Source organism: Oncorhynchus keta, chromosome 24 (genome assembly GCF_023373465.1).
Source record: "Oncorhynchus keta strain PuntledgeMale-10-30-2019 chromosome 24, Oket_V2, whole genome shotgun sequence".
Taxonomy (NCBI): domain Eukaryota; kingdom Metazoa; phylum Chordata; class Actinopteri; order Salmoniformes; family Salmonidae; genus Oncorhynchus; species Oncorhynchus keta.
Window position 1 is genome coordinate 48,639,116 of NC_068444.1, and position 414,893 is coordinate 49,054,008.

The 414,893-nt window shown below is 43.1% G+C and overlaps 8 protein-coding genes and 1 long non-coding RNA gene across 21 annotated transcripts; 4 read left to right on the forward strand and 5 right to left on the reverse strand.

Moving 5' to 3' along the window:
* Window positions 1-14,688: 14,688 nt before the first annotated feature.
* On the reverse strand, window positions 14,689-18,400 carry LOC118357669 (uncharacterized). Its single transcript, XR_004820353.2, has 4 exons — window positions 18,266-18,400; window positions 17,735-17,817; window positions 16,904-17,009; window positions 14,689-16,553 (listed from the first exon to the last, which is right to left on the reverse strand). It is a non-coding gene; the product is annotated as an uncharacterized LOC118357669 (long non-coding RNA).
* A 57-nt stretch (window positions 18,401-18,457) lies between these two features.
* Window positions 18,458-77,035, forward strand: LOC118357668 (chondroadherin-like). 3 transcript variants are annotated; one of them, XM_052478416.1, is made up of 4 exons: window positions 18,458-19,486; window positions 26,807-26,970; window positions 27,109-27,255; window positions 74,634-77,035. In XM_052478416.1, the coding sequence occupies exons 1-3, from the start codon at window positions 18,701-18,703 to the stop codon at window positions 27,248-27,250; spliced, it is 1,092 nt and encodes a 363-aa protein (XP_052334376.1). In that variant the 5' UTR covers window positions 18,458-18,700; the 3' UTR covers window positions 27,251-27,255; window positions 74,634-77,035. The 3 variants fall into 3 exon arrangements, with proteins under 3 accessions (XP_052334376.1, XP_035590916.1, XP_035590915.1); XM_035735023.2 differs by lacking the exon at window positions 74,634-77,035 and adding an exon at window positions 32,736-32,882 and having other exon boundaries at window positions 18,459-19,486; XM_035735022.2 differs by lacking the exon at window positions 74,634-77,035 and adding an exon at window positions 32,894-34,171 and having other exon boundaries at window positions 18,460-19,486.
* Window positions 45,985-109,432, reverse strand: LOC118357670 (monocarboxylate transporter 6-like). Of its 4 annotated transcripts, none has more exons than XM_035735024.2 (5): window positions 109,264-109,432; window positions 73,379-73,833; window positions 53,544-53,687; window positions 48,640-49,470; window positions 45,985-47,902 (listed from the first exon to the last, which is right to left on the reverse strand). In XM_035735024.2, exons 2-5 carry the CDS (start codon window positions 73,737-73,739, stop codon window positions 47,625-47,627), a joined length of 1,614 nt encoding a protein of 537 aa, XP_035590917.1. In that variant the 5' UTR covers window positions 73,740-73,833; window positions 109,264-109,432; the 3' UTR covers window positions 45,985-47,624. The 4 variants fall into 4 exon arrangements, with proteins under 4 accessions (XP_035590917.1, XP_052334374.1, XP_035590918.1 ...); XM_052478414.1 differs by lacking the exon at window positions 109,264-109,432 and adding an exon at window positions 92,141-92,274; XM_035735025.2 differs by lacking the exon at window positions 109,264-109,432 and adding an exon at window positions 79,867-79,996.
* A 14,912-nt stretch (window positions 109,433-124,344) lies between these two features.
* LOC118357671 (gamma-tubulin complex component 2-like) lies at window positions 124,345-165,725 on the forward strand. 4 transcript variants are annotated; one of them, XM_035735027.2, is made up of 18 exons: window positions 124,345-124,361; window positions 134,549-134,709; window positions 134,829-134,957; window positions 135,080-135,250; window positions 135,394-135,553; window positions 135,733-135,940; window positions 136,117-136,316; window positions 138,017-138,206; window positions 138,370-138,515; window positions 138,684-138,864; window positions 138,962-139,142; window positions 158,549-158,721; window positions 160,062-160,190; window positions 160,282-160,402; window positions 160,707-160,850; window positions 162,661-162,789; window positions 163,064-163,227; window positions 165,295-165,725. In XM_035735027.2, the coding sequence occupies exons 2-18, from the start codon at window positions 134,560-134,562 to the stop codon at window positions 165,368-165,370; spliced, it is 2,652 nt and encodes an 883-aa protein (XP_035590920.1). In that variant the 5' UTR covers window positions 124,345-124,361; window positions 134,549-134,559; the 3' UTR covers window positions 165,371-165,725. The 4 variants fall into 4 exon arrangements, with proteins under 4 accessions (XP_035590920.1, XP_035590919.1, XP_035590921.1 ...); XM_035735026.1 differs by lacking the exon at window positions 124,345-124,361 and adding an exon at window positions 133,865-133,967; XM_035735028.2 differs by lacking the exon at window positions 124,345-124,361 and adding an exon at window positions 134,391-134,408.
* Window positions 124,846-133,670, reverse strand: LOC118357672 (BTB/POZ domain-containing protein KCTD5-like). Its single transcript, XM_035735031.2, has 6 exons — window positions 133,022-133,670; window positions 132,650-132,758; window positions 130,129-130,220; window positions 129,782-129,877; window positions 129,500-129,625; window positions 124,846-128,930 (listed from the first exon to the last, which is right to left on the reverse strand). Exons 1-6 carry the CDS (start codon window positions 133,373-133,375, stop codon window positions 128,901-128,903), a joined length of 807 nt encoding a protein of 268 aa, XP_035590924.1. The 5' UTR covers window positions 133,376-133,670; the 3' UTR covers window positions 124,846-128,900.
* Window positions 165,726-165,881: 156 nt separating the features above from the next.
* On the forward strand, window positions 165,882-178,612 carry LOC118357673 (disintegrin and metalloproteinase domain-containing protein 8-like). 3 transcript variants are annotated; one of them, XM_035735032.2, is made up of 23 exons: window positions 165,882-166,029; window positions 166,338-166,444; window positions 166,586-166,659; window positions 166,745-166,823; window positions 166,929-167,005; window positions 167,426-167,624; window positions 167,783-167,848; window positions 168,557-168,619; window positions 168,858-169,027; window positions 169,256-169,480; window positions 171,824-172,001; window positions 172,981-173,070; window positions 173,605-173,800; window positions 174,095-174,197; window positions 174,385-174,550; window positions 174,651-174,731; window positions 174,825-174,909; window positions 175,041-175,161; window positions 175,285-175,459; window positions 177,359-177,406; window positions 177,555-177,581; window positions 177,712-177,783; window positions 177,942-178,612. In XM_035735032.2, exons 1-23 carry the CDS (start codon window positions 165,984-165,986, stop codon window positions 178,002-178,004), a joined length of 2,511 nt encoding a protein of 836 aa, XP_035590925.1. In that variant the 5' UTR covers window positions 165,882-165,983; the 3' UTR covers window positions 178,005-178,612. The 3 variants fall into 3 exon arrangements, with proteins under 3 accessions (XP_035590925.1, XP_035590926.1, XP_035590927.1); XM_035735033.2 differs by having other exon boundaries at window positions 177,945-178,612; XM_035735034.2 differs by lacking the exon at window positions 168,557-168,619.
* Window positions 178,613-196,937: 18,325 nt separating this feature from the next.
* On the reverse strand, window positions 196,938-220,646 carry LOC118357674 (inhibitor of nuclear factor kappa-B kinase subunit alpha-like). Of its 2 annotated transcripts, none has more exons than XM_052478419.1 (22): window positions 220,246-220,646; window positions 219,909-220,015; window positions 217,484-217,578; window positions 215,969-216,086; window positions 215,661-215,730; window positions 215,491-215,579; window positions 215,236-215,325; window positions 214,983-215,107; window positions 214,763-214,870; window positions 211,540-211,675; window positions 211,083-211,277; window positions 210,825-210,927; window positions 210,474-210,597; window positions 210,092-210,243; window positions 209,818-209,879; window positions 209,523-209,632; window positions 207,459-207,508; window positions 207,189-207,294; window positions 201,198-201,345; window positions 199,824-199,960; window positions 199,579-199,678; window positions 196,938-198,349 (listed from the first exon to the last, which is right to left on the reverse strand). In XM_052478419.1, exons 2-22 carry the CDS (start codon window positions 220,011-220,013, stop codon window positions 198,287-198,289), a joined length of 2,286 nt encoding a protein of 761 aa, XP_052334379.1. In that variant the 5' UTR covers window positions 220,014-220,015; window positions 220,246-220,646; the 3' UTR covers window positions 196,938-198,286. The 2 variants fall into 2 exon arrangements, with proteins under 2 accessions (XP_052334379.1, XP_052334378.1); XM_052478418.1 differs by having other exon boundaries at window positions 220,206-220,645.
* A 6,272-nt stretch (window positions 220,647-226,918) lies between these two features.
* LOC118357675 (uncharacterized) lies at window positions 226,919-340,300 on the reverse strand. 2 transcript variants are annotated; one of them, XM_035735037.2, is made up of 17 exons: window positions 339,899-340,300; window positions 313,143-315,604; window positions 308,007-308,124; window positions 306,898-307,381; window positions 305,742-306,233; window positions 287,796-287,984; window positions 287,326-287,406; window positions 286,799-286,911; window positions 285,468-285,526; window positions 283,567-283,656; window positions 245,539-245,582; window positions 234,599-234,792; window positions 234,239-234,309; window positions 233,043-233,200; window positions 232,003-232,147; window positions 231,763-231,906; window positions 226,919-231,555 (listed from the first exon to the last, which is right to left on the reverse strand). In XM_035735037.2, exons 2-17 carry the CDS (start codon window positions 315,432-315,434, stop codon window positions 231,298-231,300), a joined length of 4,932 nt encoding a protein of 1,643 aa, XP_035590930.1. In that variant the 5' UTR covers window positions 315,435-315,604; window positions 339,899-340,300; the 3' UTR covers window positions 226,919-231,297. The 2 variants fall into 2 exon arrangements, with proteins under 2 accessions (XP_035590930.1, XP_035590929.1); XM_035735036.2 differs by having other exon boundaries at window positions 305,697-306,233.
* A 17,425-nt stretch (window positions 340,301-357,725) lies between these two features.
* LOC118357676 (elongation of very long chain fatty acids protein 6-like) lies at window positions 357,726-381,147 on the forward strand. Its single transcript, XM_035735038.2, has 4 exons — window positions 357,726-358,097; window positions 361,204-361,335; window positions 371,560-371,711; window positions 377,350-381,147. The coding sequence occupies exons 1-4, from the start codon at window positions 358,006-358,008 to the stop codon at window positions 377,775-377,777; spliced, it is 804 nt and encodes a 267-aa protein (XP_035590931.1). The 5' UTR covers window positions 357,726-358,005; the 3' UTR covers window positions 377,778-381,147.
* Window positions 381,148-414,893: the final 33,746 nt, after the last annotated feature.

Consider the following 414,893-nt stretch of genomic DNA (forward strand, 5'->3'; position numbering starts at 1 on the left):
GTAACATAGTAAACGAAAATCAAATTAGTATGATATCAAGTTGTATTTGTCACAACAGGTGTAGACTAACATTGAAATGCTTACTTACAGCCCCTTCCCAACAATGCAGAGAGAAAGAAAATAGATCAATAATATAAAAAATGTAATAATAGATACACAATGAGAAACAATAACTTGGCTATACAAGGGGAACCAGTACTGAGTCAGTCTGTTGGTTCCAGACTTGGTGCATCGGTACCGCTTGCTGTGCGGTAGCAGAGAGAACCGTCTATGACTTGGGTGTCTCATCATTCTTAAATGGAAGAAGTTTGGAACCACCAAGACTCTTCCTAGAGCTGGCTGCCTGACTAAACTGACCAATCGGAGGAGAAGGGCTTTGGTCAGGGAGGTGAGAAGAATGGGAGAAACTCCCCAAGTATATGTGTGCCAAGCTTGTGTCATACCCAAGAAGACAGGAGGCTGTAATCACTGCCAATGGTGCTTCAACCAAGTACTGAGTAAAAACTTATTTCCGAGTGCACTGTAAAATCGGAAATAATTTACCCCTTGACTTGTTCAACATTTGGTTACGTTACAGCCTTATTCTAAAATTAATTTAAAACTATATAATCATTCTCATCAATCTACACACAATACCCCATAATGACAAAGCAAAAACAGGTTTTTAGATATTTTAGCAAATAAAAAATCTAAACATTTACTGAAATATCACATTTTCAGACATTTTACTCAGTACTTGGTTGAAGCACCTGTAACTGTGATGCATCCGGTTTGCGTTTCCACTCATTAACAAATATGGTAATGAAGGGAAGCCCAGTGGCCGGCAGTGTTAGGAAATGGGGTGAGATGGATTTTGGCCTACATTCTGCCAATTTTCTCATCGATGAAACATTTGATCTCCATACAGTTTTCTGTTGCCAAAACTACAATCAGTAACAAACAGAGTGGACTACGTTTAGTAGACTTTACCCTTTGCCAAAGTTTATTTGCCATTGTTTAGGAGTGCAAGGGCGAATTGCGTAATTGCACACACACATTTCAGAGTGCAAATACATGCTAGAACGCGCTCTGCCCACATTGCTTGTTTTACCCGCTATGATTAATTAGTTCCCGTTAGACCAGAGTTTGACGTTTCCATCTTGCTATGACTACATTAAAATGGGGGAACCCCTCAAAGAAGGACCCCACTTGGACATTCTCCATTGCGGTTTGAAGAAGTGAGGAGAGACTGCAAGGAAACGAGGGAAGATGCATTGAGAAAGAGTAAGATAATGAATATGAAATAATGAAAACGCCGTTAAGTGTAAACTCTGCCCGCTGACTGTTCAGTCACATTTGTTCTGCCCTCAAAACAGTTCTGACGAAAGCATTTCGCAACACCCGCAATAACATCTGCAAAACACGGGTATGTGCCAAATATAATTTGATTTGACTAGGAACAAGACTGAATGAGAAACTCCACGGAACCTTAAATCCACACTGCCACCTGGTGGATAACCTTTGTACATGTAAATGAAATAAAACTACACGAAAACTATTCCAAATAGTTTTCTTTCTAAATTAGGATGTAGATTCATATTATTTTATATGTAGAAGGGATCACACAAAATAATTCCCCCCAACATTATCATGTGTTCATTCAAACAGAAAGGAAACCAGCAATCGCATACATTGGCAGTGACAATGATCTAAACCAATCTATTTTAAAAGTAGTCCATCTGCCCATCTAATCCAGTTTAACCACTGTCAAAAGATCAGGGGACCTCAAATTGTTATTTAAGAGTCTAGACAAAATGTTCAGGATTCTACATGTTTCGAAGCTATGCATGAAACATGTAGAATCATGATCATTTTGTCTAGACTCTTAAATAACCATTTGAGGTCCCCTGTTATTTTGACATAGCTGGCAAGAAAATAACGAACCAATGGTGAGAACAACACAAATTCCCTTTCAATTATTGCCATTTAATCACATTCATATCATACGTTTCCAAATTAGTTGTGCATATACTGAAACAGTCCCTCTCAGTGGGTAGAACTAACAGGAGAAGATCATTCATTCTGGGTGCACATTATGTCTTGCCTGTGTTTACAGTTGGTTTCTTCACAGCTGTAACTTATTATCATACGAAGGAAAAGGGTCCAAAACAATATGATGCTTTGCTCATTTAACAAGTCTAGTAGTGATGTTTCAGCAGCCAGCAGCAAACGTTTTAAATTCTACCCACAACCCAAGTACCTTATTGCCTTTATTTGACAATGATTTAGAGGGCCATGAAATACTTCAGTTAGGTGAACTTTCCACATGGAAAATGTTCACAATAACGATGCTCTTGACATTACTTTTTGCTCACTGTACATTTGTCTTGTCCTGTCTAGTGTAAATATAGTTTTCTTCGTTTTTTTCTGTATATATTTCGTACATATTTTAATCTCACTTTCAAACTAGAGCTGAATATACTCTCCTGCAACCCGCATCACCCAATGTGGTACGGATCCGCCTTTTCTATACTTTACTTTAGAACCGGAGCCACCATCAGAAGCTAGCCAGCTAACTAGCTACTAGCTCGTACTCAGTTAGCCATTGCTAGCGGTCTTCTAAGCTAACTAGAACACCAGCGCGACATCAACCCAGAGCATATCAGACTGCTCTTTCTCTACCACATCTCCGGATTCCTACCGCAAGCTCTGAACCTTTACACCGGATCATCGCAACTAGCTAGCTGCAATTCCAGTGGCTACTCCTGGCCAACGTCTCTGGCCCAAAACAAGCTACAGTTAGCCTTGAGCTAAGCCCACCTCCCGACTAGCCGAAGAGGCCCAACGATACCTCTTTTGCCAATTGGCCTGGACCCTTTACTGCCGACACGGAGCGCCGCCGATCCATCACGACTGGTCCGCCGACATAATCGTCCGAGGTGGTTTCAACAGGCTTTTTCGTTGCGACATCGCCAAAGATCCATCTGCTGGCCAAGGCCCGCGAGCTTTCTGAAACGCTGTGTCTCCAGCTCACCCAGCGCACTAGAGCTCCTGTAGCATAATCCTGGGCTACAATTACCCGGGCCCACGACCGGTCTGTCGATGTCACCGCAAGAAGAGGAATAAACAGACTCACCCCATCGCGACGTCCCCCAAAGGTTAGCTCTCTAGCCCTCGCTATCTCCCTACTTGCTATTCGGCCTGCTAACGGCTAGCTTGTCTAGCCCGGGCCTACGAACTGTTAGCTTGTTAGCACAGGCCTGCTAACCATCTGACTCACCTCATCCCAAACACTTCTGAACCCATTTACTTTCTATCTCTCTTTGATTTTTATTTGTTTATACCTTCCGGAAACCTGCCTCACCCACTGTGATACGGATTCGCTATCACTTTTAATTTTTATTTATTTTTATGACACACTCAAGAACCTCCAGACGCTAACCAGCTAACTAGCTACAAGCTATTTAGTCATTGTTAGTTTTAAAAAAAAAACCTGGATAACACTCGCCAGCCCAGCTTCCCTGCCCATCCACCGCTGCCCCCTGGACACTGATCTCTTGGCTACATAGCTGACGCACGCTGGACTGTCCATTAATCACGGTACCCCATTCTGCTTGTTTGTTTATCTGTCGGCCCAGTTGCCTAGTCAACGCCATTTTACCTGCTGTTTGTTGTGCTAGCTGATTAGCCTCGCCTACTGTTTTTAGCTAGCTTTCCCAATTCAACACCTGTGATTACTGTATGCCTCGCTGTATGTCTCTCCCAAATGTCAATATGCCTTGTATACTGTTGTTCAGGTTAGTTATCATTGTTTTAGTTCACAATGGAGCCCCTAGATCCACTCTGCATACCCCTGTTACCTCCTTTGTCCCACCCCCACACATGCGGTGACCTCACCCATTACAACCAGCATGTCCAGAGATACAACCTCTCATCATCATCACCCAGTGCCTGGGCTTACCTCCGCTGTACCCGCACCCCACCATACCCCTGTCTGCGCATTATGCCCTGAATATATTCTACCATGCCCAGAAACCTGCTCCTCTTATCCTCTGCCCCCAACGCTCTAGGCGACCAGTTTTGATAGCCTTTAGCCGCACCCTCATACTACTCCTTCTCTGTTCCGCGGGTGATGTGGAGGTAAACCCAGGCCCTGCATGCCCCCAGGTACCCTCATTTGTTGACTTCTGTGATCGAAAAAGTCTTGGTTTTATGCATGTCAACATCAGAAGCCTCCTCCCTAAGTTTGTTTTACTCACTGCTTTAGCACACTCTGCTAACCCTGATGTCCTTGCCGTGTCTGAATCCTGGCTCAGGAAGGCCACCAAAAATTCACAGATTTCCATACCCAACTATAACATCTTCCGTCAAGATAGAACTGCCAAAGGGGGCGGAGTCGCAGTCTACTGCAGAGATAGCCTGCAAAGTAATGTCATACTTTCCAGGTCCATACCCAAACAGTTTGAACTACTAATTTTGAAAATTACTCTCTCCAGAAACAAGTCTCTCACTGTTGCCGCCTGCTACCGACCCCCTCAGCACCCAGCTGTGCCCTGGACACCATTTGTGAATTGATCGCCCCCATCTAGCTTCAGAGTTTGTTCTGTTAGGTGACCTAAACTGGGATATGCTTAACACCCCGGCAGTCCTACAATCTAAGCTAGATGCCCTCAATCTCACTCAAATCATCAAGGAACCCACCAGGTACAACCCTAACTCTGTAAACAAGGGCACCCTCATAGACGTCATCCTGACCAACTGGCCCTCCAAATATACCTCCGCTGTCTTCAACCAGGATCTCAGCGATCACTGCCTCATCGCCTGTATCCGCCACGGAGCCGCAGTCAAACGACCACCGCTCATCACTGTCAAACGCTCCCTAAAACACTTCTGTGAGCAGGCCTTTCTAATCGACCTGGCCCGTGTATCCTGGAAGGACATTGACCTCATCCCGTCAGTTGAGGATGCCTGGTCATTCTTTAAAAGTAACTTCCTCACCATTTTAGATAAGCATGCTCCGTTCAAAAAATACAGAACCAAGAACAGATACAGCCCTTGGTTCACGCCAGACCTGACTGCCCTCGACCAGCACAAAAACATCCTGTGGCGGACTGCAATGGCATCGAATAGCCCCCGTGATATGCAACTGTTCAGGGAAGTCAGGAACCAATACACGCAGTCAGTCAGGAAAGCTAAGGCCAGCTTCTTCAGGCAGAAGTTTGCATCCTGTAGCTCCAACTCCAAAAAGTTCTGGGACACTGTGAAGTCCATGGAGAACAAGAGCACCTCCTCCCAGCTGCCCACTGCACTGAGGCTAGGAAACACGGTCTCCACCGATAAATCCATGATTATCGAAAACTTCAATAAGCACTTCTCAACGGCTGGCCATGCCTTCCGCCTGGCTACTCCAACCTCGGCCAACAGCTCCGCCCCCCGTAGTTCCTCACCCAAGTCTCTCCAGGTTCTCCTTTACCCAAATCCAGATAGCAGATGTTCTGAAAGAGCTGCAAAACCTGGACCCGTACAAATCAGCTGGGCTTGACAATCTGGACCCGCTATTTCTGAAACTATCTGCCGCCATTGTCGCAACCCCTATTACCAGCCTGTTCAACCTCTCTTTCATATCGTCTGAGATCCCCAAGGATTGAAAGCTGCCGCAGTCATCCCCCTCTTCAAAGGGGAGACACTCTGGACCCAAACTGCTATAGACCTATATCCATCCTGCCCTGCCTATCTAAGGTCTTCGAAAGCCAAGTCAACAAACAGGTCACTGACCATCTCGAATCCCACCGTACCTTCTCCGCTGTGCAATCTGGTTTCCGAGCCGGTCACGGGTGCACCTCAGCCACACTCAAGGTACTAAATGATATCATAACCGCCATCGATAAAAGACAGTACTGTGCAGCCGTCTTCATCGACCTCGCCAAGGCTTTCGACTCTGTCAATCACCAAATTCTTATCGGCAGACTCAACAGCCTCGGTTTTTCGGATGACTGCCTTGCCTGGTTCACCAATTACTTTGCAGACAGAGTTCAGTGTGTCAAATCAGAGGGCATGCTGTCCGGTCCTCTGGCAGTCTCTATGGGGTGCCACAGGGTTCAATTCTCGGGCCGACTCTTTTCTCTGTATATATCAATGATGTTGCTCTTGCTGCGGGCGATTCCCTGATCCACCTCTACGCAGACGACACCATTCTATATACTTTCGGCCCGTCATTGGACACTGTGCTATCCAACCTCCAAACGAGCTTCAATGCCATACAGCACTCCTTCCGTGGCCTCCAACTGCTCTTAAACGCGAGTAAAACCAAATGCATGCTTTTCAACCGATCGCTGCCTGCACCCGCATGCCCGACTAGCATCACCACCCTGGATGGTTCCAACCTTGAATATGTGGACATCTATAAGTACCTAGGTGTCTGGCTAGACTGCAAACTCTCCTTCCAGACTCACATCAAACATCTCCAATCAAAAATCAAATCCAGAGTCGGCTTTCTATTCCGCAACAAAGCCTCCTTCACTCACGCTGCCAAGCTTACCCTAGTAAAACTGACTATCCTACCGATCCTCGACTTCGGCGATGTCATCTACAAAATGGCTTCCACTCTACTCAGCAAACTGGATGCAGTCTATCACAGTGCCATCCGTTTTGTCACTAAAGCACCTTATACCACCCACCACTGCGACTTGTATGCTCTAGTCGGCTGGCCCTCACTACATATTCGTCGCCAGACCCACTGGCTCCAGGTCATCTACAAGTCCATGCTAGGTAAAGCTCCGCCTTATCTCAGTTCACTGGTCACGATGGCAACACCCATCCGTAGCACGCGCTCCAGCAGGTGTATCTCACTGATCATCCCTAAAGCCAACACCTCATTTGGCCGCCTTTCGTTCCAGTACTCTGCTGCCTGTGACTGGAACGAATTGCAAAAATCGCTGAAGTTGGAGACTTTTATCTCCCTCTCCAACTTCAAACATCAGCTATCCGAGCAGCTAACCGATCGCTGCAGCTGTACATAGTCTATAGGTAAATAGCTCACCCTTTTTCACCTACCTCATTCCCATACTGTTTTTATACTGTTTTTATTTATTTACTTTTCTGCTCTTTTGCACACCAATATCTCTACCTGTACATGCCCATCTGATCATTTATCACTCCAGTGTTAATCTTCAAAATTGTATTATTCGCCTACCTCCTCATGCCTTTTGCACACATTGTATATAGACTGCCCATTTTTTTCTACTGTGTTATTGACTTGCTAATTGTTTACTCCATGTGTAACTCTGTGTTGTCTGTTCACACTGCTATGCTTTATCTTGGCCAGGTCGCAGTTGCAAATGAGAACTTGTTCTCAACTAGCCTACCTGGTTAAATAAAGGTGAAATAAAATAAAATAAAAAAATGTACAATGACGGCCTACACCGGCCAAACCCGGACGACACTGGGCCAATTGTGTGCCGCCCCTATGGGATTCCCAATCATGGCTGGTTGTGATACAGAGGTGGGACCAAGTCACTATTATTTGAGTCACAAGCAAGTCTCAAGTCACAAGATCTGAATCTCAAGTCGAGTCCCAAGTAGAACGGGTCGAGACTCGAGTCAAGTCCTGTGCATTCTAAAAGCAAGTCAAGTCTCAAGTCAAGTAACAAATATATATATATACTTGTTCAACTACAAATCTTTGTCTATTTATTGAGGCTACCAGACAGCCCTTTTTATGATCTTGTCTACAACACATTTTGATTAGCCTATGTAATTGTAAAATAGGGACCTTGTAGTGGTCATAAGGGCATGTCAGCAGCAGGCAAGGCAGGTTGACATGCTCAGTGTAGATTTATTTACAGGCCTTGGTGCTCCAAATGGTGATATTGCCATATCATACAACATATACAATTAGATGTATCAAATATACAAAGACAATATCTCAAAATAAATAATTTTATAACAAAAATATAAACCCAGCACGTAAAGTTTTGGTCCCATGTTCCATGAGCTGAAATAAAACATCTCTGACATTTTCCATATGCACAAAATGCTTATTTCTCTCAAATTTGGTGCAAAAAAATGTGTTTATATTCCTGTTAGTGAGCATTTCTAATATGCCAATATAATCCATTCACCTGACAGGTGTGGCATATCAAGGAGCTGATTAAACAGCATGATCATTACAACACCTTGTGTTGGGAACAATAAAAGGCCACTTTAAAATGTGCAGTTTTGTTACGCAACGCCACATATGTTTCAAGTTTTGAGGGAGCATGCAATTGGCATGCTGACTGCAGGAATGTCCACCAGAGCTGTTGCCAGAGAATTTAATGTTAATACATTTCTCTACCATAAGCTGTCTGCAATGTAGTTTTAGAGAATTTGGCAATACGTCCAACTGGGCTCACAACTGCAGACCACGTGTAACCACGCCAGCCCAGGACCTCCACATCAGGCTTTTCACCTGTGGGATTGTCTGAGGGAGGGAGGACACATTCAAGGGTTTTGCTTTATTTGTACTATTCTCTATATTGTAGAATAATAGTGAAGACATCAAAACTATGAAATAACACATGAAATCATGTAGGAACCATAAAAGTGTTAAACAAATCAAAATATTATTCAAAGTAGCCACCCTTTGCCTTGACAGCTTTGCACACTCTTGGCATTCTCTCAACCAGCTTCATGAGGTTATCACCTGTAATGCATTTCAATTAATAGGTGTGCCTTGTTAAGTTCATTTGTGGAATTTCTTTCCTTCTTAATGCGTTTGAGCCAATCAGTTGTGTTGTGACAAGGTAGGGGTGGTATACAGAAGATAGCCCTAAGTCCATATTATGGCAAGAACAGCTCAAATAAGCAAAGAGAAACGACAGTCCATCATTACTTTAAGACATGAAGGTCAGTCAATCTGGCTCTCATGACGACCGCCACAAGACAAAAAGACCAAGAGTTACCTCTGCTGCAGACGATAAGTTCATAAAAGTTAACTGCACCTTAGATTGCAGCCCAAATAAATGCTTCACAGAGTTTGGTTCCCAACGGGAAGCATGGAGGAGGAGGTGTAATGGTGTGGGGGGTGCTTTGCTGGTGACACTGTGATTTTTTTTCCTCCAACAGGACAATGACCCAAAACACACCTCCAGGCTGTGTAAGGGCTATTTGACCCAGGAGAGTGATGGAGTGCTGCATCAGATGACCTGGCCTCCACAATCATCCGACCTCAACCCAATTGAGATGGTTTGGGATGAGTTGAACCGCAGAGGGAAGGAAAAGCAGCCAACAAGTGCTCAGCATATGTGGGAACTCCTTCAAGACTGCTGGAAAAGCATTCCTGATGAAGCTGGTTGAGAGAATGCCAAGAGTGTGCAAAGCTGTCAACAAGGCAAAGAGTGGCTACTTTAAAGAATCTCAAATATAAAACATATTTTGACTTGTTTCACACTTTTATGGTTACTACATGATTCCATATGTGTTATTTATTCTTTATGTCTTCACTATTATTCTTCAATGTAGAAAATAGTAGGTGTAGTAGGTGTGTCCAAACTTTTGACATGTACTGTGTGTATATATGTTTTTTTAAGAGCAGAAAAAAAATACTCCTCAGCAAATCATCCTGTTGTCCCGCATTTGGGTATCATAAATGTGGTCTCCCTATTCACGACAGACAGTTGATGTTGTTTCATGGTAGACAACAACCACGGGCCACGAAATTTTGCCAAATGTTCTCGTCCCACTAGTATCTTGCAAAAACATGGGAAACATCTATAGTGACCTCCCCTACTGAGGTATAATAACGGTACCTCTCCAAGCATGCCAAAAGCTGCACTTACAGGGACTTTATCCGGATACGCCCCCTTCATCACGAAATACATTGGTTAAAATGATTTAATCTTGTGATACTTTATTTAAACTATTTAAATGATAAAGCATACACATTAATATAGTTGCCACCTATTCACCAATAAAGTAAAACACAGTAATATCCTCCTCCACAAAACCATTAAAGGGGCAATCAGCAGTTGCTACATACATTTATGGACAGAAATTAATTATTTGTACCCATTGATTCTTGAAGAATATAACTTAGAAATTGCCTCATGAGCTTAGTTCAACTGTCGTACCTCATCAGAACCCCAAAACATACACTTGTTTTCCTCCAACATTTGTAAAAAAGAACATGTAAACACTATAGCCTCAAAACATGGTTAAAACTATCATTTGTGTATCATGGTTGGTCAGTCCTTGCATCCATAGCGCTATGAATTTGAGAGTGGTTCCATTTCCCCAGCACCATCCATTATCTTTCACCGAACCAGGGGCGGGGAGTCGGCTTTGTTATTGTTTCAACTGCTGATTGCCACTTTAAGGACGTATCCTGGTAGGGAAACAATTCTAAGACAGATCAATGCATCCCAAGCATCCAGCAACAACACCTAAGTGAAAAATTCAAAGATGAATGTTTCATTTATCTGGAATGAACGTTTGTCATTGTAAATAAATTAGTCAATCGTTTACTCATAGTACCTGTGACATGATGTCGGGAAAAGGACGTTCTGTGACGAGATCTGATCGGTTCACTGAGTTTCGGGACACAGACAGTGACGGTACGTTTCTAGCTTAGTTATGCAGGCGGCCATGTGGTTAATAGAATGTGTAAATATTGGTGTAACTACAAGAAAGAGCAAGTGTTGGCAAACTTCGCCTACAATCCGAGGAACCTGGAGGACCTGAGAACCCTTCAGTTGACTGAACTCTTCTTGGACATGCTCACAGAGGATAATGAGAATGGCTGAGTATGGCACAGGTGACGCATGTTGTGATAAATATAGAGAGAACGTTTAAATGATACATACTGTTGAAGTCGGAAGTTTACATACACCTTAGCCAAATACATTTAAACTCAGTTTTTCACAATTCCTGATATTTAAAAATTCCCTTTAGGATCACCACTTTATTTTAAGAATGTGAAATGTCAGAATAATAGTTGAGAGAATTATTTATTTCAGCTTTTGTTTCTTTCATCACATTCCCAGTGGGTCAGTAGTTTACATACACTCAATTAGTATTTGGTAGCGTTGCTTTTAAATTATTTAACTTGGGTTAAACGTTTCAGGTAGCCGTCCACAAGCTTCCCAGAATAGGTTGGGTGAATTTTGGCCCATTCCTCCTGACAGAGCTGGTGTAACTAAGTCAGGTTTGTAGGCCTCCTTGCTCGCACACACCTTTTCAGTTCTGCCCACAAATGTTCTATAGGATGAGATCAGGGCTTTGTGATGGCCACTCCAATACCTTGACTTTGTTGTCCTTAAGCCATTTTGCCACAACTTTGGAAGTATGCTTGGGGTCATTGTCCAATTGGAAGAACCATTTGCGACCAAGCTTTAACTTCCTGACTGATGTCTTGAGATGTTGCTTCAATATATCCACATAATTTTTCAACCTCATGATGCCGTCTATTTTGTGAAGTGCACCAGTCCCTCCTGCAGTAAAACACCCCCACAACATGATGCTGCCACCCCTGTGCTTCACGGTTGGGATGGTATTCTTCGGCTTGCAAGCCTTCCCCTTTTCCCTCCAAACATCAGATCAGAGGACATTTCTCCAAAAAGTATGATCTTTGTCCCCATGTGCAGTTGCAAACCGTAGTCTGGCTTTTTTATGGCGGTTTTGGAGCAGTGGCTTCTTCCTTGCTTGAGCGACCTTTCAGATTATGTCGATATAGGACTAGTTTTACTGTGGATATAGATACTTTTGTACCTGTTTCCTCCAGCAAGTTTCTTTAATGTTGTTCTGGGATTGATTTGCACTTTTCGCACCAAAGTATGTTCATCTCTAGGAGACAACGTGTCTCCTTCCTGAGCGGTAAGGTGGCTGCGTGGTCCCATGGTGTTTATACTTGCGTACTATAGTTTGTACAGATCTACGTGGTACCTTCAGGCATTTGGAAATTGCTCCCAAGGATGAACTAGACTTGTGGAGGTCTACAGTTTGTTTTCTGAGGTCTTGGCTGATTTCTTTTGATTTTCCCATGATGTCAAGCAAAGAGGCAATGAGTTTGAAGGTAGGCCTTGAAATACAACCTCCAATTGACTCACATTATGTCAATTAGCCTATCGGAAGCTTCTAAAGCCATGAAATCCTTTTCTGGAATTTTCCAAGCTGTTTAAAGGCACAGTCAACTTAGTATATGTTAACTTCTGACCCACTGGAATTGTGATACAGTGAAATAATCTGTCTCTAAACAATTGTTGGAAACATTACTTGTGTCATGCACAAAGTAGATGTCCTAACCGACTTGCCAAAACTATTGTTTGTTCACAGAAGATTTGTGGAGTGGTTGAAAAACGAGTTTTATTGACTGCGACCTAAGTGTGTGTAAACTTCCGACTTCAACTGTATCTACATACCTTAGTCCAGATGTTCAAAAGGGGAGGAGAGCGCATATATGCGAGAAGGAATTATACAACGATCTCGCTGCTTTGAAAGTGAACTGTGTTTGCGTGTGATCAGGGGTGTATTAATTTACTCGTTTGCAACTGTTGGACTAATGATTACACGCTAGATCAGCTCGATGCAGGCGAGAGTGTGCAAGGCGGAATTGAATGTGTCAATGTGTGTCACCTTGATTACAAAAATGTATCTTGACCTGTGTACATATGTTGTAAACTTTCATTCATATGCTACGTTGTAGCAACCTCAGGATGGGTATGGAGAAAATGTGAGTATCATGTAGTAGCCGAAATCTATCGATGTTACATTGAACTGGTTGAATCCAATATGCTGCAATAGAAATAAGGCCATGCTTATACACCTGCATTGCTAGGCAAGTCAGTTTGTGGTTTTAGGCTGGGTTTCTGAACAGCACTTTGAGATATCAGCTGATGTAAGAAGGGCTTTAGAAATACATTTGATTTGATGCTCATAAAAAAAAAATCTTCCTTATCAATGGCACCGACCACCACTGCTCTCCATCACTCCATCACTGAATACTTCTGTGTATTTCTAGGGGTCTATGTAACCCGATCAGGAGTACAGTGGCCAGATCCTACAAAGGGTTGTCTATTAAGCCGGCGTGAGGAGACTGTACTTACGTGAGGAGACTATGCTTTATGTGAGGAGACTGTGCTTACGTGAGGAGACTGTGCTTACGTGAGGAGACTGTGCTTTATGTGAGGAGACTGAACCTTACCATGGCCACCTCACGCTCCCAAACCACCAACGCCGCACTGCTACAATGCATGCTGTTCTTCTCCATCTCCCATAGCCCACGCCTGCGTAACTTGGCCTCTGTGTTCCTCCAGGACTGCTGCACTAAGGACTAGTCTGGAGACATGATAGCTAGATCAGATGTCTGATCTAATAAAACAGGACATTTGAATATGTATTTAATTTGACATTTACCCCTTTTTCATGATATACAATTCATAGTTACAGTCTTGTCCCATCGCTGCATCTCCCCTTCCCACTCGGAAGAGGCGAAGGTCGAGTGCCATGCGTCCCCTGAAACACGACCCTGCCAAGCCGCACTGCTTCTTGACACACTACTCACTTAACCCGGAAGCTTAACCCGCACCAATGTGTCGGAGGGAACACCGTCCAGCTGGCAGGCACCTGGCCTGTCACAAGGGGTTGCTGGAGCCCAATGGGACAAGGGAATCCCAGCCGGCCAAACCCTTCCCACATGACGCTGAGACAATTGTGCATTGCCTCATGGGTCTACCGAGTCACAGCCAACTGTGACAAAGCCTGGGATCGAACCCGGGTCTGTAGTGATGCCTCACGCACTACACTAACCTTAGACCGCAGCGCCACTCGGGGTGCCTGGATATTTGAAATTATATTATGCTCTTTATGAGAGGGACAGAGAATCACATAGAATCACACAATATGCAGGACTTTGTAGGAAACATACTTTCCAAGATTTAAAATGGCTTTACACTTCAATGCCACATGAGGGAGACCAGTACCACTGGTTTGCTTTGCCACATTGAAGGCTGTGAAGTGAACTGGCTCTGTTGCTCTCAGCTACTGACAATATAGACTTTAGACTCTTCAACCCAGTTAGTCATTGCTGATTTAGAGATGACATAAGCTATTATGTCCCTTTGATTGGATTTATTCAGCATGTTCAAGGGGATTGGACTAAGCAAGGCACTGCACAGAATCAGTGATCTACAAATCACAATGTATCCCAAACAGCTTCTGAAGAATAGCCTTGTCCTCTGGAATGTGGGGGTTGTCTGAATATCACAGGTACTGCAGTGTCATACTGACTGGGTGGTTTGGGCTGTTCTGGTGCTCCACATCCAAGTTGTGGTGGAGAATGACAGATATTGTTGGCCTGGTCATAGTCAAAAGTGTTCATAAAATATATTTTGGATCAGTCAATATCACCAAAGCTGGTTAATATTGGGCCAAAATCTCCAACAGTCATGTCTGCGATCCAGTACTTTGCTGGTCAGTGACATACAGTATTGACATACAGTATGGTCCCAAAGAAAAGTCTCTGCATTCAGTAAACAAATCTCAATATTTGTAAAACAATGCATTCCTGAGATACACCCACATGTATTTTCCATTTGATTTTCAAGTATTTGACTAACCCTCAGCAGGCCTCGAAGGCACCTGTGATCTTTTTGGCCCTCTGATCTGTTCCAGGACAGGGTCTGGGTCTCTCATTTAGAAGAATTGCAGACCTGACTCAGACAAGTGTCATGTGCAGAGCATATGTATTGTGGAAAAAATGAACCTGAGAGGAAATCCTAACCAGCTGTATGTCTGCATGCCTCTATAGGAATGTTCGAGAGGTGTCCCACAGGCTTAACAGCCGTCCACCTTCCACTGAGATCAATGGAAAAGCAAAAAACGCCTGTCCTCCCAATAAAAACATACACACCTACGCCTGACATTTATAATGGTGCAGTTTGTTTTATTTTAAGAAAGTATACAGATCCCTTCACTTTTTTCACATTTTGTTACAGCCTTATTCTAAAATGGGTTAGTCTTCACACAATATCCCATAATGCCAAAGTGAGAACAGGTTTTTAGAAAGCATTCAGACCCTTTGCTATGAGACTCGAAATTGAGCTCAGGTGCATCCTGCTTCCATTGATCCATTGAGATGTTTGCACAATTTGATTGGAGTCCACCTGTGGTAAATGCAATTGATTGGACATGATTTGGAAAGGCATACACCTGTCTATACAAGGTCCCACAGTTGTCAGTGCATGTCAGAGAAAAAAACAAGCCTTTGAGGTCTAAGGAATTGTCTGTAGACCTCAGAGACAGGATTGTGTCGAGGCACAGATCTGGGGAAGGGTACCAAACATTTCTGTAGCATTGAAGGTCCCAAGAACACAGTGGCCTCCATCATTCTGAAATGAAAGTGGTTTGGAACCACCAAGATTCTTCCTAGAGCTGGCCACCTGGCCAAACTGAACAATTGGGGGGTAGGGCCTTGGTCAGGGAGGTGACCAAGGACCCGATGGTCACTCTGACAGAGAACCAGAGTTCCTCTGTGGAGATGGGAGAACCTTCCAGAAGGACAATCATCTTTGTAGCACTCCACCACCTTAATGGTAGAAGGAAGCCATGGTGAATGGTAGAAGGAAGCCTTAATGGTGGCCAGAAGGAAGCCGCTCCTCAGTAAAAGGCACATGATAGCCCGCTTGGAGTTTGCCAAAAGTTACCTAAATGACTCTCAGACCATGAGTAACAAGATTCTCTGGTCTGACGAAACCAAGATTGAACCCTTTGGCCTGAATGCCAAGCGTCATGTCTGGAGGAAACCAGGCACAGCTCATCACCTGGCCTGGGGAAGAATGGGAGAAACTCCCCAAATACAGGTGTGTCAAGCTTGTAGCGTCATACCCAATAAGACTCGAGGCTGCAATCGCTGCCAAAGGTTCTTCGACAAAGTAGAGTAGAGATTCTGAATACTTATGTAAATGTAATATTTAATTTTTTTTTATACATTTGCTAACATTTCTAAAAATCTGTTTTTGCTTTGTCATTATGGGCTATTGTGTGTAGAAAAAAAACTATTTAATACATTTTAGAATAAGATTAGCATTAGGAGAAAGTGAAAGGGTCTGAATACTTACCGAATGCACTGTACAAAGGCAGGTAGAGGTCCTTCAACTCTCAACTCTTGGTCCCTAGAGATTTGGTAACATGGCTAAAAAGTGTAAAACCTTTATTTGGTGTAAAAAGCAGCTTGTCACAGATTGTCACAGCTTGTCACAGTCACAGATTGATGAGGTGGTTTTCAAGGCTGTCACAAGATAATCAGGGTTGGTCCTAAAAATAGTGCAAAATCTTTTGGCTGTCGGTGTTTAGCTGACTGTGCTGTGTAAGGCACTTTGCAGTACATGGCCTCCCTTTCCTGTTAACCTGTGCCTGCTAAAACATAACATTGGTCCAACGGGTTCTGCAAAAATGTTGGTACAATTGAGTTCAACACAATGGCTTTGATTCTTTGGTGATGCACTCGTCTGTCTTGGCAACGGCCTTCCCAGTACTCCAGCATCATACAGTAGTCCCTGAAGAGGCTTGAGCTCTCCAGAGCCAGGGTCAACTACCTTAGCCTGAGAAACAGCAGTGGTAAGAACAACAGGGTTAGGGTCTACTCTACTCTACCTGCAATCATTTACCACATGGTAATACAATCATGCTCTCAGCAGTTCTATGTTTGTGGAAAAGACATGTACATGTGTAGGCATGCTTAATAGACATAGCTTTGAAGAAAGGCATTTCACTGTTCTCGTGCACATTTACATTTACATTTACATTTAAGTCATTTAGCAGACGCTCTTATCCAGAGCGACTTACAAATTGGTGCACGTGACAATACAACTTTACAATATACAAGAAGTATATTTAAGTTTAAGACATTCAAACATATGCACATAAATTGACTCAGGTGGATGAGACATACCGCTAAGTTATTGGTAATGCATCCAAGTTTGTGACTTTCTCACCAAGTTGTCTCATGGGAAGCCACAGAATGTCACGGGTCTGTTCTCCATAGTTCCATAGGCAATCTGTCAATCAAAAAATAAACCACACTGTTAGAGCATAATTAAACATACAGTATCACCACACCACTATTCATGACTATCTACAACCCTGTCAAAAGTTATGTTATTTGCAGAGGTAGTCGGATAAGGTGACTGAGGGTGCATGGAAAAGTATGCCTGTATGCCAGTGCCCAGTGTCTGGTGGAGAGTTCCCTGTCAGCGCTGCACTTCACAGTTCACACACCGGGCCCAGCTGAGTCAGCTAAGAGCAGGAGGGGAATCAGCAGGCCAGGGCATGGGAGCTCAGTGAGGTGTCACTGTTTACATCCCTGACTGAGTCTTCCTGATAACCTTTTCTTGATAACTGCTTTTGAATTGACACATTTTAACTAGGTCAACTTGTAAATAGAGGGGAGTGAAGACAAAGACTTGGCATCTGGACCAACAGAGTCACCATCGGTAACAGCCTTTGAAGCGCTTGCTAGATGATTGATCTGCTGCCACATGAGCCCATCCCTCTGGGGGTGAAATGTTTAACTCACAGGTGTAAGTCCAGTAGTGATAGAGTGGCTGAGTAGGGTCATGACTGGTGAACAAAGAAGCATTTGCAGGAGCTGTTTGGGGATGGGGACGGTGAGAAATGCACTTGGACAGCCAGGAGAAAGAAGTTCCCGATAAACCGCTAGATTTGTTGAGTAAACTCAAGATTTCACTTATCATGAGAGTGTCCATCGGATTCATAAACGCACCCATTGTTGTGAATTGAAAAGGAGTCCAGCCTCTTGCCAACCATCTGGGGACGATTACGGGCTCCTTTTCCTCCGACCACAGACTGAAAAACAATAGACATCTGGAACCGTAAACACTGCCACCTTAACCTCTTACCTGCCGTCTGACTGCACACTCACTAACTCACTCAGGCAAATATTTTAGAAATGACTGACAATGACTACGACCAGTGGAGAGCTCCTTATCTACCCAACAAAAACCCTGGTAACCTGTACAGGTATACAGACCATTGCTACTGTATTCCTTGCAGTCAAAAGTGCCGGAACCACCAAGACACTGTATTTGATTTCTTCTTGAGAGTGCAATGTTTACACAATTGTTCTGCTTATATTACTAAAATGACCAAGTATTAACTAGAGATCGTTTGCGTGCTTAACATAACAAGCAACAGAAAAGTATGCACGCACACAAACTATTTGCTTAAATGACTCATGCAGAAGATCTGAAAGGTTTTTACAAAGTTTAACCAGAAGTTAGTAAAATTGACTGACTATGGTCAGTGGAAGATCCCCGACCTGTCCTCCGGCATGTGCAGGGTTAAACTGTCAAAGACACTTGACTTCCTCTTGCAGCCCCGCGGTCTCCACGTAACACCCTGGCAAGCCCTTCTCAATTTTTTCCTTAAATAAATGTTATAAATAGTGCTGTGTTCTGTTGACTGCCGTTCCATCCTCCTCTCAAAGCCCGGAGTGAATATTTTTTGCACTGCCCTCCTCTCTCAGTCACGTGCACTCTCACTCTCCCCCTCTTTCACACCATTCACCTCTTGCCTTCCCTCTCTGAATCCTTTTGCTCTCTCTTTCTATCTCCCTGAGGCTTTCTGGAGGAATTTCTAGCTTAGAGTGCCTGTCAAGCAGTAAGAAGAAGCTCTCAAGAAGACAGAAGACAGACCAGGTGGAGAGACTGAGCAGAGTAGTGGCGTCAGTATGCCATGTGTGAGCTTCCTGTTGGTGGGGACTTGCCTGCTGGTCCTCGGTCCGGCTGTTTGGGGCGCCCCCAGCCAGTGCCCGGCTCAGTGTCACTGCCATGGGGACCTGCAGCATGTCATCTGTGACAACGTGGGGCTGAAGAAGATCCCGCAGGTGTCCGAGGCCACCCGTCTGCTCAACCTGCAAAGGAACAACCTGGGCAGCCTGCCCACTGGCTCCTTCGCCAGCAGCAAGGGTCTCATCTCGTTGCACATGCAGCACTGCCAGCTCCATGAGATTGGCGGCCAGGCCTTCAAGGGACTCAAGAAGCTAATCTACCTCTACCTGTCCAACAACGAGATCACCAGCATCAAGCCAGGTGCCTTCGAGGACCTCACCGAGCTCACTTACCTCTACCTGGATGGCAACCACATCAGCGACCTGCCCAAGGGAATCTTCTCACCCATGATCAACCTGTTCATCCTGCAGCTCAACGACAACAAGCTGCGTGACATCAAGCCAGGCACCTTCGCCGGAGCCAAAGACCTGCGCTGGCTGCACATGAGTGGCAATGAGATGAACTCGCTGCAGCCGGGCTCTCTGGACGACGTGGAGAACCTGGCCATCCTGCACCTGGACAGGAACAGGCTGTCCACCTATCCTGGCCTGGCCATGAGCAAGCTGAGAGTGGTGGAGGAACTGAGCCTGGCCAAGAACCCCCTGAGGAGCATCCCCGACAACGCCTTCCAGAGCTTCGGACGCTACATGGAGAGGCTGAACCTGGATGGCATGGGGCTGGAAAAGGTCAGTCTCATATTGTTTAAGGGGAGGGGGGTACTTTTATGGCTGCACAAAGAGCTTATTGAGTTGGGAAGGGTGAGTTAATTTAGCATATCTGATTCAGATAGTTACGGTCTTGTTGACAGGCAGCTAATTAGCAGAATCAGTTGTGTTAAATTAGGGTTGGACTGAAAACACACTGGATGGTAGATCTCCAGGAAGAGGGTTGGGCAGCCCTGGTTTAAGAGTAGGGCAATGCAATAGTGGATGGCGTAGAAGCAGTATATGATTATATTACTATGATAGAGCATTGCAAGTTTAATTTCATGCAACACAGGTCTCAACGATTAGAGGCACCATGATATAAAAAGCTATATTCTTGTCCTAAACATTCTAGCAGCCCTGCAGATTAGGGAGGCTTGTTGTTTGTTTGTTTTGGTTCTGGCTTGCCATATTTCATTTGCTTATGTACATGTACATTCTGGCTTGACACTGGCCAACTCCCCATTTTCCAGAAGTCAAAAGTTGTTTTTCTTCTCCCAGTTCCGTGGTCACATACCGTAGGCCAAGGGCAGGTGGTAATGGGAGGTGGTTAAGCCGATCTCTACCATTCATCATATTTTGACTGACCTTTCAGGTTTACGAGAGTGTGGGATACGAAGACAATATTTATGCTTTGGTTGTTGTGCTTTCTCCCCATCTGTCTCATTGTATGGTAATAAAATCCTTATGATGACATCCACCCATATGGGAAGCACCCATATGGGAAGAAAGCAGGCCACACGATGGTCAGGATGAGACCAGCGGGATCTCTGTGTCTGGTTGATGAAAAACGTTCTACTTGTGATGTGCCACTGTACTGTAGATGCCTTGCTTAAAATATATATTTTTCTGCTTCCCTGATTGCGGAATCATTAACCAGGTGATCATCCAACCATTTGATTCAGATAAATTAGCTAGTGCATGAAAAAGATACGATCGGGCTGATGGAAATATGAAATGCCGATACAATTCGTTCGATATGGTGGGATCTTTTTGTCTGTAAAATGAATTATGCAATAAATGGTAGTGGAAATATTATATCGAAGTCAATTTGGAGTCACGCAATGATATATTGTACGGTCTTCCCACTACGAAATCAGGAAAGGGGCTCCCAAGTGGCGTAGCTGTAAGGCACTGCATGTCAGTGCTAGTGTCGTCTCTACCTACACCCTGGTTCAAATCCAGGCTGTATCACAACCGGCCGTGATTGGGAGTCTCATAGGGCGGAGCACAATTGGCCCAGTGTCGTCCAGGTTTGGCCGGTGTAGGCCATCATTGTAAATAAGAATTTGTTCTTAACCGACTTGCCAATTTAAAAAAAGGTTAAGTAAAAAAATAAATTATAATTGCAGTTTATTAGGCTACAGATGAAATAAGTTGTGGTGAAGGTGATAAGCTTGATGCTCCTTTCCAATAAATATCAATAACATCATCAGAAAAAAACACATTGAGTCCTGTCAGTCAGGCTTCCTTGATATTACAAAAGGTATCCCACAGGGATCGATTTTAGGTCCTGTACATTTTACTGTCTATATAAACAATGTTGGTATATCTGCAAAATCAATTAACATAAACCTGTATGCAGATGACACTGTTGTGTGTGCTATTTCATCCATGGTTGACCAGCCTCTTTTTTTGGAGCTTCAATCTGCCTTCATTGCTTTGCCGAAAGCCTTTGTTGAACTGAAATTGGTACTTAATGCAGGTAAAACCAAGTATATATGTTATTCTTCAAACCACTTAAAAATGTATCTGATGATTTATGCATATGTACATTGTATGGTGCCCTCATTGATCATGTCCCTGCATCTGGATTGATGAAAAGCTATCTTTCAAAAAGCATCTTGATGAGCTACAGTAGTTAATAATTCAAATGGGCTTATTTTATATGAATAGGTCATGCCTTTCATTAAATAACACAAAACAAATCATTCAGTCAACATTCATACTGTTTATAAACTATGGGGATATTGTCTATATGAATGTAGCTGCTACTGTATTGAAGCCATTGGGCGCAGTTTATCATAGCGCACTATACTTTACGCACTATACTTTACCGAATACAAACAGTGCAGCTATTCCCTCCGCAAGGCTATCAAACAAGCTAAGCGTCAGTATAGAGACAAAGTAGAATCTCAATTAAACGGCTCAGACACAAGAGGTATGTGGCAGGGTCTACAGTCAATCACGGACTACAAGAAGAAAACCAGCCCAGTCACGGACCAGGATGTCTTGCTCCCAGGCAGACTAAATAACTTTTTTTGCCCGCTTTGAGGACCATACAGTACCACTGACACGGCCTGCAACGAAAACATGCGGACTCTCCTTCACTGCAGCTGAGGTGAGTAAAACATTTAAACGTGTTAACCCTCGCAAGGCTGCAGGCCCAGACGGCATCCCCAGCCGCGCCCTCAGAGCATGCGCAGACCAGCTGGCGGGTGTGTTTACGGACATATTCAATCAATCCCTATACCAGTCTGCTGTTCCCACATGCTTCAAGAGGGCCACCATTGTTCCTGTTCCCAAGAAAGCTAAGGTAACTGAGCTAAATGACTACGGTCATCATGAAGTGCTTTGAGAGACTAGTCAAGGACCATATCACCTCCACCCTACCAGACACCCTAGACCCACTCCAATTTGCTTACCGCCCAAATAGGTACACAGACGATGCAATCTCAACCATACTGCACATTGCCCTAACCCATCTGGACAAGAGGAATACCTATGTGAGAATGCTGTTCATCGACTACAGCTCGGCATTTAACACCATAGTACCCTCCAAGCTCGTCATCAAGCTCGAGACCCTGGGTCTCGACCCCGCCCTGTGCAACTGGGTACTCGACTTCCTGATGGGCCGCCCCCAGGTGCTGAGGGTAGGCAACAACATCTCCACCCTGCTGATCCTCAACACTGGGGCCCCACAAGGGTGCGTTCTGAGCCCTCTCCTGTACTCCCTGTTCACCACGACTGCGTGGCCACGCACGCCTCCAACTCAATCATCAAGTTTGTGCGGACGTCATAACAGTGGTAGGCTTGATTACCAACAACGATGAGACGGCCTACAGGGAGGAGGTGAGGGCCCTCGGATGGTGTCAGGAAAATAACTTCACACTCAACGTCAACAAAACTAAGGAGATGATTGTGGACTTCAGGAAACAGCAGAGGGAACACCCCCCTATCCACATCGATGGAACAGTAGTGGAGAGGGTAGTAAGTTTTAAGTTCCTCGGCGTACACATCACAGACAAACTGAATCGGTCCACTCACACAGACAGCATCGTGAAGAAGGCGAAGCAGCGCCTCTTCAACCTCAGGAGGCTGAAGAAATTCGGCGTGTCACCAAAAGCACTCACAAACTTCTACAGATGCACAATCGAGAGCAATCCTGGCGGGCTGTATCACCACCTGGTACGGGAACTGCTCCGCCCACAACCGTAAGGCTCTCCAGAGGGTAGTGAGGTCTGCACAACGCATCACCGGGGGCAAACCACCAGGCCATAAAGATCATCAAGGACAACAACCACACGAGTCACTGCCTGTTCACCCCACTATCATCCAGAAGGTGAGGTCAGTACAGGTGCATCAAAGCTGGGACCAAGAGACTGAAAAACAGCTCCTATCTCAAGGCCATCAGACTGTTAAACAGCAACCACTAACATTGAGTGGCTGCTGCCAACACACTGACTCAACTCCAGCCACATTAATAATGGGAATTGATCGGAAATGATGTAAAATATATCACTAGCCACTATAATTAAACAATGCTACCTAATATCATGTTTACATACCCTACATTATTCATCTCATATGTATACTTATATACTGTACTCTATATCATCTACTGCATCCTTATGTAATACATGTATCACTAGCCACTTTAACTATGCCACTTTGTTTACATACTCATCTCATATGTATATACCGTACTCGATACCATCTACTGTACCATGCTGCTCTGTACCATCACTCATTCATATATCTTTATGTACATATTCTTTATCCCCTTACACTGTGTATAAGACAGTAGTTTTGGAATTGTTAGTTAGATTACTTGTTGGTTATTACTGCATTGTCGGAACTAGAAGCACAAGCATTTCGCTACACTCGCATTAACATCTGCTAACCATGTGTATGTGATAAATAAAATTTGATTTGATTTGACAAAAAAAACAGTTGATTGTGTTCTTTGATCCTGATTGCTCTGCTTGGGGTATGGTGTGGTGAAAAGAGAGCATCTTTCAAAAGTCAAGGTTATTATAGTTTTGTGTTATTCCTAGTTTTTATTTAGTAAAAATATTTCTATATAGTTTTTATATTATTTAGTTGCAGTGTTGGACAGAATGCATTGCCTGGGAAGCTGGGGTTTTCAAGCTCCTGAATCTAGCGGATAAATATGGCTAGTAGACGGTGATGTTACAAATAGGCCTAGCTTGTGCATCACTATCCCTAGCTAACATGGAAACAATCTGCTAGGGAGCTAACTTGATTGTTCTTACATGTATTAAGTGAAAAAGCATTTGGATTGGTGTAAACATGGGCGAGAGAGTCCCCCTTTCACCATATTTTTTGCACCAGTCTCGGCGCTATTCCTTTTAAATCTAGGGCTCTATTCAACGCTTTAGCATTAAAGATTCTGCCATTGAAATTTTAAGGTAATTTCCGATTGAGCTGACATACAGTATGCAGCGGTTACCGCGAATGGTGTCTCCGCTATAAAGTGGAAACATTGCCTTTACATTTTAATCACGCTGTAAAGCTGATCTTATGTGATGTGGATTTAACAGAACCCCTAATCTATGACCTTACGTATTACTGCCCCCTCAGATGCAAGATGTGACCCCCCCATACAAAAATTAACTATACAACAAAATGTAACATAATTCATAATGATTTATTTAACTTTTCTTTGGAGGCAAACATAGTTTCAGTATAGTGTTAGTTTTTCAAATGGGTTAATTATTTTCCAGCAGTTTACAACATATTTGTTTCTTGATTAGTTTTCGTTTTAGTTTACTCTGCATCTGAGATTGTGTGGGTCTGGAGTTTTGCACAGTGGTAAAGAGCATTGGTGTTTTAGTATTGTGTAGCTCCATTCCCATATGTAGTTGGTTGGTGGACAGTTGGTGTTGAAGATTGGATGTCCAATCTAGCTTTGTGAGGACAAGAAGTGGAGTTGGAGTGCTGAGGTCCCTGCTCTTTACATTAAGGAAATACATGGGAATGTACATCAAACATACAAACAATCAAACAATCACCTAGTAGCATCATAACAAACCGCTGGTATGGACCAAACTCTTCAGCATGTACTGTAAACCCAAACACACCATCACACAGGGGTTCCCCAAGGCACATACGAATAGCCCAAGATATCATTGACCATACAGTGAGGGGGCGGTGTTGACGCAGTGATTGATCATTCCTGAGGTTCACGTTGGTGTTTAAGGTGGGTGACTGCCTCATTACACTTAAGTGCAGTCTGAAGAGGCTTTTAAGATCTGGCTAGTTTCCATCCTTTGGGGAGTCACTATTTACAAATAGAGTGATGCATAGATGTCCCCTATAATCGCTCCAGTCTATGGCAGAGAAGTTTAAACTATCATACAGACACCCCAAGGCTAAAGAGTTCATGGAACAACAGCAGGCACAATCCAGGTATCACTGGAAATGGTTTCCTATCTAGAGATAACACAGTCAACCCTTCATCTAGTAACTCATAGCGTAACAATGTCAAATGTAACGAGGTTGCACAAACGCTATCTCCCTCGACTGACCAACCCCAATCCAGGCCTGAGTGGAGAGATGAGAAGACCTTGAGAGAGACTCCGATGAGAGCTTTTCTGCCTAATTCCCAATGAACACACTGCCCGTTATAACTCCATATACTGATGGAGGGACTACCTTGCTGCATACATTCCAAACTCAAAGTTCATTCAATACTAGAAGTGAATCTAATGTTTGAGTGCACAGTATCCATGCTACAGTATGAAGACATCTCTCTGGCAGACTGTATACCTGTGAGTTAGAGTGAGGGGAAAGCAGCGGGAGATGTTGAGGTTTTTGGGGTGGCGGGGGACATTATTTTTAAGGTGTTTTGTTTTTGCTTGGCCATATCCAAGCATGTCCCAGCCTAATTCTTACACAAGTGTTATTTTCCGCGTTGTGATTTTTTTTGCCCTCAGCACGAGGATCCTGCAAACAGGTCAGTAAGGTTTAGGAGAGAGGTAAATAGAGGCAGGGTGTTCCGTGGCCCATGAAGGACAGGTATTTTTAGCTTGTACATCGCCCCTGAGTTGAATGGACAATTGGGCCCTTTGCAAGCCTTCCTGGCAGAGGAGTGGCTCCAGAGAGAGAGAGAGAGAGAGAGAGAGAGAGAGAGAGAGAGAGAGAGAGAGAGAGAGAGAGAGAAACCTGACCATGCTGGAAGTCATCCATCTTCCATTGCCTCAAATTACCAGAAACATCCACCTCGGTGCTCGCGAACCTCCACAGTGGAAATTTCCAAAAAGACGCCTCGATCAATAGCTTCATCTCTTATAGACATACATAACTCATCCCCCCCAAAGCAAAGTCCACCCTCCTCTCACAGCTGCCCCCGGACCTCCTTCCCTCTCCTCCTGCTAGAAGGCTAAGAGCCAAACTTGACATTGTGAGCATCAGTTCATCTTGCACCTCTGTGAAGTTTTTAGCGGACTCACAAACACATATGAAGTTTAGGAGAAGAGAGGGGTGAGACAGTCAAGTTTACATAAGCAACGCTGCAGGAACCAGTTATGAGTGGAGGCTTTCATGACAGAGTGACTCTTCTGTAGGAAGAAGAAAAAAAGGATTCCCTCTACCACACATCTCGGTCTGCCCTCTGACAGATATTAAAGATGAGGTCTAACTGCAAGGGTAGAACAAATTCTACATCCACCTATCAGCAGGCTTGGTGTGATCTCAATGCCCTGTGAGAGTGTCTCAGTTGGTAGAGCATGGCGTTTACAATACAAGGGTTGTGTGTTCGATTCCCATGGGGGACCAGTATGAAAACGTATGCACTCACTACTGTAATTCGCTTTGGAGAAAAGCTTCTGCTAAATGAAAGGGGAGATTTACCTGACATATTGGTAGATTTTAGGGACTTCAATAGTTGAATTCACGGATGTCAAATGAGCCGTGGGAAGCTATTATACATGCAATAAATTACTTTTGGATTTGAAGGACAAGACTGTTCTGGGGTACGTTTTGAATATCTTGTCAAATTCTATCTTTTCAAATTAAACTAAAAAGCCTCTTATACTGTGTCTGTATCTCTGCCTCTAGTTCTCTGACGCTGCATTCAATGGAGTGACGGCCATCAAGTCTCTGCACCTGGACAACAACAAGCTCAAGTCCCTCCCCAACAGCCTGGAGTTCACCACTATCACCAACCTCACGCTCTCCAACAACCCCTGGAGCTGCACCTGCATGCTTGCCCCTCTGCGCAAGTAAGGAGCTCATATTTAACCTGGCTAACAAGACAAACGTGGTAGCCATAATGTACCACACTTTTCCTTCAGTAATTGGAAAATGCCCTCTCCTTTTCCGAGACCCTGTGTCTAATTCTCTCTGTTTCCCCCCACTAGGTGGATGGACTCTAGCCGCCAGCGCCCTGATGCGCTCTGTGCATCTCCATCCTCACAGAGAGGAAAGCAGATTAGAGACAGTTCTGCCTTCAGCAGCTGCAAAGTCAAGACAAAGAGAGCCAAGAAGGGCACGCGCCATTAAAAGAGGTAATCTGACTGTCGATGACTCTACAAATTACAAAACTAGTCCGCAAATAGGAAAGTAAACCTCAGTTAAGTGAATTAATGAGCTGAAGCTAGCAAGCTTCCCACTGGACACAAACTGGTTGAATCAACATTGTTTCAATGTAATTTGTCATCGTATTGTGTAGTGGAATTCATGTGGAAAATACATTGGATTTGAAAAAGGTCTTCAACCTAAACTGTTGTTTTGAGGGTGAATTTTCAAGCACAGGATTGTCATCATGTTAACCAAATTTCAACATAGAAAACCCTATAAAATATGATGAATTTGTACCGTTAAAACCATGCCAGATCTTCAACGTTATATCCACTATCAGAAAAATACTATGGGCTGGGCAGCACCTCCTGGATAATTGATTTATCTACAGCTAACCTATGGTCTCCCATCCAGGGTTTTAACCAAGCACAGCCCAGCTATGATATTTTCACTGGCTATTACCAATGTACTATTGTGAGAATGATAGTTGAGAGATCTCCACTTAAAAATAAAATACATTTGACCAGCCCCGAGTGAAGCAGCAGTCTAAGGCACTGCATCGCAGTGCTGATGTGCCACAACAGCCTCGGGTTTGATCCCAGGCTGTGTCACAGACGGCCATGACCGGAAGCCCCATGGGGTGGTGCACAATTGGCAAGGTGTCGTTAGCAGAGGGTTTGGCCGGGGGGGATTTTCTTGGTTCATCGTACTCTAGTGACTGCTTGTGGCGGCCGGGTGCCTGCAAGCTGAACTTGGTTGTCAGTTGGATGGTGTTTTCGCCGACACATTGGTGCAGCAGGCTTCCGGGTTAAAGCAAGCAGTGTGTTAAGAAGCAGCGCGGCTTGGCAGGTCATGTTTCATAGGACGTATGAGTCTCGACCTTCACCTCTCTCTAGTCCTTGCAGTGATGAGACAAGATCATATCACGAAATTGGTGAGAAAAAATAATTCCAAAGGGAAGGTTTAACAGAGGAAATGAAATGTGACCATACTTTAACACTCAGTGCCTTGAGAAAATATTCATACCCCTTGACTCATACCACATTTTGTTGTGTTACAGCCGGAATTCAAAATGGATTAAATCAACAACAACAAAAATTCAGCCATCTATACTTAATACCCCATAATGACAAAGTGAAGACATGTTTGGAGAAAATGTTTGCCTATTTATTGAATATGAAACGCAGAAATATCTTATTTATACAAGTATTCACACCCCCGAGTCAATACTTTGTAGAAGCATCTTTGGCAGCAATTACAGCTGTGAGTCTTTCTGGGTAAGTCTCTAAAGAGCCTTCCACACTTGGATTGTGCAACATTTGCCCATTATGTTTAAGAAAATCAAATAAATCAAGCTCTGTCAAATTGGTTGTTGATCATTGCTAGACAACCATTTTCAGGTCTTGCCATAGATTATTCAAGTAGATTTAAGTCAAAAATGTATCTCGGCCACTCAGGGACATTCACTGTCTTCTTGGTAAGCAACTCCAGAGTGGGCCTTAGGCTTTAGGTTATTGCCCTGCTAAAAGGTGAATTAATCTCCCAGTGCCTGGTGGAAGGCAGACTGAGTCAGGTTTTCCTTTAGGATTATGCATGTGCTTAGCTCCATTCTGTTTATTTTTGATCCTGTAAAACTCCCCAGTCCTTAACAATTATAAGCATTACCCATAACATGATGCAGCCACCACTATTCTTGATAATATGGAGAGTGGTACTCAGTAATGTGTTGTGTTGGGTTTGCCCCAAACATAACACTTTGTATTCAGGACAGAAATATATTGTTTTGCCACATTTTTTGCAATATTACTGTACTTTACTTATTGCAAACAAGATTTATGTTTTGGAATGTTTTTATTCTGTACAAGCTTCCTTATTTTCAATCCGTCAATTAGGTTAGTATTGTAGAGTAACTACAATGTTGTTGAGCCATCCTCAGTTTTCTCCTATCACAGCCATTAACCTCTGTAACTGTTTTAAAGTCACCATTGTTGAAATCCCTGAGCGGTTTCCTTTCTCTCCGGCAACGGAGTTAGGAGGCACACCTGTGTCTTTGTAGTGACTGTGTGTATTGATACACCATCCAGCTTTTTTTTCATTTTTATCCATCTACCAATAGGTGCCATTGGCAAACCTCCCTATTCTTGGTGGTTGAATCTGTGCACTGCTTGACTGAGGGACTTCACAGATAATTGTATATGTGGGGTACAGAGATGAGGTAGTCATCCACAAATCATGTTAAACATGTTAAACACTATTATTGCACACAGAGTCCAGGCTACTTATCAGCAAATGTTCACTCCTGAACTTATTTAGGCTTGCCATAACAAACGGGTTGAATACTTTGAAAAACATTGACATTATGGGGGTGTTGTGTTTAGGCCAGTGACCAAAAAAAATCTACATTTAATACATTTTAAATTCAGGCACTAAGACAAGACAAGACAATGTGGAAAGGTCAAGAGGTGTGAATACTTCCTGAAGGCACTGTATATCATCAATCATGCTATTTAGGCATATATATCATTTGCAAACCTAACAGCTATTGTTTAAATTCAACAAAAAAATACAACTTACGATTTCAGGCCCTTGCTGATTTAAAATGGTATAATATTATATTTAGTGACGCTGAATTTTATTTGGTTGTCAATGCAACCAAATATCAACATTTGCAGGAGATGCATCTTCTGCTTGGAAAGTTTAATCTGTGCCACTGGACTTAGTCTGGCTTTAATTCCAGTTGGCCTACAAATGAATAATTCATATGTTGGATTCACTCCTCCATCCAACCAAAAAAATCGAAGTTAAAGAATAGGACTAAATCAAATCAAACTTTATTTAATGTTGCACTGAGCAGAAATCACTGCCCCATTCCCTGGTTGCTAAGTCTCTAATAATTTGCCTAATTTCAGTTTGTGTGACAAAATAAGCTAGTATAGTGTAGAGAACTATTGTACCATCTAAACCGCTGTGAAATATATTTTCCATAATCAAAAAATATTGTTGTTTCAGGTGTTTGAAGCTGGTGTACAAACAAAAATTAAGAATGGGAAGCATAGAAATAGCTTATATAGAACTGATCTACCGCTTTAGATTTGCTTTCAAGTTGAATGATAGATTTATAACTCATATTTCTATGTGATTTTGGCCACGTTGCCTAAAAATGTACATATTGCCACTTTAAAGTGCTTTAAAGTTTGATTTAGTCCTATTCTTCAATTTTATTTTGAGATGGAGACTTGAATCCAACATATCAATTATTAACTTGTCAACAAACTGAAATTAAAGCAATACTAAATCAGTGGCACAGATGGAACTATCCAAGCAGAAGATAAATCTCCTTCAAATGTTGTTTGGTTGCGTTGACAACCAATAGAATTCAATATCACTTTTGAAATACAATAAATAACCTATTAACTTTTCAACAAGGTAACAAATGATATGTTGGATTCACGTCTCCAACGCAAGCAAAAATGAAAGTTAAAGAACAGGGTTAAGCCAGTGGCTTAGATGGAACTTTCCAAGCAGTAGATACATCACCTTTAAATGTTGATATTTGGTTGTGTTGTCAACCAAACAATTCAATATTACTTTTGTAATACAGTAAATAGTATCTTACAAACTAATGTAAAATTTAACCTTAAAATGAGTCACACATCCATGGCCACATTTGAGGTTACTGTAACTATACATTTCTTCTATTGTAATCATATAAAGCATGTATGTTCAAGGTCTGCGGAGATCTAAGACATTTGAGTGAGTGAATGTACAGGGCATTAGGAAAGTATTCAGCCCCCTTGTTCTAAAATGGATTAAATCGTTTTCCCCCCTCATCAACCTACACACAATACCCCATAATGACAAAGCAAAAACAGTGTTTAGACATTTTTGCAAATGTATATGTAACTGAAATATTACATTATATATAAGTATTCAGACCCTTTACTCACTACTTTGTTGAAGCACCTTTGGCAGCGATTACAGCCTCGAGTCTTCTTGGGTATGACGCTACAAGCTTGGCACACCTGTATTTGGGGAGTTTCTCCCATTCTTCTCTGCAGATCCTCTCAAGCTCTGTCAGGTTGGATGGGGAGCGTCGCTGCACAGCTATTTTCAGGTCTCTCCAGAGATGTTAGATCGGGTTCATTCAAGGACATTTAGAGACTCATCCCGAATCCACTCCTGCGTTGTCTTGGCTGTGTGCTTAGGGTCATTTTCCTGTTGGAAGGTAATCATTTGCCCCAGTCTGAGCGCTCTGGAGGAGGTTTTCCTCAAGGATCTGTCCGTACTTTGCACCGTTCATCTTTCCCTTGATCCTGAAAAGTCTCCCATTCCCTGCTGTTGAAAAACATCCCCACAGCATGATGCTGCCACCACCATGCTTCACCATAGGGATGGTGCCATGTTTCCTCCAGACATGACCCTTGGCACTTAGGCCAAAGAGTTCAATATTAGTTTCATCAGACCAAAGAATCTTGTTTCTTCTGGCAAACTCCAAGCGGGCTGCCATGTGCCTTTTACTGAGGAGTGGCTTCCACCTGGACACTCTACCATAAAGGCCTGATTGGTTTACTGCTTCAGAGATGGTTGTCTTTTTGGAAGGTTCTCCCATGTCCAAAGAGGAACTCTGGAGCTCTGTCAGAGTGACCTTCTGGTTCTTGGTCGCCTCCCTGACCAAGGCCCTTCTCCCCAATTGATCAGTTTCGCCAGGCGAGCAGCACTAGGAAGAGTCTTGGCGGTACCAAACTTCTTCCACTTAAGAATGATGGAGACCATTGTGTTCTAGGGGACCGTCAATGCTGCGGAAATGTTTTGGTACCCTTCACCAGATCTGTGCCTCTACACAATCCTGTCTCGGAACTCTACGGACAATTTCTTCGACTTCATGGCTTGGTTTTTGCTCTTATAGACAGGTGTGTGCCTTTCCAAATCATTGTCCAATCAATTGAATTTACCGCAGGTGGACTGTTTTTGCTTTGCCATTATGGGGTAATGTGTGTAGATTGATGAGTATTTTTTTATTTAATACATTTTAAAATAAGGCAGTAAGTAACGTCACACAATGTGGAAAAAGGGAAGGGGTCTGAATACTTTCCGAATGCACTGTAGGTTGAAATCTTATTGATCAATGTTTCAACCAAAATTACCCAATTATCCATACTGCAATGACGTGGTGTGCCCACCGGGTTATGAGTTTCTCAGTATCAGACCTGCGAGAGTTTAAAGTCATGAATTTACCGAAGTACATCTTGACAAAGGGTTTTGATTGTGCTACACATTTCATATTTTTGCTGGTCCCTTTCAGGCTTCAATGCTTTCCTCACAGCTTGTGTTCATATGAAGGAAGGAATTTGTGTGTGTAGGACACAAAATGACTTTGGCTTGAGACAGTAGCACTTAATGTCAGGGGATGGTTTGGGACCTGCCTAGCTTGACGTTCATCTTTCCCTTTCCCTCTTCCTTCCCTCAGAACTCTCTGTCTGCTCGTCAGAGTCTGTCCCCTGGCTGTTCTTTTTCCATCTTGGCCTTGGTGTCCTATCCAGAACAGAACAACGTGTCCCGGTCATGGCGTTGACCAGTAGGAGGGCAGACTGTTTGATTTGGCTGCTGATGTTTGTCTTTCTACAGGAGACGCTGCCTGAGGGGAAAGGCCTGTCCAGGTGACGGGCTCTGTACGTGTGCAGAGAAAGAAAGAAATAAAGCAACTCTAACTGCTACTTCAAGACTGTCCAACTCACTATCTGCCAAATCTCAATTTCACATGTACACACAGGAAGTGATACATGACACAAACACATGCACACAAAAAACACAAACAGAAAACCAAAAGGCTTACACGAAGCAGAGACTCAAGAAAACACTTGTACACAAGTGGAAGAATTGTGTGGTTCAGTTAAAAGACAACATACACACAACCTTTATCAATACAAACACACACCTTTGTTTCATCCCACTCTCTTTTCAACGGCTGAGGAATTTGTCAAGCGTCCTACAACCAACACATAGACAAACAGCCATGTTGACTCTCCTCGAAGCCAGCTTTACACCTTCACACCTTCAGCTTTACACCTTCACCTTTCAGGACCCTGCCGCCTACTGCCACAGCAATGGGCTACATAATTCCCCAACTATGGGTCACTCCGTTGGTCATGTCTCGCTGTCTCACTTCTCCTGTGAGAAATTCTCTGTCAGACTGAGAAAACATCCTGAAAGGACTGTGACCATAAAATGGACGTCGACGTAGCGTGACCCCTCTCAAACTCTGACCAAAGGTAAACGATACATCACAGCGCAGGCGGCTGAGGACTTTTTCTGAAAGGGTTTATGAGACAACGGAGCGATGGCAGGTCAAAGTTGAGAAGGAACAGTCAGATACGACATGAACCAAGAGAGGACTCCAAGTTCTCCAGCAGTATCTTTCGTTTAACGAATGAATACATACAAAGGACAATCTCCCTAGAGATACAAAGATACTTTATTCTTACATTAATTAAGTTTAAAAGGGTTTGCAATGCATTTAAATCTGTTATCACAGGGGGAAATGGTGTACAGTTCAAAATGGATATGAGAAAAGGTGGCAGAGGTGTCATGTCTTTGACTAAATAAGTAATATACTAAATATTTAGCCTTTTCCATCCACCCTGCTGTGGCAATGCTTCATTTGTTAGCGGACACACCCAGACACTCTGTGTTACATTTCATTTCAAGTAATTGATTGACATTGAAAAAATATATTTTTTACTGCTAAGTCAATGGATTGTCTATAAGCATCATATAAGCATAAGCATACTCTGCGAGTATCATAACTCTTAAGATTTGGCTCTTCTTTTTATTGAACATCATAAATGTATTTTTTTGACTTTTGGAGGTGAACAACTCACATCCAATAAACATCTAAGAAATAAAGATGTAACCTTGTCTGTCTTGATTCCATTTTCAACTACTGTGCGTTAACAGATTAAGACATTAACAGAGAGACAATATCATAGGGATAGCCAACCTTGCTCCTGGGGAGCTACAGGGTTTGCAAGCTTTTGTCCCAGCGTAACACTAATACACCCGATTCAGCTAATCAAAATCGTAATCTGTAGCTTATTAGTAGAAGCATGTGTGTTAGTGCTGGGCTAAAACAAACACATGCAGTACAGTCGGCCAACAACCCTGCAATGATGAATCTGGAGGGACGTTTGCGCATTAAAATGTCTCCCTCTAACGAAAAAATATATTAACTGCGCCCTGCAGTGACGGTCCTGAAGGGCCAGGTCACAGTTCGTTTTGATCCTTCCCTGCTAACCAGGGACTGACTCAGGACAGGGAAACCATGTGAGTGAACGCTCTGGACAATCACTTATATCCAAATAATCAATTAACTTAAGAAAAACATTACTCACTAAGAGTTCTTTAACGCCCATGGTAGAAATTACTTTCACTATTTCAGGTGGACACAGGGAACCAGCCATGATGCCTAAAATGCAGAAACAAACTAACTAACATCCAAGACTAATTATCAATTATCAAATAATCTAATTACCAAATCATCTACCAATCATCTAATTGCTATCATCAATTCCAAGATTCCAATATCGGTCCTCTAGGACCCCCGAGTATGCAGAATTTCATCCCAATCAATCACCATCCTAACTAATGTTCAATACATTTGATTTCAAGAATATGATTAGAACAGAAACAGTTAAACAGGATCTCTTACCTCCCTCCACTGATGACAAGTTGAACTTGGCCAAGTCAGGCTGGCCCAGCATGTCGATGTACATAGTAGGATTTCCGTAGACAAAGGTACACCTGGGGGGGTGGAAGAGTGGAAAAACTTGATTGAGGCACAAAACACAACGTGTCCCAGACACGCCTCAACCGTGTAGCATAGGGAATCATGCCAGCTCTATTGTAGATATTTCTATCTGCAATGTTCAAAGTGTTGTACCCTCCAGAACCTGATGCAGTTTTTTTTGTGGGGATTGTGCTTTGACCATCACTCAATGTAACTGATAGTTGAGAATTCATCAAAAGAAGAAATCAGTGTGGTCATACTCTTGACAGATCCAGGGATAGATCCAGGGATAGATCCAGGGATTCTCTATCTGAGAATGCCACAGTACTTCTGGGTCTTAAACTGGGTCGGGCACATAATGGCATTGCATCCCACCTGGGTCAAAACCAGCAAAGAAGAGAATATTACATTCACCTGCTTGCATTACAACTGCATAACACTTATTACCACCAATGAACATCAACATCATTATCATGAAAAGTAATGTAAGTAAATGTAAATGTAAAGTAATGTCATACTTTCCAGGTCCATACTGTGCGTTAACAGATTAAGACATTAACAGAGGTCCATACCCAAACAGTTCGAACTACTAATTTTAAAAATGACTCTCTCCAGAAATAAGTCTCTCACTGTTGCCGCCTGCTACCGACCGCCCTCAGCTCCCAGCTGTACCCTGGACACCATTTGTGAATTGATTGCCCCCCATCTAGCTTCAGAGTTTGTTCTGTTAGGTGACCTAAACTGGGATATGCTTAACACCCCGGCAGTCCTACAATCGAAGCTAAATGCCCTCAATCTCACACAAATCATCAAGGAACCCACCAGGTACAACCCTAAATCTGTAAACAAGGGCACCCTCATAGACGTCATCCTGACCAACTGGCCCTCCAAATACACCTCCGCTGTCTTCAACCAGGATCTCAGCGATCACTGCCTCATTGCCTGTATCCGCTACGGACCCGCAGTCAAACGACCACCACTCATCACTATCAAACGCTCCCTAAAACACTTCTGTGAGCAGGCCTTTCTAATCGACCTGGCCCGGGTATCCTGGAAGGACATTGACATCATCCAGTCAGTTGAGAATGCCTGGACATTCTTTAAAAGTAACTTCCTCACCATTTTAGATAAGCATGCTCCGTTCAAAAAAATGCAGAACTAAGAACAGATATAGCCCTTGGTTCACTCCAGACCTGACTGCCCTCGACCAGCACAAAAACATCCTGTGGCGGACTGCAATAGCATCGAATAGTCCCCGCGATATGCAACTGTTCAGGGAAGTCAGGAACAGTCAGTCAGGAAAGCAAAGGCCAGCTTCTTCAGGCAGAAATTTGCATCCTGTAGCTCTAACTCCAAAAAGTTCTGGGACAATGTGAAGTCCATGGAGAACAAGAGCACCTCCTCCCAGCTGCCCACTGCACTGAGGCTAGGTAACACGGTCACCACCGATAAATCCATGATTATCGAAAACTTCAACAAGCATTTCTCAACGGCTGGCCATGCCTTCCTCCTGGCTACTCCAACCTCGGCCCCGCAGCTACTCGCCCAAGCCTCTCCAGGTTCTCCTTTACCCAAATCCAGATAGCAAATGTTCTGAAAGAGCTGCAAAACCTGGACCCGTACAAATCAGCTGGGCTTGACAATCTGGACCCTCTATTTCTGAAACTATCCGCCGCCATTGTCGCAACCCCTATTACCAGCCTGTTCAACCTCTCTTTCATATCGTCTGAGATCCCCAAGGATTGAAAGCTGCCGCAGTCATCCCCCTCTTCCCCCTGGACCCAAACTGTTACAGACCTATATCCATCCTGCCCTGCCTATCTAAGGTCTTCGAAAGCCAAGTCAACAAACAGGTCACTGACCATCTCGAATCCCACCGTACCTTCTCCGCTGTGCAATCTGGTTTCCGAGCCGGTCACGGGTGCACCTCAGCCACGCTCAAGGTACTAAACGATATCATAACTGCCATCGATAAAAGACAGTACTGTGCAGCCGTCTTCATCGACCTTGCCAAGGCTTTCGACTCTGTCAATCACCATATTCTTATGGGCAGACTCAGTAGCCTCGGTTTTTCAGATGACTGCCTTGCCTGGTTCACCAACTACTTTGCAGACAAAGTTCAGTGTGTCAAATCGGAGGGCATGCTGTCCGGTCCTCTGGCAGTCTCTATGGGGGTGCCACAGGGTTCAATTCTCGGGCCGACTCTTTTCTCTGTATATATCAATGATGTTGCTCTTGCTGCGGGCGATTCCCTGATCCACCTCTATGCAGACGACACCATTCTGTATACTTCCGGCCCGTCCTTGGACACTGTGCTATCTAACCTCCAAACGAGCTTCAATGCCATACAGCACTCCTTCCGTGGCCTCCAACTGCTCTTAAACGCTAGTAAAACCAAATGCATGCTTTTCAACCGTTCGCTGCCTGCACCCGCACGCCCGACTAGCATCACCACCCTGGATGGTTCCGACCTAGAATATGTGGACATCTATAAGTACCTAGGTGTCTGGCTAGACTGTAAACTCTCCTTCCAGACTCATATCAAACATCTGGGGCGGCAGGGTAGCCTAGTGGTTAGAGCGTTGGACTAGTAACCGCAAGGTTGCAAGTTCAAACCCCTGAGCTGACAAGGTACAAATCTGTCGTTCTGCCCCTGAACAGCCACTGTTCCTAGGCCGTCATTGAAAATAATAATTTGTTCTTAACTGACTTGCCTGGTTAAATAAAGGTAAAATAAAAAAATAAAAAAAATCTCCAATCTAAAATCAAATCTAGTTGGCTTTCTATTCCGCAACAAAGCCTCCTTCACTCACGTCGCCAAACTTACCCTAGTAAAAAACGGACTATCCTACCGATCCTCGACTTTGGCGATGTCATCTACAAAATAGCTTCCAACACTCTACTCAGCAAACTGGATGCAGTTTATCACAGTGCCATCCGTTTTGTTACTAAAGCACCTTATACCACCCACCACTGCGACCTGTATGCTCTAGTCGGCTGGCCCTCGCTACATATTCGTCGCCAGACCCACTGGCTCCAGGTCATCTACAAGTCCATGCTAGGTAAAGCTCCGCCTTATCTCAGTTCACTGGTCACGATGGCAACACCCACCCGTAGCACGCGCTCCAGCAGGTGTATCTCACTGATCATCCCTAAAGCCAACACCTCATTTGGCCGCCTTTCGTTCCAGTTCTCTGCTGCATGTGACTGGAACGAATTGCAAAAATCACTGAAGTTGGAGACTTTTATCTCCCTCACCAACTTCAAACATCTGCTATCTGAGCAGCTAACCGATTGCTGCAGCTGTACATAGTCTATCGGTAAATAGCCCACCCAATTTTACCTACCTCTTCCCCATACTGTTTTTATTTATTTACTTTTCTGCTTTTTTGCACACCAATATCTCTACCTGTACATGACCATCTGATCATTTATCACTCCAGTGTTAATCTGCAAAATTGTAATTATTCGCCTACCTCCTCATGCTTTTTGCACACAATGTATATATTTTTTTCTACTGTGTTATTGACTTGTTTATTGTTTATTCCATGTGTAACTCTGTGTTGTCTGTTCACACTGCTATGCTTTATCTTGGCCAGGTCGCAGTTGCAAATGAGAACTTGTTCTCAACTAGCCTACCTGGTTATATAAAGGTGAAAAAATAAAAAATAATCATCATCATAAAATGTTTCAAAAGCAATCAGCGGCCCATCCTACTTAAGCGTACCACACCCAGTACTGTTCTCATTGAACAAAATATATGACATGAAATGACTGCCAACTCAAATGACCCACCTTCCTCGAAGCAAACTGAAACTCCTGCACCTGATAGGTTGGGTTAACAGACGTCTGTCAGAGAGAACAAAACATAACCACTGAAAACATCTTCTTTAATGTACAAATGAAGAGGCTGCATTAAGATTCCTCCTTCTACGTGCCATCAGTGTCAGTGTATACCAGTATGATGCCAGCCTTGGCTGTGGCAAACTAGAACAGGACCCACTCATGTGTTGGGTCCTCACATGCCCAGTCTGTCCCCCCTCTTCAAACCCAGGGCCAGGATGCCTGCAGCAGCCTGGTCCACCTGAGCCATAAGGGAACACAGTCAATGCATAACTGGACACTAGAAAGTGATTCATAGATTCACAACAGCATTGATGAAAGAGACAGAGGAATGGAAAGAGACATTTGAGTGAAATAGTACTTATAAAGCAGGGATGGGCCGCAGGCCAGCCCCCCTTTTGTAGGCTCGCAGACCAATAAAAAATAAATATACAGTACCAGTCAAACGCTTGGACACCTACTCATTCAAGGGTTTTAATTGAACCATCTTCTACATTGTAGAATAATAGTGAAGACACAAAACTATAAAATAACACATATGAAATCATGTAGTAAGCATAAAAAGTAGCCACCCTTTGCCTTAATGACATCTTTGCACACTCTTGGCATTCTCTCAACCAGCTTCATGAGGTAGTCACCTGGAATGCATTTCAATCAACAGGAGTGCCTGTTTCTTTCCTTCTTATGTGTTTGAGCCAATCAGTTGTGTTGTGAAAAGGCAGGGGTGGTATACAGAAGATTGCCCTATTTGGTCAAATACCAAGTCCATATTATGGCAAGAACAGGTCAAATAAGCAAAGAGAAATGACAGTCCACCGTTAATTTAAGACATGAAGGTCAGTAAATTTGGAAAATTTCAATAACTTTTAGAGTTTCTTCAAGTGCAGTTGCAAAAAACATCAAGCGCTATGATGAAGCTGGCTCTCATGAGGACTGTCACAGGAAAGGAAAATCCAGAGTTACTGCAGAGGATAAGTTCATTAGAGTTACCAGCCTCAGAAATTGCAGCCCAAATAAATTCTTCACAGAGTTCAAGTACAATGAACACATCTCAACATCAACTGTTCAGAGGAGACTACAGGAATCAGGCCTTCATGGTGGAATTGCTGCAATGAAACCACTACTAAAGGTAGTGTTTTCTTTTTCTTATGTATTATTTCTTACATTGTTAGCCCAGAAAATCTTAAGTGTTATTATATACAGCCGGGAAGAACTATTGGATATCAGAGCGAAGTTAACTTGCTGGTACTACGACCAGGAATACAACTTTCCTGAAGCGGATCCTTTTGTCCGAACCACCCAGGGTATTTGAACTGATTCCAGAGGCTGACCCAAAACAACGCTGCCGGAGAAGAGGTAGACGGTGCGGTCTTCTGGTCAGACTTTGGAGGTGCGCTCACCACCCACCGCTTCCGAGTATATTACTCTCTAATGTCCAGTTTCTAGATAACAAGGTAGACAAAATTAGGGCAAGAGTTGCTTTCCAGGGAGACATCAGGGATTAGTTCTCTCGGGATATGCTGTCGGAGTCGGTACAGCCACCTGGATTTTTTTGTGCATTATGTCGACAGAACATCTCTCCGGGAAGAAGAAGGGCGGGGGTGTATGTTTCATGATTAACGTGGTGTAATTGTAACAACATACAGGAACTCAAGTTATTTTGTTCACCTGACCAAGAATTCCTTACAATCAAATGCCGACCGTATTATCTCCCAAGAGAATTCTGCTCGGTTATTGTCACAACTGTGTATATCCCCCCTCAAGCCGATACCATGACGGCCCCCAAGGAACTTCAATGGACTTTATGTAAACTGGAAACGATATATCCCAATGCTGCATTTGATGTAGCTGGGGATTTTAACAAAGCAAATTTGAGAACATGGCTATCTAAATTCTATCAGCATATTGACTGTAGCACTCTCGCTGGAAAAACGCTGGATCACTGCTACTCTAACTTCCGCAATGCATACAAGGCCCTCCCCCGCCCTCCTTTGGGCAAATCTGACCACGACTCCATGTTGCTCTTCCCTTCCTACAGGCAGAAACTCAAACAGGATGTACCCGTGCTAAGGACTATTCAAAGCAGGTCTGACCAATCGGAATCCAAACTTCAAGATTGTTTTGATCACGAGGACTGGGACATGTTCCGGGTAGCCTCAGAGAACAATATCGACATATACGCTGATTCGGTGAGAGAGTATATTAGCAAGTGTATAGGAGAAGTACCTACTGTGACTATTAAAACCTACCCTAACCAGAAAAGGTGGATAGATGGTGGCATTCGTGTAAAACTGAAAGTGCAAACCACCGCATTTAAGAATGGAAAGGTGACTGGGAATATGGCCAAATACAAACAACGTAGTTATTCCCTCCGCAAGGCAATCAAAGCGAAATGTCAGTATAGAAACAAAGTGGAGTCGCAATTTAAAGGCTCAGACACGAGACGTATGTGGCAGCGTCTACAGACAATCACGGATTACAAGGGAAAACAAGCCACGTCACGGACACCGACGTCTTGCTTCCAGACAAACTAAACACCTTTAACCGGTTTGAGGATAATACAGTGCCATAGACGCGGCCCGCTACCATGGACTGTGGGCTCTCCTTCGCCAAGGCTGACGTGAGTAAGACATTTAAACGTGATAACCCTCGCAAGGCGGCATCCCTTACTGCATCTTCAGAACATGCGCAGACCAGCTGGCTGGTGTTTACAGACATGTACAATCTTTCCCTATCCCAGTCTGCTGTCCCCATATAATTCAAGATGGCCACCATTGTTCCTGTACTAAGCAAGGCAAAGGTAACTGAACTAAACAACTATCGCTCCGTAAGCACTCACTTCTGTCATCATGAAGTGTGTCGAGAGACTAGTCAAGGATCATATCACCTCCACCTTACCTTACACCCTAGATCCACTTTAATTTGCTTAACGCCCCAATAGGTCCACAGACAATGCAATCACCATCACACTGCCCTATCCCATCTGGACAAGACCCCATCCTGTGCAATTGGGTACTGGACTTCCTGATGGGGCGCCTCTAAGTGGTGAAGGTAGGAAACAACACCTCCACTTCGCTGATCCTCAAAATGTGGGGCCGCACAAGGGTGCGTGCTCAGCCCTCTCCTGTACTCCTTGTTCACCCATGACTGCGTGGCCACGCACGCCTCCAACTCAATCATCAATCTTGCCGACGTCACAACAGTAGTAGGCTTGATTACCAACAACAACGAGACGGCCTACAGGGAGGAGGTGAGGGCACTCAGAGTGTGGTGTCAGGAAAACAACCTCTCACTCAACGTCAATAAAACAAAGGAGATGATCGTGGACTTCAGGAAACAGCAGAAGGAGCACCCCCATATCCACAGACGGGTCAGCAGCGGAGAAGGTGGAAAGTTAGGTTCCTCTGCGTACACATCACGGACAAACTGAAATGGTCCAGCCTTCTTTGGCTTGACACCTAAAACCCTCACACTTTTACAGATGCACAATTGAGAGCTTCCTGTCAGGCTGTATCAACACCTGGTACGGCAACTGCACCGCAAGGCTCTCCAGAGGGTGGTACGGTCTGCACAACGCATCACCGGGGGCAAACTACCTGCCCTCCAGGACGCCTACAGCACCCAATATCACAGGAAGGCCAAAAAGATCATCAAGGACAACAGGTCAGTCTGTACGGTACATCAAAGCTGGGACCGAGGGACTGAAGGCCACCAGACTGTTAAACAGCCATCACTTACCAAGAGAGGCTGCTGCCTAAATACATAGGCCACTTTAATAAATGGATCACTAGTCACTTTAATAACGCCCCTTTAAGAATGTTTACATATCTTGCATTACTCATCTCATATGTACACTACCATTCACCATTCATTTGTTCACTCCTTGTTTGTGAAAGAAAAGCACATTTTTTGTCCATTAAAATAACATCAAATTGATCAGAAATACAGTATAGACATTGTTAATGTTGTAAATGACTATTGTAGCTGGAAACGGCAGATTTTTTATGGAATATCTACATAGGCGTACAGAGGCCCATTATCAGAAACCAATGCCACATTGTGTTAGCTATTCCAAGTTTATAATTTTCAAAGGCTAATTGGTCATTAGAAAACCCTTATGCAGTTATGTTAGCACAGCTGAAAACTGTTGTTCTGATTAAAGAAGCAATAAAACTGGCCTTCTTTAGACTAGTTGAGTATCTGGAGCATCAGTGTTTGTGGGTTCGATTACAGGCTCAAAATGGCTCAAAATGGCCAGAAGCAATGAAGTTTCTTTCAGTCTATTCTTGTTCTGAGAAATTGAGACTATTCCATGCGAGAAATTGCCAAGAAACTGAAGCTCTCGTACAACGCTGTGTACTACTCCCTTCACAGAACAGCACAAACTTGCTCTAACCAGAATAGAAAGAGGAGTGGGAGGCCCCGGTGCACAACTGAGCAAGAGGACAAGTACATTAGTGTCTAGTTTGAGAAACAGACGCCTCACAAGTCCTCAACTGTCAGCGTCATTAAATAGTACCAGCAAAACACCAGTCTCAACGTCAACAGTGTAGAGGCGACTCTGGGATGCTGGCCTTCTAGGCAGAGTTGCAAAGAAAAAACCATATCTCAGACTGGCCAATAAAAAGAAAAGATTAAGATGGGAAAAAGATTAGACACTGGACAGAGGAAGACTGGAAAAAAGTGTTATGGACAGACTAATCTAAGTTCGAGGTGTTCGGATCACAAAGAAGAACATTCGTGAGACGCAGGAAAAATGAAAAGATGCTGGAGGAGTGCTGTCAAGCATGGTGGAGGCAATGTGATGGTCTGAGGGTGCTTTGGTGGTGGTAAAGTGGGAGATTTGTACAGGGTAAAAGGGATCTTGCAACGCCATGCCCTGTGGTCAACGCTTATTTGGAGCCAGTTTCCTCCTACAACAGGACAATGACCCAAAGCACAGCTCCAAATGATGCAATAACAATTTAGGGAAGAAGCAGTCAGCTGGTATTATGTCTATAATGAAGTGGCCAGCACAGTCACCGGATCTCAACCCTATTGAGCTGTTATGGGAGCTGCTTGACCGTATGGTACGTAAAAAGTGCCCATCAAGCTAAACCAACTTGTGGGAGGTGCTTCAGGAAGCATGGGGGAAAATTTTTCAGATGACCTCAACAAATTGACAACTAAAATGGTAAAGGTCTGCAAGGCTGTAATTGCTGCAAATGGAGGATTCCTTGACGAAAGGAAAGTTTGAAGGACACAATTATTTTTTCAATTATAAATCATTACTTATAACCTTGTCAACATCTTGACTGTATTTCCTATTCATATTGTGACTTATTTCGTGTTTGTTTTCAAGGAAAATAAGGGCATTTCTAAGTGACCCCAAACTTTTGAACGGTAGTGTATATATTGTATTTTATACCATCTATTGCATCTTGCCTATACCGCTCTGTCATTGCTCATCCGAATTTGATTTAGTGTGGTTCCCACCGTGAAGCATGGTGGAGGTGTGATGGTGTTGGGGTGATTTGCTGGTGACACGGTCTGTGATTTATTTAGAAATCAAGGCACACTTAACCACCATGGCTACCACACCATTCTGCAGCGATATGCCACCCCATCTGGTTTGCGCTTAGTGGGGCTATCATTTGGTTATCAACAGGACAATGACCCAACACACCTCCAGGCTGTGTAAGGGCTATTTGACCACGAAGGAGAGTGATGGAGTGCTGCATCAGATTACCTGGCTTCCACAATCACCCGACCTCAACCCAATCGAGATGGTTTGGGATGAGTTGGACCGCAGAGTGAAGGAAAAGCAGCCAACAAGTGTTCAGCGTATGTAGGAACACCTTCAGGACTGTTGGAAAAGCCTTCCAGGTGAAGCTAGTTGAGAGAATGCCAAGAGTGTGCAAAGCTGTCAAGGCCAAGGGTGGCTACTTTGAAGAATCTAAAATATATTTTGATTTCTTTAACACTTTTTTGGTAACTACATGATTCCATGTGTTATTTCATGTTTTGATGTCTTCACTATTCTGGTAATGCAGGATAGCTACACAGCCCGCCTTGCCGTCATGTGTACTCGAAACAATGGTCAACGTTCAACTCCCATTTTTAGGGCAATGAGGTAGAGACTTTGGTTTAAGCTAGAGATATACCCAGGTTTTGCATGCGCTGAGTCTCAATCCACCTAAGTAGTATAATAAAAAAACATCCGCCAGAGAAGAATATGTGGTCTACAAAGGTCTAATATGACCACTATGGAAAGACTACTCTCACTTATCGAATACTCAAAAATAAATTACAACAATGAGATGGTGTTCTCTGTTTTGGTCTCACGATGGTGTTCTCTGTTTTGGTCTACGACCCCCACGAGACTTGCCCTGGTTATGGCACACCGGACACCACTGAAGCCCCTCCTGGCCGGCTGGGACAGAGCCACAGCTATCTCCGGCGAAGCCGCGGAAAGGTGTGTGGCCACCACCTCCATGGGTTCAGGCTCTGATTCAGAACGGTCAACGAAGGAGGGAGAGAGTCGATGCTCCCGAAGGTTATTCAGATGGATGGCCATTGCAATGAGTGAGTCCAAGGTTAGATTTGGCATGCCAAGATGACACTGTCTGGACCTCTTCGCCCAATCCTTTTATGAAAAGGGTGCAGACCGCCGGCTCGTTCCATACGCTGGATGCGGCAACTATCTGAAAGGTGAGCGTGTACTCCGCCGTGGTCTGGCCATCCTGCTGTAGTTGGAGTAGGCGCTCAACCCCCTCTCTGCCCTCCAGTGGATGGTCGAAGGCCCCCTGAGTCCCTCATAGGAACCCAGCTCCTCCTCTCCCAGACGGCCATAGCCCACTCCAACGCCCATCCGGTCAGCATGGAAATAACCATGGCAACCTTGGACCAGTCAGTGGTGGGGGCTGATATTTAATGAGTGAAATATAGGCAGTAGGAAGCGGAGGACCTCTTCCATGGCCGTCCCCAGTTGTGCCAGCTGGTTGTGGTGTTGGCGAAATAGGTATCTCTATTCGCTGACCATCTGGGAAATTAACTGCTGCTTCCATTTGGTGAGGTAGTATTCTGTAACGTAGACGCAAAGAGTCAGGAAGCAGGTGCAGTTAGTGAGTTTAATAACAACAACCATGGACCAATACAAAACAAGACCAGTGTTTAACATGGAAACACAAACAATACTACCTGATGACTAGCAACGAAAGACTTCTATATGAAGGGTAAGTAATCAGGGAGTACTGAAGTCCAGGTGTGACAGATGACACAGGTATGCGTAATTGTAGTTGCCAGGTATGCGTGAAGATGGGTTGCCAGGACCGGTGGTTAGTAGACCATCGACATCGAACAAGAGGGAAGGAGCGGGAGTCGATGTGACAAATAATAGCCAATTTTGCCATTGCCACTTGCCAATCTACATTTCCTGATGAGAACCGATTAATCACCCTTTTAAACACACAATTAAAAACATGTTTTTTTTTAGGATTACATTTATTATAATTTCCATAATTATTTTATATAAATAATGTATTGAATCACATGAGGGGAAAAAAATCATTATTTGGCCCCAGTGCAAGAAACAATAGCCCTTTATATAAAAATATATATTCATATTCCTATTGCAAGGGAGCCATAGGTTAAAGCAGGGTTTCCCAAACTCGGTCCTGGGGCCCCCTCTGGGTCCACGTTTAGTTTTTTCCCCCCAGCACTACACAGCTGATTCAAATAATCAACTCATCATCAAGCTTTGATTATTTGAATCAGCTGTGTAGTGCTTGGGCAAAAAAACAAACGTGCACCCAGGGGAGGGGCCCAGTAACGAGTTTGGGAAACCCTGGCCTAAAGTATGTTGCCACATATGTGACTGTATGTTCCTTAGAGTAATCTTGTGATGAATTTACAGTCCATACTTGAAATACTCAATAGGTGGAGAAGTAACATAAATCTCTTAACAGCTACAGTACTTGCTTCAGTCTTTGAAAATGGAAAGCACCTAGTGACTCATCCTGTACTTTTACACCAGCCATTCTCAGTAGGCTACTGATAGTTGTCTAACTCTGTTTCACAATGAACATATCAAGACATGAAAATAATAAACAAATGTGTTTAGGGCCAAAAAATGTAAGATTCCTTGAGATTAAGAGTTTGACATTGGTATGCTCAATCAATGATATCAGTCTTTGATCTGGAAATAAACTGGTACAGTTCTTATTCAGTTGAGGTTTCTTCTGGTGTAGTATGTATAGGAAATTGAATATGCTTATTTTGATTGATTGTCTGTACAAAAGGCCCTGTGTCTTTTGCACAGTCATTGCTTTTTGAAGGGTGGTGAGTGATTCTTAAGGTGGCATGTCTTCTTGTACGTATAACAGGGTGAGGGAAAAGGCACAGGTTTAAGGTTTATGGCATGTGTGAAAAAGTGCTGCATTCAATCACCAGTAACAGTATTTTCTAGTCTGCATAAACAGTGTAGACTGTAATAGCAATTAATAATCCATGTCTATACTATATGTAATATTCACCCACTGGATGAAATACTCAACCCCTTTGCAATCAATACTCTAACAGTCAAGAGTGTGTATACTATGATTAAATGGAATGTCAGATCCTAACAGATTGGGATATAAATTATCACACTTCTACTTTAATATTAGCAACACAGGATATACAATCGATATACAGAATCGCGGGAAGTACACATCTGTGAGTTTGGTTTGTGTGTTTGGACAGTGACGATGTTCACAGGCGGGTGACGTCCCCCGTCTCGGAGTCTGGGGCCTTGTCTTTGTCCCCCTCTGTGGGCACACTGCAGTACTCGCACTGGGGGATCAAATTGTTACCACTGGCAGGCTTTGCTGGGGGGACCTGGGGTGGCACCTGCTGCCCCTTTAACGCCCTCCTGTCCCTTCTGTCCAGCCAGTAGAAAGACACCATGAGGAATACAGCCGATGAGGCAACAGTGGCACTGCAGGCAAAGAAGACGTAGAAATACTCCCCTGTTCTGTCCACCAGGATTCCTGCAACGGCAAAAACATAAACAACATCTTCAACAACAACAATAACAGGAGCCAATCTCAGCATTAGTAGGGCCCTAGCAGTGCATGAAAGACAGATCATGATGACATAACGAGATAACTACACCAATAACATACAGTATTGCCATGGCACAGGCAAACTCAGCCAACCACATAAAGCAGTAAAAATAAAACTTAGCTCAAATGTCAGGTATGCAGCCTAAAATAGCTCTGAAATAAGAGAGCCCCCCTGTCTATTTCAGTGCCCCCCAGGAAACACGGAGCCCAGACCTACACTGTGGGCTGAACATTACATTCTAATTCAAGTCAGATGTGTACTTCCCGTGATTACTTATTCAGAACCCCCCCCCCCCGCAACATGCACACACAGGCACGAGCACACAGGCATGTACGGATGTACACACACACACACACACACACACACACACACACACACACACACACACACGCACACAATCTGTTTCCCTTGGAAACACATGATTGGTTGGATGACCATGGGATCCAAGCAACAGGATATGCTGCTTGCCTTCGACCACAGCGTTGTGTGTGTTGTTATTTGTAGATTAGGGTTTTGTTGGCATGTCTAGCACTCCAAGTTACACTACAGCACTTACTTGATTCATTAAATATAAAATGTAATTATTAATTGAATAGTACATCTTTTCGGGGAGGCAGACACACACACACACACACACACCATGCCTCAGTGAGTTCGGTACCTGCGAGCGGGGGACCGATCAGCAGCGTGACACTCTCCATGACGGCGAGCAGGCCCAGGGCAGCGGGGAATCGACTCATGTCCAACGTATCCATGAGGACGGTGAACATCAGCGAGCCCACCACGCTCATGGACAGGCCATAGGTCACCACGTACACCAGCAGCACGGGGAAGCTGGCATCGATGCAGCAGATACTATTACTCAGCCCATTCACCAGCAGAGCAGCAGAGAACACATAGGTGTGGCACCCCTTGAACCAGGGCAGGCTGAAGAGCAGGCCGATGGGAGGCCGCACCACGATGTTAACGATACCCAGGATGGAAAGGAGGAGGGCGGCCTGGCTCTGCTCTATGTTGTGGGCCGTGGCGTAGGGAACCAAGTAGATCAGCGGCACCACGAAGCCTAGCATCATCCAGGTGATGCCCACAGCGTACATACGGTAGCGCAGGTTGTTACGTAAGAGATCAAAGGCCATGTGACGATGCAGGGCAGTCATCAGACCGGCCCACAAGGCCCTCATTCTCCCCTTTAGCTTCTCCTCCTTCAGCTGAAGAGGCCTGTGGTTTATCAGGGGCTGGCCACGGTGTCTGGGGCCCCCCAGGGGCCTCATCACAGCTCCGCATACGCAGCAGTTAAGCAAGACAGCCCCCAGCACCAGGAAACTCCCACGCCAGCCCAGCTCAGTGTGGAGGTAGTTGCCCAGGAGGGGCAGAGTGCACAGGCCCAGAGCCGTGCCCGTGGACGACATGGCGTTGGCGAAAGCCCGCCGCCGTACAAAATAGTGCCCGAGGATAGTCACTGCAGGCTGGAAGCTGAAGCAGAATCCAAGTCCTATCAAACAAGAAGACAATGAGTAAGGCACATGGCTGAATGCATGCGGGGGTTGCCCCCAACCACTGATACAGGGTCAGATTTTTTCATCTGCCCTAATAATCATGGGAAGGATTGGAATGTAAGGGTTATCTGATTCTAGATCTGTGGTTAGGGGTTAACTGCTGTGTGGGGGAGGATGGGGAGGAGTATCCTCCTCAGTGAATATTTTTTTTTTTAAATAGTGCAATATTGAAAAACGTTACCCTTTTTTAGATAATACTACACTAAATATTTGCACGTCACCAAATAATTAATTAAACCACACTGTTTTGCAATGAAGGTCTACAGTAACCTCAACAGCACTCTGTAGGGCAGCACCATGGTGTAGCCGGAGGACAGATAGTTTCCGTCCTCCACTGTGTACATTGACTTCAATACCCCTTCCATAGACTTACACAGTAATTATGACAACTTCCGGAGGACGTCCTCAACCTATCAGAGATATTGCAGCATGAACTGACATGTTGTCCAGCCAATCAAATGATTTGAGAATTAATCTAGTACTGAAAGCATAAGCTACAGCTAATAGGCTAATTTATTGCCACCGGGGCCTGCCGGTGTAACTACTAAACTGCTTGCTCACTGTACTGCATGATTGTAGCGGGTTACTAACACGTTAGTTGTAGTAGCTATGTTGACTATGACATTACTAACATCCTTAGCTAATATGGTGACAACGACGTAAGCTGTGTGTAGCAGTTAGCGGTTATGATATGAAGGTTTGGCTTGTAAAGTTTTTTGCCTGGTCACAGACAGCTGATGTGTTGTGCACTGAAGTCCACAAGCGAAGGGAAAAGGTGAGAGGAGGAGAGCATGTAGATGCGAGAAGGAATTATACAACAAGCAACATTTTTATTCTATTTGGATGTGGCTGAACTGTGTTTGCGTGTGATCAGGGGGTTATTCATTCCGCTATTCTGTTTAAAAAAAGTTTTTTTAACAGAAGCAAATGGAACAAAACGGGGATAAACATACCTGAATTTGACTAATGATTACACCCTCGATCAGCTAGAGGTAGGCAAGAGTGTGTAAAGCGATATTGAATGTGTCACTGTCTGTCACCTTGATCACTCTCCTTTTTCTCTCGACCTGTGCACCTACCTTGTAAATGTTCATTCATAGGCGAGGTTGTAGAAACCTCATGATGGAAAATTCTAGCATCATGTAGTAGCCTAAACCTTTCGATGTTACATTGAGCTGGGTGAATGGAATATACAGTGCATTCGGAAAGTATTCAGACCCCTCAATTTTTTTCCACATTTTGTTACGTTACAGTCTTATTCTAAAATGTATTAAATAGTTCCCCCCCCCTCATCAATCTACACACAATACCAAAACAAATATTTAGACATTTTTGTATAAATGTATAAAGTAAATAAATACATTTAAAAAAAAATATATATATACACCCAGTATATCACAAACGTGAGTATACGCCTCACATTTCTGTAAATATTTGAGTATATCTTTTCATGTGACAACACTGAAGAAATGACACTTTGCTACAATGTAAAGTAGTGAGTGTACAGCTTGTATAACAGTGTAAATTTGTCACCTCAAAATAACTCAACACACAGCCATTAATGTCTAAACCGCTTTCCCCTAAGGGAAAATGTCCAAATTGGGCCCAATTAGCCATTTTCCCTCCCCGGTGTCATGTGACTCGTTAGTGTTACAAGGTCTCAGGTGTGAATGGGGAGCAGGTGTGTTAAATTTGGTGTCATCGCTTTCACACTCCCTCATACTGACTGGTCACTGGAAGTTCAACATGGCACCTCATGGCAAAGAACTCTGAGGATCTGAAAAAAATAATTGTTGCTCTACATAAAGATGGCCTGGGCTATAAGAACATTGCCAAGACCCTGAAACTGAGCTGCAGCACGGTGGCCAAGACTATACAGCGGTTTAACTGGACAGGTTCCACTCAGAACAGGCCTCGCCATGGTCGACCAAAGAAGTTGAGTGCACGTGCTCAGCGTCATATCCAGAGGTTGTCTTTGGGAAATAGACGTATGAGTGCTGCCAGCATTGCTGCAGAGGTTGAAAGGGTGGGGGGGTCAGCCTGTCAGTGCTCAGACCATACGCCGTACACTGCATCAAATTGGTCTGCATGGCTGTCGTTCCAGAAGGAAGCCTCTTCTAAAGATGATGCACAAGAAAGCCCGCAAACAGTTTGCTGAAGACAAGCAGACTAAGGACATGGAATACTGGAACCATGTCTTGTGGTCTGATGAGACCAAGATAAACTTATTTGGTTCAGATGGTGTCAAGTGTGTGTGGCGGCAACCAGGTGAGGAGTACAAAGACAAGTGTGTCTTGCCTACAGTCAATCATGGTGGTGGGAGTGTCATGGTCTGGGGCTGCATGAATGCTGCCGGCACTGGGGAGCTACAGTTCATTGAGGGAACCATGAATGCCAACATGTACTGTGACATACTGAAGCAGAGCATGATCCCCTCCCTTCGGAGACTGGGCCGCAGGGCAGTATTCCAACATGATAACAACCCCAAACACACCTCCAAGACGACCACTGCCTTGCTAAAGAAGCTGAGAGTAAAGGTGATGGACTGGCCAAGCATGTCTCCGGACCTAAACCCTATTGAGCATCTGTGGGGCATCCTCAAATGGAAGGTGGAGGAGTGCAAGGTCTCTAACATCCACCAGCCCCGTGATGTCGTCAGGAGTGGAAGAGGACTCCAGTGGCAACCTATGAAGCTATGGTGAACTCCATGCCCAAGAGGGTTAAGGTAGTGCTGGAAAATGATGGTAGCCACACAATATATTGACACTTTGGGCCCAATTTGGACATTTTCACTTAAGGGTGTACTCACTTTTGTTACCAGCGGTTTAGACATTAATTGCTGTGTGTTGAGTTATTTTGAGGGGACAGCAAATTTACACTGTTATACAAGCTGTACACTCACATCTTTACATTGTAGCAAGGTGTCATTTGTTCAGTGTTGTCACATGAAAAGATATACTCAAATATTTACAAAAATGTGAGGGGTGTACTCACTTTTGATATACTGTATATATATATATATATATCACATTTACATATGTATTCAGACCCTTTACCCACTACTTTGTTGAAGTGCCTTTGGCAGCGATCACAGCCTCGAGACTTCTTGGGTATGATGCTACAATCTTGGCACACTTTTTTCTCTGCAGATCCTCTCAAGCTCTGTCAGGTTGGATGGGGAGCGTCGCTGCGCAGCTATTTTCAGGTCTCTCCAGAGATGTTAGATCGGGTTCAAGTCCGATGCTGCCACCACCATGCTTCACCGTAGGGATGGTGCCAGGTTTCCTCTAGACGTGACTCTTGGCATTCAGGCCAAAGAGTTCAATCTTGGTTTCATCGGACCAGAGAATCTTGTATCTCATGGTCAGAGTCCTTTAGGTGCCTTTTGGCAAACTCCAAGCAGGCTGTCATGTGCCTTTTACTGAGAAGTGGCTACCGTCTGGCTACTCTACCATAAAGACCTGATTGGTGGAGTGGTGCAGAGATGGTTGTCCTTCTGGAAGGTTCTCCCATCTCCACAGAGGAACTCTGGAGCTCTGTCAGAGTGACCATCGGGTTCTTGGTCACCTCTCTGACCAAGGCCCTTCTCCCCTGATTGATCAGTTTGGCCAGGCGGCCAGCTCTAGGAAGAGTCTTGGTGGATCCAAATTTGGTGGAGGCCACTCTGTTCTTGGGGAAATTTTTTGTTACCCTTCCCTAGATCTGTGCCTTGACACAATCCTGTCTCGGAGCTCTACGGACAATTTCTTTGACATCATGGCTTGGTTTTTGCTCTGACATGCACTGTCAACCATGGGACCTTATATAGATTGTAATGAGACTAACGTAACAACATGTGGAAAAATGGAAGGGGTCTGAATACTTTACGAATGCACTGTATATGACAAACATCAAATATGCTGTAATAGGACATGCTCATTAAAAAAAAAATTGTCCTCCCTCATCTTAAACGTCTCCGACCTCCACTGATGTGGAGTGACTCCGTGTGTGTATGTGGGAGCGCAGTGACCTGTGATAATCCCAGCTGTGACGTAGAGCTCAGTGATGGTGTGGGTGAATGAGCTGGCCACCATTCCAAGCCCACTCAGGACCCCGCCCAGCATCACCGTCGCCCGGCAACCAAACCTCTCCACCAATACACTGCAGAATGGACCTAAAGGAGACATGCTATTGGTTAAACACACAAAAACCTAAAAGAAAGTAGGTCGTTCCACCTCAAAAAGCACACGGAAGAGGATTGACACCCACTATATCAGTTTGTTCTGTTTTTTTTCTAACAATGAATTAGACATGAGTTATCCAAAGGAATGGTCAAAAGCCACCCATGGACCCCACACACCTCATGCCAATCCCACCCCAACAACGAGGATATAGTATCAGTTCTCTGTGTTTCATTAGTAGTATGGAGCTGCAGCCTGGAATATTGTTTCTCCATCCTATGTAATATATTCCCAGTGAATTTGGTGATGTTTTTTCCCCCTGTTCAGAGAAACTTAACAAGTTATGTTTATGCCCCATCCTACATCCTGATATTACCAGATTCTGACCATTTGATTGTGGTGTTACTGCTATTAGGTGAAAAAAGTTGGAAAACCCCCCTCAATGTTAATGAGATAGTTCACCCAAATTACAAAATTACACAAGTTTCCTTACCCTGTAAGCAGGCTATGACAGCAACCCATGCTTTGGTTTGGTTGGCCACTGTTTGAAATGCTAACTTTTTAGAATTTGTGGCACAAATCCAATGCAAGTCAATGGTACCTATATTAGCATTTTCACGCATGTTCAAATCATCTTAAATTATTTAAAAAATGTATTGTGTAACTCAATTATGTTACTTCTAGATGATTGGAACATGATTACAGCTGTGAGTATTTTGGGGTAAGTCTCTAAGAGCTTTGCACACCTGGATTTTACAATATTTGCCCATTATTTTTACAATTCTTCAAGCTCTGTCAAGTTGATTGTTGATCATTGCTAAAAAGCCATTTCAAGTCTTGCCATAGATTTTCAAGCCGATTTAAGTCAAAACTGTAACAAGGCCACTGAGAAACATTCAATGTCTTCTCGCTAAGCAACTCCAGTGTAGATTTGGCCTTGTGTTTTAGGTTATTGCTCTGCTGAAAGAGGAATTTGTCTCTGTGTCTGTTGGAAAGCAGACTGAAGCAGGATTTCCTCCAGGAATGATTATAGCTGTATTCGGTTTCTTTTTAATCCTAAAAAAACTCACTAGTCCTTGCATCACTAGTCCTTGCACAAGCATACCTATAACATGATGCAGCTACCACCAAGAAGGATGCATGTTTTGGAATAATTTTATTCTGTACAGGCTTTCTTCCTTTCATTCTGCTGTTTAGGTTAGTATTGTGGAGTAATGTTGTTGATCCATCCTCAGTTCTCCTATGACAACCATTCAACTCGGTTTCAAAAGGATGCCTGTTTCTTTATAGTGACTGGATACACCATCCAAAGCCTAATTAATAACTTCACCATGCTCAAAGAGATATTCAGCATCTGCTTCATTTTTAAAACTTTTTTTTATACACATACCAAAAAAAATAATTTGCCTGCACCACAGATGGCTATATCAGTCTGCTAATAAAATAACTAGTAAAGGCCCAGTACTTTTGTGAAAAAAAAACATTTAAAAAAAGTTTATTTTTTTATTATTCAGATATATTTTCATTTCCAATTTTTCAGGGGAAGCTGCAGCACCATTAGCACCCATACTTCCTGCGGCTATGTGTCCATGTTCAGTTGGGAATTAGTATTTAAACAAGCATTGGCAGCAATATCAGCAATATGGAGTTCTCAGTAAGATGCCCAGTTAGATATTATAGAGATATACTTAGTCGAGCCATGTGGTGCACCAAAGGGAACTTAAGTGTAACAAGTAGTAAAAACTGATTAGATAGATGGCAAGTACACCCTGACACCGCGCCGTCACTTTAACATGTATGCCAAACAAATGCTTTTTCCCCCTTTACAAACCATACAACTCTATGCACAAGGACAGCTTTTAAAAATATCCACTGAAAAATGTACAAAACCTAATTTAGTGGAATAACTGTGCAAACTTTGGTAACGGAATTACAGTCAAATCTCCCTCGGTTTTTAATGCGAAAACATTTTCCTAAAACGGTTAAATATGCTTCGAATTAAGACTAAATACAGTACTAGTCAAAAGTTTGGACACACCCACTCATTCAAGGGTTGTTCTTTATTTTTGCTATTTTCTTCAAAGTAGCCACCCTTTGCATTGATGACAGCTTTGCTCACTCTTGGCATTCTCTCAACCAGCTTCCTGAGGAATGCTTTTCCAACGGTCTTGAAGGAGTTCCCACATATGCTGAGCATTTGTTGTTATCTTTTCCTTCACTCTGCGGTCCAACTCATTCCAAACCATCTCAATTGGGTTGAGGTCAGGTCATCTGACGCAGCACCACCACTCTCCTTCTTGGTCAAATAGCCGTACACAGCCTGGAGGTGTGTTTTGGGTCATTGTCCTATTGAAATTCAAATGATAGTCCCACTAAACGCAAACCAAATGGGATGGCGTATCGCTGCAGAATACTGTGGTAGCCATGCTGGTTAAGTGTGCCTTGAATTCTAAATAACTCACTGACAGTGTAACCAGCAAAGCACCCTAACACCATTACACCTCCTCCTCCATGCTTCACGGTGGGAACCACACATGCAGAGATCAGCCGTTCACCTACTCTGCATCTCATAAAGACACGCCGGTTGGAACCAAAAATCTCAAATTTGGACTCTAGACCAAAGGACAAATTTCCACCTGTATAATGTCCATTGCTTGTGTTTGTTGGCCCAAGCAAGTCTCTTCTTCTTATTGGTGTCCTTTAGTAGTAGTTTCTTTGCAGCAATTCGACCTGATTCCCGCAATCTCCTCTGAAAAGTTGACGTTGAGCTGTATCTGTTACTTGAACACTGAAGCATTTATTTGAGCCGCAATTTCTGAGGATAGTAACTCTAATGAACTTATCCTCTGCAGCAAAGGTAACTCTGGGTCTTCCTTCCCTGTGGCGGTCCTCGTGAGAGCCAGTTTCATCATAGCGCTTGATGGCTTTTTGCAACTGCACTTGAAGAAATGTTCTAAACTTTCAGGACAAATTCTGAACATTTTCCGGATTGACTGACCTTCATGTCTTAAAGTAATGATGGACTGTCATTTCTCTTTGCTTATTTGAGCTGTTCTTGCCATAAAATGGACTTGGTCTTTTACCGAATAGGGTTATATCTTTTGCATACCACCCCTACCTTGTTGGCTCAAACACATTTAGAAGGAAAGAAATTCCACTAATTAACAAGGCACACCTGTTAATTTAAATGCATTCCAGGTGACTATCTCATGAAGCTGGTTGAGAGAATGCGAAGAGTGTGCAAAGCTGTCATCAATGCAAAGGCTGGCTACTGTGAATAATCTTTAACACTTTTTTGGTTACTACATGATTCCACATGTGTTATTTCATAGTTTTGATGTCTTCGCTGTAGAATGTAGACAATAGAAAAATAAAGAAAAACCCAAGAAAGAGTAGGTGTGTCCAAACTGTATATTTTGGTTATTAAACTACAGTAAGTGAAGTGGATTTACACCTGGTAATAGAATTACAGTAATCGAATTACATCATGGGTCCCTGATCTCTACTACACAGAAATGTATAATTATAGTTATACAGTTGAAGTAGGAAGTTTACATACACTTAGGTAGGAGTCATTAAAACTCGTTTTTCAACCACTCCACAAATTTCTTGTTAACAAACTATAGTTTTTCCAAGTCGGTTAGGATATCTACTTTGTGCAAGACACAAGTAATTTATCCAACAATTGTTTACAGACAGATTATTTCACTTATACAGTGGGCTCCAAAATTACTGGCACCCCTGACTGGCAATGCACAAACAAATAGAGACAAACTCAAAATACCAACATGTGAAAAATACTGTACTTTATTAATGTTTCAATGGAACCCAACAAAATCATTCATTGATTAAATAAAAAATCAATGACTTCCAAATCAAGGTTTCACAATTAATGGCACCCTTAAATATTATTGTAAATAACATCTACCAAAATTAAACCAGGAATAAAATTCCACTTAAAGTTTATCTATGTGTTAAGGAACTATTTTGAGTCATTATATCACTTGCTTTTACACTAGGGTATAAAAATGAGGTAACACACATGCAATAACCCTCTGTCATCTAACACCATGAAGAAAACAAAAGAACTGGCAGTTCAAAAGAGACAGATGGTCGTAGACTTTCATAAATCTGGTAATGGCTACAAGAAGAACCACGAACGATTGGATATACCACTGAGCACTGTCGGGGCAATTATTAGAAAATTCAAAAGATACGGAACAGTTGAAAACCTCACGGGTAGAGGACGCAAATGCAGTTTCCCCCCAGGATAGGGAGGAGGATAGTGAGAGAAGCAACAAAAACCCCAGAATCACTGTGAAAGAATTTCAGGCCTTGGTGGCGTCTTGGGGTCACCAGGTTTCAAAAGCACCATCAGATGCCACCTCCACAACCACAGGCTCTTTGGAAGGGTTGCCAGAAGAAAGCCCTTAATGACTCCAAGACACAGACGCAAGCGCTTGGAGTTAGCCAAACGTCATTTAAATTATGATCGGAAGAAGGTGCTCTGGTCAGATGAGACCAAAATGTAACGTTTTGGTCAGATACAGCATCGGCATCGTTTGCCGTCGAAACAGAGATGCATACAAGGAGAGGCACCTCATACTCACGGTGAAATATGGTGTGTGGGTCAGTGATGTTTTGGGGCTGTTTTAATTCCAGAGGTCCAGAGGCACTGGTTAAGATTGATGGCATAATGAATTCCACCAAGTACCAGGCAATTTTGGCTGACAATCTGGTTGCCTCTGCCAGAAGGCTGGGACTTGGCCGTATGTGGACTTTCCAACAAGACAATCACCCAAAACATACCTCAAGATCCACACAGAAATGTTTTTTTGGCAACAAAATCAATGTTCTGCCATGGCCATCACAGTCGCCGGACCTCAATCCAATCGAAAACCTGTGGGCTGAGTTAAAGAGGGCAGTTGATAAGTGCAAACCCAAGATTGTGAAGGATCTTGAAACTATCTGCATAGAGGAATGGTCCAAAATCCCTCCAAATGTGTTCCTTAACCCTGTCAAACATTACAGGAAAAGACTCCATGCTGTTATCCTTGCCAGAGATGGTTGCACGAAGTACTGAATGAGGAGTGCCGATAATTATGAAACCTTGATTTTGGTCAAATGTATTTTGTATTAAATAATTGTATGATTTTGGTGGGTTCCATTGAAACATTCATAAAGTAAAGTATTTCTCACATGTTGGTATTTTGAGTTTGTCTATAATTATATTGTTTATATATTTTTAAGTATTGTAATTTTGGAGCCCACTGTAATTCACTGAATCACAATTGCAGTGGGTCAGAAGTTTATATACACTAAGTTGACTGTGCCTTTAAACAGCTTGGAAAATTCCAGAAAATGATGTAATGGCTTTAGAAGCTTCTGGCTTTAAGCTGATGCTTAAAGTTAGAGAGGAAGATAAGACTCAAGGTTCAGAGATTTTTCCAATTCGTTCCAGTCATTGGCAGCAGAGAACTGGAAGGAAAGGCAGCCAAAGTACAGTGGGGCAAAAAAGTATTTAGTCAGCCACCAATTGTGCAAGAACGGTGAGGAAAAATCCCAGAACCACACGGGGGGACCTAGTGATTGACCTGCAGAGAGCTGGGACCAAAGTAACAAAACCATCAGTAACACACTATGCCGCCAGGGACTCAAATCCTGCAGTGCCAGACGTGTCCCCCTGCTTAAGCCAGTACATGTCCAGGCCCGTCTGAAGTTTGCTAGAGAGCATTTGGATGATCCAGAAGAAGATTGGGAGAATGTCATATGGTCAGATGAAACCAAAATATAACTTTTTGGTAAAAACTCAACTCGTCTTGTTTGGCGGACAAAGAATGCTGAGTTGCATCCAAAGAACATCATACCTACTATGAAGCATGGGGGTGGATACATCATGCTTTGGGGCTGTTTTTCTGCAAAGGGACCAGGACGACTGATCCGTGTAAAGGAAAGAATGAATGCGGCCATGTATCGTGAGATTTTGAGTGAAAACCTCCTTCCATCAATCAGCAAGGGCATTGAAGATGAAACATGGCTGGGTCTTTCAGCATGACACTGATCCCAAACACACCGCCCGGGCAACGTAGGAGTGGCTTCGTAAGAAGCATTTCAATGTACTGGAGTGGCCAAGCCAGTCTCCAGATCTCAACCCCATAGAAAATCTTTGGAGGGAGTTGAAAGTCTGTGTTGCCCAGCAACAGCCCCAAAACATCACTGCTCTAGAGGAGATCTGCATGGAGGAATGGGCCAAAATACCAGCAACAGTGTGTGAAAATCTTGTGAAGACTTACAGAAAACGTTATTATTTTTCACCATAATTTACAATGTGATTTTCTGGATTTTGTCTGTCATAGTTGAAGTGTACCTATGATGAAAATTACAGGCCTCTCTCATATTTTTAAGTGGGAGGACTTGCACAATTGGTGGCTGACTAAATACTTTTTTTTGCCCCACTGTAAGTGTTGGCTTTGGGGATGACCAGTGCAATATACCTGCTGGAGCACGTGCTATTTGTGGGTGTTGCTATGGTGACCAGTGAGCTGAGATAAGGTGGGGCTTTACCTATCAAAGACTTATAGATGACCTGGAGCCAGTGGGTTTGGCGACTAATATGTAGCGAGGGCCAGCCAACAAGAGCATACAGGTTGCAGAGGTGGGTAGTATACTACGCCGGACTACTTCCGGCGCCGACTGAGATGGCCGCCTCGCTTCGCGTTCCTAGGAAACTATGCAGTTTTTTGTTTTTTACGTGTTATTTCTTACATTAGTACCCCAGGTCATCTTAGGTTTCATTACATACAGTCGAGAAGAACTACTGAATATAAGATCAGCGTCAACTCACCATCAGTACGACCAAGAATATGTTTTCCGCGACGCGGATCCTGTGTTCTGCCTTACAAACAGGACAACGGAATGGATCGCTTGCAGCGACCCAAGGAAACGACTACGAAAAAGAGGGAAACGCGGCGGTGTTCTGGTCAGACTCCGAAAAAGGGCACATCGCGCACCACTTCCCAGTATTCTTCTTGCCAATGTCCAGTCTCTCGACAACAAGGTTGATGAAATCCGAGCAAGGGTGGCATTCCAGAGGGACATCAGAGACTGTAACGTTCTTTGCTTTACGGAAACATGGCTTACTGGGAAGACGCTATCCAGGGCGGTGCAGCCAACGGGTTTCTCCACGCATCGCGCGGACAGAAACAAACATCTCTCTGGTAAGAAGAGTGGCGGGGCGTATGCCTCATGACTAACGGGACATGGTGTGATGAAGGAAACATACAGGAACTCAAATCCTTCTGTTCACCTGATTTAGAATTCCTCACAATCAAATGTAGACCGCATTATCTTCCAAGAGAATTCTCTTCGATTATAATCACAGCCGTATATATCCCCCAAGCAGACACATCGATGGCTCTGAACGAACTTTATTTAACTCTTTGCAAACTGGAAATCATTTATCCGGAGGCTGCATTCATTGTAGCTGGGGATTTTAACAAAGCCAATCTGAAAACAAGACTCCCTAAATTTTATCAGCATATCGATTGCGCAACCAGGGGTGGTAAAACCTTGGATCATTGTTACTCTAACTTCCGCGACGCATATAAGGCCCTGCCCCGCCCCCTTTCGGAAAAGCTGACCACGACTCCATTTTGCTGATCCCTGCCTACAGGCAGAAATTAAAACAAGAGGCTCCCACGCTGAGGTCTGTCCAACGCTGGTCAGACCAAGCTGACTCTACACTCCAAGACTGCTTCCATCACGTGGACTGGGACATGTTTCGTATTGCGTCAGATGGGAATATTGACGAATACGCTGATTCGGTGTGCGAGTTCATTAGAACGTGCGTCGAAGATGTCGTTCCCATAGCAACGATAAAAACATTCCCTAACCAGAAACCGTGGATTGATGGCAGCATTCGCGTGAAACTGAAAGCGCGAACCACTGCTTTTAATCAGGGCAAGGTGTCTGGCAATATGACTGAATACAAACAGTGCAGCTATTCCCTCCGCAAGGCTATTAAACAAGCTAAGCGTCAGTACAGAGACAAAGTGGAATCTCAATTCAACGGCTCAGACACAAGAGGCATGTGGCAGGGTCTACAGTCAATCACGGACTACAAGATTAAATCCAGCCCAGTCACGGACCAGGATGTCTTGCTCCCAGGCAGACTAAATAACTTTTTGCCCGCTTTGAGGACAATACAGTGCCACTGACACGGCCTGCAACGGAAACATGCGGTCTCTCCTTCACTGCAGCCGAGGTGAGTAAGACATTTAAACGTGTTAACCCTCGCAAGGCTGCAGGCCCAGACGGCATCCCCAGCCGCGCCCTCAGAGCATGCGCAGACCAGCTGGCCGGTGTGTTTACGGACATATTCAATCAATCCCTATACCAGTCTGCTGTTCCCACATGCTTCAAGAGGGCCACCATTGTTCCTGTTCCCAAGAAAGCTAAGGTAACTGAGCTAAACGACTACCGCCCGTAGCACTCACTTCCGTCATCATGAAGTGCTTTGAGAGACTAGTCAAGGACCATATCACCTCCACCCTACCTGACACCCTAGACCCACTCCAATTTGCTTACCGCCCAAATAGGTCCACAGACGATGCAATCTCAACCACACTGCACACTGCCCTAACCCACCTGGACAAGAGGAATACCTATGTGAGAATGCTGTTCATCGACTACAGCTCGGCATTCAACACCATAGTACCCTCCAAGCTCGTCATCAAGCTCGAGACCCTGGGTCTCGACCCCGCCCTGTGCAACTGGGTACTGGACTTCCTGATGGGCCGCCCCCAGGTGGTGAGGGTAGGCAACAACATCTCCTCCCCGCTGATCCTCAACACGGGGGCCCCACAAGGGTGCGTTCTGAGCCCTCTCCTATACTCCCTGTTCACCCACGACTGCGTGGCCACGCACGCCTCCAACTCAATCATCAAGTTTGCGGACGACACAACAGTGGTAGGCTTGATTACCAACAACGACGAGACGGCCTACAGGGAGGAGGTGAGGGCCCTCGGAGTGTGGTGTCAGGAAAATAACCTCACACTCAACGTCAACAAAACTAAGGAGATGATTGTGGACTTCAGGAAACAGCAGAGGGAACACCCCCTATCCACATCGATGGAACAGTAGTGGAGAGGGTAGCTAGTTTTAAGTTCCTCGGCATACACATCACAGACAAACTGAATTGGTCCACTCACACTGACAGCGTCGTGAAGAAGGCGCAGCAGCGCCTATTCAACCTCAGGAGGCTGAAGAAATTCGGCTTGTCACCAAAAGCACTCACAAACTTCTACAGATGCACAATCGAGAGCATCCTGGCGGGCTGTATCACCGCCTGGTACGGCAACTGCTCCGCCCTCAACCGTAAGGCTCTCCAGAGGGTAGTGAGGACTGCACAACGCATCACCGGGGCAAACTACCTGCCCTCCAGGACACCTACACCACCCGTTGTTACAGGAAGGCCATAAAGATCATCAAGGACATCAACCACCCGAACCACTGCCTGTTCACCCCGCTATCATCCAGAAGGCGAGGTCAGTACAGGTGCATCAAAGCTGGGACCGAGAGACTGAAAAACAGCTTCTATCTCAAGGCCATCAGACTGTTAAACAGCCACCACTAACAGTGTGAGTGGCTGCTGCCAACACACTGTCATTGACACTGACCCAACTCCAGCCATTTTAATAATGGGAATTGATGGGAATTATGTAAATATATCACTAGCCACTTTAAACAATGCTACCTTATATAATGTTACTTACCCTACATTATTCATCTCATATGCATATGTATATACTGTACTCTACATCATCGACTGCATCCTTATGTAACACATGTATCACTAGCCACTTTAACTATGCCACTTTGTTTACTTTGTCTACACACTCATCTCATATGTATATACTGTACTCGATACCATCTACTGTATGCTGCTCTGTACCATCACTCATTCATATATCCTTATGTACATATTCCTTATCCCCTTACACTGTGTATAAGACAGTAGTTTTGGAATTGTTAGTTAGATTACTTGTTGGTTATCACTGCATTGTCGGAACTAGAAGCACAAGCATTTCGCTACACTCGCATTTAACATCTGCTAACCATGTGTAAAATTTGATTTGATTTGATTTATGGGCCTTTGGTGACAAAACGGATGGCACTGTGATAGACTACATTCAATTTGCTGAGTAGAGTGTTGGGGGGTATTTTGTAAATTACATCGCAGAAGTCAAGGATCAGTAGGATAGTCAATTTTATGAGGGTATGTTTGGCGTCATGAGTCGAGGAGGCTTTGTTGCAAAATAGGAAGCAAATTCTAGATTTAATTTTGGATTGGAGATGCTTAATGTGAGTCTGGAAGGAGAGTGTACAGTCTAACCAGACACCAGGGTACTGGTAGTTGTCCACATATTCTAGGTCAGAACCGTCCAGAGTAGTGATGTTAGTCAGGTGGGGGGGTGCGGGCAGCAATCGGTTGAAGAGAATGCACTTAGATTTACTAGCATTTAAAAGCAGTCGGAGGCCACGGAAGGAGTGGTGTAAGCTTGTTTGTAGGTTTGTTAGCAGTGTCCAAAGAAGTGCCAGATGTACACAGAATGGTGTCGTCTGCATAGAGGTGGATCAGAGAAAAAAAATGTTATTTATTTCACCTTTATTTAACCAGGTAGGCTAGTTGAGAACAAGTTCTCATTTGCAACTGCGACCTGTCCAAGATAAAGCATAGCAGTGTGAACAGACAACACAGAGTTACACATGGAGTAAACAATTAACAAGTCAATAACACAGAGAAAAAAAGAGAGTCTATATACATTGTGTGCAAAAGGCATGAGGAGGTAGGCGAATAATTACAATTTTGCAGATTAACACTGGAATGATAAATTATCAGATGGTCATGTACAGGTAGAGATATTGGTGTGCAAAAGAGCAGAAAAGTAAATAAATAAAAACAGTATGTGGATGAGGTAGGTAAAAATGGGTAGGCTATTTACCGATAGACTATGTACAGCTGCAGCGATCGGTTAGCTGCTCAGATAGCAGATGTTTGAAGTTGGTGAGGGAGATAAAAGTATTCAACTTCAGCGATTTTTGCAATTCGTTCCAGTCACAGGCAGCAGAGAACTGGAACGAAAGGCGGCCAAATGAGGTGTTGGCTTTAGGGATGATCCGTGAGACACACCTGCTGGAGCACGTGCTACGGGTGGGTGTTGCCATCGTGACCAGTGAGATAAGGCGGAGCTTTACCTAGCATGGACTTGTAGATGACCTGGAGCCAGTGGGTCTGGCGACGAATATGTAACGAGGGCCAGCCGACTAGAGCATACAGGTCGCAGTGGTGGGTGGCATAAGGTGCTTTAGTGACAAAACGGATGGCACTGTGATAAACTGCATCCAGTTTGCTGAGTAGAGTGTTGGAAGCAATTTTGTAGATTACCAGCAGCAAGAGCGACATCATTGATATATACAGAGAAAAGAGTCGGCCCGAGAATTTAACCCTGTGGCAACCCCATAGAGACTACCAGAGGTCTGGACAACAGGCCCTCCGATTTGACACACTGAACTCTATCTGAGAAATCATTCTCTCTACTCTTATTCTAAGATTTCACATTCTTAAAATAAAGTGGTGATCCTAACTGACCTAAGACAGGGACAATTGTGAAAAACTGAGTTTAAATGTATTTGGCTAAGGTGTAAGTAAACTTCCAACTTCAACTGTATCTATCTATGCCTTCAATTCCCCAAAATATAACTTTCATTGGACACCCAATTTGATATGCTCCATGTTGGTGCTCATGGGTCCTTTTCGATGGAAATGCCCACCAGCTTACTGATTTCTCCACACATTGCTCGGAAGTTAATCTTCTAACTCAGCAACTTCAAATCAAATCCAATCTAATTTTATTTGTCACATACACATAGTTAGCAGATGTTAATGCGAGTGTAGCGAAATGCTTGTGCTTCTAGTTCCGACAATGCAGTAATAACCAACAAGTAATCTAACTAACAATTCCAAAACTACTGTCTTATACACAATGTAAGGGGATAAATAATATGTACATAAAGATATATGAATGAGTGATGGTACAGAGCAGCATAGGCAAGATACAGTAGACGGTATCGAGTACAGTATATACATATGAGATGAGTATGTAAACAAAGTGGCATAGTTAAAGTGGCTAGTGATACATGTATTACATAAGGATGCAGTAGATGATATAGAGTACAGTATATACGTATGCATATGAGATGAATAATGTAGGGTATGTAACATATTAGGTAGCATTGTTTAAAGTGGCTAGTGATATATTTTACATCATTTCCCATCAATTCACATTATTAAAGTGGCTGGAGTTGAGTCAGTGTCAGTGTCAGTGTGTTGGCAGCAGCCACTCAATGTTAGTGGTGGCTGTTTAACAGTCTGATGGCCTTGAGATAGAAGCTGTTTTTCAGTCTCTCGGTCCCAGCTTTGATGCACCTGTACTGACCTCGCCTTCTGGATGATAGCGGGGTGAACAGGTAGTGGCTCGGGTGGTTGTTGTCCTTGATGATCTTTATGGCCTTCCTGTAACATCGGGTGGTGTAGGTGTCCTGGAGGGCAGGTAGTTTGCCCCCGGTGATGCGTTGTGCAGACCTCACTACCCTCTGGAGAGCCTTACGGTTGTGGGCGGAGCAGTTGCCATACCAGGCAGTGATACAGCCCGCCAGGATGCTCTCGATTGTGCATCTGTAGAAGTTTGTGAGTGCTTTTGGTGACAAGCCGAATTTCTTCAGCCTCCTGAGGTTGAAGAGGCGTTGCTGCGCCTTCTTCACGATGCTGTCTGTGTGAGTGGACCAATTCAGTTTGTCTGTGATGTGTATGCCGAGGAACTTAAAACTTGCTATCCTCTCCACTACTGTTCCATCGATGTGGATAGGGGGGTGTTCCCTCTGCTGTTTCCTGAAGTCCACAATCATCTCCTTAGTTTTGTTGACGTTGAGTGTGAGGTTATTTTCCTGACACCACACTCCGGGGGCCCTCACCTCCTCCCTGTAGGCCGTCTCGTCGTTGTTGGTAATCAAGCCTACCACTGTTGTGTCGTCCGCAAACTTGATGATTGAGTTGGAGGCGTGGGTGGCCACGCAGTCGTGGGTGAACAGTGAGTACAGGAGAGGGCTCAGAACGCACCCTTGTGGGGCCCCAGTGTTGAGGATCAGCGGGGTGGAGATGTTGTTGCCTACCCTCACCACCTGGGGGTGGCCCGTCAAGAAGTCCAGTACCCAGTTGCACAGGGCGGGGTCGAGACCCAGGGTCTCGAGCTTGATGACGAGCTTGGAGGGTACTATGGTGTTGAATGCCGAGCTGTAGTCGATGAACAGCATTCTCACATAGGTATTCCTCTTGTCCAGATGGGTTAGGGCAGTGTGCAGTGTGGTTGAGATTGCATCGTCTGTGGACCTATTTGGGTGGTAAGCAAATTGGAGTGGGTCTAGGGTGTCAGGTAGGGTGGAGGTGATATGGTCCTTGACTAGTCTCTCAAACCACTTCATGATGACGGAAGTGAGTGCTACGGGGCGGTAGTCGTTTAGCTCTGTTACCTTAGCTTTCTTGGGAACAGGAACAATGGTGGCCCTCTTGAAGCATGTTGGAACAGCAGACTGGTATAGGGATTGATTGAATATGTCCGTAAACACACCGGCCAGCTGGTCTGCGCATGCTCTGAGGGCGCGGCTGGGGATGCCGTCTGGGCCTGCAGCCTTGCGAGGGTTAACACGTTTAAATGTCTTACTCACCTCGGCTGCAGTGAAGGAGAGCCCGCATGTTTTCGTTGCAGGCCGTGTCAGTGGCACTGTATTGTCCTCAAAGCGGGCAAAAAAGTTATTTAGTCTGCCTGGGAGCAAGACATCCTGGTCTGTGACTGGGCTGGTTTTCTTCTTGTAGTCCGTGATTGACTGTAGACCTTGCCACATGCCTCTTGTGTCTGGGCCGTTGAATTGAGATTCTACTTTGTCTCTGTACTGACGCTTAGCTTGTTTGATAGCCTTGCGGAGGGAATAGCTGCACTGTTTGTATTCGGTCATGTTACCAGTCACCTTGCCCTGATTAAAAGCAGTGGTTCGCGCTTTCAGTTTCACGCGAATGCTGCCATCAATCCACGGTTTCTGGTTAGGGAATGTTTTAATCGTTGCTATGGGAACGACATCTTCAACGCATGTTCTAATGAACTCGCACACCGAATCAGCGTATTCGTCAATGTTGTTATCTGACGCAATACGAAACATATCCCAGTCCACGTGATGGAAGCAGTCTTGGAGTGTGGAGTCAGCTTGGTCGGACCAGCGTTGGACAGACCTCAGCGTGGGAGCTTCTTTTTTTAGTTTCTGTCTGTAGGCAGGGATCAACAAAATGGAGTCGTGGTCAGTTTTTCCGAAAGGAGGGCGGGGCAGGGCCTTATATTAGTCGCGGAAGTTAGAGTAACAATGATCCAAGGTTTTTCCACCCCTGGTTGCGCAATCGATATGCTGATCAAATTTAGGGAGTCTTGTTTTCAGATTATCCTTGTTAAAATGAATGCAGCCTCCGGATAAATGGATTCCAGTTTGCAAAGAGTCAAATAAAGTTAGTTCAGAGCCATCGATGTGTCTGCTTGGGGGATATATACGGCTGTGATTATAATCGAAGAGAATTCTCTTGGTAGATAATGTGATCGACATTTGATAGTGAGGAATTCTAAATCAGGTGAACAGAAGGATTTGAGTTCCTGTATGTTTCTTTCATCACACCATGTCTCGTTAGCCATAAGGCATACACCCCCGCCCCTCTTCTTGCCAGAAAGATGTTTGTTTCTGTCGTCGCGATGCGTGGAGAAACCTGCTGGCTGCACCGCCTCCGATAGCGTCTCTCCAGTGAGCCATGTTTCTGTGAAGCAAAGAACGTTAGTCTCTGATGTCCCTCTGGAATGCTACCCTTGCTCGGATTTCATCAACCTTGTTGTCAAGAGACTGGACATTGGCGAGAAGAATGCCAGGGAGTGGTGCACGATGTGCCCGTCTCCGGAGTCTGACCAGAAGACCGCCTCGTTTCCCTTTTTTTCGGAGTCGTTTTTTTTGGGTCGCCGCATGGGATCCATTCCGTTGTCCTGTTTGAAAGGCAGAACACAGGATCCCCGTCGCGAAAATCATATTCTTGGTCGTACTGATGGTGAGTTGACGCTGATCTTATATTCAGTAGTTCTTCTCGACTATATGTAATGAAACCTAAGATGACCTGGGGTACTAATGTAAGAAATAACACGTAAAAAAAAACTGCATAGTTTCCTAGGAACGCAAAGCGAGGCGGCCATCTCTGTCGGCGCCGGAAAAACTTAATTAAATGCTGGTGATTTTGTTGTTGCTTTGAAGCAGTTGACACACACACACACTTTTCCAGATGTTTAGGGCTTGAAATCCACACGGAAACAGACCGACCCCCGGTGACTGAACAAAGGAAGGCAGCTCATGTGGCGCTACACATCATTGGTGTGTAAGGGTGAAACATAATCCCTTGAAATCTCCCTTATCAAATAAACAAACAGGGGCTGTGTTGACTCTCATACACACTTTCCATGGGTTTTGTGTGTGCGGCCAGAAGTCCCCACAAGAATAGTAAACAAACAAATTTGACCAACTGGTGATACTTTGTTTGTCCCCACAAATGCTCTTTCTAGGGGGTTTAGGGTTAAGGTTCAAATTAGAATTAAGTTTAGGTTTAAAGTTAGGTTTTGGGGTTAGGGTTAAGGTACGGGTTAGGGTTAAGGTACGGGTTAGGTTTATAGGTTAGGGAAAATAGGATTTTGAATGGGACTGAATTGTGTGTCCCCACAAGGTTAGTTATACAAGACTGTGTGTCTCATCTGACTAGTCACTTTGAGATCGCAAACCTCTGCACTCACTGTAAATCAAATGTTTGCACAATGAATGATCATGTGTCATATACACTGAGTGTTTCTGTCTTTAATATAGCCCTTTTGTGGGGAAAAAACCCCATTCTGATTGGTTGGGCCCTGGCTCCCCTATGGGTGGGCCTGGCTCCTAAGTGGGTAGGCCTATGCCCTCCCAGGCCCCCTGCCCAGTCATGTGAAATCCATAGATTAGGGCCCACTCTGTCTCTCTAATGAATACTGCAAATACAAGATATTGGAAAGAAAATCATCCATATGGTCTGATATAATATTTCCTGATGGACAAACACTCCACCTTACATTTACATTTAAGTCATTTAGCAGACGCTCTTATCCAGAGCGACTTACAAATTGGTGCATTCACCTTATGACATCCACCTTGATCTTAAAGGTCATGAACAATCAAAAGCATGTTTTCCATTAAATGTGATGATATTTTGAAACCAGGTCAGAGTATGATGAGCAAAGTATGAAAATTGACTACTGCCTCTACATTGACAAAGTTTGATCATAAAGTTATTGGTCCCCTCCCCGTGGCAAACAACTGGATTCAGCAAGCAGGATTATTAAGAGGATAAGGTGACATCACCCTAAGTCTCATTTTAATACACCAATGGTAAGAGGCATTCTGCGCTCTTTTAAAGGTTCTTACTACTAAATATTGTCTGTTCCAGGTGCGTAGGAGTCCAAATAAGAATACTGGAAGAGATGGGGGACCCATACACTGTCAAAAAATATATATAAATCCAAAACTGAGGCTTAAATGCAAAATAAAGATGTTTATTACCTTATCAAACACTTCCTCACATGCAGCTCTTCTAATGTCATATACAGTATATTGCCTGTTGTGGGTGTTCGATACCGCTATCTAGTGGTATCTCTAGCTCCCTACTCTTACAATCCTGTGTTATTTATTCTGAGGAAATGTTCACATAGTATATGTAAAAGCAATAATTGAGGATATCTCGCTGTCCGCTTTAGTATATAATCTATGTCATGCATTCTATTCTACTAGGCACTAACTCATAGATGTTATGTGTATTCTTGCTTGATCATGTGACATGCAATTATCCTTGAAATAGAAGCCAAATGTGTGTGCCGACATTCACACTGATGATGACCTAAAGCCGAAACGTGTGTTTTGTTTTTACCTTTCATTTATGATTTTTTTGGGCACCATGATGTTTTATAAATAAACACCTTTATTTTCCTTTTAAGCCTATATTTTGTATTTATTTTTGACAGTGTGCATTTGCCATCTCTTCCAATACACCAATGGTTACATGATATTCTCTTACCTAATTTAAATAAGTACCGTCTTGTAACCAACATCGGAGAATGCATGATTGCGGAGGGGTATGGTTTATATAGCTAGATAGCAATTGTAATGGTGCCAGAATTTAACTGTAGGGTGTCAGAAAATATAGATAACAGTTTACACTATTCATCTATGGCAAAGATACTTATGTCTCCTCTGTGTCTGGTGTCAGCTAGTTAATGGCTGGCTAGGTCAACGGCCAGCATGGAACAAATGGGGGAAGGGTCGTTCAAAACTCTGAAGCAATTGGCATGTCAACACATCCGTCAGTGCTGCTGGGAACCGCATCAGAAGAGACAAGACATTAGCTTGAGATGATTTTACTGCAAAACTGCTCACTGCATTGAAGTTTCTTCACATAGGCATTTCAAACAAATGTCAGTCAAGGCGAGCTCATGCATATAAGCTCCCTGCCCACTCAGCCTGTCTTTTCTAACTTCCTGGTAGTTAGCCATGAGATAAATTAATTTTAACCAAGAAAATAGCATTAATATGGGTGATATTTTAGTCACAAATGGAAACTTTACATGGGAATCAGAATGACTGTTTAGGACCTTTAGAGTCTCTTTGAACTGCTAGTCTGCTGAGTGGTTTAGAAGTTCTGCTTTAAGTGTTTTAAATGGAAGGACGTCTGTACCATGTTTAGACTGGCTCGGCCACTGAAACACCTACATTAATAGTCTTCTACTGTACTACACTTACTGTCAGTGATCATTGAACTTACTTGAGCACATTTCCCTGCAAGCATACAGTGGGGCAAAAAAGTATTTAGTCAGCCACCAATTGTCCAAGTTCTCCCACTTAAAAAGATGAGAGAGGCCTGTAATTGTCATCATAGGTACACTTCAACTATGACAGACAAAATGAGGGGAAAAAATCCAGAAAATCACATTGTAGGATTTTTTATGAATTTATTTGCAAATTATGGTGGAAAATAAGTATTTGGTCAATAACAAACGTTTATCTCAATACTTTGTTATATACCCTTTGTTGGCAATGACAGAGTTCAAACGTTTTCTGTAAGTCTTCACACACTGTTACTGGTATTTTGGCCCATTCTTCCAGGCAGATCTCCTCTAGAGCAGTGATGTTTTGGGGCTGTTGCTGGGCAACACGGACTTTCAACTCCCTCCAAATATTTTCTATGGGGTTGAGATCTGGAGACTGGCTAGGCCACTCCAGGACCTTGAAATGCTTCTTACAAAGCCAGTCCTCCGTTGCCCGGGTGGTGTGTTTGGGATCATTGTCATGCTGAAAGACCCAGCCACGTTTCATCTTCAATGCCTTTGCTGATGGAAGGAGGTTTTCACTCAAAATCTCACGATACATGGCCCCATTCATTCTTTCCTTTACACGGATCAGTCGTCCTGGTCCCTTTGCAGAAAAACAGCCCCAAAGCATGATGTATCCACCCCCATGCTTCACAGTAGGTATGGTGTTCTTTGGATGCAACTCAGCATTCTTTGTTCTCCAAACACGACGAGTTGAGTTTTTACCAAAAAGTTATATTTTGGTTTCATCTGACCATATGACATTCTCCCAATCTTCTTCTGGATCATCCAAATGCTCTCTAGCAAACTTCAGACGGGCCTGGACATGTACTGGCTTAAGCAGGGGGACACGTCTGGCACTGCAGGATCTGAGTCCCTGGCGGCGTAGTGTGTTACTGATGGTAGGCTTTGTTACTTTGGTCCCAGCTCTCTGCAAGTCATTCACTAGGTCCCCCCGTGTGGTTCTGGGATTTTTGCTCACCGTTCTTGTGATCATTTTGACCCCACGGGGTGAGATCTTGCGCAGAGCCCCAGATCGAGGGAGATTATCAGTGGTCTTGTATGTCTTCCATTTCCTAATAATTGCTCCCACCGTTGATTTCTTCAAACCAAGCTGCTTACCTATTGCAGATTCAGTCTTCCCAGCCTGGTGCAGGTCTACAATTTTGTTTCTGGTGTCCTTTGACAGCTCTTTGGTCTTGGCCATAGTGGAGTTTGGAGTGTGACTGTTTGAGGTTGTGGACAGGTGTCTTTTATACTGATAAGTTCAAACAGGTGCCATTAATACAGGTAACGAGTGGAGGACAGAGGAGCCTCTTAAAGAAGAAGTTACAGGTCTGTGAGAGCCAGAAATCTTGCTTGTTTGTAGGTGACCAAATACTTATTTTCCACCATAATTTGCAAATAAATTCATAAAAAATCCTACAATGTGATTTTCTGGATTTCTTTTTCTCATTTTGTCTGTCATAGTTGAAGTGTACCTATGATGAAAATTACAGGCCTCTCTCATCTTTTTAAGTGTGAGAACTTGCACAATTGGCGGCTGACTAAATATATTTTTGCCCCACTGTATATGAATGTGCCACTGCAAAAAGAACCCTGAAAAAAATCCTACTTAAATTCTTAAGGAAATCTATGGAAACTAGGATGTGACTCAACTACAATACCTCCAGCATGAAGCACTGATGTCATTATAGAAGGCACCCAGGAGGTCTCTTGGTTGCTGGCCTGGAACTCTGTTTGTAGGTCCGTGTAGAAGATGCCCATGCAGGAGGGGAAGGCCAGAGTCAAGGCGAGCACCAGGATGGTGGCCACCAGCACTACCCAGCCCCAACCCCCATCAGGTGCAGTGACGGTCCCATCCATAGCCAGAGGGTTTATGGGTTCCGATTTGCTATTCTCCACCTCCTCAGAGTCCATGATCTCGCCATTCTTCTGCTCCATGCTGGGTGCCTGCTCCGGGGCCTTGCTCTCCATCTGGAAGCTGTCACAGTCCCCTACCACCTTGTTGCCATTCCTCCGGTTCATACTCTTCTCAGATGCTGAGGCAATGCCCTAGTAGTTTGCCAGGGTGGATGACACTCACTAGTATATTCCATCTCACCATGTCTCTCCTTCTCACCTGTGAATGGGGAGAGGGGTATGGGATTATAATGATGACAGAACTATGAGTTTTTGTTTTCATTTTGTGGTTGCAATTACAATTTGCAAATGTGTAATTTAATTTTGCAAGCTTGTATCATGATTTGTGAATAAATGTAACAACTATCGCAAACTTTTTACTTGAACACATTTCATACATTTTGCAAGGATAATTTATTTCCAGAATTATTACAATTCCATTTACGACAATTAATATTATGCTGTGAATTAAAAAATACACTTAAAGATTGAATCTGCGCACACTCTTGAGTTATGTCACCGTGACGCACAAAGAGAGTCGTACATTTGTAAGGAAGGAAAAGTGTTTTGAAAATTGAAGGCAGAGTCTTTAAATCCTGACCAATCAGTTCCCTCTGTCAAAACCAATATTGGCTGGATTGTTCCATCGATCAAATCCCAAGCAACAACCAGATCTGACCTGGACGACATGATGTGATGGAGGAAGACGGGAGGAGAGTTCTATAAAGTTTGCTTTCACAGTTTGTATGAAGTGATATTATGATCTTATTCATCGCCACTTGTTGTGGCATCTTGGTTTCATCTGTTGTGGCATCTTGGTTTTAGCGAGCTGGCTAACTACCTACTGCACATTACAGCCATGCAACCTGTATACAGCAACACTTAAGCAATAGAGTGAAACAGTCCATCAGAGGCAGTAGGCATTTCTAAGACATTATTCAAGAATACATGGGTTAATATTTGATGGACAAAAACATAAGTGAACTGTATGCTTAGCTAATTGTGTTTTTCTATTGTCAGAACATTCTGAAAGACCAGCTCCTGGAGAGGTTGCAGTCCAGGTTGCAGCAAGCCATCATACAACCCTTGGATCTGGATTACCTGGAATTCCTGTTCAATAATGAGCATATCCTCATTGAATCCTTTGCTGAGCAGGTTGATTTCCCTCCAAATGATCACAGAGACATTGAGAGATTAATCAAATCTTGTCAAAGCTGAAATTGAGGCTCGCCTAACGACATCAATTCAGTTTAAGGCAGTTGTTGGGGTAACAGGCAGCCCAAAACTTGTCATTCAAAGAGAAGTGAAGAATATGCTCAAAATGTACCTTCCGGTACCATGCATTGCAGAGTTATTGGGGGTCTCCAAGTGTACCATATTTAGAAGGCATGAATTATGGTTTACCTGTGGGGGTTATACAGTACTATTTGTGATGAAGAGCTCAACAAGACTGACAACCATCAAATCCCAGATGCCAAATGCTGGCTATCATATGGTCAAGGGACAGTTGGTGTCAATGGGCTTCCATGTTCAGTGGTGGAGATTGAGAGTGTCAATACATCATGTGGATGCAGCTGAGATCCTGTCTCACCTTGCCAGGCTTGGATGTGTGGTGCGACAAAGTTATTCAGTGCAAAGCCCCCTTTCCTTGATTTTTTTTCTTTTTCTGGTACATGCTTTTTTGATAAGATATTGAGCATATTAAACTGTTTTATTGAATAATTATTTTGCGAGTTCTCCTTGTTTTACTTTATTGAAAGGTACAACATCATCATGTTTGGGGGAGTTGATGGATTTTTAAGAAAAGGTAGCCAAACTGTATTACTCTGATTAGGAATTTTGTTGAGTCACATCCATACTAGGGATGTGCGATATATCGGTGACGCATATCGGAATCGGCCAATATTAGTTAAAAATGCCAACGTCGGCCCGATGTCTAGTTTAACTCCGATGTGCAAAACCGATGTCAAAGCTGGCGTGCATACCTATATAACGTAGGTGGATGACGTAATGATGCCATGAAAAATAAAGCGCGACACAGAACAAAAGCAGAAAAATACTAACCGCACACTTCCAACAACAAAACAAGTTCAAGTCAAGCAGTCATTTGAAAGAGTAAGAACATTTCAGCGAGACAACGCAAAGGCGAAATCCATTAACGCCAAGATAATGGAATTCATTGCCCTTGACAATCAACCGTTCTCGGTTGTGGATGATGTTGGCTTTCACCGACTGGTCGAGCACCTTGAGCCCCGGTACACACTACCAAGTAGGTGCTATTTTTCAGATGTTGCCCTACCAGAGTCACACAGTATTGTTGAAAAGCACATCTATGAGCTACTTGCCATGGGCATCACTGACATTGGGACCAGCGAAGTCAGCCCCATGAGCATGCAGAGTCCTCCTCAAATCCTTCTGTTCACCTGATTTAGAATTCCTCACAATCAAATGTAGACCGCATTATCGACCAAGAGAATTCTCTTCGATTATAATCACAGCCGTATATATCCCCCCCCAAGCAGACACATCGATGGCTCTGAACAAACTTTATTTAACTCTTTGCAAACTGGAAACCATTTATTCGGAGGCTGCATTCATTGTAGCTGGGGATTTTAACAAGGCTAATCTGAAAACAAGACTCCCTAAATTTTATCAGCATATCGATTGCGCAACCAGGGGTGGAAAAACCTTGGATCATTGTTACTCTAACTTCCGCGACGCATATAAGGCCCTGCCCCGCCCCCCTTTCGGAAAAGCTGACCACGACTCCATTTTGTTGATCCCTGCCTACAGACAGAAACTAAAACAAGAGGCTCCCACGCCGAGGTCTGTCCAACGCTGGTCCGACCAAGCTGACTCCACACTCCAAGACTGCTTCCATCACGTGGACTGGAATATGTTTCGTATTGCGTCAGATAACAATATTGACAAATACGCTGATTCGGTGTGCGAGTTCATTAGAACGTGCGTTGAAGATGTCGTTCCCATAGCAACGATTAAAACATTCCCTAACCAGAAACCGTGGATTGATGGCAGCATTCGCGTGAAACTGAAAGCGCGAACCACTGCTTTTAATCAGGGCAAGGTGTCTGGTAACATGACCAAATACAAACAGTGCAGCTATTCCCTCCGCAAGGCTAACAAACTAAGCGTCAGTACAGAGACAAAGTAGAATCTCAATTCAACGGCCCAGACACAAGAGGCATGTGGCAAGGTCTACAGTCAATCACGGACTACAAGAAGAAATCCAGCCCAGTCACGGACCAGGATGTCTTGCTCCCAGGCAGACGAAAACTTTTTTGCCCGCTTTGAGGACAATACAGTGCCACTGACACGGCCTGCAACGAAAACATGCGGTCTCTCCTTCACTGCAGCGGAGGTGAGTAAGACATTTAAACGTGTTAAACCTCGCAAGGCTGCAGGCCCAGACGGCATCCCCAGCCACGCCTCAGAGCATGCGCAGACCAGCTGGCCGGTGTGTTTACGGACATATTCAATCAATCCCTATACCAGTCTGCTGTTCCCACACGCTTCAAGAGGGCCACCATTGTTCCTGTTCCCAAGAAAGCTAAGGTAACTGAACTAAACGACTACCGCCCCCGTAGCACTCACTTCCGTAATCATGAAGTGCTTTGAGAGACTAGTCAAGGACCATATCACCTCCACCCTACCTGACCACTCCAATTTGCTTACCGCCCAAATAGGTCCACAGACGATGCAATCTCAACCACACTGCACACTGCCCTAATCCATCTGGACAAGAGGAATACCTATGTGAGAATGCTGTTCATCGACTACAGCTCGGCATTCAACACCATAGTACCCTCCAAGCTCGTCATCAAGCTCGAGACCCTGGGTCTCGACCCCGCCCTGTGCAACTGGGTACTGGACTTCTTGACGGGCCACCCCCAGGTGGTGAGGGTAGGCAACAACATCTCCACCCCGCTGATCCTTAACACTGGGGCCCCACAAGGGTGCGTTCTGAGCCCTCTCCTATACTCCCGGTTCACCCACGACTGCGTGGCCACGCACGCCTCCAACTCAATCATCAAGTTTGCGGACGACACAACAGTGGTAGGCTTGATTACCAACAACGACGAGACGGCCTACAAGGAAGAGGTGAGGGCCCTCGGAGTGTGGTGTCAGGAAAATAACCTCACACTCAACAAAACTAAGGAGTTGATTGTGGACTTGAGGAAACAGCAGAGGGAACACCCCCATATCTACATCGATGGAACAGTAGTGGAGAGGGTAGCAAGTTTTAAGTTCCTCGGCATACACATCACAGACAAACTGAATTGGTCCACTCACACAGACAGCGTCGTGAAGAAGGCGCAGCAGCGCCTCTTCAACCTCAGGAGGCTGAAGAAATTCGGCTTGTCTCCAAAAGCACTCACAAACTTCTACAGATGCACAATTGACAGCATCCTGGCGGGCTGTATCACCGCCTGGTACGGCAATTGCTTCGCCCTCAACCGTAAGGCTCTCCAGAGGGTAGTGAGGTCTGCACAACGCATCACCGGGGGCAAACTACCTGCCCTCCAGGACACCTACACCACCCGATGTTACAGGAAGGCCATGAAGATCAAGGACATCAACCACCCGAGCCACTGCCTGTTCACCCCGCTATCATCCAGAAGGCGAGGTCAGTACAGGTGCATCAAAGCTGGGACCGAGAGACTGAAAAACAGCTTCTATCTCAAGGCCATCAGACTGTTAAACAGCCACCACTAACATTGAGTGGCTGCTGCCAACACACTGACACTGACTCAACTTCAGCCACTTTAATAATGGGAATTGATGGGAAATCATGTAAATATATCACTAGCCACTTTAAACAATGCTACCTTATATAATGTTACTTACGCTACATTATTCATCTCATATGCATACGTATATACTGTACTCTATATCATCGACTGCATCCTTATGTAATACATGTATCACTAGCCACTTTAACTATGCCACTTTGTTTACATACTCATCTCATATGTATATACTGTACTCGATACCGTCTACTGTATCTTGCCTATGCTGCTCTGTACCATCACTCATTCATATATCTTTATGTACATATTATTTATCCCCTTACATTGTGTATAAGACAGTAGTTTTGGAATTGTTAGTTAGATTACTTGTTGGTTATTACTGCATTGTCGGAACTAGAAGCACAAGCATTTCGCTACACTCGCATTAACATCTACTAACCATGTGTATGTGACAAATAAAATTTTATTTGATTTGAGTCTGACAGCACAGTGGGTGGATGAGGATTTCATACTGAGGAAAGCTGCATTCCATGCTCAAGAATGTGCTGGTTCTCATACCCCTGCTGCCATTTCAATGGCATTTGAAAACATGTTTGAAACATGAACACATTCCTAGCGCCATTCGAACAACTGACTCGGGAAATAAACTCATCAACTGTGTCTGCAGCAGACGTGATACCCTCTGTCATGGCATTGAAACGCCTGCTCAACAAAACTGCCAACACAGACCATGGGGTTAAAACTTAGTACTCGAGGCTGTGAACAAGCGATTCCGTGGCATTCTCTCTGAGCCTCTTTACTGTATCGCCACCATGCTTAATGCTAGGTACAAGGACTGCTACTTTGATGCAGATAAGAAACAGGATTAACGTGAAATGTTATACACTGAGGGAAAAAAGTATTTGATCCCCTGCTGATTTTGTACGTTTGCCCACTGACAAAGAAATTATCAATCTCCTTGGAGAGCCCTTTGGTCTTTGCCATGGTGGAGAGTTTGGAATCTGATTGATTGCTTCTGTGGAAAGGTGTCTTTTATACAGTTAACAAACTGAGATTAGGAGCACTCCCTTTAAGAGTATGCTCCTAATCTCAGCTCATTACCTGTATAAAATACACCTGGGAGCCAGAAATCTTTCTGATTGAGAGGGGGTCAAATACTTATTTCCCTCATTAAAATGCAAATCAATTTATAACATTTTTGACATGCGCTATTCTGTCTCTCTCACTGCTCAAATGAACCCATCATTAAAATTATAGACAGATAATTTCTTTGTCAGTGGGCAAACATACAAAATCAGCAGGGGATCAAATACTTTTTTCCCTCAACTGACACAGTGACTGTGCGCACCGTGAAAGAAAGGCCACAGTCAGATATAGCTGAAACTTCACAACTTGACATGTATGATGAAATCTTGGTTGAGACAGAACAAATGAACAACGAAACAGCAAGTAAGTGAAAGAAATAGGTTTTGATTATGTTTTACTGGTAAGTCTGGTAGGTCCAGGTCCAAACGCCAACAAGTAAGTCCAAAACAATCCAGCTCATACACGGTAAATCCAGCCAATCTCTATAGTCTCTTTCTCTATTGTTCATAGCTCCTTCCAGCACTCTCTTCCTCTTCCTGTTTTTTCTTGACCCTTTATCTGTGAGTTGGCTCCACCTTCTGAGGGTTCCCTTGCTTCTGGGACTTGTAGTTTTGGCGGTCGGCCATTTTGTGATATGTAGTTCTGACAGGGGTGGCCATTTTAGTGATCGGGCAGAGCCCGTTTATTAGTTCTGCTCTCACATATCTGCCACTTATCACTCGACCCCCTTCTTTGCCACATATCTCTCCCCCTAGATCCGACCCACTAGGTCGGGCTACCGCAGCAAAATATGCATGCATGCGGGATAACCCATCCACGTTTCCCATTTCCTTCCCTGCTCTGTGTTTCAAGTCAAAATGAAACGGTTGGAGACTCAAAAACCACCGCATCACCCGAGCGTTCTTCTCTTTAGCCAAATGCATCCAGGTGAGTGGGGCATGGTCACTGATGAGGGTGAAGTGGCGCCCCAGCAGGTAGTACTTCAGGCTTTCTAGAGCCCACTTTACTGCCAGCGCCTCTTTCTCAACGACTGAGTAGTTGGTTTCCCGTGGTTCCAGCTTCCTGCTTAAAAACAGGATGTGGTGTTCCACCACTTCTATCTCTTGGGATAGCACTGCTCCCAAGCCGACCTCTGAGGCATCCGTCTGAACCAGAAACTCTTTCTCAAAGTCTGGTACCACCAGCACTGGGTTACAGCAGAGAGCCTCCTGTAATGTCCTAAATGCTTTGGTGGCCCTTTCATCCCATTTGACCATGTTTGGCCCTCTGGCTCTAGTCATGTCGGTAAGTGGGGCGGCCACTGTGGCATAACTTGGGATGAACTTCCGTAGTAACCGGTCAGCCCTAGGAAGGCTCGGACCTGCTTCTTATTTACTGGTTTCGGCCATTCTCTAATTGCCTTCACCTTCTTATGTTGGGGTTTGATTAACCCTCTTCCCACAGTGTATCCCAGATACTCTGTTTCCTCTACACCACATAACACTTGGCAGGGTTTGCCGTGAGCCCTGCCTTTCTAAGGGCATCTAACACTGCCTGTACCCGGGGTAAGTGGGATTCCCAATCTGGGCTGTAGATCCCCACGTCATCTAAATAAGCTGCGGCGTATGCTTTGTGCGGTTTTAGGACTTTGTCCATGAGCCGTTGAAAGGTGGCTGGGGCCCCGTGTAAGCCGAATGGCATGACGGTGTATTGAAACAAACTGTCAGGTGTTGCAAAGGCTGTCTTTTCTTTGGCCCTGGGGGTCAGAGGAATTTGCCAGTACCCTTTTGTCAGATCAAGGGTCGTAATGTACCGAGCATGACCAATTTTCTCCAGTAGTTCATCTACCCGGGGCATGGGGTACGCATCAAACTTCGAGATTTCATTTACCTTCCGAAAGTCGTTACAGAGCCGCAAAGACCCATCGGGCTTTGAGACCATCACAATTGGGCTAGACCACTCACTATGTGACTCTTCGACCACTCCAGCTGTCAACATTTTCTCAGTCTCTGCTCTAATCGCGGCCCGTCGAGCCTCGGGTACCCAATATGGCCTCATACTCACTTTTCTCCCTGGTAGGGAAACAATATCATGAGCCGTAACCTCAGTTCAGCCAGGTACCTCTGAAAACACATCTCTGTTTTTCTGGATCAGGGTCTTTACTTCCTGTACTTGAGCTGGGGACAGAGTGGGTGAAATATTTACTTCGGCTGTCTCCTGAATGTGTGTGGGGTATGTGACCATTAGTGTTTCTCTCCCTCTCCATGCTTTTAACAGGTTTATGTGGTAAATCTGTTCCTGAGGCCGTCGACCTGGCTGTCGGATCCGATAATTGACTTCTCCTATTCTCTCTATTCTCGTTCTGGCCAATCCATCGTCTCACTTCTTGGGGTAGACCTCGCTGAAACTGGTTGAGTACGATGGTCTCGACAATCTCGGCGGATGACCGGGTCTCTGGTCGCAACCATTTCCATGCCAGGTGAATCAAGTCAAACATCTGTGTTCGTGGGGGTTGTCCCGGTCGGTAGGACCACTGGTGGAAGCGGTGTGCCCCCACGGTATCGGTCACTCCCAGTCTAGTCAGGATCTCCCCCTTTAGTTTATCGTAATCCTGTGCATCTTTCAACTCCAGGTCGAAATACGCTTTTTGAGCGTCCCCTGCCAGGTATGGTGCCAGAAGCCCTGCCCATTCTTCTTTCGGCCACTTCTCCCTCTCTGCCGTCCTTTCTAAGGTGGTAAGATATGCTTCCACATCATCATCATCATCATTTTTTGAAGAAAATGATTGGCCCTCCTCTGGGTATTTGCAGCTGGTAAATGAGCCCCATTTGGTCCGCTAGCCCCTTTAGGCCTTCTCTTAACTCCCGGTGTTTCTCTCTTGCTCTTCTATGAGCAGCTGGTTGGTGCGGTGCTGGATCTGTAACGTGTCCTGATACATTCGCATTGCATCCTGATTAACTATTTGTTGAGCTCCAGTTGCCTCTTGTTGGGCGGCCGCTGCTTGTATGGCTCCCTCCATACTAATTTTCCTGAAAACTATCCTAACCAAACAAAGCCAAAACAAAAAGACCTGACTCCCCTTTGGAGTGCTAACTGAAAATATATTTATTTTTTTTCCTTCTACCTAACCAGTGGTATGTTAGTCCATGCCCGCATCCTCCACCACGTGTGGCAAACCTCTTCAAGGTTAGGAGCGTTTGTCACAAACTAAGTGGTAAACTGTCACCAAATCACCCAAGAATGAGAGTTCTTTCGAACAGGACAGTACCTGTGTGTTTGTTTCTCCGTCCTGGTCCACCCAGGCCGTAGGCGAGGTCAAGGATAGCAGGGTCGGTACACGAATCGGGTTCTCTGTAGGTCCAGGTCCAAACGCCAACAGGTAAATCCAAAACAATCCAGCTCATACACGGTAAATCCAGACAATCTCTATAGTCTCTTTCTCTATTGTTCATAGCTCCTTCCAGCACTCTCTCTTCCTGGTTTTTCTTGACCCTTTATCTGTGAGTCGGCTCCACCTTCTGAGGGTTCCCCTTGCTTCTGGGACTTGTAGTTTTGGCGGTCGGCCATTTTGTGATCTGTAGTTCTGACAGGGGTGGCCATTTTAGTGATCGGGCAGAGCCCGATTATTAGTTCTGCTCTCACATATCTTCCACTTATCACTCGACCCCTTCTTTGCCACAGGACATACGTAAATGCAAAAATTAACTTTTTGGTCAGTGTGGTGTGTGTAACCTTTGTTTAACTAGGCAAGTCAGTTAAGAACAAATTCTTATTTACAATGACGGCCAAACCCGGACGACACTGGGCCAATTGTGCACCGCCCTATAGGACTCCCAATCACGGCCAGATGTGATACAGCCTGGATTCGAACCAGGGACTGTAGTGACGCCTGTTGCACTGAGATACATTGCCTTAGACCGCTAGTTCTGTGTGAACTATTTGACTGTACTACATTTACATTACATTTAAGTCATTTAGCAGACGCTCTTATCCAGAGCGACTTACAAATTGGTGCATTCACCTTATGACATCCAGTGGAACAGCCACTTTACAATAGTGCATCTAAATCTTTTAAGGGGGGTGAGAAGGATTACTTTATCCTCTGCGGATGTTGTAGAGCATGAACCTACAGGAACGGGCCACCGCCTTGATGTTAGTTGAGAACGACAGGGTGTTGTCCAGGATCACGCCAAGGTTCTTAGCGCTCTGGGAGGAGGACACAATGGAGTTGTCAACCGTGATGGCGAGATCATGGAACGGGCAGTCCTTCCCCCGGGAGGAAGAGCAGCTCCGTCTTGCCGAGGTTCAGCTTGAGGTGGTGATCCGTCATCCACACTGATATGTCTGCCAGACATGCAGAGATGCGATTCGCCACCTGATCATCAGAAGGGGGAAATACTAGAATGCTTAAAACGGACGCAAAGTTTTTAAATATCGGTATCGTTTTTTTGGCAAGGATAATATCGGATATAGGTCAAATATGTAAATTGGTGCATCCCTAGTCTATACCCACTTATTTTTCAGAGGGCATTGCATATACTCACTTCTTTTTTAATACCAACATGTTACAAGCAGGTCACCATAGTGTTCTTGGGCACAGGGACTAAGGTAACCTGCCTAAAGGACTACAGCCCCGTAGCACTCACGTCTGTAGCCATGAAATGCTTTGAATGGCTGGTCATGACACCATCATCCCAGAAACCCTAGACCCACTCCAATTTGCATACCGCCCCAACAGATGATGCAATCTCTATTGCACTCCACATTGCCCTTTCCCACCTGGACAAAAGGAACACCTACGTAAGAATGCTATTCATTGACTACAGCTCAGCGTTCAACACCATAGTGCCCTCAGAGCTCATTACTAAGCGAAGGACCCTGGGACTAAACACCTCTCTCTGCAACTGGATCCCAGACATCCTGACGGGTAGGTAACAACACATCTGCCACGTTTATCCTCAACACGGGGGCCCCTCAGGGATGTATGCTCAGTCCCCTCCTGTACTCTCTGTTCACCCATAACTGCATGGCCAGGCACGACTCCAACACCATTGAGTTTGCCGATGACACAACAGTGGTAGGCCTGATCACCGACAACGATGACGTGTGGTGCCAGGATAACAACCTCTCCCTCAACATGATCAAGACAAAGGAGAGGATTGTGGACTACAGGAAAAGTGGACCGAGCATGCCCCCATTCTCATCGATGGGGCTGTAGTGGAGCTGGTTGAGAGCCTCAAGTTCCTTGGTGTCCACGTCACCAACAAACAATCATGGTCCAAACACACAAAGCCTATTCCCTTTAATGCCTTTAGCTGCTAGACAATGGAGTAAAGTTTAAAGAAAACCAATAGAACAGGAGAACGCATGAGTAAATCATTGTGAAACAATTGCCTCCATGTTTCTATGATGGGATTTTGGCTTTAGGCTACTTTCAAGAACGCTAAGACATGCATGCCGCATAATGAAATAAACGTACAAGTTACAAACAATTAAAGAACAGGAAAAATATAGTGACGCTAATAAGCTAAGGGAGAGAACAGGAAAGGAGGGGTAGAGGACAATTGTTTAGCTGCTCTGGTCTGGGGTGAGACTTCTAGCACTCTTAGAGTAACCGATAGAAACAGAGACTCCAGACTGGTAAGTAGGCCAATTCACATGTCCATTCATGCATCTGATGTACAGTTACAGTCCAGGGCAACTTCTAGTCTAGTCAGACACGCTGTTTGTGAACAATGAAATATGATTTCAAATACTATAATTTGCAAGCCCTTACAAAACTCTTTGAATAATGTATATTTTATGTGTTTAGAGTAGTAGCCTAAGCATAGTTAGTTATTTTTTCATGATCATCAATGCAATGTCATGATTTTACATTTATCAACACCATGAGTGTTTTCTGTCTACCGGTATATACAGATTCTGTACTTGGATGCAGCTACCAACAACAGGGCATCAACGGCTTTAAACTTTTTCAGTCCACGATGTGCAATCAAGGCATGTCTTTTTATCAGACAAATGAAGCATACATCACCATTAATACAGCTGTGACAGTAATAACAAATCCCCCAAAAATAGGTATCACATCAATTTAAAACTCTACTTACCACTTCTACATAAATATTTTTTATTTTACCTTTATTTAACTAGGCAAGTCAGTTAAGAACAAATTATTTTTTTTCAATGACGGCCTAGGAACAGTGGGTTAACTGCCTGTTCAGGGGCAGAACGACAGATTTGTACCTTGTCAGCTCGGGGGTTTGAACTTGCAACCTTCAGGTTACCAGTCCAACGCTCTAACCACTAGGCTAACATGCATAGAATGTTTTTAATAGCCATCTTGCAACATCATTTGTTGATTTAGCTGTCTTCCACCTGTGTGTGCACAATGAGGAAAAGTCCTTGGGTGCATTTGTTTCCAAGTGAAATGTTTACTTCATGTTCCCTTCCCTCGTTTTGTTACTATCACACCTGCTTCTGAAGTCATCAGAGTTTTGATGTGCCACATAAAAGGTAAACATGTGCTACAGATAGCATATCCAATTTATTAATGTTAACAATCCTGTACTTTGTCAGAGTTGAACATCTATGGCGTGATGTCTGGGTTGCAGTCACCTGTATCTACTATTTGCTTCACACATTTGAATAAAATGGACTGCTTGACATCTGAAGACACACTGCACCTCTTCTGGTCTACACTTTGTTTCTCCCACACCTCCAAGCAGCCCTCAAAACTTGTTGCAGGCTGGAAAAATCATCATCTACGGACAGAGACAAATCGCAGTCCAGAGCAGCTTTGGCTATGGGATAAAGTCAAAACCCAATTTGAGGAAGACAATCTTGATGTGATTGATTTGCTTTTTGTAAATGATTGTCATTTTGAGTTACCTGGTTTGTTTAGCCATTGTACAACATGAATGGGGAAAGATTAGGGTTTGTGAATAAATACCGAAAATAAGGTCACAGGTTAATACAGACTTAGAACAAAATGTGTTAGATCTCCTATGAGATATCCGTCAGTTAACATGACCATTCTGAAACCTTGTGCTTACAAAAAAATCATTACATAAATTGCTTTAAGAATTTGTTCTTAACCGACTTGCCTAGTTTAAAAAAAAAATACTAATAATGTTTAACACCTGCAGCAATCATATTCATGAATGAAATCCTCCAACAGGCTCTTAATATCAGGAATCAGTCACAAGTACCCCTGGTGCACTGTTAAATGATTTATCCATTTAAACAAAAATAGTAATTCAAAGGAGCATAAAGTTCAGTAGGTCAGTGTCACAGAATACCATAAACAAGTGATAAGTAAACATTATGCCATTTTACAGACTTAAAAAGATCAATCTGCAGTTGCTACATACATTGGGCTTACAAATGAATGATTTTTGGTACCCATAGATTCTGAAGACTAACTATAAATGCCTTATTAATTCAACTCTTACACCGTCAGAAATCAAAATATAAACTTGTTTTATTCAAATTATTGTAAACAAACACTACAAAGTAATGTAAACAAACACTATATTTTTAACAAGGCTAATCTGAAAACAAGACTCCCTAAATTTTATCAGCATATCGATTGCGCAACCAGGGGTGGAAAAACCTTGGATCATTGTTACTCTAACTTCCGCGACGCATATAAGGCCCTGCCCCGCCCCCCTTTCGGAAAAGCTGACCACGACTCCATTTTGTTGATCCCTGCCTACAGACAGAAACTAAAACAAGAGGCTCCCACGCCGAGGTCTGTCCAACGCTGGTCCGACCAAGCTGACTCCACACTCCAAGACTGCTTCCATCACGTGGACTGGAATATGTTTCGTATTGCGTCAGATAACAATATTGACAAATACGCTGATTCGGTGTGCGAGTTCATTAGAACGTGCGTTGAAGATGTCGTTCCCATAGCAACGATTAAAACATTCCCTAACCAGAAACCGTGGATTGATGGCAGCATTCGCGTGAAACTGAAAGCGCGAACCACTGCTTTTAATCAGGGCAAGGTGTCTGGTAACATGACCAAATACAAACAGTGCAGCTATTCCTCCGCAAGGCTAACAAACTAAGCGTCAGTACAGAGACAAAGTAGAATCTCAATTCAACGGCCCAGACACAAGAGGCATGTGGCAAGGTCTACAGTCAATCACGGACTACAAGAAGAAATCCAGCCCAGTCACGGACCAGGATGTCTTGCTCCCAGGCAGACGAAAACTTTTTTGCCCGCTTTGAGGACAATACAGTGCCACTGACACGGCCTGCAACGAAAACATGCGGTCTCTCCTTCACTGCAGCGGAGGTGAGTAAGACATTTAAACGTGTTAAACCTCGCAAGGCTGCAGGCCCAGACGGCATCCCCAGCCACGCCCTCAGAGCATGCGCAGACCAGCTGGCCGGTGTGTTTACGGACATATTCAATCAATCCCTATACCAGTCTGCTGTTCCCACACGCTTCAAGAGTCTGAAAAAACCTACACTCGATCCCTCCGATGTCAACAACTACAGACCAGTATCCCTTCGTTCTTTTCTCTCCAAAACTCTTGAACGTGCCGTCCTTGGCCAGCTCTCCCGCTATCTCTCTCAGAATGACCTTCTTGATCCAAATCAGTCAGTTTTCAAGACAAGTCATTCAACTGAGACTGCTCTTCTCTGTATCACGGAGGCGCTCCGCACCGCTAAAGCTAACTCTCTCTCCTCTGCTCTCATCCTTCTAGACCTATCGGCTGCCTTCGATACTGTGAACCATCAGATCCTCCTCTCCACCCTCTCCGAGTTGGGCATCTCCGGCGCGGCCCACGCTTGATTGTGTCCTACCTGACAGGTCGCTCCTACCAGGTGGCGTGGCGAGAATCTGTCTCCTCACCACGCGCTCTCACCACTGGTGTCCCCCAGGGCTCTGTTCTAGGCCCTCTCCTATTCTCGCTATACACCAAGTCACTTGGCTCTGTCATAACCTCACATGGTCTCTCCTATCATTGCTATGCAGACGACACACAATTAATCTTCTCCTTTCCCCTTCTGATGACCAGGTGGCGAATCGCATCTCTGCATGTCTGGCAGACATATCAGTGTGATGACGGATCACCACCTCAAGCTGAACCTCGGCAAGACTGAGCTGCTCTTCCTCCCGGGGAAGGACTGCCCGCTCCATGATCTCGCCATCACGGTTGACAACTCCATTGTGTCCTCCTCCCAGAGCGCTAAGAACCTTGGCGTGATCCTGGACAACACCCTGTCGTTCTCAACTAACATCAAGGCGGTGGCCCGTTCCTGTAGGTTCATGCTCTACAACATCCGCAGAGTACGACCTTGCCTCACACAGGAAACGGCGCAGATCCTAATCCAGGCACTTGTCATCTCCCGTCTGGATTACTGCAACTCGCTGTTGGCTGGGCTCCTGCCTGTGCCATTAAACCCCTACAACTCATCCAGAACGCCGCAGCCCGTCTGGTGTTCAACCTTCCCAAGTTCTCTCACGTCACCCCGCTCCTCCGCTCTCTCCACTGGCTTCCAGTTGAAGCTCGCATCCGCTACAAGACCATGGTGCTTGCCTACGGAGCTGTGAGGGGAACGGCACCTCAGTACCTCCAGGCTCTGATCAGGCCCTACACCCAAACAAGGGCACTGCGTTCATCCACCTCTGGCCTGCTCGCTCCCTACCACTGAGGAAGTACAGTTCCCGCTCAGCCCAGTCAAAACTGTTCGCTGCTCTGGCCCCCAATGGTGGAACACACTCCCTCACGACGCCAGGACAGCGGAGTCAATCACCACCTTCCGGAGACACCTGAAACCCCACCTCTTTAAGGAATACCTAGGATAGGATAAGTAATCCTTCTCACCCCCCCACCCCCGCTTTTAGATTTAGATGCACTATTGTAAAGTGACTGTTCCACTGGATGTCATAAGGTGAATGCACCAATTTGTAAGTCGCTCTGGATAAGAGCGTCTGCTAAATGACTTAAATGTAATGTAAATGTAAGAGGGCCACCATTGTTCCTGTTCCCAAGAAAGCTAAGGTAACTGAACTAAACGACTACCGCCCCGTAGCACTCACTTCCGTAATCATGAAGTGCTTTGAGAGACTAGTCAAGGACCATATCACCTCCACCCTACCTGACCACTCCAATTTGCTTACCGCCCAAATAGGTCCACAGACGATGCAATCTCAACCACACTGCACACTGCCCTAATCCATCTGGACAAGAGGAATACCTATGTGAGAATGCTGTTCATCGACTACAGCTCGGCATTCAACACCATAGTACCCTCCAAGCTCGTCATCAAGCTCGAGACCCTGGGTCTCGACCCCGCCCTGTGCAACTGGGTACTGGACTTCTTGACGGGCCACCCCCAGGTGGTGAGGGTAGGCAACAACATCTCCACCCCGCTGATCCTTAACACTGGGGCCCCACAAGGGTGCGTTCTGAGCCCTCTCCTATACTCCCGGTTCACCCACGACTGCGTGGCCACGCACGCTCCAACTCAATCATCAAGTTTGCGGACGACACAACAGTGGTAGGCTTGATTACCAACAACGACGAGACGGCCTACAAGGAAGAGGTGAGGGCCCTCGGAGTGTGGTGTCAGGAAAATAACCTCACACTCAACAAAACTAAGGAGTTGATTGTGGACTTGAGGAAACAGCAGAGGGAACACCCCATATCTACATCGATGGAACAGTAGTGGAGAGGGTAGCAAGTTTTAAGTTCCTCGGCATACACATCACAGACAAACTGAATTGGTCCACTCACACAGACAGCGTCGTGAAGAAGGCGCAGCAGCGCTCTTCAACCTCAGGAGGCTGAAGAAATTCGGCTTGTCTCCAAAAGCACTCACAAACTTCTACAGATGCACAATTGACAGCATCCTGGCGGGCTGTATCACCGCCTGGTACGGCAATTGCTTCGCCCTCAACCGTAAGGCTCTCCAGAGGGTAGTGAGGTCTGCACAACGCATCACCGGGGGCAAACTACCTGCCCTCCAGGACACCTACACCACCCGATGTTACAGGAAGGCCATGAAGATCAAGGACATCAACCACCCGAGCCACTGCCTGTTCACCCCGCTATCATCCAGAAGGCGAGGTCAGTACAGGTGCATCAAAGCTGGGACCGAGAGACTGAAAAACAGCTTCTATCTCAAGGCCATCAGACTGTTAAACAGCCACCACTAACATTGAGTGGCTGCTGCCAACACACTGACACTGACTCAACTTCAGCCACTTTAATAATGGGAATTGATGGGAAATCATGTAAATATATCACTAGCCACTTTAAACAATGCTACCTTATATAATGTTACTTACGCTACATTATTCATCTCATATGCATACGTATATACTGTACTCTATATCATCGACTGCATCCTTATGTAATACATGTATCACTAGCCACTTTAACTATGCCACTTTGTTTACATACTCATCTCATATGTATATACTGTACTCGATACCGTCTACTGTATCTTGCCTATGCTGCTCTGTACCATCACTCATTCATATATCTTTATGTACATATTATTTATCCCCTTACATTGTGTATAAGACAGTAGTTTTGGAATTGTTAGTTAGATTACTTGTTGGTTATTACTGCATTGTCGGAACTAGAAGCACAAGCATTTCGCTACACTCGCATTAACATCTACTAACCATGTGTATGTGACAAATAAAATTTTATTTGATTTGAGTCTGACAGCACAGTGGGTGGATGAGGATTTCATACTGAGGAAAGCTGCATTCCATGCTCAAGAATGTGCTGGTTCTCATACCCCTGCTGCCATTTCAATGGCATTTGAAAACATGTTTGAAACATGAACACATTCCTAGCGCCATTCGAACAACTGACTCGGGAAATAAACTCATCAACTGTGTCTGCAGCAGACGTGATACCTCTGTCATGGCATTGAAACGCCTGCTCAACAAAACTGCCAACACAGACCATGGGGTTAAAACTTAGTACTCGAGGCTGTGAACAAGCGATTCCGTGGCATTCTCTCTGAGCCTCTTTACTGTATCGCCACCATGCTTAATGCTAGGTACAAGGACTGCTACTTTGATGCAGATAAGAAACAGGATTAACGTGAAATGTTATACACTGAGGGAAAAAAGTATTTGATCCCCTGCTGATTTTGTACGCTTGCCCACTGACAAAGAAATTATCAATCTCCTTGGAGAGCCCTTTGGTCTTTGCCATGGTGGAGAGTTTGGAATCTGATTGATTGCTTCTGTGGAAAGGTGTCTTTATACAGTTAACAAACTGAGATTAGGAGCACTCCCTTTAAGAGTATGCTCCTAATCTCAGCTCATTACCTGTATAAAATACACCTGGGAGCCAGAAATCTTTCTGATTGAGAGGGGGTCAAATACTTATTTCCCTCATTAAAATGCAAATCAATTTATAACATTTTTGACATGCGCTATTCTGTCTCTCTCACTGCTCAAATGAACCCATCATTAAAATTATAGACAGATAATTTCTTTGTCAGTGGGCAAACATACAAAATCAGCAGGGGATCAAATACTTTTTTCCCTCAACTGACACAGTGACTGTGCGCACCGTGAAAGAAAGGCCACAGTCAGATATAGCTGAAACTTCACAACTTGACATGTATGATGAAATCTTGGTTGAGACAGAACAAATGAACAACGAAACAGCAAGTAAGTGAAAGAAATAGGTTTTGATTATGTTTTACTGGTAAGTCTGGTAGGTCCAGGTCCAAACGCCAACAAGTAAGTCCAAAACAATCCAGCTCATACACGGTAAATCCAGCCAATCTCTATAGTCTCTTTCTCTATTGTTCATAGCTCCTTCCAGCACTCTCTCTTCCTCTTCCTGTTTTTTCTTGACCCTTTATCTGTGAGTTGGCTCCACCTTCTGAGGGTTCCCCTTGCTTCTGGGACTTGTAGTTTTGGCGGTCGGCCATTTTGTGATATGTAGTTCTGACAGGGGTGGCCATTTTAGTGATCGGGCAGAGCCCGTTTATTAGTTCTGCTCTCACATATCTGCCACTTATCACTCGACCCCCTTCTTTGCCACATATCTCTCCCCCTAGATCCGACCCACTAGGTCGGGCTACCGCAGCAAAATATGCATGCATGCGGGATAACCCATCCACGTTTCCCATTTCCTTCCCTGCTCTGTGTTTCAAGTCAAAATGAAACGGTTGGAGACTCAAAAACCACCGCATCACCCGAGCGTTCTTCTCTTTAGCCAAATGCATCCAGGTGAGTGGGGCATGGTCACTGATGAGGGTGAAGTGGCGCCCCAGCAGGTAGTACTTCAGGCTTTCTAGAGCCCACTTTACTGCCAGCGCCTCTTTCTCAACGACTGAGTAGTTGGTTTCCCGTGGTTCCAGCTTCCTGCTTAAAAACAGGATGTGGTGTTCCACCACTTCTATCTCTTGGGATAGCACTGCTCCCAAGCCGACCTCTGAGGCATCCGTCTGAACCAGAAACTCTTTCTCAAAGTCTGGTACCACCAGCACTGGGTTACAGCAGAGAGCCTCCTGTAATGTCCTAAATGCTTTGGTGGCCCTTTCATCCCATTTGACCATGTTTGGCCCTCTGGCTCTAGTCATGTCGGTAAGTGGGGCGGCCACTGTGGCATAACTTGGGATGAACTTCCGGTAGTAACCGGTCAGCCCTAGGAAGGCTCGGACCTGCTTCTTATTTACTGGTTTCGGCCATTCTCTAATTGCCTTCACCTTCTTATGTTGGGGTTTGATTAACCCTCTTCCCACAGTGTATCCCAGATACTCTGTTTCCTCTACACCACATAACACTTGGCAGGGTTTGCCGTGAGCCCTGCCTTTCTAAGGGCATCTAACACTGCCTGTACCCGGGGTAAGTGGGATTCCCAATCTGGGCTGTAGATCCCCACGTCATCTAAATAAGCTGCGGCGTATGCTTTGTGCGGTTTTAGGACTTTGTCCATGAGCCGTTGAAAGGTGGCTGGGGCCCCGTGTAAGCCGAATGGCATGACGGTGTATTGAAACAAACTGTCAGGTGTTGCAAAGGCTGTCTTTTCTTTGGCCCTGGGGTCAGAGGAATTTGCCAGTACCCTTTGTCAGATCAAGGGTCGTAATGTACCGAGCATGACCAATTTTCTCCAGTAGTTCATCTACCCGGGCATGGGGTACGCATCAAACTTCGAGATTTCATTTACCTTCCGAAAGTCGTTACAGAGCCGCAAAGACCCATCGGGCTTTGAGACCATCACAATTGGGCTAGACCACTCACTATGTGACTCTTCGACCACTCCAGCTGTCAACATTTTCTCAGTCTCTGCTCTAATCGCGGCCCGTCGAGCCTCGGGTACCCAATATGGCCTCATACTCACTTTTCTCCCTGGTAGGGAAACAATATCATGAGCCGTAACCTCAGTTCAGCCAGGTACCTCTGAAAACACATCTCTGTTTTCTTTTTCTGGATCAGGGTCTTTACTTCCTGTACTTGAGCTGGGGACAGAGTGGGTGAAATATTTACTTCGGCTGTCTCCTGAATGTGTGTGGGGTATGTGACCATTAGTGTTTCTCTCCCTCTCCATGCTTTTAACAGGTTTATGTGGTAAATCTGTTCCTGAGGCCGTCGACCTGGCTGTCGGATCCGATAATTGACTTCTCCTATTCTCTCTATTCTCGTTCTGGCCAATCCATCGTCTCACTTCTTGGGGTAGACCTCGCTGAAACTGGTTGAGTACGATGGTCTCGACAATCTCGGCGGATGACCGGGTCTCTGGTCGCAACCATTTCCATGCCAGGTGAATCAAGTCAAACATCTGTGTTCGTGGGGGTTGTCCCGGTCGGTAGGACCACTGGTGGAAGCGGTGTGCCCCACGGTATCGGTCACTCCCAGTCTAGTCAGGATCTCCCCTTTAGTTTATCGTAATCCTGTGCATCTTTCAACTCCAGGTCGAAATACGCTTTTGAGCGTCCCCTGCCAGGTATGGTGCCAGAAGCCCTGCCCATTCTTCTTTCGGCCACTTCTCCCTCTCTGCCGTCCTTTCTAAGGTGGTAAGATATGCTTCCACATCATCATCATCATCATTTTTTGAAGAAAATGATTGGCCCTCCTCTGGGTATTTGCAGCTGGTAAATGAGCCCCATTTGGTCCGCTAGCCCCTTTAGGCCTTCTCTTAACTCCCGGGTGTTTCTCTCTTGCTCTTCTATGAGCAGCTGGTTGGTGCGGTGCTGGATCTGTAACGTGTCCTGATACATTCGCATTGCATCCTGATTAACTATTTGTTGAGCTCCAGTTGCCTCTTGTTGGGCGGCCGCTGCTTGTATGGCTCCCTCCATACTAATTTTCCTGAAAAACTATCCTAACCAAACAAAGCCAAAACAAAAAAAACCTGACTCCCCTTTGGAGTGCTAACTGAAAATATATTTATTTTTTTCCTTCTACCTAACCAGTGGTATGTTAGTCCATGCCCGCATCCTCCACCACGTGTGGCAAACCTCTTCAAGGTTAGGAGCGTTTGTCACAAACTAAGTGGTAAACTGTCACCAAATCACCCAAGAATGAGAGTTCTTTCGAACAGGACAGTACCTGTGTGTTTGTTTCTCCGTCCTGGTCCACCCAGGCCGTAGGCGAGGTCAAGGATAGCAGGGTCGGTACACGAATCGGGTTCTCTGTAGGTCCAGGTCCAAACGCCAACAGGTAAATCCAAAACAATCCAGCTCATACACGGTAAATCCAGACAATCTCTATAGTCTCTTTCTCTATTGTTCATAGCTCCTTCCAGCACTCTCTCTTCCTGGTTTTTCTTGACCCTTTATCTGTGAGTCGGCTCCACCTTCTGAGGGTTCCCCTTGCTTCTGGGACTTGTAGTTTTGGCGGTCGGCCATTTTGTGATCTGTAGTTCTGACAGGGGTGGCCATTTTAGTGATCGGGCAGAGCCCGATTATTAGTTCTGCTCTCACATATCTTCCACTTATCACTCGACCCCCTTCTTTGCCACAGGACATACGTAAATGCAAAAATTAACTTTTTGGTCAGTGTGGTGTGTGTAACCTTTGTTTAACTAGGCAAGTCAGTTAAGAACAAATTCTTATTTACAATGACGGCCAAACCCGGACGACACTGGGCCAATTGTGCACCGCCCTATAGGACTCCCAATCACGGCCAGATGTGATACAGCCTGGATTCGAACCAGGGACTGTAGTGACGCCTGTTGCACTGAGATACATTGCCTTAGACCGCTAGTTCTGTGTGAACTATTTGACTGTACTACATTTACATTACATTTAAGTCATTTAGCAGACGCTCTTATCCAGAGCGACTTACAAATTGGTGCATTCACCTTATGACATCCAGTGGAACAGCCACTTTACAATAGTGCATCTAAATCTTTTAAGGGGGGTGAGAAGGATTACTTTATCCTCTGCGGATGTTGTAGAGCATGAACCTACAGGAACGGGCCACCGCCTTGATGTTAGTTGAGAACGACAGGGTGTTGTCCAGGATCACGCCAAGGTTCTTAGCGCTCTGGGAGGAGGACACAATGGAGTTGTCAACCGTGATGGCGAGATCATGGAACGGGCAGTCCTTCCCCGGGAGGAAGAGCAGCTCCGTCTTGCCGAGGTTCAGCTTGAGGTGGTGATCCGTCATCCACACTGATATGTCTGCCAGACATGCAGAGATGCGATTCGCCACCTGGTCATCAGAAGGGGGAAATACTAGAATGCTTAAAACGGACGCAAAGTTTTTAAATATCGGTATCGTTTTTTTGGCAAGGATAATATCGGATATAGGTCAAATATGTAAATTGGTGCATCCCTAGTCTATACCCACTTATTTTTCAGAGGGCATTGCATATACTCACTTCTTTTTAATACCAACATGTTACAAGCAGGTCACCATAGTGTTCTTGGGCACAGGGACTAAGGTAACCTGCCTAAAGGACTACAGCCCCGTAGCACTCACGTCTGTAGCCATGAAATGCTTTGAATGGCTGGTCATGACACCATCATCCCAGAAACCCTAGACCCACTCCAATTTGCATACCGCCCCAACAGATGATGCAATCTCTATTGCACTCCACATTGCCCTTTCCCACCTGGACAAAAGGAACACCTACGTAAGAATGCTATTCATTGACTACAGCTCAGCGTTCAACACCATAGTGCCCTCAGAGCTCATTACTAAGCGAAGGACCCTGGGACTAAACACCTCTCTCTGCAACTGGATCCCAGACATCCTGACGGGTAGGTAACAACACATCTGCCACGTTTATCCTCAACACGGGGGCCCCTCAGGGATGTATGCTCAGTCCCCTCCTGTACTCTCTGTTCACCCATAACTGCATGGCCAGGCACGACTCCAACACCATTGAGTTTGCCGATGACACAACAGTGGTAGGCCTGATCACCGACAACGATGACGTGTGGTGCCAGGATAACAACCTCTCCCTCAACATGATCAAGACAAAGGAGAGGATTGTGGACTACAGGAAAAGTGGACCAAGCATGCCCCCATTCTCATCGATGGGGCTGTAGTGGAGCTGGTTGAGAGCCTCAAGTTCCTTGGTGTCCACGTCACCAACAAACAATCATGGTCCAAACACACAAAGCCTATTCCCTTTAATGCCTTTAGCTGCTAGACAATGGAGTAAAGTTTAAAGAAAACCAATAGAACAGGAGAACGCATGAGTAAATCATTGTGAAACAATTGCCTCCATGTTTCTATGATGGGATTTTGGCTTTAGGCTACTTTCAAGAACGCTAAGACATGCATGCCGCATAATGAAATAAACGTACAAGTTACAAACAATTAAAGAACAGGAAAAATATAGTGACGCTAATAAGCTAAGGGAGAGAACAGGAAAGGAGGGGTAGAGGACAATTGTTTAGCTGCTCTGGTCTGGGGTGAGACTTCTAGCACTCTTAGAGTAACCGATAGAAACAGAGACTCCAGACTGGTAAGTAGGCCAATTCACATGTCCATTCATGCATCTGATGTACAGTTACAGTCCAGGGCAACTTCTAGTCTAGTCAGACACGCTGTTTGTGAACAATGAAATATGATTTCAAATACTATAATTTGCAAGCCCTTACAAAACTCTTTGAATAATGTATATTTTATGTGTTTAGAGTAGTAGCCTAAGCATAGTTAGTTATTTTTTTCATGATCATCAATGCAATGTCATGATTTTACATTTATCAACACCATGAGTGTTTTCTGTCTACCGGTATATACAGATTCTGTACTTGGATGCAGCTACCAACAACAGGGCATCAACGGCTTTAAACTTTTTCAGTCCACGATGTGCAATCAAGGCATGTCTTTTTATCAGACAAATGAAGCATACATCACCATTAATACAGCTGTGACAGTAATAACAAATCCCCCCAAAAAATAGGTATCACATCAATTTAAAACTCTACTTACCACTTCTACATAAATATTTTTTATTTTACCTTTATTTAACTAGGCAAGTCAGTTAAGAACAAATTATTTTTTTTCAATGACGGCCTAGGAACAGTGGGTTAACTGCCTGTTCAGGGGCAGAACGACAGATTTGTACCTTGTCAGCTCGGGGGTTTGAACTTGCAACCTTCAGGTTACCAGTCCAACGCTCTAACCACTAGGCTAACATGCATAGAATGTTTTTAATAGCCATCTTGCAACATCATTTGTTGATTTAGCTGTCTTCCACCTGTGTGTGCACAATGAGGAAAAGTCCTTGGGTGCATTTGTTTCCAAGTGAAATGTTTACTTCATGTTCCCTTCCCTCGTTTTGTTACTATCACACCTGCTTCTGAAGTCATCAGAGTTTTGATGTGCCACATAAAAGGTAAACATGTGCTACAGATAGCATATCCAATTTATTAATGTTAACAATCCTGTACTTTGTCAGAGTTGAACATCTATGGCGTGATGTCTGGGTTGCAGTCACCTGTATCTACTATTTGCTTCACACATTTGAATAAAATGGACTGCTTGACATCTGAAGACACACTGCACCTCTTCTGGTCTACACTTTGTTTCTCCCACACCTCCAAGCAGCCCTCAAAACTTGTTGCAGGCTGGAAAAATCATCATCTACGGACAGAGACAAATCGCAGTCCAGAGCAGCTTTGGCTATGGGATAAAGTCAAAACCCAATTTGAGGAAGACAATCTTGATGTGATTGATTTGCTTTTTGTAAATGATTGTCATTTTGAGTTACCTGGTTTGTTTAGCCATTGTACAACATGAATGGGGAAAGATTAGGGTTTGTGAATAAATACCGAAAATAAGGTCACAGGTTAATACAGACTTAGAACAAAATGTGTTAGATCTCCTATGAGATATCCGTCAGTTAACATGACCATTCTGAAACCTTGTGCTTACAAAAAAATCATTACATAAATTGCTTTAAGAATTTGTTCTTAACCGACTTGCCTAGTTTAAAAAAAAATACTAATAATGTTTAACACCTGCAGCAATCATATTCATGAATGAAATCCTCCAACAGGCTCTTAATATCAGGAATCAGTCACAAGTACCCCTGGTGCACTGTTAAATGATTTATCCATTTAAACAAAAATAGTAATTCAAAGGAGCATAAAGTTCAGTAGGTCAGTGTCACAGAATACCATAAACAAGTGATAAGTAAACATTATGCCATTTTACAGACTTAAAAAGATCAATCTGCAGTTGCTACATACATTGGGCTTACAAATGAATGATTTTTGGTACCCATAGATTCTTGAAGACTAACTATAAATGCCTTATTAATTCAACTCTTACACCGTCAGAAATCAAAATATAAACTTGTTTTATTCAAATTATTGTAAACAAACACTACAAAGTAATGTAAACAAACACTATATTTGCCTCAAAACATGGTTAAAACTATAATTTTGATATGGATGGTCAGTCCTTGCATATACATAGCTCGGTCTACGTATTTCAAAAAGGTTATATTACTCGACCCATCCCTCATCTTTTTACCGAAACAGGGCAGGGAGAACAGTTGATTGCCCCTTTTAAAAAGACGTTCCAGGATTATAAGTTTGCCAGGGTAAAAAAAAAGTGTATGTTCTTGATTTTTATCAAAGTTGAACTTGAATAATATAGATTGTTGGGAATGTCTCCCAATGATCTGTCTCTATAAAAACACAAAACCAAGCTACAGTCAGGATAGTGGCAAGTAGAAGTGCTTGAGTGTCAACATTAGACTAGCCCAAAACCTGTGTCACTAGTGGCTATGCATGCCTCAAGTGTGATGCAAAACAGTGGTTCGGTTCAGTGGTTCCCTGGAAACAAATGGATGACTTCAGGAGATCTCCACGCACCAACTCCAAATCTCCTGGGATGAATTGCTATCCCGTCCAGAACTTACGGAGTTGCACAAGTGTCTTTGGTGACGCTAAAAGAGAAGAAAATATAAAAATGACTTCTGTATGCATATGGCAATAATGGTGAGCAGCAACGGTGCATTACTGAAAGGCCACTACTGAGGATATGAAACAAATAGGTAAGCTTGCTGAAAGCAGTCTTTAACAAAGTTGTATGGTGGTGAATCTTGTTTGTGTGAACTACATTTTCCATTGAAATAATTATACCCTAGCCCCCAATAACATGTCTTAGACATATTCCCTCTAATAAATAACTAAACCCATGTTCAGCCTTAGAACTAAATGATACTTATGCGAGAACACCAGCTCTCTATTAAGTTTTTACATTTTTTACATCAACAAGCTGGAGACCGACAGGGAGTAGAGATGTATGTTGTGAGATGGTCACATCTGTAGTCATTTTTATAAGTTCAAAACAGCGTGTTACTTTTCCCCACTATGTTTACTCATGGAGTTTGTAGTAGAAAGCAAAGTAAAATAAGAAATTGTATGTCAATAACTATCGAACTAGCCTTTTGGAGCCCAGGGGCATTCCAGGTGACTACCTCATGAAGCTGGTTGAGAGAATGCCAAGAGTGTACAAAGCTGTCATCAAGGCAAAGTGTGGCTACTTTGAAGAAACTGAAATATCAAATATATCCCGCAATGCGGCACCTCGTTTAGACAGGGTACGCTTCATTGTCCTCTTCGTAATTTGTCTCCCCATGCCAGATAACATGGTCAAAGCTGATCTAGTAAAAATACATTTTTAAAATTATGAATGGATAAACATGTTTGTCCCTGGACTTATCCTAAATTGAGAAATTATTCATACAAACAGGATAACTGCATTGACTGGCTGCATTAAAATAAGTTGTCAAACATTCTCCCGATTACAGCCTTTGTCAGACAGCTCAGCAGCACATGTCAAACGTGACTTATTTTTCACTTCAATTTGTATAGCTAATACATCCATCCTGCTGATATCACTACATCTTTATTGTAATACATACAAGCTCAATCGTTTCCCGTCAAGATAATCAGATGTGTCACGTATCTCCAGAAATGCTGATCTACCTGCACTCAGGAACACATTATTTTCAAATGATCAATGCAGTGTTTATTGTTACATGAATGATCGGTTTGAAGCTCAGTGTCACCATGTGAGAAAAATTCAAAAAGGCCCACACACCTGAGCAATCCTGTTGCCGATAACAATGAGATCTGGAAAGAAACGAGAAACCCACACACTGATCTTGCTAGTATCACTTTATTAAAGCTTACGTGTCAGCCTATTGGCCTTCACCAGAGGCAGACACGTAAAAATGTTGTAAAATAAAACTAGCAGTGTGCGGATTTGTCCTTTCAAGAGAACTATAGCCTAAAATAATATAATCAATCAACATACCACAGTTCATGTGGAAGCCTGTTTGCAACGTATGCACAGCGAAACTTATGAAGTCTTGACTGACCCCGTCTCCGAAGGCAGCATCCCCTATAACACAAGTAGGTTTTGAAATAGGTTCAAACAGTTCGTCAGACATTGCAGAACTGACGAGTCCAAAAGAATATATGCAAATGACACGTTGGAGTCTACCTTCTAATACGCAGCAAAGGGTGCTAGCGCAATCGACTTTATGGGACTTGTAAAAGCAGATTATCAACTTTCGTCTGTCCTAAACACTGCCACGAATGTCCATGGTGAAACTTAGAGCTTTTTCTTGCTCCTGGAGTAACGTTACAGCCTTATTCTCAAATGGATTAAATAAATACAAATCTCCACACAATACCCCATAATATTTTTTTAGTTGCACATTTATTCAAACTAAAAAACTGAAATATCACATTTACATAAATATTCAGACCCTTTACTCAGTACTTTGTTGAAGCACATTTGGCAGCGATTACAGCCTATAAGCTTGGCACACCTGTATTTGGGGAGTTTCTGACATTCTTCTCTGTAGATCCTCTCAAGCTCAGTCAGGTTGGAAGGGGAGTGTCTCTGCACAGCTATTTTTAGGTCTTTCTATAGGATGTTCGATCGGGTTCAAATCCGGCCACTCAAGGACATCATTGTGCTGTTGGAAGGTGAAACTTCATCCAGGTCTGAGGTCCTGAGTGCTCTGGAGCAGGTTTTCATCAAGGATCTCACTGTACTTCGCTCCGTTCATCTTTCCCTCGATCCTGACTAGTCTCCCAGTCCCTGCCGCTAAAAAAAACATACCCACAGCATGATGCTGCCACCACCATGCTTCACTGTAAGGATGGTGCCAGGTTTCCTCCAGATGTGACACTTGACGTTCAGGCCAAAATCTTGGTTTTATCAGTCAAGAGAATCTGGTTTCTCATGATATGAGAGTCTTTAGGTGCCTTTTGACAAACTCCAAGTGGGCTGTCATGTGCCTTATTCTGAGGAGTGGCTTCCGTCTGGCCACTCTACCATAAAGGCCTCATTGGTGGAGTGCTGCAGAGATGGGAGAATCTTCCAGAAGGACAACCATCTCCACAGAGGAACTCTGGAGCTCAGTCAGAGTGACCATTGGGTTCTTGGTCATCTCTGACCAAAGCCCTTCTCCCAAAATTGCTCTGTTTTGCCATGCCGCCAGCTCTAGGAAGAGTCTTGGTGGTTCCAAACTTCTTCCATTGAAGCATGATGGAGGCCACGGTGTTTTTGGAGACCTTCAATGCTGCAGAATTTTTTGGTGCCCTTCCCCAGATCTGTGCCGACACAATCCCGTCTCGGAGTTCTACAGACAATTCCTTTGACCTCATGGCATCATTTTTGCTCTGACAACTGTGTTCCTTTCCAAATCATGTCCAATCTTTTGAATTTACCACAGGTGGACTCTAATCAAGTTGTAGAAACAGCTCAAGGATGATCAATGGAAACAGGACGCACCTGAGCTCAATTTCAAGTCTCAGAGCAAAGGGTCTGAATACTTATGTAATTAAGATATCCACTTTTAATACATTTGCAAAAATGTCCCCCCCAAAAAATAATTTGGGGGTATTTTATGTAGATTGAGGGGAAAAAACATTTTCATCCATTTTAGAATAAGGCTGTAACGTAACAAAATGTGGAAAAAGGGAAGGCGTCTGAATACTTTCCGAATGCACGGTATATTTAACGTCAGCCTACATACAAATATATAATTTCCTCTATTGCTCTCTGTAACTACCTTGGACAGGATGTAACCACTAAACAGACTTTATCAGTTTGAACTCTTTAGTAGTAAAATATTATCCATGGTAACGACAATAGAATAAGCAATACTATCATTGACACTGGGGTCGTGTTAAAGAGTTCAGAAATCTGCATTTTCAACCATTTCAACTACGTTTTATATTGAAAGTCAATAGGTTGTTTAGCTTCAATAAAGTGACCAGGGACATAGTACTATAGTACTTTCATTCCCGTTTGTGAATTCTCCCCCGAGTGAAGCACAAAAATGTGTCTGATGCCAAGCATAAATAACATTAAGAAACATTTTACATCTGCATTTACAAAACGCAGCAGGATATTTCTTAGGAGTTCTTTTTTTTTCTGCGTGAAAAACAGAATTTTGTGTTAACGTGACAAGACATGCACCCCTACATCAGTTTAGTCACGTCATGCTTAAAGACATAACTGTGAAACAAAACAGTTAAAACCAAACCAGGCTCTGGTGCTTTGTGATGGCCCAGCAACACACTCTTCAGAGGCACTCCCCTCCTTGGCACCCCCTTCCACAGCACCCCCTTCAAGGATTTTGACACCTCTGTGGACAATCTTTCGAACAAACAAATAATATGTATTTAAACAAAGCATGTCATGAAATTCCTAGTTTTCCATATTTATGAGATACATTGTCCTTTGCTTTCAAACTATTTCACCTCAGATCAGTCATGCTGTATACGTAATAAAAAGCCTAATTGAAATAGAAACCGATCAGATTATCAATATGTCAGTGTCATTAAAAGCTGTACCTTTCGCCACAGAAACATACATGATGTTGTATGAAATCTCTTGAGAATTATTTTCCACATATTGGAGAGGAAAGAGGAAGGGGTTGGTTTTGAAAAAATGTAATTGCTGTTAGTTTGTAAAATTTCTCAGCTAATAGGAATTGTTGGTGGTTAGTTAATTAGACCATAACTTTTACTATTAGATATGCTGTTTCAAACAACGCTGTGATCATAGGTAAGAGACAACATGAACACATGTAATAAAAATGACATTTAACTCAGGGTTCTATGCTCTAGAATGAGAGATAGATAGAAGACTGTGGGCAACACTATGTTTGCATAATTCTCCTATAAAAGTTACTGCATACAAACATGAAGATCAGCTACATCTGGTATCATCTAGGGATGACAAATCAGACTCACCAATTAGCCATCTTTTATTCATACGTGACATTTTGAAAACATATAGCTAACTAGCTAAAGCCACAATTTAGCTGACGTAAATTACCACTGTGGTGGGGTAGGATCTGGCTAAAGATAATCTAACTTGTTAATGACAAATAACTAGCTAGTTAGCTAACGGGAGCTGACGAGCCAATGGATGAACTTGTGAAAGCAAACTTTGAACATTATATAGTGCTAAGGTTACACACATGATCGTCTGGAACCAGGATTTTTCAAAACAAGTGTTACTTGAGTAACGGTGGAATGGTCTGTCACTAAAAGATTAAGAGCCATTAAGAACAGTAAACTACAGCTGCACCCCAATGAACAATGTGGAGTCTCTCGAAACATGGGACTTGTGATAACATCACTTCATTACAAACTGTGAAAGCAAACTTTCCTGAACTCACCTACGGTCGAGCGCCTGCCATCTTCCTCCATCAGGTCGTCCTGGTCAGCTCGTTGTTGCATGCGGTTTGGTTGATGGAACAAGACAGCCAATGATATTGTTTTTGACAGAGGGAACTGATTGGTCAGGTGTTGAAGGTCCTGCCCCCAATTTTTTCCTTGCGAAACACTGTCTGTAAATGTACGAATCTCTGGGTGTGTGACAGTATCGACAGAAATCTGAGAATGCGTAGATTCAAAATCTTCAAGTGTGTTCACAGCAGAATATTCATGGTCATAAATGGAACTTTTATGATTCCGAAAATAAATTATCCTTGCCAATTTTATAAAATGTGTTTAAGTCACAAGTTTGCAATAGTTGTTACATTTATTCACACGTCACGCGTGCGAAATTAAGATTACACATTTGCAAATCGTAATTGCAACCACAAATCTAAAATACAAACTCACTTAATGCTGTCATCATTACAGGATGGCGAGCAACATGGCACCGACAGAGATGGTCGCCTCGCTTCAAGTCCTTAGGAAACTATGCAGTATGTTTTATTTTTTATGTATTATTTCTTACATTGTTACACCAGGAAATCTTAAGTCTTATGACATACAGCCGGGAAGACCAATTGGATATAAGAGCGATATCAACTTACCATCATTACGACAAGGAATACGACTTTCCCAAAGCAAATCCTCTGTTTGGACCACCACCCAATGGATCTAATCCTAGAAGCCGACCCAAAACAACAGCACCGCAGAAGGAGCAGAAGTCACGCGGCCTTGTCAGGCTCCATAGACGTGCACATCGCCCACCTCTTCCGACTATACTACTCACCAATGTCCAGTCTCTTGATAACAAGGTAGACGAAATTCGAGCAACGGTTGCCTTCCAGAGACACATCAGAGATTGTAACATTCTCCGTTTCACAGAAACATGGCTCTCTCGAGATATGTTTTCGGGATCGGTTCAGCCAGCAGGCTTCTCCATGCATCGCGCCGACAGAAATAAACACCTCTCTGGGAAGAGGATGGGCGGGGGTGTATGCTTATGATTACACCATGAGTCGTTAATCATTAACAACATACAGGAACTCAAGTCCTTCTGCTCACCAGACCTAGAATTCCTTACAATCAAATGCCGGCCATATTTCCTCCCAAGAGAAATCTTGTCAGTTATCGTCACAGCTGTGTACATTCCCCCACAAGCAGATACCAAGATGGCCCTCAAGGAACTTCACTGGACTATGTAAACTGGAAACCATATATCCTGAGGCTGCATTTATCGTAGCTGTGGATTTTAACAAAGAATTTAGGTAGCCTTGTTCTCAAATTTGCTATCATCATATTGATTGCACTACACGTGGGGGGATCACTGCTACTCTAACTTCTGTGATACATACAAAGGCCTCCCCCACCCTCCCTTCGGGAAATCTTATAAACAGAAACTCCAACAGGATGTACCATTCAACGCTGGTCTGACCACACTTCAAGATTGTTTGGAACACGCAAACTGGGATATGTTTTGGTCATCCTCAGAGAACAACATGGATCTATCTATACGCTGACACGGTGAGTGAGTTTATAAGAAAGTGCATTGGAGAAGTTGTACCCACTGTAACTATTAAAACCGTGGATGGATGGCAGCATTCACACAAAACTGAAAAGCGCAAACCACCGCTTTTAACCATGGAAAGAGGTCTGGGAATATGGCTGAATATAAACAGTGTAGCGATTCCCTCCGCAAGGCAATCAAACAAGCGAAATGCCGGTACAAGGACAAAGTGTAGTCGAAATTACACGGCTCAGACACGAGGCGTATGTGGCAGGAAATCACGGATTACAAAAAGAAAACCGTCACGGACACCAATGTCACACTTCCAGACAAACTAAACACCTTATTTGCCCGCTTTGAGGATAATAACAGTGCCCCCGTCGTGGCTCGCTAACAAGGACTGCCCCCCCCCCTTCTCCGTGGCCGATGTGAGTAAAACATTTGAACGTGTTAACCCTCGCAAGGCTGCTGTCCCAGACACCATCCCTAGCCGCGTCCTCAGAGCATGTGCAGACCAGCTGGCTGGTGCGTTTATGGACATATTCAATCGCTCCCTATCCCAGTCCGCTGTCCCCACATGCTTGAAGATGTCCACCATTGTTCCTGTACCCAAGAAGGCAAAAGATAACTGAACTAAAATGACTACTGCCCCGTAGCACTCACTTCTGTCATCATGAAGTGCTTTGAGAGACTAGTCAAGGATCATATCACTTCCACTTTACTGGCCACTCTAGACCCACTTCAGTTTGCATACCGCCCCAACAGGTCCACAGACAATGCAATCACCATCACACTGCCCTATGTAAGAATGCTGTTCATTGACTATAGCTCAGCATTCAACACCATAATACCCTCCAAGTTCATAATCAAGCTGGTGGCCCTGGGTCTCAACCCCACCCTGTGCAATTGGGTCCTGGACTTTCTGATGGGCCACCCCTAGGTGGTGAAGGTAGGAAACAACACTGGGGCCCCAAAAAGGGTGCATGCTCAGCCCCCTCCCGTATTCCCTGTTCACCCACGACTGTGTGGCCATGCACGCCTTCAACTAAATCCTCAAGTTGGCAGACGACACAACAGTAGTAGGCTTGATTACCAACAACAACAACGAGACAGGGAAGAGGTGAGGGCACTCGGAGTGTGGTGTCAGGAAAACAACCTCTCATTCAACGTCAACAAAACAAAGGAGATGTTTGTGGACTTCAGGAAACAGCAGGGGGAGCACCCCCCTATCCACATCAAAGGGACAGCAGTGGAGAAGGTGGAAAGAATTAAGTTCCTCTGCGTACACATCACAGACAAACTGAAATGGTCCACCCACACAGACAGTGTGGTGAAGAAGGCGCAGCAGCGCTTCTTCAACCTCGGGAGGCTGAAGAAATTTGGCTTGTGACCCAAAACCCTTACCAACTTTTACAGATGGGGTGGCATGTAGCTTAGGGTTAGAGCGTTGGACTAGTAACAGAAAGGTTGCAAGATCAAATCCCCAAGCTGACAAGGTAAAAATCTGTTGTTTTGCCCCTGAACAAAGCAGTTAACCCACTGTTCCTAGGCCGTCATGGAAAATAAGAATTTGTTCTGAAATGACTTGCCTCGTTAAATAACAGTAAAAAAATAAAGATACACAATCGAGAGCATCCTGTCAGGCTGTATCACGGCAACTGCACCGCTCTCAACCGCAAGGCTCTCCAGAGGGTGGTGCGGTCTGCACAACACATTACAGGGGAAAACTGCCTGCCCTCCACACCTACAGCACCCGATGTCACAGGAAGGCCATCAAGGACAACAACCACCTGAGCCAATGCCTGTTCACACAGCTGTCATCCAAAAGGTGATGTCAGTACAGGTGCATCAAAGCTAGAGGCCATCAGACTGCTAAACAGCAATCACTAACTCAGACAGGCTGCTGCATAGATTGAGACCCAATCACTGGCTACTTTAATAAATGTATCACTAGTCACTTTAATAATGTTTACATATCTTACATTATGTATATACTGTATTTTATACAATCTACTGCACATGCTTATGCCGCTCATCCATATATGTACAAATTCTCATTCACCCCTTTAGATTTGTGTGTATTAGGTAGTTGTTGGGGAACTGTTATATTACTTGTTAGATGTTACTGCACTGTCGGAACTAGAAGCACAAGCATTTCGCTACACTCGCATTAACATCTGCTAACCATGTGTATGCAACAAATCAATTTTGATTTGATTATAATCCCAAAGAATTCCCCTGTTGTTGACTGTTCATGAAGGGGGAAGGGAGTAGGATATATGGCACATATTTGCATGTGCTTGAGAAAGTCTACAAATTCGAATGAATGGCCTACTGTGCAAGACCTTTTCCAGTGAAGATTTATGGATGTAATCTTTGTTTAGTGGCACAAATTCACATTGCGACTGTGCGCAATTAGCCTTAAATATTTCCAAACATTGCCTATCATTTGCATTTAGGCGCACATTCATAACAGGATAAGAAGCATGTAACTCAGCTGTCATTTATCCCATTCTAAAACTTAAATGTGTGAGTTGTTGGCTAATCTTCAAAGACTGTGGTGCCATGGTCCAATTTAGGCATGTTCGACATCATCATCCAATTCAATTTCCAGTAGCAATTGGTTTTCTGGTCCCTTTGGCACTCTAGTAGCATATCCACGTGGCATGCCAATATCAATCTATTTGATATTAGGAATCTTAACTGTAGGAGATCAAAATCAAGGGTCAAGTAAGACCTAGACTTCGATCCATCCAAACCATTGACCATGCGAACACCAGATTACAGAGCGGCTATTTTGAATCAATGTACAGCAACAGCACTCGAGAAAACAACTCGTCGACTCGGATCTACCGCTGTGAGAAAACAGTTTGCCTGCCCTATAGTCAGTCTACTGTCTGTTATTATTGTTGAAGATGATCTTCTTGGCTCAAATAGCCTACTTCCCGTCAAAAAAATACATAGGTTACATTTAGTTTAATTTACGTCCAGTCTCATAATAAAAACACTGACATAATAGGAAAGCAACACAATTAGCCTATTGTTTTTCAGTTGACTGTCACGTTGCTCAGCAAATTAAGGTCGGCTAGAAAGGCTTGTTTACCTTACACATAAACACGTTGGCAAGCCACCCATAACGCAAGTTTCTTACCTTTTAAGGTTAAGTATTATTACTGACGGCCATTACTTCGCTTCGACCATTTTTAGCCTTTCTACCACATAGTACACAAACCAGCTGGAACTCCTAGCCTCTGCCTTGGAGTAACAATATCGCGTTCTCGGTGGGGTGGGAGGAGACAGGATGTAAAGAGCCTTGATGCGGTTATGTTCATCACAGATTGCATTACGAATAGTCATATTTTGGTCCGTTGGTACTGTCAATCCAGACCAATCTGTCGTGGACATGAGGGGTAGAAAAATCTGCTTGATTATGACATTTTTTTTAAATAGAGTGGTCAAAGAAATTCCAATGTGAGGCGTACTTCCTTGTATGATGGACGGTTTATTTTCTCTGAGCTGAACTAGCAGTCATATTTACCAGTATAAGGTTACATTACATGCTCAGGAATGGCCAGCACAGTTTATCCGATTTGGCATTACTGTACAAGCCGCTTCTATGAGGGATCAAACCTGCCATAATTAGAAATAATTGAATAAATGCACACATAAATAAACAAATATATGATTAAATACAAATACATAAATAAATGCACGCATAAAAAAATATTAATTGATACATGGATAAATGATGCAAACATACATAGATACATACTTATTTAAATAATTAATCCCACTTTCATTTTATTCATTTATATTATTTCTGTATTTCTTCCTCCAATATGTTAATGAGGGGGTGTCAAATAAACGTATGTGGGTGGTATCTAACACACCATTGGTTGATCAATGCCACGGCGCATTTGCCTGGGGTGCGTTCAGTTTTGAAACAGTGCTGTACTGAATGACCAGTTGAAAAACTGTGATTATGGTGACCCAGAGGCCAATTGTTTATGTTGTGCTGCACCAGGAGTCTCTGTTATCACCTGAACTCTGGTGAAGTCGTTAGGCAATTTCCTCCCAATTGTAAAACATGTATGGGTTCACCTCTGTGTCCGCTGACACAAGTTTTTGATGCATGCCTCCACACCGAAAAACAGGTAATCTGTAGAGGCGTTGCTTGTGTTAGACAGCACTGTGAAGTCTCTGGCTACCGCTCGCCTGATTGCAGCCATACTTGCCAGAAAAACTGGGCTAATGTAGCTATCTACGGGTTGTACATCTCTCTTTTTGGACCATCTGAGCCAGGCAAAAGCAAGACGTTGCACAGTGACATTGATCAACCAATGGTGTCCACCCACAGACGTTTGATTGACAAATATATAAATTAATGAAATATATAAATGAATGAAAGTGTGAATATTTAGACGATACAAAGATCAATAATTTAATACATATATGTGGAGAAAAAGGAATGAACTTTGGTCAATATTTTTGTATTTCATTTATTTATGTGTGCATTTATTGATTTATAAATGTTTCTATTTAGAGTGCACTTTACTTTTTCAACATTTTTTTAAACGTTACAGCCTTATTCTAAAATGGATTAAATCAATTGTTTTCCTCATCAATCTACACACATTGACAAAGTGAAAACTGAAAAACCTTATTTACATAAGTATTCAGACCCTTTGCTATGACACTCGAAACTGAGCTCAGGTGCATCATGTTTCCATTGATCATACTTGAGATGTTTCTACAACTTGATTGGAGTCAACCTGTGGTAAATTCAATTGATTGGAATTCATTTTTATTTGCTTTTTTTAACCTTTATTTAAAACAATCAAGTCAGTTAAGAACAAATTCGTATGTACAATGATATCCTACGATGATTTGGAAAGGCACACACCTGTCTCTATAAGGTCCCACAGTTGACAGTATATGCCAGAGCAAAAACCAAGCCATGAGGGCAAAGGAATTGTTCGTAGAGCTCTGAGACAGGATTGTATTGAGGCACAGATTTGGGGAAGGGTACTAACAAATGTCTGCAGCATTGAAGGTCCCCAAGAACACAGTGACCTCCATCATTCTTAAATGGAAGAAGTTTTGAACCACCAAGACTCTTCCTAGAGCTGGCCGCCTGGCCAAACTGAGCAATCAGGGGAGAAGGGCCTTGGTCAGGGAGGTGACCAAGAATCCGATGGTCACTCTGACAGAGCTCCAGAGTTCCTCTGTGGAGTTGGGAGAACCTTCCAGAAGGACACCCATCTCTGCAGCACTCCACCAGTTAGGCCTTTATGGTAGAGTGGCCAGACGGAAGCCACTCCTCAGTAAAAGGCACATGACAGCCCACTTGGAATTTGCCAAAAGGCACCTAAAAGACTCTCAGACCATGGGAAATAAGATTCTCTTGTCTGATGAAACCAAGATGGAACTCTTTGGCCTGAATGCCAAGTGTCATGTCTGGAGGAAACCTGGCACCATCTGTACAGTGAAGCATGGTGGTGGCAGCATCAAGCTGTGGGGATGTCTTTCAGCGGCAGGGAAGGCGGGTCTAGACAGGATCGAGGGTAAGATGAACGGAGCAAAGTATAGAGAGATCCTTGATGAAAACCTGCTCCAGAGCACTCAGGACCTCAGACTGGGAGCGAAGTTTCACCTTCCAACATGACAATGACCCTAAGCACACAACAAGACAATGCAGGAGTGGCTTCAGGAGAAGTCTCTGAATGTGGTGTGGGGGCTGTGCTTTGGCAAAGTGGGTGGGGTTATATCCTTCCTGTTTGGCCCTGTCCGGGGGTGTCCTCGGATGGGGCCACAGTGTCTCCTGACCCCTCCTGTCTCAGCCTCCAGTATTTATGCTGCAGTAGTTTATGTGTCAGGGGCTAGGGTCGGTTTGTTATATCTGGGAGTACTTCTCCTGTCCTATTCGGTGTCCTGTGTGAATCTAAGTGTGCGTTCTCTAATTCTCTCCTCTCTTTCTTTCTCTCTCTCGGAGGACCTGAGCCCTAGGACCATGCCCCAGGACTACCTGACATGATGACTCCTTGCTGTCCCCAGTCCACCTGGCCGTGCTGCTGCTCCAGTTTCAACTGACCTGAGCCCTAGGACCATGCCCCAGGACTACCTGACATGATGACTCCTTGCTGTCACCAGTCCACCTGGCCGTGCTGCTGCACCAGTTTCAACTGTTCTGCCTTATTATTATTTGACCATGCTGGTCATTTATGAACATTTTAACATCTTGGCCATGTTCTGTTAAAATCTCCACCGCAGGGGCCTCGGTCTGGCTCTGATGCCAAGGAGCCAGAACCGGCTGATACCCTAATACACATTGAAAAGGAGTTTAGGTTAGTGGAGGAGTGACGTAGCGAGTTCTGAGCCATCTCTGCCCAGGGCACGAACTTCGCCCACTCCCCCGGTCGATCCTGGCAATAAGACCGCAGAAACCTACCCACATCCTGGTTAACTCTCTCCACCTGCCAATTACTCTCGGGGTGAAAACCTGAGGTAAGACTAACCAAGATCCCCAGACGCTCCATGAACGCCTTCCAGACCCTTGATGTGAACTGGGGACCCCGATCAGACACTATATCCTCAGGCACCCCATAGTGCCGGAAAACGTGTGTAAATAGGGCCTCTGCAGTTTGTAAGGCCGTAGGGAGACCGGGCAAAGGGAGGAGACGACAGGACTTTGAAAACCGATCCACAACGACCAGGATCGTGGTTTAACCCTGTGAAGGTGGAAGATCAGTCAAAAAATCCACCGACAGGTGCGACCACGGCCGTTGAGGAACGGGTAGAGGTTGTAGCTTACCTCTGGGCAGGTGTCTAGGAGCCTTGCACTGGGCGCACACCGAGCAGGAAGAAACATAACTCCTCACGTCCTTAGCTAAAGTGGGCCACCAGTACCTCCCTTCAAGACAGCGCAACGTCCGACCTATCCCAGGATGACCAGAGGAGGGTGACGTGTGAGCCCAATAGATCAATCGGTCGCGGACAGCAGACGGAACGTACAGACGACCAGCTGGACACTCAGGGGGGAGAGGGCTCTGCACGTGATGCCCGCTCAATGTCCGCGTCCAGCTCCCACACTACAGACGCCACCAGACACGAAGCTGGGAGTATGGGAGTGGGATCCATGGATCGCTCCTCTGTGTCATACAGCCGAGACAATGCATCTGCCTTAACGTTCTGGGAGCCTGGTCTATAAGAAAGAGTAAACACAAACGAGTGAAAAACATGGCCCATCTTGCCTGGCGAGGATTCAATCTCTTCGCCTGCCGGATGTACTCCAGATTGCGGTGGTCAGTCCAGATAAGAAAAGGGTGTTTAGCCCCCTCAAGCCAATGCCTCCACACCTTCAAGGCTTCTACGACAGCTAACAGCTCTCGGTTCCCCACATCATAGTTTTGCTCCGCCGGGCTCAGCTTCTTCGAAAAGAAAGCACAGGGGCGAAGCTTCAGTGGCGTACCCGAACGCTGAGAGAGCACTGCTCCTATCCCAGCTTCGGATGCGTCCACCTCCACTATGAATGGCAAAGAGGGATCCGGATGAGCCAGCACAGTCACCGAGGTAAACAGAGTCTTCAGGTGCTCAAAAGCCCTGTTTGCCTCAGCCGACCACTGCAAGCGCATCGGGCCCCCCTTTAGCAGTGGCCAGACGGAAGCCACTCCTCAGTAAAAGGCACATGACAGCCCACTTGGAATTTGCCAAAAGGCACCTAAAAGACTCTCAGACCATGGGAAATAAGATTCTCTTGTCTGATGAAACCAAGATGGAACTCTTTGGCCTGAATGCCAAGTGTCATGTCTGGAGGAAACCTGGCACCATCTGTACAGTGAAGCATGGTGGTGGCAGCATCAAGCTGTGGGGATGTCTTTCAGCGGCAGGGAAGGCGGGTCTAGACAGGATCGAGGGTAAGATGAACGGAGCAAAGTATAGAGAGATCCTTGATGAAAACCTGCTCCAGAGCACTCAGGACCTCAGACTGGGAGCGAAGTTTCACCTTCCAACATGACAATGACCCTAAGCACACAACAAGACAATGCAGGAGTGGCTTCAGGAGAAGTCTCTGAATGTGGTGTGGGGGCTGTGCTTTGGCAAAGTGGGTGGGGTTATATCCTTCCTGTTTGGCCCTGTCCGGGGGTGTCCTCGGATGGGGCCACAGTGTCTCCTGACCCCTCCTGTCTCAGCCTCCAGTATTTATGCTGCAGTAGTTTATGTGTCAGGGGGCTAGGGTCGGTTTGTTATATCTGGGAGTACTTCTCCTGTCCTATTCGGTGTCCTGTGTGAATCTAAGTGTGCGTTCTCTAATTCTCTCCTCTCTTTCTTTCTCTCTCTCGGAGGACCTGAGCCCTAGGACCATGCCCCAGGACTACCTGACATGATGACTCCTTGCTGTCCCCAGTCCACCTGGCCGTGCTGCTGCTCCAGTTTCAACTGACCTGAGCCTTAGGACCATGCCCCAGGACTACCTGACATGATGACTCCTTGCTGTCACCAGTCCACCTGGCCGTGCTGCTGCACCAGTTTCAACTGTTCTGCCTTATTATTATTTGACCATGCTGGTCATTTATGAACATTTTAACATCTTGGCCATGTTCTGTTAAAATCTCCACCCAGCACAGCCAGAAGAGGACTGGCCACCCCACTTATGCTCTCTCTAATTCTCTCTTTCTTTCTTTCTCTCTCTCAGAGGACTTGAGCCCTAGGACCATGCCCCAGGACTACCTGACATGATGACTCCTTGCTGTCCCCAGTCCACCTGACCGTGCTGCTGCTCCTTTTTCAACTGTTCTGCCTTATTATTATACGACCATGCTGGTCATTTATGAACATTTGAACATCTTGGCCATGTTCTGTTATAATCTCCACCCGGCACAGCCAGAAGAGGACTGGCCACCCCACATAGCCTGGTTCCTCTCTAGGTTTCTTCCTAGGTTTTGGCCTTTCTAGGGAGTTTTTCCTAGCCACCGTGCTTCTACACCTGCATTGCTTGCTGTTTGGGGTTTTAGGCTGGGTTTCTGTACAGCACTTTGAGATATCAGCTGATGTACGAAGGGCTATATAAATACATTTGATTTGAAAATAAATTTGATTTGATTTGAATGTCCTTGAGTGTCCCAGCCAGAGCCAGGACTTGAACCCAATCAAACATCTCTGGAGAGACTTGAAAATAGCTTTGCAGTGACACTCCCAATCCAACATGAAAGAGCTTGAGAGGATTTGCAGAGAAGAATGGGAGAAACTCACCGAATACAGGTTTGCCAAGCTTGTAGCATCATACCCAAGAAGTCTCGAGGCTGTAATCGCTGCCAAAGGTGCTTCAACAAAGTACTGAGTAAAGGGTCTGAATACTTATGTGAATTTGATATGTTTTTTTATTTGTAATACATTTGCACAAAAAAATCTAAACCTGTTTTTGCTTTGTCATTGTGGGGTATTGTGTGTAGATTGATGAGGGGAAAAAACCATGTAATCAATTTTAGAATAAGGCTGTAACTTAAAATGTTGAATAAGTCAAGGGGTCTGAATACTTTCCAAATGTACTGTATATGTGGATTTATTAACATAATTTATTTCTAATTATGGCAGGTTTGGTCCTCCATAGAGGTGTTCAGGTGATAACAAAGAATCCAGGGGCTTCATTTATCAACCATGTGTACATTTCACACTAAATTCACTAAATTCAGATGTAATGGGAGATTATAGGATTTGCATGCAGTATATTATTGGGAGTTATCTAACTTTTATCAAACAGTTCACTTTTTTTGGTAACAAAAACACCCTCATTTCCTGTATGATTTGGAATGTTGTAACTGGGCCATGTCAGTTTCGAAAAGAATGTGCAATGGCAAATTTGACCACATTTCTATTGAGGCGTGACTCTTTCTGTCAGTCATATGTGTATAGGTGGCAGGGAAGTCAGGCGCAGGAGAGTCAAACGGAGCGTAAAATGGAGTCTTTTAATAATGTCCTAGTAACATGCTCCATAACACTAAACAGGAAAAGAACATAAACATAATATGGGTACGAAGACCCGTCGCGCACCTATACAACAAACAACACTACACTGACAATAAACAATCTCTGACAAAGACATGAGGGGAAACAGAGGGTTAAATACACAACAGGTAATGAATGGGATTGAAAACAGGTGTGTGGGAAGACAAGACAAAACCAATGTAAAATGAAAAATGGATCAATGATGGCTAGAAGACCGGTGACGTTGAACGCCGCCCGGACAAGGAGAGGCAACGACTTCGGCAGAAGTCGTGACAGTACCCCCCCCTGACACGCGGCTCCAGCTGCGCGTCGACACCGGCCTCGGGGACGACCCGGAGGGCGAGGTGCAGGGCGATCCGGATGGAGACGGTGGAATTCTGATAACATGGAAGGATCTAACACATCCTCCACCGGAACCCAGCATCTCTCCTCCGGCCCGTACCCCTCCCAGTCCACGAGGTACTGAAGGCCCCTCGCCCGAAGTCTCGAATCCAAAATGGATCGAACAGAGTACGCCGGAACCCCCTCGATGTCTAGAGGAGGCGGAGGAACATCACGCACTTCAGCCTCCTGGAGTGGACCAGCCACCATCGGCCTGAGGAGAGACACATGGAACGAGGGGTTAATACGGTAATTAGTGGGCAGTTGTAACCTATAACATACCTCGTTCACTCTCCTCAGGACTTTAAACGGCCCCACAAACTGCGGACCCAGCTTCCGGCAGAGCAGGCGGAGGGGCAGGTTTCGGGTCGAGAGCCAGACCCTGTCCCCTGGTGCGAACACTGGGGCCTCACTGCTGCGACGGTCTGCGCCAATTTTCTGGTGCCTTATGGCACGCTGAAGGTGGACGTGGGCTGCCTCCCAGGTTTCCTCAATTGTCCACCGCAGGGGCCTCGGTCTGGCTCTGATGCCAAGGAGCCAGAACCGGCTGATACCCTAATACACATTGAAAAGGAGTTTAGGTTAGTGGAGGAGTGACGTAGCGAGTTCTGAGCCATCTCTGCCCAGGGCACGAACTTCGCCCACTCCCCCGGTCGATCCTGGCAATAAGACCGCAGAAACCTACCCACATCCTGGTTAACTCTCTCCACCTGCCAATTACTCTCGGGGTGAAAACCTGAGGTAAGACTAACCAAGATCCCCAGACGCTCCATGAACGCCTTCCAGACCCTTGATGTGAACTGGGGACCCCGATCAGACACTATATCCTCAGGCACCCCATAGTGCCGGAAAACGTGTGTAAATAGGGCCTCTGCAGTTTGTAAGGCCGTAGGGAGACCGGGCAAAGGGAGGAGACGACAGGACTTTGAAAACCGATCCACAACGACCAGGATCGTGGTTTAACCCTGTGAAGGTGGAAGATCAGTCAAAAAATCCACCGACAGGTGCGACCACGGCCGTTGAGGAACGGGTAGAGGTTGTAGCTTACCTCTGGGCAGGTGTCTAGGAGCCTTGCACTGGGCGCACACCGAGCAGGAAGAAACATAACTCCTCACGTCCTTAGCTAAAGTGGGCCACCAGTACCTCCCTTCAAGACAGCGCAACGTCCGACCTATCCCAGGATGACCAGAGGAGGGTGACGTGTGAGCCCAATAGATCAATCGGTCGCGGACAGCAGACGGAACGTACAGACGACCAGCTGGACACTCAGGGGGAGAGGGCTCTGCACGTGATGCCCGCTCAATGTCCGCGTCCAGCTCCCACACTACAGACGCCACCAGACACGAAGCTGGGAGTATGGGAGTGGGATCCATGGATCGCTCCTCTGTGTCATACAGCCGAGACAATGCATCTGCCTTAACGTTCTGGGAGCCTGGTCTGTAAGAAAGAGTAAACACAAAACGAGTGAAAAACATGGCCCATCTTGCCTGGCGAGGATTCAATCTCTTCGCCTGCCGGATGCACTCCAGATTGCAGTGGTCAGTCCAGATAAGAAAAGGGTGTTTAGCCCCCTCAAGCCAATGCCTCCACACCTTCAAGGCTTCTACGACAGCTAACAGCTCTCGGTTCCCCACATCATAGTTTTGCTCCGCCGGGCTCAGCTTCTTCGAAAAGAAAGCACAGGGGCGAAGCTTCAGTGGCGTACCCGAACGCTGAGAGAGCACTGCTCCTATCCCAGCTTCGGATGCGTCCACCTCCACTATGAATGGCAAAGAGGGATCCGGATGAGCCAGCACAGTCACCGAGGTAAACAGAGTCTTCAGGTGCTCAAAAGCCCTGTTTGCCTCAGCCGACCACTGCAAGCGCATCGGGCCCCCCTTTAGCAGTGAGGTAATGGGAGCTGCAAACCCCAGAAAACACTGCAACTCCTTTACCGTGGTTGGAGTCGGCCAATTACGCACGGCTGTAATGCGGTCGCTCTCCATCTCCACTCCTGAAGTGGAAATCCGATGCCCTAGGAAGCAGATGGATTGTAGGAAGAACAAACATTTCTCAGCTTTGACATATAGATCATGCTCCAACAGGCGACCAAGCACCCTGCGCACCAGGGACACATGCTCGGCGCGTGTAGCAGAGTATATCAGAATATCATCGATATACACCACTACACCCTGCCCGTGCAGGTCCCTGAAGATCTCATCTACAAATGATTGGAAAACTGATGGAGCATTCATCAACCCATATGGCATGACAAGGTACTCATAATGACCTGAGGTGGTGCTAAATGCCGTCTTCCACTCATCATCCTTCCGAATACGCACCAGATTGTACGCACTCCTGAGATCCAATTTTGTGAAAAAACGTGCCAGTGCAGAGGTAGCGGGTAACTATATTTCACTGTGATTTTATTAAGACCTCGATAATCAATGCACGGGCGTAAACCGCCATCCTTTTTTTTCCACAAAAAAGAAACTCGAAGAGACGGGTGAAATGGATGGCTGAATGAACCCCTGATGCAGGGATTCAGAGACATATGTCTCCATAGCCTCAGTCTCCGCTTGCAACAGGGGATACAAGTGACTCTTGGGATATGCAGCGTCTACCAGGAGATCTATCGCACAATCCCCCCCGTCGATGTCGATGAGGTGGTCATTGAGTCGCCTTCTTTTTACAGAAGGCGAGAGCCAAATCGGCATATTCGGGGGGAATGCGCACGGTGGAGATCTGGTCTGGACTTTCCAACATAGTAGCACCAACGGAAACCCCTAAACACCTACCTGAGCATTCTTGCGACCCCCCCTGTGAGAGCCCTCTGTTGCCAAGAAACAGTGGGGTTATGGCAAGCTAACCAGGGTAGGCCTAGCACCACAGAATACGCAGGAGAATCTATAAGGAAAAGACTAATCTTCTCCTTGTGACCCTCCTGCGTTATCATACACAAAGGTGCGGTTACCTCCCTGATAAACCCTGACCCTAATGGTCGACTATCTAAGGCATGAATAGGGAAAGGAATATCCACAGGAACCATAGGGATCCCTAAACTATGAGCTAAACTTGTATTAATGAAATTCCCAGCCGCACCTGAATCTACTAGCGCCTTATTCTGGGAATGCATTGAAAAATCAGGAAAAGAGACCGAGACAAACATTAGTGTTGCAGAGGTGTCTGGATGAGAATGGTGCCTACTCACCTGGGGTGATGCCAGAATGCCCTGCCTGCCTTCTCTATTCCCAGAGGAACCAACCCGGCACCGACCAGCAGTGTGCCCTCTGCGACCATGAGTGGTGCTCCAGCGAGAACCCCCTCCGGTCTCCCTGAGGGTGCGGGAGGATGGAACAACCAGACCCCGATCTAGACGTCCACGAGTAGCCAGCATGTTGTCCAGCTTGATGGACATGTCCACCAGCTGGTCGAAGGTGAGGGTGGTGTCTCTTCAGGCCAGCTCCCGACGGACGTCCTCGCGTAGACTACAACGGTAATGGTTGATCAGGGCCCTGTCGCTCCATCCAGCGCCGGCAGCCAAGGTCCTAAACTCCAAAGCAAACTCCTGTGCACTCCTCGTCTCCTGCCTCAGATGATAGAGGAGCTCCCCCGCTGCTTTGCCTTCAGGTGGATGATCGAATACTATCCGGAATTGGCGGGTGAACTCCTCAAAATGGTCCAACGCCGCATCCTCCCTTCTACACACAGCGCTGGCCCATTCCAGGGCTTTCCCGGTGAGGCATGAGACGAGGGCGTAACTCTTCTCACTGGCAGATGGTACTGGGGAGGCCGTGGCTAGATATAAGTTCAGTTTAAGGAGGAAACCCTGGCAGCCGGCAGTATCTCCGTTGTATCCCGTGGGTAGGGATAAATGGATCTTCGATTTCGAAGAGGACAAAACGTTCAAGGGAGATTCCGGTTGTGGTGGTGGTGGCGCTGGAGAAACTCCCTGTCTCTCCCAGCGATCCATATTCTGGACAATGCGATCCATGACGGAGCTTATACAGTCAAGCTCCCTCGCTTGTTCCTGAACGCGTTCCTCCAGCTCCATGAGCATAGTGTCCTCTCCTGCTGACTTCATATTGTAGGGTCAGAGATTCTGTCAGGCATATGTGTATAGGTGGCAGGGAAGTCAGGCGCAGGAGAGTCAAACGGAGTGTAAAATGGAGTCTTTTAATAATGTCCTAGTAACATGCTCCATAACACTAAACAGGAAAAGAACATAAACATAATATGGGTACAAAGACCCGTCGCGCACCTATACAACAAACAACACATTTAACCCTCTGTGTATTTAACAGAGGGTTAAATACACAACAGGTAATGAATGGGATTGAAAACAGGTGTGTGGGAAGACAAGACAAAACCAATGAAAAATGAAAAATGGATCAATGATGGCTAGAAGACCGGTGACGTCGAACGCCGAGTACCGCCCGGACAAGGAGAGGCAACGACTTCGGTAGAAGTCGTGACACTTTCTGAAAATGCATGCCACATTTTTTTTATTTGCATAAAAATATAACGAGTGCCAAAAACACTGGCCCCTTACAAAAAAGTCCTACAGGAATCCTGCAGGAATTCAACCTTTTGTGATGGATTGTGCAGGTGACAAAATCCTGCAGGAAAAGTGACTTCTCATGCAAACATTCCTGCACAAACATGAACATTCCTGCAGGTATCATGCAGGACCGAACCCTGCAGGATTTTGATATTCATACAGGATATGGCAATACCTGCAGGGCCAAGTACATTCCTGCAGCAACCTTGCAGAACCAAAAACTGCAGGATTTTGATATTCCTACAGGATTTGAGATACAGTATGTTGTAACAACAGAGAAAATAGACTTTTGAAATATAATGCAACATCAGACATTTAAACTCAGCAGATGGGAAATGTAATAAATTGCAATGTTGAAATTCAATAAATATAGTATATGCTTTTTGAATTGGATAGATGCCAACACAATTGATAATGGTTTCAGTCAATGTAATAATGCATTTATATATCATGCTGCCAATTTAAGAAACACCCTCATTGATATACACTCTGAATAAATAAATAAATACAATGTAAAAAAAAACTTGTATACAGTTAAGTTAAGCTGAAGCAGAGAGGTGCAGAGGGCTGCCTTAATTGACATCCATGTCATCGGAACCCGGGGAACAATGGGTTAACTGCCTTGATCAGGGGCAGAATGACAGATCTTTACATGGTCAGCTCAGGGATTTGATCCAGCAATCTTTCGGTTACGGGCCCAATGCTCCTACCAGCCAGGTTACCTACTGCCCCCCTTTGTAATGATTACTTCATGCTAATAGAGTGGCAGGAGGAGCCATAAAAAAAATTATATTGTACCTCACAACAAAATGCTCAAAGCGGAGTTCCACCTGGGTGAAATAGTGGATGTTGTGTGGGAGGACGAGAGTTCTCCTGCCAAAGTGATTGAAACAAGTGGTAGGTTTCAAGATTTAGATGCAAGTGGCCGTTCCACTGGTTGTCATAAGGTGTATGCACCAATTTGTAAGTCGCTCTGGATAAGAGCGTCTGCTAAATGACTTAAATGTAAATGTAATGTAAATGTTTCACTCTGTCTGTAACTTATGTGACGTCGGTTCTCTCTCACATGTCTGTCTGGCTGGTTGTCCTATGTCTGTCGCTAATGTTTGCATGGATATGTTAAACTGGTGTCTCTTATATTATCGCAATTCTTAAGTAATGTTTGCCGTCTATCAACTCCCACTTTTATAGAGCACAAAGACAAATTGATGAGGAAATTACTCAAACTAGAGGCACCGAAGAGTCAAAGGAAGGACAAGGAAGCCAAACACAAAAGGCCGACAACGACTGGGCACTCATACACTCTCCTCAGCACTGAAACCAATCCGGCAAAGAAGACGAGAAAGGTAGGCCCAAGAGTTTTTATTCTTATGCAGATACTTAAATGTAATAATTCAATTGCTCTCTGAATATGTCGGAGCTTCTACTTTCTCACGTTAAACTTTTGACTGATTAGGTTGCTGACGGGACAAGGGATCTTCTCCTTATGGAGAAGATCACAGAAAGGGAAGATAAGGCTAAGGAAGAGGAGGAAGAGGATATCAAGGCTCTTAAAAAAAGAGGTGAAACAGTTGTAGGTCCAAAACCAGGAACTGAAAACCCTGAACATTGTCTCTGCAGAGAGGTATGTATTGCTATAGGCATGTTTGTGTTGTTATTAAGGAATCATCTGAATGTCTCTCTCTTCTGTCTGTCTCTCTCTCCTTTCATATGATTGAATTGAAAAGAGGTTTATTTTTATCTGTTTTTCAATCTCATGAGTAGCCTTGCTTCTAAAACTTGAAGCTGTGCCCCAGCCTCTACCCTCTCAGGTCACTGCCCAACCACTTACAAAGGTAAGTGCTTAATTAGCCATTTAGAAATTGTACTTGTCATCTTTCAACGTTGAACAGTGCTAAGATATTAGTGTATGATTATGTTAACATTTATACAGCCAGGACCATAGGCAGAGGGGATTACCCCTTTGGGCATAAGTAATATTATTATTATTATTATTATAATGCCATGCTGCGGGCCTGCGGTAGAGGTGGCACCTCCAAGCACAACCATGGTTAAAGAGTTGGCTGTGGCTGTTTGGGAGACAGGTGATTGCTACCTATAGATTATCTGCAAAAATTGGAAATGCCAATAAAGGGACTTATAATAATAACTTCAGCAAAGCCAGCCCTTGATGAGGGAAAAGTCAAACTGATAATTGGTATGGGAAACATTTAGATCCTAATGCAGCACGAGAAAGTGATTTCCAGTGGCAAAACCCATATATTAACTCATAAAATGTTTTACTTTTGACCCGATTTGGATTTCTAGATACTGTGCAAAACAAGTTTCCAGATATACCCCCCAAATTCATCCGAGCAGCACTGAGGGAGAAGATGAACGATGAGCATAAACTTCACATCAAGTATAGGTTTACATACTTTCTTGTCATGTATAGGTGGTGTGTTTTCAGTGTTAATATACACATTTCTTCTGTGTTTTCAGACAAAAAATGCTTATATGGCCATTGTTTCCCTTAACCCCAAATTACCCCTTTTATTCAGGGGGGGGGGGGTCAGCTTTTTTACTTTTTCATCTGGAACGGAGTCTCGTGTGGAACGCTCCATAACACCTGAGTTTTGTAGTGTTGTCTCTTCAATGAGGCTATTTGCATAGTTCAGACCAATGAGATGCGTTTTTAAAATTTTAGGATAAAGAGAAAATATGATCAATATTTAATAAAAAGGAAGTTGTCTTCAGTGTTTAATCATGCATCATTACATAGGCTAATCCTTACTCATGTGACTGAGTTTACAGCCTAGTAGTAATACCGCATATATGGGCTTAATAACGATGTTTAACAACAATCAAGTTTGTTTCTGTTCCAAGTATGACCCCTTTCATTGAGTTGGATTCATGATAACAAGTAATCGTTAGGTCATACTTACTATTTCCTTTGTCACAGTTCCTCATGCACACACACAAAGCGTTTCTGCTGTTACATCCTGTGAACTCTGCCCCGCATCTCTTTCCCCAGTTAGGAACGAGCCTATGAACAACAGTGAGACTGACAAACGCAGGCAGCAGCACTGGACAGCCAAGCAGGCGAAGGTAACACAACACACAGTTTCAGCCGTTATATACTGAATCCTCTGTCCCTCTCATTTCTCCCCTTTCCTAACTAGTTAAAATGGAGCCAAACGCACACACAGAGAGTTTCTGCTGTTACATCCTGTGAACTCTTCCCCTCTTATCTCTCTGCTGTCCTCCCCGATTAAGACAGGGCCTACCACAGAAGAGTGAGACGGACAACCACAGAAGGCAGCACGTGACAGCCATTGCCAGCAAAGGTAACACCACAGTGTCTTGTGGAATCTGTCCATTCTTTTGTAATAATGTGGATTGTCCTGCATGTCCAGGCCTGCTCTGAAATTAAATAGGTATGATATCGGGCTCCTATTGCACAGCAATACTGTAGCCTACCCATACTGTAAAATATTTGTTATATTTACAGGTCTATTTTACTTTCATTTACATTTAAGTCATTTAGCAGACGCTCTTATCCAGAGCGACTTACAAATTTCGAGCATGGTTGGCTATTGCATGAGCGATGTTAAGACAGTACACATATTTTCCCAGGTTTTTAAGTCCGCCCCCCATTAAATCAAGTTAAGGAGGAAACCAATGTCTTTGCAGCCTGAATGGAGGATGTTTTATGTACGAACCGGACGTGTATTGCACAAGGCCAGACGATGTAAACCTTGGCGAACCGTTGGGTTTGGCGGAACCATTGGGGCTAGTAGACAGCTGTACAAAACACAAGTTACACACACATTTTAAAACAGACACATTTTATGATTAAAAACCAGACTGGATTTTGTTAAAAATGTTACATTTAAAGAAACTGCATTGGTAGACAAAATTCCAAAATATAAAATAAATAAAAGCAAAAAGGACATCAGACAAAAAGTTGTTTCGTTCTCCACAGTCTCCATTGACAATAATCACATTTGACATTAATACTGTTGATAAATTAATACACTTAAAATAACTTTTAATAGTTGACATTTTCAGTACGTCTAAATGTGTATGTGTGTATGTTTATAAATGCATGCAGGTGTTACAGATTAACTATGGCAGAATGAGCCAGGATTCAAATGATCCTTTTCATTTTGCATGTGGAGTTTTAGTTTGAGTTGATACTAAATCCAAGGTTGGGGTATGCAGTTTTGTTCAGTTTTCATTTGACAAGGAGTGTATGTTAATTTGAGGTTAACTTTAAGCTAGTTCTTTTTTTTTTTTTTTTTTACCTAGGCCTACTGTTAAATTGACATGACAGGATACAAAAACAACATAAAAACAAAGCATGATTAGAGAATACTTCTAGTTGCAGACCCACTGTTCCACACAAAAAAATCTACACCTAACACAGAGCCATGCCTTCCCTCTGCTCTCCAACCATGCACCAAATACACTTGCACTAACACAGAGGTCAGACAAATTCCAGTACAAAACAATCTCTAGTACAATGCATGCTCTCATGTTTTTACGTGCCAGAATGAGAGTATTTTTTTGCAGATTTGTTAAAATTGCACAAATATCTGAATAGTACAGTGATGGGGGAACACTTTATTTTTTTGCAATGATCGTTTTTATCCGAATAAAAAGTTCCCAAAATCGGATGAATCAATCTGCAAGTATAAACAAAACAAATAAATGTCAAAGGGAGACATTTGGGTTCACTGAATGTAAAAATAAGTGCTTCAAAAGTGAATGCAAACAATACAGTAAAACAACTGTCAGTATAGTTATCATGGCATCAAAATAATCAGCATAAATTGCCTTAAACATGCAATTCAAGAGAGAAAGCCAAATAAACGTGGCTTATGCAGTCGCCGTTTTTCCAAAAGAAAAGAGCACTGCTGGTTTTTACTAAGATATACTGGGGCACTGCTTTGATTACAACTACGGTCTCCTTTTCTCTGCCTCGGTTGTGGGATAAACTTACAAAGCCAACCACACCTACAGTCTACACACATTTCAGGAAAGGACACCGGAAGAATGCAGCGACAAACACAGGCAAAGGTTCAGGAGCTACAGGGGTCAATACGGGAGGCTTGGTTCAAAAGTATTGGCATTAAAAGATAAGGAGTTAAGTTTGATAATCTGCATTATACATGAACAAACAGGCCTTAGTCTTGATGACAGAATAGACTCGTAAAGGTCTATTCCAGGGGGCTTTTTCCTCTCACTGACTAATAATGGAAGATTGAACCAACCGAGGACCACACAACGCGAGTCCCTCTGGGTCTTGTAGCTTTTCATTTCCGATACGAGCCTCAAACCACGGGGGGACAACTGTGCACAACACAGGTCAAAGGCACAACACTGGACACGACAAAGGGAAATAGAACAACCTCTGGGAGCTTTGAAAAAGGCCCAAAGAGGAGAAGGTGTCTCTCTATCAGACAGTCAGGCATTCTTCTAGCAGCACAGTCTGTGCACTACTGCACTTTTGTCTCAGTTTCGTAGTAGAATTGCACAACATCCACTCCAAGAGGAGAAATAAAAGTCACAGCAACATTGTCAGAGCTCTAGAGTCTGATAAAACAGTCATGGAGCATGACAACAGCACAGGTAATTATTTGTGTGTTTTAAGCCGAACGCATTCTTAAATCATGCTGATATAACATAATTGCACCAAATATTCATTATACACGGGAAAATGGATTTTGTGACGCCAGTAAAACAAAAATTATGTGATATTGGTTACCTGTGGGGTACTTCATTTAAGTACACAGTCAGATTGACTGAATAAATTTAACTTTTCAGAAGTATTACAAATGGGGTAATGGCAGGATTTACTCCTGGGACAATGATATGTGAATAATAAGAGGTATACTCCAGACAAGCTAGGTACCCATCACTGTTGGTTGGCACAGAGGGATGTGACACTGTGATAAACAAGGTAGAATTTCCTTATTTTTTCCCCCAATGTAACAAATAAAAAGCTGAAGTCAAATCCATGCAGAATTTTCAGTACCCAATGTTCCTGTGGTTACGTCTACTCTATAAAAAGATCCAAACGTATGCATTTAAAACATTCCTTTCAGCATACTCTAGAATTAACACAGTAAATACTGCAAAATGTTAAGCAAAGCTGTTAACTGAATGTACACCAAGGTGTGCAACAGGCAAATGCAGAGCGAGTGACATTTGGCATGAAAATGAAACAACGCCAGAGGGAAAAGGGGCCCTAGGCTTTGAGGCATCATATAGATGGATACAAGTCCAACAGGGTCACAAGACCACTGTATAGGACACATACCATCTTTCGATGTCAAATAAAAGCTTATTCAAAAACCCCGTCTCTAATCTCCGATTACAATTCTAAGATATGCAAGAGAACATAATAGTATATCTGCGAGAAGGATAATTTGAAAGGGTTATAAGTAACAAAAAAAATCTACTTAGAAGTTGTGTCGCTGATCATAATTTCAATCATTGATGAATAGCAGAGGCACTACATACACAAACGTACACCTTTGTCATTGGGGGAAACACCTCAGGAAAATTGGTTTAGGAGTGATATTTCCTCACTCAACAGAATAGAACTCACCATACTACACAAATACAACAACTATGAAACAGAAATGAATAACTACATCATTTGCATTCATTTTTTTTCTCCATATAATTTCATTATATATAGATTTATATTCCTCACATGCCTGACAATTGTGTACATGTGTCTGTGGTTTAGTCTTTTAAGTTGTGTGTTTTCTTTTGCACTGAAACATCCTTAGTATGGCTGTAAGAAAATATGTGCCCTCCTGGTGAGAAAGGACTTTGACCCGAGCCAAAAAGAAAATGTGTGTGATGGATGCTCAGCAGTGGAAGTCACTGACGAACTATGGTGGGGTGGAGCCTCTGTTAGACAAGGGTCTGTATCTCCCCACTATCGTCTGGTCTTATTGGGCAAGAGTTGCTGTGAGAGCAGGACTGACTGCACAAGAAGACCAAAAGAGAGATGCTGGCTTTCTGTTCTACCTGATTATTAATTGCACCCACCTGGTGTCCCAGGTTAAAAATCAGTCCACGATTAGAGGAAAAAAAAAAAAGCAGTAGAACTGGCTTTGAGGTCCAGATTTGAATTTGAGGGCTGTAGAATATTCCTGTGACTTACTTCTCTGTCCTTAGCCCCACCTCTCGGCTTTCAGCCTCCCAAAGCAACTATGAACTGCCTTAGCGCTCCAGCTGTGGAGATGTAAGGACTAGGAGTGGAGGTCAGAGGGTGAGCTATGTTGCTTACAGCATCCTCTCACCCCATAGGTGAATCTTCAGGGTTGTAGAAGGGGGCAGGTCACAGTCAGTAGATTTTTCGGCTTTCTTTTTTTGTCCTTTGAAAGTCCTGAGGAGATTTCCACCGAGTCAACAAAGCCAGACAGAAAAGGAAACAGCTCCCCATTAGCTGTGTGATCACCTGAATGAGGACAGTGACAATGATTTAGCTCTGTGTGGATGTACTATGGACAAGATGGGGGGCTATGATCAGGGGCAAAACCGGAATCTTCAAAATCAAACTTATGACAAAAGGTATTACATTTAATAATAAATACTCTATTGTCATCTCTTCAGAATCCCTCAAAATGTTCACACGAATATAACTGAGAATAAGAAATGGCAATGGGATTATGTTGTAGCACTGTAGGCGAGGAGGATGGGACCCCCCCACTGTGGAAAGGCACACCCAGAGGAGGGGGAGGTGAAAGGGAGAGTGGGGCTGGTGGTGGAAGGGGTAAAGATATGAACCATGGCTGAGGTGGTGCAGGAGACGTCAGGAAATGTCACATGAGCTGAGAAGGGTGAGCTCAGGCCTGGGAGTCTCTTTACATCCGTGAACCTCGCTCCTGGAGGATCTGTAGGGAGAGAAAACATGTCAGTCTAGATCCAGCAACAGTATATACACCTCAATCCAAAATGAATGGAAGAGATAGGCACTGGCTAATCTCTCACGGACAGAAGCACGTAATATAAATGGTATCGTAGCATTTGTCAACCGACTGTGGGATGCGACGAGGCTCAGGTGTTTTCGTCACATCATTTGGACAAATCACAGTTTCACAGGTGTTCGCGTCTTTCGAATTTAGGAAGGAGAGGGGACTTTTTGCCTATAGACTTGTAGAGGGGAGTGGAGCTACAGGTCTGCTTCCATTCCTCGTTCTTATATCTTTTTCTAACACATCTGCCCCCAGAACCTAATCGAGCATCTGACATAATTATGCAAGACTTTAGTTCTGGGTTTCCGAGATTAGGCACCGGCTAATTTCATGATCGTATTTGAAGGAAACATTGCAGCTCAATCTACACATTACATCACTTTTGAAGTCGGAAACGCCTGACAAACTGATGTTGCACCTACAAGCGAGAATCTTCTGACTTCATGCCCAACACATGAGTTCCAGACACTCTCAAATGCTGATCTCACCTTGGCCTTCTCAGTGGGCTCGATAACAATGCCGTTAGTGGAGTTGTTGAGCTCCCGGGAAACCACACACAGGAATTCAGCCTGGTCCTCGTTGCCATAGTTATAGGACGAGCCGATGCTTATGAGCTGTGAGGGGAAAGGGTAAGTGGGATTGTAAATTAGCTTAAAAGTCATTTTCACATGAAATTTTAGGCAAAGTTTGAAATTTCAAAAATAACCAGACTTACCACCAATAACCTATGGATTTAAAGACAAGTGTGACATGAGGACTATTAGGCCCACCTGCTCAAACTTCCAGCCATCTGACATTGTGGACACCATCTGGGTGAGTTCCTCCTCTTGGCACTGCAGCACCCGGTACACATGCTTCACTGGGCCCTGAGAGAAAAACAGACACTACAATAAAAGCCACCTGTACATATTAGGGTTAACTTGCCAGTAAATGTTTAGCTTTTGAACAGTGCCATGTGTGCGAGTGTGTCAGTATACACACGAACAGACTTGTAAACACACTCATTCTCTGATATTTTAGTGTTTGGTTTAGCATGTGTTATTTCACAACAGCAATGGCGTCATCCATTCCGGTCCAAGGCCTTTCCATTCATCATGTCTGCATTTCCCTGACATACCTGAGATGTCCTGTTCTCGTTGTCCCGTATCCTCTCCTTGATCAGCCTTACTAGTGATGCAATATTGTAGAACTCCGCCTCCTCAAGGACACCTGAGAGATACAACCAGTAGTTTAGTCACATGATGTAGAACTAAGAACAGATATAGCCCTTCGTTCACTGCCCTCAACCAGCACAAAAACATCCTGTGGCAGACTGCACTAGTATGGAATAGTCCCCGTGATATGCAACTTTTCAAGGAACCAATACACGTAGTCAGTCAGGAAAGCAAAGGCTAGCTTTTTCAAACGGAAATTTGCATCCTGTAGCTCTAACTCCAAAAAGTTTTGGGACACTAAAGTCCATGGAGAATAAGAGCACCTCCTCCCCAGCTGCCCACTGCACTGAGGCTAGGAAACACTGTCACCACCGATAAATCCACGATAATCAAGAATCTCAATAAGCATTTCTCTACGGCTGGCCATGCTTTCCTCCTGGCTACCCCAACCCCGGCCAACAACTCCGCACCCCCCATAGCTACTTGTCGAAGCCTCCCCAGCTTCTCCTTCACCCAAATCCAGATAGCAGATGTTCTGAAAGAGCTGCAAAACCTGGAAGCATACAAATCAGATGGGCTAGACAATCTGGACCCTCTCTTTCTAAAATTATCCGCCGTCATTGTTGCAACCCCTATTACCAGTCTGTTCAACCTCTTTCATATCGTTCGAGATCCCTAAAGATTGGAAAGCTGCCATCCCCCTCTTCAAAGGGGGTGGGGTGACACTCTAGATGCAAACTGTTATAGACTATCCATCCTGCCCTGCCTTTCTAAAGTCTTCGAAAGCCAAGTTAATAAACAGATCACTGACCATTTCGAATCCCACCGTACCTTCTCCGCTGTGCAATCCGGTTTTCGAGCTGGTCACGGGTGCACCTCAGCCACGCTCAGGGTACTAAACAATATCATAACCGCCATCGAAAAAAGACAGTACTGTGCAGCAGTCTTCATCGACCTGGCCAAGGCCTTCGACTCTGTCAATCACCGTATTCTTATCGGCAGACTCAACAGCCTTGGTTTCTCAAATTACTGCCTTGCCTGGTTCACCAACTACTTCTCAGACAGAGTTCAGTGTGTCAAATCGGAGGGACTGTTGTCCGGACCTCTGGCAGTCTCTATGGGGGTACCACAGGGTTCAATTCTCGGGCTGACTCTTTTCTCTGTATATATCAACAATGTCGCTCTTGCTGCGGGTGATTCCCTGATCCACCTCTACGCAGACAACACCATTCTGTATACATCTGGCCCTTCATTGGACACTGTGCTAACTAACCTCCAAACGAGCTTCAATGCCATACAACCCTCCTTCTGTGGCCTCCAACTGCTCTTAAACGCTAGTAAAACCAAATACAAGCTCTTCAACCATTCGCTGCCCGCACCCGCCCGCCCGAATAGCATCACCACCATGGACGGTTCCGACCTAGGATATGTGGACAACGACAAATACCTAGGTGTCTGGCTAGACTGTAAACTCTCCTTCCAGACTCATATTAAACATCTCCAATCCAAAATTAAATCTAGAATAGGCTTCCTATTTCGCAACAAAGCCTCCTTCACTCATGCCGCCAAACACACCCTCGTAAAACTGACTATCCTACCGATCCTCGACAATGTCATTTACAAAATAGCTTCCAACACACTACTCAGCGAACTGGATGCAGTCTATCACAGTGCCATCCGTTTTGTCACCAAAGCCCCTTATACCACCCACCACTGCGACCTGTATGCTCTAGTCGGTTGGCCCTCGCTACATATTCGTTGCCAGACCCACTGGCTCCAGGTCATCTATAAGTCTATGCTAGGTAAAGCACCGCCTTATCTCAGCTCACTGGTCACGATAACAACACCCACCCGTAGCTTGCACTCCAGCAGGTATATCTCACTGGTCATCCCCAAAGCCAACACCTCCTTTGGCCGCCTTTCCTTCCAGTTCTCTGCTGCCAATGACTGGAACGAATAGCAAAAATCGCTGAAGCTGGAGACTTATATTTCCCTCACTAACTTTAAACATCAGCAATCTGATCACTGCAGCTGTACATAGACCATCTGTAAATAGCCCACCCATTCTACCTACCTCATCCCCATATTGTTTTTATTGACTTTTCTGCTCTTTTGCACACCAGTATTTCTACTTGCACATCACCATTGCGCCATTTGCACACACTGTACATAGACTTTTTTTATTCTATTGTGTTATTGACTGTACGGTTGTTTATTCCATGTGTAACTGTGTTGTTGTTTGTGTCGCACTGCTTTGCTTTATCTTGGGCAGGTCGCAGTTCAGTTGTACATGAGAATTTGTGTTCTCAACTAGCTTACCTGGTTAAATAAAAGGTGATTGTTTTTTTTGTTTTGTTTAAATAATACTAACCATTGGGCAACGGCCTGTATCACACATCTGCAGAATCCCATTTCTTCTCAATAAAGCATGGTGTGTGACAGGGGTTGTATTTTACACTTTGGGGACCATTTATACAGTCTTACCTTCCTCTGCCAGGTTCTTGTCCATGATCAATTTCCCATGCCGCAGGTAATTCAGAATGGGGCCAAAGTATGTGGGGTCCCTGTCGATTAGGTAAGCACCCGTCTCATCCTAGGATATTTATAAAAGTGTGAAATGGAAATCACATGTCTGCTATTTGAGTGTCAGATAAAGGTTTCTCTGGTGCTTCTTCACATGCACATAAAATAATGCATTATTGTAAAATGGCTGAGCATTACACTTAAATGAGTGTTACAATTGTCTAACATTTTAACTGTGCATGGTGAGCGGCAGTGCATTATGAATGCTACATTGATGCACCTTGATTGATGATAGAACGTTATGCCAAAAATTATTATAATAGAATATTTTACCTTGTCAGAGTCCAAATCTGGATCTTCTTGACACAATCGGTACAGGAACGATTTGGGGTCCCTGCACAATGTCTGTTTGGTTGTGACAAAATAGGTTCCACCGACATTTAGGCAAACCCAGCGGGATTCTGGCTTCTCGGCTTGCTCCGATGGGGAACTGAGGTTGCTCTTCATTGGGAACCCAAACACCGCTCTACTCGTACTCGACACCCCAGGACTGGTGGGCAAGCTACTCCGCGGTGAAACCTTGAGAGTGGGCGAAGCAGCCAGCCGAACAGAGCCTCGGACATCTCGGTGCTCGGTTTGTTCTATTGTGGCAGTAACACTCTGCTCCACAACATGCAATTCGGCCATATTTTCTTCGTCAAAAAACACCACTATTATTACACTTCAGGGTAACAATAATGCTTATCGATTTGTAAACACAACGGGGCTCTTTTTCCCCAACAAGGTGGCTGGCATTAGGGCGTTGCTACACACATTCGATAATTTCCACACATAAATACTCTAAACAAGACATCGATATTACTTAGTTGAAATATACTATATATGTTTGACACGTCGCTTGCAATCTTTTCCTAAAACAAATGGGTCATTCTTGTTTATTCAAACGTTAACAGAAGAGGGCAATCCTTCCGGGTTGTAACGTCATTACTGTATACTTCCGCTATGTCGTTTTCCCCCTCCAAAATAAGAGTTAATGAATAAATATAAATGTTATTCTGCTTGCTGTCGGTCATACAATAGAGATTTAAAATTCTAAATGTGTTCTCTGTTGGTGATGTTGTAAATCTCCTTATACGAAGTACTTTTAATTAAAGCATTTTATATCTAAACCTTTATTATGAAAAATCTTATACCGAGTACACGTTGTGTTGCTACCATTGGTTGCCACTTGCAGGTAGTTGGCGTGGCGGTAACTGCTTGTAGTCAACAGAGGCTTCAGGTAATGTGCTACACAGCTAGCTATAGCGATCCATGTTGCATGCTGTTAATCATGCTGCCATTGCTAAGATTCCGTTCATTAGCTAACCAGGGAGCTAGATAGTTAAAAGCTCTATTTTCAGACCCTACTTTAAATTTAACGTAACTAGCTAGCTCCCGAGTGGCATAGCGGTATAAGGATAATGCAATCCAGTGTTAGAGGCGTCACTACAGACACTGGTTCAATCCCGGGCTGTATCACAACTGGCCGTGATCGGGAGTCCCATAGGGCAGCGCACTATTGGCCCAGAGTCTTCTCAAGTGCCCCCTGTGGATAGGGCAAGTACCCCCAGGGTTCCTAGTACCACTGGTTGGGAACCGCACTGTACTAGGGCACCCGCTAGAATCTCAAACAACACAAGTCTTGTGCAGCCAGAGAAGTTGCAACATCAGGACTGTGGTGGTAGATTGCAATTTACCACATTCATTTACACATTTGCATGCTTCAACTATGAACTGCCAGTATGACATTATTCAACCGATTGGTTGTTAGAGAGTTGACAGAGGTTTGATTATTGACTCTCACCACCTTTCTAATTTCAGCTGCTTGAGCCATGAGTGAGTTTCGGATACACCATGATGTCAATGAGCTGCTCAGTCTGCTTCATGTGCGAGGAGGTGATGGGGCGGAAGTATTTATTGATCTACTGCAGAAGAACAGGACACCTTACATCACCACAACAGTGTCTGCACACAGTGCAAAGGTGATTGATGGGGAAGTTTATTGGCAAATGTTTCATAGGTTGATGATCTTCCTATGCGTTTCCTACAGATGATTAAACTTTCATTAAACTTTCAACGTTGATTCAACTTTCATTCACAGGTCAAAATAGCAGAGTATTCAAAGACGCCAGAGGACTTCCTAAGGAAATATGATGAGCTCAAGTCAAAAAATGTCCGCAACCTGGACCCACTGGTCTACCTCCTATCAAAGCTTAGTGAGGATAAAGAGGTAATCACTTACATTTTACATCTAATGTTCAGATGCTGATAACTGCACTGTTCAAATGTCAAGTACAGTACAGTATTATGTTATGTCCCAATAACATTGTGTTGTGCGTTGATCTTCTCCAGATCCTCCAATGTCTGCAACAGAATGCCAAAGAAAGGTCTGAAGCGTCTGCTAATGCGACAACAAGTACAACCTTTGCTATCCCTCCAACCAGCACTAAGATGTCAATGCAGGAACTTGAAGAGCTGCGCAAGAAGCTGGGGAATGTCACTGCCAGCTCCAATGTGCCCCAGGTGTGTACTCGTGTCATTTTAAGGTTAATTTTGATTAGGGTCAGGATATTGTCTTCCTGACCAGGAAAGGCCTGATTTATTATAGTCTATTACATATTTTTACTATTACTAGGTCAGGTCATGTATCCCCCCCATGTTTGCAGTCTGCTGAAATCACACGAAAGATGCTGAGGGACAGACACAACAAAAAGAACCCCACTCAGCCCAACCCGGTGTTTCCCAATTGGGTGTATGACCGTCCTGCTCTGATTGGGGACTTCATCACCGGTGCCACAGCAGCAGGAGACCCAGCAGTGGCCATTGGTATGAATGCTCCTCATATCTCACTTTGACACATTTTCATGAAATTCCTGCATAGTTTCACTGACTGAGTGGCTGCTCATTTTCATGTAATAACAAAATCTGTGAAAATGTACCTGGTATGTTTAGCGGTTATGAGGATGAGCACGCCACAAATAATCTCTTTGGTATTTTATGATCAGGTACAATGCCCCTGCCAGCCCAGGAGCAAGCGTTGGTTGATGATTTGCTCTTTGTGCTGGTCGGTGTGGACGGCAGAGACATCACAGCCCAGCCTGTCCTCGGGAGGCAGAATCGCTCCTTCATCGTTGACCCAACCCTTGACATGTCCATCAAGGAGCTGGTCAATAGGGTACTACCAGTCGCCTCATACTACTCTACTATAACACGGTTAGTGAACTTTAAAAGGGGAATATAGCTGCTTAACCTTGTTTTGTCTCATTTGTTAGACTCAAATGTAGATCCTTACACCATCTGGAGATGTATCAAAGGAAAATGTGCATTGTGTTGTCATTTTGGATGTTGGATTTTGTGGCATAACATTTTGGCTGTGTTATGTCTGACAGCTTCACTGAGGAGAAGTCGTCTTTTGAGTACGGCCAGGTGAACCACGCCCTGACGGCAGCCATGAGGACCCTGATGAAGGAGTATCTGATCCTGGTGACCCAGCTGGAGCACCTCCACAGGCAGGGCATGCTCTCCCTGCAGAAGCTCTGGTTCTACATCCAGCCCACCATGAGGACCATGGAGATCCTAGCCTCCATTGGTAAAGCCTTCATGATCAAACAATAAAACATCTATATACAGTGGGGCAAAAAAGTATTTAGTCAGCCACCAATTGTGCAAGTTCTCCCACTTAAAAAGATGAGGCCTGTAAAAAAAAATCCAGAAAAATCACATTGTAGGATTTTTAATGAATTTATTTGCAAATTATGGTGGAAAATAAGTATTTGGTCAATAACAAACGTTTATCTCAATACTTTGTTATATACCTTTTGTTGGCAAATGACAGTGGTCAAACGTTTTGTGTAAGTCTTCACAAGGTTTTCCCACACTGTTGCTGGTATTTTGGCCCATTCCTCCATGCAGATCTCTAGAGCAGTGATGTTTTGGGGCTGTTGCTGGGCAACACGGACTTTCAACTCCCTCCAAAGATTCATTCTTTCCTTTACACGGATCAGTCGTCCTGGTCCCTTTGCAGAAAAACAGCCCCAAAGCATGATGTTTCCACCCCCATGCTTCACAGTAGGTATGGTGTTCTTTGGATGCAACTCAGCATTCTTTGTCCTCCAAACACGACGAGTTGAGTTTTTACCAAAAAGTTATATTTTGGTTTCATCTGACCATATGACATTCTCCCAATCTTCTTCTGGATCATCCAAATGCTCTCTAGCAACCTTCAGACAGGCCTGGACATGTACTGGCTTAAGCAGATGGACACGTCTGGCACTGCAGTATTTGAGTCCCTGGTGGCGTAGTGTTTTACTGATGGTAGGCTTTGTTACTTTGGTCCCAGTTCTCTGCAGGTCGTTCACTAGGTCCCCCCGTGTGGTTCCGGGATTTTTGCTCACCGTTCTTGTGATCATTTTGATCCCACGGGGTGAGATCTTGCGTGGAGCCCCAGATCGAGGAAGATTATCAGTGGTCTTGTATGTCTTCCATTTCCTAATAATTGCTCCCACAGTTGATTTCTTAAAACCAAGCTGCTTACCTATTGCAGATTCAGTCTTCCCAGCCTGGTGCAGGTCTACAATTTTGTTTCTGGTGTCCTTTGACAGCTCTTTGGTCTTGGCCATAGTGGAGTTTGGAGTGTGACTGTTTGAGGTTGTGGACAGGTGTCTTTTATACTGATAACAAGTTCCACCAGGTGCCATTAATACAGGTAACGAGTAGAGGACAGAGGAGCCTCTTAAAGAAGAAGTTACAGGTCTGTGAGAGCCAGAAATCTTGCTTGTTTGTAGGTGACCAAATACTTATTTTCCACCATAATTTGCAAATAAATTCATAAAAAATCCTACAATGTGATTTTCTAGATTTGTTTTTCTCATTTTGTCTGTCATAGTTGAAGTGTACATATGATAAAAATTACAGGCCTCTCTCATATTTTTAAGTGGGAGAACATGCACAATTGGTGGCTGACTAAATACTTTTTTGCCCCACTGTATGTTCCATATGCATCATATATTCGATCATACAATATGTGGTTGGTAGATATATTTGCGTTGCTTTTTGGGCGTACTTTTGGACATTCAATTGTATTATGCTTAGACTGACCTGTCAGTGGTGTTATGCCGGTCTTGTTTTATGGTCTATGATGATTTGGTGATGGTTGTGTGTGTGGTATGGTCATTAAGGTATGTTGTTGCAGACTGCCAAAAGTAAAAAGTACTCATAGTATTAAAAAAAATGTCTCCAAAGGTTATTGATGTCTATTTAATCAGTGGGTTGCATGTTCTGTTTTCAAAGCCTCCTCGGTGGACAAAGGAGACTGCATCGGTGGGTCAACGTTGAGCCTCCTTCACGATCGTACCTTCAACTACACTGGAGACAGTCAGGCCCAGGAACTATGCCTCTACCTCACGAAAGCAGCTAGTGTCCCTTACTTTGAGATACTGGAGAAATGGATCTATAGAGGCATCATCAAGGACCCTTACAGGTACAGTCTTTTGTCGCCCAACTCATTTACCACAATTCTTACATTGAATCACATCAGCACTTTTCTACTGGGTCACAGGCTTGGACATGACTTAAGACACAATTTAGATTTCAGACAATGAGTTAGTTCAGCACATCTTTGGTGATTTATTTTGTCTTCATAGTGAATTCATGGTTGAAGAGCACGAGCTACAGAAAGAGAAGATCCAGGAGGACTACAACGACAAGTATTGGGATCAGCGGTACACCATCGTACAGCACAGAATTCCATCCTTTCTTCAGAAAATGGCAGACAAAATTTTGAGTACAGGCAAGACGCATCATACTATTTGGATCAGATTTGTTCCGATCACTTTTTAGTGCATCCTGACAATGCCCAGTGCAATTCACTGTGTTCCTGTGAAAAACTAATAGTATCAAGTTCTTCATCATTTTCCGAGTTGTTTGAGTTGGCTTTTCTTCTCGTCCTCTTCTATAGGTAAATATCTCAATGTGGTGAGAGAGTGTGGCCGGGACGTGACTTGTCCGGATGCTAAAGAGGTCCTTTACACTCTCAAGGAGAGAGCCTACGTGGAGCAGATAGAAAAATCCTACTACTACGCCAGTAAGGTCCTCCTAGACTTCCTGATGGAGGAGAAGGAGTTGGTCGCACGCCTTAGGTAAACAACAACAAAACTATAAATAGGTCAATCAAGTCTGATGGGTTTTTCGAATTTGGTATGTTCTGTTATATGCTAAGAGATGTATTCTTCCTAGGTCAATCAAGCACTACTTCTTGATGGACAAGGGAGATTTCTTTGTCCATTTCATGGACCTGACGGAAGAGGAGCTCAAAAAGCCAGTTGATGACATTGTCCCTCCCAGACTGGAGGCCTTGCTAGAGCTGGCTCTGAGGATGAGTACTGCTAACACAGACCCATTCAAAGATGACCTGAAGGTAAATATGCTATTTTGATTACAACAGCACTATCTAGTGGTTATTAAGGAGAGGAGCCTAATTCCTTATTCATTCCGGCTCATGACCTAAAATACATACTGTACACATTGTTTTGAAATATTATTTCATGCATGCATTAAGATGAATGAATAGGCTCATGTAACCTTCCCAAAATAAGTACTTGAAGAAAGTTCTCATTGTCTGAGCATATAGCTTACAGTACTTGATGAAAGTTCTCATTGTCTGAGCATATAGCTTACAGTACTTGATGAAAGTTCTCATTGTCTGAGCATATAGCTTACAGTACTTGAAGAAAGTTTGAGAGTGACGGTCTGGGTTTGGTAGCGCTCCAGTCCTCCCTGTCATAATAAGCAGGACATGGAAATCGTATCACAGTATATCCCAGAGAAATATAAGTGCAGTCAATGTAAGTAACCTAATGCATGTTCCTTTAACTGTTAACTCAGATTGTCTTGTCAGCAATAATCACATGCCCATAGAATTGATTTCTATTCTTTGCACTGAAACCGTCTACCTTAGGAAGAAGCCCACTATGGGCAGCCCACTCAGTATAATTGGCTCAAATGTGAATGTCACTGACATCTCTACCTCGCATCTGCCTCTCAGAGTAGCACTAAAAACAAGCAAGCAACCTACCTACATGTACATATTACCTCAACTAACCTCTACCCCCACACATTGATTCGGTACCAGTACCCCCTGTATATAGTTAAAAGAAAAAAAAGTATTGTTTTAATGTTTTTAGCAAATATTTTCTTACTTAACCAATAATGCAGAGTTGGTTTTTTTTAAGGGCTTGTAAGTAAGCATTTCATGGTAAGGTTGTACCTGTTGTATTTGGCCCATGTGACAAATCAAAGTTGATTTGAAAAGTACTAAAAATAGCCCATTTTAACATGTATTCTGAGGAATAAGGTTCATGAAATTGACAACTTACTAACATCAGAAAACATTTATATTCTGGCCATCTCTAAAACACACTTGGATAATTCCTTTAATGCAGTAGTAGCTATACATGATTCTAGAATATATAGAAAAGAGAAAAATGCAAATGGGGGAGGTGTTGCTATGCATGTCGAGACATACTCCTGTTGTGCTCCTCTCTCAGCCTCTGTCAGATGGAGAAGTAATATGGCTACAGGTTCATCTGCCTCCTATTCTGGTATGAAGTTGCTATAGAACACCGAGTGCTAAAAGTCTGTATTTGGACTAGATGTTTGAAATGCTCAATAATGTATGTGATATCAACAGGTCTATTTTTTGGGTGACCTAAATATTGACTGGTTGTCATCAAGCTGTCAACTCAAAAAGAAGCTTCAATCTGTAACCGATGCCAGCAATCCGATTCATGTTATCAGTCAACCTACCAGGGTATTTACAAACAGAATAGGAACTGAATCTACGTGTATTGCTCAGATCTTTACTAATGCTGCAGAAATCTGCTCTAGAGCAGTACCCATCAGATGTAGTGATCATAATATAATAGCCATATCTATAAAAACCAAAGTTCCAAAGACTGGACCTAAAATTGTGTAACGAGGATTCTGTCGAAGATGTGAAAAATATTTGTTGGTCTGATGTATGTGATGAGGAACAACCTGATGCCACATATGAAGCATTTATGAAACGGCTTCTTCCGGTTTCTAATAGGCATGTGCCCATCAAGAAACTGTTAGAACTGCGAAATCCCCATTAATACAGTGCATTTGGAAAGTATTCAGACCTCTTGACTTTTCCCACATTTTGTTACGTTAGACTCATTCTAAAATAGATTAAATAGTTTTCCCCTCAATCTACACACAATAATGACAAAGCCAAAACAGGTTTTAGACATTTTTGCAAATGTATTAAAACAAAAAAACGTATTACATTTGCATAAGCATTCATACCCTTTACTCAGTACTTTGTTGAAGCATCTTTGGCAGTGATTACAGCCTTGAGTCTTCTTGGCACGACGCTACAAGCTTGGCACACCTGTATTTGGGGAGTTTCTCCCATTATTCTCTGCAGATCCTCTCTAGCTCTGTCAGGTTGGATGGGGAGCATCGCTGCACAGCTATTTTCAGATCTCTCCTGTCACGAACCGGCTCAAAGCCCGTAACAAAGGGAGACAACGTGGAGATAAGGAGTAGCAAAATATATATTTATTAAATAAGTAACTAAGTATAATATACAATGGTGTGTGTAATCAGTAATCAGTAGTGTAAGTGAGTGTTTTGCATGCATGAATGTGATAATGCAGGGTGATGAAAGGTGCCAAAGCAAACAAACAAAAAGGCCACCAAGAACCACAACACAATCTACAAAAGGTGTCTGCATGGAGAGAGTCTCCTCCATGAATGTGGAAGAGGTCTATTTATCCTGGGAGACACCTGGCCCAGGTGTTTCCCATGTAGCTGACGACCCTCCCAACTCCGCCCACCGGCATCCTAATAAGGAAACAAGAACAAAGAGAGAATACGGCAGACAGAGTGGGAGGGTCATCACATTCCCCCCCATAAAACCGGGGACCAACAAGGACCCCGGAACAACATACCAGCCTCCCGCGTCCCAAATTGACACAGCCTCCCGCGTCCCAAATTGACACAGCCTCCCGCGTCCCAAATTGACACAGCCTCCCGCGTCCCAAATTGACACAGCCTCCCGCGTCCCAAATTGACACAGCCTCCCGCGTCCCAAATTGACACAGCCTCCCGCGTCCCAAATTGACACAGCCTCCCGCGTCCCAAATTGACAAGGGTTTACGTGTTCACGCCTTCAATTTGCCCCAGCCAACCTCCTCCCCAGACCTCAGCGACCCTCGCACAGGAAGCTACATTTAAGAGGAAAGAAGAAAGCAAGACCAGGAGGGAGCAGACAGGACGGAGAGAACATGACAATACGAAACAATGGACTGAAGAGGAAATTAATCTGGCTTTGTGACACTTTACCTTACGGTAGTCCGTACAAAAACGGTTTGTTCCATCCGGTTTACTGACCAAGATACAGGGAGAAGCCCAACTGGAGAAAGAAGGCTCTGCTATCTTACTCTCCAGCATGTACTTGACCTCAGCATCCAGACAAAGTAGTTTCTCTGAAGAAACTCTATAGAACCGCTGACGAATGGGGTCACCACCTCCAATGTCAATATCATGTTCTATTAAGTTTGTATGTGTAGGTGTATCAGAAAACAAACCTGGAAATCTCTGAATCAGACCAACCATCTCTTTCTGCCCATCAACAGGTAGGTGAGTGAGAAGACTGTCTAAAATATCCAGTGTTTCTGAATTTTTCAATCTACCCTGCAATATACAATCGTCGGGACCAGGAACATCTTCCTCCTCATGCACAGATCTAGCACGACAAGAACCCAAGGAAACAACGGTATCAGCCAAAAGAACAGGTTTACCGTCCTCTGTAGAATCCCACTGTTCAGTCGCAGAGGAACGTGCATAATAGGGTTTTAACAGATTTACATGGCACAGCTGGTGTGCTTTCCTCCGTTCTGGAGTGGCAACTAGATAATTTTGCTCAGTGTACTGGCGCACCACTGTATATGGACCTTGAAACTTGGCTTGAAAAGGAGAACCAACAATTGGCAGCAGAGCAAGAACCTGGTCACCTGGACTAAAGTGACGAGGCTCAGTTCGGCGATCAAATATGCCCTTCATCCTCTCCTGTGAAGATGATAGCTTCTCTTTAGCCACTTCACCAGCGGCGTACAGCCGTCGCCCGAAATCACACACATACGATAACAGGGACTGAGGCAGCTCGGAGACTTCCAGTCATCCTGGAGAACAGATAAAAGTCCACGCACCCTATGTCCAAACACAAGGTCATTTGGACTGTAACCCGTGCTCTCCTGTGAAACTTCCCTAGCGGCTAACAGTAACCAAGGCAACCCCTCCTCCCAATCCTTATCCATCTCAGTACAATAAGCTCTCAACAAAGACTTAAGTGTTTGATGGAAACGTTCCAGTGCTTCTTGACTTTGCGCGTGATAGGCGCTAGACAAATTGTGTTTAATATGGAGCTGTTGAAGAACCTGACCAAACAGAATAGAGGTAAAATTAGATCCTTGATCACTCTGAATTACCTTAGGGATTCCAAACAATGAGAAACTGAGTCAAAGCTTTTAACACCGATTTAGTCGTGATAGATCAGAGAGGATAGGCAGCAGGAAACCTAGTGGTCTGACACATCACAGTGAACAGGTAATTGCTACCTTTTTTAGAATGAGGCAGAGGACCCACAGTCACTAATCAGATACTCAAAAGGTTGGCTGAGTACAGGAATATGAAACAATGGTACTGGTTTAATAGCTTGATTAGGCTTACCAGTTAATTGACAGGTGTGACAAGTTTTGATAAAATCAGAAACATCTCTTTAATCTAGGCCAAAAGAAATGTCTTAATATGCGATTGTAGGTTTTCCTCACCCCCATATGTCCAGCAACGTCGCTGTGAGAAGTTTCCAACACCAACTCACAAAGCTTAACTGGTACAACAACCTGACTAATTGCCTCCCCCAGAAAAACACTATCATGAGACACCCACTTTCTCATCAGGACATCCTCTTGGAGAAAATAGCCATGGGTGACATCTCCCAACTGTTCTATAGGCACAATTTGATCACGCAACTCTTCCAACGTGGGGTCATCCCGTTGCGCATTGATTAGATCTGAGCGGGTTACAGATAACGGGATAACAGGGAAAACAGTGACATACTTTGTATTATTATCATTAGTCGGCGCAGTGACCAGTTCGCCACGGCTCATAGAACGTGTCACTGCACACGCAGAGAACACCTCTGGGAAACTCTGTACACTCATCAGGAATCCCATCAAATGACGGCTTAGTGGAAACCACTAGAGATGGAAACACGACAGGCCATACCCGCTCACCAGCCAAGTTATTCCCAAGGATAACATCGATACCCTCAATAGGCAACGAAGGACGCACACCCACAACAACTTCACCAGCCCACAATCCAACATCAGTTTATGCAATGGAACTGACAGAGTGTTCAAACCTATTCCCCGAATCAGTCTCAGCAGAAAAGGGTAACAGACTCCAACACAAATGATTCAGAGGCACCTGTGTCTCTCAGGATCTTCACTGGCACTAGGTCTTTACTTCCTAACATAGACACAAAACCTTCCGTAATGAAAGGTAAATAGTCTGGATCAATATGGACTTTCACATTCTCCTGGGCCGGAGGAAATGAGTCATGAATGAACTTATGTGGAACAGGTGCAGCTAACGCAGTAGGCTTAGATTTAGCGTAAGCACCCTTTGACCTGAGAAGTGGACATTCGTTTTTCCAATGACCTGAACCTTGACAGTAGTGACACTCCTGCCCAAAATCAGCTTTATACCATGGGAGTCAGGTTCAACCCTAGTTGAATAGAACTCTGCCCGAGAACCAAAGTATCTCGGTGAGCGAAGCCCAAATCTATCCGAACGCCCCCACTCTTTCCGAATACGGGGCCCTGCAAAGACACTTTTGTGAGTCAACACATACTCGTCCGCCAAAACCGCAGCTTCAGCAACATTCTTTACTTTCTGTTCATTAATATACGTGGCAATACGATCAGGAATTGTGTCCTTAAATTGCTCTAACATAATCAGATCACACAGCCCTTGGAAAGTCACCACTGCAGAGGCGGAACACCAGCGATTAAACTGTAAAGATAACTTTCGCGCAAACTCAACATGAGTCTGGTTATCATCCCTTTTTAAAGTTCTAAATCGTTGGCGGTAAGCCTCAGGGACCAATTCATAAATCTGTAACACAGCGGTTTTAACTTTATCATAACTGGCACTGTCGTGTACACTAAGAGCTGAATATGCTTCCTGTGCTTTACCAGTCAGCACACACTGCAACATTAAAGTGCGGTCAGAATCAGGCCAACTCCTAGCGTCAGCAACCCGCTCAAACAACGAAAAGAATGTCTCGGGGTCCCTTTCATTAAACCGAGGCAATAACCGTAAGTTCCCAACAATATCAAATGTCTCTGGGGCACGACCAAAAGCGGAACTACCCCTAGGTAAATCTGGGTCACCTTCCCAAAACAAACTCTCCCCTGGGATCTTTCCTTCCCTAACCAACTCTATACGTTCTTGTTGCAACTTGATTTTAGCACGCTCCATATCTTGTTTAAATGCCAATTCCTTTTCATATTTTACACGATCATGCTCTAGCTTCTCACGATCATGCTGCCGATCATGCTCTCTCCTCACGATCATGCTCCAGCTGTAACAAAAGCAGTTCTTTCTGCTGTTCAAAAAGACGGCTACTAGGACTAACCGATGGAATGGCCATTGTAACGTTATGGGGAGACGACAAATCCTCAGCAGAGGCTGGCCCGGTGATAACTTCAAGAATACCACTATCAGATTGGCCTTCAATATCAACCTAATATAATTCTTTAGACGGTTATCACTAATCTCAACCTTGTAGTGTTCCGCGACCTTTAACAGCTGTTCTTTAGTACCTAAATCTAACAATTCCTCTGATGGAGAGCAAATGAACTTATCTACATAAGACATCATAATCACACCCCCAAAAAAATTCTCGCTCTTCCCTTCTGCTGAGCACACCAGACCACAACCTGAGAATTGACAATCACCCTGAGCACCACAGAAGATAGATGAGATACGGAGCTTCCCCAAAACCTACAATAACTCAACCCTAGTCTTAGTGTAGATTTGCGGTGGGAATTTACGCACTGTAGCCCGCTGGCAAGGAAATAGAACTCCCCAGCATGCTGGCAAATTCCACCAAGCCACGGATGTGCCCGAGACAACTGCTCAGTCCACAGACACCACACAAAAATAAACATTACCCATGCCCAACATATTCCAAAAAATGAAACATGTCGCTAAACCTATCAGGGGAAAAAGGCTATAGCTCCGGGTAGCAAGTTCCACTACCCTACCCAAATCTCTCACAGAGGTACACAGCCGATTACTCACCTCAGACTGACGTCCCAACAGAAAGTAGAACAAGAGTTCAGGCTAGGCAGGGCCTGGAAACTAACCATTATACTCTCTCCAACACAGCACACAAACCAAACAACAAAGGCAACCAATACTGGGCCTATCAAACTCAAACAAAATATGCAAACCAAACACGTACCTTCACGGTCTCCCAAACCAATAGTTCAAAAATCCCGGATGAGCCCCCACTTGTCACGAACCGGCTCAAAGCCCGTAACAAAGGGAGACAACGTGGAGATAAGGAGTAGCAAAATAAGTAACTAAGTATAATATACAATGGTGTGTGTAATCAGTAGTGTAAGTGAGTGTTTTGCATGCATGAATGTGATAATGCAGGGTGATGAAAGGTGCCAAAGCAAACAAACAAACAAACAAAAACGCCACCAAGAACCACAACACAATCTACAAAAGGTGTCTGCATGGAGAGAGTCTCCTCCATGAATGTGGAAGAGGTCTATTTATCCTGGGAGACACCTGGCCCAGGTGTTTCCCATGTAGCTGACGACCCTCCCAACTCCGCCCACCGGCATCCTAATAAGGAAACAAGAACAAAGAGAGAATACGGCAGACAGAGTGGGAGGGTCGTCACACTCCTGAGATATTAGATCGGGTTCAAGTCCTGGCTCTGGCTGGGCCACTCAAGGACATTCAGAGACTTGTCCTGAAGCCACTCCTGCGTTGTCTTGGCTGTGTGGTTGGGGTCGTTGTCCTGTTGGAAGGTAAACCTTCACCCCAGTCTGAGGTCTTGAGCACTCTGAAGCAGGTCCTTACACCATGGCAACCCTGCCTCCCAACAAGCTATGGGTATTGATCATATTCCGGCCTCTATTTGAAAAGGGGACTGTTTTAAAGAGTTAAAACAAAGGGAAAGTTTTGGGATTTACAAACTACAGGCCACTCAGTACCCTGGTTTAAATGAAGATATGGATTTACAAACTACAGGCCACTAAGTACCCTGGTTTAAATGTAGATATGGATTTACAAACTACAGGCCACTAAGTACCCTGGTTTAAATGAAGATATGGATTTACAAACTACAGGCCACTATGTACCCTGGTTTAAATGAAGATATGGATTTACAAACTTACAGGCCACTAAATACCCTGGTTTAAATGAAGATATGGATTTACAAACTACAGGCCACTAAGTACCCTGGTTTAAATGAAGATATGGATTTACAAACTACAGGCCACTATGTACCCTGGTTTAAATGAAGATATGGATTTACAAACTACAGGCCACTATGTACCCTGGTTTAAATGAAGATATGGATTTACAAACTACAGGCCACTAAATACCCTGGTTTAAATTAAGATATGGATTTACAAACTACAGGCCACTAAATACCCTGGTTTAAATGAAGATATGGATTTCTCACCCTTCCTGTAGGGTCGTGATAGGTCCATTTGCTTTCATCTAGTGGACATTTTGCTCTATTGCCCTCAGCTATGTTTAGACTGTTGTTGTTCATGTTTGCTGTGTTCTAGTGTACTAGGGAATATATTGCTTTCTTATTCTTGACACTTCTCCCAGTCATATTTAAGGTTAGAACTACATTTTATTTTTTTTATTTTTTTTTGCATTTTCCAATTAAGAACATTCAAAACAAACATGAAAAGATATTAGACAACGATAGGACGAAGTGACAGTAACAGACGAGTGTAAAAAAAAATATATATATTATTATTATATATACAAACATACAATAAGAAAAAAATAATAACGAGACATTGGATCACCTGCCGTAGGCTACATATTATACATTACGTGTGAAACATTATGTGAGGATTATATATAGATTCAATCAATGAGATGTGGGGGGAGATTCTCCATATAGTCAATAAAATGTTGCCAAGTTCTGTAAAATGTCTTTAACTTATTCCTCAAGCAGTAAGTGATTTTCTCCAAAGGGATACAACTATTAACTTCCGAAAGCCCCATTGCAACTGGCAGGGAGGAATCCAATTTCCATTTCATGGCAATACATTTCTTAGCAATCGCTAGCAATATTTCTGTTAGCTTTATAGTATGGTTTGCCTAAGATTGGTGTTAGTAAAGTTACCCAGTAGACAGACCTCCGGGTCTAAAGGGAATGCAACCCCGTGAATTGAGGATATGGTATCGCATACCCCCTGCCAGAAACCGTGTAGTTTTGAACACTGCCAAGTGGAATGGAGGAATGTTCCTTCATCTGAGCCACATCTAAAACATAGGGAGGAGATATCTGGGTTGAACTTGTGCAGTCTAGATGGGGTGATATAGAGCTGATGGAGGAAATTAAACTGGATCAGTCTGTATCTGGAGTTCAATGTGGATGTAACACCATCCCTGCATAGGTCAGTCTATAGATCCTCATCAAGATCAATACCCAGATCTTTTCCCCATGTAAGTCGGGGTTTATCTAGCCCAGGCAGTGTTAGTCCTGACATAAGAGCATCGTATACACGGGAAATGGTCTTGAACAGTGGTTGGTCTGCGTGGCAGAGTTGTTCAATAGGTGACATCTTAGGTAGGTTCCATTGTCCCTTGAGAGTCACCCTAATAAAGTTTCGTAGTTGTAGGTAGCTAAAGAAGTCCCTGTTAGGCAAGTGGTATTTCTGTTTCAGCTGATCAAAAGACAAGAACTCCCTCCTCGTAACAATGTTCCAGAAGAGTGATCCCCTTATCAGACCATGGTCTAAAGTTACTATTCTGGAAAAACATAGGGCTCAATCTATTGTTCCATAAAGGGGTTTAGGGGAAAGGAATCCCTCTCGTCCGAACAGATCATGCAGTTTGCACCATGCCAGGACAGAATGTATGATTAAAGGGTTGTCTGTGATGGTTTTTATAGATTTTCTGTCCCATTTGTAAAACAATTCTGCCCCAGTGTCATCATTTACCTCAAGCTTTTCAATGTTAAACCATGAGGGAGAGGGACCATTGTCAAACCTCTGAGCCAGAAACCTAGACTGTGCAGCCCAGTAGTACATTCTAAAATTGGGGAGGTTTAAGCCCCCTTGACTGTAATCAAGGGTCAGTTAATCCAGGCCAACCCTAGGGTTTTTGCCGTGCCAGATAAACCGTCTGGTCAGTTTGTCGATAGAGGAAAAAAATGCTGCGGGAACAGGGATAGGGAGAGATTGAAACAGATATAGAAATCTGGGCAGGACATTCATTTTAATTACATTGATTCTACCCAGTAGAGTGAGAGGTAAGTCCATCCATTTACAAAGGTCAACCTCCACCTTTTGCAACAAACTGGCCAGATTGAGTTTATAGAGGTTGTTCAGATTACCATCCACCATTATGCCCAAATATGTGAAGCCCATAGGCGACCATCAAAAAGGAAACTTGTGCTTGATGGTATGATGGTCAAAGACAGACAACAGTAAGATTTCGCTTTTATCAAAATTGACCTTATATCCAGAGAAAGAGCTATAACACTGTAGTAGGATCTGCAAGTGAGAGAGGGAGTGTTCTGGGTTTGTTAGAAATAAGATAAGGGCCCACCTCAAAGCCATGCATCCTCCCCAGGAGATTTATTAGAAGGTAAGGATTTAATGGCCTCCAACAATTCAGGAACTGAGAAGTGTTCACTCAGGCGCTCGCTGTCTTCCCCTGACAGGCATGGGAGGTTGAGAGAGGAGAGAAAGGAGTCGATCTCTGATAGATCGTCGCTTGATTGGGAAGTGTAGAGGTCTTCATAGTATATCTTAAAAGTATTATTAATTTCAGTAGGGTCGAAAGATATCTCATTAGTAAGAGTTTCTATGGCATCAATTGTCCTCTTACTTTCCTCTGCTTTCAGTTGCCATGCCAATACTTTGTGAGCTTTCTCTCCAAGCTCGTAATAACGCTGTTTTGATTTAGTGATGGCCCTCTCAGCTTGATTTCAGATTCAAGGGCACTCAGTTCCGCACCGTGTTTTCACTTCAGCCCTTTAGTATAGGAAATAATCTGTCCCCTCAGATAGCTTCATTCTTTGGGACACATTGAAGGCCTGTCAGGAGCAGAGGGTTTGTTTGTCAAAGTAAAAATATTGATCTGCTCTTTGATGAATGCACAAAATTCAGGTTGCTTTAGGAGTGTAGAATTTAGTCTCCATCTACCTTGGTAGGAATGGAGATTGATAATACCAGAGGAGAATGGTCACTAAGCAATCTGGGGAGATACTCAACATCTAACACTCTATGAAACAGTTATGTCGAAAGTAAAAAGTTATCTATGCGTGTGTGTGTGTGTCTTGTGTGGGTGTGAATAAAAAGAGTAGTCCCTATCCTGTGGGTGCAACTGTCTCCGGATGTCATTCATGAAAGATCTCAATTTACTAGACATGGTGAGCTTGCCGGCTTTGGTAAGAAAGTGAGGGTTTATCAGAAGACCTATCAAGAACTGTATCTAAGCAAAAATTAAAATCTCCTCCAACCAGTAGCCATCCTGGTGGTGCTTGAGCGACCTGAAGGAAGACATTCTGAATAAACATATGGTCATCGAAGTTAGGAGCATAAATATTCAATAGGGTCCAAGACTCTGAAAACATGTGCCCCTGCACCAAAACAAACCTGCCAGAGGGATCAGAGATGGTGTTGTTGACGCAGAAGGGGATGTGTCTACTTATCAAAATTGCAGTTCCTCTTGTTTTGGAGTTAAAAGAGGATGCAAAAACATGTCCTACCCATTCCCTTTTCAATTTATTGTGTTCACTGGCTGTAAGATTTGTTTCTTGTAAAAACACAATGTCAGCCTTTAATTTCTTAAAGTATGTATAGACTCTTTTCCTTTTAATCGGGCTGTTAAGACCTTTTACGTTGAATGTGACATATTTTAGTGGATTAAGCATAGGTTGGGTTTCAAATATGTAATTGACTAGAAATCTATCATATGCAGATAATTAGGAAATGTTTCAACTTTGGTTTGAGCACAAAAGTGACCTGTCTCTTTAGGAAGGAAACAATAAACATAGAAAAAATCCCACCCACCCCGATTGTCAGACTAAAACAACAATCAAACATGAATACACTTGTAGAGATATGTTGCTGCTCGCTTTCCATCTTGCTCTTACTAGCTAAACCTTAGCGTAAACTAAAACCTGCGAACTCTCTAAGTTGAAAACAAACGTTGTGAATAGATATTTATGGCTGAATATTTACTGCCCACGGTAAGGGCTGCTTGAGTCTCTTTTCGAAAGATTAGCATAAATCAGGGGGAATGCAGTGGGCCTAAGCCCACTTATTGCTTCGCCCAGTGGATATGGACTAAACCAAAATATACTCTCCTGTAAATGTAATAGAACTCACCCCGGAAAGATACAGTTTGTTGAAAATGTACAAATCAATTATAGTGACCAGGAGATACCAGCAGTTCAGTAAGAGAAAACAAGCGAACTGCATTTTATCCCCCAGAGAGACCGTCCTGGCTCAGACGTTGCTCAGTTCTTTGAGAAAAGTGTGCACTTCTCCCGGTGTTGAAGAGATGGCTTCGGTCTTTGTACTGAACTTTCATCCACGCAGGGTGGATGAGGTAGCCGGTGATGTTCTTCTCCTTCAGTGCTTTGGAGGCAGGTCTGAACTGCTTGCGACGTCTGGCGAGATCCGCGCTCATATCTGGGAAAAGGCTGACCCTCTTTCCATCGATGGTGATGTCCCCTTTGGCTCTTGCGAGTTGCAGTATCTTCTCTCTGTCTTGGAAACGGAGGAACCTGATCAGGACGGCTCGTGGGGGCTCATCTGGCCGGGGTTTCGGCGCTGATGTTCTGTGGGCGCGTTCGATTTCCAGCGGCTTGGTGAAGTGGATTATGCCTAGGACCTCCGGGATCCATTGAGTGAAGAAACGGACCGGGTCACGGTCCTCGCTGTCCTCTTTCAATCCCACTACATGGATATTACTACGTCTACTCTGGTTCTTCATCTGATCTACCTTGTTTTTGAGGTAGGCATTGTCCTTTTGCAGTTGTATCAAGACCTGGTCGTGTCTAGCGATGGTATCTTCAACTGTGCTAATGCGCAACTCTGCCTCAGTCGTTCTCAAAAGGAGATCATTCATGGAGGATTTCAGGTCGTCAATGGAAGAATGGAGTTCAGCCGATTTCTTATCAATTTTCATAGAAAGACCTCTGTTACCATCCTGAATTTCCCGGAGGAGAGTAGCCAGCATGTCGGCAGGCTCGCAAGAGGCTGCTGAAAGCAACAGTCTGGAACTGTCGTCTGAGTTATGAGGGCTAATGCTAATCTTGCTAGCTGTAGCGTTATCGTTATCTTGGGAATCAACAACGTTTTGGTCGTCCTTCTTGCCTCTCGGTCGGAGGTCCATGGCTCTTTGGGAAGGTAAGTACTTGACAATTTATCAGCCGATGTTAGAATATTGTTTCAACGTTGTTATTTAGGTAAAAATAGAATAACTTTAAAGAGCTCGGTTTGTCAACGTCTGCTCAGCTCCGCGGCATCACGTGCTCCGTCTAGAACTACCTTTCTAAGTGTTCTGATACTTCTAGCTTGGAGTTGTATATTTATGATAACATAGCTACAGTATTTCACTTTTTAATGTGTATAGTATTGCTTATTAGGTGTGTCCAATCAATTTTGTAACCACTCCCTCTTCTAATTAGGGCTAATTGGAAAAGCTGTTCAAAAGCGGACATTGTATTATTTCTTTGTACCCACTGACGAAGGCCATGCAGCCAAAATGCGTCAGATAAAAAACAAAAAACTTGGTTTCTATTGAACATGCAAATAAAGGCATTTTAATTAATTATATGAAGAGTGCCTTGGTCCTCCTTTCTTTATGAAATAACACATATGGAATCATGTAGTAACCAAAAAAGGTTTAAGTTTATATATTTCAGTTTCTTCAAAGTAGCCACCCTTTGCCTTGATGACAGTTTTGTACATTCTTGGCATTCTTTCAAACAGCTTCATGAGGTAGTCCTGGAATGCATTTCAATTAACAGGTGTGCCTGGTTAAAAGTTAATTTGTGGAATTTCTTTCCTTCTAAATGCGTTCAGTTGTGACAAAAAAAAGTGTTTCCATTAACCTTCATTTAACTAGGCAAGTCGGTTAAGAACATTCTTATTTACAATGACGGCCTACATCGGCCAAACCCGGACAACGCTGGGCCAATTGTGCGCCGCCCTATGGGTGCTTGCCTACGGAGCTGTGAGGGGAACGGCACCTCAGTACCTCCAGGCTCTGATCAGGCCCTACACCCAAACAAGGGCACTGCGTTCATCCACCTCTGGCCTGCTCGCCTCCCTACCACTGAGGAAGTACAGTTCCCGCTCAGCCCAGTCAAAACTGTTCGCTGCTCTGGCCCCCCAATGGTGGAACAAACTCCCTCACGACGCCAGGACAGCGGAGTCAATCACCACCTTCCGGAGACACTTGAAACCCCACCTCTTTAAGGAATACCTAGGATAGGATAAAGTAATCCTTCTCACCCCCCTTAAAATATTTAGATGCACTATTGTAAAGTGGCTATTCCACTGGATGTCATAAGGTGAATGCACCAATTTGTAAGTCGCTCTGGATAAGAGCGTCTGCTAAATGACTTAAATGTAAATGTTAAATGGGACTCCCAATCACGGCAGGTTGTGATACAGCCTGGATTCGAACCATGGTTTCTGTAGTGACGCCTCTAGTCCATTTTATGGCAAGAAAAGCTCAAATTAGCAAAGAGAAACAACAGTCCATCATTACTTTAAGGCATGAAGGTCACAAAAAACCTTCAAGTGCTATGATGAAACTGGCTCTCATGAGGACTGCCACAGGAAAGAAAGACCTAGAGTTACCTCTGCTGCAGAGGATAGGTACATTAGAGTTAACTGCACCACAGATTGCAGACCAAATAAATGCTTCACGGTGTTCAAGTAACAAACACATCTCAACATCAACTGTTCAGAGGAGACTGTGTGAATCAGGCCTTCATGCTCAAATTGCTGCAAAGAAACCACTACTAAAGGGCACCAATAAGAAGAAGAGACATGCTTGGGCCAAGAAACGCGAGCAAAGGACATTAAACCAGTGTAAATCTGTCCTTTGGTCTGATGAGTCCAACTGTGAGATTTTTGGTTCCATCCACCATGTCTTTGTGAGATGCAGAGTAGGTGAACAGATGATCTTGCATTTGTGGTTCCCACTATGAAGCATGGGGGAAGAGGTGTGATGGTGTGGAGGCGCTTTGCTGGTGACACTGTCTGAGATTTATTTAGAATGCCAGGCACACTTAACCAGCATGGCTACCACAGCATTCAGCAGCATACACCATCTCATCTGGTTTGCGCTTAGTGGGACATTTTGTTTTTCAACAAGGGCTATTTGACCACGAAGGAGAGTGAAGGAGTGCTGCATCAGATAACCTGGCCTCCACAGTCACCCGACCTCAACCCAATTGAGATGGATTGGGATGAGTTGGACCACAGAGTGAAGGAAAAGCAGCCAACAAGTGTACAGCATATGTGGGAACTCCTTCAAGACTGTTGGAAAAGCATTCCTCATGAGGTTGGTTGAGAGACTGTGCAAAGCTGTCAAGGCGAAAGTGTGGCTACTTTGAAGAATATAAAATATATTTTGATTTGTTTAACTTTTTTTGGTTACTACATGATTCCATATGTGTTTTGTGTTCACTATTATTCTACATTGTAAAAATAAAGAAAAATCTTTCAATGAGTAGGTGTGTCCAAACTCACATGCGTCGAATACATATACCGTGAAATGCTTAATTACCACGCCCTTAACCAATAATGCATGTTTTTTTAAGTAAGAAATGTGATATTTCATTTATTTGTTTATTTTCAGACATTTGCAAAAAAAATCTGTACCTTAAGTTAAATTCTAGGCATAAAAGCCAACTCTGCTCCATCCATCAGGCAGGCGCCTTCATTGAGGCACATGGCTTGTTCATAACAAAACCCTATAATATTGCCATCCACTTTAATAACGTTTTTGTTGAGAAGATTAGCAATCTTAGGCATGACATGCAAAAATCAAACGCTGAGCTTTCATATTCATACATAACGGACCAAATAATGAAAGACAAGCACTGTAGTTTATGAGTTCCACAAAGTGGAAGTGGAAGAGGTGAAACATTTTTTGCTATCTATAAATAAGGACAAGCCAACTGGTACCAACAACCTGGATGGTAAATTGCTGAGGTTGGTAGCGGAATACATTGCGACTCCTGTTTGCCACATCGTCACTGTAAAGCTTAGAAGATGGTGTGTGCCCTCAGGCCTGGAGGGATTCAAAGGTCATTCCGCTGCTCAAGAATATCAGAGCACCGGTTCAAACAGCCTGTTACCGGCACTTAGCAAACTTTTGGAAATAATTGTGTTTGAACAGATACAAAATTATTTTACAGAAAACAAACCAATGACAGACTTTCAGCATGCTTATAAGGAAGGGCACTCAACATGCTCGGGACTGACACAAATTATTTGTTGAAAGTAATTGATAGAAGATTGTGGGAGCTGTTAGACTTCAGTTCAGCTTTTGAGATCATTGATCATAACCTGTTGCTGAATAAACATAGGTGTTATGGATTTGTATCCTTTCACTTATGGATTGAGAGTTGGATTGGTGTACAGCCGGGCAGCCTGCTTTGGCCATTATTGTTTTTCATTTTTACTAATGACCTTCCACTGACCTTGAATAAAGCCTGTGTAAAGTCTATGTACGCTGACGACTCAACAGTATATATTACATTTACATTTAAGTCATTTAGCAGACGCTCTTATCCAGAGCGACTTACAAATTGGTGCATTCACCTTATGACATCCAGTGGAACAGCCACTTTACAATAGTGCATCTAAATCTTGTAGGGGGTGAGAAGGATTACTTATCCTATCCTAGGTATTCCTTAAAGAGGTGGGGTGTCACGTTAGGCCAGAAGGCTAAACTGGATAACCTAACCTCTATCAAAATAAAAAGATGGCGGAACCGCAAAAGTTCTTCTGTGCAAAGGTGTTTATTTACAAGTGATTCCGGAACAAAAAAAACAACAGTACTGCCATCAACGTCTACCTTATGGGACAGCTTAAAAACAATGCTGCCCCATCCACAGCTCAATCCAAAATGCCCTTTCATGACTGAAAGAGAGGCTCCTTTTGTAGGGCTAGCCCCTCCCCTCAGAACAATTAACCCTAATTAATTAATCAATTAACAATACAAACCTACATTTTCCATGAACTAAACATACTAAAGGATATACATTGCAACACGGTTTTAAACAATATCACAACATAACATTTACAACATTACATCACTACTGACAATATCTTTCAATATGCCCATATGCATTAATGAGCCATTTGGGACAGGCACTATAAAGCCAACCCAATTCCCTTAGCTCGGGTCCTTTTCCAGCTTACCCGGAAGCTACAGAGATGGAGAGAGAGGAACAGAACAAACAAACAAACAATGCGCTCATCCACAACATTGATAAGTATCATAATTATTGTATCTCTCAAATATGAACATTGACAAGTGTGAAATGCATGCACCAAGACAGAAGTTAATTTGTGTGTCGACCCACATTGTTAACTTATCTTATAATGGCGCAGGGAGGAGTGATGAATATGTGTGTGCGTTAAAGAACCAAATGCTGCCCAGTGGCCAGTGACGGACTTCTACGTCACATGGGGTTTCAGGTGTCTCCGGAAGGTGGTGATTGACTCCGCTGTCCTGGCGTCGTGAGGGAGTTTGTTCCACCATTGGGGGCCAGAGCAGCGAACAGTTTTGACTGGGCTGAGCGGGAACTGTACTTCCTCAGTGGTAGGGAGGCGAGCAGGCCAGAGGTGGATGAACGCAGTGCCCTTGTTTGGGTGTAGGGCCTGATCAGAGCCTGGAGGTACTGAGGTGCCGTTCCCCTCACAGCTCCGTAGGCAAGCACCATGGTCTTGTAGAGGATGCGAGCTTCAACTGGAAGCCAGTGGAGAGAGTGGAGGAGCGGGGTGACGTGAGAGAACTTGGGAAGGTTGAACACCAGACGGGCTGCGGCGTTCTGGATGAGCTGTAGGGGTTTAATGGCAGAGGCAGGGAGCCCAGCCAACAGCGAGTTGCAGTAATCCAGACGGGAGATGACAAGTGCCTGGATTAGGACCTGTGCCGCTTCCTGTGTGAGGCAGGGTCGTACTCTGCGGATGTTGTAGAGCATGAACCTACAGGAACGGGCCACCGCCTTGATGTTAGTTGAGAACGACAGGGTGTTGTCCAGGATCACGCCAAGGTTCTTAGCGCTCTGGGAGGAGGACACAATGGAGTTGTCAACCGTGATGGCGAGATCATGGAACGGGCAGTCCTTCCCCGGGAGGAAGAGCAGCTCCATCTTGCCGAGGTTCAGCTTGAGGTGGTGATCCGTCATCCACACTGATATGTCTGCCAGACATGCAGAGATGCGATTCACCACCTGGTCATCAGAAGGGGGAAAGGAGAAGATTAATTGTGTGTCGTCTGCATAGCAATGATAGGAGAGACCATGTGAGGTTATGAGGTTATATATGTTGGCTATTACACTAAAATAAATAAATGTACCCATTTTACATTGAGCTCCAGTCAGTTTTAGAATGGGTAACTAGGCTGGTGCTAAATATAAAAAATGAAAGACATCGTTTTTGGGACACATCACTCGTTCAACCCTAAACCAACATCTAGATCTATTATTGAATAATGTGGTGATTGAGCCAAGTTGAGGAGACTAAACTGCTGGGTGAAACCCTAGATAGCAAGCGGTCATGGTGAAAACATACAGACTCAATGGTTGCTAAAATGGGAAGAGGTCTGTCTGTGATAAGGCGTTGCTCTGCTTTCTTGACGTCTCAGTCGACCAGACAGGTCCTACAGGCCATAGTTTTGTTGCACCTGGACTACTGCCCAGTTGTGTGGTCGTGCGGCAAAGAGCGACATGGATAAATTGCAGTTGGTCCAGAACAGAGCAGCACGTATTGCACTTTATGTCCAGGGAGCGTGAATGTCAGTAACGTGCATGTCAATCTCTCCTGGCTCAAAAGTTGAGAGTTTGACTGCATCACTATTGATCTTTGTGTGAGGTGTTGATGTGTTGAAGGTACCAAACTGTCTGTTCAAGCAGTTCGCGCAGTGTTATGTATATTATGTTATTATATTATGTATTTTATTTGTGTTGGGTAATTGGGGATACCAATAAAAAATACTAAATAATTACAGCAGCTGGGCACACTGTTGACTACTTTAAGGAGAACCTAAAGTCATTTATGATCTTGTTATTCAAATGGCGTCATTGCTGTTTACCGCATTAGACCATTTCTTATAGATGCACTTTAGCACGGTAATAGAAAATTGCTGAAGGGCAGAATCGCAAATGTCTATAGGCTATACATATAAAAGACTATATGACTGTTTTGGGAGGGGCTTCACACTGAACTCATCCATCCACCCTCTGTTCCTGTTTCCCAGATTGACCTAATGCCTCATGACGTGATCACCCAGCTGCTGCGGGTGCTGGCCATTGAGACCAAGCAGGAGAAGGCCATCATCAATGCCGACCTCACCGAGGTGGCCCTCAGCGGCCTGGAGGCCTTCTCCTTCGACTACATCGTGAAGTGGCCGCTGTCGCTCATTATCAACAGGTAGGTACACTGGGGCTATATCCAAGGCCAGGTCTCCCTTGGGTAAGAGGTCTTCGGACCTCAGTATGACCTGGTTAAAAGAAGGTGAAAAAGGCGACCTTGAAAATGGGATAAAAAAAAGTTGTATAAAGTTTTATACCCTAATGTATAGCTTTCTCAATCTATTGAGAAACCCTCCTCGGGGACCCAAAACCAGGGCGTGCCAAATGCCAATACTACTATAATCATGTGCTTACAGCCCAACACCGTGCAGGATGTTTGGCATTTGCCAGAGAACACCAAGATTGGCAAATTCGCCACTGGCGCCCTGTGCTCTTCACAGATGAAAGCAGGTTCACACTGAGCACATGTGACAGAGTCTGGAGACGCCGTGGAGAACGTTCTGCTGCCTGCAACATCCTCCAGCATGACCGGTTTGGCGGTGGGTCAGTCATGTTGTGGGGTGGCATAGCCCTCCATGTGCTCGCCAGAGGTATCCTGACTGCCATTAGGTACTGAGATGAGATCCTCAGACCCCTTGTGAGACCATATGCTGGTGCGGTTGGCCCTGGGTTCCTCCTAATGCAAGACCTCATGTGGCTGGAGTGTGTCAGCAGTTCCTGGAAGAGGAAGGCATTGATGCTATGGACTGGCCCGCCCGTTCCCCAGACCTGAATCCAATTGAGCACATCTCACTCCATCCACCATCCGTCTGTGTTGCACCACAGACTGTCCAGGAGTTGGCGGATGCTTTAGTCCAGGTCTGGGAGAAGATCCCTCAGGAGACCATCCGCCACCTCATCAGGAGCATGCCCAGGCATTGTAGGAGCATGCCCAGGCATACAGGCACGTGGAGGCCACACACACTACTGAGCCTCATTTTGACTTGTTTTAAGGACATTACATCAAAGTTGGATCAGCCTGTAGTGTGGTTTTCCACTTTAATTTTGAGTGTGACTCCAAATCCAGACCTCCATGGGGTGATAAATTTGATTTCCATTGATAATTTTTGTGTTTTATTTATTTATTTTTTACCTTTATTTAACGAGGCAAGTCAGTTAAGAACAAATTCTTATTTTCAATGACGGCCTAGGAACAGTTGGTTAACTGCCTGTTCAGGGGCAAAATGACAGATTTGTACCTTGTCAGCTCGGGGGTTTGAACTTGCAACCTTCCAGTTACTAGTCCAACGCTCTAACCACTAGGTTACCCTGGCCTGTGATTTTGTTGTCAGCACATTCAACTATGTAAAGAAAAAAGTATTTAATAAGAACATTTCATTCATTCAGATCTAGGATGTGTTATTTTAGTGTTCCCTTAATTTTTTTTTTGAGCAGTGTATATATTTTTGGATTTTTCAGGAAAGCGCTGACGAGATACCAAATGCTGTTCCGGCACATTTTTTACTGCAAACATGTCGAGAGGCTGTTGTGCAACGTGTGGATCAGCAACAAAACAGCCAAACAGCACGCCTTGCACAGGGCCAAGTGGTGAGTTGACAAAACTCCTTCAGTTAACTTCCTTGTTTGTTTCTCTAGTGCCAGCTTCCTAGTGAGCTATCTGGTTTCCTCCTCCCTGTAGGTTTGCAACAGCGTTTGCCTTGAGACAGCGCATGCTGAACTTTGTACAGAACATCCAGTACTACATGATGTTTGAAGTCATGGAGCCCACCTGGCATATCATGGAGAAGAACTTGAAATCTGTGAGTGGATTCTAACCAAGGCTGCTTTTCACCTTGATAGCATTCAGTGCTATTATGTGTTAGCCTATAGTTGTGTCTATCGTAATTGTTCTGTGCATGTTGTAGTAGTGGCATCCATTACAAATGTCAGCCGTGAGGCTTTACTTTGCTTTGACCCAAGATTGTTGTGTTTTCCAGTCCCAATTACATTTATTTTCATTGCTCCTAATAACTGCATGCTGTGGCTTAGTGCACACTGTCGTAACAGTCCCAAGCCCTGCATTGATCAGGAATATCTTAATATAGGCCATCTTGTCTTCCCCAGGCCTCCAACATAGACGACGTGCTGTGTCATCACACCAGCTTCCTGGACAACTGCCTGAAGGACTGCATGCTGACCAACCCAGAACTGCTTAAGATCTTTTCCAAGCTCATGTCTGTTTGTGTCATGTTCACCAACTGCATGCAGGTGCGTGGATGTGGAACGCAACTACAAAACCGTGAACGTCAAGGCAGCTTGTTTTAGCTTACATGTAGTGTTTTTGAATGTTTGAATTGACGTGCAATCTCATGCACATTAGATAATCTGACTGCAGTATTATGATATGTAGCCTAATACCCCCCCCCCCCCCAGTGTTCAGTGTATGACTTTACAGTGTCTCTCACTGGTGATCCTTATTAAATGTGTGTCTACAGTGTATTCGGAAAGTATTCAGACCCCTTGACTTTTTCCACATTTTGTTAAGTTACATACTTATTCTAATTTTGATTAAATGAATTGTTTTCCTCATCAATCTACACACAATACTCCACAATGACAAAGCGAAAACAGGTTATTGGCAATGTATTTTTTTACTAAAAAAACAGAAGTACCTTATTTACATAAGTATTCAGACCCTTTGCTATGAGATTCGAAATTGAGGTCAGGTGCATCCTGTTTCCGTCGATCATCCTTGAGATGTATCTACAAGTTGGAGACCACCTGTGGTAAATTCAATTGATTGGGCATGATTTGGAAAGGCACACACCTGTCTATATAAGGTCCCACAGTTGACAGTGCATGTCAGAGCAAAAACCAAGCCAAGAGGTTGAAGGAATTGTCCATAGGGCTCTGACACAGGATTGTGTCGAGGCACAGATCTGGGGAAGAGTACCAAAAAATGTCTGCAGCATTGAAGGTCCCAAAGAACACAGTGGCCTCCATCATTCTTAAATGGAAGAAGTTTTGAATCACCAAGACTCTTCCTAGAGATGGCCGCCTGGCCAAACTGAGCAATCGGTGGAGAAGGGCCTTGGTCTGGGAGGTGACCAAGAACCCGATGGTCACTATGACAAAGGTCCAAAGTTCTTCTGTGGAGTTGGGAGAACCTTCCAGAAGGACAAGAGCACTCCACCAATGAGGCCTTTATTTTAGAGTGGCCAGGCAGAAGCCACTTCTCAGTAAAAGGCACATGACAGCCTGCTTGGAGTTGCCAAGAGGCGCCTAAAGGACTCTCCGACCATGATGAACCGGATTCTCTTGTCTGATGTAACCAAGATTGAGTTGAACTCTTTGGCCTGAATGTCAAGCGTCACGTCTGGAAGAAACCTGGCACCATCCCTAGGGTGAAGCATGGTAGTGGCAACATCATGCTGTGGGGATGTTTTTCAGCGGCAGGAACTGGTAGACTATTTAAGATTGATGGAAAGATTAACGAAGCAAAGTACTTGCAAAGAGATGCTTGATGAAAACCTGCTCTAGAGCACTCAGGACCTCAGACTGGGGCGAAGGTTCACCTTCCATTAGGTGAACCTTCACCTGTTGGGACAAGTCTCTGAATGTCCTTTGAGTGGCCCAGCCAGAGCCCGGACTTGAACCCGATCAAACGTCTCTGGAGAGACCTGAAAATAGCTGTGCAGTGACGTTCCCCATCCAACCTGACAGAGTTTGAGAGGATCTGCAGAGAACAATGGGAGAAACTCCCCAAACACCAGCGTGCCAAGCTTGTAGCGTCATACCCAAGAAGACTCAGGGCTGTAATCACTGCCAAAGGTGCTTCAACAAAGTACTGAGTGAAGAAGGGTATGAATACTTATGTAAATGTGATATTTCAGGGGGTTTTTTGTTAATACTTTTGCAAAAAATTCTAAATACCTGTTTTTGCTTTGTCATAATCAGGTATTGTGTGTGGATTGATGAGAGGGGAAAAAATGATTTTATACATTTTAGAATAAGGCTGTAACGTAACAAAATGTGGAAAAAGTCAAGGGGTTCGAATACTTTGTATTTCCTGGTGTAGCGCTTCACCCGGAGCATGAAGCTGGATCAGGAGTTGAACCAGCTGTCTCTGGAGCATGGCACCATGGAGGGTCCTCCCACCCAGAGCGAACGCACCGAGGAGCAAGAGAAGAAGAGACTCACCTCCAAGGTAACTACACACATACTCACTTATTTACAGCAGATACTCACTAACCAACTTGTAGCAGTGTTTTCAAAGGTTAAACATGTATGAAAATCGGTGTTTTACATGTGTATGTTATATAGAACAACAACCAAATACAGTAGTATTGTAATGATGGCAATTAGTATTTGAGACAGAATAGAAATGCTATCTATCAAATATAGCATGATTGATGATGTGATATGCTATGCTATTCCCCAATCAGCAAGTGTCTTACCTATGTGGTTTCCCACGTTGTCAGTTTCTAGCGGAGCACGTGGACGCCCTGCAGTCAGACTCATGCTTCGAAGCCACCGTCAGCAAGTTTGACAGCAACTTCAGTACACTGCTCCTGGACCTGCTGGACAAGCTCAGCGTCTACAGCACCAACGACTGTGAGCACAGCATGATAAACATCATCTACAGGTGGGTCTACTGCACAGCGCCCGGTTTCTGATAGCGATGGAATCTAGACTTACATGTATTTTGGCCGAAGATGTAACATGTGTTTCGCAAAAACACCCCGCAGAGAGAACGTTCACTAAGTGCGTCATTGGAGCATGTGTCGATACTGATGGGATCGAAAGAAAGGCGTCGCTGCGCTCGGATCAGCTTTCTCCATTCACGTCTTACCTTAACATTTATAATTATTCCACACTACTGACGACAGATCAGCTCCTAGAGATGTATTATCACCCATCTGGCTGCAAATATTGAGGTGGCTTATTCTAATGCTTAGCCTACCCTATAATAATGCACTGACTAGATTTGGTACATCATGTTACACTTGAAAATAAAAGAGAGCCGTACACTCTAGGAGCTCAGATGCAAAAATTGAATGTCCAACGTTTCGACAGCCAAGCTGTCTTCATCAGGGTATAATCAAACACTGCGGGATGACTTGTTTATATAGTGTCAAAAGACACAGGTGTCTGTAATCATGGCCAAGTGTGGCCTAATATCATTGGTTAATTATCAAATATTAAAATGGCATACAAAGTCATCAAAATCAACATCAAATGGATAGCATACAATCATAGATTCATTTTAGACTACACAAGCTTACAAACAATTACAATGGCAAAGTCACAATAATCACAAGAATGGCTTGTAGGAGAATATAACACAATAGATCTGGTAGAAGAAAATACAAAGAAGAAACCAAACATTTTTATTTGACCACCATCTTTGAAATGCAACAGAAAGGTCCCACTTCCAGCCATCACTCTGGTTGTAATTCCGATGGTGTCCACAAGATAGCAGCAGTGTTTGTGCAAAGTTTCTTGAAGTATGAGCGAACTACATGACATTTAGTGTGAAGTCACCCAGGTACATTTGGGCAAATCGTGAAGGAGACATTTGCATTCATATGACATTTTTCTGCAAAAATATCATAAACTGTATACTTGGACTTTGATTTAGCTTTTCCAGTATTAGTAGCCATATTATAAATTCAAAATTTGCAAAACAACCAGTTTTCACAACTTTCATAATTCTGAATATGTCCAAAAGCAAAAGGCATTACTTCGCACAAGGTTAGCAGCAACATTTTGCGACACATACAGGGTTTCTCATTGGCTATCTAGCTAGCTTTGTTTGCCCCCGATTGGTGCTTATTTGACAAAGTTAGAGTCGATCAAGTGAAGACCACCCGCGTCATCGGTCGGCCATGAAGGCGTCGCTCTCTGACCAAATTTGGTGTCCTATAGGATATACTACACCCCTAATGATATAGTGAAGTCTAGTTACATTCTAGGATCTCTGAGGAATACATACAAACGTGATTTGACTGGTTGATCAACGTTTAGGATTAGATTTTCACAGATTCCTTTCTTCTTTTTTAAATTTTATTTTCAAATTGAACGAGTGGAAATACAAAATCGATCGTGAATGCTGAATGGACCTTTTTAGGATATGAAAAGGGATTTTATCTAACAAAACGTCACTTCATGTCATCTCTGGGACCCTTTTGGATGATAAATCAGAGCAAGTTTTCAGAATGTATGAATACATTTCACCTTCAGAGGTGAATTTATCAAACCTATTGCGGTGAAAAAAGTGTTTTGTTGTTTGGAGCTCTCCTCAAACAATAGCATGCCATTTTTCCGCAGTAATAGCTACTGTAAATTGCACAGTGCAGTTATATTAACAATAATTTAAGCTTTCAGCCGATATAAGACGCTTGACCTCATCGGTGTGCATCGTGTGATTCTAACCAATTATTTGTAGGCATTGCCTACTAATTGTCTAATAATTGGATGATGCCATTGGAAAAACACATTTTCACATATGTTGATATTGGGATGGTGCTGGAGATGACGAATATGAAGTGATTTTCTTTATTTTTATTTCCCTTTAAGATGCTTTGGGGAAAAAGGGCCCAGGACCAGAGTTGGGAACCCCTGGCCTATAGATCCTAGTTAGTTGCTTAAATGAATAGGCTTAGCTATAGTTACAATCCTAGTAAAAACTGATTTGAACTTGATTCCATAGGTTGGATTTCAACGGGTTCTACACAGAGCGCCTTGAGAGGATGGCTATAGAGAGAAGTCAGAAGGCTGCTGCATAACACTGTTTTATGTGAGTGTTCATGAAGGTCACCCACTCTATAAGTATTTATTTCTCCTACTCATGCCCATATCAAAAACCAACTTCAAAGACGACATTCCTCTCCACATCAAACATGAAGCTGTCAAACATAAAGCTGTTTAGTGTTTTATTCAAGAAACTATCACCATAGATTTGACTATGCGGCTATAAGGTGTTTTCCCCTTTATGGGCATAGGAATAAATAATCATGAAATGTATGAATTTCTCACAGAAGAAGTTAAAGAAAACCTGGACCTCTATATGGGTAACTTGTTTTTTACCTTGTGAAAATTGTTTTCATGTTTTATTGTTCAATAAAAAAAATATGAAATGTCCCCAAGCATTCTCTTTGTGATCTTTGTTTACAGAATTCAAACATTCCTAGGTAACAGTAAACAGTATTAATAATCTGGACCGGTTTTCCGGTAAAATGTGATGTCATGATTGCTACACGCAACGGCTGCCCTTTGCTGATAACGTAGGCTACATAACGGAGAGGCGGGACTGGTACCTTAGAGAGCTGCTTAATGTCTGTGTTCAGTATCCGTGCAATACAGCACACTTGAGAAACTCAGGGATATTACGCTCCAGCCATGCGATACACTCTATATATATTCCTGTTATGCATCATCTATTGTGGTAAGTTTAACATAGTACATATTAAACCATAATTATATATCTGAAGTTTTTTTAATATAAAATAATGGGCTAATTATGAACAATTGAATGAAATACAAAAAGGTGTATTTTGCTGTACAGTACTGTATTTATAAGGACCTAATTAGCACATCTGTTAGGATAATAATGCAATTTGACATATATAACATTGCAATGTTTAGAACTCGTTTGATGCTCGTCGTATGATCAATGTCTAGACTTTAAATGAATAGCAATTACTATAAGAAATAGATAAACGTTATAATAGGTCTGGATGTCTGTTCTTTTAGTTGTACTGGTCAAGGGCGCACGGACATTAGATCACGTGGAGCGCTACGATGTCGTCCGACCTCAGAGACTGACTGGTCGGGTCAAAAGAAACATTTTCTCAAACCAGGTGCTTTACATCCCGTTATCTTTTCTCTATAACTATGTAACAGTGGTTCCTGTAAATTAGGGAAATACAGTATTTCAAATCCCCAATAAAGAAGGAGAACAGCGTTTCATTGTCGACAACTAACAACATCTTTACCTATAGGTTTATCCTGATGGGCTACAATATGTATTAACCATTTCTGGAGAGAACCACACAATTCATCTTGACAAAAATAGGTACATTATTTTAACCATCCACTAATTACTAGATGTGTCTTGTTAGCAAGTTTAGTAGCAGTTATTTTAATTGTTGTTTTCATAGGCAACTTATTGGGAGGCATTACACTGAAACAAACTATTCCGAAGATGGAAAGCGGGTTACAACATTTCCAAATTATGAGGTATCGGAGCCAATAAATATAATAGCCCAGATTTGTGTCACTTTGTTTTGTTTCATTCAAGAGAAGCTCTAAACCAATACTTTTACTAATTTAAACTTCCTTTAGGACCACTGCTATTATCATGGTCATATTCAAGGCATTGAAGATTCATCTGTTAGTGTTGGAATCTGTTCTGGCATTAGGTAAGTGAGTATTTCTGCATATTTCCTGTTTTCTATTGGCAGTTTCTGAACTTTCTGAACTAGTTGGCAATGAATAGATTTCTCAGAAAATCCAACTTCTCGTTTGAGAAATTCAACATTGCTATATTTCCACATATGTGTAATTCAAATCACTGAGACATTTGTGGTTGAAATTATTTTTGAAAGCGGTCTTAGACATTTAGAAATGTACCGGTCTTTTATGATGTAACCTCTGCTGGCATTTCACCTACAAGACAGTGATTAGAGTTGCTATACTGAATAGCTTACCGCCTTTGATGTTGATTATTCATACTATATCATATAATTGGAGTAACAACGCTATTTTAATTGGGGAGAAACCGATTTTCCGTGCCTTGCAATTCCACACTCAGTAAACCGCTCACTGATGTGTCTTTCCAGTGGCTTTGTGAGGGCTGAGCAGAAGGTCTACTTGATTGAGCCTTTGGGAGACTCTGCCGATGGGGAGCATGCTCTGTACAGGCAGGAGCACCTCAGAACCAACAAGGCCAGCTGTGGTCACTCCAACGACAGCACGGTCTATGACCACGACCAGGGCCCGGCTCCCAGACTCTCGGGCCTCTTCAAGTCCAAAGGCTGGGTATGCAGTTAATTACTACTGCTTCCTTTTGTTACTTAGTTGCAACAATACACATCCAAAGATAGTGTTCAGGGTTCATGTTTTCTACTAGTTGTATTCATCTTGTAAGGTGAGTCCAGTGTTTTCTTATCTGCCTTTTTTACATTTTTTTATTTTAGAAAAGTAAGCCCATCACTGGACCTCAAAGATTTGTGGAGATGTATCTGGTGGCTGACTACACAGAGGTATATTATGTATCAACATAGATCTTATAGTTTGAAATGTTCCATTTGCCCTCCAATTTTGTGCACAAAGTGATTTACATCCCTGTTAGTGAGCATTTCTCCTTTGCCAAGATAATCCATCCACATGGCATATCAAGAAGCTGATTTAAACAGCACGATCATTACACCGGTGCGCTTTGTGCTGGGGATACTCAAATGGGTAGTTTTGTCACACAACACAATACCACAGATGTCTCAAGTTTTGAGGGAGTGTGCAGTTGGCACGCTGACTGCAGGAATGTCCACCAGAACTGATGCCAGAGAATTTAAGGTTAATTTCTCTACCATAAACCGCTCCAACGTTGTTTTAGAGAATTTGGCAGTACATCCGACCGGCCCCACAACAGCAGACCATGTGTAACCACGTCAGCCCATGACCTCCACATCCAGCTTCTTCACCTGCAGGATCGTCTGAAACCAGTCACCAGGACAACTGATGAAACTGAGGAGTATTTCTGTCCGTAATAAAGCCCTTTTGTGGGTGGGCTTGGCTCCCAAGTGGGTGGGCCTGTGCCCTCCCAGGCCCCCACCCATGTCTGCGCCGCTGCCCAGTCATGTGAAAACCATAGACTACTGAATTTATTTCAATTGTCTGATTTCCTTATATGTAACTATAACTCAGTAAAATGGTTGCATGTTGCATTTATATATTTTTAAAATATTTTTCAGTACAAAATATTTGGAAGCGAAACCAAAACTCGGATGCTGGAAATTGCCAATCATGTTGATAAGGTACCTTTTCAAGGACTTGTGTGTCGTTTTGTATGTTTGTATGTGAATGGCTGCAGAAGCATAGTTAGGGCCAGGAGATTTACCTGACCAGCTCCAGGCTCTAGTTATAGGCACTTTATTGAATTACTTACTGTTTATAATCCGAGTTTAGGGCCAGGAGTTTTCCCACCTAGCTCTAGTACGTGTATCTTATATTCATGAAGGAGTTATTGAAAAGATTGCCGTCTCTGCTTCCTAGTTGTATCGGCCATTGAACATCCGGGTCATGCTGGTGGGGTTGGAGATGTGGACTATCAGGGATCACATTGACGTCACAGCCAGTCCTGAGAACACCCTGGATAGGTTTCTCCAGTGGCGTCAAGACGACCTTCTAAAGAGGGTAAAGCATGACAATGCCCAGTTTGTCACGTGAGTAATTAGCCTTATCTTAATTTTTTGTGTTGATGAAAGGAACTGGATTGCAATTAATCACAATTTTCCCATGACATTATTGTTTGATATTATGTACTGTAAAAAATGTAAATATAAAATGTTGTTTTTAATGCATAGAATTAGAACGATGGACAAATGTCTAATTTTTTTAGAACGATGGACAAATTCTAAAGCTTTTCCCCAACATTTTGTTGTTTTTAACAGTGGTAAAGATTTCTTGGGCGATACTGTCGGACTGGCAAATAAACTTGCCATGTGCACTGGAAGTTCAGGTGCAGTCAACCAGGACCACAATAGAAACCCAATTGGCATTGCCTCGACCATCGCTCATGAGATGGGCCACAACCTGGGCATGTCCCATGATACTTCAGGCTGCACCTGTGGGACATCGCTGTACAACGACAACTGTGTCATGGCAGATCGGCTCAGGTAAAGACAAAAACACTCATACATTACACAATTACTCACAAAATCAAATAAAATTTTATTTGTCACATGCGAGTGTAGCGAAATGCTTGTGCTTCTAGTTCCGACAATGCAGTAATAACCAATGAGTAATCTAACCTAACAATTCCACAACTACTACCTTATACACTCAAGTGTAAAGGGATAAAGAATATGTACATAAAGATATATGAATGTGTGATGGTACAGAAGGGCATAGGGAAGATGCAGTAGATGGTATAGAGTACAGTATATACATATGAGATGAGTAATGTAGGGTATATAAACATTATATTAAGTGGCATTGTTTAAAGTGGCTGGTGATACATGTATTACATAAAGATGGCAAGATGCAGTAGATGATATAGAGTACAGTATATACATATGAGATGAGTAATGTAGGGTATGTAAACATTATATTAAGGTGTATGCACCAATTTGTAAGTCGCTCTGGATAAGAGCGTCTGCTAAATGACTTAAATGTAAATGTAAATTGTTTAAAGTGGCTCGTGATACATTTTTACATCAATTTCCATCAATTTCCATTATTAAAGAGGCTGGAGTTGAGTCTGTATGTTGGCAGCAGCCACTCAATGTTAAAGGTTGCTGTTTAACACTCTGATGGCCTTGAGATAGAAGCTGTTTTTCAGTCTCTCGGTCCCTGCTTTGATGCACCTGTACTGACCTCGCCTTCCGGATGATAGCGAGGTGAACAGGCAGTGGCTCGGGTGGTTGTTATCCTTGATGATCTTTATGGCCTTCCTGTGACATCGGGTGGTGTAGGTGTCCTGGAGGGCAGGTAGTTTGCCCCCGGTGATGCGTTGTGCAGACCTCACTACCCTCTGGAGAGCCTTAAGGTTGTGGGCGGAGCAGTTGCCGTACCAGGCTGTGATACAGCCCGACAGGATGCTCTCGATTGTGCATCTGTAGAGGTTTGTGAGTGCTTTTGGTGACAAGCCGAAATTCTTCAGCCTCCTGAGGTTGAAGAGGCACTGCTGCGCCTTCTTCACAACGCTGTCTGTGTGGGTGGACCAATTAAGTTTGTCCGTGATGTGTACGCTGAGGAACTTAAAACTTACTACCCTCTCCACTACTGTCCCGTCGATGTGGATAGGGGGGTGCTCCCTCTGCTGTTTCCTGAAGTCCACAATCATCTCCTTTGTTTTGTTGACGTTGAGTGTGAGGTTATTTTCCTGACACCACACTCCGAGGGCCCTCACCTCCTCCCTGTAGGCCGACTCGTCGTTGTTGGTAATCAAGCCTACCACTGTAGTGTCGTCCGCAAACTTGATGATTGAGTTGGAGGCGTGCATGGCGACGCAGTCGTGGGTGAACAGGGAGTACAGGAGAGGGCTCAGAACGCACCCTTGTGGGGCCCCAGTGTTGAGGATCAGCGGGGTGGAGATGTTGTTACCTACCCTCACCACCTGGGGGTGGCCATAAGGAAGTCCAGTACCCAGTTGCACAGGGCGGGGTCGAGACCCAGGGTCTCGAGCTTGATGACGAGCTTGGAGGGTACTATGGTGTTAAATGCTGAGCTGTAGTCAATGAACAGCATTCTCACATAGGTATTCCTCTTGTCCAGATGGGTTAGGGCAGTGTGCAGTGTGGTTGCGATTGCGTCGTCTGTGGACCTATTGGGGCGGTAAGCAAATTGGAGTGGGTCAAGGGTGTCAGGGAGGGTGGAGGTGATATGGTCCTTGACTAGTCTCTCAAAGCACTTCATGATGACGGAAGTGAGTGCTACGGGGCGGTAGTCGTTTAGCTCAGTTACCTTAGCTTTCTTGGGAACAGGAACAATGGTGGCCCCTTGGTCCTTGAAGCATGCATGGGAACAGCAGACTGGGATCCCGGGAAGGATTGATTGAATATGTCCATATATTATTATTATATGTGGGAACAGCAGACTGGGATAAGGATTGATTGAATATGTCCGTAAACACACCAGCCAGCTGGTCTGCGCATGCTCTGAGGACGCGGCTGGGGATGCCGTCTGGTCCTGCAGCCTTGCGAGGGTTAACACGTTTAAATGTTTTACTCAAGTCGGCTGCAGTGAAGGAGAGCCCGTAGGTTTTGGTAGCGGGCCGTGTCAGTGGCACTGTATTGTCCTCAAAGCGAGCAAAAAAGTTATTTAGTCTGACTGGGAGCAAGACATCCTGGTCCGCGACACATTGACACACTGAGTCATTTCCTATGTTATTATGTTAGTCATTCTAAAGTGAGCCATCATTTCCTATGTTATTATGTTAGTCATTCTAAAGTGAGCCATCATTTCCTATGTTATTATGTTAGTCATTCTAAAGTGAGCTATCATTCCCACACCTTCAGGTCAGTGTACCCAGAGCTGTTCAGTGGCTGCAGTCAGGAGCAGCTGAGTGACTTCCTGGAGAGAGCCAATCCCAGCTGTCTGCAGGACACACCCGGCTCTGACAAGCTGTATGTGGGGCCTGCCTGTGGCAATGCATTCCTGGACCCTGGAGAGGAGTGTGACTGTGGAACTGTGGAGGTTAGTCAGGCACACCTTAGACACACCTACTCATTGCAGGGTTTTTCTTTATTTGTACTATTTTCTACATTGTATAATAATAATCAAGACATCAAAACTATGAAATAACACATGGAATCATGTAGTAACCAAAAAAGTGTTAAAACAAATAAAAAAATATTTTATATTTGAGATTCTTCAAAGTAGCCACCCTTCGCCTTGAACACAGCTTTGCACACTCTTGGCATTCTCTCAACCAGCTTCATGAATCCATTTCAATTAACAAGTGTGTCTTGTTAAAAGTTAATTTGTAGAATTTCTTTCCTTCGTAATGCGTTTGAGACAATCAGTTGTTTTGTGACAAGGTAGGGGTGTTATACAAAAGATAGCCCTATTTAGTAAAAGACCAAGTCAAATAAGCAAAGATAAACGACAGTCCATCATTACTTTAAGACATGATGGTCAATCAATCCAGAAAATGTCAAGAACTCTTCAAGTGCAGTTGCAAAAACCATCAAGCGCTATGATGAAACTGGCTCTCATGAGGACCGCCACAGGAAAGGAAGACCCAGAGTTACTTCTGCTGCAGAGGATAAGTTCATTAGAGTTAACTCCACCTCGGATTGCAGCCCAAATAAATGCTTCACAGAGTTCAAGTAACATACACATCTCAACATAAACTGTTCAGAGGAGACTGCGTGAATCAGGCCTTCATGGTCCAATTGCTTCAAAGAAACCACTACTAGAGGACACTGGTACTGTATGTACACTGCCATTGATTATATTGTCTTACACTATTCCTCTGACTCAATCAAAGGTTTGACAAACATTTTCAAACGCATATGAAAAGGAAACAAAATATACACATGCATGAATGCTTTGCACCGTAAATGACATTTTTTGGGTGACTGACTCTTATAAATAATTCATTTGACAGTGGTAAGATGAAATAGTTATTTTGTCTTTTGCCTCGGACTGGTGTGTCTTTTGTCCCTCCCAGGAGTGTAAGAATCCCTGCTGTGACCCCACAACCTGTCGCCTCACTGAGGGATCCAACTGTGATCATGGAACATGCTGCGAAAACTGCCAAGTAACTGCAAATTTTGATCTTTATGTGAAACCTTATTCAAATCTGGGTGCTTTATTAAACGTATGATTAAATGACTCAGACCAGCTGGTAATGTCCATCTCTGATCTCCCTCTGCTCACCACGACTCAGACAGACACACCCAACCAACTACAACTAATAACCACCAGCAACAAAAAAAGAACATAGCCATAAGAGGAGTAAGGTTCGGCTCCATAAAGAAGAGATGGGTGGATTGAGAAACCAGGGTTGGGATACTAGCAATAATGTGTTTCCCTGTACTGTACTGTCCATATCCTTCCTCCTTCCAATATGACAGTCAGGGGACTGTAAAGAAGCGGGCCTAGTCAGTCATAAAATAAAATCTGTACTGTATGAACCACCAGACTTGGCATCTAACCAAGAATCATACACTTTGCTGTAGTAGTAGTAGTGTCCGATTTTTAGCAGACATTTATGTTAGCTGTATTAGTTATTAATCTGTTAGGAAGTTACTTACTCAACCACTGAACTATTTGTTCTCCATTCAACCTTCAGCGTAAACAGGCAACCAGTTTGTGTAGAGCAGCTTCCAGTGATTGTGACCTGGCAGAGTATTGCACTGGAACTTCAGAGCATTGCCCAGAAGATACCTTTAAAATGAACGGGAAACCTTGCAACTATAGTCAGGGGTACTGCTACAATGGGCAATGCCCAACACTTCAGCAACACTGCAAGAGACTATGGGGACCAGGTACTTGTCTTTACTGTTTTAAGTACATAGCCAATGAGGTTTCTTATCAATTATCTATTAATTTACACTACACTAGTTACGACATAGCGCAACCATCCATAACCGTATGATGTTATTTCATTAACACAAAGCAGAACCCTTCCAGAAACAAAATAGGCCTAGATATAATCTCATTCAGTTAGTGCAAGTTAAACGTCATATTGTGATTTGTGCAATGATGATAATCTGCAGTAAGGATTCCTGTCATATCCTGTGGAACCAAGAATCATAACTCTCATCTCTCTTATCTTCTAGTGGCACAAGTAGGCACGGATTCCTGCTTTAATCTAAACCTGGGTGGCATTGAAGGTGCCCACTGCGGAAGGACCAAATACGGCTTTGTGCGTTGCACACCACAGTATGTCCACTCCCATCTGTCACATTGACTTCCTGTGTTTTGACATTTCCATTTCCTGACATTTCACTTCACAATATGATCACACAATGTTCCTCCCAAGGCAATTAGAATAGAAAACATCTATTACAAGACTTCCGTAAGTTTGTGTTGTTAAGAAAGACATTGTCACATTATTTTCTTCTCCTAGGAATATAAAATGTGGAACGCTATTTTGCTCGGGAGGGGATGAGTATCCCATCACTGGGCAGAAGGCCTCCTATACAATGAGGGGAACATGCAACATAGCAGTGGACCAGGATAAGATAAGAGCCCTCGACATGGTCCCAACAGGAACCAAATGTGGAATGAATGAGGTAAGACTGTTTCTGAATTCCAAATCATCCCTTGAGAGGGCCTTATTGGAATTCATATGAGTGTACAAATGAAGTGAACAATTAATCTTTGTTTCCATAGGTTTGCTATGATCACAAATGCCAAGATGTCAAAGTCTATGGTAAAACGGAGGACTGTTCATCAAAATGCCACAACAATGGGGTGAGTGCATTGATTGTTGATTTTGAGTTGTTTGTAAACTTCCGCTAGAATTGTTTGAACATTGTCATCACAATCATGGCTCTCTTTTGTTAGGTGTGCAACAACAAGGGACAGTGCCACTGTAACCCAGGTTGGGCTCCACCCTACTGTGACGTCAAGTATTCAGACTTGCCTCAAGGTATGCCTCATTCACTCTGTAGTGACATGCATTGTGGTTTATGTATCATGTGTTACATTTTGTGAAGTTAAACCTGAACAGTTGATAAAAATGGACATCTTTTAATGATTAATAATGTTTTGGTTTTGCAGACCAATTTGGGGTGGTAGCTGGTGTCTCTGCAGCAATAGCTGTCTTGTTGCTGCTCACTTTTCTGGTTGCAGGACTGATGTGCTGCAAGAAGGACAAAAGAGAGAACTACATTTCCAAAAGGTGAGTTTTTTCCGCCAACTTATAATTTTTTATTTTTTTGTGAATGCCTCTTCAGTTGTCATTTCAAATGATTTGGTACACAATCAACATATTGATGTGTTATGTATTGATCTGTATTTGAAGGAAAGTCCACTCTACTCCGGGCCAGTTGAACCCAATGTTCCAGGAGCAGAGTGGGAAGGGTAATCCCCTTAGCAAGCCCCCCCAAATCAGCCAACCCACCTTCATGGAGTCATCTGCAACACAAGCCTGCATCCCTCTGTTTGTCACTGTGGTCCCTTCCAGGCCCCCTCCACAGGTGAGCTACATTACCACAGCATTATCTCAACATTACCACTAGTCCAGGCAGATTGATAAAGGCCTTATGTGGAGTCATTTGTAGTATCATGTTACACATAACATATATATGCAGTTGAAGTTCGGAAGTTTACATACACTTAGGATGGAGTCATTAAAACTCATTTTTCAACCACTCCACAAATTTCTTGTTAACGAACTATAGTTTTGGCAAGTCGGTTAGGACATCTACTTTGCATGACACAAAGTAATTGTTCCAACAATTGTTTACAGACAGATTATTTCACTTATAATTCACTGTATCACAATTCCAGTTGAATTTACTTACACTAAATTGACTGTGCCTTTAAACAGCTTGGAAAATTCCAGAAAATCTTGTAATGGCTTTAGAAGCTTCTGATAGGCTAATTGACATCATTTGAGTCAATTGGAGGTGTACCTGTGGATGTATTTCAAGGCCTACCTTCAAACTCAATGCCTCTTTGCTTGACATCATGGGAAAATCAAAAGAAATCAGCCAAGACCTCAGAAAACAAATAGTAGAATTCCACAAGTCGGGTTCATCCTTGGGAGCAATTTCCAAATGCCTGAATGTACCACGTTCATCTGTACAAACAATAGTACGCAAGTATAAACACCATGGGACCACGCAGCCGTCATATAGCTCAGGAAGGAGACGTGTTCTGTCTCCTAGAGATGAACTTACTTAGGTGCGAAAAGTGTAAATCAATCCCAGAACAACAGCAAAGGACCTTGTGAAGATGCTGGAGTAAACAGGTACAAAAGTATCTATATCCACAGTAAAATGAGTCCTATATCGACATAACCTGAAAGGCTGCTCAGCAAGGATGAAGCCACTGCTCCAAAACCGCCATAAAAAAGCCAGACTACGGTTTGTAACTGCACATGGGAACAAAGATCGTACTTTTTGGAGAAATGCCCTCTGATCTGATGAAACAAAAATAGAACTGTTTGGCCATAATGACCATCGTTATCTTTAGAGGAAAAAGGGGGAGGCTTGCATGCTGAAGAACACCATCCCAACCGTGAATCACGGGGGTGGCAGCATCAGGTTGTGGGGGTGCTTTGCTGAAGGAGGGACTGGTGCACTTCACAAAATAGATGGCATCATGAGGGAGGGAAATGATTTGGATATATTGAAGCAACATCTCAAGACATCAGGAAGTTAAAGCTTGGTCGCAAATGGTTCTTCCAAATGGACAATGACCCCAAGCATACTTCCAAAGTTGTGGCAAAATGGCTTAAGGACAACAAAATCGAGGTATTGGAGTGGCCATCACAAAGCCCTGACCTTAATCCCATAGAAAATTGGTGGGTAGAACTGAAACAGCGTGTGTGAGGAAGGAGGCCTACAAAACTGACTCAGTTACACCATGTCTGTCAGGAGGAATGGTCCGAAATTCACCCAAATTATTGTGGGAAGCTTGTGGAAGGCTACCCAAAATTTCTGACCCAAGTTAAACAATTTAAAGACAATGCTATCAAATACCAATTGAGTGTATGTAAACTTCTGACCCACTGGGAATGTGATGAAAGAAATAAAAGCTCAAATAAATCCTATCTACTATTATTCTGACATTTCACATTCTTATAATAAAGTGGTGATCCTAACATACCTAAAACAGGGAATTTTTACTAGGATTAAATGTCAGGAATTGTGAAAAACTGAGTTTAAATGTATTTGGCTAAGGTCTATGTAAACTTCAACTGTATGTTGTTCCTATGTAAAATATAATAATATCAACAAGAATTTAAACAGCTGCTGAACTCATAGAGATACCCACTTTACTTTAGGCAGGCTATGTTTTGAGTAGACTAAGGATATTTGGAAAGGAAAATAAATGCTGACCTTGCGGAGAACAACATTTTTTTCTTCCAGCCACCAAAGAGCTTGCCTGCAGTGCTGCCACAATCTTGCATTGAACCGGTGAGCTATGTCAATTGAAATACTGAAACATATCATGTTACTAAACTCAGGAAACTTAGAAACTTACTGTATACTGACGTACCAAACTTGTACAAACATTTTCTTTATTCTATTTTTTTATCAAACTAAACCCCTATCTCCATCAAAGCCTTTGCCGACTCTGAGTAGCACACCGGTAAGTCATTTCAGCCATTACAGTTAATAACATGTTGACATTTAATAACAACTGTATAACAATTAACTACATGGTCTCTACACGGTCTTATCATGAACTCATTATCAATTGGTGTGTATTGTTCTGTTAGAATATCAAGCATGTTGTCCCAGTGCCACCAGTCAAGGCCACAACACCAATGGTACCCATTAAATACCCACAAGTAAGTGTTCATTTAACACGTCATGTCTTTTGTCTCCTGAAATCATGACATAGCATGAAAGTAAAATAAAAAAAACGACTTTGTTGGTAATTCCTTGTGAAACCAGAATTGCAGGGCATGTTTCAAGATGGCCGTCTAACTGATCCCTGTGTGTTCAGCAGACCTCAGGAGGAGCAAGCCACCAGATTGCATTGAAGCCTGCCCCCATGCCACGTCAATGATGACTACTGCATGTAGCAGTATGTTAACTCATAGGAAGACAGACCTTTGATGAGCCCAGTTCTTGTTTCAGACTCTAGGAGGTCCTGAATGACCGAGCCTAATATCAACTGTGGAGAATGTCTTTGAAAACTCAACATCAACATAGTGATGTCTCAGAATGTGCTTCTCGACCACTGTGGAAAAGTGGTTTGGAAAATGCTGGAACAGATTGCTGGTGCATTTCTCATGCAGTGTTTTTTTTTCTTCAATTATTGTATGTAAAAAAAAAAAAAAAAAAAAAATGTTACAGTAGACCATTCCCTTTGACATGAACCTAGGATTTTCACTTGTTTTTATAGGTTGCCTCTGTTTGCACTTTTTACAAGGGGGAGAGCCTAATTCTACTTTGGATTTCTTATACTTATGAATGTTAATTTACTGTTTCATGATCTCAAGCCAGTGTGCCTTTAAAAAAATAAGTATTGCATTGATGTTAGTTCTTTTTTCAAGATATTACAAATGAATGGTACATATGAGAGGTACAGTGCCTTCAGAAAGTATTCACACCTCTTTGACTTTCTCCATATGTTGTTGTTACAAAGTGGGATATAAATGGATTTAATTGGAATTTATTGTCAACGATCTACACAAATCTAATGTCAAAGTGGAATATCTTGATTTAGATAAGTATTCAACCTCCTGAGTCAATACATGTTAGAATCACCTTTTGCAGCGATTACAGCTGTGAGTCTTTCTGGGTGATTTTAAGGGACAGATTCCGACCCGAGTTAAGCACATAAATGGAACGTCAATTCCATTTTCTGCACTTTTCTCTATGCGTATTCTGACCTTGAACATAAGCAGGAGAATAGCATGCTATTCACCTCCTATTCAGTTTGGGTAGACATTGAATAAATGAAGGTGTCTACAGATATGCCATATTCTGACCTTGACTTAATTCCCTAATAATTCCACCACCTTTACATGCGAGGAAACCATGAATAATGTCTAGCAAACCTACTGGTTCCAAGTGGATGGAAATAACACTATTCTCTCCATGCACTATAATTTACAACTTGACAACAGCTATTGATAAGTGCTACAGAAATGAGTCATCTGTTTGGATAAAAGAATTGTACAAACAAAAATATAAACGCAACATGAAACAATTTAAAAGATTTTACTGAGTTACAGTTCATATAAGTAAATCAGTCCATTTAAATAAATTCATTAGGTCCTAGTCTATAGATTTCACATGACTGGGAATACAGATATGCATTAGTTGGTCAAGGATACCTTGGAAAAAACGTAGGGTCGTTTAGATGAATGGCACGACAATGGGCCTCAGGATAGCTTATGCCTGCCCATACCATAACCTCAATGCCACTCTGTTCACAATGTTGACACTACCAGGACGAGGGAAGTTAACCGGAAATAACCACGTTGCCTGGGTACCACCAACATGTTCCTGACCAGTGAACTTGACAAACAAGCCAGTTACAGCTCTTCGTGTGGTAAGCAGCAACAATCGAACTAGAACAAGCCTAAGAATTAAATTATAGTCCTTACTGTGAAGGAGAAGAACACTTCCTATTATGCCCCTTTCCTGAGTTTAAGCAGCTCTCGAGGGAGAAGGTCAGCGATTGGTCTCAGTTAAAGGCCTTTGCTGAAGGTGTGCCCCCCCATGCAACACCTTCAAGGAGTTACACCTCACAGTGCTACATGAGGTCATACCGCAAGAGCACAGGAACGTCCTTATGGTCAGCACCGACACAGCCGAGACGGGGGTCCTATACCTTGACCGCCCAAACCGCTCACCACGAGTGACATTAAAAGTGGTCACTCATCCTACATCATGGTGAGGAGGCGATGGAGACATTCTTGATGACAGCTCTGAAAGATCCATTCTCCCTGCTGCTGCCTACTGCCTTGGGTTACAGTAGAGGGTGAACCAGAGGTACTGAGCCTTTGAACTATACATTAAGATGTACGCCAAGTAAGCATAACTTCTGCGTCATTCACCCTATACCCTGAAGGAGACTGTTGCATCAAGTCCAAAATGCTTTCACAACAGGCAGTCTCAGACGAGCCGAGCACACCTCCCCCTGACATGCTTCAGAGGAGGAACCCACATCTGAAGGCCTTGCCGCTTCCACAGATCCACAGGGCACAGCCTCTATTGCTCATAGGGTCTTACCCATCCACCTCTGCTGGTTCCCATCAATCCAGTCCATATTGGCCCTCTGGGAGGCCCTGTCACTGTCCAGCTTGGTTGGGTTGTGCAGTACCCAGCAAGCCTGATGCCACACACAGAAGTCCAGCAATGCCTATTCTCTACCATTGTTTCCCCAGCCACTGAACTCCTGATGAATGTAGAAAAGCTATGGCAAGTGGGCACATTCCTCCATCGAGACGAAAAGGAAGTCATACGTTCCAAACAAGGTGAGTTTGCCTTGAATCTACTGGAAGAAAAGACCACAATAATCTTGGTGGGTGGGGTCCAGAGATATGCAAAGCCTCTACTCAGGGCCCCCAAGAGCCCACAGCTTCATGCTACAAAACGAGCAGTGATGCCTTCCATTCGTGGCACTGAGCGTCGGTTGCTAAGGAATCTGAGGCTGGCCGAAGTCCACCATCAGGAGATCTAAAAGCTGGAAACCTCAGGCTATGTCACCAAACTCACTCCTGATGGTGAGGAAGGATCCCTGGCATTCTGGTACCTGCTACACCACCTGCTACGCCACCACAACACACCGGCAAATGCAGACTAGTGTTCAACTGCTCCTATCAGCACATCAGTCAGATCCTGAACAAATGCCTCCTACCAGGACCAACACTTGGCCCTTCCCTGCTCTGAATGCTCCTCAGGTTTGGGCAACACGGAGTGGCTATAAGCAGCCATGTCAAAGGCATGTTGCACCAGGTGTGCCTTCTTCCCTCTGACAAGCCACTCCTCAGGTTCATTTGGAGGGATTTGGACTGAAAAGCAGAGCCCAGCACCTATGAATGGCAGGTCCAACCCTCCGGAACGACGTGTTGTCCTTGCTTTGCCATCTATGCCCTCCAGAATCATGCTCCATGATGGCAACACTTATGTTTAGGAGTCGTGCAACCCTTCTATGTGGACAACTGTCACAAGTCTACCCACGGAGACAGAGGGAAAGTCATTGGCGGACAGGCTGTACTGCTGCCTCTTAGTCGGGGGGGTTTCGAGTTCAGGCAATGGGCCAGTAGCAAACCCTCGTTTGTGGAACACCTTCCTCCAGAAGCGAGGTCTGAGAGCAGTGAGCTATGGCTCTCTTAGACCACCATCGATCCACAAGAACCAACTCTGGGACTGCGCAAGAGCTGTCAGCCAGACACCCTCGGCTACAAACAACGAGCTGTCCAAAGAGAAGACAAACCAACTCTGAGGGTCATTTACACAAGACTGGCCAGCTAATATGATCCCTTAGGCTACATAATCCCTTTCACAACCCAGGCAAACGTTATTGTACAGGACCTCTGGCGCAGCATGATGGGCTGGGAAGACCCCATACAGCCTGACTTCCTAATGGACAGAAGGCAGACATGGGAAAATGAGTTCTCAGACCTCTCCAACATAACCATGCCCTGATGCTATGTGCCCCTACGGGCAGACAACCAGATGGTAGAATGTGAACTGCACACTTTCTGTGACTCATCAGAGCAAGTCTATGGGACTGTAGCTTCTCTCTGTACCCAGGACTCCCAAGGCCACATCTGTCTCCAAACAGTCATCTCACTCTCTCACCTGAGTTCAACCTGGCTCCTGGTGAAGAGGACACTCCAAGGCCCCTTTCTGTGATGTGAAGGCCAATTCCACCTTATCCTCCAGTGACGGGGGTCAGATCTTCAGTGTTTCCGACAGATGGCAAACCATACCTCCTTCCTCCAATTGCCATTCAGGCAAGTCACCCTACTCCAGAACCACCACTTGGTGCTCTATGGGGTGACAGTACCACTCCCATTCATCATCCTCCTGCCTGATCAAAACCAGTCACTCCAAACTTGCTCCTCATGAGGTGGCACGACAGCTCGCTGCCTCAAGCTATCTATACTGACAGTAGCCAAGTCCTGGCTGAACACTTCTGGGAAAACATTAGAATTTACCTCAGACCAGTAGCCTGTATGATTCCCTTGCCTGAGATCAAGGATGACCCAGATTAAACCATGCTGCTTGAAGAGACTTTCAGCAGCAAGAGCAAAACCAGTAGAGACCACTTTTGGAGGCGGCTGTTTAAAAAAAAAATAGTTAACAAAAAAGTGAAATTCAGAAGGAGAATTAACTCTAACTTTTAATTGCTGGCACCCCTGAGCCATGGAGATGTACAGAGATCCCAATGTATCAGTCTTCAATGGTGTTGCCCATGTTATAAAGGCTTTTGGGCACTAGAGACCTCGATCCTCTGAGCGTACCTGCAACATATTCACTAGATAAATACTTTAGTTTTTTTTAGTTCAGTGCCAAACATTCCGAAAGGGGTCCAGATGCAACATCATCTCTCAGAGCAGTCATCTCTCAGGGTCTCTAGGCGACTAGGCGCACCCAAGAAAAGCAGGCAGTGACCAGGCACCAAAGAGCAATTAAACAGGGTTTCAGCAAGACACACAGGGTGAAGAAGCCAATCATCCAAGTGTCAGACTGGGTCTGAGCCAGACGGCCTCAGCGGTGCAACATAATGGCCTCATTCTGATCGGACCCCTTGCAGATCACTCGACAACTGGGGCTCGCCACCTTCATGCTGAGAAATGGATCACGCTGGCACACCAGCCACCTCAGAAAAGTCCCTGCCCCTCAAATAATACAAATGCCCACAAGACGGACATAGAGGCCAAATACACCACCTGATGGACCTCCTCCACTCCTATCACCACCTGAGCCCGAGCCACTTTGGGCTCCCCAAGGGCCAGAGCCACAAACGGTTGCGACTGAAGAACGGCCTATGCCGGCACAAACTCAACCTGCTAACCTGGAGGACTACTTAACCTCCTTTTGGTGTTTTAGCCAACCTCCAGATTAAATGGACTGAACTGTCTAGTTTGGAGACTCTTTTGTTTACATCTTCTGTTCAAGGGCTAATGTTTCTTTCTTACAGGTGCAGTTGAAGTAGAATGTTTACATACACCTCAGCCAAATACATTTAAACTCAGTTTTTCACAATTCCTGAAATTTAATCGTGTCTTAGGTCAGTTAGGATCACAACTTTATTTTAAGAATGTCAAATGTCAGAATAATAGTAGAGTGATTCTACACATGCATTGATTGCTGTTTGGGGTTTAGGCTGGGTTTATATAAATGATTTGAGATATCAGCTGATCTAAGAAGGGCTATATAAATGAATTTGATTAGATTTATTTCAGCTTTTATTTCTTTCATCACATTCCCAGTGGGTCAGAAGTTTACATACACTCAATTAGTATTTGGTAGCGTTGAGATGTTGCTTCAATTTAGCCACATCATTTTATTCCTCGTGATGCCATTATTTTGTGAAGTGCACCAGTCCCTCCTGCAGCAAAGCACCCCCACAACATGTTTCTGCCACCCCTGTGCTTCACAGTTGGGATGGTGTTCTTTGGCTTGCAAGCCTTCCCCTTTTTCCTCCAAACATAGCGATGGTCATTATGGCCAAACAGTTCTATTTTTGTTTCATCAGACCATTGGACATTTCTCCAAAAAGTACGATCTTTGTCCCTGGGGCGGCAGGGTAGCCTAGTGGTTAGAGCGGTGGACTAGCAACCGGAAGGTTGCAAGTTCAAACCCCTGAGCTGACAAGGTACAAATCTGTTGTTCTGCCCCTGAACAGGCAGTTAACCCACTGTTCCTAGGCCATCATTGAAAATAAGAATTTGTTCTTAACTGACTTGCCTGGTTAAATAAAGGTAAAAAAATAAAATAAAATGTGCAGTTGCAAACAGTAGTCTGTTTTTTATGGTGGTTTTGGAGCAGTGGCTTCTTCCTTGCTGAGCGACCTTTCAGGTTATGTCGATATAGTTTTACTGAGGATATCTGTTTCCTCCAGCATATTCATAAGGTCCTTTGCTGTTGTTCTGGGATTTATTTGCACTTTTCACACCAAAGTACGTTCATCTCTAGGAGACAGAACGCGTTTCCTTCCTTAGCGATATGACAGCTGCATGATCCCATGGTGTTTATACTTGTGTACTATCGTTTGTACAGATGAACGTGGTACCTTCAGGTATTTGGAAATTGCTCACAAGGATGAACCAGACTTGTGGAGGTCTACAATGTTTTTTTCTGAGGTCTTGGCTGATTTCCTTAGATTTTCCCATGATGTCAAGCAAAGAGGCACTGAGTTTGAAGGTAGGCCTTGAAATACATCCACAGGTACACCTCCAATTGACTCAAATGATGTCAATTAGCCTATCAGACTCTTCTAAAGCCATGACATAATTTTCTGGAATTTTCCAAGCTGTTTAAAGTTACAGTCAACTTATAGTGTATGTAAACTTCTGATCCACTGGATTTTGTATTACAGTGAATTATAAGTGAAATAATCTGTCTGTAAACAATGGTTGGAAAAATTACTTGTCTTGCACAAAGTAGATATCCCAACCGACTTGCCTAAGCTATAGTTTGTTAACAAGAAATGTGTGGGGTGGTTGAAAAACGAGTTTTAATGACTCCAACCTAAGTGTATGTTTACTTCTGACTTCAACTGTATCACTCGAGGTTCTTGTCCTATGAACATTTGTATATATGGTACCAGTCCCTGGTTTTGGAAAGGGGGAAATTGTTATGTATGGTATGAAGTTCTGTTCGTTGTACTGTACGTTATGGTTTACAACAGTGTGCTGCTTTACTTATGAATGGGTTGTCAGAATGAGTGGCATGTCATGTCTCCATTCCATGGAGAATAAGAACACCTCCTCCCAGCTGCCCACTGCACTGAAGATAGGAAATACTGTTGCCACCTCTATTACTAGCCTGTTCAACCTCTCTTTTGTGTCGTCTGAGATTCCCAAAGATTGGAAAGCAGCTGCGGTCATCCCCCTCTTCAAAGGGGGGGACACTCTTGACCCAAACTGCTACAGACCTATATCTATCCTACCATGCCTTTCTAAGGTCTTCGAAAGCCAAGTCAACAAACAGATTACCGACCATTTCGAAGCTCACCATACCTTCTCTGCTATGCAATCTGGTTTCAGAGCTGGTCATGGGTGCACCTCAGCCACGCTCAAGGTCCTAAATGATATCTTAACCGCCATCGATAAGAAACATTACTGTGCAGCCGTATTCATTGATCTGGCCAAGGCTTTCGACTCTGTCAATCACCACATCCTCATCGGCAGACTCGACAGCCTTGGTTTCTCAAATGATTGCCTCGCCTGGTTCACCAACTACTTCTCTGATAGAGTTCAGGGTGTCAAATCGGAGGGTCTACTCTCCTTCCAGACCTCTGGCAGTCTCTATGGGGGTGCCACAGGGTTCAATTCTTGGACCGACTCTCTTCTCTGTATACATCAATGAGGTCGCTCTTGCTGCTGGTGAGTCTCTGATCCACCTCTATGCAGACGACACCATTCTGTATACTTCTGGCCCTTCTTTGGACACTGTGTTAACAACCCTCCAGGCAAGCTTCAATGCCATACAACTCTCATTCCGTGGCCTCCAATTGCTCTTAAATACAAGTAAAACTAAATGCATGCTCTTCAACCGATCGCTACCTGCACCTGCCCGCCTGTCCAACATCACTACTCTGGACGACTTAGAATACGTGGACAACTACAAATACTTAGGTGTCTGGTTAGACTGTAAACTCTCCTTCCAGACCCATATCAAACATCTCCAATCCAAAGTTAAATCTAGAATTGGCTTCCTATTTCGCAACAAAGCATCCTTCACTCATGCTGCCAAACATACCATTGTAAAACTGACCATCCTACCAATCCTCGACTTTGGCGATGTCATTTACAAAATAGCCTCCAATACCCTACTCAACAAATTAGATGCAGTCTATCACAGTGCAATCCGTTTTGTCACCAAAGCCCCATATACTACCCACCATTGCAACATGTACGCTCTCATTGGCTGGCCCTCGCTTCATACTCGTCGCCAAACCCACTGACTCCATGTCATCTACAAGACCCTGCTAGGTAAAGTCCCCCCTTATCTCAGCTCGCTGGTCACCATAGCATCTCCCACCTGTAGCACACGCTCCAGCAGGTATATCTCTCTAGTCACCCCCAAAACCAATTATTTCTTTGGCCGCCTCTCCTTCCAGTTCTCTGCTGCCAATGACTGGAACGAACTACAAAAATCTCTGAAACTGGAAACACTTATCTCCCTCACTAGCTTTAAGCACCAACTGTCAGAGCAGCTCACAGATTACTGCACCTGTACATAGCCCACCTATAATTTAGCCCAAACAACTACCTCTTTCCCTACTGTATTTAATTAATTTATTTATTTTGCTCCTTTGCACCACATTATTTTTATTTCTACTTTACACATTCTTCCATTGCAAATCTACCATTCCAGTGTTTTACTTGCTATATTGTATTTACTTTGCCACCATGGCCTTTTTTGCCTTTACCTCCCTTATCTCACCTCATTTGCTCACATCGTATATAGACTTGTTTATACTGTATTATTGACTGTATGTTTGTTTTACACCATGTGTAACTCTGTGTCGTTGTATGTGTCGAACTGCTTTGCTTTATCTTGGCCAGGTCGCAATTGTAAATGATAACTTGTTCTCAACTTGCCTACCTGGTTAAATAAAGGTGAAATAAAAAAAATAAAATACAAATAAAACGTCAGAGTGATGTACAATGTGTAACTGTGCAGATGTGCGTTCTTCTACAGCTAAGCTAGATATAACACGTCCCAAAAAATGTCTGCAGCATTGAAGGTCCCAAAGAACACAATGGCCTTCATCACTCTTAAATGGAAGAAGTTTGGAACCACCAAGACTCTACCTAGAGCTGGCCGCCTGGCCAAACTGAGCAATCGGGGGAGAAGGGCCTTGGTCAGGGAGGTGACCAAGAACCCGAACCCGGTACCATACCTACGGTGAAGCATGGTGGTGGCAGCATCATGCTGTGAGAATGTTTTTCAGACTCTGCCTTGACATTTTCCTTTGGTTGCCTTGGAGAAGAGGTCACGTGGTCAAACTCCCATTCTGAGGGGAAACGCTTGAACTCTGCATGGAATTGTGGGCCATTGTCCCTGATGACCATGTCAAGCTGCCATTGCAAACTGTGCCTTGCAGCACTTTATGAATGTCTTGGCAGACAAGTCAGGGAGCAGTTCAATTTCCCAAAAGTCAGAGTAGTGATCAACGATGAGAAGATGGTATTTTTGTTTGTGGCTGAAAAAGTCCCTGCTCAGGATTTGCCAGGCCCTTGTGGGCAGTTCGTGCCACATCATGGTTTCCACTTGCTGTTGATGAGCTTATTTGTCGTTTTTGTGTTGGGGGGCGAGTGTCAGTCTGGTATATCTGGAGTATTTCTCCTGTCTTATCCGGTGTCCTGTGTGAATTTAAGTATGTTCTCTTTCTTTCTCCCGGAGGACCAGAGCCCTAGGACCAAGCCTCAGGACTACCTGGCCTGATGACTCCTTACTGTCCCCAGTCCACTTGGTCGTGCTGCTGCTCCAGTATCAACGGTTCCGCCTGTGGCTATGGAACCCTGACCTATTCATCGGACGTGTTACCTGTCCCAGACCTGCTGTTTTCATCTCTCTAGAGACCGCAGGATTGGTAGAGATACTCTGAATTATCGCCTATGAAAAGCCAACTGACATTTACTCCTGAGGTGCTGACCTGTTGCACCCTCGACAACCACTGTGATTACTATTATTTGACCCTGCTGGTCATCTATGAACATTTGAACATCTTGGCCATGTTCTGTTTTAATCTCCACCCGGCACAGCCAGAAGAGGACTGGCCACCCCTCATAGCCTGGTTCCTCTCTATGTTTCTTCCTAGGCTCTGGCCTTTCTAGGGAGTTTTTCCTAGCCACCGTGCTTCTACACCTGCATTGCTTTCTGTTTGGGGTTTAGGCTGGGGTTCTGTACAATACTTTGTGACATCAGCTGATGTAAGAATGCCTTTATAAATACATTTGATGTCGCTAATAGTGCCTCTGCCTGTACATTGTGCTGTTTCCCTGCTCAGTGTGTCACTGATGTATGTATATCTCTGGCCCTGGCTTGTAGAAGACCTTCAGGCTGTAGTTTTTCGGTCAGGAGCATGCTATGAAGTCTCTTGGGCACGTTGAAGAGAGGTTTACTGAATATGGTTGCGTTTTGGAAACTGAAAGTGCAAACCAATGCATTTAACAATGGCAAGGCGACTGTTAATATGGCAGAATATAAACAGTGTAGTTATTCACTCCACAAGGCATTCACACAAGCTAAACATTAGTATAGAGATAAAGTGGAGTCGCAATTCAATGGCTCAGACACGAGACGTATGTGGCAGTGACTACAGACAATCGCGGATTACAAAAGGAAAACCAGCCCCGTCGCTGAGACCGACGTCTTGCTTCTGGACAGGCTAAACACATTCTTCGCATGCTTTGAGGATAACACAGTGCCTCCGACGCGTCCCGCTACCAAGGACTGTGGGGCTCTCCTTCTCCGTGGCCGACGTGATAAAATATTTAAACGTATTGACCCTCGCAAGGCTGCCAGTCCAGACGGCATCCCGAGCTGCATCCTCAGAGCATGTGCAGACCAGCTTGCAGGTGTGTTTACGGGCATATTCAATTTCTCCCTATCCCAGTCTGCTGTCCCCACATGCTTCAAGGTGGCCACCATTGTTCTTGTACCCAAGAAGGCAACGGTAACTGAACTTAATGACTATCGCCCGTAGCACTCATCTCTGTCATCATGAAGTGCTTTGAGAGACTAGTCAAGGATCATATCACCTCTACCTTACCTGCCACCTTAGACCCATTTCAGTTTGCATACCACCTCAATAGATCCACAGACGATGCAACCGCCATCGCTCTGAACACTGCCCTATCCCATCTAGACAAGAGGAATACCTACGTAAGAATGCTGTTTATTGACTACAGCTCAGTCTTCAACACCATAGTACCCTCCAAGCTCATCATTAAGCTCAAGGCCCTGTGTCTGAACCCCACCCTGTGCAACTGGGTCCTGGACTTCCTGATGGGCCAGCCCCTGGTGGTGAAGGTAGGAAACACAACCTCCACTTCGCTGATCCTTAACACTAGGGCCCCACAAGGGTGTGTGCTCAGCCCCCTCCTGTACTCCCTGTTCACCCATGACTGCGTGGCCAAGCACGTCTCCAACTCATTAATCAAGTTTGCAGACGACACAACAGTACTTGATTCCAACGTTGACGAGACAGTCTACAGGAAGGAGGTGAGGGCTTTGGGAGTGTGGTGCCTGGAAAACAACCTCACTCAACGTCAACAAAACAAAGGAGATGATCGTGGACTTCAGGAAACAGCAGAGGGTGCACCCCCTATCTACATTGGCAGGACTGCAGTGGAAAAGGTTGGAAAGCTTCAAGTTTCTTGGAATACACATCACTGACAAACTGAAATGGACCACCCACACAGATAATGTGGTGAAGAAGGTGCAACAGCGCCTCTTCAACCTCTGGAGGCTAAAGAAATTTGTCTTGTCACCTCAAACCCTCACAAAGTTTTACAGATGCACAATTGAAAGCATGCTGTTGGGCTGTATCACCGCCTGCTACGGCAACTGCACAACCCGCAGCCGCAAGGCTCTCCAGAGGGTGGTGCGGTCTGCCCAAAGCATTATCGCGGGCAAACTGGGGCGGCAGGTAGCCTAGTGGTTAGAATAGTAACCGAAAGATTGCAAGATCGAATCCCCGAGCTAACAAGGTAAAAATGTCATTCTGGCCCTGAACAAGGCAATTAACCCACTGTTCCTAGGCCGTCATTGAAAATAATAGTTTGTTCTTAACTGACTTGCCTAGTTAAATAAAGGTTAAAAATATAAAACTACCCACCCTCCAGGACACCTACAGCACCTAATGTCACAGGAAGGCCAAAATGGTAATCAAGGACATCAACCACCCGAGCCACTGCCTGTTCTCTCCGCTATCATCCCGAGGGCGAGGTCAGTACAGGTGCATCAAAACTGGGACCGAGAAACTGAAAAACAGCTTCTATCTCAAGGACATTAGACTGTTAAATAGCCATCACTAGCACATCAGAGGCTGCTGCCTATGGGAATCACTGGCCACTTTAAGGAATGGAACACTAGTCACTTTGTTTGTTTACATATCTTGCATTACTCATCTCATATGTAAATACTGTTTTTCTATTCTATTCTACTGTATCTTAGTTCGTTCCGCTCTGACATCGCTCGTCCATACAATTGAAGTCGGAAGTTTACATACACTTAGGTTGGAGTCATTAAAACTCATTTTTCAACCACTCCACAAATTTCTTGTTAACAAACTATAGTTTTGGCAAGTCAGTTAGGACATCTACTTTGTGCATGACACAAGTAATCTTTCCAAAAATGATTTACAGACAGATTATTTCACTGTATCACAATTCCAGTGGATCAGAACTTTACATACACTAAGTTGACTGTGACTTTAAACAGCTTGGAAAATTCCAGAAAATTATATAATGGCTTTAGAAGCTTCTGATAGGCTAATTGACATCATTTGAGTCAATTGGAGGTGTACCTGTGGATGTATTTCAAGGCCTACCTTCAAACTCAGTGCCTCTTTGCTTGACATCATGGGAAAATCAAAAGAAATCAGCAAAGACCTCAGAAAAAAATTGTAGAATTCCACAAGTCGGGTTCATCCTTGGGAGCAATTTCCAAATGCCTGAAGGTACCACGTTCATCTGTACAAACAATAGTATGCAAGTATAAACACCATGGGACCAAACAGCCGTCATGCCAGTCAGGAAGGAGACACGTTCTGTCTCCTAGAGATGAACGTACTTTGGTGCGAAATGTGCAAATCAGTCCCAGAACAACAGCAAAGGACCATGTGAAGATGCTGGAGGAAACAGGTGCAAAAGTATCTATATCCACAGTAAAACGAGTCCTATATCGGCATAACCTGAAAGGTTGCTCAGCAAGGATGAAGCCACTGCTCCAAAACCACCATAACAAGCCTGACTACGGTTTGCAACTGCACATGGGAACAAAGATCATACTTTTTGGAGAAATGTCCTCTGGTCTGATGAAACAAAAATAGAACTGTTCGGCCATAATGACCATCGTTATGTTTGGAGAAAAAAGAGGGAGGCTTGCAAGCCGAAGCACACCATCCCAACCGTGAAGCTCGGGGGTGGCAGCATCATGTTCTGGGGGCGCTTTGCTGCCGGAGGGACTGGTGCACTTCACAAAATAGATGAGGAAGAATATTATGTGGATATATTGAAGTAACATCTCAAGACATCAGTCAGGTTGCGAATGGGTCTTCCAAATGGACAATGACCCCAAGCATACTTCCAAAGTTGTGGCAAAATGGCTCAAGGACAATAAAGTCAAGGTATTGGAGTGGCCATCACAAAGCCCTGACCTCAATCCTATAGAAAAGGTTGTGGGCAGAACTGAAAAAGCGTGTGTGACCAAGGAGGCCTACAAAACTGACTCAGTTACACCAGCTCTGTCAGGAGGAATGGGCCAAAATTCACCCAACTTATTGTGGGAAGCTTGTGGAAGGCTACAAGAAACATTTGACCCAAGTTAAACAATTTAAAGGCAATGCTACCAAATACTAATTCAGTGTATGTAAACTTCTGACCCACTGGGAATGTAATGAAAGAAATAATAGCTGAAATAAATAATTTTCTCTACTATTATTCTGATATTTCACATTCTTAAAATAAAGTGGTGATCCTAACTGACCTAAAACAGGGAATATTTACTCGGATTAAATACCAGGAATTGTGAAAAACTGAGTTTAAATGTATTTGGCTATGGTGTATGTGGGTGATTCTGCAACTTCGGGCACTTTGTCCCGGCAAGCATTCAGAAATGAAAATGTATTGAAACACTATTTTACCAGTATTATAATCATCTTTGATTTGTCTAGAAATAAAATCTGATAATGGCTGCGATCGTACTATTCAGGAATGGATATATTTGTCGTTTTTCTCAGACAGCCATAGACAAATAGTCAGTTTCATCACATCATTAAACATCCAATCATCCAATTATTTTATAACATATTTCTTATACATTTGTACTGTAACTTGCATTAAATATTATTTTTAAAGGTATTCCTAAAATGAATAATTGAACACAATGCTTGAATGTATAAACTTGCCTTTGTGTGACAGGTGAAAATATTTATAAAAAAATAACATATTTCCACCCAACCGTTTTGTGAGATGATAACAACCATGTGATTTCCCTATCTAAAACAAATCAATCAATGTAAATTATACATAATATACTAGTGTAACCGATGTGAAATGGCTCGCTCGTTAGTGGGGTGTGCGCTAATAGTGTTTCAATTGGTGGAAATGACATCTATGTAAAAAACAAAAACTTGAAAATATTTTCTTGCAAACATTTTGAACAACAACCATTGTAGAACATTGAATTAACTTAATTAATTTAAATTAACATTTAATTAAGAAAAAGTAAGATTCCAAAAGTGGGCAGAGCTCAAGGAAGTAGGCCAGTGTTTTTGAGAGATGAACCCATATTGCAGAGCGGTCATCCGCAAAGAAGAGCTCAGTGAGCAAAGTGTAACAGTATAATTTGTGGTATGTCCAACACAGGTGTGGAGGGTCACCTGCATGTGAGAATCACCAAAGTGGACTGCTTGGATTTCACTGGTGTATTTACACAGGTAGTTCTCTCAGTGGCACAACTCTGGTTTTAGAAGTGGGTGGGTGGGGGGTATAATTATTAGAATTAGATTTATCCAGTCGCATAAACACTCCAAACAGCCTACCCGCTCGGAGGTGTCTGCATGGTCCTAAAGCACACCGTTGCCTCATTTTGTATCACATTCAAATGATAAAACTGGAGGGGATGAAAATGCAATTTCAGAATGTGAGTGGGACATGCCCCCCCCCACCCATCCCTAGTGAAAGTTGCACCCCTGAGTTCTTTGCAAAGTCAATATGCACAATGATCTCCTCTTCCCGCAGATTCTCTTTTAATTCTCTGTTTGGAGTATTGGTGTTGAATGTTGTACATGTGTTTCCCAACTTCTCGTTCAATCCTTTGGAGAAGTCCTCCAGTAGAATATGCAGTGTGTACATACTTTTCCATGTTTCCCTCTTTGTTTTTCCTTCTCTCTCTCTTCAGCTTTACTTTTCCACTCAAACCACCATGTCTGCTCACCAGCATCAAAATCAGATGTTTAAGCTCTTTGGCTTAGCAAAGGGAGAACTCTGTGTACATGCAATCTTTCTTCAGGTTCTCACAGCACAAAGACTCAATAAGGTTTGATTGTTGCTGCAGCGGATCACTTTGTGATGCTGTAGTTTGTCCACCATGAACTGGAGGATTGGTGTGGGTTTTGCAGAGGCATGTGTCCCTATCCTGGACTGTTGGCTTGACAACCTAAAAATACATATTTTAACAAATTCATAGTAGGACATTTTAATCTCTAAATATTCCCTTTTAAAATCCTGATAATGGTTCTGAAATGTGCCATTCAAGAAGCACTTCTTGTTCCTCGTTAGTGTGTCCTTTTTCCCTGTTGTTGCTCTACTGTCATGTTCATAGAATCTAGTGATTTCCTCTTCTATGGCTGTGCTAATTATGTTACACTGCTTTTTCCTGGAGTACATACACTCCTATTTGATTTATTTCTCTCTTCCTCATTCAGTCAGTCACATCCACACACAGTCAACTCCAATGGGTTAAGTTGAACATTTCAAGTCAAAATACTCATATTCCTCAATATCTACATATGGCCTGATTTCATTTGCCCTCATTGCTTTTGCTGAAAATCCAAATTCTCTGTTTGCAGCTATGGCCAGGCCATACTTTCTCAGGATGTTGCCTCTGAGAATTTTTGAAGCCACTTGTTTGTCATTGGCACTGCGCATTATTTTATACTTTTGCTTTAACTCTGCAATGATGGCATTTTGAAACAATAATCCTTCTCAAGTTCTTCGAGGTTCCCTTCAATTTCTGTTTTGTCTTTGGGGAATCTTGTCTATCCATTTCTTCATCAGTTGATCATACCTTTTTTTGTATTTCTCAGTTTTGATGAGGACGGGGTATCAGGGCAGGTAAGTTAGGGGCCGGTATGATGGCCTCTTTTTCTGGCTGCAAGTCATCTGGTGACTAAGGTGTTGTGTTGCCTGATAGGTAGGTCTCCATTGCAACTGTCTTCTATTCCGTTGGTTACATTTCCATCTCTTGCTTCTTTGTTCTCGCTTTGTAAGCTCAGAGATAGAAATCACTTCTCCCTTGTCGTGGAAATTTCCTTAATTACCAAATGATGAGAGAGCAAATCACACACACACACACGAGTCAGAGTTATGCTTAATCTTCACCTTTAATAATAATTAAGCTTTTGCAATAGCATTTTGACTTTCAACAGTTCAGTATCTCTAATGAAAAGTTGAGAGTGCTCAACATAATGGCAAAGAATGATTCCAGACACTGCCATCCTCCTCTCTCCGATGAGAAAAGTAGGGAGTGACTGGCACACAGACACAGTGGGGCAAAAGATATATGTTTACACATGATGATACCTTGACCTCTCCCTTCTTTGCGGCCTAAACAACTTCGTCCTGACAGAGAACAGATAGCTGCCAATGGCCACCACTATAGTACAACAAAATACATTATGAGAAATAACTCATAAGCATATCATGAAAATAAAACATCTTATCTATGTTACCTAACTAATTCTGATCATTCCCCAACACCCTTCAATTTTTTCTTCCAGTATCTCTGCCTGTCTTTTTGCAGATGTTCCTGGTATCATATAGGATCATTTAACATTGTGTTTCTAGGTCTGTGACCTCTATTCTGTTTTTTGTTGCATCTTCTTAAAACAAAGAAAAACTACTTATGTTTTCCAATTGTTCACACCTTGGATCATTTTCTAGATTCAAGTAATTTAAAACATTATTAAATAAGCCTAAAGTAATAACAATGGATTTTTGTCATTTCCACCATGTTCTGACATTTCCATCACAGTTAAGTTTGTGATGGAAATTATGCTTTTTCTGTTTTTGGAGAAAAATGAGACTGCTTAGCATGCTTTGGCCAGTATTACAAGCTAGCATATGGTTTACACTAAATACATCAAATATATTAAAGTGTAGCCTGTTTGGAAATGACTGACAAAGATATTCTCTACACAAGCAATATTTACCTAGATTTTTCTTTAACTTCTGGACATCACATCTGGAACAACTGTCCTCTGCAGCCATGTTCTTCAGTGTCACTATGTTTCCATGGTAACTAAATTAACATTCCCTTGACAACCTTAGGAGGAATTTGCCCTCAGTGGTGGAAATGACACCACTACCAATGGACAGGTATATTTTGTGTAAATAACAATATAATGGGCATACTCACAATAAATATTGATATAGATTTGATTTAATTATCTAGAATAATTACACATTATGTAATGTTTTCTCATAGAAGCTCAGTCTGTCAGGGACAAGGGCAAAACAGTGAAATTGAGGTATAAAATGCATCTGAAAAGTAGCTAAAATACTTGATAGAGATGTTTAAAAAAATATGGGGTGATTGTAGTGTGAACTTAAAAAATAATAAAAACATATTTTTATAAAACCCCAAAATTTACTGAGGACATAGAAGTTCCCGTAGTTGCAGAATTACCCATGTAAACTTCTGACTTCAACTGTATGTATATAGTATTAATTCATTCCTGCTTAGATTTGTGGGTATTGGGTATATGTTGTGTAATTTGTTAGATATTACTGCACTGTCGGAGCTAGAAGAATAAGCATTTCCCTCCCTACACCCGCAATAACATCTGCTAACCACATATGTGACCAATACAATTTTCAGAAATACAGCCAGTACCAGCTCTATTTCTGTATTTTGTAGGTTATAAATCTGGAAAACTAAATCTTACTGACATAAAAAATATTTTTGGACTATAATATTAACAAATGGACAAATGGGAGGAGTTTTCCTTTAAGTTTAAATACTAGGTGAAGAGATGACTAACCGCCTCTTCATGAAGGGAAAGCAAACATTTCTGACATTTGCATTGATCACATCTGAAGCGAGGACCAATAGACCTACTTCCATTCATTTATAAAAAATAGAAAATGTGGAGGTACATTTCTCTGCCAGACATGACCTGACAAGCCTCACAGGCACTCACCCTCACAGCTCCTACATCATTTCCTCACATCTGCAGAAAAAAAAACATGTCACATGGCCAGCTGAGAGTGACTATTTTCAATGGAAACAAAGAAATGTGTCATAATGACAGTGGAAAAAGTACAGGAATACCAGCATATTCTTTGGACAGTGATTCATGTAATGAATCAGTGACTGATTATTAGTGTGAAGGGAAAGAACGGGGTTTAAACTTCCAACATGTTAATCTCAATGGTGAGATAAAATCACCAGTATGATATTAAATTCCTGTAAAAAAAAAAAGAAAAACTAGGTCTAATTGATTACAGCTGCATATTTAAAATCAGAAGAATTATATAATCTTCTTGCCAACTATATGTTAAAGGTTTCCCTGAACACAAGCAATCATGTAACCACAGTAAACCAAAGACACAGCTTGTGTTTGCGGACAGGTTTCTTCTTTACACACATTCCTCAAACTTCAGCAAGCATATTAAAATCAACCTTTGGAATTTGGTAAAGTAGAAATATGGCCATAGTAACCACCACTGGCCAAAATAGGGAGTACCACAAACATAGTAAAGTAGGGCTACATTTTCTCAATCCACAGCAGCCAGGGGACTGCTTTAATACAGTTAAAGAGCATCTTCAGAACCAATGTAAGGAATACAAATTCATGCCAAAGTAATTTTTTATTGTAATACCAAGAAAATGTTAATCTATACAATTGCTAGAAAGTAAACATTCATAGACAGGTTAAAACCATCAGATGGACACAAACCTTAATGAAGGAAACTGATATTTCACTTAACCACTAAAAATAAATGTTGTCCATTGCACTTAACTACAGAAATACATATTTCTGGAGCACAGCATCCACTTTATATTCGTTACAGTCAACACTTAAGTTATACCTCAAAGGTTGTAACTACAGTACATTCAATAATTTACCATGTCCCGCCATTTGTTTCCTTACATTGAGCATCCAGTGAAAAGAATGCACACAAAAAACTGAATTTAACTTGTGGTATGTATTCCATTTTTCAGGTTTAAACATATCAACAATTTCAACATATGAAACAGACCAGCATCCTTTGTCACAAAGTAACTATGGGATTTCCATATTTCCCCCCCCTTCTATGTAAAGTGTGTAGTCATGATAGAATACTTTTCTTAAATCAAAATAAGATTCACACATGATCAAAACCCCATCCCCTTGATCGATGCACGACTTTATTTTAAATAGTTTATATATTTCCTGTCCCATTGGATGATTGACTCATAAACAGGATTATAGAGGGCATCCATCCCCCAGATGTCTGACTACTTCCTCTGTATAGAAGGGAACCAGGATACTTGGGAGTGTCAAAGTGCTGTTGCTTGATTGTAATTTCCTTTTACCACCTCCATCTTTTGTGGTTTTCCTTGTGTTGAGTCACATCAGGAGACATGATGATAAGGCTCAATACAAATGTGCATGCATATCAAGCTTTCTTATCAGTCCCATTTCCATAGCCCAAACACACTGTAGCTATACTCCATCATTACAAAACTTTCACTCACAATCAGATGCTACAGTTCGCCTGATTTAACAGTTTAGATACTTTGATATGATATTAATAGTAAAATGTGGATTTTGATGAATAGTGGTACTTAGATTTGCACAATAATCAGTGAGGAAAAGGTGAGGGGGGGCCCTCCGGCTAGTCGTTAAAGTGGATGACCACACATCAAAATGTACAACATAACCGTGACTCCATTTTGTTAACGACATTCAGTCCTTAGTGTTACTTGGTTGGAGAGCAGGCAGGGATTAGCTAGACAATGCCTTTGTTGTTGACATCAGAGACAGCCGGTGGCACCTGAATTGGGGAGGGCGGGCTCATATAAAAGGCTGGAACAAGCATGAATGGAATGGTATTCAACACATGGTTTCCATGTGTTTGATGCCATTCCATACACTCTATTCCAGCCATTATTATGATCCATCCTCCCCTCAGCAGTCTCCTGTGGTTGACGAATTCACACATTTCGTTTTTGCAGTTTTGTAGACGTTTCATATTTAGTCCAGCTCCAATCTTGGTCCTACAAAGACAAACCAAGAGATTATGACACAAAGCTACATTGAGGTCAGGTTTCAAGGTTGTCGCTGTAGAATGGCGTTTGGGTTGTGGTTTAGATATTAATCTCCGTTCCCTCCAGCAAGGCAGCCAACCTCCCATTTACATTTGAGTAACTTAGCAGACGCTCTTATCCAGAGCGACTTGTAAGGTTAAGTGCCTTGCTCAAGGCAGATTTAGCACTTAGTCGGCTCACGGATTCGGTTACTGGCCCAATTTAACCGCTAGGCTACCTCCCCAGACTTGTTTTAAATGGATCAGAGTCTAAATTCAAACTCAGTTAGCCTTAAGGTAATGTTCTACACTTAAGGTCAGATAAGAGACATCCTGAAGGCCAAATGAGAAGGAACGAACTCAGAACCTCATCACGCTCCTGACCTGGGATACTTAATCCCACCCTTATAGGGAGTTGACCCACATAAGAGATTGCTGGGTAAATGACGCACACCAGTGGTGCCAACTAAAGAAGAAAGTATGTGTTTCAGGTGTGAATCACATATTATAAAGACTTAAAGGGGGGCTGAACTTTCTGATTTGGGCTTTTGTCACAATTTAAATGCGACAATATTTTAATGTTGCACATCTTTTAGTTGTCTGAAATGCTTTAAATATTTGTATATGAATTTCTACAATTGATTTGGTTTGACAGTTTTAAGTAATTGAAATTTGAAGCTATTGAAATTGTCCCAATATTTTATTCCTTGTGTAATTAACTGATGGTCCCTAACTAGCCCCATAGGGATATCGAATGTCAAACCAAACTGACCATTACTACACGGGTCACACGCAGCTGCGCTGCGATTGATGATTACTTGGTTGCTGCCAGCTGAGGGCAGGATTGAAATATAAACCCAACCCAAGGAAGACTTACGGTACCCTTTATTATGTTACATCACATTTTTTTGCCATATTCTCGCAAATCTCCATTTTGTATTAGACTAACTTTATGACCCTAATTATCCTATTTACACTTTGTAGTACATTTTGACACTAGAATAAAATGTTTGACTCTTTATCGATGCCACATAGGCCATTTTCAAAACAGAAGTAGATTTTTAGCGGCAGTCTCTCTAAAACACTGAAGAAAATGTGGTGAAGTGCAACAGTGAAATATAAGACACTGCATTGACAGAATACCAGGAAACAGGATTCCATTACAAGTCTAGCTAGCTTTGAGAAAATGGCCTAACTTACCACTACGCTTTTGGACTGCTCGTCAGCAGCTTCTTGCATCAGGCTGGTCAGCTGACTGAGGTACTTCTGGTTCTCCTGAAGCAGTCGTGGGGCAGCATCACTGGAAGGGAGAGAGAAAGAGAGAGGCAGAATAAGTCACAATGTACGAAGGACATTCTTTTTGGTCTGCTGCTGAATGTCTGGACATTCCTTTCAATCTGCTACACAAAACACAAACCCTTCCTGTTTGCTGTATTGACCAGTACCTGTCATTGGGTCCAGGTAGGGAGGTGAGTGGGTGAGGGGAGCTGATGGGCTGGGCAGACTGGGCCCACTGGGACACCTGCAGAGGGTTGGACGACTCTGGGCTGGCTGCTATCGAGTTCCTTGCAGAATTCTGAGCCTGGGAGAAGACAAATGCCATTACTCATATAGAACACGTTCACATTATGAACTAGGCTAAGTGAATTCTGTAGAAAATGTACCCTTTGCTAAGTCAAGTCAAGCCCGCCCCCTTGGTTACTGTTGCAACCTCAGAAATTTTCCTGGGAAGCCCAATTCTCCAAACTAGTGGAGAAAAACCCTCACAATGATCTTAAACAGTATTTTTAATAAACAATGAAATTAAGCAGACTGCTTCTTGCTAATCAGGAGACCCCCTGGTATGTTGTGGTGGGACTCTCATAACAATTGCTTCACAGGATCATGGTAAAATGATGTTTTTAGGTGTGACAAGACACTGGATGGCTCTGAATAAACTGTCAGCATGCAGTCAAAGATACTAACCACTCTCGGAGCTAATTAGTGCTCTCAAATCATATAATGTTGACAATAGGTGTTATATGCATAATATAGCTAGCTTAACTAGCTAATACATTTATAGAAAACAAGTTAAAAAACAAGACCTGACCAAATTCACATAGAAATGTGAGTTATAAATCTATCATTCTACTTGAAAACAAGTCTAAGAAGCGGTAGATCTGTTCTATGTGCGTTATATCTATGCTTCACGTTAAGTTTTGTACACAAGCTTCAACCAGCTGAAACAATATTTTTGGTTATGGAAAATATATTTAGCAGTGGTTTAGATAGTATAGAGAATCATTGTACAATCTTATTTTGTCACAAATTGAAATTAGGTGAACTATTAGTTTTACCAATGAGGAAATGCCGGAGCGATTTTTGCATAGTGCAACTTTAATGGCTAGCTAGCATTTTCAATGGAGGCAGTGCCAGTGTAGCTAGCTAACCTGCTAGCAAAGAATGGAACAAAAGTATAATTTTGGATTCGAAAAATACCCCAACAGGCTCTGCATTTTAGGGATCACAGTCGCAAGTACCCTGGTGCACTTTTAAATTATTTTTCCATTTAAACAATACATTTTTTGATGAAAAATCTGTTTTTGCCATTGCCATCATTGGCTTCCATGCATTTAAAACTAGAGCTTGTTGACACGAGCAAGGTTAGCTCGTGTCCGATCAGCAATTGGTTGCCCGTAAATCTGGGACGAGGCATAGCAAAGGGTCAATTGCACATGACTTAAAATAACCCAATGCCATCTTATAGTAAGTTATATGACTTCATGATCTTATGAATAACTTTACTGAAGTTCTATAGATAAAACCTCATCGTCACTCACACAGGCAATCTTCAATAGGTGCCAGAACTCTCTCTGTCTCTTAATCTGCATCTGCATCACGGTGTTGTCGGCATCCTTGATGTTCTCCAGTGTCTTCTCGATGCGCGGGAACAGGTCAATGATCTTCTGCTTGCTCAATAAGATCTTACTGCATGGGGAAACAGAAGTTAAACAGTGTTTTCCACTTAAATTAAGTAGGCTACTTTTCAATTCGTTAGTCAGAAAAGTCTTCCTCTCCCTCTAGAAAGAACAATATGCATCTTCTAGCGATCTTTCGATAGGTCAAGCGCCTGTCAGTCAAAGTCAGCAATGATGGCGAAATACTGCTGGTTTGAAGGTCTGCTGTCTGTCCCGCCTTTCGGTACCTGGTTGTAGGCGTTGTGTGTGCCGTGGTTGCAGTCGAGGGAGAGAAAATGAATTTGCACGTTCCATACAATGTGAGTGAATTTGCACTTTCCATATGTGGTAACGATGAGTGGAAATCCACTTAGCCTATTGTTTTCTGGCATATTAATTCATTTTATTTTGCGTGCAGGGTCCGACATTAACGATGGCCTGACATTAACGATGGCCTGGGACCAGTAAAAACATGTTGGGACAGTAACTGTTCAGCACATTTTGGTATTCCAGTTCAACATTTACCTACTCTTGTCACAGTCTACCATTGAAGACACACAGAAGAAGCTTTCCCCTCACCCTCCATTTGGAAAATCTGACCACAACTCTGTCCTCCTGATTCTTGCCTACAAGCAAAAACTCAAAACAGGAAGTACCAGTGACACGCTCAATACAGAAGTGGTCTGATGAAGCGGATGCTAAACTACAGGACTGTTTCACTAGCTGGAATATGTTCAGGGATTCATACTATAACACTGTGGGAACAACAACATCATTCCCACAGTGACCCTACGTACATATCCCAACCAGAAGCCCAAATTTATAGGCAACATCCGCACTGAGGCTAGAGCTGCCACTAAGGACCGGGACACTAATCCAACGCTTATAAGAAATCCCCCTAAGACCTCCGTTGAGCCATCAAAAAGTCAAAACAGGACCAAGATGGAATCCTACTACACTGGCTCTGATGCTTGTCGGATGTGGTAGGGCTTAATCTATCACAGATTAAAGGGAAACCCAGCCACAAACTGCCTAGTGACGCCTTATTAGGCTCAGTGCCTTTGGCCAAACTCGTATTTCTAAAAATGAATTAAAAGTCTGTGGCTTCAGGCTCGTGCAATGATACCTGGAGAGCAGGCCAGCAGCGGAGAATACCCTCTCTGTGCTTGCAGAGCCACTGGGGAGGGATGCAGGTAAGAAAGGGTTATTTTGCCTAAAAACCTTTAGACCTATCAAAATGGAATGCTCCTTGAAAGAGGTAATATGCCAGGCCTATTGGGCCACAATCAATGGTGGCCTATTATATTGATAACAAAACAAAAATGAAAACTTAAGATATCAGATTTTTAGTTTATAAATACTTTGCTACAATGACACTTAGCTAGCTACATAGTAAGTACAACATCATGCTTTCAGGATACGTGTTTTTTCAGATTAGACAATGATTCTTTAGTTGTGGACACTACATCACCTCACTCCCTCTTGCCCCTCCTCAACTTTGTAAGTCACCTTGATTTTGCACCTGTGTGTTTTATCAGTTTCTTTATGAAAATATTTAGCAAACTCCATGACAGTAGCTAAAACAAAGGGCTATAGCATCAGACAAGTAGACTGCAAATGCATGCTGGGCATGCCCTGAGCTGATGACATGAGCACTACTTGGGAGAGCTATAGAAGCGAAATTGGAGAGGGCGAGTAGGCCAAAGTTCCAGCCTTTGGAATACTTGCTCTACGCCCCAGCCAAATTTGGCACGCTCCTCGCTCCGCTCAAATACTCTTACCAGGTCGTGTACTCAGTGTCTTCACTGCCATTTTAAACTTTCCCTGACTCAGTCTGTAATATCTAAAGCAGACCATCATAGTCCCTGTGCCCAAGAACACTAAGGTCACCTGTCTAAATGACTATTGCCCCGTAGCACGCATCTGTAGCCATGAAATGCTTTGAAAGGCTGGTCATGCTCACATCAACACATTATCCAACACACCCATGACCCACTCCAAGGGGTGCGTGCTTAGTCCCCTCCTGTACTCCCTGCTCATCCACGACTGTGTGGCCACGCACGGCTCCAACACCATCCTTAAAGTTTGCTGACGAGACAGTGGTTGACCTGATCACCAACGACGAGAAAGACTATAGGGAGGTCAGTGACCTGACAGTATGGTGCCAGGACAACATCCTCTCCCTCAACAAAACAAAGGAGCTGATTGTGGACTACAGCAAACAGAGGGCCGAGCACGCCCCCATCCACATTGACCGGGCTGTAGTGGAGCAGGTCGAGAGCTTCAAGTTCCTCGGTGTCCACATCATTAATGAATTACCATGGTCCACACACACACACCACCAGTCGTGAAGGCACGACAATGCCTCTTCCCTCTCAGGTAGCTGAAAAGGTTGGGCATGGGCCCTCAGATCCTCAAAATGTTCTACAGCTACACCATTGAAAGCATATCGACTGGCTGCATCACCACTTGGTATGGCAACTGCTTGGCATCTGACCACAAGGCGCTACAGAGGGTAATGCGTACGGCACAGTACATCACTGGGGCCGAGCTACCTGCCACCCAGGACCACTACAGTAGGCGATGTCAGAAGAAGGCCTGAAAAATTGTCAAAGACTCCAGCCAACCAAGTTATATTGTTCTCTCTCCCATCACATGGCAAGCAGTAACGAAGCACCAAGTCTGGAACCAACAGGACCCTGAACAGTTTCTACCCAAAGCCATAAGACTGCTAAATAGTTAGTCCAGGTAGGTATTTGGTTAACTATCTGCATTGACCCATTTTGCACTAACTCTTGACTACGATACGCTGCCGCCGCCACCGCCGCTGCTACTATCATGTTGCCTTGTCACTTTATCCCTACCTATATGTACATACTGTATCTACTTTAATTACCTTGTAACTCTGCACATCAACTCTGTACCCTGTGTATGTAGCCAAGTTATCGTTATTCATTGTGTATTTATTCCCTGTGTTTTTTTGTTTGTTATTTCCCTCCATTGTTGGGAATGGCCCGTAAGTAAGTATTTCACTGTTAGTCTACACCGGTTATTCACAAAGCACGTAACAAATAAAATTAGATTTTAAGACTACACATGTAAATGTTATGCTATTTGTACACTGAACAAAAATATTTTTAAAAACACTACATGCAACAATTTAAGATTTTACTGAGTTACAGGTCACAAGGAAATCACTCAATTTAAATAAATTCATTAGGCCCTAAAGCTATGGATTTCACATGACTGGGAATACAGATCTGCACCGGTTGGTCACATATCTTAAAAAAGGTAGGGGTGCAGATCAGAAAACCAGTCAGTATCTGGTGTAACCACCATTTACCTCACATCTACTTCAATGGCTGTGCGAAGTTGCTGGATATTCGTGTGAACTGGAATACGCTTTCATATGCGTAGATCCAGAGCATCTTAAACATTCTCAATGGGTGACATGCCTAGTGTGTGTGCAGGACATGGAAGAACTGACATTGTCAGCTTCCAGGAATTGTGTACAGGTGACAGTGGCGTGCATTATCATACTGAAAGATGAGGTGATGGCGGCAGATGAGTGACAATGGGCCTCAGGATCTCATCACGGTATCTCTGTGCATTCAAATTGCTATCGATGAAATGCAATTGTTTTCGTTGTCCGTAGCTTGCCTGCCCATACCATAATCCCCCCACCACCATTGGGTTCATAACGTTGACATCAGCAAACCGCTCGCCCACACGACGCCATACACACTGTCTGCCATCTGCCCGGTAAAGTTGAAACCGGGACTTATCCGTGAAAAGCAGTTCTCCAGTGGCCATCGCAGGTGAGCATATGCCCAATGAGTTGCTTACGACGCCGAACTGCAGACCCTTGTGAGGATGACAAGCACGCAGATGAGCTTCCCTGAGACAGTTTCTGACAGTGTGTACAGAAATGTTTCAGTTGTTCAAACCCACAGTTTCATCAGCTGTCCGGTGTGGCTGGTTTCAGATGATCCCGCAGGTGAAGAAGCCGGATGTGGAGGTCCTGGGCTGGCGTGGCCACACGTGGTCTGCGGTTGTGAGGCTGGTTGGACGTAATGCCAAATTCTCTAAAACAACATTGGGGGCAGCTTACGCCAGAGAAATTAACATTAAATTATCTGGCAACAGCTGTGATGGACATTCCTGCAGTCTGCATGCCAATTACACACCCCCCGCCCCCCCCCAAAAAAACTTGAGACATCTGTGGCATTCTGTTGTGTGACAAAACTGCACATTTTAGAGTGGCCTTTTATTGTCCCCAGCACAAGGTGCATCTGTAATGATCATGGTGTTTATAATCAGCTTCTTGATATGCCACACCTCTCAGGTGGATGGATTATCTTGGCAAAAGAGAAACACTCACTAACAGGGAAGTAAACAAATTTGTGCACAACATTCAAGCATTTCTGGGATCTTTTAGTTCAGCTCCTGAAACGAGGCACCAACACTTTACATGTTGTATTATATTTGACGACTCACACCAACTTATTCTGCTCCTGTCGTTCGCTACAAACTTTAGTCAGAGTACAATCATTGAAGTTGTTTGTTGTGACGAGGGGCGTGGTACAAAACAAATACATCAACGATTGGATCGTCTCCAACCAATCAGAGTATCAAAGTCAATGACGAATTTTCAAAGCACTGCTTTAATCCACCTGTGTTTTGGCTCAACCCATCGGTTTCTGGACCCATCAGACAGCCCTGAATGTGTTCGCATTCAGTTAAGAGTTGGGGAGGTACTCAGATCCAGACTCATTGTGAAGAAGAAACCAACATCTACGGGCGTGGGGAAGCGATTGGCTGGAGCAAGAAGTCTGGGTAGCCAGGTAACCCACGAGTAAACTTCGAGCAGTACATGAGTTTCCTTCACACCGCACACGCAAGCTGTCCAGAGCAAAAAGAAGCGCCCATCAATCTACTCACAGAGCTTATTTATGTATTTTAGAGAAAGTGATTTACAACAGTAAACCTTAAATAGTGGATATATGCAGGCAACTGTTGACTGTCAGCAAAAAGAAAGCAACAAAAAGACACCTAGCATTTGTCTTGGCTAGCCTACTGGAGCCAAGACAATGTCTTATAGACATAAGAAATGTTAAGAAATGTTTCTTAGAGGCAGCGTCCCATTTTCATATCTTCACAAAATGACACTGTACTTTACAAACAAAATGTATACAATGCAATTCTAAAGAAGAGTAATGACTGGCATTGCTAAATTGTATTAGCCATGATTTTTAAAAACGATATCATAATAACCAAATGTAGCCTATTAATAGCTGAATATAGAGAGAAGGCATGCCAGCATGACCCCAAGCTAATCTCCTGCAATTCTACACATTTTGCAGAGAAAAAACTTTGCAGTTCTATAGATTACCTTACAATGAATTTATGTTCAGAAACATCTTTTTTTTTTTTGGGGGATACAAGAAGTACTATGTATACTAATATCCTTATGAGCCTCCCAGGACCATGTTGCCCATGGTTAAGAACATACTGTAGATTAATATTACATAGTATTGTATTACACCCTCAACTTAATTTACAAATCCCTTAGCCAAAATTGGTTTAATCTGTTGTTAGCAATATTCATAGAAAATAAACAAACAATGCATATAATATAAATACATTTAGAGATCTGGCCGTGGACCCCCTGCCGCAGACCCCAGTTTGGGAACCTCAGCAGTAAGACACATTGTTGTGAAAGGTTAAGAATGAGGTAAAAATATATAGCATAGAACAGACGCATGCCTCTAACATACAGAGTATAGAATCAGGTCAGCTTATTAAGGGAATTTCTATCTGCAGCATTCAGTTGGTGACGTGACAGTCCACTGAACAGTCCCAGACCCTGCTTACCTGAGGTGTGTGTAAAGGTCTCTCAGGACCTTGTCCTGGTTCTGGACAGTCTGTATAATGGCTTTAACCATCTCTGAGCTGTCACTGCTCACACCAGGGTCAGGCGCTGAGGGAAGAACAGCACACAGGTGTCAGAACGTGATAGTGTTTATACAACTACCGTCGTACGATTACAGATTCTATTCAATATCCAAAAGTACTACAGTGCCTTATTGAAATTGAAAATGGCTGCAATGCAGTGACTGTATTTATTGGACAAAAGTGGCTTACTTCGGCATTTCATTTTTAGTTGTTTGTAGAGTTCAATCGCCTTGTCCTCCCTGAAATCAAGGAATAAACGATCAATTCTCCTAGAACATTTATTTAAATCTTGTTTGAGGCTTTCAGAATGATACAGCAGTTGACCTTTTCTTCTTAATATGTGCATTTGAGTACTCTAGATGTATAGGACAGGCAATGCAAGTGACAAACATCAGGTCAGCTACTAGCAAAATCAGAAGCCAAACATTTCAATGAGGCTCCATCTACTTCCACAACTTCCTAGACCAGTGGTTGCCAACCAGTCGATCACCATCTTCAAGGCATTCCTAGTCGATCACCAAATATTTCTTTAGAAAAGCCAACGAACGAGAAAGGCTTGCGCTACTTTCTTAAAATATTGTTCACCTTTTGCCAGTATATTCACTTGATTCAAGTCCTGCGCACCAGGTAAGCAGTGTTCCCATGAGACAAACTCCGCCTACCCGGCGGGAAAGGGCAAATCTGTGACTAAATCGAGTGCATCTACTGCGCTGACCAATCAGATAGCTCAAAACACCATGGCTACAGAGCTTCCATGATCCTGGCCACAGCCAAGTTTAATAGGCTACTAGCCAAGTTTAATAGGCTACTAGCCAAGTAAGATTTAATAACTTTAAAAACCATGACCACAGAGAGACTGTCAATGAATACAGCAAAGAGCTGCTGTTTTTATGAGTGAGTTCATGTTTAAGCCTCTCCTTCCAGTTCTCTGCTGCCAATGACTGGAACGAACTACAAAAATCTCTGAAACTGGAAACACTTATCTCCCTCACTAGCTTTAAGCACCAACTGTCAGAGCATCTTACAGATTACTGCACCTGTACATAGCCCACCTATAATTTAGCCCAAACAACTACCTCTTTCCCAACTGTATTTAATTCATTTATTTATTTTGCTCCTTTGCACCACATTATTTTTATTTCTACTTTGCACATTCTTCCATTGCAAAACTACCATTCCAGTGTTTTACTTGCTATATTGTATTTACTTTGCCACCATGGCCTTTTTGCCTTTACCTCCCTTCTCACCTAATTTGCTCACATTGTATATAGACTTGTTTATACTGTATTATTGACTGTATGTTTGTTTTACTCCATGTGTAACTCTGTGTCGTTGTATCTGTCGAACTGCTTTGCTTTATCTTGGCCAGGTCGCAATTGTAAATGAGAACTTGTTCTCAACTTGCCTACCTGGTTAAATAAAGGTGAAATAAATAAAATAAAAATTCAGCACAGTCACTGTTTTTATTCAACGCCATCGCAAAACGCGTTTCTCCGTACTTCCGTTCGGGCTGCAGCTGCAATGAATGAGTAGCCAAGTATCGATAGCCCTGCGTTTTATTATTATTAGCAGTTTGTCGTGTCGATTTCAATAACTTTCTCTGGTCATAGGAACAACATTAATTTGTACATGAGGCAGATGCGGTGCGACTCGAGTTTCGCCATCAGGTGGAAGACGGGTGTCCCCTCTCTCTGGTCAGTCTCAACAGAGGAAAGGAAGAGGAGAGCTGGGACTGTGAGAGGCGGTTGGGAAAAATAGTTTTGAACAGTCATCCAACTCTGAATTCCAAGTTGGAAACCCTGGCATCTTTCTAGAGCTCCGACTTCTCCACCTGAAGATCACGTTCAGATTTGTTGTTGTGATTTGACCTCGTTGACCATCAGATGCAGGTACCATCAGTCCAGTAAAATAAAAAAGCTAATTATTTCATTTCATGCTCCAAGTGCTAAACCAACTGATCTATTTTGTTATCAAAGCTTGAGTTTTGAAATATAATATGATCAATCATATAGCCAATATGCTGTGATAAGGTATTAGGCCAACTGCCCAAACCTCATTCCTACAAAACTGTTTGTCAGTTTAATGTAAAAATATATATATTTTTTAATCTGAGCAGTAGATCTCCGCTTGCTTTTTGACTACGAAAGTGATCTTGACTCAGAAAAGGTTGGTGACCACTATCCTAGACCCTTCATGCATTTAATTCAGTAGAGGCAGACAGCCTGTCATTCCTGCCTGGAGTAGAACACTCACAGCTGCTCCATGATGTCTCCTTGGCGACGAGCGTAGGGACTCCTCTGCAGCTCCACGATCTCTGAGTGTAACGACATGATTTCCTCGTCCAGGTGGCTCACCTCGGCCACCTAGTGGACAAAACATACATTACACATCGGAATCAGACAGCAGGTGTAGCTAGGGATGATTAGGATTGGTGGGGTAATCTGATCCTAGATCTGTGGTTAACTTGTACCGTAAGCCATTCAGACAGCAGCTCAACAAAGATGACCAACCCATGCCTTCAATACCAAAAATCCATCCCAACCAGTACCTGTGCATATGCAGCCGCCTTCTCCTCATTCTCCTGCCAAGCTTTCAGCATCTTCTCAGAGGCTGTGGGAGAGGGGGGAAAAAAATCTCATGAAAATAACCAACACTATCTTGTCATAATACAAAACCATGATTGCTTCTAAAATGGCACTATTCCCTCCTTTGTGCCCTGGTTGAAAGCAGCGCTCAATATAAGGAATAGGGTATCATTTCAGCTGCAGGCCATGTGGGTGACCATTCCTGGCACTACCAATCATCAGCCAGCCATTACTCACAGATCCCATAGTGCATCTGATCGCTGTACTTCTCCAGGTCGTACTGGATACTGCTCTTGAAGAAGTCCAGCTTGGCCTTCAGCTGCTGGGAGAAGGCAAACATGCCGTTCTTGCACCGGGTCAGGTTGGTGTTGTAGCGCAGGAGGCTCAGCCTGGACAAACACACAGAATATAATAACTTTGTCTGTTAAAAAAACTAAAACATACATCAAAATAACAAGATCACATATGCCATATGAAAAAGCAAAAAGCTGATTCTTCCAAAGCAAGCCTGGAAACTTCTTTCAGCTATTCCAGTTTGAAACATTACCAAATTCAAAAGAAAGAATCTTGCTTCCTTTAGCTTCACTCTTTTGGTGTCTAGTAAAGCAGGCTTACTCACATGGCAGCTCTCTGGCCCTGGAACAGTCTACTGTAGTCGTCCTTCAATCCACAGATGTAGCTCACCGCCTCGCCCCACACCTTCTTCAGCACCACCAGGGGCAGCTGGGACTTAGCCTCCCGCACTAGGAAAAAGGACAACAAGCTCCTACATAAGGCTTGGTACATATGACTGAAGACATCTTTGAACCAAACCATGGAAGGAGCACAAGTTTAACTGAATGCTCAATTCTGTTTTTGTTGTCTAAGAATAAAAAACACTACCTCTATTTAATTGCATGAGCTTGTATTTCCATCTGATCGCCTTTAGATCTCTCAATATTTATCAGCAGGCAGAGAAGACAGTACTCACCAATACTGTTGACTTTATCAGGCAGCTGTCTAGCACTGAAGGGACCAGAGTACTTGGTGAGACTCTTGTCAAACAAATAGATTATGTAACTGTCCCAGCCTCGCTGCACAACACACAAAGACAACCACTTTACATGGTGGTCAATTGCTAAATATGTTAATGCTAAACAGGTGATTAAGATTTTCCAATGTGCTGTATCAAAACTATATTCTAACAAAATACAACAATGAAATAGCAAAGTGGAACCAAAGTCTTTACCACCCCCTCGAGGACACACTGGGCTGCGGGCTTCCTGGGGTCCAGCGACACCCCTGTCTCCTGCAGCAGCTCCTGGTTGACCAACTCGATCTTGGTCTCAGTCTCGATGCGGCGCTGCAGGCTATGGAGGCTCTCATCTGGGGCCAGCTCGAATGAGTGGACCTGGGCCGTGGTCATGTTCAGGATGTGGACAACCTGCCAATGGGATAAATTATATGGGTAAAATAAAGGAAGCTGATTGGCTAGCAGATAGAGTCAATCCAAAATAACAAGCACGAGCAGGCAAACTTAACATTTGTTTAAAAACTATATTATGTGTACATTAACACACGATGGGAAATATAAGCGTTAATTGAATATTGTCCATGAGAAAATCAAATAAGAGCCAAGCCTTAAGAGACACTTGAAAGACTATTGTTAGCTCAAGAGATACAGCATGATACGTTACAGAACTAACCCTCATGCATAATATCTGTTCCAGCACTTCAAAGCACAGGGGTTTCTTGCTGTCAGCGTTAGTCTTGCCTCCTCTCTGGACAGGGTCCCATTTCAGCATCAGCTGCAGCAGCATCTCCATGGGCTCCAGGAGTGTCCTGAATGAGTGCAATGCAAATTAACACCCCCTCCCCACCGGGTGGAGGGGAAACAAATTCAATCTATACAGGTCATGGTCGTTTCCCTCAAGTTATCTTGGTATTCGATTTATGCTGCTCAATGAGGTAAAACTTTCAGAATGTGGTCATAAATTGAGCTGACACGATTCCCTGTTCTACTTTTGACAGACAACCATATTTGTTCTCCACAATAATAGTTTTTTTTTATCTCAATGTTCTGTTACTTGGCACCCTAATGAACAGGACCCTGGTTTCCCAGGTTGAAAATTAGTCTGTGGCTAAAAGATAAGAATGATGACCTTTAATGGCGTCAGACCAAGGCTCTGCATCTGTCCTCGTGCTCCTAGACTTCAGCGCTGCTTTTGATACCATCGATCACCATATTCTTTTGGAGATTGGAAACCCAAATTGGTCTACACGGACAAGTTCTGGCCTGGTTTAGATCTTATCGGTCAGAAAGATATCAGTTTGTCTCTGAATGGTTTGCCGTCTGACAAATCAACTGTACATTTCGGTGTTCCTCAAGGTTCCGTTTTAGGACCACTATTGTTTGCACTATTGTTTACCTCTTGGGGATGTCATTCAAAAACATAACGTTAACTTTCACTGCTATGCGGATGACACACAGCTGTACATTTCAATGAAACATGGTAAAGCCCCAAAATTGCCCTCGCTGGAAGCCTGTGTTTCAGACATAAGGAAGTGGATGGCTGCAAACGTTCTACTTTTAAACTCGGACAAAACAGAGATGATTGTTCTAGGTCCCAAGAAACAAAGAGATCTTCTGTTAAATCTGACAATTAATCTTGATGGTTGTACAGTCGTCTCAAATAAAACTGTGAAGGACCTCGGCGTTACTCTGGACCCTGATCTCTCTTTTGAAGAACATATCAAGACTGCTTCAAGGACAGCTTTTTTCCATCTACGTAACATTGCAAAAATCAGAAACTTTCTGTCCAAAAATTATGCAGAAAAATTAATCCATGCTTTTGTCACTTCTAGGTTAGACTACTGCAATGCTCTACTTTCCGGCTACCTGGATAAAGCACTAAATAAACTTCAGTTGGTGCTAAATACGGCTGCTAGAATCCTGACTAGAACCAAAACATTTGATCATATTACTCCAGTGCTAGCCTCTCTACACTGGCTTCCTGTAAAAGCAAGGGCTGATTTCAAAGTTTTACTGCTAACCTACAAAGCATTACATGGGCCTGCTCCTACCTATCTCTCTGATTTGGTCCTGCCGTACATACCAACACGTACGCTACGGTCACAAGACGCAGGCCTCCTAATTGTCCCTAGAATTTCTAAGCAAACAGCTGGAGGCAGGGCTTTCTCCTAAAGAGCTCCATTTTTATGGAACGGTCTGCCTACCCATGTCAGAGACGCAAACTCGGTCTCAACCTTTAAGTCTTTACTGAAGACTCATCTCTTCAGTGGGTCAAAGGCTCTGGAGCAACGAACCGCCCTTGCGGTCTCTGCCTGGCCGGTTCCCCTCTTTCCACTGGGATTCTCTGCCTCTAACCCTATTACAGGGGCTGAGTCACTGGCTTACTGGGGCTCTCTCATGCCGTCCCTGGAAGGGGTGCGTCACCTGAGTGGGTTGATTCACTGATGTGGTCATCCTGTCTGGGTTGGCGCCCCCCCTTGGGTTGTGCCATGGCGGAGATCTTTGTGGGCTATACTCAGCCTTTTTTCAGGATGGTAAGTTGGTGGTTGAAGATATCCCTCTAGTGGGGTGGGGGCTGTGCTTTGGCAAAGTGGGTGGGGTTATATCCTTCCTGTTTGGCCCTGTCCGGAGGTGTCCTCGGATGGGGCCACAGTGTCTCCTGACCCCTCCTGTCTCAGCCTCCAGTATTTATGCTGCAGTAGTTTATGTGTCGGGGGGCTAGGGTCAGTTTGTTATATCTGGAGTACTTCTCCTGTCCTATTCGGTATCCTGTGTGAATGTAAGTGTGCATTCTCTAATTCTCTCCTCTCTTTCTTTCTCTCTCTCTCCCTAGGACCATGCCCCAGGACTACCTGACATGATGACTCCTTGCTGTCCCCAGTCCACCTGGCCGTGCTGCTGCTCCAGTTTCAACAGACCTCAGCCCTAGGACCATGCCCCAGGACGACCTGACATGCTGGTCATTTATGAACATTTGAACACCTTGGCCATGTTCTGTTATAATCTCCACCCGGCACAGCCAGAAGAGGACTGGCCACCCCACATAGCCTGGTTCCTCTCTAGGCTTCTTCCTAGGTTTTGGCCTTTCGAGGGAGTTTTTCCTAGCCACCGTGCTTCTACACCTGCATTGCTTGCAGGTGTAGAAGGGTTTTAGGCTGGGTTTCTGTACAGCACTTTGAGATATCAGCTGATGTACGAAGGGCTATATAAATACATTTGATTTGTCCTTCTGGCTGGTTCTCCCATATCAACCAAGGAACTCTGTATTTCTGTCAGAGTGGTCATTGTGTTCTTGGGTCACCTCCCTGACCAAGGTCCTTCTTGCACAGTTCCTCAGTTTGGTTGGACGACCAGCTCTAGGCAGCGTCTGGGTAGTTCAATATTTTTTCCGTTTCCCAATGATGGAGACGACTGTGCTCTTGGAAACTTTCAAGACTAGAAATGGTTTTATACCCTTCCCCAGATATGCCTCCTCACAATTCTCTCTCGGAGATCTACGGACAGTTCCTCTGGGTAGGCGCCCCCCCCCCCCTTGGGAGAGTTTCTGCTCTGACATGCACTGTCAACTATGGGACCTCATAGACAGATGTGTTTCTTTCTAAAAACATGTCCAAAACAATTGCCAAAGGTGGACTCCAATCAAGTTGTAGTGACATCAAGGATGATCAAAGGAAATTGGATGGAACTGAGCTCAATTTGTAGTGTCATAGAAAAGGCAAAAACATGTTTCCACTGTCACTATGGGGTATTGTGTGTAGATGGGCGAGAGAGAAAAATATATTTGATCCATTTTGAAATCAGGCTGTAACAACATGTAGAATAAGTCAAGGGGTATGAATACTTCCTGAAAGCACTGTAATAATGACACTAGAATAGAATATGTGACAGTGTCTGACCTGCTCAGATTGTTGGGGTATGGTAAATGTGTGGAGAATCTGACTTCCCCATTCAATTCCTCCACAGCCATGATGTCTTTGGGACCTTTGTTCCGCACTTTGCTGGCCCTGAGGAATAACATATCAAATGGCATTCAGGGTGGTTACCTAGTCTCCCTTGGAGGATCACTCAGAATTGAAACTAACACTTGAAAACTGTTAAATGTGCAGGGACAACTACCACTGGACAGGCTGAAGATTGTGCAGAAAAGGCCGGAACCCACAACTGCATTCAAATATCATTGTGCCAAAACTCCAGTAGTCCACGGTGACAGTGTAAGGCTTATTCTCAAATAATTCAGGGGCCTGGGGGAAAAGATATGCAAGTATCAATTAGTAAGTCCGGTTTAATCAATCGTGACTAACAGAGACAATGTCGCAACGTTAAGTCAACAGGAATCTAGGAGTGCTTGCAGGAGGGATAATATGCTCACCAGGTATTGCAGTGTTCCCACAAATGAAGTGCACAGACTCCCCTGGTCCAAGTCTTTGGCATAGCCCAAGTCTATAATTTTGTGAACCAACTGAACAAGGAAAACATTGTGACATATTAAGATTGTTTATTTTTAAAGACTACTGTTAATCTTGCAGACAAAGTCACACCAGAGAACATCAATAACACAAAAATGTAAACAGTTATATAAAAAAAAACATGATAACACTGTGCTGGTCCATAAATATTAGGTTACCTTTCCATTGACTTCCTGGAGCACTATGTTTTCTGGTTTAAGGTCTCTGTGTATGATCTTGTTTTCATGCAAATACTGGATGCCTGAACCTGCATATAAAGACCATTCAGAAATCAGTTCTATGCAGACCCACAATTATACAAAATACAACAGTGGGGTACAGTACATACCAACGTCATTGAGCAGGGAAAGTACTTCACTTTCTTTCAGTCCACAGCAATTTTCAGGCTTACTCAGCATCTGTCAAATTCAACCATAAACACATTGTTGGACAAATGCCTGCTCATATGACAGAACCATTTGTGTCACTGTGCCCGTATGCGAGGCATTTAACCCCTCACTGATCCAGGGGCACTGCAACATGGCTGACGCCACTCGGTAGTCTGTATATGTCAAGGGGGTTTATACCAAATAAAAGAAAAAGTGTGTGGACTATAAGGGGAATGGACAATAAAGTATTCATCTTCAGCTGCCCCACCTTTCTGAGGTCTCCCTTGGAACAGTACTCCATGGCCAGCAGTGGAAGATCGTTTAAGGCAATGTGCTTCATCTCCTCTGGCACATCTCTGGCTGTCACTACATTGAGATTACTCAACCTGAATAGGCAAGAAAAACATTGTACTTGATAAATACAATGCATCAGGAAAATATTCAGACCACTTAACCTTTTCCTAATTTTGTAACATTACAGCCTTATTGTAAAATGGATGAAATAAAAATTAAAATGCCTCATCTACACACAATAACCCATAACAACAAAGCAAACATGTATTAAACATGCATTTACTTATTTACATAAGTATTCAGACCCTTTGCTATGAGACTCGAAATGGAGCTCAGGTGCATCCTGTTTCCATTGATCATCCTTGAGATGTTTCTACAACTTGGAGTCCACCTGTGGTAAATTCAATTGATTGGAAATTATTTGGGAAGGCACACACCTGTCTATATAAGGTCCCACAGTTGACAGTGCATGTCAGAGCAAAAACCATGATGCCATGAGGTGGAAGGAATTGATTGTAGAGCTGCGCGACAGGATTGGGTCAAGGCACAGACCCAGGGAAGGGTAGCAAAAAATGTCTGCAGCATTGAATGTCCCCAAGAACACAGTGGTCTCCATCCTTCTTAAATGGAAGAAGTTTGGAACCACCAAGACTCTTCCTAGAGCTGGCCGCCTTGCCAATCTGAGAAATTGGGGGAGAAGGGCCTTGGTCAGGGAGGTGACTAATAACCCGATGGTCTGACCAATAACCCGATGGTCTCTCTGACAGAGCTCAGGAGTGCCTCTGTGGCGATGGGAGAACCTTCCAGAAGGACAACCATCTCTGCAGCACTCCACCAAATAGGCCTTTGTGGTAGAGTGGACAGACGGAAGCCACTTCTCAGTAAAAGGCACATGACATCGAGCTTGGAGTTTTCCAAAAGGCACCGAAAGACTTCGTACTTGATAAAAAGAGTGCAAACCATGAGAAACAAGGTCTGATGAAGGTCTGATCGAACATCTTTGGAGAGACCTGAAATTAGCTGTGCAGCGATGCTCCCCATCCAACCTGACAGAGCATCTGCAGAGAATAATGGGAGAAACTCCGCAAATACAGGTGTGTTAAGCTTGTAGCATCATACCCAAGAAGACTTGAGGCTATAATCACTACCAAAGGGGTTTCAAGAAAGTACTAGGCAATGGGTCTGAATACTTATGTACATGTGAATTCAGTTTGTTAATATATTTCCAAACATTTCTAAAAACCTGTTTTTGCTTTGTCATTATGGGGTATTGCGTGTGGATTGATAAGGGGGAAAAGACAATTTAAATAATTCGAGAACAAGGCTGTAACGTAACAAAATGTGGAAAAAGTCAAGGGGTCTGTATACTTTCCGAATGCGCAATACAAGAAGCAAATGCCGATATTTCACTCATTGAAAAAGTAAATGTCACCCAGTTCAAACGTGTGTGGCATTCAATGATGTACATAGGATAATACGACAGACAAACTTTTTCATGATCTGGATCTCTCTGCTCCATCTGTCTTTGTTTCTTGCTGTCAACTCCAGGCGACACATTTTCACCGCAATTTTTTCTGATGTGTCCTATGGTGGAAAAATAGCAAGATTATGTTGTAATACTTTTATTGCATCAAATGGGTGTTTTAAGCAACAGAAGAGTATTTTGTTAACTATTGTGTGTGTGTTCTACTGAGGATGGGCCTCTGGGAGGTAACACAGAGGAGATTTACAATGTCTTTTGGGTGATAAAACCTAAAGAGCATTCCAGAGCATGAGTTAATGTTTCTGTTCGATATGGTACCAGAGAGAGATGGTTCCAGTTTGGAGTCGGAGGGACAGACACTGGTCTCTATACAATGAAAACTGTTGACACAGCAGATACTGTCTGCTATGTATTATCTTTCATACAAATCTTAACCTTGTGACCCATTCTATATATCTGTTGTTTGTCATGTAGGTTGAAAGGGGGTGCATCTTGGCTATAAAAGACCTTTGTACTTTTGTCTCGGGGCTCTCAACGAATCATTTGATCGTGAATCGTCAACCAGCCATCATTATCGTAGAGCACTCAATCGATTCACTTTATGCGTGTGTGTTGTATTGACCTGCTTCCTTATTAATAAGGGATTAAATAGTTAGTTTAAGTATAACTCTGACTTGTGACAAGTTTGTCTCTCCTCATTTGATAGTAAAGAAATGAACCAACTCAACAGATGTGCACTTATGAATTCACAGTGAGAACACAAAACAGCAAGGTATTTTTAAGCTGCACTGTGTTTTTTTTCAAGTGGTGGCATTTGACCTTTGCCAAAAGATACTGACCCTACCGTTACAAAATACATTTAGAAATCTATATTATTCTATTATTGCACCCACTGCTCGCGAGCGTCTGCGTTGCCAAGGGCTAAAATAGAAGTCAGTTCTATTTGTGACGCAGATCGCACAGAAAGTCCTGCCTCTGCCATCTCCTCATTGGTTTATAGATGCAGGTACCCACGTGCCATCTCATTGGTTATACCCACGTGGGTGACTGAAATACAAACGAGGTCGGTGGCGGTAATGCACCAAACTTATGAAAGTTGCCAATCGCAATATAAAGTCCAGAAAAGAAAAAGACTGAAAGGAGGAGAGATGACTATAAACGATTCGGTTGACCGTTTTAGGTGTGGATTAATTGTCGTAGAGGACCTTGTGCATTTCAGGTAAAATAACTCAATGTTTATACGTTATCCCAGGACAAATTAGCTAGCAAGTGCAAGCTAGCTAAATTGCCATAAATGTTTAATGCTTTTCAACCTGACCCCAAATTAGTGTAATTGGTTCAGAGTTTGCTTTGATATTTTAACTTGCGCATCATTATCGTTTGTGGTACAGGAGGACAAAATTATTGTATGCACGATCGCACGCAGCCGGTTTGGGTTCCGTGTTATATTTGTTTACAATGAGCTTCTCCATGGAGCACGTGAGAGCTATAGATCGGAAAACGTACATCAATGCAGCAATGGGATGTGCCACTACTCCAAATTGTACCTTTACTCACACTGCTCTATCGAGAAGACATAAATACTGCTAGTTTTCCTGGAAAACTGCCATTTTTCATCCTCATGCTAGCTAGTAGGGCCAGGACAATACAATTTCGCAACATTTTTAACATGAAGCAGACCAAATTCTATTGGTCCTTTAAAAACCTGCTTTAAAATTGTGTGCTTTAGCTTGGAAAATAAATACATTCGACTCTGGATGACAACATAATGGTGTTTGTTTCCAACATTAAGCCTGTTTTACTAAAGAAGTTACATTCGCTTCGTGTTGTGTTTCCGTACCACGATACTAACGTGTATCGCAATACAGTATCGTCCTGGCCCTACTAGCTAGTAGTTTCCATGGCTGCGGTGACCCATTTTGGAATGGCAGTGTTTGCCAATCAGCTCATTTGTTGTTCAATATGATGTGCCATTCCATAATGGCTGCTGTGTCTACTTCTAGCTAGCACGAGGACAAAAAGGGCAGTGTTCAGAAAAACTAGCATTATTCCAACATTCTCCATGAAGCATTGTGGATAAAGTTACAATTTGTAAAACAGCGCATATCCCATCCCTGCATTGAGGTACATTTTCCAACCCATTAACACACCAGCTTCACAGTGATCATGATTTCATTCACATCCCTGTGCAGCTCAGTGTAACAGTAGGGTAGGTATCTTCTGGCAAATTTGAGCTGTGATATCATCCAGTCAGGCTTACTATTCATATCTAGGAAGTGGTTAACTTCCTTTCAACTATATGTAAACATACATCCAACTCGTTGTCTGATTTGGTAGGATATTCAGCAAACATGATTCAAGTCTGGACTCTGGAACAGCTTAGAGTACTAGGGGTTACTTATGAAAATGTGGCCGTTAGTTAAATACTTACATGATGTTGATACAGGTAGACATGGGCAAAACCGCCCATGCCCAATCTCTCTTTCAATTCCCAATTCCCGCAGTTTTGGTTTTGTCTGAAAGGAGGCTTATCCATTGCTGTAACGGTAATAACAAGGAATATTAATGTTAAATTTGGCTATGCAAATTGTCAATATTTCTAACTAGCCATATATGTAGTAAATTAAGCATTTACTAGCTAACTGTTAGCTTGATAGCTACTGTTTACAGCTAGTGCTAGCTAGCTAACGTTCTCTATTTAGCTAAACAACTTTCAAGTTTGCCATACCTTCGTTGGTGTTGCTAGTCAGCTAGCGTTGCTAACTAACCTTAGCTATTAATTTAGCTCCCCTGTCTGATGTCCGTAAACAAAATTGATCAATGGGCAATATAAAAATAGACGTTTAAACTTCACAATCGCCCATGTTTCCCTTGCAGGGTTGTTGCACCCGTGACTGATCAACGAAGCTTGAAGACGAAAGTAAACATAGCTAGCTAACGTTAGATAGCACAGTTAGCTCGTTGGACAGCCAGCTAACGCTATTTGCTTGAAAAAAAATTAATGTAGCTGGTTATTACAGAAATCTTGGTGTAATAATAGCTAATTATTACGATATTTCATAAGACAGTCAGCGGCCGTTTTTTCATAAAAATAAAGGTCTTCTTGTGTTCGAGTAATGCACTATGACAGGAATGTGTACTTTCCTAGATGTGACGTCGCCAAAAAACCCGGCTGCTTTTCTGAGGAGAAAAAAAATATATGGGGGTGTGTCCGAAAGAGACATCATGCCCATAGGGGGCACAAACTCACGTGCCCACTCAGATTTTAGCAATTATTTTGTATAAAAAAATGATACATTTAGTATTAAGCCAACGTTTTGTCATAATTATGTGTAAAAAAAAAAAAAAAAGATCTTCCAGTTTTTTGTCAGTTGTATTTCGCCCAAGGTGCACCATGGACTATAAGGAAACAGCTGATGCTTAAACTGACTAGCCTACCAAAACTGACCCTTACCTTCACCCAGTGGCGACCTGCCATTCAGGGCAGATGGGACCTGTTTTGAGCCCCACCTGTTTAGCGAAAAAAGTAATCAATAAAAATAAAGAGACCATGTTTTTATGCAGCTTTAATAACTCAATTATTTATTTATTTTTACATTGTTTGCAGACTGATATGTGGCACGTATTAATGCCCAAATAACATGCAAAACAGGCAAACAAAATGTATATATATATATATATATATATATATATATATATAGCATAAAAACATGGTCTCTTTTTTTGCTTTCTTGAGTAAGGCAGCTCCAAAATGCAGGTGTTTCAGCCTAGCTCAGTGCTTTCTGCGGTGGTGGGGCAGCCACCGAAGTGTTGGGGTTGGTAATGCTGGAAAATACGAAGTGTTGGGGTTGGTAATGTTCTCTAGTTGCACTGTGATTAGTTCAGGGTTCTGTCACTCACGGGAACACTACATCACAGCAAAATCTACAGGGAGACTTGGGCCTGAAGATCACTAATGTCATGATTCTACCTTTATTATTTCAGAATTCTCAGTTGTCTTGAAAGTACCATAAATCCAGAGAATTACAGACTTTGATGACAACGTTTGATGACAAAATTTGTCCACGAAGGACCGCCATGCCACCTTCCTGTTCAAGTGAGCACAGCACAACAAGGTGAGTCGAAAAAATTAATTGTATGCTGCTACATAAAGTATGTAATATACCAGGGTGTATGTATACTGTAGCTAAGAAAGTAATACAAAGTGTTTATTATATAGTAAGCTGTTAGTAGCACATGTGGCTCACCTTAATAATTTGGTCCCTTTTCCCCTCATAATTTAACCTACTGTTCTGACTTGGTGGTGCACATGTAGCCTATAGCCTGAAATGTCATCATCAAATATTGTAAGAGCTTTCATTGTCTGCTTATACCCTTTATTTATTCTACGGTTCTGACTTTGTGTACAGGGAGAATACTGTAAGAATATCCCATGTTCTGAATTCTGGCGCTGTTACATTTCAAAAGTGCTGAACTAATAGTTACATTGAATACTGTACGTCCATCCTAGATCGCTCATTAATGTCTTAATCAAAATGACAGATTGCCTCTTATCCGCTCGTTGTCCCCTTATTCCATAGTTTGTACATCTGAATTGTCACATTTGTTTAAGCAAGTCAGCCATATCATGCCAAGAGTCTGCAAAGTTGTCATCAAGGCAAAGGGTGGCTATTTGAAGAATCTCAAATATGAAGGAAAAAGGAAACCTCACATTGCTCTTGATGGTATCACTGATCTTTAATAAGCTTACGTATCGGCCTCACGGCCTTCATATTTGTTCAACTGTTACCATACATACTGCAAAAAAGATTGCTCAGATGTGCGAGGGCCTTTTGAATTAAGAATCTCAAATATGAAATATATTTTGATTTGTTTAAACCTTTTTTGGTTTCTACATGATTGCATATGTGTTATTTCATAGTTTTGATGTCTTCACTATTATTCTGCAATGTAGAAAATAGTAAAAATAAAGAAAAACCCTTGAATGAGTAGGTGTTCTAAAACTTTTGATCGGTCATGTATGTTTTTTTTTAAAGGTAGTAAATGGGGCTGAATGAATTGTTTCACTGCCAGACAAGGCTCTGCTGATAGCCAGGTGTAACAGTGGTAAGGTATTGGGACTGCTGTTTAGGACTGCTGTTAGGACTTATGTAGGCCATAACAGTTTGTGGGCACCGTTTGTCACCTTTATAGTGACAAATGTACTTTTTAGTGTTGTGTTGTGTAGTGGCTTTGCTGGCATATATCTAAGAGTTGGCCCCACCAAGATTTACATGCTAAAATTGCCAATGTCTTAACCCTACCCTTAACCAAACCCTCAACCAATGTTCCTTCTAAGCATGCAGCTCATCTCGGACTTCCCAGCAGAAGAAATAGGAGCCCCTAAAGAGAAGCACAAGATCGAACTCAACTTTCTACAGTTTCTCCTTTAGTTAACACTATCAAAGTTTCGCTCTACTGTGGCAAATGTGATCGAGCCAACACAATATTAGCCACTTTTAATGTAATATACCGAAACAAACCAAATATGCAAGATTTAGTATGTAAAACTAACTGTGCAAGACATGTTCTTGGTAGGCAGAGCGCATTGGAGTAGGATTCTATTGCAATGATAGACACGACTCAGGCCCCTATTCTACACAGACCAGTGCGCAATACCCAATCAAATCAAATCAAATCAAATTTATTTATATAGCCCTTCATACATCAGCTGATATCTCAAAGTGCTGGACAGAAACCCCAAACAGCAAGCAATGCAGGTGTAGAAGCACGGTGGCTAGGAAAAACTCCCTAGAAAGGCCAAAACTTAGGAAGAACCCTAGAGAGAAACCAGGCTATGTGGGGTGGCCAGTCCTCTTCTGGCTGTGCCAGGTGGAGATTATAACAGAACATGGCCAAGATGTTCAAATGTTCATAAATGACCAGCATGGTCGAATAATAATAAGGCAGAACAGTTGAAACTGGAGCAGCAGCACGGCCAGGTGGACTGGGGACAGCAAGGAGTCATCATGTCAGGTAGTCCTGGGGCATGGTCCTAGGGCTCAGGTCCTCCGAGAGAGAGAAAGAAAGAGAGGAGAGAATTAGAGAATGCACACTTAGATTCACACAGGATACCGAATAGGACAGGAGAAGTACTCCAGATATAACAAACTGACCCTAGCCCCCCGACACATAAACTACTGCAACATAAATACTGGAGGCTGAGACAGGAGGGGTCAGGAGACACTGTGGCCCCATCCGAGGACACCTCCGGACAGGGCCAAACAGGAAGGATATAACCCCACCCACTTTGCCAAAGCACAGCCCCCACCCCACTAGAGGGATATCTTCAACCACCAACTTACCATCCTGAGACAAGACTGAGTATAGCCCACAAAGATCTCCGCCATGGCACAACCCAAGGGGGGGGGGGCGCCAACCCAGACAGGATGACCACATCAGTGAATCAACCCACTCAGGTGACGCACCCCCTCCAGGGACGGCATGAGAGAGCCCCAGTAAGCCAGTGACTCAGCCCCTGTAATAGAGTTAGAGGCAGAGAATCCCAGTGGAAATCAGAGTTGTAGTAGGTCTATATGCCAATACCCATTGCCATATATGGATCTGTGCCATTCCCTTTGAACTGTACTGTCTTTAGCTACAGTATTTTGAGACAGTATTGAATAAGCTATGTAGCCAATAGGCAGAGCATAGCATAATTAGCATAAAATAGCATAAAAAACATGGAACGAACACCACTTATTGGCTGCTGCTATAGGCTGAATGATAGAACAGATATTTCCATGTTAAAATGTTATGGGATGCGTTTTTCTCCATTATTTTTTACGGTAGGCCTCTCTGGTAGGCCTTCATTATGATCAAATAGCCACAGTATCCTACTTGGCCACTGTTAAAACTGTAACTTAAAGTGGGTACAGACTCAGTGTTCACAGTAAACGCTCGGCGGAAGTTGTACAGAATTTTCACAAGTTGAAATTTAAGCTCAGCAGACCTGAAATTTGCTCAGTGCCGAAAACATTTTGAGGGAACACTGCCATTAAACCTAACCTAATTTTAATAAATTCTGAAATTAAATCTTGGTTTGGCCAACAGGACACTAGATCACCTACTCCAGACAGTATTGTCAGTGGAGGATGAGAAAGACTGGCAAGTGACACACAGTGTTTGATTTGATTGATTTGCTGCCAGTGATGGGAAGGACTCACTCAAAAACCCAGCTGCTTTTCTGAAGGGAAAGTAAAATGAAACAGGTGTGCCCGAGAGAGGCGTCATGCCCATAGGGGGCACGTGCCCCCTCAGATGTTGTTTAGCATATTGTTTAGCATATTAATTTGATCAAGCTATGTAGCCTATTGATTCCTTCTTGATGAATAAATGAGACAAAAATTGCCTTTCTGTGGGGCCCAGTTGGTAGAGCATGGTACTTGCAACACCAGGGTTGTGCGTTTGATTCCCATGCGGGACAAGCATGAAAAATGTATGTACTCACTACTGTAAGTCGCTATGGATAAGAGTGTCTGCTAAATTACTTAAATGAAATGTTTTGTTGCTTCTCAGTAATACTAGCCACCTAGCAATTTTATTAACAAATCTAAATGTATTTTATATTTTATATTCTTTTAAGTAGCCACACTTTGCCTTGGTGACAGCTTTGCACACTCTTGGCATTCTCTCAACCAGCTTCATGAGGAATGCTTTTCCAACAGTCTTGAAGGAGTTCCCACGTATGCTGAGCACTTGTTGGCTGATTTTCCTTCACTCTGCAATCCAACTCATCCCTAACCATCTCAATTGGGCTGAAGTCGGGTGATTGTGGAGGCAAGGTCATCTGATGCAGCACTCCATCACTCTCCTTCTTGGTCAAATAGCCCTTACACAGCCTGGATGTGTGTTGGGTCATTGTCCTGTTGAAAACAGATGATTGTCCCACTAAGCACAAACCAGATGGGATGGAGTATCGCTGCAGAATGCTGTGGTAGCCATGCTGGTTAAGTGTGCCTTGAATTCTAAATAAATCATTGACAGGGTTACCGGCAAAGCACCCCCACACCATCACACCTCCTGCTTCATACTTCACGGTGGGAACCACGCATGCGGAGATCATGGTGGTTGGAACCAAAAATGTCACATTTGGACTCATCTGACCAAAGGACAGATTTCCACCGGTCTAATGTCCATTGCTCGTGTTTCTTGACCCAAGCAAGTCTCTTCTTCTTATCAGTGTCCTTTAGTAGTGGCATCTTTGCAACAATTGTGCCATGAAGGCCTGATTCATGCAGTCTCCTCTGAACAATTGATGTTGACATGTGTATGTAACTTGAACTCTGTGAAGCATTTATTTGGGCTGCAATTCCTGAGGTTGGTAACTCTAATGAACTTGTCCTCTGCAGCAGCGGTAACTCTGGGCCATCCTTTCCTGTGGCAGTCCTCGTGAGAGTCAGTTTCAATATAGTGATTGATGGTTTTTGCGACTGCACATGAAGAAACTTTCAAAGTTCTTGAATTTTTTCCGTATTGACTGACTTTCATGTCTTAAAGTAATGATGGAATGTCACTTCTCTTAGCTTATTTGAGCTGTTCTTGCCATAATATGGACTTGGTCTTTTATCAAATAGGGCTGTCTTCTGTATACCCCCCTCCACCTTGTCACAACACAATTGATTGGCTCAAACGCATTAAGAAGAAAATAAATCCCACCTATTAACTTTTAACAAGGTACAGCTATTAATTAAAATTACATTCCAGGTGATTACCCTATGAAGCTGGTTGAGAGGATGCCAAGAGTGTGCAAAGCTGCCATCAAAGCAAATGGTGGCTACTTTGAAGAATCTCAAATATAAAATATATATCCTCACGTACTTCGTTCCCCATCTAAAATAATTGGGGCATGACACCCTTGTCTGGCATTGCTGCTTAAATGTGTGACATCATGCCAAAGACCTCGATCACTGTGATATTGTTATTAAAAAGTGATACGTGTTTAAAAGGTCAGTGACGGACACACACACACATGGCTGTGAAGGATACTAATGGCATCATGATCATGTCTTACCCACTTTATACTTAAGCAATAAGACCCGAGGAGGTGTGGTATATGGCCAAGATATGATGCAACGCAGAGTGCCTGGACATATATCCCTGAGCCGTGTTATATTGGCCATATATCACAAACCCCTGAGGTGCCTTATTGCTATTATAAACTGGTTACCAACGTAATTAGAGCAGTACAAGTAATTGTTTTATCATATCCATGGTATACGGTCTGATATACCATGGCTGTCAGCCAATCAGCATTCAGGGATTGAACCACCCAGTTTATAATCAATGTTTAATTCCCTTTTGAAATGACAGGTGCAAACAGTCTGGCTCCATGTGTGGTGGTATATTATTTTACGTAGTTTGACTTTGATATTTGACAAAAGAAGGAAATGCAAAGACTTGTCACTTTTTGGAACACTTTTATTTTTCCTTTATGCTTCCCAAAAGAAAAGCTCCTATACAAACAATGTTTTCTTACAGAGGTGAGGTTTTAACTGGTGGTGGACATGTGTACAGCTAAAATGAGTAAAACAATTCAAGTAAAAACATTTTAAATGTCTCTCATTGGCAGCATTCTAAGAAAACTGAAATGAGTCAGAACCCCACTGTAGTGTATTATATCACAGTTTTGAAAGCGTTGGTGTGGTGTCTACAACACATCAGCATAAAACAGCATTAAATACATTGACTTTATTCAGCTTCATAAAACAAAAAACATGACAATGAACTGAAGGACAAAAATGTTGTTCTGTATATTAACCATTCATTAAATACACTAAACATAATACAAAGGAAAGCAGACCATAATAATATTATCACATGTCACATTCATAAGTGCTTGCTGGGAATGGGTTGAACATACAGTAACACCTAGGCTTTCATTTCAGTATCATAGAGCGAACACTTGTTGGGAGCTAGTGGTTTCAATGCAAACCAGTGCCATGGAGACCCTGCAGCTGCTCTGTGATGATGTCAGTGGCAGAGTGGGCATAGAGAGCTCGCGGAGGTTGAACCTGAGGCTAGTCCCGGCTGTAGCTCAGTTGGTAGAGCATGGCGCTTGTAACGCCAGGGTAGTGGGTTCGATTCCCGGGACCACCCATACGTAGAATGTATGCACACATGACTGTAAGTCGCTTTGGATAAAAGCGTCTGCTAAATGGCATATATTATTATTATTATTATCATACTGCTTTATAACAGATTCTATACCGCATGCCTCTCTCCCTCATGGTTAGTGCCTGGGACACAGGAAACAGGGCATGTATTGCATAGACCCTATGATATGAACAAATAGTGTGTGAGAGATGAGATTTTCAGTTGTTCACCTGTTGATTGAACAACACAATGTCCCTTTGTATGTAAAAGGCCCTCAGTCCTTACCCTGTTCCCTCCAATGTCCGAGGGGACATGTCATTCTGTGGTAGACTACCCTGGCAACATATGCCACCAGTGTCAAACACTATCGATAAATACAAGTACCAAGCAGTAATATCACAGCTGTAACATCGTTACAATACAATTAAAGGTATATATCATCAGTTATAGTAACAATAAACACATACAGTTATCTGATAAAGGCAGCTTCCTAAAAGATTAGTGAGATGACAGAGACAGAGGGCAGAACAAACTGACAATATCAGTGACAGAGGGAAAGTGAAGTGATGCGAGAGAGGAGGAGGAGTGGAGGGGAGAATAGAGAGGGAAAGAAAGCATGAGCAGAGGAGACTGGAGTGGAGAAGAGATCATGGAAAAGGAAGGAGAATAATTTGAAAATGACTGAGGTGAGATAGGAAAATACGAAAGGCAAAATACACCATGCTAAACTTAGACATAACATTCAATTATCTGTACTAAAATTGTACAAAACAACATTTCCAGCAAGGTAAGTAAAGTTAATGGACACAGCTGGATAAACCGTTGCTGCTTTAAAACATCACATGAATGCACTGGCTAGACCATTATCCTCAGCCACATTCCTTAAATAGGCTCCTTAGTAGAACAGCAGGTCAGCCAGGTTGCTGCATGCTGCATTCAATGACATTCACAAACTTACAGCAGAACAGAAACACATCTCCTCAGATACACACACACACACACACACACACACACACACACACACACACACACACACACACACACACACACACACACACACACACACACACACACACACACACACACACACACACACACACACACACACACACAAAAAGAACTCTCAGTCACCGATCACACATAGCTCAGCAGTGCTCCATATCCAGAGACTGCCAATGGGCCACCCTAAAAAGCTTGTGCAGTGCAGGTGCAGCAATGTTATGGCTGAAAGGTAACTGAATGTCCTGCTAAACAGCTCTCTCTGCTGGTACGATGCTGGCATTACAGCTGTTCAAGGCCGACATTTGAAAGCCTGAGTAGCTTGAAACTGAAGGTATGTCATGAAATAGTTATGTTGATTATTTTTCTTTATATTGACTGAGGATATGGTATGGATATGCTTCCATACATATTCTGTCAGTAAATGTCTTGCTGCTTCCCCCGTCTATTAGCCTACAAGGCCCTCCTCACGCATTTCACACGTTACACATACACCCACTACATTATTCCATATGTCTGTTTTTCATGTAGCAACAACAGCAAAACATTACTCTGTGACAACATCAACAAATACCTTCAAAGTGAATCATGCTACCAATTTAAAGAAGAATGCCTCTCTCATTCTCTTCAGAATACTTCAAGGCCAGGGAGTTGAAATAATGATGGGAATTTGATTATGGTATTGTCCCACCTCGCCAGATCTCCTTTCTCAATCTCATCATTGTTTGATAGATACATAGGCATTTAGACAATACTCAAGATTGTGCTGGTGCCTTTGTTCACCCTTTACATACAGAATACTATGTAAAAACACATGATTATCATAGGTCACTTTCAGGACATTTAAATACAGGGAATGTATAATATCAACTATGTATGTTTATTTTATGCATATTCAACCAGGATATATTGTAAAACGACATATATAATGTATCATACAATATAAGCATAATATAGTAGTTGGCAGGTTATTAGAAAACATATGCCATAGGTTTACTATAATAACACTTATGTATAATGACACTTGTAACAGTACACAGGAGGAGGGGGAGAATGTCCAACATCAACAGGTTATTGTAAAATGCTGTACAAATATTGAAAAAACAAGTACATTCAGGGTCTGCCTGGTGAGTGTTAAAACAGGTCTTATAAACGAGTGATTACACATGGAGTAACAGGGAAGACATGTCAATACAACAGGATTAGTACAAAGACAACATAACCCAAACATTTTTTTTCCCCAAGAAGAAGAAAAAGGCAGAGCTCGATGCAGGCATGCTGAGAAAAAACAACATTCACGCACAGAGTAGTAAAAAGAAGCCTGCTGCAAGACAAAGCTAAAGCAACTGGCTAGGTAGGAGGGTTAACAACTGTTATTAAAGGGGCAATCTGCAGTTTTGAACAATAACATAGCGATTACCCTACCACTGATTCGGTAAACAGCTGAGGGATGAGGCTGGCGTTTTGAGGCTATACCATGTTTGTTTACAATTACATTGTATACAAACAAAGGAGTTAAACAAGTTTATATTTTGGGTTGAAGTAAGCTCATGAGGCATCGATAGTTTTATTCTTCAAAAATCAATGGGCATATATATTAAATCGCATATTGTCCCTTTAAGGAAAAGCAATTAAGAAACCATGGGCCTCTCTTTCTGAGAGGATTATTAAGTACAATTACATTTTTTTTTACTCGTGTGTAGCTGTACAGTAGTAAACTAGTGTGGCTCAAATGACATCAACCACTCTGACAACCCATTTGGAATAGATGGTAGAGAGGGGAGCCACAGTTACCCCCTCTCTGAGACAGAGAATGTGAGAACAGGGGAGCAGAGAGAGAGGGGGCAGAGATTGGAGCGGTTTGAAGTCATGAGAGCACAGTCTCTCGCCCTGACTTGGGCCAGGAGGGAGAGCTGCAACTGAGCCTCCATTGCAGATCCGGGTGTGTAGTGCACTGCCATTCTGATCCACTAGAGCCACCTTGTTGCCATCACATTTGCCCCAAAGAAGAGTTCAGGAGCTGCAAGTACCCTTGTCGTTAGGCTCCCTCATGTATGTGGACACACACAGATGTCATGGAAAAAAAGGGAACAGCAATGCAATGAGTCGTGGATCTAGCTCCTGTTACTACAGTATTACAGTACTGTAACACGTGTTCAAATCAATAGCACAGTCATCTGAGACTTAATGTGTCAAAAGTGTAAACATGTTTGGTCCCAAATCAGAGGAAAACATTTCAAGAAAAAAGGCTGGAGGAGGGGTTTGTGGGAGAGGTGCCCTGAAAGAAAAGGAAAGAAAAAGATGCTGGATGGGAGTCCTTGTACGGCGGTGATACTGCTTACGGGAGGAACCTCTGTCTTACCATACGGCATGGTACCGTCTATTAACATATGCAGCAAGCTTTCGCTGGAATACCTTCTTTCCAAGCTGCATGACCTCTCCAACGCTCCCCCCTCCCTCCTGCCCCAACGCACCGCTGGCATTGGCCAGTCATAGGATCTGCACCGCTGCACCTCCCCTATTGGCCGAGGAGATCGGGGGTGCCGGGTGGGGGCATGGTGTATACAGTACACTCTCACCACTCTCATTTTCAAGCTCTTATAAGCCCCCTCCACTGGATTTCAAATAAAAACTTGCGCAGGGAGACAAACCTGCCACGTCATCACCACCCGGCTCCCCGCCCTGCCTCACTTCTTGACGGCCTGGCGGTAGCTGTATCTCTGGGCCTCGGTGTGCTTGGAGCCTTTTCCCATGCCACTGCAGCCCACCGGCTCCTTGGTGCTGCTGCCCTGGGAGGCCTGGCTGAAGTCCTGCAGCGTGGGGCTGGAATGGGCGCGCTGCAGCCCGTTGTCCTCCAGGATCTGAACCTCGAATACGGACAGGTCATCCTCGCCGCAGCGGATCTTGTTCCGCAGCAGCATGGCGTAGGTACCGTAGCGTGTTTTCTATGTGACAGAAGAGTGAGGGGATGGAGGCAGAAGGAGACAGAGGGAGAGGAGGGAAGGCAAGAAACGCAAAGAGGGGAAGCAGAGGAAGTGAATGAGACAGAAATGCAGTGCTGCATAATTACTTAACGCTCGACTAAATTCCAATTTCTTTCTTTTCCTTTCTGTTGCCTTTTAAAAGTTCACACACTGTCGCCTCGGGCTCACCTCAAACTCCAGGTACTCGTCTCGCTGGCGGTACTCCTCCAGCTCGCGGCCTTTGACCTTTCGGTCTGGAGGATATGAGTGCAGCTCAGCCAGTTCAGTGGAGATGGCCCGGAACCGAGTCTCATGGGACTGGACCTGCTCCTCCTGTAGGCACAGATACTCAGAATTCAGAGTTCGCCACCCATGTCACCTGACCAGGGTGATGGGAAGATAGACGTCCATGCATTTTCTCCCAGGTACCTGTGACAGTTTGGAGGTGGAGCTTGGCAGCAGAGGTCGGGCAAATTTCTTCTGTGAACCAATGGCTGCAGGGAAAGGTGGCGCCGAGAACATGGCTGCTACCGTATTGATGCGTGTGATCCACGACTGCATCTGCTCTGTGCTTCTATGGTGGACAAAGCACACACGCACAGTGAGTTTGTGAGATCGTGTTGCAGAAACACAAACCAAGGATGGACCTGCACGCATGCATATACACAACATACACACACCACACACACACCTCCTCCCACACACACACATTTCAATCCCCACCGCACAGCGCTAACTAAGACATCTTAGTGATTATCATCACGGCTGCTGAATACAAAAAAATGCTGCTTTGCTCAGACAGCTCTGCCACAACTCCTTGGACACTGGCTGAGAAAGGAGAGAGACAGAAGTAGGGAGGGAGGGAGGGAGGGAGGGAAAAGAGAGGGAGAGAGAGAAAGAAGGAGGCAGAGCGAGAGAGAGGGAGAGAAAAAGATAGGAGAGGAAGAGAGTGAGGGAGAGAGAGGAATGTATCTGGGACAAATGCAGGCTGCAAATGGAGAAGAGCCGGTCCTCCTGGGGGACTGGGACATGTGGCCACGTCATGTGCCTCTGCATTCTGAATTTACAGCCCCCCCACTGCCCTCCTCCTCCCAAAAACAAGCACACACGCACGCACGCACACAGACACACACACACACACAGCAGGAGGTAGCAACAGCCATTATTTGGCTGGTGAGAAGGGGAGAGACTGGGGCGAGACAGGTAGTGCTCAAACAAGGAGACAAGAAGAGGAGGGCGACCTTGACTGAGGTGGATGTGTGCTGTGCAATTAAGAATAAGTTGCAGGATATGGCTCCAAGACAAAGAATGAACCCTCTAGCATTCAATTGAAAGTGTGTGCACCGAACTCGTAAAAACGAGGGATGGCTCGATCTTACAGGAGTGTGAGAAAGCAAGGTATAAGTCAGTCTTTGAGGTGTGTTAAGAATGGATGAGACAAGAACAGTGAAGTGAGGGATGGGACTCACGGTGCCTGGAAGAGGTAGACCCTCCAGTCGGCGGTGCGGAGGTAGAACACATTGGGTCTCTTGCTGTAGTCGGCAGCCCTCATGGCCAGAGAGTGGTGGATGGACACAGCGTTCTTCAGATCTTCGTCCGACAGCTGCTTATCTGGCCGGTACACTCCCTGCATGGTCAAACAATGACAATCAGCATAAAGTGTGAATACCTCATTATGTCATTATTGACCATCGCAGTAGTTCTTCTAACCGCAGGGTAGTGTATTCAATGCCCAGATGGTTCTGTAAGTACCGATAATCTAATTTGGTTGTAATGTGAGAATGTTAAGCATCAGTAAGTTGGCAATGGATGTTATGGTGTGAAATGTCATCAATCATAAAACACAGCAATGAATTGTAACTGGATTGTGGATGATTGAATCAGGACACTCTAGTAGGTAACTGTGTCCCGACCTCTCTTTCTGCAGGATGACTTGTTGTTGGGATGTTACAAAACAAACCATACTAAGGAAAGGGTTATTTTTGACACCCCAGTAAGGGGCCTTGCCTCTCCCCAAAGCAGACCTGACTGTTGGACCAGAGACCAGTGCCCATAGACATACAGTACATAAATCATTGGCACAGCTGCGTCGCAATGGTAACATCTCTGGACGGGACCCTTGCTTCCGTTCAAATTTAGCGGAACACAAGCCCAAGAAGCTGACAGGGCTGCCCCTAGCAAAGGCCAGGACCACTGGTCTATATGGGCATAGAGGGCAGTGCCAGGTCTGAGGACTGTAGTCTGAAGGCACTGAACAAAAGACTCAACCTTTGTGAATGATCTCATTCTGATAATATCCACACTCAACAGGGTATGAAAATCCATCCGCATGGTTGGAGAGTGCATCTGTATGAGCAGTTTTAGTATTTCAGTTTGTGTCAATCAAATATTGGTATACGTGTATCACAAATGTTATTGTATATGGGTATGTAACGAAGTGGGATAATCTTAGCAATCTTTTGTTTTTGTTTCTTTGGTACAGAAACTGTATCGTTACTGAATACGAGTATGTAAAAAGTGATTGGACTTGGAAGTCTTTTTGAGACTTTTCAGAACATTTTGCCATGTTCTGTGGTGTGGAACAGTGAAAGTCTCGTGAGTTCATAAAGTGGAACAGAAGTGGCAGAAGTTGTCAGACCTGCTCCCGTCGGCAGGAGCTGCTCACCTTCTGTAGGTAGAGAATCAGCCCTTTCAGAATGCCATAGAACGTCTTCCATCCTCTCTTCCCACGCGGTGCTGTGACCAGGAGAATAGTTAGGTCAAAACTCAGGTCAGCTTCAAATGTCCATACTAACATCAGACCTCAATACATTGCTTCATACTAAGTGGTAGGAATTATACGATTTGCTGTATGTGGACCACAAGAAGTATACTGTAGCTGCTGCTAAAGTAACAGCAAAAGACTAAATGAGTAGGATTAACAAATAAACAGCGATGAGGATAGGGAGGGGATAGGGGGTTTGTCAATATTATATCTTTTTTTTTACCAGAGCTATAAATGTATGTATATGGTTTTGGCACGTACTTCTTTTGCCGTCTGAGTCAGCGTGCACCTTGCGCACCAGGAAGCCGTTCTTGTACAGAAGGGCTCCTGAGGGCTGGGCCATGGCCACTAGTGGTTTCCCGCCGCTGGCCATGCTCTTCTTGTGTTTAGAGGCGGAGTCTGCCTGGCTGGTGTCCCCCAGCTCCGAGAAAGACTTCCGCATCTCCTCCTCATCGCTATAGCGACAAGAAACAGAAGGGTGAGAAACCTGGTTACTATTTTACCACGCCTCCGTTGGCAACACATCAACCAATCACGTTCAACCAATCACTTTCCATCAATCTCACTCTGTGACCGTCCATTATAAGATAGGATGAGACAGAGTAGTTTCAATAGCAGAACACATAGGCCTATTCAAAGTCCCTCTCCCGGTTATAATGTGCATTTTGTCATCTACTAACATTTCTAAAGTGGTGTGTGGGTATAGCCTTGGTTATATAACATATTTACAAAGCACAATTCTACCTAGGGGAAACCTGAGTGAATGATAGTGTTTCTTCCTCTTCAAAGCATTAATTTGCTGTCTTCCCCTCTTCCTCCCTCCTTCCCTCCACCATTTCTTTGTGATTTCCTCCTGGTCTCTAGAGAACCAGTCCACTCTCCTTGATCAAAACACACCGCAGCAGGAGAGCGACACGATCGATAGCATGGCAGCTTTGAGGTGAAAAGCAAGGGCATTCTGTTCCACTAGGGACTTCCTATCTCTGAGATAAATTTCCGACTTGTCACTGACTTTTTCAGTGGCATGTTTCCCCATTGTTTGTGTGTGGAACTCCTCCAAAATGGTGAAAAGTACTTTCCCAAATGCGAAACTAGCTCAAACAAAACAAATAAATGGGTTACAATTGATGTGTTATTAAAAAACTATACAATGTCTGTGGTTATCAGTGCACGATGAAAATATAACTGTATCTTAGTATACAGTTGATTGTCATCCCTATACCAGTGAAGGCTGGTAGAAGGAGGGTGGCTTATTGTAATGGTGGAAACAGAATGAGTGGAAAGGTATCAAACACATGGTTTCCATTTGAATTGGTTTCCATGTGTTTGATGCCATTCCATTGTGTTTTATATCATTCCATTACAGCCATTACAAAGAGCATGACCTCCGACTGAAGTGACACTTCCATACTGTACATTGAGCCAGGAGGTTTTCCTGATCACATGGCCTGACAGGAAAAACTGTTCGTAGTTATACGTAATTATACATAGGCTATAATTATAGGGCCCAGAGTTTTTCACAAGGTCAGGAAAAACTCTGTAGGCACGGCCTACTAAATGTATTCAAACCTTGGCTTCCTACTATGCCTAGGATTTGGAGATAGTTTCAGCACTCTGTTACTTACCCCATCAGAGCAGCCATGAGAAGCCATTTCTCTTAACGAGAGATTAGCAGCTGAGGATCAGCTCTCTCAACTCTCGATCTGAGTGTTATTATAGACGAGTTAGTCCAACGATGTCACATTAGGTCCCAATGGGCACAGACATCAGTTTAATGTCTAGTTTTGATATACATTTGGTTGAGTTGTCAACTAACGTGAATTCAACGTGAAATCAACAACAAAAAACATCCAGTCAGTGGCAGCCCTGTGAGCAAATACAGCTTGTTGATGAGAGAGGTCAAAGGAGAATGGCAAGATTTGTTCAAGCTAACAGGCTGGCCACAAAGAGACAAATAACGGCGCAGTACTACAGTGGTGTGCAGAACGGCATCTTTGAACGCACAACTCGTCCACTATGTTCGACTCTTATCAGTTAAAACAAGAAGAAGCGGCTCCACTGGATATTTGAGAAGTAGAAAAACATTGCCTGGTCCGACAAATACCAGTTCCTGTTGTGTCATGCTGATGGCAGAGTCAGGATTTGGCGTAAGCAGCATGAGTCCATGGACCCATCCTGCCTGGTATCAACGGTACAGGCTGGTGGCGGTGGTGTACTGCCGTCCAATCTGCAGCAACTGCATGATGCTATCGCCTCAGCATGGACTAACTTCCCTGTGGAACATTTCTGACTTGAAGAATTTAGGCTGTTCTGGAGGGTGGTTAAACCTGGTACTAGATGGGTGTACCAAATAAACTGGCCGGTGAGTGTAGTTTGGAATTTTGAGGCAGGTTCAAATAATGATCACTCCAGTTCCACTCAAGATGAAGATACTGTACTTAGTATAAACCATTTACACCACATCCCCCTTACTTATATGATAATCCTACAAACATGGTTGGGCTGCTGCTAACATATTTTTACATGTGGGATAATCTGGACCTGACGCAGCAGTTAAGAGGATAGCTCATTTTAAGAGCTGAACCTTTCCTATAATGTTTCCCAATACTAGTCAGCTAATCCACCAAATATCAGCCAAACCCAGTTTAAAACAAGGACTACACTTGTTACCTCAGTTTCACCTGTGTAGAAGTTCACAAAACAGACGTGCAAACCACCATCAAAATGGACTCCCTTGGAAACCTTTGAGATTAAGATATGAGTAACCAGCAGTACACAACAACAGTTAGCTCTATATGAGTGAGAGACAGAGCAGGATGGAGAGCTAGTGAGAGCTGGTGAGCATGTGTCTCAGAGTTCTAGCCTGTTGCCTGGTAACTGCTGGCCTGCGTGAATTTCACTATACACTGTGACAAAGTAAAGGGAGAGAGAGAGAGAGAGAGCGTGAGAGGGGATGGACGGAAATGGGGGAGCGAGCAAGATAGACAGAAAACAAAAGCCTAGAAAGACAAAGCTGATATAGGAGTTAGGAGCCATAATAAAGAGGGGATAGGTGAGATAGAAGGAGAGGAGAGGAGGATAGGGTGGTGATGTGTAGGGGGAAGAGAGGGAACAGGTTGATTAGGTCTGGGGCAGACCTGCACAGCATGCTGGGAAGTGTGATGACATTGTTGCACCAGTAGCTAAAGTGGACACAATAGTCTTGTCACACCTATGACACTTTCCCATTAAAACACATATGATGCTTGACAAGATATAGTATCAGTGTTCCTGTATACTGTTGTGGTGAGGTGAAATAGGGCACCCGATACAGAGCAGAAGTAATCACAACCCCTGACGTACATTACCATGATGATAGAAAGCATTTCATCCATGGAAATGGTTCAGCTTTTATTTTAGTCCTCTAAATAATCATTATCGTAACCAAAATCTATCAAAATCATCCTTATGTAAATGAGTGATGTAGGTGCTATTTGCATGGTCCCTTATAAATAAATGAATAAATAAATCATTTTAAATCATTGGACTGGTATACTGGTATTATTATGAGAATGTTTTTCAGAAGCCTGGTGGTGTCTATATTCTAATGCCAGTGAAATGGGTTCTTCTTATTCCTTCTCCTAACAGGTGATAGGAGCCAGCAGGAGAGGATACAATGGAATTATAGAAAAAATAGCCTAATTAAAGGTGCACTATGCAGAAATCGCTCCACCATTTTGTGGTTGCAAAAATTCTAACAGTTTGCTTAATTTCAGATTATGTGACAATACAAGCATAGAGAATGTCCAGATCATTGTACAATCTAAAACTGCTGTGAAATATATTTTCAATTACCAAAATATTACATTTTCAGCTGTTTGAAGCTGGGGTACAAAACTAAAAGTAAGATGCAAAAACAAAACTTAAGAACCATATGCATAGAAATAGCACACATAGAACACATATATATGATGATCTATAACTCACATTTCTATGTGAATTTGGTTGGGTTGCTCTAAAAGTTATATATTGCAGCTTTAACGGCAAAAAAAAATCAGCAATGGCATATTTTCAGTGAACTCTGAAGCTCTTCCAACTATTGTATTTTTTCACAACTGACGCCTGACATATTGACATAGTAAGGTGTGTAGCCTTGTGGTTAGAGTGTTGGACCAGTAACTGAAAGTTTGCTGGATCGAATCCCCCGAGTTGACACGGTAAAAATCTGTTGTTCTGCCCCAGAACAAGGCAGTTAATCAACTGTTCCCCGGTAGGCTGTCATTGTAAATAATAATTTGTTCTTAAATCCTGTTTGGGCTAGGGGGCAGCATTTTCACTTTTGGATGAAAAGCGTGCCCAGAGTAAACTGCCTGCTACTCAGTCCCAGATGCTAATATATGCATATTATTAGTAGTATTGGATAGAAAACACTGAAGTTTCTACAACTGTTTGAATGATGTCTGTGAGTATAACAGAACTCATGTAAGGCAAAAACCTGAGAAAGGCAAAAACCTGATAAAAAATCCAACCAGGAAGTGGGAAATCTGAGGTCGGTCGTTTTTCAACTCAGCCCCTATTGAAGATACAGTGGGATATTGGTCATCTTGCACTTCCTCAGGCTTCCAGAAGATGTCAACAGTCTTTAGAACATTGTTTCAGGCTTCTACTGTGAAGGGGGGCTGAATGAGAGGGGAATGAGTCAGAGGTCTGCCCAGCAGCCACAAGCTCGTGAGGCGCGGTCATGTGAGAGTTACCTTGCGTTCCATTGCTTTTCTATATAGACAAAGGAATTCTCTGGTTGGGACATTATTGAAGATTTATGTTCAAAACATCCTAAACATTGTTTCTATACTTCGTTTGATATGTTTCTATGACCAGTAATATAACTTTTGGACTTTTCGTCTGACCTTTCCGCTGGACTTGCACGCGCGTTTGGATTTGTTTACCAAACGCCCTAACAAAAGGAGGTATATGGACATAAATGATGAACTTTATCAAACGAATCAAACATTTATTGTGGAACTGGGATTCCTGGGAGTGCATTCTGATGAAGATCATCAAAGGTAAGTGAATATTTATAATGCTATTTCTGACTAATGTTGATTACACAAGATGGCGGATATCTTTTTGGCTTGTTTGGGCACTAAACGCTGTACTCAGATTATTGCATTGGTGTGCTTTTTCTGTAAAGTTTTTTTGAAATCTGACATAGCGGTTGCATTAAGGAGAAGTTTATCTAAAGTTCCATGTATAATAGTTGTATCTATTATCAATGTTTATGATGAGTATTTCTGTGAATTGATGTGGCTCTCTCCAAAATCACTGCATGTTTTGGAACTACTGAACATAACACACCAATGTAAAATTAGATTTTTGGATATAAATATGCACTTTATCAAACAAAACATACATGTATTGTGTAACACGAAGTCCTATGAGTGTCATCTGATGAAGATCATCAAAGGTTAGTGATTCATTTTATCTATATTTCTGCTTTTTGTGACTCCTCTCTTTGGCTGGAAAAATGGCTGTGTTTTTCTGTGACTTGGTGGTGACCTAAGATAATCTTTTGTGGTGCTTTCGCTGTAAAGCTTTTTTGAAATCACACACTTCCGGCGCCGACAGAGATGGCCGCCTCGCTTCGCGTTCCTAGGAAACTATGCAGTTTTTTGTTTTTTTTACGTGTTATTTCTTACATTAGTACCCCAGGTCATCTTAGGTTTCATTACATACAGTCGAGAAGAACTACTGAATATAAGATCAGCGTCAACTCACCATCAGTACGACCAAGAATATGTTTTCCGCGACGCGGATCCTGTGTTCTGCCTTACAAACAGGACAACGGAATGGATCGCATGCAGCGACCCAAGAAAACGACTCCGAAAAAGAGGGAAACGAGGCGGTCTTCTGGTCAGACTCAGGACACAGGCACATTGCGCACCACTCCCCAGCATTCTTCTTGCCAATGTCCAGTCTCTTGACAACAAGGTTGACGAAATCCGAGCAAGGGTGGCATTCCAGAGGGACATCAGAGACTGCAACGTTCTCTGCTTCACGGAAACATGGCTCACTGGGAAGACGCTATCCGATGCGGTGCAGCCAACGGGTTTCTCCACGCATCGCGCCGACAGAAACAAACATCTTTCTGGTAAGAAGAGTGGCGGGGGCGTATGCCTCATGACTAACGAGACATGGTGTGATGAAGGAAACATACAGGAACTCAAATCCTTCTGTTCACCTGATTTAGAATTCCTCACAATCAAATGTAGACCGCATTATCTTCCAAGAGAATTCTCTTCGATTATAATCACAGCCGCAAGCAGACACATCGATGGCTCTGAACGAACTTTATTTAACTCTTTGCAAACTGGAAACCATTTATCCGGAGGCTGCATTCATTGTAGCTGGGGATTTTAACAAAGCTAATCTGAAAACAAGACTCCCTAAATTTTATCAGCATATCGATTGCGCAACCAGGGGTGGTAAAACCTTGGATCATTGTTACTCTAACTTCCGCGACGCATATAAGGCCCTGCCCCGCCCCCCTTTCGGAAAAGCTGACCACGACTCCATTTTGCTGATCCCTGCCTACAGGCAGAAACTCAAACAAGAGGCTCCCACGCTGAGGTCTGTCCAACGCTGGTCAGACCAAGCTGACTCCACACTCCAAGACTGCTTCCATCACGTGGACTGGGACATGTTTCGTATTGCGTCAGATAAAAATATTGACGAATACGTTGATTCGGTGTGCGAGTTCATTAGAACGTGAGTCGAAGATGTCGTTCCCATAGCAACGATAAAAACATTCCCTAACCAGAAACCGTGGATTGATGGCACCATTCGCGTGAAACTGAAAGCGCGAACCACTGCTTTTAATCAGGGCAAGGTGTCTGGCAACATGACCGAATACAAACAGTGCAGCTATTCCCTCCGCAAGGCTATTAAACAAGAGAAGCGTCAGTACAGAGACAAAGTGGAATCTCAATTCAATGGCTCAGACACAAGAGGCATGTGGCAGGGTCTCCAGTCAATCACGGACTACAAGAAGAAACCCAGCCCAGTCACGGACCAGGATGTCTTGCTCCCAGGCAGACTAAATAACTTTTTTGCCCGCTTTGAGGACAATACAGTGCCACTGACACGGCCTGCAACGAAAACATGCGGTCTCTCCTTCACTGCAGCCGAGGTGAGTAAGACATTTAAACGTGTTAACCCTCGCAAGGCTGCAGTCCCAGACGGCATCCCCAGCCGCGCCCTCAGAGCATGCGCAGACCAGCTGGCCGGTGTGTTTACGGACATATTCAATCAATCCCTATACCAGTCTGCTGTTCCCACATGCTTCAAGAGGGCCACCATTGTTCCTGTTCCCAAGAAAGCTAAGGTAACTGAGCTAAACGACTACCGCCCCGTAGCACTCACTTCCGTCATCATGAAGTGCTTTGAGAGACTAGTCAAGGACCATATCACCTCCACCCTACCTGACACCCTAGACCCACTCCAATTTGCTTACCGCCCAAATAGGTCCACAGACGATGCAATCTCAACCACACTGCACACTGCCCTAACCCACCTGGACAAGAGGAATACCTATGTGAGAATGCTGTTCATCGACTACAGCTCGGCATTCAACACCATAGTACCCTCCAAGCTCGTCATCAAGCTCGAGACCCTGGGTCTCGACCCCGCCCTGTGCAACTGGGTACTGGACTTCCTGACGGGCCGCCCCCAGGTGGTGAGGGTAGGCAACAACATCTCCTCCCCGCTGATCCTCAACACGGGGCCCCACAAGGGTGCGTTCTGAGCCCTCTCCTGTACTCCCTGTTCACCCACGACTGCGTGGCCACGCACGCTCCAACTCAATCATCAAGTTTGCAGACGACACAACAGTGGTAGGCTTGATTACCAACAACGACGAGACGGCCTACAGGGAGGAGGTGAGGGCCCTCGGAGTGTGTCAGGAAAATAACCTCACACTCAACGTCAACAAAACTAAGGAGATGATTGTGGACTTCAGGAAACAGCAGAGGGAACACGCCCCTATCCACATCGATGGAACAGTAGTGGAGAGGGTAGCAAGTTTTAAGTTCCTCGGCATACACATCACAGACAAACTGAATTGGTCCACTCACACTGACAGCGTCGTGAAGAAGGCGCAGCAGCGCCTCTTCAACCTCAGGAGGCTGAAGAAATTTGGCTTGTCACCAAAAGCACTCACAAACTTCTACAGATGCACAATCGAGAGCATCCTGGCGGGCTGTATCACCGCCTGGTACGGCAACTGCTCCGCCCTCAACCGCAAGGCTCTCCAGAGGGTAGTGAGGTCTGCACAACGCATCACCGGGGGCAAACTACCTGCCCTCCAGGACACCTACACCACCCGATGTTACAGGAAGGCCATAAAGATCATCAAGGACATCAACCACCCGAACTACTGCCTGTACACCCCGCTATCATCCAGAAGGCGAGGTCAGTACAGGTGCATCAAAGCTGGGACCGAGAGACTGAAAAACAGCTTCTATCTCAAGGCCATCAGACTGTTAAACAGCCACCACTAACATTGAGTGGCTGCTGCCAACACACTGTCATTGACACTGACCCAACTCCAGCCACTTTAATAATGGGAATTGATGGGAAATGATGTAAATATATCACTAGCCACTTTAAACAATGCTACCTTATATAATGTTACTTACCCTACATTATTAATCTCATATGCATACGTATATACTGTACTCTACATCATCGACTGCATCCTTATGTAATACATGTATCACTAGCCACTTTAACTATGCCACTTTGTTTACTTTGTCTACATACTCATCTCATATGTATATACTGTACTCGATACCATCTACTGTATGCTGCTCTGTACCATCACTCATTCATATATCCTTATGTACATATTCTTTATCCCCTTACACTGTGTATAAGACAGTAGTTTTGGAATTGTTAGTTAGATTACTTCTTGGTTATCACTGCATTGTCGGAACTAGAAGCACAAGCATTTCGCTACACTCGCATTAACATCTGCTAACCATGTGTATGTGACAAATAAAATTGGATTTGATTTGATTTGTGGCTGGATTAACGAGACTTTGATCTTTAAAATGGTGCCTAATACTTGATTTAGAGAAATTTAATTTTGAGATTTCTGTTGTTTGAATTTGGCGCCCTGCAATTTCACTGGCTGTTGGCGAGGGGTGCCCTGTTCCCAGACAGGTCAACTGACTTGCCTAGTTAAATAAACCAAAGTGTGTCAAATATATAAAGGTTATTTCATGCTGAAACCCTCATATTAAACACGAATGGTGTTGATCGTTTATATTTAGGATAATGTTTTACAGTTTTGTCATTCTATATTGTTTTATATAATCTTATTAGATTGAAAAATATATATTTTACATGTGATAAGACCACACAGAGGGCTAGAGTTAATTACAGACATAATCTGAAGTACCCAAAAAGGACACTAAAATTCCGTATATTCCTTGAAAGTTTCCAAATTTCTGTTAATTTACTGGTAAACTTAAAGTTTCCAGTAATATACTCTCCCCTTGCAACCCTAGATTTGAGTCAATAAGGGAGGAGAGCAAGATTAGCAGATGGGCCTTGTTTCCCTTTCTCTCTATTTCCTCTTCTATTATATTGTTCTTCCCCTCTCTCTCCCTCTATCTCTCTCCCTCTCTCTCTCCATCTCCTTCTCTCTCCCCTTCTGTATTCTCTCTCTACTTCCTCTCCATTCACTTTTATTATTTTCTATGTTTCCCTCAATCTCTCTCTCTATCCCTTCCTCTCTCTCTCTTTCTATGGGGAACATGATGCCCACCCTCCTTTCTCTCTGAACCCCCAGAGCTTCTCCCCACGCCCACTCCCGTGCTGAATGAGGAAATATGTGTTTGATTGTGCGTGTGCGCAGAACATGTGGGCGCATCCACCTGCATTGGCAAGAGTGGGTATGTGTGCTGTCTCTCTCTCTGTCTGTCGGCTATCTAGTGGTGCAGCAAATCTATCCGTGTTTGTGTAATCACATGTACACATGTTCAATGGTGATAGTTTATGCATTCATGTATTCAAGGGTTTATGTGCCTACTACAGTATCTGTATGGATGTTTCTAAAAATGACTACTCTATCGTCGGCCTCTTGTCCCTGGCATCTTGGCCATGTATTTTAATTGGCAGTCTGTTTCTATAGAGATGTTTGAACTGGATTGCCTCTCTCTTTGTAGATCTGTTCCCAGACCTGTTTCTTTGACCACATTTCAGTCAGCTACTCCAGGATTGCTGCTATTTTGGGGAAGTTAGTGGGAGGCTGTGGTCATACCTTTGTACAGGATGCAACAAGGACCCTTTAATGGAATGATAGGTGTGTGCATGTGCGCGAGTGTGTGTGTTCAGAAGTACGTGTTTATGCTTGCGCTGGAACACAGAGGCAAGAGCAGAATGGTAGCTATGGAGCTGTAGCCATGGTGCTGTAACTATGGCAACAAAGCTTGGAAAGCCAGCAACTGAATTGGCATATCTGAATCACAGTGGGCTGAGATCCAGAATAGCAACCCTTGACACACAAATGTTTCCACCACAACCCGACAACATGCACATCATTAATAAGGATGCTATAACAAATCTATCAATACTCTTCACTGTCCAAATACTATTTAAGTGTGTGTGGACTCTGGGTGTACTGTGTGTGTGTGTGTGTGTGTGTGTGTGTGTGTGTGTGTGTGTGTGTGTGTGTGTGTGTGTGTGTGTGTGTGTGTGTGTGTGTGTGTGTGTGTGTGTGTGTGTGTGTGTGTGTGTGTGTGTGTGTGTCAGAACACAGACATACACAGACATACCCATTCACACACTCAAAATACACCTAAATGCACAAATACTGTATGTACCAGTCAAAAGTTTGGACACACCTACTCATTCCATGGTTTTTCTTTATTTTTACTATTTTCTACATTGCATAATGATAGTGAAGACATCAAAACTATGATATAATACATATGGAATCATGTAGTAACTAAAAAAGTGTTATATTTGATATTATTCAAAGTAGCCACCCTTTGCCTTGATGACAGCTGGCACACTCTTGGCATTCTCTCAACCAGCTTCATGAGTTAGTCACCTGGAATGCATTTTAATTCACATTTTAATTAACAAAGCCCTGAATGAGTAGGTGTGTCCAAACTGGTACTGTAGATAACAAGGCATGCAGGCATTGAAGTGGAACTCACATTGTCCATTGAAGCTTCTCATTCTTGATTGAGTTGTACAGGGCCTGTGCAAGAAAAACAGAGTAATACACCAGTTAGATAATAATGACAAATAGTACACAGATTCACCTGGTAGAAACTAATGGCTGAATCCATCAATCAATAAACTATTTAGTCGTAAAGCCAGTTAATCACCAATCAATCAATAGTTTTGGCTCCGCCTTCCTTTCAAGAATCCTCTTTGTCATACGGCAAAATTAAGTTTGAGCACTCAATTAAAGTGAGTCTGTTGAGTAACGCAGCAGGCAAAATAGGATTTTTAAGAAAAACCAAGTGTTTCTGTGTGCATCCTCATTGATAAATGCAACAGGCTTTTGGAGAGTGTCTGCATTTTGCTTCGCTCTCCCATAAATCTAGTGTGACAGCCAAGCGATTTAGACATTCCTATTCAAATCCAGCACGTTTAGTGACAATGGGATATGCCAGCGGAATATGATCAACCGTTTAGCACTGAGGTTCTGTGAAAGGACTGTAGAGGTAGTGGAGTGCAGAGCTATCAGCCCCTGATGGTAAATTCATATCAATGCAGGGATGGGACTGGTGGACAACTGTGACAGCTGACATGATGGAGAGGACTTTAGCAGGAAGTACATCATCACCACTACTGTCCCTCCCACATCCTCTGAATTCGGGGAAAATATACAATGGTGGGGCCTCCCAGGTGGCGCAGTGGTTAAGGGCGCTGTACTGCAGCGCCAGCTGTGCCATCAGAGTCCCTGGGTTCGCGCCCAGGCTCTGTCGTAACCGGCCGCGACCGGGAGGTCCGTGGGGCGACGCACAATTGGCCTAGCGTCGCCCGGGTTAGGGAGGGCTTGGTCGGTAGGGGTGTCCTTGTCTCATTGCGCACTAGCGACTCCTGTGGCGGGCTGGGCGCAGTGTGCGCTAGCCAAGGTGGCCAGGTGCACGGTGTTTCCTCCGGCGCATTGGTGCGGCTGGCTTCCGGGTTGGATGCGCACTGTGTTAAGAAGCAGTGTGGCTTGTTTGGGTTGTGTATCGGCATGACTTTCAACCTTCGTCTCTCCCGAGCCCGTACGGGAGTTGTAGCGATGAGACAACAGAGCCTGGGCGCGAACCCAGGGACGCTGGCTACTACAACAATTGGATACCACGAAATTGGGGAGAAAAAGGGGTCAAATTAAAAATGCAAAATGTTTTTCAAAATATATACAATTATCAATACATAGTGGGTTCGGATCCCACTTCTAACACCAGGACAAAGGACAGGACAAATGGCTGTCATGGGTAGTAGGTCTTATCTGCCATTTAAATCAGTGTTGGCTTTATTTATTAATACATTCTGTCTGATTAAGAAACTGATGCTGATGATGTTCAATTCAATTGAATCGTTCGAGTTGATTGACTGTTGGCGTTGGAATTCACCAACTATTCTAGAAATAATATTGGGGTGTGGTTTCTCAGTCAAACCCATTAAAATGAACAATGTGTTTGATGCAGTGTGTCCAATAAAACAAGTGTTCTAAGTTCCCTATTAAACTGTCCCTAACTGAAATACTTGAATGTCAGTTTATGAGTATTCATGAGCAGCCAGACCATGTAGACTTTCGGTTCTGGGCCGACTCAAATTTCCCATTGCTATGGAGACAAACTGTATCAAATTGAAAATCAAACTGTGTTCCAAGCTTCATGAATATTAATATTCAGCGCAGATACGGGCCATCTTTGTGAGAAGCCGGTGTTGGCACATTTCAAAGTCTCATTTACATGCAATCTTTTGTAGCACAAAACTCTTCAACATAAAATCTGGGGGTGAATTTGTGAACCTGAAAAACAGATGGATTGATCTGCTGTTGCTAGTAGCAACAGTGACGACAGCTATAGTGGCTCATTGAGAAATCTCATTACCTTGGGATTCATGGTTATGTTTTAGTCAATTATTGGTTTCTACATATATACACTTAAATGTAATTACAATTCCTGTTCATTTGTTTCTGATTGGAAAACCAGGCAAATTGAACCAAAAGCACAACATACTAACATAAGAAGTAAGCTGTATATCTCATATCTCAGACATACTTTTCACAGTGAACTATTGGGACAGTGACACATTATTTGTTGTTTTGGCTCTGTACTCCAACACTTTGGATTTGAAATTATACAATGACTATGACTACGGGTGAACCGTTTAGAAATTACAGCACTTTTTGTAAACATTTCTACGCAAATGTGGATAATACCATGATTACGAATAATCCTGAATGAATTGTGAATAATGATTAGTGAGAAAGTTACAGGTATCATACTCCCCCCAAAATGCTAACCTCCCCTGTTATTGGAATGGTGAGAGGTTAGCATGCCTTGGGTGTATGATATTTGTGCGTCACTCATCATTATTCACGATTAATTTAGGACTTTAATCATGATAGAATCTACATTAATGTAGAAATATTTAGAAACATTTTCTATTCTTATTTTCAATCAAAGTAACTCCAAACTGGCACAATACATAATTTATCATTAATTTCTATTGGGCACAAAATGATCGAAAACACAAACAAAATAAAAAGCAAATGCAGAGAGAGGGTGAGGAGTGGTGGGAGAGGCGTAATGAGTGCCATTAGGAGCAACTGGCCTCATTCAGATCAAGATGGATGTTCTTCACCTACGAGCTACGTCAGCGTCACACGCACGGCACCAGGGCAGCAAATGAGAGTTAGCCTTGAGGGCTGGTGTTAGCACCGGTTACTATACACAACATGCGGTAGCCTAGGTTACGGAAGGGCCTGTCAGCCTGGTGAACACCTAAACTGCAATGTACTCAACTAACAAATTATTGACAACCACATTTGGTCCATAAACTGTATATAGAAATGAATGCATCTGTGGATGTACAAGGTTGCATTGTCTATGATTGTCTATTTCCCTAAATTCCACACACTTATAGTATGTAAAGTACTAGGCATAGCATTTTACATTATGTTGACAGCAGTGCACAATGTAATCAGAAATAAGAAAACCCTATGATTCCGAATGCTTAAGACCCAACCCCACTCACTTTAACCCATGCAAACACAACCAAAGTAAGTGTTGAACAGTGAAACATGGTCCACACCAGGTTGGGCTATGTTAGTTGGAGTCTTACCCGGGTGGCACATTGTACCTTCTTCCTCTTGCGAGCCTGCGGGTGGTTCTGTCCATCCTGGGCCTTGCCCAGCAGGTCTGGGAACATAAGGGGCTTCAGGGAGCGTGAGCGGGGGGTTCGGGGGTAGCGGAATGGGTCAATCATTCGGAAGTCTCGCCCATAGCGGACCGAGCACAGGGATCGTGAGCGCAGGCGCCCCGCCGAGTGCAGGCTGTTGACACCAATCATGGCCCCTGGGGGTGATGAAACACAGTAGGTAGCACGGGACTAGAGGCCAATTGCCTCAGTTTAGGCAGTCCGTTAGTGTGGACACAGAACGGTACACACAGGACAGAGTCAGGACGTCCTTTCTTTCTTCGCAAAATGTCTTCTTTCGTTCAGAGAGTTACACAGTACAGCATGGCCGAGAAAAATAAAAAAAATGTCTGTCAGTCTGTGTTGGCAGCTCCTAGGTACAATAGAGAGACTGAGGGCCAAGCAGTTGAGTGACAGTTCCAAGAAGACCGGCACAGGAAGCAGACGGCCACGGTGCCAGAGATCATCAAGCTATATCCTCTACACACACACATCAGGTAATCCGGAATCTGATCAACACCTCACAGGCAAAACCCAAAGTGCCAGGGCTTTAATAATGGATGATCGGACAGGTCATCTATAAAACATGTGCCGATTGGATAATTCCTTCACTGCCACTCACTGTATTCCCAAGGTACACCATCCACAGGTGATCAGTTAACACTTGTTGGATCAGATGCTGATTGAATTGATCCTCCAGGAGGTTTGATAGTCTTTCGAGTCCTATCGGGAGAACACAGTAGAATCTCTCAAACTGATCCCTAAACAGCCGGCCCTTCTGTCCCCCTCCTGCCCAGCTAAAACAGCATGCCACGTTGCCTCCAAAAATGGCTCTGATCCAATTGGCCAACTTTTGACCAGTGGCGTAACTGCGGGTGACAGATACGTACACACACTCACACCGAAACACACACACACACAATGACACGCTCGCAGATGGTGCGCAACACTTGCAGAGGTGTGAAAGGACAGCCAGCATGAAACAGATGGGTGCAAAGGGTGGAAATTAAGAGGTAAAAAGGGAACAGGCTCACACACACATACGTCCTTGTGCTCATATAAACACACACACAAAGAAACACACACAATGTAAAGGGTCAATAGAGGACAGTCTTCTTCAGCAAAGATTCCAAAAAGCACTCTCGGTTGCGTCACTTGCCCCGGAGAGATGAACAAAAAGAAATGAAGAAACAGGAGAAAAATGTAATGAACAACTGACTGACTGACTGACTGACTGACTAGGCCAAAGTCCAGGTAAAAGAGAAAAGGAGAATGACACTGTCAGGGAAAGAGGTACAGTAGGTACAGTCTTATCCAGTAGAGGAAAGGGGAGGAATATCCTGTTGCTCCCAGTGTAAAAATGGGCACCCTTCTGTCTGTCAGAATGGAGTGGTGACTACCCCTCTATTTTAGAAGATCCGCATCCGTCCATCTGTCCAGGACCGTTTTCAGCATCTACTTTTAACACCTTGTTCTTCTAGATCACATGTCTTGTCTCGCTCCCACTTTTCACTGGTTCCCAATCTCTTCCCATTGTGCCATCTGGAGGGGGAGGTTTAGAGTAAAGCTTGTCCTCCTGCTGTTGTCTTTCACACCTTGTTTCTCTCCGTCTTTCGCTTGTCTATCTTTCACCGTTCTGTTTTTGGTTCTGTGTCTTTCTGCTGCTGTGGAGGAGAGCTGCCAGAGTCGTACTGAGGAAAGAAACCAGACAGCGACTGTGAATGTGCTCTCTTTCTCTCACTCTCTCGTTCCTATGCGCACCTCCCTCCATCCCTCTCCTCTCTGTCGGGAGCAAATCACAGCCTTCCAACTCCCTCCTCCAGTCACACACACACACACACTCAGGCGCGCAGCACACACATAAGCCTCAATATACTTTGAATGGTAACTAGCATTCAGTGCTTGTTTCCTCAGTGAGGTGGGAGGGAAAGCGGTAAGGTGAGGGAAGGTGAGAGATGGTTGGAATCAGCATGTGTGTTTTCTTTTGTGTGTGTATGTGTGTGCAGGGTTGGGTAGGTTACTTTCTAAATGTAATCTGTTACAGTTACTAGTTACCTGTCCAAAATTGTAATCAGTAACGTAACTTTTGGATTGCCAAAACTCAGTAATGTAATCTGATTACATTCAGCTACTTTTAGGTTACTTTCCCCTTAAGAGGTATTTCTATTTCTATTTCAGGATGAATCAATGTTAAAGTTTACATAGCTGGCCATATATTGATGTTGAATTTTACTTTATGGGTTGGTTATGTAGGATTCTTCTAACACATCGCTTTCTACTACATATAATAATTTGATTAAATTATACCTGTACTGCAGCGCCAGCTGTGCCACCAGAGACCCTGGGTTCGCGCCCAGGCTCTGTCATAACCGGTCGCAACCGGGAGGTCCGTGGGGCAACGCACAATTGGCCTAGCATTGTCCGGGTTAGGGAGGGCCTGGCCGGTAGGGATATCCTTGTCTCATCACGCACCAGCGACTCCTGTGGCGGGCCGGGCACAGTGCGCACTAACCAAGGTTGCCAGGTGCACGGTGTTTCCTCCGACACATTGGTGCGGCTGGCTTCCGGGTTGGATGCGCGCTGTGGTAAGAAGCAACCCTTGGTTGGGTTGTGTATCGGAGGACGCATGACTTTCAACCTTCGTCTCTCCCGAGCCCGTACGGGAGTTATAGTGATGAGACAAGATAGTAGCTACTAAAACAATTGGATACCACGAAATTGGGGAGAAAAAGGGGTAAAATTCAAAAAAGTAAATAAAATAAAAATTATACCTGTACATTAAAAACCAAAGTTTATCAGAATTACAGTCAATCCAATAAATATTATTCCCATTGAACTACAAGAATAGGACTTGGATAGATTATACATTAGCCAAATTGTTTTACCTGAGCATAACCCCAAAACGAAGTATTTATTATGCCAGCCCTACTCTGTTGTTTATGATTTTGTTGTCATGGAGGACTGACTGGGCTCAATGATTCGAGTTGAAAAATAAATGCTGCACTCATGGGATGGCACGCTTTGAGCACTATTTACATGTGAAAAGGAATTCCATATGCTGCATTTGCTATAGGCCTATTGTTTACCTTTTTGTTGGGAACACTTTGATATCTTGATAATATGCAGCTTTTTAAAGGCTAATCCACAGATGAAACAATAACAAAATGGTCGCACTGCCTCTGTTTTGGTAAAAAGCTGAGGGATGAGCCTGGAAAATGTAACCACTCTCAGATTAATAGACAAAGCTGACCATCCATGATATCAAAAATGATTGTTTTAACCATGTTATGAGGCTATACAGTGTTTGTTTACATTTACAATGTTTACAAACAATGGAGAAAAACAAGCTTATATTTGGGGTTCTCGTGTTGGGTTCTCAGTTGAACTAAGCTCATGAGGCATTTATAGATTATATTATTCAAGAATCAATGGATTTAAATAGATATAATTTATAGCTCAATGATGAGATTAAAGATGTCCCCGTTAAATCTATCAAACGTGTGCGAGATTGAGCATGTGTCCATTAGGCCTATGGATATATATTTTATCAGCTTGAATTAGATTGAGCAATAAAAGTCATAGCCTGGGATTCGCACTATGTAGCTGTTGCATGAACGAATTTTTCACTGTCTGTCCGCTGGTTTCAAAAACAGTGATTGATAGGTAGTTTAAACTTCTTGAATTCAACCATTATTGGGCTCAAATACACATTTAGATTTGTGAACAGCCATCCACAACAACCACAATATGTAAGGCGCAACTAGCTAAATGAGAGAGCAGCAGTGTGATTCACATCAATGCGCTATGTAGATATCAATAATAAGTGATATCCGTATCGCCGTAGACGACACCACTGCTGTCATCCTTACCTCCAAGCGTTTATTCAAATTGGATCATCTTTGGAAGCAGACAGCAGTCGCACAATTGGAAGACATACCTTGGACTGTAGCCTACAAAAGTCTATTCCTGCGCTTTTCCCGCGATCTATCAAACACATTTGGTGTGTCAACATCGTGGTCAGACTCGTTCAGGAGGTGGGACAAACTTCAATTTGCGCCTTTTTTCAAAGCTGATTTGAATGTCATTGCGAAAACAGAGAAGTGTCAAAGATTATTTTTCTAAAACATCCTTTCTGAATTTAAAATGAATCCTTGAAGTAATCACCTAGTTTTTCAAAAGTATCTGTAATCTGTTTACAATGTTTTTGCTGGTAACGGGTTACAGTTACCATTACATTTAATCCGTTACTCCCCAGCCCTGTGTGTGTGTGTGTGTGTGTGTGTGTGTGTGTGTGTGTGTACACATGTGTGTGTTTGTGTGTGGTGTGTAAAAATCCATAATTTTAACCAGTAATGAAAAAGCTCAAACCACACCATGCGTCACCAACAAGCGTGTGTTTAATAACAGTCTATTGATGCACCCGTGCGTCAATATAAGTAACATAGTACAAAAAATGCCGTCAAATCCCAGTAGTTTAAACTGGAGATATTGTTTGTTTTTTTGCATGCGCTGCATCTCAATCCATGCATCCGCCTACATTAGCCTTCAGCATCTGCGGTGGAAAGGGACCAAGCTACAGCAGTGTTCGATGGTGTTCTCTGTTTTGCTCTACAACCCCCACAGGCCCCACGGGACTCGTTTGAAGGTAACCCATACAAATGAATGGAAGTATGGAGGTAGTTTTGTGCCAAAAAAAATAAAGGGTTAGTAATATGTGTCCAAAAAAACGAGTTTTCTTTTACATATCCTAGATATAGGACAGACACTTCAAAACCTTATTCCTTTGACTGTCTTTTTTGCCATTTATGAATGTGATATTCAATGTGTTTATATGGGCTATAGTAGTGAAGGCCAAATTCAATATTTTATACAAATATTTTTTAATACCTAAAGCGGTCCTAAAATTCTAAATCAAATAGCTAAATGATCCATGGTAATGACCATCTTAAAACAATTCCATATGTTAGCTTAGTATCCCCCCCAACTGCTTAGACTTTTAGAAGTTAACATTCAAGACAACCGCTATTGAATTATGAATATAACATCCCAAAACAAAATGCAGTAACACCATTTATAAAAGCATATTGCTTTTGCTCCTGTTCTTACAGTCAAGGCAGTTGACTGCTGCACAAATGATTGAGTTTTAGTACTAACGCTTTCCCAAGAGTATGATAGCTACAATCGCACACCTGAAATTTAAAACAGTATCACCAATGCCAGAAAATACAATTCGTATGTATTGTATGGTCTACAATGATCCCCACCATGCACCCAGCCACTCAAGATATGAAGTAGAAAAAACGGAAAGAAAAGAGATGGAGGAGAAAATGGAGCACCTGTCAGGAACCTGTGCTGAGAAGAGTGATGAAGGAGGAGGACTAGCCTCCAGAGAACGTGTCAGATAGATGTATTGACTTAAGAATCAGTAAGAGGGACAATGGAACAGGATTAATCACCAAATCTACAGCCGTTGGGCTGACGAGAGATTTAATGAGGGTTTCACTCACACAGCTTGTGATGCATCGGTAGGACCGCAAGACTGAAACATCTCAGGTTTGTATATCTAACCGGGAGGCAAGACAAAGGACTAAGAACTAGATCTATTCTCTGAATGCTCAAGCACAGATGCAAAAAAATACCACAGAAACAAGGTAGACTATGGGAATATATTGCGTGAAGAGGGAGAGGCAGAAAGGACAAAGAGAAAAGGGCTACAATTTATAGTTGGCATCCAACGAGATAATGCTTTGTCCAACACATCTTTCCTTGTTTTTTCATATATGCACTGCCCTTGCCAATGCCTTGTATGACCTTATCAAAGGCGGTGGAGCTGCGACGTCTGTCTCAAATGAACAGGGGGAGCAGAGATGACCCTTTAGTGGAGCTTAAGTGAAGTCCAAAGCAGCCTGCATTAAAACTGACAGTCTGAGGGACAACTTTAGTCGTGAGTAAAAGCCTGAGCCTCTCTGTTTCTCTCGCTCTCACATACACGAATGAGTGAGCACACACACACGCGCACACTCTCTCCCTCTCTCGCTCTTTCGTCCACTCTCTCTTATGTTCACTTGTGAGACAGCTTGGGGAGCAGGGGGGGGGTGCACTCTACAGCCCACATCTCTGCTGATCTAAGCAGCCAACCAGTGCCCCCCCTCCCCACCCCTCTCAGACATGACCTCTTTCCCTAAGCCCAGACTGGCAAGGCTGGCACCCAGCAGCATGGCATAAGATATCCTGGCCTGGACGAATGTCTCTAAGAGGTTTTGGGGACAGACACACAGCCAAATGTAGAAGCAAAAGCACAGTTCACCCTCAAATTCCACAGAGAACAACATATGATAAACTCTGCTCGTAGATAACCAATGATATAAATGATTACTGTTTTAAGAGTTCTCTAACATATGTAACCCACACATGCCTGATGTTTCATGTCCCCTTTTCAGCATATTTCCTCTCTAAGTTTAACCTAGTTCAGTGCATCGTTAACTGCTTTTAAAACCTCTGAGCTAGAGCAACTGTAGAGTAGAGAATGAGCGAGCAAGCTTACAGTCCCTGGCCCTGGCCTCTGCACAGTGCACAATGACTCACTGGCTTGGGCTAGCAGACAACCAATTAAAATAGGTATTTTAATAGCAGCTAAAGTAGCTTTTCTAAGACTCAGCAGCTATAGGAGTTAAGGAGTAGCTAAAGGCTCAAGGTGAAAATCTTATCCATGTGCTACACAAGGGCCCCAAATCTTAATTGTTATGAGTCATTGGTTTCATATCCACGTTTTTATAACAATTAAATAATCAGGAGACAGGAATTATTTCAACCATTTATCTAGAACGTGTTCATTTCAACACATAGAACCCTCATTATGCTCTGTTGCACAACCTCCATACAGAACATTTCCTCCCCTCCTGCTTAAATTGTCCCCATTATGAACAACAGTCCTGAGAAGGTGACTATCAGCCCCTAGGTGACAACTGCTGGGTCAGGATGTCACCCAGTAAAAGTACTGGACCACTTACTGGTGTGGACTGGTGATTATGTCGATGTCGCTTTACTCAACAGTAACTGATCTGTGTGCCTTTACCAGATGACCTCCTCGGCAGGATCCCACTTTGGTCCGTTGAGGTAGTTCCTAGCTAAGACGGTTTCTCCAGGATTGAAAGCTCTGCCCTTTGCTCTCAGTTCACAACGTTTGACTTGGCTCTCCTGTTAACGTTGCACTGTCTCCGTTGCGTTGGGAGGTTTGAGTAGGTTGAAGCTTGTGGGAAAGCTTCGATGCAGGCAAAGCCTTGGTGGCTGCATGAGGCATGTTCCTGTAGGATAGCAAGAAGCTGTTAAAGCATTGGTGCAGTGTCCCTTGACCCTGAGACACTTTTAGCACTAGAACCACTGGGCTTCTCAGCCTCCAAGTACCCCCTAGAGAACGCGTGTGTCGGGCATCCCCTTTAACCTACAGTATGTATCAGATTCACCTACTGTGTTGTATTATGGGTGTTACAACTTGGCTATACTACTTAAATGTAGTGTTTAATTATGCCTATGTATTGTACCAACATCTACTTATCTCCCTGCAGGTTTATGGACCAAAAAAGCTGCAGATTAGGAGCAGGGCATGGAGTTGTGTGTGTGTGTGTCTGTGTGTCCTGTCCTCAAAACTTGCAGCGAGCAGACAAGTTTGCTGTCACTCAGTCAGAGTCCGCATCAGCGTTTCTTCTTCCTTCCCTACTCTCGCGTCGCTTGTTAGATATTATGCATATTGATAGCTTTCTAGCAAACGTCCTCGCCTATTGATTTATCATAGTAGCAGGCTAACAGGAGGCAGCAGCATTCTAAATGATCAGACCAAAACATGACAAGTGAACAGAGACAGCTTTGCTCTATTCAATCAGAGCAGCGGGATCAATGTTCAGTCCACCCTTCTCTTTACAGACAGGAAAACGAGCAAGTTAAGTTATTTAGAGCACAATGCTGAGGAGGAGTACGACACTCTGTTCCTTTGGCTGTCTCCTTGGCAGCATTAGCTGCTTTCTTGGTGTTCACAATTCTTCAACATCGCCACACTATTGTTCTAAATGAAATCACCCTCTTCGACCCTCATTATCCAGTTCATTCAAATATCGATATTAAGTGACATGTACGATTATCAGTTTCTATCGCCCATTCATCCATTGATGGCATTCATTCAGTGAGGAGAGACACATTAGCGCCATGGTACTAACGCCCAGCAGCACATTTGTCATGGCCCCTTAAATTAGGAATAGATGTGAAAAAATGGGTTAACATGCTCTAAATATATTTCTCTTTGTAATCAAGAAATGCTGACAACTGAGCTATTTAAAATACAACTATTTAGAAAAAGTCAGGAAAGGAGGAGGACGTTGCCTTCAAAATGGCAGATTTATTTAAAATACAAAATCATATGGCAGGGGACATTGGCTTATGGCGGTTCTAGTGTTAAGGCATGTTTCATGGTCTGTACAAACCTCTCTGCCAGTCCATTGGTAAATGGATGATACGGTGCAGACCTGATGTGCTATACGCCATTGACCTGATATTTGCATCCCCGACCATGAGCAACATTCTGTCCTCAAATGGACCTGCGAAGTTGACGTGTATTTGTTGCTACGCTTCCTCCGGCCAATACCACAGATGAAGAGGTGCAAGATGAGGTGCAAGATGAGGCATGTTGCGAACCTTCTGACATGAGGAACATGTTTTCACTTTCTCCTCAATACTTTCATCTAATCCAGGCCACCAGAAGTAGCTTTGTGCAATTTCCTTCATGCAAACCATCCCACAATGACCTGGGTGTAGCTGTTTTACACTGGTTTCCTCAGCGAAGGCAGAATGGTAACTCTCCTCCCCCACAGCAAACAACCGGACTGCACTGACAGCTCAGTTCTCATCGAAAGGTAGGGTTTCAGTTCCGGACCATCTCCTACGGCTCTATCTTTGATGATAATGTCCATCACTTCAGATAGCACTGTTTCTGGTGTTTCTCTGCACTTGTGTTGAAGTGACTGGTGCATTTTCCACTTGCCTGAAGTAGAAGATGTCCACTTGATGTGACTCTGGTTTGACCACAGGTAGTGGTAACCTGGAAAGTCCATCTACATTGCGGTACAGTTCTGACATGCGGTACTTGATGTTGTAGGTGTGTACTGAGAACAACAAAGCCCACCTTTGCATTCTACTTGCAACAAGTGACAGAATGTCAGTATGTAGTCCAAATATGCTCATCAGCAGATGATAATCTGTAAGAAGGGGGAACTTCCTCCTGTACAGATACTCCAAAAACAATCCCTACGGCTTCTCGTTCTATCTGTGCATAGTTACTTTCTGCTTATTTCAATGTCCTCAATGTGAAAGCTTCTCTTACCAGAAGGCATGATATGGGGCACGACTGCTCCCACACCATATGGACTAGCATCATAAGCTAGTTGGATGGGCAATGATGGGTCAAAGTGTGTCAATGCCTCAGATTTCAGAAGTTTTTCCTTGGTTTTCCCAAATGCTTCCTTGCATTGTTCAATCCATTTCCATGTTTTGTCCTGACAGGGCAGTACCTGACATCCCTTATGTAAAAGCTCCATGAATGTCACACGTTTTCATGTGATCATGAAAACGTGAAGTTTTGTGATATCATGTGAAGTTAATGTGATACTTCATGTGAAGTTAATGTGATACTTCATGTGAAATGAATGTGATATCATGTGACAACGTGTAAAGCAACATGTGATACCATGAAAATACACATGAAAACATGTGATCACATGTGAAGTGTTCCAAAAACATATTTCACAAGATTTCATATGTAAAATTTCATGTGAAATCATTTGATTTTCCTTATGTGAAATCATGTTTTTTTCTGTAAAGGCATGCAGCGACTTAAGCTTCGTTGCTAAGCTCAGAATAAAGTGTCCAGAGTAATTCAGTAACCCCAGGAAAGAACGTAGATGGATGACATTCTGATAGCCTTGATCTTGGATGGAGCCTTTTGCAGGCCCGTGGCGTTGATGACGTGTCCAAGGTATTCAAACGATGAGTCCTTCAATCTCTGTTAGGTCACATCCAAGTTCTGGAGATGGTCCTCTTCATCTTTCCCAGTAATGAGAATGTCATCCAGGTAACATTGTACTCTTGGCAATCCACTCAAGATCTGGTCCATCGCCCTCTGGCACAGCGCTGGCACATTTGTGATTCCAAACGGTAGATGACAGTACCCAAAGAGTCCCTTCTGTGTCGCGACAGTCAGCAGCTCCTTTGACTTTTAATCCACGTGCATCTGCAAGTAGGCTTGGCAGAGGTCAATTTTGCTGAACTTTTGACCCCCAGCTAAGCCTGCGAAAAGGTTGTTGATGTGTGGTAGCAGATGCTGCTCAGCAGACAACACAAGGTTAACTCTGTTAAAGTCTCCACATATCTTGATTCCACCATACTTCATAAGGACTGGTACGGTGGGTGTTTCTCATTCACTCATGCTGACCGGCTCCAGTTCTTTTTTCTTGACTAAAGTGTCCAAATCAGCCTCAACCTTTGGTCTGATAACATATGGTACTGGTCGTCCTTTCAGGAACTTTGTTTTGCTGTCTGGCTTAATGCTAAGCTTCACTGTAATTGTCTTTCATGCTAATGCTAAGCTTCACTGTAATGTCTTTCATGCTACCCTACTCTCCATTAAATACTTATCCATGTTTCTTTACGATGGGGGGTAGTCCTGTGTCTCCATGTTTCATTGTACGCATTGTGGCAGACCAGGAGGTTTGATCTAAATGTTTACGCAGATCAGACACAAGTGTGATAACTCAGTTTCAAGGGTGTTTTATTTTAAAACATTAAAGAAAAAGAAAAGAACCAGGTCTCCTCCAGGAGACCTCCTCTGGGTTACCGTCTTCTGGGCTTTGGGGAATGCTGTCTCCTCTGGGGTAGAACACCGAGCTCCTCGGTTCTAGCAGACTGTGACGACGTCTATCAACTTCTCACTAGCAATCTTCTTGATTTCTTCTGTGCACTTGTCCTGATCAACCCAACTGATGAACCTCTTCAGCAGCTATTTTCATGGACACACTGACTTCAATGGGCTTTGCCAAGGTCAGATTACTTTCAGGCAATAGCCTCTTTTGAGTACAAGTCTGTCTCTAATGGTGTCATTTAGTACATCATTAATCTCACAGTGCTGTGATAGGTTCTTTAATGCAGCAGAAAAACATTGTCACTGATTCTCCCTCTTCTTGATTTCTTCTGTGGAACCTTTCCAGCAATAACTACTGGTTTAGGTGAAAAGTGTCCGTTCAGTATTTCCACAATATCCCCATACATCTTATTACTTGGTCTGTCTGGCTGTAGTAGGCTGCGTAGTAACTTAAATATCTTTGGCCCTATGCGGCAGCTTTAGCATCATTACCTACTCCATTCCTGCCCTCCCCTGGTCAATCTATGATTCCGTCTGCCATGTGGTTGCAAATCTTCAACAACTACTTGGTGGCTATCAATGCTACAGGAAATTATGGCCAGATGCTAGGAAGTGTTGTAACTTTGGCTATAGATATTCCAGATAATTTTCTGATTTATTAGTGGAATAATTAGTTGATCTAATATATTGTAATACATTTGGCTATCTTATCCAAATTAATCAAAGGTGGGGCACCATTAATGTTTATAAATATATATAGAGAGTGAGATCCCTTGAATTAACTCTATCCTCCATCCCTAGTTATCATTAACTGTTATTATCAGGACATCAGAGGTCCGGTGGAAGCCAGATGCAGACAGTTCGAATCACAGATGTTTATTTACAGAACAGAGGGCAGGCAAATGGCAGGTCAAGGACAGGCAGAGGTCAGTAAATACAGGGCAAAGTCAGAAAGGTACAGAACGGCAGGCTCAGGGTAAGGGCAGGCAAAAGTCAGTAATCCAGGGCAGTGTCAGAAAGGTAGAGAACGGGATGCCGGCTCAGGGTCAGGGCAGGCAGAATGGTCAAAACTGGGAAGACTAGAAAACAGCAACTATAGAAACTTGAAAAATGGGAAAACACGATGGTAGGACTTGACGGGACAAGACGAACTGGCAAAGCTGAAGGACATGCGCACATCCAGGTACTTGCCGCAGGTGCTGGAGTTATAGGTAAACTAATGGAAAACAGAAAGGAAAACACTGCACACTGCTGCTCATGATCCTAGGTGATAACATTTACAATGTTTCGACCCTGAGGTCTTCATCAGGCATCCATATCCCAGGTGGGGGTGGAGGGTCCTATATATAGGGGCAGCACTCAGTGACATCACTTCCTGAAACAGGAGGTAAAAAAATGTATAACATAGTGTCACATTATTAACATTCAATGTATCAGTGTGCAGCGTTTTCCTTTCTGTTTTCCACAAGACGAACTGGCAACAGACAAACAGAAAACACAGGTATAAATACACAGGAGATAATGGGGACGAATGGGAAACACCTGGTGGGGGGTGGAGACAAGAGACAAGAACAAGACAGGTGAAACAGATCAGGGTGTGACAGTACCCCCCAGGGGCGGCACCTGGCATCCTACCCGGGCACATACCTGGTTGACCGGGGTGCCAGCGGCGGAACTCAGCGATGAGGGCTGGGTCCAGGATGTTCCTAGCGGGGACCCAGCACCTCCTCCGGGCCATAACCCTCCCAGTCAACCAGGTACTGGAATCCCCTGCCCCGAGGTAGAACACTCAAGGCCGTGTAGTAAGTTGGATGGCCATTCAATGAGACGGGCGAGAGGGTTGGGCCTGGAAACAGGAGACAAAGGGCTGTGGTGAGACAAGGGTTTAATTCTGGATACATGGAAAGTGGGATATATACGGAGAGTGCAGGGCAACAGAAGGCGAACAGCAGAGGGGCCAAAGACATTAGAGATGGGTCGATAAAACGTGGGGAAAGTTTGCAGGACTCCACCCAGGGGGGCAGATCCCGAGTGGACAGCCATATCCTCTGCCCGAGATGATAGCGGGGAGCTGGGGTCCCAGACCGGGCTCTCTTCCAGCTAAGGCCACAATGGCGGGCAAACATCTGGGCCAAGGGTATGCTGACCTCTTCCTCCTGCTCAGGGAAGAGTGGAGGCTGATAACCCATGGAACACTTGAATGGTGAGAGACCAGTGGCCAAGCAGGGAAGGGTGTTTTGGGTGTATTTGACCCACACAAGTTGCTGGCTCCAGGTGGTGGGGTTGGCGGAGACGAGGCAATGAAGGGTCGTCTCCAGGTCCTGATTGGCTCTCCCCGTCTAGCCTTTTCATTGGGGCATCGGCCAGCCTCCAATCTGGGTTCAGAACGCCTTCCAGAACCGGGACGAGAACTGAGGACCGCGGTCAGAGACCTTGTCCACCGGAAGTCCATGGATCCAGAAGATGTGCTGCACTATGAGCTGGGCCGTTTCCTTGGCTGCGGGTAAGGAAGGGGAATGAAATGGGAGGTTTTGGAAAACCTATCCACCACAGTGAGGATAGTGGTGTTGCCATCTGATGAAGTGAGACCTGTGACGTAGTCCAGGGATATATGGGATTCGGGGTGGTAAGAAATGGGAAGAGGTTGAAGGAGGCCAGCCAGAGCTTGCCGCAGAGTTTTATTCTGGGCACACACGGTGCAGGCGGCGACGAACGTGGAGACGTCAGGAACCAAGGTGGGACACCAAAAATGTTTTTGTACCGGCTGGGAACGCTGCGCCTCACGGACCTGGTTCTCCATACCCCAGATGAGTGCATCCAAGAGACAAGAGGTAGGGAAGATGGTCTCGGGGTCCATTGGTGTAGCAGCGGGGCTAGAGAGGCGTGAAAGAGCATCACATTCTAGGACCCCGGGCGGTAGGAGATGGTGAAGTTGAATCGAGTGAATAGCAGGGTCCATCGAGCTTGCCTGGAGTTGAGGCGCTTGGTGGTGCGGAGATATTCCAGGTTCTTGTGATCTGTCCATACTATCAATGGGTGTTCCTCCCCTCTAACCAGTGCCTCCACTCCTACAACACCATCGTCACCGCGAGTAGTTCTTGGTTACGCATTTTGTAATTCCTTTCCGTGGTGTTGAGACAATGGGAGAGGAAAGTGCAGGGAACGCTGGGACAGGACGGACCCCACTCCGGCGTCCGAGGCATCGACCTCCACCACAAACTGCCTGGGACGGAAGTGAATTGGTGTTTGAGGTCCAAGAACGCCCGTTTTGCAGCTGAGAACACGTGAACGGGACCTTGTGAGTAGGGCTGGGTGGTATATCTTATTTTATGATACACCTGAATTGATGCAGGGACCGGTTTGGGTTTTTACTCTACCTTCTATACCGGTATTTGAATGTTTGATTTGTTAAATGTGATACGCCAAGTGTAATGTCAATTTTTATAGTTTACTTCGCTACTTGAGTCACCTCTGCACCACTTCCCCACACAGGCCCATCCACGCCCTCACTCAAGGAGCGCATTTGATGTTCAACGACGAGACCCTTGCATTCAGTCTGAATGGTCAATGCACTTGCAACAATGTTGATGACAACAATGCTGTTTTCACTTTGCTTATTAATATAAATCCATAATGACACTATTAGTTTGTGTTTCTTACATCAGCAAACAGCTAGTTCGTCTTTTCTTAGCAAGTTGCCCTAAATATTGTGAGACGCTAATTGTTAACCGATAATGCTAATAGCTAGCTAGCTAATATATGTACTGAGTAAAAGCAAACATAGCTAGCTAATACAGCCTGATAATACCGGTAATGGTGTAGACCTAAATCAGCATGTTGTTTGTGCAACAGTGTCTTCTAAATCAAAGAAGCAAGTATATGTTCGCTACACGAAGTAGCTAAGGGAAAACATGCAATGTAGCCAAAGCTTATAGGGTCCCCTAGGAAACACGAATCAACACTTAGGTCCAACCCTGTCACAATAACTCCTCCCTGGCATTTTAGTTTGTTTACTTTTTGCCAAAAACAAGAAAAGACAAAGACACCGTTAGTTTTATTTGTACATTGTAAATAAAATATTATATTAATGATGATAGGTTAATAATTTAATATTTAAGAATAATGTACCTAATGTTCTAATAATCTACCCAGAATGTCAGTAAGTATTTAACTGATATGTTCAGTCGCAATGAAAACTTCACAGAAATCGTAAGTGATAATGGTGCCCATCACTTTAGATAAATGGATTTCGTTCCTACATTACAGAGACATTAAACACTCCAAAGTGTCTGTGTACTACCAACGAGCAAATGGCGAGGTGGAATGTTGGAACCACGTTTTAAAAGACTGTCTCCAAACCGCGATCTGAGAGGAAAAGCCTTGGAAACAATATTTCCGACATCCAACACAGTGGCCAAACGGTGGGCAAAACAATCATCAAAGAGGGAGGTTGTGTGCATGTAAAACTCCCATTTTATGTCTAAAAGGGTACACCGAAGTACACTAGTACCGAAGTAACCACTTGCCTACCTGCCGGAAGGCGTCGCATCTCTCACTGTGTCAGTGATGCGCATCTCAAAGACTATTCAAACTGATGCTCAGAGTCAGACGAAGCCCGGCTTGGCTAAAGGACTATATTCAGTAAATCTGGAAGGTTGTAAGTAAAAAGAAAACTGCTAAAAGTGTAAATTTGATATTATGATGTTACTGTTATTATGGCTACCGTGCTGTTATTATTATGTGCTTGGTAAAATAATAATGGTTAAATTCAAGCATTGTGAATTGCTTTATTTGGGTTATGCTTAGAGAGCTCTTTACTTTCACAAGAGGGAAATATGTTGTGCTCTGCTGCACTACTCAAGTCTACCACTAGAGACATACATGCATTATAACATACCTATTACATACAGAACAGAAGTATCTACTAAGGATGTAGTTATGTAGAAGAAGAGTATGCATGTGCTGATGATGTATGCTGTGATGCAGTGCTAAGCTTGCTGAGTAAACTTACCCATAATTATACCCATCGTGTCCTCAAGTTACTGAGCCTAAAGTACACAACAAATATTGTCCTCATCGATGTCATTTGCAAGAACAAAATATTCAAGCCATTCTGTATGAGCTCCACTGTTCAATACTTTAATCAAACTGTCCAATGTTTCCAACAATTCCAACCATTTTTTGTTTCTCAATAGGCTCCTGATTGTCAATCACTTCAATATTGTCCAACCTCAACCGTGCAATATTTTTCTCAGTCACGTGATCTTCATTCACTTCACTCACTGACGTTTCATCCTCAAATTCACTCATTAAGCTGTTTTTAATTCGAAAGTTGTACTGTAAGATTTGATAAACATTTTGATGTTTTGTTGTTTTTGTTAGTCATGCTGCACGATTCCTCGTTTGTAATTTTGAACCTTCTGTATTGCCCCCGTCTACAGCATGATTATCATTCCCAGGGTGCATTTTGTCTCCAATGATGGAATGTGCCACCTAGTTAGCTTGTAGTTAGCTTAGCTAGCTGGCTATCACGCAGCAGCCCAGACAAAGCTTAGTCTAAATACAGTGAGTGTACAAAACATTAGGAATACCTGCCCTTTCCTGACCAGGTGAATCCAAGTGAAAGCTACAATCCACTTCAATCAGTGTAGGATTTTTAAGCCTTGAGACAACTAAGACATTGGATTGTGTATATGTGCCTTTCAGAGGGTGAATGGGCAGGAGAAAATATTTAAGTTAATTTGAACAGGGTATGGTAGTAGGTGCCAGGGGCATTGGTTTGAGTGTGTCAAGAACTGCAAAGCTGCAGGATTTTTCACGCTCAACAGTTTCCCGTGTGTATCAAAAATGGTCCACAAGGTCGAAAACAGGTCATTGATGAAATAGGACAAAGGAGGTTGACACAAATTGTGCAGAGTAACAGACAGGCTACAGTTACTCAACTGACAGTCCAGTACAACATTGATGGTCAAAGACCCATAAAAGAATGCACAACTCGTTGTACCTTGACACAAATGGGGTATGGTAGCTGATGACCTAACAGAGTTCTACTTCTTTCAGCATAAAACAAGAAACTGTGATTGCAGTGGCTAAGGGATGAAAACATTGGAGAATTGAAAAAAACATTGCCTGGTCTGATGAATCCCGGTTCCTGCTGTCTCACGCTGATGGGCGGACTAGGGTATAGAGAAAACCACAAGAATACATGCATCCATCATGACGCATGTCAACATAGCAAACTGGTGGTTGTGTTGTGATTGTGTGGGGTGTGTTTTCATGGCACACATTGGGCCCCTTGATAAAAGTGGAGCAACGTTTGAATGCCACAGGATATCTGAAGATCATTGCCAATCATGTGCATCCCTTCATAGCAGCAGTGTATCCATCTGTGAATCATTTTTTTCAGCAGAATAATGCCCCATGCCACAAGGCTAGGATTGTCCAGGAATGGTTCCATGGACATGACAGTGAATTCAGCTTACTGCAGTGGCCTGCCCAGTCACCAGATCTCAATCCAACTGAGCATGTGTGGGATGAGACTATTTGGAGTAGATATCCACTACCAGCCAACATGACACAACTGTGGGAAGCATTGGAGTCAACATGCCAGCATCCTTGTGTAACGCTTTCGACACCTTGTAGAGTCCATGCCCCAACAAATTGAGTCTGTTCTGAGGGGAAAAGGGGGAACAATGCAATATTAGGAAGGTGTTCCTAATGTTTTGTATACTCAGTGTATATGGCTTATGCCATAAGTTACGAGTGCATTTCACGTTACTTTTGGGTTGTAAATATATTATAATGCTTGCATGAATGTCATGCTGAATATATGTTCATGTCATTGTCACCAATCAACTGCAATAGACGGATTGGTTGTTTAGCAACAAAACTGACAGATGCGCAAATTTTGGGCAAAAAAGACGGGGTTGGCTTAGAATGCTGACAACATATAAACTATATATCCAATGTTTATTAAAAACATTTGCACAATGAGCACTTGTTCTCTATCACTGTGCAAATGTTTTCAATAAACATTGGAGACTAAAGCGTGGTCTTTTAAGACCTTCCCGCACTGTATGTTGGATTCAGTTTTTTATGATTATTACAAGTCACACTGTGTAACCAAATTAAAATCTTGATATCAATTATCATATGTATTATTGACTGTATGTTTGTTTATTCCATGTGTGTTGTTGTATGTGTCAAACTGCTTTGCTTTATCTTGGCCAGGTTGCAGTTGTAAATGAGAACTTGTTCTCAACTAGCCTAAATCTTAAATAAAGGTGAAATAAAAAAATAAAAATCAACCTGGTCAGATTGTACAATTTGCTTCAGATTTGTCATCACATTCTGGCTTTGGCTTGTGAGGCTACGTCAGCTGATGTAGGCTACGTCAACTGCAGCATGAATTTAAAAAAATATATATTTTTTTACAGCTTTACTTTTTTCACTTTTTAAAAATGTATAATATTTTTTATTCACAATGAATGAAAGATTATTTGTGAGGACACTGTACATTTTTCCCTTTTTTGTCCCCCTTCGACCTCTCCCCAGAATGCCTCCAAACACATTTACAAAGAAAGGCAAAGTTATTGAGTTGCATATCAGAAAACAAAACAACAGTATACAATAATGTTACAATGTTACAAGAAGAAATGTAATAGCCTAACAATTTCAGGTGATTAGGTGATCCTATAGGACTATAGCAGTAATCTCAAGGGGTGGAGGTAGGGCCAAGAGTACTAATCTGGAGGAAGTGTTTGGAGCTTCGCAAAATAGGATATCATTGGTCCCATGTGGAATAAAATGAGTTGGTTGACCCTCAAATGGTATACTTAATTTTTTTCTAATTTAGGAACAGCATCAGATCTTTTAGCCAAAGAGAGGCTAAGGCAGGATTGATTTCCAATCCAATAAAATCATTCTGCGGGCCAACAGGGAGGAAAAAGCAATGGCATGCAGCTGTCTATTGGTAAGTTGGTGGTTGAAGTGGTGGTGTGGAGGCTGTGCTTTGGCAAAGTGGGTGGGGTTATATCCTGCCTGTTTGGCCCTGTCACAGTGTCTCCTGACCGCTCCTGTCTCAGCCTCCAGTATTTATGCTGCAGGAGTTTGTGTCGGGGGGCTAGGGTCAGTCTGGTATAGCTGGAGTATTTCTCCTGTCTTATCCGGTGTCCTGTGTCAATTTAAGTATGCTCTCTCGAATTCTCCTTTTCTTTCTTTCTTTCTTTCTTTCTTTCTTTCTTTCTTTCTTTCTTTCTTTCTTTCTTTCTTTCTTTCTTTCTTTCTTTCTTTCTTTCTTTCTTTGTCACGTTCGTCGTACGAAGGAGATAGTAGCTACTAAACAATTGGATACCACGAAATTGGGGAGAAAAAGGGGTAAAAAAAAAAGAATGAACACTAAACACTGAACAAACTAACAAAACAACAAAACGTGAAGCTAATACAGATAGTGCAGACAGGCAACTAAACATAGAATAAGAACCCACAAACACAAAAGGGAAAATGGCTACCTAAATATGATCCCCAATCAGAGACAACGATAAACAGCTGCCTCTGATTGGGAACCATATCAGGCCACCATAGACATACAAATACCTAGACCTACTAAACCCCTAGACATACAAAACCCCTAGACAATACAAAACTAGCATACCCACCCTCGTCACACCCTGACCTAACCAAAATATAAAGAAAACAGAGATATTAAAGGTCAGAGCGTGACATTCTCTCTCTCGGAGGACCTGAGCCCTAGGACCATGGTCAGGACAACCTGGCCTGATGACTGCTTACTGTCCCCAGTCCACCTGGCCGTGCTGCTGCTCCAGTTTCAACTGTTCTACCTGTGGCTATGGAACCCAGACCTGTTCACCGGATGTGCTACCTGTCCCAGACCTGCTGTTTTCAACTCTCTAGAGACAGCAGGAGCAGTAGAGATACTTTGAATGATCGGCTATGAAAAGCCAACTGACATTTACTCCTGAGGTGCTGACCTGTTGCACCCTCGACAACCACTGTGATTATTATTATTTGACCATGCTGGTCATCTATGAACATTTGAACATCTTGGCCATGTTCTGTTATAATCTCCACCCGGCACAGCCAGAAGAGGACTGGCCACCCCTCATAGCCTGGTTCCTCTCTAGGTTTCTTCCTAGGTTCTGCCCTTTCTAGGGAGTTTTTCCTAGCCACTGTGCTTCTACACCTGCATTGCCTGCTGTTTGGGGTTTTAGGCTGGGTTTCTGCACTTTGTGACATCATCTGATGTAAGAAGGGCTTTATAAAAACATTTGATTGATTTGATTGATATTGGTCCGAGAACAATTGTTGTTTGGTACTCCAAAAATAGCCATTTCTGGACTTGGGTGCAACTTGATATAAAATGCTTCAGAAAAGGTTTTAAATATAGTGGACTATTAATCTGTCAGACAGGGAAAGGACCAGAACATGTGGGTCAAGTCCACTATGGACTATTTTAAATGTAAAATAAATACAATTATGTACAATAATGACCAACACTGCATATCTTAATGTAAGCGCAATCTTCATATTTCCTTGGTTTTGTTGTGACCCATCAATATTTGGGTAGAATTTGGATAATCTTGCCTTGCTGAAATGGATACGGTGAAGTACCTTAAACTGTATAATGCTTAACCGGGCACAAGAGGAGCTTCCATCTACAGTAAGTAAGGCATCATTCCAGACTTCATCAGTGATCTCTCCACCAAGTTCCCTTTCCCACTCAGATCGGATTTTATTGAGTGATAGGTTATCAAGGCACATGATTATCTAAAAAATACATGATATGAGTCACTTTAGTTGAAAAGGTGTTTTGGGTGATAGAATTGGAAAGGTTGGGCTTCAAGTGCGAATAAACCAACGGAATTGGAAATACCTAAATAAACTTGAATGGGGTAGAATCAATTTGATAGTGAGGTCTTTGAAAATGGCAAAGGTGCCATCAATATAATGTAATTCAATTTAGTAAGGCCATTCATCTGCCACAGCCTAAAAGGTTTGCCTGGAAGGAAGAGGTGAGTATTACATATAGGACCTTGAATATAAAAATATTGACAACAACTGGATTGGATGTGTAGCACGAAGCTGAAAGAGGGAGATTGGAGGTGACTAAGGCTGACAAAGAGGAGGAGAAACAGGAATTGGCTTTTGTTTGACACCAGTCAGTTTCTGGGGTGTGAAGCCAGTAAATAATCTTTTGTATATTCGCTGCCCAGTAATAATACATCAAGTTAGGAAGGGCTGGTCCTCCGTGTGTTCTATCTCTCTGGAGAAATGCTTTACGTATTCTTGGATTCCCACCGCCCAATAGAAAAAAATATATAACTTTATCCACTGAAGTGAAAAAAGACTTTGGTAAAAAAAGAACAAGTACAGAAATCTGGGCAATACATTCATCTTGATCCAATTCACTTTACCAGCTCAAGTAAAATGAAGAATACTCCAGCTCTGAAAGTCCAGTTTAAGTTTGTTAATTAGGGGAGTAAAGTTCTCATCATGGGGGGGAAGACAAGGTACGGGTGATAATGATCCCTAAATATTTAAAGCCAGACTTTGACATACGAAATGGAATAGTATCCTGTGGAATTTGATATGCTAATTCATTAATAGGAAAGCATTCATTTTTTGAGAAATTCAATGTATAGCCCGAAAACACACCAAACCTACGCAGTACTTCCCTCAGGGACAAACGCTTCAGGGTCTGAGATATATAAAAGCAAGTCATCTGCATACAAGGAAACTTTGTGTTCCAGTCCGCATCTGGAGATACCATGTATTGAGGGTGTGGCCTTTAGCTTAATAGAAAGGGGTTCTATCGCCAGGGCAAAAAACAGAGGTGACATTGGACATCCCTTGAATATGGCCCTTGATAATGGGAAATACTGTGAACGAAGAACTGATGCCTTGAGTACAACAGTCGAACTCAGGAAATTATGTTTGTGCAGGGGTGTTTTTGAGCTTAGCATTTGTCAACACAGGCAGCGCAAGCCTCCCTCTATGCTTATGGATGAGTGAAAAACTAAAAGTATGTGTCTTAGATATAGTTTTCAAATACAAACTTTATATGTCCGAACTCAGCATCAAATAGGCGTCCCAAAAATAACAGTCATTTGTGGTAGAACATTTATTTTGGCAATTTTGTGCATTTATTAAATCCCACCAGGTAATTTGATTTTGAATGTGTCATGTAAACAAGATTATTAGGGAAATCTTTCTTATTTCTTATTCTTTCTTTTTTGAAAAATATGTAAACATTTAAATCAAACTATTATATTAATCTAACTATTCACAATAATACTCAGTGCTACCGTGTTCCTATTGGTCAGTCACTGGGATTGGCTTCTGACACTGCCAAAACTTTGTCGGAGACTACGACTGCACGAAGTGATACTTAATTGGCAGACCCAGACCCTGTCACACTGAACAAACCAACATTTCCAGCAATTGTTTACGACGCAGGAATTGGCCCACAACGGGGAAATTTTATCTGGGACAGCAAAATCATGTCATAAGACGGCAAAATGTTTACAGCCTGTGCAGGCCTTTAGCTAGCTCAACTATGCACTTGCCTCTGCTAGCAATACACTGTGCTAACATTAGCCTAGACTGTACCATGTAAAGTAACAGTTTAAAACGTGTAAAAAAACAACTTCTTCTGGATATAATAGTTTCTGTAGGTTCAGACTTCCTTGTCACCAATCTTTTGTTATGTCTGGGGGAGATTCATAACAACATCTTTATAACAATTAAAAAATGATGAGATGGGAGACAGGAATTATTTCAACAATTTTCTAGAACTTGCTCATCTCAACACATAGAAACCCCATGATGCTCTGCGGCACAACCCCAATGCACAACACTAATCCTTTCCTAGAATTGTTGATAGTAAAGTTATGTCTGTCCCTGATTGAACACTGAATCCTTTTTTTTGGGGGGGGGGGTGCAAACATCTCTCTGTGTGACATCTTCTGCTGAGCAATAGTATATGGGACTAGGGAACAGGACAGTGGCCCCTAGTGCACATTTGAATGGTTTAAAGTGTCCTTTGTGTCAAAATTGGGTACACACAGATACAGACGTATAGATGTATAAGTAACCTGCAAGAATGTGTGAGCTCAGCACACACACAACCCATCCCCAGACATACAGTGGGGCAAAAAAGTATTTAGTCAGCCACTAATTGTGCAAGTTCTCCTACTTAAAAAGATGAGAGAGGCCTGTAAATCACATTGTATGATTTTTAATGAATATATTTGCAAATTATGGTGGGAAATAAGTATTTGGTCACCTACAAACAAGCAAGATTTCTGGCTCTCACAGACCTGTAACTTCTTCTTTAAGAGGCTCCTCTGTCCTCCACTCGTTACCTGTATTAATGGCACCTGTTTGAACTTGTTATCAGTATAAAAGACACCTGTCCACAACCTCAAACAGACACACTCCAAACTCCACTATGGCCAAGACCAAAGAGCTGTCAAAGGACACGAGAAACAAAATTGTAGACCCGCACCAGGCTGGGAAGACTGAATCTGCAATAGGTTAGCAGCTTGGTTTGAAAAAATCAACTGTGGGAGCAATTATTAGGAAATGGAAGACCACTGATAATCTCCCTCGATCTGGGACTCCACGCAAGATCTCACCCCAAAATGATCACAACAACGGTGAGCAAAAATCCCAGAACCACACGGGGGGACCTAGTGAATGACCTGCAGAGAGCTGGGACCAAAGCCTACCATCAGTAACACACTACGCCGCCAGGGACTCAAATCCTGCAGTGCCAGACGTGTCCCCCTGCTTAAGCCAGTACATGTCCAGGCCCGTCTGAAGTTTGCTAGAGAGCATTTGGATGATCCAGAAGAAGATTGGGAGAATGTCATATGGTCAGATGAAACCAAAATATAACTTTTTGGTAAAAACTCAACTCGTCGTGTTTGGAGGACAAAGAATGCTGAGTTGCATCCAAAGAACACCATACCTACTGTGAAGCATGGGGGTGGAAACATCATGCTTTGGGGCTGTTTTTCTGCAAAGGGACCAGGACAACTGATCTGTGTAAAGGAAAGAATGAATGGGGCCATGTATCGTGAGATTTTGAGTGAAAATCTCCTTCCATCAGCAAGGGCATTGAAGATGTAACGTGGCTGGGTCTTTCAGCATGACAATGATCCCAAACACACCGCCCGGGCAACGAAGGAGTGGCTTCGTAAGAAGCATTTCAAGGTCCTGGAGTGGCCTAGCCAGTCCCCAGATCTCAACCCCATAGAAAATCTTTGGAGGGAGTTGAAAGTCCGTGTTGCCCAGCAACAGCCCCAAAACATCACTGCTCTAGAGGAGATCTGCATGGAGGAATGGGCCAAAATACCAACAACAGTGTGTGAAAACCTTGTGAAGACTTACAGAAAACATTTGACCTCTGTCATTGCCAACAAAGGGTATATAACAAAGTATTGAGATAAACTTTTGTTATTGACCAAATACTTATTTTCCACCATAATTTGCAAATAAATTCATTAAAAATCCTACAATGTGATTTTTTGGATTTTCCCCCCTCATTTTGTCTGTCATAGTTGAAGTGTACCTACGATGAAAATTACAGGCCTATCTCATCTTTTTAAGTGAACTTGCACTGACTAAATACTTTTTTGCCCCACTGTATACACTGACCCTACACACCCTCTTTAGATACAGGCAGTAGTGCTGGCACACAACATTGCAAGTACAGTACAGGATTTCTCAACTATTTCGGTCTCTGTCTCAGCATCTTCTCAGCTGTCTCTCTGTGCATCTTCTTGTTGTCCGTCTGTCCGTCTGTCTGTCTGTCTGTCCGTCCGTCCGTCCGTCCGTCTGTCTGTCTGCTTAAGCCTTATGCGTTATAAAAACCACGCTAACAACTTCGACTATATTGCAAATCAGTACCCGTCATACTGTATGTGTTCCTCTGAATCAACACCTAACCTAAGTGTTAATTATTATTACACGGCTCCAGACTAACATTTTCCCCTCGTGTCACTGGTGCCACTAACTTTTACAGTTGGTGGCACCAGCCCATGATTAGGTCAGGTAACCTTCTTATAAAGTAATTCATAGTGCTTTATATAGAAGTAGAATAAATAGACTACTGAGGTATTCAAGAAATATGTTTGTTTTTATCCAACACGTCCAAGCAGGAATGCATGGTTCAAGATATTTGTGAAACCTAATCCAGTGATTGCTGTGAATTTTGGGCAACTATAGTTGCTATATTTTACTGTCATAATAGGACTCCAGAATTTCCAGATTTCTGTTGTTGTTCAATTGAGATATTTATGTGCACTAACTAATAGCATAGGCTAATTCCTTTGGGGTTCAACACCTGAGGAAGTGGAAACTCAAAACACACGAAATAGATCGCTAACTTTAAATATAATGCCCACTGCTAGTAGGTATGTATTCATCCAACAGTAAATGTATGTCCTAAAAAAAACTTTGCAGTTGCCTATAGGCCTAAGCCCTCGCAATGGCCAGTGCCCATTTCGCGCAAGTACGCCACTCCAAACTGTGTCTCAAAGCCATATCAAATACTGTACCTTGGCTGTAAAATAGTTGCTATTGAGCTGAGTATTGAGAGTTGAGAAGAAAAAACATGTACAGTGGAAGTCGGAAGTTTACGTACACTTAGGTTGGAGTCATTAAAAGTCATTTTTCAACCACTCCACAAATTTCTTGTTAACAAAGTATATTTTTAGCAAGTCGTTTAGGACATCTACTTTGTGCATGACACAAGTAATTTTTCCAACAATTGTTTAAAGACAGATTATTTCACTTCTAATTCACTGTATCACAATTCCAGTGGGTCAGAAGTTTACATACACTTGGTTGACTGTGCCTTTAAACAGACTGTGCCTTTGGAAAATTACATATAATTATGTCATGGCTTTAGAAGCTTCTGATAGGCTAATTGACATCATTTGAGTCAATTGGAGGTGTACCTGTGGATGTATTTCAAGGCCTACCTTCAAACTCAGTGCCTCTATGCTTGACATCATGGGAAAATCAAAAGAAATCAGCCAAAACATTGTAGACCTCCACAAGTCTGGTTCATCCTTAGGAGCAATTTCCAAACGCCTGAAGGTACCACGTTCATCTGTACAAACAATAGTACACAAGTATAAACACCATGGGACAACGCAGCCGTCAAAGCGCTCAGGAAGGAGACGCGTTCTGTCTCCTAGAGAATAACTTATTTTGGTGCGAAAAGTGCAAATCAATCCCAGAACAACAGCAAAGGACCTTGTGAAGATGCTGGAGGAAACAGGTACCAAAGTATCTATGTCCATAGTAAAACGAGTCCTATATCGACATAACCCGAAAGGCCGCTCAGCAAGGAAGAAGCCACTGCTCCAAAACCGCCATAAAAAAGCCAGACTACAGTTTGCCACTGCACATGGGGACAAAGATCATACTTTTTGTAGAAATGTCCTCTGGTCTGATGAAACAAAAATAGAACTGTTTGGGCATAATGACCATCGTTATTTTAGGAGGAAAAAGGGGAGGCTTGCAAGCCGAAGAACACCATCCCAACTGTGAAGCATGGGGGTGGCAGCATCTTGCTGTGGGGGTGCTTTGCTGCAGGAGCGGCTGGTGCACTTCACAAAATAGATGGCATCATGAGGGAGGAAAATTGTGTGGATATATTGAAGCAACATCTCAAGACATCGGTCAGGAAGTTAAAGCTTGGTGGCAAATGGGTCTCCCAAATGGACAAAGACCCCAAGCATACTTCCAACGTTGTGGCAAAATGGCTTAAGGACAACAAAGTCAAGGTATTGGAGTGGCCAACACAAAGCCCTGACCTCAATCCTATAGAAGTTTGTGGGCAGAATTTAAAAAGCATGTGTGAGCAAGGAGGCCTACAAACCTGACTCAGTTACACCAGCTCTGTCAGGAGGAATGGGAATGGGCCACAATTCACCCATCTTATTGTGGGAAGCTTGTGGACGGCTACCCGAAACGTTTGACCCAAGTTAAACAATTTAAAGGCAATGCTACCAAATATTAATTGAGTGTCTGACCCACTGGGAATGTGATTAAATAATTAAAAGCTGAAAGAAAGCGTTCTCTCTACTATTATTCTGACATTTCACATTCTTAAAATAAAGTGGTGATGCAAACTGACTTAAGACAGGGAATTATTTCTAGGACTAAATGTCAGGAATTGTGAAAAACTGAGTTTAAATGTATTTGGCTGAGGTGTATGTAAACTTCCGATTTCAACCCTACCTACAGAAAGCTGACACACTCTTCTCTTCATCAGGGACAAGAGGACAAAGCTTCCAAAGCTGTGTTTATCCTGCAATTGCATTTTGAAATGTTATACGATCAGAAGCATTTTTTACTTGAGCGCTGGTGGGGATAGGAGAGTGGCTCGTTTTTCACAGCAGCAGGCTCCAGTGAGTGCACAGGTAGAGGGATGGGGCAGGGCAGACACTTGCATTACAGGAATCATTAGGATAATGCACTTTACTGTTTGACCAAATCATGGTTTTAGCCACCCCCAAAAAATGACATTTTGAGTGAGGTGACCATGCACAATGTGCACTTTCTAAGTTTATAGGCACCCTTTCTGTTTTTTATAATCCATGATCTTGGCTGTCTAACTGATGACAGAGTTGGAGCAGGTCTCTTTGCTGATCCTACATTTTACTTTGAATGTGAGTTTGCGTGACCTCAACTCAGCCTATCAGAAAACCAGGCCAGCCCATATTGATAGGGGTGCTGGCCATTGCCCACTGGTCAGTCAAATGCTCATTACAGATTAGTATAACAGAGAAATTGAGCCAAAATCTTTAAAAACAATCTTAACAGACCCATGGGCCACCGGCCATGTCACCTTTTTCATGGTTTTATTTGTTTTATACAAAAAGAAATGAGAGAAGTGTGACACCATAGCCAGCTAGTTGCACAGTACAGGAGATTTCTCCATTCTGTCCCTCTATTGTAATGTTAACGGGAAACATATCACTGGGTTTAATCTGAGAAAGCTGCATTGCCGAGAGAGAGAGAGAGAGGGGGATGGAGAGAGAGTGAGAGAGAAAGAGAAGGGTAGAAAGAAGGAGAGAGAAAGTTAGTGAGAAAGATAGTTAGAGTTAAAGAGAGAGCAAGGAGAGAGAATAAGAGAATGAATGAAATAAGCCACCTGGTTCCTGATTTCAGCTGTAGTTGGAGGGTTCAGTTTAGTACCCCTCTGTGTACACTGTCCCTCCCAGCCATACCTCAACATACAGCACGTATGGAAATCCTCCCCCCCCCCAAAAAAGATCACCTCACATATGTCTGTAATCTGTATAACTGAATGTGATCCTTTTGTGTTTTTCCAGTATTTTGGATGCAAAAGGCTGTAACGGCAGATTTCCTCCTCTTCGTCTGAAGAGGAGTAAGGAGCGGACCAAGATGCGACGTGGTATGTGTTCATGATGATATTTTAATTAAAGCACTGAACACAAAACAATAAACAAAACAAGAACAACTGTGCCGCTATAAGAACTGTGCTGACACAAACAAACTAACATAGACAATCACCCACCACCCACAATGACAAAACAGGCTATCTAAATATGGTTCCCAATCAGAGACAACGACTAACACCTGCCTCTGATTGAGAACCATATCAGGCCAAACACAGAAACACAAAACATAGACTGTCCACCCCAACTCACGCCCTGACCATACTAAATAAAGACAAAACAAAGGAAAATAAAGGTCAGAATGTGACAAAGGTATTCTCCATGCTATATTGTACATCCATGTACTGTACCACATATGGCACATGTTTATCACCTTACCCACCTCTATACTCTATATAACTATGTATCTTTGGAGATATGAGATCTATGTGATTTTAAATATTCGATTCTACAGTACTCTAGATACAAGACAGAGTCTCTATAAAATAGAATGAATATATATGTACATAAACAAATAAACAAACAACAATACAACATGCCTCCTTACTTCACGATAAATAAAATATGCATAACAGAATGAGTGTACAAGGAGAAAGGAGAAAGAGCTAGAGGAGAGAAAGAGAGTATGGGGAAAGGGGGAAAGGAAAAAACAGAAGACTGGCCATGAGCTGCTTAGTATTAGGGGGTTGAGGAATGGAAAAGTGTAGCAGGGAAAGAGAAAGATGGTGAGAAAGAGAGAGTGTAATGTCAGAGATAGAAGAGAAGAGAAGAGCAGCACATAGGTTTGCCTCCTCCGGGGGTCGCTGCTATTTCATATCGCCGGAAATAAAACACTTTGAATCTCAAGAAAAGGGGAGGGAGGGAGGTGAAAGAGAGTAGGCAAAGAGTGAGAGGGTGGCGTGGTGTGTGGTGCTGCGGTGCTGGCAAAATGGTGCTATACTGAAAACGAAAACGAGAGCGAGAGCGAGAGCAGGCACGAGAAAGAGAGAGAGAGAGAGGGGGAAGAGAGAAGGAGATAGAAAGTTAGTGAGAAAGAGAGAGCATTAAAGAGAGAGCTCGAAGTGGAGAGAGACAGAATGAGAGTATGAAATAAAGAGACAGAGACAGAATGAGAGAATGAGTGAAATTGGATGGATTGGTGCAGATGTCAGGCTCAGGTTGGCCCAGTATGAGACACATAGCAGCGTGTGTGTGTTTGTATGTGTGTGTCTATGCATGCACATATATGCGCCCGTGTGTGTGTCTGTGTGTATATAATGGAAAATTATTATGATTAGGGTGAACTCTGTGCTGAGCAGGGATACATTCCAGATATGGAGGGGGAAATGGGAAAGCAGGAAAAGGGGGGAAGGAGACTAGGGATATGAAGCAGATAACAGGGAACCGGCATGACATTCATTCAGTCAGAAGGAAGTGATTGAAGGATAAGCCAGGAGGGGGATGGGGCAGAGAAGTGGGAGTGGGAGTGGGAGTGGGAGTGCAAGTAGGTGAGGGAGCATTTACAGTGACAAAGCAAAAGGTGAGAAAGACAGAAAACGAGAGCAAAGCATAGAGAAAAAAAAGTGACCAGAAGATTTAGAAATGGAGAGATGGAGAGCGGGCAGGGAAAACATTTGAAGAGTTAGAGAAAGAGAGGGAGAGAGAAAGGAAAGTCAGAGAGAGTGGCAGGAGAGCCTGATTTTAAAAGACGTCCTTGATCTATACGTTGCATTAATAAAAATCAATGGTCAATGGGCTTATTCCTGTGCTTTCCCTCTCTCTCTCGCTCTCAATTCAATTCAATTCAAAGGTGCTTTATTAGCATGGAAAAAGTGTTTAAGCAAGTGCAATAAACAATAAACAAAACAACGACTAAAAACCAACAAGGCAAATTAAACAAAACAAAGACCCCCAAAAAATCTGACATTAACAGTAAACGTTACACACAGAAAAAGTTTCAAGAGAATAACAACATTTTAAATATTATAATATTTGCGGTTAAAAAATGTAGCATAACATTTCAAATGTTACATAAACTATGTACGGTGTTGTGACAATGCGCAAATATTAGAATGTATTTCAAATGACGGGGGAAATAAATAGGCACGTTGAGAGCTTCAAGTTCCTTCAAGTTCACATCGACAACAAACTAGAATGGTCCAAACACACCAAGACAGTCGTGAAGAGGGCACGACAATACCTATTCCGCCTCAGGAGACTGAAAAGATTTGGCATGGTCCTCAGCACCTCAAAAGGTTCTATAGCTGCAACATCGAGAGCACTGGTTGCATCACTGCCTGGTACAGCAACTGCTTGGCCTCCGACAGCAAGGCACTACAGAGGGTAGTGCGTAAGGCCCAGTACATCACTGGGGCTAAGCTTCCTGCCATCCAGCACCTCGACACATTGTCAAAGACCCCAGCCACCCCAGTCATAGACTGTTCTCTCTGCTACCGCACCAAGTCTGGGACCAAAAGGCTTCTCAACAGCATTTACCCCAAAGCCAAAAGACTCCTGAACAGGTAATCAAATGGCTACCCGGACTATTTGCATTGTGCCCCCCATTACCTCAATTAGCCCAACTCATCGGTGCCCCCGCACATTGACTCTATACCGGTACCACCAGTCATTTTACAGATTTTTTTTCTTTCTTTACTTATCTATTGTTTATGTAATACTTATTTTTAACTTAAAAATTGCACTGTTGGTTAGGGCTTGTTAGTATGCATTTCACTGTAAGGTGAAGTACCTGTTGTATTCGGCGTACGTGACAAATAAACTTGGACTTGATTTGATATAGGTTATATTCACATTGGTGTTTCTGACCCAATGGTTGACCTTTTCTCGTGGCAGCAGGTAACACATTTTACGATTGGGATTGCACACTGCGGTATTTCACCTATTTAAATTTTTTTATTTCACCTTTATTTAACCAGGTAGGCTAGTTGAGAACAAGTTCTCATTTACATCTGCGACCTGGCCAAGATAGAGCAAAGCAGTACGACACATACAACAACACAGAGTTACACTGGAATAAACAAACTTACAGTCAATAATACTGTAGAAAATGTCTATATACAGTGTGTGCAAATGAGGTAAGATAAGGCAATAAGGCAATAAATAGGCCAGGGTCGCAAAGTAATTACAATATACCAATTAAACACTGGAGTGATAATGTGCAGAAGATGAATGTGCAAGTAGAGATACTGGGGTGCAAAGGAGCAAGATAAATAAATAAATACAGTATGGGGATGAGGTAGTTGGATGGGCTATTTACAGATGGGCTATGTACAGGTGCAGGGATCTGTGAGCTGCTCTGACAGCCGGTGCTTAAAGCTAGTGAGGGAGATATGAGTCTCCAGCTTCAGCGATTCTTGCAGTTCATTCCAATCATTGGCAGCAGAGAACTGGAAGGAAAGGTAGCCAAAGGAGGAATTGGCTTTGGGGGTGACGAGTGAGATATACCTGCTGGAGCGTGTGCTATGGGTTGGTGCTGCTATGGTGACCAGTGAGCTGAGATAAGGCGGTGCTTTACCTAGCAAAGACTTGTAGATGACCTGGAGCCAGTGGGTTTGGCGATGAGTATGAAGCGAGGACAAGCCAACGAGAGCATACAGGTCGCAGTGGTGGGTAGCATATTGGGCTTTGGTGACAAAACAGATGGCACTGTGATATACTGCATCCAACCTAACAGATCCAGTTTGTGTTCAATTTTTTTGTGGGCTTGTGTAATTTGAGTGTAATACTGACATATATATCTATATATACTGTACCAGTCAAATGTTTGGACACACCTACTCATTCAAGTTTTTTTTTATTTTTTTTTATTTTCTGCATTGTAGGTTAATAGTGAAGACATCAAAACTATGAAATAACACATATGGAATGATGTAGTAACCAAAAAATCTTCAAAGCAGCCACCCTTTACCTTGATGAGAGCTTTGCACATGCTTGGCATTCTCTCAACCAGCTTCACCTGGAATGCTTTTCCAACCGTCTTGAAGTAGTTTTTAATTTAGTTGGGTCTAATTGTGTTGCTGCCCTGGTGCTCCGTGTGGTTTGTTTGTATTTGTGAACAGAGCCCCAGAACCAGTTGGCTGAGGTGTTCATCTCCTTCAATGTTAGGGTTTTGTGATGGAAGGTTTGGGCATTGCATTCCTTTAGGTGGTTCTGGAATTGAATGGCTCTTTTCTGGATTTGGATAATTAGTGGGCAGGTATAGTCCTATTTCTACTCTGCATGCATTATTAGGGGTTTTGCATTGTACTCTGAGGATATCTTTCAGGACTCTGCATGCCGAGTCTCAATTGGGTGTTTTTCCCATTTAGTTTGTTCTTGGTTGGTGAGTGGACCCCAGACCTCACTGCCATAGACGGCAATGAGTTCTATAACTGATTGAAGTATTTTTTGCCAGATCCTAATTGGGATGTCAAATTGTATGCTCCTTTTGATGGCGTAGAAGGACCTTCTTGCCTCTCAGATTGTTCACAGCCTTGTGGAAGTTACCTGTGGTGCTGATGTTTGCTAGTTACCTGTGGTGTTGATGTTTGCTAGTTACCTGTGGTGCTGATGTTTGCTAGTTTCCTGTGGTGTTGATGTTTGCTCGTTTCCTGTGGTGCTGATGTTTGCTAGTTTCCTTTGGTGCGGATGTGGTGCTGATGTTTAGGCTGAGGTATGTGTGATTGTTTGTATCCTCTAGGGAAATGTTGTCTGGAATTAATGTATGCCAAATTGAGTCAAAAGCATTTTTGAATTTATCCCTGTGTTTCCTGTCTCTCTGTGCCAGTTTGTCTTGTTTGCCAAGACAACTAGCGGTTTTCCTTGCTCCTGTTTTTCCCAGTCTCTGTTTGTTTCTAGTCCTCCTGGTTTCAAACCTTGCCTGTCCTGACTGCGTACCCGCCTGCCTGACCACTCTGCCTGTTCTGACTAACAGCCTGCCTATCCTCTTGTACTGTTGTGGACTCGGATCTGGTTTCTGACCCCTGCCTGGCCTGACCTCGAGACTACCTATCGTCTTTTACTGTTTGGACCTGGTTTATGAACTCTCGCCTGTCCCGACCTGCTTTTGCATTCTCCCTTTGTTATAATATATGTCGGAGTTCTACCATCTGCCTCCTGTGTCTGCATTTAGGTCTTAAATATGCTGTCATTTAAAAAAAAAAATTCTGCTAGTATTTTTTAAACATTTGATATGACAAATACACTGTTCAGGCATTCAACTGCTAAGTTAACACCTTCACTATTACAATAAACATTTTGCCCAGAATGTCATCTGGGAGGGATTGGATTTGTTTTTGACCAATTGTTCTTTGGTAGATTTCTAAACTATTTCTTTAATCTATAGCATTTCTTAATAGCATGCAGTTTGTTGGGCTTTGATGCCTCATGTTTGAGTATTGCTCTGTTCAAGTAAGCTGTAATTTTGTCTGAAAGTAATGTCATTCTCTCTCTATGTCTCTCTCTCTCAATTCAATTTCAATTTAAGCACTTTATTGGCATGGGAAACGTATGTTAACATTGCCAAAGCAAGTGAAGTAGATAATAAACAAAAATTAACAGTAAACATTACACTCACAAAGTTCCAAAAGAATAAAGGCATTACAAATGTCATATAAGTACAAAAGGGTAAATAAACATAAATATGGGTTGTATTTACAATGGTGTTTGTTCTTCACTGGTTGCTATTTACTTGTGGCAACAAGAAGTCTCTCTATGTCTCTCTGTATGTCTCTGTATGTCTCTCTAGTTCTCTCACATGCAAAAAGCAGTTGTTTTAGAATTCATACCCCTTAATTTCTGGCCGAAAAATATTCCATACTCCCTCTCATGTATTATAGATACATAATTTCAACTTGTTGACTTATGCTCTGGGGAATTGTGTTGAGGGAACACTTTGCAGACAAAATTAATAAAACACATCATCATTAGCCATGTCAACAGCAGGCAACCCACTGATTTAGCTCATCTGGCATCCACTAGTGTGCCTGTGGGTTCTAAATGAAGTCCCCCAGATGGACCTAATCCCATTATGTTGCCAACAACAGGAATAACCTAATATCATAATCTAATATTGTATGATCTTGAGCGCAGATGCCCCGGAGGGGATGTGCAGTATGTCTTATAGACAACATAACAATTAGCCTCCACCAACCCACACCACCCCGCCCCGCGCCATGCTGAAGTGTGCTACAGGAAATGGTGACCGAGGCAGAGCCGTGGTAGGTGGACTCAGGGGACACACGGAGGCCAGCTGGCCGAGCTACTGTACAGAATACCATGGCACAACAACACAAAGCACTCAGCAGGACACACAAACACACTCGCTGTGGCTTGTGTCTGTGTGTTCATGTGTCTGTGTATCCATGTGCGTGTGCATCAGTGTGTGTGTGCTTGTGTGCATGTGCACATGTGTGTATGCATATGTGTGTGTGCTTGTGTGTGTGTTTATAGCAATGTACAGTACAGTGACTCACCTTCAGAAGGTCTTTTGAAAAGTCTTGACCCTCATTCAGACCCTCCAGGTTGCCAATGAACTGTGTACAGGACATCCTTTTGCCAATGTTCTGAAAAATATGACACACAGACTTACTCTATGCTATTAGTCTCTTGAGACACACAGGTTGCCTCCCACAATGTACCAATTTTCCAGCATATAGTACATGTCTGTACTTAAGCCAACGCCAATTTTGAGAGACGAAAGGGCGGAGTTGGGTGCCTCAAAATCCGTCCAGAGCTCTGCTATAAACATTTCCGGTAGTTAGCTAGATGGAGCTCGCGGAGGATATATTCAATGAGTGTATTTTTGCAGGTGAGTAGTTTGCATGCACCATGAAGTTAGCATTACAAGTTTACAACCACTGACTGACTGTGGAAAAAATGTGCCTAGCCATCTGCGTCCGCATTGCATGTCCACCTCGGTCATGTTTCAGAGGGGATTATTTTGAAGCCCGTCTACGCCAAACGTGTGATTTGTTGGAAGAGTTGTCTGCCTGAAGAGCACTCTCCCTGAATTGGCCAAGAAAATCCTACATCATTTCCAGACCTAGTACTGTTGCCCTAGCTCTGGGATTCCCGAGACTACTATGCTATATATACATATATTCTTTAAAAGTATCACTAATATCAGTCATCAAAAATATTTCAACCACAAATACATTCACAGATTTTTATAATTCATCAGACCTTCTGCAGCTCTCTGACAGCTATATTAGAATTCATCTTTGAAGGATGTTATGGGAAGAAATGACTTTAAGGGACCTCATCCAAATGATTTAATCTGATGAGCTGAGAGTGTTAAGAGGAAGACTGCAAAGGACGTCATGCTGCTTGCTTAGCGAGTAACACTTCCTCCTGATTCGGCTCATACCGAGGCTCAACCCAGGACCTCTGCCTCACAAACACATGTCACCACCCTCCTGAAGCGTCTTACTCAGTCCTGCCATCAAATATCTAGCTATTCGGCAGCGCAAGTGGAGACACTTCAGGCTGAGGACTTTCACAGATAGAGGAAATATTGATGAAAAGAGTCAATGACGATAAAGAGGAATCAGAAGATTCGGGAGACTATGATGATCAGGATGACGCCATTGATGATGATGATGATGAAGATGACGACATTGGTGACTATGATGATGAATGATGATGATGAAGCACAGCGCTACAGTGCCTTCAGAAAGTAATCATACCTCTTCACTTTTTCCAAATTTGTTTGTGTTACAGCCTGAAACATTCTCACCCATCTACACACAACACCCCATAATGACAAATGACAAGTGGAAATATGTTTTTAGAAATGTTTGCAAATGTATTGAAAATGAAATACAGAAATATCTCATTTACATAAGTATATATTGACTGCAAATTGAATTCAGGCTGTAAGACAACAAAATGTGGAATAAGTCGAGGGGGGTGAATACACTGAAGGCTGTATATCAGCCTGGCATCTCTCAATAGAGAGAGTGGGTTTTTCATCCAGCTAGCTCTAGCCCTTCAATCAGAGCTAAATGTATCCATATATTATATAAATGGCTCTGACTTAACTATCTGTAATCATTTGCAGAGGCTGCACATCACACCATGCAGCTGTAGATTGCCTAGATTTAGAGTTGTACTGAAATCAGTCTACAGCTTGATATGGACTGGATTTATGATAGTGTGTGGAGTACATTGTCATCAGGAGGCTGGTCCCAGATCAGCCTTCAATCAGTCTGGGGCTTTTCACCCATAACTACCATTGTACTGAGTCAGTGGAGCCTGGGGGGATGGATCTCTGAAAATTGTCTCTACTCTAAACTCTAGGCTGAACTCACCTAACACGCACGCACACACACACGCGCGCACATGCACGCACACACACAGACTGAACTCTACTTACATGGCCATGCAGGTCTGTGTTTAGCAGCATCAGGGCACAGGTCAAGGTATGGACACCATCTGGATAAGAAACATATCCATCATATTCAGTGGTGGAAAAAGTCATTTTCATACTTGAGTAAAAGTAAAGATACCTTTGTAGAAAATGAAAAGTAACCCAGTAAAATACTACTTGAGTGAAAGTCTAAAAGTATTTGGTTTAATAAAATATATTTAAGTATCAAAAGTAAATGTAATTGCAAAAATATACTTAAGTATCAAAAGTAAAAATATAAATCATTTCAAATTGATCATATTAAGCAAACCAGATGGCACAATTTTCATGTTTTTTCATTTATTTACGGATAGCCAGGGTCTCGCCCCAACACTTGGACATAATTTACAAACGAAGCATGTGTATTTAGTGAGTCCGCCAGATCAAAGTCAGTAGGTATGACCAGGGATGCTCTATTGATAAGTACGTGAATTGGAACATTTTCCAGTCCTGCTAAGCATTCAGAATATAACTTAAGTACTACAAAAAAAGTACATTATTTTCTTTAGGAATGTAGTAAAGTGGTCTAAGGCACTGCATCGCAGTGCTAGCTGTGCCACTAGAGATTCTGGGTTCGAGTACAGGCTCTGTCGCAGCCGGCCGCGATCGGGAGACCCATAGGGGGGTGGCACAATTGGCCCAGTGTCGTCCGGGTTAGGGGAGGGTTTGGCCGGCAGGGATGTCCTTGTCCCATCGTGCACTAGCAACTCCTGTGGCTGGCCGGGCGCAGTGCACGATGACATGGTAGCCAGGTGTACGGTGTTTCCTCCGACACATTGGTGCAGCTGGCTTCCGGGTTAATTACATTTTTATTTTACCTTTATTTTACTAGGCAAGTCAGTTAAGAACAAATTCTTATTTTCAATGACGGCCTAGGAACAGTGGGTTAACTGCCTGTTCAGGGGCAGAACGACAGATTTGTACCTTGTCAGCTCAGGGATTCGAACTTGCAACCTTTCAGTTACTAGTCCAACGCTCTAACCACTAGGCTACCCTGCCGCCCGGCAGTGGGCATTGTGTCAAGAAGCAGTGTGGCTTGGTTGGGTTGTGATTCGCAGGACGCATAGCTCTCGAGCTTCGCCTCTCCCGAGTCGGGAGTTGCAGCGATGAGACAAGACTGTAACTACCAATTGGATACCACGAAATTGGGGAGAAAACAAGAATGTAGTGAGGTAAAATATTTTTTATATAAATAGTAAAGTAAAGTACTTTACACCACTGCATCTATTAACATGACGACTGAGCTGCCATATTTCTATAGTAACTATAGTAGACATTAGACAGTACTGTCCTCTTACCCTCAGAGGGTATAAGTTTGGGGTTACAGTGCAGGTATCTCCTGGAGAAGTGAGCCAGCACCCGCTCTCTCTCCTGAGTCTCCCCCATCAGGGAAAACTGTCTGAGAAAGGCTCTGGAACACACATACACACACATTAAGCAGGATTACACTGTTTCTCAACCCCAATCAAGTATCCAGTATCTTCAGGGTGGCCATTTTTAAGTTCCAGACCAGCGGAAACGCACCTCATTACGCACTTATTCCTCTCATTCAACTACTTAATTAATCACCACGCCCTTGATTAATTGATTTAGGAGTGTTATTTATGTGCTATAAACACTATTGGCCTATTAACCTGCCATCACTCAACTTGCCACCAGAGAGCAGTATTACCATATACTAACTACAGTGACTGGATCAATGGAACACAAAATGAAGCCCGGTATCCCTTTTAAGGCAACGTTTGTAATGTCTAGAAATCCAGTCACCAAGAACCAATGTGTTTGTTTTTCACGTTGATCAAGTCAGTCAGTCTGAACCCCTCACCTCAGAGCCTGGTCCACAGCAAGACCCTTGAAGTTAAAGAAGTGTAGATACTCTTCTGCAACCATACAACTGAAGTCATTGCTGGGGTGAGTGAGTGAGTGAGTGAGTGAGTGAGTGAGTGAGTGAGTGAGTGAGTGAGTGAGTGAGTGAGTGAGTGAGTGAGTGAGTGAGTGAGTGAGAGAGAGAGAGAGAGAGAGAGAGAGAGAGAGAGAGAGAGAGAGAGAGAGAGAGAGAGAGAGAGAGAGAGAGAGAGAAAAAAACAACAACATGTTAATCAGATACCAGCTTTCCCAGTCACAGAGCGCAGTCGGTTTGAGCCTTGGAGACGAAAACTTAGGGCCGCGGAGGAAGACAGAGGTTTAAGATAAGTTCCAAACCAGGCTTATTATACCAGTATATGCTATATACATTGACAATGTAAGTAAAGAGAGTGATTGATAACACACGAAGGCTAGTTGCCAGGTGCTCACTTTTTGCTGAGGTGGCGGGCCACGTCGGACTTCCTGAAGCCGTCCAGGGTGAAGAGGCGTTTGGCCAGGCGCTTAGCGGCCTCCCCGTTGGCACGGTTACCATTGGTGAGGGTGTCGCTGCTCCCCAGGCCCAGCAGCTCACTGAGGTCCTTGTCCAGCTCTGAGTCTGTCACCAGACAAGCCTTTTCCCTGAAGGGGGAGAGAGGGACAGAAAAGAGTAGGGGGTTACAAGGAGTAGGGGGAAAGAGAAGGAGAGATGAGTAGAGAGAGAGAGAGAGAAAGAAAGAGATGGAGGGGTATAAAGAGGGAGGGGGTAGAGAACAAGAGAGGACAGGGAGAGAGAGAGGGAGTGGGAGGAAGAGAGAAAGAGTGAGGGGATGGGTTTATGAATGAGGATGTGGTTAATTTCTTCTCAGCAGCACTATTGAAAAAGAAAATAACTAGAACCTTCACTATTGTAGGGCAATGTTTACTTTTGGTATGACACAATGATAATACAGTATATTAATACATTATACAAGCTCTTTCTTTAAATCGATATTTTCATGTAACTCCCTGTCTCTTTCTCCCACTTATTAAGCTCCCTTGAAAGTATTAGAAGGTTCAGGAGTGCAGGCCGTACTATATCTGAATTATACTGTGATAATAATTGAAGCATTTTATGTCACCTTGGAACAAGGATGGATCTTTAAAAAATGGAAGATAACGGAATTAAGACCCGTGAGTTCTATCTGTTAGTAATAAATGGTTTTAAAATGATAGAGGACCACACCACTGAAACACACACTCACATACTTTACCCAGACTACTAGGAAAATAACACAAGCACAGCACATCCAGACTTTCTTATCATCCCTGAGTCATACTTACCTCCACAGAGCAAACAGGCCATTTTATTAGCTAAATGAATGGCTACATTACTGATCAATGACCAGACACCCCTGTATTATTTGGAGCCAGGCAAAAGAAGCACATCAGCTACTAAATGTTTTGGTGTACTATGGTGTGCTTTCTGGTCAGCAGCTACAGTAACTGTAAAGCACAAAGCATTCTAAGAAAAGTTGAAAATCAGTCAGTCACACAGTTGGAGCTGCAGGCCGGTACCATATACTGTAGTCCCAACCTTCCACGCCACCTAGTCTGAGAGGAGAGGAGAGGAAGAGAAGAGAGGGACTAGGGCTATCACCTCGACTGTGAGTTTGAGTGGCGAGTACAAAGGTACATATCGTCTTCGAGTGAGCCACGGCAACAGAACACAGAGCGGTTCTTTACTGTCGTACCTGTCCCCTCCCTGTTTGAGTGTCTCAAACTAGTCACCCTACCAACCTCCCTGATCCCCCCTTGTCCCTGCCCAGGCCCCCCGGCTTGATTGCATCACCACCTTCCCTCTACCGATCCCCTCTACCTCAATGTGATAGCTAGTGCTAGTACAGTGCATCTCCTGGAATCTAGCCCCATAAGCCCTAAGTGTCATCTTTACAAGTCACTCCCATTAGTTTTCGCAAAGACCCACAGTTGTACAAAGGTGATTAGTAAGTCTGGGTTGTTTCATTCATTTTTGTTTTTTTCCCCTCTCTCCTTACGGCAAGTTTCCTAAGATAAGACAAGATAAAGAGGCACTGTTGAACAAAACTTATCGTCTTTCTTTTTCTCTTTCTGTTTGTTTCTGTTTCCCCTCTTCACTCCGCCCTCTCTCTCTCTATATCACCCCACTCTCACGCTGTGTAAACTTTTGCAACGTCCCCTGCAGACCTTGGGATCTAAGCATGGCACGGACCTTGGACCGCCTTTCACTCAAAATCTCTTCCTCCCTCTCTCTCCCAACAACCCTCTCTCCCTCATCCCAATTACTCATAGTCAATAGGTACATCCTTTGGATGAGGTAGGCGCAGGTCCTAATCCAGGCACTTGTCATCTCCCGTCTTGATTACTGCAACTCGCTGTTGGCTGGGCTCCCTGCCTGTGCCATTAAACCCCTACAACTCATCCAGAACGCCGCAGCCCGTCTGGTGTTCAACCTTCCCAAGTTCTCTCACGTCACCCCGCTCCTCCGCTCTCTCCACTGGCTTCCAGTTGAAGCTCGCATCCGCTACAAGACCATGGTGCTCGCCTACGGAGCTGTGAGGGGAACGGCACCTCAGTACCTCCAGGCTCTGATCAGGCCCTACACCCAAACAAGGGCACTGCGTTCATCCACCTCTGGCCTGCTCGCCTCCCTACCACTGAGGAAGTACAGTTCCCGCTCAGCCCAGTCAAAACTGTTCGCTGCTCTGGCCCCCAATGGTGGAACAAACTCCCTCACGACGCCAGGACAGCGGAGTCAATCACCACCTTCCGGAGACACCTGAAACCCCACCTCTTCAAGGAATACCTAGGATAGGGTAAGTAAGGGTAGGTAATCCTTCTCCCCCAACAAGATTTAGATGCAAGTGGCTGTTCCACTGGTTGTCATAAGGTGTATGCACCAATTTGTAAGTCGCTCTGGATAAGAGCGTCTGCTAAATGACTTAAATGTAATGTAATGTAATGTATACATTCTGTCCACCTTGACTCGTAATAGAGATATAATCACACAAAGTAAAACAAAGAAAAATAGTGCCAGGGAAAACTTCCATTGATAAACTATATAGGTGTGTGCTATAAATAGCCGCGGGAAGTAGGGATGATGAGGATGCTGCAACACCCTCTGAAAAATTGGAATTAAAAAATATTAATATATATTTTTTAAGTAGTGCACTGGGCCTTTACTAGTCCTGTATTAGCAGACCAATATAGCCATCTGGAGCACAGACCAAAACAAATGTCAGCATCGCCACCCCCAAACTACTTCCTGTGGCTATGGTGCTATAATATGAATATGATGATATTATTAACAAATCACAACAAATATTATTGTTCTCTCTTTCCACAACAATGATTTAGTATCCAGGGAAAGGAATTGGGTTATATTCCTCAGCCCCGGAGACCGACAGGGTGAAACATTTTTTGTTCCAGCTCCGTACTCACACACCTGATCCAACTATTAAACTTATCATTAATCCTTTGACAGTATTTCCATCAGGTGTGTTAGTGCTGGGTGTGAATCCTGTTTGATAAACACACATGGAATACATACATGGATTAGAGAGGCCTATTGTGAGCACCAGCCATTGTTGAAGTGCTGGTTTACTGTATGCAACTCCGCAGGTGACAAACACTATAACACGTTACAGTAGTTAGGACTAATTGTTCAGCTATCACAATGCTGCTCAGAGGCCATAAGAGAATTCCCACTAGAATTCCCACTAGTGTCAGCCTCCGCTTCAAGGGGCCATTGCCACATCGTTGGACCCCCTCGTCTGTCTAAATGAGCAGTTCTACACAATGGGCATCTGTTTAATGGCACAAAACATCTCAAAAGGGAGATTTTTACCTTTGTTATTTTTGTTGAACCTTTCTTTAACTAGGCAAGTCAGTGAAGAACAAATTCTTATTTACAATGACGGCCTACCCCGGCCAAACCTGGGCGACACTGGGCCAATTGTGCGCCCCCCTATGGGACTCCCAATCACGGCCGGATGTGATGCAGCCTGGACTTCAACCAGGGACTGCAGTGAGGCAACTTGCACTGAGATGCAGTGCCTTAGACCACTTCGCCACTTGGGAGTTGTGAGGAAGGGGGGGGTGGCAAAGGGTGAAATTCCAACTGCTATCAGATTATGGAGTGGACAAGCCCTCTGCAATATTTTCAATACCAGCACAATGTAAATATTTACCAGACACATAGAATAGGCAGTAACGGTGTGTGGGTAACATAATATAATATAATATATGCCATTTAGCTGACGCTTTTATCCAAAGCGACTTACAGTCATGTGTGCATACATTCTACGTATGGGTGGTCCCGGGAATCGAACCCACTACCCTGGCGTTACAAGCGCCATGCTATACCAACTGAGCCACCACGACCACACTGGGGAAGCCAAGCCAATAAAAAGCCATATTACAACCTATGTTGTGATAATTGCGTTGTTTGCTCTATAACACATTCGTTCATTTGCCACCGTGATATACAATAAGGCAGCGACAGCAAAAAGACAACAGTCACACAGTGCCGGAATAAATTCAACTACACATACGTTTGTTTCATCACAAAATTCTTTCCTCCTGATTCCTGCTTACAAGCAAAAATTCAAGCAGGACGCACCAGTGACTAGATGTTACCTACAGGACTGTTTTGCTAGCAAAGACTGTACTATGTTCCGCAATTCTTCCGATGGCATTGAGGAGTACACCACATCAGTCACTGGCTTCTTGAATAAGTGCATCGATGATGTCGTCCCCACAGTGACAGTACATACAGTTGAAGTCAGAAGTTTACATACACTTGGTTGGAGTCAATAATAATAATAATAACTTGTTTTTCAACCACTCCACAAATTTCTTGTTAACAAACTATAGTTTTGGTAAGTCAGTTAGGACATCTACTTTGTCCATGACACAAGTCCTTTTTCCAACAATTGTTTACAGACAGGTTATTTCACTGTATCACAATTCCAGTGGGTCAGAGGTTTACATACACTAGGTTGACTGTGCCCTTAAACAGCTTGGAAAATTACATAACATTATGTAATGGCTTTAGAAGCGTCTGATAGGCTAATTGACATCATTTGAGTCAATTGGAGGTGTACCTGTGGATGTATTTCAAGGCCTATCTTCAAACTCAGTGCCTCTTTGCTTGACATTGTGGGAAAATCAAAAGAAATCAGCAAAGACCTCAGAAAAAAATTGTAGAATTCCACAAGTCGGGTTCATCCTTGGGAGCAATTTCCAAATGCCTGAAGGTACCACGTTCATCTGTACAAACAATAGTATGCAAGTATAAACACCATGGGACCAAACAGCCGTCATGCCAGTCAGGAAGGAGACACGTTCTGTCTCCTAGAGATGAACGTACTTTTGTGCGAAAAGTGCAAACCAACCCCAGAACAACAGCAAAGGACCTTGTGAAGATGCTGGAGGAAACTGGTACAAAAGTATCTATATCCACAGTAAAATTAGTCCTATATCAACATAACCTGAAAAGCCGCTCAGCAATTAAGAAGCCACTGCTCCAAAACCGTCATAAAAAAGCCAGACTACAGTTTGCAACTACACATGGGGACAAAGATCGTACTTTTTTGGAGAAATGTCCTCTGGTCTGATGAAACGAAAATAGAACTGTTTGGCAATAATGACCATCGTTATGTTTGGAGGAAAAAGGGGGAGGCCTGCAAGCTGAAGAACACCATCCCAACCGTGAAGCACGGGATGGCAGGTGGTGCTTTGCTGCAGGAGGGAATGGTGCACTTCACATCACGAGGAAGGAAAATTAAGTGGATATATTGAAGCAACATCTCAAGACATCAGTCAGGAAGTTAAAGCTTGGTCGCAAATGGGTCTTCCAAATTAACAATGACCCCAAGCATACTTCCAAAGTTGTGGCAAAATGGCTTAAGGATAACAAAGTCAAGGTATTGGAGTGGCCATCACAAAGCCCTGACCTCAATCCTATGGAAAACTTGTGGGCATAACTAAAAAAGCGTGTGCGAGCAAGGAGGCCCACAAACATGACTCAGTTACACCAGCTCTGTCAGAAGGAATGGGCCAAAATTCACCCAATTTATTGTGGGAAGCTTGTGGAAGGCTACCCAAAACGTTTGACCCAAGTTAAACAATTTAAAGGCAATGCTACCAAATACTAATTGAGTGTATGTAAACTTCTGACCCACTGGGAGTGTAATGAAAGAAATAAAAGCTGAAATAAATCAATCTCTACTATTATTCTGACATTTCACATTCTTACAATAAAGTGGTGATCCTAACTGACCTAAAACAGGGAATTCTTACTAGGATTAAATGTCAGGAATCAATCAAAGCTTTTGCAGTATGAGCTGACATGTTGTCCATCCAATCATAGATGTAGGATGAACCTAGTATGTTGTATTGGGATTGTGCCACAGAGCATTATTGGGGTTCTAGCTACCAGCGTGAGTGCGCAGTTTTCTCTGCCAGAATGGCCAACACTACCAAAAATGTGGTGGACATTTTTTTAAAGAACCCCTATCATTCACTGGGGTACACAGAAAAGGAGTGAATTAAAAGTTAGGGTCTACCTCTGCCTGAGATCAGTTTAATGAAGAACGATGAAAAGGTGAGGGCGTTCAATACCAACTGGTATCAAATGTATACAGGGAGCCCATTATCAAGCCACATGTAATTGCATGATACTTTACATGCTGAACATCATTTCTGGGATGCCGAAAACAATGCTGAATTATTTGATACCTTCCATCGCCTCATCCATTAAACGTTAGATTAAAGAGAGAGGTTGATGCAGCACATTTTTTCGAGTGGTCTCAAGTAGGCTTTGCACTTTCAAAGATAACACATAATCACTCCGGACAGACATAAGCAAAAATTCATGACATAAATGTTGCAGCAGCCCAGTTGACACCTAAACATTAGAAATCTGACATGCTGTATGGGATGAAAACAAGACTATTTTTCAGTCTGATCAACTATAGGCTACCAATAAGAGCAGCTGCATACAGCCTATGTGTCACGACTTCCACTCCCTGTTCGGGCGGTGCTCACGGTCATCATCGCTGGCCTACTAGTGTTATATAAATATTCATACACATAGCTCATATATTATACAGCGCTAAGCTAATCCGCCTGACTCAAGTCATCTTATGTACCCCTGCTAAAACAGGAACTAGCTCACACAACCAGCAATAAAACTACCCCCTAACACTATCTCCTCAGCTTTGTTGTCTCCCGACCCCAGGAAACAAAGACATTCCATCGCATGAACACATACACCCAGCCATAGTAAACTGCCCCTCTACCTCACGACCCCTGACACTAACATCTCCTAGAATAAACACTCTTCGCCCCTTCTACTGGTCGGGTGCCCAGAACAGAAGACTGCTGTGCACCAATGGGGGCTTCTACTCTGGCTAGAGCGGGTCCGCCTCCAACCCTACGGGACCATTCAGAAGGCGTCACGACAAGACTCTTACTACTTTATTCTATGTATAAAAATGAATGTAACCTTTGTATAAGTTCTCTTTTTCACCTGACTCCTTATCGGGTTATATGAACTAGATCCGTGCACGATGTAGAACAAGATATCTTTGACCAATAAACAGCCTTTTTGTTACAACTGAAATCCACTCTGTCCAGCGCCCGTGATTTGGTCTCGACTCTCCAGTATTTACCGGACACAGGTGTAAAACAAACCAAAAAAACAGACAGACACAAACGAAAAGGAAACACTAACACTAGCTGCTACCGATCCATTTTTCCTTTTCGTTTGTGTCTGTCTGTTTTTTTGGTTTGTTTTACACCTGTGTCCGGTACCGTTTGGACTTTTAGGAGTAGAGGTTTCTCCTCCGTGTGTTACATTATTTCTCTGTGTGTGGTGACTTCGGTGGGTGTGTTTCCCCACCTGTTGTTGTTGTGTTGGGACTTTCAATAAATGATTGTGCTACTGGGACTTCCTTGCTCTCCTGCTCCTGAACCTACCGCTTCTTAGGAGGTACCTACCACTATGCGCCACTATCCATCTGGTCAGGGTAACTCATTGGTAACGCTATGTATTTGTAGTCCATTTGTTTGTCAGGAGAAAATTATTACCTGGAATGAATCAATCAATATAATAGTGATAACAGATGTGTCATTTAAATGCCTACAATTGCATAGGCCTGCATGATGCAAACATGCATAAAGCAAGCTCAGCCCTGTGAGTTCTATTGTCTGTCAGTTGTCTGGGTAGAGGAAATCCCCCTCCGAATCTAGTCTAAATATAATTTATATGAACAAATATAAGGTAGCTGCAGTTTGAATGTGTTCACCCCCCTCCCAGTGACACTTTTTTTCAGGATTTCTTTTAAAACCTTGAGACTTCATTAGGAAAAACTGGTCCCGTCATAGCCCATATAAAACCTTTTTACAACTGAATAATCACGGTCATACCTTATAGGGCTCAGAGTTTTCCTTGTTAGGTTAACATATAAGGAAAAACTCCAGGCCCTAGGGGGCTGCTCTGGGACCTATGGTGCCACCAGTCTGCTTGCAGTTGTCCATTATCGTTAGGTATGTGGATTATCAGGGCTTCATTCAGGAATGTTTCTTGAGCTACTTTGATGTGTCAAGTGGGCGAGATGCGCAGTCTATGAATTTTGAGATGTCTGAGTTCAACTTCATAGAGAAACTCGTCCAAACCTACGATGGCGCAGCTGTAATGGAATGTATCTGCTATTTGTATTTACAGCTATGTCCCCTGATGTTCCATGATTAAGAGGTGATGACTACTTCACTCCACTACCATTGTCAACCTTCTCCTGAAATGAACTGAAGCCATGACGTCTCAGGACTTTCTGACGTGCCCCCCCCAGGTGGTAAGTGTAGGTAACAACACATCCGCCACACTGATCCTCAACACGGGGGCCCAGTCCCCTCCTGTCCTCTCTGTTCACTCACCAACAACGACGAGACAGCATATAGGAGGAGGTCAGAGACCTGGCCGTGTGGTGCCAGGACAACAACATCTTCCTTAACGTGATCAAGAAGATGATTGTGGACTACAGGAAAGGAGTACAGAGCATGCCTCCATTCTCATGACGGGGCTGTAGTGTAGTTTGAGAGCTTCCTTGGTTCCACATCACCAACAAACTAACGTGGTCCAAGCTCACCAAGACAGTTGTGAAGATACCGCGACAAAACCTATTCCCCCTTAGGAGACTGAAAAGATTTGGCATGGGTCCTCAGATCCTCAAAAGGTTCTAAAGCTGAACCATCGAGAGCACTGGTTGCATCACTGCCTGGTACGGCAACTGCTAGGCCTCCGACCGCAAGGCACTACAGAGGGTACACCACTGGGGCCAATCTTCCTGCCATCCAGGACCTCTTTACCAGGAGGTGTCGGAGGAAGGCCCTAAAAATTGTCAAAGACTCCAGCCACCCTAGTCATAGACTGTTCTCTCTGCTACTGCATGGCAAGCAATACCGGAGCGCCAAGTCTAGGTCCAAGAGGCTTCTAAACAGCTTTTACCCCCCCCTCTTTTTACACTGCTGCTACTCTCTGTTATCTTTGCATAAGTCACTTTAATAACTCTTATCTACATCTACATATATATATATATTACCTCAATTACCTCGACTAACCGGTGCCCCGCACACTGACTCTGTACCCGTACCCCCTGTATATAGCCTCGCTATTGTTATTTTACTGTTGCTCTTAATTATTTGTTACTTTTATTTCTTATTTTTTTTAGGTATTTTTCTTAAAACTGCATTGTTGGTTAAGGGCTTGTAAGTAAGCATTTCACTGTAAGGTGAACCTGTTGTATTCGGCGCATGTGACAAATACAATTGGATTTGATCATAAAACAGGAGAGCAACATAAAAAATTATTTTGGGGAACTCAAAATTAAACGCCAATCCTAATTAAACGCCAATCCTGACCTCTTCTCTTTCATGTTGGCAAAACAGTCTATGGCTGTGTACCCTTTAAGTTTTTGTTTTCATAGGCTACCTAGCTAAAACACTTAAAAGACTAACTTCCTCGCATGGTCAACAATGAACCAGTTAAGTTAGCTAGCAAGCTATCGTGAGCCGACGAGGATACATCGAGGCTACATATTGAACTTCAATCGCCTCGGGGCAGTGGCACAATATATTAGTTTATAGTTAGATCATCGCTATCATAACCTGTACAGAGAATTAAGTCAAAACCACAAGTCCAAATCCCCATCTCCATCCAATGGCTTAGGAACGGACAAATTGAGCAAGCTAGCTACTGCTGGACATGAACACAAGCAGACCAGAAATGGACACGTTTTTCTGACAATGATGACATTTTGCTCAGGATGTGATTTGATGGTGTGAAGCCAAATCCAAACCGGCCTCCCTTGGGTTGGTGTTTTTCTGCACCAGGACAGCCCACAGTTGAGCTCAGCTCAATGCTGATTGGTGGCATCAATCAATCAAATGCTACTGCGGCAACAACTCTTTTGTTCCAGAGAGCATGGACTACACATACTGAGACAGAGGCATGCTGTTTCCCTCGCTCGATTTCTCTGGTGAGATTGACTTTACACTTTACACTTTATATTTTTATTCAGTATTCTTAGGATGCTAGCTAACCCTAACCTTCAAGATTTTATGGTATAAATTGCCTAAAAGGTCATGTTACATCATGTTAACAACCAGCGGTTGAAAACTGATGTCCTTAAATATTGAAAAAGATATCTAATGTTGAAATTCTCCAAATGGCATTTCCTTTCAGACTTGTTACTTTATGAAAGAAATTGCCTAATGTTAATCACCAATGATGGAAAACTGACTAAAAGGATATTTTGTGGGTAAAATACACAAATCATGTCTACTACAATTGAAAAAGATCTCAAGGTTGAAATTCTCCAATTTATACCTCCATTCTGTCCTTTAGTAGTTTTATGGTAGAAATTGCCTCAAGTCATATTACATCATGTTAACAACCAGCGGTTGAAAACTTTTGGAGATTATGTTATGCTGTTAAAATAAGTAAAATCGATTTCCTCAAATATTGAAAAAGATCTCCGAGGTTGAAAAAGATATCCAATGTTGAAATTCTCCAAATGGAATTTCCTTTCAGTCTTGTTGTCATTTTATGATTGAAATTGCCTAATGTGAGTCACCAATGGTGGAAAACTGACTAAAATTATATTTTGTGAGTAAAATACACAAAATCGTGTCTATTATTATTGAAAAAGATCTCATGGTTGAAATTCTACAATTTATACCTCCATTCTGTCCTTTAGTAGTGTTATTGTAGAAACCCTTTTTAACCCTTTTAGCTAACCCTTCCCCTAACCCTAACCCTAACCTTAATCCTTTACCCTAACTTCTAAACTTAACCCTAACCCTTAGCCTAGCTAATATTAGCCACCTAGCTAGAATTTGATAACATATGATACGTTTTGGAAATTCTGAACATATTGTACATTTAACAAATTCGGAACATATTGCATGTTTTGCAGAGTTGTAATATATCCTTCAAAATGGGTAATGGACATCCACAAATTAATACATACCATACGAAACATAACATATCATACTAAATGGAGTGTCTCGGCTTTACGTACAGAATCATATGAAAATCTCTGAGACCAGGTTGAATCTCTAAACATCTTTGACCCCTGAAAGAAGCGGAGATGACAGAGAAAAATTTACAGATGTCATCTAGATTCTAGTTTCATTCTATCGATTTATGACATTTTTCTGAAGAGCAAGGGTTTATTTAGTCTTCTAAGGCAACATATAATGACAGAAGGGAAGCTGCTTGTACTGTATCTAATTATAGACAAGTTGACTAACAAATGCCTACCAAAATGTCAAATTATAAGCAGAAACATATCTAAATCGTTCCATCATCTCTGACTATAGCCAACAGTGCATTTTCTATATTAGCAGATTAGGGTGCAGGCCTCAGATCTTCACTTTAGCACATACAGTACATGAGTGTAAAACATTAGGAACACCTGCTCTTTCCATGATATAGACTAGGGGTTCACAAACGTTTTCACTCAGGGGAACATGAAGGGGATGAGATAGGTGAATGGATTCAGATGGTGAATGGGCAAGACAAAATATTTAAGTGCCTTTGAATGGGGTATGGTGGTAAGTGCCAGGCACACCGGTTTGAGTGTGTCAAGAACTGCAATGCTGCTGGGTGTTCACTCTCAACAGTTTCTCGTGAGTGTCAAGAATGATCCACCAACCAAAGACATATAGACAACTTGACAGAACTGTAGAAAGCATTGGAGTCAACTAGGGCCAGCATCCCTGTGTATTGCTTTTGATACCTTGTAAATCAAATCAAATCAAATGTTATTTGTCACATACACATGGTTAGCAGATGTTAATGCGAGTGTAGCGAAATGCTTGTGCTTCTAATTCCGACAATGCAGTAATAACCAACAAGTAATCTAACTAACAATTCCAAAACTACACAGTGTAAGGGGAAAAAGAATATGTACATAAAGAGTATATGAATGAGTGATGGTACAGAGCAGCATAGGCTCTACAGTAGATGGTATCGAGTACAGTATATACATATGAGATGAGTATGTAAACAAAGTGGCATAGTTAAAGTGGCTAGTGATACATGTATTACATAAGGATGCAGTAGATGATATAGAGTACAGTATATACGTATGCATATGAGATGAATAATGTAGGGTATGTAAACATTATATTAGGTAGCATTGTTTAAAGTGGCTAGTGATATATTTTACATAATTTCCCATCAATTCCCATTATTAGAGTGGCTGGAGTTGAGTCAGTGTCAGTGTGTTGGCAGCAGCCACTCAATGTTAGTGTTGGCTGTTTAACAGTCTGATGGCCTTGAGATAGAAGCTGTTTTTCAGTCTCTCGGTCCCAGCTTTGATGCACCTGTACTGACCTCGCCTTCTGGATGATAGCGGGGTGAACAGGCAGTGGCTCGGGTGGTTGTTGTCCTTGATGATCTTTATGGCCTTCCTGTAACATCGGGTGGTGTAGGTGTCCTGGAGGGTAGGTAGTTTGCCCCCGGTGATTCGTTGTGCAGACCTCACTACCCTCTGGAGAGCCTTACGGTTGTGGGCGGAGCAGTTGCCGTACCAGGTGGTGATACAGCCTGCCAGGATGCTCTCGATTGTGCATCTGTAGAAGTTTGTGAGTGCTTTTGGTGACAAGCCAAATTTCTTCAGCCTCCTGAGGTTGAAGAGGCGCTGCTGCGCCTTCTTCACGATGCTGTCTGTGTGAGTGGACCAATTCAGTTTGTCTGTGATGTGTATGCCGAGGAACTTAAAACTTACTACCCTCTCCACTACTGTTCCATCAATGTGGATAGGGGGGTGTTCCCTCTGCTGTTTCCTGAAGTCCACAATCATCTCCTTAGTTTTGTTGACGTTGAGTGTGAGGTTATTTTCCTGACACCACACTCCGAGGGCCCTCACCTCCTCCCTGTAGGCCGTCTCGTCGTTGTTGGTAATCAAGCCTACCACTGTTGTGTCGTCCGCAAACTTGATGATTGAGTTGGAGGTGTGTGTGGCCACGCAGTCGTGGGTGAACAGGGAGTACAGGAGAGGGCTCAGAACGCACCCTTGTGCGCACCCCAGTGTTGAGGATCAGCGGGGTGGAGATGTTGTTGCCTTCCCTCACCACCTGGGGGCGGCCCGTCAGGAAGTCCAGTACCCAGTTGCACAGGGCGGGGTCGAGACCCAGGGTCTCGAGCTTGATGACAAGCTTGGAGGGTACTATGGTGTTGAATGCCGAGCTGTAGTCGATGAACAGCATTCTCACATAGGTATTCCTCTTGTACAGATGGGTTAGGGCAGTGTGCAGTGTGGTTGAGATTGCATCGTCTGTGGACCTATTTGGGCGGTAAGCAAATTGGAGTGGGTCTAGGGTGTCAGGTAGGGTGGAGGTGATATGGTCCTTGACTAGTCTCTCAAAGCACTTCATGATGACGGAAGTGAGTGCTACGGGGCGGAAGTCGTTAAGCTCAGTTACCTTAGCTTTCTTGGGAACAGGAACAATGGTGGCCCTCTTGAAGCATGTGGGAACAGCAGACTGGTATAGGGATTGATTGAATATGTCCGTAAACACATATTGGTCACGGCCAGCTGGTCTGCGCATGCTCTGAGGGCGCGGCTGGGGATGCCGTCTGGGCCTGCAGCCTTGCGAGGGTTGACACGTTTAAATGTTTTACTCACCTCGGCTGCAGTGAAGGAGAGTCCGCATGTTTTCGTTGCAGGCCTTGTCAGTGGCACTGTATTGTCCTCAAAGCGGGCAAAAAAGTTATTTAGTCTGCCTGGGAGAAAGACATCCTGGTCCGTGACTGGGCTGGTTTTCTTCTTGTAGTCCGTGATTGACTGTAGACCCTGCCACATGCCTCTTGTGTCTGAGCTGTTGAATTGAGATTCTACTTTGTCTCTATACTGACGCTTAGCTTGTTTGATAGCCTTGCGGAGGGAATAGCTGCACTGTTTGTATTCGGTCATGTTACCAGTCACCTTGCCCTGATTAAAAGCAGTGGTTCGCGCTTTCAGTTTCACGCGGATGCTGCCATCAATCCACGGTTTCTGGTTAGGGAATGTTTTAATCGTTGCTCTGGGAACGACATCTTCAACGCACGTTCTAATGAACTCGCACACCGAATCAGCGTATTCGTCAATGTTGTTATCTGACGCAATACGAAACATATCCCAGTCCACGTGATGGAAGCAGTCTTGGAGTGTGGAATCAGCTTGGTCAGACCAGCGTTGGACAGACCTCAGCATGGGAGCCTCCCGTTTTAGTTTCTGTCTGTAGGCAGGGATCAACAAAATGGAGTCGTGGTCAGCTTTTCCGAAAAGAGGGCGGGGCAGGGCCTTATATGCGTCGCGGACGTTAGAGTAACAATGATCCAAGGTTTTTCCGGCCCTGGTTGCGCAATCGATATGCTGATACAATTAGGGTTAGGGTTAGGGAGTCTTGTTTTCAGATTAGCCTTGTTAAAATCCCCAGCTACAATGAATGCAGCCTCAGGATGTATGGATTCCAGTTTGCAAAGAGTCAAATAAAGTTCGTTCAGAGCCATCGATGTGTCTGCTTGGGGGGGAATATATAAGGCTGTGATTATAATCAAAGAGAATTCTCTTGGTAGATAATGTGGTCGACATTTGATTGTGAGGAATTCTAAATCAGGTGAACAGAAGGATTTGAGTTCCTGTATGTTTCTTTCATCACACCATGTCTCGTTAGCCATAAGGCATACGCCCCCGCCCCTCTTCTTACCAGAAAGGTGTTTGTCCCCAGTCCACCTGGCCATGCTCCTGCTCCAGTTTCAACTGTTCTGCCTTACTATTATTCAACCATGCTGGGTCATTTATGAACATTTGAACATCTTGGCCACGTTCTGTTATAATCTCCACCCGGCACAGCCAAAAGAGGACTGGCCACCCCACATATGCTCTCTCTAATTCTCTCTTTCTCTCTCTCTCGGAGGACCTGAGCCCTAGGACAGTGCCCCAGGACTACCTGACATGATGGCTCCTTGCTGTCCCCATTCCACCTGACTGCTGCTGCTCCAGTTTCAACTGTTCTGCCTTATTATTATTCGACCATGCTGGTCATTTATGAACATTTGAACATCTTGGTCATGTTCTGTTATAATCTCTACCCGGCACAGCCAGAAGAGGACTGGCCACCCCACATAGCCCGGTTCCTCTCTAGGTTTCTTCCTAGGTTTTGGCCTTTCTAGGGAGTTTTTCCTAGCCACCGTGCTTTTACACCTGCATTGTTTGCTGTTTGGGGTTTTAGGCTGGGTTTCTGTACAGCACTTTGAGATATCAGCTGATGTACGAAGGGCTATATAAATAAATTTGATTTGATTTGATTTGATTTGTTGCCCGCTGGCTACACCGCCTCCGATAGCGTCTCTCCAGTGAGCCATGTTTCCGTGAAGCAAAGAACGTTACAGTCTCTGATGTCCCTCTGGAATGCTACCCTTGCTCGGATTTCATCAACCTTGTTGTCAAGAGACTGGACATTGGCGAGAAGAATGCTAGGGAGTGGTGCACGACGTGCCCGTCTCCGGAGTCTGACCAGAAGACCGCCTCGTTTCCCTCTTTTACGGAGACGTTTTTTTGGGTCGCCGCATGGGTTCCATTCCGTTGTCCTGGTTGAAAGGCAGAACACAGGATCCGCGTCGCGAAAATCATATTCTTGGTCGTACTGATGGTGAGTTGACGCTGATCTTATATTCAGTAGTTCTTCTCGACTGTATGTAATGAAACCTAAGATGACCTGGGGTACTAATGTATGAAATAACACGTAAAAAAACAAAAAACTGCATAGTTTTCTAGGAACGCAAAGCGAGGCGGCCATCTCTGTCGACACACGCACGCATGTAGTCCATGCCCCGATGAATTGAGGCTGCTATGAGGGCAAGAGAGGGTGCAACTCAATATTAGCAAGGTGTTCCTAATGTTTTTTACACTCACTGTATCGTCGGGCGGTTGCGATGGGTTATTAGCAATTTCTGCAGGTTGTGGGTGACCCGAGTACCACACTAATGCACACGCACGCATGCACAGGAGCGCTCGCACCCGGCACGCACAGACACACACACCCACTAACTTGACCAGTCACTACTACCTTGTGTGGTTCAGGTGGTAGAGCAATGCCAGGGTTGTGGGTTCAACTTCCATGGGGTACCAGTATGAAAATGTATGCCCTCACTACTGTAAATCATTCTTGATAAGAGCGTCTGCTAAATGACTAAAATGTCGATCTTGAACAATAAACATAATTCTGCCATGTTAACTGAAGAATGCAAATATAATACTATTTTCTCCAAAAAAGATCACTTACAGTAGACACCATAAGTGGTCCACACGTTCAGCTATAAAAAACCTGTATGTTGGGGCCTCCCAAGTGGCGCAGCGGTCTAAGGCACTGCATCACAGTGATTCCGGGCTGTATCACAACCGGACATAATCGGGAGTCCTATAGGGTGGCGCACAATTGGCCCAGCGACGTCCAGGTTAGGGGAGGGTTTGGCCAGGGGCTTTACTTGGCTCATCTCACTAGCGACTCCTTGTGGAGGGCCGGGCACCTGCAGGCTGACCCCGGTCGTCAGTTGAACGGTGTTTACTCTGACACATTGGTGCGGCTGGCTGCTGGGTTAAGTGGGCAGGTGTTAAGAAGTGCTGTTTGGCGGGTCGTGTTTCAGGGGGACGCATGACTCGACCTTTGCCAGCCGAGGCCGTTGGGGAGTTGCAGTGATGAGACAAGATTGAAATTGGAGAGAAAAAGGGGGTAAAATACAATATATGTATGTATGTATGTTCAGACCTTTTTAACCACAACCTACAACATGGTCCTTTATCACCATCTAGTGGTCTGTACCACAAGGTGACTGTGTCTCAGTGCTGTCAAACACAAATACAGACACTCAAACAACAAGGCTCTCTCCTCTCTCCCTCATCAGCACCTCAGTTGCTCTCTACAGTAACCACAAAACCTACCAGATGGTGCTGGGTTCCAAACCCCTAGCATAATTCTGTTATCATGGTGTTGATGAATGATTGAAAATGTTAAATTAACAAGCAGAAGTGTATATTGAATGTTTCTATATAAAATTACAATATTTTAGCATTTGCATATATTCTAATATATGATAATACATAATAATTTATACTTATATAACGGATAGATATTGCCACGCAATCTGATCGGTAAAGAGTGCGTTCCAGCTATGCTGTTATTGACAGTAATAGTACAGCTAGCTTAAACACTTTGATATGTTCAGTAGTTGAGATGTTTAAGGAGCGGATGGTCGAAGATAAGAGCTGTGCTGCCAGAGCCATCTGCCTCAGTCAGTACCAGTCACCTGCTCCAGCTATCACACGCACACACACACGCACGCACGCACACACACACACACACAGCCATGGAAACCAGTGGTAAGGTGAGGCAGGCAGCCTCCTAACGACCTTCACTAACAGTTCTGCTTCAAAATCGCACTGCAGCAGGTGATTGTCCCAGCAGACAAGCCTGGGACTGGGGTGTCTGGAAACTGACATTGATTCAAAGTTGGGGGACAACACTAAAAAAGTATATTTTCAAAGTACATGCACAGTATTTACCACGTTTTCCTCTAATATTGTACATAGACAATACACTATAATATAGTGGTTATTTGTTTTTAATTTCATCTCATGTTATACCATACTGTATGTTTGGAATGGGATTCTATCTTGGCTTTATTTCATCTATAAGAATAACCTCATACTGTATGTCAGTAGCCTATCAGGTCTGGCCTTTCATACAGTACTACATCAGAATAGTAATGATGACAACACTGACCTGTGGAAAGAGAGGGAGGGGTTGCTGCTGTATGACATCACTGACCTAGGGAAGGAGAATGTGGGGTTGCTGTACCAGCTGCTCCCCAGCATCCGTGCCCCGCCCCCTCCCCCTCTCAGGGGCGTGTCTTCCGGGCTACTACTCAGCCTTTCGCTGGAGGGGGCACGCGTGGCATCCGAGTCTCCCGTCACCGTGACGATGGAATCTGATAGGCTTGTCCCCCTCTCGCAGTGGGCCAATGGGGCAAAGCTCAGCTTGACAATCTGCCGGGCGCTTTGACAGATCATCTGACCCCCCTGGATCTCTGGGGTCAGCGTGGGTAGGTCAAAGGTCAGGACGGTTTGTGTGCTGGAGGTCAGCAGCTCCTCACTGTCCAGGTCCAGGCTGCCGTAGGACGTGCCCTTGGCGCGGTGTGACTCCATGATGCTCTCAAAATGACGGCTAAAGCTGTCCTCGGAGGTGCCTGCGAGGCGAGGCCCCGACAACAGGACGGGCGACTTGAGGGCCGGGAGGTTGTCAAAGAAACTGTCCAACGGCCTAGAGGTAGAGAGTGAAAGACGGAAAGGAGGAGAGAGACCACGAATGATACACTGGAAGTCTAACATATTCTCAGTGAGTCACCCTGGAAATGATCTCAGCTGAAAGATTGCATTATTAGTGTAGTTACTGACTATGGCACATTGTATACTCTAAATGTTTGACCTTAGAAAACTGAATGCTAAAGCAAAACATTTAATCAAACTGGTTTGAAAGGTCTATTGTCAAGTAGGTTTGTTAGGAAGATATAAGGTAGCAGAAGGAAACATACAACATAAGGTAGCGGAAAGAGACACACATTCATATACTATTGTAGCTCTTGCCAGATCCTGCTTCACCAGTGTTCTTGTGGGAGAAAAATTACGACGCCAACTGAAACATTGATTAATATCTTCATTCAATGCACCTTTGTTTTATTCACAAGGACAGATGCTAGAAATAGATGAGGATTTTTATTACAGACTGCTATGAGTACAATCAAACTTCAAATGTGTGAGCATGTGTTTGTGTCTCTGCATTACATACGTGTGTATGATTATGTGTGTGTGATTGTAAGCATATTTTCAAGTATATTTTTAGGAATGTGTGTGTGCGAGCGTGCACGTGTGTGTATACATTTGTGAGTGTGTGTTTCTACGTGCCTATGTGTCTATGTTCATCTCACCTCTTCAGCAGCTGACTAATCACCTGCTGCTGCTGCTGTCTCTTAATGTCCCCTTGCATCCTCACTGAGGCCCAGCTTACCACCTCCTCCTCCTCCACCTCCTCCTCCTCCGCACTTGTGCTCTCATAGGGACAGACACCCAGGGGGCTGCTGTCTGTACCCGACGTGCTTTTCACGCTACGGTTACTGCCAAATGCTGAGTCGGCGTCTTCCTGCTCAGCCAAAAGCACCTCATCGATGTCGGTCTCGCGGTAACAGCGCAGGGGCACGGCATCCAGGTCCGTCTCCGAGTACTTGAGGGTCATCCGGATGATGCCCGTCTTGGGCGACGCCCCCGCCACAGCTGGGTGAGGAGTCACCAGCTCCACCTCCACATGCTGCACCTCATGATTAGCCGAGATGAGGGGGAGGGACGTGGGGGGCGTGGGAGTGGGGGATTCACTGGACTGGCCACTAGGAGGAGCTGTCAAGGCCTCGATGGTATCTGTCATGATGGAACAGAAGAAGCAGTTGATGAAAAGGAACGGAAAATTACTGTGCTGCCATGCTAATCCTAATGCTGTTGTAAGGTTGCTGAAGACTGACCTCTGAGCATGCTTTAACACGTTTCATGTCACTTGACTCACATAGTACAGTATAGTGTCTACCCCAGTGGTATTCAAACTTTTTCACCGGGAACAAAAAAAAATTCCCAAGAACTTCTCTCGACCCCACCCTTCCCCAAATCTAATGACGCAACCTTAAAATCGGTACATTTCGATTTTTACATCAACAAATAACCATAAATCCATTGCATTTTCAACTCTTATTGAAATTAAAATAATACATAAACAAAATATATTTACTCAACACAATAAAATGTTTCTATTATCTTTCTCTATATTGTCCCATTACAATAATCTGTACTCTAAATATTAGTATTTTATTTTGGTGACCCCACTGCAGTTCCCTGAAAACCCACTAGGGGTTGTGACCTGACTTTGAATACCACTGGTCTATTCTATACAGTTAAAGAGCCATAGACATAGTCATAGACATAAATACTGTATATAGCTAATACTGTATCTTTCTCTATGGGTAATGAGTATGGGTGGGAAATATGCTCTCACTTTTCTCCCCCCTGCTGGCATCCTCCTCAGCGGGGGTCCCAAATAGGAACTCCCACTTGGCACGAGCTATCCTCTGAGAGTGGAGGGAGGGGCCTGGGACTGCAGAACCACTGTCCGTCTGGAACAACCAAAGAGACATACACACAGACATGTACACATATACAAAAGCCACTGTTAAAAACCCTCTCTTCTTAACCCTCTCTCTAGCCCTGGGAGACATGGCGCAGACAAATATGGCAGCTCTTATTCTAGCTCCTAAGCAACTTTTCAGTATTGTTTTTTGGGGTGTTATTTCTTACGTTATTAGCCCAGAAAATACGTTGTGTTATTACATACCGCCGGAAAGAACTTTTGGATATCAGAGTGGCAGTAACTCACCAGCATTATGACTTCCTGAATTGGATCCGTTGTTCGTACCTCCCAATGCAATTAAACTTATTCCAGAGGCTGCTCCAAAACATTGCCAGCGGAGAAGAGGTATTTGTATTGGACTTCTAGTCCGACTCAGGAGGCGTGCACACCATCCACCGCTTCCGAGTACATTACCCGCTAATCTTCAGTCTCTGGATAAGAAAGTAGACGAGCTCAGGGCGAGGATCTCCTTCCAGAAAGACATCAGGAATTGTAACGTACTCTGTTTCACGGAAACATGGCTCTCTTGGGATATACTGTCCCCGTCCATACAGCCAGCTGGGCTCTCAGTACATTGCGCAGACAGGAATAAAGCACTCTCCGGGAAGAAGAAAGGCAGGGGTGTATGTTCATAATTAACTACTCATAGTGTAATTAGTGTGATTTTGTTCACCCGTCCTAGAATACCTCGCAATCAAATGCCGACTGTATTACCTCCCAAGAGAATTATCTTCGGTTATAGTCACAGCCGTGTATATTCCCCATCAAGCCGATACCATGATAGCCCTCAAAGAACTACACTGGACTTTATGCAAACTGGAAACAACATATCCAGAGGAGCATTTATTGTAGCTGGGGATTTTAACAAAGCGAATTTCAGGAAAATGCTACCAAAGTTCTACCAACACATTGACTGTAGTACTCGCGCTGAAACAACATTGGAACACTGCTACTCAACTTTTTGAAATGCCTACAAGGCCCTCCCCTACCCTCCCTTTGGCAAATCTGATCACGACTCCATTTTGCTCCTCCCTTCCTATTGGCAGAAACACGAAATGGAAGTACCCGTGCTAAGGTGTCGTCAACGCTTGTCTCTGTAAGGACCGACACTGGAGTAGAGAAGCAGGTACAGGGAGTCAACATTTAATAAGGAACAGACATGGAACAGGACAGGAACAGCGTCAGGGTAAAACACAGAAGTGTGACAATTAATGCAGCAGCGGGGAGCAGAGCTGGGGAACTGACAAATATAAGGGAGGTAATAAACAGGTGATTGAGTCCAGGTGAGTCCAATAAATCCCTAATGCGCGTGGTGAGGGAAGGCAAGTGTGCGTAATGATGGTGGCAGGAATGCGTAATGCAGGGCAGCCAGGCGCCCTCGAGTACTAGGGGGAAAGAGCAGGAGCAGGCGTGACATTACCCCCCCCCTCTAGGGGCGCCACCCAGCGTCCCACCTTGTTGAGCATGACGGGTGCCAGCTGAGGCATAAGAGCCTGAGCAGGCGTGACAGTCTGACCAATCGGAATCCATACTTCAAAATGTTTTGATCACGAGGACTGGGATATGTTCCAGGTAGCCTCTGAGAATAACATAGACTAATACATGGATACGATGACTGAGTTCATCGGTCGTCTATAGGAGATGTTGTACCCACTGTGGCTATTAAAACCTACCGAAACCAGAAACCGTGGATAGATGGCAGCATTTGTGAAAAACTGAAAGCGCGAACCACTGCATTTAATCATGGCAAGGTGACTGGGAATATTGCCGGATACAAACAGTGTAGTTATTCCCTCCGCAAGGCAATCAAACAAGCGAAATGCCGGTACAGGGACAAAGTGGAGTCGCAACGACTCAGACACGAGACATATGTGGCAGGGTCTACAGGAAATCATGGACTACAAAATGAAACCAGCCACGTCATGGACACCTTCTTTGCCCGCTTTGAGGATAATACAGTGCACCCCCCACCCCCCCCCTCATTCTCCGTGACCGATTTTGAGTGAAAACCTCCTTCCATCAGCAAAGGGCATTGAAGATGAAATGTGGCTGGGTCTTTCAGCCAACAATGATCCCAAACACACCGCCCGGGCAACGAAGAAGTGGCTTCGTAAGAAACATTTCAAGGTCCTGGAGTGGCCTAGCCAGTCTCCAGATCTCAACCCCATAGAAAATCTTTGGAGGGAGTTGAAAGTCCGTGTTGCCCAGCAACAGCCCCAAAACAGTACTGCTCTAGAGGAGATCTGCATGGAGGAATGGGCCAAAATAGCAGCAACAGTGTGTGAAAACCTTGTGAAGACTTACAGAAAACGTTTGACCTCTGTCATTGCCAACAAAGGGTATATAACAAAGTATTGTGATAAAATACCAAATACTTATTTTCCACCATAATTTGCAAGTAAATTCATAAAAAATCCTACAATGTGATTTTCTGGATTTTTTCCCCCATTTTTTTCTGTCATAGTTGAAGTGTACCTATGATGACAATTACAGGCCTCTCTCATCTTTTTAAGTGGGAGAACTTGCACAATTTGTGACTGACTGTATTCTGTATTTGCCCCACTGTATTCCCTCCGTAAGGCAATCAAACAGGCAAAACGTCAGTACAGAGACAAAATTGAGATGCAATTCAACAGCTCAGACATGAGACTTATGTGGCAGGGTCTACAGACAATCAGGGACTACAAAGGGAAAACCAGCCACGTCGCAGATACCACGTCTTGCTTCTGGACGAGATAAACACCTTCTTCGCCCGCTTTGAGAATAAAACAGTGCCATCAACGCTTCCCGCTACCAAGGACTGTGGGCTCTCCTTCTCCGTGGCCGACGTGAGTAAGCATGTTCATCTCTCCCTATCCCAGTGTGCTGTCCCCACTTTCTTCAAGATGTCCACCATTGTTCATGTACCCAAGAAAGCAAAGGTAACTGAACTAAATGACTATCAACTCTTAGCACTTAGCATATCGTTAAGTGCTTTGAGAGGCTAGGTAAGGATCATATCACCTCTGCCTTACCTGGCACCCTAGACCCATTTCAATTAGCTTACTGCCCCATTAGATCCACAGACGATGCAATCACCATCGCACTGCACACTGCCCTATCCCATCTGGACAAGAGGAATAGAAGAATACTGTTCATTGACTATAGCTCAGGATTCAACACCGTTAGTACCCTCCAAGCTCATCATTAAGCTTGGAGCCCTGGATCTGAACCCCGCCCTGTGCAATTGGGTCCTGGACTTCCTGATGGGCCATCCCCAGGTGTTGAAGGTAGGAAACAACACCTACACTTTGCTGATCCTCAACATAGGGGCCCCACCTGTACTCAGGTTCCCCATCTGTGTGCTCAGCCCCCTCCTGTACTCCCTGTTCACACATGACTGCATGGCCACGCATGCCTCCAGACGACACAACAGTAGTAGATTACCAACAATGACGAGACACCCTACAGGGAAGAACTTAGGGCCCTTGGAGAGTGGGGCCAGGAAAATAACTTCTCACTCAACGTCAACATAACAAAGGAGTTGATCATGGACTTCAGGAAACAGCAGAGGGAGCACGCTCCTATCCATATTGATGGGATTGCAGTGGAGAAGGTGGAAAGCTTCAAGTACCTCTGCCTTCACATCACTGACAATCTGAAATGGTCTACCCACATAGACATTGTGGTGAAGAAAACACAACAGAAGAAGGCGCAACAGCGCTTCTTCAACCTCAGGAGCCTGAAGAAATTTGGCTTGGCCCCTAAAACCCTCACAAACTTTTACAGATGCACAATTGAGAGCATGCTGTCGGGCTATATCACCGCCTGGTATGGCAACTGCCCTGCCCGCAACCACAGGGCTCTTCAGAGGGTGATGCGGTCTGCCCAACGCAAACTACCTGCCCTCCAGGACACCTACCCCACCCGATGTCACAGAAAGGCCAAAAAGATCATCAAGGACATCAAACACCCGAGCCACGGCCTGTTCACCACGCTATCATCCAGAAGGTGAGGTCAGTACAGGTGCATCAAAGCTGGGACCAAGAGACTGAAGAACAGCCATCAGACTGTTCAATAGCCATCACTAGCCGGCTTCCACCCGGTTACACAACCCTGCACCTTAGAGGCTGCTGCCCCATATACAAATACTTGGAATCACTGGAAACTAATGATGGAACACTGGTCACTTTAATAATGTTTAAACAATGTTTAAATGCTGAGAACTGGCAGGAAAAGGGCTCTGTTACCTCAACTAATAGGGCCTGTGATTGGCTGAGCAATAGTCAATGAACCGCATTCTTCTGTCTTCTTCTATTCCTCATATGTATATACTGTATTCTATTCTACTGTATTTTAGTCAATGCTACTCCGACATTGCTAAATCTAATATTTATATATTTCTTAATTCCATTCTTTTACTTTTAGATTTGTGTGTACTACTGCACTGTTGGAGCTAGGAACACAAGAATTTCGCTACACCCACAATAACATCTGCTAAATATGTGTGACCAATTCAATTTGATTTGATTTGGAGAGACACGTTTTGTAGCCTTTTACTGCCAAAGAAGCTACCATTCTCTGCCTCAGCCTGACCTATTGTTCAGTGGCATAGGGCACTTTACACCTCTGTGTTGGGGACCAGGTTGCCAAGGAACGCAGTCAGCCGGCCTGGTCAGCCAATCACAGGCCCTATTAGTTGAGGTAACAGACCCCTTTTCCTGCCAGTTCTTTAGTTGGACACAGGGGTGCATAGACAACAGAGGTTGTCTATCCTCCTTGTTTGGTGTGTGGTAATAAACGTGTGTTCCGTACATCTGTCTCCTACCTGTCATTTTTGTCCTTTAACCGGGGAGCTGGGACAGTTACACCTATATCTAAACCGGCATGCCTATCGGTTGGTGGCACTCTTTTACCGTCACACACACACATGGTAAAATTAACAAAATACAAAATATATTTAGTTAACATCAATATATTAAAATGAATATTTCAATGCAACATATTTGAAGAATAATGTCTCACCTGTATCCCTGAGGTGGCAGCCCCTGTCTCGTTGCTCTGGTGGCTGGACTGACTGGACTCTGGGGACACACAGTCCCTTTCCCCCAGGCTACCGGTCACCCCGCTGGAGCTGCGTGATGAGGATCCTGCTACCCTGATTTGCTCCCCCTCTGGAGGCTCCTCAACCCTCAGCAGGCCTCGCTGTTGCCCTGGTCCGTGAACCTCTTCCCCATCCCCATTCAGGCCCTCATCCTCCTCTGGCAAGTCCAGCACCACAGGGCCCAGCAGCAGAACCTCCCTCCTCCTATGCTCGGCTCTTTTCTGCTGGGCCACGCTTAGGGGCTGCTGCCCAGGTCCAGGTCCGTGTATGGGGCTGGAACTGGAGTTTCTGCTCTCCTCCTCTACCAGGTGGCTCCAGGCCTGCCTGGAGGTCCAGCTGACAGGGGCTTCCACCACACTTTGGCGTATATAGAGCCTACGGGCCAGCTCGGCACTATCCCCCGTATCAAAGCAGGAGAAGTCGGCTCTCTCGTCCGGCTCGAAGGACCAGAAATCTCTAGTGTACTGAGGGGGCTGGCAGCGATGCAGTGTGGGGCTTTCTGTGACTCTGAGCTGGGCTCTCAGCAGCCTGGGGTCTTTCAGAGGGGAGCTGGTCTCGGCTGGGGGAAGAGATGGACGGATGAAGCGTGAAGGCAGGGCAGGGGACCCTCCTACACCCACTACTGTGTCTGATAGAATGGAGCTCTGAGCCTGCCCTCTTCCATGCTGTGTCCCGTGATTGGTTGTTGTTGGAGAGTTTGAGTCCTGTGTGCGTGACGATGCTAAAAAGTTTCCAGCCCGGTGAGAGTCAATGTCGTTCGACGCTGGTGTGTGTTGGCCGTGTAAAGGGATATTCATCTTAACTGTCTGATGCTGCAAATGTTGCCGTTGTACATTTGAGACAGAACTGTCAGCTTCTCCAGACATACATGCAGAGTTGGGTCTCTCTACTTCGTCTAAAGCATTGTGCAATGTCAATGAGTTCCTCTTTACCTCTGCTAAAATAGAGGATACTTTAGTAGCCTCCTCGGCTAGCCTCCGGGCCACTTCAGGGCTGTTGGCTGGGGAGGAGGGTTTGCTACAACTTAGCTGATTCAGTACAGTTCCCTCCCCTAGTTTATTTTTAAGTTGGAGGATGGTCCCTTGAGAGGAGGACCTACTGTTACAGGGCTTGTGCACTTGTCTCTGTGTGGCTGGACTACCTTCTAAAGCTTCGTCCTGACCTGCCGAATGGTGTGGGCTCTGGGCCTGGAGCCCCATGCACGACCTGGGTCTTGAGTAAGGAGACATGCCCAGAGTGGCCTGCCTAGCATGGGACGAAAGCTGGACGGAGGCTGAGCTCCTGGGTAATGGCCCGCAAATAGCACGGTTTCTATCTGCATCCACAGCGTGATTATTGTGGAGATTATTGCAGGCGCTGTGGTGCTGGACAGGAGAACCGCCGGCCCAGGACAGGCAGCGGGCCTGCTGGTTGTGGCGGGAGCCCCTGGGACTCTGCTCGAGCCCATGGATGATCTTACTCCTGAACAGGGGGGAACCAAACCCAAACTCCTCCAGGGCACGCTGGGTGGCCGCAATACCGACACGATCCAAGACAGGGTGGCGGAGGCTGGGGGAGCCTGTCGGCTGCTGCTGGTGACCCCCTGGGGGACGAAACGCTAGTTTGGGACTGGAGCTGCATGAGGAGCCAGGACTACCCAACCAGATGGGGTCATTGAGTTTATTCCGGGGGTGGGAAGGTGGGGACGACAGCTCCTCCCCACACCTCCTCTGACAGGCTGAGTTCTGTGGGCTCTCCACTGTCTTGACGTTAGCCTTCTCAATGTAGCTGAAGGTGACCACCGACCGTTTGCCATTGCCCCCCACCCCCTGCCCTTTGGAGGGGTGGTGATCTTTGTGTGGGGTGGTGGTCTTCCCAATCCCAGAAAAGGCTGGGGAGTGGGTCAGTGCTGCTGGTAAACTCTGTTGCTGGGAGATGCTAGGCGATTGGGTGCCATTACCTTGGTGGAGCTGGAAGCTCACTTTGTGTCTGGAGGGAGACTGGGTGTGGGTGAAGTTATGGGCCAGGCGGTGTATTGGAGCTTTGCTAGGAGTTTGGCATTTTGTCTGGCAGGCTAGCTGGGACAAAAGCCCTGCTGGCTGATCCTGTGCTGAGGCTGAGTCACTCCCAGTCCCAAGCCCCTCCACTCCTCCTCCCAAGCCCCCCTTCCCATCCTGCTCTGGGGCTGACCTCACCTCCACATACAGATGAATGACTTTTCCAGACTGGGACATGACCTCACACTCTGCACATCATGAGGCCAGGAAGAGAGAGAATGATAAAGAAGAGAGAGGAGTGTATATTGAGGATATCTTCTTTCCTACTCAGTAAGAATAAGGATATCGTGGACAAATGGGACCAACAGGCCCATAGGTCGTTTCCAGCAGATCTCTAGTCACCATACCTGTAAAAGAGGGAGGGATGGATGGAGAGAGAGAGACAAAGCAAACAGTAGGTAGTGAGAAGTCATACTTTTCTGATTATGTGTGTTACACATGGAGAACAGCTATTGTCTGTTAATGAGTGAAGCGATGACTGGAGGATTAAGTGTAAGAGTAAAGAACTGAGGTAGTGAAATTACTGAATAAGATAGTAAGGAGGTGAATGAGTGAGAGTAGCAGTAGTACAATAAAGGGTGAACAGCCTCAGATAACCTAGAAAAGTATTCCATAATCTATAAACCTATAGAATACTGTACACTCCTGCAGACAGAGGTATAAACAAGCATTTCTGATCCTCCAATCTAGACTTTAAACCTTTCCAATCTAGACTTTACAACTTTGAGATAATTGGCTTAATCAATAACAAAGAAAAGCTGATTTTCCTGATGACTAAATGCCACCCTTCTGGCTTTCTACAAGTTTAAAACAGTGGATTAGGTGCCCTAGTAATTGAGAATGACACATTATCCTGATTGGCTGTTACACAGACCCTCTGTCAGGGCCAATGCCATGGGGGTCGCTACAACAACAACTCCTGGATCAGTCAGGTCAGTTTGTAAGATGCTATTTATAGTAAATTGAATGACCACTCTAGATCCATCATCTCCTGCCTTTCGTCCTTATCTCACCCATGTTCAATGCCTTTTTTCACACCAAATGACAAATACTGAGGGGGTTGGACCTACTGTAACAAATACAAAATCTCTTTAGTAATAATGTTACATCTGTAGAAATATACTGTAAATATAGGATGATGCCTTAAGTATTATAGGGTGATATATTTATGTGGTTTTCATTGAGGATATTGCAGTCAGAACACTGAATAAAACCAATCAGAGCAAAGCACAGTATATATTCTGACAAGACACTTCAAGGGGATTCTGTTTAGGAAGTATTGAGCTGAAGGAAATTAAGGCTTGGTTTTCTTCAGAGGAATCAATTTGACATTGATTCAGTGGGAAGGAGACTAGGGACTCTATAACTTTTGTCATTGCTTCCCGATATTCTTCTTCTTCAAAACATAGAACTGGCTATGTATGTCAGCATGTCATACACCATGCTGTCCCTCTGTCATCACAAAAGGTTAAACTCACAAAACATCTATCAGATCGGTGTCCCTAAACCGGGACAGTTGTTGCTCAGTATGCGATAATGTGACTAGAATAACATTGTAAACAACAGCCAACTTTCCGGGACATGGACATGTCTTATATGGGCAGAAAGCTTAAATTATTGTTAATCTAACTGCAGTGTCCAATTTACAGTAACTATTACAGTGAAAAAATACCATGCTATTGTTTGAGGATAGTGCACATCAAGAAAACACTTGTATCATGGCAACTGGTTTGATACATTCACCACTGAAGGTAAATAATGTACTTACATTCAGTAATCTTGCTCTGATTTGTCATCCTGAGGGATAAAATGTAGTGTAGTTTTGTTTGATAAAATACATTTTTATATTGAAAATGTATAAATTGACAAATTCGGCACATTTGGGCAAACTCCTAGCAGACTTGTTACAAAATATTCTGTAGTGATGTAATTCTTCACTGGATCAGTCTGAAACTTTGTACACACACTGCTGCCATCTTGTGGGCAATATCTGAATTACACATATAATCCTACATCAGTGTCTGGCCTTTCTCTTTAATTTCAAACATATTAGATATTTTACCAGATCTAAGGTGTTATATTCTCCGACATTAATTTCACATTTCCACAAACTTCAAAGTGTTTCCTTTCAAATGGTATCAAGAATATGTGTATCTTTGCTTCAGGTCCTGAGCTACAGGCAGTTAGATTTGGGTATGTTATTTTAGGAGGAAATTGGAAAAAAAGGGTCTGATCGTTAAGAGGTTTTAAAGCAAGTCTAACTATTTGCTGAACAAAATGCTTTCAGTTAAGCAATACCTGCTGTCAAACTATCAGAAGTTTTGTTTCACATGTTACTCTGAGAAGCTACGTAGAAAGAACGAGGACAATGAACTCGAGAGGAAGATGGTAGCTAAGAGTGACAAATTGAAGTTAGGACTTGAGAGAGTGTGCGTTTGTGGGGCGCAAATAGGACTTGACAGATCAAAGGGAATGTATTTGAGACTTGGCATGCTAAACACACACATGAAAGCTCGTGCACGAGCGCACACACACACACACACACACACACACACACACACACACACACACACACACACACACACACACACACACACACACACACACACACACACACACACACACACACACACACACACACACACAAAGCATTTTCCAAAAACTACTCCTCTATCCCACTAATAGCTTATCTCCCTTCTCTGACCTCAACTTCTCTCCACATCAGTGTAATTCCATGAAGAGTGCATTGGGTAACTATTATTTCACCTACTTTATACCCTATGTCATAAAGAGCACACGTTCAACTTCATAACAAACATGTTTTCCCAACTTAAGAGGTTATATTAAGAAATATGACTATAAAAGTGACAGGGTTGACCATAACAAGGTTGAAAATGTCATCTTAATTTAGCTATAGCTCCCCCTGTGACAGGGGGAATAAAAGCTTGTTGTGTGCAACAGGGAGGAGCAATTAAATGCAAGCGTAACAAAACATTTACACTTGTCAAAACATTTCTATCTATGGGTAACAGGGTTGACGTGGTATGCTTGACACACTCAGTTTTCAACCACAAAACAACAGGAAATGGACAAAAAGAGTAGAACCAGCTCACCTGATTTTACACTATGATTTGACTATTAGATGGTCTATGTTTCTTTGGAAGAAAGCTCTGTAGCTCACTTTGTAAAGCATGGTGCTTGCAACGAAAGGATAGTGGGTTCAATTCCTGGGACAATTGCTACATATACACATACGACTGCAAGTCGCTTTGGATAAAAATGTCTGCTAAATGGCATATATTATACACTACCGTTCAAAAGGTTGGGGTCACTTAGAAATGACCTTGTTTTTGAAAGAAAATAAAGCACATTTTTTGTCCATTAAAATAACATCAAATTGATCAGAAATACAGTGTAGACATTGTTAATGTTGAAAATTACTATTGTATCTGGAAACAGCTGCTTTTGCATGGAATATATACATAGGCGTACAGAGGCCCATTATCAGCAACCATCACTCCTGTATTTCAATGGCACGTTGTGTTAGCTAATCCAAGTTTATAATTTTAAAAGGCTAATTGATCATTAGAAAACCCTTACTCAATTATGTTAGCACAGCTGAAAACTGTTGATTAAAGAAGCAATAAAACTGGCCTTCTTTAGACTAGTTGAGTATCTGGAGCAACAGCATTTGTGGGTTCAAGTACAGGCTCAAAATGGCTAGAAACAAATAACTTCCTTCTGAAACTTGTCAGTCTATTATTGTTCTGAGAAATTAAAGCTATACCATGTGAACAGTGAAAACTTGCTCGAACCAGAATAGAAAGAGGAGTGGGAGGCCCCGGTGCACAACTGAGCAAGAGGACAAGTACATTAGAGTGTCTAGTTTGAGAAACACATGCCTCACAAGTCCTCAACTGGCAGCTTCATTAAATAGTACACACAAAACACCAGTCATGCAGGAAAACAAAACACGGAGCATGCATAGTATTAATATTAGCCCTCTGATTGCAATGAAGAGCAAAACATGCCGCTCCATTCTCAGCTAGCTGCAGTTTAACTAGGTCTTTCTTTGCAGCAGTTGACCATATGACTGGACAATAATCAAGATAAGATTAAACAAGAGCCTGCAGGACTTTTTTGTGTGCAAAGCTGTCATCAAGTCAAAGGGGGGCTACTTTAAAGAATCTCAAATATAAAATCTATTTTGATTTGTTTAACACTTTTTTGGTTAATACATGATTCCATATGTGTTATTTCATAGTGTTGATTTCCACACAATAAATCTACAATGTAGAAAATATAAAAATAAAGAAAATCCCTTGAATGAGTAGGCGTGTCCAAACGTTTGACTGGTACTGGTACAGTAGCTGTACCATGATATTTGCATTGCTACTAAGTAACCCTCCAATTGTTCTCCACTATTCCACACACTAAAGCACTCCCCATCCCATGTTGGGTTGTCATCCTAGTGACCGGCAGACCACATCCGTCCCCCCGAGAGGCCAGGACCCATCCTTCAAAAAGGGCACAGAGTGCCACCCACAGAACAGAAGCAGATCAACTGCTATAAGTATTTCCAATGCTCTAACCTCAATTTGCTTTATATATAGTGATGAAAATGATATATATATTCAAAAATCTTGCGAGTCATAATTTCCATCATTAACAATTAATATGCGTAATAATGTCACCATTTTTGTTAAGCAATTATTATTTAGCAAACAAGTATTGTTATTCATCCTATATTGTCCCTAACATCCTTACCCTCTTGCAACAGATGTGGGACACACACACACACACACACACACACACACACACACACACACACACACACACACACACACACACACACACACACACACACACACACACACACACACACACACACACACACACACACACACACATAACCCCTTTCCCTCACAATCAACCCTAAGCTCAGATGCTCTACGGATGTTACATCCAAGAGCCCAACTCAAGAAAGGACATGATTTATGAATGCATATACAGTTACAGCTGTTCGAGAAAGCATGCAAGATTGAGCAAAAATGTGCAAAAATCAGATCCACCCCCTTCACCTGAAACACATACATGCTGGTCCCCCATTGTGACCATTTTCGCAAAAATCTCTGTGCAGTCAGACCTTTGATTATTTTGTGCCTCTCTGAATGTCCGAGTGTGACCCCCTCCCAATGGGTTACTGGAGCCGGTGTTGCCAGCACTGCCACTACCTGGGTGGGGATACCCCACCAGAATTCAAGGTTGTCAATGCTTTTAGATTTTCGTTGTATATTATGCTCTCCCATCAGAGGGATTTGGCTTTGTAGGACCAACACTGCCAGGCAGGCTCAGCATCTTAAAGGGGCTGTGCTGGTCTAGTAGGTCTCTGACCACATTTAACTTTCTGTTTTGGCGACATAAACTATATGCAACTTACAGCAGGCCCATAAAATCGATAAGGACTTATCTTTAGTGTCTGGGTCGCTCAGGTGGGTGTCTAGGGTATAGGGTTGGGGACCGTTCCAGAATGATAGGACAATAAATAAATAAATTAGATGTATAATTTATTTTAAAATGTATATCGCTCATCTGCACAAAATTGAAAGCTCTCTCTCACAAACCCTGCTCACACGCACGTTGCTTCTTGGATATGCAACCATTTCCCTTCTCACTCACTTAACGCCACACTTTTCCAAACACAAAACCACACACCTTCCATCACAATACTGTCACACAGGAGCCTGCAGGACATGCTTTGTGGAGTGTGATGTTAAAAAAAAGAAGAGCCTCTCTTTATTAAAGACAAAGGAAGTCTCAAGGTTTTGCTCGCCTGAGGTAGAGTATCTCATGATAAGCTGTAGACCACACTATCTACAAAGAGAGTTGTCATCTATATTCTTCGTAGCTGTCTATTTACCACCACAAACCGATGCTGGAACTAAGACCGCACTCAATGTGCTGTATACGGCCATAAGCAAATAGTAAAATGCTCATCCAGAGGCGGTGCTGCTAGTGGTTGGGGACTTTGATGCAGGCAAATTTAGATCGGTTTTACCAAATTTCTACCAGCATGTTAAATGTGCAACCAGAGAGAAGAAAACTCTAGACCAACTTCACTCCACACACAGAGAGACGTACAAAGCTCTCCCTCGCCCTCCATTTGGCAAATCTGACCATAATTCCATCCTCCTGATTCCTGCTTAAGCAGGAAGCACCAGTGACTCTGTCAATAAAAAAGTGGTCAGATGAAGACCGCCAGTGACTGATGTCAATCAATATATGCATGGATGACGTCGTCCCCAAAGTGACTGTACATACATACCCCAACCAGAAGCCATGGATTACAGGCAACATCCGCACTGAGCTAAAGGGTAGAGCTGCCGCTTTCAAGGAGCAGGACTCTAATCTGGAAGTTTATAAGAAATCATGATATGCCCTCCGACAAACCATCAAACAGGCAAAGCATACATACAGGACTAAGATCGAATCGTACTACACCGGCTCCGACGCTCGTCGGATGTGGCAGGGCTTTCAAACTATTACAGACTACAAAGGGAAGCACAGCCGCCAGCTGCCCAGTGACACGAGCCTACCAGACAAGCTAAATTACTTTTATGCTTACTTCGAGGCAAGTAACACTGAAACATGCATGAGAACATCAGCTGTTACGGACGACTGTGTGATCACGCTCTCCGTAGCCGATATGAGTAAGACCTTTAAACAGATCACCAGGAAGTGTACTCCTAGCATGCGCTGACCAACTGGCAAGCTAACATCTTCACTGACATTTTCAACATATCCCTGCCTGAGTCTGTAATACCAACATGCTTCAAGCAGACCACCATAGTCCCTGTGCCCAAGAACACTAAAGTAAACTACCTAAATGACTACGGACGCGTAGCACTCATGTCTGTAGCCATGAAGTGTTTTGAAAGACTGGTCATGGCTCACATCAACACCATTATCCCAGAAACCCTACACTCACTCCAATTTGCATACTGCCCCAACAGATTCACAGATGATGCAATCTCTATTGCAAAAGGAACACCTATGTGAGAACGTTATTCATTGGCTACAGCTCAGCGTTCAACATCATAGTGCCCTCAAAGCGAATCACTAAGCTAAGGACGCTGGGACAAAATACCTCCCTCTGCAACTGAATACTGGACTTCCTGACGGGCCTCCCCCAGCACTGTGTGGTGCCAGGACCACAGCCTCTCCCTCAATGTGATCAAGACAAAGGAGATGATTGTGGACTACAGGAAAAGGAGGACCGAGCATGCCCCCATTCTCATTGACATGGCTGTAGTGGAGCAGGTTGAGTTTCAAGTTCCTTGGCGTCCACATCACCAACAAACTAACATGGTCCAAGCACACCAAAACAGTCGTTAAGAGGGCACGACAAAACCTATTCTCCCTCAGGAGACTGAAAGAATTGGGCATGGATCCCCAAATCATCAAAATGTTCAACAGCTACAACATCGAGAGCATCCTGACTGGTTGTATCACTGCCTGGTATGGCAACTGCTCCTGCGACTGCAAGGCACCTAAGAGGGAAGTGTGTATGGCCCAGTACATCACTGGGGCCAAGCTTTCTGCCATCCTGGACCGCTATACCAGCTAGTGTCAGAGGAAGGATTTGTAAAAATGGTCAAAGACTCTAGTCATCCTAGTCATAGACTGTTCTCTCTGCTACCACATGGCAAGCGGTACCGGAGCATCAAGTCTAGGTCCAAGAGGCTTCTAAACAGCTTCTACCCCCAAGTCTCCTGAACATCTAATTAAATGTCAATTTGCATTGCCCCCCCCTTTACGCTGCTGCTACTCTCTGTTTATTATTTATGCATAGCCACTTTAATAACTACATGTACATATTGACTCTGTACCGGTACCCCCTGTATATAGCCTCTCTATTGTTATTTTACTGCTGATCTTTAATTATTTGTTACTTTTATTTCTTATTTTTTCTTCTTAAAACTGCATTGTTGTTAGCACTAGACACAGCCTCATTCAATTCAAGGTGGTTCACCGTATCCACTGGTCGGGGGCCAAACTTGGAAGAATATTCTCTGATTTTGATCCTACCTGTGTCAGATGTAAAGTGGAACCAGCCACACTGTTGCATATGTTTTGGGGCTGTCATAAACTGTCAGGTTTCTGGGAGTTAATATTTAAATGTTTCTCTGATATATATGACACTGTTATAGATCCGTCTCCCCTTACAGCCCTTTTTGGAGTACTGCCCATGGGTACCCCCCTATCAAGAATCCAGTCGGACACTGTTGCTTATACAACTCTTTTAGTTAGACGGCTAATACTACAGAACTGGAAGATGGCAGCTCCCCCATCTTATAAATATTGGGTGAGGGATGTGTTGTGCTCTCTGAAACTAGAAAAAATTCAATTCAATTCACGTGGGAACCCCAAACTGTTTGATGAGGCTTGGGCTCCATTCCGGTCTTACTTTAAACAGTCCATCCTCTGATGGCATTCCAATTAATACTAAAATAAGTCTGTGACTTAAGGGTTGGAGGAGCTTAAGGTGGGCATTAAGGTCCATGTGCTTATTGATTGTGATCCGCAGATGCCTTGTTCATCTTGCCCAGGCAGAGACTGAAGTGTGAGCTTGTTTTTCCCAGTTATTTTTACATTTTGTTCACGCCTACATGAATAATCATTAAATGTTTTATTTTAAAGCATTGTAAACTTTTTTTCTGTCCAGTGGATGGTCGGTCTGTGGCCATGACTCTCTGTGAGTGGTTGCATTTCTCCACCCTTATCCCTTGACTGTTTACAGGAACAATGGTGAGGTGTTTGCTCTGTCCCTGTACTATAGATTGCCCTTTAACCTCTGTAGCCTTCTGCCTGGTGTGTTTAACTTGTCTAAAGTATGGTATCTTTAAAGCTATTTTTTATTTGTATTTTTATTTGTATTTTTTTGTTTTGTTGAGTATATTATTTATATTGCTTTGTCTTGTCTGTGTGTGTGTGTGTAAAACTTAATAAACAGAGTTAAAAAAAACTGCATTGTTGGTTAAGGGCTTGTAAGTAAGCATTTCACTGTAAGGTGTTGTATTCGGCACTTCTGACAAATACAATTTGATTTGATTTGACCATCAAATGGTTTCGTGATGAATAAGCCATCTGATTCAATGAAAGATGGAGTAGAATTTGTCTTTCTGCCCATAATTTAATTGAAAGTACTCCAAAGTGTTTCTTCTTTTTCTTGAGTTTAGTCACATAATTTCTCAATTTGCAGTAACTTTATTAGCTAGCCACTCCTTTTGCCCAATCTCTATCAACCATACAGTTTCAATTCCTCCTCAATCCATGGAACCTTAACAGCTCTAACAGTCAGTTTCTTAAAGTGCATTGTTTTTGTAGTAGTATTTTTATTGACATTTCACAATTTCATCCCATATTAAGATATACAGTAACAAAGATAAAATAAGAATAACAAATAAACAAAAAACAACAAAAAAGACTAAAGACTAAGACTATTTAAACACAAAAGCTCAGTTTAAAAGAGGAATTGGGTCCAACACATGGAATTTACAGTGTAATCCTGAGACAGGTCGACAACCACCATTGTAAGTAAATCCTTGCAGCAGAATAGCTGATAAATCAGGTTCTAGGTCATTTAAATAAGGTTCCCACATTTTGTAGAACTGATCTGTTTTAGAATGTAATGTACATGTCAGATATTCTAATGGATCCCATTCAAGTAGTATCTCATGCCAATCCTTAACAGAAGGGACCTTGTCATTAATCCACTGTAGAGGATGTTTTTCCTCGCTGCGAAGGTCAGGATGTTTTTAAAGCCTCCTCTTACACACATAAGTAATATGCCTACTAGGGAGACCTAACAGCAAAGAAACTGGGTCCAATTCTAGGTCGACCCTTAGGATTTTTTCAAGCGCATGTTTTTCAATAATTGGAAGAAGCAATTTCATAAATTCTTCAATTGCATTGTATGAATACCGCTTATTAATCACACCAGACCAACAAAATATCATCATCCACATAAGAGTCACAGCAAAATCTATTGTATGATCTCTTATACACTATTTTAGGCCCAGCTTTTGGAACTTTGGCTTTCACAATATTGTGATCACTGTATCCAATGGGTACGGATACAGCTTTAGAACAAAGTGCTACAGTATTAGTAAAAATGTGATCAATACATGTAGAGGATCTTGTTCCTGTAGTGTTTGTAAACACCCTGGTAGGTTGACTAATAACCTGAACCAGATTACAGGCACTGGTTACAGTAAGAAGCTTCCTCCTGAGCAGACATCTTGATGAAAATCAGTCAATATGCAGGTCCCCAGAAAAGTAGAACATCTTAATTGGGTTGAGGTTAGGTGATTGTGGAGACCAGGTCATCTGATGCGGCACTCCATCACTCTCCTTCATGGTCAAATAGCCTTACACACCCTGTAGGTGTGTTGGGTCATTGTCCTGTTGAAAAACAAATGATAGTCCCACTAAGCGCAAACCAGATGGGATGGCATATCGCTGCAGAATGCTGTAGTAGCCAAGCTGTTTAAGTGTGCCTTGAACTCTAAATAAATCACTGACAGTGTCGCCAGCAAAGCACCATCACACCTCCTCCTACATGCTTCATGGTAGGAACCACACATGCAGAGATCATCCGTTCACCTACTCTGCGTCTCACAAAGACACACGGTTAGAACCAAAACTCTACAATTTGAACTTTGTGAAGCATTTATTTGGGCTGCAATCTGAGGTGCAGTTAACTCTATTGAACTTATCCTCTGCAGCAGAGATAACTCTGGGCCTTCCTCTCCTGTGGCGGCCTTCATGAGAGCCAGTTTCATCATAGCGCTTGATGGTTTTTGCAACTGCACATGAAGAAACTTTCAAAGTTCTTGAAATGTTCCTGAATTGACTGACATTCATGTCTTGAAGTAATGATGGACTGTTGTTTCTCTTTGTTTATTTGAGCTGTTTTTGACATAATATGGATTTGGTATTTTACCGAATAGGGCTATCTTCTGTATACCACCCCTACCTTGTCACAACACAATTGATTGGCTCAAACTTAACTTGAAATTCCACAAATTAACTTTTAACAAGGAACACCTGTTAATTGAAATGCATTCCAGGTGAATACCTCATGAAGCTGGTTGAGAGAATGCCAAGAGTGTGCATAGCTGTGGCTACTTTGAAAAAACTCAAATGTAAAATATATTTTGACTTGTTTAACACATTTTTGGTTACTACATGATTCCATATGTGTTATTTCGTAGTTTTGATGTCTTCATTATTATTCTACAATGCAGAAAATAGTCAAAATAAAGAAAACCCTGGAATGAGTAGGTGTGTCCAAACTTTTGGCTGGTACTGTATGTTATATCCTTGTATTGCTACTGCTGTATCATCAAATTAATTATCTAAGTCAGAAATATAGGAATGTTATCTGTTGTTAGCAAATTATTGATTTCATTAACCTTATTTCTAAGGCTACATATGGACTATTTTCCTCCCTTTCCTGGTTAGCCTATCAGAGATAGACATAATATGGAAAATAGCAAACATAGCAAGATTTTTAAAAAATACATTCACCAGTCCATTAATCAGTTGGTGTGTGTAAGTGTGTGTTTGTGCTGTAGGGTTGAAGCTACGATCCCATAGGCTTGGCTCTCTCATCCCTTCCAGGCATTTGGGAGGGAGGGTGGACAATGAGCCTCTCATAGCGGATGTAAGCACGCGCTCTGGCAGCTTTCATGGCTGGGATAAGTTCTTTCCACGTCTGGTGCACAGCTTCAGGATAATCCTTGTTGATGAAGATATACATTCCTCTCAAGTTCTTAGCTCTTTCCAGAACAGCTACCTTGACCTTGAACCTCAGGAACCTCAGGAACTTGACCACTATCGGCCCGGGGCTGTCACCGGTGGTGGGTTTTCCAGTCCCGTGGGCGCACTCCACCTCAATATTTCTGTGGTCCATCTTTCTCCAAGATCATTTCCTTCACTTTGTCATGGAAACAATGAAGGTTACTGGACACATGAATGTTCTTGCAACGTCCCATAACAGGCATCTAGAACATTAATGCTGTATATTCAGAGAAAATTGTAAACACATTCCAGATAAACTGCTTGACATTAAGGGAATGTTCTTCTAACTGTTACACCAAAGCGTGCTAAAAGGGTTCTCAGAAGGTTTTTTGCTAACATAGACTGTTCCCCCAAACCAACGAAAAACTGGACACTCAAACATTTGGGGAACATTACGGGTAACATTACAAAAACTGTAATGCCTGCAGGGAGAGAGTGTCTGTGTGTGTGTCTGTCTGTCTGTTTGTGTGTGTGTGTGCATGTCAGAGAGAGAGAAAAGAGAAAAGAGAGAGATGGAGAAAATACATGTTTTCCATTAGTACTCACTAGCGGAATGTCATGAAGTTGTACATGACCTTGTGGCAGTTAAAAATCTAATCTTCCCTGCTTTAGTGACTTCTTAAAAACATAATGAAGAATGACAAAAACAAATACTTGTAAAAACGTGACCAAGACACCCCACAGTCCAAATAAACCTATTTTCTTTCTAGGAAACATCCTTTTTAACTTAATGCTCTTTCTGTGCCAGCACTAACCTGTTCAGTTTAAAAGGAGGATTATGTGTCCATCCATTTATTGATTCATGGAGCATCAGAGAAATTACCAGGAGGGCCAAATTCATTTTATTAGTGGCTGTATATGGAGGCAGGAGTGAAAACGCATATTGAATCTACATCATCACTATGATTAAATGTGTTCAATTGTTATTCCTTTCTTTGTACCACAGACTCATGCATGAGAAAAACTACTCAGTCCTTGGAGACTGACTCTCTTAGATGTGACAAACACAGGAGAAAAAAAATCTGTGAATATGTCCTAAACAATAGCATTTTTTAAGACTCAATAAGAACTAATACGGGTTTATGTTGCTTTCAATTAGCGCTGTCTTCCAGCGAGGGATCTGGTTGGCCCCACTACCTGTATATGTATGTGTGTCTTTTGGACGGCTTGGGTTAACAACGAAGGTCAAATATCTGTTGGACCTTGTGTGTAGTTTGACCAATAAAGTTATCTTAATCTGGGTGAACAGAGTGAACATGCGCTACCTTGATGACGGGACTAAAGCTACTGGCTATGACAAAGGTAAGGAAACTGTGAGCATCTGGTCACTATTTCCCTACTGAGAGCCAAAGCAAAAGATTTCAGATGCCTATGCCTATATACATGTACAGTGGGGAAAAAAGTGTTTAGTTAGACACCAATTGTGCAAGTTCTCCCACTTAAAAAGATGAGAGAGGCCTATACTTTTCATCATAGGTACACTTCAACTATGACAGACAAAATTAGAAAATAAATCCAGAAAATCACATTGTAGGATTTTGTATGAATTGGGGGGAGAGCTTTGTATCTCTGTGTGTGGAGTAAAGGTGGTCTAGGATTTTTTTTCTCTGGTTGCACATGTGACATGCTGGTAAAAATGGGGTAAAACTGATTTAAGTTTGCCTGCGTCAAAGTCCACAGCCACTAGGAGTGCCGCTTCTGGGTGAGCATTTTCTTCTTTGCTTATGGCCTTATAGAGTTGGTTGAGAGCGGTCTTGGTGCCAGCTTCGTTATGTGGTGGTAAATAGATGGCTATGAATAATATAGATGAGAACTCTCTTGGTACATAGTGTGGTCTACAGCTTATCATAAGGTACTCTACCTCAGGCGAGCAATACCGCAAGACTTCTTTAATATTAGACATCGCACACCAGCTACCTCTTACCAGAGGTAGCGTCTCTGTTCTGCTGGTGCATGGAAAATCCCGCTAGCTCTATATTTTCCGTATCGTCGTTCTTACCCCAAGCGCCTATCAGTTCCATCGAAACTGATATAATCCCTATAATGGTGATATTGAGAGAGATACACTACATGACCAAACGTATGTAGACACCTGCTTGTTGAATATCTCATTCCAAAATCATGGGCATTAATATGGAGTTGGTTCCCCCTTTGCTGCTGTAATAGCCTCCACTCTTCTGGGAAGGTTTTCCACTAGATGTTGGAACATTGCTGCGGGGACTTGCATCCATTCAGCCACAAGAGCATTAGTGAAGTTGGGCACTGTTGAGCGGTTAGGCCTGGCTCACAGTCGGCATTCCAATTCATCCCAAAGGTGTTCGATGGGATTGAGGTCAGGGCTCTGTGCAGGCCAGTCACGTTCGCTCACACCGATCTGGACAAATTTCTATTTGGACCTTGCTTTGTGCACGGGGGCATTGTCATGCTGAAATAGGAAAGGGCCTTCCCCAAACTGTTGCCACAAAGTTGGAAGCACAGAATCATCTAGAATGTAATTTTATGATGTAGTGTAAAGAGTTCCATTTACTGGAAGTAAAGGGGTCTAGGCCCGAACCATGAAAAACAGCCCAAGACCTTTATTCCTCCTCCACCAACTTTACAGTTGTCATGTAGTGTATCTCAAAGGGTTTGAGATACAGAACTATGCTGTCATATCGTGTTGCATCAGGAGTCACAGTTGAGAGATCTAGCTGTGAAGTCTAAAAGCATTCTCAGACACTCAGATCAGCATAGGAAGAAAGTATAGCACACTTTCAGTCTTTTTAAATATTAAAGAGCATCGCTGGTAGCTTTAAATAAAAGAGCGAACCTATCTTTTTCTATGCATTTCCATCCTGTGTGAAAATGCATTTACACTTCACTCAGGATGGAAAGTCTTTTTATTTGGTGTGACAATCTCTAATGTGTACCAAATGACTCAACAGCACAGTGACGATCAATTAAAATAACAACTTATTGCTCTTCTTCTATAAAAGACTGATTCTCCTGTCTGCTTGTATGCTGGGGTTCACAGTCTGGACTAAAGGCTCAGCAGACAAAGACAGACACATTAACTGTCTGGTTAGAGATAGACAGATGGACGGACGGATGGGCAAGTAGACAGGCAGGCAGAACTGTCTTTCTGACAGGACGAGCCACCAGCAGCAGACACTGATAACTCGAGAGCACAGAGGATTTACGAGCCCTGATAAACAATAGACGGGTGAAGAGAAGAAGCCGTAACTTTCCTCTCCTCTAACAGTCTTGGCCAATCCCAAAACATGGCATTCTGTAAACACAGCCATCCTCTCAGAACAAACCTTTAGCGTGATGACACCGGGACTGCCAGTGAAAACCTTTGCCCGCAGTCAAGTGAAACCTATTACCAGTCACAATAGGGGAGTGCTGCAAGGCAGCTGGCCACCTCTCTACCCATGACCTCCAACGGAAACTGTGGAGTTGACAGGTAATTTATACAAATGTACCCTGGCCTGTCGTCTCATCTGTAGCCCTACTCCTGTGTCACTGTCTGCAGCCATGCGTTCCCTTGCACACTGTTGAATATGGGGGATATTTGGTGGCAAAAATAATGATAGTCAACTAATTGTGTCCTCTCAGAAGACAGGAAATGGAATTTGAAAACGTATGCTTAAGCTTATTATTTATGAATAAGTAGCTTGCAGGATTTGAAGACATTTACCTCTGCTGGTTTTGCTTCCAAGATTCTCATCTTGCGTAACAGATTAGTGTCACCTGTCTTTGTAACAGACAACAGCATATGGATAAACATCCACAATCACATGGCTTCACTCATAGCAGGGCATCCTCATAACAGACATCAGAATTTTAGAGCGACCTATTGACTATCACAACAAGCTATCTCTGCAGAATGCACCACTGAAGCCAGCTTTTACCTTTGAGCAGTGTCAGCACTGCTGAAGGCAGATGCATGCAGAAGGGTTTAAAAGCATTGAAGCTTAAGCAGCCTCGCTATAGCCCACCGTAAAAGCAAACCATAGTCACTACTAATCATGTACAGTGTTCCATATCAAACAAATAGTGTTAAGGCCAATCAAATTATAGGATTATCTTGATTGCTTCCACCGTTGGGGCAATTTGGCTCATTGTCCACAGTCCACTTTACAAAGACAAACAATGTCACTGTTGTTTTGGGGGAACTAAAATAATATCATAATAAGACATGTGACAAGTTAGTAGTGCCCAAACACTTTAATCTGAATGGGGCTAGTTCTTCTCTCTCGCGTTCTATCTAAAAATGTTCTAGAGAAGTACTATTTGCCTAACCTTTTTATTTGATATCAATTTCTTCATTCAAAGACTCAATCATGGACACTTACTGACAGTTGTGGCTGCTTTGTGTGATGTATTGTTGTCTCTACCATCTTGGCCTTTGTGCTGTTGGCTGTGCCCAATAATATTTGTGCTGCTATCATGTTGTTTTCCTACCATGTTGTTGTGATGTTGTGTTGCTACCATGCTGTGTTGTCATGTGTTGCTGCCTTGCTGTGTTGTTGTCTTATAGGTCTCTCTTTATGTAGTGTTGTGTGGTCTCTCTTGTTGTGATGTGTGTTTTGTTCTATATTTATATTGTATTTAAAAAAAAATCCCAGTCCCCGTCCCCGCAGGAGGCCTTTTGCCTTTTGGTAGGCCGTCATTGTAAATTATAATTTGTTCTTAACTGACTTGCCTAGTTAAATAAAGGTTAAATAAATAAAAAATAACCTTGTATGATCAAAAATTGATTGAAGTAATAAAAAACAATATTTGTTATAAATGGTTTGATAGTTTATAACAAATATTGTTTTTTATTAATTCAATCCATTTTGGACATCAATGCCTTAATTGGCATTGGAAGTAGACATGTAGGGTGACATACATTTATTAAGCACGACTCTCCAAAGGACATTTTGACTACCAAATAACAGACTACGAAATATATTACTGGCAATGAAATAGCACTTAACAAACATCTCACACATGCCAAGAATGCAAGCTAAAACACTTAGACTCTCTCTCTGACCAAAACACAGCTCTAAACAAAGTAGCAGAGGAGGCATTTCGGCTCTAAAAATAACAGAGTGCCTCTTTAACAAATTGTATTTTCATTAATCACACAAGGAATCCAGGCTACTGCAAAGCCCTCCATCTGCAGCAAAGCCAAGACAGCTCCACAGATTGTGCTAGTTCTGTAGCAGCCCCTAATTATAGCAGCAGGAACGTGAAATGCTTGACATAATCACAAATGTAAACTGCCCTCTTTAGTGCCAGCAGCACCACCCCAAATCCTACAATGTGATATTGCTTGTTTGGCTTAACCTTATTGTCCATGGCTTTGATTGCATTTTGATTGTATTTGTATGCATTTTGTATTTGTATTTTTTATTTTACCTTTATTTAACTAGGCAAGTCAGTTAAGAACAAATTCTTATTTTCAATGACGGCCTAGGAACTGTGGGTTAACTGCCTGTTCAGGGGCAGAACGACAGCTCGGGGGTTTGAACTTGTCCAACGCTCTAACCACTAGGCTACCCTGCCGCCCCGTATGTAACTGTAAATTGAAGGACTGTCTGAAGATTAGCCTAATGATAGGCTAAAACAATCCAAAACAACAACAACAACAACAACAACAACAATATTGACCTGCTCAGTATCTCTTGTTTAAAATTAGCAGCACAGCCAGGAACCTCTTTATGGGATGAATATGACTGTACAATCTATGAGCTCCTTAGCCATCCAATGATTTCAAATGGAAAAACACAAAAGCACAAAATGATGAAAAAGACAAAAGCATAGGGGTTAGTGAGAGGGAGTGAGAAACAGTGTGTGTGTGTGTGTGTGTGTGTGTGTGTGTGTGTGTGTGTGTGTGTGTGTGTGTGTGTGTGTGTGTGTGTGTGCGCGCACGTGCGTATGGAAGGAAACAAAACAAATCAAATCAAATCAAATCAAATTTTATTTGTCACATACACATGGTTAGCAGATGTTAAATGCGAGTGTAGCGAAATGCTTGTGCTTCTAGTTCCAACAATGCAGTGATAACCAACAAGTAATCTAACTAACAATTCCAAAACTACTGTCTTATACACAGTGTAGGGGATAAGGAATATGGATATATGAATGAGTGATGCATACAGTAGATGGTATCGAGTACAGTATATACATATGAGATGAGTGTGTAGACAAAGTAAACAAAGTGGCATAGTTAAAGTGGCTAGTGATACATGTGTTACATAAGGATGCAGTCGATGATGTAGAGTACAGTATATACATATGCATATGAGATGAATAATGTAGGGTAAGTAACATTATATAAGGTAGCATTGTTTAAAGTGGCTAGTGATATATTTACATAATTCCCATCAATTCCCATTATTAAAATGGCTGGAGTTGGGTCAGTGTCAATGACAGTGTGTTGGCAGCAGCCACTCACACTGTTAGTGGTGGCTGTTTAACAGTCTGATGGCCTTGAGATAGAAGCTGTTTTTCAGTCTCTCGGTCCCAGCTTTGATGCACCTGTACTGACCTCGCCTTCTGGATGATAGCGGGGTGAACAGGCAGTGGTTCGGGTGGTTGATGTCCTTGATGATCTTTATGGCCTTCCTGTAACAACGGGTGGTGTCCTGGAGGGCAGGTAGTTTGCCCCCGGTGATGCGTTGTGCAGTCCTCACTACCCTCTGGAGAGCCTTACGGTTGAGGGCGGAGCAGTTGCCGTACCAGGCGGTGATACAGCCCGCCAGGATGCTCTCGATTGTGCATCTGTAGAAGTTTGTGAGTGCTTTTGGTGACAAGCCGAATTTCTTCAGCCTCCTGAGGTTGAATAGGCGCTGCTGCGCCTTCTTCACGACGCTGTCAGTGTGAGTGGACCAATTCAGTTTGTCTGTGATGTGTATGCCGAGGAACTTAAAACTAGCTACCCTCTCCACTACTGTTCCATCGATGTGGATAGGGGGTGTTCCCTCTGCTGTTCCTGAAGTCCACAATCATCTCCTTAGTTTTGTTGACGTTGAGTGTGAGGTTATTTTCCTGACACCACACTCCGAGGGCCCTCACCTCCTCCCTGTAGGCCGTCTCGTCGTTGTTGGTAATCAAGCCTACCACTGTTGTGTCGTCCGCAAACTTGATGATTGAGTTGGGCGTGCGTGGCCACGCAGTCGTGGGTGAACAGGGAGTACAGGAGAGGGCTCAGAACGCACCCTTGTGGGGCCCCCGTGTTGAGGATCAGCGGGGAGGAGATGTTGTTGCCTACCCTCACCACCTGGGGGCGGCCCGTCAGGAAGTCCAGTACCCAGTTGCACAGGGCGGGGTCGAGACCCAGGGTCTCGAGCTTGATGACGAGCTTGGAGGGTACTATGGTGTTGAATGCCGAGCTGTAGTCGATGAACAGCATTCTCACATAGGTATTCCTCTTGTCCAGGAGGAAGACAAGGAAGACAAAAGAATCTCTCAAGCTTGATCAGTCACCAATAGTATGCTGTTTTCTTAGCCTGGCTAACAATGCGAGATAAAGAGGTCAGCAGACAATCACAATTACTGTTACACCAAGAATCAATTAGGTTCCTTCGGACATGGTTAGTGCTGCATGCCACTTTATCCTGTCTCTGAAACATAACATGTTATCAGGGCATTATGTTGGGTTCCTGGGCATTATGTTAGATGCAATCTGCTGTGGATCTTATTTCACAGCTATTATGTTCCTGCATTGCTTGCAAATCAAAGCCCCAATACACAATAGACAAATCATTCTAAGATATACAGTGCTACCGCACAATTTAGTCGTTAACCTGGGCCTTACACTAGACATCTTTTCCAATTCATGATCAATTTGTGATCAATTAACAGATCCTATCAGACACCAGATTGTCTACAAAATGTTTTTAAGGCATTCATAATGAGGTGCAACCATCCAACTTAAGTTTTTGCAGATAGTTCTCAGTGATAACATGAGAAGATTCTTGTGCATCTTCTTGTGCAATCTATACTTAACTGCTGTGGTGTTTCTACGGAAATGCAATGGCAAGCAGAACTGCAAAGGTGATGAAGGAGGTATCTTTGTGTGGGTGTGTGTGTGCGTGCTCTGTCAGTTCTGTATCTGTAGATATGTCTGTGTGTACAATCTTAGAAAAAAGGATTCCAAAAGGGTTCTTCAGCTGTGCACATAGGAGAACCCTTTTTGGCTCCAGGTAGAACTATTTTTGGTTGCAGGTAGAACTATTTTGGGTACCATGTTAGACCCTCTGTGTAAAGGGTCCTACTATGAGGACAGCCGAAGAACCCTTTTAGGTTCAAGATAGCAAATCATTTTCTAAGAATGTATGGGGTGGGGAGGACAGTAGCATTGGGAATACAGTGATACAATATCGCTACCTATGTCATCCCATCACAGAGCTAATAGCCAGAGAGAGGAGCCTGGTTGAAGACTCTGGGGAAAGCAAGCACTTCATAAAGTGCAACAAATGAAGACAGACACTTTCGGCTGGCCTTAGTAATAGGGGAGAGGGTTACTATTTTCCAAGGAGGCATTTGACAGGGTGCCTGGAATGGTCATGTATCCTTCTCCCCTAAGGCAGCTGTAAAAGCGAGCAGTCTCTGCAGTATAATTCATCATCATTAGCATATATATCATCATACATTATGGGAAATGTTGTATCTGTACTAGGCCTCTCCTTACAAGAAAAAACATATGTTCAATTTTTGCTTAAATTTCATGTGAAACCATATTTTCACATGTATTACATTTTGAGTTCACATGTTAACACCACCTTTTCACATGTGAGGAGAATAACATGTTTTCACCTTACACGTGATTGCAGTTTCACATGTGAAAGTTGCAGTTTTACATGTTAAAAACATTCACGTGAGAATTGGATATGCAGTTTCACATGTGAAAAACTAATGTCTAAATTTCACATGTGGAATTGCAAGTTCAGATGTGAAAATCAATCCTGTTAAAAAAATGTTTTTGCAGTTTCACATGTAAGAAAACTTCACACTGTCACGTCTTCCACCAATGGTAGTTCCTCTCCCTGTTCGGGCGGCGGTCGGTGTCGCCGGCCTACTGGCCATCACCAATTTATTTTGTGATGTAGCTCAGTGAGGTTGTGCCCACTTTCTTTTGTTTCACGCATTTAATTAGAGTGTTATTTAGGAGCTTGTTTGTTCCTCCTTGCGTGAGTAACGGGTGTGTCTGTTGTCGAGGGCGTTTGACTTTTGGATTGTGCCATACCTGTATTTGGTGGACTTGCCTATTAAAAGTACGCATCTCAGACATTTCTGCTCTCTTTCGCCTGACTCCTTCACCTACCTCCTAACGTAACATTGTCACACACACATTACAATCTCAATTTCACATGTAAATTTGCAAATTCACATGTGAAAAACAATAACATGTAAAAATCTAATTTGCAGTTTCACATGTAAGAAAACTAAGAAAACAAAAAACGGTGATATCATGGATGGTCAGTCCTTGATCCATAGAATAGTCTATGGATTTGAGAGTGGTTGCATTTCTCTAACGTCATCTCTTAGCGTTTTACCGAAACTATGGGAAAACACTTTGTTAAAGTTTCAATTAAGAATTCACGCTTTAAACAACTGAGTATCAGTGTTATTATATAGTGCAATCCTCTAGTGAGTAAGTGCCATTAATATCAAGCAAAACTTCTGAAGTCGAGAACAACACTTAGTATTGCAAACAAAGGTGAGTGCAAATTAATTGTAAATTAATGCAAAGAAATTGTTTTCCAGGTGGCACAGTTAAATAAAATATCTCCCTCTTTCCTGCAATTATCCCCAATTTTGGTTGTTACCCAGGACTTTGCTTTCACTGCCTTTTTCCAGTTGAAAGTTTTGGCACATTCATTCCAACAACATAGCAACCCGGTATCCCACTGCTAGTTTCCCTCTGAGAAGCTAAGGAGGGTCGTTCCCTGAATTGGAGACCATATATAACATGAAGTGGTAAAAATGTATGTGTGGGGAACAAAAACTAGAACTGAACATGTGAAACTTCACACGTGTCTGAAAACCAACCACATGTTCAACAAAAATGTTTTTCTCACTTTCATTTTTCAGGTGAGTTGTCGATGTTGTTTTATTGTAAGGGTCTCTTTATGTTTAGTTATACCAAGACCTCATCTGATGTAGAACTAATTCAAAATTCAATGTAGGCTATTAGTAATGGTATGTATGTTGACAATAGCAACATGACAATCTCATAAACTCACTGCCACTCACTGTGGCAATTGCTGAAAATGCAGTTAAATGTTACAGAGGTATTTATCCACTCGTTTTACTGTGGATATAGATACTTTTGCACCTGTTTCCTCCAGCATCTTCACAAGGTCCTTTACTGTTGTTCTGGGATTGATTTGCACATTTCACACCAAAGTACGTTCATCTCTAGGAGACAGAACGTGTCTCCTTTCTGAGCGGTATGACGGCTGCGTGGTCCCAAGGTGTTTATACTTGCGTACTATTGTTTGTACAGATGAACTTGGTACCTTCGGGAATTTGGAAATTGCTCCCAAGGATGAACCACATCCCATGATGTCAAGCAAATAGGCACTGAGTTTGAAGGTAGGCCTTGAAATACATCCACAGGCACACCTCCAATTGACTCAAATGATGTCAATTAGCCTATCAGAAGCTTCTAAAGCCATGACATCATTTTCTGGAATTTTCCAAGCTGTTTAAAGGCACAGTCAACTTAGTGTATGTAAACTTCTGACCCACTGCAATTGTGATTCATAAGTTAAATAATCTGTCTGTAAACAATTGTTGGAAAAATGATTTGTGTCATGCACAAAGTAGATGTCCTAACCGACTTACCAAAACTATAGTTTGTTAACAAGAAATTTGTGTTTGAAAAACAAGTTTTAATGACTCCAACCTAAGTGTATGTAAACGTTCGACTTCAACTGTAAATATTCAGACCCTTGGCTATGAGACTCAAAATTGAGCTCAGGTGCATCCTGTTTGTATTGATCATACTTGAGATGTTTATACAACTTGATTGGAGTCCACCTGTGGTAAGTTCAATTGATTGGACATGATTTGGAAAGGCACACACATGTCTATATAAGGTCCCACAGATGACAGTGCATGTCAGAGCAAAAACCAAGCCACCAGGTTGAAGGAATTGTCAGTAGAGCCCAGAGACAGGACTGTGTTAAGGCACAGATCTGGGGAAGGGTACCAAAACATTTCTGCAGAATTGAAGGTCCCGAAGAACACAGTGGCCTCCATCATTCTTCAATGGAAGTGGTTTGGAACCACCAATAAACTTCCTAGAGCTGGACGCCCGGCCAAACTGAGTAATTGGGGGAGAAGGGCCTTGGTCAGGAAGGTGACAGAGCTCCAGAGTTCCTCTGTGGAGATGGGAGTACCTTCCTGAAGGACAACCATCTCTGCAGCACTCCACCAATCAGGACTTTATGGTAGAGTCGCCAGATGGAAGCCACCACTCAGTAAAATATATATGATAGCCCTCTTGGAGATTGCCAAAAGGCACCTAAAGACTCTCAGGCCATGAGAAACAAGATTCTCTGGTCTGATGAAACCAAGATTGAACTCTTTGGCCTGAATGACAGAAACCTGGCACCATCCTTGCGTTGAAGCATGGTGGTAGCAGCATCATGCTGTGGGGATGTTTTTCAGCGGCAGGGACTGGAAGACTAGTCAGGATCAAGGGAAAGCTTAACAGAGAAAAGTACAGAGAGATCCTTGATGAAAACCTGCTCCAGAGCGCTCTGGAATCAGACTGGGGGTGAAGGTTCCCCTTCCAACAGGATAACGACCTTAAGCACACAGCCAAGACAATGCAGGAGTGGCTTTTGTACAAGTGTCTGAATGTCCTTGAGTGGCCCAGCCAGAGCCCGGACTTGAACCCAATCGAACATCTCTGGAGAGACCTGAAAATAGCTGTGCATTGACGCTCCCCATCCAACCTGACAGAGCTTGAGAAGATCTCCAGAGAAGAATGGGAGAAACTTCCCAAATACAGGTGTGCCAAGCTTGTAGTGTCATACCAAGAAGACTCAAGGCTGTAATCGCTGCCAAAGGTGCTTCAACAAAGTACTGAATAAAGGGTCTGAATACTTATGTAACTGTTATATTTCCGTTTTTTATTTTTAATACATTTTCAAAATCTTCTAAAAACCTGTTTTTTGCTTTGTCATTATGGGGTATTGTGTGTAAATGAATTCGCATTTAAAAAAACAACATTTTTATAATAAGGCTGCAAAGTAACAAAATGTGAAGAATTTCAAGGGGCCTGAATGCTTTCCGAATGCACGATATGGTTTGTTAGACCTTGAAATCAATGGTTTTTGTTTGGCAAACATTTTTAACGTGAAAAATCAGAGTCTCAGTGCTATTCCGTTTCCATGGAATTGCCCACATCCTGATAAAAATCTTAATTTACCATCTCCTCACGTAGCTCACAATCCATATGACCCAGCCCACAATCCATATGACTCGATCAGACACAACTTTTCCACTTACGAGCAAAACTTAATTTGCCAATGTGTACTACCAATATATGCAATGCGGTACAAAATAATAGATACATTACAGCAACATCGACGACACTTTTAGAGGTTGCACATCCTAAAGGTACACCACAAAAACATGGTACAATGTCCTGATATTAGTCATTGATATGTCGGAGAAGAAGGCTACTTTTGCCATTTGATATCATTGAACCTATAACAAACGACATGCAGAGGAACGTGACATCCTGTTGATTAATCACATGCGAATGTTTAAAACGTGTCACTTACCGGAACATTATGTAGGTTAAACGCTGCAGAAGGACAGCAAGGTTTCGGTGAGTTGGTCTGACCGCATGTTACTATATAGCATAGCCCACGGAATAAGAGATGCGTTGTCTATTACACCGGCGTACCGCAGGCAACACGCTGTTATTGGCACTGCAGTCCGAAGCTTCGAGTTCCATCAAGTATGGAGGTCGTCAAATTGAAATAGACATTACGTGATGTAGATACACAAAGGCGACGGTAGCCTATGTAGTGCTGAAACGGACAGCTCCATACGTTGTTTCCTATGGGTTTTTTATGGGAACGAAATATGCCGGTGGAGAGTCTACTGCAACATAACAGTAGGATATTCTATCGTTCCAGACATCACTAGAGCATGCTCACACCATCTCACACCCTCCCTGCCGGTTCGAGCATGCTCAGTCACTGCAGCCCAGACTCATTAGTTTGCATGCAGGTATGACAAGTTATTCAGTTGTTGTGGGGAGGGATACGTGAGCACGGCTAGACTACAGTATGATGTCATTGGATGGCAATGCTGTTAACAAAGACTTGTCTGGCACTAAGAGACTGAGGATATTCTGGGAGTCACAGGTGTTGTCCAGACCACTGATAAGGGGAGTACAGATGCCATGATTTTGCTTATAGGTGTTACTCATAATTTCTATACATTAACACAGCATAGCCTATACCAGGATGAAAATCTGAGAAGCAAAATACAGTATATCTATGGATTTCGTGCTTAGGAAAAGTCAGGAGTTGATAATGAACACACTATGGAAAGTTCCTGGTGCGAGTGGAACCCCCTCATAGATGTAGCAGTGCAGGGAAGAGCAGGCTATGATTTATGTGAGGTGCAGTATACATAAGGGGTTTCATTGGAAAACTCAACAGAAAGGTAAGATACTGTATTCATTCCCAGGCTCCTGACACAAACACAAACATAAACACACATTTTAAATACTTTATTTTAACCCACAAATCACATTACAGTCGAGAAGGATATGGATATCTGGAAACTTATGGATATAGAAAGCACATTCTTCTCCATACAGCTATCCTGCCCGTGACCGCTGACACGGAGCAGTACCTTACGAGTTGGCTTGCCTTTGTCCTATGCAGGCCTGCAATCTGAAGGCCATGTATTGTCAGCACATGTACATGACGGCTCCCAAAATTCAGCACCACAAGTTTGCGCTGATAACCAAGCCTGACACAAGGGGCTGGTATGTAGGAGGTCTTCTCCATGTCTGAGTCAAAAGAGCAACATACTTCCTAAATGAACACCTCCCCCACAACAACAATAAATGGCCTATTTGGTATTCAAGAAAAAACATCCTCATCAATATCAAACCAGCCTCCTCTGACAAGAGAATGTTTTTCAATATGCACTGATGGTGGTACTGCCTGTCTCTCTCTCTCTCTCTCTCTCTCTCTCTCTCTCTCTCTCTCTCTCTCTCTCTCTCTCTCTCTCTCTCTCTCTCTCTCTCTTTCTCTCTCTCTCTCTCTCTCTCTCTCTCTCTCTCTCTCTTTCTCTCTCTCTCTCTCTTTCAATTCAATTCAAGGGCTTTATTGGCATGGGAAACATGTGTTAACATTGCCAAAGCAAGTGAGGTAGACAACATACAAAGTGAATATATAAAGTGAAAAACAACAAAAATGAACAGTAAACATTACACATACAGAAGTTTCAAAACAGTAAAGACATTACAAATGTCATATATATATATATATATATATATATATATATATATATATATATATACAATGTACAAATATGGGTTGTATTTACAATGGTGTTTGTTCTTCACTGGTTGCCCTTTTCTCGTGGCAACAGGTCACAAATCTTGCTGCTGTGATGGCACACTGTGGAATTTCACCCAGTAGATATGGGAGTTTTTCAAAATTGGATTTGTTTTCGAATTCTTTGTGGATCTGTGTAATCTGGGGGAAATATGTCTCTCTAATATGGTCATACATTGGGCAGGAGGTTAGGAAGTGCAGCTCAGTTTCCACCTCATTTTGTGGGCAGTGAGCACATAGCCTGTCTTCTCTTGAGAGCCATGTCTGCCTACGGCGGCCTTTCTCAATAGCAAGGCTATGCTCACTGAGTCTGTACATAGTCAAAGCTTTCCTTAATTTTGGGTTAGTCACAGTGGTCAGGTATTCTGCCGCTGTGTACTCTCTGTGTAGGGCCAAATAGCATTCTAGTTTGCTCTGTTTTTTTGTTAATTCTTTCCAATGTGTTAAGTAATTATCTTTTTATTTTCTCATGATTTGGTTGGGTCTAATTGTGCTGTTGTCCTGGGGCTCTGTAGGGTGTGTTTGTGTTTGTGAACAGAGCCCCAGGACCAGCCTGCTTAGGGGACTCTTCTCCAGGTTTGTGAATCACTTCCTTTTAGGTGGTTGTAGAATTTAACGGCTCTTTTCTGGATTTTGATAATTAGTGGGTATCGGCCTAATTCTGCTCTGCATGCATTATTTGGTGTTTTACGTTGTACACTGAGGATATTTTTGCAGAATTCTGCGTGCAGAGTCTCAATTTGGTGTTTGTCCCATTTTGTGAAGTCTTGGTTTGTGAGCGGACCCCAGACCTCACAACCATAAAGGGCAATGGGCTCTATGACTGATTCAAGTATTTTTAGCCAAATCCTAATTGGTATGTTGAAATTTACGTTTCTTTTGATGGCATAGAATGCCCTTCTTGCCTTGTCTCTCAGATCGTTCACAACTTTCTCTCTCTTTCTCTCTCTCTCTCTCTCTCTCTCTCTCTCTCTCTCTCTCTCTCTCTCTCTCTCTCTCTCTCTCTCTCTCTCTCTCTCTCTCTCTCACACACACCTTGATACAGGTATTTTTTAAAATTATAGACATGACAGGAAACTAGAAAGCAGATAACTACTGCACAGAATGCTGCTACTACTGGATTCCCTGATGTCATGAGTGAAAATGTGTTGCACTGAACAATTGACTCTTTTATACTGCAAACTATAAAGTAAAAATACATCTACATTATTTCAGTGGAGTTTAAGTTAAGGCATTGGTAAAACATTTGTACTTATTGAAATACGTTTCACTGAAAGATTGACAGTATTATAACCACCAAGTTCAAGTCAAATCAAACTTTATTTGTCATGTGCGCCGAATACAACAGGTTTAGACCTTACAGTGAAATTCTTACTTAAAAGCCCTATGAGAACTAAGAGCAGATATAGCCCTTGGCCATAACCAACAGTGCAATTTTTAAGTAAAAAATAGGTATTAGGTAAACAATAGATAACAAAATAAAAAAATAATATCAACAGTCAAATGACAGTGAAAATAACAGCTAGTGAGGCCAACGCACTAGACGACCAGTTCTTATAGCCTTTAGCCGTACATTTATCCTACGCCTCCTCTGTTCCTCTAGTGATATAGAGGTTAACCCAGGCCCTGTGTGTCCCCAGACACTCTCATTTGTTGACTTCTGTAACCGTAAAAGCCTTCGTTTCATGCATGTTAACATTAGAAGCCTCCTCCCTAAGTTTGCTTTACTCACTGCTTTAGCACACTCCGTCAACCCAGATGTCCTAGCCGGGTGTGAATCCTGTCTTAGTAAGACCACCAAAAAATCTGAAATGTCCATCCCCAACTACAATATTTTCCATCAAGATTAAACTGCTAAAGGGGGCGGATGTGCAATCTACTGCACAGATACCCTGCAGAGTTCTGTCATACTATCCAAACAGTTCAAGCTTCTACTTTTAACAATCCATCTCTCCAGAAATAAGTCTCTCTCTGTTGTCGCTTGTTATAGACCCCCCTCAGCTCCCAGCTGTGCCCTGGACACCATATGTGAATTGATTGCCCCCCATCTATCATCAGAGTTTGTACTGTTAGGTGACCTAAACTGGGATATGCTTAACACCCCGGCCGTCCTACAATCTAAACTTGATGCCCTCAATCTCACACAAATTATCAAGGAACCTACCAGGTACAACCCTGAATCCGTACACATGGGCACGAACAAACGACCACCCCTCATCACTGTCAAACGCTCCCTAAAACACTTCTGCGAGCAGGCCTTTGTAATCGACCTGGCCCGGGTATCCTGGAAGGATATTGAACTCATCCCGTCAGTAGAGGATGCCTGGTCGTTCTTTAAAAGGGTTTTCCTCACCAACTTAAATAAGCATGCCCCTTTCAAAAAATGTAGAACTAAGAACAGATATATAGCCCTTGGTTCACTCCAAACTTGACTGCTCTTGACCAGCACAAAAACATCCTGTGGTGTGCACTATCATCAAATAGTCCCCGCGATATGCAACTTTTCAAGGAAGTCAGGAACCAATATACAGAGTCAGTTAGGAAAGCAAAGGCTAGCTTTTTCAAACAGAAATTTGCATCCTGCAGCACTAATTCCAAAAGGTTTTGGGACACTTTAAAGTCCATGGAGAATAAGAGCACCTCCTCCCAGCTGCCCACTGCACCGAGGCTAGGAAACACTGTCACCACCGATACATCCACGATAATCGAGAATTTCAATAAGCATTTTTCTATGGCTGGCCATGCTTTCCACCTGTCTACCCCAACCCTGGCCAACAGCTCTGCACCCCCCTCAGCAACTGGCCTAAGCTCCCCCCGCTTCTCCTTCACCCAAATCCAGACACCTGATGTTCTGAAAGAGCTACAAAATCTGGATCCCTACAAATCAGCCGGGCTAGACAATCTGGACCCTCTCTTCCTAAAATTATCCACCACCATTGTTGCAACCCCTGTTAATAGTCTGTTCGACATCTCTTTCGTATCGTCTGAGATTCCTAAAGACTGGAAAGCGGTCGCGGTCATCCCCCTCTTCAAAGGGGGAGACACTCTAGACCCAAACTGTTATAGACCTATATCCATTCTATCCTGCCTTCCTAAAGTCTTTGAAAGCCAAGTTAACAAACATATCACCGACCCTTTCAAATCCCACCATACCTTCTCCGCTATGCAATCTGGTTTCAGAGCTGGTCACGGGTGCACCTCAGCCACGCTCAAGGTCCTAAACGACATCATAACCGCCATCGATAAAAGACAGTACTATGCAGACGTCTTCATCAACCTGGCCTAGGCTTTCGACACTTGTCAATCACAGTATTCTTATCGGCAGCATAAAGAGCCTTATTTTCTCTAATGACTGCCTTGCCTGGTTCACTAACTACTTCTCAGATAGAGTTCAGTGTGTCAAATCAGAGGACCTGTTATCTGGACATCTGTCTCTATGGGGGTGCCACAGGGTTCAATTCTCGGACCGACTCTTTTCTCTGTATATATCAATGATGTCAGTCTTGCTGCTGGTGATTCTTTGATCCACCTCTACGCAGACGACACCATTCTGTATACATCTGGCCCTTCTTTGGACACTGTGTTAACAAACCTCCAAACAAGCTTCAATGCCATACAACTCTCCTTCCGTGGCCTCCAACTGCTCTTAAAATGCTAGTAAAACTAAATGCATGCTCTTCTACCGATTGCTGCCCACACCCACCCGCCCGACTAGCATTTACTACTCTGAACGGTTCTGACTTGGAATATGTGGACAACTATAAATGCCTAGGTGTCTGGCGAGACTGTGAACTCTCCTTCCAGACTCACATTAAGCATCTCCAATCCAAAATTAAATCTAGAATCGGCTTTCTATTTCACAACAAAGCCTCCTTCACTCATGCTACCAAACATACCCTCGTAAAACTGACTATCCTACCGATCCCTGACTTCGTCGATGCCATTTACAAAATAGCCTCCAACACACTACTCAGCAAATTGGATGCAGTCTATCCCAGTGTCATCTGTTTTGTCACCAAAGCCCCATATACTACCCACCACTGTGACCTGTATGCTCTCATTGGCTGGACCTCGCTACATATTCGTGGCCAAACCCACTGGCTCCAGGTCATCTATAAGTCTTTGCTCGGTAAAGCTCCGCCTTATCTCAGCTCACTGGTCACAATAGCAACACCCACCCGTAGCATGTGCTCCAGCAGAAAAATTTCACTGGTCATCCCTAAAGCAAACACCTCTTTGGCTGCCTTTCCTTCCAGTTATCTGCTGCCAGTGACTGGAATGAATTGCAAAAATCACTGAAGTTGGAGACATATACCTCCTTCACTAACTTTAATCATCAGCTGTCAGGGCAGCTTACCGATCACTGCAGCTGTACACAGCTCAACTGTAATTAGCCCATCCAACTACCTACCTCATCCCCATATTTGTAGTTGTTTTTCTGCTCTTTTGCACAACAGTATTTCTATTTGCACATCCTCATCTGCACATCTATCACTCCAGTGTTAATTGCTAAACTGTAATTACTTCACCACTATGGCCTATTTATTGCCTTTACCTCCGTACTTCCTTTTCACACAATGTATACAGATTTTTCTATTGTGTTATTGACTGTACGTTTGTTTGTTTGTCCCATTTGTAACTCTCTGTTGTTGTTTTTTTCGCACTGCTTTGCTTTATCTTGGCCAGGTCGCATTTGTAAATTAGAACTTGTTGTCAACTGGCCTACCTGGTTAAATAAAGGTCAAATGTAAAACATATACAGGTAGTACCGGTACAGAGTCACTGTTTAGTTGGGCTAATTGAGGTAATATGTACATGAATGTATAGTAAACGACACCGCTGGTTCTGCTCACACTGCCCTACCCTGTGCTCTGACCTCTTTCTCCCCTCTCTCTCCAGATGAAATCTCGCGTCTTGTGACGGCCGGCCGCCCAACAACCTGCCCGCTTGACCCTATCCCCTCCTCTCTTCTCCAGACCACTTCCGGAGACCTTCTCCCTTACCTCACCTCGCTCATCAACTCATCCCTGACCGCTGGCTACGTCCCTTCCGTCTTCAAGAGAGCGAGAGTTGCACCCCTTCTGAAAAAACCTACACTCAATCCCTCCGATGTCAACAACTACAGACCAGTATCCCTTCTTTCTTTTCTCTCCAAAACTCTTGAACGTGCCGTCCTTGGCCAGCTCTCCCGCTATCTCTCTCAGAATGACCTTCTTGATCCAAATCAGTCAGGTTTCAAGACTAGTCATTCAACTGAGACTGCTCTTCTCTGTATCACGGAGGTGCTCCGCACCGCTAAAGCTAACTCTCTCTCCTCTGCTCTCATCCTTCTAGACCTATCGGCTGCCTTCGATACTGTGAACCATCAGATCCTCCTCTCCACCCTCTCCGAGTTGGGCATCTCCGGCGCGGCCCACGCTTGGATTGCGTCCTACCTGACAGGTCGCTCCTACCAGGTGGCGTGGCGAGAATCTGTCTCCTCACCACGCGCTCTCACCACTGGTGTCCCCCAGGGCTCTGTTCTAGGCCCTCTCCTATTCTCGCTATACACCAAGTCACTTGGCTCTGTCATAACCTCACATGGTCTCTCCTATCATTGCTATGCAGACGACACACAATTAATCTTCTCCTTTCCCCCTTCTGATGACCAGGTGGCGAATCGCATCTCTGCATGTCTGGCAGACATATCAGTGTGGATGACGGATCACCACCTCAAGCTGAACCTCGGCAAGACGGAGCTGCTCTTCCTCCCGGGGAAGGACTGCCCGTTCCATGATCTCGCCATCACGGTTGACAACTCCATTGTGTCCTCCTCCCAGAGCACTAAGAACCTTGGCGTGATCCTGGACAACACCCTGTCGTTCTCAACTAACATCAAGGCGGTGGCCCGTTCCTGTAGGTTCATGCTCTACAACATCCGCAGAGTACGACCCTGCCTCACACAGGAAGCGGCGCAGGTCCTAATCCAGGCACTTGTCATCTCCCGTCTGGATTACTGCAACTCGCTGTTGGCTGGGCTCCCTGCCTGTGCCATTAAACCCCTACAACTCATCCAGAACGCCGCAGCCCGTCTGGTGTTCAACCTTCCCAAGTTCTCTCACGTCACCCCGCTCCTCCGCTCTCTCCACTGGCTTCCAGTTGAAGCTCGCATCCGCTACAAGACCATGGTGCTTGCCTACGGAGCTGTGAGGGGAACGGCACCTCAGTACCTCCAGGCTCTGATCAGGCCCTACACCCAAACAAGGGCACTGCGTTCATCCACCTCTGGCCTGCTCGCCTCCCTACCACTGAGGAAGTACAGTTCCCGCTCAGCCCAGTCAAAACTGTTCGCTGCTCTGGCCCCCCAATGGTGGAACAAACTCCCTCACGACGCCAGGACAGCGGAGTCAATCACCACCTTCCGGAGACACCTGAACCCCCACCTCTTTAAGGAATACCTAGGATAGGATAAAGTAATCCTTCTCACCCCCCCCCCTTAAAAGATTTAGATGCACTATTGTAAAGTGGCTGTTCCACTGGATGTCATAAGGTGAATGCACCAATTTGTAAGTCGCTCTGGATAAGAGCGTCTGCTAAATGACTTAAATGTAATGTAATGTATAGTTAAAGTGACTTTGTATAGATGATCAACAGAGAGTAGCAGCAGCGTAAAAGAGGGGTTGGCGGGGGGATAGGTTCTTTTGTTCCTTTCAGTCTCCTGAAGGGGAATAGGTTTTGTCGTGCCCTCTTCGCGACTGTCTTGGTGTTTTTGGACCATTCTAGTTTGTTGGTGACACCAAGGTACTTGAAGCGCTCAACCTGCTCCACTACAGCCCCGTCGATGAGAATGGGGGCGTGCTCGGTCCTCCTTTTCCTGTAGTCCACAATCATCTCCTTTGTCTTGATTACGTTGAGGGATAGGTTGTTATTCTGGCACCACCCGGCCAGGTCTCTGACCTCCTCCCATATAGGCTGTCTCGTCGTTGTCGGTGATCAGGCCAGAGGGAGGTGTTTAGTCCCAGGATCCTTAGCTTAGTGATGAGCTTTGAGGGAACTATGGTGTTGAACGCTGAGCTGTAGTTAATGAATAGCATTCTCACGTACAGTATGTGTTCCTTTTGTCCAGGTGGTAAAGGGCAGTGTTGAGTGCAATAGAGATTGCATCATCTGTGGATCTGTTTGAGCGGTATGCAAATTGGTGTGGGTCTAGGGTTTCTGGGATAATGGTGTTAATGTGGGCCGTTACCAGCCACTAAGGACGTGAGTGCTACGGGTCTGTAGTCAGGTTAGGCAGGTTACCTTAGTGCTCTTGGGCACAGGGACTATGGTGGTCAGCTTGAAGCATGTTGGTATTACAGACTCAATCAGGAATATGTTGAAAATGTCGGTGAAGACACCTGCCAATTGGTCTGCACATGCCCGGAGCACATGTCCTGGTAATCCGTCTGGACCAGCTGTCTTGTGAATGTTGAACTGTGTAAAGGTCGTACTCACATCGGCTATGGAGGGCATGCTCACACAGTCGTCCGGAACAGCTGATGCTCTCGTGCATGCCTCAGTGTTGCTTGCCTCTGTGCTAGCAAAACAGTCCTGTAGATTAGCATCTGCTTCGTCTGACCACTTTTTTATAGACCAATCACTGGTTCTTCCTGCTTTCATTTTTGCTTGTAAGCAGGAATCAGGAGGATAGAATTATGGTCAGATTTGCCAAATGGAGGGCGAGGGAGAGCTTTGTATGCGTCTCTGTGTGTGGAGTAAAGGTGATCCAGATTTTTTTTCTCTGGTTGCGCATTTAAGATGCTGATAGAAATGAGGTTAAAGAAATGTAAGTTTCCCTGCATTAAAGTCCCCGGCCACTAGGAGCACCGCCTCTGGGTGAGCGGTTTCCTGTTTGCTTATTACCTTATACAGCTGACTCGGTGTTACTGAGGTGTTAGTGCCAGCATCCGTCTGTGTTGGTAAATAAACAGCCACAAAAATCATAGATGAAAACTCTCTTGGCAAATAGTGTGGTCTACAGCTTATCATGAGATATTCTACTTCAGGCGAGCAAAATCTAGAGACTTCTATAGATTTCATGCACCAGCTGTTGTTTTCAAATGTACACAGAACGCCCCCCCCCAGATATTACAGTTTTTGATGTCCCGTTGGTAGGATTTTCGTGATCTTACCTCGTCTAATTTATTGTCCAATGATTGTACGTTGGCAAGTAATATTGATGGTGAGGGCAGATGTCCCACTCGCCGTCAGCGGATCCTTACGAGGCACCCCGCCCTTTGTCCTCTATACCTGTGTCTTTTTCTCTTGCCAATGATGGGGATTTTGGCCTTGTCGGGTGTCTGAAGTACGTGTTCTGCTTGTTGAGGATAAATTCTTTGTCTAATCCGAGGTGAGGGATCGCTGTCCTGATATCCAGAAGCTCCTTTTTGCTGTAAGATACAGTGGCAGAAACATTATGTACAAATGAATTTATAAAATACTTGAAAAAAACACATGATAGCACAATTGGTTAAGCGCCCATAAAATGGCTGCCATTTCTTCCGGTGCCATCTTCTTATCACTGGAAACTGATGTGTGGGATAGAGGAAAAATCGGCACCTTCTGGGGTGTCGGAGAAACACTGCACTGGGGGACCATCATGTCCAGGTAGACTTCTCACTCTCTCTGTCAGTACATGGCACTGCTCTCTATATTTTCTCCTGCTCTCTTCCGCCACCTATTGGCTTCAAGGGAGGATGTAAGTACACTGATGGGCAGGGAAGTTGTTAGAGAGGAGAGATCATGCTCGTTCCAGCAGTCCTGGCCTCATGCTGGGGAAAGGCAGATCTATGACGCTTCGTCCTTACTTTCATAGCCTTTCACAACATTTTACTCACCAAAAATTCTTTCCCATGAGAACTCTGTGGAATGTGCATCTAGGTTACTTATAGGAGTTTTTTTAATCCATTTGGGAAGGCATCTGTCTGCTGTTGTTGCATTGCAAATGTAAATGATTTAACAAGGTTTATCCCAAGTGCATTTATTATGCTTTGGTTTATGCTTTAAATCTGGAGTTATTACATATCTGCAGACACAGTATCCCATACTATTACACCCTATTACGTCTTAGCTTTGTGCAGAAGATGACATCATTCTCATACCAATAAGTTCTTAGCCAGGCTTCCGAACTCATTGGCTTGTGAATGAGACTGAGCTTAAATTCCAACAGCATTATCTGATAAACTGTTGGCCACATGTGCTGGCTACATCATTCTGGGCAATCCTGTATTATTTCAAATGTGTAGAAATGCTTGAATGCTTTTATTTAAATTGTTTATTTGTCTGTGATTAGGTTTTAACATAATTTTATATGCAACACAATTTGAAATGGTGCACCGGTGCAAATGAGAAACAGATGGCATGGCAACAGTCTCCACATTTGAATGTTTATTTCTCTTATATTATGCAGTGACCAAATTAATGTGAATTTCTGTTATATTATGCAATGATGAAATGACAGGCCTGAGCATATTAATTTTGTAATAATTAATTGGTAATCCCTATGCTGATTTTTGCTGCATACTAATATTTAAAAATGTCTCAGAGCCCTTTTACTTAGATTTAGCTAGGTTATCAGGGAGTAAGTACAGATTGGGATATGTGGGACATAGTTTGACCACACAAACCCTGCAGGTGTACAAGTGTGTAACAAGTGAGTAATAGGACAAATATAGCCACCCGCCAATGTATAAACAGTATGTCAGGTGTTGCTGATAAGACACCATTGGAATGCATTATTTTCTGTGGGCAATTAGTAGGCCTTTATCAGGAATCAACGTAAGACTTAGATGCAGACTGTCGAAGTAACAATGTTTATTATAGCAATGGGGCAGACAACGACAGGTCAATGCAGGCAGGGGTTGATAAACGAGAGTATAGGGGCAAAGGTACAGGATGGCAGGTTGGCTCAGGGTCAGGACAGGCAGAGTAGTCGGGCAGGCGGGCTCGGAGACAGGACAGGCAAGGGTCAAAACCAGGCGAGTGAGAAAAAGAGAGACCGGGTGTCACGATCGTCATAGTGAGGAGACCAAAGCGCAGTGTGATGGGAATACATCTTTTTAATGAAAGACGAAAAACACGAAGTACACTGAACAAACAAACAAAATAACAACAAGACGAACGTGACCGCTATCAAAACTGAGTGCAAACATGCAACATAACATAGACAATAACCCACGAAATACCCAAAGAGGATGGCTGCCTAAATATGGTTCCCAATCATAGACAACAATAAACAGCTGCCTCTAATTGAGAACCAATCTAGGCTGGTTATGGTTATAGACATACATAAACACCTAAATGGTAGACAACCCCATAAACCTACAAAAAACCCTAGACAGTTAGAAAAACACATAGATCACCCATGTCAAACCCTGACCTAACCAAAATACAGTGGGGCAAAAAAGTATTTAGTCAGCCACCAATCGTGCAATTTCTCCCACTTAAAAACATGAGAGTTCTGTAAATTTCATCATAGGTACACCTCAACTATGACAGACAAAATTAGAAAAAAAATCCAGAAAATCACATTGTAGGATTTTTTATGAATTTATTTGCAAATTATGGTGGAAAATAAGTAGCACTCACTTCCGTCATCATGAAGTGCTTTGAGAGACTAGTCAAGGACCATATCACCTCCATCCTACCTGACACCCTAGACCACATATGTCAGAGTCAAGGCCCGCGGGCCACATCCGGCCCGCGAGAAGGTTTTTTACGGCCCCTGGGATGATCTTGATTTATTATTAGAACCGGCCCGCAGACCGCAGCAAGCCGGCAGCCCGCAGATCTTTTACACGCACCAATACTACATTTCCCACAATGCAACGGTGACGCACCGAGCAGTAGGCTGCTTCATTTCAATATTTATTGGCACAGCAGTTGTCAGCATCACAGTAAAATTAACTTTCAGATACCCATCAAAAATGGCAAAACGGAAGGTGGACACTGAGAACCAGGGGTTTCAAACAAGGTGGGAGTTATACTCACAGACATTCAAAACGTTTTAGAAACGTCAGAGTGTTTTCTATCCAATAGTAATAATAATATGCATATATTAGCAATCTAGGACAGAGTTTGATGCAGTTCACTATGGGCACGCAATTCATCCAAAGTGAAAATACTGCCCCTAACCTCAACAAGTTTAAACCGTACTGCAAAAATTGCACCTACAGAGTGCATCAAACATGATTTAAACATGGAAAAGTGTTTATTTCTGAATTTCAATGTTTCAACTTGCTGAAAATTGTCCACGGTGTTCCTACCAGCTAGTTTAAACAGTACTGCAAAAAATTGCACCTGCAGAGTACATGAAACGTGATTTAAACTTCGAAAAGTGTTTAGTTCTGTATTTCAATGTTGCAACTTGCTGAAAATTGTCCACAGTGTTCCTATCAGCTAGAATTAACAGTTCTGCAAAAAAAAATACTTACGGAGTGCGTCAAACATGATTTAGACCTTGTTTACGGAAAAGTGTTTATTTCTGTATTTCAATGTTGCAACTTGCTGAAAATTGTCCACAGTGTACCTATCATCTAGTTCACATATGTCAGAGTCAAGGCCCGCGGGCCACATCCGGCCCGCGAGAAGGTTTTTTACGGCCCCTGGGATGATCTTGATTTATTATTAGAACCGGCCCGCAGACCGCAGCAAGCCGGCAGCCCGCAGATCTTTTACACGCACCAATACTACATTTCCCACAATGCAACGGTGACGCACCGAGCAGTAGGCTGCTTCATTTCAATATTTATTGGCACAGCAGTTGTCAGCATCACAGTAAAATTAACTTTCAGATACCCATCAAAAATGGCAAAACGGAAGGTGGACACTGAGAACCGGGGTTTCAAACAAGGTGGGAGGCGGAGTATTTGTTCACGGAGGTAGCTGGAAAACCTGTGTGTCTTCTGTGTGGAGAAAGTGTGGCGGTACTGAAAGAGTATAATCTGAGACGACATTATGAAACGAAACACGCGGACAAAAACAAGAATATGGACATGGAACAAAGGCTACAAAAGGCAGAGGAATTAAAACGAGGCCTCAAATCTCGACAGGCTCTGTTCAAAAAGCCAAATCACAAGGCCAGGCTGCTGTCAAGGCCAGTTTTATTTTGGCAGAAGAGATCGCTAAATCAGCCCGGCCATTTACGGAGGGGATTTCATCAAAAACTGCATGATTAAAGTTTGTGACGAAGTTTGCCCAGAAAAAAGGCAACTCTTTTTAAATGTGAGTCTGAGCAGAAACACCATTGCCGAGAGAGTAGACCAGTTGTCCATCAATCTAAAAGAGCAGCTTGTGAAAAAGGGAAAAGATTTCATTGCATATTCCTTGGCTGTGGATGAGAGCACCGACATTTCTGACATTGCCCAGTTGTCAATTTTCATCCGCGGAGTGGACTCCAGCCTAAGCGTGACAGAGGAGTTTTTGGCTTTACGTCCTATGCATGGCACAACTACGGGGCATGATTTGTATGAAGAGGTGTCAAGATGTGTAAATGAGATGGAGCTGCCTTGGGAAAAACTCGTGGGTTTGACAACCGACGGAGCACCTGCGATGTGTGGACACAGGAGCGGACTGGTGGCGAAGATACGGGAAAAGATGCAAGAGGAAAACGCGACAGGTGAGCTGACAGCTTATCATTGTATCATACACCAGGAAGCGTTGTGCGGTAAAGCCTTGAAAATGGAGCATGTAATGAGCATCATCACGCGCACAGTTAACTTTATCAGAGCCAAAGGTTTGAATCACCGCCAGTTCAAGGCATTTCTGACGGAGTTAGAAACGGAGCATGGTGATTTGCCTTATCACACAGAGGTGCGATGGCTAAGCCAGGGAAAGGTGCTTCAAAGATGTTTCGAGCTTCGTGAGGAGATTTGTCTGTTCTTGGACAGCAAAGGGAAAGACACAACACAACTCCGAGACGAAATGTTTCTGTGTGAAATGGCTTTTCTGTGTGACATTACGAGTCATCTGAATGCAATGAACTTGCAGCTGCAGGGTCGGGATCGTGTCATCTCTGATATGTACAGTACAGTGAAGGCATTTAAAACCAAACTGACTCTGTGGGAGACGCAGATGCGGAAAGAAAATTTGAGCCACTTTCCCAGCTGCCAGACCATGAAAGAGAAGCTCTCTACCAGTGCGTTCCCGAGCGCACAGTTGGCTGATAAAATAGGTATGCTTGCCGCTGACTTTCGACGCCGATTTGCTGACTTTGAAGCACAAAAAAGCAGGTTGGAACTGCTCGGTAACCCATTTGCTGTTGACGTGGAAAGCTCACCACCAAACCTCCAAATGGAGTTGATTGACCTCCAATGCAATGATGCACTGAGGGCAAAATATGCGGCAGTGGGTGCTGCGGAGTTCGCCCGTTTCCTCCCCGACACAATGCCCCAGCTGCGCATCCAGGCTGCTCAAACGTTGTCTATGTTTGGCAGCACATACCTGTGTGAACAACTGTTTTCTTTGATGAACTTGAACAAAACATCACACAGAAGTCGACTTACTGCTGAACACCTCCACTCAATTCTGAGGATTTCCTCAGCTCAGAGCCTTACCCCGAACATTGATGAACTTGTGGAAAAGATGGGACACCACCAAGTATCACCCTCAACCTCAAACAAGTGAACATTACTGTGCAATCACATATTTAGAGTTTTTACTCAGTTCAAGTTTAAAAGTTAAAGTTTAATATTTGTTTTCACTGCATGTTACTTCTCCTTAAACAAAGTGTTGTTTTTGATTAATAGATTTTTGCACTTTATTTTATTGTATTTCAATCCAATTATATTTTAAAAATATTTCAGTTGAGTGGATGATAGAAAATTGCTATTATTGTTTTTTTCTTTGAAGTAAATTTAGCCCACTTTTGCTAAAATAGAAAATATAGGCTACTGATGGTGCCTTGAATACCGGTTTCTTTCATTTAATGTTCATGTTATGGGGATTTTTATATAAAGGAAATTTGTCTTTTGTGTCTGTTGAAAATTAAAGATTACTGACAGAGCCATAAGAAAATATTGCTTTATTTATCTGATCATATTGGAATATATTTGTTAGGTTTTCAGTAGGTTCAATTAGGTTCACTAGACTATATGCGTCATTTAAAAATTTTTCAATGAACATTCGAACAGTCCGGCCCTCGGCTTGTAGCTAAATTTTTTATTTGGCCCTCCGTCCATTTGACTTTGACACCCCTGCCCTAGACCCACTGCAATTTGCTTACTGCCCCAAAAGGTCCACAGACGACCCAATCGCAATCACACTGCACACTGCCCTAACCCATCTGGACAAGAGGAATACCTATGTAAGAATGCTGTTCATCGACTACAGCTCAGCATTTAACACCATAGTACCCTCCAAACTCGTCATTAAGCTCAAGACCCAGGGTCTCGACCCCGCCATGTGCAACTGGGTCCTGGACTTCCTGACGGGCCGCCCCCAGGTGGTGAGGGTAGGTAACAACATCCCCACCCCGCTGATCCTCAACACTGGGGCCCCACAATGGTGCGTTCTGAGCCCTCTCCTGTACTCCCTGTTCACACATGACTGCGTGGCCATGCACACCTCCAACCCAATCTTCAAGTTTGCAGACGACACTACAGAAGGCTTGATTACCAACAACGACAAGACGGCCTACAGGGAGGAGGTGAGGGCCCTCGGGGTGTCGTGTCAGGAAAATAACCTCACACTCAATGTCAACGAAACAAAGGAGATGATCGTGGACTTCAGGAAACAGCAGAGGAGGCAGCCCCCTATCCACATCAACGGGACAGTAGTGGAGAAGGTGGAAAGTTTTAAGTTCCTCGGCGTACACATCACGGATAAACTGAAATGGTCCACCCACACAGACAGCGTGGTGAAGAAGACACAGCAGCGCTTGTCACCCAAAAACACTCACAAACTTTTACAGATGCACAATTGGGAGCATCCTGTCGGGCTGTATCACCGCCTGGTACAGCAACTTCTCCGCCCACAACCATAAGGCTCTCCAGAGGATAGTGAGCCCTGCACAACGCATCACCGGGGCAAACTACTTGCCCTCCAGGACACCTACACCACCCAATGTCACAGGAAGGCCAAAAAGATCATCAAGGACAACAACCACCCGAGCCACTGCCCTAACACCCAGCTATCATCCAGAAGGTGAGGTCAGTACTGGTGCATCAAAGCTGGGATCGAGAGACTGAAAAACAGCTTCTATCTCAGAGCCATCAGACTGTTAAACAGCCATCACTAACATTGAGTGGCTGCTGCCAACATACGAACTCAACTCCAGCCACTTTAATAATGGAAAATAGAATGTAATAAATGTATCACTAGCCACTTTAAACAATCCCACTTTATATAATGTTTACATACCCTACATTACTCATCTCATATGTATATACTGTACTCTATACCATCTACTGCATCTTGCCTATGCCGTCCGATTAGATTACTTGTTAGATATTACTGCATGGTCGGTACTAGAAGCACATGCATTTCGCTACATTCGCATTAACATCTGCTAACCATGTGTATGTGACAATTAAGATGTGATTTGTATAACCTTATTAATTGATATGACGTATACGTCCACTACACTACTTTGATACACATTGTGGGGATCAAGAAGTGAGTATATGCAATGCCCACTGAAAAATAACTGGGTATACAGGCTTATTTATTCCTGTGTATACCCTACACTCATTGCGGTGAAGATACTATTTTTAATTTTATTTATTTCACCTTTACTTAACTACATGCTTAACCCTAACGCTTCATACCTAACCATAATCTTAAATGAAGACCAATAAATTCATTTTAGTTTCATGAATTTTTACAATAAACCTATTACAATAAATGCTTACTTTGTGGCTGTGGTAACCCTCGCCCAGTCCCCAACAACCGGATGTTCCTGTTTTCAAGGGTAATGGAAAGAGAGCCTGTGACGCGGAACTCCATCTTAACTCCTCCTCCACATTTATTGATTGGTTGAACAGTGCAGAAGAGCACCTCCCCCGACAGTTTTTTTTATTATCGTCAAGACCAGTATGCAGGGGATCTAGTTTCAGTCATTTCCTTTTACGCTTGATACTTTAGGAGGTTAGGCCGGAGCAAGGAGTTTGGGGTAACCAGGCAAGAGGGCAAGTGATTGCGCTCGGCTACTGTGCGTGAAGTGACAGCCGGGAAGTGCATCTCTACTCTCAACTGCATCCTCCCATTTGCTCCCAAACCTAGATAATTCAACCCAACAGACAGGGTGAAAACGTAGACCAGGATTTTTACTGGAGGAAACTGAAATTACGAAAATGAACGAGACAGAACACATCCCGCTTGCAGAATACGATTTTGAGAGAAAATTTGATGAAAAGGGCGCTCTCGAATGGATGCAAGAAAACTGGTGAGTAGGCTAACGTTACAAATTCATCCCTGGATAAAAGAGTAGCCTAGCCTACGTAGTCTAAAGCCGGTGAATTCCCACCGCCAATTTTGGATGGATTGAGCTCTCATCCACACACAATCTCATGTAGGCTACATGTTGTGCTTCGTCCCGCAACGAGCCATTGCATTGTGTAAACAATGGCTCATTGCGGTAAAATCTGTATATTGACCAGATTCTTCAATGATTCCGAACATATGTCGCGTTTTTTTAAACATTTGTATCGAAGATCAGACACAATGTTAGTTTTGACTATGCTACCAACTTAACTTCAGCTTTCATCTTTTATTAACGTTAATGACCTTTGATCCATCGCACGATACAGATGCCATCCCCTATGTTGCTTGTTACATTGTTACTACAATATGACGTCAAACTCGATGTATAGCCTATCTGATGTTCACTTCAGTTTGTGTTACATGCACGTGCAGTCACATGCAATGAATGATTACTAAATATCTAATGTGATGATTACTGTATTAAATACATAGGCGTATGTACAATATAGGATATCAATAGGCTTACATTTAATAACTTTTAATATCAACTCAATGGCTCTCCCCATCAAATGAGTATATGCTACCCAGCACACAAACCAAAATGGTCTCGAATGCTTCTCTTTGTGTACAATCAATTGTCTGAAGACCAAGACAGACCACATTTCTGCACATTGCTTGGGTTCTTGTTGGCATTTTCTGACTTAAGAGACAGTCTCAGAGGCAAGAAAGCTGTCAATGTGGATTGAAAAAATCCTGGAAATGTGCAGTGTTGGCCAAATAAATTCCCCCTGTTTCACCCTGCCCATGCATTCCTCAGATCGAGCTCATTTGCGTAGGCTACAGCAAAGCATCGAAGTGGAGGATAGTCGGAATAGTCTAAAAGCACATCTAGAGAGTCACACGAAACACCAATGCTTTGCTTGCATGTGACATCCAGGCCTGCCACGCTGTGATTAATGGTCTAGACCTGCTTCAGCATGCATTCTGCTGATTAGCCAAACAAGCTAGCTAGTTGAAAAGGCAGAAATGTCTGCTTTCTGAGAACATTTGCTCCCACAGAACCCTCCACCCCTCTCTCGGGTCTCAGGCCCTCATTTTCTCCCTTTCAAGGAGCAAAATAAGGCCAACACATTGTATTTGACCTCCACCTCCAAAGGATACAATGACTGCTGCTTCTCTCCATTCTCTTTCTCCTGCTCTGTAATGCCCATAACACATTCCCTGTTTCCAGTGGCTAGGTAGTTATGATAAGGCAGTCTACTCAGCATTGTTTCACAGTCAGAAATAGGGAGTGCACTACATTGAGCCACTCCAGTTTACACAAAGGGAGGGGTTCACTGGAATACTTTAGCGATCCTCACTATATGAGCCAAGTTACAATTCCCACCAATTGTGTTAACCCTAATGGCGCGATACATAGGTTGTTTGCCTTTCACAACAGTGACCCGGGTTCACTTCCCTGAGACAAAATGCATGAATAAATAAACTTAGATGTATAGTGGTTTTAAATAGCTTTTGACTATCCATAGACACAGTGATGGTATTGCTCTTAATGCTTCCCTATGGAATCCTTCATCAGTTTAGTGAAAGTTTGGGACTGAGAATGGCCACTAAAGCCCAACTGTATTGTGCCCTGTATATAGTCCTACCAAACTGGGTCAAGCAACAACATTTTATCTGTTTAATATGTATTCTGTCAATCTGGATTAGTCATCTGGTCCGTCTTCAAAATAAACCTCCTCTGAAGTACACACATCATTGCTTTCTAGTATTCAGCCTTATTCGCCTGAGTGCCTCAACTGACCTTTTGGTTAAAACAAATGTCCAGTCAGTGATATATCTAGTATTGTCATTGCATCCCGCTTCTTGCTGTTTTCACATAGCATCACAGTTGATTTTAGACGGGAGCGACGTATACTCAATCTAATTGCCTGATTACCCATGGGCTGCAGTATTAGAAGTTCTGGTTAGTATGTCAACATCTAAGCTTGGTTAATCATTGGTTCCATGATTAGGAATAGGGATGGGGTTTGGAAAATAGAGGTGGTGGAGTGGGGAACGGCTCATAATAATGGCTGGAATGGAATAAATAGAAGGGTACCAAAAACATGGTTTTCATGTGTTTGATACCATTCCTTTCACTCCATTCCATCCATTGTACTCCGTTTCAGCCATTATTATGAGCCGTCCTCCCCTCAGCAGCCTCCACTGTTAATAGCCTTATGTAACATCATCTGTATAATAGATGATCGAGCTTAGCTCGCCTCGTGGCTTGCTGTGTGTACATTCAGAGGACTGCCACCAAGTAAAAAGGAACTAGAAATGTGAACTGCATCGTCAATTTTTTATTTTACCTTTATTTAACTAGGCAAGTCAGTTAAGAACACATTCTTATTTTCAATGACGGCCTGGGAACAGTGGGTTAACTGCCTGTTCTGGGGCAGAACGACAGATTTGTACCTTGTCAGGGTTTGAACTCGCAACCTTCCAGTTACTAGTCCAACACTCTAACCACTAGGCTACGCTGCCGCCCCTAAATCCTAAAAGTCGGCTTATGACTGGTTCATCCATTCAGAATGATCATTCATCACATAAATGCATGGTTGTAGTCTAAAATAGATTTAAGACAGCCTCCAGTGATTTTTTTTTTACAATTTATATTTCCTGTTGAAAAGCAATATCCTAACTATAAATACAATAAAGTACACACACTAAAGGGTAAAAAAAAATTTTTGAGCAAAATAGTGTTTTTTAGACCACTGCAAACTTCAAGGAGTAGGGCATTTAAGGAGTTGGTCTGTGGTGCCCGCTGATGTCATCGGCCTCCCATCTTGCTTGAGGGAAATAGAGGAGCAATAGCGAACACAGGAGGTAAGCCCCCCAGTTGTGCCATGTCATGAGGCACCTGGTGTTAAATTAGGTGAAAATGCGTCTGGAATAGGACCTTAAAGCTTTTTTGCATTTCCACCGTGCGCTCATCTAAATCATGGCCTAGGGCACAGGTAAGTACACTAATCACTTAAAAACAGGTTTGATGATTTGTTTTTGTGTTTATTTTTTCCTCATAGGAGCAAGTCCTTTATGTTCTGTGGACTGTATGCTGCAATCATCTTCGGGGTCCAACACTTCATGAGAGAGAGGCCCAAGCTGAACCTGCGCCGACCACTTGTCCTCTGGTCACTCAGTTTGGCTATCTTCAGGTGAGTGACACACGGACCACTTTGTTGCAGTAATAATAGCTTTATGTGTATTCCTAAACACCATCAAACTATAATCAATCATTCAATCAATTACTCAACCAATCAGTGTGAGTGAAGCTCTAACTGAACACTGTTGGTGGTTAGCCTCGCTATCCTCCCTCATCCTTGCTAACCTCAGCGGGGGAAATGTTGGCCACAAAGAGTTTTGTATATAGAGCTAGTTCTCTCTCAGAATTAACAGTGTTTAAATGGACAATCCTGATTTAGGGGCGACATTTTCCTCTTCTAAACAAACACATGTACGTAAAAACAGGGATTTCTAGAGCGAAATCTAAAAACTTCTCCTTTAAGCTCCTCTTCTTCAACGACATCCATGAGCACTTTGGAGCAGGTTCTCTTCAAGGATCTCTCTGTACTTTACTCCGTTCATCTTCCCTCAATCCTCAGGCTACAAAGTGTTGGTTTCATCAGACCAGAGAATCTTGTTTCTCATGATCTGAGAGTCCTTTAGGTGCCTTTTGGCAAATTCCAAGTGGGCTGTCATGTGCCTTTTACTGAGGAGTGGTTCTCTCTGGTCAATCTACCATAAAGGCTTAATTGGTGGAGTGCTGCAGAGATGGTTGTCCGTCTGGAAGGTTCTCCCATCTACACAGAGGAACTCTGGAGCTCTGTCAGAGTGACCATCAGATTCTTGGTCACCGCACAGACTAAGGCCCTTCTCCCCCGATTGCCCAGTTTGGCCGGGCAGCCAGCTCTAGGAAGAGTCTTGGGGGTTCCAGACTTCTTCCATTTAAGAATTATTGAGGCCATTGTGTTCTTGGGTACCTTCAATGCTGCAGCCATTTTTTGGTACCCTTCCCCAGATCTGTTCCTCGACACAATCTTGTCTCTGAGCTCTACGGGCAATTCCTTCGACCTCATCGCATGGTTTTTGCTCTGACATGCAAGGTCAACTGTGGGACCATATATAGACAGGTGTGTGCCTTTCCAGATCATGTACAATACATTGAATTTACCACAGGTGGACTCCAATCAAGTTGAATAAACATCTCAAGGATGATCAATAGAAACTGGATGCACCTGAGCTCAATTTCGAGTCTCATAGCAAAGGGTCTGAATACTTAGGTAAATAAGGTATTTAAGTTTTTTATTTGTAATAAATGTGCAAATATTTCTACAAGCCGGTTTTTGCTTTGTCATTATGGGGTATTGTGTGTAGATTGAGGACCCATTTAAAAAAATCCCTTTTAGAATAAGGCTGTAATGTACCAAATGGTGGAAAAGGTGAAGCGGTCTGAATACTTTCTGAATGCACTGTATTGGCTGTGAACCAGGGTTGGGGTCAATTCCATTTCATATCCAGTCTATTCAGGAAGTACACTAAAATGTAAAAATGATCTTCAATGTTGGACCCCAAATGATCACTCGGCTACGCATGCCTCTCCCTAATATCAATATGCCTTGCCCATTACCGTACTGGTTAGTGATTATTGTCTTATTTCACTGTAGAGCCTCTAGCCCTTTTCAATATGCCTTAACCAACCATTTAGTTCCACCTCCTCCATATGCGGTGACATAACTTGGTTTAAACGTCTCTAGAGACAATATCTCTCTCATCATTACTCAATGCCTAGGATTACCTCCAATGTACTCACATCCTACCATGCCTTTCTCTGTGCATTATGCCTTGAATCTATTCTATTGCGCCCAGAAACCTGCTCCTTTTACTCTCTGTTCCGAGCGTACTAGACGGCCAGTTCGTATAGTCTTTAGCTGTACCCTTATCCGACTTCTCCTCTGTTCCTCTGGTGATGTAGAGGTTAATCCAGGACCTGCAGTGCCTTGCTCCCTTATTCCCCAGGTGCTCTCATTTGTTGACTTCTGTAACCGTAAAAGCCTTGGTTTCATGCATGTTAACATTAGAAGCCTCCTCCCTAAGTTTGTTTTATTCACTACTTTAGCACACTCTGCCAACCCAGATATCTTAGCAGTGTCTGAATCCTGGCTTATGAAGACCACCAAAAACCCTAAAAGTTCCATCCCTTAACTATAACATCTTCTGCCAAGATATAACTGCCAAAGGGGGCGGTGTTGCAATCTACTGCAGAGATAGCCTGCAGAGTTCTGTCTTACTATCCAGGTCTGTACCCAAACAATTCGAGCTTCTACTTTTTTCCAACTTTCCAGAAACAAGTCTCTCACCATTGCCACTTGCTATAGACCACCCTCTGCCGCCAGCTGTGCCCTGGACACCATATCTGAATTGATTGCCCCCCATCTATCATCAGAGCTTGTTCTGCTTGGTGACCTAAACTGGGACATGCTACAATCTAAGCTTGATGCCCTGAATCTCACACCAATTATCAATGAACCTACCAGGTACAACCCCAAATCCGTAAACACGGGCACCCTCATAGATATCAATCCTAACCAACTCGCCCTCCAAATACACCTCTGCTGTTTTCAACCAAGATCTCAGCGATCACTGCCTCATTGCCTGCATCCGTATTGGGTCTGCTGTCAAACGACCACTCCTCATCACTGTTAAACGCTCCCTAAAACACTTCAGCGAGCAGGCCTTTTTAATCGACCTGGCCGGGGTATCGTGGAATGATATTGACCTCATTCCGTCAGTAGAGGATGCCTGGTTATTCTTTAAAACTGCCTTCCTCACCATCTTAAATAAGCATGCTCCATTCAAAACATTTAGAACCAGGAACAGATATAGCCCTTGGTTCACCCCAGACCTGTCTGCCCTTGACCAGCACAAAAACATCCTGTGGTGTACTGCATTAGCATCGGATAGCCCCTGTGATAGATATGCAACTTTTCAGGGAAGCTAGGAACCAATATACACAGGCAGTTAGGAAAGCAAAGGCGAGCTTTTTCAAACAGAAATTTGAATCTTGTAGCACAAACTCAAAAAGGTTCTGAGACACTGTAAAGTCCATGGAGAATAGGAGCACCTCCTCCCAGCTGCCCACTGCACTGAGGCTAGGAAACACTGTCACCACTGATAAATCCACTATAATTCAGAATTTCAATAAGCATTTTTCTATGGCTGGCCATGCTTTCCAACTGGCTAACCCTATCCTATGGTTCTGTAGCTCAGTTGGTAGAGCATGGCGCTTGTAACGCCAGGGTAGTGGGTTTGATTCCCGGGACCACCCATACGTAGAATGTATGCACACATGACTGTAAGTCGCTTTGGATAAAAGCGTCTGCTAAATGGCATATATTATTATTATTTATATTATTACATATATTATCCCGGTCAACTGCCAGGCACCCACCACAGCAACTCACCCAAGCTTCCACCATTTCTCCTTCACCCAAATCCAGATAGCTGATGTTCTGAAAGAGCTGCAAAATCTGGACCCCTACAAATCAGCCAGGCTAGACAATCTGGACCCTCTCTTTCTAAAATGATCTGCTGAAATTGTTGTAACCCCTATTTATAGCCTGTTCAACCTCTCTTTCGTATCGTCTGTGATTCCAAAGATTGTAAAGCTGCCGCGATCATCCCCCCTCTTCAAAGGGCCCAAACTGCTACAGATCTATTTCTGTCCTACCCTGCCTTTCTAAGGTCTTCAAAAGCCAAGTTAACAAACAGATTACCGACCATTTTGAATCCCACCGTACCTTCTTCGCTATGCAATCTGGTTTCAGAGCTGGTCATGCGTGCACCTTAGCCAAGCTCAAGGTCCTAAACAATATCATAACCGCCATCGATAAGAGACATTACTGTGCAGCCGTATTCATCGACCTGGCCAAGGCGTTCAACTCTGTCAATCACCACATTCTTAACGGCAGACTTGGTTTCTCAAATGACTGCCTCTCCTGGCTCACCAACTACTTCTCTGATAGAGTTCAGTGTGTCAAATCGGAGGGCCTGTTGTCCGGACCTCTGCAGTCTCTATGGGGGTGCCACAGGGTTAAATTCTCGGGCCGACTCTCTTCTCTGTATACATCAATGATGTCGCTCTTGCTGCTGGTGATTCTCTGATCCACCTCTACACAGACGAGACCATTCTGTATACTTCTGGCCCTTCTTTGGACACTGTGTTAACAAACCTCCAAACAAGCTTCAATGCCATACAACTCTCCTTCCGTGGCCTCCACCTGCTGCTCTTAAATGCAATTAAAACTAAATGCATGCTCTTCAACCGGTCGCTGCCCGCATCTGCCCGACCATCCAGCATCACTACTCTGGACTTAGAATATGTGGACAACAAATACCTAGGTGTCTGGTTAGACTGTAAACTCTCCTTCCAGACTCATATTAAGCATCTCCAATCCAAAATTAAATCTAGAATCGGCTTCCTATTTCGCAACAAAGCATCCTTCACTCATGCTGCCAAACATTCCCTCGTAAAACTGACCCTCCTACCGATCCTCGACTTTGGCGATGTCATTTCCAAAATGGCCTCCAACACTCTACTCAACAAATTGGATGCAGTCTATCACAAAAGCACCACTGCGACCTGTACGCTTTCGTTGGCTGGCCCTCGCTTCATACTCGTAGCCGAACCCACTGGCTCCAGGTCATCTACAAGTCTCTGCTAGGTAAAGCCCCGCCTTATCTCAGCTCACTGGTCACCATAGCAGCACCCACCCGTAGCACACGCTCCAGCAGGTATATCTCACTAGTCACCCCCACAGCCAATTCCTCCTTTGGCCGCCTTTCCTTTCAGTTCTCTGCTGCCAATGACTGGAACAAGCTGCAAAAATCACTGAAGCTGGAGACTAATTTCTCCCTCATTAGCTTTAAGCACCGGCTGTCAGAGCAGCTCACAGATTACTGGACCTGTACATAGCCCATCTGTAAATATCCCATCCAACTACCTCATCCCCATACTGTATTTATTTATTTATCTTGCTCCTTTGCACCCCAGTATCTCTACTTGCACATCATCTTCTGCACATAAATCACTCCAGTGTCTAATTGGTATATTGTAATTACTTCGCCACCATGGCCTATTTATTGCCTTACCTCCCTTATTTTACCTCATTTGCACACACTGTATATATATTTTCTTCAACTGTATTATTGACTGTATGTTTTGTTTTGTGTAACTCTGTGTTATTGTGTGTGTCGCACTGCTTTGCTTTAATCTTGGCCAGGTCACACTTGTAAATGAGAACTTGTTCTCAACTAGCCTACCTGGTTAAATGAAGGCGAAATAAAAAATAAAATAAAAATTCCATGTAAATGTTGAATTGGAATTTGGTAAACTTTCTGAATTGACTGGAACTGAAATGGAATTGACCCCAAACCTTCTGGGAACTCAACAACCTTATGCAATCCAGGATTCACTATACAATGTACTATATAACTGTGGAAAAGGGCTATAGAAATCCAATCTGTTATCCTTATTGTTAAGGAGGAGTCAAGGAGTACACAGAACCTCATTTTACAGCTCACAATAGGGAGAGCTGTTTTGATGTGCCACAGAGGTACATCATCATCGTCTGTGCCCATGCCCCCTGCAGTGCCAACCTTAATCCTAATCTCGGAGCTGTGGGAATAACCTGCCCACTCAATCCCCTTGGTGCTAGCTGGACAGGATAGCGTGTCCTTGGCATATGAAACACTTTTTTAATCCATATGTTCATTACTGCACAATCACTGCAACATTTTACCCTTATAGGTTTTTTAAGAATAGGCTACTAATCCTTTGTAATAGAAAGTTAGTTACCAATGATGAGGTTGGTGTTAGGTTGGTACCATATATAACATATAGATAGCTAGTTACTATTGATAATGTGGAGAAGGTAGGTAGTAACTATAGATAATGTTTTTACAGATGGTTAATGTTGATAATGGTGTTATTGGTTACCATAGATAACATAGATAGTTAACATTTGATAACGTAATGTTAATTGCCCATGACTGTGCAGTTTTCAGAGCAGCTTCATTATTTCCCTGAAAATGACAGCTGTGTCTCAATGCTCTCTTCTTGTGTTATTCCCACTGCTGTTTGACTTGTGTTTAGTTACATGGGTTTGGGGATGGCTTCCAGGAATATCACTGGATCATTTTTACATTTCAGGTTCATTGACTCCTATAAGGATCCGAAGGATCAGATTACAGTGGGTCTGCTCTACAGCGCCCTCTCTCCCTTACAGAGGGGGAGAGGGGTGAAGCTGTCCATTTTATGACAGTCGTAAATGCCAAACAGAAACTCTCTCTTCCTTGTCTTGCAATATTAAGGGAAAGAAACCTCTGTGGAACCAAGAGAGTCCTCCCACCAAAACATCAACAGATGGGGGAATGAAACAATATTTATCTTCGTTCAAACAGTTGGAGTGGTCTGTGGGCACATAAAGAACAATTATGTCAGATCAGTTGTGTTTTGGGATCCCATAACAGACAGTATAACAACATAACTTTATCTCTGAATGTGTATTTCACAGTGATCAGGGTCACACCCAAATGTTGGGGAACTGATATGATTAAATATGAAACTATTTGTGAGAAGATGTGATGTTAGCCTTCAAACATAACCAAGTCGGTGGCCACGCCCATGTGAGCACAGACATTACAAAAAAAGGAGAGAATCCCCCTTTTTCCCTGAGTGCTTAAATAGGGAGTGCTTAAATGGCACTTGTGCCAAAATGTACATTTAGTTAAGAAATGGCTACTACTCTATAGACCAGAGAGCATGGAGCTGAACTACAAGACGACACATTCACAGTCTGAGGCTGTATGTAAAATAGTCTATTAAACTCGACCGAAGACGAGAACACTTCCCTATCAAACGACTGAATGATAATCAGAAAGATCCATTCTGGAGAACATTTCCCTATCCAAATGACCATTGTCTGATGTATCCATTATAACAGTGCTACAACTATGAAAGACTCTCTGGTGGACAAACCAGAGACTTTCTGTCGACTGACTCTCCAGCAGACGGACTTGCGATTTCAACAGAGAGACAACAAATTATATAGGTGTAAATATATGAGAATATATACATATAAGTATATGGATGAGCGATGGCCAAGCGGCATAGGCAAGGTGCAGTAGATGGTATAAAATACAGTATATACATATGATATGAGTAATGTAAGATATATAAACATGATTAAAGTGGCGTTGTTTAAAGTGACGAGTGATCCATTTATTGAAGTGTCCAGTGATTGGGTCTCAACGTAGGCAGCAGCCTCTGAGTTAGTGATTGCTGTTTAGCAGTATGATGGCCTTGAGATAGAAGCTGTTTTTCAATCTCTCGGTGTGAACAGGCAGTGGCTCGGGTGGTTGTTGTCCTTGATGATCTTTTTGGCCTTTCTGTGACATTGGGTGCTGTATGGAGAGCAGGTAGTGTGCCCCCGGTGATGCATTGTGCAGACCGCACCACCTTCTGGAGAGCCTTGCGGTTGAGGGCGGTGCAGTTGCCGTACCAGTCTGTGATACAGCCCGACAGGATGCTCTTGATTGTGCATCTGTTGTAACGGCTCTCGTTGGTGGTGGAAAGAGTAGACCAAGGCGCAGTGTGGAAAGTGTTCCTGATTTTATTTAAAAAAACACTCAAACAAAATAACAAAATTGAAAATGAAAACGCACAGTTCTGTCAGGCAACAGTAACTAAACAGAAAACATGGTCCCACAAACTCAGGTGGAAAACAGGCTGCCAAAGTATGATTCCCAATCAGAGACAACAATAGACAGCTGCCTCTGAATGGGAACCACACTCGGCCAAAAACAAAGAAACAGAAAACATAGAATTTCCCACCCGAGTCACACCCTGACCTAACCAAACATAGAGAATAATAAGGATCTCTAAGGTCAGGGCGTGACATCTGTAATTGTTTGCCAGGGTTTTGGGGGACAAGCCAAATTTCTTCAGCCTCCTGAGGTTGAAGAGGCACTGTTGCGCCTTCTTCAACATGCTGTCTGTGTGGGTGGACCATTTCAGTTTGTCTGTGATGTGTACACCCAGGAACTTAAAACATTCCACCTTCTCCACTGCTGTCCCTTTGATGTGGATAGGGGGGTGCTCCCTCTGCTGTTTCCTGAAGTCCACGATCATCTCCTATGCTTTGTTGAGTGAGAGGTTGTTTTCCTGACACCACACTCCGAGTGACTTCACCTCCTCTCGTAGTTGTTGGTGATCAAGCCCACAATTGTTGTGTCATCTGCAAGCTTGATGATTGAGTTGGAGGTGTACATGGCCACGCAGTCGTGGGTGAACAGGGAGTACAGGAGAGGGCTGAGCACAAATCCTTGAGGGTCAGTGAAGTTGAGGGTCAACGGAGTGGAGATGTTGTTTCCTACCTTCACCACCTGGGGGCAGCCCGTCAAAGTCCAGTATCCAGTTGCACAGGGCGGGGTTGAGGCACAGGGCCTCCAGCTTGATGATGAGTTTGGAGGGTCTATGGTGTTGAGGGTATTATGGTTACTATGGTTAAGGGTACTATGGTTAAGTCCAATCAGGATTTTTTTTCATTGTATCATGTTAGGAACCAATGCATAATCTATCCTGTGTGTGTTTATGTACTTCTGTGTGATTTCTTAGTTAGTTTGTTAATAAATAATTCACCTAATTGGTATATTGCTGATTAATCATTTATGCTAGGGTTTGTGCAGATATCCAAGAGTTTGCGACATTCAGAATATGACTGATGAGGTAATAATGCATTAATAAGTGACTGTCATCGATCAAATATGAAAATATCTGAAGAGTTACATTTGGGAAATAGTAACTCGAAACAACATTTTCCCGTGGTGCTCCGACTTCCTAGTTAATGTTTACATGATTAGTTTAATCACATAATAATTACACAGAGGATTGATTTGATAATATAAAAGTCTTCACATTAATGATAGTACAAGACATGACACAGGCCTTGTGATTTACAATTGAGAGGTGACATATTTTCATAGTGTGTCCAAATTGAAATGACCCCACTCTGTAAGTAGCCACAGTGTGTTACAGATGAGAAGGAAAGCTACAAATCGATACAGTGTTTTCTAAGCATACGCATCCTGTTTACAAAGTAAGACCATGTGTGTCTAAGTCTTTATTGAGCTTAATGGAGGTCTAAAATGGTTGGAGACAGGGGAAGGACAGCCAATTGGAGATGTGACCCCAGTGGGTATATATCTTATCTCTTACTTTGTTTCAGGTTTAGAGCGTTATGGCAACTGCAGTATGGGAGAAATTATGTACATATATGGAACAACATAAATATTGTCTGGTAAAATGCATTGTCTATTGTATAGGACAGGAAGCCAAAGGAAGGCCATGAGAGTATGGGACAGCTGGAAACACTAAAACTGCAGACACATAGACACCTAGAATAGCTGGACATACAAAGCTCAGAGGGATATACAAAGGAGGGGGTCAGCCAAATGACCAACTGATGGATTATAGACATCAATCACATGACAGGGGAGACACATAAGTCTGTTGATCTTAGACAACCATATGAAGAGAAAGCCCCACGTTGGGCGCCAGGACAGCGGGACACACTAAAACTAGAGGAGACACACAGTCCGCTGATCCGAGATAAAAGACACACATACAAAGGGACACATGGAGTTAATTACAGGGTCAAAACACAGGCCATAGGATAGAGGGACGTATATTATCTTTAGGTCAAAGCAAGGGTCTTGTCATCATTATAATCTGACGGAAAGCAGATGTGGGCGTTATTGGGCTGAACAAGCAGGATGCACGGATTGGGATGTAACTTAATTTGCATATGGGAGGTACTTATGTGGTATGGTATAACTCAGAGCGAGTGCTCTGAAAAAGGGTGTGTGTTCCGCGGACCACTCCGGCTTGTGATACTGTTGTATTAAAAGTCTATATTGATTTTCACAAAGTTCTTGGTTGTGTCATATTTGAACCGATTTTCCACCACAGATTTGGCGAACTTTTTTCCAGCACAACAGTTCATATAGTTGAGAGGTATATCACATTTCGTCATGGCACCGCAAAGCTGACAGTATATAATATAGTTGAGAGATGTATATCGCATTACATTATGACAACCACAAAGCTCATAGTTCAGGTGTATAAAAATATGAGTTGAATTCAGACGTGTACAAACCTACTTACAGTCCACTCTGATCGACCATGGGCATTATACTAAAAATGTTTTGTATACCAATGACTTGTGTGTAATTGTGAATTCCCTATAGTTAGACAGAGCAGATTCACATAACACTATACATTATTGCTTTATCTCATAATCTATATCTGTTTCATTCCACAGTATCATCGGAGCTGTCAGGACCGGATGTTACATGTTCCATGTCCTCAACAAAAGTGGCTTTAAGCAGTCGGTGTGTGACACCAGCTTCTACAGCGCTCCTGTCAGCAAGTTCTGGGCCTACGCCTTTGTCCTGAGCAAGGCCCCTGAGCTGGGTAAGGAATGTCCCAAATAGGGTCCAGTTCTGAATGCTTCAGATAGAAATACACTGCGTGTACAAAACATTAGGAACACCTCATTCCATGACATAGACTGACCAGGTGAATTCAAGTGAACGCTAGGCTCTCATTGATGTCATCTGTTAAATCCACTTCAATCAGTGTAGATGAATCAGAGGAGACGGGTTACAGAAGGATTTTTAAGCCTTGAGACAATTGAGACATGGATTGTGGGTGTGCCCTTCAGAGGGTTAATGGGCAAGACAAAATATTTAAGTGCCTTTGAATAGGGTGTGTTAGCAGGTGCCAGGCGCAGCAGTTTGTGTTTGTCAAGAACTGTAACGCTGCAGGGTTTTTCACACTCAACAGTTTCTTGTGTGTATCAATAATGCTACACAACCCAAAGGACATCGAGCCAACTTGACACAACTGTGGGAAGCATTGTAGTCAACATGGGCCAGCATCTCTGTGAAACACTTTCCACACCTTGTAGAGTCCATGCCCTGACGAATTGAGGCTTTTCTGAGGGCAAAATGGGGTGCAACTCAATATTAGGAAGGTGTTCCTTGTGTTTTGTACACTCAGTGTATGTAATGTAGTACAGACATGCATGTACCTCTCTGTCATGCAGTGCAAGATAGTCAGCTCACCTTGAGCTGATGTATGCAAGTCATTTCTGGCCCTGGCCAATGAGTGGGAGCGGAGTGGGTTGTAATTGGTAAATTAGGTCAGAGGGTCAATCAAAGAGAAGGAGGCTGGTGCAGGACAAAAAACAACCTTGAAACAATTTATCTATTTATGTAATTTCGGAAGCATTTGAAGTTTCTAGTGCACTTCTATTGATCAGCAGAGGCCTATTAAATTAAGACCTGTGTGTCTGCATTTTTATGCTGTCCCCTCTCTCAGAGCAGTAATCTAGTCACTTCTGCCCATCTGTCAGTCAGACAGGGAAGTAATAGCGTTGATAAATGGACAGAGATGCTGAGGTGGCAAAAAAAATCCATTAGGGAATAATTTACGTATGTCTCCTACTGAGCAAGAGACAGGAAGGGCATGCTTCTAGAATAGGACAATATACAGTATTAGACTAGTTTAGTTTGTACTGTACACAGAGACAGCAGAAGTAGGGTTTTGGCAGCAGCGGCCCCCATCCCCTGGTCTGCGCACCTTCGAAGCTCAACTGGGTTAAATGGAATGAAGTCTGGGCACTGACTGTAGGCCTATATGTAGGCCTCACATGTAGCTTAATATAATATGAACTCCTACAGAATTAAAATGATACATTAAATGGTCATTTTGTCTCTGCAATAATATAATTGATTTCTTTCAGCATCTTGAGAGAATGTGAATGTGCGATTAAGGAATGTGTACACGTCTTCGTCAGAGACATAAAAGCTGACAGTTTATCAACCACACACAATCTGAGGAGCAGAAGTGAAAATTAACTTTACAGGTGTCAACTCGATTATTATTGATGCCTTCATTCTATCGATTCGTGACATTATTCTTGTGGGCAAGGCTTAATTTAGTCTTCTAAGGCAACAAGTCATGACAGATGATAAGATTCATGTATCTAATTACAGACAAGTACACTAACAAATGGCCTACCAAATGTCAAACTATAAGCTGAAAAATATTACATTTACATTTACATTTAAGTCATTTAGCAGACGCTCTTATCCAGAGCGACTTACAAATTGGTGCATTCACCTTATGACATCCAGTGGAACAGCCACTTTACAATAGTGCATCTAAATCTTTTAAGGGGGGTGAGAAGGATTACTTTATCCTATCCTAGGTATTCCTTAAAGAGGTGGGGTTTCAGGTGTCTCCGGAAGGTGGTGATTGACTCCGCTGTCCTGGCGTCGTGAGGGAGTTTGTTCCACCATTGGGGGGCCAGAGCAGCGAACAGTTTTGACTGGGCTGAGCGGGAACTGTACTTCCTCAGTGGTAGGGAGGCGAGCAGGCCAGAGGTGGATGAACGCAGTGCCCTTGTTTGGGTGTAGGGCCTGATCAGAGCCTGGAGGTACTGAGGTGCCGTTCCCCTCACAGCTCCGTAGGCAAGCACCATGGTCTTGTAGTGGATGCGAGCTTCAACTGGAAGCCAGTGGAGAGAGCGGAGGAGCGGGGTGACGTGAGAGAACTTGGGAAGGTTGAACATCAGACGGGCTGCGGCGTTCTGGATGAGTTGTAGGGGTTTAATGGCACAGGCAGGGAGCCCAGCCAACAGCGAGTTGCAGTAATCCAGACGGGAGATGACAAGTGCCTGGATTAGGACCTGCGCCGCTTCCTGTGTGAGGCAGGGTCGTACTCTGCGGATGTTGTAGAGCATGAACCTACAGGAACGGGCCACCGCCTTGATGTTAGTTGAGAACGACAGGGTGTTGTCCAGGATCACGCCAAGGTTCTTAGCGCTCTGGGAGGAGGACACAATGGAGTTGTCAACCGTGATGGCGAGATCATGGAACGGGCAGTCCTTCCCGGGAGGAAGAGCAGCTCCGTCTTGCCGAGGTTCAGCTTGAGGTGGTGATCCGTCATCCACACTGATATGTCTGCCAGACATGCAGAGATGCGATTCGCCACCTGGTCATCAGAAGGGGGAAAGGAGAAGATTAATTGTGTGTCGTCTGCATAGCAATGATAGGAGAGACCATGTGAGGTTATGACAGAGCCAAGTGACTTGGTGTATAGCGAGAATAGGAGAGGGCCTAGAACAGAGCCCTGGGGGACACCAGTGGTGAGAGCGCGTGGTGAGGAGACAGATTCTCGCCACGCCACCTGGTAGGAGCGACCTGTCAGGTAGGACGCAATCAAGCGTGGGCCGCGCCGGAGATGCCCAACTCGGAGAGGGTGGAGAGGAGGATCTGATGGTTCACAGTATCGAAGGCAGCCGATAGGTCTAGAAGGATGAGAGCAGAGGAGAGAGAGTTAGCTTTAGCAGTGCGGAGCGCCTCCGTGATACAGAGAAGAGCAGTCTCAGTTGAATGACTAGTCTTGAAACCTGACTGATTTGGATCAAGAAGGTCATTCTGAGAGAGATAGCGGGAGAGCTGGCCAAGGACGGCACGTTCAAGAGTTTTGGAGAGAAAAGAAAGAAGGGATACTGGTCTGTAGTTGTTGACATCGGAGGGATCGAGTGTAGGTTTTTTCAGAAGGGTGCAACTCTCGCTCTCTTGAAGACGGAAGGGACGTAGCCAGCGGTCAGGGATGAGTTGATGAGCGAGGTGAGGTAAGGGAGAAGGTCTCCGGAAATGGTCTGGAGAAGAGAGGAGGGGATAGGGTCAAGCGGGCAGGTTGTTGGGCGGCCGGCCGTCACAAGACGCGAGATTTCATCTGGAGAGAGAGGGAGAAAGAGGTCAGAGCACAGGGTAGGGCAGTGTGAGCAGAACCAGCGGTGTCGTTTGACTTAGCAAACGAGGATCGGATGTCGTCGACCTTCTTTTCAAAATGGTTGACGAAGTCATCTGCAGAGAGGAGGAGGGGGGAGGATTCAGGAGGGAGGAGAAGGTGGCAAAGAGCTTCCTAGGGTTAGAGGCAGATGCTTGGAATTTAGAGTGGTAGAAAGTGGCTTTAGCAGCAGAGACAGAGGAGGAAAATGTAGAGAGGAGGGAGTGAAAGGATGCCAGGTCCTCAGGGAGGCGAGTTTTCCTCCATTTCCGCTCGGCTGCCCGGAGCCCTGTTCTGTTAGCTCGCAATGAGTCGTCGAGCCACGGAGCGGGAGGGGAGGACCGAGCCGGCCTGGAGGATAGGGGACATAGAGAGTCAAAGGATGCAGAAAGGGAGGAGAGGAGGGTTGAGGAGGCAGAATCAGGAGATAGGTTGGAGAAGGGTTGAGCAGAGGGAAGAGATGATAGGATGGAAGAGGAGAGAGTAGCGGGGGAGAGAGAGCGAAGGTTGGGACGGCGCGATACCATCCGAGTAGGGGCAGCGTGGGAAGTGTTGGATGAGAGCGAGAGGGAAAAGGATACAAGGTAGTGGTCGGAGACTTGGAGGGGAGTTGCAATGAGGTTAGTGGAAGAACAGCATCTAGTAAAGATGAGGTCGAGCGTATTGCCTGCCTTGTGAGTAGGGGGGAAGGTGAGAGGGTGAGGTCAAAAGAGGAGAGGAGTGGAAAGAAGGAGGCAGAGAGGAATGAGTCAAAGGTAGACGTGGGGAGGTTAAAGTCGCCCAGAACTGTGAGAGGTGAGCCGTCCTCAGGAAAGGAGCTTATCAAGGCATCAAGCTCATTGATGAACTCTCCGAGGGGACCTGGAGGGCGATAAATGATAAGGATGTTAAGCTTGAAAGGGCTGGTAACTGTGACAGCATGGAATTCAAAGGAGGCGATAGACAGATGGGTAAGGGGAGAAAGAGAGAATGACCACTTGGGAGAGATGAGGATCCCGGTGCCACCACCCCGCTGACCAGAAGCTCTCGGGGTGTGCGAGAACACGTGGGCGGACGAAGAGAGAGCAGTAGGAGTAGCAGTGTTATCTGTGGTGATCCATGTTTCCGTCAGTGCCAAGAAGTCGAGGGACTGGAGGGAGGCATAGGCTGAGATGAACTCTGCCTTGTTGGCCGCAGATCGGCAGTTCCAGAGGCTACCGGAGACCTGGAACTCCACGTGGGTCGTGCGCACTGGGACCACCAGATTAGGGTGGCCGCGGCCACGCGGTGTGGAGCGTTTGTATGGTCTGTGCAGAGAGGAGAGAACAGGGATAGACAGACACATAGTTGACAGGCTACAGAAGAGGCTACGCTAATGCAAGGAGATTGAATGACAAGTGGACTACACGTCTCGAATGTTCAGAAAGTTAAGCTTACGTAGCAAGAGTCTTATTGACTAAAATGATTAAAATGATACAGTACTGCTGAAGTAGGCTAGCTGGCAGTGGCTGCGTTGTTGACTTTGTAGGCTAGCTGGCAGTGGCTGCGTTGTTGACACTACACTAATCAAGTCGTTCCGTTGAGTGTAATAGTTTCTACAGTGCTGCTATTCGGGGGCTAGCTGGCAGTGTTGATTACGTTACATTGCGTTAAAAGAACGACAATAGCTGGCTAGCTAACCTAGAAAATCGCTCTAGACTACACAATTATCTTTGATACAAAGACGGCTATGTAGCTGGCTATGTAGCTAGCTATGTAGCTAGCTATGATCAAACAAATCAAACCGTTGTGCTGTAATGAAATGAAATGAAAATGTGATACTATCTGTGGAGCGATGCGGAATGCGACCGGGTTGTTGAGTGCGGAAGTTCTATTGTTGTTTTGTCACACTGCTTTTCTTTATCTTGGCCAGGTCGCAGTTTTAAAAGAGGAATGATGTAAACAAAAACAATGTTTGCCCCCCCCTGTCAAAAAATTGTTCCGCCGTCCCTGACTGTAGAGTATGTTCAGTTTAAGAGTGTGTTAGTATGTTGTAGTATGCTTCCTAATATGGTGTGTGTGTGTGTGTGTTTGTGTTTAGTGCTTTACTGTACTTTTGAGGACCACAACATCCCATCTTTCCAATTATTTTTTTGCAAGTGCTGTCCAAAAAGCCGGGTCCTCACAACTTCATACTTCTACTATGTGTGTTCACTATTGTTTGAGAGAGAGTGAAAGTGATCAAACATCAGAGTATAACTAAGTGATTTCCCCCTCCCTCCCTTTTCAGGCGACACAGTGTTTATCGTGCTCCGTAAGCAGCGCCTCATCTTCCTGCACTGGTACCATCACATTACCGTGCTGGTCTACTCCTGGTACTCCTACAAGGACCAGGTGGCCGGTGGTGGCTGGTTCATGACCATGAACTACCTGGTCCACTCCTTCATGTACACCTACTATGCTGCCCGGGCGGCGGGTTACCGGGTGCCCCGACCCTGCGCCATGGTCATCACGGCCACCCAGATCATGCAGATGGTGATGGGGCTTGCTGTCTTAGGCTTGGTCTACCACTGGATGCACGAAGTGCGCTGCCCGTCTTACGTGCCCAACATCGCCTGGGGCTCACTCATGTACCTCAGCTACCTGCTCCTGTTCGCCTCCTTTTTCTACAAGTCCTACCTCAAGGTTGCCGCTGACAAGGAGTCCAAGGCCAAGTAGGGGCTAGATTCGTCAGAGGCAAGTTGTATACTGGGCAAGTCATATTTAAGAGTGTGCCTAGTTGAGAAGAATATTGCGTTGTGCCATAATGTGTGAGTCACAACTGGTTTTTGCTGGTTGCTGGGTCCACGTCAATTGTGGCAAGCCAATTTCTTCCCACCCCAACTTTGTATTGCTGTAGTTCTAATAACTCACTAGAACCCTGGATAACACGATAATGAAACGGTTGTTGAGAGTGGACAGGGGAACCAGTGCATGATCAGTACACATTAATATAATATCCCATTAAATTTAAAAAAGGCGATAGAGAGTGCAGCTCAGTTTGAATAAAAGTACTACTCACTGCATTTTGATTTTATGGCATTGTTAATCAATCTTTTTAACCAGCTGCTTCAGTCAGAATCTAGTGAAAAACACAGCCATATGAGTCCTGAGGTTTCTCCAAGGGCAGTTTACAACCGCGTTTGCAGTCTGCACGTTCAATGAATTCGACAGTCACTTACAGGACATTATTCATGCCGAAAGACTCTAACTTGTAGTGAAATATGGTGCTTTTTAGACCAGCACTGAGAATTGTCTCACTGTATTAGACCTCACAACCCTATAGTATAACGAAGTGACGATCAAAAGGAACCAATGCACTGATTAATGAGGATAGTTTTTTTTCTGTTTTAGTTGTAGGTAATGGGCTGGGAATAGGTGGGAGGAGAGAAGCGCATGGAAAGGAGTGACACTTGGAACAATGTGTCCATTGTAAATAATATATCTTAAGAATGTATTTATTTTCTTAAAATCTAAAGTCTATGGTGGTCCTTGGAGTGTACCAGGAAATAGTGGGACTCAGTACGTTTCTGCCTGTCTTAAATTGTGCAGTATGAGTTGTGCACTTTTGTATTCGAAATGTTTTTCTTTACGTCACAACAATGCACTATATTGTTTTAAGTATTACATCTCTGTGTGTTCATTAAAGAATCGGAAGTCCCCTGAGATTATTTTTATTTGCCAAACAGCAGCTGATCGAACATCATGTCTCCAGAATAAGACCCTCAATATTTATTGGAAAGGAGCAACAAGCTCATCACCGTGCATTTTTACCACCCTGTGAAGTTCATCATAACTTCCCACTGGGCACAGACCTCAATTCAATATCTGATCCATGGTGGGTTATTTAATTTGTAGCCTAATAAACTGAATGCTTTCCCGAGTCATAGTGGGAGAACCACACACCATGTCATGGTGTGAATTCGAGTTTACTTCGATATGACAGTTATTATATCAATATTTGTGAATACCACCATTTCTCCCATAATACATTTTACAGACAAAAACATCCCACCTAGCGTAACAAATTAGCTGTTTCCATGACATTTTCTATCCGACATTTACTTTACTCGCATAAAAATGTTGGATGGAAACCTGGTTACTGTAAAGCCCTAGTTATTTTTTTGCTTTGACAAAGTAATTTCTGATGATGATGATTTATTTCATGTGATTAGTGATTAATCTAATCCAGGGATGGGCAACTGGCGGTCCGCAGCCCCTCTGTTGTAGGCCTACAGGTCAATTAACCCCCCCTGGGATGTGGGTACACAGACCCGCGAGCCACTGCGGCCCCTCATGATGTATTCAAAGTTGACCATACCTGATCTAATCACATTAAATTTATGTCAACCCTGTTACGTTTAAGGTCAACTCTGTAACGTGAACTGAACTCTCATTTTAAAAGGGTGAAACTATAACTAATTTTTTCAGAAGGAACATGGAATATCTAATAGTCAAATCATAGTCTAAAAGCAGGTGAGCTGGTTCTACTCTTTTTGGCCATTTCCTGTTGTTTTGTGGTGGGAAACGTAGTGGGTCGAGCATAACATGTCAACCCTGTTACCCATAGATAGACAGGCTTGAAATGTTTTAACAGTAAAACATTTTTGGGGGAAGCTTGCATTTAATTTCCCTCACCTGTTTAACACAACAAGCTTCCATTCCCCCTGTCACAAGGGGATTAATGGCTGATTTAAGATGAAATCGTCAACCATGTTACCGCAAACCATGTTACTATATTTGGCATTTAATAGGCATTTACTAATAGTAATTTTTTTTTTGATGGGAAAGTGTTTTTTATTAAGTTAACCATTTGTTCTTTGACATAATATTAAAATGAGGTTAAATAAAACATGTTATAATACCCAGAAAGGTACTCAATTGGTGGAATGACCCAGATACTGTTACACATATTCCTTTTTGTTTCCTCCTATTTTAAATACGACCACCAGTGTTGATTGGTTACATTGTGTAAGTAGAGGCTTAGGTCAAGGCAGTGACATAGTTTTGTTGTCTAGAATCAAGTAGGTACAGAAAGTAGTGTCTTGTAAGCCCACCTAACCTCTAGTGAGTTTTAACCCATGGCAGCTTATGTGTGTCTTCCTTTATGTTTGTAATAGAGCTGCACTGTACTATCTCCTTCCTACCAATCCTTCCAAAGCCACACTGGTGTGAGCACATTTACTGTAATGTATGTATCAGCTGGGAGTAGTTATGGCTTAAAGTATACAGACTATTTTGATGCTGTGTGTGTGACATTTGCCTTCATAAGCACTACTAGACTTTTTTTTAAAACCTTTCAGTCATGTTTTATAACCCCCCCGTGACGCCAAGTGTGTCATGGAGCTCGTACTCTTAAGTTTATTAGCTTCCAACACAAAGTGAGACAGTCTAGCCTGTACATGGCTGGTAGTCGCCAAATGTCTTAAGTAGTGCTTATAATCTTATTATAATGTTGTGTTTATGAAGTAGCTACACTGCCCTAATGTAATATCCTTCATATTACTCAAATGTAACACCTGATGCTGCAGCAGGCACATTAATGGATTAAAATTGTTATAGAATAGTACAATAAGCTTAGCAGTATTAAGAAGTGTGAATCATTTTTAAGACCACACCAGAAGAGTGAATCTGCAAGAAATATTTATTTCACTTGGCTGGTGTTGTGTCAATAATGATGATATTATTATGATCATGATGTGACATTATACATGTTGTCCACCCTCTACCTTGAAACCAACGGTTGCATTTTAGTTGTAAAATATCATAACGATAATACGCAGGGAATATACTCAGTTTATAATACATTCATTTGTGTGCCAAATGATGCTTCTGCAGTTTTCTACTCTGTTAGGTAAATGTGAACACAGTTTGTGTTTGTATATTATCGTTGCTGATGTAGAGTGTAAGAAGACATGCTTATGCATCCCTGTGAGTCCGCTATCTACTACGTTACTGATAAGAAAGGGAAAAAACTGTCAAGAGCTTTGATGTTTAAATGTTTGGATTTAAAATGTTGAAACAATAAATTCATATATGTTTTAAAATACTTTTGCATTGTTTCGTTCTTGCTGAAATCTGAGGGGGTATACTAAAAAGTAGGATTGAGGAGTTAGCCAGCTAACTTGCCTAAATATTCTGAAATAACTTCAAAATATTTTGGAAGATAAGCGCGAATTTGGCATGGTTTAATTGTCTCAACAACCAAAAACAGATATTTGACTTTCTTATTGAATCAGATAATCAACAGTTAATTTGTCGAAGTTAGCTGATACTGCTTTGTAGTATACCCCTATGAAATACATCTGTGCCTCGTTAGATGCACATGTACATACCAATATACATATATTGAGAAATATCACACAGCGTTTAGATCTATTCTCCTACTGTACATGAAAAGCTACAGTCAAACATCCTCTCCTTTAATATATATTCTCTCATTACATCACTGAACAAAACCCTCTAATTCTCTAATGTGTCAGCTCATCATTGAAGGGTACTGGGATCCTAAAAATGTGTAAAAGAACATCTCTTGTGGATTCTCCGCTCCATCAGAGGGCTGTATCAGGTGACACCTCACCCTCACTCACCAACTAACGTCCCATCGGACAGGACAAGATGACCGTAAATATCTGTGTGAGCTATGGGCAGCAGTTTGACACAGGGCCGTAGGCCTAATCAGATTGAATGAATACATTAGCACTGCCAGCTCAGGCATTAAAGGCCATGATACTGTGACAAGAGATGAAAAGAATCTGCCCACTCCATCAAGCAATAGGGACAACAACACAGGGCATTCACGGGACCTCATGGAACCACGGACCGCGCCTGCAGAAACTGGACAACGGGGGAAGCAGAGGAGATACCTATCATAGACTTCTCCCAGCTGACGCTTGACATACCACCTACGCCGCCTCAAGTGGTAGAAACAACCAGCTGGTATGATTGAGTGGAATCAGCCAACAGTAACACGGAAGCAGCAATGTGAGAGTCAGTAGTGCATGACCTTAAAGGGTAATAATAGGAAGCTTCCGTTTAACACACAGGCCTAAGATTACGTAGGTCTACAGCCCCAGTGGGAACTTCCCCTTTAAAAAGATATATAAAGAGAACAGAGATCATAAGACAGCATGATCCTCGTTAACATGTGAGACAGACTTCATATGGAGGATCATCACAGGTAAATTTACTATTGCACTATACGCTTTTTGTTAGACTATAACAATATTAGAAAATTGGATTATTTTGTCTATGTACTTATTGGATCACTATCTGAATATACTTGGTTGAACTTGGTGACCCCGAGACTGAGTCTAAGAAAAACAGAGGTCTAAACACCTCTTGAATACAGACAAAGTGGCGGTCACTCAGTGAGACATCAGGTACAGATGTGATTGGCAATACAAGGAAACAGCAAAATACCAGTTACAACATATTGAGTCTATACACAGAGTTGGAAGTGAATAGTATTAGGATATACGCTTTTTGTTAGACTATAACAATATTAGAAAATTGGATTATTTTGTCTATGTACTTATTGGATCACGATCTGAATATACTTGGTTGAACTTGGTGACCCCGAGACTGAGTCTACGAAAAACAGAGGTCTAAACACCTCTTGAATACAGACAAAGTGGCGGTCACTCAGTGAGACATCAGGTACAGATGTGATTGGCAATACAAGGAAACAGCAAAATACCAGTTACAATATATTGAGTCTATACACAGAGTTGTAAGTTACTAGTATTAGGATATACGCTTTTTGTTGGACTAGAACAATATTAGAGGATTGGATTATTTTGCCTATGTACTTATTGGATCACGATCTGAATATACTTGGTTGAACTTGGTGACCCGAGACTGAGTCTAAGAAAAACAGAGGTCTAACCACCTCTTGAATACAGACAAAGTGGCGGTCACTCAGTGAGACATCAAACAGATGTGATTGGCAATACAAGGAAAAACAGCAAAATACCAGTTACAATATATTGAGTCCATACACAGAGTTGTAAGTGTATTAAGATATTAGAATTCGGAATCTAGCGCCGTAGCTGCGAGAATACCGATTACGGGAAAGTGACCAAGGGACTGAGCATTTAAGGTAATTGAACTATTTTCGCTATTTAGTCAATATTGTTAGAAGTGTTAATGCATTTAAAGTTTTGCAATATTATCTGGCATAGCTTAAAGCATTAAGGATTGATTGAGCATTATTGTTGTATTGAGAAACTGTATAACCATTGAATTGTAATGATGTGTATAAGACAAAAAACAGAGTGACTTAATAAAAGCTTGAAACTTTGACAACTAGGCCAGATTAACGATCTGGAGAGCAAACGCCTTTGACACTCTCACTGAACAGAAAGTGACCCTGGTTATAGGTTAAAGTGATTGCACTAAAGAATATTTCATTGTGTGGACAATAATATATTTTTTTAAGGAAGTCAAAACATATACCAATACTAGTGTCCGAGTGACTACTAGCTGACGAGCATAATAACTACTAGGAGTTGTTATTAGGTATTGATATATACATAGGTAAAGATAACTTGAGGGTAAGGAAATATAGGAGGAACGCATAACGCTTAATAAATATTTAAATAGGAGTATATCTATCCAAGGCCTCATACTAGACCGGACAATAAGGGAGTGACAACGTGAACGAAGGAACAAACCCAACTCACGCGAAGGGCCATTACGAATAAATAGAAGGGTTGGTAGGGCCGCACGGCAAGGCCCTTGTTACACCGAAGTAACTAAAGTCCCAAAGTACTCTGCCCAGCCAGAGGACGGGGTAGAGGCTTTTGCTGCAGGCATTGGGCAAAAGTCAGCACCGTGACACTTGGCGCCCAACGTGGGGCACCGATAGTAATAAATACTCTGAAAACTAAATAAGTTAAGGACCTATATACCCAGAGAAAGAAAACCATGGCAACTACCATAGATACTACGGCAGCTCATGAGGAGCAAAGTAGGGTAGAAAATAATGGTACAGAACAGGAAATGATATGCAGGCAAAGGGCAGGTCTACTCAGCACTAGGCTCGCAATGTGCGTACCTGGGACCGCTGACCAAGAGGGAACAGATGGCCCCTCCAATAACAGGATTAGGCAAATAGCCCTTAAATCCTAAGAATTTCCCGTGAAGACTGATCAACTTCACTAGAAATTGTTGGAACAGGTGGAAATTAAGAAACACCAGTCTCTATTCAAAGTGTATAACTACTTTGAAATTGTATTATTTCCTTGGGAAAGTAAAGCTAACAGTGCGTAAGTGTCACTATGGGCGTTGTATGAGGAAAAATCCCTGAGAAATAAGAAAGTACTATAGAGTTTATAACTAAATAGGAAATCTAAATACAATCTCAAGGTAAAGAGCAATGGCGAGTTAGAGTCTACTCTTTGAGGAAAAATCCCTGAGAAATAAGAAAGTACTATAGGGTTTATAACTAAATAGGAAATCTAAATACAATCTCAAGGTAAAGAGCAATGGCGAGTTAGAGTCTACTCTTTGAGGGAAAATCCCTGAGAAATAAGAAAGTACTATAGAGTTTATAACTAAATAGGAAATCTAAATACAATCTCAAGGTAAAGAGCAATGGCGAGTTAGAGTCTACTCTTTGAGGAAAAATCCCTGAGAAATAAGAAAGTACTATAGAGTTTATAACTAAATAGGAAATCTAAATACAATCTCAAGGTAAAGAGCAATGGCGAGTTAGAGTCTACTCTTTGAGGAAAATCCCTGAGAAATAAGAAAGTACTATAGGGTTTATAACTAAATAGGAAATCTAAATACAATCTCAAGGTAAAGAGCAATGGCGAGTTAGAGTCTACTCTTTGAGGAAAAATCCCTGAGAAATAAGAAAGTACTATAGAGTTTATAACTAAATAGGACATTTATACAAACCTCAAGTTGAAGAAATGGCAACAGGAGAGAATTATTTTCAACGCCGTCAAGGCAGGCAGACCTCGTAGTAATAGGAAATTGGGTTCTAATAAAAGGTCATTCCAGAAAAAGAAGGGGGCCAGAGGATGTAAGTGTGTATTGTGGCAAAGTGGCCTTCTATGCACAGCCCTGGTACCCCATGGCAATGGCCCTGCTACAAGACGGGACTCCAACGAATCTAGGAGACACTAGTGTAATGTTGAGAGCCATGCAGGAAGACTTATGTTAAATATTTAGGATATATTTCAAGCCAACAGGGCAGAGAAAAGATGAAGGTAGAAAAAGAGTGATTTAATAAGCCTTAAATGTCATTTTGAAAATAAATATGTTGCAGTTCTTAGGGATAATAAAGTACTGTAGGTAATGGATCCCATACTATGCAATATATATACAATTATTGATGAGACTGAGTTAAGATTAACCCAGGTTATTGTTAGATAAAATACAGTGGACTCCCGAAAGAGAGATTTCATTAGTACAGAAAACATATGCTATGTTTAGCAGCGTTTTGGCCTTATCTAATCATTTGAAGGTTTGTCTTCAAATAGTAGAAAGATGGCAAGAATATATGGCATCTGTTGTGACCCAGAGTCATTGAGAGTATCGGGTTAATTAAGTTGAACTATATAATTATTTTATAGATTACTACATAGAAATGTTGAGTTCTATAAATGTCATTTGTGTAAACAGGGAGACAGTGAGACAGTCAGTCAATATTTGGAAACAGAGACCATATCTGGTACTGTCAGTAGTTGCGGCAACAGGAAGCAGATGCGGAAGCGAAAAAGGAGTGGACACCTCAAGGTACAATTTCAGGATGGACTTTAAAAAATATATGAAAATAATAAACCACTTAGGGATAAATATGCTACAAGGAGAAGAAAATCTCCTCAGCTTATTGGACGCTAAATAATTATAAGTAAGGGGAGTCATAAATATGAACCATATTTTGTTCCAGACCAAATAGAGAGAGTCAGAACACACATAAAAGAATTGGAGGAGTACATAAGCCAGAGAAGCAATGCAAAATAGCCAGACACAAAAGAGGCCTTAAACAAGTGGAATACTGCAGGCAGGAAACTGAATCTGACAAAATGCCAGATAGGCAGGAAGGAAGTCAGCTTTCTCGGTTTCACAATCAGCAATTGCGAGTAAAGGATAAAAAGTGAAAGAGAATGGAGAAGTGCAGAGAATGGAGAAGCCACAAACAGTGATTGAGATGCAGAAATGCCTAGGTAAGTCAGGGTATATTAGTAACCACATACCGGGCTATAGCAGGGTAGCTAAGCATTGCTATAAAGGCATTACTAGACGAAATGACCAACTAGAGCTGTCACATAAGCAATATGGGAATGAGCCCATAATTTGAACAAAATTACTGAATCATGGATAAAGTTAAAAAAAGATGGCAGCTGTAGCCCAGACTAATGAGCCAAGAAACTCCGATCTGCCCCTATGGATATTTGTAAAGTTAGAAGGGGAGGACATAGATAGGGACGGGTTCATATGAGTGGCCAATGAAGGATCGGAGAGAACAGTGAAGTGCTACAGTAAACACTTAAAGGAACCAGTGTTGAAATATACGTCTGAAGGAGCCAAGATGGCCCGATTAGAAATATATTGGAACAAGATAGTATCACTGACTCAGGGTCAACAAATTATAATAAAAAACCAGGAGCTAAACAGGCTATGGGCAGACAACCACACACAAAAAATGCTAGAGGTGACAACCACCACCTGGGACAAATGGAGAAATGTAGTAGGAACCAAGGCAGTACTCTTTGTAGCAGACAAAGGTTGGGAACAAGAAGATGAACCTCCTAAAGCAAGGCAAAGGAAGCATAAAACACCAAAAGAAAAAACGCAGTGATATAGTGGTGTTTACGGATGGAAGCGAGAAATCAGAAAAAAAAACAGATGGGGCTTTATAGAGAAAAATAAAGCTACAGGAGATACTCTGACCAAACAGAGTCAAACAATAACAGGGACAGCCCAAAAAACAGAGGTAATGGCAATGCTGGAGGCACTGTTACACTGTATAGGGTCTAACCTGAAAAGGATAGAAATAGTGACCGACAGTTATTACTGTGCGCGAGCTATGGCCTCAGATAAAAAGATTTGGCGGAATAACGGGTACAGAGGTACCAAAAATAAGCCAATTCAATATGAGGGTGAGTGGAGGAAAATCCATGAGTTAATGGATAAAATGGACATAGTGGTAAGTCATTAAAAGGCTCACACTGCCGAGTCAGTAAGTGCAGAAGCAGACTTTAACCAACTAGGCAATAAATAGGTAGATTAACTAGTTCAAATGGGAAGAATAGTTCTCTATAAACGAGAAAAAGACAAACTGAGAGCACTCCATGAGGATTGGGGCCACTTGGGGTCCCGAATATTCATGAAAAGGCTAACAAACGAGGGCATTTTCTATACTAGAGAAGAAGTATTAGAAATATGCAAGAAATGCATCATATGCCAAGAACAAAAGGTTAGTAACCTAGGCAGGATAGCAGGTCAACACATTAAGTGCAACACACCATGGAAGCAGATATCATTAGATACTATGGGTCCTATGAAGATTGCAACCTCCTTAGGGCACAGGTACGCTATAGTAGCGGTGTGTATGGCTACAGGATACTCAATAGTGCTCACATCAAATTCATCCAATGCGGTGCCAGTGTTGCAAATGCTTAACCTTCTAACCCTTGCTCTAGGTCCTTTCCCATCCATTAGAACCGATACTGGAAGACAGTATAAGAATAAGAAGGTGGAGGAGTAGTGTGTGGACCATGGGGTCGCACACATATACTCCCCCCCTTACACCCCACAGGCCAATGGCTGTGCCGAGAGGACCATAGGGAAATTAAAGACGACCCTAGGATTATGGAAGGCAGAGAAAGATTGGGGACCTAAGTTGGCACAGGCCTGTGTGGAAATGAACTTAACTCCAACAGACACAGGGCCTAGCCCAAGAGAATTGATGGGACTACCCAACATCAGCACAGTGATGGAAATAGCTAATGCGCAGTCTCCCCTATGCCTTGTGTGTTACAGGTGGGAGACTGGATTAGGATTAAGACCAGGAGCTGACACGGGGAATAGAGTAATCCCCAAAAAATATGGAAAAAGACGCCAGGTAATTGCCGTGATCAGTGCAAACACGATCAAAGTAGACGGTGATATAACGGTAGACGTTGCACAACTTAAAAAGGTATGTCCACCAGAGTAGTTAATCCAGAGTGGCTGCACATGTTGACCTGCAGGTCAGGAATACAGGTGAGACGCTCGGATGACGCAGTATGGATAACCACTCATCTAAGACACGAACAACTGGCGAAAGCAGGAGTGGTAGTTCGGGGGAATACCAGGGCTGTGTGGCACGAAAGCAGGTGCACAGATTCAGGACAGAAAGGTTATAGGAACATAGCCCCATGTGAGGTATGCGGAGAACCCACAGGGGAGGTGCAGTATGAAGGCCCGGCCAAGATGAGCATAATGCAGATAGTCACAGGAAGTGACTGTGGTAAGAGAGGTGGTAGGAAAAGAGTAGGAAGGGTTCTCTGGTGCAAGAGATGTGATAGGGACGTATTTCCAAACTGCATGGTAGGAGTACAGGTAGTGACAGCAGGATGGGAGCCGAAGCGGTGCACATGTGTATGGACACACAGAGGTGTGTTGGTCCAGAAGAACTGTGTGGAGTGCAGACCTCAGAAACTGAGAGGGGGAATGACCTGTTAAGAGGTAGCTTACTCACTCCTGTGAAAAGGGAGGAAGGCCTATGGCCTGTGGAAGCAGGGCCCTTCAGATTGGCTGGAGGAATAAGTACCTACAAAAATTGTGAACAGTGGCTGGAAGAAAGGAAAAGTGACCCAGTCCCAGTGACAGGATATGGAACACAACCAGGAGAACCAGAATGTTGGATGAGGGTAGACGGGAAGTTTTCCCTATGGAACCCTAGGACTTACCTAAGTCAGATGTTGACAAACAGACGGGACTGGGAACAAGATGATGAATATGAATTAGACAATAACCATGAGAGAAACGACCACCATGGGGTAGTGAGAAGATGCTGGTGGGAAGGAACATGTAAGCCAGTGAGAGAATATCACTGGGGCAGGTTAATGAGGAAAGAGAAGACAATGTGCTGTGTCTCCAAGCTTATGGCCATAGAGGATACAGAACCCGTAAGGGGTGACAAAAGAGAAAGGCACATGGTGAAATTGGGCTGGCAAATATACATTGCCCAGGACCCCAAAACCAAATTGGACTGTGTATACTCGTGCCACATGTTGGTGGACAGGAAAGCAGCTCCCGGAGAGGGAAGAGGTAGAAAAGAAGCTGCTCTACCTGATCCACAAGGAAAAATTAGAAGGTTGATTAACTTAATAAAAGAAAACTAACCTCAGACACACAAGACCTTGGAGAGGGCACATCTAGACAAAGGGACACAGGCCATACTAGGTCCGCCATTTGTACAAAATAAATATAAAAAAATAAAGAAGGAAACAAAACTAACTAGAATGACTCCCTCTGTTTCCACAGGGAAATGAGGCTGGGAGAATATAGAACCAGGCATAGGGAATGCAAGGTGGGATGGTTCTGGTGGGTAAGTATCCTTTCCACCATAATATTAGTACCCACCGCCATAATAATAGGACTAAACCTAGGGATAGTGTATGAAAAACAAGAGAGAGAATTAGTACAGGGACTAGAGATACTCCAAGAAAAATGTGCCAACTCTATACCAACCTATAGAGCATTTACAAAGAGATGGGGCACACCAGTACAATGCACCATAACAAATGACTCACTGTGTCCAGGACACCCTTCAGTCAAGTTAAAACAGAGATATAATATTACGAAATGGGATCTGACCTGGGACCATAATGATACCATAGTGGTGTTGTGGAAATTAGTGACCAGCAACACACTCCAAGGGTATATAGTAAATATAACTAAAGGACCAGTACTGGTTAATCAGACATGTGAGAATGGACAATATATGAATTCATATAAAGGTGGCCAGTGAAGGGGACAGCTGGGTGATGCAGAGAATATAACGGAGATCAAATTTATCTATGATCAAAGTACGGCCAGTTCACCATGGGAAAGTGTTGAGTGCCACAGTTTAACGACTGCTCCCACCACCTCGGCCAGGCCTAGGAGGACGAAACCAACGCGTTGGCCTCGGATGAGCAAAAATAGCATGACCACAAGTCATGCATCAGCAAGTCATGCATCTGCAAGTTCAGCAATAACGACACCCCGTGAACCAGGCGAAAACAAGATTAGCATCCTAGAGCGAGCTAAAGGGAAGTGGCCCCCTGACCACACTGGCGCACGACAAAACAGAACTTAACCTAACACACCCTGAGGGCCTAAAACAGGGTATAGATCAAGGGGATTAAGTATATTATGTCTGAAAGAGAATAGCTACAGGTACCGAGTAAGGCGCAGCACGCAGAGGCGAATTACAGGACCAAGCCCTGAAGCTAAATGGTTGAATGATATAGTGTTATACCTACACCCTGGAAATTCCTCCTCATGGGATAATAGAATACTGGGAGGAAGGAAGGGGATCCAGGCCAGGAGAAAAACCCATAACGTATTCCACCTCAGGATGGGTATGCCTTACAACACAGAATAATACAAACCCAGGGTTGGCCTATCCCAGGTCAACCCCATGGACAACAAAGCCTTGAGATGGCCCAAAGAATGTGTGCTAAAGCCCCATTATGGAACTTGGGACAAGAACCAAATAACCCGTTCTATAGGAAAAGAGGGAAGGCCGCCCAACAGTATTATGACCAATGGGTTAGACCCCCCGCAAATAAAACTGAGGCCTGGGCACGATACCATTGCATCTCAGCCCATGGCATATTGAAAGAATCAGGTATCCCCCACTTCCATAGATGGTCAGGGGGACATTATCCTTCACCTGGAATGCTGGGGGTAGCTCCGGCCTTCTCAGGCAGGAATGAGGAAGCAAACCAAAAGTTGGTAGACATGGTAAACGCATGGGGTGCGTGCCACTCCAGAGTATTGGCGGGAGGAGGTATTATAAAGAGTATAAGAGCACATGACAGAATGGAACATGTGCATCAATTTGGATATAGTTTCCCCCCAATAGGAAGATTGAACACTGATACCCTTATATGGATGCAGAGATTAATGCTACAAAAATGGAATACAACCATGGTTAAAATGAGTAGGAAGGCATTAGTAATGAACGAAACAGTCATTAGAAACTTTGAAGCCAGCATTAGTATAAAGAGTACCACGGTGTCCAAAACATTTGACCCAATAGCAATGGGATGGGATAAACGCCCGTTAGACCCCACTCCGTTAACCGGAGGATACGTACAATTAGCATGCTATGGAGGCATTAAATTCCATGTAAACCAAGGGGATATAGCTGGCACCAGGGATCAGACCCTTAGAACAGATCCCTCTCTAGCAGATTGGGCTAGATATACCATTGAACCCATGACCGCCCGCTGGCTGATGGGAGGGTATAAGGAATGGGCCATATAGCTAATGTGGCCACAACAGGACGAACCATGGGGAGACCTATGGGGAAAAGGGTCAGACTGGGATAAGAATATGGCCCTGACTTGGAATATGTCCACGTGTAAACAGTTATTTGACAATGGTATGGTATCAGAAGGGTGCAGTATAATTAAACGAAATTTGGAACTGTTAAAAACTATGGGGCAGGAAAACTACTGTAACATATTGAAGAGAAGGTTATGGGACGAAGGAGCAGATGGCATAACGTGGTATCGAGATGAGGACACCAGTATGAGTAATGTTTTAGGAGTCAACTGGTTAACTAGAGCATGGGGAGGTTTTACCACAGGGATGGCTAAAATGGCAAATGATATAATAGTGGAACCAGTAAATAAGGTGGTCACAGCCATAAATGACAAATGGGAGGAAGTCACTGCAAGAAATAAAAGAAAAATTCTGTCTAGGAATAAGTATTACAGTAGGGATCTTGATATTCATAGCGCTTATGATAGCCCTAAGCTACGCCAAAAGGATGGGACTTCCAGTAGAGGCAGTACTGAGGAAGGTGTGGCTATTCCTATTTAAAATCATGAAAACCTGTAGACTACTGAGAGAGTTATTAAAGTTAATGCTAAAACTCTTGTGGAAGATATGCAAAGGATTAATAATATGGACTATGGTATACGAGAGAGTACATCAAAGATCTCCTGGTCGATTAGAGCAACGGGAGACAGATGGAACATGGGTAGACCTACTAGAGGTCACGAATTTGTGACCCGCCGAGGTGTCAACTGCGAACATGCACTGCTCTAGTAAAGGAAGTAGGCAGTGCCTGACAAGGGGGGGGGGCACTGGCTGAAGGTGAATAAAGGGGAGCTGTTTCTGCACAATAAGGCACAAACGACTTAAGCAGCCTGATTACAACACATTAAAGAAAAGCTTCTAAACCATAGACACTACCAAAACCTCCTAAGAAAATGGCATCCAACTCCTCCAACCAATCCGACTTTGAGGACAGGGACCTGACTCAAAGAGACCCTCAGGAGAAGGTAGCTATCACATTGTGTCAACTACTACAGATTATAATTTGGGGAACGTTGGGTTAGAAAAATAGGCAGGGTCAGGGGGTTATAACATTATTAGCAATAATAATTACCACCCTAGTGGCAGTGATTAGGTTTGGTTTATCCAAAGGACGGATAGTAATGTTGTCTATGGTACCTGTGGTGGTAATACAACAAGTGGCACCAGTACTGGGGAAACATTATGGGTTAATACAATTCGGAGAAACTATGGCAACAGTCTTCGGGGCAATAGGCCAGATAGGAGGCTTTAAAGTAAACACGACAGATACCACAGGGCTTTGTGAACAATTGAAGGGATTTGCATACGCTGGATGGGTAATGGAAGGGATAATTTTGGTAATAATAATAATGCAGTTGTGGAAAGAACTAAAAAAACAGAAAAATAAAAGAAGCAAAATTAAGAGACAGGTATTAGGAAAAGCACTACACATAGTAATATGGGTAGTTATAGCTATGGCCCTTAATGCCGTGCACCATTTTCACAGGAAATGGAATGAACTAAGGCAATTATGGGTTTTCTGCTTACCAATCTTTTCTCCCCCTCATATTCCTAGGAAAATCCTGAGAAAGTCGAGGGGGTAAGACCTGGATATTATTTAAAACAAGATGGGGAGAGGGAAGAAAGGGTGGGCTAAAAAGGTAAGATAGTTAGAGTAGAATAGAAGGTGGTTGTGGTGTAAGGGAGCTGAGGACAGAGTCATGATAAATTGTGGGCGATGTGGGAGATTGGCCCCCGGAGAATTGGAGCAGGAAGACATACATGGGGTAGTCCTATCTGGAACCACATGGCTATGCGAGGATTGTTATGAACCTCATGAGGCGTATCTGATAGAAAGAATAGGTGAGGAGGAGTACTTTGGCGCAGTTACATCCTAGGGATTCGGGGTTAACATAAAAGCCACAGCAGGAAGGCGTAGAGTGGCGATAGGAAGGAAAGAAAATACAATAGTAGACTTCAAAGATAGTAGCAAATGCCCATGTCGGCCAGCGAATTGGAAATATGGATCACCACCTCTGGTGATGAAAAATTAAGGACAACAATGGAAAGAGACACAAGGAGAGAGCCCCAAGTTATGCTAGGGTACTTGGAGAAATGTTGGACCAAAGATGGACTTAGAAGTCCTGGAGAAACATCAGTGCTACATAAGTCGAGATAAGGACGGGGCGGAGTGGCACGAGAGCACCGTCAGGAGATTTGGCCTTAAGTGGAAGATGTTGGATTGCAACATAGGGGCTTGCATGACGGACAACAGATGGGTAGAAATGATGTTAGGAGATATCTATAGGCCAAGAGCTAGTAAACATGGAGTGAGGAGGAGATTAACTGAGGAAGAGGTACGGGCCCAGAAAAAGGTAGAGGGGCAAGGAAAAGAACCGGTTTTCCTCATAGAAGAAAGAACATGGAGAGGGACCAGGTTTGAAGATAAGGATACTAAGAAGGTATACCCCAAGGCACAGACAGGATAATCAGAGATCAAGGAAAGAAAGTGAGGAAAGACAGAAAGAGAGAGGTAGGCAGTTAGTGAAAGGATGGTTTGGGTGTGGCTCAAAAGACAATGGCCCTAGTGGGCTGCTAGACGCAGGAGTTAGGAGGCAGACGGCACAGGGGCCAGCCTGGAGACCTATCTGGGCGCTAAAGGCAACAGAGGAAAGACAATGGACCTAGCGGGCTGCTAGACACAGGAGATAGGAGGCAGACAGCACAGGGGCCAGCCTGGAGACCTATCTGGGCGCTAAAGGCAGAGGAAAGACAATGGACCTAGCAGGCTGCTAGACACAGGAGTTAGGAGGCAGACGGCACAGGGGCCAGCCTGGAGACCTATCTGGGCGCTAAAGGCATCAGAGGAAAGACAATGTAAAACCATACAAGGAGATGGGTCAGATCTTACTAGTTCAGTAGTAAGGTGTGAGGCAGCAGCAGGAGATCTGAGAAGGGAGCTGAAATACATTGGAGATGAACTTATAGGTATGGTAAACCCCAGAATTAGGAAGGGCAAGAAGAAGGCCAAGAAAGGCAGGCGACAATAACATAAGGGTCTAACCAATCTTCCCTGAATTATAGGAATCAGAAGCTTCAGAGGAAGAACGGATGTATGAGGAAGTAAATATCCTAGGAGAATGGTGTATGGCTAGAATGGAGACATTTATTAAACATTGGCAAATAATGGATAGGCCTGAACTAAATGACTGTTGCGAGGGGCATATGTTGTGTTGGGAAAATACCAGGGAACTAGACTTATGTGGAGGGTGTGCATTTAGTGTAAAGGGGACTCTACATGGAAGGCTAAATTGGCGAGGGAAAGATTTGGAGAGTGTGTGTTTAGGTTGCTTAGAGGAAGCCAGAGATTGGCCAAAAATGAGGGTAATGGTAAAAAGAGGGATGGCTTGGAGATGACCCAAGACAGAGAAGAGGCAAAGTTGAGGGTTGTGAATAATGGTAAAGAAATAGAATGGGGCAGGCAAACAGGGAAGATAAGAGTTATCAGGGCTAAACAATGAAATATATTACACAGGATGGAGCCAGGACCAGGGGAGGATGGAACCATTGGTGCGAGGGTTGTTCTAGCATGACCAAAGGAAAAATAATTAGAGATACCAGACGTGGGTATAGGTCTTTTACATACGTTTGTAAGGCTTGCTTTTGTGGTGCAACAAGTAATAAGTATTAGTACTGTACATATGCAGAAGATGAAACAGAGGACTGGCCCAAAGATGGGTCATATGTAAACCTTCCATTGTACGGCAGAATAACAGCTAGATCCGTAAGGGAGGACAGTCAGTACCTCAAGAGTAGGTATTGGTTGAAGATGGAAGACGGGCAGGAGGTTAGCTATGGCATGATACAGAGAATAGATGGGCTAATGTTAGGGGTATGTTATGATGGGGGAATAATGAGGCGAGGAACTAAGAGAAAGGAGTGTTCAGATGCTGGAGAGGGTGTGACAAGAGATGAAAAGAATCTGCCCACTCCATCAAGCAATGGGGACAACAACACAGGGCATTCACGGGACCTCATGGAACCACGGACCGCACCTGCAGAAACTGGACAACAGGGAGAAGCAGAGGAGATACCTATCATAGACTTCTCCCAGCTGACGCTTGACACGCCACCTCCAGTGGTAGAAACAACCAGCTGGTATCATCGAGGAGAATCAGCCAACAGTAACACGGAAGCAGCAATGTGAGAGTCAGTAGTGAATGACCTTAAATGGTAATAATAGGAAGCTTCTGTTTAACACACAGGCCTAAGGTTACGTAGGTCTACAGCACCAATGGGAACTTCCCTTGTAAAAAGGTATATAAAGAGAACAGAGATCATAAGACAGCATGATCCTCGTTAACATGTGAGACAGACTTCATATGGAGGATCATCACAGGTAAATTTACTATTGCACTATACGCTTTTTGTTAGACTATAACAATATTAGAAAATTGGATTATTTTGTCTATGTACTTATTGGATCACTATCTGAATATACTTGGTTGAACTTATGACTTTTTGAGACAGTCTAAGAAAAACAGAGGTCTACCTCTTGAATACAGACAAAGTGGCGGTCACTGAGACATCTACAGATGTTTTGAAACAGCAAAATACCAGTTACAACATATTGAGTCTATACACAGAGTTGGAAGTGAATAGAGGATATACGCTTTTTGGACTATAACAATATTAGAAAATTGGATTATTTTGTCTATGTACTTATTGGATCACGATCTGAATATACTTGGTTGAAGTGACCCCGAGACTGAGTCTACGAAAAACAGAGGTCTAAACACCTCTTGAATACAGACAAAGTGGCGGTCACTCAGTGAGACATCAGGTACAGATGTGATTGGCAATACAAGGAAACAGCAAAATACCAGTTACAATATATTGAGTCTATACACAGAGTTGTAAGTTACTAGTATTAGGATATACGCTTTTTGTTGGACTAGAACAATATTAGAGGATTGGATTATTTTGCCTATGTACTTATTGGATCACGATCTGAATATACTTGGTTGAACTTGGTGACCCCGAGACTGAGTCTAAGAAAAACAGAGGTCTAACCACCTCTTGAATACAGACAAAGTGGCGGTCACTCAGTGAGACATCAGGTACAGATGTGATTGGCAATACAAGGAAACAGCAAAATACCAGTTACAATATATTGAGTCCATACACAGAGTTGTAAGTGTATTAAGATATTAGAATTCGGAATCTAGCGCCGTAGCTGCGAGAATACCGATTACGGGAAAGTGACCAAGGGGCTGAGCATTTAAGGTAATTGAACTATTTTGCTATTTAGTCAATATTGTTAGAAGTGTTAATGCATTTAAAGTTTTGCAATATTATCTGGCATAGCTTAAAGCATTAAGGATTGATTGAGCATTATTGTTGTATTGAGAAACTGTATAACCATTGAATTGTAATGATGTGTATAAGACAAAAACAGAGTGACTAAATAAAAGCTTGAAACTTTGACAACTAGGCCAGATTAACGATCTGGAGAGCAAACACCTTTGACACTCTCACTGAACAGAAAGTAACCCTGGTTATAGGTTAAAGCGATTGCACTAAAGAATATTTCATTGTGTGGACAATAATATATTTTTAAGAAAGTCAAAACATATACCAATACTAGTTTCCGAGTGACTACTAGCTGACGAGCATAATAACTAATAGGAGTTGTTATTAGGTATTGATATATACATAGGTAAAGATAACTTGAAGGTTAGGAAATATAGGAGGAATTCATAACGCTTAAGAATATTTAAATAGGAGTATATCTATCCAAGGCCTCATACTAGACCAGAAAAATAAGGGAGTGACAACGTGAACGAAGGAACAAACCCAACCCAAGGGCCTCGAATAAATAGAAGGGTTGGTAGGGCCGCACGGCAAGGCCCTTGTTACACCGAAGTAACTAAAGTCCCAAAGTACTCTGCCCAGCCAGAGGACGGGGTAGAGGCTTTTGCTGCAGGCATTGGGCAAAAGTCAGCACCGTGACAATACAATTTTGCTGGCAACATGAGACACTGGAGCAATGAGCAACATGGACATGAATAATAGTTTTAGATTTTAGTCATTTATCAGATGCTCTCATCCAGAGCGATTTACACATGAATTGCATTCATCTTAAAATAGCTAGGTGGAACAACAACATATCACAGTCATAGTAAGTTTATTTTTCCTCAGTAAAGTAGCTATCAGTGAGGTCAGAGTTATTAAGGGGTGAGGAGGTGGTGCTGTCGCATACTCTTCGAAGAGGTAGGGTTTCAGATGTTTTCAGAAGATGTGCATATGAAGCATATATCAACTTAAACTAAATTTTCCCATTTATTTACTCATCTCCTATAGCTTGCTGTTGCCTGTTGGCTGCCACATCTGTAGGCTATTGGAATTTATCAGCTAACAAACAAGAAACAATGCACTGGGCATTCGTTCAACCTACTGCCAGTCAAGTCAATGGCAATGCAGACATAAGGATAACTAGATTTAGGTCATTTTTTACTTCACAATTCTAAGCTAAGAAGTGTAAATGCTAACCAGCTAGTTAAGCGTACAGAAAACTTAAACAAAAAATTAAATAGAAGTCTACATGGCTAGTTAGGTAGCGCATTATCCTGTTTTTTCCATTGACTTTTGGTTAGCATGCTAATCGATTAGTATGCACACTACCATGGATTTATTTCGGCAGTTAAACATAATAATAATTTGTAAAGAGCTTTTATCCCACCAAAGGCACACCTTTTTGACATATTATTATTAATAAAAACAATCCAAAACACAGAACATAGAACACAGAAATCAATCCAAACTATATAGCTACAGGTGTCGTCAGATCCGGCGGACATGTGAACAGAATTAGCAGAGAGGTCCTTGAAAGCTTTTCTGAAAAGCATAGTCTTAAGCTGTAAATTAAAGTAGTACAGAGAATCTGCAGCCCTAATAGCATCTGGAAGTGCATTCCACCTCCACGGAGAAGCGCAACTGAAAGCCCTGTCACCCATAGTTTTTAGTCTGCTGCGGGGCTGCTGAAGGGAGACGGACCTGGAGGAGTGAAGGGTGTGTGGACAGGAGGATAAGAATGAGGTGAGACAGGTACTTGGGTCCAGAGTTGTGGATAGCTAGGTAGGTGTGAACCAGGATTTGGTAGTATATGAGGAGCCAGTGGAGGTTGAACAGTACTGGAGTGATGTGCTCGTGGGGGGGAGGACACATGCAGACCAGCACTCCAAATAAAAGTGTGCCACAAAACAAACAATACCTCATAATGATGGGGTTTCAAAGAACTGAACTAAATAGTGTGTGATAATGACATACAGGTGATCAGAATTCAGGTGATTGGGATCTGGAGAGTGAGCTGCGTTTAGGGGGATCTACGTGTTTGCGAGTGAGTTGGAAGCAGACGAAAACGTTGGGTTACGGATGTAACCGTGGTTCTCTGAGTAGAGAACGGGTCACCCAACGACCTATGGGAACTCCTTCCCCTTTACATGATGTGATTTAAATGCTTAATATCAAATGTGTACAGTCACGCCACACCCTTACTTTACCCACGTGACTTGTCATTATAAAAATCAGTGTGGCGTGACATCCTGTCTGTTACTTTACTCGAACCCCATGGAGGTGGATGAACGACATGAAAACTTGGCGACCCATTACCCTACTCAGAGAACCAAGGTTACATCCCTAACCCAACGTTCTCTTTTGTTTTTGTAATGGAGTCGCCAAACGACCGATGAGAGAGACTGTATCAAAGAAGTTGTAAGGACAACAGAGCAGGATAACTCGCCATCTAATTTAGTTCAGTTGAGTCCCTTGGACGTACTTGTATCTACCACAGGATGCAACAGAATATAATTACCCAACAGGGTAACACAACTTCAACTGTAGAATAAAACCGTATACACAAGCAAGCTAGAACTTAAAACACGAGGCTTCAATCAGGTGCAACAGCACCAAGAGTAGAAGGCCTCTGTAAAGAACAGTGTTACACAGTTTTTTTTGTAAATGGGCCACTTTGGATTGAGACAAACTTTCAGAGGGCCGCACAGATCTTTAATTTGTTATTTTCCTTCCAATATTATCAATTATCAATTGAGAGCAAATTCAGAGCAATAGAGCACATGCAATTGATTTGATGTACAGCACATCACAAATACAGTTCAAGTCGGAAGTTTACATACACCTTAGCCAAATGCATTTAAACTCAGTTTTTCACAATTCCTGACATTTAATCCCTGTATTTGGTCAGTTAGGATCAGAATAATAGTAGAGAATGATTTATTTCAGCTTTTATTTATTTAATCACATTCCCAGTGGGTCAGAAGTTTACATACACTCAATTAGTATTTGGTAGCATTGCCTTTAAATAGTTTAACTTGGGTTAACCTCTTGCTCCTACCTGACACGCAGGCGTCCCATCTAGACATCTGGAAATGCAAATGCTCTACGCTAAATGCTAATAGTACTAGTTAAAACTCAAACGTTCATTAAAATACACATGCAGAGTATTGAATTAAAGCTACACTCGTTGTGAATCCAGGCAACAAGTCAGATTTTTAAAATGCTTTTCGGCGAAAGCATGAGAAGCTATTATCTGATAGCATGAAACACCCAAAAAGACCCGCAGGGGACGTAAACAAAATAATTAGCATAGTCGTCGCTACACAAACAGGCACAAATAAAATATAAAACATTCATTACCTTTGACCATCTTCTTTGTTGGCACTCCTAGATGTCCCATAATCACTATTGGGTCTTTTTTTTCCGATTAAATCGGTCCATATATAGCCTAGATATCGATCTATGAAGACTGTGTGATAAACGGAAAAAAATTGCGTCTTATAACGTAACGTCATTTTTTAAAATTCAAAAAGTCGACGATAAACTTTCAAAAAACACTTCGAAATACTTTTGTAATGCAACTTTAGGTATTAGTAAACGTTAATAAGCGATCAAATTGATCACGAGGCGAAGTATATTCTTTAGCTGTCCGTCTGGAAATAATGTCCGGGTAAATCTCAACCAAAATATCCGGTCGGAGACCGGAAGAACTGCGCTGCCTTGCGTCTGTTTGACCAAGAAACAAATAGTAGGCAAATGACAAGACTCTAGACAACGTGTGGAAGCTGTAGGTATTGCAACCTCAGCCCCATTAAATGTGGTTCACCTTTATCAATGGGTTCAAGTCGCGCATGGATATATTTTTCCATTTTCAGTGATCAGATTTTCCTGCACTTTTCGATGAAACACACGTTCTGTTATAGTCACAGCCGTGATTTAACCAGTTTTATAAACGTCTGAGTGTTTTCTATCCACACATACTAATCATATGCATATACTATATTCCTGGCATGAGCAGCAGGGCGCTGAAATGTTGGGATTTAGGTCAGAGCTTTGTGATGGCCACTCCGATACCTTGACTTTGTTGTCCTTAAGCCATTTTGCCACAACTTTTGAAGCATGCTTGGGGTCAATGTCAATTTGGAAGACTCATTTGCGACCCAGCTTTAACTACCTGACTGATGTCTTGAAATGTTGCTTCAATATATCCACATAATTTTCCTCCCTCATGATGCCATTTATTTTGTGAAGTGCACCAGCCCCTCATGCAGCAAAGCACCCCCACAACATAATGCTGCCACCCCCGTGCTTCACGGTTGGAATGGTGATCTTCAGCTTGCAAGCCTCCCCCTTTTTCCTCCAAACATTGCGATGGTCGTTATGGCCAAACAGTTCTGTTTTTGATTAATCAGACCAGAGGACATTTCTCCAAAAAGTACGATCTATGTCCCCATGTGCAGTTGCAATCCGTAGTCTTGCTTTTTTATGACGGTTTTGGAGCAGTGGCTTCTTCCTTGCTGAGCGGCCTTTCAGGCTTTGTCGATATAGGACTTGTTTTACTGTGGATATAGATACTTTTGTACCGGTTTCCTCCAGCATCTTCACATGGTCCTTTGCTGTTGCTTTGATTTGCACTTTTTGCACCGAAGTCCGTTCAACTCTAGGAGAAAGAACGCATCTCCTTCCTGAGCGGTATGACGGCTGTGTGGTCCCATGGTGTTTATACTTGCGTACTATTGTTTGTACAGATGAACGTGGTACCTTCAGGCGTTTGGAAATTGCTCCCAAGGATGAACCAGATTTGTGGAGGACTACAATTTGTTTTCTGAGGTCTGTTGTGGCCAATCGGTTCAAATATGACACGACCAAGAACTTTGTGAAAATCAAAATAGACTTTTAATACACCCGTATCATAAGCCGGAGAGCTCCGCGGGACCCACACCTTTCCAGAGCTCTCGCTCTCCCTTTTATATCCATGCATATATTATCAGTTCATCCCCCAATGCAAATACAGTTACATCCCAATCCTGCTTGTTCAGCCCAGTAACGCCCACATCTGCTTTCGGCCAGATAATGATAAGACCCTTGCTGTTCCTGCACTTAGCTAAATGCATTCTTTTGTTTGTGTATTATCTAAGATCAGCAGACTATGTGTCTCCTCAGTTTCTAGCGTGTCCAGCTATACTAAAAATACTATACATTCCTACTATACTATACTATACTATACACATATGAAGTTTTGGACAGATCTGACTTTTTTAACCCTTCGAAACAGCCCCTGAGACACCAATTATGACACTTCCGGTTGGCACAGGAAGCTATAAGTCAACGCAAATCCTCATTGGGGTATGCCTTTACAGAATCCTGAGTTTTAAGTCTTTACGTTAAGAATTGACTGATTTACACAGGGTTCAATGCACTATGTCTATCAAACTGCAGGCAGGGTATGGATATACACTTTTAGGGTGATTTTAACCACTTCCGGTTGGTCCAGGAAGCTTGGAATCAACACAGGTAAACCTCATAGTGTCCTGATGGACTGTCATCGAAGACAGGTTCATAAGGCATTCATCACCCACATAGGCCTCAGGTTGAATTTAGAGGAGCAGGCAATGTATTCCTATGGGGAGAGAAGTCATTGTATTCTGTGAGATAAAAAAAAACTGTTTTAATGTTAAGGGTTAATGCTACACGGTCACGGTTAGGCTTGCACAGATCGGGAGGACCTTAGGAACGTGCCTGAGGTCAAATTGTGCTTCTCACCCTAACGGTTCTCTCACTGTCACCCAAAAGCAAATGACGTTGTGGGGCAGGCTTCATTTTGGGCCTACTTTTCTCATGGTCGCTGTGCTTAGACCGAGCGAGCTACGGTCAAGCGGTGCATCTTGTTGAACTCGGCACAGCCTAGAGAATATGGAAATGCCATTGTAGGCTTTGTGTGTCTTTAAGCACCGCACTTTGTGATAGAGGAATTTTTAAATTCCCTTATGTTTTATTGCCAAAGCCAATCAAATTCGCACTCATTTCTAATTCATGATAAGTTGTAAGTTTATCATTTGCATGAATTAGCAAGAGACCAGTCTTAAAAAACAAGTTCAGCATTTATTCTTGATGAGTACTGACCCAAAATACAAAGAACATTACATTTTAAATCTGAAGAAGACATAAAATGACGTCATCAGTTACACCCCCCTCTCCCAGCCGTACAATGGCGCAGTATTCAGTCCTGGAGATAGTTTCACTCCCCTCATAAACTACATTCCAACCTGCCTAAAGGATATACTTCTCTCTGCTAATGGAATCCAACCAAAACATTCTTATCTGTTTGAAGTACTATCTTATCCCTGCTTCAAAACTTTCCCAGGAGACACAGACACAATTCATTTCTGCTTACATTTTCAGTAACAGCACAATTAAGAACCCATACTTTTCAGATCATAACAAATATAGTATTAGCATGAATGGTTCTAATCATTAAAGTATACATTTGATCATCTAAACTATATTTTCCTCTATCAATCCTCCCTTTGATCAAATATTATACATTCAATTCTACATCTAGTTTTATTTAATCATAAAAAATGAAAGTATAAACGAACTTAACTAACCTTTTTATAGAGGTTTATCAGATTATCATATGAATAGACAAATAATCAACAAATCAATTATAAATGTTTAGCCAACTCTCCACATTTCATTAATCAATTCTAACCTTAACTCCAACTGTTTTTAAATCTACATCAGAATCATAACTCTTCCTTCCGGATTTTCGTCACGACCTTCATTAAAAAAACAGTTTAATCATGGAAACAAATTACAATCTAATTCCCCTTCATCTCAACACTATTCTCATCAAACATAAATTCCCCACAAATGACAGATCCGGATTCGTCCACTTCCTCTGTAGACATGCCTTCAGTCCTCCACAGGTCAGCATCTGGAATCGGCCCATAACGCACCATCTGTTGGGTCATTGATCTTTCCAGAGTCCTGGAAACAAGGCCTCGCACACAGGGAATTAGACAACAGCCGCATAAAATTAAAACAGTCATACAGGTAGATACAGCCCAAAACACCGTGATTACAACACTTTTCCATTTTCCAAATGTACTATCAAACCAATTAGTCAGGGAAGGATCCACCCCAGAGTTTTCTGCCAACTCGTGAGCCAGGGTGGTCAAACCAGCTAAGGCTTTGGTCACAGATCCGTCCGGAGCTGTGTTATTCGGGATGAAAGTACAACACATGTTCCCGAAGATCACACATACTCCTCCCTTTTCAGCCAATAATATATCCAATGCAATTCTATTCTGCCAAGCCATCAGGCTGGTTGCTTCAGTCTGTTCTGCCAACCCTTTAATCGCATCTCTGGAATAATTGATAAAGCGCTGTTGATTATAATAAATATAATTAATCCAGTCTACATTTTTATTGAGAGTAGACCACCAAAAAATACTTGACTCTAATCCTGCTAGTATCTGATTTCTTGCCTTGAACTCATCCGGCACCCCTCGTGGAACCCCAATGTTATCAATATATACTCTGTCGTCAAAAGACCCAGATGGAGCATCCCTTCTCTCTCGTTTGGCTAACTTCATGTCTTGGTGTTGTATGAGTGTAAAAGGCATTCCTAAATGTACTAGAGCGCATAGTCCAGTCCAATCAGTCGGTAATACCGGCCACAAATTCATTCCCCCGCACAACCACCAGATGTCAGCCCTGGCCACCTTCAACATTTTGAAATCTCCAGAGTTCAACCAGCCTGTCAAATCAGACATGGTCTCGTCAGTGGTAATATTCTCTGTCTTATTGCAGGTACCAACTTCCCCCACGTATTTCCCGTGTGTACTGTATCTGGCCAAACAGTAATATTCTCCTCTCGTCACGGTAAAGGGAGGAAGTCTTGATTTAAATGGAACCTGGGGATATAAATAGTGTAAATCAATACAGCTATCATTACTTGGCATTCCTGCTTTCATGAACAGCTTTACCATACATGCCATTCCCTTAGGGGAATTAATTCTGTTCAGTGGGAAAGGGATAGTTGTTAACTGTGGTTTTGCGTTCACACATGCATAACATTCATCTTTAGCCACTGATCTGGCCGTATATTGAATCCATTCCAACCAAATTGAGTGTATGGGTTTACATAGCCATCTCTTTCAGTGTGAGCTATGACCTGGCTCCACGACCTACAGGGTGATTTACACAAATATTTCCCATAGAGTCCCATGGTTCTAGACTGCCAAGGGGTGAATGACCCCAATTGATCTACACAAAATTCTACTGAGAGATCCTTGCCCAATTCCACCCTCACTTCCTTACTATTTTGTTTCAGTGACCTTCTGAGAATCTTAGGTAACATCCCATTTCCCTCATCTAGCACATGAGTCAAATTATCCTCTTTGGCACTTTCCGGGGGATCATGGTGAATCAGGAATATGGCCCCCACAATAAAACAGCTCAGGACGGTCAGTGCACACGTGAAGCCTCAACCTCTCCCCGAGAACATATCAACAGCCAGAGGCCAAGCCATCACTTCACTTCTATGAACGCTCACAGCTGGGGAAAGGTCAGGTATAGGGAATCTTCAGAAGGAGTTTGACCCCCGTTCCATATGGGTCACGGTTCCTCTCCTCCTCCTGTGACCGCTCGACAGTGCCAGTATGACTCACCCTCTTACAATGTGTGATATGTACCCAGGTAGCTCTTTCGGCTATTCTCACAGCGAAGGCAGTCACCAGTAGTACTTGGAATGGTCCCTCCCACCGAGGCTGCTTCCATTTTTTTCCTTCAGTGATCGGATCCAGATCCAGTCTCCTGGTTGAATCTCGTGTGCCACCTCCCTCTGTAGTTCTCCTGCTGGGCATAAAACTTTTGACATACGGGTTTGATTAATGAACCACCTCCTCATGTGTTCCACCATACTGCTTTCTATTTCTACATTTGCTTCCTCCAATCGCCCTAATTGGGACATTCTATAGGGTCTACCAAAAACCTTCTCAAATGGAGATAGCCCCTCCTTATCAGGGGTTATTCTAATAGTCATTAACACTATGGGCAGGCATTTTACCCAGTTCATTCCAGTACTTAGGTGTGTTTTCCTTAATCAACCTTTTACCGATCGATTCATGTTCTCGATAAGGCCAGCGCTTTGGGGGTGATAAGAACAATGTTTCTTCATATTTATATCCAATTTCTGACCTATATGATCAATTACTTGATTAGAAAAATGGGAACCATTGTCGCTATAAATAGTTTTCTGGTAATCCGAATCGCGGAATTATCTCCTGACATAATGCTCTAGCCACTGTTTCTGCGTCTGCTGAGGATGTAGGAAACGCTTCTACCCATTTGGTATATTTATCAATTATTGTTAAACACCACTTCTTGTTTTCACTCTTAGTTAATTCAATATAGTACACCGTGAGCAAAAGTTTTTAAAATAGTTAGTTATTCCATATGCTACAAAGTGCTGTTTAACCATTCCTACCATCCCCCCTGTTGATACATGGCTTTGCCCATGTATCAATACAGCAGCATATTTAAACAGTGACTTAGGTAAAACAGGTAGATTCCCTTTATGCCAAATACCTCCTCTATCTACAGCTCCCATTCTGACCCATTTAGTAACTTATTTACCCACTATGTTATCTTTGCTCTTCCTGGCCCCCCCTCTAACTTCTCTGCTCTCCCACCTTCAAGGTCTCTGCGGTGCGGGGGAGGGCTCCTCTGTATGTTTCTCATGTTTTCCAAATTTGAACTACATGGGAACTACAAACCCATGGACCCTCTTTTAGAAAAAAAATGTCTATGAGCGGCTTTTCTCCAAATTCCTTAATCAATCTATCTTAATCCCAACAATAATCCTAACTCCTCATAGATGTCCTATATTCCTGTTAAATATAATACTATTTAAAAACGTATAATCTAATAGATGCTAACCATATTAAAAATCCTTCCTACACTAACAAGCCCTCTCCTTGGGGACCCTCAGTATTCTATCTGACAATAACATGGGTTTAATATGTGTTGCAAAGTGTGGAATAAAACTTTGGTCCTGGAAAACAGAGTAAAGCAGAACAAAGCATTCTTATACCCCATCTGGTCCTCTCAGCTATTCTTATCCAGCATCAGGTGGGCACCATGCCACCCTTCACGACAGGGAGAACAAACATACATGGGTCATCCTCAGTCAGTAAATAATACAGGAATTAGGGTCAGAAATCCAGTAACCACCACCTTACCAAACCAGTCTCCCAACCTGGGTGGACAGTCAGACTCCTCTACCCCCGCCATGGTCCTCATCTCAGCAGATAGTGCATCAAGCCCATTTAAGGCCCTTAGATATACTACCATCTGGCCTAGTGTTATTAGGGATATACGTACAACATTGTTCACTGAACATTTTGTAGACTCCCCCCTGACTAGCAAGAAGCATATTCTAAGCAAGTCCATTCTGTATAAGACAGCCACAAATTGTCCCTACCATCAAAACCAGTCTCCGTGCCTCATTGATCAATAGCTGAATAGTCTAACATTAATTACCTGAATGGGATTTTTAGCATAGTGGTGACAGGTTTTTTGCGATTTTTTTTTTTGAAAAAAAAAATTTTTTTAGCGATTTTTTTTTTTGAAAAAAAAAATTTTTTTAGCGATTTTTTTTTTGAAAAAAAAAATTTTTTTTGAAAAAAAACAAAAAAAAATTTTTTGCGATTATTTTTTTTTTTCAAAAAAACGTAAAAAAATAAAAAACGTAAAAAAATTTTTTTATTTTTTGAAAAAAAACGTAAAAAAAAATTTTTTTGCGATTTTTTTTTTTTGAAAAAAAAAAAAATTTTTTTTGCGATTTTTTTTTTTGAAAAACATTTTTTTTTTCCAAAAAAAAACGTAAAAAAAAAAAAAAAAAAAAAAATTTTTTTTTCCAAAAAACGTAAAAAAATTTTTTTGAAAAAAGTTTTTTCAAAAAACGTAAAAAAATTTTTTTTTTTTTGAAAAAAGTTTTTTTCCAAAAAAATTTTTTTTTGTAAAAAAAATTTTTTGCGATTTTTTTTTGAAAGTTTTTTTTCCAACAAAAAACGTAAAAAAAAAATTTTTTTGCGATTTTTTTTTTTGAAAAAAAAATTTTTTTTGCGATTTTTTTTTTTAAAAAAAAAAAAAATTTTTTTGCGATTTTTTTTGGAAAAAGTTTTTTTTTTCCAAAAAAAAAAAAAAAAAAACTTTTTTTGCGATTTTTTTTTTGAAAAAAAACGTAAAAAAATCATTTTTGCGATTTTTTTTTGAAAAAAAACGTAAAAAAACTTTTTGCGAAAAAAAAATTTTTTTTTTTTTTTTTTGAAAAACATGTTTTTTTCCAAAAAAAAAAAAAAAAAAAAAATTTTTGCGAATTTTTTGAAAAAATTTTTTTTCAAAAAAATGGCGTAAAAAAATTTTTTTTTTTGTGATTTTTTTTGAAAAAAGTTTTTTTCAAAAAAACGTAAAAAAATTTTTTTGCGATTTTTGTTTTTTTTCCAACAAAAAACGTAAAAAAATTTTTTTGCGATTTTTTTGAAAAAAAAATTTTTTTGCGATTTTTTTGAAAAATTTTTTTTTTCAAAAAACGTAAAAAAATTTTTCACAGTTTTTTTGAAAAAAAAAAAAAAACATTAAAAAAAAATTTTTTGTCCTTTTTTTTTGAAAAAAAGTTTTTTTCTCGAAAAAAAAAAAACGTAAAAAAAAATTTTTTTGCGATTTTCTTTTTGAAAATTTTTTTCCAACAAAAAACGTAAAAAAAAAATTTTTTCCAATTTTTTTGAAAAAAAAAAAACGATTTTTTTTTGAAAAAATTTTTTTTTGCGATTTTTTTTGAAAAATTTTGTTTTTCGGGGTCCTTTCAGAATGTCGCAAATTCGGCATGTCCAGGGTCACCGTTTTTAAGTCCCGAAAAAAAAAAAAAAAAAAAACACTTTTTGTGAAAATGGTTAAAAATTATTTTCGGGGTCCTTTCAGAATGGCGCAAATTCGGCATGTCAGGGTCACCGTTTTTAAGTCCCGAAAAAAAAAAAAAAAAAAAAAACACTTTTTGTGAAAATGGTTAAAAATTATTTTCGGGGTCCTTTCAGAATGGCGCAAATTCGGCATGTCCAGGGTCACCGTTTTTAAGTCCCGAAAAAAAAAAAAAAAAAAAAAAAACTTTTTGTGAAAATGGTTAAAAATTATTTTCGGGGTCCTTTCAGAATGGCGCAAATTCGGCATGTCCGGGGTCACCGTTTTTAAGTCCCGAAAAAAAAAAAAAAAAAAAAAACTTTTTGTGAAAATGGTTAAAAATTATTTTCGGGGTCCTTTCAGAATGGCGCAAATTCGGCATGTCCGGGGTCACCGTTTTTAAGTCCCGAAAAAAAAAAAAAAAAAAAAAAACACTTTTTGTGAAAATGGTTAAAAATTATTTTCGGGGTCCTTTCAGAATGGCGCAAATTCGGCATGTCCGGGGTCACCGTTTTTAAGTCCCGAAAAAAAAAAAAAAAAAAAAAACTTTTTGTGAAAATGGTTAAAAATTATTTTCAGGGTCCTTTCAGAATGGCGCAAATTCGGCATGTCCGGGGTCACCGTTTTTAAGTCCCAGAAAAAAAAAAAAAAAAAAAAAAAAATCACTTTTTTGAAAATGGTTAAAAATTATTTTCAGGGTCCTTTCAGAATGGCGCAAATTCGGCATGTCCGGGGTCACCGTTTTTAAGTCCCGAAAAAAAAAAAAAAAAAAAAACACTTTTTTTGAAAATGGTTAAAAATTATTTTCGGGGTCCTTTCAGAATGGCGCAAATTCGGCATGTCCGGGGTCACCGTTTTTAAGTCCCGAAAAAAAAAAAAAAAAAAAAAAACTTTTTTGAAAATGGTTAAAAATTATTTTCGGGGTCCTTTCAGAATGGCGCAAATTCGGCATGTCCAGGGTCACCGTTTTTAAGTCCCGAAAAAAAAAAAAAAAAAAAAAAAACACTTTTTTGTGAAAATGGTTAAAAATTATTTTCAGGGTCCTTTCAGAATGGCGCAAATTCGGCATGTCCGGGGTCACCGTTTTTAAGTCGAAAAAAAAAAAAAAACTTTTTTTTGAAAATGGTTAAAAATTATTTTCAGGGTCCTTTCAGAATGGCGCAAATTCGGCATGTCCGGGGTCACCGTTTTTAAGTCCAAAAAAAAAAAAAAAAAAAAAAAACTTTTTTGAAAATGGTTAAAAATTATTTTCAGGGTCCTTTCAGAATGGCGCAAATTCGGCATGTCCAGGGTCACCGTTTTTAAGTCCCGAAAAAAAAAAAAAAAAAAAAAAAAAAACTTTTTTGAAAATGGTTAAAAATTATTTTCAGGGTCCTTTCAGAATGGCGCAAATTCGGCATGTCCGGGGTCACCGTTTTTAAGTCCGAAAAAAAAAAAAAAAAAAAAAAAACACTTTTTGTGAAAATGGTTAAAAATTATTTTCGGGGTCCTTTCCAGAATGGCGCAAATTCGGCATGTCCGGGGTCACAGTTTTTAAGTCCCGAAAAAAAAAAAAAAAAAAAAACTTTTTTGAAAATGGTTAAAAATTATTTTCAGGGTCCTTTCAGAATGGCGCAAATTCGGCATGTCCGGGGTCACCGTTTTTAATTCCCGAAAAAAAAAAAAAAAAAAAAAAAAAAAAACTTTTTTTGAAAATGGTTAAAAATTATTTTCGGGGTCCTTTCCAGAATGGCGCAAATTCGGCATGTCCAGGGTCACCGTTTTTAAGTCCCGAAAAAAAAAAAAAAAAAAAAACTTTTTTTGAAAATGGTTAAAAATTATTTTCGGGGTCCTTTCAGAATGGCGCAAATTCGGCATGTCCGGGGTCACCGTTTTTAAGTCCCGAATGGCGCAAAAAAAAAAAAAAAAAAAAAAAACTTTTTTTGAAAATGGTTAAAAATTATTTTCGGGGTCCTTTCAGAATGGCGCAAATTCGGCATGTCCGGGGTCACCGTTTTTAAGTCCCGAAAAAAAAAAAAAAAAAAAAACTTTTTTTTGAAAATGGTTAAAAATTATTTTCGGGGTCCTTTCAGAATGGCGCAAATTCGGCATGTCCGGGGTCACCGTTTTTAAGTCCCGAAAAAAAAAAACTTTTTTTTTTAAAAATGGTTAAAAATTATTTTCGGGGTCCTTTCCAGAATGGCGCAAATTCGGCATGTCCAGGGTCACCGTTTTTAAGTCCCGAAAAAAAAAAAAAAAAAAAAACTTTTTTTTGAAAATGGTTAAAAATTATTTTCAGGGTCCTTTCAGAATGGCGCAAATTCGGCATGTCCGGGGTCACCGTTTTTAAGTCCCGAAAAAAAAAAAAAAAAAAAAAAAACTTTTTTTGAAAATGGTTAAAAATTATTTTCGGGGTCCTTTCAGAATGGCGCAAATTCGGCATGTCCGGGGTCACAGTTTTTAAGTCCCGAAAAAAAAAAAAAAAAAAAAAAAAAAAACTTTTTTTGAAAATGGTTAAAAATTATTTTCGGGGTCCTTTCAGAATGGCGCAAATTCGGCATGTCCGGGGTCACCGTTTTTAAGTCCCGAAAAAAAAAAAAAAAAAAACTTTTTTGAAAATGGTTAAAAATTATTTTCGGGGTCCTTTCAGAATGGCGCAAATTCGGCATGTCCGGGGTCACCGTTTTTAAGTCGAAAAAAAAAAAAAAAAAAAAATTTTTTTTGAAAATGGTTAAAAATTATTTTCGGGGTCCTTTCCAGAATGGCGCAAATTCGGCATGTCCAGGGTCACCGTTTTTAAGTCCCGAAAAAAAAAAAAAAAAAAAAAAAATTTTTTTTGAAAATGGTTAAAAATTATTTTCGGGGTCCTTTCAGAATGGCGCAAATTCGGCATGTTCGGGGTCACCGTTTTTAAGTCGAAAAAAAAAAAAAAAAAAAAAAAACTTTTTTTGAAAATGGTTAAAAATTATTTTCGGGGTCCTTTCAGAATGGCGCAAATTCGGCATGTCCGGGGTCACCGTTTTTAAGTCCCGAAAAAAAAAAAAAAAAAAAAAAACTTTTTTTTGAAAATGGTTAAAAATTATTTTCGGGGTCCTTTCCAGAATGGCGCAAATTCGGCATGTCCAGGGTCACCGTTTTTAAGTCCCGAAAAAAAAAAAAAAAAAAAAAAAAAACACTTTTTTTGAAAATGGTTAAAAATTATTTTTAGGGTCCTTTCAGAATGGCGCAAATTCGGCATGTCCGGGGTCACCGTTTTTAAGTCCCGAAAAAAAAAAAAAAAAAAAAAAAAAAAAAACTTTTTTGAAAATGGTTAAAAATTATTTTCAGGGTCCTTTCAGAATGGCGCAAATTCGGCATGTCCGGGGTCACCGTTTTTAAGTCCCGAAAAAAAAAAAAAAAAAAAAAAAAAAAAACTTTTTTTGAAAATGGTTAAAAATTATTTTCGGGGTCCTTTCAGAATGGCGCAAATTCGGCATGTCCGGGGTCACCGTTTTTAAGTCGAAAAAAAAAAAAAAAAAAAAAAAAAACTTTTTGTGAAAATGGTTAAAAATTATTTTCAGGGTCCTTTCAGAATGGCGCAAATTCGGCATGTCCGGGGTCACCGTTTTTAAGTCCCGAAAAAAAAAAAAAAAAAAAACTTTTTTTTGAAAATGGTTAAAAATTATTTTCAGGGTCCTTTCAGAATGGCGCAAATTCGGCATGTCCGGGGTCACCGTTTTTAAGTCCCGAAAAAAAAAAAAAATCACTTTTTTTTTGAAAATGGTTAAAAATTATTTTCAGGGTCCTTTCAGAATGGCGCAAATTCGGCATGTCCGGGGTCACCGTTTTTAAGTCCCGAAAAAAAAAAAAAAAAAAAAATCACTTTTTGTGAAAATGGTTAAAAATTATTTTCAGGGTCCTTTCAGAATGGCGCAAATTCGGCATGTCCGGGGTCACCGTTTTTAAGTCGAAAAAAAAAAAAAAAAAAAAAAAAAACACTTTTTTGAAAATGGTTAAAAATTATTTTCAGGGTCCTTTCAGAATGGCGCAAATTCGGCATGTCCGGGGTCACCGTTTTTAAGTCCCGAAAAAAAAAAAAAAAAAAAAACTTTTTTGAAAATGGTTAAAAATTATTTTCAGGGTCCTTTCAGAATGGCGCAAATTCGGCATGTCCGGGGTCACCGTTTTTAAGTCCGAAAAAAAAAAAAAAAAAAAAAAAAAATCACTTTTTTGAAAATGGTTAAAAATTATTTTCAGGGTCCTTTCAGAATGGCGCAAATTCGGCATGTCCGGGGTCACCGTTTTTAAGTCCCGAAAAAAAAAAAAAAAAAAAAAAAAAAAAACTTTTTTTGAAAATGGTTAAAAATTATTTTCAGGGTCCTTTCAGAATGGCGCAAATTCGGCATGTCCAGGGTCACCGTTTTTAAGTCCCGAAAAAAAAAAAAAAAAAAAAAAAAACTTTTTTGAAAATGGTTAAAAATTATTTTCGGGGTCCTTTCAGAATGGCGCAAATTCGGCATGTCCGGGGTCACCGTTTTTAAGTCCCGAAAAAAAAAAAAAAAAAAACACTTTTTTGAAAATGGTTAAAAATTATTTTCAGGGTCCTTTCCAGAATGGCGCAAATTCGGCATGTCCGGGGTCACAGTTTTTAAGTCCCGAAAAAAAAAAAAAAAAAAAAAAAATTTTTTTTGAAAATGGTTAAAAATTATTTTCGGGGGCCTTTCAGAAAGGAGAAAATTCGGCAATTCCAGGGTCACCGTTTTTAAGTCCCGAAAAAAAAAAAAAAAAAAAAAACTTTTTTTGAAAATGGTTAAAAATTATTTTCGGGGTCCTTTCCAGAATGGCGCAAATTCGGCATGTCCAGGGTCACCGTTTTTAAGTCCCGAAAAAAAAAAAAAAAAAAAAAAAACTTTTTTGAAAATGGTTAAAAATTATTTTCGGGGTCCTTTCAGAATGGCGCAAATTCGGCATGTCCGGGGTCACCGTTTTTAAGTCCCGAAAAAAAAAAAAAAAAAAAAAAAAAAATTTTTTTGAAAATGGTTAAAAATTATTTTCGGGGTCCTTTCAGAATGGCGCAAATTCGGCATGTCCAGGGTCACCGTTTTTAAGTCCCGAAAAAAAAAAAAAAAAAAAAAAAAAAAAACTTTTTTTTGAAAATGGTTAAAAATTATTTTCGGGGTCCTTTCCAGAATGGCGCAAATTCGGCATGTCCGGGGTCACCGTTTTTAAGTCCCGAAAAAAAAAAAAAAAAAAAACACTTTTTTGAAAATGGTTAAAAATTATTTTCAGGGTCCTTTCAGAATGGCGCAAATTCGGCATGTCCGGGGTCACCGTTTTTAAGTCCCCGAAAAAAAAAAAAAAAAAACTTTTTTTGAAAATGGTTAAAAATTATTTTCAGGGTCCTTTCAGAATGGCGCAAATTCGGCATGTCCGGGGTCACCGTTTTTAAGTCCCGAAAAAAAAAAAAAAAAAAAAAATCACTTTTTTTTTGAAAATGGTTAAAAATTATTTTCAGGGTCCTTTCAGAATGGCGCAAATTCGGCATGTCCGGGGTCACGTTTTTAAGTCCCGAAAAAAAAAAAAAAAAAAAAAAAAACTTTTTTTGAAAATGGTTAAAAATTATTTTCAGGGTCCTTTCAGAATGGCGCAAATTCGGCATGTCCAGGGTCACCGTTTTTAAGTCCCGAAAAAAAAAAAAAAAAAAAAAAAAACTTTTTTGAAAATGGTTAAAAATTATTTTCAGGGTCCTTTCAGAATGGCGCAAATTCGGCATGTCCGGGGTCACCGTTTTTAAGTCGAAAAAAAAAAAAAAAAAAAAAAAAACTTTTTTTGAAAATGGTTAAAAATTATTTTCAGGGTCCTTTCAGAATGGCGCAAATTCGGCATGTCCAGGGTCACCGTTTTTAAGTCGAAAAAAAAAAAAAAAAAAAAAAAAAAAAACTTTTTTGAAAATGGTTAAAAATTATTTTCAGGGTCCTTTCAGAATGGCGCAAATTCGGC

What these genes read in the sequence shown, in the direction of transcription:
- LOC118357668 (XM_052478416.1), top strand. Translation starts at nt 18,701, where the DNA reads ATGCCATGTGTGAGCTTCCTGTTGGTGGGGACTTGCCTGCTGGTCCTC. An exon ending in ATGGCATGGGGCTGGAAAAG is followed by an intron (nt 19,487 to 26,806) that starts GTCAGTCTCATA and finishes CTCTGCCTCTAG; the next exon opens with TTCTCTGACGCTGCATTCAA. An exon ending in ATGCTTGCCCCTCTGCGCAA is followed by an intron (nt 26,971 to 27,108) that starts GTAAGGAGCTCA and finishes TCCCCCCACTAG; the next exon opens with GTGGATGGACTCTAGCCGCC.
- LOC118357670 (XM_035735024.2), bottom strand. Translation starts at nt 73,739, where the DNA reads ATGAACCGGAGGAATGGCAACAAGGTGGTAGGGGACTGTGACAGCTTC. An exon ending in ATCAGTGCTTCATGCTGGAG is followed by an intron (nt 53,688 to 73,378) that starts GTATTGTAGTTG and finishes TGTCTCCTTTAG; the next exon opens with GTCCATTCTGCAGTGTATTG. An exon ending in GATCGGTCCCCCGCTCGCAG is followed by an intron (nt 47,903 to 48,639) that starts GTACCGAACTCA and finishes TTGCCGTTGCAG; the next exon opens with GAATCCTGGTGGACAGAACA.
- LOC118357672 (XM_035735031.2), bottom strand. Translation starts at nt 133,375, where the DNA reads ATGGCCGAATTGCATGTTGTGGAGCAGAGTGTTACTGCCACAATAGAA. An exon ending in CAGATTTGGACTCTGACAAG is followed by an intron (nt 132,759 to 133,021) that starts GTAAAATATTCT and finishes TAAATATCCTAG; the next exon opens with GATGAGACGGGTGCTTACCT. An exon ending in ATGGCTGGAAGTTTGAGCAG is followed by an intron (nt 129,626 to 129,781) that starts GTGGGCCTAATA and finishes TTCCCCTCACAG; the next exon opens with CTCATAAGCATCGGCTCGTC.
- LOC118357671 (XM_035735027.2), top strand. Translation starts at nt 134,560, where the DNA reads ATGAGTGAGTTTCGGATACACCATGATGTCAATGAGCTGCTCAGTCTG. An exon ending in AGACCCAGCAGTGGCCATTG is followed by an intron (nt 135,554 to 135,732) that starts GTATGAATGCTC and finishes TTTTATGATCAG; the next exon opens with GTACAATGCCCCTGCCAGCC. An exon ending in GCCTTGCACAGGGCCAAGTG is followed by an intron (nt 160,191 to 160,281) that starts GTGAGTTGACAA and finishes TCCTCCCTGTAG; the next exon opens with GTTTGCAACAGCGTTTGCCT.
- LOC118357673 (XM_035735032.2), top strand. Translation starts at nt 165,984, where the DNA reads ATGCGATACACTCTATATATATTCCTGTTATGCATCATCTATTGTG. An exon ending in ATTCATCTTGACAAAAATAG is followed by an intron (nt 166,660 to 166,744) that starts GTACATTATTTT and finishes TTGTTTTCATAG; the next exon opens with GCAACTTATTGGGAGGCATT. An exon ending in CAAGAGACTATGGGGACCAG is followed by an intron (nt 173,801 to 174,094) that starts GTACTTGTCTTT and finishes CTTATCTTCTAG; the next exon opens with TGGCACAAGTAGGCACGGAT.
- LOC118357674 (XM_052478419.1), bottom strand. Translation starts at nt 220,013, where the DNA reads ATGGATAAGCCTCCTTTCAGACAAAACCAAAACTGCGGGAATTGGGAA. An exon ending in AACAGATATTATGCATGAGG is followed by an intron (nt 211,278 to 211,539) that starts GTTAGTTCTGTA and finishes TCCCATTGGCAG; the next exon opens with GTTGTCCACATCCTGAACAT. An exon ending in AGGCGGCTGCATATGCACAG is followed by an intron (nt 209,633 to 209,817) that starts GTACTGGTTGGG and finishes TTTGTCCACTAG; the next exon opens with GTGGCCGAGGTGAGCCACCT.
- LOC118357675 (XM_035735036.2), bottom strand. Translation starts at nt 315,434, where the DNA reads ATGTCCCAGTCTGGAAAAGTCATTCATCTGTATGTGGAGGTGAGGTCA. An exon ending in TGCCAGCAGGGGGGAGAAAA is followed by an intron (nt 307,382 to 308,006) that starts GTGAGAGCATAT and finishes CCATCATGACAG; the next exon opens with ATACCATCGAGGCCTTGACA. An exon ending in TGACTCAGACGGCAAAAGAA is followed by an intron (nt 234,310 to 234,598) that starts GTACGTGCCAAA and finishes TCCTGGTCACAG; the next exon opens with CACCGCGTGGGAAGAGAGGA.
- LOC118357676 (XM_035735038.2), top strand. Translation starts at nt 358,006, where the DNA reads ATGAACGAGACAGAACACATCCCGCTTGCAGAATACGATTTTGAGAGA. An exon ending in CTCAGTTTGGCTATCTTCAG is followed by an intron (nt 361,336 to 371,559) that starts GTGAGTGACACA and finishes TTCATTCCACAG; the next exon opens with TATCATCGGAGCTGTCAGGA. An exon ending in GAGCAAGGCCCCTGAGCTGG is followed by an intron (nt 371,712 to 377,349) that starts GTAAGGAATGTC and finishes CTCCCTTTTCAG; the next exon opens with GCGACACAGTGTTTATCGTG.